This window comes from Melopsittacus undulatus, chromosome 8, assembly GCF_012275295.1.
Source record: "Melopsittacus undulatus isolate bMelUnd1 chromosome 8, bMelUnd1.mat.Z, whole genome shotgun sequence".
Classification (NCBI taxonomy): domain Eukaryota; kingdom Metazoa; phylum Chordata; class Aves; order Psittaciformes; family Psittaculidae; genus Melopsittacus; species Melopsittacus undulatus.
Window position 1 is genome coordinate 26,203,825 of NC_047534.1, and position 536,383 is coordinate 26,740,207.

The following is a 536,383-nucleotide window of genomic DNA, read 5'->3' on the forward strand; positions in this document are numbered from 1 at the left end:
TGTAAATTCATAAGGACTGAGAACCACCTTGCACTTTTTGTCCTTTCAGCAGTAGCTCTCTCTACGTAAAGTCACCTGTGGTTGACAGTGCTTTGTAACACTCACTTTGATTTTGATTTAAAGCTGTCCTCAAAAAACAATCTAAAATCCATTATGAAGAAGCCCTGGAATACAGTAGTCACTCCCAGCAGCTCCTCAGCACTTCAGCTGAACTATAGCAAAAACAATTTGTCACAGCAACAGCTGAAACAAGATGTGTCAGCAAGATGAATGTCTTGTTCATCCACATGGCAATGCTGATTCGGATTGGAGGGGAAAAAATCAGTCTGCTTCCAGCATTAGACAACAAGAAATACTTGTAATATAACTTCAGTGAGGATGGATAAATGTCTGTATCTCCTCAGGTTTCTTCAGATAATCCCTGGCTAAATAAATAAATAAACCTCCTGACCCAAATCAAGTCCATTCATATTCTCAAGACTTCTGATAGTATTTAGGCAAGCATTCAAAAATCTCTGTTGGGGTGGCTAGCTCTTTCTAACATAACCAATTAGAGGAACTGAACTCTCCAGAAGATTCACTCTTAGTATATTTTTGGATTTCATATTTATCTTCTTATCCTTATTTATTATTCTATTTGAATTGCTAAGTACTAGCCCTGCATAGTTTTACAAACTGATCTTGGGTCTCAATATCCAGATTACATTGTTCTCATCATGTGTACCCAGCTGTTAAGTTAAAATTTCACCCATCATACTAAAGTAACTATGGTTCTGTAAAAGTAGAGTGTAGGACATATCTTTTACTTTACGGAACATAACATAAACATCTATTTGCCTCCAAGTGTTAGATAAGACCATGAACAGCTCAGTTTCCACAGCTTTTGGCTCTGTTCACTCAAAATGCACTCACTGAATTCCAGAAAAAAAAACAAAACACGGTTTTGGGCCTGTACCAAACATCTTGCTGCCAAATGTGAGCAAAAGCAGGTTTTGCTTGGTTTAAAGTTTTGTTTTAAAACATTTGGCCTGTTTCTGCAAGCCTTAAATTTTCTGTTTTCTCTGCACAACAACTACCCTTTTCTTTTGTATACTGATAAATTTACTGTTTATGCATATTGAGCTTCATTATCTTACTCCTTTCTTCAGTCCATCTCTATGTTCCTGTCCAGTGCAAACCTAAGATTGGTCTAATTTCAACTGAGTTTCAAATCACATGAAATTTGAACTTGATTAATGGAGAAAAATGGGTGAGGCATATTTCTAGTTTGAGGGAGAACAGACAAAGCAGACATGTCCCGTATTGTCTTTGCTATGATTAGTACAACTTCTTGCCCTTGGGTCTGAGGTGTAGAAGAAATTTATGGTTTACCTTGGACAAGCAGAGGAATGGAAAGAGGCATCTCCTATTCCAGCTACATTTGTTATTACTGTTAGATCAATTCAGTAGAATTCTTATTGCCCTCCTTTGTGTTCACTCTGCCTTTTTCTCCTTTCTTTTGCTATATAGTTTTTCCTTTACAACTCAAATACCCCCAAAAGGAAAAAAATAAACTAATATTGCCTTAGACAAGTGCCTCAAGTTTCTATTGTACTTCTTAGACCTAATCTACCTGTCCATCCCATATAAATGTCTGTACGAAGACAAGCTGGTCCTCAGAGTTGGAGAGGACAAGGTGGGAGTGTGCCACCTCAGACTATCCCAGTGTTACAGATTTGGAGGAAGCACTTCAAGATCAAAAGGCATTTGTTTAAATAATAATAATAACAATAGTAATATTTATTATAATATTATTGCTGCATAATAATTATATTACTTTAATACTATAATTATATTATTGTTATTATTTAAAGTCCATGAAATCTTCAAAAGCAATAAGGTTTTCCTTAAAATCTTGAGCTTTAGGGGTATTCAGACCCTAAAATTTTCAAAAATCCTCCTCATAATTATACATACAACATCAAAAATCATCCCCAGTGCATTTGTCCAAAATAAAAAAATAATACAAAATTCCAACTTTTTGCCCTTTCTGACAGAAATCATTCCATTTTGACCACCTGATGGGCCCTTGGGGTTAATTAGAAAATCCCCATCAAGAGCTCAGAGGCCAATATCAGCTGTCAATATCCCACATTCCCCTCTTTCACCTCTTTCAAGTGCAAAACAACCTGTGTCTGAAGATGTGCCAGAGAATAAAAGGGCACACCACAACCACTGTGGGCTCTGACTTAGACCTATTCATGGTCTCACCACTATGAATACAGCAAAATCTCAAATGAAAGTTTTAATCTCCCCACTGCATTCAATCCAGAGAGAAAAGGGCTTCCCTTTTAACAATTTCCTCCCTTAAATCTTTTGTGTGTCTGCGCTCCTGAAAAAGCTGAGATTTTGCTCAGCCTCAGTGAGGGCTTTTTGCCATAGAAAGCACAGCACCTAACCCCTTTGTGCCCACATAAGAGTAAAGGTCTGCTTGGACCAAAAGTAACTAATGCAAAAGGCCTTCAGAGGGTCTAAATACAAACTGAACAAGATCAGAGTGAAAAGTGCAGGCATCTGATCTCACCCAACTTGCCTTCCTTGCTTTCTTCTGTTGCTTGGAAAGGTGAACATTAAATATGATGAGCAGGGCAAAAGAAGCATTGAAAAAAGAGAGGCCTAGTGTAAGAGTGCTGGAAAATGAAGACAGAAAAGCCATGTTACTTCATATCTCCTGCATCTCTACCTCTCCAGATCAGTGATCTCTCTCATATGTACAGGTGCATATCCACATACATGAGTGCTATTAGAAAGCACAGGATCACTGTGATCACTAGCAAGTGGCAAAGGCAATGATTTTATTAACTGATTTCCAGGCCATGTGCAGACACATAAACAGTGCGGGTAAGGTGAAAAAAGCCAGAAGAAAGTGATCATGAAAGCACACACAAAAAAAATATGGATCTCCAGATGCACTACTCCACATCTCTGGGTTTGGGTAGGTTTTTTTGCTATTTCACTGCAAAACAGTTCTTTCCAGGTACCCCAAGCCTTCAAGAACACCACCCTGCTGCACATTCTGTGCCCAGTCCCTCTTACCAAAAGGAAGGCAGCATGATTTTATATTCTTGTAAGAAAACACGCTTTCCCCTCTGCTCAGGACAGCCTTCTCTTCCCTTCAAGTGATTATTGTTTTGGGTTTTCCTCTTCGTGAGCTGTAACACCTACGTTGTATGGGGAGAGACAGCAAGCATTCATACCCCTCAGAAAGCCATTCACTTCCAGGCAGCTGGACAGGCTCAGTGTTCAGCTTGCCCTCTTCACTCTTGGATGAGTTTTGTGCAAAGCTCGGGCCTGGTGTCTTTTTCCCCTCATGGATCCAAGCAATTAATGAGAGATAGAAAAAGGAGAGAAAGCACCTAAAGTGGTTTGTCTCTCTTGGCAGTTTGTTCTTTTGGGTTTTGTTTGTTTGTAGCTGAATTATTCCAGCTGGAAGCATATAAAAGCACCCATATTCCTGGGGAAGGAAAAAGGAAATGATGTTTAATTAATACATCCTTGGCCTTTTTCTTTATTTGAGAGGGAAACTAAGGGTTTGGAAAAAGCACCTCCTATTCACCCACCAGTAACTGGAAGTGCAGCTAGCAGAGAGATCACTAACCAAGCAAGACTTTATGAGTAGGTTAATTTGCTACTGCCCTACTTAGGACAGTGGTTTACCTCTTTTCAGAGGATGTTTTTGGAGAGCAGAGTTCAGAAGGTCCTAATGGGTGTTTAATGACCTTTTGCCCTGAGATTTGTGTCATACTGGCCAGATCAAATTCCAAGGCAGCAGTATGGCCCTTTACACATTCAAAAAAAAAGGGGAAAAATTAAAAATAAAGACAATTGACTAACATCACCCATCTTTCTGTCTCTTCTCCGCTTTATTTGCTGTGAACACAATGATATTAGATTTTGAATTGCATTCTGTCATCATGCTTTCTTTATAATACATAGGGGGGAAGGAACAAAAGAGGAGTCTGGAGGCCTCAGTTAAATAGTGGTTCACTGTGTCAGGTGCTTTTTGAATATATGGCAAGTGGGAGATCTTAAAAGATTAGTTAATTGCACGAGGGAGCCTGGACTCCCCAAAAACCTTAAAGGAAAAGCCACAGAGCTGCAGGAAGTGCAAATCAATTAACTTGTGCTTGGCAATGAACTATACTAAACAGACAAACAGAAGGATTTTAAGCCAGGGAGGTAAGTGTATTCTGGCAAATAGCATGGTTTTCAGCTTATAAATGAAACAAGCCACTCTCCAGGCTTCTGTCAAAGGTAGGTTTCTTCCTGATGCAGTTATTCCTCCTGACTCAGAGCCATCCTTCTCTTTGCCTGAGCTACACTTACTGGTTTAATATCCTGCAACCATAACAAAACAACTGTTTCTAAGTTTACTGTGGGAATTGCAGCTCTAATGAGTGGGACTTGAGGTGGTACAAGTCAGTGCAGGACTGGCCTCATGCATTTTAGTACCATGAAATTTTAGTCCTCACTCTTGCAAGTACCAATTTAATTAATCTCAGTGCAATACTCACTGAGAGAGCATTTATAGAATCATAGAACGGTTAGGGTGGGAAAATACCTTAAGATTATCCAGTTCCAACTCCTGTGCCATGGACTGTTCCCTGGTGAAACTGGTATGTGGGTTTACTGTTAAACTGTTAAAACTGGTTTATGTATATTACTGAATGGGGGAACCTCAGTCATTTCTGTTTGATTAATTACACTTACTCAAGATTGTTCCCTCCCTTACCCTTCTACTGTGTGTTTTCTCACAATGTCCTTGTCAATCATGGCTAAAATGGGACTATATTTTTCTTTTTTTTTGTGAGTGCCACACAGTCTACAGCACCTCTGATGTGCACTTTGCATAGCAGAGTAGACTGATATTAAGACATGTGCACTGAGGGTGCAGAAGAAGCATATGCACCACATTTTCCTTGATGGCCAAGACCAGGGACTAACAGAAGTGGTGGACAGAATACCCACAAGTATGGTGGCATGTCTTGAGTCTGTGTAGGTCAGAGTGACCCATAAGGAGAAAGTATCTTTTGTTTCCTCTTTCTTCATAGGTTGTATAACTTCATAAGAACAAAGCTTAGAGTTTCTCTATTCAGTCTGGAGATACCACTTCAGCTTCTCTTTCCATTCAGTCTCTTTTCTAGATTCTGAATTCATCAGCCACCATTAAAAATCAACATTTATGTTTAATAGCTGATATAAGTAGTCCCAGGCACAAGCTGTGTGCTGTGATCCTGTTTATTTTCTTTTGCTGTCCTATATCAGCAAGTCGCTAATTGTGTAACATGGATTCATTAACCTGAATACAAAAAATATCCTCTGATGGCAGTGTTTATTCACAAGGGGTGTTTAGAACTTGGTTCAACAATGGAGTTGCTAATTAATGGATTTGGGAATTTTGATGGAAACACAGTTGTAATGGATCACTAAGCTAAGTCAAGAGGTAGAAATGAATACTCTAAGAGGAAAGGTATAGCATCAACACAGTAGTCAAGACGGCTAAGAAAGATTACAACTCACCTAGCCCTATAGTAAGATTTTAATAGATCTCTTACATTAAAAACAAACCTTTCATACTGCCAAGAAAAAAACCTCTCAGGATATCTCTACACATACATTTTTTCCTGATTTCAATAGATGAACTGAATCTCAGTGAAAGTCACACCCCCTTAAATTTATTACAGATTTTGCCCAATTACTTTTGGTCCACAGAAAACTTAAATTAGTCAACTAATGACACAAAGATTAGATTCAGCAGTAGTATTCTAAATATTGCTCCTGTAAGTTCTTTTTTCTAAAGCTTTTGGGCATCTGTCAGCATGCGAGTGGGATCTTATGTGAGGTCATACCAAGAAATTTCAGCATTTTGTGTCTAAAAGACAACTGAGAGGACACAGAGACCTGAGGAGATGATCGCATGTGGCAGCAAATCCAGGTATCTGTGTGCATTTGTAGTAGCACAAGAGGATACGCACACTCTTCCATTTAATGAGAGCAGCCTAGCTCCACAATGCAACAGAAAAATAGGGCAGGGCCATGAAGAAGGGAACTACAGGCCTCTTCCCCCCAAATACCCCATCCTGGAGCTTCCTATTGCCAGCCAGCTCACAAGCCATGAGCATACCACACAGTTGATGCATATATTATATCTTCATGCATATCATGTTTGTGAGCATGAAGGCTGATGGAGAAAAAAAGCAAAGTACATGCTCATTGGCACCGGTGCAAAGCTCTGATGTGCTACAAAGATTCGAACTGAGCTGCACCTGCAGCATTTTCTAGAAAATAGATTAAAATTGTTGCCAACACACGTTTACCAGGACAATAACACAGAATGTGCTAGCAAGACAAGTACACTACTTGTCAGAAAATACAGTATGGTAGATACCCAGATGATAATGAGCCTGGAGAATCTTCTGTCAGCAAAAAGGGAAAAAAACTACAATGGGGTACTGTTCACAAAAGAGAAAGGTTTGTACACTATTTCCTGAACTGCTGTATTATCTCTCTCAAAATTGAGCTTGATCAGTTGAGAAGGCAAGCAGGGAATCAAGAGCACCTTTGACTTAGAGCTACCTAAGATTCTGAAATGAGTACCATGGAATAGCTGTCAACCTGCCAACAAGATGCCAACAACAAAATATGAGAAGTATTAGCACCAAGTCTTGATACCATATGGTTCAACTGAGAAGCCTAGAATCCACCTAGAACTCAATTGCAGAATTATAGAATCACAGAATGGTTTGGTTTGAAAAAGACCTTAAGATCATCCAGTTCCAACCCGCCTGCCATGGGCAGGGACACCTCACACTAGACCATGTCACCCAAGGCTCTGTCCAACCTGTCCTTGAACACTGCCAGGGATAGAACATTCACAATTTCCTTGGGCAACCCATTCCAGTGCCTCCTCACCCTTACAGTAAAGAATTTCCTCCTTATATCCAATCTAAACTTCCCCTGTTTAAGTTTGAATCCATTACCCCTTGTCCTACCACTACAGTCCCTAATGAAGAGTCCCTTCCCACCACCCTTATAGGTCCCCTTCAGATACTGGAAGGCTGCTATGAGGTCTCCACGCAGCCTTCTCCAGGCTGAACAGCCCCAACTTTCTTAGCCTGTCAGATCTGTAACTAAGCAGATACTCTCGCAACGTATGGCTATGACTTTGGACTCCCATTTAGCCACAATTTAAAAATCACTTCCAAAACCTCCTCTTTGGACGTGACAAGTGCAACCCTTACATGCTTTTCTGGTTTCTACGTCCTTACATGGTGAAAGGCACTTAGATATTTTGTGCAGGCAAAATATTTTAGATAAGATCATGCCACAGGTATGATACAAATTCCTCTGATATGATAAAAAATCCTCTGTCAAATAAAGACAATTTAGTGAAAAATTTAAAGTTTCTCATGTCAGACATGGTGATAAGTGCAGTACAGAGATGATAAAGGCAATCTGAACCACTCCTGATCTGACAGGCAAGTACCAGGGTATCTGCCTATTTGAAAAATGTTTTATGTTTCCATGTGAACACTGCTGAGCTAGCTGATGCCCTTTCTTAGGAATGATTTAATGTATATGCCCTCAGAATGAGGTCATATCAATATCATGCATGATCTCTATCAGCTTTACAGATGTCTTAACCTGAGGTTCAAGTTCTTTGAGAGCTATTCATACTTGGCAGATTGATATAGTAACTGACAATTCACCACCATCCAAGTGTATCTGAGAACACAAAGCTCACATAAATATTGCTGAGCACATCCCATTGTTGGTTATTTACTTCTGCCATTCAACTTTCTAGAGATCCAAGAGGAAGATCATTTCTCTCTGTGCCATTTTTCTGACTTTACCCAGCAGACACTAAAAGCTCGTTATTTCTTTTTTACCAGTAATGAACTGTGCTAGAAATGTCAAACACAGGTTTGTTCAGCCCCAACCAACAACATAAAACACAGAAGGGATGGACAGGGACCAGAGAGGAAGCCTGGCTACAAGAGTGGCTTTGCAACTGGAAAGGGAAGAGCTTGTAATGGTGTTTCTACAGTCAAAAAGCTCAAGAAGGAAGTACAGAGACCTACCTGACACCTTTTCTTCCTCAGTTTCATAAATTGATCTGCCTGCTTACCCAACCTAGGCCCTTACTGCAAGCAAACAGCTTGTACAGCACACAAATAGGATTCTCAAGCAGTCTGTACTCATGGCTTTCCAGTTCAAAAATGCCACTTGGCCCATTCCTCTGGATTTATTTACACTCACCTTTGCCCTTCTCTTGCTTTCTCTGACAGCTCTGGGGTAGAAAGACATGAAGAGAAGAATAAAGGATGAACAAAACAGAAGAAAAGTGTGCAAAAATCCTTGCTTTCAAACTTACCCTGAACCAAATATTTGTGACTGGTAAGTCCAGCTGAAGAAAGTCAGACACACTTCTGTTTTTGGAGACAGATTATTTCCTTTAATTTCCCATTATGCACCTCCTTCGCACCATAATTTTAACTGAAAAGAGGAATCAGATTAAAAATAGCAATGCTCTTAGCTGAACTAAGTCATTTTGCTCCACCATAAACCCCATTTTTAAAAATTGCCTTTATTTTTTTCCCTTGATGAATTTCTCATTTAGTGTACCCAGCTGGCTCAAAGAGATCAAATGAATGCCAGAGCTGCCATAACTGAAACCATAGACTCTGATCAAAACAGATAGGAGCAACTCTACCTTCCAGCACCCAACACAGAGCTCAACCTCTTTGTCTAACAGCACTCTCTAAGCATCACTTTCAACTTCTGCAACCTGGGCAGATAGATAGGTTTCTTATAAACACATGAAACAACTTTGGAACAAACCAGTAGTGCTCATCCAACAGCTTTTTCTTTCTTTTTTTGTTTTTCCATCCTTATTTTTCCCACATGTAATATTATTTCACAAGTTTGACATGACAACAAGGGACAAAAGAAAAAGTTGTCTTTTTTTCTAAACTGCTATGCTACCCGTAATGCAATGTGAGTTACTGGAAGTAAAATTGGTTAATATCTAAACTGCAAACATTATATAGCAAAGGTACAATGGAGAAACAAAAAAGATTAAAAGATAAAGCTTGCCTTTAAGCTGTAAGCATAAGTAATTTCATGTATATTTCTGGTAAAGTATGAAAAAAGAAGTAGACCTATGACTTATGTGTCAAAAAACTTTTTGAAATAAGTACTATGAACACTATAGCCAGACCTGACTCTTATTCCAGAAGGAATGAGAGAGGCTCAGTAAAGTTAATCAATTTACATCATTTTACTCCAAAGATAGGACCATGAAAAGAACCCATGAGCCTTGGTGCCTTGTACTGGCTGTGAGGCATTCAGGTATATCTTCCTTTCACTGCTTCAAGGTAAATAGAAGTCTTGTATTTGTCTTAAGTACTCAAGGATAATTCAAATGGGTATGTTGTCCAGGTCAGACAAGCACAGAGGCTCCATTTCATTTGTCTTCAACTTCCCCCAGATTAAACAATCAGACCTACACCAATCACTGGGTGTAAAACACATGGAGTAACTCTAGTAGAATATTGTCAACAGACTGAGGACTTCTGTTAAGAATGCAGATGTCTTTGATTTTTCTTGGTCTTGTTTATTCTTCGTAAATACCACAGAAAGACAGCAGACTCACTATCATAACAACATTCTCTTAATCAGGCACATCATTTGCCTGTATGGCTCAACCTCCTGCAGGTCCCAGACATTCCCCCTCCACAAGAATTAACCACAAAAATATTGCAGTGTAGCTCCTTTATGACCATAGCTAGGATCAATTTGTTTTGTGCTTTCAGACACTGTTCTTGCAACAGTGAGCATACCAGACACTATAGCAGGGTTTGGGTTTTTTTTACATAAATAAGAGGTTTTGACCACCATCTTTCCTCTTTCCATGGCAGTTTACCAAGGTCTTTTGCCTAACTAACTCCCAGCTCAGAAAAACAACATTCAAGTAAGGAACAGCCCATCCTTCCCAAATTGCTCTGAAAAGTAAACAACAGGGTGAAAGCCTGGTCAAAATAATAATTACAATAGAGGCATGGGATTAATGGGTGAAACTGAGGGAAGAAAAAGAAACAAACAAAAAAAAAGACAAAACAAAGCTCAAAAGTTAGGAGCCTTAACCAAAAAAAAATTAAGAAATAAATATGAAGTAATGTGTTTCAACCTGACCTCATTTCTTGCACACAGATAAGAAGGCTCAGAGGGAACCTTATTGCTCTCTGCAACTACTTGAAAGGAGGACAGAGCCAGGAGGTGGCTGCTCTCTTTTCTCAAGTAATACGACAAAAAGAAACAGCCTCAAGCTGCACCAGGGGAGATTTAGACTGGATATTAGGAACAGTTTCTTTCCCAGAGGGTGTTCAGGCGCTGGAACAGACTGCCCAGGGCAGTGATGGAGTCACCACCCCTGGAAGTGTTCACAGACTGTGTAGATGTGGCCCTTAGTGCCATGGTTTAGTGGTGGCCTTGGCAGTGCTGAGGAACGGTTGGGCTGGATGATCTTACAGGTCTTTTCCAGCCTGCTTGGTTCTATGATTCTAAAATTACTCGGGTCTGTTTCCTCAGCTTAACTTTCTGCTAGGACTCTGAGAGAGGTTGGCATGGAATCTTTTAAACACCAGGGCTGACACAGAGGACTCATGGGCTTGTGCAGCCAGGAGCAAGGGGATGAGGCAGGAGGAACCAAACCTTCTCCATCCAGTAACAGCCAGCTGTCAAACTGGCTGAGAAGCCCTGATGGGAAACATCCCTGCAAGTCAGTGCAATACCACTGGCACCAAGAAAGCCTCAGCACAAGATCTGGCCTCAGCTGTGCATGCCCAAGACAACTACAAATACCAAAGTGCAGGTGCAGATGGCACCGCTCCTACATAATCCCATTTCCCATACATGAACACAATTACAGACTATCTACAAATCTCAATATCCCAGCCTAGAACATGAACAGCTTGCACAGCATCATTTGCTTTAGCATAACTATAACATGCAAGATCAGTTTGATTCTTCCCAAATATCTGGACTCAAAGGTTTCATTAGGAATAGCTGTTGTGAGCTTTCTCAGCTCTCAGCTGAAAAGGCACAGCTCATATCCCCAGTGTCTATGCTTGGAGTCTTTAGGTATTGGCAGAAGCAACCAAGCTCAGAGTGAAAAGTTCGGCAATCTTCAGCAGAGGCATGTTCACTACAAAACCCCAACATCTTTAAACTTAATGGATACTTTAAAACTCAAGTGAGTCAAGAAACAGCCCAGCTTTTCTGCAAATAACTAACTGTAGAAAATATGGACCTGGAGGTTTGGGGTTTCGAGCAACCTGCTGTAGTGGAAGGTGTCCCACATCATTTACAAAACAGTCTCAATATCTATGTGAAAACATAAAAACCTTTGCCAAATGAACACTTTAGTGGTGTGGATAGAGAGGGGAAAAAAGAAACAAAAAACAAAACAAAAACAAAAAAACAAAAAACAAACAAACAAACCCTAATATTTTATACAAGCAATATTCACAATATTTCACCTGGAAATTTAGGCAAAAAAGGAATGTGATAGAATAATGTTTGTTTGACTAGGCATGCATATAGGTGAACACACCCCCCATGCATATTTTCCACTACAAGGGTAGATGCTTCAGGTGACATCTCCAAAAGTGGTATGTGAAAGGACTTGTTGGGGAGGAGAAAGAGCCCTTTTTCTATTCGAGCCCCTGCTCAGCAACATTACTGAGACTCATTCATTCTCCTTGCTTTGCCGTACTGTTAAGATGTGTGTGGCCAGCAGAGTCATCTTCCATTCCCCTACAGCAAATGATAACACACAAATTGCATTTACCTTTAAGTGGATTTGGTTCTCCTAGTTCTTTATCTCCCCACACAGCTTTGTTGCAGTTCAGCATTTACTCCACCTACACAGTATGCCTGTTTTATTTAGGCTTCATTTTTATCCAATATCAAAAATAATAAAGAATGCCTCTCTCCTAACAACTGAAAACAGCACTGCCTACTTCAAATACAAAAATGTAAGTGTAACTAGACATCAGATCACAATCTTCTTTTGGGAGGGTGTCAGACTTCCATGTGAACGAGTGTAGCCTTCAATTTTGCACATCAGGGTTTTGGGGGGGGTGGGGGAAGAAATGGCTTCAGGAACCCTATAGAGGTGCTTTTGCTTCCCTGACTTCTCACACAATATTCTTTCAAATGAATTTAAAGCTTTTCTTGTCCAAATCCCTGCAAAAGTAACCACACTGCAGTTTTTCTACTATTATGCAAATAGATTAATCAGCCAATGCTCCACTGAGAATTAATTTATATTTGAATCAAATGAGGTCTTAGATTCTTTATAACGCAACTCCCGGCCAAGGCCTGGGCTAGGTAGCAACCTCATATTATTCATTTGACGAAATGTGAACTGACATAAATACCATGGCTAACTTTCAATCCGATTACCCCGTTACCTCACATCAATGCTCTCCCAGCCATCAGTCTCTAGCGTCCCTCCTTTCACCGGCCTAGCCAACAACTGACAACTCCTCCCTGATAAACAAGCACCCACGCCACCACCTCGGGCCCCCACTCTTAACCCATCATCCCTGCTCAATGGCCCTTATTCAACAAGGTACTTCATTTTGCTTAGCCCCCTGTCCCCCCCAATTCCTACAAACAACACAAAAATACTGTTTGGCTGAGGCTGCAGTTCAAAGCTGCCCTTTCAGAGCACTTGAGTCACTAACAATAAACATCTAAAAATACAGGAACATCATGCCCATCCATACATAGATAAATGTACACATATTTAATACAGTCACTGACATCTGTCATCTTTCATACTCTTCTTAACCCTTAAAAAAAAAAGAGTAAAACAACGTTTTGGGCTTCTATGTCCACAGGTCAATGTAAAGTGAACCCACGTTTTACACAGCACCCTTATACTAAACTCATGTTGACAACCACTAAATTCTTTTTACAGCCCTGCACAGGAACTTGTTTTTTAAAAAGATTTCCCTCCCTCCCCCCACCCACCCCCCTTTAAACTGTAAGCATTTAAAAAGCTTGGCTAAACAATTCACCAGGTGTGAGAAAGGCCTTTTCTATGCAAGCAGCTCTGTGTCAGGAAACCTACACTTTGTAATTAGATTAGCAAGCAAGGACTGAATAGTTCTGATCAAAACATCCCCCCCCCTTGCATATTGTTTATAGTGCATAACTGATAACTAAGCTTCTCTAGGCATGGTTAAAATCTACTTAAAAATGGGAGTCCTGGGCACTCTGGAATTTAAATGAAGAGGAAAAGAAAAAGTACACAGTCTCAAAAAGCTGTAAGTAATTACTTGGCTGCCTTGCTTAAACAAAGCTTTATTTGAGAATATGTCATTAAAAAATCCTATGATTTAACAGCAGCTCTTCAGGAGAACACCATTTGAAACACATCTAAGCCAGAGGATTAAAGATATAATTTTTGCCTTAAGGACATACTTCACAGCCAACAGTCTGGGAGAGAAAGAAGACAGTCCTTTTGGACACATGTGCCCAGCTCCAGGAGACATCCTAGACCCCTAGGCATGAGAACTGCAAAGTTCTCAGCCCAGCAGGATGACTTCAGTTGTGTGCCTTTGTGGTTTTCTCCATGTGGCCAACCAGTCTAGTTGTGTTCTGGAGTCAGTTTCCAAACATACAAAGCAGATCTGAAATGCACTGGCTTTACAAAGACACTAAAAGCAAGGGGGAAAGGAGCTGTGGTATGTCAGAGCACATTATTCCTACTTGCTCCTTTAAGAGAAAGGCAAAAGTGTAAACTCACACAGGTATGATGTTAAATGGAAAATAAGCCAAGACAAGGTTCTTCCTAAAGCTTTTATACAAGGCCTGTATGCTTTTCTTGGAAAAAGTAAAGCTGTTCCACAGTCCTGCTCCATCAGCCCAGAATACAAATACCCTAGTTTTGAATGTTGATCTCAGCCGAGTCCAGACCAGAGCCAGTCCCATTTTATGCTGTGGAGCCTGAAACCAGATGCAAACCCTTGTATGGATAATTTTTTCCAAATAACGATACCTGACTATGCTCAGATCAGTCCATCTTGTAAACGCTATGGTTATCTCATCCTTTTCAAAACAATCTTTTAAATAATAGTGCTAAAGCATCAGAACTGAGATTAAAAATCCCTCTCTTTGGCTAAAGGACAGTGTAGAAATAGCAGAAGTTGGAGGACATCCTCCATTCTTCCTTTCACAAATTTGGAACCACTTGCCACACACACAGCTGTCAAGACAGTAATGGATGAGAGCTTCTCCATGTTGCAGTAACTGTAGGAGCAGTACCCCTTCAGCAAAAAGGGAGGACAGACAATTTCTTGGTGTGATACCATTAAGGAAAGCTTGATAAAGGTTGATAGGGGAGGGAGTAGACTTCCATTTAAAACCTAAGTCAAAACTATTTAAAAGACACTAGAGAACTACCCCTTATCCCAAGACATCCATGAATCTGGTGGATGCAAATGTAACTTCAAGCTACTCCTCTTTCCTGACCTTTCTGAGTCTGATGAGTAGCAGCCAGATCATGGCTCCTCAAAAAAGAGCCATTTCCTGTGCCAGGACAATGTGACCTTATGAGATTTCCTCAAGTCAAATTTTAAATGTGCTAAATCCCATCCAATGCTCCTAAAGACCTTTCTAGAGACATGTTATTGGGTGCTGTCCACCTTCTTAAATTTTTAATGGAAAAATGGAAATGGAAAGAAAAAAAAAGACAAAATTCATGTCATGATGACAGCCAAAAATGTGACTGCAACCACTAAATGGTGATTTTTGTTAAGTTGTTCTCATTTCTACAGCCATGACAAAAAACCTGAGAAAACCTATTTCAGGCTATGAAGATCCCATTCAAACATCTTGGCTAGCTAATTCTAATCTTTGATATTTCCCCCTTCAGTATCAAAACATTCCTGACAAAGTATTGAAAAGAGACAAGTAGATTCAAATTCTTCTAGGGCTTAACCCCACTGCATTGAAATTAGCATGAGTTTTGCCCCTGACTTCAGCCCTGACAGAACGAGCAACATTCTCAAGCCAAAGGCAAGGGGAAAAGCTTTTCTACAACTTTCTTTACATGCTTGCACTCTCCTTAGTCCTGGAGATTTCTATTTGCTTTCAGAAAGCTGAAGGCATAAATGAGCAGCACATTCTACCATGTAACTGTCCAATCTCATGGCTGGCAGAAAAGAGAGTATTCTTTTTTCCTCTTTATCAAAAAAGAAGCACAATTCTCTGAGAAGGAACATACCTTCTACAGGTTGGGAAAGCTCACATAGGAAAGGTTCTGGTCTTTGCTATTTCAAGTTTTGCAAGTGCAAGGGAAATCAGAACCTCATCACTTTTCCCAGTGACAAAATGGGAGACTCCTTCATCTTTGAGCATCATTATGCTGGACTTTGACAATGCAAAGCCCAGAGAAGAGCAGTCTTGTTCTAGTTTCCAAAATGAGCCAACTGTTTTCAAAAGAGAACAACTCTTTCTCAAGTGGAGATCAAGTTCAAAATTTATTGTCTCTGCAGGCAGCCAGTCATCCTGAATTAAGAGACCTCCACTTAAGAAACCCCAAGAGATGTCTGTGAAGCATAAGACTACAAAGCTATTCATTCCTCAGACATTATTGCTCCACTCTCCTTTTCTACCTGAAGCACCTTACTTGATAAAAAGCATCCCCAAAGGATAACAGAAATGCAGCTACCTTCTTTCATCTGACTTTCCAATTTACACAAAGTAGTAAGGAGCAGAGCACACAGACCACATGGACTAATTCATTTCTCAGTGGCTCTACAAAGGTAAACCCTGAGAGACAAAGTGTCAGTCCTCTTCTTCTGTCAGCACTCCAGAAGTCTAACATACTCCATATCAGCATCCACAATAATAGCTTTGTATTTCTGGAAACACCAAGCATTGCATCTTTTCCAAGGAGGCCTGCACATATTATCTCTTCCCCTATGAATGCAGTACAGTTTGCCAGCAACCTATAGGCATGAATATAGCTGTGGTCAAGGGGTGATCTGGAACAGAACCATTTAACTACAAATCCATTTCCTAAATGGACAAGGTCAGCAGTGTAATTATTCCAGGGTAAAATCATTAGATGCCCAGGGGATTCAGTGATCAAAATCCCTCAGAACTCACAAATATTTGTTGCAAGAGATTCCCCCATTTCAATTCTAAGAGCATTGCAATATTGCAGCAAAGCACTTTTGTACTTTTTCTTGTTAAATAACTGTTACAGAGTATTTGAGTTTCTCTTCATTCTGTATCACATGGTTTTGGGGTTTTTTTTTGGTCCCACCAAAGGATGTTTAGGTTAATCTCTCAAAATAACTTTCAGCACCTGCACATAGGTCCCAGAAAGAAAAACACTGGGTTTTGAAAATTATTGATGCCTTCAAACCAGAAGTGTGTTTGCACACTGCTTTGTGACAAGAACTTAATATGTGCATGGCCAAAGCATTTGCACCAGAGGGGAGATTATGGCACTCTAGACACAGTAATACACCACAGCACAGGTGACTGATTCACAGAAACCTCTCTGCCACATACCTGGAAACCCCCAGGACAACCTTCCCCTGCTGGATCACAGCTTCTGAAGGTATTTTCACTTAGATATAGCAACACAAGCCTCCATCAACATCTCCCTTCCAAGCCTCTCTCAAACATTTGCAGAGAAGTTTAAACCCCAATGAAGTCTAGTATCAGTTGGTTGGAATGGTAGAAGTCAAGGGATTAAGGGCTAATGGTCTGGCCCTTTTAAGAAAAAGTGTAGAAATGAGGAGAGGTCCTGGTTTAATTCTACAGGGTAACTAAATACTAATTCTGTTCTTGCTCTGAGAGACAAAGACAGAAAAACTGCCAGGCTTGCCAAAACCTGCCTCCTGACACATTCAAGCTCCCATTAAATTGCCCTGGCAGAGCCCTTTCCTCCAAGGAAAGTTGTCCTTCCTACTGTAGCCTGAAGAATGGGGAACAGAAGTGGGACTTTATGAGTCAAAAAATACTGGGACCCTCAACTCCTAGAACCTAAATTTGCACACTGCCTAGAGATGCCAGTGAATCAGAGAGCAGAGGAACTTGCTATCATAAGCAAAGGATCACCACTTCGAATTATGTAATCAGCTAGGTTGGAAAAGATCTTTTTAAGACTGTTAAGTCCAACATTTACCTCAGGACTGCCAAGTCCACCACTAAACCATGTCACTAAATGTTTGGTTTGGGGTGAGCTGGTAGGAGCAGATTAAAGACCTGACTTAAAAGCCAAAAAATTTTTTAAATTCTTCTTTCCTACTTAAGGGGAGAAAAATAAATGTTTGAGAAGATAAATGGGGAAGTATCATGTTCTCTCATCCTCCACACCTCATATGCAGTTTAACTTGGAAATCCTTGGGCAGAGACCACAACTAAAACAAATAGGGCCTTGGCCTCCAACACCCAAGAATCTGAACAGCCACTGCCCAATTCCCAGCTATTTTCCACTGTGCTAAATAATCATTAAGTTAAAGGCAATAAATGAAACACCATAATGCATTTTGCAAATCCTAGCTATCCAAATATCAGCTTATGGAAGAAGCTGGTTCTAGGAAGGTTGGGGGGTTGTTTATTAGACAGTGGAAGGAGAAAGAAGAATAACACCAGATCATTTGTTTTAGAAACAAAGGTGGAGGTTGGGGAAAGGATAAAAAAATGAAAGCGGACAAAAATAACCAAATTTGGAAGAAAGGGCACAAATTAACCAGGCTTGAAAGGAGTTAGTAAAGCAAAGCAAGACACAGAGACTAAAGTTAATTACTTTTGACATGATCAGATCATCTGGTTTCATTTCAGGCAGCATGCACTCAAGGCTGGCCATCCTGAATGGTGAGGGAAAAAGAAAGTAACTCTCCCCTCTAGGTCCCTTTGCCAAGTCTGGGCTGTTCGCTCTGTCCAAGATCCCTCTTTCTTTGCTCTCAGAGAGAGAGGGGGAGAGGAGAGAGAAACACAGTTAACCACCTGTCAGGGCTGAGGACACAATAAGGCAGTCCCCAAAAGAGCTTTTCATGCATGCGTAATATATTTGTTCAGCTATTCACTTAATGAAGCTGATAAATGTGATGCGAAACAATAGTCAAGTTAATCTATTTAGTAAAATGTTTTGAGACTTTCAGGCAATGTTAAGGAGGGTAGTGTGTTCGAGGACATTTTCATTTCAATACGCTCATCTCTCCCCTCTTAGGGGGGGGTTTCAAGCAACCTATGTGAAAATAATTTCTTATAAATGTGTCTTTAATGGGTTTAATTCACCCTTGCCAGCTGTTTTTTTAGCTATTTTGTAAGAGCAAAACAAACGTGCCAGGCTTGGAAAGCTAGTTAAAATTAGTTTCGGTCACTGAGGCCAAGCTATATTTCCTGCAAACCATCTGCTTGATTGACACAATAGAAGGATTTTCAAGAAAAGGAGGGGGGATCTAGAAGAGCTTTGAACGAACTAACAGTTACTGTTCCTTTTGCCTGAATTCTAAAGGTGAAGCCTTAGGTGTCTTAATATCCCTTCGCCCCGCGGCTTCCATTCAAGCTCTTGGCGAGCTCCATGAGCATCGTTAGGGAGCTCGGGGATAGCGCAACCCTCCCTGGGAAAAAAGAGGAGGGAAGAAACGCCAAAACATAGAGAAAACTAAACAGAAAGTGCACACACGCTTTTCCTCCTCGGCTTTGGAGAACGAGAAGCTGCAGGATGGCTGGGAGGAGGGGAGGTGGTGGTGGAAGGAGGGGTAAAGGAAAAGTTTTGGGCCCTCCCGACTGCAGAATGGCTGGTAAAAAGAGGGGGATGGAAGTAGGAATCTGGTGTCCCCCTGGCTACGGGATGGCTGGTAAAAAAAAGGGGCGGGGGGTGGGGGAGCGTGGGGGGGTGGATGTGAATTTAGTTTCACCGTGACTGCGGATGGGTGGTAAAAAGACATGGTCCTCCTGGCTGCGGGACTGCTGGGAAAAAGGAGAGGGGATGGGAAGCTGGGGTCCCCCTGGCTGCAGGATGTGTGAGAAAGGGGAAGGGGGAGGGAATTTGGGTTCATCATGGATACGGGAAAGCTTGGAAAGGGCGGGGGGAATTTAGGTTGACCCTGGCTGCGGGAATGATGGCAAAAAAGTGTATGTGGGGAATTTGGGTTCACCGTGGCTGGAGCTGGATGGTAAATAAAAGCAGGGTCCCCTGGCTTCGGGATAGCTGGGAAAGAGGAGAGCGGATGGGAATTTGGGTTCACCGTGGCTGCGGGATGGGTGGGGAAGGGGAAGTCGGGATGTGATTGAGACGTCCGAGTGCCGGGGCCGGGATCGGCTCCGCTTCTCCGGGAAGAAGCTGGTCCAGCCCCGGCCCTCCGGGCCTCCGGATTTGAAGTGCTGCCTCTCTCAATTTCATGCGGATTACCGGCCTCGGAGAGGGACACACGCAGGCTCCGAGCCCTATTTCCTCCCCTGCCCCGCTCCCGGCCGGTTTGGGTGTTCCGTCATTCCTCCCCCTCTCCCCCGTCGTCCCTCCCCCTCCCTCCTTTTTTAAGCAACAAAGTGACTTTTAAGAAATAGATTTGAAGATAACGACATTAAAATGAATGGCAGGAGGCACAAAACGGCATGAGCATAGGTCAAACGGCATTAGTCACAGGTTTTATCCTGAAACATTAGAATTCCCTCTCTTAAACGATCACTGCCTTTGAAAAGAAACTTCCAAAGGAGATCACTTAAAATAAGATCCTTTCGTCTGATTTCTTGGTTTCTTATGGTCTATCTTCCCTTTCAATAGATGTCTAGTCTCTTTTGCCTTGGTGCTTAAGGAATTCTTTATGAATGTGCTCAGACGCATCGAAAGGAACTGGGTCCACGTGTGCCCCAGCATGCGTTTGACCCAACCTTCCAGATAGTGTCAGACCCTCTTTCTTAAAACCAGAGAAATTAGCAGCAGTTGGTCTATAGTGAGGCAAAATGCCCCCGATGTATACGTAGAGAAAGGAGTACATCATCTCAAAGGAAACGTATAATGACTGTAAATAAAAGGAGTATTCCCGGAGCTAAAGCGTCGGAAAATGCCGGGATGGGAGGGAGCGAGATGGGGGTTGCCTGATAAGTATTTTCTTGGGAAAGCCCTGATTGCTTTTCCCATTCCCTACTTTCCCACTCCCTTGCTATGTTAACACCTTCAGAGCAGACGTGTGTAACAACAGGCTTGAGAGAACGCCGAACTCCAGCGAGATTTGATTTCCAAGTGATAAAAAGTCTGCAGACCTTCTGCAGATGCTCATCTGCTGGCTGCCAGCGTAAAGCACCGGGAAAGCTTGTCAGGATCATACAATTTCTCGGGCTGATTCCGACCCCCCTAATAAATAACTTTTTAATTTGAACCAAGGGAGAGGTTTAACAGACTTTCTTTCTTCTCTAATGTGATATAAATCGCAGATGCACTTTTATTGAATGGTTAAAGCATCGACATGGAGATAATCAACACAAAACGTCTGGACAAAAACCATCGAGAGAAATAAAGCTGGTTAATAAGATTTTTGAGAAAGCTTTGTGTTAAAAAGTAAAAAGGGAAAACAGCTGAAGGTGACAGTTAGTTCATGGTTAATAGGATAAAGGCTGCATGGTTGAGCTGCACACTTCTGCTTGCAAAGGTTCAGCCACACCAAAAGGCTGAATAGGGCGCTTTTAAAACATAGGACATTTAACACATCTGTTATGAGCTTTAACAGAGAAATCAGGTAAAGCCACTCTCAATAGTTGCTTTCATCGCCTAGTTCCAAAGGAAACTCGCCTGCTTCCATATTTGCCACTACAAACAAAACCTCAGACATTTAAAACAACAACAACAAAAAAATCCAAACAAACAAAACCCAAACTTTCCGGTAAGACGGTGTCATTTGGCTCCCGCACCAAAGTTTAGGTAGCACTGATCTGAACGCACCGCCCGCAGTCCCGCACAGGCACGCAGAGAAAAAGCAACTTCAGGTGAATTTGGCAGCGTCGAGAAGGCTTTTGAGCCACCATCACCGATAAACCCGAGACTAGCTCAGGCTGCTTTACCCGAAAGGATGCAAATGCTACAATAGTGTCTTCATTTTCATGGTGTGAGGGGAGGGATTTCCACTATTTTTCAGGTTAAAAAGACCAACATACAGAACTGAGGGTGCTGCTGTAGTCCCACAAAGCTCTTCATATCTTTTCTGTGTTCAAGGTTTAGATTTTCTCGGAGCAGAGTCCTTACCCAGCTGCAATAAGGTTTATATTTCAATTCAGGCAAGCCTCTCTCCTGAGCACACACACAAGTATCTTAGGACACCAGGATCTTCAAAGTAAAACTTAACACCCAAATTCGCTTTATACCGGACCTTTGGGATGCAGATAGAAAAATAACCCAGACTACAGGCACAAATTTTGCAGTGCACTAATAGCAAGCACAGGACACATTCTACCCACGGTAGGATCCGCTTCCCGAATATTGCCCCCCTCAAAGGGCTTAGTTCCACATTTTCTAATTTATATTTTCTATTGCACAAGCCCCGCGCTTTTCTGAGGGCCGGCAGATAAGTTTATATGAATATTTATTGATTTATTTCCTAAACTCAGCAGGGGAGCAGCAAATAAATTTAGTGCTTTCTTTAAATAATTCCCTTTCTACGAGGCAAGATGTCATTCGAAACTTTTAAATAGGCATTTAATTAGCCTGTGTGTGTTGCCTCTGAACAAAACCCTGCTGGGAGCCTTTGGAGCGCTGTATTCCAAAGAGGCGGTCAATATGCAAAATTGATGACTACACTTTCTTTGTGGCGGGGCCATTGTGCCCCGGTTGCTTATGAAGTCTAATCCAATCATAAATTGCAGCCCCGGACCAATGGAGAAGCCCGGAGCTCACCCTGAATGAAGCTCAAGTGGAGAACTTTGTTGAACCCCATTGTTGGGGCTGTCACTTTTGAAAGAGCCCCAGCGGGGCTGACCAGTATAAAACCCACCGTCCAGGAGGAAGGGGCAGAGAGAACCCCGCAGGCTCGCTGTAGCAGGATCTTTACTAAACGAGGTTTCAAAGCAGAAAACAAAAAGCGGACAGACAGACAAATAAACAAACAGGGAGCGGACCCGGCCCTGCTCCGCGGACGGCCCCAGTGATGATGTTCCCTAGCCTCATCGCTCCACCGGCCGTGTACCCCAGCCTCCTCCGGCCGACCCCGACCCTCACCCTGCCGCAGTCGCTGCAGTCCGCTTTTTCCAGCCATTCCAGCTTCCTGGTAGAAGATTTGATCCGGATCAGCAGACCCACCAGCTACCTGCCCACCAGGACTGCCCCCCCTGCCAGCATGTCCCCCCCCACTGCGGCCGCCAGGACGGACGCGGGCGCTCCGGAGCTCACCAGCCCAGCCGCCGGCTCCAGGAGGATCTGTTCGCCACAGACTTCCAGCAGCGACTCCACTTTCCTCAAGTTTGGAGTCAACGCCATCCTCTCCTCCGCTCCCCGAGCCGGTAAGAAGCTCCTCGACACCCCCATCCCCATCGCCATCGCTATTCCCGGGGCTCCGCGGAACCCGCCGCCTGCGAGAGAGCAGGAAGGGGAGGGAGGACTCAGCACAGTCCCCCTGCGTCGCCCGTATTTAAGAGCTAGGGACAGCGCTGACAGGCGGACGAGAGGAGCGGGCGGGTGAGGGGCAGAAGCCGGGGGTGTTAACAGGGCTCCCGATCGCCTCTGCCCTCACGGGTGCCTCTTTGCTGGCAAAACCATCGCAGCAAAAGCACTGCTTTCCCCAGGGCTCAGTCTAGCCCTTATTTTGGGGGACTGAAAATCACTATCTGCATCGGTCCCCAGGCCAAGTGACAACACCAGCCGTACCCACTCCAGCCTGTGGTAACACTCTGCTTAATTTCCTTTATTTTATTTACTAGAAACTTCTCCTGCGTTGCTTCAGAGCGTCCCTCCAAAGACATTTTCCTTCCCGTACTTTGAAGGATCCTTTCAGCCCTTTATCCGATCTTCCTATTTCCCAGGTAGGTCTTTAAAAGTCTCTCTTTGAAAGGCTGGACCCCTCTTCTCTCCTCCCGGGCACAGGTCGATGATATTTCTCCATCAGTGTGTGTCCCCCCCCGGGGTTACTCTCTAGTCAGAGGTTGGAAGGAGTACAACATTCACCCGTCAGTCGCGCCAATTTGACCCCCGATTTAGCACAGGCAGTGACTGCTTGACATTCCCCTGCCCGCTCCGCCCGCTGACCGGCAAATTAACCGTGACTGTCACGGTCCCGAGGCGAAGAGGCTTCGCTGCTTCCTTCTACCTCGCCGGGGCCGCGCCGCCGCTTTCAGCACCACGAGGGACCGGTCAGCTCCCTGCTGCGCTCCGCACTCGCGGGTCCCGGCTCCGCGCCGGTGGAGGGATGGCAGGAGGTGAGGGAGGGGGTGTTGCCCTCCCCGTTCCCCGTCAGCCGCTGCGTCCTGTCCCTCCCCAGAACCAACCCCAACCCTTTATCCCCCGCCGGGTTGGTGGCGGTTACAGGGGCATGGAGCTCACGGTTAGACTTCTCTCTTGGGTCTTCACTGCGGGCTAACCCTCCCCTCCTTTACCTCACTTCATCTCTTCTCCTTCAGCCCGTCAGCCGTGTTCAAACGGCATGGTACCTGAGAGAAAGCAAGCTACGGCTGGGTGGGTGGGGGTGTGTGCGGTTCTTACAGCGCTGAAGTGTTGTGATGCCGAGAGAACAATTAAAATAAAATCTAATTATACAAACAAACTACTAATTTAAAAAAAGAAAACAGGGAGAGGGGAAAAAAAATAACCCAAGCTCTTCCATTCATCCTCCGGATAATGGAATTTGCTTCCTTTCTCCAGCATGTGAATAGCCTAACAAAAACAACTTGAGCTTTATAAATAGCTTTTCATGTCCATTTAATGAAAATGATTTGAGGAAAGAGACGATTGTGCCATCAGTATTCTCCCGAGGAGCCTGGCATGCCGTTGTGTTTAGTTTGAAAGTGTAAATCTCTTTTGTTCCAATAATATATGGCGTTAGCGCTTGTCCTCAGTCTTTTTCTGTTAGTTCATTACTACACAATTACCATTCACGCTTCATTAGCGTCTCTGTTTCTCTTGGGGAGGTTCCCTCCCCCCCCCCCCCCCCCTTTTTTTTAAGACGAAACTCTGCCCTTTTTATCATACCAATGCTATTGGGAGCCGGGCAATGTGCTAATTAGCTGTTACTTTTCATGTCTTCAGATTCAATTCTCCAACTTTGGGGAGGGGGGGAGAAGAGATTAATATAAAAAGATGAATACTGATTGATCAAAACTGCATCTGAAGAGGAGCGGTTTTGTTTGGAATCAGAAAAGTCCTCATTTTCATCTCCAGCATAATAAAGCATCTGATATAAAAGGGTGCCTGAAAAAAAAAAATCCAATGCTTCTGAGCAGGAGGGAAAGCTGTTTTATTATACCTCTATCTTAGCTGGTACGCCTCGCTTTGCCTTTTCAGGCCAGAGGCCTTTGAATCTCTCAACAAAACCAGCCACTATTGATCCATTTTACACATTTGAGTTTATAAATCTAATCCCAGCAATCACTGGCTGAAAGGGAGTGCTTAGTTAAGACTAAAGCTCCTTTTCACAGCCCCAGGTTGATGGGTTCCCACCCAAAGGGCAGGAAAGGGGCAGTGGGGGGCTGGTCTTGCTCTGCTCAGTGCTGTGTGTCCCCCACCTTCGGCAGCTGCCTCCACCGTGGTACCCATCCCTGGCACCTTCTCCTGGCCGCTGGCCGCCCGTGGCAAACCCCGCCGGGGCATGCTACGTCGAGCTGTCTTCTCGGACGTGCAGCGCAAGGCATTGGAGAAGATGTTCCAGAAGCAGAAGTACATCAGCAAACCCGACAGGAAGAAGCTGGCAGCCAAGCTGGGCCTCAAGGACTCACAGGTGAAGGGGGTACTAAGTGGGGAGCTGGATTCCTCACCAGCTTGGGAGAAGGGGATGGGAGCAGGGAGAACTGTCCATGACCAGGAGAAAGCACAAAGCAAGTTGCAGAGCCATGAGCATCAAGAGAACCAAAAGAGCTGCAAAATTCCCAGCTGGCTGATTAGGACTAGATAGACCACAATATTATTACCCACCCTGACCAATCTCCTAGGGTCCTGAAAGGTCAGGATCTGTCATTCTTGCTAGCTTCAGTATGGGCATGAGCACAGTATTGAGGGGGCAACCAAAGAACATTTTTGGATCCTGTTTCACTGAACTGTTTTATTCCTGTGTTGCTTCATCTCCCAGGTGAAGATCTGGTTCCAGAACAGGAGGATGAAGTGGAGGAACTCCAAAGAAAGAGAGCTCCTCTCTTCTGGTGGCTGCAGGGAACAGACCCTACCTACCAAGTTCAACCCTCATCCAGACCTCAGTGACGTAGGCAAGAAATGTTCAGGAGAGGAAGAAGAGGAGGAAGAAGTGCCCCCTGTGTGCCCACCCAGCCCACAGCATCCCTTAAGCTACCACCAGTCCGCAGAACATCTACATTTGAGGGACAGACTGGACTCCCAGATGTCTCCTTCTCCATCCCATTCTAGCAGCCCCAGCAAACCTTCAGACTTCTCAGACTCAGAGGAAGAGGATGATGAAGGTGAAGTGGAAGAAGAGGAGATAACAGTCTCTTAAATCACCTGCTTGCCCCAACCATCACATGGGGACATTGCAAAGATTTGAATAAAACCAAGTGCTATAAATTGAAGAGGTTATGTCCCACCCAAAAGTCCACATGCTTTACCAGTGCAGGTTCTTCATCACATAGCTGCAAGACTTCCTACTTATGGGTATTCCTTACTCTTTGCCCCATGTGGAGGTTATCATATTCATAGCATCTGCTACCATTTTTATAACAATCAACATATGCTCAATAACCCTTCTCCCAAAATCAGGCATCAGCAGCTCCTTGCTTCATGGCAGGGAGGAAAGTGTAGCCTTTTGGGAGAGAAACTCCCTGCTCCCCCCAGATAAGAAACAACAAAAATTACAATATAGACACTGTGGCCATTTTTAATGCCTTTCAAGTGAATTTCCAACTACTATTAAGATTTCAAAGCCCCAGAGACTGGTCTGATGTAGCAACCCTGTCCTCAAAGTAAACACTGGGGGACACAAACCAAACACTGCTTCCCTTCTCACCCCCAATATACTTGTGCAACAGACCTGTTAAAACCCCTGGAATAACTTCTAAGGTATAATCTAAGTGTGCCTTGCATAATGGAAGCCTTATCTATTTATATGTTTTTATTGCAATTTATACATTGATATTACATCCCAAGCACTGTCTAGCCCACTTTTTCCTCCCCCCAGGCTTTTGCTTATTTTCCACATCGCTTCTGCTATCCATGGTGTGGACAGAGAAAAGTGGATATGCCTCTTTGATTTTTGACTGAACTTTGCTGTCTTTGCACAGCTTTTATGAACTGTACACTATTTTGTACACTTACTCTGTATGGATGTTTTATACCAAGGTTATTGTGAATGAATATAACGACGGCTCAACAAGGCTTCTCTGACAGCTAAACTACAGACAAATGTAGCTGTTTGATTGTGTAACTTATAAAGAAATGTTTTAATTTTGTATTTTACCATGTACAGACTTTAAATATATAATAAAGTGAATGACTGTCAAATAAAAACAAAAAGTAGGTTTCCAAATTTTATCATTCAGTAATACTTGCTTCTGATTTACAGGTTGCTGTAGGTTCTCTGGGGCCAAACAGGGAAGGAAAAGACAACTACCTTTTATCAACAGTATAGTGATTCAATAAAAATCTGTCAGCTTCAAATTAAATAACCTTACAAGAACACCTATCTGCCTTTTAATTAGGAAGAAACTTGACCCAAATATAGACTTTCTACAGTTAAAATGAATACAGCTTCTTTCTCCTTGCATTTAAATGGAACTTAATTTTTGCTGATGCTGTCCTGTGCTCCCTTCTAAAGCCCTTCCAGCTCTCCTTGTTCCTTCCAATTATTGTCTGTCGTAGTCAGAGTGTGGACATTTGGCCTGGATCACCCTGCTCAGATGCTGCAGTTTGTAGACTAGAAGCATGGAGACCAGTAAAGAGTGATGTCACTCAGGGATCTGTGTTGGGACTGGTCTTGTTTAACGTCTTTGTCACTGACATGGACAGTGGGATTGAGTGTGCCCTCAGCAAGTTTGCCAATTACACCAAGCTGTGTGGTTCTGTTGATACGCTGGAGGGAAGGAATGCCATCCAGAGGGACCATGACACACTTGTGAGGTGGGCTGATGCCAACCTCATGAAGTTTAACCATGACAAGTGCAAGGTCCTACACCTGGGTCGGAGCAATCCCAGGCACAGCTACAGGTTGGGCAGAGAAGAGATTCAGAGCAGCCCTGCGAAGAAGGGCTTGGGGTGTTGGTTGATGAGAAACTGAACATGAGTTGGCTTCAGTGTGCACTCACAGCCCAGAAAGCCAACTGTATCCTGGGCTGCATTAAGAGGAGCGTGACCAGCAGGTCGAAGGAGGTGATCTTGCCCCTCTACTCTGCTCTCGTGAGAATAGAATATGGGCTATAACTAAGAGTAATGGGATGAGGATGGGAGCATTTTGACTGACACTTAAGTAGCCTTGTCAGTAAGGTACATTGAACTGTGAAGGTATTTCCTACAGAATATGGTGAAAGTCTCATAAATTTGAAGTTGCAATGACACATATTAGAAGAATGACTATAAGTGGAGCAATCAGACTTACTTATAATTGGAGATTACCTCTCTTTTCAATCTAAAGTTTGGCTGTTTCTCCTCTTTTGCTCTATTCAGCCTCTTCAGCAGGACTGGACAGAATTCATGGAGAAAAAAGTATGCTGTATTTGTATATAGGATTACCTGAGTAAGCTGTACTGCAAGAGATATCTGTACCATTTCCTGATGGAGCCAAGAAACCACCAGAGCTCTGATTTTTCTCCATTGCTAACTGCTGGGGAATGGTGTGACTGTTCCCTGCCTTGCTACCTAATGAGTCAATAAAACTACATTTTTTCATTGCTCATAGAATTTTTGAGACAATAATTGAAGTATAAGAGATCCCTTCCTTGAATGGCTACGATGGCATCAATAATATGGTAAAAGTCAATTTTAATAGCTAATTTGAGAAATGTGCCTTTCTGAAGTGCTGAGTTTGATTTTCTGTGGGAACTAGTGTTATGATGATGAAAGTGAGGTGTGGTAACACCTAGATGTGGTGCGATCTGAGCACCCATGACTGTCAACAGTACACAGAACCACAGAATCAAGTAGAATCAATAGAGTCAACTAGACCTTTAAGAGCATCAAGTCCAACCTTTACCAGAGGACTGCCAAGACCACCACTGATGCTGCCCCTTGAGAAAGGCAGAGGAGGAGGAAGCCAACCAAGCAGCCTGGAATCTCCCAGTCCAGAGAAGAAGGGCCACCTTTATTGTGCCAGTAGAGGGGGATCACAGTGGTCGCTCAAAGATGAAACACGGTTGCTCCCACTGAGGTGTCCAGGGCATGTTTTGGGAGTTTGGGTCCAATGTTGCAAGTGGGAGTTGTCTCGTGCCGGTGTCTGGTGCCAGGGAACTGTGGCATGGCTATAAAGCCTCCTGACTGTCAGTTCTGGAGCTGCTGCTCCCTGATGACTCCTGACTGTCACTGCTGCTGCAGCAGCTGCTAGCACGTGCTGGGGAGCGCTGGGATAGCCGTGACACAGCCTGTCTGCGTGTGCTCCTCTTCGCAGGTGGTGCTGGCGTGTGGCTGCTTTAATGGTACCTTTTGCGCCGCCTGGTGGGAGTTTGGGCCCGGAGTCGCGAGCGGGAGCGGTCTCGCACCTGCATGGGCCGGGTTGACCTTGAGGCACTGCGTCTTCGTCGTGCTCTGGAGCCACGGGAAGGTGCTGATGGCCGCTGTCTGCTGGTGCTGCGGCTGTGGCTCGCTCGTGCTGGTGAGCCCTGGGCCAGCCTGGGCGCAGCCTGTCTGCGGGGGCTCCTGCCAGCTCGAGCTGTTGCTGGGCGGGTGCTCTGGGAGCGTCTTCTGGGCCGTGTGTAGGGAGCTCGGGCTCGACGCTGCCCACGGGAGCGGTCTCGTGCCCGCATGGGCCCACTGGATCTGTTGCTCCTGCTCCTTGGCAGTGCCGCAGAGCCGCGGGATGCGGCCGATGGCTGCTGCCTGCTGGTGCCGCGCCTGCGGGTATCACGTGACGGGGAGCATTGTGACGGCCGTGGCACCGCCTGGCTGCGGGTGTTGCTCGCAGCGCGTGTTGCTGGAGGTCGGCTTCTCCCCTGCAGTCTTCTAGGCCATCGGTAGGGTGTCTGGGTCTGACGGCTGCAGCGGGTTTGGTGTTGCCGTCGGTCAGGCCCAGGGTAGCTGGAGCGGCTGCTGCCCTCACACACTGGGCAACTGTGGCATGGTGTTGATGGCCCCTGTGTGCTGCTGCTGCTGGGGCTGCTGGAATCCTGTGCCTGAGGTTCCAGAGTGTGATCTGACACTGCTGGGCTGGCAGTTCTGGGGCTGCTGGGCTCCAGTTCCAGAGATCCAAGAGGCTGCCCTGATGCTGCTGGGCTGGCAGTGCTGGGACCAGAAAGCTCTGGGCTGTCACTGGAGGCTACAAGGGAAAGCAGGAACGTTAAGGGCTTGTCTCCCAGGCCTAGGGCAGGGTAGGTCAGAGCGGTGCCCCAGCCCTCCTGGAGCATTCAGGCTCTGCGAAGCTCACATCAGGCACCCACTGCCAGGCCTTGCCTGGAACTGGCCTTAGGCCAGGAGCAGCCGGGTGCTTCGACACTTACGGGTGCCCAGGCCAGCACAGCTCTCACACTCCCATGTGTCCTCCTCGCTGTTCCCCAGGTTGGAACACTGTCTGTGAGTGCCCACAGCAGCACAGGAGCAGCACAGGAACAGCTCCCAGGGCCTAGGGAAAGAAATGGGTTCATGTCTCTAAGGATAAAGTGCCCACAGCACGGGATTGTCCAGCAGAGCTCTTGTTCTCAGCCCTTCTGCTTCGAGCCCTTGCTGAGATGGAGATCCCGTGCCGAGCCCCAGGGTGCATCTTTGGCAACTTACCCGTCTGGCTCTGCCCCCTCCCTGCCTTCTGGACAAAGGCACTCCCTGGCATTGCAGCTCCCGTGCCTCTCGTACAGGTCTGCATATGGATTGTTGTCTTCCCATGATGCTTGTCTGATGGAGAAAGGAAAATCGATGAGCCTCTGCTGCCACAATGTAAGGCATAGGCAGGGCCTCCCCGCTCTTCCCCCGACACCCTGTTTCCAGCTCCTGCATGGGGCTAATGCCTAGACTTGGGGGTGAGCGGAGGGCCACAACTGCGGGGGCAGGTCCAGGCGTGGCACAGTGCTGGCCGGGGGGACACTGACCTTACGGGGATTCGGATCCCCATGAGGAGCATTTCTGTTTGAAAGACTTTCCTATTTTGACATAGAGGACACTGGAAGCAAAACGCGCCAGCACGCATAGCCTGTCCCTGCAGGAGAAACAGAAAGAGCGTGAGTGAGGCTCTGGTGCTGCTGAGAGCCTGCTGTGCCCAGAGCAAGGGAACGGCTCCTACCTGGATGCAGGCCCTGTGGAACCAGGCATGTTTGCACACTGGGCACACCATGGTCCCATAGGTCGTTCTGCCTTCAAGTGAGTCCATGCAGATGAGGCAGTTGGTGTCCTCTGGAACCTCCAGCTTTTGCTGCCGTGGGCGGTGCTCCCAGCAGAAGGCGCTATGGGAAGAGGGAAGGGATGGGTGAGATGAGAAGCGCTGGGTCCTTCCCTGGTGATGGGGAGAAGGGTAGAGGGGGTACCTGTATGGCGGGAAGTAACGGGTGACGCATCCACCCTCCACGGCACAGGGGAGATGGAACCTGCGGTCGCAGCCTATCCCCAGGCAGGCGACGGTGGCCCCTATTTTGCCACACACAAAGCAGACCTGGAAAGAGCAGAGCAGCTGCCATCAGCGACAGGCTCACGGTCTCCACAGCCAGACCCACACCTTGGGGCAGGGTGCTGGATGTGGCCCCAGCTGGATCACAGGCCACAGATCCAGCTGGCAGAGCAGGCTCCTGTGCTGGAGCCTCTGTGCAGCTGCTGGGAGCAAGACTTCTGTCCCAGAGCTGGGTGGAAAGGCTGAGATCTTGGCATCTGCACTAAGCTCCCGCAAACCTCTCCTGGCACAAATCGCCCTGATCATCTGGGATCCTCACCGTCATCATTGCCTGATAGGCTGCGTGTAAAATATCCAGAAAATGATACACCCTTTCTTCTTCCTGTTCCGACCCTTGTGGGTGAAGGTCACTGGCAAAATACTGCAGAAGAGCAGAGACAAGGAACAGATGAGGGGCATGTGGCAGGGTAGGTGCATTGCAAAGATGAAAGCAGCCCCAGAGGAACTCACCAGGCAAAACTGATGGACAGTGATCAATTCATAATCCTCTTTTGCCCCGCAGATGTCCGTGTCTGCCTCTGCACAGCGACACAGCAAGCAATCTGGAGGGGAGAGAGCAAATGCCACTGAGAATAAGCACCTCTGTGGGGCCAGGGATGCGTCCCTGAAGGATTACCCCCAAGGGCTGCCCTCTCCCTGCCTATCTGGCTGCTGAGCAAGGCTGGAAGCCTTGGAGAGGAAAGGGCACTGTAGGCATGGGTGCACCGGAGGGTGCGCACTGCCCAGCCCTGGTCCCGCTTGCCAAGCAGAGGAGCGGCCCTCCCCCAGGGTGGCTTTAGAGCTCCTGCCTCCCCCTGCCAACGTTCCTGGTCCATGCCAACAGCCTCAGGAGTCCCTCTGCCAGGCTGTAGGAGGGGGACTTTGCTCTCACCGAACTCCATCGTGTCGGCTGTCTCAGAACTCCTTTCGGACATCTCAGACATTTGATGTGGGCGTTTGGAGAGTTCCTGTCTCAGCAGCGCTGGGGCTTCTTCTCCAAATGCTCCTCTGCTACCTCTGAGGCAGAAGAGAGACACGGGTGAGTTTGCAGCACAGGCCAGAGCTCTGCGGTGCAGAGCCCCCTAACCCTAACCCCCTTCTCCCTCGGCAGGCCCCCCAGAGCCCTGTCCCTGCCCTCTGCTCCCTCACCTCACCAGGTCGCAGTGATGCACTGTGCCCTGCGTTCCCCTTTTTATAGGCCTGCCCCGGCACCGGTTACCAGGGCCTCTGTGATATCATCACCGCTGGCACCAGATACGGGCGGGGGCACCCTCGGCCACACACCACCCATTGTGACCCGGCCACTGCATCATGGGGCTGGCTCTGAAGTGCATAGGCAAGGACCCCAGTCCTTGGCACCCAGGTCAGTGGGGCGGCTGCTCCAGCTGCAAGTGCAGAGTCAAGGGCCAGCTTAGGGACATGGTTTCCTGGTGAACTTGGCAGTGTTAGCTCAACGGTTGGACTCGATGACCTTTATGGCCTTCTCCAACCTAAATGATTCCTGTGACTCTCATTACCATTCCACTCTTACTTTAGCACCATTTGCTTATGCTATGATTTTCCTTCAGTCGTCGATTCCTTACCATTTGATCATTGCTTCATTATGAAGCAAGCCCTTTTAATTAACCCACCAAGGATGACTTCCCTGAATAATTCACCTGCGAGACCAGGACAAGCACCAGACTGTGTCTGGAGCACAGCCAGAGTAGAAGAAAAGGAATGATGGAATAGTTTGGGTTGGATGGACCTTCAAAGGTCCACTTAGTGGCTGGTGTATTGTTTATCCATAAAAATAGAGAAGCCGCTGTTGGTTGTGGCAGTCATCGGGACTCCATTAAACTCATGCAGTGAGTGCAGCTGAAAGAGGCAGGTAACAGATGAGTAGTTTCTCTGCTTTCCTTTGAGATCTCCTGGGAACTTGTGGGGCTGCTGGAGAGCTGGGAACTCTGCAAGGGTTTTCAGGGTGCTGGCTGCAGCTGGGAAGGGAGAACTACAGGAGGCCTGTGTCCCAGCAGTCTCTAGCAACTTCTAATGAGCTCTGCCAGCTGTGCCTGATCAGAAGGTGCTTTAAGCTTTCTCTCCTTCTCCAGCTGACTCCTTGTTTGGGAAGATCACACACCCTTTCAGCAGGTGCTGTGGAGAAGTCTATGTAGCTGCCGCCCTTAAAACGCAGCTCCCAGAGGTAGCAGTTGATGCAGTCGTCCAGGAAGAGATTAGTTCTTCTCCAAGACCCTGAAGATACAAAAGCCTGAGCCCCTGGCTATACTGCAGAATGTGATGGAAGTCTGTGCTTATCAGGCTGGGAAGTGAAGATTTCCATGGTGGCAGAGGCAGAAGCCTGTGAGTTCTGGCCTCAGGAGAAAGGCTTCTGCTCCCCCTGCAGATATGCAACTACAGAATAGCTTCAGATCCATGGGTGCGGATGCGGGGCTGGAGCTCTGTCCAATAAAGCATCTGAGCCCGAGAAAGAAGGCTGGTGGTAATGGGTGACTGTGAGGGATGGAGTCCTCATCTGTCAACCCAACCTGTGCTCTAGGGGATGTTTTCTTCTTACCAAGGGCTCAGATCTCAGATGTTGTAGATACACTGGTTGGGCTTGTCCAGCCCCTGGGCTATCACTCACTTCAGGTGAGCATCAGTGATACAGTCAATGGCACCCGGAGCGTATGCGTTATGGCCATAAGTTTTCACAGATCATGGCTGAGGACATGTGGCCCAGATGGTTTTCTCATTTATGGGGTAGGGCTAGAGAAGGAGTGGACAGACCCTGTAGGTCTGCAACTGTTTGCATATTTGGTGTCAGCAGCAAGGACTGGGCTTTCATGACTATGGGATCTTCTTTGGGGATCAAAGGTGCCTACAAAGCAAGGTGATCTTCCTGATCAAGTGGGGCAAAACCACCACAGGAATGATGGGGGAGGGCAGTGAGGAACCACAGCAGGTTTTGCACATTATGTGAGTGAACTTTGCCTTGGGACCAAACAATGGGCCGGCTGGGAGCTGCTAGGTCATAATAAGAGAGCAGACCAATGGAGGTGATGCTGTGGTGGGTGTTCACCACAGACCACCAGATCAGAAAGGAGATGACTCCTTCTGCAGACAATGGGAAGAAGCCATCCCAGAGGAGACAAGGCCCAGGGGATTTTATCCATGGTATAAATATCTGATGGGAGGGTACAGAGACAGAGCCAGGCTTCTTTGTGGTATCCACTGAAAGGGCAAGAGGATATGGGCACAAGTTGAAATTTAGGAAATGCCATTAATAAAACCCCCAAAATGCATAGCTTTTCACAATGTGGGTGTGTGGAAACTGGCACTGACTGACCAGAGAGGTTGTGGCCTCTCCATCCTTGCAGGTATTCAAACCTTGCTGGACACGGCCCTGGGCAATATGCTCTAGCTGACCCTGCTTTGAGCTGAGGTTGAACTAGGTGATCCTCAGAGGTACCTACCAGCATCAGTGATTCTGCAGCTCTGTGGGAAGCCACAGTCCTTCTTTTCCTTTACATCACTGAGGAACAAGGTACCTGATTTCTGGTGATGTGCATGGAGTTTAGGTGGAGACAAAAAGCGGGAATGATTTGCAGAACAGCTTTCCCAAAGCATATTTGTTTTTTTGTGAGTGAAATAATCTACCTTGAGTTGCTTAATTATTGGCAATAAAAGAAACCACAAGGCTGACCTGCAAATTACAAAGAAATGATGAACAGGGGTGGAGCAGTTGATGATATCTACCTGGACTTGTGCAAAGTGCAAGGTCCTACACCTGGGTGGGAGCAATCCCAGGCACAGCTACAGGTTGGGCAGAGAAGAGATTCAGAGCAGCCCTGCAGAGAAGGACTTGGGGGTGTTAGTCAATGAGAAAATGAACATGAGCCAGCTTCAGTGTGCACTCACAGCCCAGAAAGCCAACTGTATCCTGGGCTGCATCAGAAGGAGCGTGACCAGCAGGTCAAAGGAGGTGATCCTGCCCCTCTACTCTGCTCTCGTGAGACCTCACTTGGAGTATTGTGTGCAGTTCTGGTGTCCTCAACATAAAAAGGACATGGAACTGTTGGAACAAGTCCAGAGGAGGCCACGAGGATGATCAGGGGACTGGAGCACCTCCCATATGAAGACAGGCTGAGAAAGTTGGGGCTGTTCAGCCTGGAGAAGGCTGCGTGGAGACCTCATAGCAGCCTTCCAGTATCTGAAGGGGGCTTATAAGGATCCTAGGGAGGGACTATTCATTAGGGACTGTCATGATAGGACAAGGGGTAACTGGTTCAGACTTAAACAGGGGAGGTTTAGATTGGATATAAGGAAGAAATTCTTTACTGTTAGAGTGGTGAGGTACTGGAATGGGTTGCCCAGGAGGTAGTGAATGCTCCATCCCTGGCAGTGTTCAAGGCCAGGCTGGATGAAGCCTTGGGTGATATGGTTTAGTGTGAGGAGTCCCTGCCCATGGCAGGGGGCTTAGAACTAGATGATCTTGAGGTTCTTTCCAACTCTAACTATTCTATGATTCTATGATTCTAAGATACTACAGTTTGTAGACCGGGAGCATGTCATTAAATATTCTTAGGGGGCAGAGAATCTCTTCTTGGAGATCCAAGTGAGGCCAACAAATACTCTGCTTTCGTAAAGTTACCAGGAAAATTTTGTCATGTTTTTTTTCTGCAAATATGTCATGGTTTATTCATTAAGTGACAAGTCTGATCTGCCCAGGGTCACAAAATTAAGTACTGTGAGAAGCTCCCATCCCTGGCAGTGTTTAAGACCAGGTTGTATGTGACTTGGAGCAACCTGTTCTAGTGGAAGGTGTCCCTGCCCATGGCAGGGTGTTGGAATTGGATGAGCTTTAAGCTCCCTTCCAACCCAAACCAGTCTGGGATTCTGTGAAGGTTATTCTGCAAAAGTATGTTCTGACTAGGCCTGACACACACTGCACCTGCAGTCCCGGTGACCTACAGCGACTTGTCTTGAAGAAGCTAGAACCAGCTGGTATCAGGATACACCCTGATGGCCACGTACTGCTTGACTTTAAGCATTATGCCGAGACACTCTAAATGTATAGACTAGTCTTGTCTTGAGCAGATCTTGATGCATGCAAACATTAGCTACAGGCAAGAGAATTACAGTGTAATCCCTCTGTTAAATTTCCTCCTGGATGTGGGTAAGGGCTGTTGGCATCTTTTCACAAGTACTTATAGGAAGCCAATAACAACAAAGTGAACCACACAATCTTCAAATAAAAAACCTAGAAAACGCTGATTAAGAGTTCAGGGAAGCCACAAATCTGAATAAATAAGCATCAAATTTATTGACTCATTAATAATTTAAGACTGGTACAATCATCAGCTTTATTCTCCATGACACAGGGGGTGAGGAAGGGGCAGAAACAGGGAGGGTAAGAAAGAGGAAGCATGATCTCAAACAGACCATTCACAAATTCCAATCCTAAATGAGAACTGAAAATTAAATAGGGAGAGAAGCAAATGGAAAACATCATAAACATACACAAAATACTCAATTCCTAGTTTTTTCTCTTTAAAAATGGCTAGAAAAAATTCATCAAAATGCAGCACTTTTAATCAAATATTTACATTTCTATGTTACAATGAAAAAATGTACATCTTATAGAACATATTTCATAAACTGTTCCACTGAAAACGACTAGATCAAAACAGCAACCTTCCATTGAATAGCAACAAAGTTTGTGGGGTTTTTTCTTTCTTTTTGCAGTTTTTTTCCTTGAAAGCAAATTGCCACATTTAGACAAGATTTCATACACATAATACCGAAGTTAAGCATCAACAATGAAATAGCAGTTTGCTTCTTCCAAAATGTACAAAAAGGCTAACCAACCCCCACCCCTTCCCCAAATAAACCACATCTCATTTATGGCCTGTATCATTCTTGGCAGTTCTGAAGAAAATGGTTTTCTACTTACAATTTGTAACTCAACACGAATGTTGCATAGAATTTTGCATTTCTTCCTTGTTTTTTTTTTTTTACACAAACAAACTTTGTAAGAAACAAAAAGTCAAAAATATAAGGAAGCATTTTGAAAAAGCCTTAAACAAGAACAAAGTCACTTAAAGAAAGACTTAAATCTATGAAGAGGCTTGATAAAAACTAAGACGTGTACACAACAGGTAACCCTGCTTCCTGAAGTTTCAGAAGAGACACTGAATATTGTGATGCTTAGAATGACTAGCCTACTCCAAACTGCCTCATACTGTAATCCAAGCTAGTGTCAATAAAAAATAAGAACAGAAATTCCTTCCTGAGCTTAAGCACAGGATTAAAAATGGAGAAAACCAAAAATACCCCGTTTCCCACAAATAAAACATAATTTTAAACATGTCTTACAGCACCCAGTTAAAAGGTTAACTGAGCCATTTTCTAGGATATCAAGTCCATTTAAAGCCCTAGCCCTACAACTGGATTTTTTTGTTTTTTACAGGCACATGCTCTGTCTGCATGGATTCAGTTGGGGGATTAGGTACTGAAATTCACAGTAGTAGCAGGTAAAGTCAGTGCTGGGAAGCAGAATTGTCAAGACTACTGGAAAAATTCACCTCTCTCAAACTCATCATCAGCATGCTACGTGATTCCATACAGATTTATCCCATTTTACAGTACCAAGAACTGGATTAGGAACATCGACTGAGTAAGCCTTGGTATTTCATTCAGTGAAATAATGAAATAAGAGTTCATAAAGTTAAACCAGTAACAACACCAAGCTCTTCCCCCACCCCCATCATTAAAATATTTAAATTTTTCTTTTAAAATATTTTTCATTAAAAACAAAAAAGTCATCAGCACTTAAAAAGTTGTAACAGGAGCAGATTCAAGATCAGCTCAGTAAGACAAAGTACAGTTATGTTACAGTAAGTCATGAGGTATAATAAAACGATCCTCTCGAGCTGAGTCACAGAACCATGAACTTGTCTGTTACTTTAAAACCACAAGCTCTTAAAAAAGTGTTTGTAGTAAGTTTTCTTTCTGTACATTGAAAAACCAGCATATTCCTGTAATTTATTAGTGACAGCATTTATTACAGTTGAAAAGCTTCCCCCCCACCCCCCGCATGGATAAAACAGCTCTTCAGTGATTTATCAGCTGCAGATTGATATGAACCTGAAACATTCTCTCATTTCCTTCTTTTTTTTTGTCACATTTAAACAAATTCTAGTATCTCTTACAAATAATATTCACAGCAACTTATGATATTCCAAGAGATAACTTTAGCCCTGTTTCTTTAAATAAACCCCGTCACATACAGCACTAATTTAGTCAAACACAATTAGTACAAAATAAGGCATTGCTTTAAAAATCAGCACCAAAAGACAACTGGAAAGGCTCGTACAAACCCATACTGAGGAGTGGTTTTTGCTGAGGTACAGCTGATGCTGTGATTATGGTGGTATAAGCTTTTGCTGCCATCAAAGGGAAAGTGCAATTCTTTGAGAGGTGTTCTTGTTCCCAAAACAGAAGTACCAGCCTGAACACTGATAGTGTATAGTTGTGTGCGTTCAGAGAGGAGAAAGAAAACCAGGTTCACGGCTCTGCCAAAACTCAAAAGCATGGCCCAGCTGAACTTAAAAGCACCTTCCCTCCTTGGTTTCCAGACCTAAATACTGCTAAAATCTTATTATCGTTTTTAATTTAAAAGAAAAATCACAAATGTTTTCACCAGAGTAGCACTGGAACTGTTACAGAGCTGAGTTTTAAGTAACCCATTTATATGTTTGTGCTGATTGTAACAAAATCTCTGAACAAAACCTCAAGTTTTAATTAAACAGCCGTAACATTTCATGGCAAGAATTCACAACTGAGAGTCCAATCAATCAATTTCCAGGGGTGTAGCTCACCTCTGTGTACAGGGCTCACCAAAGGTCCTTCAGAGCTGTAGGACTTCACGGGGCACAGACCTTTTGCACTGACTTCCACGGAGGAGGGAAACTCCCTCACTTCAGTGTGAATACATCAGTGTAACAGAATCAGAAAGGTTGGAAAAGACTTTAAAGATCATCAAGTCCTGAAGTCAATTGAGTTGGTTATGTGGATGTAAGTGGAAGAGAATCAAGCCTTAACTAGCAAAGAGCTACCTGATCTGTCATTTGTGGTTGGACTGATTGTTACACAGTGTTGGAAAAAACCTGATTTGTTCAGACTGTATATATATTTTTATATATTCCTATATATATATATATCTTTATAAACACACAATGAAAGAGAGCCAAGGTCTCAGACTGGCAAGGAGAGCAGCGCTTCTTTTCCTTTTTTTTTTTTCTTTTCTCTTTTTCTATATTTATTCAAACTTCCCTGTTTTGCAGCTTTGCCTTTATTGAGTGTTGTTACCAAGGCAAGTGATATTGTTATAGCACCAGAACTCTATGAAGCTGAGTTTAATCTGCAAAGCTGATTGGTAAAAGTCCAGCCCTCACCTAAATGTGTTTGGTCAGAAGAAGCATAGGCAAGTATTTCCTCTCCCTTCTCCTTCCGGACAGTACATGGCACAAAGTTGTTTGCTTCATAGCTGTGAAGTTCCCCCTCCCGCCCCTTCAACTTTTAGTAATGATGATTACTTTTAACATCTTCAGTAACTTAGGCATGAGAGCTTACAGCAACTAAACAGAAGAAAACAAAGTAATTAGTGCAGTTCTCAAAAGAAAAAGAATACAAAGGTTGCTTGGGTTGCCGGCACCCAGGTTCAAGACTGATTCCAAGTGTCTTGTTCTTGTAGCTCTAATACTGAGATCCCAGCCCAGGAATGTGTTCTTTTCATAAGTCTGTGAGCAGGACTCTTGCTAAGTGGGAGAGTGATAATAGGAACCACCTCTTTCCATCTGAGGAAAATCACAATGTCGACTCCAGAGATGAATCAAGGATGTCATCATGATGGCTGTTGCTGTTAGAGTCACTATCATAACTCTGAGGACTTGAGTAGTTGGCTGCTTCTTGCAGTCTCATTAGCATGTTCATCTGCAAAGGCACAGGTCATCACCGTTATCTGTATTCTGAGGTAGAGAGAATATCAATTCCATATGAAAGCCCCAGTGGCACTCACTTTGCCAGTGGGTAAAACAAAGGAAAGGAAGAAACAAGCAGCATAACTGATAATGAGACTCTGAAGAGAGATAATAACTGTAAATTGTGTTACAGCAGCCAGGAAGTTAGTCATAAAAAGACTGCTTTTCCAGGGAAGGCAAAAATGAGAAGATTGAAGGGGTTACTTGACAGCTGTATTTGACAAGCATCCTACCCCTCTTTTTCTCTGACCCACGGAAATATAGACAGATCAGTCAAATGAAGCAAATCTAAACATCCTAATACCTAGCTCGATGTTTGCATATGTATATATGAGCTGGTAAAAACTAGAACACACATTTCTATCCTACCAACTGCCCAGAAAAATTAACACCTCAACAGAACAGTTTCAGGGTGTTCAGCTAGCACAGCAGCTTCAGTAGCTGTTTCCCATTGGAAGAAAATGTGCATCCAGTGTTACCTCCAAGCTCAATTTATACTTTCTGTACAATTACATGTTAACATTTTTCTACATTATTGTGTGGTATTTCTGATTCATAAATTAGTTCATGTATTCTTTGAAAATCTCAGTTTTCATTTGGTGTCAAGAATACAGCTCTCAAAGCCACATGAATTAAAGCAACAACCCTATTTTGCGACTGTAGCAAAACAGGCTAAATGAAAAGGATCCACTGTGCTGTTCAGGTATGCGTAATAAGATCACATATTTAATTCCACACAGTAGGAATTAAGTTTATTACAGTCACCTTCAGTCATTCCTCAAGAAATGAGTCCTCAAAGTATTATGAATGTGAAAAACTTCTTCATCCATTTCTTGCAAAACTGAACTGGCTTTCCATGCAAATTCAGTCTGAGAGTTCACTTGATGACTTCTCTAGAAACATTGCTTTATCATTCTAAAGCTTTTAATCACTCCTCAGCTGTCCTTTACTTTCTTATTCCTGTTTCTAATCCCTAGAAACAAGGGAAACGAAGCAGTTCTGCCGTTTCAGAAATGAGAGCTTACCAAAGGATCTCCCTCAACATCGCTCACTGGAACCTGTTTGCTAGTTGAGCCTTCCCGTGACATTGAGTAGCCATCAAAGCCCACATCTTCAGGCCGCAGCTGTAGCAGAGGAGGCCACTCATGGTGCTGTGGGGTGGCTGCCCAGGGGTAAGTGTCCATCACCCATTTGGCAGGATCCTCCCAGGGTGCTCTCCTTCCATACAACTGGAAAAGCACAAACCCACATAAAACATTCCTATCAGTCAAACATTTAATTCAGTTCCTTCCTAACCAAAATTAACATACCCGGAGAAAGCTCAGGGAAGACTTGTAAGAGTCTTCCACTACCTAAAGTAGGCCTACCAGAAATCTGGAGAGGAATCTTCTACATGGGCATGTAGTGACAGAACAACAGGGAATAGCTTTAAACTAGAACAGGTTAGATTCAGATTAGATCTTAGGAAGACATTCTTCTCTGTGGGAATGGTGAGGCGCTGGCACAGGTTGCCCAGAGAAGCTGTGGCTGCCCCATCCCTGGCAGTGTTCAAGGCCAGGTTGGACAGGGCTTGGAGCAACCTGGTCTAGTGGAAGGCGTCCCTGCCCATAGCAGGGGGTTGGGACTGGATGAGCTTTAAGGTCCCTTCCAACCCAAATCATTCGGGGATTCTATGATTCTTGGATTACAGAAAACACTTGTGAGCAGAGATGAGCATAAACAAGTGACTGCAATGACATACAAAGCAATTTTTAATGGCAACTGATCTGGAAGTGTCTGACCCCCTCCTGTAAGGCTGCTGTGCCCTTCTCTTGGCACCAGTTGGAAGAAAGAGAGACTTGAAAGTAACCTCACTTAATAAAGTTAACTTAAATGAAATCAATATATGAAGAGGCCACCAACACTGACATCCGGATCACACCAGCAGCTGCCTTATCTGCATTTGCTGTCATTGGGAAACCACCCTCAGTGGAATGTGCAAGAGGAAACGTCAGACCTGTCATCAGTCAATAATGATGCATGTCATAGCAAAAGGTTTTCAAGTCAGAGGAATTCCTTTGTATTCAACCAACAAAAAGCACCAGTAGGATTTGTGGTTATGTTCCTATTTCAAGAAAGCAAGCTCTATTCTAAAACCTTTTCCTGTATTGAACAGTGTTACTGAATCCAAACATGTTCCTCCCCTTCTTATATTCAGTTTGCTGTAATCAGATAATACACTTAATTTAATGCCACAAGACCCTCTAAAGCATAAATACAGCTTCAAGTGTCTTTAAAAATGCTTAATTTTGGTTTGTAAATTTCAGCCTAAACATCTTTCAGCAACTGGAGCTGGTCACTGGCATTCTGTCACTTGAATTCAGAGAACTATCTCTTTCCTGCACAATGCACAAGGGAAAAAATCAGAGTTCTTACCAAGAAATTCATCAGCTTGCTGACAGATCTAAGAGTATTTCACTTTTCTCATCACCATTTCCTCTTTGGGTTTTTTTGTGGTTTCATTTTTTGCATGCCCAAAGTATTAAATTGCTCTAAATACCAATTTCTGCTTTACTCTGAAGCAGCACTCAGCCCAAGCAAAGTGCCCAGCAGATGGTGCTAGCCAATCTTTAACAGCCTCTTCCACAGCCCAAATACTCTTCAGCCTCCAGCAGCACTGTATTATTTTCCCAGAATAACATCTTCAAGCCGTGGTAAACCATATCTCCTATTTTAATTTTGTTCTTGAATTTACAGCACACGTCAGTTGCTGAGTGAAGAGGATTTTATGTTTTTCAGGTCTTTGCTATGTAGGTCTGTGTGGATCCTGGCTCGCTTATGAAAATTAGCTAGTGAGTAAAATTCCCATTTCAGTATACGAAATCATCAGGTATCTTCAGCAGACCAAAGACTGACGAACTCACTACTTCCTTCCACAGCAGCCAGGTCTGTCTATCCCTTTCATGTGCACATTTTTTAGGGAGCAATTAAGGGGTAAGGATCAAACAGCTTGCTTCAGAAAGCACCAAAGAGGAATGACTGCAGTATGAGTGATGGTGGCAGGAAGCTACAGGGACTTCAATTCCTCTTTTTGCTAGTGCTGCTCTCCATATCAATACACCAAGCAGGAAGAACTTGGGTTTTGTCTAACCCTCTAATTTTCAGATCCCTGTTCTGAAGAACAAAAAAAGCTCAGCTCCAATAGCAGCAATTACTCTAAGGATCCATTTAGCTCACTCGCCTTTGATCCAAAATAGTTCCCTAAATGAGAAACAGAGATACAAAATTAGTTACATTTAGCTCCACTGGGATCAGACTGAAATAAACAGTCCACCCTTCCTTTCTGGCATGCAGCTTCATAAGAGAAGAGGTGTTCTCAGGAGACATTGTGGGTGTGTGGGGGACGGAAAGTAGGCCAAAATGAAACACGCATTTCTAGGATTACCTTGTTAAGTAGCACAACACTGAAGCATTATTCTTACCCATCAACTAAACAAAAGTGAAGTTACTTAAACAGAAATGAATTAGTGAAATTTGGGGAAAAAGGATTGAACCAGATAAAGAATCTAACGCACAACATGAGAAAGTGAAATCCTTACACCTGCAATGCAAGCCATCCAAATAACCTAAAAAAAGATGCAGGTATCAGGCAAAACCAGCAAGTTTTATTAACTTTGTTCTACAGTTCTGTTATTAATCTATTTTTGCTTTCCACACTTACTGATCACCAACATGAGAGCTACAAGCAGCCCAAGCACCACTGTGAGGATCAGTTTTCTCTGTTTCAGCAGGAAACAGAATCACATGTGCTCCTTTCTCTTGTTTTAGGTGAAAAAGATTACTGGCTCCCAGTACCTTCTTTTAAAGGAAGTTTTATGTAACAGTTCTGTTCTAACGAAGTTCCTCTGTGCTCTGCACTGCTGATCTATCACGCTGCTCATGTCTCAGAGTCTACCACAATTATCCCAAAGAAAATGAGGTTGTCAGGCACTTGACAAATTTCAAATGGCAACAGCAGTTTGCCCAAATTTTAACCCAAGCTTGCTGAAGAACTCATGTATTTCACGTAAGAAGCTGTTAGTATAAGCTCTTCATGGCAAGGCATCCTAACAAACACTGCAGGGGTAAGCCGCCTTAAGCACTAGCAGAATGGAGAGAGCTATACTTCATAAACATGAAGGAATGATTCTGCAGCACAACTGTTTCTCTATGGAGCTTGTACGTGGAGGTATTCCATGTTTCAGAAACACTTCAGAGACCTATGTGATGGAGAACCTACAACTTCTGCAAGTAAAGTTTTATAACTTAATTATTCTTACCAACTTGTCGACAAGCCATATCTTTCTTACAAATTGTATTTTTCTAGTCAAAACTTGCCAAACATCCACTAGGGTTTTTTCCCTCTGAAAGACTAAAGCAGAGGACCAGAGACCAACAAATATTTTAGCTTCTTCTTGAATAAACTGAATAGTTTGTGTTTCTCATCTCTCTCACTGAATAATGCTTCCAGTATCTTAATGATATTTACTGCTCTTTCCTGAACCTTTTTGACATTTTTATCTTTATAATAAATGTTTTTACTTGGAAAAGTACCTTCTTCTCTTCCTAGCTGTATCAGATGTAATTATGCCTTCAGAATGACATTAGTCCTCATATCAAAAAACAAGCTCCCAATGCATTGCCACGATTTCCTATTCTCTATGCATCTTTAGCCCCTTTCCAACCTTCCAGACTCTCGCTGTGATCCACCTTTTCATTTCTTTATGTGTGATCTCATGTTCAGCTTTCGTGCATGCAATGCCCAGGATTTATGGATATTTGATGAGGCTACTGCCAAAACTGTCTTTCAAATTACGTGTTGTATTCTGTGAAAATAGGACCGAAGAATAAAAAAGCCTTTTTTTTTCCCCATAGTTGTATGGCAAGTCCACAGCAATCCTCCATTGAACCCTCCTGAATCCAGCAAGCTTTATAGTTCTGTAGATGCTAAGAGTTGCACAGCGATGCTTAAAGCTATCCAAATTGCTAGAGTATGAATTAGTTACTAAGTAGAGGCAATCAGTGACGATTTCACTATGGACTCTGAAAGAATTATAAATGAATCCTGTATACTGAGAAGTAATCAAAACATCACAGATATTGATCCTGTCACTCATTAATATGTTTCTCTCCATATACAGCTTTGTTCCTCCTCTGTTGAAAGGTCTGATGTACAAAGGAAAATTCTGCATAACTAAGTTAATGACCACAAATATTTTTCAGAGGCACAGTAATACTTGAAGGTGTGCTTCTGGAACAGATTATTGAAAGATATTTCGGTGTCTAACTCCCCCACTGCAAATGTCAGCAGGCTGGCATCTGCACACTTCTTAGAAAAACTGATTTGGACTTCCAGTGCTTTCACTGCCCAATTCAAAATTTGAAGAGAATAATTCTGCCTAAAATTAATGACAATGTAGGTTACCTTTTCAAAGACATGCAGGTGTACAGTGTGCAAAGTTATACCTCCAGGAAGTACTGCCATTATTCAGTTTTGTCTTATGCCATGTTGCCTTTTCAATGGATACCACTCAAGATCTATGATTTTTCATTTTTGCCTGCTCACCTGCAGCCCTTCTCTAACTGCCTCCAGAAGATATGGGATGATGGAGTAGTTCCACAAGTCAGTAAACCAAACTCTAGAACCATCTACATCTATCGGACAGGAGAGGAAGAGCCGTGGACCTGGAGAGGAAAATTCAGATTATTACACTCAAATTCCAATCATGATATGCTTCAGAAACAGGACCAAACAACTACTTCCAGTTCTCTGGAGAAAGAAGCCAAAGATGTGAGAACGTAAGTAGGTAGCTGGTGAACTACACTTTGTGAGAGCTCAAAAATGCTCTAAATCAACTTGAAAAACTACAGGCTTCAAAGTGAAAACAACAGATTTCCTAACACAGTTTGTAGCCAGGATTTCTTATTTAGAAAGAGAAAAAATGTTTAGAAAGATTTTGTCCAGTTTGCCTTAGAGTATGCTGCCATCTGAAAGTAGGGTTTTAAGCCTTTTTAACCTGATCTAGAACAAAGAAATGTACAGATACACCCCTTATACAAGGAAACAAAATACATCTATTTACATATACCTGGGCATACAGACAGAGCACTTACCAATAGTAACATCAGAGGAGCTATGAGCCTCCAAGAATTTGTTTAGATGTTGCCAGACCTTGGGAATCCAGTCAATAATTTTAACCAGCTCCGTATTTCTCATCCTCCCACTGATCTCGGTTTCAATTAGTTTTCTTCTCAAGAAACGGCCCAGAAAGCCTTTGACTGGCTCAGTGTGGTTAGCACATAGCACCCATCTAGGGTAGAACAGCAGAGATGTCCATTGGTTCTCTTTCATGCTGCTGAACCTAACTATTGTGGATTAAATTTGTCTTATTTCTAGATGAGCTCAGTAGCTGCAACAACTTGTACTATGCATTATTTCAGCTTATTGCTCATTCAGTTTGCCTAAATATTGTCTTATTTTGAATTTGCTAGATCAAGTATCTGAGCAATCTTCTGGAAGTGTTATGAACTGCAGTTACTTCAATTACAGCATCATAACAAAGCTGCATGTTAGGGCAGCAACTACTAGAGAATGGTATTTCCCCCTCAGTTTGCTATTTCAGCTGATAAGAGCAATTTCAGATGACTCAGTAGCCATTACTCCTTTGCCAGCCCACAAACATAAATGAGAAACATGAATAAACAGTACCTGAAATTATGGTGAAGTTGAAGATTAGGTGTTGAGGAGGTGGCTTGGTTCATTGTGCCAATAATATACGGACTATTAAAAAAACCCAAACAAAATCAAGCAAATCAGACTTGTTTTGAAAAACAACAATCTCAACATTACAAAGGGTTACTCAAGCCTCTTCTGTCAATCGTTTTTGAAGTTGATTACAACCAAATAATTTACTGAGAATCTGAGTTCTAAGATCATCAAATTCTCAAAGCAAAACAGAAATCTCAAAGCAGGGTACTTCTCTACAAATGGGGCTTTAGTACTGAAGATCTACTGCATGATGTGAACACGTATTACCCAAACCCGCTACTGATCATCCCATCTTTCATTACTGATTTTAGAGGAATAAATCATTTAATAGAGGAAAAGATCATTTAATGAAGAATAAAATCTCTGGAATGTTGTCCATAATATGGACAGTCCACCCACCTCAGTCCACTTGACCAAATTAATCTAGATATTGGGTTTGTGATCGTATTTTGCAACAGCAGTGGTCTTACTGCAGTACTGAAACGTGAAATGTGTTCTAAGAGTATTTCATTACCATTTGTGGTACTTGCAGTTTAGAAGTCCATTAAAGATCTCTCCTAGGGAGCTAACATGATGCAAATTATCCAAAATGACTACAAGAGGCATATCCACAGCATTGTTTTCACTGTTACACTGGTCTGCTAGGTTGGACAGGTACTGGCGGAGCTCCTGCAGAGAATATACAAAGAAAAGAAAGGGAGAAAGAAAGAAAGAAAGTAGTTTTCTTCATATTCCTTGAAAATACAGTTAAGATAAATCATACCTTTGTAATAAAATCTAAAGCAAAAGAGCCTGACATTTTACAAATGCATAATTTTCCATGAGAAAATAGAAGAGTTTACTTCTCCTTTCTAAGTTATGCTGAAGATTCAAACACTCTGTGCAAGAAAAGGGCTTAATGGGGGGGGTAAGATTTTGTAATTTTGTATGTGTTTTCTCATTCATGCTGTCCTAATCTGACACTCAGAGATCTCAAATGTATTTTTTTTTCTTTTCAGAAACTTGTTCAATTCTCTCTGCAAAAGCATTTATTCCATAGCACATCTCAAATTTTACCAGTCACCTACAACCACAATTTCTACCATTCCTTTCCTCCAGAGGAAAACGTGCCTAAGGCCATTAAATATACAGTTTGTTTTTTTCTTTAATGTAGACATTCACTGGAGGTATATTCAGCAAACCCCACAACACATCAAAAAGCATAGACATGCCTTACCAGTGCAGGAATGTGTCTGGACAACAGTCACTCCAAACCCAGCATATGCAGATTACAACTGCTGATACACACAGCTGCAGAAACTCTTGACAGCCTAGAGTTGCATCTGAGGGTGTTTGGAAGAATGCCCACATGCAATAGCAATTGCTTAAGCTTCTGGGAATTTTATGCAGGTGTTTAACTTCCTGGGCAATCCTCAATCTCCTAAACACTTGAAAAACTATGACACCTTTAGGTGTTTTAATATACATCTGGAAGCCTACTATTTCAGGCCCATAATCAGGTGTATCTGCAGTTCTGGAACCTTTAATATTTTTCCTATCAGGATTAACATAATGTTTTAAAAATAGAAGTTTTAAATCAGCTTTTGATGGATCAGTAACAGGAGTCTTGTTTTTCATTAATCATGCAAGGATGATTTTTCTGTGTCCTCACCTTATTGGATTTATGGTCCACATTGAAGGTTGCAATAATGCCATCAGTCAACTCCCTGCCCTCTCTAAGGACCATATACTCAGACAGACGGTTTGCTAGGTATGTTTTACCAGTGCCACTGGGGCCAGATAATATAATCCGTCTGTGTTCCATCAGGAGAGAGACATAACGCTGCAGTATAGGCTTTGGGATCAGTGATTCGAACACCAGACCATCCAAACTGTTCTCGCAGATACCTGCAACAGGAAAAGATTCCTCATTTAGAGGGATTCATCATCTTCAGCCAAACTGCCTCAGTTTTTAAAAGTAGGTTTTTTTTTTTAACCAAGTAGTTATGATCATGAAAAGCAAATCAAGATTAGCTGAAATGTGCCCCATCCCTGACAGTGCTCAAGGCCAGGTTGGATGGGGCTTGGAGCAACCTGGTCTAGTGGAAGGTGTCCCTGCCTGTGGCAGGGGGCTGGAACTGGATGAGTTTAAGGTCCCTTCCAACCCAAGCCATTTTGTGATTCAATGAAATAAAGAGGTAGTCAAACCAGAGAACTAGAAAATGTTATTTTGTGACTGTACCAACATTGTCTGTTGCGAACAGTAGGAAAACCCCCCAAAATCACACTTAGAAACAGCAGATTTAGATGTGACTTGACCAAGCTGTCTTTCACTTTAGAGGTAAATCCCTTCCCAACTTTGGTATCCCTCATATTGACATGAGCACATATAAAGCTGCAAAAATAAAGGCAGAAGTGACTTGTGGGCTTAGCCTGTATCCTCTTTCAGCTTTCTGTTCTAGGGTGTCTAAGGCCCTATGAAAGCTGCCATAGTAAATGATTCCAGGCCCCACTTTTCACATGCAAACCATCCAATTTACAGTACTTTGCCTTGTACGGTATTAATTCATCCAGAATTTACCTGTTTACTTTTGAATCACTAGACAAAACCTCTAGCTATCATTAACTCCCCCTGCTTTCCCAAACACTTGTAATTAAACTTCTCTGTATGCTGATAGTCATCTCTTCTAACAGAAAACTACTGATAAGCATTTATGCAATGTCAGCAGTCACTTTAAGCAGAATTGGCTCAGGAAAAACACACTGTGCTTCAAAATAAACAGCAGGAAAGGAAATTGGCAGATCACATAGAGAAATGTTTGCACCTCAATGGTTACTTGGTATATTAAATATTTATACAGGCAGCTTTATATCTCACAGGTATATGTGATTTTCCATAAACTGATTAAATACATCTCTGTTTTACTGAAAACTGTTATCACAGATGAACCTTCAAAGTACAAGTCAAGCCAATGCAAGTTAAATGTAAAATCAGATTGCAGCTTTACAGATATGGCTAGACCTTAAGCAGTATATCACTTGGGATTTACTATTGGACAATGTATTCCAAGTAAGCAGAATACCCTGGGTTCACATCAGGCCTCAGTAAATTGAGGTATTTCATGGCTTATTTTGTCTTTCCACTAATTTGCTACCCACAGTAACTGATTTTTTACACTAATATTAAAAATATCAAAATACCCTTAGCCAAATTTCAAAGTTAAGTTGCCGTGTTTGGCAAGGGTCTCAAATACTCCTCTGTATGCAGACCTGTGATTGACATTTCACTGGTGTAACATTCAAAATGTAGCAGGTTGAGGGTTTTTTCCCCTAAAACCTAGTTTCCTAGTTTAGTTTTCATATAAAAAGGGTTCCCTGAGAAACCAAATGAGAAATGATACGAGAAATATAAGAAGTAAATTCTTAGCAGTACAATGTAATGAGAATTCTGAAAACCATACACTTTGAAAATAATCCAGATTTTAAGGTATCCCAAGAATTCTGGGATCCCTCCTTATTGATGCCTAAGGGAGGATTCTTCAGCAAGACCAACCACGCAAGTTAAATCCAGATGTTTTTCTACTCTGCATGAAGGAAATAACAACTGTATCTCTCAAAAAGATGTAATGAAATTCTGAGGCTTTACTCATTGGGAAGGTACTTTGCTGCTCAAACAACTCTACCCCATCCCTTATGGTGTGAGATCTTCCCTAGGCTAACTCTAGGCAAGAATTCAAGATATGTGGAGAAAACTGCTGTGTAATTTTTTCCTACTGTCACAGGTTGAAAATTTTCTGAATTTATAGATGCTGCATACTCTAAGTGCTGTCTTCCTCACATGAAAATAGAAGGACCAGTAAATAAAAGGCAGGGATGGGGAAAAGAAACACAAGAAAAAGTTTCTACTTCTCCTTCTTGACACAGCAAGCTTTGGTAAAACTGCAATTAGTGAGAGCTACAACAGGCAGGTCAAGCGTAACTACCTTTGATGGTAACTGAAATAGTGTTGTTTTCTCCAACTAGATAACCACAGGGCAGCAGCTCAGGTGTCTCTGCACTGTTAGTGCGTTTGATTTCTCCAATGCTGTAGCCCAGAACGCTGTCTGAATTCAGCCCCAGCTGGCTCACAGGATCCACATGAATGATATACTCCTAGGGTGAAAAAGGGACATGGGAAGTTAGGCAGCACTTAAAGCCAGCACTGAAAGCCAGGGGGGCTTCATTCTATGCTAGAATAGCCTTCATCACAGCAAGTTCAATATTGCTTGGCACCATCATAACTGAATAGGACAATTCAGGCACTCAGCAAATTGTACTCTCTAACCTTAAATAACCGCCGTACAACCCCATCCAGAACATCCCATTTGGTCTTGCCACTCACTCCAATGCAGCCTATGAGGAAGGTGCGAGGCCTCGAATCCTAAATGCATAGAAATGTGAAGTTAATAAGTAAATCCTAACTGTATTAGGCAAGTCTGTTTAATGTTATTAAAATAGCCTTTTTTTTCCCCTCCCCCTTCATTTTTTATTGTGGTCCGTCTTTACCACTCTCTATGGTGAATTCTGAATGCTGTATGAAATCCTTCTTCTAAACATCTTCTTGTTGGAGTAACAAATCTAAAGGACACTTATGCAGTGCTGATGTTAAGTAAAAGGTTTCATTAACCAATCTATGAACAATTAAAAAAGACAGGAAGACTCTTAGGAGAATTCTAGGCAAGAAAGTTCACAGTATGTTCATTTTCCCAATGACTTCACAATCAACTGTATTGCTTTTGCAACATTTATTCTATTTACTTCCAGAAATGCTGCCACAGATATAGAAATCTACATATATACGTAAAAATTATACATGGTTATATGTATAAATAGTTACATATAGAGACAGCATTACAATTTACTATCAATTTGCCTACTCAGGGCTGCAAACATTAACACAAAATCTGCTGAGTAAAATTTATTTCTGACTAGTCAAATTTTTTGTGTGTGTGTGCCCTTACGAAAGACACAAAATTATTTCTTCAGTACACCTGTAAAAAAAGGTATTTAGGATTCTTTCTTTCAATTACTTGCAACTGGAGAATGTCTGAAAGATGTCATTCAAAATGGGATAGCTGTACCAGAGGAAAACCTGAACTAGAATGATAACATACAGATGTCCTGCTTTGGATCCATTAAATTCTTCCAGAATATTGGCACTTCCAGCATTTCAGTGCATCTTCTACTGACACACTGGATCATTTTCATTGAGAGCTATTGTAGGTGAGTCCATGAGACAACCTGATCTGACAGTGCTGTGTCTCAGCAGTTCCATGGAAGTGGGAGGGAGCTGAGTGCCTTGTCTATCACTAGTGACACACCAATAAATTTGAATTTCCTGGCACATTCCACTGTCACATTTTAAATAGGCACAAACCACAACTAACCTCCTTCCATTTCATTTTATCCTGAAAGTTGACAACTATTTTGACGTGTCTGCCTCCTTCTTTCCGGACAGAAGCATCTCCAGTGTCATCTAACAGCATGTCTGTGAACAGAGAATATTAACGGCTTCATAGCTGTGTCTTAATAACCCTGAAGACAATTCTGGTCGATGCCAACACACTTACTGTAGTCAAACACAACACATCTGAGCTACACATGCCCCAAGGTAAAACATAAGGATGGGTTTATTGACTTCCCTACCAAATATTAGTATCACTTAAAAAGTGAAGGGCATTGAAAATTGTTAGTTACTCTGTATTTTCCTTCCTATGATATATCCCCTGGGAAATGTACACTATTAAATGGCTTTAAACATGACTCTTGGCAGCTGAGGTCATAATTGGACAACTCCAACCTAGGGTGTAGCAGACCTATGACAACACTTTAAAAGGAGGCTTTGTGCCAGCTCCTGACATACTTTCCCACCTCAACGGTTAATAATTTTCATGCTTTCATTTTTCCATGGCTAACCAAACCAAATCTTCCAAGTGCAGGATAAAACCTGCCCACCACCTTTCTCATTAAACTCACCGAGACTGGTTGACTCTGTGAGGTTCAAACTGTGTTGAGAGAGACCCACTGAATGTCTTGGAGAGGATGAAATGGAAACCTGAGACTGAGCCCTGCTACAGCTGCCATGGTTTTCAGATTTAAGCCGATCATTCTCTGCTTTTAGTTTTTCAATCTCACTCTTGAAAAGACGAAATCAGGAGTTAGAAGGCACAGTGAAAACACACTTAAAAGATAGCAACATAAATAACTTCAGAAGAAAGAATAGTTCAGCAGAAATGCCATTTTCATATTTTATCTTAATAAATTAATGATTTTAATTCTTACAATGTCCCTTCCATGAAACTTTTCAAAGTATCCTAGAAAACATAAATGTGGGAATTCACTAAATGCTGAAATGCAGCTATATTAAGGCAGAGAGCATGGGAGCATTTTAAGAGGCTGCTGACAGTCAAACTGACCTTCCCACGTTTTCATGGTTGAAACAGTAGTTGAGGGGAGGAGAATTCATGTGTTCAAGCTGACTCTTAATGAAGGTACAAGGTTTAACGCTTGCAAGATAAACACAACTTTAAGTAAGCATTTAAGAATTTCAAATTTGCCTTCTTCCAGATCTTTACTGTGGGGCAGGTTGGCCAGTCTTTAACACATCAACAAAACTGCAATATTTGAGGTGGTTACTTCTTACCTGCATTCTGTTCATCGCCTCACGAAGCTGGTCAAGCTGATGAGCAGAGCTAAGGGCTTCTAGCCGAATGTCAGTCAACTTCATCTCCTTATCTCTCAGCTCATTTCGTAACTGCATAACTGTTTCAGCCTCACTGTCAGTGCATTCAGAAATACTGGAGAAGATGGAAACAGACACTGAACAAGACCATTTGTTACTTTTCAGGTGGTGCTTCTCCAGTATTTATTAGTCAATGACTAATAAACTGCTTTTATTCTGCAGGAAGCAGGCAACAGTTTGGGCTTATTTGATTAGCGATACATAAGTCAGGTATTAAATATGTCATGAAAAAATAAGAAACTAGTGAAATAAATATGTCTGAGGGTTATTTGTCTTGAATCCTGAAACAGAATTCTGGAAACCACCTACTATTGGATAGTCTTCATTCTTTTTTCATGGTAGTTGCCATAAAGGAAAACATCTAAAGCCAAAATCTAAATAAATGAAGGGGGTGCAGGCAGTAAGAGCAGTTGGCTGGAGATTGATGAGTTTACAGACAGATTTAAAGCTCACCAGGTGTGCACAGCTGGGTTTCCCTTAACTGTTCTGGAGGGCTTTGGAACTCTACACCTATTCGAGCATGATAAATTCCCACTTGCTTCAAAGCACTCATGCTTAAAACAGTTTTGGTGACATTTTTCTTCCCTCCTCCCCCCAGTAAAAAAAAAAGATTCTGAGTGAGTAATGTTTCAGCACATTCGTAAGTGTATCTATATAAAGATCAACTACACAGCTGCAGGCTTTGAAGGAGATTTCAGTTAAAATATCTCTCCTTAAATCAGGTTAATGAGATGTTTTCCCCACCAAAAAGCCAATAAGCCAAAATACAGAAGTTCTACTTGTATTCTGTCCTTCCTTGAATTTACCTATTTACCTCTTTTCATATCAAGATGAGACACAGCACATAGCATTTTGACTGACGATAGATGGGATCAGAATATGACAAGTTTCTGGCCTCAGAGTTCTAATGCACAATTTGCTGTTGTTACCAGAACCTCACTCAGTTAGGCTCAAGACACTGGAGAAGCTTCTAATAATTCCTGAGGGATTAGATTCAGCTACTAACATTTCATCACTATTATATGGCTGGAAACTATTGCTATTGTTTTCACTTCTTCATGTGAAAACAAGCGATGAGGAAAACATCAAGTCTGGGTACTTACTCAAATGCATCTGATTTGAAATCAGGCTGCAAGCTTTGCATGTCATCTTCAAGGTCATAAGGCTGCTTGGTAATTACATGTTTCACAATACTATGTCTTACAACTTTCTGTGTTTATTTATCCTACTCATGTGACAAAGCTACTGATAGAATTAACATAAAATCTGTTTTACAGCGTTACCCAAGCACATTCTAAAATGTGAGTTCAGACACAAACTAGCATGGTAAGGCAATTAATTAACTTTATTTCACATGTGGCCAAAACAAAGCCTCAAGATTGCCTGTGACCTTCCCATGAACATAAAATGAGTTAAGCAGCACAGCAGAAGTCCTGCCTTTAAAGTCTACCTGTCATTCTCATACAAACCCACGCAGAAGGGTATGGTTTGGTCATACAGATAAGCCTATACAATAGCTTGCTACCACCTGAAGGAGTTCATTTGCTTCTCACTCCTCTTCCCCAGCCTGCTCCTGGCAGTTACCTCTGTCATGCTTCCATGCCTATGCCAGCTCTGGCACTCATCAGAGTCTGATCTGAGCCCTGAGCTGAGCCAACCCAGCAACCTCGGGGAAAAAATCCCTGTTTCTGTCAAACTATTTTTCACATAATTAGCACGCTGCATCAGCTCAGTGGAGTTGTCTGAGAAGTAGCAGAGCCAGTGCAAGGGTAAGAGCAGCCTAGGTGCCTGGGTATGTATGAAAGGAAAAAAAGAGTGGATCATCTCCATTCATCAGGCATAAGCTGCTAGATGAGTTCAGCTGTATCATTAACTATCCTGTTTGATTTCCAATAAATCCTTACCTTTATCTGAATTTGTCAACTTAACTGGGAATTCACCATGGCAGATCAGCCATGGAAATCATCATGGCAGATTAGCAGTCTTTAGCCAACAGAGAAAACAAAATCTCAGACTTGCCCTGGCTTATTCCATTAACAGCAAGAGATCCAACTAATTCTGCCCTTTAAGGTCACCCTGGTTATAAATACCCCTCATACTCAATATGTTCTGCTGGGACAGCATCCCAATAAAATATAAATTATGCCACAGTAACAATGCAATGATTTTTGGCTTCCTGGATACTAACAGAAAGGCACTAGAGGTTGGGAGTCACCTTACATATCTTTAATTCCCTGAATATGAAATTCAGCTATTCTATTCTCTGCCTGTAATCTCGTTTGACTACAGAACATTCAAAATAGGCAGTAGGTTTAAGTGTGATCTTTGCTCCTTCTTTTGCCAGTATGACAGGATTAAGGATTTCACCCCATTTAGCAAAACGCAGTACCCCTTTGGCAGACAAGTAAGTGACACTTGGGAGAAAGACCTACCAGTGGCAACAAACCAGCCCTGATCTATAGTACAGTCTAGCCCACTGCATCTCCTGCTGTGGCCTCATGATGAACAGCTGTCAGACTCTTGTAGTGCTTGTACAGATGTGCAGGTTCTTAAAAAGAAGAATCAAAGGTGACAGGTACATTTTGCCTCTGCTTGTTTCTGTAAAGCGGCCTAGAGATGTTTTTTCAAGCTAGCATGGAAAACTCTGGATCTCTTCAAAGCACAGCATTCCTCTTTTCCTCTGCCAATGCAGCAAGAGGCCTTCCACAGCATTTGCTGTTTAGAACTTAAATCACTTACAGAGAATTGGAATGGGAAGCTCTCAGCAATGATGTTGAAACAGTGGAGTTATGGTGTGGCAGCTTTGGTGAAGAAGGTAACGAAGAATCAGTCATCTCCTCAATATCTGAATGAGAAGATGCTGACTTGGGAGATTTCTTTTTACCAAAAGCTTGCTTGAAGGAGCTGCGTAACTGAAAAATCCACAAGAACACAACAGTAGGCACATCATTAAGAATGGAACCAGGCAAAAAAAGCTACAGAATAAGAATTTTAACATGCAAATCATAGAATCGTAGAATAGTTAGGGTTGGAAAGGACCTTAAGATCACCTACTTCCAACCCCCCTGCCGACAAAAGCCATACTCAAGTATATTTTAATACAGGTAAAAAAGAATAAAAAAGCTTTTTTTCCTTGACTATGAGATTAATAATGTCAACAGGAGTGGATATCAATGCTTCCTATTTTTAATTATTTCATAGCAAATTCTGTTCAGTGCAACAAGCTTGACGGCGATATTCTAACAATTTGCAGCTACAACATGATGTGGCTCAACCAAGGTTAATGATGCTGAAATGGTTAGTGATGTAAATGGATGGGTTAGCTTTGTGTCTCATAGTGTAAAGTAGGTCTTCCTTACCTCATTGACCTGCCAGAAGAAGCGCAAGCAAAAGGCAGTGGGGGAATGAAAAAAAGACATGTTTTAACAGGAAAGCCAGGAAAGCTTTGGCTTTCTAAGACAAACATGATCAATAATTAACAAAGACCAACAGTTACTTTAAAACTGGAACTCTATTATCCATAAACAAGGTGTTTCAAAAGACATATGGTTATTTGCTGTTACTTGGGGGAAACATCACACCAAAATCTCTCAACTATTTAAATTTTATTTTCTCCTTAGCTCAGACAGAATGCTTTGGCTAACAGCCAAGTTAATATTGTGTTTTTCATTGCAGAAACAGGTATTTCACCTACCTGCAATTAAAATAACCTTTTTTCATGTGACTGCCATATCCAAACAACAAAAAGAATGAATATTCATGTGATTAAAATGATGTTAAACCAAAGTTACAGTTCAACAGTTAGTGCTCAAGAATAATGATAATGATTTAATTTTATGTTACCCTGTGTAGAGTCAAGGTTTGGACTTGATGATCCTCATGTGTCCCTTCCAACTCAGGATACTCTATGAACACCATTTAATGCTATCGCAAATTAACTATTGTAAACAGGCTGGCTTAGTATGAGCTGAAAAGTTAATTTTAAACTAGACAAAGACTCCTACAGTGACAAATGTTGAAAATCTGGTGTTTCAGCTCTGTATGGACAGCTGTGTTGTTTCCATAGATAACAAAAAGATCTTGGCTGAGAACTTCCTCAGTATTTGTGGAAAAGACAACAATGGGGAATCAGATCCAACTTACATATTTTTCTCAGTAAATTACTAACTGAATTTCATCTGCATTTCACAGTGATGATGTACTCACCTTTTAAAACAACACAAAAAGACTGCCCTTTTTCTCCTACTTCCTGAAAACTTTTTTTATTTTTAATAAGGAGATGTTTCCTTAATCTTCTTTAAAAATAGTCATCTGCTCAATGATAACTGTTGATGTAGGACAATACCTTCTAGGTTACAGAAACAAAGAACTGAAGCTAAAGCAAAACCTCAATTTTTGTATTAACTAAGGCTGAATAATTATGAATGGTTTGTATCGCCAATTCAGAATTGCTGGCAATTTCAGTTAAAACAATTTACTTTGTCTATTACTAACATATAACCTAGCACAAGAAAGATTTGGAGATGACACTGTTTCCATTCAACCAATTATTTCAGGGGCAGAGCAGAAATACTGCTGTTATGAAGAGCCTGGAAAGATATCAAAATTAAACCACTGGGACAAGAGAGAAAGAAAAACAAGAACCTGCTTAGAAAGCTGTTTCCTACAGTTCAGGAGTTTCACAAGCATTTCTGAGAGGATACTGTACAAATACAAATCAAGATTTACCAGCTCTAACCACATTTTGTATTTATGCGGGTTTATCTGTATATCCAAAAGATCCAGGAAGACTTAAATTCAGTAGGAAGGAAGGGATGGATTGCTTTACTGGCTACAATGAAGGATCTAGGGACTTTTGTCCAGACTACAATCAGACTAGGATGCTAAGGCAATTATGGTCTAATTGAAAATGGAGTTTAATATAATGTACCTTTCCTCCAGTACAGGGTACCTTGTACACAGTAAATGATGTGCAAGGAAGGAAAAAATGTGAAATGACAGGTAAGCAAAACTGTTCAAGATTGGTATTTTTTCATTGTAGAGCTTCATGGCAATGCTCAAAACAGAGTTCTTAAAATGTTTAACATGTTCACTTAAAAGCAAGCCCTACAAACCAAAGAAAAAAAAGAAGAATCTCTCATTGTAGATTTGCTTTTACTTTTATGACAGATGTCGGGTTTTCCTTAAGGGGTTGGACACCATATTACTTTTAGCCAGAATTGATCTTTGACAGATATTTCTAATTTAAGACTGGCTTTTCTTTCAGCTGTAGAAGCTGAAACTCAATACTATGCAGAGTCAACACAAGCATACACATCACTTAGGACTCAAACCTTCAAATGAGTTTACACAGGATTTCAGCCGTGCATAGTCCTTGTGCTAACCTGCTGCAGGAGAGGAGGAAGGAGGAGCTGAGCAGCTCCATTTCACTGGGCATGTTCTGACAGTTTTATATAAACCTCATACAATCTGCTAAAGCATACTCACCCAGTTCTTCCTCTTCTTTTTCTTTGAATCACTTTCAATGTTGCTCCCCACACTGGAGTGACTGGTAGCACTGTTAATACTGGAGACACTATCTGAAGAGTGCTGCCTGCGGATCCGCAGGTCTGTGGGTTGAGCAGCTCCAGGTCCTGCATACGAATGGAGGCAATGTCAAAATTTGTAATTTGGTGTTAAATTATGCAATCTAAAAGAAACATTTAGGGAAACAAACACCTTGACAATCACCCCAGTGTAACTCAAAGCACTACTGCTAATCACAGAATGACAGAATGGTTTGGGTTGGAAAGTACCTTAAAGCTCTTCCAGTTCCAAACCCCTGCCTGAGGCAGAGACACCATCCGCTAGTCCAGGTTGCTCCAAGCCCCATACAACCTGGCCTTGAGCACTGCTAGGGAGGGAACATCTACCACACCTTTGGTTAGCCTGTTCCAGTGCCTCACCACCCTCACAGAGAAGAATTTCTTTATATCTAACCTCAACTTCCCCTGTTTAAGTTTAAACCTTTCACCACCTGTCCTATTGCTACAGTCCCTGCTGAAGAGTCCAGTCCCTCTCCAGCATCCTTGTAGGTCCCCTTCAGATACTGGAAGGCTGCTATGAGGTCTCCACGCAGCTTCTGTTCTCCAGACTGAAGAGCCTCAATTTCCTCAGCCTGCTTCCCATACAAACCTTTCTTCATACAGGAGATGCTCCAGCCCCTAGTCATCCTCATGGCCTCCTCTGGATTTGCTCCAACACTTCCATGTCCTCCTTATGTTGAGGACACCAGAACTGCATGCAGTGCAGTGCTCCAACTGGAGTCTCACAAGAGCAGAGCAGAGGGGCAGGATCACCTCCTTCGACCTGCTGGTCACACTTTTTTTGATGCAGCCTAGTATACAATAATCACTGTTTCTTGTGAAGAGATTAAAATCTCAGACCCAGATCTTACAGACCCTTCCATCAGAAATATACCCCCGTGTAAATTACTGCAATAAACATGAGATGCGTAATAGACAGACTGTATTTTAGACTTTAAAACGGAGATTACTGAAATCACTGAAGAAAATAAACGAAGTGTCTGACAGCTCTTAAATGGGGATCTCTGCTCCCAGCTGCTTCACAACAGCAGCTAGATGGGTGAATTACAAATGATTCTACTAAATTCAGTGAATTTTCCACACTGAAGGTGGAAAAGCTTTGTTAAAATACCTTCTTGGTTTACTTTTCCATTTTTTTCTGTACAATTTATCATAGTTTACACAGATACCTATTTCAAATCCCGCATGCTCCCAAGCAAGTTAATTAGAGCCTGCTTGTGAGACAAAGCTGATCTTTGATGGTTACATCAGCTACTCCTGAGAGGACAAAAGTCTCATGAGCACTGCACAGTTTCTACAGGTGATGCTGTGCCGCTCACCTTTGCAGTTGAGCTCAGGTGTGTTGATGACTCCGTTGATGGCAGCCTGGGCAGCAGCATTTTGCTTCTTCAGTAGTTCAATTGTCTTCCTTAACTCATTCAGTTCTGAGTCCTTGAGCAAGGGTAAAGAAAATAAAAGGTGACATGCTGGAAAATGCTGATAGCATGATGGTAACTGTTCCAAAGAAGACACTTTTCAATCCGGACACTGGTAGCCGATAGACAATTTCTGGAATATACGTGCAAGGAGATGAAAATGAGGCTTGGCATGCATAGGGAAGCACACCCTTGATAAGCTGCAAAACAGCTTGGTTATTATGATAAGAAAGAATACAGAAGCTCTGGAATACAGAAATATTGTGTATATTGAATTGTGTATGCTTGAACATACACTACTTAATTGTGTATATTCAAGCATACTGTCCAAAACGCCAGTGTTGCCTGTCTTGCAAGGATTTTTCTCAGCATTTCTCTTTAACATGCACACGTGTGGATGCGCTGGGATGAAATTTGTTGCAAAAAAACGCAATAATGAAGATGCGTGTCCAAACCAACAACTTGTAGGAATCACCTGCTCACTTGCCACAACATCCCAGTGCAGAAAATGAGGATTCTATGCAAAATTTTGATTCCATTTTACTCTGTCACCACAACTGAGGGAACGAAGCCAAACAGCACAAAACCCCCACAACCACAGAAGCAGCACAAGCAGCAGTGCTGGAAATAGAAGTTAAGACTTCCCCAAATCCTTTTCAAACTTGCCTTTTGTTCTGCTGTCATTGTAAGGCTCTGCAGTCTGATTGTCATGTTCCCCAGGCTCTGCTCAAATGCTGCCACGAGGTGAGCCTGAAAGTCAAACCATACAGAAGTAGATTGTTCTCTCCTCCCCAAACAAGCACATTTCTGCAGCTATTTAAATGGACCACCTAGGGAACTGCATCATTTGTCGTGTAAATGATACAGACTAAAAACACTGATTAGAAAAGGTCAAATGAGTAGAGCATGGGTTGTGAAAATGCTTGCAAACAAATTACCAGGAGCTATTCATTTGTGAAAAATCACAAATCACAAAGGTAATTGACCAACTTCAGGATTTTAGCAAACATCAGCCTTTTCCTGTACAACTACTACAGGAGTACGCTAAGGAATGATACTGTTTTAGGCTATAAACCCTTCCCTGCTCAGCAGGAGCTGCCACCGAATACTTCAGAAAACAGAGACATATGAGTAATACTGTGAACTGGCACATCAGGAGATTTCCTGGAGGTGGCTCCTCACTCAGCTACTACATCCACTTCTTAAAGACACCAGGACTGCAATAGCCAGGACAGCTGCCTCAAACTGTCCTATTGCACCCACATCAACATGCTCTAACAAAGGATCCAAGAGTGGTATTGCTTTTTCTAGTTCGGAATTCTCATTTATTCTGTAAAATGTGTAATCCTACATCCAGAATGTAAGAAGAACAAAACTACCTCCTAGATCCCTAAGGAGTTAAGGTCCCTTGAAAATCCAATCTCAAGCTAATCTAGTTCATGTGCTTTTCTCAGCTGTTTAAAGCTGCTTGGATCTTGTGATAAATGGAAAACACATTTTGCCACATTTTTGAAACAGAAAGACGTATTAGATTCAATTTTTTTCTTAAAACATCCGATTTATTAATTGAATCTTTCCAAGAGTCCTTCATGGAATACGCCTTGTCACCTGAAAGCATCTCTGACACCAAGGCTGCATGGAAGGATGTCCTTGGTTATCTAGCCATGTCCTCAAGCTATTGCAAGCAATGACATGGCAAGACATCCTGTCACAAAACGTAGAGAGGAAAAAGAGACAAACCAATCCATATTTCTGAACATCTGCTGTTCAGTTCTGAAATCAGACTTCATCTTCGACTTTCTATGTGGGCCATTATTAGCATGTGTAAGATTACCTACTGATAGTTTTCAGATGCCCTTCATATGGTTAAAGGAACTCCTGCCACACAGCTTTTCACAAGAAGTTTAGATCTTAAGTCTTTTCCTGAAGTCTACATATAAATATATATATATATACCCCCAAACAACATATATATATTGTATCTATATATGCATGCCCCGAACAACAAAATGTCACTCCTAAGTTTTAGGAGGACCCTAAAAAACAAAATAAAAAAGAAAACAGTAAATCATAGAATGGTTTGGGTTCGAAAGGACCTAAGATCATCTAGTTCCACCCCCATACATTGGCAGAGACACCTCTCACTAGATAAAATCTGTCCTTGATAAAATATAAAGCAAGTTTTAAATAGACAAAAGCCAGGCAGAAACATCTGTCCAACTAGATCACTATTTTCCTTGTGGAGATTTAAGGCAAAAAGGTGCTGCAGGTTACAGATTTTCACTGTGCTATCGTAACAGGAGAACTCCAAAAGCCAAGTTAGGCAGTTGAGTCCAGAGATGCCTTCCCTGCAGAGAGGGATAAGGACTGCTTCAGCATTGCAGTCAATCTGCCAGATGCTTAACCAGCCAATATATCTGCATCTAACTGAAAGAATTTTCCAATATTTGAATATCTGCATACAACCAAGGTCTATGTGGTAAATATGATCCAAAATGTCTGGTGCTTGGTCAATTACCCTTTTTTCTTTTCCCATGAAGCACTGAGAAGCCAATGTCTACAATATTAAGGACATCAGCTAGGAAATGAAAATGATGGTAAGTTAAAGGAAGGAAACACAGATCGAGAAGATGGAAAAGACCTCGGTAAGAGGGAATTATGTTTCCAGTGAAATGACATGGCACTGTTTTATAGATACACATGTACATGGATATGGATGTGCACAAGTAACAGAGACATAGTTCAATATGTATTTGTCTCATTAGGCACAATAATCTGCACAAACTAGAAAAAATACTTTATTTTGCTATTGGAAACAATTCTATACACAAAATGACACATAAATTTGTGTGAAATCTTTCCAAACGGAAAAGGACATTCTCTCGCCTAAATATGCACAGAACAGCAGAACTTTTCATGGAGCTATTCCCCACTTGTTCAGCAGCAGCACACAGCTGACTTATCCTAAATAACTGTTCTCACATTCGCAATGAAAACAAACATGAGCAGTACAATAAGAGGGGGATGTGCATCTTTCATTCCCATCAGCCCCTATGAAAATAAACAGAGCTGAGCCTGTGAGAAAATAGCAAAAAGTCATTTAGAACCTCATGTTACACATGTATGAAAATCTAAATATTTACTTTAAAAACACAGACTGCAAAGCTTTTGTTTGGAAGGATGAACAGGGAACAACAAAACATATTCAGGAGTCCTCAGCAATACTTTGCAAAAGCAGAAAAGAAACAGGCAAGCAGGACCATATGGATTAATAATGGGTTACAAACCCTTAAAGCTTTGACCTAAACCTTGAGAGAAAGTTGCTCTTTCAAATATGGATCAAGCACCTTATAATTACTCCTACCTGGAAACTGTTCAGCGAACTATGGAAAAAAAGAGTTATCTGCATTTCCTACTTGGAGAAAAACCGTTTCAAACTCTTGTCCCCGCTAGCCTGAGAAACATCAAAAGCTGCAGTGTCTGTACAGGGAAATCCAGAGAAAAATAATCTATTAAATAGAAAGATGAATTCAAAATGCTCACATTAAAATCACTCTATTAAAAAAATCTTGTGTAAAGGAAACGTCCCTAAAGCAGTGTCTTAACAAACAGCATTTATGAGTCTTAACTTTTTAGGGAACAGACCTAGCATTTTAATGGAAAAAAGAGTATTTTCTCTGGAAAGAAGTGGCTACAGACTGAAATCTGTTACCAGGACAGTTATAGCAACATCTCTGCAGCAGACTTGCTGTTTTATGAACAAATAAGGGGCAATTCCAAGTCTAAGAAGTTTAAGTAGCATGAATAAAACCCTACAAATGCAAAAGAGAATATTATATATAGTTATGCTAACTTTTTCTGGGGACCCCCCCAACTCTACCCTCCCCCAAATTACTCCAAACCAAAGAAAAATGTGCAACAGCTGTTAAAAACTATTCTCCAAAAAGACAGTGGTAGTAACCAGGCACAAAGTCTTGGGTGAATTAGTGGCAGCTTAGACAGGCACAGAGTAGCCTGTGCTACTCACTGCTCTTGAAGACAGGCTACTAACTCCTGCACTGAGTAAGAGTCTACTGAATCTGAATGCTCTGTGAAGAAGAATGCAGTAAAACTAAGGCAGAGCTAGGCTGAGCTGCACAGCTGGTAAGTTCTTTATTTGAAGGACACAAGCTCAACAAGGTGATAAAAAAAAAGCATGCAAGAGAATCTAGTCCTGCTTTCTCACATGTAAAGGAAGCTTCTGGATGAAAAAAAACCAACTCGTGTATCCAGTTCCCTTTGCATTTGAAAGGCAAACATTTAAATATATAAGTTCTGGCAGGTTTTTTAAATTCTTCCTTTTCCTCCTGGGAGAGCAACTGAGTGGTTACACGCACTCAAAGCCTTTTTATTTGACTTTTCTATTAACTGTGTTCTTGGTTTTGCTTTTCCATTTTGCAAGATGGATGAAGGAGTGTGATGCCTGCAGTGACTACCACAGTAGATTTCCCCTTGAATCCTTCTTGTGATAGGTGTTACTGCTCTTTACTGTGCCAAATTTTGTATTCTACCTATTCAGAGAGCTGGTAGACAGGAATGTCCTCTTCAGTAGCACGTGTTCTGATGTTTATTCATTCCCACAAACTAGGATGTCAGTATGATACAGTGACTATTCATCTGCAGTTTATTTACTCTAGCACTGCTTATTTTTCTAGCAAGCTTCTGTATTGCAGATTTCAGCACAGAACACAAATAAACTTGCTCAGGGTCATACCAGTGTTGCCTCAATACCTCCTGGCTTCCAAATCCTTCTTTTTCCAAGTGTCTTATAATACTTATTCATCATACTCCTCAGGGGAAACAAGCAGAAGCAGTATCTACATTGATTAATAAAAACCAGGTATGTTCACTCTTTAGGCATAACTTCAAATTAGTTCTCACAGCCCCTTATGCTACTATTACCTATCATGCCATGAGCCTACATCTTAATGAAACTGCATTCTTACCAATTACAACCCTCATCTGTATCTTATCCCACAAACATGTGTTTACAAATCCAACTGGATTTATAAAGCAAGACACTATCTATAAAAAAAGACCCTGAGTGATTTTTCTCAAGCTCTGAAGATGGTTTACATATATATATATATATCAAAAGCCAAGTGAATATTATAATGCAGTATTTAAAGAAAGGCATGAGACAATTCAGTAGGACAGGGGATGTTACTTTTGGGAAGGTTCCATGCAGATGCAGTTATTTTAAACTGATTGTTATACACATGAAATCTTTTTGTCACTTATTAAAACTGGGCTGGTAATGAACACAAAACCTGGCACATTAAATGCATCTCCTGCTAGTGTTTGTTCTCAGAGCTTTACTCACGTTGGCAGTCAACTGAGTTGTCAGAGCTGACACTTTTTCTTGGGATGCATCCAGCTCTCTTCGTAGCTTGCGAATCTATATATTTGAAGAGAGCACTTTATTGCACTGTAATATGGAGAACTAAAATAGCAAGACACGAACTGCAGAGTGCCTTGACAGAACATTTATGCCTGTCAAACATTATGTGCTCTTACCTCTGACTGGCACTTCTCTTCAGGCTATAAAATAAAAACAAAGGAAAATAAATGAGAATATTACAACATAACCAGCCTGACAAATTTTTACAATATTTCAAAAGACTTTTTTCTTTTGAGTTCTCAGGTGAATTCCTTATTTTGGATTCCCACATCCATATTCAATCTAAAATAATCTCCTAGTGTATTTACGCTTCAGGAAAAAGAAACAGGCTGCTTGTACAGTACGTCTTCCTGCAGGAAGGAATTGGGCTCCAATTCCCAGCCTACAGATCAGTGCACCTCCAAGTCTGAATCATGGACTAGTAAAGTGCATAATGGGCTGCATGAGGCTTCCAAAGAGCCAGGACTGTCACAGAACATGCCTGACCTCAGACAGTAATTCTCTTCCTTCCATGCTTAGCTAGCTCTCAATAGAATGGAGACCACATGTTTGCATTCCAAAGTGATATGAAATAAAATTACTCCCACTTGGATGCTGAAAAACTTGAGGACACACAGCTAGTTATCCAAGAATGCAAAGTGGATGTACTGGTCATCTGCTGTGGTCTTGCATTGTAAAACTGTGGCTACTACGGCTTGTTTCTAACCAAAGTTTTCAGCTACAAAGAAATGTATGGTAGGAAGTTACACACTCCACTGTCCTTGTGTAAACATGTCCACTAGCAGACACCATGAAAATTATATCCATCAAGCCACACTATTAGGAGCCACTTGTGCTTGGGCAGCAAGCGCATAAACCAGAAGCTTAGACAACAGCTGCTCAGAAGCTTTCATGATTATAAACAAAAGCCAAGAGGAAAAGATCTGTTTTCCATCCTTCCAATGCCTTGTATCTATTCTGGCTTTATATGAACTTTGCTTAGGCTGAAGTCAATATTGAAAGGTAGTATTTCAATTTATTTTCAAGGTCTCAGCTTATTAATAGTGAAACATGCATGAGAAATAATGATAAATAGCTCTATGGTGGCTCGAGAGACTTTTCAGACAGTTATACATGACCTTCAAAGAGTAAGTTCTATCACATACACTCCTTATATTTGTGGTAAGCAAGAAGACGCATCATACTTGCATTAAGAATTTGAAATTGAAGATCATGTTCAATTAACACATACTTTAGAAGCAATTCTTCTCAGAAGCACTTTTTAAGAGGGTTTCGTTTTAAGAAGCCCCCAAGCCTATGACCAAACCATGCCAGGAATGACTGTAGTTACCACCCAACCAGCTACAGAAAACCTAGGCAAGACATGGTCTGCATGTTGCAGCCTCACCTCCCCATTACAGCACAGGTATAGTCTTATCCTACAAGGTCTTCCATAGTATATGTTTAAACAGATACTCTTCATAAGATTTAGAAGAAAATAAGCAAATGCAACACTCATTAAAAAAAAATAACCCTGTGTTTTCACACTCCAGTAAGCCTTGTTTTACGATCAGATAACCTAACTGAATACATACTTTTGAAGAACGTATTACTGGCACAGTGAATAAATGGCTTCTTTAGAATTATTAACAACTGTGTATTAAAAACTTTTGTAGCAAATCATTAATACAAGGCTGGAATGACTTTATTCAGCAAATTCTGGGGTGCTTCAGGTAATCAAGTCGAAATCTCAGATCTACTGAGGTCCTCTGAAGCAAAACTTATTCAGCATAGTTGTAAAATATTGACTTGAAAAGTTATCTGGCCATTTCGCAAAGTAATGATTTGCTTTCAGGCCATCAACATCTGTTTGATGAGGACACTGCTAAATATCCACAGACATCTTTCTGAACATAACCATTTCTTTTGTAGCTAGCATCCGGAACACAATCAAAGGAAAACCCCTTTTTTTCCCCTTCCTTGAATGGCAAAAATAATTAGCACAATATAAATAGTCAATTCAATCATTTTTATTAGTAAACCCAAATTTTTCACTTTATTATACTTACCGTTGAATAAATAGATGAGGTACTGGATACCAAAGAGAGAGAAGAACCATGCACTAAAAGAAAGAAAATAAACATTATGAATATAGATACAGCAACCACACAGTGGAATCATCAGAGATCATCCCCTGCCAACGACCAGCCTACTGAAGAAATACTTTCCCAAATTTCATCATCCATCGTAAACTTAATTATATTACTGCACCAACAATGTACAGTTTTAAGAATGCATGGCCAGGTTATACAACCCACAAATTATTTGATAAAGCTGTTTTAACAATTTAATAATACCTGGGTTTTGGGGAAATGAGGTCAAGAAGATTAAAAAGTTTCAGTGCAGACTTGTTCAGAAATAAGTACAGAAATAAGTTCTGGACAGCTTATGTTAAGAAATTTGCAAAAGGGTTTACTCAAAATAAAAACCCCAACAAATTTACAGAAATTAAGGAGAGATTACAAAAGTACATCTAAGTAAACTTCAATTTAAGATAAGATTGAGGAGGGGGGACTCTTTCCTTCAAGCAGCAGAACAAGATGGAGATGTCCCGAGAAAACCGTAATACTCAGCACATAACCAGATGCTCCAGCAGCAGAGGTGGAACATGCAGAGAAGAAACCACTGTCCGATTTTGTGGCTCTTAATTGTCTTCTGAATGCATCTATGTCTTCCTTCTGCTGGGGAGCTGTATTACAGGCATCAATGAGCTGAACATTCCCTATCCCTGCAGGGGTTTTTGGTCTTTGTTTAAAGCAATGACATTTCTTTAACAAGGCCAAGTTCATTCTCTCACAGAAAAACTACCAGAGTAGCATGGCTATAAAACCATGTCTGCAAAAGAACCCATTTCAAGCAGGTTTTCCATTTAAGTACAGATTCATTTTTATACATATATAAATGAGTATTATATATATGAGTATGTATATATAAAATGTGAGTGTGTGTGTGTGTTGATTCTCAAGGATGTTTCCATCACCCCAGTATTAGGATTTACATATAATTTTATTTTTGATTATGCTATTAAAAAAACTACCTGAAGCTATTCTTTCTGGTATTGAAACATGCAAAATTAACTTTAGTTTTAGAAACAAAATACATTTAACTAAAACTTTCATTCAAACTTCAGGTAACTTCACACAAGTCATATGAAAGCGTGTTAAATCACTTCTTCTTTCATCTAAATCCTCCAGTCAAAAAAAAAAAGGCTTAGAAAAGCTGCCACTTTGCTCATTGCCTACTGCAGTGATCCTACATTCATAATAAATAGGCTCTGCTTTCCCACTTGACATTATATCCTAAGGCAAGGCTGGAAAGAGAAGCAAACAAAATCTAAGTTGGCTTCTGGAGGAATTTATGACAATTTAGAGAACCCACAAGAAAGCAAAAAAAACCCCTCACAACCATTTACTGTTTCTGGTTAATCATACTTTCAATTAAAATGATCTTTATAGTCAGATGTTAAGGACTGTACTGCATTAAAAACATAAAAATAACCAGTGTGAGTCAGAGCCAGGGGCTGTCTAATCACATGCTCCATCTCTGGCTGCAATTGCAGCCCATGTTTACAGAAAGAAATGCAAGGAGCAAGCAGATACCCAGTGATTTTTCCCCACGTACACCTTTGCATCTCTGGGAATCAGCAGAGATGGAAATTCCTGAGATGGAAACTGCAATCAGACTGTTATTTTTCATAGTTGCTGTGACCTCTCTATTTAATTTCCCTGTTTCTGAATTCACTGACATGTTGTCTGTATGAAAATCTCTTCCTGTGCTTAGAAATGTAGTTCCTTGCAGTTGTTTTACACTTGTTGCTGAATCATTCAGTAAGTTCCCTTGAGTGTCTCCACACCCCTGTGATAATGACAAGTAACGGATAAATCACCCCTTCCTAATGCACTAAAGTAGGTATTACCACCTCCCCTCAGACATGATTTTTCCAAGCTGAAGATTCCTTACCTATTTTAACCCTCTTCAAGATAGAAAGACCAATGTACAGGCAATATTGCACAAAGCCACCACTGGACTCATCCAGAGAATATAAGATTATTTTCTGGTTTGCCTCTCTAAATTCTTCCTTTGTACTACTAGAGATATATTCAAGACAGCAACCGTAACAACTGGCCAGAGAAGAAATAGATCCCCTTAAAATGTATTGAGACACACACATTCTTCAGTTAACATCACCTGGAATCGCCAAGATTACACTGGGATTTTAAAGGAAGAAATAAGACTGAAAATGGAAAAAGGGAAAGAACATGTAACTTTGCGAATCCTACTGCCTTGTAAGACATTACTACTGCACTGTTTGAATGTATTAAGTTGAGATTTCTAATCTCAAGGACAACTTAGGAGTTAATACTTTTGTACAATTTCTTTTTAAAGTATCTTCAGATGGCTACTTTAAGGTTATTTAACCGGGAGCCTGAAGGCTCTTGATGTGATTCCTGGGTTTTTGCAGTTAACATGCATCTGCACGCATGCTACAAACCCAAAATTGTTTTGGAGCTATTATTTTCAAGCACTATAAATGCATATGCAAGCATGTGTCATTTTTAATCATAAAATCATAGACTTGTTTGGATTGGAAAGGACCTTAAGTTCATCTAGTTCCAAACCCCTGCCATGGGCAGGTATGCCATAGACTAGACTAGGTTGCTCCAAGCCACATCCAGCCTGGCCTTGAACACTGCCAGGTATGGAGCATTTACCTCTGCTTTGGCTAATCTCTTCCAGTGCCTCACCACCCTCACAGTAAAGAACTTCTTTCTTACAGTTAATGTTGGAAAAGAAATGGTCTAGCTGTGATCAGCTCTCTGAAAGAGCTACTCAGAAAGAGAACTACTCAAGCCAATAGCACAAAACCGAATAAACATCTATATCCCAATGCCAATTCACTGCATTCCTTTCTCTCTAGGAGCGTGAAGTATCACGGTGGAGCCAGCAGCAGCACAGCTCCTGGAGAAAACTGATGGCCAGAGAAGGAGGGAAACTGGACAGCCAAGAGACCACTTCAGCTTTAGGCAGTGTTTTCTGAAGATCAGGATAGTTTGGAGGTTGTTCCTGCTGGCATCTTCCAAGTCCTGAAACCCTTCCTATCAAGAGAGTTATGTACTGCAAAACTGACTAATGTTTCGACCTACATGCTGTGAGAGAACACGACTGTACTTCACACTATGGAGACTAAAGAAAGAAAAAGGCTTTTAAAAATGAATCCTGTCCCTGCTGAAGCTGATAAGAAACAAATAACTTGTAATCTAACATGCTAATAAGTAATTCAGAAGTAGGCTGGTAAGCTTTATTTAAGACCTGGATTTACACCTGACTGACACTGCCTGATCGCATAAAATCAATCTGTTCATTAACCATAAATTTAATTTCCATAATATTTTTTGATATATTCTCTCAAAGTGAAGGTGGATTAGATCTGCAGGTTTGAAAGCAGAGGACAAGATAAATGCCCTATTCAGGAACCACATGCACTTGTAACTTGTGGTTCCCTGAGAGGTTAACCCTAATCTGAAGCCAAATATAAGAAAACTGCACCTAAACATACATTCCATCAGGTAAAATATTATTGTCCTTTTAGGTGCCAAAAACTTAGGGAAATCTGGAAGGTACTTCTTCAGCATATTCATGGTAGGGTCAAATTCCTTCCTTGTATATAGAAGTTATCTTTTTCCACCTCTTTCAAGTTCATAACTTGGCAGAGTTTTCTTGGATTTCATTTTTATTACATGAATTCAAAACATTTTGTAGTGCTTTTCACATAGCTCTTCCCTTTTATTTTTTTAAATGGTTCCTCCTCAAACATGCAATACTTATTAAATTTCTTCCAAATCAGCCTCTCTCCTGGACAAGAATTTCTGAATTACAAGGTCCAGTTTAACCTCCAACATGCCAAAATGGATTTGCTGCAAACCTAGAACACTAAAGTTACATTTTTTTGAGGATGTCTTCAATAAAACCAGAGTAAGGTTTGCTGTAGTAGCTCTTTCACTAAATCATTTATCGCAGATGCAATGATTTAAATTCCTTCACAGATTACATTAAGGAACTCTTCAGTAAGATAAGGACTTTTCATCACAGAATGGAATTCAACTAAGTATTTGGTAAACTTTGACTGTTCACAATCACCCAGCTTTCTGAAACCATGGCACTAACTAATGTTAATTCCTTCAATGACAAGAGTTTTCAGTCCTACAGCATTATTCTAATAGTTTTCAACCTATTGAAGATCCCCAGCCACAGGCCTCTCAAATACAATTAAATGACATGGAGTTAAATTGGCTAAATTCAACATTAAATTAACACTGAATCTTTTGGAGCCATATTCAATACACATTTTTTACCTCTTCCAATAGCAGAAAACTGATGGGATAATCTGTATCTCTGGGAAAGATGCCTGGCTCTAGGGGAGCAGCCTCAACCAGGACTGGTATTAACACTGCAGAGTAAGTGCAGATTTTCAGTGGTGGGGAAACCAAGCCTGTGTGCTCAGGAGTGATAAAGTACTTGATAGCCAAGCAAACTTCCAATCCTTGCCAGAAAGCAGATTTAAGACTCAAAGATCTAATGCTGAAAGCACTTCCTATAACCTTCTTACTAACCACTCCAAGCACTCACCCCATGCTTGACTTCTCAAACTGCACTGCTTTAGGGTTTTAATCTGTGCTCATAGCTACCCCTGCTATTTCCACTGATCAGTAGCAACTAAACTAAATGTTTATTTATAGGTAAAGGACTTTTTCTTGTTATATTTATATGGGGGCTTCTTTCATCAGCTATGATTACGTATTTGAAAAGACGACAAGGAATTAAAAAGAAAAGCCTAGATATTTTGAAGTTTCTCTCGTACAGAAGCTTTGTGATATCAACCCAGGACATCCATCAGGAATAAAAAGTAAAGACAATTTGAATACAGATGAAATACTGGAAAAATTAACTGGGATAGAAACAACAGGCTGGCCGATATAAATTATTTATACTACACATAGAATTGTGAAGGCCCAAGTTCAGAAGAACAATCCTGTTTAATGGAACGCTTTAATACGTGCACTTTAAGTGTGGACTAGTCATTTTGAGATTACTAAAAAAGATATGCTTATACTTTCTTCAACAGTGATAATCTAGGTACAACACCTGCGTACCTTCCTATGCTCAGCCAGAAGGATCACTGAATAAATATCAGAACAATGATGACTAGGACTAAGGTTTTTATCTAATAATGAGAGCTCTGCTCAGAGTGAATCATGCTCTGAAGCCACCCTTATGCTGACCTGAAAAGCACCAAATGTATGCTTGGTTTATGTGAGAATATCATCTCCTGATCACTTCCAGCACCATCACATACTTTACTGACCTTCTTCAAAGCCATCACGGAAAGAGCCGGATCGGCTCATAGTTCTGCTTTTCTCATCCAGGGACATGGAGCTGTTCCTGAAGCGCGTGTCGCTATAGGGGTCATAAGGACCGTCTGCGTTGGAAAGGCTGTGGGTCCGTAGCATGGCTGGATTTGACAAGCTCATCTGGGCTGCAGTGGTTGGGCTTGCTATAAGGTGAAGAAAAAACACCAATTGATTTGCTTGACCACAAACTGTCATACCTAATTTTTGTGCAACTACCACAAGAGTGCCTTTTTAAGATACAAATTTTTGATGTCATTCACTCCAGACCTCTGTTATTTTTCTAAATTTAATGAATTCAAGTCAGAGGTATGCAAACCAAGCTGAGTAAGAAAACTCAAACAAATAAGGTAATTTCAAATATTGCTTGATATGTCTATGCTTCTAAAGACAAGCTCAGTCAACTCAGTAACAACTTATAAGCATGAACTAATTAAACCCCCCTTTAACTGGCAACAGCCCTTCCTCCAGAAGGACTAAAATGTCCAAAGGAAACAAAACTAGTATTTTGCCTATTCAGAACAGGCCTTGTGAACTACCCCTCCAAAGCCTTCAAGTTCTCAAAACCAAACATTCTCATATGTATTTAAGTCACAAATTTTAAGAACCTAGTTTCCTACTAGTTTTATATTTCAGAATTGTTTCTTTCCACTATGAGCTCCTAAGAATTAAATAACTTCAATTCTGCCTCAAGCCAATACTCTCCCAGAGACTGTTTAGAGTCAACACCTAGTGCAATTTCATATTTTTTTAAACAACTTTTTTGCTAAAATTATACATGCTATTTACAAAGAACTACTTGATTTGGGGGAAAAATGAGAGCAACAAAATCACTGTTCAACTGGCAGGTTCCTCTTGGTGTGCTATCAATGCCTGCTTCTATATACACTATCAAATGATACAGACTATTGTAGAAGATAAAATAAAGATGCTCAGCTTTGGTATCAACACTTGCTATTTATTTAACTGGTGGTGAGGCACTGGAACAGATGGCCCCAGGAAGCTGTGGCTGCCCCATCCCTGGCAGTGTTCAAGGCCAAGCTGGACAGGGCTTGGAGCAACATGGTCTAGTGGAAGGTGTCCCTGCCCCTGGCAGAGGTTGGAACTGAATGAGCTTTAAGGTCTTTTCCAACCCAAACCATTCTGTGATTCTGTTATTTAATGCAGTGACCTCTCTTGACTCCCAGTATCTCCACGCTCTTAAGAACACAAAAATCCCTTTTTTTCTTTATTGAAATTGCTTGTGACGAAAATAGCTTTTGAAGCTTACTAAGGTAAATAATCTTAATTTTTTCCATAAAGAGTTAACTTTCTGGGCCTATGTTGATACTTCTTTGGCATTTTTTTGACCATCAAAGTACTTTCATGAACTTTCACGGCAGTTTGTTAGCTGCTGGCAATGTAATTATACAGGGTGTATAGTCAGCTGAACTTCTGATAACTGTCGGTGGTTTTGTTGTTTTATTTAAAGCTGTTTGTTTAATCTGTTTCTTTTCAGTGCACTCCAAGAAAGGCTCTAAAAGGTCATTGATGTGCTAGAAATAAGTGACTGTGTCTAAGCTGCTGATAATTCACGTAACACAAGAACTTCACAGGTACAGGCTTAACTATTCACATATTATTTATCATTCTGGAAAAGATGGAGTGGCTTCTGAAAATCAGAAAGAAACAGAAAATATCTGTTCAATGTAGTACGTTCCAAATGGCATTTAACTTAAAGACAATGTATTTACTGTTAGGGTTGATTTATATACCTAAACAAATTGTAAAGGCACCTGAGTGAAATTTAATCAGTGCACCAGAGATGAGCACTACCGGAGCTTTAGATGAGGTTATTTCACCTTTTGATATGGTCAACTAAAATCTGCAATGCTTTATGGATACTGTCAATAAACTTTTATTGTTTCCTTCATTTAAAAAGGGTTTTATCAACGTAGTAAGTGAAAGAATGGTATTTTTTTCTAATTTAAAATTCTTCTGAGTAGGAGGGCTGGAACTCGATTATGTTTAAGGTTCCTTCCAACTCAAAGCATTCTATGATTCTATGAAACATGATTATTACATAATATGTCAGACTGAACTTTATACAACTGTCAAACAAGCTACCTGGTAAAATACATACAAAGATATCTCAAACTGATGAGACCGGCACATACAGTAAGTAATATTAATAAAAAGGGTATGCAACACCTTAAGGCCTTTAAAGACCCCAATGTGTGATATTCACTAACAGCTCTATCAAATAGCTCACAATTATACTAAGGCATCTGATTCTCCCCAGAAAAGTATTTTCAAAGAGTTACTTCAAATATGTCATCTTTGGGCATACAGAATCATAGAATCACAGAACTGATCAGGTTGGAAAAGACCTTTAAGATCATCAAGTCCAACCATTCCCCAGCACTGCCAAGGCCACCACTAAACCGTGGCACTGAGGGCCTCATCTACACGGTTTGTGAACACTTTCAGTGTGACTTCCAGTGACTCCACCACTGCCCTGGGCAGCCTGTTCCAATGCCTGAACACCCTCTCGGGGAAAAAACTGTTCCTAATCTCCAGTCTAAAACTCCCCTGGTGCAGCTTGAGGACATTTCCTCTTGTTCAATCCCTTGTTAGCTGGGAGCAGAGAGCAGCCACTTCCTGGCTCCATCTTCCTTTCAGGTAGTTTTAGAGAGCAATAAGGTCCTCCCTGAGCTTTCTCTTGTCCAGAAAATGAGATAATAATGCTAATTAGTCATGTGTTTCAATGAACGTGCTTCCTGAGGTTGAACGTGAGACTCAGAGCCACTAGAAGAAAATGATATTGTGTAATATGCTTTTTGCAAGACACATGAGGTATTGCTTTGATTATTCAAACAGATAAATATTCACCGAGCTGTGAGAAGTTAAATCTAGTTCCAGAGGGTGATGTTACACTGGATCCAGATGAAAAAGGGGAATTGCCAGCAGTATCCTGAAGTCCTCCCGCTGAATGGGAGCGTAGCCATTCTTTAGCATCATCTTGATTACGGAGCTGTGAGGACGGAGCATACCTGCGAAAAAACAGTTATTTAAGAATGGCTGGCATTTGTTTATTTAAAGTAAAAGAAAACCCTAACATGAAAAGTCACAAGACCTGGGGAAGGAGACAGGGAAAGAAAGATGGTGGAAGAATGCTCACATGAAATTTAAGGATTAAAATGATATAAACCCAATGTAACTCTAAATTAAGGAGCTGCTATAATCTGTTTTTAAGATGTTCCTAATTCATTCGCCCTCTCTTTAGGGGAAAAAAACCCCACAAACTCCATTCCTATGTCTTTGGAAGTAGCCAAACTAGTAGTGAACAAAAAGCTACAGACAGAACTTGTGCACTGTGGCACTGTAGAGTAAAACATAGGGTATGTTCCATATGTACAATTTAAAAATAAAGCCATAATATGGAAATCCTTTCCTTCCCTAAGGTTATACTAAAATTCTATCATTAGTTTAGCATCCTGGTACATCACTAAGCTTATCTGGCTTTTTGTCATATACACAAATTCAAGTCAACAAAAAGCCATTATCAGATTTTCAACAAGCTGTGACCCAATCATTCATATTCCAGAGACATGAAATACAATGGCCTGTGGAGGTGTAGCCCATTTAGTTCAAAACTAATAGCATTAAATCATCATAGAGGAGATGACGTTCAGCTTTTTCTGAAGGCAAAGAAAAAGCAGAAACATTGTCTATGCCAACATCAATGGCAAGACACCCACTGGCTTTGGCTTCAGCAAAGTTTTAAATCTGCTTCTGTATATGCCTGAAAAATAGGGATGTTAACACAGGTGTTATATGAAGTACGTGATAGGATGCAGGTATCAACAGAAAGAGCATCATGGAAACACTCATCTGCTAATGGATTTCAGTGCCTGTCTCGTGCTTTGCCATCCACTTTTGAGAAATATTTATGAGTTCCTAGCTCTCCTCCCAAAAACACTTGAAGCCTATTATTAGTTGATATTATCTATTTAATTTATCAGCTTCCTTCCAACTACTGTATACAGTAAGATACCACTTACGAAGACTGTTTTAAATCCAAGTGAACACTACAGTAAGTAACACTGCAAAACCTCAAAACCACTTTCAAAAAATGCTTTTGTTCATTTTGCTGCTTATGCCTCCACACTTAAGCAACAGTCCTTGATTATCTGTATCTCTTCAACTTTGCACACACATCAGTTTACTAAAAAAGGAGCTTTTAAAAAGCCAGTTTACTTTAACACACTGAGGCATTCTATTTTTTAAGCACTAATACCTACCTGTTTAGCACTCAAATGTTTGGGTATTAAAAGAGAGTCCTTACTTATTAGAGACATACATGAGAACCACAGAAACATTTTAAACCAAATGCCATTTTAAAAAGGCTTTTAGCACTTGGCTTCATGGGCCAAAGAACATTGTATAAGGCATGGAATAAATTACAGCTTCAATTTCAAGGGATCAACTCAGTGATCCCAGAAGCTGCATTAAGCAATTTGGAGGCTGTAACTTTCTATATTTTATTCTATATCTATGATAGCTTCAGTGAATTTTGCAGCACTTAAAGCATTTAGTTAATACACCTGATGGTGATTATCTTGCTAGAATTGCTTGGATCAATGGAAAAATATTTTTTGGTGTGTTTTTTTTCATGTTAGAAAACCTTACAGAGAGATACTAAATGTATGAGGAGACAACTGCCAAAAGCTTGTTTGGGGATTTTGTTTTCTTTTTAAAGAAGTAGAAGTTATCCCCAAGAATCCTCTAGGTTTTCTGAAGCAAGTATTTTTTTTAATCACTATGTCCAATCTCATCCTAGAAGGTTTGGCAGGATATGGAAAATCTTTTCTATTTGTATATCAACACCAAGGGTCCTGGGTAGAAAATTATCTCAAGCCATTCCTTGTAATAGCCACAGAAACTGCAAAATTATTATTTTCAAGTCATGCCAAGTGATGGTTTATGAGATGCTTTTCAGCAATTTGCCAGCAAAAGCCACAGCTCTTGCTTAAGTGGAGAAGGCACTGGATTTAAAAAAAACTGACACAGTAGTCAATGCCTTCTTTGAGGATTTAAGAAAGAATAAAAGAAAGAAAGAAAAGAAATAATATTGTTGTCACCTCTTGCAAACTGTGACCATTACCACCAACAGCCACAACAGAAACACAAAGCAAACTCCAAAGCCACAACAAAAGCCGTGTGGAAACACCAATACCTGAGTCCCTTTTTAGGCAAAGTGTTCCTATCAAGATGTGGGTCGCTGTAGAAAAGTTAAAAGAAAAGAACTTCAGAGAAGAACAAATGGGAAGGCATCAGACCAGGATGAAGGATGTACAAATATATGCATCACCTTTTCAGAGGAAAAAGGTGCTTGGGCCTTCCTACAGAAACATGCAAAAACCTCCTTGGACAGGTGTGGATTTCCACAAACATGCATCTGGTACCATGCCAATGAATCTCATCTGTTCACAATGTGATCCTGCCATTTCTTCTAACCACAATGAACAAAAACAGTTAAATGTCAAGCTTTAACTATGCTTTTCAGCAGACATGAGGTAGACTATCTGTAAAAAAACTGATTAGCATCTTCAAGTCCAAACCCCACCTTCCTGTCATGTCTTTCAGCAGACATCGTTTAGGGAATGCAGCTAATTAATTTTACGCAGCTGCAATGTACAGCAGTAAAGTGTTAAGCCCAGACTGTTTCAATTTCCAAATCTCAGCTTAAATTCCATTAATACAGCAAACGGACTCTATTAGTCATCCAAGCCTCATATATTTAAGTTTACATTTTCACAATTGGTGAAATTGTAACTAAGCAGAATCTGTTCATTTGTTTTTTTAAGAAAATATCAATGAAATGAATTCATTTCATGACAATCCTTATAGCTAAATTACAGCATGGGACTAACTAAAATCATAGTAGTGAGCAAAAGTGAGCTAGAATGTTTGGATTTGGGTCTTTTCCTAATTTTAGCATTCATCTTTAGAAGATGCACCCAAGTCTCTGTGGAACACTCATAAGCCAAACTGCAATAGAAGACTGACAACACAGAATGACACAGGGACTTCACGACAAAAATGACAGGCTTGAAAGGCAGTGGGAAAAGCAGCATGCCAGAGGAATGCTGAAATGCTAGTGAGAGTTTAGACTGGTAGAAAGAAAAAGTGCAAGATTTTCAAATTGCCTTTGGAAAAGAACTGAGGGGGAGAAAAAAAATACCCTTCCCCCCATAAATCAAAAGATGTTCCCAGTAACAAAAAGCAACACCAAACCCATGCCAACCCTGCAATTCTCCAGACTCATTTAAGCAGATAGATGAGGTATTTGAGGGGACTCTCACTGGCATGTCTTTGTGTCAGCTCACACCTGAATGATGAACACAGCAGAAGACTCAAGTGAGCACGGTCTGTCACAAAACAATTTGCTTCACTGAGATGGGCAACAAAACCTACAGCCTTGCACATACTCCTGTCCTGAGACAGCATTACCTGTCCTGTCTCCTGGGCAAAGTATTTCGGCAGAATTTGGGGCTAGCAGCAGGGGAAGAAAGAGGGCTAGAAGAACCAGTCCAACAAGACAGAAACAAGATAAGGAATATTAGAATGAAAAGAGAACAGAAAGGAGTCATAATAAAGCACAAACAGAAACCCAGACTCTCAGAACGTTATATTCAGTGGTAATTTTTTCCACTGACATGCAGCTACAGAGATGTTGCTACCTGACTGCGTAATGACACATCAGGATAAAGCCGGCTTCCAATGCTTGCAAGGGTACTACTGCCTTCTCCAAAACATGTCTCAAAGACCATGCACTGCAAGTCATTGTTTGGTTTATCCCAGTGTTAGCTCAATGTTAATACAGCTTGATGTTGAAAAAGCAGTCCCATTCCCTCCTCACTGCTCAGTCTGTTCCCAGGTCCTACTCTGTGGGTCCACACAGATACTAACAAACCTCATTGTGTAAGGAGCTGGGGAGCTGATCAGTTTGAAACACAATTCAGGTGACCATTTTTTAGTTGGATCCATCTGCCAGTCAGGTTCACTAAGCATTCACATGACTGCCTGTACCAAAACATTGTAGGGAACAACTGGAGAAAGGACACAGCAGCAGTGAGAGGCTGAGAAGGGATCAAGTGACTATGGAAACAGGGCCTTTTCAGCACGACTTCCAGCTTAAAAATCTATCAAATGTTATAAATGAGAAGTTTAAAATAAAACAGTTGGTTTCTCAAATAAAAATAACAATAATAATGGGTGTTTTTTTTTTAATATCACCATCAGATCAACTAACAGAAGGCCTTTTTAAGAATAACAGAGAATGCAAAATTCAAATATTGAGTAGAAAGAAAACCTGTCACACTGGCTACCACAGCAAATTAAAACCTCATCTGAACCCATCCTCTTGCGCTGAACTGGGTTCCTTGCCTAGAATGACTTCTTTGTATGCTCTAATAATACTATTCAGTACCATCTTTTGAGAAGCACAATTTGATTTCTATCTGCACTGTTGGCTACTGCTGCCAGGTCTTCATTCACATTTGAGATACAACCAAACATACGGAAATGAGAGAAAAGCCCACTAACCTTTCAGACAATGTGGTCTTAACACTGTTGGTTCGGACAAAGGGAGTCAGAGAATCATCTTTAGAGGCTGGAATCAACCCACTGGAGGAGTTATGGCTCAGCCCACCTCCACTGCTTAGAGAGATATCAATGGATTCACAGCTGGTATGAAGACTGCTGACAGACTGATATCCAATGCCATCCTTGCTAACAGCAGAAGAGCTACTTGCGTTGGTACCCCACGTTAAACTGTTGGAAGGAGCTGAATGTGCTGAACTGGGACTCGAAGCTAATGGAGATTGGTTCAGATCTGTGTTTTTACTATACAAGGGACTGCTGCCCCCACTGCTCAGCATACCACTGCCAGATGGCGAATCCAGATTTCCCTGCTGGTTCATAGTAGCGTGAGGATTGGAGATGACTACTGAGTTTTTCATATTTTCAGCTGTTGTGATGGGAACTTGTTTATTAGGCTTGCCACCAAAAAGTCTGTACAAAAGACAACATGAAAAAATACATAAAATGGAATATGAAATGCAAGAGTATTTTATATCTAGACCATGTATCTTCTTAGCTTCACAAAACCAGGATTAAGTAAATAATTCTAGATTGGACATAAGCAACTATAAATTTATGAATCCCCCTGTTTTCATTTCACCTCCAATAAAGCCCAGAAACAATTACGAGAGCTTTGAATCTATCTTAGTTGTGTCTACTCTGAATCATGAAACACTACTTTCACAAAGAGAAAATACAGCTTCAACAGAACTAAAATACAGCCAGATCATCTTCTGCTCCTTTAAGGAAAAAGGATACCAGAGGAACACTGCACCGAATAATTTGAAGCATGGAATATTACAGAAGTTGAAAGCTTGTCCAGTAAATTCTGTGCAAATCACCAAATGCTCCGTACAGAAGCAGCACCTGTTGCGATGTAAGACGAAAACTATATACTGATATCAGATGCAGGTTTGTATCATTTCAGGGGCCAAGATGGTTGGAAACTATTAATTTTTTAGTGTAGAATGAGATTTTACCTGCTTTGGCACTTGGGAGTGGCTCAGTAAAAGATAAGCTGAGGGCCAGAACTAGTGCAAGGAAGGGGATACAAAAGTATGGCTGGAGGAGGATGACTGCAGCATGTCCAGTTTGCATCATTGTTGCCTGTGATGCAGCTGCACTGCCAATGAAGAAAGTGCTTCAGTTTCCTCATTAACAGGCAACAGGGAAGTTCTCAGCAGTGCAAAACTGTCCTGCTTAGAAGTAAACATGCTTCAGACTAGGTTATCAATCATTCCAGGACTGATCCTCAAAATTATAAAGGAAGCATTATCTTCTGACTCTAGCTGCAAACACCCACCCCAAACACATTGCTGCTGTTTCTACCACTTGGCTTCAGTAACTGCCTTTGCAACCTTAGTTTTCCTCACACATGTCTATATGGATTTGCTTCTTTGTTATCAACAGTGTGGAGTATTGGAAATGAAATCTTCCAAAGGGGTATCTATCAGACTGTAGTCCTCAGAAGAGAGGACTACAGCACTTCTATACAAGAGCTCCTACAGATTTACAGGTGGGTAAGCACCAAGCAGAACTTTCTATGCTTTTTAGTATGCCCAGGTTGTCTGCACAACACATGCACACTAAGGCACTTTGTCCAACACTTCTCAGAAACACAAGGCCCGTAACATAGCTGGGCACCCTGCACACAAGTGCAGTAAGCCCACTGATGCCCACAGGCACTGTACTTACTGCACAAGTGCTACCTGCAGCTCCAGAGTACCTGTGCAAGATATCTGGAACACATCTCAAGTAGATGGCTGCTGCTGCATTGTTGCCACAAAGCATCTGGACAACACTGCTGAGTCAGGATAAGATGTATATCTAACACCTATCTCATCATCCAGCCATCATCAAAGGGTGTGTGACCAGCAGGTCAAAGGAGGTGATCCTGCCCCTCTACTCTGCTCTCATGAGACCTCACTTGCAGTATTGTGTGCAGTTCTGGTGTCCTCAACATAAAAAGGACATGGAACTGTTGGAACAAGTCCAGAGGAGGCCACGAGGATGATCAGGGGACTGGAGCACCTCCCATATGAAGACAGGCTGAGAAAGTTGGGGCTGTTCAGCCTGGAGAAGAGAAGGCTGCGTGGAGACCTCATAGCAGCTTTCCATTATCTGAAGGGGGGCTATAAGGATGCTGGGGAAGGACTCTTTACTAGGGACTGTAGTGAAAGGGCAAGGGGTAACGGGTTGAAACTTAAACAGGGGAAGTTTAGATTGGATATAAGGAGGAAGTTCTTTACTTTAAGTGTGGTGAGGCACTGGAATGGGTTGCCCAGGGAAGCTGTTAATGCTCCATCCCTGGTGGTGTTCAAGGCCAGGCTGGACAGAGCCTTGGGTGACACGGTTTAGTGTGAGGAGTCCCTGCTCATGGCAGAGAGCTTGTAACTAGATGATCTTAAGGCCCTTTCCAACCCTAACTATTCTGTGATTCTATGATCCTACCAGCACATGATGTAAACAGACATTTGTGGTTCACCTGGACTTGACACCATGCCTCACTGATTAGAAAATACTGACTTAGAAGTCAGTCTGAATGATAAAACCCATTCCTACAGGGATTTAGAGAGATTTTGAGTATAGGTTTTATTTAATCTTATTAGAGTATAAGGAAAATATCTAACCATGGCCTTCAGTGGCAGTACCAGTTTAGGGTATTCCTGCTCCTACGCCATTGGACTGGGGGCACTGTACTCTTATGAGATATAATCTTGGAGTTTATGAAGACCCCAACCACCCAACCCCCAATCACAAAACAGTTTTACAAGCTGCTTTTAAGCTATGCAGCTTCACAATCTCAAACTTCTTCACAGCCCCTCTAATACACCTGAAAGGATGCTGCACTGTGGCTCCAAGAGAAACACGTTGCTGCTGCTGCAGCCAGTGTCTGGCTGAACTGCAACCTTGCAACAAAACACATTCAGATGCAGTCTGGAGAACATTCCTTTGAGTCCAGAGAAAATCCAGCTCAGCAAGACAGTCACATTAACACAGAGATTAACTCTGGCAGGATATACTCTACAAAGAAGGTTATCTGTTTACTCCTATCTATTACTGACATCGATATATCTGAGCTGGCTCTTGGGTCATGAATGTCTCCCATACACAGAAAAGCAGTGTTATTACATACTGCAAATCATTAAGGGCTGATTTAATAATAAAATATATCAATATAAATGATGCTTTTACTTAAGGGACACGCCTGTTACATAATACTGGAGCTAAAGGGAATACTGAGAGAACAGAGACAGGCCCCCATGGCAGAATTATAGGATTTCACTGTTTGTGACAGCATAAAAGTTACACACATTTACAGACTTACAGGTAACTCTGTATTGTTACAAAGGTATGGTTTCCAATTTATTGGATAATAATAAAAAATTCACAGGGCCAAGAGGAAATATGCAAAAAATATTTGCAACTCATTTCAACCGACTGAAAATTAAGCTTGAAATCTGTATTCCCATTCTAGAAATCAGTAGTAATAAGCAGATGAGGCCCAATTCAACTTTAATGCATTTTGGTATATGACAATTTAGACAGTCTGGTGACAATCCAACAGTGAAAATTGTAAATCAGAAGGGAATAGTTAAATCGAGCCTCACTGTCTTCTCTTTGAAGTTTCATGTATTTCTAATTTGGACTTCATGATCTTAAAGGTGTTTTCCAACCTAGTTAATTCTATGATTCTAATTTAGCATTTCAGTTATACAGCTAGCAATGTGGCTTTCTAGTAATAAAAAAGTAATTTCCAATCAAATGTCAAGATTAATGTGCCAGAGGCTTGCAACACTGAAAATCTGCATGTTTCATGGGGTGTACTACAGAAATTAAACGTCTGTTGGACTTTTCTCTTTAAGTAGACATTAATGGAAATTAAATGTTCTAAAGGACATGGCTGATCTAACGATAACCAGATATAAAGTATCTTGAATTAACCTCACACAGGCTCTTTCAATAAAACCAGCCATCTAAAAACAAGCAGTTTACAACTCCTCACAGCATTAGCCTAAGCTGCCATCCCAGCCATTATGCTTGCATTGGTGCTTCAGATGGAATGGGGCTTTCTCACATCACTGGAAGCAGGATGATGTAGCATAACTGTATGGGTATTATGGGCGTCAAGACAAAATGAAATGCAAAACACTGCAACTTGAAACAGACAAGCTCACTGATGTCAAATTCCACTGAAAAATAGTATTAACGGAACCTTTCACCAGTATCAAGGCTTTGAAGCACACTGCATCAACAAATTAATATGTGACCAACTCGGTGTTAAGATAATGTGTGGGGTAGTTGTGGAGAAATAGACCACACAGAACATTCTTGTTTAAAAAAAAATATAAGAAAATTTAACCCAACTTAGCCAGTAACTTTTCTTAGGGTTCTTGTACATAGGGGAATAATCTGATGTCGAGTCCCACAAAACACTGGCCTAATGCACACAGCTGAAAGACTGGACTGGTACAGGCATGTGAATCTAAGTATAGCAGGTCAATTTATGCTGTTGTCATGATAGAAACCTGAAATACTCTCCTGCTGTCAAGTTACAATTTGATCCACCATTGGAGTATTTCCAGGTTTGTTACACATACACTGGTGCAAGAACTCTTCAGTCACCTTCACATAAGAAAACTCTTACTCCTTCAGCATGGATGAAGCCTTCAGGTAAGATTTTTGCAACACACTCATAATTGCAATTGCCAAATTTTTTCTTCCCCAAATGTTCAATTTTTGCTGATGTTGCGTGATGCACTATTTACAACACTAGCCAACCTGTTCATGTGAAATTCAATAGAAATACAAAGACCTTGATGCAGGACACTAAGTAGTAAGTGCTCCACACAACACAGCCAGGCCTGGCTTGGAGAGTCCTGCTCATTCAGCTTGGACTAACATCATTGCACGATCAACAGATTCAGTGCCTACCTGCGCAAAGTGGGAGAGGCCACATCAGGGTACTTGGCTCCTTGCTGGTGAGTACTTTGAGCTCCACTAGAAGCAGTCTGTGATGCAGGATTCACTTTAACAGAATTACATGAGGCCACGCTTTCGTTGTCAGACGAAATCCCTTTCTCTTTATCAGTCTGATTAACTAATCCTGGCAGAGAGTTTCCAAGGATTACCTTGGCAGGCTCTCTCATTTTTGGGACAGGCAACCCAGCTGACTTGCTGCTTATGTTGGAGTCTATGCTACTTGTGCTAGATCTATTCCCAGCTCCACTTCTGCTACTGGATTTACTGGGCCGGGGTAAACTACGATACTGAAGATTAGTTCGGGCACTAAGTGCTAAGTAGCCATCATCCTGGTTCTGGGAGCCATCCACACTAGTCTTCCGACCAGTGGTCCTACCCATGAGTCCAGATGACTTTGGGATTTTTCCCAGGGTAGCTGATCTACTGGTGATCGTTGCCCCACTGGCAGTGATTATAGTCATGCCTAAGGCTGACCCGCTCTGTTTCTTAAATCCAAATGTATTAGCATTAGCAGCAGTTGTTCTAGTGTTACTTGTGGGAAGCTTTTTGGATTCATCACCACTGCTGCGTCCTGCATCTGATGGGGAACGCTTAACATGTCCAGCTTTAGGAGATAGTCTACCCTTTTCTGATACCTTGGCGTCATCAGTTTTCCCTACAAAAATAGAAAAAGAATTCTAATATTTAATGACTTGAAAAACATCAAGCAAATGATGAAACTCAAAGCAGCATGAAAAGCAAAAGCGTGCTAGCCACCAAAGTGCGGTTAGAAGTCATGATCTAGTCTGCACTGAACTTAGATGCCACTTCAGTGAGTTATACATGCAGACTTGCCAGAGACAGTATGTGGTGTGCTTGCCCCCAGGAATATGAAAAGCAGAACAGTGCTATGTCATAGTGACAGATAAGAAATAATGTTTCCCTCTGTAGCTACCATAGAGCAATCCTCTTTAATTATTAGAAAGAAGCAGTGTTAGGCCATTAGTTTAATTTTCCTACAAGGCATTGTTCAAGGAATTATCTAACTTCAACTTTTTCATATACAATTGTGTACATGTCCAAATGAGGAGAGGTATTAACTTATATTACTTGATTACGCAAATTCAATCAATTTTCATTCACACATCTGCAAAAGCTAAAATCACTGTACATTTCTAAGAAAAGCCAGAACTAAATAGTGTTTAGTATAAATTAACATGCTGGTTTAGTAAAGGGAAAAACAAAATCTCCTTAACCACACATACTGCACGTTCTTACAGTTAACCTTGACTTTGAAAGCTGAAATTATACGATCTACCCTGCATATGGTAGTACTGTGCCCCATAAATGGCTCAGCTTAAGACTAGAGTCATGAAAACAACTTCCATGGTGTATTAATCCAAAATATGCATTTTCAAATGAACAGAAATAGAAATGTGGACATAAGAGATGCTGCAGAGGTTAAAACAACAACTAAAAATAAAGACAGCACTACCTGAAGTTCAGGTTCTGCCTCTGGAAATTATTTAAACTGTTTTCATACTGAACATACTTTTTGGCTTGTTTCTATCTTACACCTTTTCTCACCTGTTCCAGGTGTCTTTAATGTGCCTGAGGTGGTTGAAGGTTTAGTCCTTGGTGTGGTAATGCCAACTTGAGCTGACATGCCCCGTCGCCAGGAGCCCGTCTGTGAAATAACAGTGTTCTTCCTACCAGAAGTACTTTTATCAGATTCATCTGACACATCAGAGGGATTACGCCTCCATTTAGATCCTGGCTCCATTTTTATGCCGCTATCAGATCCTCCGTCTGATTTCTTGACTTCATCACTGGACCATAAGGAATTCCGCTCAACCTGGGAATGCTTTTCTGCATCAGTCTAGGACAGATAAGGAATTGCAAATACAACCTTCAGAGCAAGCCCTTCTTTTAAGAAGCTTCATAAATGAGAACCATCAAATGATTCATCAGCTCAGTAGTCATTTCTAAGTACCAACAAACATAACATACCTTTGATACAGAAATGTCACACAAAGAAATTACGTATCTTTTTAATATGCTAGGGGAAAAATACAAAAACCCCATAACAGCCATGCCCCTTAGAATAAATAAAGGAAAAAAAAGAAGAAAAAAAGAAAAAATCCACTTATTTATAAAGGATGTATTCAGCTCTATGATATTTATAATCCTCCATCTCAGATTTCTGACTAACCCTTCTACTGAAATGCCAAAAAACCTTTTCAAACCTGTGCAGCCAGCTCCCCTTTGTTCTTGCTGCTTTCCTATCTCTTGTCTAGCAATTTGATCTCCAGAGTATGAGGAGGCATCTTTTTAAACAGATTTGAAGATAAGGAATGCTGTTCACTCTAATCTAATGTAGTAGAAGGACACCTAAAAGCTGAAAAAAAAATGAATCCCCAAGAACTTTCTAGCAACATTCAAGAGTGACTTAAATATGTATGTTACCACAGTTTTTAATTCATGTTCAACTCTTAAACGCTGTTTATTCTGTTTTGCACAGAATGCACTACCAGTTCTTTATGGAGAATTGTGCAAAGCTCAGTGTCAAATACAGAATTTTTTCACTGGCAAGCCTGTGCCTAGTTCTCAGAAATGGTTAAATCTATTAGCCTATATAATTATTTGTAATATATTCCTCATACATTATAATTTTCTATTGCTAACAATTATTCCTGCAGAATTCTGCTTCTCCTGTCAAATGATGCTGATTAATATGGGCAAATTTTGTAGTACCACACCTATTTTGCAATCAGGTACAAATGATAAATAGCCACACATCTGACCATCATCCACACAACCACCCGGGCCCTCAAAAGACAGCTGAAGTGTCCTCCAGACATTGCAGTACTATCAAAGACTGATAATTCAACACTTGATCATGAAGCTCCCAAGTAAGAGGTAATAAATTCTGGAAAGATGCTGGAGTGCTATCTCTTCCCTACAGCCTCAGCAGAAAATGAATGTACAGTAGTCAAATGGTAGCATCACTTATATGGAAATTATTTTAAATATCCCAAAGCATTATAGACCTCACAACCTTTTACTCCTTTTGGATAATCAGAAAAACACAGGAAAGGATGTGTGATCATCTACCATGCTTTCAAAAAAATTATCTATTTTATTCCTTAAGTTCCTAAAGTTTAAGAGTTTCAAGCTTATGACTCTTTCTACCATGATGACACCATTAACATGAAAGAACCCAGGCAAACTGTGGCTTAATTTCCTCTGCTCTTTACTGTAGTTATCTTTTTTTTTAAAGCCTGAAAAACTAGTTAAGCAATCAGTATGTGAAAGCTGACACCACACATCACAATGTGTCTTTCTTTATTCATGTGAAATAGTGAGGGCCTGGGTTATTAGTCTGCATATTGAGTCATTACACTAACAACCATTTGCTGAATTATGGATTTAGATCCATGACTGAGGAATCAAAACCAAATCAAAACCTGGCCTGGGGATTGCAGCTGAAACTCTGCCTCCTGAAAGGACAAAAGTGGGTATATTATTTGCTGGAGGTCATGGCAAGATACAGCAAGCATGAACTGGGAGCAAAGCCTGTATCCGGCTCAGGTGGGAGCAGTGCTGACCACCAGGGTTTCTCAGCTTCTCCCTACAGTTCTGTAAGTCCGATCATGAAGCTGTGAACAGACCAAAACCATCTTTGCTCCAACAGAACTGACAAGCTGTCTTGATCTAACAGCTTAAAGATGCTGCTGCTTTCAATTTGAAGGACTTGTTTCCACCTTTGGGTCATTTTAACATTATTAACTCATTCATGTACTTGATCTGTTCCTCACTCGTACCTTATTTCAGTGATTTAAGTTATTTTCAAATGTCCACAACGTCTTAGTTTCTTATTAAAATGTATGCATGATGTGACTTTAAAGGCATATTATATGCAGTGCCGTGTAAAAGGTAACTTATCTATGTACACTGTAAGAGAAAAATGTTAGGGCCTCAAATGTCATATATCTGCATTAAGTGCCTTGGTACTTGACATAATCAGAGCAAGACAACGGAATATGGTAAGGCAAATCCTGGTTCTTATCACTGGTTTGTTCAAAACCAACTTGTGAACATCTTCACAGCACTGCTATAAAAAAGTGAATGTCTACAAACATGGAAGTAATATCATATGAAAGTCCTGCTTCTCAAAGATGTAGCTTCTCAAGTATAAGCTACTCAGCAGCTCTAAAAATCACTTCCTTAGCAGAGACTTTTTCCCTGCTACAACCACATACTCTTCCTCTGCAGAGATGATTCTGCATAAGTTTCTGATTTTATCAGCAGACACTGATGGTGCTGTGTTATTTGTCTGGACTCCCAGTTGAACATACATTAGCTTCAAGCTCCCTCTTTAATTTTCTGAAATCATCTGAAAGAGATGTGCTAGAATCACAGCAGCTTAAAAGTGCCTCCTATCTGGGAGAACCAAAGCAGTGGATAGCCTGAGCAGAAAAGCCCACACCCCTCTGGAGATGTCTATCAATACTTTGTGGCTTACCACCCAGAATAATGTAAACCTGGGCAAGGGCCATTACATAGTATCCAGGTAAGACACAAAAGGCATATATACAGCATTCACTGTGTCACAAGATCTACTTTGGGCAGCATAAAATCCATCCTGTAAGCTACAAATGGTTCCATCACTCCAAGCTATTTTCATTCCCTTGGTTTACAAGATTGAAATGAAATGAAAACAAATGTATTTTATGGACAATAATTTGCAGACACTATTAATACCTAGAATAAACACTGTCAGCAACAAAAACTGAAGCAGGTTACAGACACACATGAAAAACCTGCAAACAACTTTTGTGTTTTAGGTCCCAGCTTCCTCTCCTAATGACTACGCTCTACTGTCTGTACAAGCTTCAGGTGCTTTTCTTCTTGTGCATGTCTGCACTCTCTTAGGTGCTGTAATGTATGTGGAGGAAGAAGAGGAGCTCATCAACACAGATTTTGATCTCTCAGAGGTGTTTCCAAGAACCTGATCCAGTGGAAGATAAAAGTCAAATGATTTTCTGTTTTTTTCCTTAGGTTAATGTTCAGTCGTATTTCCCTTTTTCGTCCTTTTTTCCCCCAATAGTATTATGATGTTAAGATGGTAACAATTGTAAAAAAATACTTCTAGTTGTCTGTGCTACTCTCTGTGTTACATACTGAAGACACACGTGATAGACCTTAACTCCTCTCGACTTGTATGGGACTTGTAGCAGCAGTTTTGAGTGTACATGCAATCACTGATACACAACCAGAGGCTAACTGGAAACATTTAATGTAGGCTCAAACATGCATCTTGTGGCAAGGGAACAAAGACTTATATGTGCTTTCACCATAGTCCTGGAGGCAGAGTAACACTCCACAGCAACCGCACATCTACATTAAAACTAAAATCAGATTTAGGGTCCAGTCATGAAAAAAAGAGGAAAGAAACAGAGGAGAAGGTCATACCTACATCCCTCTTCTCTACCTGCTGCAATGCCAAGTCGCTGCAATGCCAAGTCACTGCATCCCAGTTGCTTTGACACACAAAACCTTGATCAGGTGGGTTTAAACAACAAAAAAGCTGGACAATATAGACCCATATTTTTCCAAATAAAATTCCATATAATTGGAAGGAAAAAAAAAGCAGCTTTTATTACTGCAAATCTCTGCATTCTGCAATCTTACTGATGAATGAAAAGTCATTGGATACCTTCACTTGTTTTACCCTCACTGCATGTCTGGTGTCTGAGCAAAAAAAAATATATGTGTGCTGCTCATGGATGTAAAATTTATTCTCCTATGAAATGCTGCCAAAAATAGAAAGCCTGCGATACCATGCAGCCCTGGAAGTTTAAAGTGATCTATTTCATTTGCCTGGCACTCCTTCATTTCCACCGGAAGTGTAAATAATTTTTAAGTGCTCATATTTCATTGAATTCTCTTCTTTCAGAGAAAACATAGTACTTCTTCCAAAGCAAAATAAAAATAATATAATTCCATCTACTGATGCATATTTTCTGTACAGCACTGCTGCTGGGAAGGCAGAAGCCATCTGTTGCCACAACACAGAAGCAGAGATGCCGTGGATTCCACACACAGAGGAAATATTCCTAAACGCCATGTATGATAAGGTGGTTATTATTTTTTAACATTGCCTTTGCAGTGCTACTGTCTGTACTAAAGGCTGTGTATTCACGTCCATCCAGCTTAGAAGAGTTACACCTGTTCCACAGAGAAAATAGTAAGTATCAATGTTACTTATGTACATCAGACATCTTACCTGTGCATCTAAGTTTTTGCGAGAGGAGGCAGGCGTGTTGGCATAGGAGCTGATAGAGGAGCTAGTGTTAATGTCATCAGTGCTGAGGTTATCTATGGTGTCACTGATCCCACTGCTGACAGAGCTGCTGTCATCCCAGCTGGAGAAAAACACAACAAAGGTAAAAAAATAGGGTTAAAATACAGAAGTATCATTCAAAAGGAGAAGTATTATTTCTACAAACCTTATCCTACTTGCAGTTACCATCTGAAAACCGTCTCACATTTTCCTAACTTACCTTCCTTGCACTTCCAACTTTAAATCCACGCAGCTCATTAACTATAGCATTGTCACAAAGCCTAACATATACCATCTATTCAGCCAAAAGCGCCAATGATACAACTCTTCTTGACTCAACTGGAAGGCTGCATGAGTAAACAGATTTTCAAGTGAACCTCAAAATTTATGCCTGCAGTGCTAGAGCAGGGCAAGGTGGTGCTAACAAGTCACCTCCAGGTAGGCATAGCACTGATTTGCTAAGCCCTAACACAGAGATGGAACTTAAATGCAAGGAAAAAATTCATCCTGAAGCAATCTTTTGTTAAACTGACCTGGACAACAACCTGGATCTACCATCACTGCATCACTGGTCTCAGAGGACTTCAGTAATTGAAACCTTAGTTGTTCAGATAGTACATACCCCTCTTGAGCTATACAACACATCCTTTTCAAGGAGATCTATTAACTGCTTACTATTCAGGACTACCTTCTTCCAGTGTGTGACAGTGTCAACATTTTTCAGTTAAGTGAGAAACACATAACTGAAATTTAGGACACCAACATAAAACATCTATGCCTAACACTCACTATGTGAGTGTTGGAAACAAAATGATCTGAAAGTCAAGCCAGATGTTCCACTCCTAAAATGCCCTTAAAAATAAACTGCTGAAGGAAAAGATTTATAAACTGGCTTAGAAGTGCTCCATCTCGGAGAACAATAAAGCTGGGATTGGCGAGTAGCTCTGTGAAGACATTTCAGTCCACTGATGGATAACTACTACTGGGAACTCATAAACACATATTTCATAGATCATTTGTGAAAGCTAGAGAGGTAAGCTGACAGTTCTCTAGCTATTTATCACCACAGCCTCAGATTTTGGAAGCTCCAGACTGTCTTCCCCTTTATATTTCTGTCTGGTTTCCAAACTTGAAACCAAGAGATTGAAGTGAGATTTAGAGTGAAAGCTATTCACAAGCTGATACATGCATTTTAAGATACGTATTTAAAATTTAACTGCATGCTGTTTAATTGAATTCTGTAAAGAAAGGCTATCTGTCTGGTTTCTTGAATTTTATTCATAGCTTCACCACTGATTTACTATACAGCCTTACTATAACCTTTGGCAAATCTGAAAGAACTCTGGTCTCACTACAAACTAGCAACCTGTATGGATTTTAACGATGCTTTCATGCTTTTTAATTGCTTTTTGCTTACTTGGGCGTATTTTGTTCACCCACATCTATGTGAGGCCTTTCAGGGACCTTAGCAGCAGCACACTTGGCTGAACTGCCTGCAGAAAGGGCTATTGCTTGGAGTTGCTCTTTGCTACTGCTTTGTTCCTGGTTACGGTTCACATCAATCTGCCAGCACAGTTATTTGCACCAGTTCTCCCATATCACTGCAGACAAGGCCAGTTGGGAAGCTCAGATCAACAGCTTCAGCAAGCCAGATTGATTTTGCTTTCAGGAAAGGGAGTGCTCAGCCGGGCTGTTCTGCTGGCAGAGGACAGGGATGGGGATGGACAGGGACTGACACTGAGACACCAGCCTTGAGGCGAAAACCAGCCAGATAGATTTGACAGACATCCCAGTTTTATTTGCTATTTTCCAAAATCTTCCACAGCACAGAATCACCGACTGGAATGGGTGCAAAGGGACCCTAAATCTCATTCAGTTCCCCTGTCACAGGCAGGGACACCTATCATTAGCCCAGGCTGCTCCAAGTCCCGTCCAACCCGGCCTTGAACACTGTCAGGGATGGGGCATAACTGAATGAAAGATGTGCTGACCATACAAAAAAATCCATGGAATCTAAAGAGAAAATCCTATTTCCCTCTCTTGCCCCACTGCCTAGGTGTGGAAAAACTGAATACTTGGAAAAGAATTGAAAGATTTCTTTGAAGCACCTTTTTTTTTTCTGAAGAGTAGGCAACTACATCTTATAACACAAAATTTGAAGTTCTATTACTTATAAATTTTAGATTTTAAAAACAGGCCCTATAACTGATATTTACTGCTATTTCAAACATAAAGCCACTGCAATTCTTAGATTTTGTAAATGCATCAAGTTATGAAAAAATTATTAAAATAACTGCATAATAGCTTATGTAACTATGGCTACAAAAGAATAGCTTGTTTAGCAAGGAAGTATCTTTTCTACTTCTGCACCTATAATAAAACCTTAATAATAATATCAGCAATGCCAATGTTTTCCATGTTTAACAGTTTAATTTCCTTCTATGGAGATACTGTAATGGGAAAAAAACCCACCCAAACAACCAGAAACCAACAAGAAAAAGACCCCCACAGAACCCCCAAAACAACAACAACAAAAAAAAAACCCCAAAAAACCCAAAAGCCCAACCCAAACAATAATGATAATCTGTGTGTCTCATACTTCTATCTTGAAGGTACAGAAACATTACAACTATTCACCAACCTATCAGAGGTCTCTGTTCATCAGCATCTAAAGAATGCAACTAATATAAATTGTAAGTAGTTTTACTGGCATCAACCAGCCCTGTTGACTTCAACTGGGCAATCTTAAGGCACTAGGGAAATACCTAAGTGCCCTTTGGAACTATGACATATGTCCGAGAACAAAGGTAAAAAAATGCACCTGAATACACCAATGGTTGCAGCTTTCCTTTAAGTGTATCCTCAGCTTCAAGTCTTCCATGTTCAGATGGAAATCATGAGCAACTCTAGCTTTGTGTTCTCAATTTAACTAATTTGTTACTAAATTAAAACATATTAGCTATTCTGAAGTCCAAAAGTAGATATCTAGCATTTTGGCTGCCAGCAGCTAAGCAGCACAGCTCTTGTAGTGATGATGGTAATACCAAGCAATGACACTGATGCACACAGCTGTTGTGACAAGGTAAGATGCAAGGTAACATAAGCAGTTATTGATGCTGTTCTTTGGACTAACACTAGAGATGGTTTTAATGCAAGTGAGATGCATGTAGAATTCAGTGAACTCTGTAAATCAGATGCCAATGCTATCAACCTTATGAGCACACAAGATTTACTGCTAAAAAGTAATGCAATTAAAGCACACGTAACTGCTATCAAGGATCCATTTTACACTAAAAGCTCTTTACATACAATAGTGTAGGACATGCCACTGCAGGTCTGTATCTGCACATGGGGGAACACTGCAGCTTTGCAAGAGGACAGCATCTGTTAACACACTGAGGTCTCTCAATTTCATGTTGTTCTTGAAACATCACCAAGTCTTTCATATAAATTAGTTCACTTTTACCTTGATCCAGTGCCTTGATGGTTAGTCAAAAGCAATGAAGCAGAATGGGGAATCTAACAGCCCTAATTAAGGTGTTCATGGCTCCCAGCATCAAGATAACATCTTTGTAATTTAGCTGGTGCAATTAATAATTTCTGATGTCAGCAGAAGCCTACTCAACTATAACCTGAAGCTGAAATGTTTGGCCTTTCCTTTCTCTTTTTGATCAATCATCTGAAACTGTACTTTGATTACCGAAAATTACAAAAAAACCCCCAAACCCTTAAAAGTGTATTCCACATGAAAATACACAACCACCCACTTAAAATGCATCACTGCCATCACTTCACAACTGCCGCAAAGCTGCCTCCTGCTCTCTATGAAACTAAGCACCCTCCTCTCCCTCCCCATCTCAGCCTGATCACCCTTACCTGACTACCAACAGTGCTACTACAGATAACCTGCATAAAGCACCAGGTCAGCCACTCAGAGCTGCTCTTTGAAAGGTTTGCTAAGCAGTTAGGCTCAGGCTTGTATTTGTCCACAGTCTATCACCACTTTTCCATTTTGCATAATTATCATCCATGGAATTGGCTGCTCTTTGACAACTAGGACAGGAAACCATTCTGTGATCCTCAGCACAGCCCCCCTCTGCAAGAAAACTTCCCCCTTCACATGTCCAAAGCAAAGGAGTCATTAAAACCCAACTAAATAAAGCTATTGTTACAGGCTGAAAATGCACTCTTCTCTAGAGATGGGTGTGGATTTTAACTTTGCTGGATCTACATTCAAAACCAAAATTACAATGAACTGCTGAAAAATACATTCGTCCAAGACAGGGCCTTGGGGCTTTACAATATTTCAAGTGGAAACATGGTAATTATCCTCTTCTACCTAAAAATTTAACTATTTATGAGTTGATGGAAGAACAACAACAACAAAAAGTCAATGTGTAAAATGATGAAAACTTCACAGCATCTTCAAAGAAATAAAAGGAAAAATAAAAAAGCCAGATAAATATACTTGTGCTATATAACATGAGACACTAAGCACTGTGGTTTGCACTGTTTTCACCTGGGATTTCCTACAACACTGACATCACTTTATGAGAAATCCAAAATCTATACACAGCCCATTGCATAGTTTTCCTTTCAAATTGTTCTGAAAGGTGACAAAAAACCCTTTGCATAAGAAAGGCTGGAAATGTACTTTGAGAGAAACAAATTCAATTAATGTATTTTACACTGTTATGCATCACCCATCTTCTCTTATTACAGCTCATCCTAAAATAAACAACTTTTGTTTCTAACCCAAGGTGGAGCCCAGAGACAGGACTGTTACCTTGAAACACTCTGTATAGCCAGACCATAAAAAGTGAAAAGTAAACCAGGCAAAATGAATATAAACCATTTCCAGCTGTTTTTTTCTGAAGAACCTAATCCTCTTAATGACATTTTCTGGTGCAGAGTTAAAGTGCTTTAAGCGTGTTGTAAGCTATTCAGACCATTTCCATGATCAGTAACTACTTGGTTTACCACCACCAAGCTGAAATGCAGGTCACTGTCAAGCTCTGTTTAGAATTCAGTCAAGATGTGGTTTCAACATTTACACTTAAAATACTTGTTTGTAAAAAAGAACGCAAAGAAGAAAAGTATCGGTCAGTGCCGAAAAAGGTTGGGTAAGAAAAGACTGGTAGAAGTCAGAAAACTGCACATGCTCTGTTTAATCTGTTTATATCAGTGCTAATAACCTTACAAAAATAACTGCAGTTTATTTTGTCCCCTAAAATCTAACCAGGAATTCGATGAAACCATTGTCAAAGCTGAAGTCAATACAGCTGAGAACACACACACATTGGAGTTGCTAAGCCTGGCTTATCTCAGGGAGTTTACTATCAGAAACATTCTAAAGCTTCATGAAAGCAATCGACTTTCTACTAAAACTCATCACCTCCTGCTCTAAAGCAGAAAAACAATGGCACCTTCTTCCCCTGCATACATTTTGCTCAGAGACCCTTCAGTCCATCACTGCCTGGAGCCACTAAATGCAGCAGCCAGCACAACCGTATTCAGTTGCAAAATACTTGACTGGTGGAACTTGTTTTTTTGGCCATTGTTCACATCAGCAGTTCCTCTGGCACTGCAGAGCCTCAGGGGAAGGTGAGGAACCACAGCAAGGCACTGCCTTTGACCCAAGTCCTGAATGAACACAAACTCCCAGCTAAGTCTGAAAAATGCAGTGTAAAACGTTCCAACCAGCTACCAACCCATTCTCCTGGACTCACAACCTATAAACCTCCTTTAGTGTTCTATCTGGAGACTTACTGTGTTTATAAAGCAGTTTATAGACCAGACCTACACCTGGTGCACAAGGCACCCCTGTAGCCAGCAGCACACTCAACAGCCGCAGGATTGATGCACACCCCTGATTGCCCATGGGATTGATCCTCCTCCATGACTGCTTCTGTGCTATTCTATTGACTATCAATGACCTGCATCAGTGAAAGCTGGAAAGAAAATCCGTGTCATCGTATCACAATAAAATCAGTGTTAAATCTTAGTTGTTACTATGTAAAAAGAATTACGCTTTGTTTGTTATGCCTTTATTTCCAGGACAGTAAGAAGCGCCGAGGGAAGTCTTCTAATGAAGGTCAGAAATCCTTGCTTGTACAGAAATACTTTGTTATGTACAAAGCCTCTGAAGCTCTCCAGAAAATACACCCCTGTAAAGTGTACAGTCTGCATGGGACAGCAATGAACTGAGCAAATCCAGAGAGGTCAAACCAAAGCTGATGGGGATCCCTGAAGTGAAGAAACAGTGAGGAGTTCCCTGGGGAAGACCTAGGTGTGGGTGACCACTGCAGTATGCCTCCTCCTCCTCTTACCCCTCTCAAGCCAGGCCCCAGGGCAAAAACCTCTCTCCTCCAGGCAATGGAGAGTGATGATAGAAACCTGGTCGGTCTGGTGTTGGGTTTACTCCTGCCTTTCTTACCAGTTGATACTCCTTCCTGTATGCTCTCCAGCACTGAGTGAGCTGGTGAGAGCTCAGCAGCTCACCACCACTTACTGGTACCTGGCAGCCTGAGGCTCCAAAACACAACAGAAGCAGGCTTAAAACACCAAGAAGAATAGATTAGCTAAATTCTAACAGGACTGATATAAGTAAAATGTGGAGGGAAAGAAATCAAGGGCACTACAGACCGAAACTATGCAAGACCCATCTAAATTCCCTGCTGCTCAGTGTGCTTTTAAAGACTCTTGGGGTTGGACCCATTTGCCCTCAGCCAGGGACACTTGCCCAACTGCTCTCCCAGCACAAATGGCCAACTGGGCCACTGGGCAGCCTCACCCAGGGAGAGGTGGCTATAAAACCTAGTCCCAGAGCCAAAACCTCCAGCAGCTGGCAGGTAGAATATGGCTCCTTTGATTCCCAGTCTTGTTTTAATCCCTCCTGACACTCTAATCACACACTGGTGACATACTAGTGACACCAATGTAAATCTGTTAAAAGTCTGCAGCCTGTAATCCCAGCAGAAAATGCAGATACACACACACATATATATGCATGAAGACCTGAAATAATTCCCAGTCACTATTGAAGTTATTCCATTCTCAAAATAGACTGTAAAGCTTCTACGTAAATTGATCAAGGCAAAACCCTGTGCACCAGCAAAGCAGATTTCACACATGAGAATGGCTCCTCTCTCACTCAGCAGTATGAGCTGCACTGAAGCACATGGGAGACAAAGATAATGCCTATGATTGCACACTCTTCTCCCATCAGAAAAAAAAAGGAGAAAACCACAAAATTTGTCTTTCTGAACGCATTAGAGCCTGCTGACAGATGTCTTAAAGCTTGGCAACAGGAGGTGTTAATTTGATCACAGAGCACAGCACTGCTTCTCAGGAAGCCAAATCACTGAAAACCAAACCTCGTTATCACAGCAGTGATTTACAGGACAGACATATTATAAAGTGCAATGTTTTATTCTCTGTAATATGGAGACGTGTGGAAGATGTCAGTTACTACCAACTCTGAAAGCCCTTTTTTTTTTTCCCTAGCAGAACTGCAACACCCTAAGTAGCACCAGTAATTCTTGGTTTCTGTCAGCCTTGAAAATTAGGCTTATTTGAAAGAAACCGTAAAAAGGAAAAAGATCTTCTAACTTTACTCAGACAAACTAAGAAGCGGACAGAAATTAGTACAAGAGTAAAAATTGTATATTATGTCCTAAAAATCAAGTGCACTCTGGGCTGTGATCTGGCCTTAAAGCGCCTCACACACGCCTTTGTTTCCCTGCAGAGTGTGCTCATTCCCACCGATGTTCCTCTTTTGCATAGAAAGCACTCACGGTGCTAAAAAACAACAAAGCCCCCCAGTTTTCTGAGGCTAAAAGCCTGGAATGCTAGCGGAAAGATAGGTGGTTAGAGTGCAACCTGTGCGACAGGCATAACTGTCCATAAACCTTGCAGAACCCCAAAGCTAAGCAAGAAAAAACGAACACAGCAATAGCTGCCCGTTCTTACGTGGGGCATTTCCTATTATGTTATTCAAATAGTTACGATCTACTAAAATACATACTGATTTAATGTAGCATACAACGGTTCAAATGGAACAGTGCACGGAGAAAACTTCACAGATTTACTCCATCCTCGAAAGTGTTCCCATCGCTGCCAGTATTTACAGAGCTAAAGCTGTAACAACACAATTCCATGCTTTTAAAAGTGCAGGAAAAGAATCTCTTACCTTGAAATATTCCCTGGCCAAAGCACTTCTCCACTTTGTTGTCCATGAAGAATTCCAGCAAAGGGGCTTAGATTTATTTTGCAGGTTGATACCTTCATTAGGCTACCATCCAATACCCCCCTAAATAAAACAGCTTGTAACTTGACTACGTAGGAAGAGACTTAGGGGGGAGGAAAAAAAACAACCTGGAGCAAGGCTGTTTTCCAGCACATCCAGCAGCTCTGAAAGACACTGCAAAGTAAAGCCTAGCTAGAAGGTGATCATCAGAAACTTCCCCTAGAAAGAAATCTGATCCCTCAACAAAATTAACCTCTGAAGTGCTGAAAAAGTGCGAGGTCAACACTTTCTGCTGGGAGTAGGTCATCTGTGAAAAGCTGTAACCTGATGGCAGTCCAGCAGGCAGACTGGGTGCCTCCAGAGCACATACCGTATCCTAGGAAGTAAAAGCTCGTGTCAGCAGCCCTGTACTTGAAGGTACTAAATGGCACTATTTGATCTCAGCTGAAGGACTGCAGGCTCTGAAAGTGTATTTCCTACTCTACTTTTAGAGATGGATTCAACAACATGGCTGCTGAACCAATGAGTTTTGTGAGAATGTAGGAGGAGACATAGCCCAAATGTTTTAACAGAAAGTATTTGGAATACTGCTAAAATATAACAGTATATTGGGGGGGGGGGGGGGGAATAGAAAAACATTTTCAGTGCAAATAGTACTGAAAATAGCAATTTACACACTGGTATCCCCAGTGCATAACCTTATGCAACTGAGGCAGGATATGTAAGATTTATCTGAGTATGGGCTAAACACACTAACCCTTACAGCTGTAAAGTAAGGGGATTTTTCCTTCCCCTTATTTCAATGGGATACTTATATATATTTGGTTGATTTATGGTGGTTAGCATTCAAAAATCTTATTTTAGCATAATATAAATACTTTCTGACAAGATTCTTCCCAGATCTCTGCTGTACACGAGATTTTCTTTTCATTCTAATAGGGGAAGTTACACCAGGTCTGTTTACTGCAGGGGGTAGTGCTCAGTCACTACAATGAGTCTAAGGCTAAATGCTGCACAAATGCAAGCTGTAAACACTAGAAAACCTGTAAGATGGTGAACCCTGCAAAGCTGGTCACTAAGAGCTTATGTACACTCATCACTTGTGGAGTCTCCAGTGTGCTAACAGGCACAGAGCAGGAAACGATCCACATACCCCCCCAGAAAAGAAATACTAGAAATACAAGAGGAATGCTAGTAGCTGAGACAATAGAATGTTGGATAGCCGTGACAAGTTTGGCATGGTAAGCAGCACTGGAGCTTGAAGAAGACTTGTGAGAGATCAGGAAGCCCTTGGGTGGATGAAGAACCAAGGGACTGGTTCACTGCGAGCAGAACAATCGGTGGGAATAATGCTACAAGCAGATGAGTCTGGGGACAAGGAGTCAGAACAGGGAAATCGAGGTTGGGGGCGAGGAGGTAAAATGAACTTGACGAACAGTTGCATGTCAGGGCACTGTACTGCAAAATGGAGAAAACATACTATGAAAAAATGCCTGAGCTCACGAAATTAAGAGCCTATTACTGTAATATGCACAAGGAAAAAGGATTAAATTCAAGACAGAGCCTACAGTGTTCATAATATTTTGTTATTTAAATTGGGACCCACACAAAACACTGCCTCTTGCTGTAGTTTATACAGTTACCAGCATTGACCCATACACTGCCTTACAGCCAAGTGGGAATATGTAAATCCATTCCCATTATTACACTAAGGAAGAAACTACATTTCCAATCCAGCCAGAGTAGATTTCCGTTGTCCAGGTTACCAGTGAGGGATCCCAGCACAAAAAGGAGATGGGCAGCCTTTCAGATGGAGGAAGTAGAGAAGACAGTACCATGCTGTTGTCTAAGCCTCACCTCAAGAAAAATATCAGTCATCCCAAAACCAAAGAGAAGAGAAGGAGAGTAGTTAGAAGTCAACAACACCCATGTATTTACAAACTCTGTGCAACTTGGGTGCCCTTAATAATATCTTAAATAAAACCACATATTTTAGCACAGCACTCCATTTTTGGTTGAAAGAGTTAAAGTGCAAGTAGTCAAAGGCTATAAAATAAAGACTGTGGAGATGTTCTGCTGCCAGGACCTTCAAATAAATGAGCCACAGTCTGAGCTTGCCTTTCTGAGCCTGAGTCTATATTTTAGTGGCAACGGTGTTACTATAGCAACACAGAGGACTGGTAATTTAGATGCTGGTGAATGTGACAACTTGCAATTTAGAACAATAATACTAATAAAAGCGGCTTGGGAAAAGCAGCGTTCAACACAAATGTTTGTGTTTAAATAAAAAAAAAAAAACCCCACCCTGTTCATTTAATTCTTCTCCCTTTTTTCATGATTATTTATATTAGGTTAGTCTGATGGTGAGTAAGACAGAAACATGACTCTTCTGCTTTTTGGTATGTCTGCACCCCAGAGTGCAGTCAACCCAGCCGCTTCACGATGCGCATGTATGTAAATGCAAATCTGCCGATGCCATTATCTTTGTTGAAGATCAGACAAGAATCATGTAGCTCTTTAAAAACAAAAGTAGGTATTATTCATAATAGAAGCAAGGGAAAGGACACTCCTGGACTTACATCTGCTTCTTTTCTTGCCTCTGCTGAGTGTAACTGGTGTCCTTTATTAAAAAATCCTGCAAAGCGCTCCTTATTTATTACTTTAATCACAGAACAGTTACTAGAGATAACTCTCAGATATTACATGTACTTAATCACAACTGGAATAGCAAATCTTTCTGCTCATCTCTAACATCCTTCCTGCCTTAATCAAAGTAGCTCCCATAGATGTGATGTTTCTTAATTATCTGCTCACAGAGTTGTATAGGAAATTGGTGACTGCCCTGTGACTAACAGTAAATGAGAACAGCCTGAAATACTCTATTCCATTAATAATCAAATCTGAAATGGTAACCTAGGAAAACAGAAAAAAGAATCAGAACTTCCCATTTGTTGAATTGCCAGCTCCAAATAAAACCAAACCCACAAGATTAAGGTACAGTGTTACTCTCTCTACACCAATCTAGAGCCCCATTGTCCTTCACTTTCCTGGCAGCCCTTCCACTGCAAAGGATTGTGCAACATAATACCCAGAACATTAAATACAGAGGGATATTTCCAGATGAATTTTATATGTAACAACAATCACAGTTTTATGGGTCAGGAAGTTCAGAAGATTAGTGTGTTATGGCTGCAGTTTATAAAAGTGTTTGTGTTAGAGGTTTCGCATAGCAATCGGGTGAGATATGCTGTGAACAACTATACATTAAGTTCTTTTATGGTAGTTAAAATTGGGGAGAAGTAAAGAGACCCCAGGTATTCATTTACCTAAAGAACAGCTGCTTAGAAAAGACTGCAAAGTGCCCTAATACTCAGTGTAATAAAATCATTGCACCTCCGATTGCTTGTTCTCTCTCCCCACACTCGTGTGCTATTCCCATTAACCTTAGCAGGAATTGTGTTCATGGTCTGAACTGAGCTCAAACTGTGTGCCACAAAAAAAGACATATCAAAGAAATGTGTGGCTTGATTCTTATTTGAAAAGGTCCCAAACCATAATTACAGGTTTGCACTCTAGGTTAAAGCAGCACAAATCTTACTGGCTTTCAAACTCTCCCTTAAAAAACACCGATATGCTTGAAAACTGAGGGTTTATGGCAATATGTTAATTTGCTTTGTATTTTTTTCTCATTAGCTCAGAGCTATCAGTTAGGAGCTTATAAAATGTCTGCATTTGATGACTGTTGTAATTGTGAAACTAATGCAAACAGGGTAGACTGTTGTGCAAAGACATGTTGTTCCAAAGACACTGCACTTCAGAGTCCTCGGAAGCTGTTTTGTAATGTGCAGTGGGAAGCATCTGCCACATTTCACCCTGGAAGAGACTCCATTACAACTGATGTCCTAAAATAATCTCAACTGTAGTTTTCTAAGCCTTTTTTCCCCTTTCTTTCCTCCTCAAGAACACTAAGGTTATTTAAATGAAAAAAAAAACAACAAAACAAAACATTTCTAAAGCCAAAACACATTCTGAGCAGACTCAAAACATGCTTCTGAACACACTTAACTTGAGCTTATAAAACACAAGGATACCTTTTTAAAGTACTTTCACTGATTAAATCTGTGCATCAGAAAAGGAGGCACATAGCAACACTGCTGCACCATTAACACTATTACACATTAAACTATGGGGCTGAAATTCTATGTATTAACCTAAACAAACTATTTTGTGCTAAAATAAATTAAAACAAACCCAAACCCAACAATTTGCTCTACTCTCGTGTACTTGTCAGACTGTCAGTCCTGGGAATGTATTTCTAGTTAAAACCAGCAGAATATAGGGAGCAACAGAAACCCATCACAAGAGATATGACAGAAAATAGACCCCAGCTGCTATAACCCTGTGAACTTGTGGGTTTTCAGTGTGCTTGCAAAGGGAGCTTGGGAGCAGAAGTGGGTCTGGAAAAATTAATATCAATTTTCTAATTCCCCTTATTCTGCTGAATGAAAGATGCACAATATTTGCAGACTGGTAATGGATATATGCTATGAAATACTCTTCTTCACTTTCTTAAACCTTAAGTGTAGGAGTCCTCTCTCCCCTTAGAGCCTTCCCGGAGAGCGGACAAGTATTTTATGCTGGTGCTATCTGGATTTATTTTCAGAAGTGAACACATGAAGTGCAGAACACGTTAGGATTGTGTTAAAATTACTCATATAGGTAGTATCATACAAAACAAAGTAAAAAAACAATCATCAGTGTGCAAACTACTGCATGGGTATGTATGCAATAAATATGAGCCAACCAGTTGTAGATTTTGGGAAAGAGAGTGAGATTTTTCTGGTCCCAAGGCAAGTCCCTTGCCACCTAACAGCAAAACTTCACTTGACTTGAAAAGTGGGGATTCCAGCCCTGAAAAAACTGTACATACTCAGAAAAGCCAAATATGGGATAAGGTTAATGATTTGGAAAAAGATTAGTCATTATTGCATTGATAATGGGTCAGGAAAATAGTACGAGATAAGACTGAGCATCTAACTCCCAGGAACTCCTTTTCACTGACCGACCACTGTGGTTAAAGAAAGCCACAGCTTCCTCTGAAAAGGTGACATTCATGTCTGTGGAGAAGAAAGACTGCTTATGTATGTGTAATGTATGATAAAAAATGGTTTTATACCATTTTATATTTACTTCAAAGACTGTTTATAAACCACTAGTAGCCTCCATGGAGCACTTGTGTTGACACAAGTGTGAGGCATACTTTTCACTATGGCCACTTCAAAAGAATAAGGATGTCAGAGTGAATAAACACAAATGGCTACTTTCTAGTGGCAGTGAAGAAACAAAAAAAGGCATGCAACTGGAGATAATCCAATAAAAACAGCGGATCCTGAGCAGTGATGCAGCTTGCACACTATTATCAGATAGGAATTCAGAATGAACACTGAATCCAGGGGTTATACTCGGATGATCCAAACATTTGTTTCTAAATTTAAGCACATTACCACGTCTCATGCTCCTGGAATAAGAAATGCTACAAATGTATATTCAGATATAGTAAATACTCAAACAAAACTTTAAGAGGACAAACAGCTGTTTAGAAAGAACAGTCTATAGGAAATGGGGAAAAAAATTGGTCTTAAAATGCAAGCAGTTTAATCTAGTGAAACACAAGTATGAACTATCATTCCCATTGTTTTAAATGCAGTTTTCCTTGTGACTTTCTCCAAACCATGAAAATCAGTCCTCTTTCCAAAGAACATAACATTGCCAATCACAGATTTTTACACATATGCCACTGGCCAAAGGGAAAAATACAATTCTTCTGATCTAAACTGCTGTATAGAATAACAATTTAGTTCTCCACTGTTACAAGACTTTCTTGTTTTCTGCCACCACTAAGATTTTCACCTTGATCCTCAACATACAAAGTAATAAAAACAGTACAGCTGGTACAATTGCTTTCTTCTCAGGACTCTGAAATGAACGGGATGAATATATATGACTGATGTCCACATATGATTTATAGTTTTTTAAGCTTTTTAACATGATGCCTTTGTCAACAAGCAATATATCAGAGAAGCATCAGCTCTGAAAGAAGCTATGCAAATACATAATCTGGGAGCAAAGTTCTTTATGGCCAATGAGGTAGAGAACAAGTCAGAAAGAGAGAAAATTTTAAAGATATGCCAAGCATAATATCTGCACTTTGATACTTCTGGTTATATAAGCAGCTCTCCAAGTAGCTGTACTATGGTTTTGAAAAGTCCTCTGAAGCTTCATTTACAGTCCCCTCCCACCTCCATGGCCCAAAATACTAAATCCTTACTGCTGAATCAATAGCAGTCATTAACCATCTCATGGCATCCACTGTAAAAGCACTGCTGTATATATCTTAAATCAACTATATATATCTTAAACCCAGTTCAGCTGTAATCAATAGTTTGCCACTCATAATTGCTTTGGCCTCCCCCTAATTAGATGCATCTCTGCATTTACTTTTGTTTATTGCTGTCATGGCTGTTAAAAAGCTAACACATCCAATTAGATAAGTATAATCATTTATGTTAATTCAAGTAGAAATATTAAATCAAGAAAGCATCATTATAGCTTAATCTTCAGTTTGCAAGTCCTCTGTATTACAGAGTCTATAAACTTTCAAACCACATAAACGAATCAACTGAGTAATGAGCAGCGAGCAGAGATGCAAGCTCTCAACTTCAACAAATACTGATTTATCTTTGAGAGTCCATCTGTACTTTTCTAATAAAACAAAGGGATATACCTTACCTGTACAAAACAAAGACATTCTAAAGGTTATATCTGAGCCAAAGGACAGAAATAGAATGATAGACTGGTTTGAGTTGGAAGGGACCTTAAAGCTCATCCAGTTCCAACCCCTTGCCACAGGCAGGCACACCTTCCATTAGACCAGGTTGCTCCAAGCTCCATCCAACATGCCTTTTTCAGATTACCTAGCAAAATCTTCCCACTCTTTTAAACATCCTTTCCCATGTTAGATGCTTTTTTCTTATTCTTACTTTGTCTGTCAAATAGACTAACTTATCACTTCCAAATCACAGGAGACTATTAATGCAATACAGAGTTTCACATTCCTCCTTTCTACCATTGCTACCTACGTCTGGTTAAGTTTTTTTAAAATGTATAATCTTCCTAACACAAAAGGTAACTGAATTAAACCAGTTACCTAAAAGAGAGCAGATCTAACTAGTGCATACTTCTGTATAAATCTTTCCTGGCCCTGCATTTTATGGTTTTGTGAATAATGCCAGCAGCTATAGTAACTATTATGGACTAATATTTTTGCTTATTCTGGGATAGAAATTCTTAATTAAACAGTAAGAAACCCCCAAGCTCCTCAGCTAAAACACTGAATTTAAACTAGTATGTCAAAACATCAACTGATGAGAAACATGTCCTCCATGAAATCCTTATCTCAAACACCTGTGGCAAGCAACTTGCCCACATGAAGTTTTGACCTTCACTAAGCCCTAAGAAAATTGTAGCTATAGATCACTTGAGAAGACTTAAATGGTCCTCCAGATTAGAGTATTGCAGCATACATTTCAGGTAGTTATCATACCTTATGTTAGCTTAATCTTATTATAGGAGCTTCACTGGAGGAAACTTCAGCTGGTAGACCAGCTAGCATCAAAAGGTCAACATTTCAATTGCAATGTCACTAAACTAGAAACTTACTTTCCATTGCTCAAAAATTACTCACCTTGAGAGAATTCCTGTGCAAACACAGAGAGCCTAAGGGTGAAATATTCTGCTTTTCTTTCACCAGAAGGACAAGATGGCAGTTGACATGTTCAGACTCTACAGTGTTCCAACTGGGTTTGCCATTTTTTGCCTGTGCTCCTGAACAATGATGACCTGAGTATCGGTTGCACTCCACAACCTTATAAGTCTTTTCCAACCTGAATGACTCTCTGAATCTATGACTCTGTTAGCTTAATGCTACCTAAATCTCCATCTTGCACACATATTCAGCAGAAGCTACCTCAGGATAATGGTAGTGACCATGAGCCTATTGGTGAGGGACATATGGTTCATCCCCATGGCAGGTTACTCAGAGCAGAGATTGCAGTAAGTACGTGAGTAGGCAAAATGCAGTTCATAGTTTCCATACAAGGGATGAAGGTCAGTGTAGGTCCAGACAGGTAGATTACTGCAGTCACAGGGCAGAGTATGGGGCTTGGGAAACAGAGGACCTGCAGAAGGAACAGCAAAGTTTAACAGGTGCACAACTGGGCTGGTATAACACCACTTCCTTCAGATGCCAGCTGAGTGCTCAGATGGGGCACAGTTCTGCCTATGCTGAGTGAACAGCACCTCTTCAAAATTATTAAACTCACTCATATTTCTCTTGAAGAGCAAATCCTTTTAATTGCTATAGAGGCTATGATAACTGAAACACACCGAGTGAGCTGCAGTGGGATGTGAGAACACCAACGGCAATAACAACTGGATATTGATGTGGCAGCAAACCATTGCATTTAATAGTTGTTTTCTTTTGAAACTAAACTACTAATTCCAAACATCTGTGCCTTATAGGGCCCAGATTATCTGACACTGAATGTCATTATCTGATACCTGAAAAATTAATCTGGTAATGACTTGCAAATTTTATACGTTGAGTTTCCTAACAGATAAATATTTCTATTATATACCCTGTGAACTATGTTAAATATTTAGTCTGGAATGCCAGATAATAATTATCAGATCTTTTCCCAAGATACTATGGGTTTGTGTTTGGGGGTGTTTTTTTAAATTTCATTGTAGGTGATAAGCTGAAAGCATAGCTCAGTGGTGTCAAAATACTATCAAGAAAAAAAAATTAATACAGCTGTAAATACAGAAGGCACAGCTACATGATGTTGTGAAACATGGGTCAGAGATTGCTGAACTGGTGCTACATTAGCTTTACAGATGCACATCTGAAGATAATAAAGTGGGTCTGGATGCAATGCAGATTCAGCACGACACAACGTCAGCTGTCACATCATTACATTTTATAGGGCATCATGCATTTCTACTGCCAGGCAGTCTCAGCTACTTGTTTTATTTAACCTAGCAGGTCAGGAGGACAAGTGGGAAGTTTCAGTTAGACATAGTGAAATGAGAAATGCTAAGCATCTAGAAGATGTATGGGAAAGGAGGGAAGAAAGAATAAGTGGAGGTGCCCTTCAGGCTCAGCTTACAAGTCCTAAAGGTCAGAAATACTATGGTCGCAAGATAAAAAGCAACAAGATACATCCAACAGGGGAGATTTAGATAGAAGAAGTTCTTTACTGTGAGGGTGGTGAGACACTGGCACAGGCTGCCCAGTGTCTCACCCATCCTTCCCCAGTGTTCAAGGCCACGCTGGATGGGGCTTGGAGCAACCTGGTCTAGTGGAAGGTGTCCCTGCCCATAGCAGGGAATTGGAACTGGATGAGCTTTAAGGTTCCTTTCTAACCAACCATTCTGTGATTCTATAAACATGGCTCTGATTCATGTGTTCGAAACTACCTACTCTGTTCCACCATTCTGCAGAGCCAGATCTCACTTTGTCCTCCCCCAGGTGGCATAAAGTCAGTTAACTTTGTGTTCTGGTAGAAAGGCACAGTAATATTCACAAGTAATTAACCACCAAGGGGTTTATTATTACAATGCATCATCACATTACTATGCATTCATGTCCCCTTTTATTTTATTGCCATTATAATCAGGTGTAAGGAAAGATGCTGCTTGTATCCAGGTCTCTGGTCAGGGAGGTTATCTTCAGGGCTTATCTAGCTTGGTATTTATTTGCACTTGAAAACTTTGCAATATTCATTAATGTGATGCATTGATTTACAAATGAAAAATGCTAAGGACAAAACCTAAGATGTGTGTTATTGGCTATGTGCACTGTGTAATTAACACAGGTATTATCTGTATGCAAATCATGTGATTGAAAATAGTGACTATTAGCATAACAAGTATGTATTATTTCTTGAGAAGCAACTCAAGCAGGCATCCTGCTGGGGTCTAACGTCCTTCCTTTAAATAACACCATCTTTTCTTTTTTCATTTACACATTCTTCATTCCTCCTGATGATTAACAGCACAGAAAACAGGGAGACTCCCTTTTGTGCCTCTGTTTAAAGAGGTAAATCTTGTGTGTTTAATTGCCCTCAAGCATCTGATCCAGTTCAAAGCTCAGTGGAACCTCTCCTTTGGTGCTACATTCCCCTCCCACACCCATCATCACTGAACCACAGGCTGTTTAAATGATCCTTTAATATATGCAACTTCACCTACATTATCTCTAATTCTTAACTGATAAGTTAAAAGCAGGCAACTTTTTTGGTAGATTGAGGGTTTTTTTTAAAAAAGAAAAAAATGGAAATAAAGTGGAAGAAAACAAAAGCTCAACTATGCAAACTCATAAACTTTTTAAATGTCATGCCACCCTTCTCAGATTAATTTAACCTTTTAAACATTCCAGCATGAAACGTAACAGGAAAACATAATTTTTACCTTTTTCTTGTTTCAGGAGATCTGAGTAAAGCTGTTTTGCTGGATCAGTTCTGCTAGGAATGTTTGTGGAGAGTTCTGCATCACTGATGCTGGCACTGATTCCTTGCTCCACTCCCTACCCTGCACAAGTCCTGAGGTCTCAGGGTCTCTGCTGGACTCTTGAACCTTTCCTATCATTTCTGTAAAAGCAAAAGCTTCCAGAACTGTTCCTTGCCCAGTAATTCCTTCCCTGGCCCCAGGCCTGCTGGGTTTTACGCCTCCTGTTTGTTCTAAGGCCACATCCTCTGCTTCAGAGATGGCTGTGATACAATAATGAAATAATTAACAGGGGTAATGACTGCAATTATTTATCATTTGCCAAAATTGAGCTGTTTGGTCTGAAGTTTTCCAGGCTTTGTGTCATCCTAAGAAATTACTTTGGTCTCAAGTTAAAAACAGCACAACAATTCCTGAGTATCATTAGGATAATATAATGATCTTACTAAGTTAGATTGATCTTTCCCTGAGAAAACTTGTCTTGCAATACTGATTTCTTACTTTGTTCTGAAGGGCACTGGAGAACAGGGACAATAAATCAAGAAGGGAAGATGAGACTGCACATGGAGAATAAGTGAGAAAAAAAGAAAAGGGAAAACAAATTTAGATGTAAGCTGTTAAGTTGAAGGCTGGGACCTCCTGCACAAAAGACACAGAACTGGGACAAGAGGCCTCCAGTGGGCATGAAAAATAGGTGTGGGGCAAATTGGAAGAGGAATAACAGAAATGGTCTGTAAATACACATTTTGATTTAGAATCGTAGAATGGTTTGGGTTGGAAGAGACCTTAAAGCTCATCCAGTTCCAACCCCCTGCCATGGGCAGGGACACTTTGCACTAGACCAGGTTGCTCCAAGCCCTGTCCAACCTGGCCTTGAACACTGCCAGGGATGGGGCAGCCACAACTTCTCTGGGCAACCTGTGCCAGTGCCTCAGCACCCTCACAGAGAAGAATCCTTATACCTTATACTTGACTGCAGGAGGCAGATCTGCTGCAGAGGTGGATCACTGCTGTCCCATGAGGATGGCTGGTACTTGGGGAACAGCAGATGGACTGTGTACAACCTCAGTCTTCTGCTAATGCCATTTTTCATCTGAAAAACTTACATATAGACCCAAACTCTTCCCTAGAACTCCTTCTCTCTTTGAGACTCTGAGGATGTATGTAGGCCTACCTTTTAACCAAACACAACAAAAGGTGACACAAAAGCAACTTAGAAGCAGTAACTGGAATCCAGTTTGAAATTTGTTTTATTAAAAGGATGCCTTAAGGCACTCCCTCCTTTACTTTGGCAAGCTTTAGATACAACTCTCAAACTGCTAGTTCTGCTACTGCTACAGCAATGTTACAGAGATGTTTTGGAATTTTTTATGAAATAGCATTAAATGTCCTGTTGGTTTATACAAAAATGTAACTTTCCATGACACAGACGACTCCCTTGGACCCTTTGTTGATTCTCAAATCATCCAGGGGGAAAGTGTGGGAGTTCAAGAACTTCAACCTTAATTCTTTCCATCCCACTCCTGTGACTCCACAATAGCCAAGAGTCCAATAACACCTTTCAGTATCTTGTGTTGATATTATTTCCAGCAAATAATTTGGCAGGAGAGAGAAATATTCATAAAGAAACAACCCAAACAGAGGAGGCCAAAACTGAGATCCCTGCTCCAGTCAGGTAGAGGAGAGACCTCAGCTCGACTTTTTAGATTAGAACATTAATTGCTGCATCACTACTCTGTAAGGAAGAAACAAGAACAAAAGCCCCCAAACCTTTATTTTCTGTTTTATCCCAGTGCAGTGAAATTAAAACAATTTTATACCAGTGTCTCATCATCTCTCTGCTCTATTTCAGCATTGGCAGCATGTGGCCATCTTGTTAAGGCTGAACTGTGAAATGGTGTCTCACTTTGCTATCAGAGGCTTAACATAAACTAGTACTGATAAAGACAGCTCTATTTCAGTGAATTCCTGTAGAATTAAGGAGTGGTCATTGGATATGTTTGCTTAGAACCTTAATGAAGTGAACTGCACAAGTAATGATTGGATGAAAGGATAAAATTCACTAGATGTGTTTTGTAGCCCCGCTACTAGTTAGATTAATGCAAGCATTCATATTTTGCATTGTAAAAGGCACCCCTAACAAACTATGAGCAAAGTCCTTGCCTTCTGTATTAATAATGAAATAAAAGATTAGTCTGAAAAGCCCCTCTTTGCTCATTCACACTACTTTCCCTCTAATACCTGATTGTGCGTTGGTTCATATAGATTCTAAGACACAGAGAGTAGACTAGTTTCCAAGTCAGTAAGTACCAGAGAGGTTTTCCTTATAATCACTCCATGTTTTCCTTGTTTCCCCTGAATCCATTCTACTTAAGTTATAGCTACAATTCTCATCTATTCCTGAAAATGTCTTATTCTTGTCCCATGATCTCACCCAGGCTTGCTTAGCCAACTCCTAAGTTACCTCTGGCTCTCATTTTTTGCCTTCTAAAAAAAACCCCTTGTTCATAAATGATTCAGTAACATATCCATTGCCATAATAAACTTAACCCCATCACCATGTACTGCAAACTCCTTCATTTCAATGCTGTGAAAATCTGAAAGTGAAATAAAAGACTGATGTCATTAAGTAAGAAGAGAACATACCCAAATCAGGGAGTGAGTGTGTGATTCAAACACGTTTCATGGATGAAGTTGAGTTTCAGTAATGCATTAAGGAAAAAAGCACACGCAACAGAAGCCCACCATTGAAAACACAATGCATTGCTTAGAAAGAGGTAAGTGGCTGCAAGAAAAAACCATTTGACAGCATAGAGGGAAGGATGTAGGAAAGGTAAAACAACTGGGACATCTATGACAGGAATTGTGGTGGTGGAGGGAGGGGAAAACAGAGCATGACTCACAGTAGAGAATGACTGTTTTATCAGTCACATGTTTACCCCATTACAGCCAATGTAAAGTCAGCTCATAAAACCTTATGAAGAGAGAGAAGCAAAATATTACTGAACCCAAAAATCAGTCAGAAGCTATTGCAGAAAGGGACCCTAACTCTAAGCCACAGAGTGGAAAACACCTCTGAGACTACTCTCTGGATGTTGGAGGCCAAACCACTAGCATGCTTTGACCAAGAAGGAATGACAAGCAACTTCACGTTGCCATATAGCATATTTGCTTTTAATCTATATTCAGAAAGAGCTTAGTGGTTATCACTGGAAGCCAACAAAGAATTTCAACAGAAAATAGAGCACAGAAGTCATACCCTGACTTCGGTTCCAAATCACAATCTTCTGATATCAGAAAATGTCTGTATTTCTTTTGCTTGCACATTTAAAACATTAGATATGTATAAATGCAGATTTCTTGCCACTACCTGATCCATTCTCATGAGTCCTTTGCTTCAGAACTGCTCTCAAACCACAGATTGATAAATTCACTGTCTAGTAGTAGAGAGAAAATATGCACAGTCCCAAAATATAAACTAAGTGGAGTATAAGCTTTTCCTGGATGAACATAACCTCTGTGAACCTCAGTTGGAACAGGATACTCATATTTCTTTCCTAGTCTCATGTTAGTGATTCTTCCTTCTTTTCTTCTTTCCTCTTTTTCCATAGATACACAGCTGTCTGCAAATACATCCTTAGCTATTCCCTGATAATATTCCATTCAACCCTTCTGCATTCCAAACAGTTCCAGTTTTGCAAATGCAACATTTCAGTCATCCCTGAAAATACAAATTAAATCTCTGCATAAAAATGCAAATGAAACATTAAAACTATGCATGTGCATATCAGATAGTCTCAAATAACATCAACAGTTTCAAAGAGATGTTTAAGGCATTAGGTCATGTTATGAAGAGTATCTCTAGCTCCAAGTTTCATAACAGGAATAAATCAATCTTGACAATGAACATGAAAGAGGGAATGAAACTTTTTTGAACACTCAAGGTGGTTTCCTCATTTCCCCCAAACCAAAACGAATTAATTAGTTTATATATATGAAAATTAACTTAAACTAACAACATAGTCAGAGAAGGTAAACTTTAAAGTTAAAATTAGATTTAAAAGATATAAAAATATTACTTAGGGCTGATGAGAGCACATGGTAAGTCCACAGTGGCTGTTGAGATGAGCCTTTTGTCAGTTAAGGAACAGCAACAACAAAAAAATCGTATAGCTAGAAAGAGCTGACCTCAGCCCTTGGACTTTGCTCAGGCACTGATCAGGTTTCCAATGTTTAGAGCTGATCCTCTGGCTACTTATTGACCATATATATCTGGACATACATAAACATAGCCTCTAGCAACACAGTAGTTAGTCAGGCTCCATGTGCTAACTCTGCACACAGGTCTCACGCTGTTCCAATGCCACTTAGGTCAAATTAAATTAGTCTCAAATTGCAGCAATCATTATGAAAAAAATTATTTTGTTTTTAGTGAGAATGTAAAAAACTTGTTCTAACAAATTACACACATCCTCATAATACTTCTGTAGCAGCACAATGTAGCTCCAAGTGTTTCCACTGTAGAGCATGCAATTATTTAACCTAGCCAAATGTATATTTAACTGTATATATTTAAGCAACGTAAGACTATAATGTGAAAGCCTTTATAGAATCATAGAATCATAGAATAGTTAGGGTTGGAAAGGACCCCAAGATCATCTAGTTCCAACCCCCCTGCCATGGGCAGGGACACCTCACACTAAACCATATCACCCAAGGCTTCATCTAACCTGGTCTTGAACACTGCCAGGGATGGAGCATTCACAACCTCCCTGGGCAACCCATTCCAGTGCCTCACCATCCTTACAGTAAAGAATTTCTTCCTTATATCCAGCCTAAACCTTTGCTGTTTAAGTTTCAACCCGTTACCCCTTGTCCTATCACTACAGTCCCTAATGAATAGTCCCTCCCCAGCATCCCTGTAGGCCCCCTTCCTATGAGGTCTCCACGCAGCCTTCTCTTCTTCAGGCTGAACAGCCCCAACTTTCTCAGCCTAGTGTCTTCATATGGGAGGTGCTCCAGTCCCCTGATCATCCTCATGGCCCTCATCTGGATTTGTTCTAACAGTACCATGTCCTTTTTATGTTGAGGACACCAAAACTGCACACAATGTTTATATAACAGCAGAGCATTTTTAAGCCCCATGGAGCTGTGTTAACACTAGGCTGTTTAAGCCTTAGGATGTTGAGGCTCAATTCAGAAAGACCAGGAGCAAAGTGACTACTTGTTCTGTGGAGTCTCAGCTTCATTGTGAGTCCTATTAGTTGTCATAAAAAGGTCACAAAGACATCTTATGCTGCTGGGAAATCCCTATACCATGAGGAAGGTGAGGAATAGAGAAGAGCAAAACAGAACTTACCAGATAAGAAGGGTATAGACCGCAAATATGAAATAGCTTGTTGGCCACCAAGGAAGCTACTGTAACACCAAGGAATGGCCTGATATAAATGCAGTAACCCCAGGAATCCCAGGGCAGCAAAAAATATGGTAATGCACTTTGTCCCTGCCACTCCACTCCCTCAGCACCCTTACTGCAAAATTCATTACTTCATTACTTTCTTAACCCAGGAGCTGCCATTCAGGACAGCTGAAGGAGATGAGGTTTGTGAAATACACAGCATGTTAAATGTGAGCTCAAAGCTGTGGATACCTTTACTCTCTGTGCTATGCTGCAGATCTGGATGTGCACTAGATATACTGGGCTATTAGTGCCATCCAACATTTTAGTTGTTCATTTAGTTGTTCAAATGTTTAGAACATTTTAGTTGTTCAAATCAGAAGCCCCATTTTCCTGTATGGATCGAAGCATCTGGATATCCTGAAGTTCTTCTAGAGTTCTCACTGATGCAATAGAGGGTTCTCTCTCATCCCACCTGCAGTACCATGTTTGAAAGCTTTTCACTGGAGGGGACAAGACTGGGAAAACAACTCAATATTCAATAGACATAATCAATAGAGTAAAGAAAAACAAGAAACTCTAGCAAAGCACAGAAGAGCCTGCAGGAAGACACGTGCATCTCACCTTTCAACTGAGCATTTTGTTATTATTTTGCAAGCAAAACAATTAAAGGAAACATTCAGCCAGTAAACAGAAAGCTTAGATCCTGGTTATTAACATTAGTCTGTTTATTAACATGTAAGCTAATACTAATAGAATATTATTCTGATCACAAAAGAATATACAGCTGTAGAACAGAAGCAAAAACCCCTAATCATATGTACAGTTACGGACAACTTTAAAGCCCCAGCAAACAAAGAAGGGCAGAGACCAAAGGGAGAATTGTTAGGTTTCCTGCTAGTGAGATATTTAGTAATACACACAATATCTGAGAAAAAAAAAAATCTGTCTTGAAATTTGCTTTACAGCAACAACGAACTTCCATGCTCCTCAGGCAGCCCCAAACTGGGATTCTTCTTTTGGAGCCCAACAGCTGTCTGCTATTAGTTTTATCTATTCAATCTCCAGATCCCAAACTCAGAGGTTACTGGTGTAGGTCAGTTGCGAGACTATGTTGACTCCCTTGACATTCAGCATGGAAAACCAAATAACAAAGTCTGCACTATGTCAGCAAGCTTTTCACATTCTTCGGTTTGTCATGCAAAGCACAAAGACTGATACAGTTCAAAATGGTCTTTGTATCTACAAACTTGTTTACCCTTAGAATACAAGCTTAATTTCCCACATGCCTAAAGTGTTTTAAAAGCCACTTCATACAACAGAGAAGACAGTGCTAATTTCTGGCAATGGAACCAGAAATAGTGAGGGTTTCAGAACAGCCTCCAATTCAGCAGTAAGATCAACCTGATACTTACACACACATCAAGTGGGTGTACGAAAGGAAATGTCACTTCAGGAAAATCTAGTTCCAGTGGGGTAGGACCATGATTTTGCCATCCCTAGATGCAAATTATTCAGCTGCTTAAATTTGGCAGGTTTTCCTATTTCCACAGAATCAGTATCCACAGTTCTGACAAAGGTAAGGTCACTTCACCTATACACACGCCACAGTGCAACCTCTTAGGGGAAGTGACAACCTGTCCACAGCGGAATACACAGGGAAGAAGAAAGTCCTAACTTCAACGTGATGAGTTGATCCCTTGATGGCACCTGCCAACTTCCATTAGCTTTGCAGTCAACTTGCTCCTGGCTTGAAGCATTTCAATTTGATGCTGAAGCAGAGGTGTCAATAGCCCCTCAAATACAAAGGGATGCAGGACCAGAATCATAGCAACAAAACCAAGGGGCATAGCACAAGGAAAAGGTTTCAATAAGAAATGCAGTTCCTAAATTCTCTCTCTTCAGAGTTTACATCTAAGCAAGAAAGTAATTCTGAAGAAGGGATTTAAAACTACAGTGACAGTCAAGCGTTCAAGACCAGATTGGATGAAGCCTTGGGTGATATGGTTTAGTGTGAGGTGTCCCTGCCCATGGCAGGGGGGTTGGAACTAGATGATCTTGAGGTCCTTTCCAACCCTAACTATTCTATGATTCTATGGCCTAATCTACTAATCTTGGAAGGAACATCTTGCAACTGTGGGGCGTTTTGCTTGCTTGCTTGGTTTCAGTGTTGAATTGTAGAACTGTAGCTGCTCATTGGAAGTGGGTTCTTGAGAAGGGCAAAGAATTGATCTCAATTGCCCTGGCAGCCTGTGGAACTCCCAGAAGAAAACAGGATAATTCCAGGCTTGCTGGACACACACATACATAGGTCCTAACTGCAGGAAAATCTGCTTTTTTATTGTGGCCATGGATGCACAGAAAAGGGATTCTCCCATAGGAAGACAAATCGTATTTTTACAAAAATCAGACACAAAGCTGCTTCAAATACCAGCCCACTTCCACATCAATCATACATCCACTATTGCTACATGACAGGATAATCAAGAGTCTGGATAGAGGCTTTAAAGAAATACAACCTCTGCTAAGAAAATACCTATTTCCTTAAGTTTTCCACTCCTCAAAACTCTTTCTAGCATTCAAAGAGCTCTCAGCCTAAGTTGGTTGTTGGAAGCAAACTCTTTTCTGACCATCATGCCATGAGTAAAATTAGGCCAAGCCTGAGAAACAGACAAATCTTTTCAACATCTCTCTATTCCATCATGCTTCTCTAAACAGAATGGACACTACCACAAATTCTGCATTCCCTGAATGCAATATACTTCATCCAGCTTACAATATGCATTGCACAAAGCATGTGCATGGAAAAGGGTGATGGTGGCAGGAAGTATTGCAATCACTGAATGAATTCATATGGAACCTGGTTACCCAAGGGGGTAATTCTCACACAGCCCCTTCATCTGAGCCACTTCCCCTCCTTCTCATCTTCAAGGGAGTTCTAGAAAGAATCTTCAAAGAATAAACCAGAATATTATAATAGTAACTCTGATATTAAAAACCATAGATTCAATACAGAGACAGCCTTTACAGCCTGTAATAATGTGCTCCCTTCTCCCCATTTAACCCCTCCATGTTACACAGGTGATAAATCATCCATCTCTTTTCTATAGCACACAAACATTTTATGATTCCTTTCCTTGCTAAATCTTCCTGTGCTCCATAGGTATTGTCTGTCTGTAAGAGTTAGTTTAAACTACTAAACCATGCAGGTAAATTTAAACAAGTGTTCTTCAACTTACATTTAGTAATGAAAAGTCTTCTCTCTGTTTCAGACCTGAAGAAAAGCTTACATGCCCAGAAGTTTGTCATCTTTAGCCCACTGAAACAGATCTGCTAAAAAACATGGCTTCTCTTGACTAACTTTGCCTTGTTTGGAAGTAGAATGTTGTTATTTTTCCCTTTTGGTACTGCTAATTCCAGCTCTCAGGTCAGTAGCCCAAGCTATTATACCTTGGCCTTCAGCTACTATTTGTTGCTTAACTTTGAGATTACTTTATGTAACTTAAAACCACTTTGGATTACAGTTTGTTAAAAGATTCCTTAGAAAATTAACACATATGGTACTGTGACTCTAATCAGAAGATCCAAAGGCCATAAACCTCAAAGAATCTTTGCAATGTGAATTTCCCTGTTTCTGTGAGTCAGTTCTCAAGATAAATGTGGGACCCTTCAAAGACAAAGAGATAAGTATCTGTAGTTACCAAGGTACAACTTGCATATGTATAAGCAGTAGTATGCAAGGCTAGAAGGCTAACCTAGTGATAAAATCCCAAACGATGATCAAGCAGAGCAGAAGATGAGTTAGACGGGAGTAATTTCACCAGTCTTGTGACTTTGCTGTTAAGCAACTATGTGTCAGCGTGTATTTACTAATTGCAGTGACTCTTAGCACAAATACACTGGGCAATGAATGCTCATGTGCTGACACTTGCTGATCTATATTATCTTAAAACAATTAAGAGGATTTACAATTATTTTCTATAAAGCTATGTTTATTTAGTATATGGGATCCTTCTAATGGGGTCTTCACTGTTCTAGAAAAAAATTGGAAGAGCAATATTTATATATTTATACTTTTTTTTTTAATGATAACAACTGAATGCAAATTACAATTGCCAGGGCTTTCTGGAAGTTAAAGAACTAGGAGCTGATGTAATGAAATCTTCCACGTAGAGTGGTAAGAGCTTGGCAGCAACTTAGCTGAGATCTCTTGAAGTCCATAGATGATTTCAGTTAACATAGTTACTCCTTCTCCTGACAGAAAGGACATCCTCCATCCACAAACCCACTCATGTGAAATACCTGATGAAACTCCCTGCAAGCTGATGTACTGTCGAAGTCCACAAACACATCAACACTCCTGAGAGAACACTGAAGGAGCAGGAGATGCTGTGGGGGAAGGAGATGATTGGAATTCCACTACCATTACAATGCAGAAATATCTATTTCTATGTATTTCTACAAGGGTTGGATCCATCTGAAATGTAAGATATAACCCAGTCATGTTTTAACTTTTTAAGACACAGACTATTCTATGTGTCTTCCTCTCCTCATCTGCAAAGCCAGGAATTGCAGCACCTTCACTTAATTTTAGCTGCATTGTCTCAGTTAAGAAGAAAAACCAAATAAATATACACTAAGGACTTCAAACTGTCTTATCCTACAATAAAACTACAAAAATAATATCCTATCAAAAATTCCCTTTTTAAAAATCTTTTATTGTAATATTTTTTCATTGTCTACAAAAGTAGGACCTAAAAAGAAGACCATTTGATGCAGCTTCTTATGTGATACTCATCAACACCATGTTTGTAATTCTGCTTTCAGTGGCATTTGCCTCCTTCCAAAAACAGCGACATTTCCTTCTCTCGCCACTTTTCAGAACAGGCCAATATTGCCCCCAACTTGATGACTTGCTTCAACTTGCTTTTCAGCTCTTCTGAAGTGTGGTCCAAGTTCCCATGGTTACGAAGGCAGTCCAACTATCTCCCTCCAGCACTCAACACTAACCCACCTTTTTTAGTCATCACTGTAGCAGGACTCAAGGAATTAAACTGCAGTTAGTGAATTCAAGCAAATTGTCAAAAGGTTGTACTCCGTGAATGAATGTGAAGTGTTGACTGCTACCTGAGCCCAGAGACATAATCCTAAATAATATTAATCTGTTTTCATGAAATGCAAATTAACAGCAAAATACTACTCTCCAGCTATTTCTGAAAGCCCTGTTTTTTACCATATGTAGAAGTTACTATAAACCACAGCATCTGAAAAAAATCTGCACTTGGTATCAATAGCGATAAACCTGTGCTCTGCATGGAATGCCCTTTGGCTTTCTGCTCTGTTTTGGCTTCACTTCCAGTTCTTCTTTCCTGTTCATCTCCTCTCCTGGTTCTACAGAATCCTCTCGGATTATCCAAAAACCTTGCCAAAAGCAGAAAATGCTACCAAAAAATGCTACGTATTGCCAAAAGCCAGCTTCAGTCACAAGTCCTTCTAAGAGTTAAACTGAACATGGCCTTGTTTTTAACTAAGAGTGTCACAAGACCGTCCTTGTAGTCATCATAGATCTGAACCATGATACAGAAACGCTCTTGAAGAACATGCTAAAGACCGAAGTCATGTTTTACCTATAGTTCACCAATGCTGTAGCTGTTGGAAGTACCGTGACAAGGTAATCTGCTATCTGATGAGACAGGTCCTTATAGTCAGAAGCTGGGAAGCCCTTTTTGTGCCTTATACTCTCATGCAGTGACATGTAATTCATGCAACCTCAAATAACATTTGAAAATGAAACAATCAAAGTTAGTCATGCTTGGAAGTAGTTATTTAAGCACTTCATCACTGAGGATTCTTTGAAAAGCCATACAGACATCTCCCCAATAACAGCATTAACGCCACCCTTGACAAGCTTACATTCATTAATACCGTCTTTTTTCCTATTCACAAGGATATGATAAATCATCATAGGTTAAATTATCTTTTGTAAATAATAGGTTATACAAGAAAGCAATTGCAGAGAGATTTACTCAAACCTAAGCTTCAAATTTCTTCCCTCTTATCCATGTGGCTTTATAAAGGCAAGTTATATATATGAAAGTAAGGGCAGTAAGTCTCAGATTAAGCAGCTGCACCTGACAATATGAAATCAACTTAAATAACCAGATGGTACACACCAAGTCCATATATGTAGAAGAGTCAAAACCATAGGTGGCTCATCTGCAACTTTAAAAAGAAAAAATAATTTCACAAACCAAATAAAAAGGCATTTTCAATGCTTTTTTTCATTAAAAATGCCTTTGTTCTGTGCAAACACAAACTGTCTTGAAGTGAATAAGTAAGCTCAGCTGTGTTGTGCAGTGATTCCATTAACCTGGCAATCAAGCATTAAATTAAATTGCCTTGTTTGGATTTCCCTGCTGCAGGGGAAAAGGTACCTTCTGAGATCTGAGGCACCAAGTAAAAGCTTCACTACTAAACTTCTACAATTAGAAACACAAGAAACTAACCAAGTCAGCATATTGTAAAAATTCCTCTGATAACCTTTTAATGATTAACCTTATACTCAAAGGTTCATAGCCTCTCACACTCCTCCTCCCATGCATTCAATTAACACCTGCTTTGAACAAGTTGAATGTTATCTCCATCGTTATGTTATACCCATAAAGCAGCTCAGCACTCCTGCTTGCTGCTTCCAGTCACACCATGAAGACAGCGATTCATTACTATACTGTTTTATTCAACTCCTTTTCCTTATGCTGATTTTCATCCCGTGTTGCAGCTATATCGCCAACCATACAGAGTCTTTATTTACTGTATGTGAAAGTCCATCCCCTCCATGTGAACTCAAAGAATTATTTTTCAAAACTGAAACAATGGAAACAAACTACATTTCAGTGTGTCACAGTCCCATTCTAAGTGGAATATATTTAAACACACAACTAATCTGTCTTGTGGAACATATGCAATTGGTCCTGATGCATGGTGTCTTCAGGGAAGAAGCTTAGCAAATAAAATGTAAAATAATTAAAGTGCTAAAAAAAAGTGTTGCAAGCACAAAAAATACTGGATGGGAGAAGGAATCAAGGATGAGGAATGTATCATTAGCTCTCCAGAAGGCTGTTACTTAAACAAGAATATAATCTGTATTATTATATATTTAAATATACCGACCTGCTCTTTACTAATACCAAGAGAGCACCAAAGGAAATTTAGTACAGCTTTCTTTAAAAACAAAGATAGATTCTCTAGCACTTGCATTCCCTTAGTAATCTATGCGTCATGACCAAGAAAGTAACAGTCTTATCAAACTCAGATAACTAACATTATGTCCCTGGAAAGTCTTACTAATAACAAAATGAGAAAGAACTTTTAGATCAGAAATTGGTTCAAACCTGTACCTCAAAATCCCCATTTTATACTTAGGGGCCCCTCACAGAAGAAAATGAATGTGCTGCATTTACTACATCAGCACCCATCAGGCTTTGAGCTTGGAAGGGAAAGAAGCAGCTATAGGCTGATGCCATTAAGAGCAGAGGTATTTAATCCATATACCTCAGCTCTAACAGAATATGTCTCTTTACTGTCCATCTCCCTAGCTTCGTTTATGATTGCACTCCCATAAATTATGGTTTTTAGTCCCCTAATTTCTGATCTTTAGCCTTTACTGTTCACACTGAATCACTGGACTTGGAAGAATTAGTGGAAATGAGAAGAAAATGTGGTCTTTTTTATTTCGAACACTATCAAAATAGAAGTTTTACATTTTCTTGTGCTGTATTTTGTGCAGAAAAATCTAGATCAGATTCCAGCAAAGCAAATCAGAAGACATCAAGTCAGCATTTATCCTGACACCTCTGTGAACATATAAACCTAAGATACTCTAGAGAAGGTTTTATCCATGTATTTGTTATCTGAATTCCCAAAGCTATTTAATCTCTGAGATCCAATATGTATTAGATACAGTGTGAATCAAGCGTGGTGTTACAGGTGAGCACTTGCTGATGAGACCTTACCTGTCAGCATCTCCAAGCCCCAGCGAAGTGTTGCGCTGCATCGTCTCCCGCACTGCAGCCATGCCATCAGGCAGCCGGTTTAGCCTTCGAGTATAGAGCCCCAGACCACCATCAGTCATATACCTTTAGAACAGCAAAACAACACGTCAAACAGGAAAACCTTTATATATTATCGTATTATTGCTCCTATCTTCTGCATGTTTTTAATTGTATATTGCAATTTACTCACCTTTAAGTGAAGAATACTACTCAGAATATGAAGCAAGGAAAATTTTTTTACTAGTGCAGAGGAGTATTTTTTTGCCTCTCATTCTCAATAACATCTTGTAGTCTCTCATATCAATAAGAATTGAATTTCAACACTTTTCAACAATGGAAGAAAACTTTCATTAAGGTTGCCTAGCTGGAAGTAATTTAATATGTGTGAATGCTATCATTAATGATCCTTTCCTGTCCAAAAAATGCGTCATTTATATATACCCTCCTGAACTCTGTGTGGGCTAAAATACCATGATGGAAATCTCAACCTTTTGACAAGTTAACTGCAAAAATCACATTGAATACATCCTAGATTTTGCCAATGATCCATGAACAATGAGTACCCCAAGATTTACTGTGAGAAATCAAAGTTGCAGCATGAATGGAAAGTTTTTGTCAGCCGTGTTTTGGCTCCTATATTGTACTCTGTCTGCAAGTGTGACCTAAAGACATCTGCATTTAAAAAGTGTTACTGTTCTTTAGATATTAAGTGCCAGGTGCATATATGATACCTTACAAATTGCTAAAATAGCACTTTCTACTTTAGACAAATGAAAAATTAATCTTAAATTTAACAGAGGTGGTGGACAAGAACACATAAATGTAACCAGGAGCAATTCCTCACAATAATGCATGTTGTGTCATTCAGCATTTTTCCTGAAGTCTGTACCAATGCAGACAGCAACTGCCATCATGTCGTGTAACTTCAGGATGCGGTGATAATCAAGGAAAGGAAGCTTTAAAAACTGTACAATTACCCAGCAGTTTGATTTATGAATAAAATTTTTTAATATATTAATATTGAAACCAAGAAGTTGAAGAGTTGCTTCATGAGCTGCCCTACATCAGTATCTCAGTAATGCTTTTAAACATCTTGCAGCATTTCACAGCAGTAGTTCCAAGTAAGGTCCAAGTGGCAGAATAACAGGAGGATTTATCTTTTGTCATTTCTGACTGCAGATACATGCAAGCTAGCTTTAAACTAGAAAGTCAAGTCCCCTTTGCCTCTCATGATACTGGCAAGGAGTGAGCTCTGTGCTATCACCACTAGTTTGTCAGCCCAGGTACATCTCCATGAGCATCACTGACAGTTTTTAGACACCCAAGACTGTAGTAACTCCAACAACCTTGACAGTACAGTTGTTGTCTCTGGCATACTGCTGGACACATAACATACCTCACAGAGTTTGGAGCTGATGGGATTGTATCCTCTTAATCATTTAGCTCTCTTAGCAAATCGACAGCAGTCCACAGAGTAATATCCAGATACACAGTGATATTCCTCCTGCTTATCAAGGCACAGAGCTTTTTTCCTAATAGCAAGACACCCTCATCCACAGTAAGGAAGGAGAGATGATCCCAGCTGCAGCCACCAATGTCTTTGCTGGCAAGATGTTACCGCAACAGATGTACTTCACCCAAGTCAAATCCAACCACTAAATTTAACAATTGGGCTGGTAAAGAGTCAAGAAGCCTTGCACAATCTGCTGGTTATTGTTTCAGGTATATAAATCTGTACAGGGCCTTACCAGGAAAATCCCAGGAGTCTCTTTGGGGAGTCTAACAAAGAGGTTGCTAAGGCTGTTAAGTAAGACACAAGAGGATTCCCTATTCAGTAAATCCATGGGGACACAATTCTCCAAACTCTTAAAGCCTGTAAAAAGCATGAGGAACAGTTGCACTATAACTTGTGTTGAATTCGCCTTAGGTCTAGCATCCTAACTTCTGTTTGATATAGTACATAAATATTTTACCATGGAAGAATATATTTTTCCTCTGAGCTACTAAAATAAAAGTGGAGCCTAAGACCATATTGTTATACAAACATGCAGACAGCATTCTGCAAAAACATCTAATGCACATACATTAATAGGCTTATTGCAGATACTTGTCTGCACATGAAACATGTTTCTGTACCCATTGTACAGGTACTAGAAAACACAGCTGTTGGCTTTGCTGTCAGATTTCTGGTATGTGACTAGTCCTTTGATAAAAAAGATCAGCTACAGCTGAAATAGATTGTTTTCCATGCTTATGACTCAAAATAGGTGAAATGAAATATATTACTCATTAGCTATGCTGAAATTAATGGAATGCTCTTTCACTGCATCAACAGATTTCATCCTCTATGTAGAAGCTCAGCAAGCTGATCCAGATTAGAATACGTACACAGATACAATAATGCAGTTGCATCCAACTGAAAACTGACAGTCAGATTTCCATAAATCTTTCACAAGTCAATGGAAGCTGGATGCTTCTGTCATCTTTGACAACTAGATTGTGAGCTTTTTCTAACCAATATCCTGTAAACACAAGCATATAGACAATGACTTTTACCCACTATACCAAAAGGACAAGTTTCTTAGAATACAAAATAGTATTTTGAAATGGGTTTGTGTAATCACAGATTGAAAGCTTTCTATCTTGTTTTCATTACATGCAATGTCCTCTACCCAGGAATGTTTAATTCCAAAAAGGTGCCAAAACTAACAATTCCTTCATGGAGCAGTGAGTTGAAAGAAAAGAAGGAAGGCAATAGCTTCTAAATTCTGTGGGGAAAAGCACATTTACAGTAAACACACTTTAAAATAGGTGAAAAAAAAATCTCTATTATTCATTGTACAGAGGAGACTAGAAGTTACTGCAGCCACAAATCTCCAGCTATTGCTTCCTTTCCCTTCCTCTCCATCCCCTCAAACTTAAACCTGTCTTGGCTCTCAGAACCCGTTGTGCCTTTATGAATACAGCTTCATTACTGCTGCAGATTTTTGCTTTATGAGATAGGAGAATATAATGAAGGTATATTTTTCTAAAGACAATCTTAGAAGGTTTTACTCAGGGAGGAATAAACCTAAAAATATTATCCTGTGTGCATGTAATTCTAACAGAATTTATAGCCCTACACACATCTACACAATATGGAATGCCAGTATACTAGCTTCTCCTCTGCAATGACACACTGCAGTTATCGATGATGTGTCACATCTTTGACTTTTCTTATTAAAAAAACATGACAAATTTGCGCTGGATGACTTGCTAGATTTATGAATCTTGAAAACTATGTGAATATATTCAATGCAAAAACAAGCATTTCAAAGTGTTTTCCTGCCTGCCCCAAAGTAAGAAGTTTAAACATATGATCTGGGAAAAAGCACAGTATCCAGACTCTGCGACTCTAATACAGATGGATAAATACTACATATTCAAAGAATTTAATAACTCAGATGCTTTAGGAATGATACAAATAGCCAATGGGGAATAACTGTCTTTAATGAAGTCCAATATAATCATACTTAATGAATGGACAGTGATGATGTTAAACTGAGTTTCTCATCTTTTCAGGCATTAATGCTTAATTATCTCTATAGTTTCACTTTTCATCAGCAAGGAAACAAAATTAACCAAACTTCTTGGATTCTTAAAAGACTTAAGTTAAACAAGAGCAGAATTACACACTTCTAACACACAAGTGGAGCCCACTTTCTAGGTCACACTATTTTTCTAGGAGAAGGTGGCTGCCTGCCCTGTATTATGGACATAAAGTAATTTGCTTTGGAGTTCCCTGGACAACCTGGACCTTTAACCTTCTCTTTTCTTTAGCCAAATACACCTTTTCTATGCCTCTGAAATTTTGAATGCCTTAATAAGTCCTTCCAAGTGCAATATTTTGAGGGTATTTCTGATGCTGAAGTAATTTATTTTCCTTTCCTGAAAGGCACGCTGAGGAAACAGGAATGGATTATGCCAGGGGTTGGTAAAATCCAGCAGTCTGAGTCACAGGACTTCTGTCCACACTCCCTACTTACCCATGTATGCAGCCAGCCAACAGCACACCTACTTTTATAGTCTGACAACTCTACCACTTCATATATATGCATTTCATTCCTTTATGTATGAATATAACCTTTTTTTCCAGTTTTGAAAATAAATAGCCAAGGGACAGGCATTCTTTACTTAAGCATTAAGAAGAGAAGGAGCAGCAGGTAAATCAGCAGCACACAACAGACCAGACAAACCTCCCCTGATCTACTCAGCATTACATGGCTCTGTAATCCCAAACCCACAAGTAGGAGAGTAGCAACATGCCCCCAGACTGAAGCTGATTCTGCCAGCTTAGGTGCTCCTGCCTTCCTTCCTCTTGGTGCTTTGGGTTCAAGGTTAGTTTGGAAATAGTAGCCCAAGTGCCTCTTGGTAGAAGACTTGCATAGCAATCCAAGTGCTTGAAACTTGAAGAAACAAAAAGCTTGCGAGTTTTACAGCTTTTGGATTATTCCAAAAATCAACATTCGCTTTGACACACAAAAGTGTTCTTTTAGCTGCAGCAATAAACTGTTATTCTTAGTGTTTTCCTTTAAACATGTATTTTCACTAGGCTTCATCTGTGTTGTCATTATAGTTAGTTAAACGAGATCAGGAAGCTTAACAAACTTTGAGTATTAAAGAAGTCTAACTTCACCAGTTGCTAAAAACCAACAACACAAAATTCTCCACTGCTGTTTTGGAAATATTATGAACTTGATCAAAATTATTATATTGATGTTTTTATATTAAATATAAATATTATTTTATGTTTCACTTGCTTGCCTCAACTTATTGCCCTTTCTTTCCGGCTGTTAATGAGAAGAAAGGGCAAGTTAAAGCCGTACTTATCCCTCTTCATCTAGCTTGGAGTTGAACAGTCCTTCAGAAATGAGTGGAGCACCATTATCTTGAAAGAGAACTCTGGCTACAGCAATAGGACTTCAAATGCCAATATTAACTATTAACAGCCCTCAAAGCAGGCTTCAAAGAAGCCAGATGATTAACACACATACACGAAGATAGCAAGACCTGAGAAAACCTGAGATAGCAAGACCTGGGAAGAGACAAGGACAGCAGAAATCCACATATTTTTCAGAGGAATTTGGGTATGAGTCTTCAATGACTTTTCTAGGAGATGCCAGGGCTTTGTTAAAGCATTAGGACTTCATTAGGACTAAAATAATTCTTCCCCTTGTAAACAAATGACAAGTAAAAGCTGAATTATTTTCAAGATGCAATCTTGCTTAACTATCCTTATTGCCATTTCCCACATTTTTCCTAAACCATGTCTTTGGGATAGTATCTTTACAGTTTGGGACCTTCTGAACAGGTTTAGTTCAATCCAGTGAGAACACCAAGTTAATCCTATGGTTTGGAGGCCTTGTCCCAGAGCTGTGAGCACTTCTGTATGCAGGAGTCAGGCCATAGCAAATATTAAGTCTGGGGGCAAAGCCTCTTTAGCCCAAAGATATGTTCAGCATACCTAAGTTAAAGGTAAGTAGCACAAAAGAGTCATTAAAAGACAACTGTTCCCTCCTGTTTGAAGGGATTAAAATCCAGATTACTCACCTCACAGAAGAATTATTCTCAGAACCAGACTAAGCTAATATTAATGCCAGAGTAAATACTCTGGAGCATTCTATGGGCATCAACCCTTCACATTATGGAGCTGGGCCAGTGGACAGTGAAACCCAAATGGATCACCTCATTGTAAGATTCATCTGTACAAAGCAGAGTAAATCACAACAGTCATTATGACATTTGGAAGAAGGAGGGACCAACGCTGGTGTTCCAGCTCCCAGATGGTTTCTGACATTTATCCAGTCAAACGCTAACATGAAATGAATGACCTATACTGGCTGAGGCGACCAGAGATGGAAATGACAAAATGAGATAGACAAGACTGGAAAACATGCAAGAGATCAATCCCTTCAGGTGTGCATATGCCACTCTAGACCCCAGTGAAACATGGGTGAAAACTCATTACTTGGGAGGACAAGGATCACACCTGCCAAGTACAGGCTACAAGCCTGGAGCAAGCTGAAGATCCACCAGACCCAAGTAGCTGTTCAATGGGGTTTTGAATATGCCAATTTTGATTTAAATCCTTTCTCAGAATCTATTTCAGTGAAAATCATAGTAATAAGCCATTCTGCATCTGCCTCTTTAATTTTGTCAGAGAGAGGAAGGACGTGTGACCAAAGCGGTGCAGTGAGGGAGTGCTGCTTCTCTACGGGTTCTCAGCAGGGTCAGCAGCAGAGGAAATTTCTCCTTTGAACACCCTCATGCATGCTTCTTTCCTGCAAGTGAGCCACCTGGCCAAAATGTGTGTGATTGCATCTCCCTCTACTGGTTAGCCCCAGTACTTATTTTGTACTTCAGAAACTGTCCTCTTGCTCAAATAACAAAAACCTGTTGGCACAGAAGCAGCAGTTCAAACACTGCTGAGGTGTTTATTACAAAAGCAAGCCCAGATTAGGATAATGGCTATTAAATGGTATTTTGGTAGTCACTGATGTTAGGACAGTGTGTACCAGTAAGAAAAAAAACAACATGCTACAACTTGTTGAGTTTGTTTTACTGACAAATACTATACATGACCCACTGTGAGTCTTTTTAGCACTCTACCAATAAAAAAAAAAATAAGCCTGATTCCAGCTGATCTCTGAGGTTGTGACTTATAGGCCTCTGATGTCTGCCTGTGCTAAATCCTACACTGCAAAAGTAAGTTCTATAAGAGCATGTTATTTGAGATAAATGTTCAAATAGTTTTAGTGATGAAGCTGAAACCAAAACTACTCCTGAACTGAGTGCAATATTTCAGAATATTTAAAATAATATACATTATTGGTACTGAAAATGCTTGCAGTACTGTTCTTGGAATATTACTGTGATTTAAACACTGTCCTGACTTTTTCTTTTCATTCTCACAGCACCAGGACATCTTTGATTTTAAATCCAACAGCTAGTTATGAAAGAGCTCAAAACAGCTTACTAAAACAAAAACCAGAAGTCAAGGTTTCCCAATAGCTTTTCATAAAAGTCAAACTTTTGAGTTGCCTCAGTCCTTCATTATTTGTGTTAGTTATCTATGTACCACATATTGCTATGTTGCAATGTTGAAAAGGTCAAAATATAAGCAACCAGTCCTAGCAAGGCAGAAGGCAGTTCAAATAAACACTGCTCAAGTACAGAAGGAAAGGAAATAAACCTCCTAATGATGCTTAGTAATGTTGTAAGTGTAAGGAATGAAGTTTTACCCATCCACAGTATTTAGATGAAATGTTATCACTAAAATCATATCATTTAAAAAGCAATGTCCAGTAAAAACACTAACCCACTGTATCTTGAAGTGCACAGAAAAAATACAGTGATAATCACCATGGCAAAAATTAAATGGGAAAAGACTATAGGTAGCACTGAATCAATGTACAGGGAGAAACAGATTCTCATTCTCATCATGATTAGCTCAGCTGCTCTTGATTTCTAGCCATCCCTGGAGACATTCAAGGCCAGGCTGGATGTGGTTCTCAGCAACCTGATCTAGTTCAAGACTTCCCTGCTCACTGCAGGGGGGTTGGACTAGGTGACCTTCGAAGGTCCCTTCCAACCCAAACCATTCTATGACTGCTGCTGCAGGCAGCTTAGAAGGCAGAAGCTTATCTTAATTCCTGTGACCAAGATCAGGTTCTCATTAGCAGCAAACTGCATAATCTTTCCCTTTCTCTAAAACCTTAGCTCAAGAGAAGGTCTGTTTCACCACACAAGCCTGACATCTGAAAAAGATGCTTCACTGTCTGACTGGTAAATAGAACAAAATTTATCAACTGAGCTGAAAAAAATCCTAAAAATACCTATTACACCTCAACATTCAATTAAATCAGTCCTCAATTTCAGCTCTTCCTCTCAAACTCTCCTTTGCCTCCTAAGAGGTGTAACACCTAGATTTCAGTCTACAACAGAACTCTATTTTAGTGATGGTTTTGGTGCACATTACCCCAGGGTAGACAGGCCTCTGCAACACAAGGGTGATTTCTACCTAGGGCATGATGCTTTCATGTGGGTTTGACTGAACTGAGAGAATAAAGCCTGATTCTCCAGCCCAGAGTGACCTACTTTCCCTTACAGCATCCTTTCATTCATGTTTCAACACAGCTTGGACCAACCTGGTCTACTGGAAGATGTCCCTGCCCATGGCAGGGGGTTGGGACTAGATGAGTTTTAAGGTCCCTTCCAACCTTAACCATTCTACAGTTCCCTAATTCACCTGCTTGTAGTGCTCCCTGGTGAGCAAACAAGAAGGAATCATAATCCCGTGAGCACTGCACACACAATATCATTAATAAGTTGTGGAGGCAGGGATCTGGAATGGGAATGTATCAGCCCCAAAGCATCAAATAAATAGGGAGGTTAATAAAAAGGTAGAAAGTGTCATCATTCCCCCATGGCAACAGCCACCACACCTGTGGGAGATCATTGGAAGGAGAATTTTAGCATAGGCCTCTGAACATCATATTCAGGCTTAGACCTTCTGCCCTCATCTAATGGCTGAGTGAGGTATGACAGAGTCACTAGGTAATATTTCTTAATGAAATACACCTGAAAGTGAGCTGAGCATGCCCCAAACCAAAGGCCAGCTTAGCAGGCAGCAAACCCATGGTCTGTGCATGGGGCAGCTCATATCTGCCCTGCCTTCAGGTTACAGCTTTAGGGTGGTTGAGCTGTCAAATCATCAGCTCTACAATTTGTTGGAACATAGCTGTAACAGCCATTCTTCTGCAAAAACTTGTTTTGACAAGCTGTGCTTGGGGACACAAAGCCAGTTCCCGAGAAACTTTGTGACCAGCACAAATGGGTATATCTACGCCAGCAATTCTGCATCAAAAGCTGCACACTAGGACAGGGGAAACAGGGGCAGAGGATTAATTACATTAAAAGAAAATAATTTTCAAAGGCTTTTCTGACCAACAGCTCTTTTGCTCCATTCTAATGATAGATAGAAAGAAAATTAACCCTACATCTCACTAGAGAGAACTGAGGGGAGGCAAGAACAATGAGATGTAGGTATGTGTATGTTAGTAGTTAGAGGGAGACTGAAGTGGTCAAAACCTTCCTAACGACCCCCCAGAAGCTATGAGAGTTAATGTCCCTACCTGGGACAATCTCTAGGGTGGGTAGGTGACACAATTCTGGGCTCTGAGGTGAAGCTCTGAAGCCTCAAGCTCAGTCACCAGCTGAGGGAGGAGAGTTGGATGCTCATTTCTCACCTCACACAAATCCTACTCATGTTGCTTTGTCATTTGGTTGATGTTTTAGCTCCCTCAATAAGAAAATTTCTTACCTTTGATCCACCCCCTGGAGACTTTCTTGGTTTAAGAGATATTTTCTGCACGATTGGAAAAGATATTCTTTCTAAGCCTATGAAAGCAATCCTGGTGTCTGCCAGGGCTCTGCTTGAGCAGATTTATTAAAGGAGGCCAGATGAAACTTCCCATGACCCAGTACATTTCAAAGAAAGTATCAGGATCACAGGGCTAATATAGTTTATCTTGGATATTGGATTTATTTTGGCTGTAACAAATAGTTTGGCTTTCTGCCCTATCAGTTTGCCAATGAAAACACAGATCCAAGGTTTTCAGAATGCAGGGTTGTAGCAAGTCTGAAAAATGACACAGTGAAACACATACCAGCTAATAAAGCACTATTCATGCTATAAATGCCCTCTTGTGCTGCTTTCCACATACTATAACTTAGCTTCTGGAAATATTGGGCCTGTCCACCCTAACACTGATCTCGGAGATATGTTCTGCAGGGAGTCACACAGACGCTCTCGTTACAAGCAACCTCTCTGACTTCTAATTCCTCCCCTACTAAGACACAATACCATCCTATTCTTTTATTATTGGGAATAAGCAGACATTGGGGAAGATAACTTCTGAAACAGGCTACCAAAACGTTTGTGCTGGAGATGGTAATCCAACATGATCAGATGTCAGTGAGACTCAGCGAAGGTAACAGTCTCATTTTTTTCTCTCTCTCCGTTGGTACTGGTATTATATCCAGTGCTGCTACTATAACTTAGTACTGCAACATTCCCTTTTCAGGAAATACACACACATGTGATTGCTGTCCACAGACTATGTAACCCCAGTATTGTGTGGCTGCTTCCAGGAATGTTCCCTCCAAACAACCAGCAATGAGAGGACTTCCAAACTGCTCGACCTCCAAACTCTGCCCACAACCTGGTGAAAGAACTGGATCTGATGATGGATTGACCTACAATACAGATTCTGTCCTTGGAACTAAGTCAATGACTACAGCAGTGCTATATAAATCGATAAACTAATTCACATTATTTAGCAAAATAGGCTTTTGTAGCTAAAGGCAAAAGATGCATAAAGAAATATTTGTACACAGAACTCTTCTTGTCTTAAAGGACTTTAAACAGAAATCTCATTTATCAGTCTGTGGCTGGTTATATGAGTGAAAACTGAAAGTTATCTACCTCCTTTAAAAATCAGTGGGAAGTAAGAGGTATTCAGTTCAAGATAGAATCATGGAATCCCAGACTGATTTGGATTCAAATGGACCTTAAAGCCCATCCAGTTCCAACCCCCTGCCACAGGCAGGGATACCTTCCACTAGACCAGGTTGCTCCAAGCCCTGTACAACTTGTCCTTGAACACTGCCATGGATGGGGTGTTGTTTGAACACTCAAGGCTAGGAGTGAGGTGGTGTGGAGTCTGTGACTCTAAATGTTCTATTCTTCTTTCTTGATATTATTCTTGGTATGTAAGTCACGGCTTTGATGACAGAGATACCAACTTGCAGAACCATTTTATTACATTATAAGTCCCTGAGACTCAGAATCGAAAGACCACTCTTGTATTTACCGACTATGGAGACTTTTATATTTTTTTTATTTTTTTTTTTACCCTACAGGATGAACAGAGACATCCAGAAAAGGAAATAATACACAGAGATGAGTGAAGGCACAGACTTCTCTGGAAATGTCATTCCCAAACTCAACAGCTTTCTTATTCTTTCCTTTGCCTCTACCTGGAACCTGAACTTCATACACTAAGTAAAGAGCTGCGAACACTGGGGCTCCTCTAGGACATGAACAGCAGAAGTCTAAGCTGACAGAATTCTGCTAGGGGCACTTCTCAGTTCATACTCCAGGTGTTTTAGAGAAACCATGGAGCTACTCAGAAATTGTTTTTTTCCTCACTTCTAGACCAAAATTACAGCCACAAGTCTGAATAAAAGTCACAGTCCAGAGGAAAAGCAGTAACTGTTAGCACAATAAACACTGCAAAACTCCGGTGTAAGTTGATTTATTTGAGGAAAGCACAAGGTGCTTTAGTGACAGGATGAATTACTAATGCAGCAACAGCTACTGGTGCTTTATCTGAAATAGGATTTTATACAGGACTTTGCATCAGCTTATTTACTATAGGTTTCCCTAACAAAAAATTAAAATAAAAGCTCTGATTTTTTTTTTAAAAAAAGGGCAGTGTGAAAGCATCCGAATATCCCCGACAGCAAGACTTAATGGAGGTTTCCAGACTGGTAACTAAAACGGTTAAGTTAACAACATGGCAGGAGCTGGATTCCAGCTATTTCAGTAAGGCAGTAAATCTTCCAAATAAGCTCATGCTACAAGAAGTATCACTTACTAAAGCATTAAAGAAGAGCAAAGGATGTAAGAGGGCCAGACAGGGAAAAAAAAAAAGTCTGCCACAAAAAGAAATATGCCATTTACATCTGAAAGATCAGTTTTAACATTAGTCTAATGCTGATACACTTGAGCTAAGAAAAAATGACTGTACTTTCCAGAAGGAATTGAAAACAGATATATTGAATTAACTGACTTTGGAGCAAAGAATACATGCTTTTTCCACTCAAGAGGTGAAATGTTAATGTAAAACCTTGTTAATAATGATGTATCAACTCATATTTCTGCACGCTAACTTTTTTTTAGCCTTTATTTTGCGCATGCAGCTATTTTACTCTACACACAGATATAAACTCATTTCCCTTCAGTGAACTGCCCCATCAAAGTTCAGGCAGCATAAAGGTTCAGTACAAGTACAGAAAATGCCTCACTCTCTCCATCTCGTGGGCATAAATGAATGTTGCAGCATGTGTTTGACTACCTCAAGGAACCCTGACTCAGGACCTAACATTAATCATGCGCAACAGTATGTTCAAATATAGATATATTTTCTTAACATGCACTTAAAGCTCAAATCATGCACTTAAAGCTCAAATCATGCACTTAAAGCTCAAATCATGCACTTAAATCCCAGTGACTAAATTATCTGTGATAATGAGCTGTCTCTCCAAATGCTTATTAAAACTAGTAGAATATCTTTGTTTCTTTCTCCAAATAATCACAGAATCATAGAATAGTTAGGGTTGGAAAGGACCTTAAGATCATCTGGTTCCAACCCCCCTGCCATTATTTATCAATAAATAATCCAAAAATCTCCAAGTAATCATAGCAGGTTGAAGGAGGTGCTCCTGCCTCTCTACACCCCACTTGGAGCACTGTGTGCAGTTCTGGTGTCTGCAACATAAGGACATGGAGCTCTTGGAGCCAGTACAGAGGAGGCCACAGAGACGATCAGGGGCTGGAGCACCTCCCATATGAAGACAGGCTGAGAAGGTTGGGGCTGTTCAGCCTGGAGAAGAGAAGGCTGCGTGGAGACCTCATAGCAGCTTCCAGTATCTGGAGAGGGCCTACAAGGATGCCAGTCTGTCTTCATCAGGGACTGTAGTGATAGGACAAGGGGGAATGGGTTAATACTCAAACAGGGGAGCTTAAGGTTAGATACAACAAACACATTCTTTCCTGTGAGAGTGGTGAGGCACTGGAACAGGCTGCCCCAGGAAGCTGTGGCTGCCCCATCCCTGGCAGTGCTCAAGGCCAGGTTGGATGGGGCTTGGAGCAACCTGGTCTAGTGGATGGTTTCCCTGCCTGTTTCAGGGGTTGGAACTGGATGAGCTTTAAGGTCCTTTTCAACCCAAACCAGTCTGGGATTATATGAAAGCAATGTCATTAAACACACTTAAAGAATCACATAGAGTATTTCAGACAAAAATTAAGGGCACTTACCCGCTTGTGATGTCATCAGTTCTGATATTCTTGCCCAGCACATCCCCATCACTCATATAGCCAGTGGCATCCATGGTGATGCCTTCCAGATCAATTTCATCACTTCCCTTGTCTGAGATGTCCACATGGCAGACACTGCTGCCACGAGATGCCAGCTGCCTCCGCAGCGGTGCCGAATACATGTAGCGTCCTGATTCTGTGTTGATGAAGCGACTGGCATTCCCTCGTGGATACCCGTTTCCCATCGATGGAGCGTCGCCTGCCTGCAGGCGAGGGCTGGACTGCCCAAGTCTCCATGATAAAGGGGTTGGTCGCCCTGTCAAGCTGAGGATGCTGCGGCCACTGATTTCAGTGGTGACATTGGTGTCAAATGTAGTTTCCAATGTGCTTAAAAAGAGAAATGCACTTAATTGAGTGTGGCCGGCTGTATGGTTTCAGGGGATTGCAAGACCTTACACCCTGAACATTCACCAAGTTACAGATGTGAGTAACAGCATTGATAGATCTTACCTGCCACAACACCTTGAGACAGATCCATTCCTCCAACGCTGCTCTTACATAATGCTACTCTTGCCACCAAGTGTTCATTGTATATATATTTCCCTGCCCACGGCAGGGGGGTTGAAATTAGATGACCTTAAGGTCGTTTCCAAACCTAACTATTCTGTAATTCTGTTCTATGAGAGTTCAGCTGATATATATAGATGGTAGGACAGCTTAGTTGCAGCTAATCCATAGCTGCACCTTCTCATACCCACTGCTTTTCCTTCCCTGCTCAACCAACATAGCATTACTTTTTATTTTACTGTGGATATTTGCTAAAATAAGCAGCATTGTACTATTTGCAATTATAAATGTAAGATACAGTTTAGATGTATTTACATATTACATATAAAACCCTATGTATTGTCCAGTTAGAGTGATTAAATCATAGTGAGTTGTCACATTAATTGAAAGTTCAAAAGAAAAACAGCATTGGGAGTTCACCTTTGCAAGCTGTGCATCAATGTTAGATACAAAGCTAAAGCACAAAGTGTTTCCCCCCATGACCTCACTTGGGGCTTTAGTCTACATGGCACTGAGCTCCAAGTAGGACCCCAACCTCACTAGGTGCTAAAGAGCTTCTTCTCCCAAGTTTCAACACTGAAAAATCTAAGTCACAGAATGTTTAAATGTAATAACAGTCTTTGTTTATTTAGAGCATATTTTAAATCTAGCTGAAGATTTCCAAAGGCTACTTTACAAAGAAAAAGCAGTTCTATACATGGATGACTAATAATATTAGAGAAAATTGTTTGTGCAAAGACTGGTCAGGAATTCAAGTTATGCACTTCATCAAGTGGGTCAAGCACAGTTCACCTGCTTATTTAAACAAAATACTACACATTAGGGAAAGGGGGTGTAATGCACTTAAGTTGTTAAAGAGTAAGAAACATTTGAAACTGTAACCTATATTCAAACATCACTCAACACATTTAACGAGCACTGATCATTCCTCACCTTTGATTCTATAGACAACCTGCCACCATCAATTATTCAGAATACATCTCAGTAAACACTGAACATGACTCAGAATCTGTGCTTTAAAGACCAAAAGCACAAGATCAGTATTATCCACTGTCAGTGGTGATAATTTTTCAAGGATGTGCCCCACCCAGACCTAAGAGATAAAACAAGAGCACAATGATTTCCATGATTTTCTTATAAGCAAAGACATGCCATTACCTGTGAGTGACCTGGGTTCCTCTCAAACTGGACATGGTTTCCTCTAAGTTCTGCCGGAGATCAGCGATGTTTTTCACAGTTCGTAACCGCCGAGTTTCTGGATCCTCTCCTACAGGGAAAATAAGCCATGAGAAAGGATGAGGCAGGAAGCAGCACACACCTGAACCACTACCTCCGCCTCAAACACATTTTTTCCTCTGACTTCCTATTCTTTAATGTTCTAAACTGATGATGATGGACATACCATTCCCCTATGGCCAGCACCTGCTGTTGCTGCAGCCAGGCTGAGAACGAGCTGTACTCTTAACTTTATTTTACAGGCTGCCTTTGCACTAGAGCTTTCTGTGCTGCGATTTCCCATATGACCCAATTTAAATTCTGGTTAACTTTCAACCTCATTAGAAGATCTGCTCCATCAATATCACCCTTTCCATCTCTTGTACTGACACAATTAACATCAACCTGACACAGCCAGTCTCTCCAGTGCTATATTTTCACTAGATCTTCTTTTTCCCAATTTAAATGGGTATTATTTCTACCACAAGAGCTTTCCAATAAACTAAATCATGTTCACTAGGTGCTCTGTGCTGACTGATGTTTTAGGTGAAATGGCAAAACTTTATGCTTGTCAGCAACACAACACAGTTATCATTACTTAAATGTGTAACAAGACACATAGTTGGGGGATAACTTTTGGCTTCTCCCACATTTAGAAATCCCATTCTTTAAATACTCTGTTCTAGAACACATTTAGGTACTGTTCTTTAAAAGTAGCTTGTATTAATTTAAAAAAAATCTCATAGTGACTCAGCATAATTTATTTTTATAAAATGAAGAATTTAATTAGTGCTTCACCATAATGTATTTATTTGCTCTCAGTTGTGAACTGAAAAATGTCTTGGATGCTAGCTCAATTAAGCTATATACAGATAAACCTTCAAAGAGGTTGAAGAGAAGTGGATTTCTAGGAATACATATAACATCCTTTATAAGCTGAAACAGAAAAACTCTAAAAAGCTGTCACAAAACTTCTGTCGGGCACAGAGAAAATTATTTCATTCTAAAGGGTTTACAACTCATGACCAAAGAAAATACTACAGCAAATTTAAAACTTGTAAGATTTTGAATCTGCCTTCTCTGCGCAAGTGACACATTCTTAAGCTGCCAGGATACTGGTCACTCATACAACTCCCAGCTTAGATGGCCATCTATATTACACAGATCAGAAATTGTAAGGACCAGATAAATAATCATAGAATCACAGAATGGTTTGGGCTGGAAGGGACCTTAAAGCTCCCTGCCATGGGCACGGACACCTTCCACTAAATCAGGTTGCTCCAAGCCCTGTCCAACCTGGCCTTGAACACTGCCAGGGGAAGGGCAGCCACAGCTTTTCTGAGCAACCTGTGCCAGCTGCTGTTGGAACCTGCTTTAAATTTCATGTTTCCGAAAGATGACAGGTTGATGGCATAATAAAACCAACTCATAGCCTCTTGCCTGCAAAGCAGCAGTAGCCCAAACAACTCACCAAAGTGCTGGAGCCCTGACTTTGGGGGAACTACCTACGGAGGGGAAGTTAGACTTTGATGTTTGTATTGTAATTAGCCTTACTGAGATGAACAACAGTGGCTCAACAAAAGCTCAGGCAGTGTCCACATTAGTAGTTTTTTTTTAATGGGTCTCTGCTTCTCAGGAAATAATTTCCCTGAGATGCAATTCACTCAGACCAAATGGTCCAACAATTAAGTTCTGGCTGGAGTGCAAATAACTGCCTCGCAAGACCCATTCCTTTAGCCAGCAGGTCTCTGGGACAGAAAGCATTGTCTAAACTCAAGGATCTACAATTTTTTTAAGTAAAGAACATAAAATATCTATAGGCCTTTACCTAACAAAGATCACAGTGCTCTTTTACAGATCATTTACTCTCATGGATATGAAGGCAAATGGTAGATAACTTTCTATGAGAACATACATGAGACAAAATAAACCAGTTTCTATTGAGATCACTCCTATGCCTAAATTGATACCCAATTTTTACTGAAATGGCATTCAATTACTTAAATTGTAAGTATACTTATAAGACAGACATTGGATAGTGCCACTAGAACTAAATTGTTAAATTCTCTTCATGAGCAGGCAACATTATTAAACTATTTAGCTTCCTTTCTTCCCTACTTTTGCTCTCTTTTGGTTTATATGTGCTTTTAAATTAAAAGCATCAATAGCTGCTATGTAAGGAGAGGAGAAATCTGTTCCTTATTTCTTCTAATTCATTTAGATTGAGGAACCATTCTGTTTTGTATGCTCCTTTTTCCCTAAGACCCTTCTATGTACTGATGCCATCAAAGGGGTTTGGCTGCATGCATCTGGGTTCTGCATCTCCACTGTTTGAGGCTGTCAATCATCTTCCAATTTTAGATACCAAAACTTACATATTCTACTGGAATAAAAAATCCCAATGATGTTATCCCTTTTGCCATTTATTTGCCTTTTAAATATTTAATCAACCTAGGTATAAATTGTACACACAGATAAGCCCATTTATGCATTCTCCTCACAAATGACTCTGCCTCTTGCCTTTGCCACCAACATATGTGCACCCAGGTATAAACCCAGCACTGACAGAATATGTAATGGAGTATGAAATTAATTCAGTTGTGAAACTTTTAGCCACATGATTGTTCCAAGCAGGACAATCAGTTTCAAAACTCACATTAAACTGGAGGACACCGAGATTAAGTGGATGAAAAAACCCTGCTGATGAGAAATACTCCAACAGTATGCAGTAAGCAAAGTCATAGATCCTGAAATTGGAATAGGAGGAGGCTTGACTGTGACTAAACCCATATCTTAGATCTTTAGCAGAACGTGGTTGCTAAGAATAGTTTTGTTATATCAGTAAGTTTATAAATTATGCTTAAAAATTACTGCTAATCATCATATACTTCTTACAGGAGCATGAATATAGATAAATATATGAAGTACTTTCTAACTTAGACTGGTAGTATTCTAATTACAATCAGTTTCAGCTTCTGTATGCTGGATATATCAAATTGTAGTTGGATTTTGGTCTCCTATTGCTGCAAAGACAACTTCTGAAATTGATCAGATTTGTGTGAGTGATACTGAGATTCCTCTGGACCTATAAATGAACCAGTACATCAAGGAAATTAATGTAATCTATTCTGTAAGGTTGAGGCAAAGTTTTAAAAACAAAAAGGAAACGTCAAATGCTTGGGAATACTTAGGATACTTCAAATAGCTTGATCCTGAAAAGGGGCTGCTCCAAGAAAACTTGAAAAAAATTTTCTTCCAAGAAAAACATTAACTATCCAGCATTCCTAATGATTTCAAGATAGTTGGGGGGCGCACCACTGTGCCGAACTTGAGCATCTATTATTCAGATTATTGAAACACAGCTTCCATTGCTGAAGAGCTGAAAGAAATATCGTAACTCATCACAACTGAAACGTTATGAATAAAACCAAATTAAACCCACCCCTAAAGAGGGAGCTCTTGACTTCAAACTTGCTTTAACCCACTATTTAACCAGACCACAGTCAGAAGCTCATGTTGCAAGACATACCTGAGAGGTCTTCGAGAGCAGACTGTCCAGTTTTGACATAAAGAGCAGAATCAATGGTGACCACTCCTGTGCTGGCCTCGGCTGTTACATTCCCTTCATTGTCTGTCTGCGATCTGGAAGGCAAAACAAAAGAGATGTGCAGTTATCCTCCCTCAAAAGTATCTCCAATATAACAAGCAGGCAATTGCACCTGCCATCAGGCACTCGTTCCCTCTCTCCAGAACAGACCAGCAGACTGATTTTCTGTAATTCATTAGTCCCATGTTGAGTTATGTCCTAAAAATGGAAACAAGCACTCAGCTGTAAGAAATGAAAAATACAAAGTCAGTAATAGCTTCACAGCTTGTCAGATAGGGCTAAAGACAACTGGATTTCCATATAAATTTTAATTCTCAATAACATCAGTTGTGGCTAATCTGAGCTTGCACTGCATGAATATAAAGTGGGTGGTGGGTGATGGCATGTTACATGCCTGCTGATTTCCCTTCAATAGTTAGCAATGTCACTTATTTGTATTTTAAAATAAATAACTGGGTAAAACCAACTTCAAACTCAAATTTCCTATCTGACTTCATGGCTGTCAGTTAATCAAAGGTGACGTTTTAAGACATTCTTGTCAGATTTCAGTTTTGATTCCTTTCTTTTTACTAGTTGCACTCTGTTTTGCTCCTAGAGCCATATAAACAAGCAGCTGGAAGTTGTCCTGTCCAAAAGTTAAGTACTGTACAAAAGTGAAGACAAAGCAGGGAATTACTATTGCAGTATTCTTCATTTCAGTTGATGCTATAGGAAATGTAGAACAATTGCTCATCTCTTTTATTCAACAAAAACAGATCTATACTCAAACTAAGATGAACACCAAGTAAAATGCTTTTTTTGTTGTTTTGGCAGGACATTATAGTGATAAACTTCACAACCCAAAGTACCATAAGCACATTTTTGGAGGATATGAGGGATAAACAATACAGCAATCAGTTTGCAATCGCAATTTTCTATTTAATTATGGATTAAAATAGTACCACTGTACTGGCAATTATTAACTCGAAACAAATATCCAAAAATTACCAGTATTAGATCCCACCTTCAGACCAAAATGTAACAATAATGCTGACGTATGTTGCAAGGGCAAGGGGAATCAAGAGCATAGAATCCCAGAATGGTTTGGGCTGGAAGGAACCTTAAGGATCATCCAGTTCCAACCCCCTGCCACAGGCAGGGACACCTTCCACTAGACCAGGTTGCTCCAAGTCCTGTCCAGCCTGGCCTTGAACGATGCCAGGGATGGGGCAGCCACATGTACTATTAATACAAGTTTTAGTCATATGAATTTTTCCCAATTGGTTCTTTTTCATGTGTCAACCAACTAGCATTTTCTGTTATACACACAGGGGTAACATTCAAGCGGTCAGAAGAATCAAGGGTCTCTTCCCATTCTGCATTTCTACATAGGTAAGAGCAGTACCAGCTCAAGGTGTTAGCATTCTCATCTTAACTGTTAGTAGGATTGGATACAACAGTTTTTACCCTCCTACCTATCACAACTTCTTACACATCTTAATCTGATGGCCTTTGCCAACGGTTTTTGTGTAAATCATAGAACAGTTTGGGTTAGAAGGAACTTTAAAGATCATCAAGGTCCAGCAACGTATAAATTGTCAACTCTTAAAGCGAGAAACTTTTACAGAACTTGGCATGCCAGAGGGGCACTCTTCATCAGGGACCGTAGCCATGTAAGGAGTGATGGGTTCAAATTTAAACAGGAGAAGTTCAGGTTAGATATAAGGAAAAAGTTCTTTACTGTGAAAATGGTAAGAGAAGTGTTACATGCCTAATCCCTGGCAGTGCTCAAGGCCAGATTGGACAGTCTTTGGTGTCATGTTCTAGTGTGAGGCATCCCTGCCCAGGGCAGTGGGTTGGAACTAGATGATCTTAAGGTCCTTTCCAACCCAAACCATTCTATGATTCTATGACTCATCTTGCTGTCTAAGCACCCCACCAAAAAGAATGTACAAAATCAATCTCCCTATCCAAGCATCATATTCAAAACAGGCCATTGGAGAAGTTCACCATACCTGTACATGAAGGGAGCTACTGTAGCAGTGTTTGGGTGGCTGTATTGCTGTTGGGGATGAGGTAGCTGAACACTCACAGTATTGCTCCCTGTGGTGTGCGTCATCGCAGCGGCACCATTCACAGCTTGGCTGCTGCTGCTGCTGTTGAGGCCTCCAACGCCTTTTCCTTCGGAAGAGGCGAGGCTGGACGAGGAGCTGGAATGCCTGCTGTCCAACTGAGATTTCTGATGAGAGAGCCCTGAGCTGGCTTTCCCGCTGCGGCTTCTGTCACCTTCCTTTGTAGGAACGGGGGCACTTGAGGATTTCCCTGTGTTGGTTTTCATTCCTGGTTTTGGTATTCCACTGTGAGAAGGGGCAGAGGCCTCCTTCTTGGCACTATTCAGCTTTCCTCCTTTAGGGATAAAGCTTGCGATCTTGGAGGACTTTTTTGGCATCTCTGTTGTTGCTAGTGCTGTCTGTTCTTCTTTTGGTTCCTCTTTCAGCTCCAGCTTTTCAGTGATAGATGTTCTCTTTGCAACATCTTTACTTTTATCCTTTTCCTTCTCTTTCTGCTTCTCTTTATCCTTCTCATTACCCTTTGGAGAGCTTTTCTTATTAGTTAGTGCCCTGCTAAAAGTCCTTTGTGCAATTCCCTTGAGTGCAATTTTGGGACTACTGGACACGGATCCCGGATTGTTCCCATTCTGATTTGTGCCATCTATTTCTTCGTTCTCTTCAAAGCTGAGAAGCATCTCCAGCTTTTCACAGCTGCTGTTTTGAGACCCTGGACACTCAAACACTGTCCCTCCTGCTTTGGAGCCTCCTTTGCTATTGAAGAGTTTTAATTTTTCAAGCATAGATTTCTGACTGTTGGGAGCTGTTTTGGCAATTTCCGAGGCTGGCTTTGGAGGTTCCGGGGTGGGCTGCTTTACAGATAACATGGAAGACGTAGCTGTGTGCTTAGCACTGAGGGACTTGCTGCGCCAAGGTTTAATAGCAGAGCTGGGCTGAGGGATGGCTGATGAGTTATTGCAACTAACAGTACTGCTGCAGTTTTGAACTGAGGATGAGACATTTTCATTCATTCCTGTGGGCTGGGAAGCCGGACTGTCTGCAGGCTCTGGAAAAACGACAGAAAACAACCCCAAAAAACCAAAACAGTAGTACCTGATATTGTTGCTAGCCTGAGATTCCTTCTGTATTGAAACAGTAGAAACTTTACACTAATAATATAAAAAATATAGACACATATTAGTATATTCAACATCAGTATCACTTAAAGTAAAAGCTTTCTTTTCCTACCCAGCAAAACAGCAATGAGCTCCTACTATATAATTTACATTTACTTGCTGTTTCAAGGAAAAAATAAAAAGAATCTCCTCCAGTTCAAACCAAAACGTGTTCTGCAATGTGTTCTCCTTTATTAAGTTCATAATACCTTTTCATTAGCAAAAACATTATTTTGTAACTAAGGGTTCCCTCTGCTTTTGGCAAAATACTTGCTGGCCAAGTTTGATTCTTAGAAAAACCTCAGTCGTATAAAAAGAAATGCAGGAGTAAGGAAAAAAATTATAACCAAAGTCCTTTCAGTAATAGGGAAGGGGGGGATGAGAACTTCATATGCAAAAGGTAGAAGAAAACTCCATGTACAGAAAGAAAACCAATTCTGTCCTTATGCAATGAACCTAAATTAAGTATTACTACATAATCCAGCTGTAAGAGAAACTAGTGGCAGTCATTTACAGCCCTCCCTCCATCAAGAAAGCAATTCCTTTATTCATTTCATTCCTAGTTCTTTTTAATGTTATTTGTTCGCATTAAGAAATTAGTTCGGAGCTTAAAGAGAGCTTGAAAAATCACACTCACCTACCAGTGGCCACTTCTCCTCTGAAGTTTCTCTTTGCAGAATTTCCTTTCTGGAGACGTTACTCTCTCAATTATCACAAATGTGTTTTCTGTTAAACTGCTCATGTTTCCAATTAACTTTTGCCATCTATGTCTGTTTGCCTGCCCAGCAGCCTGCTGGGGATTAACGGCTCTTACCTATATTACCCTGCCCTCCAGCAATAAAGTAAACTGTGTATAGAGCTGCATTTTTTTAATTCAAAAATCAACAGCGGTTGGGAGCGAGCGTTTTCGGCAGCAGGAGCAGCCCTGTGAATCCATCCCTGTAAATCACAAGTTGCTGCAACCACACAGGGGCTGGTTTACTTCACTTTCAGCTGCTCAGTGAAGATACGGCTCTCTTAACCTCCCTTCTCTGATCCAAACCAGATTCTACTGAAGATTTAAAGCACATACATCTTCCTGACTTAGTGCAGAATCAGGTTTCTAAGAGTATCAGAGACTCCTTAATAAGAAACTCAGTCATTTCACATCATTACAGACAAAGCGGGATAGCAGGAATTAGTGACATTTTAAAAAACATTACTGAAGTCAGAAGATTTTTCTGGATTCTGTTATTAACCAATAGCTATTATACAGGCTGGTTTTGCTAGTCCTTTTCCTACGGCAAACTACCCACACAGAGCTGGATGGAAGCAAGAGCTGGATTACAGACACAGAAAGGAATCGTACTTCTTTTAAGCTAGTGCCAGTCTGCTGACTTCCAAGGCATTACTCCTGCTTTACTCTAGTCCAGAAGGAAAACCAAGCCACCAAATGTTCCAAAAAGCAATATCGCCTGGTCTTCCTGTTGCTCTGTTCAAGCCTGCTCAACACAATATGGGTTAAATAGGCATGAAGAAGTGATAGTGTAGGAGTTGCAGTGACCCCCAGTGCAAGAGGAAGCAGCAACCCACCATCCCAGCATCCTACCCACAGACAGGAAAGAGGAAGGAAGGTCATAACTACATCAGAAGCTGCTGGAAATGTTACCCTTCTGCTTTCAACAGCTGTGCACCACTGCTGTTCCCTTCATACCTCTTGCAGTACACTGCTGCTTTGTTATTATTTTGACTTCCTTAAATCCTCCTACCCATCAAAATCTACTTCCCATTGCAACACCGCACCATGCTTCTGTAAAACCAGAACAAGCAAGCCTTTGTCTCAGCCTGCCTTCCACAGAAGACACCCAGCACTGTAACGAGAGTGTCACAAAAATCCCAATTGTGCATCATGTACAATTAATTTGTATAGCTTCTTTTAAAGAAATAATAACTGCCCATCTCAATAATGAGATGCTTCTACGGAAACCGGAGATTCACAGTACTTTCAACACCAAGTTCCTAATCCAAATGCCCTTTGGCCTAATCATGCTAAATAAATCTTTACACAAAGTGTATCCATGCCCATAAATCATCAGAGCCTCTAGTGCTTCATTCATGCCTAGGATGAATTCAGAACTGGGTCCAAGGGATAAACCTAATGCACCCATCAATATGGGGAGAGAACCCTTTGCTTTCTAGGAAAAACTGATTTGCAGGGAGTAAAGGGACAGGGACAATGTAAGGCGACAAACTGGAAGTTATTAGTACTAAAGGATGCAACTACAAAGTAGAAGAGCTGTTTGCACACTTAGTACAACATATGCAGCAACACAAACCCAGCTCAGGATGAAGCAGCATTCAGTGTGAGCATACAGCCAACTCAACAGTCTTGGAAAAGAAATTCGAGTTCTTCCCAGACAGGTTCTTAAAAAGAGTTTGGAAAAAATAAAACACAGGTAACGTGTTATTAGTATGAACCAAGCTATCCTGCATTCACCAAGCTCAGAGCCTATGCAGAGTCCTTGTATGAACTGTGACCTGCAGGCTGAGGCACACACCTGAGATAAGAGTTACCTGAATACCAGGCTGTGGTCTGTAACCCAGCTGTCACATCTGACTCCATTTCAAACACTGAACTAGCCATTAACACTGCACATCTGCTGTGGGAGCAGAAACCAGAGGCAACCCACATCAAAACAAGGTTCCTACCAGCTCTACAACATCTTCCTGAAAGTCAATGGCAGGTGGTGGCTCATTCGGGGCATCAGCTTCATCCAAAGAGCCCTGGTGAGTGCTTCAGTCCGCAGACCTTTTGGGGAAAAGCTTTGCTTGGATCAAGTGAAACAGTTTGTTTTCCAAATCTAAAAGAATTGCTCAAAATTTATTTCCCAGAGAAACTGAGAACTTTTAAATTTCTTTCTTCGAACATTTTCAGTTTGTTGGTTTTAGTTCTGTTTGGTCACTACATGGAACACACTTGTTTCAGGTTGTGTTTTCTAAACACAGTATTTGCTTTGTGCTCAACTCCCCCACCACATACATCCTCCTGTTTGGAACTTAACCATGCTTCCCTTGCCAGTGGCACAGCATAAGGACAATGCAACTCCATTTACAGTTGGTCCTTATTTACAGACATGTCAGAGAAATCAGAATTAGGACAATATGATCATATCATTAAAAGAAAAGAATACTTTGCAACATTAATGTAGCTTTAAGAGTCTCTACCACATGTTATCCAGGAGGTGCATTCTGTAAACACTGGATGCCACACATCCAAAATAAATGGAAAAATATTTTACAAACTTAAATACACATTAAGGATCTCCACTTTGGAAAATGAAAGAAGATATTTTCTTACACAAGCACAGTGGATTTTGATTCATACTTGGGTCAAATACAGTGTAACTGGAAATTTAAAGTGCTCAGGTTTTTGTTACATGGCACCATGCAAAGTTAATGCAAGAAATAAAAGGTTCACTGTAAAACATGCTCAGGAAAACCAGCTTCAGCTTAAGAAAACCTGGGTTTGTGAGATTCTCTGTTCCTTTATTACAAACAAGGCTGCTGGCTTTTAGTCCTCAGACAAAACTTGGTAAATGAAACAAGTTCTGCTGCCAGAATGTAGATTCAAATGCGAGGTTTACTAATGAAGAAGTAACATTAATACACAAATAACACATCAGCATGCAAAGGGAAAAGTTTTATTTAGCATAACATAGGCCCTTATTTCATGAAAAGGAGGGCAGGTTTCATGCGCCCAATTAATAAGCTTATTATTTCCCATGTGTTCCTTTGTGAGGGAGATATTTGCTTTCTTCAGTAATCTGCATTAAGTAAAACCGACTATGAAAGAGATGTTTTCAAACCCAAGCTACAGCCTACAATAAATAATGATCATTTCCCTCTTTTCAAAGTCAGATCTTGGCCTGAAATCTATTTTGTTCCTAGCATTCTGTTAAAAAAGCTGTTGGTGGTCTAGTTCCGATGCCAATGCACACTGTAGCATGGGTAAATCTGATATCAGCTGCTCCTGCAAAGTCTTCACTGCATCTACAAATCTACCCATTTATAATGAAAAAAACAGGAAAAAAAAGGAGTCTGAAAGCTTATGATTTAATTCTTCCACTGAACTCTGTGAGAGCTTACATTATAAGGTCAGGAGAAAATGTATGCAATTTCCCATCGTTTGTCATGTTGCTCTAAGCAAGCTGACTTTGATTTGCTGTAAGTGAAAACTTTGAAACCCAACCATTATAAGCATGAAAGGCAATGCAAAGAAAGGATGTTCTCATAGTTACTCCTTCTTAGGAGGGTCAAGAACTTAACAGCAATTTTATTCATTTCAAAATGAACAAGCTGGCATGTTTTATTTATTTGATGGGAAAAAATAAAGAGTTCTCATGAAGAGAAATATCTTTTAGTCCAATCCATAGATTAGATAACAGCGTTAAAAGCAAATCCACCACCAAACACTAATTTAGGAAGCAAAAGCAGATCTCCTCCATGACATGATAGTATCAGAATTGCAGAAACCACTGTGGCAGTTTCAACATCTTCCATCTAGATGAAGAAGTGGTGTGTGTTGACCCTTCCCATCCACCCAACCAGAAGCCTCCTTTGAAACACTACAAATAATGAGTCCTATGGAGTAAAGCTTTTTAGCTGAGCTATTCTCCTCTTCAGTAATGATCTGTCATGCTCTGCAAACCCCTGAAGTACGGAAATAACTGCATTTCTGCCAGGAGCCAACTATAAAGGTCACAATCTTTCCATAATCCAAACCACAAGCAGGTAGAGCAGAACATTCCCAACAAGAGCAACCTGGCACACAGCCCTTCCTTAAAATAACCACAACTCTTTGGACCCATCGACATTTCTGTTTTAATTGCAAAGCTGCTGACCCAGGAGAACTACAGGTGGGCAGAAGGGACTGGCTATGGTTCAGGTTGGGCAAGACACGTGGCCTCCACCCACATGAGGACTGAAGCTCTGTCTGTCTCTTCTACTCCAGACCACGACAAAAAGCAACAAAACTGGGTTTGTTTTTTTTTTTAAGCAGAGACTGACAGATAGGGAAATTCTACATAACCCGATAAAAGCCCAGATAGGAAACATTTTGCTTTGCTGAGCAGAGTTGGTTCCTTTGACTTCTGTCCACTGCATGTCCCCTTAGGGGTGATTTAATTTATAGTAACACAGGACAAACATTACCTTTATTCTTCGGTATTTTTCTTTCCTTCCACCATATCCATTTCTTCAATCCCAGTGTTGTAAAGCCTGTAGCTTCAATAGCAGTTCCATGTATTCACGGAAATGGTTTGTCCCTCTGAAAACCCGCACCGAAGCCTATGGATGTGGCAGGAACTCAACTACATCTCTGTAAAGTCACCTAAAGTTCACACAGATCTCCAAGCATATGAAACAACAGTTGTGCCGTTGCTTGGTTTTACACTGCCAAGGCTCAGTGTTTTTGCTGAGGTGAAGGGAAAGAAAACTGGAGCACAGGCAATCCATTTCTCATTGTCTTGACATAACCGACTAAGACACTTGAATTCTTTGTTGTTTTTGCTTAGTTACTGTAAAATTCAAAATGCTGTCCACATGATTGCCTGAGAAAGAGGTTGGAGGCACCTTTATCTACCACACAGCAGTAAGATTACCATAAAGATAATGAAACAAAGTTTACTGTGCTGTTCAAAGCAAGTTGCACTCTCCATTTAAATACTAGACAAATACCATTCTTGTTCATTACTGTTTTCTTCTCATTGTTTTTACAATCACATCCCCCAAGATTTCTCATAACAGAATTATTCAAAAGCATTAATGAATTCCAGGCAGGGAGCTGTTATGGAGCCTTTCATTAGACTTTCTACATAGCTGGAGTGGGCAATATGTACACTTAGCAGCCTTGATCTGACACATCTCTCCTACGGGTAGGTTAAAATGAAACAGGCCATATACACATTAGATTAGATTTGTACTTAGTAAATTCTGTCCATTGGCCTATTTGACTACTAGTATTGGCTCCAGTGAGGGCTTGGAATTACCATAGGGGCAGAAATGCAGGCAGATTTTTAACGGAGAAGGGACAGGAGAAACTATCCAAGAAAGCTCCCACTGAGCAGTCAGTATGCCAAGCTAAAATATGTTAACTCAGAAATGTCTTTCTCTGCTCCATGAGAAGTGACACAACTGCCCAGCTGTACACAGTAAAGTGGTGAATGCCAGTGCATGGATATTCTGTGTTTATACAGAGGAGTTGAGCCAAAGTGTACAAAAATACCAACACATTACCATCACCTATTTGTGAACATAAATAAATAGGCAGAAATCACTACATTTTAATGTCAAAACCAGCTAACAGACACATACTTCTATTCATACTAGGGTCTTCTTCATTTCTTCTCTCTGGTCAATGAAACTGCAGTCTGTAGTAACAGATCTTTCAAACAAGGCCAACATGCAGGTAAGAATCTACTATTCATGACAGTAACAAAGGGTTGGACCATGCCTTTGTGCTCATAAGCCACTTCAGAGATGGTGGCCATCCTCTGGCACCATTCTTTAGGTATATCCAGTTATGGATGAGGAACAGGCAAAAGTCTCAGGAGAGAAGCCATAAATGCAAGGACTGGATGGGACTCTGAACAACCTTGTCTAGTGGAGGGTGGGAAGCTGAGACTAGATGAGTTTTAAGGTTGCTTCCAACCCAAACCATTTTATAACTCTAAGAGACCAGAGAGGCTGGACAATGCTGCTATATGAGGAGAGGAGGCTTCTACAGATGTGGTAGAAACAGGCTAGCACTTCCAGAAACCTGGGACATAGCACCACTGCTATTTGCTTTCCTATGAATTAACTGTGAATTTTCTTTTCCATGGCTGTTCTTCTGGCACAATTCACCCAGCAATAAATTTACAAGAAATTGTAAATAGTTATTTTAAGAGGAAACATCTAGGAACTGTAAAGGCCATGAAATGCTGGGCCAGCAATTCAGCTGGTCTAAATTAACGTAGTTCCACTGTCTCCAATGCCACTATGCAGATGTACTCTGGGCAAGAAGCTGCTTCTCGATGTTACATTTTACTTCAAAGCTCCAATTTTTATCCTCATGAACTGTACAGTTACAAACATGTCATTGGCTATCGTTTTGTTTTTTTTTAGTTTGTGGGGCTTGTTGGGTTTTGTTTTAATTTTTTTTAAATTTTATTTAAATACATTTTTGGCTCATTTTAGGTATTTTTAAAGCTTATACTAACTATGGCAAAGTTCTGTGATCTTGTAAAGCCCCACTTCAACCACAATTAAGCCTTCAGCCAGCAATTGTTTAGTTAAAAGAGGACACATTTCTGGATGCCAAATTCAGCCAGTTGAACAGTTGTAAAATTAAGCACGAATACTGTACACTCATATCTTGTCCTATAAATGTGCCATATTGCCTGTTATATTCTAGCAGTCTTTGAGCTGTTTTATGGGCACACATCCAGCGCAAATATGTCACTAAAGATTCACTAAGATGAGCCAATCATTAAAAAAATATATTTGATTAGAAAGGTGAAAGGGTGCAAGTATTATCCCAGGAGATACACACATATATCTATCTCAATTGCCCAAAGATGAGTATTTTGTTTGGCACTAATTACTCTCATGAAGGTCACTTTCTGACCTAAGCCAGTAATTTACGTTTGGGAAATACAGATGCATTAATACATTTCATAAATTGGAGAAAGAGACTAAGCCAGTATGATTACATTCATGGAAGCAGACTGAGAAATTCTGTGTTTAGAAGGAAGAAATGGAATGCCTAAATAGAAAAAGTCAAACCATCAGCAAGGCAACTGTACTGCAGAAAAGAAATAGGAACTACCCTAGCCCACAGCTGCACACCTCTATAATGTGACACTAAGGAAAAACAAATGTCATTCAGGATTGCATGAGTATCAGATAGAGAATCATAGAATGCAAGTCAGAGAATTTATTTATTCCATCCTTTCCAACACCAGAGTAAGGCATTGGGTAGAGCACTCTGTGCAGCTCCAGCACCCCTCTAAAAGTGACTGACAGACTGGAAACATGCCAGTACAGATCATCAAGACATATAGGAGATTTATCACAAGGAACCTAAGAGAAGAAGGTTGAAATAGTGGAGATTGTTTAGTCTAGAAGAGAGAAGGTGGAGGGGAGACACTGTAAGCCTTCAGATCCATGAAGACTTATAAAATAGAACAGAGATGAAGGAATAGCAACAATGTAGCCTAAGTTTTAGCAAAGCAGAACCCTGGTGTTCCATTAAGATCAGATGGAAAATGCAAGGGATATACTTAAGGAGACTGTCAAGTCTCTGCCATGAGACATTTCAGAATCACAGAATCCCAAGGGTTGGAAGGGACCTCAAAAGATCATCTAGTCCAACCCCCCTGCAAGAGCAGGGTAACCTAGAGTACATCACACAGGAACTTGTCCAGGCGGGCCTTCAGTATGTCCAACGTAGGAGACTCCACAACCCCCCTGGGCAACCTGTTCCAGTGCTCTGAAATGGAACAGGCTAGCAAACATCTCTCAGGTACAGGTAAAGTTGATTTTCCTCCAGAGCTGGAGCACAGGCTCCCCTGATTATTTACAGATGCAATTCTATAAATATATCATGTATGCTACAAACTTATCATAATTTTAAACACAGTTATTTAAACAGACTTAAACCCAGAAGGCATAGCTACACTGCAAAGTTATGACTTAAGTTTATGTAAGAGTATTAAAAAGGGACAAAACAAAACTTCAAGATTCGCCCAGGAAGAAAATACAAAAAACCCACGAGTTCTCCTGGGGTATCTTTCAGATTATCTCACACTCCTTCCTTTTTCTCTCTTATTTTTTGTCTCGCCACAATCAATTCATGATCACTTTACTATATCAAAGGCAAAATAATACTGAATGTGTGATAAATACCTTCAATGAATGATACAGTTCAAAAACTGCTGTTTGGCAGTGCACAAAGAATGACAGAAAATACCAATTATTCTGGCTATGGATCTGTTGTGACAAATTAAGTAAATTTATGTTATCATCAGTGCGATTTACAGCAAAGCCCGTCAGGCAGTACAAACAGTATCTCTTGACTGTCGGCACAGTGGCAGCACCCTAAACGCTATTTGCTTCAGACCTGACCTACACCAATCACTTGCACATTTTTAAAAGGTGGAATGACTTAAATTTATGAAATTCTCATACTCTTGCTGTGTTTAGTCAATCACATATATTTCCCAGTGAAAATCTGAAAGTATGGGTAAACTGGTTTCAAACTTCACAGACTTGCGCTTCTATGTAAAATATTTTCCACTTTTGCAGTCCTTTTAATCTTGCTCACCTTTGCACCATTGATAAAATCCACACTTCGTAAGGATAATTCAATTTTCAAAAGAAAGGGAAGCCTAAAAAGAAAACTAGTAACATGGCAGATGCATGTCCTGTCCTTAAACCAGGAAATACAGAATAGGAGTGAAAGCAACTACTCCAGAAGTCAAACAAGGGAACAAATAAATTTTTTTCTAAATCTACATAGACACCATTTTCAGTCATAAAGAAAGTTGTAATTGCCAAAATAAATTAAAAAATAATAATTAAAAAAAGCAAATTCTTAACTTACTGTTATCTGCCAATAAGACAGCTGTTTTAGTCTATATATCATTTCCCAGCTTTCTGAAACTCACACTCTGTTCACTGACAAGGAGAGGAATCTTTCTATCTCAGGAATCCTGCTTATTTTTTCTTTTCTCTAATGAAATGTTAAGCCTTTCTACTGTTCCTGGTTTCAAAAGCCTTCCTCAATCCACCTGTCCCACATCCTCCTTCAGCAGCCTGGCAGAGCTGGGTTCAGCACTAACCCTTTGGCATATTTAAAACCAATTTCAATGATGACCTGGAAGTATACACCAAAAGGGTCAATGCCTTTTCAATACAGAATCATAGAATCCCAGACTGGTTTGGGTTGGAAGGGACCTTAAAGCTCATCCAGTTCCAAGCCCTTTCCACAGGCAGGGACACTTTCCACTAGACCAGGTTGCTCCAAGCCCTGTCTAGCCTGGCCTTGAACACTGCCAAGGAATGGGCAGTCACAGCTTCTCAGGCAACCTGCGCCAGGGCCTCACAGGGAAGAACTTCTTCCTTTTATCTAACTTGAATGTCACCTGCTTAAGCTTGAATTCATTACCCATTTATCAAATTTACATAAACTTTAGTATATCAGTCCTCAGTTGGAAGGTCACTGGTCAAGATACCAGGCTTAATATCTCACATTTCTGTCTTATCTAGCAACAGGTCTGCATGCCACCAGGTGTTGCAGTGACCTACTCAACAGGGAGCACTGTAATTAACTTTGTGGATTTGGTTGAATTTTCTTTTCTAGAAGATGTCAGCTCAGCATTTCAGGACTATTCAGTCTTTGATCAGTAAAAGATGTCATTCAAATTGCTGAGACTTGTTATAACAACTATTACATACATATTATATATATATGCATATATATAATACATATTATAGTAACTGTTATAATATTGTTTAATCTTGAGAAGAGAAGGGTCAGGGGGACCTTATCACTCTCTAAAACTACCTCAGGGCAGGATGAAGCCAGAAGGTGGCTGCTCTCTTCTCCCAAGTAACAAGTGATAGGACAATAGGAAATGTCCTCAAGCTGCACCAGGGGAGGTTTAGACTGGATATTAGGAACAATTTCTTCCCACAGAGGGTGTTCAGGCATTGGAACAGGCTGTGCAGGGCAGCGGTGGAGTCACCATCCCCTGGAAGTGTTCACAAACTGCGTAGATGAGGCCAACAGTGCCATGGTTTAGTGGTGACCTTGGCAGTGCTGGGGAATGGTTGGTCTTGATGACCTTAAAGGTCTTTTCCAACCTGGTTGAATCTATGATTCTATCTTGTTACATTGTTGGTAGCTTCTATTAGTTGCTAACATTACAGTGACTTCCTAAACAAATCAAGACTACATTGCAAGTGGTTTTCAGATTGGTTTAATGAAAGAGTCCCCACTGGGTTCTCCAAAAAGTATCCCTTGGTTACTTCAAGATAGTTTTGAACATGAGAGGAATTGAACACAGACAGTAATGAACCTTGAAATCTGGAGTTAGTACAATGCCAATGAAAGAACTTTTCTCAATGCTTAAACCTCAAGAAGTTGACCAGCACGGACTGTGCAGTAAGCCACCTGCAAGGCCAAATCTACACAGAGGTCCTGCTTTAACTTTTCTTATTCAGCCAAGCAATTTGCCTAGTAACTCCCCATGCCTGATTACTAAAATGGACAAGACCACATAGGACAACTGCTGGTTTAGGCACAAAGAGACTGACTTGCCAACACTGGAGTTTTATTATTGTCTCCCACAGTGGAATGAAAATGTTACAAGGTGGTTATGGGCTGTAGATACAAATTAAGCTGCTATGAATTGTTACAATAAAATCTGTTCATTTAAACCTTTTGCCAGCCTCAAACCAAGCTGCATCAATGTCACAGGAATTTAACCCAATTTCTCAGCTCCCTTGCCACGGCTCTTATGATCACTATTGCTGTACTGCAGCCAGAGAACATCTTTTGCTTTCACATCCAGGCTTCTATTCTGGATGCTACTATAAATGGGTAAAAGAATTAAAATGCTCACTCTCTAGCAGGAATTTCTATCATGCTTTATAAGCCTCAGTGCTCTTTTTCACCAATTCTTTTAAAAAAAGTTCTTACACTATTATTTGGCATAAAGGCAAAAGCCTGGGTTTTGTCTCTGTTGACTATTACTAATTTATTTGGAATGGAAAAACTGCATGAGGTTAAACAGAACATAAGGGTTCCACTGAGGAAGTTTGTGCAACATCACTTTACCATCCAAGCAGTACAGGAGCCAAACCAAGTCATTCAGAACATGAAATATTTCATCTAATTTTATGTGCAGCTACAGAAGAGGGCTTGCCCTGCATTTCTGCATGTGTCTAAATGAAAGATTTTTCATTCAAGAAAACACTAGGATCATCTGAGTTGATCTTGAAGATAATAAATATGGTTCAAAGAGTTTCACTCAGCAATTTCTGAGCCAAAACTGTAACCCCCATCTGAACATCAGCTCTGGGCCAATATTAAATTATGACTCATTATGTCTGATTTAATCTCTTTCAATGGCCAATGATCCTCATTCTTGAAATTTCTATCCAGTCTGTGGTCTGAATTGGGCTAATTTCAAATTCCAAACAAACTCAATACTTGTACGCTATCTACTGAGGTAATAAAGAATCCGTATCACTAGAAATGTCACTTCCTATAGTTATTTTGTAGATACCAAGTAAGTAATTTTTCTTTTAGACAAAGAATATAAATTAACCTTTTAAAAGCCTAACTGAAAAGGAGGTCTTCCACACCTCAGGGCTCTTGTGTATGCTTTATCACAATTCCTCTGTTTTCAAAACCCATTTGAATAACTTCAAGATATTACAAGAATTCTGATCTCATCATACACATTTCTCACCTTGCTTCTCATAAGGGCAAGGCTTTTTTCCCTATTTCTAAATTAGTATTTTTAAATTGAATCCGAGGGCTTAACATAATCCAAATCTGCCACAGAATCTACCTACAGAATACCCCAGTGGCCTTCTGAGCAGTGCACCTTCAGGAATTGGTACCACATGGATTCTCATACATTGGGAAAATCCCATTGTAGCTACCTACATTTAAGAGTCACTCCTAATAAAGCTATGACAAGATATGCACTGGTAAATGTAACTATCCACATAGAAAGTGCACACATTTGTCGTATGTAACCACACACTGATAAGACTGATTTGCTCAGTGGAGTGGAGGTAATGTATACTTGCTAAGCTTTTATTCACTTGGGAGGCAGTCCTAATAGTAATATTAGCCCCTTAGAGCTGGCTCCATACAGGTCTGATCCATGCAAAATTGTCACTGCAGTAAGACCCTGTCTCTTTGGGATCTGTAGATCACAAAGAAGTATGGGAAGGATCCTGTACTTACCTGTGTCTCTATGCCACTGTCTGTACTGAAGTATTTTAGCAGTGTCAGTAGTGTAAATAGGTCTATGTAACATGTGCCTCTTCTCCTGTCACCATAAGCCCTTGTGAGTATAGTAACTACCCGTTACATGCTAAGTCAGTAAACAGACACTATGCTTCGAAGTTAAAAGAGGTTGCCCCAGATTTGAAAGAACTAAGAGAAGCATCAAGCAGAGAACATATTTTTCTTACTCTCCTGCTGGTATATTATATCCATACCTGAAAAATATCAAGATATGCAGAGCTAAGATTATAGCTGAGTCAGCAGGCTCTGATTTCAGAACCCTCATGAGACTTACATCATGTCAGTTTGAAAGAACTCTGCTATTAAACAGTCATTTATTTCATGTGAGTGCATGAATCTATATGCTTATTTAGTTTATCTAATACTACGTATTTCAGAGAAACCTGCCATCACTAGCTTTGCCTTCTCCATGAAGTTGTATACTAAACATTCTCTCAGATCTCATGTGGAAATGTTCAAAGCCTGGTAGTGCTTTTTTTCCTACTGATATTTTACCTAACATTCAATCCAAAGGAAAAGTGTAATTATTCCCACAGACTTCTACTGCCCTCTGTAGGATTATTTTAAATAAAATAGTAGGAATAAAGTAGAAGGAAAAACTAAAGAAGTGTGTAAGACAGTCACATTACTGTATCACTTCATAAACACACTGGAGATGGTGTGTTAGTAATGTTTCCTACAGCTTTGGAAGTTAAGGGATTTTATAGACTGCAGATTCAAATCAGAAATTAATAACAATACTCCCATACAATGTTAACAGACTTTTGAGATTTCAATATGAAAACTGAAGGCTTGAAAATCAGCGCAGACAGTGGATATATGAGGGTGTTCAGAGGTAGTCAAAAATCCCTCCATTCTGCAGGACTTTAGGCTGCTTTCAAAAGCATTTCTCAAAAGACTCTGCATTGTGTACAGCTAAGCACAACACTGAAATATGTTCATAGGAAGATCGATTCTATGAGAGTCTTTACTGAGGTTGTACGCTTCAATACTTCAGTTTAATTCCTGATACTACCTCAGACATAATTCTACTTCTTGCTATAGACACAAAAAAAAATAGATTTCCTTACTCTGAATTGCACTGTCAAAATTTGGCTGGTTTTTATTTGGCGATTATATTAGACATAGCAATGTGAAGCCTCAATATAACCAGTAACTCATGATTTACATACAGGCATAGAAACACAAAGTTCATTTTACACATTCATACATGATACACATGATAATTTGAACTCATAATCATGAGTTCAGCAGTGACCTTGGGAGGTGGCTGATGCTTTTTATGGTAAAGTATGCTTGTGGTCCTGCTTTTGCTGAAATAGTTTATTTTCTTCCTAGTAGCTGGTACAGTTAAAGGACATCAAAGGACATGAAAGTAGACCAAAGGTCTACATACATGGACTATAGAACTTGTGACAATTCAGAAATGAGTTACAAGGCTTTATATTTACCCTGCTGTATGAAGGGACTACAATGACACTAAGAATCACAAGCCTGAGTGGCTCATTATTTCCCCACAAACCAAAACTGCAATTAGACTTAAAAACTGCATTTTTCTTTAGGAAAAAGAAGCCTCGAACAGTAATTACACACATTCAAATATCCTGCCTAGAATGTTACTGCAATTGTAAATGGTCACCTTCCACTAGACCAGGCTGCTCCAAGCCCCATCCAACCTGGCCTTGAACACTGTCAGGGATGGGGCAGTTTCTCTGGGCAACCTGTGCCAGTGCCTCACTACCCTCATGGGGAAGAATGTATCTAATCTAAAGTGTACCACATGTTATTATTTTATGATGTAAGGAATAAGGGCACTGAAATTCCTGTAAGTTTGAGGGGAATATCACATATGAAGCTTGGGGCTAACTCCAAAAAGCAAGTTAAATCTATCACTCTCCAACCTTAAAGAAGATGTCCATAAGACTGAACTAGGTGTCTAAGTCCTCCTTACTAGAGAAGGCCCATATTTTTTTCACATTGAAACTGGTGTCAAACAGCATGTAAACATTCAGAAGGTAAAATAAAATACTGAAGACACAGTGTAAAGCTGTAAAGTAAATATAAAGTGGGAAAGTGAGACTTGTAGCTTTTCATGTGCTCCTTTGTTAGGAGTAGGTACAAATCTCAAAACAAATGTGCATGCGTCCAAGAGTCTCTTGTTTTTATTTAACAGTGTAATCCCTTTCAATGTTACATAAATCCTTTCCCTAAGATTTCTGGAAAAGCAGTGGTCTCACAATTAGTTAATAGAATCTTTCAAAAAATGTAGGTTATTTATTTTCCAGTAGCTATTCCTCCATGCTCCACTGACTGTCCTTCTCATTTCTGATGTATTCTGTTTCAATTAATGCACTTTTATTGCCACAAGACACAGACGATTGACTAACAAGACTATGCACATTTGGAGGGAAAGGCCACAGATTAATAACAGATGAAAATCACAACCTACTTTGCAAAGAAACAATTCAAACACAATGCACTGAAGGTTACCCGCTATCACAAAGTGACCACTTGTGCCAAAACACTCTGCCAAAGCAGGCAAATTTCCCTTTCTCCCATTTCCTTCTCCAAAAACATGCAACAGAGATGATACTGATTTAAGAAATGAAAATTTACCAAGACTGGCACATAACATGGTCATAGGAGTCTCATTTCCTCAGGCAAAATACAGGATATGGGTCAGAAAACTTGAATTGTCCTAACACTCTGACAATCAACTTTGGCTGGCAATGTTACAATTAATTTAAAGTAAGCCAAAAATTTGTCAGACCAACTGCTTTTGTTTTTCATGGATGCAGACCAACTTTGTGTCATGATTAAGTAAAGTTCACGTTCCACTTACTTAAGCTCTCATATTATTTATTTTTTTAAAGACTATAATTTATGACTGGAAATTCTGACCAGAGCAAAAGTTTGAGTAATAAATGCAACTTATGTAGGCTGTCAATGTAAACCCCAACCTTGTTTCTTTCAGTCATTTGTAACATTCATAGGAAGCAGATGATGTTGAATGCTTCTTCAGCAACCAGTTTCTCTTTCTGAAGAGATGGATTACAATGAAGAATGAGGGTTCACAGAACAGTCTGTGTAGAAGCAGCTGATATTTAAGTTACTCATTTGATAAATTATTATTATTTCTCTGTATGTGAGGACTTCTTTTCTTTCTCCTCTTCTTTTTAAGACTGAAACCAGCACTTTACTTTCCTTATTTAGTAACTTTGGTAAACTGAGAGAAATCCAAGACAGTTCAAGTTCTCTCTTCAATGCAGCCTAACAGCAGACCACCTATATGCAGGTTGGGATCATAGAATCCTATCACAGAACCACAGACTGGTTTGGGTTGGAAGTAACCTCACAGCTCATGCAGGTCCAACCCCCTGCCACGGGCAGGGACACCTTCCACTTGAGCAGGTTGCTCAAAGTCCCATCCAAACAATCATCTAGGCAACCAACATATGCTTCAGGATGAGATACATCCCACATTGGTTCTTCCTAATCCCATAGTTACAGGATATGGTCAAAAGAGGAGAATATTGTCAAGGAGGAGATAGAGGGAGGCTGGAAAGGCGTTACACAGGAAGACAAGTTTCTATTAGTTCTACTGCTCATGCCATAGCTTGTCAGCTTTTCCTTTGAACTGAAAGCCAGATCCAGTTAAGAGTTAGAGACGACTGTTACATGCTGATATTACAGCGAAGTCGTTACTATTTGCATAATGTGTTCTTCTGAAACAGTAAGCATGGATTGTCCCTGCCCATGGCACAGGGGTTGGACCTAGATGATAAGATCCTTTCCAGCCCAAGCTGTTCTATGAGTCTATGATTTACCAAGGTAGAATGTTGCTACTTTATTAGCAATTATGCTAATACATTATAATAATTATGTTACTCAGCTGTAAACTTAATTTTCTTCTTAAAGTATGTCTGATCAGGGTGATTCAGAATGTCCTTGGAGAATGCTGAAGACCCTCCATTGCCATCATCACAAGATGATGTTTGGGGCTGTAATGGCTAGATGGGGTACTATTCCAAAAATCTAATGACATGCATAGAGAACAATTTCTAGACAATGGAAAAACACAATGTTCTGAAAAGAAGAAACAAGCATGAGAACCACAGACAAGCTGAATCAGACCAGTACTTTTCCATCAAGCAAAATCCTCATTATTGTTAGTAGAAGTTACGCACATGCAAGAAGGAGACTGAAGCCTAAAGGCTGTGACTGCCAAGTCACTGTAAGAAGATCTTACTGAAATTGAATGCTGGTCTCTGCAAGCACAATGACTTTGTCAAGGATACAGAATTAGCTGCCAGCCCACGGCAACCATTTGACCATACCAGACTCAGAGTTATTTGCTCAGTTCTCACCAGCCATATCTCCCAAACTCCACTGGTAAATGCAGCATTATAGAGCTCAGAGCTACAAATTCAAGCTAATGAATGCTGTCAGATTACTAGCTTAGTGAGGGACACAAAGTCAGTAAATGTCATTCAAAAAAGCACCACTTCAGAGAGAACACAGTTACTTGGCATTTCTGATGCACTGTCGTAGACACAGTTCCACTGCAACATTTATAAGGTTATTAACATGTTCCTGCCTTCAAATCCCATGCTATACAATTCTTGAAATGAGACTTAAATCATGTACTTTTATAATTTGCAGGTTCTTCCACAAGAATGAAAAGCAAATGGTCACATTTATCATACAAAACTACTGAAGAAATCTTTAGTGGTCATTTTCCACTCCTGTCAAACTATTACTTAAAATGTCTTATTTTCTGATTAATACACTTCTCCTTAGCTGTGTTTGAAGCAAAATGAAAAACCATGTTTTCTTTGAATCTATTTTTTGCATGTACTTTCAGGACAGCAAGCCACAACTTCAGCTGTATTAAAGGAGGACTATACCTTTCTCAAGAAAAGCCAGCTAGTTTTTGGACTGTAAATGTCATGTTTACAACACACATCCTTGAGACAGTTTTACAGCTCCTGGAGCTTACTGGAAAATTCAATTTAACCCCAAATGAAGCCACTATTAAGAAAAATCTGAGGATGCCAAAATCTCAGGTGCTTACCTCTGTCACTGCTACTTGTTGGTGTTGGAGGGGGAAGTCCAGGCTTAGATTTGTCATAATTGTTAAAGCTCTGGCTGCGTCGACTGTTGGCACTAATAGAACCACGAGCTTTGGCCTCACTGCCTGCAGCAGACACCCTCATGGTGGGGCCTGGAAGTCTGATGAAAGAATTACAATATGATTAAATATATTTAGGAAGCGCTCTGGGAAAGAAACTATGGAATACCATGCATAAGCTGAAAAGAAAAGGATAAATACCACAAGTATATACTTACAAGGGTCTTTTTGTGTTTTTAGGAGAAGAAATTAAAAAATCATCCCTGATGAAAAATGCACATCAAACAAGCTATAGCCTGAATTGGTTTCCATTGGAATAAAACCCCTCTGAACCAAAATTAACTGTCACTTACTCTTAAGTTCCATGTATCAGAAACCGTTTAAGAAAATTCAGTGGAGCAATACCACTGGTACAAGATTAAGGCTACGTAAGACACTACTGTTCTTAAACCAATGACTGGACACCTCGTTATTTGCCAGACACATCAGGCTATCCTTCCTTTTGGAAATAACAGCGACAAACTACCTTACACAGAAGCACATTACATCTCTGCTCTGAAAGCTACAGAGCCTAGCAGCCAAGATCCATCAAATTTAAACTTGATTTAATGATTCGAGCTTCTAAAACTCATGCAGAGCTTAAGTTCTCCCTCTTAGGGCAACCACAGTATCAGTGAGCTGGTGTAAGCCTCTGGTTTAAACTGGGGCAGTCTCTTCCATGATTTGCTTACTGTAGCCTGTATTTACAAGATTTAGGTAGGAAAAAAGAAAATGTAGTTAGGATTCTGCCATAAGTAGACAAAGAGGGATAGTACTTCCACGCTTTGCAAGCAAAAGCGGAAGAGGAAGCCTCTTCTAAAAAGCCACTGGCATTGCTTCTCAAAACAGCATATGTGCTTGAGCCCTTCGAAGTCAAAGTTCATACATTTTCATGTTTGTACTGCATTTCATGCACTAATGAATCCATATTTCTACATATCAAATAGATGAAATATATTAAAAATTGAAAGATTTGGTAGTTCAAAATGCATACCAAAGAGAGTTAGTGAAAAAGCTCACTGCTTTGAAAAGCCAGGATATTACATTAAAGACTAGAAAATAGAACCAGTTCACATTTCCTACAGTAGCACTGAAAGGGACTGCTCTTTGCCATCTTTGTTTTCTGTATGGTAGAATCTTTTTAAAACCTCTTCATATAAAACACAAAAATCCAACTCTCTTAAATAACTTGTGCCAGTAATAGGCTAAAATGAAGAAATTCCAATTGTCAGAGAGAATGGGGATGCAACCAACCAAATCACTGTTGTTTCTCTGGGAAGGAAAAGAAGCCAGGAAGAAGTCTGGCAGGGCTTCCTAAATAAACTGACTTCTCCAAGACCAGTGAATAAATAAGGAAATACAAAAAGAAGCATAAAGGAAAAGAGCAAAAATGTCAGCAGCTGCATGCATGCGCATGCTTGCAAAGCTCAAGAGAGGGTACAACATAAGGGCATCATTCAAATACAAACCCAAAAATTAATTTACAAACTCAAACCACCACACATCTGGCACAGCACATCATGGTTCTGAGGTTGACTTTGCTGAAGCCGTTTAGATAAGCCCCCCAATTTATCCAGCCTTTTCCAACACCAGGGGGTGGTAGAAAGTTGTACATACTCATCATTGCAGCAAAGTGTAAATGAGAACACCCCAGAGGTACTTCATCCACTGTAGATAGAGTACATGGAAAAAAGCAGAGTCAAACCAGGGGCAAACACTGTTCTTGAGAACTTAGAAGTCACAAAGATGTAAAATTAAAGTTCATCAACAGCTGAGTTTTGTTTGTTTTGTTGTTTTTTTTTAATAGGAAATAAGCTAGGTTTCCTTCAGGTAGGAAGACCTGGGGAGACCTTTTAACAGCCTTCCATTGCCTAAAGGCAGCTACAAGAAACCTGGAGAGGGGCTTTGGACAAGGGTCTGTAGGGACAGGACAAGGGGAATGGCTTTAACCTGACAGAGGGGAGACTGAGATGAGCTCTTAGGCAGAAGCTCTGCCCTGTGAGGGTGCTGAGACGCTGGCACAGGGTGCCCAGAGAAGCTGTGGCTGCCTCATCCCTGGCAGTGTTCAAGGCCAGGTTGGATGGAGCTTGGAGCAACCTGGTCTAGTGGAAGGTGTCCCTGCCTGTGGCAGGGGTTGGAACTGGATGAGCTTTACGCTCACTTCCAGCCCCAACCAGTCTGTGATGCTCTGATTCTATGAAGGAGCAGAAGATATCTCACCCAAAAGTTCTTACCCAGGGATAAAACATTTTGAGTACAGGTCAACCATTGCTTGAAGGCTACTAGAGCTCCCAGTACTGGGAGGGGAGTTTTCTAGCAGGGCTTGACAGGAGGGAAGGGATAATGTTCTTGTACTAGTGGGTAGGAAAATGCTCCCACTCACACCCACACAGGTTTTGCAAATCTGTCACATTTGCAAGAAAATAAAGCTACTCAAACCATGTGACCACTCAAAAAGTGGCAAGTTTTCAATTCAAGTCAGTATTGTCACTGCCAATAAAAACATACTGAGAATAAAAACCATATGTGTTAAAAACACTCTTGAAGAAGATCTCATTTCTCTTAGATTTCCCCACAGCCTGCAGTTTAACTGACTGGTTTTAAGCCCCTGCTTTTGGTATTAGTGCCTGTGAAATCTAGGGGACAAAAAATAGGTTCAGGGAGATGTTTCTAACTTCCTACTATGAGAGACAACTGCTCTTTACCACTTCTTCTAGGCAAATACAAACTGTCAAGCTATAATTGTGATCGAGGGAGAACATGAAAAGGAACCATAGAGCATTTTAACAGGGGTTTACTGCAGATCTTTACTGTTGTCATAGGAGTAGATGGAGAAAATAAATCCAAATTACACAGCACCTAACTCCATACAAACTCGCCAAGCTGAATACAAGTAACAGTTCACAAGCTTAGCAAAACCGGTATAATTTAGCAATTTAAAACTATATAAAAATTCCTAGTAAAACATCATACCACATGATAACAGTGAAAGTAACCATGATTATCAACCACTTTTATGACCCAGAAATCCTTATGATGACTGAGATGAGATGGTCATATGACCTGACATGCAAGTCATGCTGGGAGTCAGGAAAACAAATAAAATACCCATTAATCATTTTAAGGGAGATCAGAAGTACTCAGTTTCAGAGCACTGGGAAGTGCAGGAGCTCTGATGAGGCAGACCCACATGGTGCTGTTCAGGCTCACACTGTACATATGATGCTCTCCTGACTAGCTAAGCCACTGGCCTGATCATAATGGTTTCAGTACGGCAGATCTAAACACAGCGGGGAGCGAACTCCCAGAACCATGTTTTGTTCTCAAAAGCAAAAGCTGATAAGGACAAGAAAAACAAATAATTTTCTTGCAGGCCAGAATGCATTCCACACCTTGAAAAAAACCCAAACCAAATAACAACAGAAGAATGAAAATACATCTCATCCTTCCACATTGCAGCTGCCTGTAAAGCAGTCTAGTTATATTTTCAACAGGAACCCTAAAACATGCAGCCAGAAATATTACAAAAGGGTTATTCATGCTTTGCAGAAGATGAAGAAATGCTAACCTAGAGGACTTTTTCTGACCAAGAGAGAATCGGATGACTTTCGTTTGAGATGAGTCCCTGGGAGATGCACTGTGATAGGGAAGAAAAAGTGGAAGATAACATTGAACAAAGGAAGTTTGCTTTTTTTTCTTTTTAAGCCATTGAACTTAGTAACCAGCTGTAGGGAGGACAGAGCCTTTATGGATTTCACGGGATGAAAAAAGCACTTCTTGCCTAAGTATAACTTCAGGTGAAAGCTCCTCCAGTCTGAAATGAATTAATTTTTATAGATGAATGAACATGCGATTTTGCATGCAAACCCCAACTTTACCACTCTCTTCCTTCTCAATCTTTCATTATATATATTTTCTGCAGAACCTGAGCCAATTAACTTTAGTATATACTAAGATATTTAAGATCTCCAGGTTAGATATTTTCCAATTTAAAACCCAGCACAATCCACACAATGGACATCAAAGCAATATTCAAATGGTCCCATACATCTCTGCATATTTTTGATAGAAAAGTCGCAGAAATGTTTAAATACATCTTTGTTTTACTGTACTTATTTCCTGTACAAGTTTATACATACTATAGCAACACTATGGTTATCACTTATATAAAAATAATGTTTACACCCTAAATGAGCCTGATTCATGAAGACAGATATAAGGAAAGAACAAATAAACTCTGAGTAGTCTCATTTGGAAGGCTTCATTTGAACTGTTTATATCCCTTACAGAGCAGCACTTGAGCTGGTGTTCACCTTATTATATGTTATTTTAACACAAGCCTTAATTTGAGATTTATGTATAAAAAAAAAGCCTTCCTAATTTAGCAATTGTGCAAATATGGCTTTAGCCTTTAATCCTGCCCACTTCTCCCCACTAAAACCCTCACTCTCCTAGAAGTGGAAGGGTCAGATAAGGAGGATGCTGTACATGCATTCACGGTGGTACTGCTGTCATAAACAGCTTTTCTCTTAACCTGGAAAGAGCACCCCTATGATTAAAGACATCCAAGGGACAAAGACCCCCTCTATTTACCTGTATTCTGATCTAGGAGCAATAAAATTGTGAAAATTATTTTTCATGTAATCCAGCAGCTATTATTTTTGACCAATAAGCCTAGATTTGATTTTGACTGTCACCAACCGTGATGAGCTCCATTTATTTTACCACTGTTGGAGCCTTCCACTTCTTAATGAGAACTGAAACTTTTGTGAATTGAGAACCAAAGCTGGTTTTCAAATGCCCAAGTCTATATTCTGCAATGACAATTATGTATGTGCTTTGCTAGTAAAAAGAAGCAAAAGGAATACTGATAAAATACTGTGGTGACTTGGTCTAGTAGGTACTTTATACCCATTGGATTGCCTATTTCCAGCACAGAGAACATATTTAAGCACATCTGATTTGATTTCCAAAGGTGTGAAGTCAATTGCTACCCAGTATTCAGTTTCCAACACTCTTGAGTTGAACTGAAGAAAGAAGTTTCTTTGGCTTTTGAAGACCTCTAATAAGAAGGAAAAAAAAATGAAAAAGAAAAACAAACAAACAAACAAACAATTTAAAGGCAATTTCCCCACCTGGACTGCATTTCTGGTTCTGCTTTGAACTGATGCGCAGCTTGTGGGGACTGTTGGCACGGAGTCTGGAGTGATGCTGGGACCTGCTGCTGCAGTACCCCAACCTGGCACTGGGATGGAGGCCCTGCTTGCTGGGATGGATGGTGCTGTGCTTGCTGTTTCTGTGGCTGCTGTTGCTGTTGCTTGTATCGAGATAAACTGAAGAAAAGGCCCAAGATGGCCTTTAGATTCCCATTCCTGATTTCTGTAAGGCAATGTTCAGAAGTCACTCACCAGCAACCACTCATGACTGTACAGCAGGTCAGCCACTGTACTCCTCATAATGTTGCCTGAACCAAGTTCCTTTAGGATACAAAAGGCTTTCTGCTCATCTAATCAGCATTACAGCTGATTACCAGAAAGCATCAACTACAAATAAGTAACTAACCACCCCTGTGGTGAGTGCACAATGTCTCACATTTCTGCTATAGTCTCTGTGTTAACACCAGTATGCTTAAAAATAGTTTCTTTAAACAGCTCCTTTTAACTGAAGTAACTAAAAGAAACAAACCCTCTCCCAACATCAAGTGTATTAATCAACAGCACAGTGTGCATGATTTCTCACTCCCAAATTTGCACAAGGAGGAGAAACTACTCAGTTATAACACAGTATTATCTAATTTCTGGAGTATCAGACTAATTGTTTCCATAATGAAAATCTGATACAACTTTTGCACTAGGAAGTATGACCACAGGGTGAAGTAGCTGTATTAAACTAGATAATTACCTGTTTGATACTATCACAAGCCAATAAAGAATGGATACCCATTGGTACCAAATAGATACCTAAGGTACCTAATGATAGTTTGACAGTAAATGAATAAACATTTCAGTTCCTAAAAGTCATCCTGCTCTTCTATGTAATATCAAAAGCGGGATATAAAACCAAATAGAAATACAAAAGCCATGTATCAAAACATGCAGTTAACTGTTTTACCTTAACTTATATGCAAGAGCACCAATTCAGGCTTGCAGACAACCCTGACTTACCTATTTCGCATGTTTAAATTCCTAAATTAAAAAGTGAATTCAAAGTGCTGCATCAAACAGCTGAACTATTCTATGTACTATATAGGCCACTCAAATCAATAAAACTTAGTGCTGCCTTTTGCTTTCAAATCCCTCTCCATGGATTAGTGCAAGAGTGGAAGAAGAGGACATCTGCCAAGTGGCCAGTAGCCAAGCACAAAGGTGAGAACCAGAATCTCCATTTCTTTCCTCAGTTCTAGCTGACTTTGTGATGGGCCCTGCTATACTTTTTATTCACTCTCCCAGCCACATTTCTGCTCATATTGCTCATCTTTGCTGTGTAACAAGCTTCTCTCCATAACCTCAAGCCCTTTATACAACAAATCTCAGGCTCATGACAAAATTTTACTCCACTTTCTATACCAGCTTCCAGGTTTGGTCTTCTTTTCTCCCATACCTCAGTGTACCTCTTCTTCCCACACACTAACCTAATGTACACTTCCTCCCTTCTTTAATTTTGTTTTGGCTTGTGCCCATCTCCCCAGAGACTCCTACACCATATCTAAATGGTCCTGGTCATTACCCAGGATATTCCTCTCCTTCTCTCTCCTATTCTTGACTGCATCTCCTCACACACTTTTGCCTCCCCACAACCCAGCCACTTCCCCAGTGCTCTCTCCCATCACTGCCCCCGTTCCCTTATTTAAATGATTATAAATCCCAGGGCCCTTGAACTTGATTTTTTTTGTCTTCCTTTGTTTTCTTAGCAAATTTTAGTCTCGTCCTTCAGGTTTAGTGGGGTCCCAATGACTCCTGCATGTTTTCCCTTTCTGCAGTCGCACTCCTGCTTCCCATACAGTGCCATGCCTCAAACCCAGCCTTCTGCCCCTGCCACCAGCATATGCATCAGGCAGGTTCCTTCTCTAATCCACCTGTGGTTAGCTAGGGAGGACAGGGATGGAAGTACTCAATAAAGTAAAACATACACAGAAGACAGCAAAGCACAGTAGAAAAACCATTCTCCTTATCTTCAGCAAAGAACTCATGGGAACTGTAAGGAAAGTAGCACTTCATCACAGGCAGAAACAAAAATAAACAGACTCAGAGGCACTGGGAAATTTACCTGCACAAATACAGGCCAGAAGATAAAAGAAACTACCATAGCTCTGCATGTTTAAACTCTATGCACTGGAAATTAGGACCTGATCTTTGTGTGAAGTGAGAGGCAATTCTACAATAACCTACCTAAACCTGTGGCTCTCTACGGCTGTTTATCTTCCACTGTATTTATCAGAAGAGCAACCTGCTTTTGACATTTTTCTGAGGTGACCAAAAAAGAATCATCCAAAGAAAAAACAAGTTTCAAAAGAAGCAGTCTCTTTCCCTCTGGACTTTAAGCAAAATACTTCAAACAGGGTTTTGAGAGGTAATTCTGTTCCTCTTATCTTAAAGACAGACTGAGGTAATGTACTTGGAGCCTGCACTTTGTACATAACAAGGATCTCAAGGAGTATTTCAATCTCAGGGCAGTCTCAACTGCTTCCTGCTTCAAGTCCCCTCCAGTCCATGCCTCAGCTTAACTCTGTGTATTAACTTCAATAAGTGTATATGTGTCACCCACCCATTTGAAATTTGGAGCCCAAAAAGACTGTCGTGTATATTGGAAATAAACACTCTCAACCTTTGAGAGGAAACTGGAATTTGGTTTGTTGGAGAATCCCCACAAATCTACTCTTTAGATATTTTCCTCCTGGAATCAATCTATCCCTGCTTGTTTCCCCTACAAGCTACAACTTCCACCACTGCCGCTTGCCCATCATCTTTCTCTGTCTTGACAAAAGTACACTGGACTCCGTGGAAACTGTGTGTGTGGGGGGGAATCAGCTTAGGACAAAGAAAAGGTAAAGAAAGGTCTGCTGGATAGACTATGAGAGAATTGTTATCTGATTCCTCTAACACTTGTGAATGAAATTCCTGTAAATCATAAACTACTCACTGTGTACAGAGCACAGATCAAAGCAAACCAATGAAGAAGAAAAACAGTCTATCATTGTTACTTGATCAAGCTTGTTTGCATCTGCTTTTTTAAAACTTATTTTATATCTGATTCTGTAAAGCACATGGGACTAAAAAAACCCAGAACTTGTTACACAGACCAGACTGGCTAGCCAAACTGGCTGGCAGGAGTACAAAATAAGAATCACTGCATACTCCTTAGCTTAAGGAAGGAAAATGCATGAAATCACAGAATCCCAAGGGTTGGAAGGGACCTTGAAAGATCATCTGGTCCAACCCCCCTGCAAGAGCAGGGTAACCTAGAAGGGCATAACATTGAGATAAATAGTGAATCACTAAACCCAAAAGAGGAGGCAGACTACCGCTCCAAGCAGCAGTGCTTCCCTAGAATAATTAATTCCCACACCACACATTAGGTCTGCAGGCATGTTTTGATAATTAAAGAGCAATTACTTGAAGACTGTAGATAACTGTACTCAACATGGCATAATCAAAACCTGGCAGCTTGGAAAGTGTCCTACCCACATACACTTCAAATAATGCTGTGGGATAGATGCGCTGCAGAAACAAAAAATTCCACCCTGACACTGGAAAGGACCTAAACAACCTAAAATGGATGAACTGCAATACTGCAGAGTATGTGCACTGAAATTCATTTACCTACAGGAGCAGGAATGTATTTTCAGAGGCAAAAGTCTACACTGAATTGTGTTGTTCCAAAGTCTAGTGAGACATTTTATTTCATCACTTTATAGCTTCATGGTTTGTTCAGCTGGTTGTTATCCAGCTAATCTGTTACCCAGAAGAGGTGCAGCTGCCTACCTATGACATCAATTTGAGTTTCTACTGCACATTTGTGTTCTCCATAACCTTTAAAATCTTTGAAAGCAAGGATATAATGTGTGAAGGGGGTCGAGTTTAGCTGGGCAACTGCAATTCCCATAATCTAAAACCCACCCCGATGTGGCAACAAGTTTGGGAGCATGGGTTCGGAGAGACAGCTCACAGCAATGGGCAACAACAACAGAAAAAAACAACTGTAGCAAGAAGAGAATTTTCCAGCATCACCATAATTTTCTTTAGTAACTACAAATGAAGATTTAAAATCTTGGAGAAGGGAATGACTTTTTGGTTCTATGCTGCTGAGGAAGGGGCCTGTCTGCAGCATAGTATGGTCATCATCAGTAACTGCAGATCCATAGCATCTTCACTGCATAAATCCAGAAAAAAATAAAGACTATGCACAAAGTGGCATGCACATATCAAAGCAGTGGTTTTTAACACTGGAAGGATGAGACATATGAAGCCCCAGATTATTTCAACATTTAGGAGTTGTTCAAAATCCAATTTTGAATCATTTACTTCTCTTCATGCTAAAACTGCACTAGTGAAAAATATGCCTTCTCAAGCAACCTAAGCGAGACTTCAATGTTTATTCCCATTTGGAAGTAATCACAATCTACTCCTTCCTCTTAGATGAGGAGTTGCCAGTGAAGAAAACAATCTTCAGTTGACCTAGCAGGTCTTGGCAAGTTGTGCAGAAACAATGGTGTGTTTGGTTACAGCACTCTTCATTTTCAGTGATTCTGTGTTCCCTCTTGTTCAGTTTCCCCCTCCTTTCACAGCAAGTTAAGGAGAGACTAAGAACAGAAATTGAATTGATTGCTGATTTCAAGACTTCGTATTTTATAAAATCTATTCCTTCTCTCCCCACTCTAGCTGTCACTTTTTTCCTCGATCTAGTGGTAGAGGCAGCAAATGTTCTCATTCCTATGTTGACAGCAAATGTTACTGATATGTTCTTAGCTTCTGTGTGATTTAATATGTTAACTCCTATACAGTGTAAAATAAATGGAGACAAACAAATTCAGCTAAGCAATGGGATATACCCTGCTGAGTCTGCCTTGTGATTTGGTGGCAGAACAATGACTATTCATCACGCTGCCCTAACTCAGTGTGAACAACACTACACTTAACTTCGCACACCCAGACACTTCTCTCATCAACTAATATCCTGAGATTTTTAAATTTTGCATCATATCAAGACAGGCAAATAATGTGAAATTTATTTTTACAGTAAGCATATATCAGGTCAAAGTCGAAACTGGATTTTACAGCAAACCCAGTTGCATTTGCTTTTTACTAATTTCCTGGTAATCAAACTTTCTGACGCAAAAAGTTTTAGCTCATACTTTCTATTCTTGACATGAGAATCCTTCTTATTTTAACTGAATTATTGAGGCATAGAATGTAGGCAATAGTTGGGATTGTCCATATTAAAGCTCCTCTTTGGAGGAAAATATTTGTTACTGGTATTCTAACCCAGCTTAAGGACACCACAGAAAAAGACAGCTAACGTTCAGCCTCTTCCTCTATTACTAGTTGTGGTATATTCAAGTTAGAACGTGTACTATCTGCTACTTTGCTTTCCACGCTTACAAACCACCTCAAAATTAGTGAAATTATATTTCAGTTACACATTTTTGAAGTGGCTTCTAAGATCTCACAGACTAGGATAAGGTAGAAGGCTTCCTTTTGAGGACAGCAAGGAATTCTTGACGCCATTTTCCAAATTGTCAAAATGCAATTTTAAATTGCAATATTTAATAACTTTTAAATCTACTAATTTTATTAACTAGAAATGCATATTATATAATAATATAGTAATTGAATAAACAGTTTTATTTATTATTTTTAATGTAATGTATGTATGCAAAAACTGTGGACATGATGGTTTCACCATAAAGTTCATCCCCAGTAGTTATCAGGCATACATTTGATACACATCTTCCACCAATAAGGGAAAGTGTGCTTCAGCTCAGACTTCAAATCACTGTCATAAAGTGCATGGTGCTGGGCTTTGGATTTGTGACTAAACCAGTGCTGATAAGGAGCCAGTGTTTTGGCTACTGCTGAGCAATACTGGCACAGTGTCTACTTGTGGGACATGGTGAGTGACTGCCTTTGCATCACTTGGTTTGGTTTTAATCCTCTTTCATTCATTCATTCAACTATCTTATGTGTTGTCTCACTCCTCTTCCTATTCTCTCCCATCATGCTAGGAGTGAGCCCACCACACCTACACATCCTTGCTTGCCTTCCTTGTTTGAGCCACAGGATTCCTTCACAGGAAGAAAACATGCCTCTAACTGCAAAGGCAATGAAGAATACTACCTCAGGTAAGAGAATAATTGAAGAATGAGAAAATCATGTCTCTTACAAAGCAAACAACTGACAGCAGTTCACTTTAAATATCTGTAAAATGTAAAGTTTAACAATAATATAATGACATTATTCTGTACTGTGCCCTTTAAAGAACTTAGATGAGAAATTTCTGGGACTTTTAACAGAAAGAAACAAAGAAGTGACTGAATTCCAATACAGTCTCACTGATTATTTTTACAAGTCAGCTCTGTGGAAATCAGATATGTATTTTATGCACCTTCCATACTGAGAAGAGGGAAAAAAGAAGTAAAGACTGCCAAAAAATTAAATTATCCAAACTAATCTCCCATGACACTCCATGTTCTGGTTGCAATCACAAGCAGTAATTCAGGTTTCTCATTTAAATCTGAAATTTTAAGCCACCGATTGACTCACCTTCTGCTGACAGCCCCTGGATGTTAATTCCCTTAGCAGCCAAGAAACTCAGACATGCATCTATGTTTTCAATCTGTTCAAGAACAAGTAAACAAAAAATCAAAGAGACACAAAGAGAAAATACACTGTAATAACTGTAATATTTTCACTGCCCACCACCCTTTATTTGTACCCAGTGTTTGTACCCCATCAGAAGTCTCCTTGCTCATTCTCTGGAGACCATAATGTGAAACCTCCTCGGTTACTAAACTGATTATTACATGGGTCGGGACTTTCTGTTATTTACACTTGCATGAAGCAAGTTAGTTAATACTCTAACCACTGTAGGCGATCACTACGTATCTTACTAAGGGTCAAGGATGTTATGCCAGGATTTTCAACCTACAGTAAGCATAACAAACATGAAACTAAAAATAAACCTGGGGGCTGCATTTGCTTGAGAAGGCAGCTTGCCACTTGCTCTTCAATTGACAGCTGGCAGAAGTTTCCACAAATCATGAAAGCAGCCAAATATAAAACCTGTAACAAGAAACCTCGGCTGGAATCCAAAATATGTCCGCTCGTGACATTCGCTGCATGTTGGAAATGACAGACAACTGGCTGCTGTGAGACAAATCCTGCCCTTCAGAGACATGGTACAAAGGTACTAAATCGCATGGGATCAAACTCATTTTGATCAGGTAGGGTCTCCTGGTTGCCCAGAGAAGCGGTTAATGTTCCATCCCTGGCAGTGTTCAAGGTCAGGCTGGATGGGACTTGGGTGATATGGTCTAGTGTGAGGCATCCCTGTCCGTGGCAGGGGGCTGGAACTGGAGGAGCTTTAAGGTCCTTTCCACACAAACCAGCCTGGGATTCCATGATAACTGCACAACAGGTCTGACTGTTGGTGACTACAGCTGCTGTATACAAACAGGACTCAGACCTTTCCTAACAAGGTAAACTCAGGAATGGTTGAATTAGGTATTTTTTCCCCACTGTACCTCAACATTGCAGTAGAGGTCTTGTAGTGGCTTCACACATAGTTTCTCATCAAGCTACCACCAAAGCTCTGTTGTCGTCTTCAGAAGATGCAGACGGATGCCTGCTGCCCCCCACCCCAGACCAAAGCACTGTTTTGGTTTTGGACAACCTGATCTAGATGAAGACGTCCCTGCTCATTGCAGAGGGCTTGGACTAGATGAGATTTGAAGGTCCCTTTCAACCCAGACTATTCTATGGTTCTCTGCAAAAGCCTAAGCTGAGACACCTTAAGAGGCTGCAAGGAACAACATTTTAGGAGATACCATATTTCATGTGTGGTTGCACAGAAGACTTGGATAATACCATTGAGCAATTTTTTATTTCATCATGATAATCAGTAAGTGACAAAATAGGGTCTCCACGTATGAATAGCTTGCAAACATTAATTTGTTAATTCCCAAAACATCACAACCAAATACTGCTTCCACTTTATAGACATGGAAGGATGCAGACAGCAAGCCCCACATTTGCTCTCAATGAACCACCTTTCTTCTATGAAGTTTGAAGACATCAAAAGGGAATGTGAAAGATCCACTTTCCCTCTCAGCTCCTGTCTGCCCTCAAAACATATACAAGTGAGGGCTGTATGGCATTCTGGAGGCTGAGCTCTCAGCCCTGACCTGCACTTTCCATCCTTGTCAAAATAATAAAGTACAAGGGAAGCTGCCACAAAACCTCCAGTATGGATTTCTCTCATGGTACTTTCGTGGGTTGGAACTAGATGATCTTTAGCTCCTTTCCAACCCAAATAATTCTGTAATTCTATGATTTACTGTCTATAAACTTAACAATAAAGGCATTGTCTTCTACCAGGGAAATAAAAAATTTACTGGCATCACCTAAATGTGATTTCAACAATTATAAACGCTGATACACTCAAAACTTTCATCAAACTCATTATACTTTGAGAAAGATATACTCTGTATTTCCAAACCCAGACAGACACCAAAGAACACATTTCCTGTCATACTCAGACCTTAAAGACTGTAGCAGGGGGCAGTTCAAAGGTGCATTTATTCACAGTTCAAGATGATATGACAGTCAATCTCTACCCATTTCCTTCCTCGGTGCTCAACAACCCTTTCAAGTTTTCAACATGTCTCTTTGAGGTGTTTGCGACTCTGCCAGAAAGCCAAAGTTCACCTTTGCAAGAATAAACACCACATAAAAGCATCGATCCAGTTCTGCTATCCGCACTTAACAAGCTGCAAGAACATTTCCAGTCTTCCACAGCTGTGGGTAGATGTCTCCTCTCCTAGTAAGGAGAACTCCTTAAGTTAGCCAGTAATGATAAGCAACACCTCATCTCCACTCCAGGTTTACAGTTGTAGAAACTCAAACTAGCTCTTTCAGTCCTCCTCTGCATCACTTTCCAGGTCCCTCATTTTTGCTCAACCTCTCCTTTAAGACAGAGTGACCACCAGATTAGGATTTATTTCTGGGTAGCAAGTTCTTCATCTATGCCCTCATTCTTGGTGCTACGTGGTAGTCCTTGCTGACTTCCTAAGCTCATGCTCATTGCAGATCTGATCCAGATTCAAGCAGCCCCTTTTAAAATCACTACCATTTCTTCTCTGGGACAAAGCCTTGGGTTTTACTGAGCATTTTAGCCATGCCCAGACTAAGGGATGACCCACCCATCAGAGCACTAATGCTTGAGGTGTGTATGTGGATCATGGGTTGAGTCACCTGGACCTCACTGCCATAGAAAAAAGACGGACAGGCTACTTTGCCACACCAGTAGTGTTGCCTAGCTAAAGCCTGTGAGAAACAGGCACTTTTTGGTGCTGCACTGGTATGGAAAAAGAATGGGTGAGGGGATGGAATAGAGTAATACAGAGAATGGACTGTCAAAAAACTACGGTGCATTACAGTCAAGAACTTGTAGGAGTCAAAATATTACAGAAAGAGGAAAATATCCTATGTCAGTACTTAAACCTACACATGATGAAATACAGTGGTAGTAACAGAGGCTTGCAAAAGAAACTTCTGGTAGGAAACCAAGGTGCTTCCCACACAATGACTGGCTGGTGGCCTACACAAAAGTGATTTGTGACTGCTATCCAGCTCCAGTGGAAAAGGGCTCATGCTCACTTGGCACTCTGGTGTCTTGTAAACAACAAAATGCTCAACCAGGAAGCTGTCTTCCAACCCTCCAAAATGCTAAGAATGAAAACAATGATTTTGAGATGTGTGAGGGAAACAATCACTCTTTTTTCAACACTTTCAAAAAATCAACACTTTTTTCCTACTGTAAAAACAAAGAAAGCTACTGAAAACTTCTTGTGCCAAAGAGGTGTGAATGCTATTCTGTGGCCACTAGCCTTAGCAAAGAGCCCTAAGCTTGGATGGATTAGTCTAATGCATTAGAAATCATGCTGTTTATTTTAAAAGAAGCATTTCCAACAGTGTAACATTTAATTAATTTCACCTATAAAAACTCCAACAGATGATTCTGTCTCTAGTCTGTGCTGTACTAACATAAGTGCTAACTATTTATAATCTGCAAGTAACTGTTCTATGGAGAAGGTACATAGAGGGTTGGAGACAGCAAGTTAGTCTGAAGTACTAGCATGGTAGTCATACCATTTAGATGAATTTACCTAGGATAGAAGTGAAGCTCTCAGATAGATCTCAGCTAAGCAAAGACCTTGTGACCCTGCGCTGCTGTGAATTCCAACACAACAGAGCTGCATCCTTGAAATTACAGTATTCAGCAGCAAATCATCACTGAGACTCTATGGGTTCATTCTTGGACAAGTCTATGTACCACTTAAACCCCTCAAAAGTAGATACAAAAAGACTGGATTTGCAAAGGGGAGTGTGTATTTTCTTTTTCACTGTGAGCAACAATCGGGTTTTGGCTGACAGTTCTGATTTCCCATTTGCTTTGCCAGCAATATTTAACAGAGCAGAAACAAAACGGGAAAGATGGCAGTTGGATGCTCTCATTTCCCGCTTACCCAAAATAGAGGAAAGCTGTGCAAAAGGACAAGGAAAGCCAAGGACAGATATCCACAATGATTATCTCACTCTGACACATGACTAGGAGTGTCCAAAACTGAGCCCTGCCATAGGCATCAAGCGAATTTGCAATCTTGAGCTGCTGCATAAATAAACCATTTGAGGCGTAGTCAACTCTCAAAACCCAGTGTCAGTCACACACCCTATATGATGGGTATTCCTTCTGAAATGCCCCTAAATGCCAGGCTAGGACAGCTGAGCCCATACCTAACAGCAGCCCTTCCCTGGGGGCTCCCCCTCCTTTCTTACAATGAGGAGATAACATGAAGACATCCTGGCTAAGGAGTGTACATGCCTAACTTTCAAACACCAGACCAGCATCAGTTGCTTTGTTACACCAGGAAGCCCATCAGTTTCTTGGTGGAAAACAGGATTAAAAGCTACTGGTCACACATACTTACTGATTTCTAAGTACTTTTGTAAAGGACATCACCACACATTGTTGGGTTTCGTTCTCACCAGACCTGCATGCTCCTTGTTCCTTCCTAGCTTCTGCAGATACACACAGATTTAACTGCTTCACTGAATTCCTATGTATGGATAAGAATGCTTCTACTTAATGCTTATTTCACTGTAACTTTCCCAAGTATTACTCAGATTAATCGCTATTCTCACACGTACCCTACAGCAATTCGTGCATTTCCAACAGCACAAGCCACAAAACCCACACAAATTTTGCTCTGATCATATAATAGTAACTTCAACTTCTATTCTTGTCAGTGCTAGAAAGAAAACATGCCCTAGCCTGTATGAACAGAATAGGGAATGTAAGAAACAAAATGAAGCCCCAAAACAAATATCCCCATCTTGTAAATGGAGACCCATGGGTGGGCACCAACAGATGCTGCACATTGACTATATCAGATAAAGACTTTAACATGGAAATGGTCTACAGCCAAAGCTGCCAGTCCAGCTGCCAAGTCAAACACAGGGGATAAACTATCAATAGTCCTGCTCTTGTAAGAGAACAGATGTTTTCCTCCAAGAAAAAAAAATATCAGTATTAAACTTATGGCAGGTTCCTTCACTTAGATACCATAGGAAGTTATGATGCAAGACCTCTGCTCCCAGCTTTTCCAGTGATAGATGGTGAGTTTTTCTAAGCTTATCCAGAAAACCCATTACTTAAATATAAGCCAGTGTTCTCCATTTAACTTGAGGCTCCATATTATGTCCAGTATATCAGTTTTCAAAGGAGAAAAATAAGATTGATTTCATTTGCAAGTTTTTCAAGTTTCACAAGACTTCATGCAGAAGAATTCCAGCAGAATTTACATATAACACAGAAACAAAGAAAAAGCTCACCACAAGCTGTTTCTTAAGGCAAAAATCTATATCTTGTCTGTATTTTCAGATCAAGCTTTTACACTCAGTATTTTTATACCATAAAGTTTAGGAAGAGCATAAACATCGACAATCCTTACAACGCTGGAGTTTTGGAAGAGGGATGGTTCTCCCTTCAAATAATATCTCATTTGCACTACTTCCTGAATATATATATATACACACACACACACATCAGAAATACCAAGACAAATTCCATTTTCCCCATAAGGATATAAATACTATTATTGCTGTGTATAAAATAAATCTTCTTTAGTACTTATCCCAATCAAGATGTATAATTTTTAAAAGAAAATAGCATGCCGCTTCTGACTATTTGGAAAAAAGCCTCTGTCAAAATTAACTTGGCGGCTATCTTAGAAATAATAGATGGCATGTAAGGACAAATGAAGTTAATTCATACTCTGAAGCCAGGCTGCAAGAGATTCAGCCACTGAAATAAAAATCTATTATCATGAGTACAGTTTTCACATAGAATCATAGAATGGTTTGGGCTGGAAAGGACCCTAAGATCACCCAGTTCCAACACCCCTGCCATGGGCAGGGACAGCTTCCACTAGACCATGTCGCCGAAGAGTTGATTCCCTGTCCACTATAATTGCATTACTTTGGGTTTTTAAAGAAAAGGACAGTTTGGGCACTAACCTAAGGCTAGAGAACTAGCCTAAGCCTCATCTCTTGCATCCCCTCTGCTATAACCCTGGGTAAAACCTTAGGTTTCCTATGCTTCAGCTCTTCCTCAGGAAACAATGGGACAAACATTCAATATTCACTCAAAACACACCTAATAGAGAGAAAAATTGGGGCTGTAAGCCCTACAGAGAGATGCGATGCATGCTGACCAAGATTTCTAATCACATCAAAGAGCACCCAAAGGGTGTTCTTGTATTGTGAATGGTTTCAGGCAATCCTGGACAACTCAAGTCCTGCCAAAGCTCATCTGGTCTGGGAGAGGTAAATGGAAGGGTTTATAGAAATTGTCTCAATTTAGTTTAAAATTCAGCCTTCTAGGTTTATTTAGTCAAAACTGTTTTGGTTTTTTTTCCTACAAAAAAAGATTTAAAAAGGGTATCTCTTTGACAAAAACTTCTTTGACAAATATACCTGGAATTAAAATGTTTAGATCAGCTATTCTGGATCAGGCCTTAGAGATATTTGAAAAGTTGAAGTGGATAATTTGTGCATAATTTGAAAATTTGAGACAACCTAAATTATGCTGAATTAAACAACAACAAGGTCAGCTTGGCACAACAAATACCACCGGAGTCTCCTGCCTCTGGACAACCATTCATTCAGGATATAGATGAACTTTTTGCTAGTCTCAATAAACACTTGACCAGATTCTACACATACCACACTAACTACATTATTGGCATTAAATCTCTGTTTCTGTATAAGTGAAGTCAACAGTAGTTGGGGAGAAACCATGGCGGTGCTCAGCAAACACATGATGGGGAGAATAGTGAGTCCCATGAACAATTAATTTCCACTTTCCCTGGTTGCTTGCAGAAGTCTATTTTCTACCTGGGGTTTTCCGACTGAAAGTTATGCTTTGAAGGCTGTGCAGTTGGGATTAAATGTAAAATATGATTGGTATCTAGTGAAGATGGACTTCTTCCCAAAACATCCTGGAATTCTACTAAAGAGCATAAATGCTTAAAAGGGAGGATTGATGCTAACCCACACAATGCAGGAAACACTGGCTCTTGTGCACTGTTGTATTTCCTCTAATATTAGCTCGAGTGTTGAAGGCTCTGCTTGTCACTAATGTAAATTTGCAGCAGAAATCCAGAATTTCACAAAACACATGTAGCAAGAACTGCACTGAAAATGTTACGACAAACAGCTTTTAGCTGAGAAAAAATGTTTTGTATTAACACTGCTGCACTTATTAAATGAATAATTGTAACAAGAAACCAACCTACCAATCACAAGTTTATTTGAAGTAATGCCAGTCAATTACAGATTCACTCTCAGTGCAAGGGTGATGACAGCGTACCAGTCAAGTATCTGGTTCTGTTTATTCAAATACACACAAGTGGATAAGCAGCAATGGTCACCTCAGGGCTGTGTCACTGCAAGGACCTCTTGCAATAGAGAACTCAGCAGTTGCTGGTTCCTAAAACAGCTCCATGGGAAGGGAGCTATGGCTACAGCCTGTTCCCAGACTGACATGTATACTGATATCTTGAGGCCTGAGGGCGACAGCTTCACCTGTTCCCAAAGGATTGATTCCGGTAGCTAAAGGGGCATCAACACATGTGCCCCCTCCTTCCTTGCACATCCAGGATCCTTTCTGGGATCCTGGATAACATCTCCTACTGAAATCCTCCTGCATAATTGCATCTGACTAGCACAATAGTACTGTTTAAGTAGATAAAAATTATCCTACATAAAAGGAAAAAGAATATTTTTCTGTATATCTACCATCTTTGCTGACTAATTAAAATAACCATCATCACACACAGTTATAGTGCATAAGCAATGGCCTAGATAACATTCACCCTCTATAAGAACCCTAACTGACCCCTGAGAGACTCCATACAGCATGTAGTCACCGTGCAATTTTTGCTAATGGCACCAGATTCAACAGTGAGTTAATATACTCCTCTGCACCTAGTAGAGCTTCACCAAGAAAACACCATGAAGGTGAAGACAGTCTTTAACATCTTCCATGATTTCCCATTTTTTCCCCATTTATACAAAACATAGCAAGAAGCTGTGTGTTTGCAAAGGACTGCATAAAAGGTATATTTATGTAATAATTCTACATAAGTAACAGCCATGGCAAAACCCAATTCTTTTTCTAGGCTGTAGTGCAGGTGTAAGTACGTAAGTGGAAGACAAAGAGATCTCCACATGCATATGTGGAATGACCCTGGTCCTGTAATGCATCTACTGCTTCACGTATTTAGTCTACACAGTGGGGAGAACCACAGGTGTTGGAAATGGCATAATTCAGATTAACAGTGAAACACATGAGCAAATAGAATCTAATTCTGTCTTTGTAGTTAACCTCACATCTTCCAGATTTTCCATAAAAATTACTTTTTCTCTGTTGCTCCTTATGGAACCTCACACTTTTTCAGAGACACATGATGTCTAAGTTCTTACATCACTACAGGGCAAAGAATTAGAGCACACCATCAGGGACCATGAAGATGATCCTGTATGGGAATGACAGACAGCCTGTCATCAGCAATACCTCCAAAGGTACCACATACAACCACCCAATGGACAAAACAGTATGTACATACTACCCTACCTCCCATCTCCGCAAGCAGTAAGGGTTTGGAAGCCCTTCCCTCCAGAAATTAAGCAAATACCTGTCCAGTGACACTTTATCATGCTTTATGGCAGGGAGATGTTTTTACTAGCTTTTCCCAATCCAGTTTAGCTCTATTTGTCATGTTATTTTCTACATGGGACGATGGTAGGGGTGTGAGGGTGGCTTGTGATTTTATTTAGACTACAAGCTCTGCAGCACAGAAACCTATGATCAAACTGTGCCTGTCTCACTGATGCCAATACACAAATGAGTGTATACTCTCACACAAAAAAAGTGTGAGAGAATAACAACAGTCCAAATTCTTGGGGGGGGGGGGGAGTGGGGGGATAAGAAACAATAAAATGAATCTTAACAAGGAGCAGTAGTTATTATGAAGTAAGGAAAAATGACATCTAAGTACAAGTAACCTGGCAGATGACCTCTGTGGGAAGTTGTTCTTGCATACATGACAACACGGGTTCATACGTGATCAAGAGAAACCCAGGGAGCTTAGAGAAAATGCTTCAAGCATTCCTAAACTCAGTATTTGGCCAAGTGCCTCCACAGGCAGTTTAAGGAGCTGAGCTGGCATCTGGCACAGCTCTGGGTGACATCTTGCCTCCATCTAACCTTCAGCTGTGAGTAACATACCACGGGTGAGGACCTAAAGATACCCATTTGTTAACTACAGCAACATTCAAACAGATTCAATTTCTGAACATCTACTGTAGTGAGATACAAACTCCCCAGACAAAGCAGGGGGGAGGCTCACCAGAAGACAGAAAAGTTCTCATTACTGCACTGCTCAAAGCAACCTTGGAGTAGGATGACTTGAAACGATATGGCTATATTTAACCACTGGGATATGTTTCCAAAAATCCTCTACCAGGAATTTGCAGAGGAAAAACATGCTTGTGATGCTTTTGATCTCTTCAGCAGAGCTGAATTAGCTGAACATGCCCAGGCAGCAGAGTCCTCCTCTGCTCTGGGGAACAACCAGACCTCAGCCCCACAGACCCAGAGGGGTTTTTGCACCCACCTATGGCAACACTTATACAACACTGGGTTTTTAAAAATGCTCCAAATCTTTAGAGGAACAGGTTAAAGTGGATGTCTGCTCTTGAGAAACAAAAGCAAAATTATTTTCCATGAGAAAAATGAGAGTATTTCCTTTTTTCCCATTTCTATGTTAATTATTTACACAAAACACATCAGCTCACCCACTTAGTGGGTATTACACACACGTAGTTTGCTGTGTGGGTGATGCAGATGGTTTCAGCTCATCTTATTCCTGCCAACTAACTCATTAATGTGTTCCCAGGTATACCCTTGAAGTATGGGCTATATCACACCAGCATTCACCTTTATAATTTCAATTCACTAAAATGTTCTTTGAGAAAAAGAACACAGAAATATGGTCAGCATGTGCCATAGGCACAAACTAATGAAGATTTCAACTTCTCACACTCTTTTTGTTAATAAAATAAAGACTCAGAGCAGAGGATGAAGCTGGCAAGGGATACCTGGCTGGCAAGTGGATACCTGGCTCTAAAAAGTGAATTAAAACTCCCAGCACCATGCACTTCAAGACTATGGTCCTTGCCAGACTGGAGAATATTCATACAAACTGTTCTTTGACAGTCACATACATGACAGAACAGCTCATTTTCAGAATACAAAAAAACAGTCAAATACTAAAATAACAGTTGAATTGCCATCACTGAGGTAAGGAAAACACAACCTTCACCTTGGCTTTCATAGAGTCCTTGGGAAGAAATGCAGACGGAAGCTGCAGCACAAAATTCTTTTACGACTGCAAGATAAACAGTAGTAGAAAGACTGGGCAGTATTATTTTACTGGTTCAGCTTGATATCTGCATCAGAAAGATTTGTGAAGAACTTCTGGTCAACACACACAGAAAATAAATACCTCCTTTTTGTTATTTGATAACTGACACTTGTATACACAAAGTGGTCATCCTTAAAAATAATACACCCCAACTGCAAACCCACATGCAAACCAGTTATTTCCTCCTCTATTTATAGGAGGGAACTGTGGTGTTGCTTCAGCCTACATGCCTTTCTGTTGCTCCAAATTCTTGTTTTGGGTGTCCCATATTTCCCCCAGCCTAGCATGGAACACTGAAAGAGTCTGGTGTACCCTCCTACAGATCCCTCAATCCCTTCCCTTCAGCACTGACAGCTTTGCTACCACCCTGCTCCTTCAGGCTTCAGTAGCAAGGGTAACACACCATCACTTCTCAGACATTCACACCTAACATTCCAGTTCTTTCTAGAGCATCATCACCTGTCATTATTTCTTTCATTTTATTCTGAAACTTCAAAAAAATAAATCTATTTTCTCATTAGTCTCTTTTCACAATTTTTTCTTAGATATATATATATATATAGGTATATAGATATGTCTTATCTCTTTCCAATGGCACACTAAGTATACAGATATGTCTTATCTGTTTCCAATGGCACACTAAGTATTTCTTACCGTTACATTCAAGGTGGAAAACCCCCTCTACCTGTCCTGCGAGTCACCTTGCTGGTACATCTTTTATCCTTTCTTCCAGTGCCATCTTCAGCTGTGTTTCAGCTTTTGCCTGTGCCTGTCAACATATCCCTTCACCGGCAAGTGTCTGACTTCAAGTTCACATTTTCAACATTAGCTTCCTTTACTTGTCTCTCTCCCCAGCCACTTCTAGTCTAGCTGATATGGATGTTTCTTTCCTTCACCTCGCTCTCCACTTTCATGCTCTGATTTTTCAGATGTCTTATCCTTTGCCTTTCTCTTATATCATCTATTCTCCACCATTATCCTATCTGTTATGATTTATCACTTACACGTAATGAGTAACACAACCACCTCCCTCCCTCTCTTCACCATGCTATGCAAGAATACATAGCAATATACAAGAAAATGCCCAGCTATCATACTGTGCCAAAACACTGCCTGTGAAACCTCCTTCCAAACCTGAGCATTTTACACATTTCCTCACAGACAGAACACAGTTCCTGTAGAACAAGATTTCAACAGGCTGTCATTATAACCAGACTTGATATACAACATACAGCATATAACAGCTCACTTAAGCACTCTTATTTTTTGTTTATCTTATTACAAATATAAGTGATATGAACTCTTTTCAATAGGTAACATCTGCAAAGATCCCCAGATCAATAAGGATAATTCTAGAAGGGCAGGTATTAAACAATACCTTCTATATAGTCCAGATTCTGCAGGATGCCAAATGTTGAGCTCTAATATCATCCCAAAACAAGAGGCAAATTGAAAGAAAGGAAGTAAAAAAAGATCTCTTGTCCTTCTATAACCAAGTGGTATTAGCAGAGATGACCCTATTCGGGTTTATTGACTTCATTCTGTTTTTCATTAGCCTTCAGGAGTGGAAGCTAGTCTTGTTTTGCCCTCCTTCACACAGTTATCAAGAACTAAGCCAGTATTATCTGAAGCTTCATTCTAAAAATCCAAATGCAGTTGTGGTGATGGTCTCCAAACCTTCTTGGTCCCAGAGGCTCTGCTCCATTCAGCTACACCCTCTATTAACCACAGGATTTTCCACATGCCAGCTGGAACTAATCATCTCAATTACAGGCTTTTGTGGAGAGGAATAGCTACAGTACAAAAATAGAGAGGTTTGGAATAAAAACACCACCCTGAAATAGGTCTTATGCAGAGGACAAGATACAGCATAGATTATATAGAAGCCAGCCAACTCTTATCTGGAGCAAAGGAAGACAGGAATACTCCCCAAAGCAGACAAACCAGACGAGATGACAACAGGGGATAGGTTCTCACCTAAGTGATATTTCATTAAGCCAGTGGGGGTCCTTATCATGTCATTCCTGGCACTGGGACAAAGTTGATAAGCACTGATGGTCTCAAACAGTTCTGCAGTACTAAATTTAATTTGACAAGGCTTATTAGCACTGGCTTTGAGCCTGACAGACCCAAGCTGTCTCTAATGCTCAATTTGGGCGAATTTGTATGATGCTTTCCAATTGTGGAGCAATGGAAACAAGAATGCAAAGAGACCTGATCTGGCTCTGTGCTGAGCTCACTAAGGTTTGGTGGGCTTTGTTGGTTTAGGATTGTGCCACATAAAAGCAAATATACTCGCTTTCACACACCTTTCAATGGCTTTGGGAGATACAGACGTGCTCCAGCTTTCTAAGCTAACACATCTGGCTGGACGTGAGCTGGCTCTTCACTATTCAGCTCACATGTGTGTTTGTTCACAGCGTCAAACAAAGTGACCACAGGGGGAAAGACAATGATACAAGGCTTCCCTCTGAGGTCTGTTGTATTTCTATTTAATGAGCAAAGTCAAACATTCATTTACAGTGTCTCCCAAAAAAAATTTACTCATCTTACAGACACTGCCACCTTACAGACACTACAATAAAGACACCTGCAGCTGACAGATTCACTTGAAAATGTAAGAGCAGACATCACCTGGTTCAGTGTTTGAACTGACTGGACAGCCTTGCCTCTTGTCACCTCTCAACCAGAAATACCAAACACAAACACCAACCCTCACAATCTGGAGAATGCTTGTAAGCTCTAAGAGGAAAGTGCATGGAAATGCAGAGAATGAAGACTGCTGTATCTAAACAAACACTCTAACATACTCATATTTTCCGGGAATGCAGGAGATCTGCAAAAGGGTTGTCTCTTTAGACACTGCAAGCAACTGTATGAACACCACCTCTATGAAGACACTTAGGTTCTTGCTTTACTATCTTTACTGTAAGATGATAAAGAGCTCTGTAAGTATGCACACTGAATAAAAGCAAGCCAAGAGCATAATCCTTGGTTTTTTGTTATGTGAGGGAAAATTGCCAGGTGTGCCTTGCTATGACTGATGCACTAGGTCTCATGAACAGGGGACACAGTCCCACTCACCACCCTCCTGAATGAGCAACAGGAGTAATACCAGAGGAGATTGCAATGCAGAGCAAACACTTCTTTCTAGTGATCTTTACAATTCCTGATGCAGCACATAGAATCCCATACTGGTCTGAGTTGCAAGGGACCTTAAAGCTCATCCAGTTCCAACCCCCTGCCACAGAGACACCTTCCACTAGAGCAGGTTGCTCCAAGTGCCGTCCAGCCTGGCCTTGAACACTGCCAGGGATGGGGCAGCCACAGCTTCTCTGGGCAACTTGTGCCAGAGCCTCAGCACCCTCACAGGGAAGAACTTCTGCCTGAGATCTCATCTCAATCTCCCCTCTGTCAGTTTGAAGCCATTCCCCTTGTCCTGTCCCTACAGGCCCTTGTCCAAAACCCCTCTCCAGGTTTCCTGTCATCCCCTTTAGGCACTGGAAGCTGCTCTAAGGTCTAAGTGACTGTTAGCTACAACACCCTGGAATTTGTTATAGGCTCCAGTCCTGAATGAAAAGCAGCTCTTCTTACGATACACTTGTGGGACACTAAATTATAGTAATTGTCAAAATTTCCTCAATTATTTATACTCTAGACAGCTGCTGTGGCTACAGCAAGAAGAGTAACCAACATCTTTCAAAGCAGTAAAAAGTAGCAATGATAAATCTTTTAGACGACTTTGAGCAAGATTCATAACTGCGGTTTCTGACTGGCAAATTCTCATCAATATTCAATCTTTCATTTAACTATGTGAGTGGTTGTAGGCAGTTGGGAACAGTCATAAACATGACCAACATGAAAACAGCTTCACATGCAGGGCAGATAATCACATAACCCAAAGTGAGCATTTGCAAGGCAAAGGGATGATTTTGGAATTGATATTTTAAAATTATTTTCTCCTCAAGATACAGAAGGAAATAACATTCTTTAAAGTATTATAAATGTTAAGCACTCCTCTTCTAGGATCAATTTCTTGTTATTTGCATTCCTAGTGAAGTTCTGCCTAGCTTCAGTAAGATATTCATGAAGTACTACATGCTTTTAATTTCGCTGCACTCATTTTTGGTTCTCCAGCTTTAATTATTTTATATAAGCAAGATAACAACCAACTTGCTCTACAAATAAAAACTTGGCAGTCAAACCCAAGTTGCATACAGTAAACATCTTAAAGTTTGCAATTCGAAATTTGTCCATGGAGTGTATTTTGATAATGTTTTTATTTTCAAAGGATATAGGAACTCCTAATCCAACTTGAAATCGATAGCTTATTCTGCTTTTTCAGTACTCCTCTCTATATTTTTATACATTCCTGTGTAATTATGAGGTACTTCAGAAATATAAAATACTGATTTTAGTATTTAATTTTAGTGAGAACAATACTGATTATTAAGTATATAATAAATTGAAGGCCTTATTCAGCTACTGTGGAGAAAAGGGCAAAAACTAATATTAATGCTCTTCAGATTACACCTTTGCTCTCACTGCTGTGAAAAACTAACTAAAACCTCTTAGCAGACATTGAAGTCACACACTCTCAGTTCTCAACCACATACACACAAACAACAGACCACTTTACTACTTACCATTTGAGACCTATTTTTGGGGCAGCCATTGATGTCTTCAATCTTTTCATTTGCTGAAAAGCAAAAAAGAAAAAAAAAAGAGGAAATAAAATAAAAGCTATACCAAAGACATTTATTCCAGTTATCCCCAGAGTACTTGCTGCTAGCTAAATCAAGGGGTTCAGATGGTAGCTGTCCAGTCAAAGGGAATGTGTGAATTACTGAGACCATCAAAATGAAAGCAGCTGCAGTTTTCTAGCAAGTCATGCCTGCAGAGACAGCTGGGGGCAGAAAACAAGTGGTCTGACAACATCTTGTGCCTGAGGGGTAACTCCTTTAAATTACAAAGAAGGTTTAAACTCTAGAAGCTGAATACTGCTGGGTGGAAAAGTCAACGTGATCTGTGTATGGATAGTGAACATAGGTTTTAAAACTATATGAGAAATTTATGATCAATAACTAATTTTTTTATTATTTTTTATTTTTTAAGCATGAAGCACTTTGGAAGCTTCTTGCCCACAGCTTACAGGAAGAAAAATACAAAGTTCCGATCTTTCAAGTCCCAAGTGAAATAATGAAGTTGCTGAGGTGGCTAAATGTTTGCCTTAGTCTCAGATTGCTGAGTTTCACATTTAGACCCTGAAATGACTTGTGTAATGCACTGAAGACCAGTTATAATCAAAGTCTGGTTTCCTACAGTTTTTTCACTGTAATAAATGTCGTTGTTTACAACTCATTTGATGACTAACAGACTGGCCTCCCATTGATTCTTGTATTAAAAGCTTTATTCTACCAATCCCATATTCTTAGGATATGAGTCAGAACTTCAGCTCACTTCACATCTTTCTTCAGTTAGGAGTATCAATGTCATACCCAAAATATGGTAGGAATTATCACTAGAGAACTCTGGTAGGTTTGATCCCAGGATTCTGGTTTGAAATACAAACCTGACACCCTTCCCTGCAAATGTAACACTACAATTTCCATGAAAACAGCTACAGACAAAGGCATACATATATATAGACAAAAGGCATAACAAGTCACAGCATATATTTGAATAGCTGTCTGGAGCAATCACAAGTGACTTTTACAAATATCTATTCTGTTTAAGTCCGTGCAATTAATTGCAGTCAGAGCACAAGTTTCCCTAGAATATTTATATATACCTGTAAGACAGGCTATCTTGGCATATCCACCACACCTACACCAAAAAATGTGCCCATCACCTCCTATAAAGCTGTACTGATTGCCCAGCACACTCCTGTGCACATTTTCCTTTTAACTGAAACTAGTTTTATATAGCTGAATAAGTACTTAACACTAATTCTGTGTCTGCATCCCTTTTTAGAAAGCCATGGCTTTTGTATCTGATCTGACTTTAGTTGTAGCAAATCAATTAAAAGAATGATAGAATGGTTTGGGTTGGAAGGGATCTTACAGCTCATTTAGTTCCAAACCTCTGCCATGGGCAGGGTTATCTTCCACTAGACCAGGTTGCTCCAACCCCTGTCCAAACTGGCCTTAGTCCATAAAGTATCCTAGGCATCAGTAGGAAAAGTCCTGTCAGACTGGGCCGAAGTTTAATTTTAACGTAAATTCTAATTCTTGAAAATCAAAGGCTCTCACAGGGAACCAACTGACATTTTGATGTACTACTGATTTCAGAGCATGCATATCTGCATTTAAAAATTTAAATATAGCTACTATGCTTATATGGCATTATTAAGGCATCTATTACTTGCATATTCTTTTATAGATTCAGATTTTGAGCTGAAATAAATGAGAATGCTATGAATGCTTTTTAATTGACTATATTATCATTAGCCACTTTGAAGTATGAAGATTAACTCCTCTGAAGTCAAATGCAGTGACGTTTGGTTTCACATCTTTTTTAGATTTGCTCCTTGTTTGGATGCTAAGGTCAAAGAATTACATAGTTATTACTCATTTTAGAGCTTTCTTTTTACATACATACAGCTATTTCACTTAGATAAGCATAAAGGATTGCAATCACTATCTTGGCATAGTCACTAAGTCTTATGGAGGCTTCAATAAAAATACATATATATATATATACATATATATATATATATTAAAAAAAATTAATCACATTCATTCTTTTTCTAGGTTTGGATATTAAGTAGTATTTCAATATCCACAGTGTAAATCTTGGGTGGTGAATACAAGAAAAACTATTACTAATAATTAAACTTGAATCAATTCCAGTGACTTTGAATGATCTAGAGATACTCCAAGCACATGACAAAAAGGCGGTTCTTCATGGCTGCTTTTACACATATCACACCATAACATAAAAAGAAGTCTTCTGAACTGCATATAGATTTCTTAATATGCAGTCTTGGTTGTAAGAATAAGAGCTTGTATTTTGCAGGCTAGTGTTGAAGCTGCTTCTAGGTGTGAAAGTTATCACGATTTTAGTGACAATGAGATGCAATGTGCCTAAGGCCATACTCAGCAGATACAAATCACTTTCTTCACTGTTAATTTGGAGGATTCAGATGAGTGTTTAAATCTGAACTTTCCTTCACATGGAAAATGTTCTCTGAAAATGAAATCCTTCAGCTTGAACTGTAACTTTGGAAGCTTGCAGGCCTAATCTTAAATATTAGCAAAAAGGCAGCCCTAAGAATGGCTGAGAAAATGCAAAGGCGAATCAAAGCAAATATTACAGTACGATTTCTGTCTAATTTAGAGGGAGGAATCTGCATTTTGTAAGAGTTTTCACGAGTCAGTACTCAAACAGCTACATTAGGTATTTGGTACAAGTGGGTTCACATTTTTCATGTTTTGATGGTGGGATTGTTACACATGTGGAAGCTTTCTAAAGCAGTGTTACTCAGGGTAGCTAGATAAGCCTGTAAACAAATCATTGCCTGCTCCTGGGTTTCCAAACATTTTCCCTACTAAAGGAAACAGATACAGGTTGAACCACTGTTCATAATGAATACCTGTCAACACACAGTTTTATATCTCTGTAGGAGCAGGTCTGTAGAATGCTACTGGAATACAACATTGCTCTACAACAGAGTTAAAAAAATTTTTTTGATGCATTCTAGTGCAGTTCTAGTGGGGTCATTGGAATGATGCCTCACAATTGCACCCAAGAACTCGGCTTGCAGATTTGTACCTTACATTAAGGAACTCCCTCATTTACAGCATCTCAAACATAAATATGCATGCACTGATGTCTTGTTATTTCACTGCTGTCTTCCTAATTTGCATCTCAAATCTGTCAGTTTGCTTCCAACAATAGCTGTCCTAATTCCCATTAGCAGGCTTTCAGATTCCATCCATCTCCACTGGGCTATGCAGGAGATTTGGCATGCCAAGAACCAGATGGATGAGCCTCTGAAGGAACTACTGAAGGATTCAGACACTAGGGAAGAGGGACAATATGCAGCTTTACATGTGGCCAATGGAGAAAACAGTTTAGAACCCTCATTTCTATGAGCATTAGGGCAAAAATGAGGGAATTAAAAGCTTTGCAGCAATGAGCCCATATTTGAGATTTGGGCTAATGATGCATTATTTTCCTCATTTGAAAAGTCATTATAAAATATTTCTTTTTCTGCCATTCAAGAATTATATCCCTTCTCCTTTCAAAGCTGTATATATGGATTTTCCATATCCAGCTGGAGGTTCAAGACAGCAGGCCAGTATCACTGTGAATTATGTTCAGACCAATCCCCAAAAGGTATCAGAAATGAAGATAAAGGAGGATAACAGCATTGTGGGCAGAAAAAAAACCCGCATTCATAATTTGCTTTTTGTAGTATTCAGCCATGTGAAGCAACACTGCTGTGTCAGGAGATCTTAATCAGCAACAACAAATATTTTTTCCACTACACTTTAAGACAAGGCTTTATCAAATTAATTAGCAAAGTCTCTGAAGGAAAATTATGTATATAATTCCATGCAGTTTGATGGATTCCCCGCCCCCCCTGGTGTGTATGCAGAAGTTAGAGACAGTGAATTTCTGAGCAAGCTGATACAAAACCAGGTCACTCACCTACAACCTGGATTATTTCGGCTAATAATACTCCATCAGTCACATCTTGCTGTAGATCCTTTATCAATCTCTTGTGGCCAGATTTTGCTAGATAGTGATTTGCCCAATCTGTATATATCTGTTAGAAAAAAGATAAACAAAAATAGTTAGTCATAGTGCAAACTTGAAAAAGGAGAGGTCTTTGTTTCTCTCAGTACCTGAGGGGCTGTTTTAAGATCATTGCTTTTTTGCTCTTTGAAACAAGTCAACAAAATTCAAATTTAAAGTATTGTGCAGATGAAGTATTCAGCTTACTATAGTAGGGCTTCTCCTATCCAGAAATCTGAAATCAAAACTTACAGAAGACGACAGAAAAACTCTTAACCATGTTACAGCTTGAATGGATCATCATGCAGTCAAACTAAACGTTCCATGGCAGTAGTAAGTCTATAGAAGAGATATCAATTTCCACCTAAGTAATTATTTTTGCATTTTCCCTTTCACATTTCTTCTTTCCAAGAACCACTTCTGGGAGGTATTAGCCATATAGCAACTTCATTTTTAAGAAACTACTTTGTCATATTATCCAACTTTTCACAATGGCCTGTAGGGACAGGACAAGGGGGAATGGCTTTAACCTGACAGAGGGGAGATTGAGATGAGCCCTTAAGCAGAAGCTCTTCTCTGTGAGGGTGCTGAGGCACTGGCACAGGGTGCCCAGAGAAGCTGTGGCTGCCCCATTCCTGACAGTGTTCAAGGCCAGGTTGGACAGGGCTTGGAGCAACCCAGTCTAGTGGAAGGTGTCCCTGCCCATGGCAGGGGATTGGAACTGGATGAGCTTTAAGGTCCCTTCCAAACCAAACCAGTCTGGAATTCCGTGATTCTAAAACCCTACCAATTCCAGTAAATTCCATCTCACAGGTTAAACAAGGCCATTACATCGATTTTCATCTCCCATGCAAATTTCAAATCATTGGGATTTATTTGGAAACGTATTACCTGAAACCTAAGCATGCAAAGCTGTCAAAAATGTCTCTTTAATCTGCATTAACTACTGCTCCCTGCATTCTAGCACAGTTTATCCAAAACCACCAGAAAACTTACAGAATCTTTTCCTGCTAGGTTATCAAAAAGAAGGAAACACACCTGATTAGGAACTTGGAACATTTCTTGTTCTTCATACAGGACTTTTTTCTTAATGTGACATTTACATTCAAAAGAAATAAAGTAAAAACTACTAAGTAACAGAATTGTACCTATTAAATACCAAAATATTAATAACCACCCCTACTCAAAAGTATATGGGAAATACCTGCATCTCAATTCAGTCTATCAGTAAGTAGGAATAGATTCATTGTGCTTTCTAGAGCATGACCCATGCCAATCCTCCACAGTCCTACAAATCACCACGTACTGAGAGGATTTTTTGGTGGTGTTTTTTTCAATTAAAGCACTAAGCTGGTGACAAACACCTCAGACATGTGGGTGAATCACTGATGTGGAAGGCAATGTCTGCACAACAGTATTCAGTCCCCAGAAGCCCAGGGAAAGCTCATCCTGGGCACTGCCCAGGAGCTACTGTTTTCTTTCACTGCTACTGATAGATGGAAAGAAAAGAGGACAAGGAGAAGAACCCTAGTCCTTCAGGGCTGTGGTCATCAGGCTACCAAGATTCCTATCCCCAGCCTTAAGGAAGCAGATGGAAATGATGACCATTTAAGTAATATTCTGTCTGCTGGCAAAATATTGTTGGAATAAAACATGATTTAGAGCCATTCCCCCTCTACCACCCTCTCCTGAGCTATGCAACCCTCTCCATCATTGTATGTCACAGAATCACAGAATTATTTGGGTTGGAAGGGATCTTAAAGCTCATTTAGTTCCAACCTTCTGCCATGGGTAGGGGCACCTTCCACTAGACCAAGCTGCTCCAAACCCTGTCCAATCCATACCAACGCACATCAAATACCACCCAGCCTGCATCAACACGGATCCTTTAAGTTACTGACTAATATAACCAAGCTACTAATTTGAGAAGCATCTTCAGCATCACATTGAAAATACGAAGCTTATGTCCTCCTTCATGTGAGTTAAAAGCCAAAGCCTAAGAGTCAAGTATTTGCCAAATGGGGCAAAGGAACCTGGGAATAATACAAGGATTGTAATTTCACTCTCCTCTTGCACTTCCTGATTCAGTCTCAATAGGATGAAATGAAGAACAGATATTTTGACTAGAATTATACTGGTTATAAAGTCTTCATTTGTTTTGTAGGTTTTTTTTTCTTCCCAAGCCTGTAAAACACTCCTAGTAGCAGCAATGAATGAGCCACTCAAAAATCAGTACCATGTGTCCCTATTTTTCATCATTCATACTCTGTCTTATCTTCAGAGCAGCAGGACGTGCATTTCCTACCCCAACAGTCTCAAACCTGAACAGAAAAACATGCTAGAACACCTCTAAAAAAAAAGAAAAAAAAGAGCCCAAAACCACCTCAATGAAAACCATCTCAGTGAAAAACTCTGGGTACACAGCAGTGATTTCCCTGGCTGCCTGAAAGAAAAAAGGGAATAAACCCCCAATCAGCTCACACTTTGCACAAAGCAGTCATTGTGTTCCTCAGCTCCTGTTACAAGAAAACATTTTCTGTAACAGGAAGCTATTTTTAAAGAGCCAATGACTTCAAGGAACCAGGATTAATTTCACCTGCTTTGCTGCCATACGATTCTAGCTTGCTTATCTACAAGTAAAGACAGAGCAGCAAACAGGTTGCAAACCACTCCACAATCACAAAGGTCCATCCTACACAGATACTGCAATTCAGCTGACAACCAACTTATCAAACACAGTAACTACGTTTCTTTTAATGGAAGGGCTGAGATGAACGTCCTTATTCACCCCAGAAGAACTTTCAGCAAATATAAGGTTATACTCTGATGCATCAGTTCCAGCCTGGATCGTTTCCATGATGCAGATCATCATGCAGTCAAACGCCTGGATTAGCCCCTAGAGTTAACACAATGCAGGAACGGAGAACAGGCAGCGCAGACCTCTCCTGGCAGAGCCTGAAATTACAGCCAGAAAGAACTTGAGAGCTAGTTAGGATTGATTTTTCAGATGCCTGGCACCGCAAAACTGCTGTTTCACAGCTGTTCACTACTGCACTAACTCCTGCTGCACCGGCAAACACCAGATCTTATATATTCATGCCCTGTAAATAAACGGAACCGCAGCAAAGAAGTCCCTAACTCCCCTAACAAATCCTCCCGGTGAAAAAGACAACTGAAAACACCCCCAAATAACCCGTCTGATTCACTGTCTCGAATAACACATAAAGAAACTCCCTCTGGTTGGCAAATTATTCTTGTAAGCCGTACCTTGTGTACTGAAGTCAATGTCTGTGTTTAGTATCAGGAACTGCAAGCAGAGCTTTTCTGCTGATTACAAAATATTCCATTAAATGGTCCTTTTCCAACTCAAATCATTATATGATTCTATATATGACAATAATTTGCACCAGGATGGTGAAAATATTTGGGTTTGGGGTATCTAAGGGTGTGAAATAGTATTTAATTCAGCCAGTTGTTTAGGAAAGCCTTTTGCAGGGAAATAAAAGTATACTAGAACTTTGCTTCTCTAAAAACCTTTATTATACTACATTATTTTTAAATATGTGTAACATGCAATTGTATTCATATATTTTTAACATGACTGGGCTATTTATTTAGGAGCTCTGAAGCATTCTTACGGATGCAGTATTACACAGCCATATTGTAGTACCTCCTCATGGTCCACTGCTCATTTTTATGGTATATATTAAGCTAATTATGGAAACTTTCCATCATGTTTTCAAAACGTGTTTGTTGCAGGTCTTTGTAATGTGCTACACAAATATGATTCCCAATGCTTCTTTTCCTTTTCCATACAAACAAGTGAAAGAAAAAAAAAATTAGTGTACAATGGTTGCTATTTCTAGACACACAAAAAATGTTTCAAAGCACATAGTGCTTTCAAATGTTCAAACCCAGGCAAATAAGTGAGAAAACAATAATAAAAGGAGTAGGAAAACACTGCTGAGAAACTTCCCATTTCTATCTGCCTGTCTCTGCAGAGGAATTTTAAATGCTCACCATTTATTTTCAGCAAATAGGTGACAAAGTCACAAGTTTGAATATGCACATTACCTGAAGTCATCTTATTAAAAAAATGGAAAAATATTGTGATATGAAAGACTCGACCCACTATAACCCAACAGATACACATATATTATATATATAATATATGGAGTCATGGAATCAGCCAGGTTGGAAAAGACCTTCAATATATGGTATATATTTCATATATATGATACTGAATACATTTATATTTTACATATATTATATGATAAATATTATCTATAAAGCATGTGTATATATGGGCTTTTAAAACCTTGCAGTGATTTCTCACAGTATGAAAATCACTGGAAGCAGCTTCATTATTTTATTTAACGAATCCAAGTATACAATGTGATTTGGGCATTATCACCCTTAGCAGGTCTTTGTGTCTTAAACCAGACAGTTTAATGTTTAACTCGGGTCTAAGTTCTGGCTTTTGTTAAAGGTGGACTCAGCTGTTGGCCAGATTTTTTCTCCGTAATCCATGATCCCAGGAATCAAATTATCTGGGAACAAATTAAAAACAAATGTGAAAGTTTTTTTCCTTCTCTCTTCCCCTCTCCTCCCCCCTTTTCAATCCATCAGGTTTTAATTAAGAGTGTTACAGATAAATACTGATTTTGGAAATATTCAGTGCATTATGAGTCAGAGCTAAAACACTACTGCACAAAGTAACAAGGTTTTGAGCAAAAAAAAGCCCAACCAACCAACCAAGAAACTCCCAACACTTTGTAAAGCTGTTTGTAAAGAAAAAGGCCTCAAAATTAGTCAGTCTTAAATCAGGAAGAACGCCACATTCAGAAATTTAATGGTGTTTTTTCCCTTCCCCTTCCCTTAGCCTTATACCTGCTTGTTTAAAGCATGTTTCAGATGGGAGAAATCTTGCTTTCCAGCTAGGAGACCTCTCCATTTTCTTGCCACTTCAAGTTTCTAGTAACTTCACCAAGAGACTACATCTATCACACACCTCAGTCTGCCTGCCCCACATTTGAACACTGAATCAGCAGAAAAGGAGCTTTTTGCACATCATGTTGTTTCATCCAGACCACACAGCTACCACAAAGCACTTGGGGTGGGCTGGGGTACATACTCACAGGGAAAAGCAAAAACACTCAAGCTTCTGTCTACTTAAAGTAATTCAGAGTCTTTTAAACCTTGGAAAAAGCAACCAAAAAGCCAAATAAATTAGTTTGCCTAGCTAGCTGTAACAGTCTGAAGCTGGCATCTCAAACCACTCTATTCCTTTCCCTAAACACATTCTAGAGGCAACAGTCCAGCAATACCTGGACTGGTCAGACATGCTGATGGGCAGGTTCTTCTTGATCTGCTGGCAGAGAGGGCCAAACACAGCATCTGCAGGACCATATTCCTCTGTTCCCACAGTCAGTATAACCCAGGAAACAGAGCATGAATAAACTTATGAGCACAATAAATCCAGGAAGATCCTTTAAAGATCACAAAGGAGATCCAGTATAGCTATGGAGCTGCAATTAGATTAAAGTACCAGATATTGCTATATACTCCAGGGTCTCCTTTAAGTGGAATTCAGTTCCAAATGGGGACACCAACTACCCAATGTTTTTTGCCTCCCAACTGCTATTCTGAAATATGATCATAAAGAGGAAAGGCTTCGCACAAAACTAATCAAAAAGAATTTCCGTCTTCTAAACAAGCAAGTAGAAAATATGCCTGAACCTCTTTCTTGTTACTCCCTCTCCATGTCAGCTCCTAACTAATCAGGCTCTGCTTGTTTTCTTCCAATAATTATTGTGAATTTGGTAACAGCTGAAGAGTGTCTTTTTGACATCATGCAGCATAATTAAAGCAGAGCAAGGCTATTTCCATGACTGAACAACAGCGTTACCACTATCACAACATCCATTACACTGCAACACCTGTGTTGCTGCTAACCTGAGCCATGCTGCATACTGATGTTCAGAGGCAGAAAAACACCCTGAAACCTAAAATACCAGACACTGTATATTATGATAATGCTATAATGAGAATGCCTGCAGTTGTTCCAATGCTGCAGGGGAGGAAAGCCCATCAGATGCTCACTGCTGCTCAATGTAATGGGATTTACACATGCAGTGTCATTAAAAACCCCATTTTTGACTGGTAACACTAATTGCAGTCTTACGCTGATCCACGCTACACTCCAACACAATGATATTAATAGGTATCTGACTGCAAAGTCCAGGGGTAAATAGCTAAAAGTCAAAGGTAATAGCTTCAAAACTCATCTCAGAAGCATCTCTGGCTCCAAGGGAGCACACTAAAGATAACAGCAGTTTCCAAAGTGAGTTGGAATTATGGCCCCAACAATATTATGGCTGGTATTTTGCTGAGTTACTGGCAAAAGGACAACTAAGAAGCATGTGGTTAAAAAAAAAATATATATACATATATAAACACCAAGTTTAACAGCATTTGTCACAAATCTTTTTTCAGAGATTTTTGACAATTTGTGGCTGTCCTTGCCCCCATGACCTTCTTAAATCCTGAAGCAAGTCTGTATCTGTACATCTGTACCACAACATACATCCCACTAAAAACCCAGTACTGGCTCTTCTAGAATGAGTAAAGCTGCTACCCAAAAGACTGGGGGTTTTCTCCAATGCAAGATCTTGCAAAAAAAAAAAAAAAGCAGCTTTAAGAGCTGGGCACAGAACAGATGCTGTGTGCCCACATTAAATAAAAGGTATTAATGCTGTTTGAACAAGGAGTTCTGTCTGCTCCTTTTCTTTAAGGATGCAGCTACAGGTACGTAGAGAGTAGAATAGGAAGCAAAATCCACTGACCATAGGGATGTGCGTGAGCCCCCAGTAATGCTCAGCTCAGAGGGAGAAGACATACAGGGTAGGCAGTGAATGGTTAAGTTGGTGTGGACACCAGCCTTAGGCTGCAATCTGTCTTCTCTCCAGCATCTCTCTGAGATACTGGAACCCCCCTGAAAATGAGGATGGGGACCTGGGGACTTGCTTATTACACTCCATCCTACCAGCATCTTGGCACCAGGACTAGCAAACTGCAAGGAAACCACTAGAAGCTCCAAGTTTGAGGCAATGATGGGCAGGAGAGATGGTAAAATGACCTTCCCAAAAGGAATCCATACATTTGCAATCCCCTAAAATAGTTGTTCTGAAAATGAGTTAGTTCTTAATTAATATCTAATATGATGGCAGTAAGACATTATTCATTATCTAAAGTGATGGAACTTTCCAGTTATCATCAACTATGGGAATGCAGCTGTAACCAGCTGAAGTCTTGGTTCCCACTTCTTTGAGGAGACAAGAGGTAACTCTGCTTCCTTTTTGCCATTTATTAAGCGGAACTAAACTAACTGATCTATTCTATTCACATGTGCAAGTGTTTGTTGGAACAGCTTTAAATTATTAGTCAGTTGGTGGGAGGTATTTCACTGAATATTGCATTTTACTGGACACTTATGGACATTAACTACCCTTTGCAAGTTAAATAGGGAAATGAGTAATTTAAGCAAACACCACCGGGACTATTTATTTCTCTTTCTCTTTTCAAAGCCTTATTCCCGGCTGGGGAGAGCTATTCTCATGCATATGACTACTATTCAAAAGCAACTGGCTGACTCACAGCACACCCAGCCAAGTGTGTGTGTGAATTTTAGCTTGCAAGCCTCTCCAGTAACAGAGCCTTAGGTTGTCCACACTTCAGGGCAGGCACTCCTTCCTCTCAGTTGGTGTAAAGCAGATCTTTGGGGGATGCTAAACAAGTAATACACTTTAAATTGCCTGAATGGTACCTTTCTTACTATAAACCTACTGAATATTTTACTACCTGTAACATAAAAGAGGGATAAAAAGATGTTATTTTCCCTCCCTCCCAACCATATAGTTTCTGAACCTCATTACTGTCAGGCACTGCCTACACAGAGGGGTAAATATTTCATAGCAAAGCAACATTTTCCTACACACCAGCTAGAAGGTGAAGCAAGGCTGGCAACTATGCTGGGATCCAGCGATCTCTGCTCCCAGGGCTCCCATTATCCACATTTGCCACATACAAAGCCCCTTCAAGCTGGAGCCACACACTAAGCCAAGCAGGTGTCCACTCTCTTGTTCCTCCTTGCCAACCGTTTTAAATCCTGCATAGAAATGAGATTTCATTCACACCTGCACCATTTCTTTGCATATCCAAAAGTGAAAGAGAATTTAAGCTTGCTGAGCTGACAAGCAAAACCCATTCCAAGACATATTTGGCCACAGTGAATCAAGGGATTTATCCCACGCCAAAAAAATATAATTGACCCGAGAGAACAAGAGAAGCAAATGGACTACAACAAGTCGCCTAAAGTGCACATGAAATTATTTCCACATATCACAGTTCTCATATATGAAATAAACCCATTTACATTACTACCACACACAAATAGCAACAGAAAAGGGCTTATCTGGAAAGGTGATACATTTCTACTCCGGAGAAACCACAGAAAATCAGAAGCTGCAAGCTGAAGAAGGGTGAAAGAAACAAGAAAACACCACTTCTGAGGCTGAAGTAAGTTACTGTTCAACAGCACCAGTGCCATTATTAAGGAACTGCTTACTGTTTTATAATGATCACAGGAAAATTTACTTCTCCCACGAGGAGGGACATGGAAGGTCGTACTACTTATTGGCATATTTAACATGAACATATCCTGCTTGAGCCCAGCTCTTCCTTCTCAAGGGGTCCACAGTTAAATGATGATATATATGCTGGCACATGAAGCTCGGGTGGCTAATTTTAGCTGAAGTCATGCATGCACGGTGCTCATATTTCTCACACTGTCATATTTTATAACTCCCACCCCTCCTTGCAGCTTGTCCCTTACACAGCCTCTGCTCCCTTCTCTTACTACCGTCTGTAACACAGAGTTTCAATGTTCAACATCAGTTTCAAACAGGAATATATTTTATAGATACACTCTTAAATAGCAAAGCTATTAGCAGCAGGCACTATGTTTGGTAGATCTTTTGTGATAGACACCTGTGGGCATTTAAAGACATTTACAAAAAAAAAGTGGGCTTTTGTTTGGGGTTTTTATTGTTTATTTTGAATTTTACACAATCAGCGGACTTTCTAGTGACTACAGAGACAACCCTCTTCATCTAAATGCTCCCAATGCCTGCAGAGATTTATGCTCTGAACTGAAACCCAAAATCTTGCATGCCATGTATAGTCAGCTTCACCCTTTCATTGCAATTTGGAGCGTTCCCAATATCAATTATTGTATTGTAGAATAGATTGGGTTGGAAAGGACCTTAAAGCTCATCCAGTTCCAACCCCCAGCCACAAGCAGGGACACCTTCCACTAGATCAGGCTGCTCCAAGCCCTGTCCAACCTGCCAGGGATGGGGCATTCACAATGTTTGAAGGTTGTATCTATCACAAATGCAAGCTAAAAAGCCTAAGGCTGGATTAGACTGAGTAGACCCTCCTGAGCAAGGTTCAGTACAGATAGCAAAGGCTGTCCTCTGGCAGGACCCCACAACATACAACTCACTCTAAATCTCATAGTCTGGCGACATTGCTGACATTCCCTAAAATTACAGAGAACTGTCCCTTCTCAGCTGCTTTGCCGGAATTTCTTGTATTAAAAACATAACATTGCCAATATTGCCAATGTGAAAAGAGACAACTGCTTCAGCTCGCCTTGTGCCAAGATGAAGGATAGATGTCTGACATTTTAACTGCTTATTTTGCAAAAAGCACACTTCTGCCAGAGCAAAATCTATGTGGGTCTTTTAAGTGTTCCATGAAAAGTAAATACCTCTGTAGCCATGCTGTCTCCAACTAGTGCTCCCCTCCAGCAAAGCCCACTCACCACCAGCAAAGGCATGTGTTTGTTGTGGGGACGAACAGGGCTTTGATTGAGTTTGAAGAGAACATAATAGGCTGTGACTACCCAAGACATGAAGGAGCTGTTTTACCTGCACAGCATGAAGTGCTGTGCCTCTGATGTGCCCAGGACCATGCTAAGAGCGACAGCTCTGCTAATCCAAAAACAGGCACTGGATGGAGAGGGAGAAGGAGGGAGGTCTGCTCATGTTCCCCAGCCCCCAAAACCCTGACCATTGAAGAAGGGACAGAGATCTAACTTCAGGCTGCTACAGTCTTAAATATAGCTTTATGCTATGAGCATCCAATACGACAATACTCAACATGTAATTTTGGCACGCTTAGCTTGTGACAGGAAATAAAGTCTTCTAAACTTTTCTAATGAAGACAAATTCTCTCTGTTTGGAAAAGGTGCAACAAGACTGCTCCAAACAACTGCTATCATTTCACTGCTATTTTTCACCTGGGATCACAAACTTGTATGGCTTCAGTATCACCCCCTCTGGGCAGAGAGCAGTGTGCAGGATCAAAACAAACTATTGCTGCTGTATTGGATTCTGAGGAAACAAGGGTAAGCAAAATTATCTCCAAAAGCAAGTAACAATCTGAAGAGGGCTGGAAATGAAACCTGACTTGCCATATAGGATCTTAAGCACGCATTCATTCCTCTATTGTATATTCTCATGAATAGTTAGAGGATTAATTCACCAAAACAACATTCACAGTTGTGAAGCAACTCCAAAGGGAAGTAAAATTGGTCTCAAAGACACATGACTAATCCATTACAACTCCTAGCGACGTGTGAAGACAAAAGTTCTCTGATTCAAAAACACTGTAAAGGCTTTTCTTAATTTTTAACAAAAGCAATTTGCTGTGGGGACTGCGGTATTACAGAAATTGGCCTTTGTTTCAACCGAGACACCAAATCCTAGCCCTCTTTTAGCCAAGAAGGGCAAAACACGATTTCATTTGGGGTCTGCTTAGTGTTCAATTGAAGAAATTGAGTCTTCAAAAAACAGGGGCTTGACAGGTTTAGTCCATACCAAGATTCCGAAGTCACCAGCAAACTATCCTCTGCTCCTGTGAACAGGATGTCTAATGCCACTCAAAAAGCCATGAATCATGTGCACTGCCTTTCTCTATAAAACATAATTTAGTCCAGTGTCCAAGATTTTTCACAAGAGGCAATGCTTCTGACGCTGCCAGAAATTGGTGAGAGCTAGTGCTGTCTAACACTTGGACACAAAGCAAGATGTAACCAAGACAGGGATGCAAAATCAGTGCAACTGAGTTCTGAAGGCCAACAATCTATCATTCATCACTGTTATCTGCCAAGCAAGATGAATGCAAAATGTGGGGGTGGAAGGAACGAAAGGAAAACAAGACCCGAACCTGAGGAAGCACTGGACCACACGCTTCAAGCATGTACTCAAGTCTCAATTACTTAGCATTCATTCTGAACAGCAATGCTGCACTGAGGTTGGTCCCTGGAGGATTACATCCTAATGCCATTATTTCTAAAGATTATAGATGATCAGAGTAAGCTTGAGAAGTGGCCAATTATATTTCTAAATTTTTGTATATTCCACCCATGCTTCTATTCTTAATGCTCTTGTAATGGCCCTCCTGCTCTTGGGCACTGTCACAAGTGGGACAGTTGGCTAGACAAATCTTATGTGTGACCTACTTTTGAAGGACCTATTTTTATTTTAAGCTGCATTTTTAAGAGAGTGAAAAATACTTTGTGACAACTGAGCATGAATTTGTGTGGCAAAAACTCTATCCCAAACACACACAAAAAGACTGACAATCTCAGAAGGGTTCAGTATCCCAATCAAAGCCAGCTAATCCCAAAAGCTTAGCTTCTATGTATCCATCAAAATAAATCACCACACTTCCAGAAACTTCAGGCATTTAAAAAAAAAACCAAACACATAAACAAGTGCTACATTTCCAGCATTTTTAAAATCTGATCCTCACTTTCCAAGAGGAAAGAAGGAACATATACTTGTATCAACACACAGATGGGGGAGACTGCCCTAAAATGTTTTGCTAATGAGACTTTGAGATAAAATTTTTGTATTTGAAAATACTAACAACCATTTATCCATAGCTCATGTTCATCCATACCCACGTTTAGCCTGGGGAAAAGAAGCTGTGTGGAGACCTCATAGCAGCCTTCCAATATCTGAAGGGGGCCTACAGGGATGCCAGAGAGGGACTCCTCATCAGGGACTATAGCAATAAGACAAGGGATGGTGAATTTAAACTTAAACAGGAGAGATTAAGGTTAGATATAAGGAAGTTCTTCCCTGTGAGTGTAGTGAGGCCCTGGCACAGGGTGCCCAGAGAAGCTGTAGCTGCCCCATCCCCGGCAGTGTTCAAGGCCAGGTTGGATGGGGCATGGAGCAACCTGGTCTAGTGGAAGGTGTCCTTGCCTGTGGCAGGGGGTTGGAACTGGATGAGCTTTTAAGGTCCCTTCCAAAACAAACCATTCAATGATTCTATAGGTGGTAGAATTTCTGATCCTGTCATTATTGGATTGCTACACACCCTGGAAATCAAGGCTATACAGCCAAAAGCTTTCTTTATGCCCAGGGTTCCCCAGGGTTTTGCCGCATTTGACACAAAAGGATAAGGTGGTCTTCATAAACTGCTCCTGCTAAGCAGCTACCAAATCATACAAGTTGTTTTTCTTCTTTTTTTCCCCTCAAACAACAAAATAAAGTGCTGAATTAATTCCCACAAACATAACAAAGCTAATCTAATCACCTTGCAGTTGGCCATCTGTTTCACAGATACAAACCTAACTGAATCTTCTACTGACTTGATAACTCTCCAAATTGTCTATGCTAACCCTTCTTCCAGCTTAGTTCCTTCTACTTTCATTTAAAGGGTTGGGAGTGCTTTCTATATCACGATCTATGTGGCAATTCTATAGTTAGAAGACAATTGCTAAGGGTTAAAGCTGCACATTTGGCACCACATCAACCTCAAAAAAGGGCAATGTCCCCATCTATGATGCAAGCAAAGACAATACAGGAAAAAGGGGTTCTAGAGGATGGAGGTTACAGTGAAAACTCTTTAGCTCCCCTTTCTCCACTACAGTCTGTGTCACAAAAGCAGAGACCTTTCCAGTCAAATGTAGGTGCGTATTTATGAAGAATTTAAGAAATACACCTCCTAACAGGAAACACATAATCTCCATTAGTGATTACAGTTCAGAACTATAGAAAAGTCCTTTTATCAGTATTTGAGTATTGTCAGCCTGGAGAAGAGAAGGTTCCAGGGAGACCTTAAAGCAGCTTCCAGTGCCTAAAGGGGCTACAAGAAACCTGGAGAGGGGCTTTGGACAAGGGCCTGTAGGGACAGGACAGGGGGGAATGGCTTTAACCTGACAAAGAGGAGATTGAAATGAGATCTTAGGAAGAAGCTCTACTCTGTGAGGGTGGTGAGACGCTGGCACAGGGTGCCCAGAGAAGCTGTTGCTGCCCCATCCCTGGCAGTGTTCAAGGCCAGGCTGGATGGGGCTTGGAGCAACCTGGACTAGTGGAAGGTGTCTCTGCCTGTGGCAGGGAATTGGAACTGGATGAGCTTTAAGGTCCCTTCCAACCCAAACCAGTCTGGGATTCCTAAAGGTCATTTACGGACACACTGGCAAAGACCCAAGTTCCAAATTCACCATCTTCAGGATGAAGAACAATCCTCTGTTGACCTCCTGCATTACTGAGGAAGGAGAGAGCAGGGTGGATTACTTCTATCAGAAAGGGGCTGCTGGAAACAGGATGCAGATTCATAGGCTCAGTAGACCACTGATAGCAAATCCTATGCTCCTAATTAGAGAGGTTCACTGAAGTGCCACCCGCCTATGCTTTCATTGATCTGCCCATTTAAATCAATGCTGTAGGGCTTTACTACAGTTTCCAACACTGAACCTCCAACGTAGCCTTCTACCAAAAAAACCCCAAAACCCACCCCATGTAAAAATCCAGTAAAATTCATAGCAAGCTAGTGATTAATATTTTATAACAGTATTTTATGGTTGATCATGAAATGAAAGCACAGGCACGCTTCTCAACACCACAGGAGGTTCAGGCACCTCCTCTCAAAAACCTTGCAGAGCCAGTAGCTACTGCAAGGCCTTCTGCATGTTCCTGAACAAATCACTCCAGCAAAGGAAATAACTTTTGCACTGTTCCTGAAGCTTTAGTTAGAAATATATATAGCACAGACCTTTAACAGTTCTGTCAGGAGGCACAGCAACTGTAGATTTAATCTATTTTCAGCACAAAGGGATTTAACTTGAAGATATTTAATGGGAACTGCCAAATCTCAAACAGCCTACACCAGGCTAAGACCTGATCATTTTAGTTCCTTTTTACCTCTGTTGAAACATACCTTTGTAAAATGCGGATGGCTGGAATATTTCTACTCTTAATACTCTTTTAACAGCTATATGCAGTAAGGAGCTTGATCAAAGACCTGAAAGCTCTAGAAAGCTCAAGTAGCACACTGCAATGACAGACTACTCCATCACTCAGATCCCTGTGTCATTTTAGGCACACCTACATAATCTGTTTCTTGGTCTGAGATCCTGAATTTAGTTTCCGACATTAAGTCCTGCTTCCGCCGGGACACCTACACATCAGAAAGTGCTACTCCAGCAAATTTATACTCCTAAAGTCAGGTAACGGGTTTAATAAGAAGTAAACTAATAGGAATTTATAGGGAAGAAACCCCTGTAACTAATCCACTGTCGTCATTTTACTGGGGTCCACAGCTCTAAACACTTGATTTTTTTTCTTTTTAAACTTTGTAAACTCTTCATTTTCCTTCAGATAAGACCATTCACTCTGATCCATGCAATGGATGTGGTCACACAGTATATAGGTGGAAGCACATCTATGTATGGAACTGAGGGCGGTTTAAAGTAACATCAGATAAGAATACTAGCTGAACTGCAGATAAAATCAGAGCAATTTACTGCTAATCACTGGGGAGGACAGAGCCTGCCCTCACAGAAATGAGGTGCAGGGACATCAGCAAAATCAGTTCTTTGTTTTTGCCTGAAGCAAGGGTGGGAGGAATGTAGAACAAAGAGCAGGCTGCTAGTTAAAAAAAAAAAAAAAAAAGAGGGGCAGGGAAAAAGGAAAAAAAAAAAAGGAAATGAGGGAAAAGAAAGAAGGAAAGGAGGAAGGGAATAAAGAAAGGAAAAGACACCCTGTGACAATCAGAAAGATAGATTCAGGCAAACAACAATTTCTGGGTCAGTTCTATTGCAGCACAGACATGGACATCACTTTAAGGATCTGAGGTGAGTGACACTTACAGGCATGTGTTAAAGGAGCACAGGCTTGTCCCTATCAGAGAGATTCTAACACGAAGATAATAAAGAAAATAAATCCAACTGAGCTATATAAGAACCGACAAAGGCAGCAGCTGTGCTGCTCCACAAGGCATGATTATATTTAGTGTAGGAGTTGGGAAAGATGGATCCTTACATACATTAGTTTCAGTTCATCCACTCTGACCCCAAGACTCTCTAGGAGAGCCAAAAATTCTAGAAAAAACTGTAAGTAGATCAGAGCACATTTAGCAATATGGTTTAGTGGTGGGCTTGGCAGTCATGGGATGAAGGTTAGACTTGATTTTAAAGGTCTTTTCTAACCTTGTTGATTCTGTGAGTCTATGAAACACGAGAAAGATCCAAATTCAACAGAATTCTCACTGATTTGATTTATAGAATTCAAAAAAATAGACTGGCCAAACTTTTTTTTTCTCAAGTTACATTATAAGGAACCTTTAAGCTTCAGATCTCAAGGCAACCATGGAGTGACTATGAGCATGAAAAAAAAAAAGTCAGATTTCATTAAAGTTGATACACCGGTAACCAATGTACAGGGGGGTAATACAGAGAAATTGTACAAGAGGGTTAAAGGAATTCCTTTGCTTAAACAAAAGTATTGTCTGTCCTAAGTACCTGCCATAGCCATCTTGCCAAGGCACTGATTACTGCTGGAGGGGGAGAAGCAGATGCTAGATCTACTGACAAAAGCAGATGATTGGTCCTGCTGATAAGCCGGGGAGAGGCAGACTGGGTGACTAAGCCATAAGACCATGACAAAAGCACAGGTGTTTGGTCCTACTGAGAAGCAGGGGAGAAGCAGACTGGGCGTCGACCAGACCCTAAGGCCATGTCTGAAGGTTAAAAGGTGTAAAGTTTAAGAAGAGGAAAACTCATTTACTTCATCCTGAAGACCCCTACCCACAAGAGGAAGACTCATTTACTTCATCCTGAGACCCCTGCCCATGACCAGAAGGGGCACTGCACAGGTGCAAAGGACCTTCCGGCTCATTATAATACGAAGCGGGGATAGATACTAAATAAGTATAGGCGAATTGAGCAACCTCATGTCTATGTATACCTTAAAGAGAATAAATGTAAAGGGAGAACCCTGAGGTGTGCATGCTTTGGAGGAGCGATCCCCATGCACCTCAGCGCTGAATAAAAGCATACCTACTTTACAACTTTAACTAGTTGTGGAGTCTATCCGCGCATCAAAGTAACTTCAAACACACCGATATTGTACGAGCTGTAGCACTAATTCCATTTAAGATATAAAGAAGCAAATCAATACAGGTATTATGTTAAGTGCTCTCAAAATTTCATGAAACCATCAAACCTGTCAGCTCAGTGCTGTAATACCAGGAGTAGCTGAAGCGTAACTTAGATGTTTTAGTACCCTGCTGAAACTGTTGTCTTCTACAGGTAGATCAGGAAAATTAGCCTCTGCCATTCTGCTTTAGAAGGTACACTAAACAGCTCACATGCAGTGATGATAACTGGGCTAGACACTACCCCCAAAAGACTACTGTTTAAGTCCACACTATTGTTTAAGTGGGCAGACACTCCTGGAAAAGTCATGCAAAGATAGTTTCAAAGAGAACACAGAAACAGCAGAAGCTAACATTCCCAAGCACACACTATAAAGAGTACTGATAAGCTGGTACAATAGTTCCTGCAAAATAAATACATCTCATTACTACAGTTGAGAAGCTCCTACAGGTTTTGGAAGACAGATGCATGTTTCAGCCTATCCCATTAAGTCCTCATAACTAAATCTGTTAGCTCATAAGGCAAAAACTTAGTACTGCTACAACACAGTTGGCCTAAGAAATAATTACTGAACACGAACTTAGGCAATAACTGGTAAGAATTGGAACTACTTTAAAATGGAACACTCTTAGATGTTGAGCTTATCGCTAGAAAATGTAAAAACCTAACAGCGTATGTATTATACGACATGGCATGGAGTAATGCTGATGCTTGGTACCATAACTGTACTTAACCTATCTCTATCAATGCATCAGCTAGTAAAGACAAGCCGAGGGCCAAGGGAAAAGTTGTTAGCACTTGCCTGTTGTATATAAGGGGCAAGGTCTGTGCAGTTTTCTATGCTGACATTTGTCCAGTGTTTTGCAAACCAGTAATGCAGAAAATAAGCTCTTGGCTATACAATACTGAATGAAACATTTATAGATGATACAACTTCATTTACCATGTTTAGTTCTGCATTTGTACATTACCCATCTTTCCTTTTTTAGTATACACAGTAGTAAATAGCACACTTAAGTATTCTGACAGTCTAAATGAGTTACACCTTTGTAGTGTTCTATTTAGTATGGTCCTTTATATTTTCTTTTCATAAACTATGATGTGACAGAGCTTGGGTAAGGAATAAGTAAGGGATAAGCTTTGCAAATGCTTTAGGGACACCTGCTTCATGCTGCTGACATTTTATTTCCCCAGCTCTCTGCAGATGCTTGCCTCAGAAAGCAAATAACCCAAAGATCAGATTAGCAGACTGAGATTTCCATGGGCAGAGCTCATAAAAGTACTTACCAGCCCTGGGACCAGCCTCCACCCCTCCAGAAGGATTAAACACAATTAGCATCAGTTGTGTCTAACCAGTAAAGCAGATGTCTAACCAAGTAATAAACCTATAACTTTTGCAGGGGTTAAAAATTTCCCTCTCCCAGCCAATATTTAGCAAATGATCTGTGGGCCCCCAAATGTACCACATACTGATTGATGGTATCTTGAGAGTCCCTTATTCTCTAATCAGTCAATTCATCAGCAATCACTTGTCCGAAAAAAAAAACACAATAAAAAAGCTTGTTGAGCAAATATCAGAGAACATTAAATTAACCAGTGGAAGATCAGCAATGAACAGCTGACACTAAATTGAACTCAACACATGGCCCAATTCACATTATTGTTAAACACATGTAGCCCATTCTCCAGTTGCTCTACCTTGAAAACGACATGACAGCATCTTTACTGTATAAAATAAAAAAGCCTAATATTAAAGTAGCATCATAGAAAACAAGCTATTGTTTTCAGGCAGTTTGGATTCAAGGTATTGTTCTACCTCTGCGTATAAACTAAATTTATTAAGCATTATTATTCAGCCTGGAGAAGAGAAGGCTCCAGGGAGACCTTAGAGCAGATTCCAGTGCCTAAAGGGGCCAACAAGAAACCTGGAGAGAGGCTTGACAGGACAAGAGGGAATGGCTTTAAACTGACAGGAGATTGAGATGATATTTTAGGTAGAAGTTCTTCCCTGCCCGAGATTCTGTGATTCTGTGATATTTGAAGTAAGACTTTTCAGACAGAAAAGCAGCAGACAGAACATTTGAGCGGTCATGGCCTCACCATAACAACTCTAACAATTAACTATCTTCAACTAAAAAAATGCAAGTTCTGGTTGGCTGATAGACTGAATACTTGCTCATATGTAAAATCTGTACAAAAAGTAAGACATATTAAAGACCTTTCACAATGCCCTGGTAAGACTTCACCTGAAAACTATAGTCATCATCCCCTGTGTTCAAGGAGGAGGAATTCAAACTAGAAATTGTACAGAGAAGGACTTGAGAAATTAAGAAACTGTGCTGCAAAAGAAAATCCTAAGAACTTGGTTTATTTAAACTTGACAGAGTAAGATGCTCTTTGCCTAGAAACAGCAGGAAGAGGAGATCAGCTAACGTGCACGCTGGCAAAAATCCCCAAATGCATATGCCTAAATCAAAGCAGATGAATGAAGCTGGAGGAAGGTTTGAGGGCAGCCTTCCACAATGAGTAAGAGTATGCAAGCCAATTGCTTTTAAGGATTTTTATCTACAACATGGTACTATCACTATGTTAATCAGTACATTGCAACACTAAAGTCTGACACTGATAAAAAAGTAAAATTCTTGTATCTTGCATCCTATGAAATACCCACCATCTGCATCTATCCCTCTGTGCTTTACAATAAAGTTAGCACAAAACCATACGCCATTGGGAGTAAAAGAAATAAGGGTTTTGCAGCAGTGTATGTAATATTTAATCTTCCCTCAATGTCCTGCAAAGCACAGAATAAACTAAAATCAAGTTGGCCTCCAAAAAGGCATCCTGTACCCCAAACAGGAACGGGTTTTGGATAATCAGCCTCAAATCTCTTTTCAGTCTGTGGACCGCCATAATAACTGAACAAAAGTAAATCAGGCCCAGGTCTCTGAACCTGAATTTTAAAGGCAAACCAAAGGCAGACAATCACATTAATCTGGAATATTTCATAAAGCTTAAAACAAGCAACATATAGCACCTACATACATCTTCCAGATTTGCACTTCTGAAGTTCCTTATGTATTTTTTAATATCTGCACTGAAAAGTGACACATACAGCTTGTAACAAAACATGGTGTTTATTTACAGAGATCCAAACAACCATACACGTGTATTAAAGCATTTACACCTTATCAGATTTTCTAGTTTTTGTTTGATTTCTGCAATGACATCAACTCCTTACTTAAAGAACTCTGCTTAACACAATTCTAATTGTTTAACATTTATAGAATATTTAAATACCTATATATTGTATGGAACAAATACACACTGTGGCCAGCAGCTAAGCACAGGGGTTGCTATGAAGAAAGCTGGTCCTAGCACACACATGTATATTCCAGCTGCAGAATCCAGAGCCCCAGGAGTTAAACAGGAATACAGGCTGGAAAGTACCTGTACCTAGTAATTTAGCTAACTATACGATACAGGTGCTGTGATAAACTTATCGAAGTCTCTCATAAAAGGGATGTTGAAGTTTACCTCTTTGGAAAACAGCCTGTTTCAGTACCTGCTCAGGATGATTAGAGACCCTGATGTATTTTGATGTCTTTACAGAGAATACATGCCCACATTATCCTTGTTCTCCTGGTTATGAGCATCAAGGAAACAGATTTTCCTTACTCTCGGTCAGCCAAACAGCCCTTGTTTCCTTTGACCTCATCTTTCATAAATGATACCACAACTGCATGTAATAATCTATGATGTTTCTCCTGCCTCCTTCTAGTTTCACTGCATTCATACTTCCTTAGCTCTACTGATCCTACCTTTCCTTATACCTCTTCAGAACAAACTGGCCTCTTTCACAGCATTATGACCCTGCAGCCCACTGTTGCATTGTTCCTCTTGACTGATCCTCCCGAGGAAAAAGATGCATGTACCTTTTTAATGCACTGTATGCTCAAAGGCCTGTATCAAAAGCACATTTCCTTAACAGAGATTAAATAGAAGGGTGGGAAGTACATGATTATATGCAACAGTGTCTTTCAGAAATATCTCAACCTATGGAACACAAAATTGTACTTTGCTCTTTAGTTTAACCTTTGCAGAGTGCCAGTGACTAAGCCTTCAACCTAGACATCTAACAACTGGCTGAGGTTTCTAACTTTTCAGCTTGGAAAAGCTCTTTAAGAGCCTGTGATCCAATTCCAACATCAAGTCAATTATCAGCTGCAAGCTAATGCTATGATGAGTCAAATAAACTGCTTAAAAGTCACTAATACAGATGGCAAAAGCTTATGGAGCTGCAGTGATGCTTTCTCTTCATGAAAATTATTGCTAAGTCAGCTAGCAAAAATAGGTCTATCAAAACATAACTTTTCAAAGCTCTTATCACCCCAGTCCATTCTCCTGTTGCAGTTTTTAAGTTAAGCACTTCAAAATCTCTTCCAGAATGAAGTGGTTCTTCCAAATAAGTATGTTTCTTTGCTGTATGCTACATATTAGTCCAGAAGGCACACTGAGATAAGAGCATTAAAGGGAAATATTTAGTAGAGAGAGAAGCCGTATGTAAGCCAGGACAGAGTTTTATACATAGTAATAAATCTTTTAACACTCTTCACAGGAAAAATTCTGAATTAACTCACAGCTAGAATCATGGAATCAATGAATGAGGTTGGAAAAGACCTTTTAAGATCAAGTCCAACTGTTACCCCAGGACTGCCAAGTCCACCATTAAACCATGTCAGGAGTTGCACAAGAACAACTTTCAAGGTTTTTAACAACTTTTTTTTTTTTTTAATCCAGTGGCTTACGCAACTTATGGCCCATTAACATCTGCAAAACTCAAGTATTGGTACCATTCACCTCCTGGCACACATATGTGGTGGTGCTAAGTGACACTGTGCAAGCAGGAACATCTACACTGATGGTACAACGAAAATGAGAACCTAGCCCTATGTCTAAAGAATTTATGCATATATCTTTTCTCTCATGTTATTCAACATGTTGAAATCTAAGCAGAAAAGAATTACAGGGGGAGAAAAATCAAATCTGCTTAACATTAAGTACCAGTCAAGTTTCATAAACTGAAAATAGAAAAAAGAGAGGTGAATAGGGAAAGATGAACAGCCTTCTCTTCACTTTTCTCCAGCTCTGTATATCCCACATGCCTAATCCCAAACGAAAAAAGACAAGGAAGCGCAAATGCTCCATCCCTGGCTGTGTTTAAGGCCAGGCTGGACAGGGCTTAGAACAACCTGGTCTAGTGGAAGGTGTCCCTGCCTGTGGCAGGAGGTTAGAACTGGATGAGCTTTAAGTTCCCTTCCAACCCAAACCATTTTGGATTCTATAACAAAATCTACTTCCTTCCTAAATAAAATAGGATAAAATAATTTTCAACTAAACTACAGTAAATAAAATCCTAACAAGCTCATATGTTTGCACCTCTGAAAACTGTTTCTGAAGCACTGATGTTTATGGTACATATAACAATAAAACACTAGCTCCTGATGACACCCATGTGGTTCCTCCATCAGGATTCTTTTATTCCATTTAAAGAAACAAAACTTTTAATATAGGTTTATCCTGGGGTCATTTATTATTCCACATCAGACCCAGAATATTTCTTCTTGAGAAGACATACATGCCATTTTCATTGATTAGTTGCTTGCAGGCTAAAATAAAACAAAAAACCCACAACCCTGGCAAGATTGTATCCAGATAGGTTACCATGTTTCTACTGATAGAATAGCATGGAAAATCTTGTAAAAGGCTAGGAAGATGTCAGTTGTTCCCACAAGCTATGAGGCTGGGGGCTGCTCAAAACCAAGCCAATTTAGAACTTCCATAAAGAAAAAGGATCACATGCTTTTTACAATAACTGTCAGTCATCACAAAACCAATGTATTACCCCTTGCAAATTCTCAATGCCATAAAACAGTGAGTGGGAATGACCCTTGTTCTGATTCCATTCAAAAAAGGGGAGTGCATACGGTATGAGCTGACTCATAACAATTATACCAAAACACATACATACTAAGAGAGAGGTTTTACACTATATATTGAAATTGTGTAACAAGAAAATCAGAATTAAACATGCATTTTCAAAAGCCCAGGAATAAGGACCCCTAGTGTCAAACTAGGCAGGTTAAACAGCCTTGCCCAAGTCACCTTGAAAAGGAGCCAGCTACCCAAATTTAGTCTTTTTCTCCCGAGAGCTGGCAATGCTTTTGAAAGAAGTCACAGCCTATTCAACAGAGTATCTTAGTTATTGTCTGGCCACCTCTGAATGTCCAGGAATCAATGTGCTCCAGAAAGACTGGCAAGAAGCCTGCCATAGAAAATCCACCCCAGGAACTATATCCTGCAATAAAAGCAACCTTCTCTTACACAGGTAACTCAAGATGACAGGCAAACGTGAGCATTTTGTCAGAGTTTTCCCCATCCTCCCAAACAGATGACTAACATAAAACCAAAGATTGTCAAAGTTTTCCCTAACAAGTCTGGAACACTTCAGGAACTCTATGCCAGCTCTTGCTAGGTTACAAGCCATGCAAGCAAGTGAGGAAAAACCTATATATATACACTATCCATAGTCATCTCACCCTAAGCAAATGCTGACAAACATTTTCTCTTTATTTCTTCCACAGAAACTTCACTGACCCAAGGGAGAAGGAGAAGGGAGAGAAAGCAGAAGGGAAGTGGAAGGGCACGGTGCTTTGTGGGCATCCTTTGGGCCCTTTAAGTCTTCACCAGCAAAACCGACAACACCAACACCTCTCCGTGTCCCAACGCCCAAGTACTTGGAAATCCTTTCAGAAGTTATGCCAAAGAAACAGAGACAACTGTAAAAAATACTGTATTCAACAGTACAACAGTTCAACTTCAGGGCCAGAGAAAGAACAGACAACTACAGCTTCACTGGTTGCTGGAAAAGGCAAATTCTCATTTGCAGCTAAGTACCATGACAAACACCTGAGGATGTCCCATTCCAACTTATTCCCTGCAAGACACAGGTCATTTATTTTAAAAATTCATTCTGGTTTTCGGTTCCTCTTTTTAGTTGGTGCCAATTAAAAACAGGTTTGTGGATTGCTGGGTTTTTTTCTTTTCAGACGTCTAAGACATTTTCAAGTGGGGGTTAGAACTGGATGAGCTTTAAGATTCTTTCCAACCCAAACCAGTCTGTGATTCTATGATGTTCATTGGGTATCATAAGGTCTATTTACTCTTATACCCACCTAGCTGAGTATTTTTATTATTTATTATTATGAAGAATCTCTCTGTAGTTAATCCATTTTATCACTACGGACCAGCCAAGGCCTATAGAAGAGCTTCCTGCCAAAGGAGCTGGTAAATCCAGCACTCCTCTAGCAGCCCGAGCATTACTGGGGCAGATTTTGTCGTGCCTTGAACACCAGCAGCTGTTTCAGTTCTCAAGTCCCATCTCTTTCCCTCTGCTTGATTTAATAAGTTCTTACAGGTGCTTACTGTTTGTAAAGTCCATTCGCAGCTGGTTTAAAAGCCAATGTATATGCAAAGTATTTAATACACCTGTGCACAAAGCTCCTTCTGCTTCCTAAAGAGATCTTTGCATATGAAAAGGGACAGGAGGCTCCCTCCAACCTCCCTTTCCCAAATACTCGGCTTCAGCTAGAACCAAGCTTGGGCAACCTCGCCCTTCCCCCCCACCCCATGGAGCTGCACATTCCCACTGCCAGCTCACAAAGTCATTATTCCGGTGGCTACTCAGGCATGAAAGATCCCAAACTAGCAGATCCCAGCTAGTGAAGAGCTGCTTTTCCATCTGGAAAAGAATATTCCTTCAATAACACCTCCTTATCACCTCATTCCTTGCGAGGAAAGCATGTGAAAACACAGATTGTTACATTACTAGAGGCACTATAAATCTCAGTGAGCACAGAGCCTGATATGAAAAGGTGCTGAGTATCTTTGACTCCCACATGGATTTCAACACAGTTCTCACACAGAAAGGATTAGACCTTGGAGCAAGTCCTTGGGTTTTGATTCTAAATTTCTGAGCACAAGAAATCTTTCCTATAAAAACTAGCTAGAAATGGCATTTTCTTTGTTTAAACCATCTGCCAGAGGAAAATAAATCTAAAGCCATCTAAGACAGCCACTATCTTGATATTCTTTATATCAAATAGCTTAAAGAAAATAGCTGTTCATGGGAAAAGTCTAAGTTTTGACCGAGTTTACAGCTTGGTATAGACAGTAATTCAAATATATAGGCAGGTACATGGGTTTCCTGATCTCACTGATGCTGGAAGAATGAAGCAGCCACACACTTTCTGCTTACAGATAAAACGGTGGGATTTTCTGCTTTCCTGGGAAGGGGAATACATAAAGGGGGGAGAGGAGGAAATTTAATAACAAACTACTGAGAAAACAAAACCCCAAAGTGTTCCCAGCTGGCAAAATTATTCTAGCAAGACAGAGAGAAAACTGATTCCAAAAAGAGAGATAATGAATACAGGGATGTGAGGGGAGAGCTATACACATCATCCCATTTAAAGGTAAGAATTGAGGCATGGGCTAATTCCAGGGATCAAACAACACGCAAAATAACCTAAAGCAGTCCAAAAGATGAATGAATAAGTAACAGATCCAGCTGCAAGCCTGGATTCCACAGGGACAGAACAGCGTTTCTGCTGATGCCTTTCTAACCCACCTAGATCACCAGTTATCGGTATTTATTGATCTTATCAGGCCCAGAAACTCTTGTTTGCTCAGGAGGAAGACGCAGGGGTCACAAAGCGCCGTACAGCCATCACCGAGCACGCCCGCGATGTCCCGAGTCTCTCTCCCAGTCCCTTACCAGCTTCATGGTGGTGTTGTTCTGGTCCCAGCGCCACAGCATCACGCTCATGGTCCCGCCGGGCACCTGCCGCCACCAGCCCGTTCAGGGCTCGGTGCGAACACTGCACATCGCGGGGCTGCGCTGCGGGGACCGAGCACCCGGGTGGAGAAGGGCCGGGGAGAGCCGCGGGTCCCGGCCCGCAGTGCCCGCCCCCCGCCCGCCGCAGCGCCGGCTCCCGGCCCAGCATCGCCATTAACCCCTTCGAGGAGCGGGGCCCTCGCCCGGCTGCACCGAGCAACCACACGAGGGGGCAGGAGGGGGAAGCAGAAATAACGCCTCCCTTACCCATCCCCTAAAAACAAAACCCCAAACACAACAACAATAGCATAATATCATAAAGTCATAATAATACTAGCAGTAGCAATAATAATTAATAATAACAATAGTAGTAATAATAATTAATAATAACCCAACCAAACAACCAAAAAAAAAAAAAACCAATAAAAACCTCACACACAAAAAAAATCCCCCCAAAAAACAAAAAGAAAACAAAATAAGAACCCCAAAACAGATAGAACAAAAAACCCCAACCAACTAAAACCAACCCACCCAAAAAGCCTCAAATCCAAAATAAAAAACCCCAACCCAACATCCCCCTCAAAAAAGAGAAAAAACCCTAAACAAACAAACCCCCAAATCTCTCTTCAACCCTCCCCAAAAGATCCCCAAAGCACCCTCCAAAAGTACCCCAAGTCCTTCTCCCCAGAACTCCTCCAGCAAAATGACCCCAAAATCCTCCCCCCACAAACCCACCCACCCAACCCCTCCCCAAAGCCCAACAAAACAAAACAAAACCAACCCCAAACAAAGAAAAAACCAGAATAAAAAGATTTCAAAAGATGGAGATGTAGGGAATGGGAGCACAGCGATGGCAAAAGGCAATACCTCACCAACCAAAAAGCTGTATTTGAAACTAGGAATGAAGAGGTTTCCAGGCAAGCCATGCTTCAGGAAGATGTGGGCAGGTACTGGGTACATCTTAGAGCAAACCAGTAAATTACAGTCTGACAACCTGCTGTTTCATCAGCTATGCAGGCTGCTTCCAGCTAAGGCTTTCCTTTGTACTGAAGGCTGGTTGAGAACAGACCAGACTTCCCCTTAAGAAAAGCGAAAGGGGAAAACCAGAGGAGAATATACTGCCTTCCAAATTATTCGGCACGTGGAAGGTCACAGATCAGCTCCAGGCACACTGCCATTCAGTTATTCAGATTATTGTCTTGTCTGTCAGTAAGCCCAGACCATACATTAACATGTGGAACTAGATGAGTTTTAAGGTGCCTTCCAACCTAAACCATTCCATGATTCCATGTGAACTCAGGTTCACATTTGCAAGTAAACTAAGGAAGCCAGTTATGCCTCTGTACATGAAAGCCAAAAGCATCAGCAAAATCCAGCTCTCATTTTTAACTTGGAAGCATAACTTCAAACTGCATTTCAAGAGGTTACCAACAGTATTTAAGACCTGAAGCTCTATGTGAATGCCAGACTATTGCACAGCTTCTCTCCTGCATTCTCCACAAATCCTTTGTCCTCCTGAAGCACATTGTCCTTCATAGTATACAAGATACTCAACCTTGGGAAGATCCGTGTTTGATCTTGGCCAAGGTCCTATGAAATCCCCAGTGGGAAATAAGCCTCACACCACACTGTTGGTTGTTGCTCCTCATCCTTCTGCTCGAGAGAAGGTGCTACAAGTGCTACACTCAATAAAGAGGTGTCATGAGGCAATATGGAGACCCCCAGGGCCTCCAGTAGCTCACAGCACAGAAGCAGCCCTGTCCAGCACTCCCCAAGCCTGGTTTTGGGGTGGTTTCTTTGGTTTTCCACCCTCAAATAAATGATACACAACTGTGGGGAAAAAAAAAACGCTTTAGAAGCAATTAGCTTTTCCCACCCTCTCTCCAAACATAAATTGCGAGTCACTTAAATATACCTTTGCTGGCAGCAGGAAGAAATGTGAGAAATCACCACAGGCATAACCCATGGCTGGGAGCCCAGGAGCAGGTCCTGTCCGCTTGCTATCATTTTCCAAGTGCTAACCACTTGGATATTCCTGGCTTTCCTTGCAGAAGAGCACCCAGCATTCTATCTGCCACTGAAGATGGGACGTTTTGTTCTTAAAGTGGCTGCTTCTTTGCTAAAGTGCTTGAGGCTTTTTCAGGATGAGGTTTATGCTTCCAAAACTTGAATCTATGATCCTGTACTTGGAAAGAGACCTTCTTAAGGTTCACAGCTGGCCTGGAGGATGAAAAGGAGTAAATACAACACATGAAGCATGACCAAGCAGGTCGAGGGAGGTGATACTGCCCCCTACTCTGCAGTTCTGGAGTCTTCAACATAAGGACATGGAACTGTTGGAACAAGCCCAGAGGAGGGCCACGAGGATGATCAGGGGACTGGAGCACCTCCCATATGAAGACAGGCTGAGAAAGTTGGGGTTGTTCAGCCTGGAGAAGAGAAGGCTGCATGGGGACCTCATAGCAGCCTTCCAGTATCTGAAGGGGGCCTATAGGGATGCTGGGGAGGGACTCTCCATCAGGGCACAGTAGTGACTGGACAAGGGGTGAGGGGTTTAAACTGGAACAGGGGAGGTTTAGGTTAGATATAAGGGATAAATTCTTAACTGTGCAAGTGGAGAGGCACTGGAACAGATTCAAGGCCAGGCTGGACAGAGCCTTGAGCAACCTGATCTAGTGGAAGATGTCCCTGCCTGTGGCTTGGATCTGGGTGAGCTTTAAGATCCTTTCTAACCCAAACCAGTATGTGATTGTATGACTTTTTTCTCACAGTACAGCTAAGATGTTAAAAAAATAATAATAAAGAACCAAATTCCACCCAAACTCCCCACTTTCTTAGCTTTGCTGGTTTGGCTGTTTCACATACCCATTCAGTATGTTGCTGAAGAAATGTGACAACAAATCAGTGAATAAGAGTCTAAAATTCCGCATATACACATCCCCCCCCAAAAAAAGTAAAAAAAGTCCCTCTGCTTACTGAAGTCTTTTCCCAAACAGTTACGCTTCTACAATTTTTTTTATGCTTGGAGTCTTCAGTTGTTCTAATTTTGACTATTTTTAAGTGATAAGAAAGAAAGAATAATTGCTGAAACAAACAATAATATTTTTCTTTCACTGTAAAAAAAGATTCCCCAACCAATTTTGGTAACTTGAATGGCTGTAAGTAGATAAAGAGCTGAATGGTGAAAGCATTTAAAGACTTCACACATACAGGTTCCATTGGAACCACAGAAGTAAAATTTGAACTCCTTCCTGAGAATAAAGAACTCTTATTCTTTCACTTCAGGCCAACATGGACCAAAACCCTTGCACAGCCAGATCTTCCCAGTCAGCCCTCTACATCAGTAAGTACCCTGCTGAAAGGTCATTCCCCCACCATTCAAAAGAGGAGAAGATCAGAGCCCATTTGAAGGATTTGGATATAAGATGTATGGTCTTGGGGAAGGTCACAGGCAGACACAATAACCCACTGACAGACCTATGAATGAATGAATGAATGTACTTGGAGAGAGAAGCCTGGGTGTGAGGCCAAAAGAATTTTGTAAAAGCATCTTACCAGCACCTCAGAGTAGTGCATGCTCCTCACCGAGCTTCGATTTGTCCCTTCCCTGCTGCTGAGACAGTGGAAACATGGCAAGGCCCTTTCCAGTCTCATGCTGGCATCTGGCTAAACATCACAACACCAAGATTGTGCTCCGCTTCAAAAAGCCACACCAGCTTCAGACAAAAAAACAAGGGAGACTCAGGAGCTTTACACTTTCAGGATTAGTGCCCTTAGAAAGGGCTGAGACAACCCATAGCGCAAGTCAGGGTAGCCTCAGACATCTCCTAAGCTTCTTGAAAGGCTGTTGATCTGTTCTGCCAGTCAGAGCAGCCAAATGTTTCCATTCAACCCTCAACCTGGCATCAAAACCATGGAGTATGAGAAGCAAAGGAGATGCCTCAGAAAATGGCAGGTTCTCGTCTACCATTGCAGGGGAAAACTCTGTCTTTGGGACCTTTTCATGCTGCTTTAGTGCTCAGGACAGAGGACAGATCCAAATCTGTACCTCAAAGAGGGGTCCAGCTACAAAAACACCAGATACGGATGGAGGGACATAGGCTTTAATTCTCTTCAGCCAACCAGTCTTGTCTCTTTGAATACAGTTTGCTGTCTGTTTGTACCTTAACTGGAGTGTGGCTCAGATTTGGAGTATTTTAATCCTCATCGTCCAACACAGACACACATCTAATCAGTCTGAAATATTAATGAAGCAAAGCTCCTGAGGTTAAAGTCTAAAACCTGTGCCTCCCAATTGCTTTTTTAAAATTAATTAATATCCTTAATTAAAATCTGTGTCACTTTTATTTAACGGATTTTCCTAAGCCAGCTTTGGTTTGGGTTGAAGATTCCCTAAGTTCTGATAGTGTTGCCAGGTGTAACTGGAATTTATGTCTTCCATTAAAAAGTAAGACTTTCGAGCTGCCTTTAATCCTCCTATCTCTATTTTAGGCTCCCCCAACAGAGTGGAAGAGATAAGGTTGGGATTGAAGTCGCTAAAATCTGTGTGTGACCTCTTGCCCCTGGCAGCATCACAGCGGGAGCTCTTCCCCAATTCCTGTGCCCCGGCTTTGCTGACACATCTGGAGATTCCTTTTCCATACAATGCCCGATTTCAAAAGAGAACAAGGATAGGGTATTTGCTTGTATTTGAATTCTTTAACCATTGAGCATTAGAGGTCTCTAGAAAGCTTTATTATGAATTTTGACAACATGTACACTTATGACAAAGACGATACCAAGTTGAACCTTGGAAACGACATGATTTACAGCTCTAATGGGCATCTAAACATCTCTGCTAAAGTGCTCAACAATACTCCTGCTATTCACCAGTGAATCTTCAATGACAGAGAAACACGTGTGTCCCCAGTATACCCTGCACTCTAATGAGGCGTCATTCCAGTTCCCACCACTTCCCAAATAGAACTGTTGGGAAAAAAGGAGGAAACAGGTGTCGGGAGACATTATGAATGAACTCAGTGCATACAGTTATTGTCTGGGCAACATTTACTATAAAGAAAGCTTGGGGAAATCCGTTCAGTAATAAGCCATTGTCTGCCTATGAAAAATACGTGTGCTAACAGCTTGCTCTGCACTCACTGAACAAAGTCCCTCTTTCGGACTTACCCATTACTTTTGCTTTTTAATCACATAACACTTCGTTATGTTTTTTTAGCTGGAAAAGGCAGTGTATTATTAGAAAATTTTATTAGTGCTCTTCCATGCATTTTGCTTCAAAATACTCAAATTTTCTATTCATTGAAAGCTGGATTTTAATTTACTTTTACTAAATGCCAATAACCACATGGGTTTTCCTTACATGATTTACAAAATGCAAATCTACAAGACTAAAATACTGGTTAAAAAAAAAATCTTGAAGCTGTCAATAACTATCATTCCTTATGCATAATGCGGGAGAGAAGAGGAAACATGGTCACAGAATCATAACAGATGCTAAACAAGAATTCTTATTCAACAAAAACTCTCCAAATGGTGTTGAACAGCAGCTTCTGAATTAAGCATTTTCTAAACCAGCAGATAAGATACCTTGTATTGAGCAGAATCATAGAATCACAGAGTACTTTGGGTTAGAAAGGACCTTAAAGCTCATCCAGTACAAACCCCTGCCACAGGCAGGGACACCTTCCATTAGACCAGGTTGCTCCAAGCTCCATCCAACCTGGCCTTGAACACTGCCAGGGATGGGGCTGTCACAGCTTCTCTGGGCATCCTGTGCCAGCGCCTCAGCACCCTCACAGGGAAGAATTTCTTCCTTACATCTAACCTGAACTTCCCTTCCTGAAACTTTAAGTTTAAACCCATCAGCCCTTGTCCTACTGCTACAGTCCCTGATGGAGAGTCCCTCTCCAACATCCTTGTAGGCTCCCTTCAGGTACTGGAAGGCTGCTATTGAAAAGCTGCAAATATTGGGAGCATTGTTAAGGGAGCCAACAAAGGGTCTACCTAAACAGTTCATCTTGATTTTTAGCAGTTGTTGGCAAGTTCCAGAGGGCAGAGAGACTACTTGTGCTGGGTACCAGCCTTCAAAGAGCAAGAATGTGATGGCCTTGATAGTAACAGACCTCTATCAGCCTCCCACCAGTACTAGACAGAAGTACAAAATGAGGGATAGAAACTCACTCAATAGCTGAAGCAGCTAGTCTTATTACTGGCAAACGAGCAACTTCTCCTGGAAAATGTCTTATTAAACAGTATTTTCTGCTGAGTTTACAGAAGCTCCTGAAAGCGATAACACAGATGTGATTCTGCAAGTAGGCTGTGGTCTTCATGTCTCCCAACACGCTGAAATCTGGAATAATAACAAATCACCCTGGCATATATCAGCTGGGCTGAAAATGAGCTTAAAAATACATGATAAATAGGAAATTATCATTAAGAATATAAGCAGCTTGACTATGTTTCTCAAGATTCATTTTCAGCCTTACTTTTGTGAGCCAGCCATAGAAAGGGGCAGTTATGAAATCTGCAGGTGGCACATCAGTAATGGGAGAAGTAGAAGATAAAAAAAAGAATATAATCAAAGTTAAAGAATCCCAGACTGGTTTGGTTTGAAAGGAACCTTAAAGCTAATCCAGTGCCAACCCCCTGTCACAGGCAGGGACAACTTTCACTAGCCCAAGCTGCTCCAAGCCCCATCCAAGCTGACCTTGAACACTGTCAGGGATGGGGCAGCCACAACTTCACTGGACAACCTGTGCCAGCGCCTCACCACCTTCCTAGTTGTGCTCACTACCCAAGAGTATGCATGAAGACATAGTTAACAACAGCATCTGCTGACTTTTTAGGAGTTTCCAGAGGGGATATTTTGTACTGTCTGTGGTACGACTCACACAATTAAATCTTATTTATCTCCGTGAGCTGAAGGGATAAATATGCTATTCAGTTGTACTCACCCTGGTCAGGTATTTGAGAGAAAAGGAGAAAACCTCTTACTCGAACACTAGTATCACCAAACACATTATGCTGTTCTATATATGTTAATAAATCCTGAAGACGACTCACTATTAATCCTTAATGGGTTATTCCCTTTAATCAAGGCAGGTATTTGTTTCCTACAGCCAAAGCAAAAAGGAAAAGAGAAGTGAAAAATTAGAAAGGGTACTTTTCCTGCTGGCTTTTGCCATAACACAACACTGCGAGAGAAGTACAGCAACTGAAAAGTAAAACTGTTAGAAACTGATCTCATAATGATTTGAAAAGGACAATAATCCAATAATAATTCCAATAATCTTTGCTAAAGAAACCATCAACAGATCCTGTTCAAAAAATCTCCTAGGGCAGTTTTATCTTAGGATTATGCCTATCTGAAGGTAATACCAGCTCTGTGAACTGGCATGCTCTGTACCCAGTTTCCCAACATCTAAAAGTACAGAATACAAATCCGAGAGGTTTGGCAAGATTTAAACAACTGAAGGAATAGGATGCTGAGGAACAGCATGGACAAACAGCTTCTTGCAAAGACACTGTTCTACAGTGGTATAATGCACCAAAGATGTTTAGATCTCATAATTTCCATGTCTTTTCTTGACCCATATGCACCATCCATCTGTAGAGCCCTATTCTACTAGCCAAAAGAAAGAGGCCAAGGAGTTCTCCTCCTTTAGCAACTCTCTGTGGTTGCCTCCACAGGCCAGAGACCTGGCTGTAAAAGCATGAGCTGGTTACATAGAATTAAAAACCTTCAAATATGTTGTATGGCCACTTGAAATAGAGAGACATAGAACTGAAACTCATCAGTGAAACTGCATTTATAAAAGAAGATGGAAAAACATAACTATCTCCTCTAAAATCAGAGCACTAGTGAAGCACAACCTTGTCTAAGCTTCTTGCCATTTCACAAACGCAGTGAAACCTCTGCTTTCCTTCTCAGATCAGTGTGGGCAGAGGAAAAGATTTTCTTCAAGATACTGATACACATTTGTGAAGAGAACCTTCTCCAGCTGCATAGCCACAGCTACCATCTGCTTTTCACACAGACACATCCATAATAAGAACATTCTATCTGCAATCAAAAGCTATACATACAGGCATACAGTGCACAGAAAGTTATTTAGTGACTAAGCACTTCCTTGAATCCAGCTTTTTTCTCCAAGGAGATAGCACTCAATAAAATCTGCATGAAAGCAGTCCCTTTTAAAGTCTGAAAGCTATTGGTAAACATCTCTGTAGAAAAGATAGTTAGTAATGATATAAAACAAAAATAGATTGACTTAGGTTGAGAATAAGTCTTGATGAAGGTTATCTTAATAGAAAGATTAAAACACAGCCAGAAAAAAAAAGGTTATTTGCTCTGTTTCTGCTGAGTTTTTCCCAAGTACTCTTACAACTAACAGTTACTTCAAAATAAGCAATCCTTTGTGAGCAGATGCACAACAGTATGAAAAAGCATTCAAAAGACAGTCTGTAGATAAAGGTGCTTGGTACTAAACAAAGGAGCCCTCACCAAAACTTCTGGGACGCATCCCACAAAAGAACCCACATTAAGACTTAATTTACAAATAGCTATTACTCCAAGCCTTGATTAGCTGCCTGAAACACTTGAGAAGAACTGGCATCCACCATCTCTTGACAAAATCTTAATCTTCATACTGCCCATGAACTTAAATGAAGCAGTGGCTAACTCAAGGGAACAAAATTCTGGGAACAAAATGGCCCACATTGTAGGTTTGAGCTGAAATGTATATTCCAAATTATGTATGCATACATATATATAGAAATACATACAGAGTGGTTTCTACTAACTCAAAGGCTACATTTAAAGTTGAGTCCATAGAGTAGCTGGTCTGCAAATACTGTAGTCAATTTACTATTGACTGAAGTGCCATAATCACAGTGTTCCCAACAAACTGGATTTCAAAGAAGTCTTCCTGACTAATTAGATTTCAAAGAATTATTCCTGGCATCCACAAAAGTTTCTAGGCAGGGCTGTGCTCATTATGCTTCAGTTTCTATCACTGCCTTCTGAACCTGTTTCTGCAACACTAAACACGTACAGCATCCAGGCTCATTCCAAGCTTTTTGGTGATGGGAGGAAACAGTGTTAATGGACAAACAGGGTCATCCCATTAAGTTTTGATTGTTTATGCTGCCCTCTCTTCACTTCCTTTTCCAACCTCTGACTTACAGATGCACAGACGCATTCAGGGAGGCATCATCTCTGTTTCAGTCATGAGCCATAACCAGTCCCCTGAAGGCAACAATCTAGAGATACAAGCACAGGCTATGAAAAGCGGTGAATATTTTCATTAAAAATACTTTTTTTTTACTCTGGAAGAGTGCTGGTCAAGGACCAACACTGCCAAGGACAGCAGAGATGGAGTAGATCTCACCTCTTACCCAAAACATCAAGTCATCAGATAAAGGAAATGTCTTGGTGCAGGTTTGTAACTGAAGAAAGGCACATTCCCAGCTGTTGCACAACATTTGGTTTTGAAAGCCCACACATTATAAATAACTGGACACATGAACTGAAAATTCTTCCCTGTGAGGGTGGTGAGGCCCTGGCACAGGTTGCGCAGAGAAGCTGTGGCTGCCCCATCCCTGGCAGTGTTCAAGGCCAGGTTGGATGGGGATTGGAGCAACCTGGTCTAGTGGAAGGTGTCCCTGCCTGTGGCAGGGAGTTGGGACTGGATGAGCTTTAAGGTCCTTTCCAACCCAACATATTCCATGAACCTATGGCACAGAAATAGAAGAAAATACCTGGTCCTGTGCTAGGGATGCTTAAATTGGCAACAAGGATGCTACGGCCCTCCACTCAATAAATTCACACTTCATTCAATAACACAACCAAAAAGGATTTCAAAAAGTTCCCTTAATAAGCTTTCTGTACCTGCCGTGAACCTTTTGCCTGAGCTAGGAAATTACAGTGAGAAACTGAGAAACACTTGGGTTTTCTTTTTAAACACAAGCAATACTGTTGTGAAGAACAGTTACTTGGTATGATTACACACAGCAGGAATGATTTCTTCTTCCTCAGCATACCCAGAGTTTTTAGAGCTGAATGTACCGACTCTTTCTCTTTACACAGAGAAACACTAGTTGTGCGTTTCACAGTGGTATGGCAGAAGAAGAGCTGAGAAGAGCACTCATCTGACATTACAAAACAAAGATACAAGGAATTAAATAATTAGCTCCTCAATGACAGAGCACAATGCATGTCTCTTCTGATAATCTTCTGAACTCCAAAGATAAAAGCAGTGTTGTAACTGCATACAAGATGCGCAGTAACTGAAAGTTTCACAGGGTAGTGAAACATGTTGTAGTTCCCTAGTACGTTAACATCTTAAAAGATTAGCCTGTCAAAGCAAAAACCTCTCTGCAGTTGTCTGGGTTCCTTCTGCTCTTTTGTGTCCCACTTCCAGCTGGTTTTCCCTTGTTTCCTCTGCCAGCCTCCCTTTGGCTCACTGCACTTCTGGGAAGCTGGAATTTCCCTTGTGCTACTGCTCACACAGAGTGGAACTTGGAGAACAGCAAAAGAAACAGGGAATTTGTACTTACCACATGTTTTTCCCTATTCCTCATGGTCACTTCTTGAGCCTTTTTAAACAATATGCCAGAAGACCAATGAGTGGAAAACAATTTTTGCTTAATTTCCACACTTCTCTCTTTGAGAATATCTGAAAGGCTTTCAACTTCTATCTCAATTTTCATCCCATCAATCTTGTCAATTAAGAAAACACTGAAATAGCTGCAAGTTTAAAAGGGTTTTCAGCAGGCTACAAATCAGCTAAAGACATAACTTGGCTGCTCTGCAGGCTGAAAGACATAAATGCAAGGAACAGGATTGAGAACAGAAGCAGAAATGCTAATGACAAAGAAAGAAAGAGAGATGATGATATATTTATAATGAAGGAGTGCTCTTAGGCTTTATCAAATGGAAATGCAAATTCTAATTCATGATACTGTATGCATACAGCCAAATCTCAACATATTCCTACTGCTTTAAAAGAGATTTCTCTAAAGGGTAAACAAATGATGAGCTGCATAGGTAGGGGTCCTGGAAACAACTTTTCTCAAAGCAAAGCTTTTCTAGTCACTCAAGTTGATGCTGAATTGATGCTTCTGGTCTTCTAAAGGGATTATCGCTGCTTTGAAAAATAAACACAATTCTACTTTAAACTTTAATCAAGTAGGTTTATGATTCTGGTGAATTAGTAAAACAGCATAGCTATGGATATAGATTTAAAATTTAATCTTATTTTCCCATATATTATCATCATTAAGGGTTACTTCCACTTCACAGGCATTGTTACTATTCTGTATCTCAAAATATGACAAAGTGACTAAATACAAAGAAGCTATAGCAGGCCCACTGAAAACAACCAGCAGCATTTTGTTGAGTTCACTTCATATTGCACTAGTGAACAGAGCACGTCCTGACCCCAGGAATGGCAAAAGGAGTTAAAACTAGATGATCTTAAGGTCCTTTCCAACCCTAACTATTCTATGACTCTATGATTTTATGATACTACTGTTCTGAGCCCAATTCAAATCACATTTAAAAAAGTTGCTCTATATTTACATGACAGTGGCAAAGAAAATGTTAATTACTTTGATTCACTCCCCACACTGGCTGAATCTAAACTATGCTATGCAGCCTAGTCTGATTTGAACAAAGGAATTACCATTTACTAAAATAAATTATTTATCAATACCAATGTGAGATGCCTCTCCAAGAGCATAGCATCAGCATTTTGTCAGGGGTTCACTCAAATGGTTAAATAGGTTTTTAGTTATAAAGTCATATTAGAATATAAGGCAGTGTTTTTCCTGCAAGTGCACCATTTCACATTGCTTGGGTGTCTAACTAGCGAAATACTTTAGTACTAACATTATTACTGCTCTGTTCTAATTGTACCTTAATATAATGACCAAAAAAATAATCCAATTAAGATATGACTCTTTTTTGCCTTGAAGCGTGACCATGTAACTTACCATTTCACCTCTATATTCAACTTGTGTAACGAGCAATGGCATCAGCTGCGAGGCATAAAAGAATCAGACCTGTTTTATTACATAAAATTAAGCACTACTTATTTTTATTAAACATTCTTTCACTGGTATCAGGCAATGCCCTAAGGAGGTGATACTAATACTGTTTTTAAGCTATTTAACAGGTTTTAAAATTGTCAAACTATGCTTTGAATATCCCAAAATGTGCTAGTTGTGACCATGATGGGTTTGGGTTTTTTTTTGTTTTTTTTTTTAGTTATTGTATAAGTTAGCTAAACAATAAACCTCAGTGCTCATTCCCAGGTAAGCTACATCAGTATTTATTGTGAGAGGAAACAAGAAATGGATCTCAAGGGTTACACTGAGAAAACATGTCTATCCAAGTATTATCATAGAATCACAGAATGGTTTGGGTTGGAAGGGTTCTTAAAGCTCATCCAGTTCCAACTCCTCTATTGGTAGGGACACCTTCCACTAGACCAGGTTGCTCCAAGCCCCATCTAACCTGGCCTTGAACACTGGCAGGTCATTTTCCAAGTACTGTAAGGATTAGGCATATATGAAGCAGAAAGAAAAAAAGCAACAAATAAACCCAACCATCACACATGAGAAATAAGGTCTGGCTTCTATTTCAGGGTATATTAATAACTGAAATTGTTAACAACTGACAGACAAAAACTGCCCTGCTTCCTGCTGCTATAAGCACTTCTAGGCAAAACTGATTACTGCTAATAAGCCTAGAAATCAAATAAACCTTAGTTATAATGCAGAAGAGCAAGTTACAATAAAGCTACACTTTCTAGTTGGGATGGTGCCCCTCTGCAGCCAAAAATTCAGTGGGATAGTGCCTTCAAAGCGCCAAGTGAAATCTGCATTTTGTATTGATGAGGGAAGAAACTTCCAACACAAGGCAAACTATTCAGGCATCTTCCAGGTCCTGTAAAATCAGCACACTCTGACTAATTAACTCTATTGGTAAAAGAAATGGGAAAAGGACTTTGCTAATGGGGGAAGAAAAGTCAAAATTACTACAAGTGACCCATACACCTGTCTTAAGATTCAATAAGTCCAAGTCCATGTTTCTGGACTGCTGCCAGGACAGATTTGCTCTGTCGCCCTGCTGAGGTGCCATGGGCCATTCAGCTGGTCCTCTTGATTCTGACAGTGTTGTGGGATCTGTTGCCTCTGGAACATGGAGAGTCTTGGTTGCTTCTTTGGAAACACAAAGGTAATACAAGGACAATATAGGTGCTTCAAGAGCATTATTCCCCTCTCTTAAAATTATTTTCTTTCATTCTGAAAGATCTAACAACGCACTGAATTTCTCAACCCAAATCCCAAGGAATTGCCTGTGATAGATTTACATTTTTCCCTGAAATAAAGAGATTTTGTAGCATAGTACATGGCAGTTACAACAGAGGGAAAGAGACATTTAGGTCAGACCTACAGGTCAGGTCAGATTTCCATACCCAACAAAGATGACCTTAGCTTCCAAGAGCTGCCTGAAAGATTCATAGATGTAACATATACCAGAGCTTCACTGGAAACCATGACAAAGCCCTGAAATACTCCAGCAGATGCAGATGTTTTGTAGAGACAATCTACAGACTATGCTATAGAGTGTGGCTTTGTCACTCCACAGGAGGGGTTGAACAGGCATCTCCTTTTTTCTTGGTAGCTATAACTTAATCTGTATTCCCCTACTAAAAGGATTGCAATAAAGCTCCATATAATGAAAGGACAATTAAGTCACATTAAGTGCAAAAAGTCATAATTTGCTAATGATTGACTAATTTCAGCAAGATAAGACACTAATCACTTACAGAAATCTAATTTGCCCTGGTAACGCAGCGACTGGACCAGGCTGAAGCAATTCAGAGCTGCTCATTAACTGTTTCCATATGCCCCCAAATCACAGAGCGTTCCTGATGGAGACGCTCTGGGGCTGGGAGGACATCTCAATACCTCCCATTTGATTTCTGTCCTGTCGCCCTGTATCAGGGCAGAATCTTGCCTGTATCAGCACAGGCAGATTATGCATTCCCAAACCATACTTATTTTATGGGTTTCTAGCCACACAAGTACGCATGTCAGGCCATCCAAAGCCAATCAGCTGCTTGCTGAAGCTGGCCACTGGTACTGAGCCTGATGCAGTTAAGTCTGAGGATCAATTAAAAGAAATTAAAACACTAGCCACTGGCCTGTTGCCGCCTCAGCTGCACCAGGGTGACAGCAGCTATACATGCCATATCTCACCCAAACCACTGGAAAACCTATGGACTGGTAACTACTGTTCCCCCGCTCTCCCCAATCAGAGCTGTGTCTCCACACAAACAAGGCAAAGCTTCCACCGCAGACACCAGCTTGGGCAGGTCAGGTCCTACCAGGAACAGCTACTCCCAGCTACTTTTTTATTCTCATTCTCCAAAGAGCTGCCCACACAAACCACCTCTCCTACATTGCAACGAGCTCCCTCCAAAACTTGCTGCTGTTCAGAATCCAATCATGCTCAAAGAAAAGTTCAATTATTATTATTATTATTTTACAGCATTGTCTATGCCCAAAATAAACGTTGGCCATAAGATACAGAGGATTTTTATTTCCTCACTGAAAGAATTCTCTATAATAAAAGTGTATCTTTAAGGAACAATTAGCAATTCTAATTGTACCCAATAGTTGTTCGGTTTGTCCAAAACCACCAGGTGGCATTAGCAGCCCAGCCAACTGTACGAATTGCTTACTACCCTTTCCCCTTCCCTATCCTAAGCTTCTTTTCATTTGCTAATAGTTAAATTCTGTGTCAGATTAGCCATGTAGAACAAAAAGAACCAACACAGCTATTAATGATTCCAAGCATTGGGTCTTACCTCTAAGCTCACTATAATCTATGAATGACTACTTCCCAGCTTGCAAATCCTGTTGTTTCTGTGCAGGAGGCATCACTGTCTCATGCAGGCTGCTCATTACATCCACTTATTTCACAAACTGACCCTCTTTTCAGTGGCTTTTGGTTCAGAGAGGGTTAGATGTGGCCCTGAATCTCCCATTACCTGTAAGCCACTTTATTTTCTGCTACTACAGAACACCATTACTTCTGTTTTCCAACTTCCTTACAAAATGATACTATATGTACTCTTTCGTAATAGCATATAACACATTACTAATTCACTATCCACACACTACATGTGCCCAAACATGCCCCAAAACAATAGAATCTGGAAAAACAGGAAAAGAAGATGCTTTTTATAACCTGAGAGCAACAGAAATACAGAAAACCTGTAACTGGACAGAAAGCTTGATCAAAAATAGTGCTTAAATTCCTCAGCTTTCAATAGGTATTCTATGTAGGTGAGTTAGGACCCAATGGTCTCATTTTACTACTTATTTTGTGTAAGTTGGATCAAGAGACAGGGGAGGCATGGTGTTTGGAAATGAATTTCCATGCATACACAAGTAGGGTTGCAGGTATCACACCAGATTATGACACTGTGAACCAAAAAGCAATCTCACCTCAGCCGGTATCCCAGGAATACTGAGTCTGAACTTCTCAGGCACTTTAGTTAACAAATCTGCGGGGTTTGGCTTTTGTTGGGTTTTAAACTGAGTTGTAAGAAGAACGTATTCCTGGGTAAATACACATCTAAAGTTGCATCTCTGATCTGACCTCATCAGAGCCACATTTGGAATGATGATACAGTAGGCAAAAAATCATATTATTTGATCTATACCTGCTTTTCAGACTTACTTAGAGGCTGATCTAAGTGCTGGATGACTTCAGACCATCTCCAGCACCACAAAGATCAACAGGGCCCTCTCTCCGTGGCAGCCACACTCCTGGCCTGCACTCACCGACCCAGTCAGAAACCATTTTATGTGATCCTAAAGCACACCTTGAACAACTTGCATTGTAACCACTGCTCTCTACTAAGATTTTTCTGTTAAATGAGCCACACCCGCACCCATCTCTCTTCCCACACTAGCTACTGAAGGGACAGCATGAACACCAAGGTCTCCTTCAGGGGTGATCTGTCCTTCCTGAGATGAGTTAGAGGAAGAATTTGAACAAAACACTAACAACTGATTCTTTTAAAACAGCAGACACAGACAGTCTCCCTCTCGTGTACTTCACCTACAAAATATTAACCAATTTAGATGCACACAATAAACCATAAAACCCTGCCAGCTCTATGCAGGACAATGATCTAGAAGAGAAATTAGACCTTGGAGACACACTTACCTGGAGTCTCTCACTTTTTCCAGCCTAGCCCCTTGCTCTAACACCAACTTTCTATGCTGTGGAGGTGCATTGGGAAGCAAAAAGGAAGCACCTGGCTCCCATATGCAGCTGATGAGCAAGAGCAGTCAGTCCGAGCCGCATCCATCAGGAAGGGCTGAGTTATCTCACTGGGAGGGAAAGAGAAGCAGTCAGCTGCAGAATGTTAAGGCATACCCAACTAGGAGAGGGGTGGAAGCATTAAAAACCTTAAAGACCTTATCAGAAGTCTTACCCTAAGACTTGGAAAGGAGTTGTGAAGACAACAGAAGGTGGTGGAAGAAAAGGAGGGAAGGATTTATATTATATTATGTTATGTTATATTATTACTGTATTGTACTGGTCTTCCATCACTGTGGACTTGCAAAACTGAGCACATTCATCCTTAGGGTATAAAGGATTTCTCTTCCAGTAGGCAAAAGCCATTGCCACCATCTCATCTGAGGAACAGCTCTTCAAATGCAAGCCGCAAACTAGGACTTTCTGTCCCAGGTTGCTTCAGCCTTTAAACCCAGTTCCAATATTGTCTGTGGTTTTATTCATGAAGCTAAATTCCGACTTTGACTGCAAGATACATTCTGGCTCTTTCAGAATTTAAAATAAGAAATCAGAATAAGAAATTACCCAGCTGCAATATGCTTGTTATTTCACACTTTCACCCACACTCTTTGGAAATTCAGTTCAACAATGACAACCTGAAAATTGGTTTTAATCACAACTAATACATGGAGGATATTTTCCCCTCTTTTTGTTCCTAACATCCCATAAGGACTGAAAACAATGATGTGTAGAGTGGCAGAAGGTGAGGCAAGTAACTCCTGATGTATTAAAAAGCACCACACATCTTTAGCCACAGGGGAGAGGCTCAGCAAAATAAAACCAGATACCAAGAAACCCGAAACACACTTTAATCTGAACTATTCTGTTGGGCATTCAGCCTCAGGCTTAACACCACAGCTATTCACAGTATCCACTAACACTTTTGTGCCATTTGGAAGACAAAGGACTAACATCTCAGTTCTGGACTCTTGACTGGAAGCAATGCAATGCTGTACAACCAGCTGGACCTCCAAGGAAGAGGACCATGTAGGTAGGGTTTGGGTCTGTGCTCAACCTGATGACATTTGCAAAGCCAAACGCAAAGCCACCCCACCGCATGCAGCAATACGGTAGCTCTGGTTCTCTAGAAAAGAAGCTATTTTTAAACCTCAGTAGCAATGTGAACTGCATAAATTAGCATAATTCCAGCCTCCACGGAGAGTTCCCAGCTGACTGTGTTACATGCTACAAATTAGCACTCTGCAGATTCCTCGCTTCTACTAACGCAGTCAATCATGTCATTCCCAGGGCTTAAAATCCCCTTTTTCAGTCCTCCAAAATCTCAGCATCCCTTTTTACACTCATCTCTTCCTTCTCAGAGCAGTACTTTCTAAGCCTCAGATTTCATTACAGATCTCCCAAGGCCTTCATGTGTAACTGGTGGTTGTTATGTGGCTTCCTAATTGCAGGACATCCTACTAAGAACATCCTACTATTTTCTCTGTGTAGGCAGATGGCATGGAAGTGGAGTGCAGATGGTAACCCACAGCCCACAAACTCCTCATTATAATTTGAAATAGAGTATGCAGCTCTTCGATTCTTACCTTCTCCTTAAATTATTTTCAGCATTAAATTGCTGTTTTCAGAAGGCACAGTCAAAGGTAATGATATCTGTTTATAGTTGAGAAGCCTCTCCTAACAAAAAGGTCATGATGAGCCTTCTATCTTCACAAGTTTTATTAAAATCCATAAATGAGTGGAAGGGATTTTAAATCAAGTATCTCTTGTTTTGATTCAAGTATTCCTTACTGATTTTATTTTCTTCAGGTAGAAAGCAGATCACACTGAAGCATGAATGCTAAAGAGTCACACAGTTAGCTATTTAAGGTCATCTCATGGCTCCAGGTATCACTTTACCTGAGCTGCTTGGAATTATAAAGGATTTATCTCCACACAACACCTGTGAGATAAGAGAGTTGCTGCTGACAAACTGCAGCAGGAAGCAAGGAGGTGACCTGGTCTGAAACCACACTGATGGCCTCTGGGTCTTCAGGGCCCACAGGCTCACCACTGCATACTCCCTTCCCTTTTAGGACAGAAAGTCTTCCTGGCACGAAAGCACAGCTCAAAATGAAGATGCTGTTAATATTAGTTCTACGGAATCAACCAGGCTGGGAAAGACCTTTAAGATCACCAAGTCCAACCATTCCCCAGCACTGCCAAGGCCACCACTAAATCATGGCACTAAGGGCCTCTTCTACACAGTTTGTGAACACTTCCAGGGACAGTGACTCCACCACTGCCCTGGGCAGCCTGTTCCAGTCAATGCCTGAACACCCTCTCTCAGGGGAGAAACTGTTCCTATTCTCCAGTCTAAACCTCCCCTGGCTCAGCTTGAGGCCGTTTCCTCTTGTTCTGTCCCTTGTTAGTTGGGAGCAGAGAGCAGCCACCTCCTGGCTCCATCCTCCTTTCAGGCAGTTGTAGAGAGCAATAACGTCCCCCCTGAGCCTTCTCTTCTCCAGACTGAATACCCCCAGTAAACAAGTCCTGGTGTCTTTCAAGCTTTTTCACAGGACATCCAGTCTGGTGGAACTGGCTTTCCTTTTGACCAGCTGGAAAAGTGCTAAAAACTGTGGCTTAAAAATATCTGTGGTGGAAAATATCAAGGAATAAAATAATAAGCATTAGAGGTCAAGCCTGGTTCCCTGAAAAGTTTGTATTAACCAGTGGAAAAGCATTAAAATAAAGAAACTTCTCCTGTAGTTCTAAAAAGGAAACAAACAATACTTCAAGCACCCAAGTGACATGGTTGATGAGCATTTACTAACTTACAGTCACTCACACACAGCGTAAGCGAGGAGTTGGCTAATTTGCTCCTGCTCCAGAAGCCCGGAGTCAGACTTTATCAACACAAACATCATTTGTTGGGAACAAACAGCATCATCTGTTGGGAAGTTCTGACCTGGTGCCTGACACCCACTTACTAAACCTCACCACCTCAGTGATCATGGAACCTTCTAAACTGGCCCACAAAATGGTTTCTGTCCATTTAAATGATGAATATATGTTATTTAACTAAATTTACTGCTTTTAAGAGTAACTATTAGCAATTTTTATTTTTTTTTCCTCAAATGGTTGAAATTATTTGCATGTTATACATCAAAACCATTCAGGTGTTCAACTGAGTTATGGTGCACATACACTATGACTTAAATGATTTGACTATATAATCAGGGCTGTAACCTTCCTCAGCATGCAGGCATACTAATGATCTTACACATGGACAACACAAGATGAAATAATGATATAGTTCATCGCTGAGGGCAATTTATCATGTCTACATTCATAGAAGAAGATTATAGGACTTCATCTTCTTAGTGGTTTCCCTTTCACAACATAGATGACATTAATCAGTTTTCATTAGGGAAGACGTGTCCTTTCTGTTGTACTGATGTGACTTTCATGTCCTACACACCAAATACAGCAATGATGTCAGTTGAATAACTACATGATATCTTAAGATTGCTGAGTTTTTTTTTTTCTTCAGATGTCTAAGACATTTTCAAGTGGGGGTTGGAACTGGATGAGCTTTAAGCTCCTTTCCAACCCAAACCAGTCTGTGATTCTATATGGGTTTTTTCTCTAGCTCCATGACCTGTGGTTGAAACTAGTAGGGGTTTTCAGAACTGCATATTTGAAACAGCTGTTCCATGGGAAACCTCTGTTCAAATCTTGACTCCAGAGAATAAAAATTTCCAGAGCAAGAGAAACCTCCATGATAAGTACCTTAAGGAAGCCCTGACTTAGTAAAATCCAGTCTTCATGCCACGGTATCCCACAGCTCATCCAAAGGCACATTCAGAGCTCTTTGGCATAAGAGGCCCATTGCTCACAGAAAGGCAAAAGAATTTTGACAGGATTCCATTTCTGACGCAGTAAGAGTGGTATCACACATCTGTTCCCCTGCAGGAAGCTGAATCTGCCTGTGACAAGGTCAATTTTGAAAAGGGTTGGTATTAAAAGATTATGCTCCCTCCATCCTCTCACTGAGGCTGCACTAATTATTTCAGGGGAGTGAAGGAACAATTTGATCCTTCAACTCCTCTTTCCCTCGCAAAGTGACTTTGCCTGCCGGCACAGCCCCCACAGGAATAGCAAGGCACGGTCCAATTCCATAATCGTGGAATTAGCCATTTTCAACCTTGAAATTTAACCCTAAGAAATTGAGTATACAGTAATCCATATAATCCAGGCCTCTACACCTGTCCCTCTTCCAACTAATCTCGCCACCCTTCACCATGTCACATCTTAATTTAGAGTCCTATCTGCTAAGGTCAGTGTAAGTGGATGCACGGAAAGTCACAACCAGTATTTGTCACACAGAGGGACCAACTGTTTCCTTTGTGAACCCTGCAAGATACAGAGATATCAATAGAGAGCAAAGCTCTTCCCTGGCAACACAGAAATAGCCTCTACTAATGTTCTGGGAAGCAGCAAAGAGAAGTAATAAACAAATAAAGAAGTAGATGTAGCATAGCCCCTGATAATGCGATCTGGTGGTATTAAGTTTTCTCCTGAAGGAGTTAAGGATATACCAGCTGCTCTACATTAAACCGAGCTGGCATTTTAAATCATGCAAATGAGCTGAGCTACCACCCATTTCAGCCTAGCATTTAACAGCAGTGCTATAAATGATGTAAAGTCCTGGCCAACCCAAGCCCTGCCATTTCAGCTACTGTCAGAGAAGAAAGGAGAAGGGGGGGTAATTGCACAGAGTGATGCTGCAGCACTTCACAAGATGGTTTACAAAACACTCCCTTTCACCATCGGTATTGTTTGTGTGACCAAAACGTGCATATGTGCATGAAAAGCCTGAGGCTTTTATTTGTGGAAGGTCCATTTCTGTAAGCTGGTAGGAACCCCTGAAAAAAATACCAGAATTAAACAATTTCCCAGTGGAACACTGATACTCCAAATCTCTCTTTGCTTAACGCTGCATAATAAACACTGAATAGATGTGACAAGCCATTGGCTCAGCAATGCTGACACAGCAGCCTATGGTGGCATCAGTCCCCACTACAACGTCCCACACCCGCGGACAGTTCTCAGGCTATGTAGGTAGTAGGTAAAAATTTGTGTTTGTTCAGTGCAAACCCCTTTTCTGCTGAATCTCTGAGAACTCAGGAGGCAACAGAGGACCATATCTTACCTAGTTCACACTGTTACGGCCAAGAGACTAAGTATCATCACAAAAACTAGGAGAGTGAAGGATATGCTATTAAGGAGTCTAGGACCTTTGTAGACTAGCTTTTTTATTTCAGCTTCTTCCATATACTTTTTTTCTTCTTTCTTTTTTTAGTTTTCCTCCTTTTTCAAGTGCCTACTGTAGCAAGTAACCTGTTAAACAAGGGAAACCTGAAATCGATTCCTGCATTAAAAATAGATGCCTGGCTACCCAACCTAATAAACCAAACCACTGGTGGGTATGACCCACAGGCATTACACCCCACTGCACAATCCTGTGTATGCACCACAAATCACTCCACGTGGTCCAAACCCTACAAGGTAAAAGACCAAAATGCTCCTACCTCTTACAGGGAGGGAAATCTTCATTGCTGCAGTGAGGGAAGTTTGTATCTGACTGCTTGGAAACAGGATCCTAGGCAACCACTGCTCTTCCCTCTTGAAAAGCAGAAAGTGGTTTTGTTTTGTAAATTAAAGCAAATTCATTAGAATTCCTCTGGCAAGGTTGTGTAGGGATAAATAGGACGTTGCTGCCTCCCTTTTCCAGCTCCATGCTAGAGGACCGTCACCTTTTTGCCAGCTTTCTTTGGCAGTGCTCATTTGGCACACTACCCTGGAGAATCAGTCCCCTGTGTGCTCCACAGTCCATCCCGGCGGAGTAAGACACAGCAATGCTGAAAATACTCCTTCCCAAAATAATCCATCCCAGTGAAGGTCCAGACAAGTCTGGGTTATGTATGGCTGTCCTGAGAAACAGACTTGACCCCATGGTTATTGAGCAAGAAAAAACGAAACCCGTTTCTAAACCATGGCTTCAAATGGCAAATGCACATTTGATCTTGAAACACAAATGACATCTTGTAAATTAGTTTTGAAGGCTTAAATACCTGTAAGACTCTTGGAAATGATGAATAATCTGTAACTGAATCAAACCTGTCTTACCAGACTAATCCATTAGTTACTGTCTCTACCAGCCACAATCAAAGTTGTGCACTGATCTTTGTGGATGCAAATGTGTCCTCTGCATCTGTTCCAGGTATGTGTTCCTCTGACACATGCATACAAATACTGTTCTCACATTAGATTTCTCTAAGAAATTATAACTTTTCATCACACTACATTGGCTTAAGGAGGATTTCTGACTCCAAAAGACATGACACAAATCTTTGTACCTTTCAATGCTATGCTTGATAGCTATCTATCTGCAAAAGGAAGCAAATGTGCTAGACCCCTTGTGCAAGTTGATTAGAAATTACTTCCTGGTAATTAATGTCATAATCTGAGAAACAGCCATATAGATGAGAGGTGGAAAAAGAGCTGTTACAGTCTTTGAAATATACCTGTACAAAACCAGTATTTAGCTTATCAGTACCAAGCTTACCTGTAGTTTCTAGTAGTGTACATGACTAAAGCAAAAGGAATCAACTTCTAAATATTTGTTTCAAGATATACAAGTGCAACAATAAAATGTCACACGAGTTAGATCAGCAACATGAAATCCCGCAAGGGCATTCATTTTGTTCTCCAGATTCGTGAATGCACAGAATTAATAGATGGCAGAAAAATACAATATAAAATTAATTTCCAGCCAGCCCTTTCAGTAGAAGATAGGGGATACTATCAGGGAGATTAATCTCATCATGTGAAACAAAAAGGTATTACTACAACAGTTTGCAACTGAGAATGTCTCTCCATTGTCCAAAGGGGTATATCTGTCAAATCTGACGAGGAGGCTGAGATGCCAAGAAATATTACAGAACCTTGCATGCCGTGGCAATGAGAACAGCCTCTGAAGAGCTCCATGACAGACATAAAATACACAAAATTACAATTCTAGCCTGTTACATGGCTCTTCCACTTCTCCCAAGACCCAAGCATGTGTGCCCTTACTCAGCCCTCCTAGAAGATGCCATCATCCTATATAACTCTTCCTATACACTTCTGAAAGAGGAAGCTGCCTGTTAGCAAAAAGGCCTTGTCAGCTTCTACAGGATTATTAGGGAGATGAGGAGGAACGTGGAAATTAGTGAAGTCCTTTCAGATGGAGAAGGCATAACCAACAAGATCCTTCCATTTGGAGAAAGCATAAATCAACAAGATGCCAGCACTCAGAACAGCTACACCTGCAGCTGTACAGCAAGCCAAGGGTTGTTTTGGGGTTCTGGGGGAGGTTGTGGCGACAAACATGTCTGGATTGCTCCAAGAAGGCTTTACAGCCTGGTCTTCTACACCTCTGGGACCATCATGGCTAAGAACCCGCCCTTCCCCTACCCAACTCATGGAGGGAACAGTGCATCAAGTACATTGGCCTCCAGTCCTGTGAGGTCCTGGAGCTTAAAGAAAGGACTAATCCTATTTAGAACTCTTACGAATAGGTAGATTTCCACTTTCAAAGGAAGTGTTAATGAATCCATCAACTTATTCCTCAAGAACACATGTTTAACGGACCTGACCATGTTTTCCTGTCACGCACAGCAAGCACTATTGCAACTAAATCAATACCTGCCAGTCCCTAGTTCCTTGGCCTCTACAGTCCAGTTTTCCTTCTTGCCTATAGAGAATCATAGAATCAACTAGCTTGGAAAAGACCTTTAAGGTCATCAAGTCCAACCTTTACCCCAGGACTGCCAAGTCCACCACTAAACCAAATAAAATAAAACCTCAGCATCTACTACTGGAAGTAGCCCACAGACCCTTGACAGCTCCAACACTGCCTTGCCTGTCTGCTACCTACAGGTAATTCTCAAGTCTACACCATAAACATGAACTCATCAATATACATTTTTGGATTGATGGCTTGGCTTTGCGAATCAAGATTTGGGAAGGGATTTACCCATGCTTACTGCAGGCACAACGAACAAGGATATGCAAATCTGGTTGGAAAAAGGCAGCTTAGGCAATCAGGAAGTGTCTTACCAGGACTGACATCTCCCAGGCAATCACAAGCGACCCATACCCTGGTCCACCTGCATGCAAGGTTGGATCTTCCCATGCACCTTGTCACCTAGTGTTTAGACCCTCGCCTGTCCATCCAGACAAGTGAGAGTGAGCCCTTCCAGCCTGCGCAGTGGGTTTTTTAGGTGAGAGCAGCAATAGCAATCTTGCTCACCTTCCTCACAGAAGAAAAACTCCTATTTTTAAACCTGGGCAGATGGAGCTCGTCTAACCTTGTAAGGTCTTCCATCGAAGAGAAGGAAACTCTTATAAAACCTTACACTTGAGGACTTTGTTGTCATGGTCCTAACCAGCTAAGCAGTGGCAATTAAACCCCAGGTGTAAAGGGTGGGGCCAGTTCTGCACACTTTTGGATTATACCACAGTGGTCATCACACAAAGGACAAGACAGAAGGACCTATATTAGTGACAGGATAGATAAAATAAGGAGATTTAGGAACTCTTTCCAAATTTGAAAAGGAGGATAAGGCAATTTCTAGCCATAGCTGTAGAAAAAAAAAAACCCACACAAGGTGATAATAGGAAGAGAGCTTAAGGAAATATTCAAGAAAAGGGAGGGAAAAAGGGTAAAATTTAAGAAGCCATGGGAGTAAACAAGACATTGTCAAAATACGATGATATTACAGTCCAAAACTGACCATGCATAAGGGAAAAAGTCCTGGTAAGGCCTATTTTGAAATCCAGAAGCTGGATATTTTTTCCTTTCATGTATTGTTTTCCCACACATTGCTTGCAATTCTAAAAAGCCCAAAAGTAGAATGAAAAATAATCCAAGGACAACACACCTAAAAATACTCTCAAGAGAAAAAAAAAAAAAAAGATGGAATCAGGGTAAAATTTCACATCTCAGTCTGTTTTAAAATAAGAACTGACCTGTTTTCTCAATTAGTTATTTTAATAAATGGTTTATTTGTTTTAAGTTTTAGCAGCTATTTCCATGCCTATGCATTACAAAACTGAAGAAACCGAGAATGTTTTCACAAACTATTTCAGAAAAAGCAATTTACAGATAAAATTAGAGGCATACAAGTACGGGCCAAGTGTTTGACTAAATTCCAGTTCCTGGTGAATGGAAAACCATCAGCTTCCTGTTACAAAATGTACCATCAGTTCATGTCTAATAATACACTGAAAATCTGACCATTTATTTACTTCAAATATAGATGTTCCTAAAAATAATATCCAAGCAGGGTATTTTTAGCCAGGTAAACTTCTCAGGAGAATGAGATTAGCCCAAACCTTAAATAAGCAGAAAGTAAATAGGAAAAAAAATGGAAGAATACAACACACATCCTTCCATTAAAGGCCTAGCAATCACCTTATTCAGAACTGTATCTTCTTAAATATTACTTAGAAATAATAATATTTATTCTGTCTTGCAAGCTTGGGAAGTTCAAACAAAATTACTGATTCCAATCCCTCCTTAATTTATTCCACTTTGGTAAGAAAAAGGGACTTGTAGGCTAAAAGCATTAAAATACTCTACAAATTGAAGAGAAGTTTAAATCCAGGGGTGAGATAATCTGGAAATTACAGAGTAGATGATGGTTCTCAGAGGACTCTTCAAAGCAAATCGAAAATAGCCAAAACCAGCCTTGAATTCCCAGACCCAAGCACTGAATCCACCCTTCCTATCTCAGTAAAATAAAGGCCTTCTTTTCCAATACCCACTGGAGACAAAAACTAAAAAAGAGCACAGATGGTATTGGTCTCATAAGTTTCTCCCTTTCTGGTACTTCTCAGACAGTTGAAACATGGAAAAAGTTTGTTTACCAGGCACCTTCTTTCTAATTTGATTTTTTCCCCTTACTTTTTTTTCTTTTTGAGAAGTAAAACTCAGGTTTACTACCAGGAGTTTTAAAAAGCATTATCTGTAGTTCTCCTCTACCAATATCCTTGTACCTTTCTGCATCTCCAGGAGATTCCTTTAGGATAGGTTTCATACATCATACCAACTGGTTTTTGATGAGAGTATTTCTTCCAAGTAACAAGTGATAGGACAATAGGAAACGTCCTCAAGCTGCACCAGGGGAGGTTTAGATTGGATATTAGGAACAATTTCTTCCCCAAAGGGTGGTCAGCTATTGGAACAGGCTGCCCAGGGCACTGGTGGAGTCACCATCCCTGGAAGCGTCCACAAGCCATGCAGATGAGGCCCTTAGTGCTATGGTTTCGTGGTGGCATTGGCAGTGCTGGGGAACAGTTGGACCTGATAATCTTAAAGGTCTTTTCCAATCTGGTTGGTTCTATAATTCTATGATTCTGTTTTGCAGAAGACAAGAAAACATTCCTTTATGATGAGCTCCATAAAGCATGTCAGCATGGCTTTTCAACTACCAAGGATACTTGTACAGCTCAAGTGGTGCCTGGACACAGATGCTTTTGTCTTTCAGTTTCTTCACATCACACTTGCTTTTTAAAGTACAATTATTTTATCCCTATTTGAATATTAACGATTTTGATATATCAGCTAGAAAGACCTCATACTTCTCTGTTGAAGCCAGTTCAACTCTCCAGCAGAGAATGAGTGTCTATGAGAACTAAAACACAACACATGGATCAAGAAAGAGGTTTTACTGAACACACAACAGACAAATTACCTATGAAAAACGCTCTAAAAGCTGTCAAATACATTCTCCAGGAGGGCAAAGACAGGCAGGCAGAAAGAGAGCAAGAAAAATACATAAAACAATAATTATTAACTGATTTCTGGTTAGAGGATGGCTGTAGCTAAGTGTCCTGCTTGGCGCTGCCACACATCAAGTGTCAGAGCAGAAGGCAACAAAAATTACTTCCTAATTCAAGGACAAAGCAAGTGAGAGTGTTCACTGAAGAAATACTATTTTATGGAGTAAACGGAGAGTTTCAAGGACAGAGGGAGAACATATGGACACCATATGCAGAAGCATTTTGAACTGATTAACAAATAGCAGCAAAGGAGAAAGATAATCTACGAGTCAGGGGACTAGCTAGTAACTTTCTAGAGCACTGCAGATTTTATGACCTTGGGTGTCTTTATGCATTTGCCGTTCATTTATAAAATAAACTCCATGTTAATCATAACAAGACAACTTTTGAACTGTTTTCTTGTTTTTGATACGGTAATATTTCATTTGGAACAGCCTCGAGCAATTTCATATTTACCAGTAGGTATCTATAAACATATTATGAAAACCACTGTAATACTAATTAGAAGAAGAATTTGGCTACTTCATACCCTCAGATTGCTTACAATGTGGCAAAAAAATCCATCACAAAGCAAGATTCAGCAAGGTTTTTTTTTCACAGGAATGTACTTAGGTGCATAGATAATTATGTGAGCAAGCTCATTAATACTATTACAAATTTTAATACTATTAAAGTTCTATTTGTAGTTATATATTTTGATAGCCTGAATTTATAGTTCTTAGATTTCCCCAACTCTTCAGTAAAATTTCTCCTTTGTACACACCCTGAACATGTCCTCATTTGGTATCTTCCAACACTGCAAAAAGCTACCTTTTATGGGTAAGATATCAATGTTACCAACCATGTTTCTTATCATTTCTTTTTATAATTAGCTCAGTGGTGATAGCGAGATGAAATTTTACACAGCTCACACAATGGCACTGAAACCAGTCCGTGTTCATCTGACTTGCAATTGGGTACAGGTAAATATTTGCTTGATTCCTATCCCTTCTGCAAGACAACTCTAGTAAAACTGTGAAGCCCAGTACCACACATAAAAATGGTTAATTCATGTAAGAAAGGCAGGCATAATTTCTTTGCAATTGCTCTATTTATCTTTCTCTCCATGAAACTTCACATTAGCAAGACAGTAATATGGAATATAAACGGCTTCTGATAAAGTTAATTAAAATATAGAAAAGTAATTACTAATATCTGAACTATATGGCTCCATGTGGATTGCTAACAACATGGTGAAGCAGAGAAGGCCAACCAAAAACCAGCAGACTGCAATGCACAGGTGGCTCATCAAACAGTTGATGTGAGCCTAAATTTGAAGCATGGAAAAATAGTGGAGCAAACTATTAAGTAATGAATTTGTGAGCAGCTAAAGTACTTTATGGCAGCACACAAATGACTGAAAAGCTCCCTGAGGTCTGTCAATAGTGCACTATCAACATGGGAATGGCTACCCAATACATTTTCGCCAGTGATCTGTAATGGAGCTTTTCCACCAATTCCATTCCATATCATTGTCGTTGACTACAGAATGACTACGGAGAAAAAGTTTCTAGTCTCAACAGGTATTGCAGATGTTTTTGGAGAACACAGATGCAGATGACCTTCACAAATTGTGAAAGAACAACTAAATCACAAGGAGAAAAATTTAGTGTAAGACTAGAGAACAGGGAAGTCTAAAACAACCTGGGTGTAGAATGACCAACTCAAAATGACCTTCAAAACTGGGAAGGCAATGTGAAGAAAAATCTAGGTAAGCAAGGCAGTTCTATTGCAGACAATGACATCTATGAAGTCTGGAACTGAATTAATTTTAAAAGAAATAGGCAAACTGAAGAGCTCAGTAGACAGAATTAAGCATGCTAAGAGTTCTAGAAATCCTGAGAGAAAAGGTTAAAAGAATCATGTTTGCCTAGTGTAGAGCAAAAGTGGAGAGGAACAAGATAATACCTAGTAGAGCATCTAAATCTTACATGTCATAGAATCCCAGACTGGTTTGTGTTGGAAGGGACCTTAAAGCTCATCCAGTTCCAACCCCCTGCCATGGGCAGGGACACCTTCCACTAGACCAGGTTGCTCCAATCCCTGTCCAACCTGGCCTTGAACACTGCCAGGGATGGGGCAGCCACAGCTTCTCTGGGCAACCTGTGCCAGTGCCTCATCATCCTCACAGGGAAGAATTTCTGCCTAAGAGCTCATCTCAATCTACCCTCATTCACGTTAAAGCCATTCCCCTTGTCCTGTCCCTACAGGCCCTTGCCCAAAGCCCCTCTCCAACAGGACTTCCTCCTACAGCTCCAAGTCCCTCTTGCGTTGTTGCCTCAGAGCTGGACACAGGACTGCAAAGAGGTCTCCCAAGAATGCAGCAGAGAGGCAGAATCCCCTCCCTCAACTGCTGATTATGCTCTTTTCTATGTAGCAGGAAAGTGCATGCTGCATAACCTCCAGCAAACTAATATTGCAAACAAGTTTGCAGTGAAATAACAAGTCATCCCCCCTGCCTCCCTGCCAAACATTAAGGACAGTTATAGGCAACTAGTGAATACATATTCTTGAATACCAGGTTAAACAGATGCCTGTGAACTTGAAGTGTTCTAGTGGAAATTGTGGGACCAATGAATTAGTAAGGTCTCGGTGCTTTTAGGACTGCCACAGTTACTTAGGATACAAACAGTACTTATTATTTAGGTTCTCCAGAGAATAAAAATCAAGAAGCTAGAGAATACAACGTAGCAGCAATAAAAATAAATCCATGATGTCCTTTGGTGGCTTTCACAATAACATGGCAACGAAGTATGCTCCTGGAACAGTATTTTCCTTCTTGCACCCTGCACAAACAATTCAACCATATCCATGGACTCCTAATTGGCAATGACCTCTGTCTTAAATAACTAATGCAAACTTAGTAGCCAAATACACACAACTTCTTCAGACTAACTAAGAAATACCCTTTTGTATGTGAGGAATCACTATCTTACTATCTATTTGACAGAAGTTTCTCTAGTAACAAAGTTAAATATTTCCAAAACAATGCTATCTAAATATGGGTCCGGTTTATTGGTGGTGTTTTCAAATTAGACAAAAGCACCAGTGCAGCAGGATACTGTTGTGCACAACAAAAGGAATATAATATGGAAAAATGGAGTGTGTGTATCAGTAACAATAAAATAGGAATGATACTGCCATGATTCATTGACCTGAGGTTTCCAGTAGCATTTACAATGGGCTTGATGCTAAAACCCTCAGACCGTTCTTTGGGAGCTGCTGAAATACTATGAAAAATGATTTTATAAATCACACAGCATTTTAAATAACACATTGCCCTTATATGGCCTTAAGGCACAAAACCTGTAGTTACTGTGAAATTCAGCTGACAGATGTAAAACCATATCAAGAAGAACAAAAAATATGTCAAAATATTGAGAAGTTCTCACTGATGCCACATTTCTCAGGTGGGACATCAAAAAATTAGTATTGTAATGAATACCACTTGCAGTGCCCATATGCTCTTAAGAATCAGGCTCAGGATAGGTCCCACCTGGCATTGAAAAAGCTCATGAACCCAGCACCACTCTGCAAGTGGCTTGAAACATGCTAAAACAGTATTAGAACATGTTCACATTGTTGCTTCTAGTCTACGCACTAGACAGGCTCTTCTGCAGAATAATCAGTAAACAAACTGCAGGGAAAAGGCATCCACAAATTCAGAGTGGAAGCATATATACACCATGATTGAAGAGAAAAACTCATATGTACAAATAATTAAAGGTGGACAATCTATCTGTTTCAGCTCTCTATCCCCTCTTGTACAGTACATGACCAAGCAGATGTCCTAAACATTAGGTCAGATTGTGCTCTAATTCTGTGCATGCATCTGAATTCTGTGTAATGTACTGCAAAGAGGACTAACTTCAACAGGACTAAGAGCAGCTCCCTAAAATACTACCAGAACATCCTGTGGCTTATTGATTACGAACACCCTCAAAGATATAACAGCAGCTTGAATTCGCTTGTGCTGAAATAGAAGCTGAATTCTCTTGAGTAAATGCCTGAACCACAAAGCAGTTGTACAAAAGCAATGCTTCTCCGCCATTTGTGTTGAAAGTGTCCCAGTATCAGCTTGGCTTTTGACAGAAGTAGCTTATGCCTCTAGCTCAAACAGGGAGTCTGGGGCTTCAAATTCCAAGCTGAATCTCAGCAAGGCCCAAAGCACCAGTTACATGGTGTTGGACATTTTTATTTCTTTGTTTTTTCATAGAATGGGGTGGGTTGGAAGGCACGTCAAAACTCATCTAGCTGCAACCCCTGCCGCGGGCAGGGACACCTTCCACTAGACCAGGTTGCTCCAAGCCCTGTCCAACCTGGCCTTGAACACTGCCAGGGATGGGGCAGCCACAGCTTCTCTGGGCACCCTGTGCCAGTGCCTCAGCACCCTCACAGGGCAGAGCTTCTGCCTAAGAGCTCATCTCAATCTCCCCTCTGGCAGATTAAAGCCATTCCCCTTGTCCTATCCCTACAGGCCATTCAAACACCCTCTCCAGATTTCTTGTCAGCCCCTTTAGATATTGGAAGATTTGATTCAAGAGTCACAATCTCTCTTTAACCCACACAGAAAGATATTGTCTTTCCCCTTGGGCTTCAAACTCCATGCAGTGACCAAGATCTACAAAAGACAGGTGCCAAAACATTCAGCATCAGTTCAACTTGTGCATCTAAACTCAAAATGCCACAATAAGAACAGAACTTCCCTCATACAGAATACCAGGTACAATAAAATAGTGAAGGCCACATTGCTGCTTAAGATAAAATATCCAGAGAAGCGAGTCATCACTCCATAGTACATAGCTATGATTCTTGAGGTAATTAGTCCTAGTGCAGTGTTCAAGACTAAACCTTCCTAGGCTTATCATCAGAAAGCATTTCTATACCTGAATGTAGCTGAAGGTTTTCCAAGATAAAAATACTTCAGCTGCTGACACAGCATCTGGCACATGTCCATCCATCCTGTTCTCCTTCCTTGGGAGGAAGGGGGGGTAGAATAAGAAAAGAACAGTGCCCTTGTTACAAACCAATCTGGAAAAAATCCTCCCTTCAGATACAGACCAACATTCCAAATTATGACCTCTAATGGCAAAGCCCCACATACTTAATGTGGGCAGAGGGATCAAGGTTCGATCAATGAGAGTAACAAAATAGGACTGTGCTTATTCAAGACAATGGGTAGTAAAACAGACCTCAGCAGTTCACACCTTAAAAGGTACTGGTCATCTGCTAAGCCTGTTACCTAAATGAGGTTACTGAGAGTGACCAAGTGATTTCTCCTGCTGTTGAGGTTATTCAAACCACAAATTTATTTGAAGTTTTTTTGGCCAAAATCACTCCCTGTTGAAATACAACAGGTTAGCGTGAAGACCCTTTCAATATCAGGATATAAAATATGGGGTTTGTTCACACCTGGATAAGGGTTAAAACCACCACAGTATTCCCCTTACTGCTGCAAACAGCTAGCAATGGAAGGATCTCTGATTCATAGAATTACAGAATGCTTTAGGTTGGAAAGGACCTTAAAGCTCACCTAGTTCCAACCTCCCTGCCATGGGCATTCTAAACTACTATGAGTGATGAATAACACTTCTGCACAAATATAAATTTCTATGCGGAAACCCAGGTGTGTCTGAGAGAAAGCAGCATATAATGAGCTTTTGCTGATATTTCATAATCCCAAGGACAGGATCCAGCAGGAAGTAAAAGTATTTGTTTCTCCCTTAAGAACAAGATGTGAAGCAGAGGTTGGTCAGTCTGCTGCCACCACCCTGCCATTAGTACTTGCCCGTCTCCTTTTCCTGCTCTCAGTCCCTCAGGAACTGCTACAGTTCTATTTGTCTGGCCTGAGCAAACCAAGACATCACCCTGTCTACCAGCAACAATCCTAAAATCCAGGGCACGGGGCCAGCCAGTAGTCAGACTGGTCTGAACAGAACAGGGTTATGAGAGCATAGAATTAAAACCTAGATGGTAGGGATGATCTGCTTGAGGAAGGAAAAGACAAAAAAAAAAGGTATCTGTCATTATTTCCCTACCCCAGTGTAACGGTATCACCTTCTCCCGGACTCAGATCCTGTCACAGATATGGCCGTTGCCAAAATACACCACACTGCTCCACTGCAATATCTGTGTAACGTTAATCAATTCTGCTTGCTGCAGCATCTCATCTGCTTTGCTCACCCTGTAGTAGGCGAACACGTACTCTGTGTGCTTACGCTACTGGTGAACACACCGGGGCATCAGCAACACAAGGCAATGTGAGCCATGCTGGAAGTGTCACTGTGCTGATAAAAATCCAATGAGCTGAAGAACGTACCTTCCTCCTCCTTATACAGAAAGCAGCATCTCTAAAAATATGCCAGAAAACTGATACACATGAAAGGGAAATCTAAAACATGCTTATTGATAATGGTCTGCATCTATGATGTCATGCATGTGACATTAAACCAGACAATTCCACTCAAGTGTTCATTCCCCACATAATCTATTTGATCTAGCTGCACTGAGAATGACATGCATATGGTAATTTCAGCTCAGACACTGCTTCCCATTCACTCCTCACACAACCACAAATACCTAATGTTCTCACAACTAATGCTCTGGCACAGTACATAACACACAAAGCACATTCCTGACAACCAGCAATCAATTCCCGTCCCAGCTGTTACACTCAGCACGTATAGAAAGAACACAAAGGACACCCACCCCAGAAACAGCATCTCTACCATCTCCCTTCCATCAGCCCCCCACAAAGTCCAAGCAAAGGCAGGAGGGAAGGCAACACGCGGGCAAACAGCACACACTGCACCAGCCCTCACCACCGCACCAGCAGCTCCACCATATGCTGACAGAATTACAAAACCATCCCTGGATAACACATGCCACTATGCAGAATATAAACCATCCTACCACTGCAGACAGATGTTATTACATACACACTCTCACTGCTGTTAACACCACTGCTATCCACCTCTGAAAACCTGGTGCACACATTCAGCATAGAAATAAATCCCTGCATACACCAACCCCAACACTGAGTGCCTCCTAACCTGTGTGTCAAATCCGTTTTCTACAGAGCCACTCTTCCTTGGTGGGAGTACATCTCCTCCGTTTTCTTGTCCATTTGCAGATTTGAGAGGAATCTGGCTGGAATACAGTGGCTTCGTCACCTCCACCTTGTTCCCAAACTTCAGGTAACAGGGCTGTGGGATGGTCCTGGTCGTTGGGACATGCAGGATTGGAGCAGCACTGTGGACGGGTTTAGGTAGTCCCGATTTCATTTTGGAGGCTACCAGGATGGCTGGCATTTTCTCTTTCTGCTTTCCTAACACGTTTCTGTCAGCAGCAGCTGCAGCAACAGCAGAGACGACAGGCAGGGAAAGAGAAAAGGACACGTTGGGGAAACTGCTCTACACTAAAGCAGCCTGCTTTTCTGCAGCGATCTCCAAAACCAGCTTAGAATTTAAAAGCAGCAATAAAACCTACCAAGAAAACAAACAAAAAAGCCGAAAACCAGAAACAAACAGAAGGGGTGGGGGGCAAAGGCAAAACACTAGAGCCTAAAATCCCTTCCAGCTTTATGCCAGCCTTCAACCTGTTTCCTCTAATTTTATTTTCAGTTCTTCACCACTGTCCTCCTTCCTATTTCTGCTGTTATTTAACTTGCGTTTTTTCCTTTCTTTGGCTGATTGCTGTAATTTTCTTCCCTGGAAACAGGAGACTTTCACTCCATCATCTTGTCAGTGCATCTCCAAAGTGAGGCAGCCTTTTGGAATAACAATAATCATCATTATAAGAAAAAGGAACCTGCTGCTGCATATGCTTCTCCTTCCGTCTGCACTAGAGAGCGAGCAAGTGAGCAAGCAGGATTTCCAGCTTAAGATGTCTTTCTTCAGTCTTAGCCAAGAAGCAGATGTAGCTCAGTGTGTTAATGACTGATGCCCTTGGATACAAGCCTTACAGAATCAAGCTTCTTAAGCCTTAAAAGCTGTGAACAGGACAATGCTGGAGCAGGAGGAGAAACGTCCACTGACAGCTAAGATTTTAAATAAAAACAAGCCAGAGGACACAGAATTTCCTGGCTCCCCCAGTGCCGAGCAGGAAACCTGGAGGGAAAACGAAACGAAGCAAAACCTAATAAAACTCATTCAGCTGGCAGACGGAAGAGAAAGCAGCAGCCACCACCTCATTTTCCCTCCTGCAGTGGAGCGGGTTGCCACCCGGAGAGGGGAGGGAAAAGGCACTGGAACAGTCAGGGAGGCCCCTGGATTGGTCCTGCCTACTCGGGGCAGGCGAGGAAAGAATAAATCCAAAGTGAACTAAAGCAATGGAATCAATCCCTCAGTGCGCAGGGAGGAGTGGCTTCAGCTCCCAGGGAACGCGGCGGCAGAGCGGGTGGCGGGGGCTGTGCCGGTTTCTTTTTGAAATTGAAATAAAAACCTAAAGCTTTTTCAAATCCAAACACCTGGGAATGACTCATTGTTCGTTGGTGTTCGGGAAAACTCCCGCTGCCAGCAGTAACAGGAATCTGAATAAGCGCAGTGAGTAATCCAGCCCTATTATAGCAACACTCTGCCTCTCGGAAGCTTTCTCTCCGTGTCACCCGTGCCTCCTCACACCGCTCAGCAGAGGCCATGATCCATGATCCGTTATAGCCCCCGGATTTCCCACCCCTGCCAGGCATTCCACATTTCAGAGCTGCACATATCCCTTCTTCTGCCCACAGAGCACTGGTCTGGATGGCAGAGGATTATCCGCATGGATACTCCAAGCATAAGGAGATGACGCCGGACTTGTAAAGGAGGTCTTAGCACTGGAATATGCAGTGCCACAATGCCCAATTTTCAGGTAGTCCGTAATTACAGCCAAAGGCTTTGAGTTACCACACAGGCTTCTCACTTTACTTACAGAGAGGGGAGAGTGCCTTGGAATAGTATTCACAAAGCCAGCAGGAGACATGGAAAAGTGCATTTATAGCAGCCTTCCGGGACCTAAAAGGGCCGACAAGAAAGCTGGAGAGGGGCTTCTTAGAACAGCCTGTAGGGACAGGACAAGGGGGAATGACTTTAACCTGACAGAGGGCACACTGAGATGAGCTCGTAGACAGTTCTTCCCTGTGAGGGTGCTGAGGCGCTGGCACAGGTTGCCCAGAGAAGCTGTGGTTGCCCCATCCCTGGCAGTGTTCAAGGCCAGGTTGGACAGGGCTTGAAGCAACCTGGTCTAGTGGAAGGTGTCCCTGCCCGTGGCAGGGGGTTGGAACTGGATGAGCAGGACCTCATCACCCTCACAGGGAACAACTTCTGCCTAAGATCTCATCTCAATCTCCCCTGTCAGGTTAAAGCCATTCCCCTTGTCCTGTCCCTACAGGCCCTGGTCCAAAGCCCGTCTCCAAGTTTCTTGTAGCCCCTTTAGGCACTGCAAGCTGCTTTAAGGTCTCCCTGGAGCCTTCTCTTCTCCAGGCTGAACAAGCCCAGCTCTCTCAGCTTGTCTCCAGAGCAGAGCTGCTCCATCTTCTAGTGTTTTACGCCCCTGTCATAACACCATGCACAGTTGTCAGCTTAAACACAGCTATATAGGAAATGTCAAAGCCCAGCAACTTGATGAAGAAAGTCTTATTTACCCTATAAAGGTCTGTTAGTTATGGAAGTTATGTGTCAGATGCTCCAGTACTGTTTCCATTGTTAGGTGCTGAAAACTCAGCCTTGCTAGCTAAAAGGCTAAAGTATGAAAAATTTGAAAAAGCTCCAAGTCTGAAAACAAGGCTAATTTTAGGTCTGTAATAAAATCTAGTAATGTTTAAGAGCTATTAGAAAATCTAATTGACAGCTTTATGTTCTGTTCTTCACTTACACGTTTTATGAGGTTTAGGCCACCAATCCAAGATGCTCAAAACTTGCCAGGTTTGTTGGTGTGTTTTTATCTTGCAAAATCGGCTAGGTTACAGGACACCAAAACAGACACCAAGTTAGTCTGAGAAAAGAAGATCCATTTCATTGCTCCTTTAACACTTGTTGAATCTGATCCTTTGATGATGGTGGATTGAATATTCCACAGCTAGAGGAAACTATTTCTTGGTGTGCAGTCCTGCCTACTGAAGATGATGACTTCTGATTACACTCAATCCATGCTCCTAACAGTTGATTTGCCAAATCAGTAATATGGGCTCCTTCTATACCAAGGCTTAACATGATTTTTTTGTAGCAGTTTGAAGAACAGCCTAGAATTACTGCTTCTCTTAAGGATATAGTAAAAAAAAGGCTATTTAAGAAAAGAGTTTACATTCATAATCCATTGTAATCTAATAATCATGATTTTTAATGTACATATACGTATATAAAGTATATTTTCCTGTATATGTCCAAACACTACAGCATAATGCCACTGAAATGCACATTAATGTATCCAGTGGCAGTGCAGCCACACCATGAGGCCATAAATTGTTAACACATCATGATGTTACAGGCTGTATCTGCAAAGATGGGCAACATCAATTTTGGTCTATCTTTGTAAGCGACTAGCTTGTTTAATAATAAGAAAACCCATATTTTACCTGTTTTTAAGGCTGGGATTTTAAAAAGAAACTATTTCTCTTGGACTTTGGATGGGGTGTGGGAACCCATCTTCCTTATCTTTTTTGAAAAGCCCCACTAGTTTTCCCTTCCCCTATCTTGAATCACCCAAATCTCTATCTAAGCTATAAGAGGAGTCAGTTAAAAAGCAGGCAAATTATCTAAAAAAAAAAGCAAGAGCTTAATTTCTTCCTGCCACAAATGCCAGATGAGCCAGTAAGTAGGGGAATGTTCCTTTGTTGTTTGATGAGTAATCACAACATTCCCCCTTAATCCTCCTGTAGTCCGGCGAGTTTCCACCCACTCCCCAAATGGGGAAATATGGAGAGAAAAATGCTACAAACAAGCATTTGACTTCTCTGTTATTAAGAGAAGAAAACCACACACAAAACTCCCTGGTGATTTGGCTTATACGACTGAGTTTTAAGCTCCAGGGATGCCATTGCTTAGGATTCAAGCTGTGGCTACTTAGCACCATGGAGCACCATCTCAAGTGCCATGACTCCCAGAACTGGCTTAATATTCTCAAAAGTCGATTGAGCAGACTCATGTGAGCTGCAGACCTTAACACATCAGTGGAAACTATTTGAGTACTTTGTAGTTCAAGAGCTTGTAGGGAAGTCAGCACATTGTCCAAAACAATGCCAGTAAACAGAACAACAAAACCCAGGGTTGACTGCTCTTGAACGGATGATCTTTATGAATGAGACGGATGTTTCTGGAACAGTAAAACTATTGAAGCTGCCTTCATTGCTCAGATATTATCAATTAATAACTGAACAGTGTCTTTAGAATCAAGTGGAAAGAAAATGCATGTATGGATATCGCACATGTGTATTGCAAGTAAAATAAAAGCTTCATGAAATGTAGCAAAGGACCAAAGAATCAGACCTTCCTTTCAACTTGTAGCTATTATCTGTCCTCAGCGTAGCCAAATGTTACATTAGTATAAGTGGAAAAACTCTGTAGAATTATTATATCAATTAGAACACCTTATTAACTGGTCTGGTGATTCAGAACTGCTGACGGAACTCAGCTCAAGGCTTGAAAACATCTTCATTAATGCTATCCTTGCCTTTCAGGCATTACAGATGTAGCTGAAATCTCCCAGAGAATCATTTTAACCTGAGATGAATATTCCTAAAATGTCACCAGGCTCTGTCACTACCAGAAGGCTTAATCGTTCCTGCAAAATCCTCTCTCATCAAACTTCACTGCAGCCAGGCAGGCAGCTGGCCTATAGACTGTGGGCACATTCAGCCTTGGCACAGCTCCACCAACTCAAGTTATGACAGGAAAAAATACGGCCCCTATTTTTGGTACTGCAGGCATTTTGCACATGCACATCCATCTTTTGTCCCCACTCAGAGTAAAACGCCTGATCCCATCGACCGATTTATGATACCATTTCATGAAAGAACCTACAAAAGTGTGAACGGGATCAAGGTCCTGATTTCCCTGTTGTGCTCCCACAGGAGGAATGGTAGAGGTTAGGAAAGACAAATGTGGGTGGAATCATTATATAATTTGGCATCCGTTCACCCCAGCAATTATAATCTGTACATGTGAGTTCTTTATATAGAGCAGAGATAAAAAGAGGAAACCTTGGTTCTGTTCCCAGCTCTTTTCACAGAAATCTTGTCTGTGTTACACTAATTCTGATCTAAAAATCCCTTTTGTAATCCCCTGACACGTTTCTAATCCACACTGGGTTTAGTTCTACCTCATTTTATAACAGTAGCGTGTTTTAACAAATACACCAGCTACGTTCCACCTGACAAGAACACCCATTACACTGGTTTGCATAAGATACACAGGAACTTTCAGTAGCCACACTAGTGATACAGGCAGTTTTGCATGGTGACACAAAATGACACCATTTTAAGTGAGCATCTTCTGAACACTGCTCGTATTTAATGCTGTTTCTGTACTAGAATACTTCATGGGTTTGTAATGTAAGCATGATCAGTAGGACCTGGCATCACAACTGCACTGAAATACTTTTCCTACTTTTTTCCAGCGTGGTATTTTTTTATTTCATGATGCATTGGACTACAGGCTATTCTACATAAATCTAACTCTGGCAGTGCTTCGCCCAAAAGCTATGTAAGCTTCTACTGCCATAGCAAATGCTTTTTGATCAACATTCACTTCTTTGACTTCATTATGATTCCATCACTTTTGGATGTCATGTCATACTGGTTTCTCAGAATCTACCAAAACTCGGGCTCAGCTGGTTGGATACAGAAACACTAACAAGATGCCCCTGGAAGAGTCCATCTCTCTGCATGGAAAGTTCATTCCTCAGACTTAAACTGATCAGGAACAGGAGTGAAAGGAATGTGGAATGCAAGAGCTTACTTCAGTTGTGGCTTCCCCCTCCCTGGCAGTGTTCAAGGCCAAGCTGGACAGGGCTTGGAGCAACCTGGTCTAGTGGAAGGTGTCCCTGAAAATGGCAGGGTGTTGGAACTTGATGAGCTTTAAGGTCCTTTCCAACCCAAACGAGTCTGTGATTCTAGGAGTGAATGCTTTCTGCAGTGCAGTAAGATTTAGATGCATATTGTATATACAGTAGTCACAGCAAGGACCACTGTGTAAAACATATACACTTGAATAATCTTTATGATCTTAACAGCACAGCTTTGCCATGCCAACCTATAGTTCATCTTGACTTATATCTCTGTTAATGCCTGTGGCCATAATAAGAGAGTCATCTGTTTGTGACCATCTTCCCATGCTACTCACAGCACCTGGAATAAATTTTACAATACCATGTTAGAAAGATCCTTGCAAATTACATTTTCCTAACAGAGATGTGCATCTGGATATTCTGCATTTGTCACATGCCCTTTGTTTGCACAAGTTTAATAGCACTAGTTCCTATATTATTTTATGCCTGATCTGACTTTGCTTATGGCTTCATGTCTTCAGAAAAGCAAACATCTGTGACTAATGAGAATATCACAGAAGGAAGGTGATGATAGTCCAGATACCACAAACAACTCTTGCCTTTCAGAACCACCACGTTCTGTAACCTTGCTGTCCCTTGCTGTCCCATTTCAAATACACCTGCTTCATCATCTGAAAGAGCTGCCAGAGGCGAAAGGCTGGAACCATCTGAAGCAGGTTGGAAGAAAAGGCTCTATTTTAAAGCCTTTTATTCAACTGGATCTGCTTAGGCATTCCAACCTAGCCTCAGCTGCCATCAGTCTCTCCTACATCAGCAATTCTGAACAAACACAAATTGGCCAGATTATCATTAAGCAACTTCAGCTGTTTTGTAAAGAGCAAAGGATCACTATTCAAACTAAATGGCAAGAGTCAGGTTTTCATCTGCTCTAAATCAATTGAGTGTCTCCACAGCCAACATCAGAATTTGACTTCCAAATTAGAGGTATTTACCAAAAATCTTCTTCTGATAACTATTCCAATCATATCCTACACTCACATTATCTCATTCCCCTCCAGTACATACTACCAATCAATTTGCATCTAAAAAATCCTCTTGTCTACTGAGCCCATGCATTCCATTCATTTGATGATGAACAGTGCAGTTCTGGAGCCATGCAAGTAAGTGATTCTGGTGCTCACCAACTGCCAAGTAGATACCAGAGAACAACAAATATCATCCCACACTTGCAGGCTTTGCCAAGTACATTTCACAACCAAAGTCTGCAGGCAGCTGCCCTTCTCTAGAAGCCAAAAAAGGGACCATTCCCATAGGAAAACCATTCAGGAGCTGTTTGCTGCTAGAGGTCACCTGCAATGCACCATATAACATCATAAAGATTAACTGCAGTATATTTCTGATTACCAGGGAAAAAAAAAAGTATATAAGCCCAGATTGCACACAGTGATATAAAAGGAAACAGAAAGCGCTTAACACAATGCCCTGATATGAAGGTTGCCAGCCTCCACAGCTCCTTTAAAGAAAGATTAAGTCCTGGTTTGATGTTTACAGAAAACCAAAGCACATTGTTAGAAGCTAAAATGTGGGGTAAACTAATGGTCGTACTGAAATTAAGGCAAAACTTTGATTTACACAGACATAACTCAGCTTCCAGCTCAACAACCATGATCATTCTGGAGAATTCATGTCTAAAACCCCAACCTGGTACTTCCAGTACCAGTGTGGTGAACCATCCCAAAGCAAAATGATGTATGGAAAGCCAACAGAAAGCACTGATTCATTGTGTATTTAAAAATCATGTGTACATTTGAGGGAGAGGCTTGCTTGCACCTGCCAAGCATTGGGTTTAAACCAGAAAGCTGCAAAGGTCCCTTTGCAAGGCCATGTTCAGGAAACAGTTATTCTGGTATCTCTCTATTAATCTGACAAAGAATAATCAAAACTAAACTGCTGCAGGGCCACCATGCAGTCTTATGAATGGCAGTATCAAGCTTCCCTTCTTGTATTTCCTTGGTTTTCCTTTGTTCTCTCATTCTCCCCTTAGCAAATTGACAAACAACCTTCCTACTGGTTTAATACTGCTTTTTTTCCAAGCTTTTTGTGATATCCAGTACCCAAAAATGACATAAAACGCAACAACTGAATGTTGTCCTAATCTTTCGTTCCCTATCAAAGCGAAGGAGGTTCCCAGTGTACAGATTAATGACATGTTTGTTGCCTTAAACAGCTTTGATATTTCAACATTTAATCGGTTTTACTTTTTTTCAAGTGACAGGATATTATTCCTTCCTAAGGTTTTCTGCCAGCCTGAATTTTACCCATGATGGTGGATTGAGCTCCCACTGTTAAAAGATATGGTAAGGAACTTAGAGCAAGGCAAATGCAATGCTGCTCAGTGTTTGGAATATTTTGGGAACATGTCAGTGTCAAAACACCAAACATCCAACACCCCTATGGAAGATCTGGCTGATGTTTGTCATTAGAAAACAAGCAACAAACAGAAGGCATAGAGCTGAGAGAGAATTTTTTCTGTATTTCATATTTTCTCTTGTCATTTTAGTATTACGATCATTGTTGTATACAATCTTGGTGGTATTTTAGACAGCTGGAATTCAATTGATGGAACGATTTTCCATGTTCCAAGACACAATCACCTCCTGTAGGAGAATTAACTTGAGCTTTGTTTATTCCAGCAGTCAACCAACCTGTATTCAAGCTAGCCCAAGAGGAATAAAAAGAAAACTGTGTGGAAATTCAAATCACTCCACTGTAAAAGCAGTAGTAGCCAATCATTCTTGTTACAACATTAGTATATTATTGGCTGTGGGCAAACGGGTCAGCTTATCATAGGCAAAGTGCATGTCAGATGCTCTGTATCCTTCCATCCCTGGCTGGCACAGGAAATTACAATGTTACAGATGCTGAAAGAGATGCTACTGAATTTCCAAATGCATTCATCTGTTTAACTTCCTAAAATTACTCTGAAGAGTACAACAAACACATCTGCTACCTCAGCATATTAAAAATGGTATCTGGAAAATAACTGGCAAATTATAAACCTTTTCAGATCACAATCTACATGCACATCAACATGTGCAACATCTGTTCCACCTTCAGTTATACCTCCAGGCTTTGCACCTCTGGCTTCCTGAAGAATCAAGGCAAGTCCTGGCCACATAAATAGTTCTGTATCTCTTTATCTCACTGTTGAAGTTTATTTAGGAAGACATCACTGGGCATCCATCGATTCAACCTTATCACCCCTCAAAAAACATCTTCTACACCTACTCTCAAACACGATCCAGTATGGGGCTACGCAAGTCCACTGAGGCATCCACGAGGCTGAAGAGCTCATCCAGCCTGGAAAAGAGATGGCTTCAGGGGTATGTAGTAGCAGTCCCTGCTACCCATGGGAGGGTTATCAAGAAGACAGAACCAGGCTTTACACAGCAGTACCCAATGGAAGAACAAGAGCAAAAGGCATTAAGTATAACAAGAGGTTCATACTGGGTACAGGGAGAACCTTTCACTGAAAGGACAGTCAGGCTGTGGCACAGGTTGCCCAGAGAGGTTGTGCTGTCTTCTGTCCTTGGATGTTTTCAAGACCCAACTGTATAAAGCTTTGAGTAACGTAGTCTAATCTCATAGCAGATTCTGCTTGAAGTAGAAGGTTAGAGTGGAGATCTTCTGAGGACCCTTCCAATCTGAACTACCCCAACAATGCCCAAATAAAAGGTAAAATAAAATATAATAATAATAAGAATCATCATCATCATCTGTTAGGATCCAATGGAAGAACCTTAGCTGGGAATCAGCTACTCCATCACAAGAAAATACTTAGGCAGAAGGTCCAGCAGAAGATACTGATAGATCAAATTTTAGGAAGAAAACTGTAGCACATGTTTAAGTGTCATTTCTCTTTCATTTCTTCTCCCACATCTCCCACACATACAAATGTGTTGTCACTTTGGATTATGTGAACAGATGCTCACATTTGCAATCTACATTAACCTAGCCTGCATTAACAGCAATTTTGACACAAAATGCAAACCATAAGGCATTTTTTCACCCTAGAGTATAACCACAGCACCAGGACACCTCAGTTACATTCCTTTGCAGTTATATCATTAAGGTATCCCAATTTCATCTGCAGAGCACAAGTAGAGAGCTGGCATGACATAAGACAGGAAACATTTGAGCATCTTCCACCATCTGGGGGTCACCAGAAAGGCTGACAAGATGCAGGATGACACTTAGAGATTGCACCTAAGGAGCCTGCTGTACCCACTGGAGAGGAGAGAAAAACACAGCAGACACACAAGAAAGGCAGCTGCTGGGGAATACGTTAACAGCAAATTGTGAAGAAAGACAGGTGCTCTGTCATACATGAAGTATGCAATCCCAGACTGGTTTTGGCTTGAAGGGACCTTAAAGCTCATCAAGTTCCAACTCCCTGCCACAGGCAGGGACACTTTCCCACTAGATTACGTTGCTCCAAGGGCTATCCAACCTGGCCTTGAACACTGCCAGGGATGGGGCAACCACAGCTTCTATGGGCAACCTGTGCCAGGGCCTCAGCACCCTCACAGGGAAGAGCTTCTGCCTAAGATCTCAACTCAATCTCCCCTCTGTCAGGTTAAAGCCATACCCCATTGTCCCATCCCTACAGGCCCTTGTCAAAAGCCATTCTCCAGGTTTCTTGTCAGTCCTTTTTAGACACTGGAAGTTACTCCCTGGACTCTCCCCTGGAGCCTTCTCAAGGCTGAGACAGACTTTCAGTAACAGATATTAGTCTTGGATACACAATATTAAAGCAAAACCTTTGAAATGCATTTCTCTGCAGCAGCACTAACACTGTTCTGTATGTATGTAAATGAGAAGCAACATTTTCTTTGCTGTAAATAGCTTGTGCAATTAATAGTAGTTAGCTGATCCTGTCTTTTTCCAATTATAGACTCATGATAAAATGCCATTAGTTACCTCATGCAATTCTGAGACCACCTAATGTGAGAAGAGCAATTTGAAGATGAGCTGCTCCTGCTAATTATCAGCATTAAAAACTGAAATAACAATGTTCACTTTTCAAAGTGAGATGATTTCCTGTCCCAGGCATCACTTTTTATTGCTCTCCCCTGCCAAGTGTTACCGCTTTTGCCTAGGCGTTCATGCACTGAAACTTTGAACACACAATTGCTATCACAGAGAAAACATTTTGGGTCACCATTTTGGGTCTTTCAAAAATAACTCTTTTATTCATGCTTGGCTAATTACCCGTTAGTCCCTCTGCACAGACACCAAATATTTGTGTTTCTAGTTTGTCTTCTCTTTTTCATTTTCAGGCAGCTGCATCCATTTCCAAAATCATCATCATGTTTCCACCAAAATGTTAGGAAAAGAATTGCTTCTGGGCAGTATTGCTGCTAGGCCAGCAATAAAGTTACAAGTGTATATGCACGTGCGTGCATGCATGCACGCGTACTGTGAGCTGAAGAAAAATATGATATCTTATTTAGCCTGAGAAAACAAGAACAGCACTTCTACATAAACAGCAAAGGGTTGGCACTATTTGCAACACAGCATCACGATGCAATTCCTGTCTCTGTTACACTGTGCTGAACAAGCATTCCCAATTCAAAAGAGTAATTAGTATACTGTATCAAAATCAGACCATGAACAAATACCAAAGCTTTAACCTTGCATTAGGAAAGATCAATGGGAATTCATCACTGTAAGCCCACCACAAGCAGCTGCTGATCAAACAAGGACCAGGACAGGCAGCACTGTGCCTACACCATTTGTGCTGCTCACAGGAAGCTCAAACTCCATAAAGGAATAATTAATTGTCAGGCATCATTTTTATAATCATCATCACTTTATTAAAGCTGACTGAAATTTTCAAGTCTGATATCTCCTTCACAGCTGCTGATCATTTTGACAACCTACAATACTCTGGTATTAACTGCAAGTTGACTGTACTGATAGGAGAAGGGGTAATGGGTTCAAATTTAAACAGGAGACATTTAGGTTAGATATAAGGAAGAAATTCTTTACTTCCAGGTGGTGAGGTACTGGCACAGTGCTAAGCTGTTCTGGGGAGGTTTAGACTGGATATTAGGAACAATTTCTTCCCCAAAGGTTGGTCAGGCATTGGAACAGGCTACCCACGGCAGTGGTAGAATCACCATCCCTGAAAGTGTTCACAAACTGTAGACAAGGCCCTCAGTGACATGGTTTTGTGGTGGCCTTGGTAGTGCTGGGCAACAGTTGGACTCGGTGATCTTAAAGGTCTTTCCGATCTGGTTGATTCTATGATTCTATGAGATTAGAGTGATGCTGGGATAGGTCCCACACACCTCTCTTTCTCCAGGGAAAGAGCAGGCAGAAGGCCAACTCTCACAGCCATATATCTGAAGAGAGCAAGAACATGTTATCAGCTTAGCTAGAATCACCAGCCAGTGCTGCAAAGCCACCAGCTGTAAAAGGAGCGCTCCAGCGACCATCACACCCTTCACCACAGCTTCCCTCCTTCAGCTGGCAGCCAAGGCCTTTCTGCACATACATACAATGTCACCTGCAAACAGGTCATGAAACCTCTGACCCAGTCTTGGCAGCATCCAGTCCTGTTCCACATGACAAGCTGGCATCCAGGCTTGGCAGCCACCTCTGGCTCCAGCTTTTTGAACAGCAAGCAGGCAAGGGGAACAAATAGCAGAAGGGTACAAATAGCAGATGGCTGTCCCTATCTCCACAACAATTTAATCATGGTGGTCTTGACGACACTGACATGCTTCATGCCATCTACAGCCACACTGCAAGGTGAGCAAGCTGCTCTGTTCCAAGGACAGCCCTTGCCACCGGCCACACTGCAGCGCTCCAGAAGTGTTTTAAGTGTCTGCAGCCAGGGGAGAAGCTGCACTTCCTCAGCTTGAAATTCAAAATGGGAACAGAGCAAGATGTGACCAGTTCAGGAAACAGGAAAAGCACCTGATATTGCAGAGAATTGGAATACTGGATGCCCTGAACATGGGATGAGTGCCCAGTGCTGCCACCAAGCTCACCTGCTAACACAGGCAAACTGGCCTGACAGCTTGGCCAACACCACAAATGGGGTTTCCCAAGATAGAAACAAGTCCTAGAATCCTAGAATAGTTAGGGTTGGATAGGACCTTAAGATTATCTAGTTCCAACCCCCTGTCAAATTAGTTGCTGCTTTGGAAATGTAATACTAATGTGATTCTATAATTTCTTATTTCCTGAAATGTACAGCTAACATTAGTTCTCCAGGGTGGTCTACAAACAGAGTTGACATACCTAGGGACTTACAGACACGGATGCAGCAGCAGCTAAAGACAATAGCTGTAATTATTTCCAAACCAGTATAAATCACAACAGGGGAACTATTAGAAGTGGGAACAGAGAGTCAGAGTTTGACAAATGGAAAAGACATTGAGATCGCCATTGGAAAAAAACATCGCGATATGCAAGCAAGCTAAAGAAGAGTAGAAACAAATAAAGTATAATAGATTATAGAAAAAAACTATCTATAAAGCAATCTAAAATAACAACTTTTTCTTTTGATGTGAACATCTGTTTTGATTTCGTGTTTACAGCACTTCTGAATCTCAAACAAATCCAATGCAAAGTGGAGAGGGTTATGCAGATAACGTTGAGGAAAGGAAGAAATAAAGGAAGGTACTGTTTATCTTTCCTTTTACTCTCAGTATTTTGTTTCCCCACACCATAAACAGGAGGGTGAGGGGACTCTACTGCTATTTGAAACTTTGTAAACTTAGTTCTGTTCCCCTGATCCAAATGTTCATCCTATTTTCCATATTATGCGTTACCACCCAGAGTCAGAGCACAGCATGTGTGTGTCTACAGGCACACACGCACAGACCTGTGTGTGGCAGAGCTGTGCTAGGAGCAGATAATTACAGCAAATAAAAGGCATCTCTGAATATAACAATGTGGAAGCAAATTCAATTGCTAAGGACTTTGGCTGAAAAGAGTCCTCAGAAACAAAGAACCAGCCGCATTAGAGCAATCTTTCATACTTGTATAAAATAAATAATTGAGTCATGGACAGGGAAAAGGCTGGGAGCACAAAGAAAGATCACAAGTGGAAACTGGAAACTGTCCCAACGGTCCCATATTTCAGCTCCCTCTCTGCTTGGTATTCTTCCCACTCAGGGTTTAAGCACAGCACCAAAACTCAGTCTGTGATCAAGGCCATTAGAATTCTCGAATTCAGGAAGACCTGGCAAGGTGGTAATAACGATTCCCTTTGAGTAATCAGAGTATTGCTGCACAGGATGCTGACAGAAAAGAGTTCCTTTGTGCCAAGGGGCCTGTGAGACGAGTCATTTGAGAGAAAATGTTATCTTACACACTATAAATACATGAAAATAAGATTAGAGGCAACTGTTGCTGTGACAGCAATTAGCTTCCCCTGGTCAATACACCCCCTCACACTCTACCCAGATTTTTAGTTCACTGGTGACTCACAAGTGACATTGCCAAACTTACTCCTGTGCATTTCCCATCCACTTCTATTATCCAAGGACTGCCCTCACCTTCACCTGACTTCACACTGGCTATCAGACAGACAATCAAACATCCCTCCAGTATTCTAGAATCATAAAAACAACCAGGTTGGAAAAGATCTTTAACAGCATCAAGTCCAACCATTCCCCAGCACTGCCAAGGCCACCACTAACAGCACGATTTGTGAACACTTCCAGGGACAGTGACTTGACCACTGTCCCGTGAAGCCTGGTGCAAGAGATGCATAATGCCACACCACAAAATGTGACTACTAGCCATAAAGCTATTGACAGGCAAAGTATGGGCTGTTTCTTGAAGCAAAACAAAATACTGGCATGCAAACTTGCCTCACAGTCAATTAGACTGAGCACTCTCAAGAGCTAGGGATATTTCCTCTGAGATAAAATATTTTAAAACATAGGTAACAAAAGACAAAATCCTTGGGCAATAAATAACTCCTAGATTTGAATGAGGATGTACAGAAAAACTAAATCAAGACCTTTGTGCTTCCATTAGTTTGTTCAGCTCGGACTCTGGAAGCACTTCACAGCAGCACCTGCAAAGTAATTGTTCTTCTCAGAGATGTCCTTCATGAGATGGAGCAAATATTGAATGATGGAGCAACACAAGTCTGACATTCTTTATACTTGTTATGGAAGAGTTGACTTCTGCTGGGCTTCCTGAAGTACAGGGACTAGACAGCTGTAGCTGCTGCTACCCTTGAGCAGCACTGAGTAGCCCAAAGTCACAGTGGAAGGGGATGGAAGTGGCAATACCATGACCAGATCACATGCCCATGTCCCAGCCACCAGTGCAGGGGACAGCCCTGGCACACCGCAGCACACTCCCACTTTCAGATGGCCTCCAAGTGTCCCTTCCGACAGAAATTACAATAGGGTATGGTAATTAGGCCACAGAGCCCAAATCTTTACCTCCCAGTCAGGCTGCAACTCCGTCTTTATCTGAAAGACGGGGGGGAGAAGAACCAGACAGTTGTCCCTCCCGAAATAAAAATAACCACAATAAAACATTCCTGTTCCTACAGCAAGTCACCTAAGTGTTCACAATGCTGACAGCTGACAGCTCTGTGTTTACACCTGCAGCTTTTCCTTGCTCTGAGTTTGGCAGGCACCAAAAGCAGGAATACAAATCTGTGAGCAGACAAGCAGCTGAAATCAGTGGGAACAAGAGAAGCAACAGTGTAATGAAAAGCAAGCTCAAAGCTAACTGGACAACAAGCTCTCATGCTGGGATTTGTATTTTGTTGTTTGCTTACAGCTTGGGAGATGGCAGTGCGACTGTAGTACTTGAGAGGGGGAAAAGAAGCTAAAGAATTTCAACCCAGCTGAGTGATGAGTTCCTTTAAGCTTGAGAACCTATCCTTTAGGCCATTTTATTTCCAAGATGTTAATGTTAGGGTACATCACCGTATCTACTCTGTGAATCTATGCACTGAGGAGCTAACTGTTTTCCCTTTAAACCTACTGAAGCGAGGGATGAAACACAGTGACTTGCAGCCGAGAATTCTCTCAATTTCTGTCCTTCCAGGAAAGAGAAGATGAGGCAAGAAAATTGATCAAATAAATTAAACTGTGTTAGAGACAGGGACCATAGCTTAGAAAGCTTTAAATGTAAATGCCAGTAGCAAGTCTGTAACTTCCCAGCAACACAGACATGTTAACAGTTATTTCTGAAGCCTAGCACAGAAAGACGAGAACTTTTATGCTTGCCTGTTTGCTATAAATAATGGATACACAATCCTTCTATTTTATAATTTACAATTTTCTTATCAATGTATTTTACAAGTAGATTTATAAACAATCTGCATCTCATCCCATCTCATAACACTGACTCACAGGCAGGACTGACACACTGGAAAGGCAAAGTTACCAGGACCTGATGTGTGCCCCATCCCTAATGCACATATTACTCTAGCTTCCCATAAAACAGGCCATGATTTGCTGCAGTTCACAACAAGCCACACACAGGTGAAGCAAAGATCAGCACTGCGCTCAACTAGTTTCAGGCTTGCTCCAAACTAGTACTGGTACAACCTAGCACTGGTGAGGCCATACTCCAAATCCTGTGCTCATTTCTGGGCCCTCACTACAAGAGAGGCATTGAGGTGCTGGAGCTGCACCAGAGAAGGGCAACGGAGCTGGTGCAGGGCCTGGAGCACAAGTGTGATGCGGAACAGCTGAGGGAACTGGGGGATTAAGTCTGGAGAAGAGAAGGCTCAGGTGGTACCTTATCACTACCTACAACTGCCTGAAAGGAGGATGGAGCCAGGAGGTGGCTGCTCTCTGCTCCCAAGTAACAAGGGACAGGACAAGAGGAAATGGCTTTTAACTGTACCAGGAGAGGTTTATACTGGAGATTAGAAACAGTTTCTTCCCTGAGAGACGGTGTTCAGGCATTAGAACAGGCTGCCCAGGGCAGTGGTGGGGTCCCTGGAAGTGTTCACAAGCTGTGTAAATGAGGCCCTTAGTGCCATGGTTTAGTGGTGGCCTTGGCAGTGCTGGGTAACAGTTGGACTTGATGATCTTAAAGGTCTTTTCCAACCCTGTTGATTCTGTATTTCTATGAAACTGCAGTGGTCCAGCCTCTACCCATCCCCTCAGCTACCCCACTGCACATCAGTCCTGTCGTCATGGCCTTCTGCTGCTCCCAGCATCAGTCATCTTGTGAGTCACAACCCTCTATGTCAGCTGGTACATCCTCAAATCCACTAAAATATGACCTGGTGTTGTATGAGGCTGTCAGGTCACCGTGATGAGTTACTGAAAGAGCTCAATCACCCATTTTCCAGCACACTCTCTGCTGCCATTGTACTAGGTCTGCAACTGTCCTTGCCTCAGCATCTCACCATGTCAGTCTGTGCAGAGCTGGTGTTGGAGGTTCTGGCACCCATTAAGGCTACATGACCAAGTGAAGGAGCTCAGAGGAAGGGTCTTGAGCTGAGCTTTAGGGGCTGGGGGCATCACCACCAAAATAAGAAGCCCACCACACTCCAAAGAAAAGCCAACAGAAAGCCAAACTTCACTATGAGCATAGATACACCTCCAAGTCTGTTAAAAGCAAACCCTCACTAATGGCTCTGTAAACCCCTAGGCCAGGCTTTTGGGAAGGAGGCAAGTCTCAGTTATCATGCTATCTCTGCAGTCTGCCAGTACTGAGAGACAAGGATTAAAAATAGAACTGATTCTGACTGACAAGCAACTGATTCACATCTGAGGCTGACATCTAGCTATAACATCAGGTAAGTGCAGGATTGCCACGAGAGGTATCGAAGGAGATGAGCTATATTGTGCAGGACTGGCTCTTCACACTCTCAAAGGCATAAGGTATTTTTTCAAAGGCTCAAGAGCCAAAGGAGAAAAAAATCCAAGATATATTTGTTCTAAACCAAATGTCATACTAAGAATAGTCTCACGGCACTGCAATGACCAGGAATGGCACAAATAATAAATATATGCAGATCTCCCTTGCATATATTCAGCTCAACCCCACAATTCTGTACCAGACCACACAGGTTTGTCTTCTCCTACCTCTAGTCCCTTTGCTCTTTCTTACTCCTTAATGCCCAGATAAATCTCTGATCCTCGTGCCATGCTGTCACTAACGAATGGCATGAGGCTGGGATAACAGCTCTTTACTTTTCTGGCCTGCAGTAACACAAATTACACCTTTACAGACCCTGTCACTACTGGTCTACTTATTTCTCAATACATTTTACCTTTACCAAAGGAAGAAGGCTTTCCAGTTTCACTTCCTGATAGACATGAATAGTGAAGTGGCTCAAACATCAGGCAGTGAATACTGCAAGGAAATGTTGCAATGCCTGCAATCTTTGCACCCAAGCTGAAAGAAAAAGCATGACAAACATTTATTGCTGGAGTTTTGCAAGAAGTGTGGCATCTCTCTACCACACTGCAAACCATAGATTTTGCGTCTAGCCAGCCATTTAAGTTGCTCTCAGCAGGTACCTTCTACACCGTAACTCAGCCTCTGCAGAGAAGCTGATCCTGCATCCTGTGTTAAAGCAGTCACTGATTTCTAGAAGTTATTATGACTATGCCATTATAAATATCCATTTTGGGGCATAAGCTGGAGTTGGGCACATCTTATCTTTATATACAAGCAACATGCACTTTCTAGAGAAAATATGTAAGAGATACATGAGTCTGGTCAAAAGGGGGGGGGGGGAGGGCTTTGCGAAGATCACTGGATAAGGAGCTTAAGCGTATGTATTTGAAGATGAGAAGGCTCCAGGGGGGATCTGCTTGTGCTATGTAAGCACCTTAAGGGGGATCACAGGGATCTGGGGGATAGATAAATTTGAACTAAGCATCAACAGAAAAACACATGAACAATCCTAGACTTTAAAATAGAAGTAATTTCCGTGAAACAAAAGGGTGGTGGTTTATCCAAAACTGGTTGCTACCTAACCATGTGGAACCTCTTTGTTGAGGAGACCTCTGCAGCATACAAACAGTGGAAGAGCCAAGAAAATAAAAACAGATTGCTTGGGTACCAGTGATACCTATGGATATGCATGGGATTAAATGCTTAAACATGATGATTTTGCTTATGCACAGGGCTTATGTTCAGCATCAGTAAGGAATATCCTTTCTCTCCTCAGGTTACCACATGGAGTTGGGGAGATGGTGACTTCAAAGACAGTAAGAAAAAAAATGAGGAGAGTCTTCATAAATATGTGGAATATTTTTGGTAGCATTCAACTGTACAGAGTAACTTCTAACCCAAACACAGAAACATCAAGGACATACTTACTACACTGTTCTTAAATGACAGAGGAGGAGAGCAAGATGTTAAAGTGTCTCTCACCTGCCTGTCAAAGACTAACATAAGGGGGTGTGGGGATCCCTCCTGGTTCCTGACCCCTGTTCTTTGGGCCCTGACCCAAAAATCCAGAAATTCTGTTCCCAACATACTGTCAAACTGAGAGCAGCACAGGTTAAATGCTTGAAACTGAGGATTTTGCCTTGATGGGAAAAAGGAACAGAGGAGAGCTCTGACAGGCTTCTGCCAGGGATTCGATCACCGAGAAAGCTCTTCTGTTTCTTTTACTGGCAAGCTGGTACATAACAAAAAGAATACATTTTAAAGGGAACAGCTACATTTCAGATGGTGATATTTCACACAAAATGTCTTGAAAGAGAAAAAAAAAAACCAAAACAAAATCATGTCTAAAAAAAACCCCACAAACCCCACACAAAGCAAGGCAAGTGCCAAATTCAGTCAGGCCCCAGGTGCAGTTTCCTCAAAATAACCACTTTGATACTGGAGTACATGCTCAGAGCATAGCAGAAAACACTCATTCCCATTTCTTCCATCCATCCATCCTTCCTACCTGCTAGCAAAGACGGGGCTGAGCCGGCATAGAGGATAGCTGGAAGCTATGCCCACCCATCAACAATGCTGCCTCCAACCATTGGAGAACAAGATATAATCCAACAGAAAGCAACTACAGCAGTATTTTGTATGCAGTCTGAGTGGGGGGATCCTGACAGGGACAGGATCTCTGTGAGGGGAGGCCAGATACAGCCAGTATCACCCTGGGTGTTTAATGGCAATTTGAAAACCAACCCCCTTTCACAGAACTGAGGAATTCTTCAGAAGTTACCTGTACCTGCTCTAGTGGAAGATGTCCCTGCTCATGGCATGGGTTTGGAACTGAATGAGTTTTAAGATCACTTTCAACTCAAATCACTCTGTGATTCTGTGATTACATGCCCTGTCCAGAGCAACTCGCAACTCTTTCTTAAGGGAAACTCTTGCCAGTGGCCAAAAAGCTGTTATTTTATTTTTGCTGGATTGGGTTTTTACATCAGCTCCCTACACCAGCTGAGATGAAATCTGGATCTGCTGCTGTGGTTTCATCTCGACCTTCCTGCACTAAACAGGAAGTCCTTGTCAATACAATACTATTTAAGCACCGGCCTCCCTAGCCTGTGCTGTGTCTAGATAATCCAGCCTAATGAGAGATTATTTCCTGTGTTTGAGGCTGACAATATCCAAAGACATTCTAGGATTGTGCAGTGATAAGAACAGAGCTATATTAAGATGATGATAGCATGAAGCTATTAAGTTTAAATACAGATTGGAAGAGAGAATGGGCACTGCCTGCAATGTGTCTGAGCAAGAGAAATGGCAACAACAAACAAGCAGGTTTTCTGATTCTAGGATTGACATCTTCACTCCACATACTTGGACACAATAATCATACCTGTATCTTAAAATGCAGAATATCTGAAGCGAAAGACTAGCATGGAAGTGTTGAGTGAAGGCCAAGTGCTGGCTTTTGTCCTCAGTGGATGCAGCTGGTCAAGACCTAATCATATTCATAACATGCAACAGCAAAGGTAAGTCCAAACAAAAGATAAAGATCAAATCTCAGGCAAAACTAACAGAAGCTCCTTGGCAGTTTCACCCCTGGGGAACTGCTGGCTTCTGGAATAAACAGGTATGTCAAAGGAGTGGCAAACACTCTCTCACAGTCACCTGGGGGTATGAAGTAAGGTACAGTTTTCCCTTGCTTTACCAAAATGAGCTGAGCCCAGACCTGAGCCAGTGTGCTCAAATTAGTATCACAGTTTAATTTCTTTTCCAATTTCAGAATACAGGCCACAGGCTTACTCCTTCAGTTACCCAGCATCTTATGTGGACATTATGGGTAACTGGCTTCCTCACCAGCAACTAAATCAAGACTTAAGCCAATATGCTGTAGACTGTAGCATATTTATAGTCTTTGGGATTCAACAAGGAGCTATCCCTTCTGTGGGGAAGAAATACTGATGTCCACTGTGTTTGAAGAGGAAGCATGCTCCTGTGTAAACAAGCCTGTATGTTCCAGATGAAGGAAATGAAGAGTGGCAATGCAGCACATCCAATAACTCTCAGCCAGCTGTCAGTCTAGCAGGAAAACAACAGATCAAAAGCAAACCATTTTCTCCTCTGTGCATTTATGCACAAAAGGCATTTTCTTATCGTCATTCTCTCCATTTTATAATATCATCCTTTAGATATGCAGATTATGAAAGCCAAACCAAATACTTTATTCTCAGATTACATATCCTCTCCACTGGTTTGTACAGGGCAGAGTTAGATGCTTGCCTATGATTTCAATTCACTTGTACAAAGAAACAAATGGAGAGCTGCACAAGACATGAACAAACAGTAATCTAAGCTCTGCAATATGATATAAACAGCATCATTGGGCCACCTCTTTGGACCCATTACGGTGTTTTCAGACTTGTTATGAGTATGACAAGGTCTTCAGGTGTACTTGGAAGAGAACCAGAGAGAGCTTGATGGCCCAGCCTACAGGTGAACAGCCAGGAAGCACTATTTAAACACCTATGGTTTACTTGAGGAGAACCTAACAGGTTAATCAAGACACACATGAGAACTGCAGCAGCCCAGGCACACACAGAATTTCATCTCACCTGCCATCAGCTGTTACTTATGTTACTAGCTGTTACTAGGCAAATAGTAACTAAAAATAAAAAAGCACCACAAACCTTAATTTCTTCCCACATTTCTGACTGATGTGACGGCTTCTTTCAACACACTAGACATTTTCTCTATGATTTTCTGCAGTTTCTACACTCTTATGTGCTATTTCTAAGGCAACCCCACACTACAATTTCAATGGATTTAAGGAATTTGCAGGGTTCAAGGCAGACTGAGCTGCTCTATAATCCTTGTGCCGCTGAAGAACAGCAGCAAGTGTGAAAAGCAGAAAAGTATTTACAAGTAGAAAAGCAGAAAAACTGTGCTAGTCTTCCTGTACTTGCAAGCACAACAATAGATGCCCAAGATGTCTGAAGGCCATACTAGTTGAGAAGTTAGGGTTAGGGCTACACACAGAAAGAGTGATTCTGATATGGTTAAAGTCAGGAGCAACCTTGAATTCCCTTTGCCATCCAAGGGGAGAAACAGCACTACTACAACAACCTTCAGCTCACCCCACAGTGTGTACCTAAAATAGTTCAGGTGAATCATATCCTAAAAATGCCTATTTCTGATCTTCGGCTATAAAAGGATCCAAAGGCTATCAGTTCAAATGTATATGTCTGCAAAGGTCCAAGGAAAGACAAATTAATTTCTCATTAAATGAGATTTTAGGCAGAACCAAAGAAAGTTCCTTAAATTATGCAGTAGTGAGGTATCCCTGAGCAGAAATGGGGTCCACTACAAATAGCTACCCAACCCCTCTGCCAATATTTAAAAAGATTAAATTATTACAGTATTACTGTACAAAAAAGGCAATTGCCAATATGCAAGGAACAGCATGACTTGATTCCACTAAAAAGAGTAATTCTCAGTGAAGTTAGCATTTCCACTCTCCTAAAAGAAATAACAAAGATGATTCTTACAGGAGGAAATAAAACAACATTCTAGAAAGCTACTCACTGTTTCTTCAAGATAATTTCAGTCCTTATTGCAAAACTGGCCACTTCACAATACAGACTGATGATAGCGTAAGAAGTGAGCAGCACCCACTTAGCTCTACAGTGAGGTCAATGAACATGAAGACAACATTGCTGCTGCATATTTCAGTCCAGCTTCTAGAGTTTCCAAGTCTGGTGTCTCAGAAGCCTTAAATTTCCTAAGTACTAGTATAATTAAAAATACTACTAGGAAAAAAACCCAACATACTGAACTGACTGCAGATGCTTGGCTAATTCCCAGCAACTCTGCCTCTCTCTCTTACTTTTTGAATGCTCAAGCATGTCCCTGTAATTCAGAAGTAAACAATTACTCAGGAAAGCTACTGAGGCAGAAACCAAGCTGGAAGCATCTGAGCAGCATGCACTGGGGTTGTCAGTGAACTGACTCATTGAAGGAGCCACCACACCGACAAGCAACACATGCTTTCATTTACATAGGACACACTGTACTTGTCATTGCTGCATGAAGAAAAGCATTTGGCCTCTACCTTGAAATGATGAATGACCACCACCAGCCCTCTGGAGAGTCAGTCTGCTTACAGCTATCAACTCAGGCTTACTAACTGAAGCTCAGCCAGGGTTCTGCTCAAACCACAATCCCAGACTGGTTTTGGTTGAAGGGACCTTAAAGCCCATCCAAGTTCTACCCCCCCTGCCACAGGCAGGGACACCTATTAGACCACATTGTTCCAAGCCCTGTCCAACCTGGCCTTGAACACAGCCAGGGATGGGGCAGCCACAGCTTCCCTGGACAACCTGTGTCAGTATCCTTTTCACATTTCCAGTGTGGCAGTTGAGGTTTATCAAGGGATTATCAAGGACTCTTTGTCAGGACTCTTTGTGCCTCACCAGCTTCACAGGGAAGAACTTCTGCCTAAGATCTCATCTCTATCTCCCCTCTGTCAGGTTAAAGCCATTCCCCCTTGTTCCGTCCCTACAGACCCTTGTCCAAAGCCCCTCTCCAGGTTTCTTGTAGCCCCTTCAGGCACTGGAAGCTGATCTAAGGTCTCCCTGGAGCCTTCTCTTCTCCAGGCTGAACCAGCCCAGCTCTCTCAGCCTGTCTCCAGAGCAGAGCTGCTCCAGCCCTCACAGCATCTCCATGGCCTCCTCTGGACTTGCTCTATCAACTCCATGTCCCTGTTCTGTTCTTGTCCCCAGAGCTGGACACAGTACTCCAGGTATGAGTAATCTCTACCATGAGCAAGAAATTTTCCCTTCTAAGGGCCTGCCTCACCTTAACCAGTTTGCTTTATGCTTTTCCTAACTTGGGGGAGGAAGGAAAGGGTGAAAGAGGCTTTCATTCCCTCAAAACAATAGACCATGACCTGACGAGGATATCTTCTGTTTTACTGGAGTTATAAACTATCTCACACACAAACAGCAGGTCTAGTTCTTTCATGTCAGAGCCTGACAGAGCAGAAGCAGGGATGTTCTGCTGTACCAGGCAATCAGGATGTGGGGAGCTTCTGCAAAGTTCAGTCACATCATGCAAAGTCCTTATTCCCAGTAGCTCCCAGGGAGTGTGGCTGGAAGAACATGCCAGCACTAGGCAAGGAAATAGAGGTGAGATTTCCCTGACATTGCTTGCATGGACTATAAAGCAATAAGGTCCTAGTTCTATTTTGGGCTCTTCCAAACCCTGTTTGCCATGGGCTGCTTGCAGATATCATTGCCAACCATCCAAAACTGTGAATTTCTATCATGGTAGATCATGATAACCACCCAGGTAGCTCTGACTGCAACACAGAAATTGAGGGTTAGTGTCCAGCATCAGCGCTCAGCATTCAATGATGCTGCATATTCCAGTACTGATCAACTTCCATCTTGAGCAGAAATTACCCATTCACTTAAGGCTGTTCTGTTTCCCTGGGGACGAGGGAAAACCAGACCCTGCCAGCTTTATCTCTACTCACGAATCACGGCCCAGTCCTTCTTGTCTCCTTGACTACAGCTAAATAAAACAAGGCCAGGAATCATTCACTGGCCATTAAGAGCCTGAAATAATGCCATGACTGCATTGCAGCCACTAAATTTTATGGCAGGGAATTTCAGGATGTGTGTTTCATGCCCTGGGTGTGGCATAAAGGGCATCAAGGGGTGCCTGAGGTTTCAAACCGCACTGAGATAGTGTTAAAGAACAGTGCAGGATGAAGGGAAACAAGGAGGAAGAGGTGTTGCTCCAGCATATCAGAGGAATAAGCTGCCCCAGGACCTGCTAACAGGGAGGCTGGACTATCAGCAGTGCCATGGCTGAGTTTGCTCCCTGAATGTCATATAAATTGCAGTATAAATATAGCCCGTATGAATGCAAAACATCTCCCCCAGGTACTAAATCTGAAGATCAGAACTGATGGATTTAGGGACACAAAGTCCCACAAGTGAGATGGTGATGGTAAGCAATGAAAAACTGGCTTCTGAATCAACACCTTATACTCCAAATCCCTAAGGTACTTTTGCTTACTCAGTTAAGTAGCCCCCATCATAAAGACAGCCTGTTTAAGTGCTGTTTAAGAACAGCACTGCACCAGCTACTAAGAAGGAATAAAATGACTGCTACAGCTGAAGCCAGGACACAATCTCATCCAGCGCCTCAGTTTAAGTTAAATTACAGTCTCATCAGCTACTTAAAGACACATCAAGAACAGCCTCAACCCCTCTCCATGAGAAATAATAATCTGAATCAGTTTTCATATCATAAAAGGGGAAAAAATACTGACTATATCTCCTTCCGTTGTGAAGTCAAAGGGTTTATTCCTATTAAAAATAAATCCAGAAAGGCAAACTTTGCTTTTGCTCAACTCCAAGGCTTCAATGAGCATGAACTGAAACAGAAAATTTAAAAAAGCTATGGATGCATTCTCCTAACCATGCACATCACTGAGCTTTTCTATACAGACTAAATGGAATATGTAAAGCCTCAGAGCAGGAAAAACATGCTATAATGGGATTTTGGAAGAAAAGGAATTCCTAAGAGCAATACACGCACAACTTGCCTACACTGGCCTTGCCTAATTAATTCTGTTTCTGTAGAAAACTAGTACTACATGAATGAAGAAACCTCTTGAGAAACAATTACATGAGAACTAATAAAATAGGACATGTGAAACTTATTGCCAGGAAATCTCTAAATCTTTGCCATATATTTTTACAATGTGCTTGCCTACGTTTGACCTCAGTGCAGTATTTATAAAACACAACTGTCAGAGAACTCCAGCACTTCCTTTCTGCAGTCCCAAGGTGGTATGTGAGCTGGTTTTAGTTTAGCTCAGCACTGAATCTTGGTGCTTCAAACAGAGAATGGAATTGACCCACAACCAAAACAGTAGAGATAGACAGAAAAAGCCTCCAGCAATAACAACTTCCTCCCCAGGAACAGTTGTAAGGTCTCAAACTCACACCCAAGACTGCCAAGGCTGTACTTTCATCAGCCATCACTCTACCACAAAGAGACTGACAGGGTAATTTCAAATATTACTTGATTTCTCTCTTTTTTAAAGTGAGTTTAAATCCACCCACTCTACCAGCAATAGATCATACGGTAACATGCTGAATTATGTTACCAATACCAATGCCAATAATGTCAGCCAAGTACCATACCATAAAGAGAAAAGAACTTGCTTAAATTAGATTGAGATGAGCTCTTAGGCAGAAGTTCTTCCCTGTGAGGGTGCTGAGGCACTGGCACAGGTTGTTCAGAGAAGCTGTGGCTGCCCCATCCCTGGCAGTGTTCAAGGCCAGGCTGGACAGGGCTTGGAGCAACCTGGTCTAGTGGAAGGCGTCTCTGCCTGTGGCAGGCGGCTGGGACTGGATGTGCTTTAAGGTCCCTTCAACCCAAACCAGTCTGGGATTCTGGGATTAACTATTACAGATGTTCTTTGTGACTGGAGCTTACAGTAAAATCTACAGATGCATGGAAGTTAATGTGATCTGGGAAACTACTCCAGAACATATAGAGGCTTGACGGACACTTTTGGCACCAGAGATGTTCATAAGGAATGTACTGCCTATACAAAAACAAATGTTGCTTCTGGATCAGTGCTTTCACAAGTGGATCAATACACGTTCAGCAGAAAGAGCTCGCTGTTATATCTGCTGTGAATTAAATGAACAAAATTTTCTCATGTAAACATGGGCACCATCAAATAAAACACTCCTCGAACTGCTGCAGTACAAGCATTATCTGCAATGAAAGAAATAAGGAAGTCTCTTTTTTTTTGCCATACTAAAATATAAAATGTTCTGGGATGGCATCCAGAGTGTTCGGAGTGATCATGTGTTCAGATGACATGGATTTAAACAAGGCCACTTTGTTTCAAAAAACCTCAAGGATAATCCAAAAGAAATACAAGTGTCATTAGGTCTGAGCTTCCATATCCCTGTGAGAAATGTTGAAAACAAGATACTGCCTCAGCCATAAGTGGTTCTTATATCTCTTCCAGTATAGCATCATCTTTTAGGGGATCAGAGGTTTCCATAGTGGAGGGTTTGACAGGACCCTGAGCAACACAGTTTAGTGGAAGGTGACCCTGCCCATGGCAGGGGGTTGGAACTGAATGAGCTTTAAGATCCCTTTCAAACCAAACCAGTCTGGGATTCTATGATTCTATATAATTTTGCCAACTGTAAAATACAAGCCACAAAGCCAAACCCAAACCTCTGCACTAGACTAAGAGCTCTGTAATCTGACATCTTGCTGCTCCACTGCTAAAGCACTGTGTCCGTGAGAATGCCTCAGGCAATATTCTTTCTGATAAGTCTTTTCCTGTTGGTTCATTCCTGATCAGGAAGGTAGGGGGGTTCACACGTCAAGGTTTAGGTGTCCTCTGAGAAGGTTCCACATTTGTGTCAGCCAGTACACGTCACATAAAGGTGGAATATCTTCAGAGTTCTTAGAATGGCCTGAATGGCAGTAACTGCATTACACTGAGCCTGTTGTAATTGGTATTAAGTGTGAAACTTTGTCACCCGATTAATACCTCACTTTGTCACAGGCACGCAGAGCAGAGCAATTGAAAACGTTTCCAAGAGCTGGGGCATGTTGTCTCAGCTGCAAACTTCCGTCTCTCTATGTGCAAAGTCAGAAACTGGAAGTGTTTTCTCATTGAGCAGCAGGGACTTCTAAACACATGGCTAGCCAGGTCATCTGAGGGAAGGTCTGTTTCAATTACTTTTTCTTTTAAAGCTGTCCTTTGCTGGGCAGTGCTGTACTTTCTGACTTTGTCAAAGGAGAGCTGCTACAATTTCTAGGTCACTAGGTCTCCAGTTCTGCCCTCTGGGTGTATTTTCACCAGACTCAATATAGTTAGCGTGTCAGGCATCCCCACAATAAATCTCTGCTACTGTCTGTTGCTTTAGAGAACCATTGCTTTCATGTAAAAATATGACTGCTGTTCTTAAAAGGTATTAGTAGACTTTAATTTTTGTTTTAATAAAACCTTACATTAATTTATCCAGTCTAAATGGGTCTGTAATGTTAGTTCATGATCTGAACTTACCTAGTTTTAACCATAATTCATCTCTTTACTGATATATATCTATAACATATGATGAATTATAGGAATAGACAGTAAACTTAAAATACAAAAAAATACATGTAGTAAAGAATATACACAGTCATACTGCAGTGCACAGTTACTGTGTAAGTCAAAGAAGGCAAAAGTGCTTTGACTGAGCCATGAATTGTATCCCTCCAAAGATTTGCTAATAGTGTTTAGGAGCTGAAATACAAGTCCTGTTACCTGCCTTCTTTCTATTATGGGTAACTACAGTTTGTCATCCATTCCACTTCAGTTTGATGCTGGTGCCAGTAGGAGAGCATTGGAACAGGCTGCCCAGGGTAGTGGTGGAGTCACCATCTCTGGAGGTATTTGAAAGACATGTAGATGTGATGCTTATTGCCACAGTTTAGTGGTGGGCATAGCAGTGCCAGGTTAATGGTTGGACTCAATGATCATAAGAGTCTTTTCCAGCCTAAGTGGTTCTATGATTCTATGATTCTGAACTGCATCTCCCTTGCTCTGACAATGAGAAAGCAAGAAATTAGTGGCCCACACTGTAGTGTCTGCTTGACGCTGTCCTCATGCAAACAACCCAGCCTGGCACATCACTGAAACACCAGTGTTGGTGTATAAAAGGGGAAAATTCCAGTTCCTCAGCACTGCTTTCAAAAGACACTCCATCCTTAGAGCTCAGCTGACAGCATAAGGTATGAAAACCACTGTATCAATGATATCACCACTCTTTTTGTTTTCCCTTCTCTTCCTTTTGAAGTAGATTAAACTAGTGGCAAAAGCTATCATTATTGATGTCATGCCTAATAATGTGATTTCCACAGTAGCATCGGACTCTTCTTCCCTAAAGAGCACAAAAGCACACAGTGTGCAGGGTTGAGAGATGATTCCTTTGTTCACTGCTAGTACATTCTTTAAATTGGACTTCCCCTTTAACTGCTTCATTAATTTACCATAAGCAAGGCATGGGACCAGACCCCAGTCAGTTTGGATTATCTTCCAAGATCTCCACAAAGCACAAATTCCCAAATCCCAAAGAAAAAAATTAACATTTTATGTCTCTTGCTAAGCCACCTGAAAATATTAGGAGATGGTTTCCCAAAAGCTAGGACATTTCTCAAGCATCTCCCTTCATTTCTTTCTGTCCATTATTACCTCTCACCTATGTAAGTCCAAAGATTATAAAATGCTGAAAAATAACCCCTTCCTTTAGTGGAGCTTAATATGAAAATATATTTGGAGCTTAGGATCATGATCCGGTTCACCAGAGACAGGCTTAGAGCTAAATAACACAGTTTCAGGGGGTGCTGATCTCTTGATGGGGAGAGTCCAGACAGCAGTTCATGGCAGGGTTGATTTAAATTAGGCTTCTGTTTGGGAACATCAGAAGTAGTAATTATCTCATGCACAAAGAGTTACAAAACTCCTCACTAATACATGAGCACTGACAAAGATCTTTTGGCAAGGAACTGAATCAGGCACATTCTAGGAATATATATAGGAATATATATGGGAAATAATGTGGGTTTTAAAGTATGCTTTACTTTCTGATTCAAAAGTCAAAGTAATTTTATTAGTATCTTGGTCCTATGGTACTGACATGTCAGATTTCAGACAAGAAATTCTAACAATTATTCCTTCCTTTCTTCTTAGCTCTCCATTCACTCCTGGAAATTTCCAAAGTGATACAGGACCATTTCCAGAATGAAGTTCAATGGCTGTGTAAGAAGCCAGGTCTTTCTTGAGGGTTCTGCGACTTGGAACACAAAGAAAAATGTTGTACCTGGTCAGAACTGATGCTGTAGGAAGGCAAAATGTCACTACCTCTACTCCAAGCTGTGGTGTTTGTTCCCTTTATGTCTGAAGGAGAACAGACCACACATAACCACTTGTTCCACTTCCCACAGCCTCTGAAAGCTTTGGGCTTTCATCCTGTTCAGCTTGCTAAAGGCAATACATTCAAAAGGCAGAGTGACATGTTTGTAGGCATGCAGTCGAGTTTTTTAAACAGCTCCATCTCTTTAGCTCAGTTTAAGTCAGTTCTTTCAGAGAATCTCAGTTTTACTTGGAAACTGAGGAGCACTATGTACTACCTCATTTACTAAATCACCTCTGGGTCAGACATACAGGGCTTTCTGCTTCATAAAACTGCGGTTTTAGAGCACAATTCCTGACCAATGTGACAAACTGCTGAGCTGTAATGAATTATGCCACGGGTAGAAATCTCCAGCTGCCAGCCTTCCACACATACTAAAGTGGGAAGGATGAATTCCTCATGTAAACAGATCAAATACATAGGTTTTTTGCTAGAAGAGAACCAGAAGATGCAAAACAAGCACTGAAGAACTACAACCAAATGTCAGTTACTACCACAGTTACAACACCAGACTGATTCAGGTTTCTGATTTTTAGAAGGTGTCTCCACCTGCATCTGAAGGAAGCAACAAGATGATCTTAAAGGTCTTTTCCAACCTAGCTGATCCTAAGACGCTAAATAAAAGACTTAATGAAGAAATAATTTTCAGGTCTGTCACAGCAACTATATTGAAGTGCCTTATTGTTTCAGCATACACACCACACCCTCTCCCTCCATTCATACTAGATATAATATATATTTCCATTTTTCAGGATACACTTAAAAGGGGAAAGTGTGCCTCATATGCTATATGAGTTGACTTGGTTAAAGCTGTTGAAGACTACATACAACCCTTATTTAATGGTTGCAAGAGATTTGGATAGTCAAACCCTTGGATGAGAAAGCAATGGTATTTATGAGACTAACAAATATTTGGGTTCATCTGGCTTTACAATGACTATCACAGAACAAAATAGAGGAGTCAAAGGGGCAATCAACAGCAACCACAAATAGATGCTTTCACCATTCAAGCTCTAATTAATGTGGAATGCACTGGCTAGAGAGAACAAGCCAGTTTCACTAAATATTCTAACACATCACTCTTCCTGTCCCATGTCAAAAAGGTTATTTCAGCTCAATATAGAGTAGCAGCAGTTATTTTCTGATCATTTCACTGAAGAGAATGACTGTGTCTGATGGATATTCAGCTTTTCAGATTTTCTTCCCCCTGCATCATGTTGCTTGTTTATCTTGCTTATATTCATTAGGAGTTTCCTTACACACTGACTAGATTATAAATGGGAGAATGGTAAAGCAAATAAACAGAGATTACAGCTGCAGCAGTTCTGTCTTTAGGAATTAAATCCAAGCCCTAAACTGTGGAGGCAACTCTTTCAAAAGTCAAGCTAAGCAGAGTATGTACATTTGCAGTCCAACCTCTATTTAAAGTGGATGACAACTTTAGCAAGGATAATTCCCTTCAAATATTAGCTGATGGGAGAGGCAAGGACATTTGCTCCATGTACTGACAGTATTATCCTCCTGGCTCACTGGGAGTTGATCTCCCGCTGTGAGCTGACAATAAGAGTTTTCCTTCTCAAGTCCCTGATGCGGGGGCATTTTACTCCAAGATGATGGGAAAGCTTGGGGGTTTTATTTTAAACCACTGCAGCACAAAAAAAAAAACCAACCAAAAAAACCCATTAATTGTGTTTAGCTGCATATTTCATCTCACTGGTTTTAGCTAATTCACAGCATATCCTAGGATAGAGTTTTAAAATCTCAGATATATGTCAAAACTTATAATAGTATATAGAAAAAGAGAAACATTTTAGGGTGCTGAGAAAAAGAGACATAGTATTTTAACCTATATATGCAAAATATGTGGGTTTTTTTTTCCCGGAAGACTAGTATTAACCTACCTGCAAATCTGTATCCAAAGCTCAAATATCCTGCTATTTTTGCTTCTGTTTCGAAACCACTTTAACAATCAAAAAGCACGGCAATGTGTTGATCTGCTCTAGTACTGTTTCAAGTGTAAACTTACACTTTCAGCAGACAGTTTCAAGCAGATGGTGCTTGGACAGAGCCACCTGAAATACAAGGAAACTGGGACATCCTCACAGCTATGGCCAGTGGGCTGTATTATAAGTCACAGAGAGCTTAGAAGGCAAAGCTCACTCTTACAGGCAGGCTAATGCTTTCCAGGGAATGTGTTAGGACTGAGATGCTCATGGTATTAAAAGCCCACTTGCACCATGCCTGGCAAAACACAAGAGGTTTCTGAATGTGACCCATAACACCTTGGCATTTCTTTACCCATCAAGGACAGAGTTCTCATCTTTAATCATTCTGAACACTCAGGTCAGTAATGTATAAAAGTTCCTAATGCTACACAGGAATACATTTTTGTTATTTATATTTACTACAGTGTTGATTTTGGTTTTTTTTTAATGTATAATATTTACTATTTTCTTGCTCTACAATTTGTATTATTAATAAGATCATTTTCTTCTTTTTATAAATGAAATGTTAACAAGCTGCTTTTCAGCAGAACAGGATTCTTCACAAGCCGTAGGAGAGGAGGAGCAGCAGCAGCCTTCAGGCACGGTGCTGCTGCTGGGAGCAGAGGACCTGCAGCAGCCCAAACACCTCAGCAATTCCCTGGGAAAGCTGTATTAACCCATTTCTCTGGGTCAGGCTGTCTCCCACTCACACAGCTCACTACTGCAAACATTCTGCTCTCTGCAGTGGGTCCAGGTCACCAGGGGACACTGCCTTACTGTGATGGGCATGAGCTTTATTGTGCTGAGCTGCTTTCTCTCCTGGGAAAAGGGAAAGAACTCTCCACAAGGAAGGGAGCAGGGCTTGCTCTTTACACACAGGAGCAGAGAAATGGCCCATAGCTAAAGCCCAGCTAGAATTCCTGACACTGAGGTGCTGAGGCAGGACTAGCCTCGCATGGAGCTGCTCCCTTCATCCTCAGAAGGGCATGGAAGTTGGAAAATGCTGAACATGGTTACTGTGTTAGCCTGAACAATGCACACTCTGCAGTACGCTTGTTAAATATTTTATCCCTCCTGATTAACTGATGGATGTTTAATTCTTAAATATGCTCACATAATTCCTGGCAAGAAACAAAGGACTGCAGTAGTTTAGTAACCTACTCTCCCACAAATGCTGTACCTACCTCTCCTTATGAACAAGACCATCACCTTCCAAAACACAGGAACAATTTCAATTAATTTAGATTTACATTGAAATATTGTCAGATACTTCACATTTCTGAGGCACAATTTGCCCAAGATTTTTATGTATGTTACAAACATTAAAGAATGCCTGCAAGGTGTACTACATATAGTAATGGATCATAGCCTCAACCATGTACATAGAAATGGGTTTGACCAGCACTTTTATGAGTATTCAGGAGCCCCAGCCAAACCTGGAAATCCAGGCAGGTTTTGTACACACTCAAAAGAGATTTTATCTACCGCAAAGAGTATGTAATACAGACAGACACAAGAGACAAAGATAAAAAAGCGAGGTCTATGCCCCCGTTATACAGCCAAGGAATGGAGATATTAAGAAATCCATTGGCTCAAGATATGCAGAAAAGCCATCTGAAAGCCATTCCATACCAAAGGAAGAACAACCATTCATGATAGTGTTTGCCAAAGCAAGCCTGACCAAAAACATCATCAGAAACAATTCCCTCTTTATACGTACAGTATTGTAACTTTCATGTATTTACACGCAAGCTCTCCCTCAGAACACTTGCACTATGTTGCTCCTGACAGCAGACGCAAGGAGACTCCCCCCCTTCAGTGGTTGGCACCAATTCACATTGCATGCTGAGCAAGAGCATTTCTTCAGAGCCCTCTCTCCTATTGTCATGAACACCCAGACTGATATAAAGCAGCCCCCCCGGATTGCAGCTGCTCTGATCTATATACATGAACAGATAAATAACCTTTGACTGATAAATGAAAGATGACAGTCAGACTCCTCCTGTAGTCAAGCTGCACAAGCTTTCACATTCACTACCACTTCCAATGCAGAAATTTAACTACAGGGCTCTTCACTTTCACTTGGAACATACAGCTGCAGCTCTGGGTGTGTATCTTTATTCTGAGGCTAAGTTTGTCAGAGGGTTGTGGTGGTGATGGTGTTTTGTTTTACAGTAATACTTGGGGCTTCAGCAGCAGGCTTTTGATTAACTGTTACAGATACAATAGCATAGACTAAGAAGGTGATTTACTTACTGCTGAACATGCTGTCATGATGGAGAACAGTGATCTCATCTCAGTTTAGAGTGGAATCATTTTGGAGGCAATTCCTCATATGCCTGAGGGAGGATGAAAATGATTTTGTGCAAATACTGTTATCCTACTACTACCACCATGCTCTTACTTCACTACTAATTGATGCTCAGAGTCATGCTAATGAACTCTGAAATTGAGCTGCGTGCACCCAGCCCTTGGCCAGGACAGCTAGAAAATGGTCAGTAAATGGAAAGACATATGAGGGTCACAAGAATTATGAACAGAGTAATGCATCCAACCAAAGAACCTGTTTGTGGTTTCCCCACCTGATGCAGAAACACTACATCAAATTATTCAGAGGAGTGCTCACACCAGAGAAAACTCCAAAGAGCTAAGTTTCCATCAAGTAACCTAATGACTCCTTAGGCTGCACCCTGAGGAGATACTAGTACTACACAGCCAGCTGCTAGGAAACAAGTTCAGACTGCTGCACACTTAAACTAAAGGAGATGGGAAGCAGAAACATATGCTTCATCAAAACCGGATTCACAGCAGGATGCAGAAATAACCATATGGTACCTACTTTTAAATATAAAATTAAGGGATTTCTATTAATACAAATGTAATGCTGTAATCTCCAGTTTATACCCTTACTGATCTTGGATGCTTGCAAAAATACTTCAAATAATGCCAAATATATTTTCCAGTTGCTTTTTCAGTTCTGTTTCATGGTTCTTTGCAAGCAGGGTATGATTTATACACATATATCAGAATGTATGCTTTTACCATTTGTTTAGCAATTATGTGCATTAACTACTTAATGATTTGTAGCTTGAAATCTGCAAGTCCTCTTAGCCCTGTTTTCAGTTTTTACTGGCTCAGTCAATCAAAGAAGCTTCCAAATAATAGCATTAATAAAGCTACCTCAAATCTGGAAGATTAAATTAAGCCATCCCCAAATTACACTTTTTTCACTGGATATGAAACACACAACATCTTTTATACGAAACTTGTAAAGTCTTTGTATGTTCCAGAAACACAGACTGCAGCACAGTTATTCTGTATATGTGAATTGACTGAGCACAGCCATCTTGACTTAAATAGAGTTTAAGCTCAGTTCTACATACAGAAGATTCCCTGGCAGCTCATCTTTATGTCAAAATGCTTTGATCAACATTTAGCAGCTAAATGTTGATCAATGCCACAAGAACGTATAAAAATGGGTTTGTGCCATCTATAAGGATGATGCAGTACTTGAAATAATTCCAGGGAGAAATGTAGTTTTACATATATTACATCCTAAAAAACCAGCCACACACTTTTTCTTTGCCGCATTAAACTGTTTCAGGGAGAGAAATCATCTCTTGATTTGCTGACATCATGCTTTTGTATGGATGAAGCCGCAGGCTGACCTAAAGCAAGAAAGTCAGTAAGAGTTCACGTAACATCTTTTAAAGAGCAGACTTACTTGCACAGCAAAACTGCTGAGTGGGATTTACAAATGGCAGCCAGACACGTACTAATGCAGCACTTCAGTGAGGCAGGAATGTATTAACATTTATCAGATAGAACCACGGTTAATTGGGTGCCACCAGGAAAAGATTCTCCTGCTTGCATGGTAACAATAGAGCATCTCCTGTGGGTTTGTGCCCTACATCCCATACACACACCTTTACCCATCACTAACAGTCCTTGCTCTTTGTCCTTCTCAGTGACATATTCCCAGTATTCTCCATTTATTCTAAGTCCCTAAAGACTCACCACTTGTGCTACCTTACTACTCCTGTTGCCAGCCCTCTTCCTGGCAGTACCTTTATTTCCCCTAAACAATCCAGAGTTTCTTCCAGATGTTTTCAAAAAGCCTCCAGTGTCCTCACCACAGCCTGAGGCTGCATCTCCCTCCAGAAGAAAATCAGTTTGGGTGCCCCCCCCAGTGGTTTTCGTTAACCTCACCAAGTCATTTACAGAGATTCAATGCATCTACTCCAAACAATTCTGTGATTCCGATTCTACGGCTCCTTCAGATAGATTTGAAATTGGTAATTGGATTCTAAAGGTACTGGAGGGAGGCAGAGGAGAAAAGATGAACTAGCAGATAAAAGGAGCAACAGAACTATCACTGAAGGAACATTTCAGTTTCTTAGGAAAGTAGCTTAAATACACAAAAGGAAGTGAAGGGAATCATCAAATCACAGAATCAACTAGGTTGGAAAAAGCCTTTAAGATAAGTCTCACTGTTACAGACTGAACCAATAGCACAACACTTCCCAGTAAAGCAAAACCACATCAAGAGAAGGGAGAGTCCCTGAGTGCAAGGCTAGGAAGAGCTGAGCACATCTCAGAAGCACTGTTTCCTGAGATTGCAAACTACTGCCCTAAACAATACGGCTCCCACCTTATTCCCCCAGATTGAGCAATATGCTGTTGTGCTTCCATGTATGCAAAAGACAGAAACACCTGATCTGAGTATTTACAGTTAATAACTCTGCAGGTTTTTCCTCTTCAGAAATATTATCTGTTCTGAAACATGGCCGGTGCCCATTGTACATCTTTTTATAATCTTTGCAATTCTGTTCATCAGCTGAGGAGGGGACTTTTACCAAGGAGATGGCTGGTGACATCCCACTTGTTTGTTAATGTGGAGTATTATTACGAAGTCCAGCTCTTGAGCCCCTTTCATGTCACAACATGTAATGGCTAATAAGAGGTGGGCAACAGAACTGTTTCCATTCTTTCTTACTGGCAAGTAAATACCATGGCTTATCTGTAACTTATCGGTCTGTACTACAATCCTGCGCACTGGCAGATGCCTCTGTTGTGCAATCCAAAGGCTGTACTGGAGTCACCTCAGGAAACAATTCAGCCTTTGCTGGCACTGAAAATCAAAACCCATGAAAACAATGGGAACAGTTTTGGGTGTTCACAGTAATACAGGAAAGGGAAATCAAAAAATGAAGCAGAGTTTCTTCTGGAGCCGCTTTCCCTGTCTCTGTTCAGAGCACAGGCATTCATACTTTGAACTCCAAGGCATAGAATTATAGAATAGTTAGGATTGGAAAGGACCTCAAGATCATCTAGTTCCAACCCCCCTGCCATGCATGACATCCTTGTCTCTAAATTGGAGTGTCATCAATTTGATAGGTGGACCACTTGGCGGATAAAGAACTGGCTGGATGGTCGCACTCAAAGAGTTGTGGTCAATGGTTCAATGTCTGGCTGGAGACCAGTAACAAGTGGTGTCCCTCAGGGATCGGTGTTGGGACCGGTCTTGTTTAACATCTTTGTCACTGACATGGACAGTGGAATTGAGTGTGCCCTCAGCAAGTTTGCATAAAACCACAGCAGAAATTCTTCCCTGTTAATGGCAGAAAGCCATTCCTGATGTTTGATAACTGTAACCCAAGCTGCATTCCTAGCAGCATGAGCAGCAGGTCAAAGAAGGGGATGCTGCCCCTCTGCTGTGCTCTGGGGAAACCCCCCTGCAGTCCCACGTCCAGCTCTGGGGCAACAACACAAGACGGACATGGAGCTGCTGGAGGGAGTCCAGAGGAGGCCATGGAGATGCTGTGAGGGCTGGAGCAGCTCTGATCTGGAGACAGGCTGAGAGAGCTGGGCTTGTTCAGCCTGGAGAAGAGAAGGCTCCAGGGAGACCTTAGAGAAGCTTCCAGAGCCTAAAGGTGCTACAAGAAACCTGGAGAGGGGCTTTGGACAAGGGCCTGCAGGGGCAGAACAAGGGGGAATGGCTTTAACCTGCCAGAGGGGAGATTGAGATGAGCTCTTAGGCAGAAGCTCTTCCCTGTGAGAGTGCTGAAGTGCTGGCACAGGTTGCCCAGGGAAGCTGTGGCTGCCCCATCCCTGGGAGTGTGCAAGATCAGGTTGGATGGGGCTTGGAGCAACCTGGTCTAGTGGAAGGTGTCCCTGCCTGTGGCAGGGGGCTGGAACTGGATGAGCTTTAAGGTCCTTTCCAACCCAAACCAGCGATTCTAGGATTAAAGCCAGGGTCCTGCACATCTTTCTTATAACTAACTACATACGGTTTAGATCCACACCTAAAACAGTCTTCAGCAGTAAAACTTGCTTGAAAATCATACATTAAACTGCAATAAACTTACTACTTTAAATGTATTCCCAATTTGCATCAATTGATTGCTTACTTCTTCCTGTCTTGGACTCTCAGCACAGTATTAAATTAAGAAGGATTTATCCAGGTAAAAATGATCCCACCACATTGACCTATATAATTCAGGAATCTACACAACATGCTCTACCTTTAGACTGCATTCAACTTGGTTGTTAGAGTGAGGTCCAGGTATATCCTATATATATATCCCACATACATCCCTTCTATTGCACCCCTACAGCAGCTTAGTTTGCTAGGAAGATTATAGGAAGCTATATTTTCTCTGATAATTGAATAGTCGTCAACTAGAATAGATGGGAGATGTGTGAGGAGCTGCGTATCACAGGCTGTGAGGCTGCTGGCTTCATTCAGGAGGTATCAGGTACTAACCAAAAGGAAGGGATATATTCTTTTTGTAGGATGAGTTTCTAAAAGGTTAGTTTCTGAAAAGCAAGGCAAGAGGAAAAGGCCTCAGGCTGCACCAGGGGAAGTGTAGTCTAGAGATTTGGAAAAATTTCTCCCCTGAGAGGGTGTTCAGGCATTGGAACAGGCTGCCCAGGGCAGTGGTGGAGTCACAGTCCCTGGAGGTGTTCACAAACCATTTACATGAGACCCTCAGTGACATGGTTTAGTGGTGACCTTGGCAGTGCTGGAGCAATGGTTGGACTTGATGATCTTAAAGGTCTTTTCCAACCTGATCGATTCTGTAATTCTAGTGATGTGGCTCAGGCAGTGGGTGAGAGGGGTGTCAAAAGTGAGAGTCCAGGCTATATGGGTGCACTCTGCAGATGCCAGCCCGGGGGGTGGCTTTTGCTATTGTATTAGCAGCTATTAAATACAGCCCTAGAAAGAGCTATGTTCTAGGAACAGCTGAAAAGCGCTGTTCCTTCAAAACACATCTGTGTAACCCTTCAGCTCTGCCTCTGCACAAGTACTCTTGCTATCGATTCCTGCTTCTTGCTATTACTAGAGTAGCATGCTTAAATTGATTCTTAGTGTTATTACCTCAATACATGCCTAGATTTAGATTATGAGAGAGAGGAAAAAGAGGGCAAGAGAGGAATTATGGAGAGTAGGTCTTTTCCCTGATTGGATTGTTAGAGCTTCCTGTGAAGATAAAACATGCACATTCAGTATTAGGCTTTTGTTTGCCACTCATAGAGAACAAAGAACTAAATAAGCACTAATTACCAGGAGCTAAGATTAGTCTCTCCTAGCCCGTGGAAGATACAAAGGTGAGTTTTAATATGCGCAGCAACAAGATTAAGCAACATGAATCCTGACAAGAACCCTAAAAAAAAGGGGTCAAGTAAATTATCCCTTGTGAGCTAAGAATGTAAAATGAATTTGTACCAGAATTCATTATGGCTTGCCTTGAAAAAGCCACAGCTCCTTTCTTCAGAAGAATTCAGACTAGCACAAAGTGGCACTATCACATCTCTTCTGCAGCTGTAAAGAACTACACACACATCTCCAAAATTCCTGGATCCTATTTACTTGTGATCAGAAAAGGCATTTGTTAAGTACTGGCATTGCTGCCTAAGTCAATATCTTCTGGAGTTTATACTGTGATTTTTCTGTGAATGTCCCAGTTCCAGTGACACCGGGTGCTCTATGATCCAACAAAAATGCCATACAAGAAGGAAGCACGTAGCCCACTTTGGAACATTTTCTGTCTAAACACTTGTTTAAAGTGAAAGAATTCAATCAAACTAAATATAGCTAAGAACAACCATAAACATGCAAGGTCTGAGCAGTATTTAAAAAAAGGGCATTTTATGTATCTATCCAACTGTTCTAGTATAAGAAATATGTGTATATAAACAGTTATATAGAAATATATATATATATATAAACCACTTCAGACTCAAAAGAATGTCTTGCTTATACAACTTACCATGACAAAAGTTCAGCAGTTTCAGGGAGTCTGAACTGTGCTCAAGTCACCTAAAAGCAGATGGAAGCAGGCTCAGCAGGGTAGAATAGAGGAAGAAAGAAGGGAGCAGGCTGAAGAGAGAATGGGCTCCTGCTGCTAATTTTCTGTTGGCAAAAGAACTTACCTGATTTCTCCTTCATCAGAGTGGCAATAGTCACCATACTTACAAAAAACTTCCAGCCCACCACTGAGGAAATGGTTAAAATAGGTCAGAAGCTAAAACAGAAACATCAAAACGACATCTATGTGATGCCTACAGTCCATAATGAGTATAAAAAAACTTTTCCTAACTCATTAATATGAATAGGATAACCTAATTTGTCTCTCAAAATTTATCAGTTAGAATACTGCTTTTTGGAAACAGGCCATTCATTCAACACAGCAGCATATTAAAAATTCCCCAAGCTTGGAGTTGGGATGATTTCTTTCATGTGGCTACACAAAATGAAGAAGATTCAATACCCCTGTGATCCTTCCTTGGCCTTGCTACTGATTTCTAGTCTAAGACAAGGTTAAATCTTTCTCTCTAAAGCTCTCAAAGCACTTTCCTTGTCTAAGGCTAATCAAAATCTCTTGGCTTCACTTCATTTTTGTTCTCACCAGCATTCTGCACACAGAAGCCAAACGTAACTACTCAAAGAGGAATATTAATAAGCAACAGAAGACCTCAGCTTGAGCATGACCTAAATGTTTATGCCCTTGCTAACACTGAAAGTGTAATTCAAAAGGAAATAAAGAAGTTACTTTGGAACTAGATGATCTTAAGGTCGTTTCCAACCTGTGATTCTATTTAAGAAATACCAAAAAATCCAAATTACTAGCCAGCTCAACACAGAGGACAACTAGCATCTGGCAACAAATGGAAGAAAATAATTTTGGGATAAAGTTCTGTCTCTTTCATGGAAAATGACATAAATCTTAACAAAACAAACAAAAAAAAACCCATGCTGTTGGTTTTCTCAAATATATACTAATAATGTTTTCTTAATATTCTCCCTTTTTAAATTATATGCCTTTTGTAGGAACTCAGATTATTGATTTTCTGCAAAACACCTCCTTCCTACAGCACATTTTGTAGCCATGGAAAACTTGGAAGCTCACAGATTTAAGCCAAAACTACTACTGCTCAGTTGTCCGCTGTGCCTACCAAAGATGCCAACCAAGTACTTGCCAAGCACACCCACTTTTTCAGTAACATAAACTATCACCTGAAATCAACTGTCTTGCAAGTATTTCCAATCAGAATGAAATTATTTGGTTTACAGCCTTCATATCAGTGACTTTTTTGGTTCATTGCGATGGCTTTGACCTTCACAAGTAACTGTGGAAGTTGAGTACACTTCTGCACCTCTTTCCAGTCATTATTTTCCAAAGCACACCTATACTAAAGTGCATTCATTTCCATACATTAATGCACATCCTCTAAACAGTATTCTGCATGCATGAAATTGATTTATCGAAACTCATTATCAGCATTTTAGTATAAGCAAGACGCATTTCTGCCACTTAGAGGGGAAGGAACTACAAGCAGAGTTGCCCAGAGAAGCTGTGGTTGCCCCATCCCTAGCAGTGTTCAAGGTCAGGCTTGACAGGGCTTGGAGCAACCTGGTCTAGTGTGAGGTGTTCCTGCCCATGGCTGGGAATTTGAAGTATTTCTTAAGGTCCTTTCTAACCCAAACCATTCCGTAATTCTATGATTGTATGAATTCTGCCTCTTCTTCATCATACCTTTCAAAAAAATGACAGTATTCAGCATGCAGAGCACATATATTTCCAGTAATGGCCCATTCTTCATATACAGGCACACTTATTCCAGATTCTAGTTAATTATTTGCCCAGTACAATCATTTCCATGCGCATGTCAGTAGTGTTCACAGCATAGTAAAATGAAACACATGCACAAAAAATAACTGTAGTCCCAGACATCCAGAGCAGATGCTAATCTTTTTTGCTTGTAATCATAGAATCACAGAATAGTTAGGGTAGGAAAGGACCTTAAGATCGTCTAGTTCCAACCCCTATGCTATGGGCAGGGATATCTCACACTAAACCATATAACCCGAGGCTCTGTGCAACCTGGCCTTGAACACCACCAGGGATGGAACATTCACAATTTCCTTGGGCAACCCATTCCAGTGCCTCACCACCCTAACAGTAAAGAATTTCTTCCTTATATCCAATCTAAACCTCAACTGTTTAAGTTTCAACCCGTTAGCCCTTGTCCTATCACTACAGTCCCTAATGAAGAGTCCCTCCCCAGCATCCCTGTAGGCCCCCTTCAGATACTGGAAGGCTGCTATGAGGTCTCCACGCAGCCTTCTCTTCTCCAGGATGAACAGCCCCAACTTTCTCAGCCTGCCTTCATATGGGAGGTGCTCCAGTCCCCTGATCATCCTCGTGGCCTCCTCTGGACTTGTTCCAACAGTTCCATGTCCTTTTTATGTTGAGGACACCAGAACTGCACACAATACTCCAAGTGAGGTCTGACGAGAGCAGAGTAGAGGGTCAGGATCACCTCCTTCGACCTGCTGGTCACGTTCCTTTTGATGCAGCCCAGGATACAGTTGGCTTTCTGGGCTGTGAGTGCACACTGCAGCTGGCTCATGTTCATTTTCTCATTGACCAACACCCCCAAGTCATTCTCCGCAGGGCTGCTCTGAATCTCTTCTTTGCCCAACCTGTAGCTGTGCCTGGGATTGCTCCGACCCAGGTGTAGGACCTTGCACTTCTCAAGGTTAAACATCATGAAATTGGCATCAGCCCACCTCACAAGTGTGTCAAGGTACCTCTGAATGGCATTCCTTCCCTCTACCGTATCAACTGAACCACACAGCTTGGTGTCATTGGCAAACTTGCTGAGGGCACACTCAATCCCACTGTCCATGTCACCAACAAAGATGTTGAACAAGACCGGTCCCAACACCGATCCCTGAGGGACACCACTCGTTACTGGTCCCCAGCCAGACATTGAGCCATTGACCACAACTCTTTGTGTGTGCAGCCATCCAGCCAGTTCTTTATCCACCGAGTGGTCCACCTATCAAATTGATGTCTCTCCAATTTAGAGACAAGGATGTCATGTGGGACAGTGTCGAACGCTTTGCACAAGTCCAGGTAGATGACGTCAACTGCTCCACCCCTGTCCATCACTTTTGTAGCCCCATCATAGAAGGCCACCAAATTGGCCAGGCAGGATTTCCCACTAGTAAAGCCATGCTGGCTGTCACCAAGCACCTTGTTTTTCATGTGCCCTAGCATGCCTTCCAGGGGAATCTGCTCCCAGATTTTGCCAGGCACAGAGGTGACACTGACTGGTCTCTAATTCCCTGGGTCATCCATTTTCCCCTTCTTGAAAATGGGGGTTATATTTCCCTTTTTCCAGTCATCAGGAACTTCACCTGACTGCCATGATTTTTCAAATATGGTGGCCAGTGGCTTAGCAACTTCATTCGCCAGCTCCTTCAGGACCCGTGGATGGATTTCATCAGGTCCCATGGACTTGTGCATGTTCAGGTTCTTAGGATGGTCTCGAACCAGATCCTCTCCTACAGCAGGCCTAAGGTCTTCCTTCTCACAGTCCCTGCGTCTGCCTTCCAGTGAAGACCAAGGCAAAGAAGTCATTCAGAACCTCAGCCTTCTCCAAATCCTGTGTAGCCAGTTCTCTCGAAAGCTTCCGGACAGGGCCTACGTTGTTCGCTACGTACCTATAGAATCCCTTCCTGTTATCCTTAATATCCCTAGCCAAGTTTAATTCTAACTGGGCCTTAGCTTTCCCAACCTGGTCCCTAGCTTCCTGAACAGCATCCCTGTATTCTTCCCAGGCCGCCTGTCCTTGCTTCCACCTTTTATAAGCCTCTTTTTTCTTTGGATTTTTCTCAGCAGCTCCTTATCCATCCAAGGAGGTCTCCTGGCCCTCCTGCTGCACTTCCTTCTAGTTGGGATGCAACACTCCTGAGCTTGTAGCAGGTGATCCTTGAATATCAACCAAGAGTCTTGGGCCCCCCTTCCCTCTAGGGCTATATCCCATGGAACCTTACTAAGTTTACTCCAGGAAAACATAGTGAGAAAGACACCATCCATCACAGGGAGGTAATCAAACTCTGCTTCTTAGCTACCACCATACGACCTTGCCCAAAGGGCTTCATACCTCTGCTGCCAATCCTGACACCACCAAAACCTGAGTGTAGACCTTGAAAACCGCAGCAGTTATAAGTACCGAATGTTTTGTGAGATGAAAACACACTCACTGTCTACCTTTACTCTTCCCTTCTGTGAGAAGCTGCCAGGAGCTTCCCTTATGGCTAATGCCAGCCACCTCCAAGATGGACCTGTCGCTGGCCAAGAGCCCATCAGTGACCATGGTAGCGCCTCTGGGATAACATCATTAAGAAGGGGAAAAAAGCCCTGCACAACTGCAGCTGGAGAGAAGAGTGAGGATATGTGAGAGGAACAGCCTGGCAGACCCCAAGGTCAGCACAGAAGGAGGCAGGAGATGCTTCAGGTGCCCTAGCAGATGGTTACCTGCAGCCCATGGTGCAGACCATAACCCTTGCAGCTCATGGATGTCCATGGTGCAACAGGTGATGCAGAGGATGGTGAGTGATCTCTCCCTGTCCTTATCTCAACCCTTAAGTCTTTCATTGCATCTTCTTTCCCCTGTCCAGCTGAGGAGGGCAGTAATAGAGCAGTTTTGGTGGGCACCTTGTGTCCAGCCAGGGACTTGAACATAACTGTTCATTCAAATAAAGTCAGTATTTGGCATGCAAAGATCCATTTATACATTTCTATACCTAACAAGATACAGGAAGTCTTGAAACACACAACTGGGGGTGAGGAACAAATAATCAAAGCGCTCAAAGCCATTGAAGACAATGCCCACATTAACAGCTCCTAATAACAAACATGAATCCATGGTCTGCTCACTCCTGAAAATCTCACTGCAAATGTAAATGCAAAGGAAATAGCAAAGTAGAAGGGCAACACTCTGAAACTTCAAATGATGTTATACATTTATTCTTGCACATCTCTTTCATACAGGTGCTCAGTTTCACTGCAGTAAGCACTGTCTGCACTTGAAAACCCTGATGATGGCTGTTTAAACACATGTTCTTATGCCACCACAATATGGGAATTTAGAGATGGAATTCTTCAAGTGATTCATGATTCATGTTTGCATTTCAATCTACAGCACTGAAAAGCTTTAGTCCTCATCTTTCTACAGAAATGTCCAATTTGATGCATAAATGAATATTCAGATGATGAAAGTCCTTTACGTGAACAAAAGCATCTTAGAGAAATACCAGGCTGCAAATCCTGGTTCTGGGAACCAGAGAGCAGAAGATAATGACTGTCTTTTTCAGTTTGTCATTGCTGGGGAGCATGGAGAACACCGGGGACAACACAACACACACGCCAGCAGTTAACCCAGGGCAAATGTAATGCCTTACAGTTCAAAATGCCAGTGCATTAAATATCACTGCATCAGTCACATGTGCCAGGGCCAGCCACATATAAAGATCTCGGAACCAGAGAGTGGTTTGGCTTGGAAGGGACCTTAAAGCCCATCCAGTCCTACGCCCTGCCATCAGCAGGGACACCTCACACTAGACCAGGTTGCTCCAAGCCACATCCAATCTGGCCTTGAACACTGCCAGGGATGGGGCAACCACAGCTTCTCTGGGCAACCTGTGCCAGTGCCTCAGCACCCTCACAGGGAAGAACTTCTGCCTAAGATCTCATCTCACTCTCCCCTCTGTCAGGTTAAAGCCATTCCCCCTTGTCCTGTCTCTACAGGTCCTTGTCAAGAGCCTCTCTTCCAGCTTTCTTGTAGCCTCTTCAGGTACTGCAAGGCTGCTATATCACAAGATGTAAACATGAAAAGCTTCCCCAAGACAGTTTGGCTTCAATTCTTTTAAAGTGTCAGTAACAAAATTTGGAACAATTTTGTTCCATTAACTCTCCATATAGTGTCCTTTGAGGAATTTCTCCAGATCAAACCCACCGAAGAAAAAAGCATTTAGGTTTACTTTCCTTCACATTGCAAACCTTTTGAATTCTAAGAGCATCTCATGTACCTTAAGGAACAATGCAATTAATGGGGTTTGGTTGCTTCTAGTTCTAATTTTTCAAATGCATTGAAAATGCAGTTCCTGACAATACACAGAGCAAGTTCTAGACAATTAAGACTTTTAAAAACATCTTAGATTAGATGCTCAGAAATGAAAACATCCAAAATTACTAGACATTGCAAAACTATTGCACAGATACGTATGCACTTACACTGCATGTTTAAGCATCTCCTCTTGGCCAAAATGAGGGGTTTGGGATTGACAAAACAGGATTAAATTGTATTAGGCTGGTGCGATACATGAGCCTGTATTAGTGTTATGTGGATCTTCTAACAGTTTCAGAGTGACTAGGTAATTATTTTTAATGACATTCTGGAGAGGGCCTAAAAGTCTGACTGTTGAAGCACAGAGACAGCTTATTTATTTATTTCCACTCACTACTGCTACATCTAACTTATTCATTCACCAAAACTAAACCCTTGACTGCTGAGTGATGATATTGATATCAAAAATAAATACTGATTTAATCAAGCTTTGGTCTAAATCCTTGGAGTTATTTAGCTGCTTAATTCTGTGAATTTCTTAACTGGCATAAAAGTCAGAGACCTTCCCTGTCTTTTAGCCTCTTAAATGTGCTAGGAAGGTCAGCTGTTAAATTGTCAGGACCTTAAAGCTCACCCACTTCCAACCCCTTGCCACTGGCAGGGACACCTTCCACTAGACCAGGCTGCTCCAAGCCCCTTCCAACCTGATCTTGCACACTCCCAGGGATGGGGCAGCCACAGCTTCTCTGGGCACCCTGTGCCAGCGTCTCACCACCCTCACAGGGAAGAGCTTCTGCCTAAGAGCTCATCTCAATCTCCCCTCTGGCAGGTTAAAGCCATTCCTCCTTGTCCTGTCCCTACAGGCTCTTGTCCAAAGTCCCTCTCCAGGTTTCTTGTAGTCTTTTTAGGCACTGGAAGCTGCTCTAAGTTCTTCCTGGAGCCTTCTCCAGGCCTAACCAGCCCAGCTCTCTCAGCCTGGCTCCAGGTCAGAGCTTCTGCAGCCCTCACAGCATCTCCATGGTCTCCTCTGGACTCACTCCAACAGCTCCATGTCCCTCTTGTGTTGTTGCCCCAGAGCTGGATGCCGCACTGCAGGGGGGTCTCCCCAGAGCACAGCAAAGGAGAAGAATCTCCTCCCTTGACCTGCTGGTCATGCTCTGGGGATGCAGCCCAGCACATGGGGAGGAGAGGTTCCCGGCTGCAATCACACACCTCTATCTTCTGCTCTATCTTCATTCCCTAACTAGTCTTCAGACACTTATTAACCAAAAAGACACATCCCCTCCGTTTCTTTATTTCCCTTTCTATAAAGTGAGAATTTCAGATTAGGCACTTAAAAACTGACATAACCAGCTTAGACCACATGGTAGTGGAGTCCTACCCATCACACCTCCCCAGTTTACCAGGATCCGTAGCTCATGGACCCTCCTGAGCTGCAACTTATTTAGTAGCCGTGAAGAGATTTCTGCTGCATCATGTAGCAAGGAGATCCTGAGGTTAACCACATGTTGTCGCTAAAATCCTCCCCTTGCTATTTGAAAACTCTTATCTGCTCAGTACATTATATCATGTCCCCTAGGTTACTTTCATTCAGTATCTTGAGAGCCAAATGACCAGCTAGAAGAATATTTCATAACTGAAAAGCATTGCTATTAGTAATATGTTTTGCACAAAGACCCAGTTAAAGAAAAGCACAGGAGACTGAAGTTTGAAACACTGCTGTGGAAACATAAATGCTCTGCTCAAGTATTCCATTTAATGCTCTATTTAGAAGCTATTTATTAAAAGGTGAATGTCTGATAAAGACATTTTAAGACTCACTCTGTTTACAAGTGGTAACTTGTTTTCCTTTTGAACAGATGAACTTTAGGATCACGTGGATTATCAGAAAGGATTATGGTTTCTAGTTTTATTAGGCATATTTTTATAGTGTTTCCAGTATGTGTATTTCCTGTTATCCATCAGTGTGTGACAGCATACTTTGCTATTTGTTATGATAGCCTGACCCCACGTGATCTCTATCTAAAATTCAACCTTTACTTTTCAATTTCAAGTCAAACAAAACTTGCTGTAGCTATGGAAAACATCTGTGTGAGCACTGGTAGCCACTGCTGGCCAGGACCAACCTTCCCTCATGCACAGCAGTTCATCAGATCCTCAATTTTTGCCTGAACTGAAAAAAGGCAAATCTTATCACTCATTTTGTGTATTTCTTTCTTCTCTAACAACTCTGAATGTCCTCAGCAAGGTTTAGCTGCTGTATTAGCGAAGCCTCTAACATATCACGATCCCACAGGGTTCATGGACTTAAGTAAGGTTCCCACCAAGGATAAGGCTGCAGCTGGAGCCACCAGTACCAGGGACCAGAGTTTAGTCATGGAGGCTTAGAAACCAGCCAAGATGAAACTGATGTCTTAGCAGCAGGAAGTCTAAATCTGAGATGAATCCAAGGGGAACCACACATTCACTGCTCTTCTTCAAGCAACCTGGAAGGTATCCCTGCTGGGTTGGAAACCGATGAGCTTTAAAGGTCCCTTCCAACCCAAACCATTTCATGATTCTATGATTTTAATGGATATTTAGGGTATTCAGATCCTGTATCCCTTTTGACCTCCTTAGTCACACATCAGAGGATGTTGGGAACAGGATGTTCCAGCATCCCTTCATTGAAAGAAGGCCACTGCAGTGGGGATGGCAATGAGAGGCCTTGGAGCACAGTAATAAGGCGCTATTGATTTGCCCATCACAAGCAGCAATTTTACAGTTAGGCACTACAGTTTTTTATCTTCTTAAAGAGGAACAGAAGCCAGCTAGGAAAAAAACAGCTCTGTTGAGAGCTGAATTGGTGAAAACCAAAATATTTTACTCATTTGTAGAGAACTACCTAAGCTATAGGTGATAAATTATATTTAAGAATGTGGTACATCCTTGTTCTTTGCCATGACAGTAAGCCCTTCACACAACTGTTTCTCAGTTGCTGCTCAAAATCCTAGGATCTCCTTAGTTCTGTGGCAACTATGGTCATTCACTCAGCAAAACCCGGTGCTTTTCTGCTTGTTTTATTTGCTCACATGAAACAGACTGCAACTTTTATTATTCAGGTACAGGGACAGTGAGTTACATGAGGATCAGCAAGGCCAAGTTAGATATGGTGATGCACTCTCTGAACCCTTCCCAAAAACCAGTGGTGTGAAACAAGGTTGCGTTCTCGCACCAACTTTATTCACAATCTTCTTCAGCATGATGCTTCAAAGGGCTATGGTAGACCTCGACGAACAAAATGGCATTTATATTCAATTTCGTACTGATGGGAGCTTGTTCAATCTAAGGCGACTGAAGGCCCACTCTAAGACCTTAAATCATCTTGTCTGTGAACTCCTTTTTGCTGACGATGCCGCCTTTGTTGCCCACACAGAAGCAGCTCTGCAGCATTTAACATCTTGCTTTGTGGAGGCAGCTGAGCTTTTTGGGCTGGCAGTCAGCTTGAAGAAGACAGTAGTTCTCTACCAACCCTCACCACAAGAAGATGATAATCTTCCTCACATTACCATTGGCAAGTCAGAGCTTAAGTCAGTTCAGCAGTTCAGCTATCTGGGAAGCATTATTTCCTCGGATGCCACAATCGACAAAGAGACAGACAACAGAACAGCAAAGGCCTACAGAGCCTTCGGAAAACTCCGTAAAAGAGTCTGGTGCAATAAATGCCTGAAGAAAAGTACGAAGACTAGTGTCTATAGAGCCATTGTACTGTCTACTCTTTTATATGTGCCTGAATCATGGGTTATCTACCGCCATCACCTGCAACTCCTCGAACACTTTCATCAGCGCTGCCTCCGTACAACTCTAACCATCCACTGGACTGACTGTGTCAAACATCACTGTCCTTGAACAGGCAAGGGTCACCAGTATCAAGGTGATATTGCTGAAATTGCAGCTGCACTGGGCCAGGCACGTCTCTAGGATGAAGGATTATCACCTCCCTGAGATAGTGCTTTACAGTGAGCTTGCCATCGGTTGCTGCAAAAGAAGTGCCCCAAAGAAGAGATATAAGGACTCCCTGAAACAATGCCTTAGCCTTGGCCGTATTGACTACTGTCAGTGGTCCACCTTGGCCTCCAATCAGGAGACTTGGAGACACACCATACATAATGCCTTGTCTCCTTTGAGAACACACGCAAATTTAGTTTCAAAGAAAAAAGGCAACGTAGAAAGAATCATGTCCCACCTATAACACCCAAGGAGACCTTTCGTTGTGCTTTTTGCAACCGGATTTGCCTATCCCACATTGGCCTTTTTAGCCATCAGTGCGTTCATAGTAAGCATGAGTAAAACCCTTCCCAAATCTTCGTTTGAGAAGTCAAGCCATGATAATAACATGAAAGGGACAGTAAACCAGATAGAGGATTTAATTACTTATTGTATTTTATAGTCAGTCAGGGAGATTCAACTTGATCCTTCTAACCTTCTAATCTATTATTCCTATCCACCTGAAAAAGATTCCAAATTTCCAAAGCTTACTCCAAAGTACTATGCAACTCAAACAGCAAAACTGTAGAAAAACTGAAGCTGAGATATCTGGGCTACTTGGGTTACCACACTGCTATGTTTTTACATAACTTGTCTTTGATGCAAAAATACTGCCTCATATTTATCTGCTGCGAGTTAACCTGTTCCTAGGGCATCATAACCTCCTAATAGCATCCTCCAGCAATTCGACTTGCAGTAAAGACTAAATATGTGACCAATAACAGCATGTAACGTTAGGAAAAGTGTAAAGTCTTGCTTACAGCTGGATAAATGATGCAACCATTTTGCAACACAGCCATGTCTCCAGAGAAGTGTGTCCATCGGGACGTCTGGCCAAACATACAGGCTGTGCCCCACCATACTGTTCTCCAAACAGTTTCTTCAATAAATACTTTCAAGATGCACCTATCTGCCATGCAGGAAAGCCCAGTGTTGCTTTTGCAGAGTTAGGTGATGGTTAGAAAGCTCAATGGGTAAGAAGAAAGTGCTCTCCTCTTCCTAAGACAGTGATTCAGAAATGCATTTGGCATTCACATTTGAGCACATGAAGTACACACTCAAACACCAAGTCACTCAAGAGGAAGCAAAGGGTGCAGACACATCCTTCATCAAGCACAGGTAGTATTTCCTTCCCAGGCTTAGCTGATCTGACAAAGGTCAGGTTTGGACATTCCCATGTTTTCTTGCTACACTGATATCAAATGTTTTTTCAGGCAACTGCATTTAGTAATTCCATAAGGTGAAGAGCTGGAATACAAACTTAGCTTATCTGCAAATGTAACTGCAGATACCATATTTCAGATACAGTGATCTGACAAAATAATATCACTATTATTAAGGCACACACAAGGTATGGTGGTGGCAAGAAGGGCATAAGCAGATCTTGGCCATGATCAGCCCAGAACATGGGGGGAATAATCCTGCCCTCAGGGATTATTAAACCTGATGATCCTCAGGTTTCACAAGCAGTTTAAGGCAATGTTGTCATGAAAAGACAAATCCTGTGACCCCAGCCCCTCTGTAGTGCTCTTACCAGCAATTGGGCATCTCATGCACTGAGCTAGGTAAAGGCACTAGACCAGCTGAAGCCAACCTATGTGAGGTTGCTCTTCAGCTTCTTCACACCACACCAGCAACAGAACAAACATCTCACCTGGAACCTGCCCACCTTTTCCAAAGGTAGCCCATGCATTTAGGCCAGCTTATTCCAGCTGTGAAGTCACAGACCCAATGACTGACACTGGATGGCCAACAACATCATGTAGCATCCTGCTCCTGACTCTGCCCGCCTCCCATTTTTCACCACTGTTGAAATGCATTAACCAAATTAAATTCAGCATATAAAACAGGAATTGAGAAGCTGTTATTGCCAACATGCCAAGCATTGTTAATTTAACTTCTGATGCTTTCAAGGTCTATCCACTTTGGAATTTACTGGAAGGTTAAAGCACAGGCTTACTGGCACAGAAGAACCATAAGCAGAAAAGCAAGTCAATGTAGGTTAGGGGTTTCCGACAAGAAGCATCGATTTAGATGCTGCAAGATTATGTCCTTACCACTGATGGATTCAAATTAAGTGATTGGTAATCTAAGAAATAAATTTAAAAATCATTAAACCAAGCCATTTGCCTCAAAGATGGTGCTTCTGTCTTTACTGTCATTTGATGAGACGTTCCCTGGCAGATTATCTAAGTCATATATACCAGATAATCAAGGTTAAGAGTTTCTCCCATTTGGTCCTGTTGCTGGGACTGAGCCTAAAATAAAAATCACAATCAGAAATGCACAACTACGAGCTTTTGGTTACAGTATTTGAAGGAGAAAGTTGCTGTTATAAAAATCCATTTAATTCAAATGTAAATGGAAATCATCAATAGTGACAATTCTCAAAGTTTGGGTTTCCTTCAGAAACAGGTTTGATCACTGTCTTTGATCAGCCATGGAATTTACATAATGGAAGATTATGGTTTTCAAGACCATCCAACCATGAATTAACCATCTGCTGTGGTTTAAAACCAGCCACGCAGCTCGTTAACTCACTTCCCCCCTCGCTTCCCCAACTCCCAGAGAGTTAGGAAGGAGAATCCAAAGAATGTAGCCCCTACGGGTTGAGGTAAGAACGGTTTAATAACTAAGGTATAACACAAATCACTACTGCTACTACTACTACTAATAATAATAATGATAAAGCAAATAACAAGTGAAGAGAATACAACACCTCACCAGCCACCGACTCATAACTCACCCCACCCTGCCCGACTGAGCACCGACCAATACCTCCTCCATCCACCAGAGTACTCCAGCCCTTCCCGGGTAACTGCTGGTTACATCCTGGGTATGACGTGCTATGGTATGGAATACCTCTTTGGCTAGCCTGGGTCAGGTGTCCTGTCTCTCCTCCCTGGCAGAGCATGAGGCTCAGAAAGTCCTTGGACAAACCAAACATTTGAGCAAATGAGATGAACCAAACATGCTTCCTATCAGCAACCGTTCTCAGCCCAAAAGTCAAAACACAGCACTGCACCAGCTACCAAGAAGGAGAAAAAATGACTGCTACTGCTGAACCCCGGACACCATCGTAAGTGGATTTGGCCTACAAGTCAACACCTTACTTGCAATTTAGAATAACATAGTTCAATTACAGCAAGCAATCTGAATGTTAAACTCGTAAGAGTTTAGAGGAGGATCATGAGTCCAGAGAAGATGCTGCGAGGGCTGGAGCAGCTCTGCTCTGGAGACAGGCTGAGAGAGCTGGGCTTGTTTAGCATGGAGAAGGCACCACGGAGACTTCAGAACAGTTTCCAGTGCCTAAAAAGACTACAAGAAACCTGGAGAGGGGCTTTGGACAAGGACTGTAGGGACAGGTCAACAGGGAATGGCTTTAACTTGACAGAGGGGAGATCGAGATGAGCTCTTGGGCAGAAGTTCTTCCCTGTGAGGGTGCTGAGGCCCTGGCACAGGGTGCCCAGAGAATCTGTGTCTGCTCCATCCCTGGCAATGTTCAAGGCCAGGCTGGATGGGCCTTGGAGCAACATGGTCTAGTGGAAGGTGTCCCTGCCTGTGGCAAGGGGTTGGAACTGGATCACAGAATCACAGAATCCCAAGGGTTGGAAGGGACCTTGAAAGATCATGTAGTCCAACCCCCCTGCAAGAGCAGGGTAACCTAGAGTACATCACACAGGAACTTGTCCAGACAGGCCTTGAATATCTCCAATGTAGGAGACTCCACAGCCTCCCTGGGCAACCTGTTCCAGTGCTCTGTCACTCTCACAGTAAAGAAGTTCTTCCTGATGTTCACATGGAACCTCCTATGCTCCAGTTTACACCCATTGCCCCTTGTCCTACCACTGGATATCACTGAAAAAAGCCTAGCTCCATCATCCTGACACCCACCCTTTACACATTTAAGGTTCCTTCCAAAACAAACCATCTGTGATTCTGTGATGATTCTGTAATTCTCTAACATATACAAAGAATATCATTTTCCTTTGTGGAGGACAGAGCATTAGTTATCATAACTGCCACTGCTTCTCTGTCTCTTGTTCTGAAGAACTCAAGAGCTGCAGCTTTCATCCAGCAAGTGATGGACTCTAGGACAACATCAACCCTTCAAAAGAAGTGGTAATTTACCAAAACAACATAAAACAGTCTCATTAAGAGATTAAAAAGCCTCAATACTCAAGTCAGCACCTCAGACCCCCAGCAGCTGATCACTTCAAATGGATTACTAAGCATCAAGGACCAGGCAGCAGTACTGACCTGGTGAAGCTGCCAGTTCTCTCCTTGTCAACAGCCAGTGCATGGATGCTTGAGGATTCCAGATAAACCATGGAGAACATCAAGATAAGAAAATTACTGTTCCCCCTTCCCCCCAGGAAATCTGCTGTCATTTTGACAAGATTCTCCATGGACACGTGAATATAAACCTATAACCAGTGAGCAAATTGCAACCTTCACAAACAGATCTGAATATTTACATTTGGATATATACACCCAGTGTATATGTATCTTGGAACAGATTTGTAAATGTTTCCACTATGTACTGCTTGTAAAATTGCAGAGTTTGGAAAAGTGCCCTGAATGCTACGTCACTGCATTCGCTGCCAGGGTAAGAAGGGGGCTCATAAAATAAGCATTAGAAGGAGAACACAATGTGAGAAGCATATTTTGAGATGGGATTTCTTCAGGTTTGTGCTTTTCAAGTATCAAACTCAGAAGTGGGGAAGGGAAGGTGGCTTGCCAAATCATGTATTCAGATTGATGACAACTTCTAACAATAATGACATCACAACTAGTAATGCAGATATTGAAAGCCCAGCTTAGGTTTGACTAAACATCTACTGCAAGGGGAGATGCTTTCAGCACAATTCAGATCAGTTTTTAGAAGTTTAATTTTAATTAAAGTGTCATAAACCACCCAAAGTCTTAAACCTCAGATTTTTCTTAAATTACAGACTAAGGCTTATTCTGTGCTTTGACTTTTTCTGTGGCATTTAAACTCACAAGTGTTTTGAAAACTGATGTAGATGGAGGCAGTTCTGCAGATGCAGGAGGCAACAATCGAAGTTACTTCCATTCTAGAGAGAATTATTGCTGGGAAGACACCATCAGCACCTTTCTAGACCCACATAACCCAACCTGGCTTTCGCTTTTCCCAATAAAATTACACAATTACAAACTGGAGCACTGCAAAGTGCTTTGCTTGTGCTGACGGAAGTTGTAGCAGCCCTTGCACAGATTCTCACCCGGGCAGGTAGGTTAAGAGTTGACCAGCAGTAGCTTATTGCTACAAAACAGAAGATTTCCCATCTCTAAAGTTCCCTCAATGTTTTCCAAAGAGTCTGCCAACACCAGGTAATGGCTGGACTGATAACTTTCAAAACTGGTCAGAGAAATGAAGCCAACTCCTTTGAATATATAACAGAAATCAAAGCTGGTAACAGAGCAAATGTTGGAGCAGCCAACAGGTGAGGCTGCTATACCAGTCTGTGAGAGAAGAACGATTTTTCTTCTTTATTCCTGTTAAAAAGTTCCCCTCCATACCTCACAGAACATCCCTCCAGTGCTATTCCATGGGCTGCCTTCCTCTTCTTCCTGCTGTAAAGCAGCTCCAAGAGAACAAGGGGGTCACGAGAGCAGCAGAGAAGAAGCAGCAGGTACCCTGAAAGTGCAAGAAGCTAGGGACTGCTGCTGAGGTCCCCCTCAATTCCACATCAGAGCTGTCTTGAGAGGGTTGCAGGGAGCCCAGGGACCCCAAAATGCTTTGCCTCAAGGCAGAAAAGGAGGTTGTGGTGGTTTCTTTAGGAAGGCTGTGCCCAGGATGTGGGAAGAAAGTAAAGAAAGGAAAAGGATGAAGAGAACAAGTGAACAAGGCAGAAGCTGTTGTCATCACCAACATCGGTAACTGAAGAAGTCACATGCAGGAACACCTCTACTAATTAATATTTTATCAACTGAATGTGTTTTTTTTTAATGCTGTTAGAAAAAGCAGAAGGTGGGTTCATAAGAACAGTAAAGCTGCATTTTCCATTTGCACCACATGTGTTAACAGACTTTCTTGTCTTCTGTTCAGCTACATAAGCAAATTATGACAGTGTGTTGAAGACCACACAGTTGTTTATGAAAAAGATACTTAATTCGAATGAATGACTGACAGAGATTTTAAAGCCTCTGAGTTATGATAAATAAATATATGCCTGTACAAGTTCACTCCATGATTAAAAGAAACATTGGACAAGAGTCAGCAGAGTTGCACAAGGAAACAAAAAACATCCAAAACATAGAGAGGCCTATCAGAACATTTTCCTTAGCTTCTTTACACCCACTCACATGCAATTCACTTTTCTTTTTCACCAAGGAGAAAAAAGCTTCTTAAGAAAGAGGATTAATCTTTGCTCAAGTAATTCAAGATCTTTAGATGACCTCTATACATACCGCAGTTAAAACTAGTACATCAACTCCATCATAGAAGCAAAGTACTTTCATCGGAGAATTCTGCACCTATATAAAACCAGAGGAGAACGATTGGGAAAAACACAAAAAAAAAAAAATCCCCTTTTATAAACAGGAAAGTTTCACTGCATCTACAGTATAATAGGATTCCATAGTCAGCACCTACCCAGAAATGGGACATAAAAGGCTGTTTCATAGAATCACAGACTGGTTTGGGTTGGAAAGAAACTTTTTAAAGCTCATGCAGTCCCAACTCCCTGCTATAAGGCAGGAACACCTTCCACTGGACCAGGTTGCTCCAAACCCTGTCCAGCCTGGCCTTGAACACTGCCAGGGATGGGGCAGCCACAGCTTCTCTGGGCAACCTGTATCAGTATTTCACATGATGATAAGTTGCAAGACCTTTATGGAGCATTAAAAAGCCACCAAAAACTGACAAATCAAGTATGGAAAAACAATGCTTCACGCCCTGGCACCACGTCAGCTTGCACGTTAGTCACTGTTCTCTTCACTGTCCTGCAAAATACAAGCCTTAACCGGTGGCAAATCCAGGAACTTCACCTTTTAATTCTTCATTCCCCCCTCACTTAGGCTAACACAACTCACCCATGGTGCCACACCATCACCCCAAGAGCAGACTTTACTCTTCTCAGTCCCTTGCTCTTGCCCTATGTTGTTCCTCCTATCGCTAGAGCACCAAGCTTACCTGAGAGAAAACCAAAAGACAGAAATCCAGCCATTTCTCTTAGATTAAAGTACCTTGCACCAGTTCCTCAGCCCATGTCAATGCATCCGGCACATACTCCTGCACCAGCAGAGTGGAGGAGGCACCAGTGGAGAAATGTGAACAAGCTGCCAGGGAGAGGTGGGACTGTTTCCCTTGGCACCAATACCAACTTACACCAGTTAAAACCAAACTATTATTTAGGGGCATAATAATTGCAAGTTCCTAGTATTTTTCATGACGTGTTCTGTTGGTTTTCTACTTTTACTTTAGCCAAACCAATACAAAAGTCAAAGTTCAACAAAAAGTAATCCATTGGAGTCTTTTTCTTGGGTTACTCTTCACATCTACATGCCCTCTCAGCCATTGCCATTAATGTGCCATACAACTTCCTTGATCAGATGGCTTGAGGATGAATAGCCAATCTTCCCAGCTGTTTTTAAAATTGCAGAAGTTAGTTCCAATACCAAAAGGGTATTTCATGAAGCATAAAAGCAGCATCTCAGAGCTGGTAACTAACTGTTCAAAAGGAATAATCTGGCTTTGGAGTAAGGGCAGAAACTGAGCCCAGTTTTATCCTAATTAGGACTACAAATCAGATTAAGAATGTTCTTTATATTCTTTTATGTGTGTATATATATATATATATATATATATATATATATACACACACACACTAATCCACATTTTATTCTCAGTGCTGTCATATTCTGTCATTCCAATCACTGGTGGCTATCTAACCTAACCTGAAGCAGCTGGGGGTTTGAAACTAAAGAAATTTATGTCTTTCACAGGACAAATATTCCTTCTGATTTTCCTCAGGCACATAATACATTACAGATTCATTTTTAAAGCTACAAATCAATTTGAATAACAACTTACTTATTCAACTTCCTGCCGCTAATATTGCCTATGCAGACATGTATGCAAACACCATTCCCCTGCAGCCATACCGACACCATGGCCTAAAGTTGTCATGATCTAGGCAAATGCCCACAAAAATAGTCATATATGCTGAGCTGTCACAGCAACAAATGAACATAAACCTCATGCTGCAACACCAAAGATGTGTATTTTGCTTCCTCAGACTGATGTAGGCTTTTTAGGCTGGCAGTAACATGGAAGTGAAGTCAGCAACTTGTCTCAATTGCAAGCAAGAATTACATTAGTGACTTCAAAAAGTCTCAAATTCCAGTGGACATGAGCAAGAACAGGATCCACCAATTGCCCCCCCCCCCCCCCAATTCCTTTTCTTACCCAAGTTTTCCTAGGATTGAAGTTCTCAGAGATTCCAAATTATGTTAAAAGAGTAACAAGATCTTCTCATTAATAAAGAGGCAGTCACCTCTTGCAGTGACAAGGCTGCATATCAGTGAGCCAGTCATGAAAAACAGAAAAGGAATACAAGTTTGTCAGCCAAAGCATCAAAGAAGAGAATGGGCAGGCTGTAAGGAGATCTTTTCTAACCCCAGAGTCCTAGAGACCTCAGAGTGATCTTCATCTTCCTTTACTTGTGACCCAAGTGAAGGAACATGACAAGGGGGAATGGCTTTAAACTAACAGGGGAGATTGAGATTAGACGTTAGAAAGAAATTCTTTACTATGAGATGAGGCACTGGCACAGGTTGCCCAGAGAAGCTGTGGCTGCCCCATCCCTGGCAGTGTTCAAGGCCAGGTTGGATGAAGCTTGGTCTAGTGGAAGGTGTGCCTGCCTGTGGCAGGGGGGTGTAACTAAATGAGCTTTAAGCTCCCTTCCAATCCAAACCAGTCTGGGATTCTATGATTCCAAGTACAGCTTTTGCAACCTGCTTTTAACAAGATTCAAACTCTACCATCAGCAAAACCTTGTGAAGAGCACAGGTTTGACACCAACATACCAGCAGCCACAGCCTGTCCCAGTCCAAGGATGAGAATTCAGGGGCATTTATCCACAATAAAACCCGAGTGTACAACAAAGCATCAGGCTCTCACATGAAATATATGCCCCAATCCCTGACAGAAAGGCAGCCAGGAGGCCAAAAAACCCATCAGAAATATAGAAGCAATAAACAAAATCAGGAAGAAATGAGTTAATTCATCAAGAAATTCTTTGCCTCCACAAATTCTGCTATCTGAGAAGCAAGCAAGTTTTCTGCCTGACCACTCTTCACTGTTTCTGTGATCCCAGTGCCTCACCCAAAACAATATGTGGCTAATGGAAACAGCAATTTTTCACATGACAGAAGCAAAGAAAACAAAGTATTTTCTTCTTGCATGTAAAATAGAGGTATTTAACCACTTTTTCCTCAAAATATTATAAAAATAAAGCTGTAAATCAACCTGCCACATTAGAACTAGTGTGAAAGTGCCTTAGTACTATCATGCTTCACCTAACTTAAGCTCAGGGTAAATAAGAGCTTTTGCACCTTCAGTACCAGGGAAATATGTGCTTCCTTATACATGAAAGCATGCACAATGCTGACAAAGGCAGACAACAAGATGCAGAGCTATTAAAAACAATGTATATGTTTAAAAATAGAAGTGCATCAGAGGCACAGGACAAAAGCTGTGATTTTATTCTTCTCGTGATGTTCAAGGAGTAATACTGGGATACTTGGTTAGGTTTTCCCACTCTCATCCTTTACCATAGGAATGGCAGAAATTGTTAGTCTAGCCTACTAACTTCTTCCCTAGAAACCTTCTGAACAGAAACCATGTTGATACTAGCTAGGAGGAAATCCCTCACTTGAAACAGCTATCAAAATAAAGACCCTATCAACTCTAAGATAATTCAATTTTCATCCTTTTTAGAACTACTTTGGAACTGACTTGTATCTGAAATAAAATATACTCATTAGGTCATTGTGTGCACAATCAAATGGACCAGGTAATCAATATTAAAACAGTATAATTAAAAGAATAATCAGTAGTTTCTTGAGGTGATGCTTGCCTGCATAACTCCAAGCAAGTTATGTGAAACAACACAGCGACATTTTATCTTTCGATGAGAGTGCTCCATTAATCCCTATTTTTTTAAACACAAGATGAATGCTACCTTAGGATTCAGGTATCAGCAAAAGCCAGACACGTTAAAACCCATCTTCAGATAACCACAAGGCTTAACACTTCTTGTTAAGAGGACAGAGAGGATAACTGAACATGTTCCATGTCAATAACTGGGTTTAAAATTAAAGAATCAGGGTATTCCTAAAGGCACACCTAAAGCACAAAGGCATGTTAGAGTTCTCATCAAGACAGCAATTCTCCTAGCATGATCAATACACATGCTGGCCTGTCTGTTGGGTGGGATGAAGACCCACCTTTGCTCACAAGCCACTGGGCAGCTGAGCATCCCCTGAAACAAAGGGAAGATGGGCAAGCTGCTGTAACTTGTATCAGCTGGCAGCCTTCTGACAGCCATGCTCTAACAGAAATTGAACCATACAAACCCTACACATGCCCGAGCAGAAGAGGGATGAGGCAACAGCCACCATGTGCACTTCCTGATGAGCACAGACCTCAGAGGAGGACTGAACAACGTGGTGAAGAGCAAGACCACTGAAGTAGATACAGGCTGCCACCGCAACCCAGCTTGCTACTGCTCCTGCTGAGGGAACGACTGCAATAGCAGCAGGGAATCTGGAACAAACATCTTTAGCAGAGTAGATGGGGTGAACGTTTTTGGTAGTTTTAGGTGATATTTGGTCCTTTTACTCAAAAGACTCATTTAAAGCTGTTCTTCAGCCTAAACTTTTCCACATACTACATTTTAAAACAACTAAAATATTCTCCATTCTTTTTCTAATGTACATCAGATTTCTTTTCGCTCTCTTGTTTTTACAAAGCCATGAAACTATTAGTTTTTGAAGTGATGCAAAACTAAACATGCTTGTGGAGACAGTGTTCTCACAGGAGAATGAATATCTGGTAAATGAACTCTGAATAACTCCGAGGGATACAGCAAGTCCGTGGGAGGCCCGAGGAAGCCTAAGCAAGAAAGATAAGAAGAAGCTGGAATTCACTAAGTTATGAGAACTGTGGACTGTTGGCAAGCGTTCGAGGTCAAGTTCTCACACCTGTGCTTAACCAATTATATGTTAGTCACTAAGGGTCCTCAAGACAAGTATCCAATCATGATATGCCAAATTGCTGTAGGTGTGTGTAAGCAATAGTATATAAGGAGTTAATACTTTACAATAAATGGCTTTTTGTCTGATCATACTGGCCTCTGACTGAGTCTATTCCAGGGCAAATGGCACCTGAACAGGTACCCTCTATAAGTTCACATTGAAACAGAAGAGGGTGTGAATCGCTGGGCCGTGAAGAAATCGACTGGAATCGATCTGGCTGGACCAAGATCGGGAGGCAGAAGCCTTGGAGGAGGGAATCCTCGGATCGGAGCCTTGTGAGCCCGGAAGACACTGCGCAGTGCAAATAAGGTGAGCAGCCGGACAGTTGGAAGGGAGCTTAAGGATGGGAAAACAGTTAAGTAAGGAAGAAGTAATACTTAAGCTCTTCCAACATATCCTCTCTGTGAGAGGGACAGACTATGATGAAGCTATGCTAAAAAGATTGTTGCTCTGTAGTAAGGAGAAGGAGTTAATTGTGGGAGTCGGCGAAGCTTTTAATCTCAAGACTTGGGAAAAAATTACTAAGGAAGAAGCCTCTGATTTATGGATGTTTTCAGTCCTTCTTAAGGTGAAGGGAGTAACCCTTAAAGAGACAGACTTAAAGTTAAGTTAATGTTGAAATGGTCGAAGACATGTTACCCAGAGATTGGTGAGTCTACTGACTTGAGATCTCTTTGTGGAATGGGGCAGGAGTTAAACTGTGGAATGCAGCCACGAAAGGCAATGATGCTGTGAAAAGTTTGTTAGTCATTTGGAGAACTGTTTTAGAGACCTTAAAGTCAAAAAATGAGATCATGGAGACCAGCGTGCTCCCCCCCACCCCCCCGAACCTCTGACAGTTGCCGCTATGGCTGCGAAGACTGAAGACAGGGATGAAGACTATCCTTTTGATTCAGATCCTGTTGACCCCGAGAAGGAGCCTGTGCATGTTCATCAGTTTGCTGTTGTTGATCCTGAGATTCTGACGCCTGATAATGCCAGTGCTGACCTGGATGGTGCTTTTGAGCTGGAGCCTATTCATCCGGAAATGAAGCCTGATTTGTATCCCCCAGATTCTCCTGATAAATGGGCAGCTGTAAAGGGAGAAGCGAGATGGGTGGGGGACGCAGATGTATTGCACAGTTTCCCGTGGTGTGTGTGCTTCCCACCCGAGATGGGAACGTCTCTCGTATGCTCTTATCAGGGGTATCGGGCAGAATGTGTCAGACCGTGGAGTTGGGACCCCATATACAGCTCCTTTGATACAGTCTCTCTGTGGTACTCGTGTACTAGAAGTTGGTAAATATAAGTATGTCCATGTTTCTATCAAACCTTGCAAAACTTTATAGATATTGCTGGCAACTTTTTCTGACATATGCTGGCCACCTGTATCGGAATGAGTGTGCATTTTGGTCAGTATAAAAGCCCAAGCCTCATGCAATGTGAGGGAGGCAGAGCCTCTGCGGGGACGCCTGCAAAGGTTGAGCCTGCCACCTCGCATTGCAATGATGCTTCTCGGAGCTGGTTTCCTGATAGTCTTCACAAGGTCCTTGTGCCATGCTCTGCATGTGGGACCGTGTAGTGGGAGCAATGATTGTCTGGATTTTGTGTTTCAAATATTATAGTTGTGTGGAGTGTGCTTGTGGGATCCCATATGTGTGTGTGTGTGTCTGTGTGTGTGTGTGATGAGGGCAGACAGTGTTCTGTATATTTTTTGTTGTCACGTTCATGTAAAAGTCTTTAGCAGGTAGCAGTTTAACCTTTCGGGCAAGAAAGGGTTAATGCAAAAGTGCGGCAGGGATTTGTTGCTGCTGCTGAGAAGGCTGCTGTGGATAGGCCGCTGGTTTTAGCTGTGCAAAGCAGGGTGAGCGACTTTGAAAAAAAAAAAGAAATAATAAAAGGGGAGTGTAATGATGGAGCAAACTCCTTTGACTGTTAACACTGTGCAGTCTATTTCTGCAGCTGCTTCACATTCCGTTTGCATCAGAATGCTTCTGCTTTAAGGAATCACTTTAACCTGTCTATTTCTCAAGAACTGATAACTCGGAGGAAGGGGTATATTTGTGTCCTCCTACCTACAGGTCCATGGCGGCTGCCTGCAAGGTTTGTCAAGCCTTGCCATGAGTGGGACAGATGAGTGGAAGAACTCGATGCATCAGCTACAGGAGCTGACCATGAAAACCCCAAGCAGAATGAGATAGAGAGAAACGAATTATGGCAAAACATCGCTTGGGGGCAACTGAAAAGTAACAGCTTGAATATGCGTGCTTGTAAAGTAGCTATTATTAGAGGTTGTGATTTTGTGTATAAAACCACCTGTATTTACTAGCCAGTTGCTAATAAGAAACTATACCTTGTATTGTATGGAATTGTCACTTGTAAAAGAGATGTTAAAGAATGCAAATTTGCAGCAGCTGCTAGAAAATGCTAAGGCAAAAGCTAGAAAGATTCTAATATGATGGTACTGTTACAAAGCAGGTAATGGAACAAATTAAGAGGGTGGGAGAACTCCACTGGTAAGAAGTTTCTTCAGTTAGTCACTCGCTGTCATCAGCATCTTCAACACGCTGATGCACTCTGTGATAGTTACTCTGCTGATGAAAATCTGTGTGTGCTTTGCTGTAGCAGTGACTTGTTACTGGATGAAGCAGGTGCAACTCTGCATTGACAACAAGGTGCAAGGACTGAGATTGACCAAACGCCTGCTACCACAGTCAAAGGCAAGACTGGGTTGGCCTCTGTGTCTGCCACCAAGAAGAACCTTTAGCTCCGCTGCTGGCTGCCACCCAGCAGGCGTAGAGCGGTGGAGACACATGCCATGCCAGACCTTGATGTGAGGGATGGCCTCCGCTGTTATCAGAGAGCCATCCAGGAGAAAAAGGACAGGCCCAACTGTGTACAGCTATCAACAGAACCATACTGGCTGCCAGCGAAACATATAAAGCCCCAGAACTCAACAACATAAAGAAACAGCAATGACAGAAATCTTTGTAATATCTGTTTTATTATGTGTGACCATGGGTAATGGAAAAGTATACTGAGCATATCTGTTAAATCCCAAATATTCCAACCTGTTACATGGTGTGTAGGATTCACTGGTATGCCACATGTTATAAAGGTTCAAGTGTCTTCAAATCAGACTAATCTTACTGAAATAATGCTACCTAGAGTAGTGGGTGGTTATGTTACACAGGTCAAGCAGTGATAGAGCAGACACACCAAATTGTAAAAAACTTTTAGTAAAACTAAAAAGGGGGAGATGTGGAGACAGTGTTCTCACAAGAGAATGGGTATTTGGTACATGAACTCTGAATAACTCCGAGGGATACAGCAAGGCCATGAGAGGCCCGAGAAAGCTTAAGCAAGCAAGATAAGAAGAAGCTGGAATTCACTGAGTCCTGAGAGCTGTGGACTGTTGGCAAGTGTTCGAGGTCAAGTTCTCACACCTGTGCTTAACCAATTATATGTTAGTCACTAAGGGTCTTCAAGACAAGTATCCAATCCTGATATGCCAAATTGCTGTAGGTGTGTGTGAGCAATAGTATATAAGGAGTTAACGCTTTGCAATAAATGGCTTTTTGTCTGATCATATTGGTCTCTGACTGAGTCCTTTCCGCGGCACATGCTGCTCGGAAAAAGCCCATAATTAAGCAGGCTGCAATAATTTCTCACTCTCTGGCTCTTTTTCAATGCATACATCATTCTTTTGTTCCTCCTGCAGTATATTCTCATGGCAGCAGCCACCATGCTGATCCTAGGCATTAATTACTGGTTAGGAGAATGGAAAGGAGGAGGGCAAACAGAATGGAGACAGCAAAGAAAACAGCCCTATACAATCCCATAAAAACCCCTCACTGGGACATTGGAGAAAGTAGCTTACAAATACCTTCCCACACAACGCTTGTTAGAGGATTTATCTGCTCCTTTTAAGGATCTTCTCACCAAGATCTTTAGTTCTCAGTCTAAAGAAGACATTGACATCAAAATCTATTTTTAGTTAACCGAAAAAGAAGCAAAAGAAAAAAAATCACAGCTAAAATTATATATATGTATATATATATGAATATTTGCCTGGGTCAACTCAGAAATGCCTCAGAGAGGTTTAGTATTAATCTAAACTAATATTCCTTTCTACACAGTAGAAAGTAATTAAAATTAGCCTGGGTATCAATTAGTTTCTAATGCAGCCTCTTCAGGCACCAGTAGCACCTTTTAGACATCTAATGATAAAATGCCTAATGTACAGAACAATGAGAGCCACATACTCCTACCACGATCTTCTAACTATAAGCTTCATGCCAAAGATTTTCACATGAAAAAGTTGCTATCTGTAGAGCTGTCTATTTTTAAAGGTATTTAAATTCAAGTAATTATTAGGGCTGAACAGTAATTATTCAATCATTCAATAATTCCATTTTGAAAGACATCCACAGCAACAAATGCTCCCATTCTATTTCACACTCAGAATCACTATTTCGCTTGGATTTAGCAACACTCTTTTGAAGGTGAAGGTTGGACCCAGGCCTGGTTAAAAAAGATTTTTGAAAGACATGAACATTTTATGTGTTTGCACTTACAAGAGTACAGAAAGATCTGAGGGCCCACAGGGTGAGATTTATGATATCAGTGTTTGTGTTTCATATCCAGGTTATGTTCAGAGCCCCATCTGTCTGAGCCAGCTGAAGTTCAAAGCTAAGAGCCTTGGTTTACCAGCTCAGGTACAATAACATGCTAATGCAGCTTCAAGTTTTAGATTGGATCTGCCTCATGCTTAACCAGCTCAGAGCAGGTGTCAAACAAGCCAAAGGTTATTGATGAAAAATCATTATAGAACTACATAAGTTATTCATACAGATGGTTAGCAGTGAAGAGTTGATGACCTTTTTCACTGGAAGAGAATTGAAATTTGAAGTGATCATATTAAAAGACCAAAGTGGAACACAGCCTTTAGTTCTCTGAATGATACAAATAGATGAGTGCTGATATTTTAGAGAGATATATACATACACACATACCCATTCTATGGTTCTGTAAATGAAGAGAGCTCATTGGCACAAGAAGAAAACAAGGAATCCAAAGCATCCAGGAAAAAAATCTACAGGAAGCATCATCCAAAATTCTCTCATCTCTCCATCTGCTTTTCAAGAGACTCTATATTCCAGAATGTGGACTGAAAATGAAACACACAGATGTTGCATAGTGTCTACATATACGTACCTCAGGATTTTTTCTTGCACATGTATCATAACATTGAATCATAGAATGGTTTGGATTGGAAACCCACTTAAGATCATCCAGTTCCAACCCTCTGCCATGGGCAGGGACACCTTCCACTAGACCATATCACCCAAGGCTCTGTCCAACCTGGCTTGAAAAACCATACAGAGCATCCAAGCTCTCAAGTGCTATAAGCATATAAGGCTTTATGTCTGAGATTACACACACGGCTTAGATCAACAGTTAAACAGGAGGTTCATTCTTTCTTACAGCCTTGCTTGGTCCTGATCTCAAGTTTCACACATCCTGGTGATAAGCACGAGAAGGCAAAAGTTCTTGGTATCTCCTGAACTGGGATGCCTCTTGGACTTACCAGGTTTCTTCATTTTACACTACCATAACACAGCTTGCAAGACCGCTGACAGAGCTTGTGAATTTATATCATGAGGAGAATTTTTTGCACTTCCTGATATGTTTATACACCTATCTCAGTACTTTTTTTCTGACATGGATTCTAACACATCATCAGCATAGCATAAAGCAACACCTGATTTACAAGTCGTGGTATTGCTGTGATGTGGCATTCCTCAAGAACAAAAAAAGACCTAGGATCAACAGAACAGTCAATAAGAGCATAAATGGTAAAAACATCTAACTAAGCACACTAATATATCATGCTAATCTTGAAGCACCAAGTGTAAAATACAACACTTCACAGGCCAAGAATGACAAACATGCAAACTGATAAACCTTTAAACTTGTCTAGTTCTGCCAGATCTAGCTCTGCCAGTTTTCCATCAACCAGCAAACACCAATAAAAACTTAAAGAATTACGGCGTGAAGAAAATATCATATTATTTGTGTGCCAACAGATTATATATTAGCATTGGAATAGGTTTAAGGGATGAGACTTTCTGAAGGAAAAATACTCAATTTTAAAAAAACTCATACATGCTCCAGACTTCTAAATAACTTTTTTCTGGTAAATACTATCATGAGCAGTAAAAAGACACCATAAGGCTTTGTCCTGAGACTGACATCTACTATAACACATGGTAAAATTAATCCAGAAATACAGACTTCAGAAAACAAAGAAAAAGTCAGTATTTACCTTCAAAGGTACAAAGTCCTAGAAAAGACGTGGTGTAGCCTGACATTGTGAAGCCAGCTGATGTTCGAAAAAGAATTTGCTTCAGAGTCTTCCTCTATAAAGGATGCAATACATCATCTTATTTGATTTCTCTTTTTTCTTGATTCAGATGGAAAATTCTCTCCTTGCTGCAGAAGACTCTAGGCTAGACCAGTCCATCTCAGTCACTTACAGCTTCCAGCAGTTTTCTGTCCATTTATTGTATCCAGGCTCTAATTAAATCTGGGTATGAATCAGCATTTGAAGGAAGCCACAGAATGGACATAATTTTAATGATTATTTACTGAAAATTCTGGCCTTCTCGTAGATAGAATGACATGCAGGGAAAAAAAAGACCTACACAAAACCACTATTCTTGGAATATCTCTGAAGTCACTGCTGTTAAGAAAAGTGTGCTCTTCCCAGTAAAAGTGGAATCACAGTCTTAAGCATCAACCTAGGGACAGACCAAAGGGGAGCAAGAAAACAAAGACAACAGTTGTACTCTCAGACAACTCCCCACTTGGAGTACTGTGTACAGTTCTGGTGTCCCCAAATGAAGAAGGACATGGAGCTGTTGGAGCAAATCCAGAGGACGCCACAAGGATGATCAAGGGCTGGAGCACCTCCGATATGAAGACAAGCTGATAACGTTGTTATTCAGCCTGGAGAAGAGAAGGCTGCATGGAGACCCCATAGCAGCCTTCCAGTGTCTGAAGGGGGCCTACTTCATCAGGGACTGTAGTGATAGTTGCTCATATATCTCCTCAGTATAAGGCCACAATGATAGACCTAAAACCTTCACCAACCAAGTTGCTCTTCCTTTTATCTTAGAGAAATTGAATCAAAAGAACATGTGTGCATTAGAAGGGGCTCCTGAATGAGAGCATCAGTAAGGTAATCACTCCATCAGGAAAAGTCAACACAGTGAGTTAATACAGTGAGAGTACTATCAATCAATAGTTTGGAGATTATTCAAATTGTTGGTGTAGAGGAAACAAAAAGGCCTTCTGGGGTACATGCAAGCTTAATACAAATAGGTATGAAAAAGAAAATAATAGAATCATAGAATCACAGCCTGGTTTGGGTTGAAGGAACCTTAAAGCTCATGCATTTTCAACCCACTACCACTGGCAGGGACACTTTCCACTAGACCAGGTTGCTCAAATCACAGAGAAAATTGAAGCCTCCTTTTACAACTCAACCCATTATAACAGCCAACTGAACAATATGCCCTTTAGGTTTGCTTCATCATAATTTGAGTTTTCAAGAGGAAATATTTCAGTATTGCTTATGGATAGAAACAACTGTATCGCAACTGAACAGTTACTCTGAATGCATTATATACACACCTCAGTTCTTGACAGACCCTGTTCTTCAGCTACTATATCATCAATAACCCTCCTCAGAAAGCCACAAAAAAACCTTAATATTATCCTTAAATTATTTTCAGACAGTAAAATCAACCTTGACCTCAAAACCTTCAGTTTTGCTTTTCCCAATATACACAATATGCTCATCTGCCAAGTTAAATGGGAATATGGGAATTACATGGAACATCAGCCTTGGCAATTAGCTGAGACTATAGCTCATCTAGACATGCCCAAACTGGCTTTATACCAGCGTGATAGTGATCAGTGGCACAGAGCTAGGTGCAGGCCACAACATTGGCCCCAGCAGCAGCAGAGATGCCATGAGCCTTCTGCTGATGGTGTTCTTCTTGAATCAGTGGGAAAGCTGCAAAGCATCATGTTAGCCTGGGGTATGTCTACATGAATCTACACGTCTGGAAGGACTATGAAGTCTGCTTACATATTTACATTGAAATTCATAAAGAAGTGGGGATAGGTAGTTGCTGCTATGCTAACTGAAAAGTTTAATTCCATCTTCCTGTAATTTCTTGTATTTAAAGAGGAAATTCTCTACAAAATCCCTTACAAGTTACCGTAAAACATACAGCATATTACTTAGCATTGGGAAGCAAAGAAATTCATACATTTTCTTGCCTGATGAATAAACAAGAGGAAAATGCAGTAATGAATCAAAACATGGGACAATTATCTCAAAGGTCATTGTATTTATGGTGCTTATTATATATTAATGAAATATGCCTAATGAACATCCTTCCAATTAGGACTCCGTGATGTCCCACAGAAAATTCAGCAATCACAAATGTGTGAATAGGATGAAGCCTTGCCCTGGCATTCCCAAATTAAGCATGTGTGTGAATATTCTACCAGATCCAGGCCAGAGCATTTAACACTACATAAATACATTCAAGTCAGCATTACCAAATATCAATGAGTCAGTAATATTTATGGGTCATAACTTGGAGCTGTTACCTTATCCCTTCTTAAGTCATTAGTAAAATGTGAAATTAATAAATGTCTTACTGCCTTTGCAAACAATAAATGACTCCTGACACTTGCTATTAATTATATTTCAAGAATACTCTGAATCTGCATTTTTTCTTTAAACTTCCATCTGCCAAATTGATTTGAAACCATTTGATTTGTGTGGCCCATTAAGCAAGATAAACAGGGAAAAAGAGATTTCCATTCCTTCTTCCCTCACTCCACCTGGAAGCCTGGTAAAGCCAATGTATGCCTTCTGAGGGTATGAATAGTGCTGCTCCATCCTATAGGGAATTAGTATCCTGAGGAAAAAAAAAAAAAACAAAAAACTAACAAGCAAATCTGAGCTACTCACAGAAATTTTAACCTGTGAGTTTAAAACATCCATAAGAGCCTACAACCTGTCTTTTGACCCTACATCATTTAAGCTTATTGGAAAAGGCTCTCAGCAGGAATCCGATTTTTGTGCTTCCTAAAATATTCCCATTTTGGAGGGGTGTGTTATAATAACATCCCACCAAAAATCTGCATGTCAGAGCAACACAAGAAGTACACAACCAGCCTTGCCACTCATCTTGAGCTCTTCAGCTAGCTGCAACAGGCTCAACAGCTAAAAGACAGAGCAAGTTAAGAACATGAAAGGTAAGGTTCCCTCAGCCTTGAATATCACTTCTAGACAGACATTTCATGGTCTTTTACCAATGACAGGTTCATGTAAAAAGGCAGGTAATGTTACAAGCTAATTACACATTTCTTTAGGCTCAGAGATATGCAAAAATACACTAGAGCTGACCACTGCTACATCAAAAGCAGAAACTTTGCTATTGGAGCTACCAAGTGCTGCAGAGTACCTGCAGGTGGAACATTCTGAAAATATGCATCTGGTATGTTACATTGATAAACGGATAAAAGATGGGCTGTCTCTTCAATGAATTACTCTTTTGCCTTCCTCCCATCCTATGTATTTGAAGTACCCTGTTCCCACTTCCATTATCTGGCAAACACTTAGCTAGAAAACAAGCCGCACACTATACAACCCCTTAATCCTATTTGACCTCAAAAGCAACCATATAATCCAACATAAGACCTGACTGGGATACTATCAAACAGCAAATATCCTCCTGTGCTTTGCGCTGCCTTTACATGTGAGGTTCTGTCCTCCTCGCACACCCACTGCTCCCATTAATGGTAAAAGCATGTGTTATTTGGTGTTGATTGATTAATGGAAATACTTGTATGTATCGTGGGAAGAACACATACCAAAGCTTTAATAAAAACCTAGAGCAAGGTTTTCTCAGGACATTGTGATGGGAAACAGGCTAAGAGAGAGCTTGAAAACAAATATACTGATGGCAACCAGGAACTTTAACAGCTTGTTTGTCCAGCTTCTCTGGTTGCCATTTATCTTGTTAAATTGTACCTGGGATTTAAACACTGCTAACTATATTGCCAAATCAAATGCAAGATGTCAATTAAAAGTGTTGAAAATGCATACCAGAGGATCACCACTGATATTTTTAATATTACAGTACCTTTGTGTAAGTCTTCTGTTACTCCCTTTGGTCTGGAAAGGAACCTTAGGAATCACAGAATCACAGAGTGGTTTGGGTTGGAAGGGACCTTAAAGCTCATCCAGTTCCAACACCCTGCCACAGGCAAGGACACCTTCCACTAACTCAGGTTGCTCCAAACCCTGTGCAACCTGGCCTCACTTAGCCTATAAGTGTAGTGCTTCCTTTATATGGTATTTTGCTTGGAGTTCACATAGAAGGTTGAAATCACTTGTGATGAGCTGGCTCAAGTTACTATTCTTTACCTACTTAAATAAAACTTGATTTCTTATCCAGAATCAGAGTTTTTGCTAATTTGACTTTCCAAAACTTGCTGTATATAATTATAAATACACAATGAACAGAGGCAAACCCTCCTGCTCAGTGCTCACATAGGAGCTTAATAGCAACATCCCTGATCTTGCTGCAGAAGCAGCCCACAGGATGTACAGATAATTTTTGCTTACAAATCAGCAGTTTGGTGTTGAACCACAAAACTTTGGCTCTTAGTCATGTTAACTACTAAACATACTAACTAGTTAGTTACTAGTTAACTAGTAAACATATCAATGCAACTGGCATCTCCTACCTTTTCTACTAAATACTGATATTATTTTCTGTAGTGCTAAGAAGTTCAAACCACTCAATGCACCAATATGCTCCCTTTACAACGTGATTTCTATTTACAACGTGATTTCTTGGCAATTTTTGAACTGGAAGACTCTAGAGGCAAACCTTATACATTGTGTTGCTCTTCCACTCCCCAGCTGCAATGCATACAGATTTTCTGGTAACTGAGAAGACATTAGAATCATAGAATCAAATAGGTTGGAAAAGACCTTTAGGATCATCAACTCTAACCTTTAAACCCCTAAACCATGTCACTAAAGGCCTCATCTACACAGCTTTTGAACAGTCCCGGGACAGTGATTTCCACATTAGCCAAAATCAGTGCCAGAAAGACAAACTGGATCATCCAGTCACTTCACAGACCTTCTTGTTGCCACAAACATATTACTTCATTATCACTGGAAAATTCCCATGATCAAACCTGCACCACTTTTTCAGCAGACAAGTTATCCATTAAAACCTCATTTTGCTTAAACCATCCCCAGCTATGAGTTTGGATTGAACACACTGAACTAAATAAAACCCCCATGTTTTTTTACAGGCAAATCTAGAATATGAAAAGGGAGGCAGTGTGGGTTTGGACTCCAGACCAGCACCATGGTTCAAACTCTCTGCTGGCCCCAACCCAAGCTCTTTTTCAAATCAAATCCTTGCACAACACTGCTGAGTGTTGTAATCACTCGCTCTTAGGGCATGCCAAAGTGGCTCCTCTTCTGTTGACAGTATTTAATTTGGTACAAAACTCCTACCTAGCATTTGGGCAGAAGGTAGTGAATAGCTCTGGTGTCTGCTGGTAACAGCAATACGTTTTCATGGTCAGAAGCCTCTAGGACTTCTGGTTTACAAGGCTGTACAAAAGAAGAGGCTGAGGAAACCCTATCCTGAACACTGCATTAGAACACTCTTGGACAACTCCAGTATGACCTCATCCCTTGAGAATGGGGTTCTAAACCAGCTTCTCTGACAGAGACTGTCAATCTCCTGTTCCACCTCACTTATTTTTATGGAAAATAGTGGTTGTACCATCGTTTGTTTAGATTTCTGGGGTGGAATTAAAGCAATATATTCAATAAAAACAAAGCTGTATCTTGTTTTCTCTTTGCTCACTGCCCTCCCCTACTTCACAGAGCACATTTAAGAGTTTGCTTTAGCTGATAGCTCATGGTACAAATTACACCAACTTTCTTCCAAACAAGTGTCATTTGTTCTTCATGCTCTAGATAAGAGACACATGCTAGTGCAGAACAGCAATAAAGTTGGGAAATTAGCCTCTATTAAATACAAGCACTGGCTTGATTAGGAGTTTTAGAATGGGATCAATGCTGAAGCTAAAATAAGGACAAATATCTAGACTCACCATAGTTTTTCTAATTAATTTGATTCTCACCATCCTTTAGCTTGGTGTGTTTTATGATGTGAAAATGTGAATGATCTTTGTGAGTTGCAGGATGCATTTGTGAAGTAGATTTAGAAGTTTAACAGCTCCATTTAGTAGCACTTCCAGGTCAAATATCAGATACAGAAAATTCCTTGTGGCATGATATATAAACTAGCCTACACAACCAAGTACCTAAAAATAAGTAAAAAAAGGTAAAAACTATCAGCACAGCAGTAGAAGAGAGAAGAAATCCCAGTGATTTGGAAACAGTCAAATTGAACATGGGGCAGATCTTTAGATGCAGATTACACAACAGCAGTTCAGAATCATCTTTGATTTCTCCCAGGGCTAGGACATGGGTGGTGATCTGGCACTCGATGCAATGAGAAGCTCTATATATCCAAAGCTCTAATATTCAAAATCCTTGCTACAGGTACATGCTCATCCAGTGGATGGGTCACATCGGGATAAAATTAATCTACCCCACCTAAGAGATAGAGAGGCAAAGTCTCAAAAGTAATCTGTACCCTGCTGTGGTTTCTAACCATTGAGTATCACATTTTATTTCAAGCCCCATAATATCCTCCAGGCTTGGTCTACAAAGATACCAACAATAGTAGCTTAAGGACTTAAAATAAAATGAGTTCCCAAAGCAGTTCTATACTCCTGAAGCCCAAAGAGACAGCGAGAAGGAAGCCTTTATTTTCCTTATCAGTACTGACACTAGGAAGGGAAAAAGGAGAAAACCAGATTTGACCTTAACCTACTTGCAGAGATTTTTTGACCCAGACATGACCGTACAGACCGAGAATTCTCTTACTCCTCACACTCCTTATTAATTAATAGCAGCTGCCAATTACAAAAGCATAATTTCATAATTTAGAATCTTTCAAGGCTGTAATCCTATCACAACCAAAAACATGCACAGACAATGCTACAGCTTGTTATTTCTAACATATTTATACATTTATGTATATGGAATAGAAAGAAATTAAAGCACCAAATGCTAGTGAGCCTAAAGGCAAAGAAGTGGATACCTAGACATTTGCACTGAAGAGTTATTTTTAGGTAAGGATCATTATTTCATTAAGTCAAGGCAGGTAGTACACACTATTATATATAGAAGAATAAAAGATAAAAATAGTAAGTGAAACCTATTGTTAAAAATCCAAATTAAAAAAAAGTGGGGTTACAAAATGGATATGAGAATCCAAGACAAAGGTAAGCTTTAAGCCTTCATTTTAGATAGTAAGAGCATAGCATAATTCAAAGGCATGAATGAAGGGGAAGTAACACAAAAGAGCAATGGAGCTTGGCACCATGGGAACAGATCAGGCTGAACAGGGAACAGCACCAACATCCCACCAGCTCCCCAGGTTAATGACTTAACATTTCCAAAGTGAATTTCAAGTTACAAATTAAGGTGGCAATAAAATAGAAGTTGCCATTTAAATACAGATACGGTTGACTATCAGCCTGGAGAAGGTGTATCCCACCACACTATCGATGCAGCCACGTTTTGCTGAACAACAAAATTCTCCTTAAAATTAATACATGTTAAACAGCTAACTTTTCATTTTTCGCAGGAGTAACTTCATCCATAGCCAAATTATTTCAAATTAACTTCAAATCCAACCACTATAAATTTCACCCCTGTCAGCCTCATAACTCCACCCTCAGCTCCCGTAATCTCACTTGGATTCGAGCCTTCTAGTTTGGAAACGCAGCTTTCACAGGCAGCATTTAATATCAACTATGGTACACTTTGCACCTCCAAGGAAATTATCAGACAAGCTCTGAAAAGCATTTGCCCCGTCTATTTTTCAGTCAGCATAGGACAGTGCTTACATTAAGCACTCTCAAAAGTGCTTATGCATTTTAAAAGTGTTTTTAAAAGTGCTTATATATTTTTCTTCACTGTACAAAGCAGTCTGACATATGCTACACATTCTTTTAAATCAGCACCTGCTCTACTACTACTTAATTCTAGAATGGTTTGGGTTGGAAGGGACCTTAAAACTCATTCAGTTTCACTCCCCTGCCACGGGCATGGACACCTTCCACTAATGTACTGAGTCTGTATGAAATCTAGGCAAAATGATAGCATTTTCTAGGAAAAGTTTTCAAGACTTAGAGAACTTCCCATTCCAGTGATGTACAGAGCCACCTATGTCATTCACTCCTTCACATTCCAATTAAATTTCAAGTGATTATAAATTCAGTAAACTTCATAAGGATGTAGAACAAATATTCCCAGTAATCCTGATAAAAATCCCTTCCGAAAAGGTATGTAGGAAAACAACTCCTTTTCTCATGGATGGGACAACCTGCAAAACCCCTCAGAATAACTGAATGGAAAAGATCAAGTCAGAGTACACTGATAGCAAATACATGCAGAGGCATGTATAGGATCACATGCTTATAAGAGCTTGAACAACAGGTCCCATAGTTTCCATGCTCCTGCTGTGCAGAGTGGAGGTTTTCAGTCCCCACTGTTTGCAATGATTTTTGGATTTTAGACCAAATAACAGCATCTCTAAATATAGTTATCAAAGGTCTCTGCTACAGCCTCCACCCATTCCCTGCAATCTTCTCCCTCCAGGCGCTTAGGTAAGAGGACTTGTCACTCTAAATCAACTGTATGTGGGGAAAAAAATACATCTAAAAACCAGCACAGAGCACAGTGTTGACTGCCCAGATAGGCAAACTGGAAAAATCGTTTATGCTACCCGAACATATTTTACATCCATAACATTTTGTGGGCTTTCTGGGTTTGGTTTGGGGGTTTGTTTTTCCTTTTTTTCTCTCTTCAAGGCACCATCCTGCTGACGCGGGAGCTTGCTTTGTTTGAAGCAGGTCAAAAAAATAGGAAAGAAAAGGACTGCTGTAGTGCTGCATCTCACCTCCCACATCATCTGTACCTACTGTACCAAAACATTCCAGCTCCCAGCAGCAGTGCCAGGAAACCATTTACCCAAGGAAATAATCATGATAAGAGGATAAAAATTGCCTGAAATGAGAGAAAGCATTTCACTGCTGAAAAGAAAGGAAATGAAGCTGTGGAAAAGACAGAACATGGCGCAAGGCACAGAAGGCAGATCCTTCGTGCGGCAGGACTGCTGGCAGAGGGTATGCATTTTTGCCTCTGCTTCAGTCACACACTGCAGTTTACACTGATCCAGCCGCAAAGCAAGTGAGCGCCCCTTGACAGAAAGCCTATTGCTGACACTTTGCCTTACACAGCTCTCCCATTCACTTCTCTCCCAGAACCAGAAGGTCAAAATAAACTACACACATCCCTACCTTTGAGTTGCACAACAACACCCATGGATGTGCTCCGGTCCCTATTGCATTCTGTGAAAACAGATTCTATGAGTTTCACTTAGACCTGCAACAATAAACAGCCTGAAACGAAATATGCTTTTAGAAAAGCCCAGCATTATGAATGAGACATTCTGTATCACACAATACACGTGCTCTGGTGAGACCCACACCTGGCCTTTGGTGGTTTTCCAACCCAGATGAAAGTAGTTCCTCCTTTCAAGAAAGGAGTACAGCAGCTCATCAGAAGAACTCATCATATCCCTCTGCCCTTCAGCTTCTCCACAATTGCCACAGAGTGAAATCAACCCTACTAAGTGGTTCCTAAACTTATTTTCTAATACAAACCTAAGTGCTGATAGCGACATCATCCAACACATTGCTGCAGAAAGAGCAAGGAAACAACCAACAAAACGGCATCCAAGTCACAAGGAAGGTCAAAATTGTTTAATTTAAGAGTATGCAGGAGGAAAATCAGTACAAAGAAAGCTCGGACTGAATTTCAGCAAAGACTTTGCAACAGTGAGATCCATTTTTCACAGTTACACATAGCAACGATCCTTTTTTTGTGTGTGTCACAGCGAAGCATCTGCTGCCTTCTGCTCAGAGGGATGACGAGCCCCATGGCCACTCAACCACCATGCTACAACAGTGCCATCTTGCTTGCTTGTTTTCAAGTCAGTATTGAGCAGATGAATCTGCAGCTTCACAAGAAAACATCATTAACAAACTTCAAATGAAGCCCAGAGGAGTAGTGCTCATGTATCACTAGTGCAGTAAGTTGTGGATCCACCTAAAACTCATTAATACATGATCAGGTCATATAAAAAATGTGGGGAATTGACTTCGCCTCTGGCACTTTACAATCTACTTCATTTTTATTTCACATTACCCCAACATGAGGTAATGATACAGACAACCAAATCTATGACTAGAACTTATAAGTGATCAACAGCAGAAATGAAAGCTATTCTCACCCAGTCCTTGTAAGACTTACTGAGAACTTCTCTAGTCCTCCTCAGAAGCAAGCCTATGAGAAGCAGCACTGTGAATCTAAAAAAAACCCCGCACATTTCCTCCAGTTGCAGCTGGCATTTCTATTTCGAAAGCAAAAACAAGTATTGCATTTTGAAGTTGTTTGGAATGGCATACATTCAAAATTCACAGCTATTTAGTGTTAAAACCAGTTATTTCATGACCAAATTCTGACAATTCATTCTTGCATTAACACTTGCAGCATACAATTTGAAGGCATATCTGAATTTTCAGTGTGTCATGTGCATCAATAAAACTGGAAAGCATTTTCTGGACAAAACAAATACTGGAGTGAAAGCTGAATGAGAACTGTGGGACAAGGAGCTCTTCCCCAGGCATTAAATAGACAACATGGCTTTGCCTGTCTGCAACCGTTTCAGCTGTTGCATAGATACTGCTGTCCCTTACCTGATCATAGCATAGTTTGGGTTGGAAAGGATCTTCAAAGCTCATCTAGTTCCAAGCCCTTGCAATATGCAGGGACATCTTGAACTAGATCAGGTTACCCAGAGCCACATCCAGGGTGGACTAGAATGTCTCCAGGGATGGGACATCATCACCTCTCTGGGCAACCTGTGCCAGTGTTTTACCACCCTCATTGTAAAGTGTTTTCCTCACATCTAGGCTGAAACTCCCCTCTTTCAGTTTAAAACCATCACCCTTTGTTCTGTCACAACAGGTAACTGTGCCTGTTTGGGAAAGGTGTTCCTCCTGAGGGAAATCCTTAAGCAGATACTAATTCACACCAAAGTCAGACATAACTTCAGCATATGTTTATTTCAAAGACCTCAATGATTTTTTTTTTATCCATACCTGACCTGCAGGACTGGTCCAACTGCTCAAGTCAATGGACACTGCACTAATCTAACACAGATTCATGGGGCATTTGGTGTACCTAGGGACTTCAATGCAGAGAGGCAGCCACCTTAGAATGCAGGAGACAGAGGGTGGATGAGACTTGAGAGTTAAATACAGAGAATCCATATTTGAACAGTGCATGTGGTAGGGAAGGGGGACAGACTGTTGTCATTTCTCTTTTCAAAGGAGCAGGAAATATCAGAATACAACTTAAATTATTTCCATCACAATTAAATATATTATATAAAGTGCATTCTGTTGTGCTGACTTCACCTTCCTATGCTCCCTAAAAGCAACTGCACGACAGAAAGTTTTAAAACTTGGGCTTTTTTGGAGCATGTGTCTGTAAGCACAGGTGACAAAGGTGTCTGCAAGTTTTATTTGCAGTCATTTGAAACAGCAACACTTACTTTGGGGAGAAGTGTACACATAGATGAATATTGTCTTCAGGAATTCATTCTCAGTAGCACTATTTTAAAACAGCTACTGCACACACTATCACCACATGATTTTCCTGTATTTCTTGCCACAGCTAGAAGAATTTAAACTATAACTTCTAAGGGGTGGATTGCTCCATTCAGAACACTTAGTTAATTTGTCTCCCTCCCATCTCACAACATAGTGTGTGAATGCTCCGAGGCATTCAAAAGTGGGAGCCAAACATCCCACCAAGGACAGGTAGCTGTGCAATGTGATCTCCCTTAAAAGGCAGGAAATGAAAGGCCATTTCACATGTGCTTGCATATATATAAATATATATTTTTAATAAGTATATACATACATACACACACACACTGCTTACCAGCATATTAAAACACTTCATCTATTGTCTGGCATGATGCATTGTGTGGAGAGACTGTCCAGATGAAAAAGACTTACTTTCCTAAGCCCAAGTTTATATTGTATAAACATTTCCATATAAAGAACGGACATGGAATTTCCAATGCCTTATTCTAAGTGAAGACTGCCCTTAGCCAGTGGCTTAACAATGCCCCTAATAACACAGTTGGGGTTAGCTAAGATGAAATAAGTCTATGTTCTGATGGCACATCAACTGGACTGGGAAGCTCAAGTCCAGCATTAAGAGACAGACAATTCAAGACTATGAAGCTTTCTTTTATTCGCAGCTCTGAGGGAAGCTATTTTCCATAGGTGATTTTTCATACATATATATAAAAAAATACAAATCCCAGGTCACTATTGTATGAAATTCACAGGAAACAACTAATAATTGTATTCAAAGCCTTCAAAATATGAAGTCAGGACTGCAGTCTGTTCCACAAGCAATGTGTTACCTTGTCAGATAACCATGAATATTTGAGAAACATGACAAGTGTCTCCTCAAATCTATGCTTCACCCCTTTAAAAAACATAAAGCAATAATTACAAAGGCAGTTTAGGATGCTTTTGTGCCTTTCCTGAAGTACAAAAGAAACCAGGTTGCCACTTCTTCACCATCAAAGTCCAAATTAGACCAAGACGTGTGGATGTAATAACAGCAGCAACAGATTCCCTTCCTACTCCTTTCATGGTTAAGTGAAGTTTGTTCCTTTTTCATTTGCTAAGTATGGTTAGGCGCCTCAAGCATGCTTGTTAGGATGGAAAAAGCGTGCAAATCCCAGACCTAGGACCCTGCCAAAAGTCTCTTTAGACAGTCAAGGCAGCCAGAAGTATGCTGAGAGCTTGCCAGAGCCATATTGGGTGGCTAAAATTAAATAAACAGTTAATAAAAAGATTTTGAATCAACCCAAATAAATACAAACTTTTAGATTAACTGCCTTATCTGCTTTATACAAGAGGATCTAAGACAGCAACCAAGCCTTTGAAATGCTCAGCCATCCCCACGTTCTGCACAACAGATTTAAACAGAGGACTTGCTATTATCTTTTTCAATAAGATGAGGCTTATACTTGAAGGAAAAAATAGTCATTGACTCCTCTGACTGATTTCTCTTTTCAAACATAAACTCGCTCTGCCCCCTGTTGTCGGCACGTTACAAATCCCACCCGGCAGCAACCATCCAACAGCAGGACCTGCAGGGCTGAAATCCTGAGAATTATTTAAAATAAAAGGCACTACAAAGGGATTTTAGGAATATGTTGCTGCTTGGTGAAATGTGTTTCTCAATTATTATCTACATGCTTGTAGCAGTTTATTTCCTCTGTTCAGTACATTATTATTTTTGGAAAATATTACAATTACCATATGACACCAAAAATATACAAGTGGCCAGTGAATTGGATATTACAAAAGACTGGCTGCTCTAGGAAGACAAAAAAAAGGAAAAAGAAAATGCCTGAAGGAATTAAAGATGAGTTTTAGCAAAGTTCAGAAGCTTTTTCCTTCCTTTTACCTCTGAATGCTTATATCCAACAAGCCAATGATCCATGCCATGAGTGCATGGATTTATCTTCTTAGCTAAAACATGAGTTTATATGCCACTTCTGACAAGTGAAATGAACACAACTTGTCACTGACATTGCTTCAGTCACAAAATCGTGCAAATTTGCTATAGCCAACATCCAGTGAGAAGACTATAATCCAGATCCACACCATCAGGACAACATGGAAAGCTTCCCAGACTTGCCTGTGGAGCTTCTGAGCTCCTTAGACCTCCCCAGTACCTGGGGGAGAAGATGATAACCAAAGGGGAAACAAAACTTTTTAATGTTCAAAAATGACCCAGCAGAAAAGGAATAACCAAACTTACAGCAGCCATAAGACATTCCTAATGAAGAGGCTGTACCACTTCAAAAAGAAAGTGGTTCATCAAACAAACTCACCAGCAGCAGAATTACACAGTTCCTACCCTCCTAGCACAGCTAACAATAACATTTGTAATCCTGTGTCCTTCTTAGAGTACAATTGTTCAAATAGTCATAAGGAATGGCTTAGTGGTCTCATGTTGAGTAAAATACTTAATTCCACAGGTTTAAAAGCCAGGGGGGTCAATTTGCTCTTCTGCTTTCCAGGACACAGCAGATGAATCACAAGCAGCTTACACTCTTGTGTAAGCCTTGGCCTTGGGATGGTGCAAAAGAAAAGAAACTTCTTATAGCCCGCTTGAGCAACTGGAGATCAGTTCTATATATCCTACATATGAAGGTTTCTCTATTGCCCCAGAATCTGTTTCCAGTTGGAGTTTTTCCTCTCAACTCCCATTTCTTCCCCTTGGCAGCAGTTGCAAGCCACTTTACTTACAGTATTCAGCCTCCATTCTCTGCAAAAACTTATACATTTTGTTGATATATTATTTGAAAGCCACTGCAACTGCCTGCTTTGAAATCATGTGTGTGCTCCAGAGCATCACTAATACATTTATTTACAAGCAACCTCACCAGCTGCCCTTTGGCCAGCAACTCTTGATCAATCAGATTTTGTTCGTGAAATGGCACCTAGAAAAATAGAAAAGTAATAGCATAATTCCAGAAAATTAACCAAAATCCAGTCACACTGGAGGTTACCAGTATCTCCTCCCTATTCATATACAAGTACCTCCTTTTAAAGAGCTTATTGAATGTTTTCTCATGTGAGAACTGGAGGAATCTAAAGTATCATCAAGAAGCATATTTTGGCTTTGGCTGTTGTATTAAAGTATTCATAAATACAAAAGCTATTGCTCCAAGACTTCCAGATTGTTTTTTCTTTCCAAACATCTAGCATTCAGTAGCAGTTGTGGTGTTCATTTCCCCATCCCAAAGCAAACCCTGGCAGGAGACAGAGGCCAAGCACCTTCTAATTCACTGAGCAGAAAACAGAGTGGAGTCAGGATCTCTCTCTCTCTCCATATATATATATATACACACACATGTTCTCTCTATATATATAGATATTCTATATGGATAGATATATCTACATATGTATCTATATAGATACATATATAGTTATTTATATGTAAAGGTTGTCACTGTTTGAAAGAAGTAAGGATTCATCTCTTTTTAGCTAATATATTTTTTTCCAGTGCACATTTAGAAAACATCCATAGCAGGGGGTTGGAACTGGATCATCTTTAAAGTCCCGTCCAACCCAAACCATTACATAACAGGCAAGAGCTCCTCTACAATCCTGCTCTCTCAGTCTGTTCATGTACCTGTATAAAGTATATGCAGAGCAAAATATGCCTGATACCCATAATATACATTAGTCTTTCCATATAAGCCTATCTTATCCTTTCGCCAAAGAAGAGAAAGGTTTATGAAGGAGGGTGATTTAGCAGATATCCCTGACAAGCAATCCTCACCTTGAACTGCAGGACATCTGAATGGCCATCAAACCTGAATTGCCCGAAACTGCACATGGCATGGAAGTGCTCACACGAGTGTCAGCTGGCTTCTCTTTTTTTGGACACTTGTACTGAAAACTTGACTGATACAGTTAAGCAGGAAATGAGAAAGAGACAACTCTTATTTTGGTCCCGTTGCTATAAACGAGTTAGTTGGCTGCATATACACACTATGACTCTACGATATTAAGACCACCGCTACCACTCCTTTAGCCTAGTTTAATGTGCTATTGCTAAAATATGCCAATCAAGATTTAAGAAGAAACCTACAAGTTTCCAGAGTAGCTAAGGCAATAAAAAAGTGACATTTTAACACTCTGGCAGCAGTTTTATAACACAGCTAAGCCAAGGTAAGAGCTTCCAGAGGTGGGACTGACACAGGAGCTGCATCCTGTTCAGCCTCATGCTCTGCCGAGGCTGTGCACAGCACAGCTGTGTTTTGTAGTTAGTTATCTGCGAGTTTAACTTACGAGTCTGGCTCATACCTCGGTTGGGCAAGCAAAAGCATCACTACAAAGAAGAGTGAAGAGCTACTGTTTCCTTCAAGGCTTTCAGTGAGGGTGGCTCAGTCACAAAGGGCTGTGTTCCTGCCTGCCTCCCTCCCAAAGGAAAGCCCCCAGGGCTGTAACGGATTAACACTCCTAGTTTCATTAGCACCTTCCACTAGACCAGGTTGCTCCAAACACCATTCAACCTGGCCTTGAGCACTGCCAGGGATGGGGCAGCCACAGCTTCCCTGGGCAACCTGTGCCAGTGCCTCACCACCCTCACAGGGAAGAACTTCTGCCTAAGATCTCATCTCAATCTCCCCTCTGTCAGGTTAAAGCCATTCCTCTTGTCCTGTCCCTACAGGCCCTTGTCCAAAGCCCTCTCCAGGTTTCTTGTAGCCCCTTTAGGCACTGGAAGCTTCTCTAAGGTCTCCCTGGAGCCTTCTCTTCTCCAGGCTGAACAAGCCTAGCTCTCAGCCTGTCTCCAGAGCAGAGCAGCTCCAGCCATCTAATTCACTGTAGGAAAAGCAAAGCACCCATTACAGCTTCCAGAATGGGAAATATACAGAATCATAATTTGAAATGTGGACATGGTTATTGAAAAAATAAAATAAAAGAAAAGTAAAACCAGACTTTAATGCTGGTTCCAAACTACCTGTTATGACACAATGTGACTTAGAGCTACCACTCCAGTAAACCTGAGTCCAGGACACGTTATATCCATTTCAGATGTCTCAAACTCAGTTTTTGCCAGTTGAAAGGGTTGGATTTTATTAGAAGTATATTAACCCAATACATTTATTCATTTACTTACTCAAAACCTTTCCTCAATACCATTTTCATCTCTACCTTGATACCCTTACTTAAATATTTCTAGCTCCAGACTGCCAAGGGGGACTTCCAATCTCATTTTTGAGCTGCTTCAGTCAATGGGAAGGAAAACCAGGCTGAGGGTACATTTTTGTTCCTGTAGCTACCTAAGGCAGATGAAGAGTCAAACCCAGCATGCTCTGCGTTGCATGGAGGTATAAAACATACTGTGATTTCCCAACTGCAATTTCCTAAGGTATTTATCAAATTAACTCAAAGGAACAGCCTTATATGGTATTCCCAACAGATATACACAGGCAGGACTTGTACATTCCCTTTCTCATGTGACGCTGTTTGCTAGTCATTAACTTGTGTCCTGGGAATAACACAGAAGCAGGCAGAGACAATGACTGCCTCTATTATCCCTTCCCACAGCTTGATAACAGAAACCGTTGTGCTGCTATTAGCAAATGCTGTCTCAGTCCTGCAGAGATGATCCTTCATCCTAACGAGATACTGCCACTCGAACATCTGCATGGACTACTGTAAAGACTGAGGCCTCCAACCCTAGAGATAGAGACATACATAAACAGTGCAACAGTTTAAAGTCATTATAATGGTAGTGTAAAAAGACACTGATTTAATGAGTTGGTTAAAATAACTCTTCCGAGATCATCTGAACTAAACCTAAATACAAAAAATGCTGTTCAGTGAACAGAAAAAAAAGTACAATGCATTAAGGAAAGCCCCTAATTCTTCCCATCTTCTGTGTAAAACCAAGTCATACTATGCAATACCAGAAATCTGACGCCTGGATGCTAAATAGAAAGTTTTTGTATGACAACCATAGAGTCACAGAATGATTTGGGTTGGAAGGGACCTTAAAGCTCATCCAGTCCCAACCCCCTGCCATGGGCACAGACACCTTCCACTAGACCAGGTTGCTCCAAGCCCCATCCAATGTGGCCTTGAACACTGCCAGGAATGGAGCATCTACAACTTCCTTGGGCAACCTGTGCCAGTGCCTCATCGTCCTCACAAGGAAGAGCTTCTTCCTTACATCTAACCTAAATTTCTCCTTTTTAAGTTTGAACCCATCACCTCTTGTCCTATCACTACAGTCCCTGATGAAGAGTTCCTCTCTAGCAATCTTGTAGGCTCCCTTCAGATACTGGAAGGATGCTATGAGGTCTCCACGCAGCCTTCTCTTCTCCAGGCTGAACAGCCCCAGCTTTCTCAGCCTGTCTTCATATAGGAGGTGCTCCAGTCCCTGATCATCCTCGTGGCCCTCCTCTGGACTTGCTCCAACAGCTCCATGTCCTTCTTATATTGAGGACACCAGAACTGCAGACAGTGCTCCAAGTGGGGTCTCATGCAAGCAGAGTAGAGGGGTCTTCCACTTATGAAGTGTAAGTTCAGTAGTGATCCTTAAAATATGAAACCAGGCTGAATTTAGCTGCTGCAATCTATTTATTGAGTTTGACTTTAATAGGTGGTTTCTGCTTAGAAGTCAGGTGAGCAATGGGATTCAGTCACTTTTGGAAAAGGAGTACCTCTGAGAGACAGGGAAGCCATGCACCATGTATTCCTTTCTGAACACAAAACCTCCTTCCCATAAAGAATATTTGTTATTCAGCTTTTGGCCAGTCTTCCCCTTTTAACCCTTCTTCAGTTTCCAACAGCCTCTCAGCAATGAGCTAACCCAACTAGCACACACAAGCCTGCTCATAAAAACCATTACTGGACAAATAACATCTCAGAATGGGACAATGACCAGCCCAGATGTATTTCCAGCTGGCTCTTTGCCCCTAACACGTAATTTGTGATTCAGGCTCTCTATACCCACTCCTTTGGCTTAGCTTTGTATAAATTTTTAAGAGACTATTACCTCCAGCATTATACAACACTTCTCAATCCAAAACCATTTTAAAAACTCATCACTGAAAGGTGTCTCAAGTTGCTATCAATGCATTCTGGTTAAAACTGAAATAGCCAAATTTAATCTTCAATTTTACCTGTCTGAAGCCACCTTGGAGGCATCACAGTGCTTTTTTGGTTTTGCCTGCTCATTTTCAGTGAGTTTACTGTGATTTTAAAAAGCCAGCATGCTGAAATGTAGAACAACAACTCGGTTGCTCTAGGACAGAGTAGCAAATGAAGATTAAAGCTCAATATGCAATTTAGTAGTCTTGTGTGAAGCTCTGAATTATCAGTTTCTTAGTACTTGAAGAACCCAGCAGAGGGCAGGTTCTGCCCTTCCAAACAGCATCCAAACTCTACCGAGGACTATCTGCTAAGGTTCATGTAGAAAATACCCTCCCCAAGCGAATCAGCAAATACACATCTCAGCAAACACTGGGAAGAAGAACTAGCCATTTAAAATGCCTTGTTACAGCCCAATATCCACCTGGAACTGCCTTCTAGCCGACAAGACAATTCTCATCTTAGACCCATTCCGATGGGCCTGTGAGTCAAACTGAGCAAAAGCTACAAATCCAGGCATATCAGGTCCAATATACAAATTATACATTCGAATATAATTATAAATAAATGCACCAAGTATCCGTTTTAGCAAGAATATTGGGGAGGAGAGAACATAGAGAACACAGACACTTCCCTGCCCTGGAACTTGAAGGGATCACCTTTGACATGTACCATTCCAGTTGAAGCATTTTTCTTAGGTAACCAACATATTTTATAAAACAACCTCCAGAGGATGTGTATGTGGGGATGGCAAAGAGAATCAGTACTTAAAGGGCAGACATCTCCCCTCACAGCCACTTTTGGAGTCCACCTAAATAAGCTTTCACATATTTTGTATTATAAGGCAATATTGCTATGACATAAAGAAAGCAAATACACCAACAGGGCAACTTAGAATCATAGAATCACAGAATGGTTAGGGTTGGAAAGGACCTTAAGATCATCTAGTTCCAACCCCCAAAATTCATGCAACTTATTCAAGTTACCAGTCTTGTATCTCTGACACACACTGCTCGCTAGGCTTTGCGGGCATTAACCCATTTGGGTATGTAGAGAGTGCAACTGAACAGTGCTCCTGAGAAAAAGCATTCTATAGAAGATATAAAGATGTTTTACAAACCTACTGGATTGAAACTGACAGTCTTGACAGTTCTTTTTTGGGTGCATGGGGCATCCTCCCAGAGCCATCATCACACAAGCAAGTCCTTGAGTTAATATTTCATCAGTCATTTCCAACACAACCATCTCACATTTAGTGTGACAAAAAAATAAGTTTGTAAAAACATTCAAGTAGTCACATACAAATCCCCCAAAGAAATAATTTCCACGAGAGAAAAGAAAAGGTGGCAAAAGAACTGCAAATGACTGACACGCAACTACTACCAGGGCTGGGGGAGGAAGTGATAGCACAAGCTCCAGCAACCAAGTCAGGAGCATTTGGCCTCCTGCTTCAAACAGCCTTGGGAAGTCTGCCAAGATAGTTGCAATAATTATATCGAGGAACTCAAAATCTTAATTTCAATAGCAAGAATAAAATGATGTTGCAGTGGGATACCCTCTGCGATATGCTGCCTCGGAAGAAGAAAGTGCAGAGACAACCTTCCTGGACAATTTCATCCTGAATCAGCGGATTTCAGAGCAAGAAACAGCTCTAATCTGAGATGATGCCTTATAGCTATGATTTTACTGCTGGCTTTTTTATTCCCCTCTCCATGAAGTAGCCCAAATGACTATAGATCGAGTTCTAGCACCTACAATAGTGGTGAGGTAGAGAAAAAAAAAAAGCTTTTCTTCCCTTTCTTAGGAGATTGAATGATAAACGATGATACTTCTAAAATAGAACTACCTTCAAATGTTAACGGCTCATCAGGAAGGTCTATAAATTTATAAGATCCCTGCAGTATTAAATAATTCAGGAAGCACTGTCACACTTCCTCTAAAAAAGGAAGATAAAAACCAATATGCAGTGAATATAGCTGTTTGTTGCAGCTGTGTCTCATATCCACAAGAGATTTCTCAGGGGTTTCATGGCAAATGAGCAAGCTGAGGATTCTGCCAAAGGTTGTATTTATCACTTTAGGGTGGGTGTAGAGAGACCCATCTCTCGATTACCTCATCATTACTCATGAATCCCAGCAAATGCTACACGTCAATAAAAGCCATCGGCACGACACAGCACCTGAAGCAGCATGCAAGTAGTAAAAATCAGATGGGTTTCCCCCCACTACTTTTCTATTTGTTTTATAAAGGCACACACTAAATAACAATTAATTTTCAGGGGCTCAAGTATGAATAAAAAGATTAAGAATGCCAACCTATCAATAGCTATAAAGTGTGAATTCTCCCTGTCACGAGCTCTTCTCACATATTCCATCCATCTGTTTTCTTTCTGTAATTGCCATTGGAAAGTGCCCTTTTGTCCTGCCCTCAGGCAGAAGAAAACCCAATGTGGAGAAACCTGGTGGTCACCGATCTGTGTGTTCCTACCATCTGCACCTCATCTTTTCCTACCAGCAGCCCCCTTGCTCCGCATTATCTCCCCGCTCCCCTTTAGGGGCTTCATTAATAATGTACAAGCTGTAAGAGACAAAGAAAACAGTCTAGTAACACTCCATTAGGACTGGTAAGATTTTTTTTTTCCAGGAAAACAAAACAACAACAACAACAAAGCAAACCCAAAACCCAAATAACACAAAGCTTCTGAATATGGTACACAGCAAATAGTAAATATTTAAAATTAGGAGCAGACACAAGCCATTAATCAGCACTATGGATTAGGAGAAGAGAGATGAGCAACCAGACCTGAAACAGATACATGCTCAGGAGTGCAGCTTGTCACAGCTGCCAGGATAAATTTCCAGGGTATATTTTATTTTTGAAGCAAATTATTTCAATATAATGTACTATTTTGAATGCCTCAGTGCTCGGAATTTGAAAGCGCAGATTGTTTTGTGGTTGTTAGTTTGACAGTAAGTCTGTTATATTACTATTTATAAGCAATTAGAACACTAATTACTGTTTTTACTGCTTTGTTAAGTTCTGGGAAGTACGGGATAAAGGAATGAGAACAAGCTTTGGAGAGGGAAGCGGCGGTTTTCATTACTTAATTAAGGCTGGGTAGGAGGCTCTCACAAACTGCCAGAGAGGACAGATCAGGGCAAAGGAGAATGGGACACCTCCATTGCAACTAGAAACTACAGACAACACAAATGTTTAGTTTTTAATTACACAGGTTTGGAAGATTGCTACAGGCTATGACCTGCAGCTCCCATTAGATCTGCTAAGTAGAGTTGGACTCAACTATTACATGCATGAGAGATCATCAAGAAAACCTGGAAGAATTGGTTTTGCTTCAGCAGATGGCACATTTCCCTCAGAGCAGTGACCAAATGTCCACATATCGTGTTCATATGCATTACACCCTTGCACCGAACATCTTTAAGACACAAATTATGAAGAGCTATAAGGAAGCTTTTACAGCAGTATATTCCCACAGACATACCCTTCAGGAGAAAGTGATCCTCTAACCTCTACAGCAGGCAGATCTTTCCGCTCTTGCAGATATAGCTAATTTGGTCGAGAAGCAGCTTTCCAGAGGAAATGGTTTGCTGAATTCATTGCAGAAGAGCAATGTTGCATAAAATTGACAGACAACCAAATAATATACGCAGTTTGATTTTATTTGATAAAGCCAAAACCAGTCCCCAGCACATAGGAATGTAATATCCTCTCAAATGCCTCTTTATTGATGGCATGGATGGAGACAGATATTCTACTACCTCAGTCTTTCAAGTGATTACACTGCTTTCTAAAGAAGTGGAAGACAGATAACCAACACAGCATAGTACTGCAGTGAGATAGTCCTCACAAAACCTCCAAATCACTCAAGAAGTCAATATTTACCCTTTAGGATTTTAACAAATTTAGAACAAAAAAGTTCTACTGCAGTAAAACACGTATATGATGTGCATGAATCTAAACTCCCTTTGGTAGCAATACCGATTTCATGTATTACTTTCTCCGCCAAGCAGCTCAAGCCAGACACATCCACCTTTAGTCACACATCTCTACATAGAATGGTTTGGGTTGGGAGTGACCCTAGAGGTCATCTAATCTAACCCTCTGCCATACCCAGGGACAACTTCTAGGTTGCTCCAAGCCCCCTGTACACATCCAAAACCCAAAACCCCTGCCCTGCAGTGGGACCTGGATCTTCCTGACTACATCAGGATATACCTCCCTGGTAAACTGTACTCTGAGTTGGACACTGTTTCAGGCATTTTACTAGCCAGGCTCTGGATCTTCAATCCCCCTGCAAAAATATCCATAGTGGCTTGTCCTGAAGGGCCTAAGGAACCAAGTAAAACCCTCCCCGGGTGGGGGTTAAATAAATTAATCCTCTTCTGTTGGCAGAGCATCAGGCCAAGAGAAGGATTTTGATTGTAAGTATTAAGGTCATTAAATATGTATTTCTCAGAAGATGTCCAGCACTTTTAATTAAGTCTGCCTTCAGCAGTTTCCAGGTAACTTGAAAAATTAACACTACCAGCATGAATTAATCTGGCAGCATCAACTGCCTGGTTTTGTTCTTTGCCTACAAGGGTGCTGTGTATATTGTTATACTGATGATGATTATCAGAACAGTAAATAACGGACAGAAAACAGCTGCAGAATGAGTCAATGATTGTTTCTTTACATTTTTCCACAAGATATATTGGTTTTGCATTAAACTAGCTCAGGAGAAGTAAAATGGAATGGGAATTGCATAGGGAACTCCTTAGCAGGAGATAAGCACATGAGCTAATATTGATTGCATCAGTTTCCAAAGCCCATTAACATCAAATGAATGCAGCTGACCTTGGGAGCCTGCAGGAGCCACGGGAAGGAGTTCCTCTAAGTATAAGATTGGGTAAAGTGCTATGTCACAGCTCAGCAAAATGCCTGGGCAATTATATTCCTTTTACTTTGTAGCACACCATTAAGTGACAAAGCTTTTGGTTTCTGCTCCACAAGACAAAACCAGTAATTCCTTCTAGTTTTAGTTGCAGGGATTTCTGTTTCAATGACCAAATGCTGCTTTATGCCATACATACATCAGAAGAGAATATCTTTAAGGAATGTATTTCAGTTTATTGCCTTTTAATGGTTATTTCTTTGTAGTCCCTGAAATTACTGCAAGAGGGGAAATGAAAATAAAGGAAAAGATAAAATCCTCTAATCCATGTGGACATTTGAGCCATTCTACTCTCACCTTTATATCCACCTCTTTTAAATCCATACATAAGGATTTATAACACAAAGAGAAAGAGGTGGTTGCTGCAGCATAGGCAACACAGGGAAATGGTGGCTTAGCTCACTTCTGGAAGTCCATTTCACAGCTGAATTCCTTTTTATTATTACATTTTCATTTGGCCATATCTGCAATTGTTTAGATCCACATAAATTTGTCTACTTGATTGCAACTACAGCTAACTACTCAGCTGTGTGAGGAAGATCTGTGGCTGTCTGATGCTTCAGCCCAAACACATTAATCCTACTCCTCATCAATTAAAAAACGGTTTTAAAATGTATCAAGCTGTTTTTCATAAGCAGCATGAAGCCAGCCTTTTGGTGACTCACTAAGTCTTTCTGTGATTAATAAGTATGTTAATTAGTTGCCTAATCACTTTCTACGTCTATCATCATTGTTTCAAAGAACAAGCCATTTATTGGACCCCAGACCACATCAAGTCATGTGATCTGATTCCATTAAAGTCCACTGATTTCAGCTTTTCTATGAAATAATTATTTCTACCCTTTTTCAGAAAAAGAATACTTTGCAGGGCAAACTCAAGAGGCCTGATGTCAGTGGGAAAAGTGTCCAACCAAGGTTAAACTTGGAATTCATATGGAGCTTCAAGATGAGACCAGATTTTTAAAATATTATTAAGTATTACTGGCAGGGGGATTGGAACTAGATGATCTTTAAAGTCCTTTCCAACCCAAGGCATACTATGATTCTATTAGAGCAAGAGAAGCATTTCTGTGTAGAGGGAAAACATTCCAAGAGTGACTAAAGCCACACTATTTACCTTTTTTATATAAAGACAGTTTTCACAGAAGAACACCAGGATGCACAGACATTTTACAGAGCAGAACTTCCTCATATAAGCTAACCAGCTGCCTTGCATGAGTCAGCCCAAGTGGGAAAGACTGTGTCATCTAAGACAGTAAACACGGTCCTTAAGATACCAAGTGGTTTGGAGCTCAGATGACAGCATCCAATTATTATAAAATAAAATGACCCACTGAAGAAAATAGCTCCTGTGGGCACCACGAACCAGAGGGGCATGTTTTCTTCTGGCACGTTCTGCATTTTAAATCCCTATAAATGTTATTATGAACCTGTCACTCTGTTCCTGCACAAGAACAGATGACACCCTTGCTGAAAGCACCTATGTGAGCAGTTTATAGGTATATTCTTTATGATTTCTTTTAGCCACCTCCAAACAAATAACCAAACTGCTGGTTTAAGAAATTATTTTTCTTATTAGAATCACAGAATCATAGAATCACAGCATGTCTGCTTTTTAATTGCACTTACCAATATAAAAAGAGCTGATAACTCTCCTGAACTTCATAGAATCACAGAATGGTTTGGGTTGTAACAGACCTTCTAAGCTCATTTAGTCCACCCCCCCTGCAATGAGCAGAGGCATCTTCAAGTAGATCAGGTTGCCAGCTGAAATTCTTGGAGATACTATACATACATCAGGTGCTTAAGTACCCACGATTCTTAAATGGTACAGACACATTTGAGTTTGTCCCTCTACTTTCCAGAAAAGTCCATGATCCCTCAATAACATGGTTCTCTCTTTCTTCTGTGGCTATAAAACCCCCCTTTGCTGCAGCCATGTAAGATGAAATGCTTTGTAGTTTTATGTGTCTACACCACACAAAGGGATGAGCAGTTGCTCAAATAGCCTGAAAAGTTTCATGCTTATCTGCAAATTGAAGAATTCATGCCAAGGTACAATGTGATTAATTTAAGTGGAAAGGGCTTTAAAGCCCTTGGCAGGAGCTTCAAGGTTTGGTAGAAGCTGACTGAGAATCAGGTGAGCAAACCAAAATATCAAAGGCCACAGTTTCCCTTTGCTCTGATATTCAAAGCTGAGGATCAGAGCATCGCATCCCTCACTCAACTCGGCTCATCACTGGTGTAGATAATACCACTGGTACTGGTAAGATTCTCCTGATATAGACTGGAAAGAATAGATTTAGAATTCAATATAAAGAAGAGGGAAAAAAAGCAGTCCCACTCTTTAAGTTAAAACAATTATTAAATCAGTACAGAAAGAGGTTCCCCTTGCTACATGGCAGGCAGCAAGACCTGGGCTGTAGTGAATTTCAGTAGCTTAGTTCTACCAGGGACTCACACTGTCTCCAAAGGGGAAATTTCTCGCACCAGATAACCGGAATCCTTAAATAGTCCCAGTGAAATCAGCCTGAGAGAAAAAAAAACAAAAACAATCAACCCTAAATTGATTGTTATAAAAGAAAAATAAATCCTTTTTTGGAGATTACACATGCTTGTTAGTCCTTTAATTTTTCATTCAAAAACCAAAATAAATCCATTAAATAGCTAACAGAAGTCCTGTGAAGCAGTTTCTGGTTAGGAAGTAATACTGCCATTATACTGAACTTTCTCAATATGCAGAGTCAAGCTAATCTTATTTTACTCAAGAACACATCAGCTCTTACTGCATTTTACAGCAACACACACCAACAGTTCAAAGATCCAAACAAGTCTTACAGCCCTATATTAGTACCATTGCCACTGCCACTGGGAATGAGTTAATTGCAAGAACCAATTAAACATTAATCACTGAAGTGTTTTAAATTGAAGTTGTGCATACTGTTCCATTGCTCATTCCAGCATTAATATAGGAAGCTGCTTGAAGCCATTAAAACACAAGCCGCAGTGAGGCAAGGAGATTAAAACAAGACTGCACTACTTCTTTTCTACAGATATTACAAAACCTTGCACATAATGAGCTATTCAGTGATTTGAATGGGAATCTGATAAACTGTAAAAATTGCATTACCTGATTGCATATGGATTTAGGCTTCAGGTACGCTTGCCTTTCACATTGTCTTCCGCATGCCCTCTAACAGGCAGCAGCTACACAGCTCAATACACGTGAGCCCATCCCTTTGATTTCTGCCCCACCAGCACAGACAGAACAAATGGCAACTGAGCTCTCCCTGCCTTTCTTCAACAGAACTTAAATAACCTTCATTGAATGGTGAAGTTTCTCCCACCCTCCCTGTTCTGGCTATGATTGGCTAATGGGGACACTACAATCCCTGACAAAGAGCCCTTGATAAACCTCAACTGCCACACTGTAAATGCAAAAAGGATACTGGCACAAGTTGCCCAGAGAAGCTGTGGCTGCCCCATCCCTGGCAGTGTTCAAGGCCAGACTGGACGGGGCTTGGAGCAACCTGGTCTAGTAGAAGGTGTCCCTGCCCATGGCAAAGGGTTGGAACTTGGATGAGCTTTAAAGTCCATTCAACAGACACCAGTCTGGGATTCTATGATTCTGTAAAATGTAGCCACTACATATTGAGAGTATTTGTACCTAGGGATGTACTAGGCACCTGGATACAGTTATAATGTCTGGAAACTTGTTTGCAGAAAATAGGTTTAACACAGACTACATAGGAAGAAGGGCATGTCCCTTTGTGTCCACACATACAAAACCATCCTGTGCTTGTTTCATGTCTTGTCTTTGTTCAGCACCTCTTTCAAAAGTACTTTTATTTCAAATTCTTTCAGTAAAATACCTACTTCCAACCCAGTTTTATGCCACTGAACCCTAATGAGCTAACACATTTTTGTTCAGCTATTGTATTTAGACTCAGTCCATTGGATAGCGTATATTATAATACAGTAAGTGTGTGTAACTTTCCATCTCCTTCCTATACGCAATGTATGTGACTAGTAGCTTGCAATTCTACTGCCTTCCCTCCAGGGATCTAAAAATGTTTTATAATGAGGAATTTAACTTCAGAGTACTTCTGTGAATGAGATGCAGCACTTGATATTTTCCCCCCATTCCATTTATAATGAAGCTATAGCAGAAAGATTACATCAAAGGTCAGACAGAAGTTCATTGATGTAGCTGAAAGAGTCCTACATGTTCTTCTTGCCTCAAGTGCCAGAAGTATTATGAAGCAATTCTTATTCAGTATGGAGTATATTCAGGTAAATGAACCTGATCCCTAAAGGATTTACGAGCCTCAAACTATTTTAAGCTATACAGACCTTTTGACTGGTGTTATTTCTTTCACTGGAAGCGGTGGTACTTGATTGCAAGGGAAACAATTTATTTCTACTGTTTTTACAGAATGTGTACTGGGAAGATGGGCTCCTCTTCTACAGCAAAAGGAAAGATATTTCAACCATGCACCTGGCACCTCTGTGGAACCAAAAGGGATAACAAACCAAATTTCCAGCAGTACAAGGAGGTTTCAATCCTACATATTTACAGGTGATGAGAAGCACCTCAGGTCAGCTTACCTCAAGGAATGAAGATAGGTCCAAAAGAAGAGGCTGAAATTTCAGTGCTCTGATACATAGCTACCTAAAAAAAAAAAAAAAATCAAAGGAAATTGAAGGAGGTGATCCTGCCCCTCTATTTTGCTCTTGTGAGGCCCCACTTGCAGCACTGTGTGAAGTTCTGGTGTCCTCAATATAAGAAGGGCATGGAGCTGCTGGAGCAAGTCCATGTAATTTCAATGATTATTTACTGAAAATTGAGACTTTCTTGTAGATAGAATGACATGGAGGAAAAAAAAAACTACACAAAATCACTTTTCTTGGCATACTTCTGAAGTCACTGCTGTTAAAAAAGTGTGCTCTTCCCAGTAAAAGTGGAATCACTGTCTTAGGTGCAAACCTAGGGACAGACCAAAGCAGGGCAAGACAACACAGACAACTGTATTCTCAGACAGCTCCCCACTTGGAGTACTGTGTACAGTTCTGGTGTCCCCAAACGAAGAAGGACATGGAGCTGTTGGAGCAAGTCCAGAGGAGGGCCACGAGGATGATCAGGGGACTGGAGCACCTCCTGTATGAAGACAGGCTGAGAAAGTTGGGGCTGTTCAGCCTGGAGAAGAGAAGGCTGCGTGGAGACCTCATAGCAGCCTTCCAGTATCTGAAGGGGGCCTACAGGGATGCTGGGGAGGGGCTCTTCATCAGAGACTGTAGAAACAAGGGGGAATGGCTTCAATCTGACAGAGGGGAGATTGAGATGAGCTCTTAGGCAGAAGTCCTTCCCTGTGAGGGTGGTGAGGTGCTGGCACAGGTTACCCAGAGTAACTGTGGCTGCCCCATCCCTGGCAGTGCTCAGGCCAGGCTGGATGGGGCTTGGGGCAACCTAGTCTAGTGGAAGGTGTCCCTGCCCGTGGCAGAGGGTTGGAACTGGATGAGCTTTAAGCTCCCTTCCAACCCAAACCAGTCTGGGATTCTATGTCAATTTATTCAACAATAGCCCGTGTTTTTCATGAAGTTATTTGATTCCTTTGAATTCTCCATTTATTGTTTTCATTTTCCCTCATTAGAAGAATGCTTTCCACATTGCAGTTTCCTAGAAACAGAATTTATGTTGTCTTCCTCCTTGATTTAAACATCTTTCCCAGAGCTTAAAATCCAAATAAATTAAAAAAATAGAGATCAATGGGAACAGATGCCAATAAAGCACTGATATCCACTGCCAGAACTCCACCATGAGGTCATGCCACCAGGGATTTACCAACTAATAACCTCACCTTGCTCCCTTAATAAACAGAATCACAGAACCATTAGCATTGGAAGGGATCTCTGGAGATCATCCAGTCCAACCCACTGCAAGGCAAGGTGACCCAAAGCAGGTTACACAAGAACATGTCCAGGCAGTTTGGGATGCCTTCAGACTGTGCAGCCTGTCGCAGTGCTCTGCCACCCTCAACAGCAAGAAGTTCTTCCTCATGTTAAGGTGAAACTTCTTGTGTTTTAGTTTATGGCCACATGGAATAACCACATATGAACAAGAGTGAGCCCTTTGTTAGGATGTTACAAAAGGCAGAATTGCCACTTCTTTAAAGTGTAGCCACATGTGCTTGTTTGCAATGCGAAGGGGGAAGGAAGCTGTTTGGGAATCAGCAGGCACTGTGACTAAAATAGTTGACTGAAACAGCTAAACCATGATTTATTAATAAAGAATAAAGAGAATGCTAGAATAAACTCATTCTAAAATGGGGCCTGTAAGAGTTAAATTCCCAAAGTAAAACTTTAAGCTGCGTTCAAATGATTATCCATATAATTAGGGACACATGGCCGAATACAAACAGCCCAATAGCCAACTTCAGGGCATGCCGGGTCTGCCAGCAGCAGAACAGTCAGGTGGCATGTACTGAACATAGAAACAGAAAGCTTCCAAAGCAGTTTAGACAATTCCATACTGTCCATGGAGAATACTAGCAGCCCATCTGACACAATGCCCTTGCACACGTACAAGCTTCTCACCAGTGGGAATTTTGGATCCCACACGATGGTGGAGAAAGTTTGTTTTTTGGCTGTATCATACAATCATAGAGTGATTTGGGTTGGAACAGACTTTAAAGCTCATCCAGTTCCATCCCCCTGCCATGGGCAGGGACACCTTCCACTAGACTGGGCTGCTCCAAGCCGCATCCAGCCTGGCCTTGAAAACTGCCAGGGATGGGGCAGCCACAGCTTCTCTGGGCACCCTGTGCCAGTGCCTCAGCACCCTCACAGGGAAGAACTTCTGCCTCAGAGCTCATCTCAATCTCCCCTGTTTAAATTTGAACCCATCACCCCTTGTTCTATCACTACAGTCCCTGATGAAGAGTCCCTCTCCAGCATCCTTGTAGGCCCCCTTCAGATACTGGAATCACTCCTTTTTGATCAAACAATGATTTACTCTGCACTCACATATTCTACTTCTGTTCAAAAATTCATTAATTCATGGAAGAATTTGCTTTCAGAAGCAGCAAAATTATTTAAAAGGATTATGTTTTAACCTTACAGAAAATGTAAACACCTCTCAGAAGCTGATGAAGCTGTAACTTTAATGGTCACAAGACCACATCACCAGCTTGCTCTGTGTAGAAGAAAGTTTCATCTACATAGGCAGAACTGATTTACACAAGAGATTTCAACTACTCTAATATTTCTCTTTAGATAGAAAGGTTCACAGAGCCAGCTCAGATTAGTTGCTGCTAAGACCCACTGAAGCCTTTTCTCCATTATTGTAGCATTCAGAGTGCCGGTTCAGTAAAGTCTGGAGTTAGCCACCTAGTTTTACAGGATAAATCCCTCCATTTCAGCAGCATTTGTCAGCAATGACTAAAGGCACTACATGCAGTACATCTCTCTCAATATTCACTGAAGCATAGTGCTTTGAGGGAAAACAAATCCAGCCACATATACTGCCTAATTGAGGAAAAAAATATATTTATTGATCTGAATTCCACCAAACAGGTATTGACTGAACGAGCTTTTAAGGCCTGCATCTAATTTTAAGCACAAAACTATTTCATAAAGACAACTGCTCATCCAGTTAGGCTTAGCACACATCTATGGAAACAAAGATGGGCATCTCATACATACCCCTGGTGTTAGGAGACAATGGGCCCCAGCCATACAGAACAAAGATGGGGGATAAGTATCAACACACAACAAAAATTGCAGCCCAAAGAAACTCCCTGACAACTGCAGTGAGCTCTCCCTGCACCCAGGGTGCTTTAAAAACCACAAGGACCTCCAGAGGTGATCTGTAACACTTGAGTGGAACCAAGTACAACAAAAGGGCATATGTAGCAGACTAACTTATACTAAACTAAGTTTCTTTCCCTTGATTTAAAATTACTTTCATGAAGAATTGTGCAGCAGTATGTGCTTTTAGCAGAATCACTTCCTCCCCAGGAGACTCTGCCTTTTGCTGCCTTAAAGACTAACCACCAGACCACCACTGCATACGAAAAACCCTATAGCTTATATAGATATTCTTAGTCAAGGGGCACAGAATCATTTGCCAGATTGCAAATGTTAGGCTGTATACAAAGGATACATGCAAAAATATCTTTAAACAGATTAAGTTTAGTGGAAACACAAACAGTGTTTACTGGCTTTTCAAACTGTTCACTGAATTCTTATTTACAGAGAGATGACGGGGTTCTTCAGGGTTACAACACACAACAGCTGCCTCCATAGAAGTGCCAGCCTTGATGTTAGCAAGATGATAAATTGACTGATTAGTGTTTAAGTAATATTAAAATTGGGCTGAATCATGTAAGATTGAGACTTAAAGCTTTTCTCAGTTCTCTGACTAGTGAGTAGAGCAACTGGGCCAGAGGGTAAAGAGATAAAAGGTTCAAAAACACAGAGAAACATCATGTTACAACTACAGTTCAACACTGACTTCCTACCATCCCACTGGGCTCAACTAGAAGTTCCAACATTAACCCTTTCATCAGTGGAGAACAACCTGCTTTATTAATATTGGACAAACTAGATGAAGTTTGCATTTATGCTTCATTAAAAAAAAAAACCTGAGATACTGTAGATGCAAACCTCAAGACATTTGACATGTGTGATTGATTACAGTTACATTTACAAAGTCACTGGCAATTTTGCCTACCCAATAGGTGAGGTAGGCAGGGATTTTGTACCTATTTAATGCTTCAACAACACAGGAATAATAAGGGTGCTAACACATGATAAAGTTAACTGACTTTAACTAAAATCCAGTAGGGCTCACTCCCGTGGAACAATATCTATCTTCCACAATTGTCCAGATTTGCTTATTTTACAAGCAAAAATGCCCATTAACTTAAGGCCATTTGGCTCTAACAGTTTCATATTAGATATCGTAATGGCATTAGTGTCCTTTTGCTGGAAGACACACCTTTTCCTTTCTTTCTCAAAATACAGCATTTAAAACTACCCTGCATCAAGCGAAAAATTAAGGAGCATAAACTGAAAGGAGAAAAGAATGCCGCATCTAAAACCATTTTGTGCCCTGGAATTTGCAGTTACCCATAGCAGAGGCACAAACAGCTAAGCCGGGTTTCCAAAGACTGACTAAATCTTCAGCATTGCAGAAATGAAAACTATTTGCATAAACTTGTAACTTGAATGAGTGTAAGATGGGTGAAGCATGGGAATACAAAGGAGTTTTCACCAGCAGTTTTCACACAGCTATTCTAAAGCACAAAGCTACATATTCACTGTTAAAAGAAGATACATATCCCAATAAGTCATTTAAGCTGATATAGTTTTAAATAATACATATGCCCACTACATACTTGAAAATAATTGTCCTCACCTTCCAAAAGCAACAGTCTCACAAGGGAATCCTAGTGCAGTTGGTGGTGGGAATAGGATGCTAATCCTGGAAGCACAGTGTCTGCATATGAATGAGCCCCTCTTTGGGTCCCTAACATTTCATAACCTTTCATAAATGCAATAAGCAGAAGCATTTTATCCTACACCACTGAAACCTGAACCATGTTTTCTCAAGTCTTTTTTACTTAAATAAAAACTGCTTTTTCAAAAATCACTGTGAAAATTAACAGTATTTGTCTTTCTCATTACAGGCTGGAAATTTGAAAGTGTATTTGAAGCTAATGGTGGGTCTTAGAATTTTCCATATTAAAGCAAGAAATTCATTTTACAGCTGCACAAGCTCACTAGTTTGTGCAAGAACTGGGTTGACTCTGCCTGGACATAAAGCAAAACTGGTCAGTAATAGCACTTAAGTTTCCCCCTACATATTCCAAATCACTACCAAACCAACCTCCCCCACAATGCAGCATCTTCCTCCTACATTCTACTGCAGTCAACTCCATCATCCAAGCTATTGTACATAGCAATCTGTTCTTGAGAACTGTAATTGCACAGTGGGAAACTCAATAAACCTATATCTTATCTGAAAGAGAAGCCGGTAATTGCCTAAAAGAAATGGATCTTGTTGCGGAAGGACATAAGACAGTGTCAGATGTGTTGTCAGCCACTCTGTTACACACACACAAAACCATCACTTTTTCTTTGGCTTTCTTCTTTGGTTCAAATTCAAACTTATTTTTTTAGACTAGCATCTAATAAAGATGTTCAAAACCCACTATTTTTCTGCCCAAAAAAAAGCCAATCTTCTTTCTTTTTTATAAAAATAAACACCTATTTTTAAATTTATTAAACATTTTGGAAGCTCGACACTTTAGAAAGAATGCTGGCAGATCAATATATACTTTCACTATAAAACTGATCTTTACTGGCTTCTGAATAATTCAGGCTCATTAGACTTCCAAACTGGCCTAAAGGCTATGTGACGCATGTATCAAGCTGTCAGAAAGGTAGCAAACAGGTTTTCATCCCTTTTCCGTCCACACACTCTGTATTTGAGCAATGATGATAATTTCAAAGCCTTCAGTTAAGTCATAATTAGTCTGCAATGCTATGCCTTAAATACTGAATATATTAGTTATAATAAATAAATCCACACACACAATGGGGAGCAGGGGGATCATGGGCAAAAGAGTCTTAAAGCCATTCTATACAAGGCTACAGTCTTTCTTTTACTTAAGAAAAACCCAAAAAACAAAAAACCACATCATGGAATCTCAGACCAGTTTGGGTTGAAGGGACCTTAAAGCTCATTCAGTTCCAACACCTTCCACTAGACCAGGTTGCTCCAAGCCCCATCCAGCCTGGCTTTGAACACTGCCAGGCATGGAGCACTCACAGCTTCTCTGGGCAATCTGTGCCAGCGCCTCAGCACCCTCACAAGGAGCTACTTCCTAAGATCTCATCTCAATCTTTGAGTCCTACACAAACCATTCTAATCCTATTATACACTTTTTATTACACCAAATGTTTAGCAATGATACAGGTAAAAGCAGGATGATGTATCAACACATACCTTCTACAACATGCTCCTGTAGGATGTTTACCATTTTCACCCTTGCTTAGAAAACAAAACTCCATAGAGCAGACTTTTTTAATTAAGCATTTATATGTAGATGTGTTTAAATCTGCACAACCCCTCAATGAAGGGCTCAAGCTCCAATTTTGCCAGTACTTCTGCTTCCCAGGCTTTCCAAACCTGGAGCTTCCTGCCTCTTTACAGCCCTTTACATATTGGAGGCAAGGCTATGACCACAGGCTGAACTGACTCGAACCTATAAACCTCTCTTTCAAAATCCATTACAGTTGGCTTTTCATTCAAGAACTATCTTCCAATCCCACTACTACTTAAGCCCTTTATAATCCAATCAACCTCGGCAGCATCATGTCAGCTCCCTCTGTGAACCCTGTAATATTTCATTCTGGGAAAGAGCAGCTCTACTGCCCATTTCCACAACTATAACTCCTACTTGATATATTCCCTTGACCCAGCTTTGTGCTAGATTCATCTTCAATTGGCTTAATGACATTAGAAAGACCAACTGTATCTTCCACATGGCTTTATTTCGCACGGGGTAAAAAGAAACTTCATCAGCTATTTGTAAGGAAATAAAATACCTGGCATGATCCAGTCATTTGGTTTGGTTTACAACTCTATTTTTACTGAAGGTATAAATTCAGTTGGGTTATCAGTGGAATAAACTGTAAAGATACTCCCCAGAGGCCAAGAGTTCTGTAACTGAGTTTCTTTTCGCAGCTTTTTCCTCCTCCTCCACATCCTATTTGTATGGAAGTAGTAAATAGCCTGTAAAGCAAACACCTCATGGTATATTTTGAGGACCACACAGCTGATTACATATTACTACTGTGTGCATATTCCTGGCTGTTTTGAAGGAGACCATCTATGGATTTGTGTTGCTGAGGTTTTTTCTAGCTTCACCTGCAACACACTTGGGCAGGGAGAGACACAACTTTAAGCAGGCATGATACAATCTGAATTTCTGCTACATGCCATCCAATTGACTTTCCCCAAGAGTATTACAGGTCTGGGTACCTACATAGAGCATTACACATTTGAAATCACAGAACCAACAAGGTTGGAAAAGATCTTTAAGATCACCAAGTCCAACCATTCCCCAGCACTGCCAAGGCCACCACTAAATCATGGCACTGAGGGCTTCATCTACACGGTTTCTGAACACTTCCAAGTACAGTGACTCCACCACTGCCCTGGGCAGCCTGTTCTAATGCCTGAACACCCTCTCAGGGAAGACATTGCTCCTAACATCCAGTCTAAACCTTCCCTAGTGCAGCTTGAGGCCATTTCCTCTTGTCCTGTCACTTGTTGCTTGGGAACAGAGAGCAGCCACCTCCTGACTCCATCCTTTCAAGCAGTTGCAGAGAGCGATAAGGTCCCCCCTGACTCTTCTCTTCTCCAGACTAAACCCCCCAATTCCCTTAGTCATTCCTCACCATACTTGTGCTCCAGCTCCTTCACCAGCTCAGTTGCTCTTCTCTGGATCCAATCCAGCAAGTCTATGGCTCTGTCCTCTAGTGACCCAGTTCTAACCCTATTGTTTCAATCCAAGAAGGCTTTCACTGCTAATTCCTTCTGCCATTATCAGATTGAGGAAAATTATCACTGAGTAGATTGTAACCAATACATGAAATCTTGAGAGAGATAAGAAACTAGTGTGAGATATATGAAGGAAGTAAACTTAAGATTTCCAACTTGATCAAGTCTTCAACATTTCTTCTAGTGATTTTTCTTCATTTCACTTCAGCTAACAGCAAACAAGATGACCTCAACTTTTTTACTTAGTCACAAGAAATAACCTTTTAAGCAAGAATGCATTTATTAGCTTTTTTATTTATGTGTTATTTTTTGTAGTTATTAGTATTCTTTATGAAAAGCTCCTCCTTTAATCTAATCCAAGAATAGCAAGAAGGCCTAAAGGTGCTCCCAGGTCCAAGACACTGAGGATTTTGTAAACCCATGACAAGTTCTTCCTTACTGCATTTCAGGTATAGTACAGGATCACCATATCCAGTAATCATCATCCTTACAGCCCACAAGAGGACACAATCCTGTAACCATGGAAACACAGATATTCCCATTAATATTTTCTGCCTGTTAGAAAAGAAAAACAACCAAAACATACCAAAACCGAACCAACTGTGGCTTGTTTGATCTCTTCACAACATTGCCTCAACACTACTTGCAAAGACAACTACTGTGTTTATTTGCAACCAGTGCAGTAGCTTTCAGCCCCTTGCCTTCTCTTTCTTCCCAGATGGATACTGGAATACCACATGGCTCAGCTTTGCATTGGAGCCTCTTCCTCATGCCCTCTACCACTGATGTTATTTTCTACCCACCCAGTCAAAGAGTAGGCAGTGATCACTGTCACGCTCAGCACTCAAAGAATTAAGTAGGGGTTTTCTTACAGTGCTGGTATGTACCTATCCCTCTCTCCCAACATACTAGCCATTTCCTCAGCAATTCTATTTCTCCTTCAAGTGCTGGCACTTCCCACAGCAGGTACCCTGGGATCTGTAAAATTGTCATTTCCAGAAAAAAACTTCTACTCACGTAATGCATTCTGAAATACACTCAGCATCCTAAATGCTACACCGCCCCTTTGAAGATTCAATGTATTCCCTGAGTAACGGATGCAGTGCTCCACTCCACACACAGTCACACATTTACAGATGTTAGGAAGAATAAAAACCTATTCCTTCCCTGGCAGTATACTTTCATAACTGTAAATCAGTAAAGCTTTATAAACAATTCCAGCACTTACAGCATAGGCTTTACTGAGCACATTACCTGGAGACAATTAAAGCTAATGATTGAGACAAACCTCTAGTCACAGAGGTTTACAGAAAGTATACAGTAGTCAACAGGAACATGAAGAAACTAGCAGAGACAAAACAGCAGAACTCTGAAACCCCTAGAGGAGCATTAATCTTGCCTATTTCCTATCTCATACAATATACCATTGGAATATTCCCATAAATTCCTGAACTGTATGCACCACAGCCAATGATAAACTTGCTAGAGTGTCATGGGTTCAGCCGTGGCAGTCATTTTTCTCCTTCTTGTAGCTGGTGCAGTGCTGTGTTTTGACTTCTGGGCTGGGAACAGTTGCTTGATAGCGAGCATGTTTTGAGGGTGTTTTTGTTCAAGGCCTTTTCTGAGCACGTGCTCTGCCAGGGAGGAGGGGAGGCAGGGAGGAAGGAGAGACAGGACACCTGACCCAGGCTAGCCAATGAGGTATTCCATACCATAGCACGTGATGCCCAGGATGCAACTGGGAGAGAGAGCTGAAGGGGTGGAGCGCTGGGGGGAAATGGAGGAGGGAGCACACGGTGCTCGGCCAGGCAGGGTGGAGTGAGTTATGGGTCGGTGGCTGGTGGGGTGTTGTATTCTTTTTGCTTGTTATTGGCTTTATCATTATTATTTGCAGTAGTAATGGCAGTAGTGATCTGTGTTATACCTTAGCAATTAAACCGTTCTTATCTCAATCCATGGGGGCTACATTCTTTGGATTCTCCTTCCTAACTCTCTGGGACTTGGGGGAGCAAGGGGGGGAGTGAGTGAACGAGCTGTGCGGATTTTGTTTAAACCACGACACTAGAGGAACCCTTTCAGTTCAAGGGCTTTGCAGTTCTTCATATTTTCATGTAGAGTTTTTCCATTAGTGTCCATTATCAAACGTACAAAGATCCTCTTTGGCTCTGAGGAAACACTTATTTCTTGCATCCAAAGCTGTTCACTACTTTTATAACTTGGTTTGCATCATCTTACAGAAAATTTTTGGAAATACTCATTTGTAAAGTGCCTAATCAGTGAGTGTGCTTGAGCTAACCGGGGAATGCAGCAGCAGAACAAGGCAGGACAGCCAACAAGCAAACGGTGCAGAACGACTGTGTGTGACAAGATGATAGCACAGGCAGCCAACATGACGAGAGAGGGTTGTTGAATAGACAGTATTAAACATTTCCTTGCTACCAGGTCCGGTAAAGGGATTCTTTTTGACTCAGAATTTCACACGTGTTCAAGCAAAGGTGGGAAGACCAAGAACCAGTCAACAGGTATTTCCAGTTTTCCTTCAAGGAGACATGAGACAAAGTCACAGCAACCAGTAACATTATTTTCAGTCATCTATCTGGGGATGGCTGAGGATTTCTATACTTTAATTCCAGTTTCTGCAATATAGGAAAAGCAGATAAAAGTTTGTAAATATACATACATATGTGTGTGCATGCGTGCATTTAGGGCTCTAAGATGGTAGATCTATTTTTTATTTTTGTTCTTTTTTAATCTTTCATCCAGCAATCTTCATCTGAAAGAAGGACCGCATGGTTTTTTGAATGCCTCAGAATTGAGCCCAGGGAGAAATATTCCTTACACTGGGCATCCAAGATTAAGCAGAAAATCACTGTAATGGAACGTGAAGGTTTTTACATTCTCCTTGCAACAAACACCATGCTCATTTAGATTCATGTAGTACAAGATATTTTCATCTAAAATTAGGTTGTCCCCCTATTACAATTCTACCGAGCTTGGTTAAATACTGCTAATGAAAACAGATTCGATTATTTTTAATGCACACTACCTGTTAATTTATTTTCAGCCTTATTTTTAACACCACCCTGAAAATGACAAAAACCACAGAATCCTCTGAGAAGCACAAAATAACCACTGCCATTTTGGGTCACCATAGCAACACTACTGGAACTACACTGAATTTGTTTCAATAAGAGGAAAAATATATATAAACATACACACACATACACAGACACATACAGAGGTGATGATACTGAATCACAGAATCCTGGACTGGTTTGGGTTGGAAGGGACCTTAAAGCTCATCCAGTTCCAATCCCCTGCCATAGGCAGGGACACCTTCAACTAGACCAGGTTGCTCCAAGCCCCATCCGACCTGGCCTTGAACACTGCCAGGGATGGAGCAGCCACAGCTTCTCTGACAACCTGTGCCAGTGCCTCAGCACCCTCACAGGGAAGAACTTCTTCCTTATATCCAACTTGAACTTCCCCTGTTTAAGTTTAATGAATCAGTGCACCCTGGAGTGGCAACAGGTAGTGCTGCAGGTCATCTCCACCAAAACATCCATCACCCAGCAATCTCTCAACCTCATGGTATCATGAAATAGCACATTTTCTCTCATGGTGCCAACAAAAGCAAGATTTTAGTGATTTTTCACCCCCTTTCTCTGGATTCAGATGTGTTGTCTCAAGGCTCGTACTGTCACATAAAGCCACTGTTGCTGGGGTCTGGCCAAGCACAGGCCACCACTAGACACCTTCCTGCTTTTCCACAGGCAAGACCTTGTCTAACAGGGTCATCATTTGGTTCAATGTTGTCAGAAACACCATCATATCACTGGCTAAGTACACAGATGATTAAGTCACATCTGTAAATGTACCAGTTCCCAAAGGATTTGCCCATTTAAGTCCCATTAATGTTAAACGGAATTATTTGCAGAACAAAGACACTGAGATGAAATGAGCTTGAAAGAAGGAATCCACAAAAACTAAGCAAAAATTAAAAGTTTGCCAGCAGTTTTGGTAAGAAAAAGGTTGGATCCTAACTCAGCTAAATCACAGAACAGTTTGGGTTGGAAAGAACCTTAAGATCATGCAGTTCCAGCCCTGTGCCAATGGCAGGCACACTTTCAGCTAGACCAGGCTGCTCCAAGACCCTTCCAACCTGGACTTGAACATTGCCAGGGATGGGGCATTGACCCCATTTTATAGAAACTAAAGCTCAAAAGGTAAATTCTAAAAACCGAATATCTGGTTTCTTGGTCTTTACTCAACAGAGAATGCTGCTTTTGGTTGGGTTTTGCTGCATTTTTTTTTTATGCTGTATTTTTTTGTCTGGAAGAAGACAAAGTATTTTATGAATACCAGTTCATTAGTTCTTACCACACTAAGAAATCCAGGCTTCCTAACTCACTTCCGGACAAGCAGAATTTGTCAGTCACTACAATACAATTTCTGGGGCATCCTTCTTATGAAAACCACAACAGCTCTCCTTTAGCAGGTGGTTTTCCCTTCTGATCTATGCTGTATACTTTGTTCTGCATTCTATCCAGTGATCAAATACACAGTCAAGTTTAGATGGAAGCTTGTTTTCCTCCTTGTCCCCCATGATCCCAACAGAGAGCAGGAACACATTAATAACTTAGCATGACATTCCTAATAACACTAGTAGACTACAACACTGCACCTGGAAGCATTATCATGCACTTCAGAACTGATAAATTAAAGCTTTCAGTTATTCCTCATTTGTGAAATCACATTTTCTAACTTTAATCATCAAATTCATCATCTTCACCAGTGTTTTAACCTGAACAGTAAACCATGTGCTCAAATTAAGGTATTCGCCCAGTTCAAACTAAAGAACTGCTATGGGACATGACCCACTGATGAAGAGAACGTGAAAAGGGTTTCTGATATTTTTTATCCTTCTACATTATGGTTTTTCCCACCTTTCTAGCTAGAAAACCAGACTAAAATCCCTGACTAGACCAAAGTCCCTGTATCTGGACAGAGAAAGCAGCAGCCTAGGAGTATTTTATCATCTGGACTGGAAGTCAACGGACAAGAAAGCCTCTTATGGCAGATTATCTCATGTTATTTTCTGAGCTTAACAATGAATTCCTCAAACCTCCTAACTGGCTGCAAGAAAAGAATTTCCTCTTTTTAGATGTTTTGACAATCCCACCATTTTATCATTATTTCCTTCTTTGGATGGCTGGTGTGAGAGGGAGAAGCAGGGATGCTAAATCTAGGCTTCCTGTGGGATTAGGTGCCTCATACACTTTTCCTAAACTCTCTCCTGTTTCCAACTTTACAAAGAGAAGGAGCCCAACCTTCAACAGTTCCTCTTAACGAGATTTTTCATGTCTGATTATTATCTTCAACTTTTTGTTACTCTTTCTAGCTGTTTTCTGAGATGTGCAGCAACAAGCATTGAACTCAAGATGAAGCTTCATCACCCATGCACGCAACAGCCTGTGAAACACTAACTGCACTATCCCACCTCCTGCAACTTCACATCTTACTTGCCTTCTTTGAATACAGTTACCTCTAAACAGAAGCTTTAATGGAACAAGATACAATAATGCCCATGCTTTTCCTTGAGCAGAGATAGGGTTTAGTATCATTTCACCCTCGGGATGATTTATAACCATCTTGTTGGTGTTAAGTATGCAATAGCAGCATTGACTTTTAAATCAATTACAGTAAAACTACACTCAAAACTGCAAGTTAACCACAGGTTTACACCCAAAGAACTTAGCAGTATCGCCAGTACAGGAAGTATCTGACCTGTTTTCATCTGCCCCTATTCTCTCCACCAGATCACAGAGCTGACCACCTGCTTGGCTGGGAGAGCACAAGGTGCTCATGAGGCCATGCTCTGAGTGGAACATCTCTGATTGCTCCATACCACCCCCAGATTCATCCCTGAAATGGGTGCTGGCTGCATTCCCTGAGCTGGTAGTGGGATTACTTTAATCCTTAGCTGAACATTTTACATGCTTAAATTACATTTTTAGTGGCAGTGAATTTGAAGACTCCAGTAATCTGTTCTTCAGGTACCATTTATAATTTTTACACCACACAATTCCTGCAACACTGGAAATTACGTGAAATCCAATCTCCTTTCTTTCCTGTTTCAAAAGCTCCTATTCCTTTCTTCAGTGATGTAAAGAGGACTTAAAAACAAGCAGTTTTGCACCAATTTAACTCAACTGGTTTAAAAGAACCAATTTAGTTAAATGCAAATAACTGTGCTGAAGATACAGATGAAATAATACCCAAAACCAAGCAAACAAAAAAAGCACTACCTCTTGCTCGCTATAGAACCAACCAGGTTGGAAAAGACCTTAAAATCATAAAATTCAACCTTTACCTCAGCACTGCCAAGTCTACCACTAAATCATGTCACTAATGGCCTCATCTACATGGTTTGTGGACACATACATTGCAGACTGGTGCTACCACTGCTGAAATCATGAATGACAGCTCCCAATCTTTTCTCTTATATTTCTTCCTGATGGTCTCTTGCATTATGCCTCATCTTCAGTGAAGAAAATAGTTGCAGCTTTGGGAACGGAAGTGTCTGTAAAGATGAAGCCAACTATGAAGAGCTGGTTTTCCTCAACCCAAGCTGACTGATCACAAACCCAGCCACTCCATTGGCTGGGGGGTGTGCTGGCAGCCAAACACAACTCACAAAAGACAGATTATCCTTCCTTTGCTCTTATTCAAGGCCACTGTAACATCCATAATCATGGGGACCCAGGCCAGGTTTTGATATTCTATAACTTTCCCCTGGGGTCACAGGATCTGTGTCCTGCTTAACCACATACACATCAACGATGAACATGGATTGCCTTTAAACAAAAACCCAACTACTTTCAGTGTACCCTGAGAAGATGACAACAGAGCAGAGTGAAACGTTACAACAATACAAGAGGGACAAGGAGCTGTTGGAGGGAGTCCAGAGGAAGCCATGGAGATGCTGCGAGGGCTGGAGCAGCTCTGCTCTGGAGGCAGGCTGAGAGAGCTGGGCTGGTTCAGCCTGGAGAAGGCTCCAGGGAGACCTTAGAGAAGCTTCCAGTGCCTGAAAGGGGCTACAAGAAACCTGGAAAGGGGCTTTGGGCAAGGGCCTGTAGGGATGGAACAAGGGGGAATGACTTTAACGTGCCAGAGAGCAGACTGAGATGAGCTCTTAGGCAGAAGCTCTTCCCTGTGAGGGTGCTGAGGCCCTGGCACAGTTTGCCTGGAAAAGCTGTGGCTGCCCCATCCCTGGCAGTGTTCAAGGCCAGGCTGGACAGGGCTTGGAGCAACCTGGTCTAGTGGAAGGTGTTTTTGCCCATGGTAGGGGCTTGGAACTAGACAAGCTTTAAGGTCCTTTCCAACCCAAACCAGACTGGGATTCTACAATCACCAGGCTGGATTTGGTCTTAAGGCTGCAAGGTCTTTAATTATCAGCTTTCACGTACTACATACAAGACACATCAGGATTGGCTTTCTATTATGAAAGCTTTCCCATCAGATTTTTTAAGCTAAATCCAAATCCCAGCCAGGAGCTAAGTCTGTGTGTACTATATTTAAAGGCACATTGCAACAGAAGTTGCAAGGATAAACCTTCAGCTAGGAAGAAGTAACCAGTTGTAGCCTCATTGCTTTTACTGATGTGCAGTAATTATAGTTCATAGCTGCTAAAAGGCTTCTAACAAACCTCTCAAAGTCATTTATCACAATTAACATAACCTTAGACACATTTCAAGCTTTTGGTCCTCAGCTCATTATTTATTGACCTGTCAAAACTGTTCCAGTACATTAATTTTTCTATTTTTAAGCAAATCTATAAGCAGGACCTATCAAATGCTAAAAGAATGACACTTCCCAGTTTATAAATATGGGTAATATACATGCACATTAATAGCTTAGACATTTTTAAAGCAGTATTGAGCCATTAATTCATGATCTACAGATGTGATTGGAATCCAGTAGGGCTTGCTTTGAAAGAAAGACTATTGATATTTTAAAAGAAGGAGAATTTGCAGACTGCAAAATATAACAAGCATTCAAAATATTGTGTATGTAAGTTAGAATTCATAGTATTTTCTCATTTTTATAGATTAACATTCTCTATACTCTTCCAAAACCTTTATCCCACTAAAGATCAAAAAACATGTACAGTAAGTTAGAAAAATACATCTAAACTGAGATCAGCTACATCTGGAAATAGAGAAACCAATGTAAACATGCTCAACTCAAAATTAGCAACACTCAGATATGTCAGATTCAAAGGATTGAGAGTATGAGGTTTTGAGAGGTTTTCCACTCCTCTTCAATGTAACCGGACTTGTCATTCTAGCATGCAGTACTACATGAAGACACCTAAACTAGGGATGACCAAAAAGAAACCAGTCGACAACTATTCAGAAGCTACCAAATGAACTAGCAACTCATCTGAAGAAATGCGATAGTGAAAGTACATTTTAACTAATCTGATTACTTAAAACCCTGGAGTAAAGCATTGGTTTTATGGAAAAAGAATGAATAAGGGACATAAAACATGAACTTGAACTTTCCGTCTAGCATGCTTCCGATAGCTGTGTACAATTAAGGCTTTATGGTCCTAATAGCTCAGTCCTCTACTCTCTATACCGTGCAAGATGCGAGGAAAGGATGTCAGCAGTACATCAATGCCAGTAGCAGCAAAGCCAGCCTAAAGCAGGCATCTGCAGATACAAGTGATTTCACGTATCTCCCTACAGTTTGGGCCAAACTTCTACCCAGTTTTCATTATTTCCATAACCGTCTCTTCATATCAACTGCTCTCCATACCTGTACTCTTCTCACTCAAGCCTCATTTAAAAAGTACATAGTCCGAAGTACAATATCCACCTGCCAGAGCAATTAAATACCTCATGGGCAGAGCCTCAGAGCTAACAACTGTAAAAAGTAGAAGCTGGTCATGGTCCTTATATTGCATAATTTCATAGAATCGCAGACTTGTTTGGGTTGGAAGGGACCTTAAAGCTCATCCAGTTCCAACACTCCTACCATGGGCAGAGACACCTTTCATGAGACCAGATTGCTCCAAGCCCTATCCAACCTGGTCCTTAACACTGCCAGGGACGGGGCAGCCACAGCTTCTCTGGGCAACCTGTGCCAGTGCCTCACCACCCTCACAGGGAAGAGCTTCTGCCTAAGAGCTCATCTAAATCTCCCCTTTAGGAAGTTTTCCCCTACAGGAAAGATTTCCTCTGCCTCCCCCCACATTAAATAACGGTAGGATGACCACTACTTTTGCTCTGGGGCAGACACTGTCCAGTACATGTGGCTGGCTGTAAGCAACCACCATGGTAACAGCATCCCTAAGACTACCTTCTGGTCAGACAAAGTACCCTTACATGCCTATTTACTCTTAGGTAAGTCTGATTAGCAGAGGATAGTTACAAATACTGGCATGCTATACTTAAATAGCACATGGCATGCATAAGACAATGAATGTATTGAGTTATCTATCAAATGAGTCTGTTCACTTAATACACAGAAGTCTCTGTGAGAAGGCAATCAAGGTAGAGGAACGCTGTTCTCCACTAAGCAGTGCACAACAGCTTGCTGGAGTCAGTCCTGACTAGACAGGACTCACCCCCATAGCCACGTTGGAGAATGAAGCTTTAGCTGTGAATGGAAGACACTATAACAAGGAGGAAACTCCTTTCTTCTAATCACCACAGAGTATCCCTCCATCATCTCCATCAGAAGCAACACAGCTGCATCTACCCAAGCAAATTTGCCTTAGAAGTTGTCACAGCTCCATTAACAAAAAACTATTCACTGATCTTTCCAGTCAATAAAGCCCACAGGTAAGGTGAACTCTTAGTTCCTTTTTAAATGTCTAAAAATACTTTGATTAATAGGGCACATAGAGAAATTATTGTCCAAAAAGAAGAGCAGTCAATCATAAACTTTGTTAACGCCTGTAATTGGAGGTCCTGACACAGGAAGACCTCTTCTAGCTCCTATTCAAGCAGCCAAATGGCCCCAGGAGGCACCTGAAGAACTGGGTGGCTAAATCAGGCAGTCCAGTTTATCACAGCAGAACAAAATAGAATTAAGCCTTTTGTCTTTCCCTGATTACACAACACAGTGCTGTTCCAAAAACGCAAGGCCTTCATGTGCTTTGTAAGGCAGACATTTCACCAGGAGCTGGCTATTAGCCAGCATATATCTCTGTCACTTCAGGATAATCTGGTTAAACAGCTACATCTTTCCTTATTGTGTTTTTGTTTCCACTATACACATGAAAATTAGCTTAGAGACTAAGAGGGCTAATTTACATTTTTAGGGATATGTTTTATCATTGTGTGCAGATAGGATTTGCAGTCTTTGCTGAATGTGTTATGTTACCAACACACTCAATTTTCTCAGGGCGGGGGGGGAGGAAGAGACATCTGCATCACGTAAACAGGGAATATAGTCCAGTTTTTCATCAAAAATAAAAAAAATAAAAAGCAATGCCTTAAATTATCACCCCTACTTAATACAGCCAGCAAAAAACCTGAAGCATAATAGATGATGAAAGCTCTATTAGAACAGCAGGAGAAAGTACAAACTCCCATTTTTTGGTCACTGCCTTTGATATTTTGCTCTTGTGAATGCGGCAGGAATCCCACATTAAAGAAATGCAGCCTAAAACATCTCCCTACAACAGCAGGTATTTGTAGCTGTAAATAAAAATGGATAACCTGCAGAAGGCTTGTTGCCAATCTTGCCACTGACAATAGTAAATGAAAATTGTACTTGGTGCATACCTGCAGGCAAAGTTTTGGAAAGTGGGTCTGAGATCTAAAACAGCAAAGCACTACTGTGCGTTTACCACTCCTGGCATGAAAAAACCTTAAGGAATGGGGAAAACCACAAAAAAACTTGTCTCAGTATTACTGCACTCTATATACTTGAAAAGGGGAAGAATAAGGAAGCAGTTCTAGGATCTTGCTATATTACGACCAAGTCCCATCATTCAATAGCTGCAACCAGGGACTAAATGGCAACTCAGTCCACTTCATCAATCACATAACTAGTGCAATATCAGTATCAACGGTTTTTATATGCCCACACATGCAGTATTAAATTATGTTAAATTGGTATTTCTTAAGTATGCACATATGATCAAGCAAAATGCACATCCTAACAGCATGCTCAGTAACAGTTACACAACAAAACACAAGCACTGGGAAAGTAGCACCTTTTGCAGAGGAGAAATTGAATCCTAGAATCACAGAGCGGTTTGGGTTGAAGGGACCTTAAAGTTCATCCAATTCCAAGCCCCTCCCACAGGCAGGCACACCTTCCACGAGACCAGGCTGCTGCAAGCCCCATCCAACCTGTCCTTGAACACTGCCAGGGATGGTTCAATAGGAAAGAATAAGCAGTTTTCACTATGATTATATATGCTTGTTAGACTAGCAGGAAATTGTAATTCTATTTCACAGACATTTTGCAGCACAACTATTGGAGCTTCCTCAACAGGTCAAAGTACAAAATATCAGTATTCCTGCAAAAGTTGATCAAGCTGGGGTTTTGGTGCAGCCCCTGTGATGCTGCCCTAAAGGACTCTCAGGTGCTCCATTTGCCTTATTTTTCAACTGAATAAAACACCTGGAAGCAGCCCAGTTATCAGTGTCATGCACTGGAGAAGAAAACAGGTACTGGTGCTGCCAGGAAGGTGGGACGTTTTCAGCCTTGTGCCTGGGATCATCAGATCTTTACTGCAACCAAACAGAATCAAGAGCCCTGCAATTCTGAGAAAACAACAATCTGAGTCATAATGAGTTACAGGTGGGTAATTTTTTCCTCCTCCTTCCCACCTATCTGTCACAAAACCTAACAATCTTTTTCTGCAAGCTTTGCATTCAGTGGAGCATCTTGGGCTGACATGCGCCCACAACTCCAGATGCAAGATGTGATGGCTATTTCTTGAGTTCTGTGTCTCAGGAAGTCACAATTCATACATTCTTACTATAAGATTAATAAAACCATACTGGAAAGCAAGAGTTTCGTCAGCATAATGACTTGGTCTACACACCAGGGATAGAAGTATAAATAATTAAACCTACCAATCTGAAATACACATCTGAAACTCACTCCAACTACCATCAAACCCACGGTTTCAAGTTTATTCAACATCTGGTAGCACAAAACACTGTCAACAGTATAAAACAGAAAGACAAGAAAAAAAGATTTATTCATAGAGTCTGATCTTGCATATCAAATGTTGTAATTTAAAACATCATTGAGCTATCTCACACTGGGACATTACTTTTTCCCAGTTTCCCAGTGATATGAAAAAAAAACAAATTTATCCACAGATCGAGTAAGTAAAAGCAATTCCTACCTGTAGCATTTAATTGCCCAGTGGTATCAACTAGTCTTTCTACACAATCCACTTCCCAACATCACTTGCTCTCCTGCTGTGAAAACTCAGACTAATGGGCTTCTTTGTCTCTACTAACAACTGAGTTTTACAGTTAAGGTCTTATTTAAATACAATTACTGTACCAGATTCAACACTTTTTACTCAGTTATTCAGTGTATCCTTTGAAAACCAAAGTTACGTAGGAAGTACATTTCGAGATTTAATAAAATTAGGGGCTAAAGCTAAAATAAAAAAGAATATTTTAAACCGAGATATAATGATACACTGACTGATAGAGTGGGGGAAAGAGTGGCTTTGTTTAGCTTCAAAAAGTATGATATAGCTCACATGAAAGCCCAGAAATTGCATCTCAGCAAAAATAACTTCTCTAGTAAAGATAGCTTATATTCCTGTATGTGTTTTGCCAATGACACTGGTAACACAGCCTCAAAAATAGAAATATATGAGGATATATTAAAAATTTAAAAAAAAATAATAGCTGACTTAATTCTAAAGCTACAATAACTAAACCATTTGTCACTAAAAAGTGAGAATATTTAGCCACAATTCCTTGGACTGCAGGAACAAGGGAGGACAAGACTTATAAATACACTCAATATTAACACTATCCACAGGTATTTGTGTCTTGCTTCTCACAGTGCCAAAAGGAATTTAAACAGTGTATTTCAGGCAACATCCAAAATACTAATTGATAACTAGAGGGAATAAGATCCAGCCCAGACAGACAAAAGAAGGGTCTTCTAGAGGGATACTACCAAAGGGATGCATACGATGGCAGGAGCGGGAGAGGGCAGGTGAAGGAGGACCTAGGAAGGGTGATGAATACTGGAACACAGCTACAATTTGTGATAACATTTAACCCCCTGCCCTCAATTTAGACTCTCTAAGACATTAAATGAATACCAATATGTCAATAAACCAAGACAAACAATAGCCCAGGCAGAACAACAAAACCTCTGCCCCTAACAGCATCCATCCCTCTTTGTCTTCCAGATTATAGGAGAAGCCACAGAATCAGAAGGCTTTAATCCACAGGCAAGATGGGGAAGACCTGCACCTGCAGCAGTGACTCATCTGCTCTCCCCATGCAGCAGCCAGGACGTGGCATCACTGCAGCTGCATTACACAGCAGTTGGTATAGATAAAATCATTCCTTGTTAAGGAAGGATTTATAAAACATGCAGGACATTCATTGAACAAAGGCACTGACTAGTTTGAGATTATAAATGCATTTACCTAGACACAGTTGGCAGGTTGAAGAATCAGTCCAGTTTCCCTTCACTTTGTGACAGATACACCACAGGATCGGCTCAATTCAGGGACAAGTACAAAGACCGTGATATTAAAATTAAATTTTCAGATTGATGGGAATTAAGGGTGAAGCAGCAGTACAGAGAACAGAGTCCAGCACAGGGAGAATGGCACTTCAGGGTTGAATTGCCTTAACATCCCCAAGAGTAAAATTGCTAACACCTCCACCATCCGTTACACTAGCTATCTGGCCTGAAAATCTCCCTATGGAAAGGACAGTGCCAAATCTCTTCCAAACATGACTATTAGAAGTTACTTCCACGTCAATCACACCACAGCCTAAACACTGTGTTAGATGTCCAGATATTCTCAAACTCCTCTTTTATCCTGCCATGATGAAGGTTTTGTTTGATCTGCAATGCTGTGGCACACCAGGTCTTCATATCTTCTGCATGGGCAGATGAGAAATGAAGGAGCACCAGCACTCGGCCATCGGACTTCAGGGCCAGGGAGGGAAGCTGCCTTTGTTTGATGCAAGCAGCAACTCTCTTCTAACCTCCTTGGACACCTGGGTTAAGGCATGACAGCCCTTCTCAGCAGGGCCGAGGAGCACATAGCCACCTCTTATTGCCCTTTTATTAGCAGCAGCCATTTGCTACTTATGACTCCTAGTCATTGTTTGGGTCATTTTGTTGTTGTTGGTTGGTTTGGGGTTGGGGTTTTTTTGTTGTTTGGTTGTTGGGATTGGTGGTGGTGGTAGTGGTTGTTATTTTTTTAAGCTGACTTGCCCTGACATTCAAGAGCTACATTTTATTTTCAGCTCAAATTAAAGGCTGCTGAAATCTGTCATGGTCTTGCCTCCCTGCATGAGGAGTCAGCTCTTATCTCTCTGTGGGGGGAAGTGAAAATGGGCTTGGTTGCCTAGAAACCTGACTGAGCATCTTTTAAGTGAAATCCAAGTTCTGGAGTGTTAATTTAGGAGCAGAGTCCAGGCAAGAGGATGATGCCAGTCACTTTGTTTCTAACACCTACAGGGTGACCCTTTCGTGGGGAGAAGGAAGGGTAGACAAACCCTGGGCTAAGACTGACAGGAGTCCAGGGGTTTATTAACCAGGCAGTTGCAATGCACCGCAAGTTATGCTGCAAGCAGCTTCAGTCTCTCCAGATCAAGAAGACTCCTTCCTACTGGGGCACGAGGATTTGGGCACCCTGCACCCAAAAAGACTCATTCATTCATTAAATTCATGTGCGGCACCACAGCTGCCTATTTGCTGGAAGAGAATCCAAGAAGGAGCCCAGGGGCATATCATTTATTACTGTACATCCACATTTCAGATAACACATTACATGCAGTATTGTTTATCTTACAGAAAGTGGGAGTTGTCTGCCCTCAGTAACAACGAATTACACTGCATTTTATGCAACGATCCAATCTATTTTTTATATAAGAAAAAATAAACTCTCCTCTAAATTACAGCATTTACCTTGTATGTACTGAGTGAGTTTTCTTTTAATTTACAAAGAAAGCCATGATTAACAGCATTTTAGGACAAGTCTTGTATGAAATTCGGCATATGTGCCCATCCAAAATGTTTTCACTAGTGAAAGCAAAATCTTTGAGATATTCCTATGAAGTTCATCATATCTTACAAACTGGTCATGCTGATAGCCATACCATAAAATCTAAAAAAAAAAAAAAAGGTAAAAAATAGTTGTTTCAAACATTAAACTGAATTTTGAGACTACAAATGTTAAAGCTAAAAAGAAGTTGTGCAAGACAATGAGGCACCAACCCATGGTGACAAAGAGTGTTCAAGGTAAGACCCCAGCTCCTCGAGTAGATATTCCTGAAATTGGTGGTCAGGCAACAACCAGAGTAAGTACCAGGTTTTACTATGCTCCTCCATCAGATTTGAACCAATACATTACCCCAGGAATCCCAGTTCACTCGGAAAGAATAAAGACAGCTACAAGAAGGGGAACAAAGAGCTGCTGGAGGTATGGCTGAATCCAGCACCCCGACATGAAGAGCATGTCCCATGCCAGGCTTGCCTGAAGGCTGTGCCAGCAATGGGGAGCACCCCAAGATGCAGACACACTTCTGCCTGCTCTTCTTGACTTCAGATCTTACTCAAGTTATTACCTTCAATGCCAGAAAGCACACTATACAGAAACAACTGATTTGACTTTGCTACTTTGCATTAAAATCCAAGAGGATACAAGATAGATTATACTTCTAGTAAGTTGGCCAACCATTACCAGCGACTGCAGCTACGCAAGCTGCAATTCAAGTACAAACCATTTGCGCTTTGTCTCTACAAGGACTTGATATGAAAATAAATATATTTAAGTCTAAAATCACGAAGACCTACAATATTTTTAGTTAGCCTGGGAAAAAGCAACTTATTTCTCCTCGGTTTGCACAGATCTTAGTAGCACTCTGTTTACAAAGTATTTCCTTTCATATCTTGCAGAAACACTGAGGATAAATATAAAGGCTTCTCCAGTGTTCAAATCTTACAGTACATAACCAAACATAGCTAAAATGAAAAGGAAGAATTCATCAGCACAACAAGAAGTGTGATTTCTTTTTACATCTCCCCTACTCTTTGCCCGTTTGCTCAATTACTTTAACATTTTTCTTGATACAACAGGGTTAGTAACATGCATGTAACTAAAGAAATTCACCTGGTTTTCCTCCTTTCCCTAACCTCAAGCATTGGAAACAAGACCTACTATCACATGCCACTAAACCACTGATCTCTGCTTTTTAGCATTAATGAAAGCTCAGGTCTACAGTAATTGTTGCTCCAAGGCCAAGTCTATCTTATCTATCATCTCCCCTGAACACCAGTAACACTGTGTGAGAACACTGATATTGAACAGTGCCATCAGTGCTCTGACAAAGCAATCAAAACACAATAAAGCTTATAAGCACAAACCCTTGCTCTGATACTTGATTTGCCTTTAGAATGGTTTGGGTTGGAAGGGATCATAAAAAGCTCATCCAGCCCCAACACCCCTACCACAGGCAGAGACATCTTCCAATAGACCAGGTTGCTCCAAGCCCTATCCAACCTGACCTTGAACACTGCCAGGGATGGGGCAGCCACAGCTCCAACATATACCGGATTTAATGTGATCTGCTTGGCAGGCGAGGTCATACAGGGAAGACAGCATGCTCTTCCCCATGCCCTCACTCTACATCCACGGACAGAAACAAAATCAACCACACTGCTCAACACCTAGCCTTCAGCCCCAGCAATACAAAGAGCAATTGATCATTTCTGCTCTCCCCCGCCCTCAAACTTCAGAGAGCCACAGGCAAGAGCTACTTAAAAAGAGCAGCACATCCCAGGCTTGTTCCCGGACTTCGGTCCCAGCTGCAGGCAGCCGCTTCCCAGCCCACTCCCCGGAGACGGCATTATCAGTGCCTTGCCAGCAGAGAAGGTGGAAATAAGGGAGGGGGATTGCTAAGGGAAGGAAGGAGAAATCACAAGAAAAATAACGCAGCAGCTGGTCAGTGAGACTCGATTTTCAAGTCTAATCTCTGTGCAGTCAATGGGGGAGAAATGCCACAATTTGCATGACAAGGGCCAAGCCAACTGAACAGTGGCAAATCAATCCTGCAGCAAAAGATAAAGCAGAATCTACCTAATATGTTAGCAGCAAGGTAAAAGTCAATTACCATAATATCTGATTATATTGATTAAAACTGACACTTTTATCATCATTATTATTATTATTCGGTTTCCACTTAGGACTTGAAAACAACTGAACCATATAAAGATGCAGTTGTCAGACACAAATGGAAACACACTTGACCATGGAAGAAAAGAACGTAAAGTCCACATCTATTAGCATTAACAGCCCTAGGAAAATATTAGGGATGGTCGTTTTACTGTGTTACAAAGAAACACATGCACTGGGTTCAGGGGGAGATTCAGTGAATTTATACCCATTAGGAGAGAACTAAATAGGTAGCCGAAAAGAAATGTAAGGTTTTATTTTTGGCTTAGTTAAAAATAATCAGCCAACACGATATCTTTGCCTTCCTTCCCAGTTATTTAAAGATGTGACTGTCAGTGTTGACTTGCTGTTGAATTTAATAACCCTCACAGTCACTACTGGGTTCAACAGGAAAATTTCCTGAGAATATGCATTTGGGTATAATTAAAAACCAAGCCTTTTTAGCTCAGGAAAAAATATCGTCCTTCCCCTCCTCAGTCACCAGTGTCATTATCTCATTTAATAATCTCATTTTTAAAGATTACATTACAGCTGAATGGGAATTGCTGGTCTTGACTAGGTAAGCACATTCAGCACAGGAAAAAAAGAAAGTACCTACCAATGATGTTGCTGCCTGCATTTAAGCAAAAGGTAACTGGATATTAAAATAAGAACAAAGTGAGGATGCTGAAACATCCATATTACTTTTATCAAAGGAATTTGTGAGAGTAAATAACCATTTTCAGGGGAAGAAAAATACATTTTTGGGGGTGTTGGTTTTTAACTAGTGTATGTCATCATGATATTGGAGACAAAGAGCAATGAAAATCTCAGCCAGCATTGCTTATGCCACTGAATCCATTCTGCATAGCACTAACAAAGGATCACAAACATCCCAATTATGTCAATACCAAATCTTCTGACTCGGTTACAAGCTAAAATAGAATCCCCCCTTCAGCCCCACTTTCTCTACTGCTGGTCTCAAAATATCTTTCCCTGCAATACATAGAAGACGGACAGAAGTTTCAACTGGTATCTCCTTGAATACTAAACACTTCCAATGGTCTACATGTTGTCCTTGGCCTCAAAAAGATAGCAACCTGCAAAATGTGCCAGGAAAGGCAGACCACTGATGCTCCTGTTTTTTAAGGTGTCCTAAGGGTGCTGTAGAAAAGAGGGGGCTCCTGGCTGTGTTTGGTGAAGATCAGGGTCCCTCTCTCACCTTCCAGTCATCAGGGGAACAGGCAGGTACCACCCTTCCCATGTACATCCTCCAAAACCTGCCCTGGAAAACCCTTCATTGTCTCCTGCCGTGCATATATTACAGATCCCAGACACAGCCCTGCCCAAACCTGCCCATTAATCACATTTCCTTCCACAGGCAGCAGCTTTCCATTAATATATATTAGTTTTTGTAATGGACTTGAGTAAAGATGGAAGTGACATTTGCTCCCTCAAGTGAAATTATACATTTATATACATCCTATCATGTTTTGCCATCTCATGTTTTTACAGCAGTTGGGCTGTCACAATCTCTCCCACAGAAACAGTTCTTCTGCATTTAACAATGTGAATGTTAAAAAAACCCAATCCCAAGAACAAGTCAAAGTCAGGAGCCTGGTTTATGGACCAAAAATCCAGGCATGAGATGGTTTTTAACAAAATGGATTGTGCTTTGCCAGTTTGCTTTTGATAGTTTCTTTGGGGAAATAAACCTTTGCTGAATTATCCCTCAGAAAATGGTGGTAACACAGATTTTATCTTCTTTTGTTTTAAATAGAGAACAATTCTATAAGTACAAGGGTAATGTGGTAATGTAACTATGGAACCTGGCATTTAAACTGATTCAAAATCAGCTTGGAATACACACCCCATTAATTCAGATCTTTCTGCTCATCTTGATTATCTACTTTTTCTTTTGTAAACAAAAGAGTGCAGCAGGTCCCAGCACTGAACTGAACAGTACAGGAGCCCCCACTACATCTCACCCAAACAACTACAAGTCCCTAAAAGGAAACATGTAACACTGCTTGTATTTGCACTTAGATTGGCTAGAACAAAGGAAAACCATGGAAAACCAATATTTCTGACAGTATTAAAATACTGTGATGAGTAAAATATGGTCTGAAAAAATTTAATTAAGTATTCAGATTACTTCTGTTCACAGCATCTGGATGAATCATGGAATCATAGAATAATGAGGTTTGGAAAGGACCTTAAGATCATTCATTTCCAATCCCGCTACCATGGGCAAGGATGCCTCACATTAGACCATAATTTATAGGATAAATTACCAAGAATGGACTTTAGATTATCCCCAGTTTGTAGATAACCACACTACAGATCTGATTAATGGTTTATGAGTTAAAAATATTTATTATTATGAGCAGCAAAAATCAACCAAATTTGTTACTTCAATTAGAACATCCAACTGGGAAGGTTCCCCTCCCTAAGCTGGATGACTTCAGCTTTTAGAATGCATAATCATTCATCACCTATGCCGTTACCATTCCCTCTGTAGTGATCATATGCTCCCAAAGTTCTCAAGTCATATCAGCTTCCTCACTATACTAATGAAGAAACTGGAGCTTAACTGAAGAAAAATAGCTATATAATGGATCTGACCTACCTTAAAGTTACTAAAGATGAAAGAGAAAAGGGTAAAACTGTGTGATCAGGTTTGTAGCACCGTTCTGGCAGAGGGCAAGCCATGGTTGTAGTAATTCAGGCTAATGAATAAACTGCACTGCTAGGCATCACCCCAGCTTTACTTCCACCTGATTGTCCTGCAGGGTTTTCCCCAAGCATCTATCATGGTATGAACAGACAGCAATATAACCTTATGCAATATGCATCCTACAGTAGAGATTCAAATGCTAATGATGGGATTTGTTCAAACCCAACTCCTGAGAAATAACCTTGCCTTCACCATCCTCCAGTCTTTCCACATGTTTGGAGTAGGATGATTTTCAGAGGAGTCATTAAGAATGCATAGACAGAAAAATAAGAATAAGCATGCATATAAACAGATGATTCTAAATAGAGTTGCTATAAGATACACCCCAGCTGACTTCCCCAGCATCCTCCCTCCTGCGAATTAACAGGAGTTCAAGGTGTTTTAAGTTAATTAATAGAGGCAGTGCAATACAAACCCCAGTGGTATTAAGACATTATTCCAAAGAGTTAAATCCTCACTGGATTAAAAATAGTACAGTTAAATCTGCTTCTGACAAAGCAGAGGGAAGAAAGAGACAATTCTCTTGTAGCTAATGGAGTTAAACTGGGATAAATGAAAGTAAAATTAAGCCTTTACACTTGTGTGGGTGCAGGCACAACAAAGCCTGTATCATCTCAATACTAACCTAAACTATTCAAGTGCCTTGCTCCTGGAAAATCAGACACAGGGACTTTAAAGCTCATCCAGTTAGAACCTCCTGCCACGGACAGGGACACCTTCCACTAGACCAGGTTGCTCCAAGCCCCGTCCAACCTGGCCTTGAGGGCTGCCAGGGATGGCACATTGACAACTAAACAAACTTAATGTTAAGCACATTAAAGAGACCACCACTCTCATTCAAAAACTCCACAGCACTTTTAGTAGCACAAACCACAAAGGGTAGACTTTAGAGAGTATAAAATTACACTTCTACTTCTTCCAGCACCTGGGTGATTTTATCAGACTTTTGTAAAACCCTGTTCCCCATTCCTGCCCTTTTAGGCCAGTGGAAACTCGATATAACCTGGAAGAATGTGGCTGAAAACACCCATTTACATCACATAGTGACACTGGTGCAGCAGAGAAAGGGAGCACTTTGCTCTTTAAGACAGATTAGGGATGTTTTACCATTTTACCAGCAGCTGCACAGTCAGCAGTAGGGTATGGAGCTGTCTGTGGAGAAGGAAATGCTGAGAAACAACATGACAAAGTGGAGTAATAGCCAGGAAGGAGAAAAATAATATGTAGCATTCAGCATCAGCCAGGGACTTATCTAGAAACACTCCCGGCAGATTGGATTCTTCGGTGCCCTGAGCCACCAGCTTCCAAAGCGGTTGGTTCACCGCGTACATTTACAGTGAGTAACAATCAACTCCTCAGCTGCTTATGACTCGGGTTTTATTCCTTAATTCTTGATCAGATTTCATGAAACACATCTTTTTTTTTCTGTTAACATGGCTTGGAAGTGAGAATCTCCTGCAAAGATGAAATAACACGTATGTAAGAAAGGATCCTGATGGTTTGAATAAGTGAAACATTAGTAAGTGATACCACTGACAAGTGCAGAAGAGCCCTGTTGTACTGTGTGCTGCTGCTTTTGCACTGGCAACTCCAAAGAAAATTCATTTTTTGTTTTGTTTTCAACCACACAATATAAGAAACTGCACTTTCAAAGTCTTCCTTCAATTCTGTTGCATTGAACTGGTTTTCCTTTTAAATTATCAATGTCTTTGTGGCTGTGGTTGAGCTTATTTTATTGAAGGGTTTTTGAGCAACAAAATCAGGCAGATGAGTAAAACTGAAAAGTTAAGAGAATCAAAGGAGTCCAAGAGTGGTCCCAATGAATCTGCAATTTTCTGGTGCATCATTCTGCATCAGATGAGTAATCCAACGTTTGGGACAGTGTCCAAGAACAGACCATCTGCTCCCAGCATGACCACACTCCTGGAAGCTGAGCAGAGTCTTTCACTTTCCCTTCAACAGCTCTGGAGAGCAAAATAATAGTAAGGTTTCTAAAAAGAACAAAACCAATAAATAGTAAGCTGCTTGGCCTGAAATACTATCTCTTTCCATGTTCGGTACATCTAACTCATGTTAGTAGCCTTCTGCCACATATAAGTGGCATTTGACATGGAAGAAACAAATGATACTGAATGAAGAAAATGGATTTTGAACTGTGAGATCCCAACACCGAAACAATAAAATCCCAGATAAGTGATTGAGGGGATTTGCATATGTACAGTTCCTGAATTCTTCCTAATTTCACGCACATGCTCTGTCACAAATGCCTCAAGGAGCAGTGAGGCAACTACAGAATGTAAAACCTCCCCATCTATCCCCTTGCCCTTTGTGCAAGGAAGACTAAAGGATCTAAGACTAAAGGACTCCCTTTAATGCTTCAGCAAGGCAATTCTATGGAAGGAGCCAGGTCTAAAAGGCAAAAAGGAACATGCCAACCACTTTTCATACAACTGTCCTGCAAAGTCCAATCAAGGCAGCTAGCTAATGGGATAGGAAATCAAATCCCTGCATCAGCACACAGCTGGATGCTACCAGAAGAGGTGGTCCTGTGCCTGCAATCCTGGCCCCAGCTTCACACCCTCCCCTACATCCCTACTCACCTGACCATTACAGGAGCCAAGCTTAAGAAATTAATCCACCACAAGGCTTCAAGCTTTTACTCAGGAGCAAAGAACCTCCACGAGATTCCCTAGCCAGGGGGAAAAGATCAATAACAACATTTTTGGCAGCAGCCTGCCATTAGGTTAGTTCAGCTGTACTTCAGAAATCCAGCTAAGAGTTGATTCTGAAGCAGCTAAAGATGCTCTAAGATCACACATGGCTTTTAACAGCATGTGGGTTCTAGCTGTGGTGCAAGGAAAGCAATGGGACCACATATTTGGAAGAAGACTCAACCCTCTTTGGTACTAAGAATGGTCCAGTATCTTGGTGCTATCAAAAGGATGAGTTCCCACTGCTGCCCCACTTCCCAGCCACCCACTCCTCCCACATGTGAGGACCAGTGCTCTTCTAAACCTCAACTGAGCCACTACCCCAGCAGAAGAGCTCTCCATGGGGCTTCATCCTTCAGACTTGAAAGTCAGGTCAAAAGCTGACTTCAAAACCAAAAGCAGGCAGCTAAGAATGCCCTGGTTTACTATGCCCTCAGCATCCAGACAGTATTGCTATTGCTTCATTTAAAGACCAGCTGGATTTGGGACCTCCTGAATAAGCTGATCTTCTATCACCAGAGGAGCAAACTCCAAAGAAAGCCAACAAAGGCCAGTGGAGGGTGACTAGAAGAAAAGGTGTAACTAAGATATCATAGAGGCTTTTAAAGAAAGAGGCCATACTATTTTCTAAAGAGCGCACAAATGGCTTCGGATCCCATTATTCAAAAGTGCCAGACAGAAAGAACACTACATATACAGGAAGCATGTCTCTAAAGTATGCACTTAGAAAGTCAAAGACAAAGCCTATGCTTTGCTCACATTTTGGAACTTAAAGGTCACTGAACTGTAGGAGTCTGTGGCATGAGGATGAGAACACAAAGGCAGTGAAGGAGAAAGTTTAAGATGTTCTCTAGGACAGACATCCAGCTAGTGCAGAAATGGAGTGGAAGAGAAGGCAGAAAGTATGAAGTTATTCCTATATGAAATCAGGTGCTGAAGCAGCAGCAATATGTGCACAGGTGGGATTTGGAGCTTGAAAGAGGTGAGGCAAGACACACATAACTGTGAGTTTTAGGGAGTTAAGCTGGATCTCACAAAACATTTCTCCTCTGGCCACCAACAGGAAAGAGGACCTGGTCCCCTTAATGTCTACAGGGGGCTCTGGTCAGGGCAGCACTTCTGACCAGCCAACATAGTGTCAGTCAGGCTCCAGCCATGAGGATCCCAGAAGTCCTTACTACTGGTCCTTATTCCAAATCATCTTTATCAGTTACTGTACATTTCTTAAGTATGGCATCAGTACTCTTCTTTTGCAAAAACATAGTATTTTAAGTGTTAAAAAAGAAAGGAATTTGGCAGTGCTGGGATAAAGGTTGGACTTGATTATCTTAAAGGTCTTTTCCAACCTGTTTGATTCTGTGAGACCTTTGCAAATCAATCCAGCCTGTTTGTTACACTCATTTCCCACCTTCACGGACAATTCCAACAGGCAGGCTTTGAGCTGCCAGATTTACTGCTCAGCAGGCAGGAGGGCAGGCCACCAGCCTCCCTGAGGTCCCAGCCGCTCCTTCCCTCCTACTGTCAGGCTCCCATTAGATCCTACCCTGATTAAATGCTTCCTACTCAATCCTTACACTAGTCTCAGTCTGCCACTTTCAAGAGACTTGCTCTTATACCCAAGTTAATGAGAGAAGGAGGCAGTTAAGAACTGAATTAAACAAGCAAATCAATGATTGGAGGGGAATAACAGAAATATTCAGTCCTTGATCTTCAGAACTATTTTTCAGACTTACAAGCATTGGCCCTAATAGATCATTTATTACCTTAGGAATCTAAAACAAAAGGTTTTCCATTAAAAAAATAAAGTTTCAGTGTTTTAGAAATAAGCGTGCTCCATTCCTGGATTATCAAGCTATCACAGAATGAGGTATGATTCACCTACACAACTGCAGCATTCCCAAAGCACTGCAGAAGGCAAAAGGGATGTAATGAACATGCAGAAGCTGTATTTACAGTTAAGAGCAATTATTTTATTTGCCTTCCTTTTGTTATAATATTTCAATATAATACTGACATTCATTCTTTCTGCTCTTCTATACTACTGAGTCTTGACTGATGATTCTTGTAAAGATTTTTTTAGTGATTAATCATTTGTCTCTACCTTTTGGACTTCAGTGAGAGCATCTTGATCACAAAACAGAACAGATATAGTCCAGAGCTGCTACAGTGTATCTACTGTAGCAGCCTCCAAACAGGGGAAGGAAAACCCCCAAACTAACTCACCTTGGATCATTGCAGATCCAAGATCTATACAACTCAGTCAGCAGGCTCAAAATAGGTACTGTAAGTACCAACAAAGATCATACAAACAGAATGCTATGGATTATTGAACAATGGTATTATAGAATCATAGAATAGTTAGGGTAGGAAAGGACCTTAAGACCGTCTAGTTCCAACACCCCTGGCCATGGGCAGGGACACCTCACACTAAACCATATCACCCAAGGCTTCATCCAACCTGGTCTTGAACACTGCCAGGGATGGAACATTCACAGCCTCCCTGGGCAACCCATTCCAGTACCTCACCACCCTCACAGTAAAGAATTTCTTCCTTATATCCAATCTAAACTTCCCTTGCTTAAGTTTAACCCCTTACCCCTTGTCCTATCACTACAGTCCCTAATGAATAGTCCCTCCCCAGCATCCCTGTAGGCCCCCTTCAGATACTGGAAGGCTGCTATGAGGTCTCCACGCAGCCTTCTCTTCTCCAGGATGAACAGCCCCAACTTTCTCAGCCTGTCTTCATATGGGAGGTGCTCCAGTCCCCTGATCATCCTCGTGGCCTCCTCTGCACTTGTTCCAACAGTTCCATGTCCTTTTTATGTTGAGGACACCAGAACTGCACACAATACTGCAAGTGAGGTCTCATGAGAGCAGAGTAGAGGGGCAGGATCACCTCCTTCACCCTGCTGGTCACGTTCCTTTTGATGCAGCCCAGGATACAGTTGGCTTTCTGGGCTGCAAGCACACACTGCAGCCGGCTCTTGTTCAGTTTCTCATTGACCAACACCCCCAAGTCCTTCTCCGCAGGGCTGCTCTGAATCTCTTCTTTGCCCAACCTGTAGCTGTGCCTGGGATTGCTCCGACCCAGCTGTAGAACCTTGCACTTGTCATGGTTAAACTTCATGAGGTTGGCATCAGCCCACCTCACAAGTGTGTCAAGGTCCCTCTGGATGGCATTCCTTCCCTCCAGCATATCAACTGAACCACACAGCTTGGTGGCATCGGCAAACTTGCTGAGGGCACACTCAATCCCACTGTCCGTGTCACCAACAAAGATGTTAAACAAGACCGGTCCCAACACCGATCCCTGAGGGACACCACTCATTACTGGTCTCTAGCCAGACACTGAGACATTGACCACAACAATTTGTGTGTGCAGCCATCCAGCCAGTTCTTTATCCACTGAGTGGTCCACCTATCAAATTGATGACACTCCAATTTAGAGACAAGGATGTCATGTGGGACAGTGTTGAACGCTTTGCACAAGTCCAGGTAGATGACGTCAACTGCTCCACCCCTGTCCATCACTTTTGTAGCCCCATCATAGAAGGCCACCAAATTGGCCAGGCAGGATTTCCCCCTAGTGAAGCCATGCTGGCTGTCACCAACCACCTTGTTGTTTTAATTATAGCACATTAGTTGTTAGCACTACAGGGTTGGTGGTTGGTTTGTTTTTTGAAGCACCACAGCTTCTTCCCCTCACTCTTTTCACATTTATAGGTAAACCATCTGAAAGTAATAATGGTATTTTACCAGTGTGATATCTCAGTATCAGGTAATAATTTTCACACAGATATTAAGGGAAGTTTATGGCCTTAAAGCCACACTGAAAGAAACGCTGAAGGCAAAAATCTCCCTGCCGGCTTTGTGGTCATTATTTAAAGAAAAATAATTTTTTAACAGAATCCCAGGCTGGTTTGGGTTGAGGATTTGGGCTGGAACTAGTTCATCCAGTTCCAAACCCCTGCAATGGGCAGGAACAACTTCCAGGTAGCTCCAAGCCCAAAATGTCCAACCTGGCCTTGATTTCTGCATCCTTCACACTTCAAGAGCCACAGAATGTATAGAATCCAAAGATATCCTTATCCTAGGTAGCGCTTCCTAATCTAAACCAGACTAAACCCAAAAATCACTAAGTGACACCCTATAGCATGGATTAACACAACAAGGGGAAGGATATGTCAAATTTATGTGATGGTCAGTGTTTTACCAGGCTTGACAACAAACTTGACCCCAGAGTACAAAAGTCCTTCCACATCTTAAATGACACATTCTTTAGCACATTACGTAAGCATCACCAAAGGAAACAAGGTTTATTTGCTTAAACTGTTCCACTCCTGTCATGGTTTGAGCATGTTTTGAGGGTGTTTTTGTTCAAGGTTTTTTTTCCAGCCAGGTGGAGGAGGGGAGGCCGGGACGAAGGAGAGACAGGACACCTGACCCAGGCTAGACAATGAGGTATTCCATACCATAGCACGTGATGCCCAGGATGCATACCGGGAAAGAGAGCTCTGGAGGAAAATGGAGGAGGGAGCACGCGGTGCTCGGCCAGGCAGGGTGGAGTGAGTTATGGGTCGGTGGCTGGTGGGGTGTTGTATTCTTTTCACTTGCTGTTTGCTGTATCATTATTATTTGTAGTAGTAAATGGCAGTAGGGGTTTTGTGTTATGCCTTAGCAATTAAACCGTTCTTATCTCAATCCGTGGGGGCTACATTCTTTGGATTTTCCTTCCTAACTCTCAGGGAGTTGGGGGACTTGGTTTAAACCACGACACACTCCCTTACAAGCTCTACCTTCCCAACACTCCTCCTTATAGCATATGGTGTACATAGATATTGATACTCTGCTCCCAGCAGGGCCGTTGCTCCATCCCTTGGAGCTGCCCTCAACTGGTGCATCAGCTTTTATGAGCCACATTACCACTGCTCTCTTGGCAGCGTTTTACATGGCCATGGAACAAATGCACTCCTGTTCCATGTGTTCCCAAGCGAGGATGCCAATCTTTAGACATCAGCTTGGGCATCAGGCCAGATGGATGCTTTCTGCTGTTCCTCTGCTTTATGGACTTGAATAGCAAGAGACTATGAACTGTAAAAACACAATGCTTTTATCTACTGAAAATACAATCATTGGTCTGTCACAGAGCAGTGAAAAAATCTCAGATTAGAGATTTTAGAAAGAAGAATGTGAGTGGGGGAAAACAACAAAAAAAGAATAATCTAACAGGAAATCAACACATAAAATTGACTTAGATAAATAAATCTAACTTAGCATCCCATATACACACTTGAGGAAAATGAAGAGACACACATTGCTGCACCATCTTAAACTAAATATTACTTATGCCTCACACTTGTGGAACGCAGTGAGAGGCTCACAGGTTTAGCATCTCTTTTTGGAGCTGGGGAATAACTATCCAAAACCTCTGGGAATAACTATCCAAAACCTCTGGGGAAAACTATCCAAAACCTCTGTATCACCTGCCTTTTTAGCAGCTTCTAAGGGGCTCCCTATAAGCAGGTGGCATTTTTTGAGCAGAAACGTCACCCACTTCTTCCCACCATCTATCTGTATTTATGCCCACATGCCTCAAACCATTCCCTAGATATACTTCCCCCATTAGATGAATGGCTACTGTCTGGTACTTCACTTTAGGAATATTAATTAGAGCAAAGCAGATAATTAAGGTTGTATTAATCACACTTCCGAGGGTAGCCAGGGACAGACACAAAGGGAAGAGGAACCTTTTTTGGACAAGCAACAGATAAACAGTCAGGCAGCCTGCTACACCCCAATCTTACCCCATGCACAAACAACACCAGCCAGAGCCTGTCTGGCACATCTATCCACATAAACGTGCCATGTTTTACTGGGAAAAAAATCAGGGCAAACACACAGCGCTCCTATTTCAAGGGAGATTCTATTAGGGTGTCATTCCACCAGACTTTTAAAATAGTAGGATAAAAAGAGACAAGACTATGAAACCCTTATTCAGCAAGAGGCTGACACAGATGATAAGTTTGGAACTGGGATAAATCAAGTCCCACAGAAACTAAGGAAAAACAAAGAAAACAGGTACTGAAGTGCACTTGGGAAATCGATTCCTCTGTAAAAGAATGGCTTTTTCAGTTTCTCCCTGTCCTCCCTGAAGTGCTTTAGATATGGAAACTTGATAATATAATCCAGCCTCCATTTAGATATTCCATATGTGAATCCTGCTATACATAAAGACCTGATTTTTAAAACATATTGGGTTTCCTTTTTAGCAAAGGATTTTTAGTTGTAGAGGAAAAGTATCTATGGAAAGGAAAAGACTCCACACAAAAACATAAGGAATGTGCCTGATTTCCTATTCAGTTACTTTAGCATTGAGTGTCTGGATTTCACGTGCAAGTCCTGCCATATTTAGAGGTTTCATAAATTCTCCCCCTTCCTTTTTTTCACTTTTTAACCAGAAATCCTGAGAACACATTAGTTTTCACCCAGGGGAGAGCAAGGAGCCAGGCTGCCCAGCCTCGTGCCACAGCTCAGACCCTGAAGGCACACAGAGGACTCCTGTGATTCACAGTGAAGAAGGCAAACAGAAAGACATCAGGATGCCTCAGAGGTTGGTTTTGTTGAGATTTTTAGATAATTTTACAGTATCATGCGGTAGCATTAAGAATAGAGATATTCTGGCACAACATGCGCCAAAGCCGCAAAAGACCCATAGAGCTACAGAAGCCCTGAGCTGCTCATTCCTGCTCCTCCCATCCTTTGAACACCAACGTTCACCAGGACAGGATGAGAACAAAGACAGTTCTCCATATGTGCCTTGTGCACACACAAGGGAGGTGGCACCCAGCCCAGCATCAGCCACCAAGAGCACAGCAGCAGGGAAGTGCTGCACCTTCACCACTGCCAGTCACAACAGCAGCAGAAGTCCTCATACATGATAATTGAGAGATTGGCATTCAAAAGCCTTCAGTTCCACAAACTTACGCTGAAAATACTTCCATGCATAGGCAAGGCGAAAAACCCAAACATAATCCAAGTGGGCTTGCAGGTGTCATTCTTGCATGGGAATTCAAAACCAATTGTAGGGCCACAAACATTGAAGCCTGATCAGGACTAACCACTACCATAACCACAACTAGGTAGGACAAAACTGATTTAAACTGGTTTAGTAGAAAAAAGTGGTGATAGGAGAGATGGCAGAGGAAAAGCCCCAACACAAAAGGGATGTGGAGCTGTTAGAGTGGGTCCAGAGGTGGCCACAGAAATGCTGCAAGGGTTGGAGCAGCTCTGCTCTGGAGGCAGGCTGAGAGAGCTGGGCTGGTTCAGCCTGGAGAAGAGAAGGCTCCTTAAGGGGAGACCTTAGAGCAGCTTCCAGTGCCTGAAAGGGGCTACAAGAAGACTGGAGAGTGGCTTTGGACAAGGGCCTGTAGAGACAGGACAAGGGGGAATGGCTTTAACCTGACAGAGGGGAGATTGAGATGAGATCTTGGGCAGCAGCTCTCCTCTGTGAGGGTGCTGAGGCACTGGCACAGGTTGCCCAGAGAAGCTGTGGCTGCCCCATCCCTGGCAGTGTTCAAGGCCAGGTTGGACAGGGCTTGGAGCAAACTGGTGTAGTGAAAGGTGTCCCTGCCCATGGCAGGGGGTTGGAACTGGATGAGCTTTAAGGTCCCTTCCAACCCAAACCAGTCTCTAAGTCTGTGATTCTCAAAAACAAGTACAAAGCACTTACTCATACTATGCTTTTCTACACCAGAAGTACATGGATCCAGGCAGTTTTCAAGTGTGGTAGCGACTGGTGCTGTAAAATCTCAACTTGTTCCAGCTGAATTTGGAAAGGGCTTAATCATCCCATTCCGGCCAACTATGATAGAAGTAACGAATTACAGGAGGCAGGGTTGGTGTATAATTAGCATAATTTATCTAATTTGATGATTACCCCAAGGAGGGAAGAGCTCCTTTAGGCACAGGTAAAAGAGCACATGAGTCACTACTTGGCAGGGATGGTGATCAGTTTGAAAATTCAAGCTGTGGTTTGTTGGGAGGTTTGGACTCAATCTAAAGAGGAAACACACAAATTATTAGGTGCTAGGACAAAGTCTAGGCAGGCTTTCTCCAACCACCAAGACACTACTGTCACTAAAAACCTGTGAATTTGTCAAACAATAGAAAGCATCTTGAGACACAACACCCAAGTTGGCAATTTTATTACCATAAAAATGCTCTTATAATATCCATACAAAAGATAATGCTTTCACAGTGCCAGGATCCATTTAGAAGTGCCTGGTGTCTCCTAAGCAGTGATTCTGGTTTCCTCATCCAGAGATTTCAGAAATCCTTTATACAGCTTCAAAGCTGCATCTCACACTTACATCTCATTAACTGAACACAGTCCCGTTTCAGCACAACACAAACAAGCTGTTCAGGTACTGCCATCCATTCCTCTCAATTTAAGGCAGCAAAAGTTAGCACAGCCACCAAAAGAAGCAGTCCACCTTCCAAGTACCATAGTTTATTTGTTGCTGCCCTCTCACCTTCTCCGTATTACATGGTCGAAGAGCAAATTGGATGAGTGAATTGAGCCATTTTGAGGATATGCGAGTTCAGAGGAGATACGAAATTTCACAGTTCCTTCCAGAAGCATAAGAAACTGATAGAATAAAAAAAAAAAAAACAAGTCATGTCATATCAGACATCAGAGAGTTCTGCAGTCCCGATTTCAAGCAGCTGTTTGCCAAGTAACCCAATTGTCATGGCTCTGGAAAAACACATCAGCTAGTAAAAGGTTCCTAGTGCTTCCTGGCAACATGTCACTCCATACATTGATTCAGCAGCCTTCCTATACACTTAACAGCCATGACAATAATTGCCTCAGAAGAAGTGATTTATCTCCTTTGACCTGATCTAAAGCCAGCAGAGCTCAGCTGCAGCATGCAATGAACTTCGGATGAGTATTTACAGCTCTCGCTTGCTAATGTCTTCACTGCTGATAGAAAAGCCATCTTCTGGTTCATATTCAGAGAACATATTCCATTTTTATTTCTTAGCTTCCACTAGGGGAGATGCAAATGTTTAAACTCTTCATCAGTTTCCATCATAGCATACTGCTAAGCAGTGAACTGTCACCATTTTATTCAGATCAAAACCAATTACTACTCCTGCTATGAAATAAATCATTGCTTACATCTGTATCAACTAGTAAGTCAGAAATGTGCTTACCAGATTCTTAATACTACTCTGCTGAGCTGCATAATCACTACCACACAAAGCAAAAGTGAGAAGAAGGAGGAGGAACAAAATCTATTGAAGATTTATGTGGCCATTACCAGAGGTTGTGACAGTTGCAGAGACCCTCATTAGATATACCCTATGTGTTGCTAGATATTGCATATGAAGATGCAAAGAGCTGTTTCATATTTCCTATGTAACTCCAAACAGAAGAGGTTCAGAAATTCTCAGCATGAATGAGAAGTGAAGTCTTTCTTATCCCTTAATTGCTTTATGGTTTCCCACACACACACTGTAAAACTCCTACTCAGAGGAGTCCATACTAACAGAACCTGTGCTCATTGTGGTCTTCTGAAAGCACTTTTCTTTGAAGCAAGCCCATGCAGCTATGCCTGCCCCTTCCAAGTAAATAACCAAAGCTGGACCATAACTCTTTTGGAGCATTTAATAAATAAACGCATGAATATAAGGGATGATAACCGGCTTTGGACTCAAACAAAGCAGGGAGACACTAACAGGAGCCTATGATAGGTGTGAGAACAAAGTCAAGAGCATCAAGACTGTGCCTGGTTAACAGGCAACCCAGAGGATTCACAGCAAGAAAGGCTCCTGCCCTGAATTCAAGTTGGAGATTCAAGCCAGTTCAGCAGAGACCTCAGGATATCCTCCAAAAGCTACCTAGGAGCTACCCCTAAACATGAGCCTCCATCCCCTGGAGGGTAGACTGACAAACAGCTTCACTACAGTGAGTAAAGACACAAGCAAACCCTTCACTCTGGACACATACCCAGCAGCTCTCCAGTGTTTCCCATCTGGGTGTTAGAAAAGCTTTCATCTCTTCTGGTGTGTTTATTATTTATGTTTTGCATTTCCTTGTTTTATTGAGGGGAAAGGCAACTGCAAGTAACGGAAGTTTAAGAAAATCCCATGCTGATTCCAGAGAATCCAGGCAAACCCCTGCTTGGGTTTGGATCATCATTATCCTCTCAGTAGGTGTGAGAATTTGCTCTTCAAGGAGGACTGCAAAAAGAGAGCTCCCAACTGATTGTACAGAGTCTTGAAACCCTAGAGGAGTTTCAAAACAACAGCCAAGGGATGTGGCAAAGCCAACCACGGGTTAGGGGTTTTTTTGTGCACTTGTGTCAAAAAAGAAAAGCCCTAAGGTATGAAATGGGAATGACTGTGCTGTTTGGGATACAGTACCTTTAAGTCCTGAAAAGTTATTTTAAACTGACTGGGATTTGAATGCTAGAAATTAGACAAGAAACAGATGCCTCCCTATAAGCAAGAGAAATAATAGTAACAACATTTACACCACTTTGTGAGATGGAGTATAATGTGCACCAGAAAAAAGCATTTAATTTGGCAGAGCTAATGTTTATCCAAGGTAACTGGTGTTTTACTTTGTTGATTGCAAACTTCTGGAGTCCTGGGTTTAATCTGTATGTGGCATAAAGCTTCCTTCAGCATCAAGCAAATCCTTTGGTGGTGACCAAAAAGGAGGAAATTCTGAACAAGAGAGGGGAGCAATTGTTTTACCTTGCAGCCATAATACAGGGCTTTGTTCTTCATCCCTATGAACTCTCTCCGTAATCTCTGCAGTTACCATAACAAAATAGTATAATAATCGGACAATGTGCCTTCTAAACCATTACTCAAATGTTCTGATAAAGTTCACCAGATGCAACAAAGAGACTATCAGCCCGGAAACTTCCACCCTGCAAAAGGCTACAGTTCACGCTGTTTATCTGGGGAGCATTACCTGCTAGACTACTCTGTCAGCAGAGAATAGCTTCAAGTTTTAAAACACCAACCTCATTTAGTCTTTAGACTGTAAACATAGAGAGGCTCATTATACCATGATACAACAGTTGTAATGACTAGTATGCATTTCATCTTAGATGAAAATAAAATATGACAAATACATGTGAAATGATTTCATGCCATTTCACCACTACGCAAGCATTACCTTTGGTTGTTACTGCACAGGGCACAGTTTTGTCTCAAGTACATCTAGACATGAAGGTATTGGGTTTCTGTCCTTGCCCACTTCAAAATCAGATTAATTGCCTTTCCTAGTGCATATTTATTAATCTATAAAGTATGCATTATGCAAAAAACTTCCTTTTAGAACAGAACTCTTCGAACACTGTCTGCTCATTATATGATTTCATACCATGAGATAATCCCCCCCAACTTATATGGGTCCCACTAATTACTGTTATCTTATGGATATGTGTAGGACATGAATGAATCCTGTCATCAAAACACAACCACACAGCTGGGGCAGTGAAAACAGCTTAAATCCCTTACTGTCAATTTGCCACTTCACTGGATTTGATACCAAAAGCCAGTGGCAACCCTTGAAAACCAGACAGGGTCATGCAGGTGCAGATCCATGTTGAATACAACATATGCAGAGGTCATACAACTTAACTTGTCCTGTTCCTTCTTGATTTGACACAAGCTGTTATACTATTTCTTTCCTTCTTTTTTTTTAAAAAATAACAAATTTGACAATTCTGCAGAGTCTTGAACAACTTCAACTCATCAGATATAGCATATCCTATAGACAAGTATATTTTAGCATGCATTTAGAGGCATTAAAACAAAGAATAACACAGTTTAGATGCCACATCATATTCATCCTGTATATTATTTATATACCAGTGTGGACATGCACTTCACAAGAAGCTTCATCATGCAATCAAAGAATCCCAGACAGGTTTGGCTTAGAAGGGACCTCAAGGCTCATTCAGTTCCAACCCCCTGCCACGAGCAGGGCCACCTTCCACTAGACCAGTTTTCTCCAAACCTCATCCAACCTGTTTATCCAAATAAACCTGATATCAAATCAATACATCTTTTAACATCAAATTACTGACCTCAGCACAACTGCTACCTCAAGTAAAACGAAGAAACACATACTAAAATTACCATTTATGTCCTTGAAAGTCACAATCAGGTCATTATTCTTCAGGTGAAAGAGAAGTATTATGTTCAGGATGCATTTTTACTGAGCATATTCCAGTGACAACCAGCCTTTGCAAGTCCACAAAATAAAGTCTTTCAGATACCTGCAGATTCCCTTAAAAAGCCATTTTACACATAAAATAACCAAGTCCCTACTCACACTGGCACTGCACAGTCAGGGGTTCAGCAGTTTAACTGATTTTTTCAGTGTCTACTTTGTTTTAAGGCTTTTACACACACATGCATACTAGATAATTGTAGGTACAATACTTCCCCTTATTATTTAATCCCCTGAAGCTATAACTGAAAAATGCTAATATTACCTTGCATGCTTGAAGCAGCTTGTTAAAGAAAGGCAATTTTCTCATGTGTCAAAAGATTCCAGTCCCATGAGATCCTCTGGTTAATTCGTAAAGTAATTTAATCATAATTAAAGCAAAATTGCATCTTACCCAACCATCATGTTTTGCAAGACAGATTTAGCTAAAAAAGAGAAAGTCTACAACATTGTCAGCAGGAAGAGAGTAAAAGCACATTGAAGGAGGTGTGGGGAATTAAAGGTCAGAGGCTGTCAGCTCTGCTAGAGGGAACAGAGAATCCATGGTAGCTGAGCCATCCTCTCCTGCACAAGACAGATGACTTACTTTGCATTTCCCCCTCAGACAAATCACTGCATTTATCCCTCTAAAAAATACCTTTGCAAGTATGTGTCTCTGAATTAAGCCACAAAATTTTGTGAGAGAAAAACAGCATAAGTTGTCTGTGTTTGGATTTGGTTTGGGCAGACTCTGTAAGTGATGATGCAGACCACAGTAAAAGCACCTTTCATATTTTAGGTCTTTAAAAGGTTTTCACAGCTTAGGTTCATAAAAAAAAAAAAAAGAAAAAAAGAGAAAAATCTTAGAGTAGTTTGGGTTGGAAGGGACCTTCAAAGCTCATCTAGTCCAATCCCCCTGCAATGAGCAGGGACATCTTCAACTAGATCAGGTTATGTCTCCAGGGATGGCACATCCATCACCTCTCTGGGCAACCTGTGCTAGTGGTTTACCACCCCCACTGTAAAGAATTTCTTCCTCAAGTCCACCCTAAAAATAATACAAGCAAATATTTAAACCAAACCAAAAATCCCTGCTGTGGTTACAAGTCAGAAGCATCATTGAAACCCAAACCAGGTCTCACTCTCTTTGAAGTTTTCAATACAAATAATCTTTTTTAACTATAATTTTTAAAGCCTTACATAGAAAGCCAATGAGAATTGAAGTGAATGCACTATTTATATGTTCAAGTTACACTTGATTTTTCCTGCAAGGCTCAGAGATCATGTTTTAAGCATCTTTTAGATCTCTTCAAGAAACAAAGTGCTGTCGTTCTAACACCTGTGCCATCCATCAGGATAATTTCAGGACGATGACAACATTTATGAAAAAACAGTTTCACATATTTATTACTCTTACCCCATTTAGCAGCAAAATGATACTTAGAGATAAGAAACAGTGGCAAGCAGACACAAGGGACCTGAGGTCTTTAGCATAGTTGCCGACACTATTGCCAGCCCACTTGTAAATGTTCTGAAGGGGGATCATTCCACCACCCCAAGGGAGATTAGCAGTCTACTACACTTGCAGGTCTAATAAATCAATGTCAGGATAATCCTGTAGATATTCATCTTATTTTTGTTGATGTTTATTCCATATATTACCTAATAAACTGATTCCATCTTCAGTGATGGCTCTAATCAGTCTTTATGCTCTGCTACTGCTAGCAAGTATAACACTGCATCTATCCCTTTGGCTCCTTTGAAGGCAGTTTAGCCTGACACGTACATTTTCTGTATCACTGAACAAGTGCAAAACAAGCTCTGCCTACCTTAAGAAATAAAAACCACAGACTCCATCTGGTTGAAACACAAACACTTTATTTTAACCTCAATATCCTCTTTCAGATCGAGGTCACTAATTAGAAGGTAAAGATTCCAATTTGCCTGACTGGTAGATCCATTAAATCAACTGATAATTTATTCACATCGATTTCTGACCCTGACATGCTTTACAGGACACTGAGCATTTCCTATTTCTTACACCGTATTCTGTAGAGAAGCCAGCAATCAAGTCAACATGCATGACAGCCATACCTTCCCAAGTGCTTGCAGAGGAGGAATCACAGAAACCAGGGAATAAAGCAGTGATTTATAATGTGAAAAGGCAAGAAATCAACCCCATCTTTGACATGCCGCTTAGTCAATGCATACAGGATTCCAATTTCCAAATCATAATCAGACATAATTAATCTGCATGTTCTTGGGTGGGAGTTTCAGGCTTTCACATGCTTCCAGGCTATGGGACAGTTCCTCCTTTCTTTCAGGAGAGAAAATTTTAAGTCTAACCATGACTTCATAATACTATGTTATTAAGTACTAACCCCACAACATCCAGTGACAGTCACCAGGTTATTACTGCTATAATAATACATTATAGTAATAAGCCAGTGTTGCCTTTGTCACAGTTGAGCACAGTAAATGAAATGAGGGCTCAGCAGTAGCTTTGTCCCCAACTTGGGAGCAGGATGGGCTGAGCTGCCTAGACTCTCCACAACAGCAACCAGTAGAAGGTGGCCACATCTGACACTCACCAGCCCCTTGGCAATAAAGAAAGCATCTACTACTTCAACACAAAGCCAGCTCAGCTACTGAAGAACAAAGCTATGCTCAATAACTTCATCCTTCCATCTGCAGATGAATTGTTTCATAAGCCAAGAAGCTGTTCTGCTTTTATATTAGACTAAATTCAATTTTAAGCCTCTGCTTCTCTAGCAGGGAGGCTCTTCTTTAGCTTATATGCCAGTGTGAAATTATTTCCTCCTGGGTGGCATGAGGAAACACTAAAACCTTTAGTCCCCTATGATTCTCAGGAGCTGCAGTTGCCACTTATCAAAAGGACCAAACAAAATAAAACACTGATGTGGGTTCCAGCAGATGACAGATGACCTAGAAGGGCTTTCAAATTAAGGACTGTTCAATGTGTTTATTTGGAAATGTACCACCAAATGATTATCAAATCTTCATCGCCAAGAAGATGCTCTGAAAAAAACAGTATTCAATGGTCTGGTTAACATTGTGAGACAGAATTGTGCAAAGAAAGAGTGTAGCAGCAACATCAAACAGGTAAAAGCAATGGTGAAAAATGCATCTTTTGGGGAAATAAGAAAAAAGGAAAAGCGATGTTCTTCCCCAAGGATAAGAGTATGCAAACACCAGGAATAGCCAATGCCCAAGCACTCTGGACAGTACTAAAGCAACCAAAGACCTCAAATTTGCACTGTTTATATTTATTTCCTGGCTATACTAAAGGCCAGGGGCAAAGTGGGACTCAGACTGGGACCAGGAGGGATCAGGCATTGATAATCAAACAGTGACAACATACACCCTGGTCAAACATCTCACAGGATGTTACAAAACATACAGGGCCAGAAAAGCTGGTGTGATGGTATGTAGTTTCCTTACCAAGAACCAAAGCGCAGAAGGATAAAGCACTTTATTCAGTCACACAAGAAGTCTGTGACACAGAAAGAAATGAACCCAACTACCCTGAACATGAGCCCACTGGCCTAACCCTAGAAAAGCACTCTGGGTCTGACATGGAATTCTCCCCTTTCTGACACTGAACTGAAAACAAGTATTTGAAAATTAAAAATTAGATATTTAAAGCAACTATCCTTACAGCTTAGACAACTAAACTGAACTCAGCAACTGAAGGATTAATCAAAAGATTCACTGACCAAAGGATTAATGAATTGAATGGTCCAAATACTTATTGAAATCTACTTTAAAGGGCATGACTGATGCACATTTTTCATCTTTACTGAATATCATTAATAGAGCTGTCATCTTGAATTTGAGGGTACACCATGTGTCTAAAGTTTAGTTTTAGGTGCAGTTTCTATTCTGGGTTCCAGTCCTGGTCTAACAGCAGCACTTGGCATCAGCCATGAAGCTGGTGTGTGATTACACAAACTAAACTGAAGGCTCAGTAAAAACCTGCATTACTTCACAACCTATTACTTACACTCACATTAAAGTGCACGATAATATGTCACAAAAAATTATTTCTCCTATGTAAAAAGCAATTTGACAAAGTATAGAAACCGTATAAACAAATTCATAAATGCCTGAGATTTCACAGCAGTCCAAGCCAGCCAGTGAACACTCAAGAGACAACTGTTTCCATCTACAAAAACATCCTTTCTTATTAAAAAAATTAATTATGAAAATAGAGAAAGGAGAATCCCTAATAGCACTGTAACAGTCTATGAACACCATGCTACAAATGAAAAAATTCAGCGTATATTTAAGGGGGATGACTTTTTCAGAGGTATTTGAAAGGGTTGTCAAGAAGATCTGACTTCTCTAGATAAAGATCTAGAACAGCTACCAAAAGGTTTTGGTTTTGTTTAGCTGAATCTAGACTACTGTGATCAAGTCTGGGTTTTAAGGTCTACATCTGAGATATTTCAACAAATCCCATGGCAGCCACATAGCTCTGAGTATCCTGGGACAATCCTTAACATTTTCCTCTGCACTCGTAGGGAAAGATTAATTTTTATATTCGCACATACAGCATACTGATGACATAATAAATGTCACTGATTTGAAGACCAGGTTGGTCTGGATAACCAGGTTGGACAGGGCTTGGATCAACCTGATCTACTGGAAGGTGTTCCTGCCTGTGGCAGGGGGTTGGAACTGGATGAGCTTTAAGGTCCTTTCCAACACAAACCTGTCGGTAATTCTATGATTGTAAAGGTGTTGTCTTTACTGCCTGCAGTGTACTAAGAAGCATTGTAGGGGGAGTAAAATTTCCCTTAAGAAATGCTGCTGTTCCAGCTGGGACTTTTCCAATTGATTCTGGAATTATCCCATGCACTGAACTTTGCTGAAATCTTCTTTTACATAGGTTCGTTTGCAGTGGTGCTGCTGCTGACAACAGAAAAGCAAATGAGGTTTCAGAGTGAAACAGAGAACCTGACTTAGCCCAAAAAACTTTTATTACTGGTTATGATGTGTTAAAGTGATAAAACACAGCTTGACTTTCAGAATGTATTTCAGCTTTGTTTGATTTCCAGTGGCTGAAAGTTTTTTCCCTACCTTGCAACCACAGATGTCCCCTTTAGTACAATTCCAGTGGTATTTTTACTAAAATATTCCAATTATTACTAAAATAATAATCCCCTCAAGAAAAATTATTCCAAAAATCCTCAAATGGAAGCCAGGTGGTCATCAAAGATGAAGACACAAGTGACAAAGAACAGAGGTTACCAAGATCAGTTCCACATTCACAGTTATTCCAAGGTTTCCAGATGGTTAAAAAAAAAAAATCATGCTAGAGTAAATAGGTGCTAGAAAATATAACAGCTACATTTATTTCTTTTTTGCTTATCTTTCCATCAGAAGATAAAGGTGGGTGGTTGCATTTTGAAATAAAAATAAGACAGACTTTCATGACAGCGCCTTAAAATTAGTTTTGTACACAGACAAAATAGCTGATCAAAGGAGAGCCACATTCCTGACAGGATACAAGACAGTGCATACCTACCTGTATTTGCAGTCAGTGCCCTGAAGCACTTTGGGAAACCCTGATCCCCCTTGGTTACTTATTGTTGCACACAGCAGTGCACTGAGCATCTCATAACACAGACTTAATGCATCCAGAAGCCCTCCCAGTGGCAGGTGAAGAACTCCTTAAAACAGGGTTTGCAAATAAATTCAGCAGCAGGCTCTTTTTTTTCAGCTGGCAATATCCAGCCTCACACAAGCCCTTGCAAACGTGCATCTCCTGAGTGTAGAAAGCAGGGACCGGGGTTGGTGACTGCAGCTTGATATCCAGCTTATGCAGAACCGCTGCAAATGGAAGTGTCTGGAGGAGGTCATAGAGATGCTGCGAGGGCTGGAGCAGCTCTGCTCTGGAGGCAGGCTGAGAGAGCTGGGCTGGTTCAGCCTGGAGAAGAGAAGGCTCCAGGAAGAACTTAGAGCAGCTTCCAGTGCCTAAAAAGACTACAAGAAACCTGGAGAGGGGCTTTGGACATGGGCCTGTAGGACAGGACAAGGGGAATGGCTTTAACCTGACAGAGGGGAGATTGAGATGAGATCTTAGGAAGAAGTTCTTCCCTGCGAGGGTGCTGAGGCACTGGCACAGTTTGCCCAGAGAAGCTGTGGCTGCCTCATCCCTGGCAGTGTTCAAGGCCAGGTTGGATGGGGGTTGGAACAACCTGGTCTAGTGGAAGGTGTCACTGCCCACAGCAGGGGGTTGGAACTGGATGAGCTTTAAGGTCCCTTCCAACCCAAACCAGTCTGGGATTCCATGACTCTCTGAAACATGCACCCATGAGTGCTCAGGTAAGATAGGCCTGTGTGAGGATGTTATATTTTGAAAGCCTTCCACTGTTATTTGGATGAAAGCTGCTTGCAGAGGATAGGTGCTGAAATGATCCTTTTTAGTATGCTGTTGAATATTTTGTTACGGATCACACCATCTGTCCAAGCTAGTGAATGCAAATCAATCTATCAACTTTTAAAATACAAGCTTAAAGAAAAATAGGCATGTGATATTAAAAATCCCTTACAAGCCCTTTCTGCTTCTCAGCTCTTATTTGAGATCCATCATTGAAAATGTGGGATTATTTCAAAAATTTGTTCCAAGTGCCTTAAAAAAGAGATCGTCTTTATTGCTAGCATCACTGGTCTTTGTATGAAAACAGTATTTTTTCAACTGAATATTAGCAGATACAGTACAAAGTATTTCGCTGATATTAATGTGCTTACAGCTTATTACACCAAGTTAATTAAAATCTGAATCAAGTCAAATCAGGAAATTCTGCATGTCTAATTTGTCCACTAAAGCAGCTTGGGTAATAACATCCAGCTCTGTAAGAGCATTAGGTTTTCACAATGCAGCACATGATTATTTTCTGGCTCTATTCATTGTCAAAAGAGATGGGAAAAGCTGCATGGCTTTGTGGACAAATCATTAGCTTGTCACCTCTTTTGGTTCATCAAAGCATTTCTACTTCAGACAGATTAGAGCTCAGTCTGCTTCTCCTTCAGCAGTATCTACTAGCCTGTAGCAAACCCACAGAAGGGATGTACCATCTAGGACAGCTGAAGTCACCCTGCAGCCCAAGTCTGAATTTTTAAGGTGTCAGTCAAAGCCATTAGCAATTTACCATAACAGTGAGTGCTAAGGTGCTGTCAGAGAGCAGGAAAACATCAGTTCTAGAGAGGGTCTTTGGACAAGGGCCTGTAGAGACAGGACACAGGAGAATGACTTTAACCTGAGAGAGGGCACATCGAGATGAGCTCTTAGGCAGAAGCTCTTCTCTGTGAGGGTGCTGAGGCACTGGCACAGGTTGCCCAGAGAAGCTGTGGTTGCCCCATCCCTGGCAGTGTTCAAGGCCAGGCTGGACACAGGGGCTTGGAGCAATCTGGTCTAGCAGAAGGTGTTCCTCCCCATGGCAGGGGGTTGGAATTGGATGAGTTTTAAGGTCCCTTACAACCTAAGCCAGTCTTTGATTCTGCCTTAAAACCCTGCTTACAGAAATCCTTGGATTGCCCTTCTGCCATGGCACAATCATACATCATCAGAATGTCCCATAATTTAATACATGTTTAATACACCAAACATACACACACATGAACACACAGGCAAGCACTGAGCCATCGTGTCCAGCCACAAGGCTGGACTGTCAGCTGGGTACAGCCTGACATCACTTTGTGGTGCTAATGAAGCTATGATAATTCATACCAGCTGAGGATTTATCTCCTGGGAATCTCAACTGGCTTAATTTATGTTAGCTGCCTTCATCCTCTTCTACACTGCTCTCATCCAGCATTAGATCTCGCTACTGTCAGATCAGCCCCACCTTGCTCCTAAGCCAAGAATTTTGCCTAAAAAGTATAAATAATCCAAACTAAAAGGTTAATATTACCATTTTGTGACTGTAAGAGATTTTAAATCTCTCAAAATAGACAAAGCAAAATAAAATCTCTTTTGAAGTAGAGCAAAGAAAAAGAAAAGGCTTTTATGCTGATTTTCATTGTCAAAGGAAAAGAATGTTTGATCAAGGCTCAAAAATCCCAAATTCAGTAAGCCTAAATTTAAAATCCTTGGAACATTTAATGTTTTAGTTATATTACTGACTACTTGAACCTTTTTCCCCTCTAGATTTTCAGCAATTAAAAAGGAGAAAAAGACACAAACAACTGTAATAAACATCCAAATTGAAGCACACTTAGTACACTTAATACATTTTATTTCTCCCTAAATTCCACTCCTAAGTACTCCTTCAGCACACATTATGGAGACACAGGGTAAACCTGCTGGATTACTTCACAAAAGCTTGGTTCAAACTTTTCAGGAATATGCAATGTTCAGTGTCCACCCTAATAGCAGATACCTTTGCAGCCAGATAGGAGTTGAAAGCCTACCTTTGATCTCCAACAGCTCCCAATAGTTCCTGCCAAGATACAGTTCCTAACCTCCAGTACATGAAAAAACACACTAATTATTATCAATTTTGAATTCTCCAAAACTAGAAAAGAAGAGCTGCAGTAAGAGCCTGCAAGACATGGGCATAAATACTCAGGCATCTTTTGTATTTAGTTTCCTACCTCTAGTACTTCTTCCATCAGCTTACTCAAGTATTAAGTTTATGTGACAGCTCTAGAGAATTAAGTTACATATTTGTTCAAATCTCTGTTCTACTGTGCATTAAAATGATCAGGAAAAGCTCGTTCAACACTAGCTTCTAGAGAGCGTGCACATCACAGCAAGGCACAACTTCAGGCACTGCTCCTTAAGAAAGTTACATATGGGTTTTAAAATAGCCTCAGTAGAGAACATCCTGGGATCTTGAAATGCACAAGATGCTTTTTTCCTTACATTTTTACACTTCTTCAATTAGTCCTTGTCATAACAGCTTTAATCATAGAATCATAAAATGGTTTGAGTTGCAAAGGACCTTAAAAGCCTCTAGTTCCACCCTCCCAATTCATTAATGAAGCCTTCCCTTACATTAAAAAGATCCATGGATTGGATCCACTGAAAAGCCCAGTAAAGTAAGTGTACAGAAGCATGGAGGCTTTAGGAATTCAAGATCAGCATCAGGAAAATTGTGCAGAGCTCCAGAAAGGAATAGGTCCAACACCAAGTATCCAAACATACTGCAGTGACTTTTACAGTTTGAGTGAATACTGAAAGGTATTGATATCCATAACCATTTGACAGACTAAGACACAAAGATGACAATTTATGGCAATATTTTTGGTTATCTAAAAGGGCATGTCCATGGGAAATGCATCACAAAGGAATGACCAGTCAAATATAGCTCACTTTCCCCAGAAACTCATCTATTTAGACTCAGGAGTGCACCACAAGATGCACTAACGAACACGTTACTAGACTGCGTGTAAACTGAGGTGGACTAAACACTTAAAGACTAGTACTAATGTCTCAGGACCGCCTTAGCAGTTTCTTCAGGCTGGGTATTTAGGATTCATTCACTAGAAGCAAGCGATAAAGTCTTCATGACTAAATGAAACACCCAAATAGAAATGAAGGACCAGGTTGCTCAGTATCTACTTGTTCTGAGGGCAGTGAGCTGCCAGCAGCCAGATTTTAACTTCTGTGCAGGGTAGCAGGAAGAACTCTGACAGGCTGATGGTTCTAAATATCCTCTGCAGTCACATCTCTCTCCTTCACCAGAGAAACACAGAATGTGTCCATGCAGCATGAAGAGACAGATGCTGCAAGTTACCAACATCCTTCTAAAAGTTGCCAGCTGCCACCAGCTTCTGAGCCTCAGTCCTCACTCTTCCAATTAGCAGTTAAGGCTTCTAGGATTCTTTAGACACTGACTGAAGCAGCAGATTTGGATTCTTGAATTGCTTTCAATTTAAAAGCTGTACCAAAAAAAAAAAAGAATAGTGAAATCCACCAGAGCCTCCTGCTGGTACGTAGAGGTTGAAGCAGAACTGGTGTCCTTGGGAAGGTGTTGTTCACAGTACTTGGCAGTGGCCTCTGGCCAGCTGGAGACTGGCACAGACAGAGTAAATTTTCCCTGCACAAAGGTATTGATGACAGGATGAAGCCAGAAGATGGGAACATAGAAATTAATGAAACTGAAGCAAGGAAACACACAAATCAATAATAGGCTTGAAAGACAATAAAGAGAGTCCCTGGACAGCTATTTTTGTTTAGTATTTTAATTTTTTAAAGCACAGATAATTCTCCCTTAAAGTTACTACCAAAAAATCACTAGGTAGAAAATGCTTCTTTTAAAGATGACTAGATAAAAGCCTTTTAAGCCAACAGGATACCAAAATATTCCTGATGTGTCTTTAACTCCTATTCACTGACTGATATCCACCTGAGAAGTTACACTTCTGATCAGCCACAGTACAAACTATTAGCTTGATGCACTATTAAACCTTGAGTCTTGAACATACCAATGTTTATAAAGGAAAATCTAGCTGGTAAACAAAGAAACCTCCAACTCCCACCTTATAGGAAAATATTCATGGTGGTACACACAGTCTCCAAGCTCAGAGCTCTTCATACAGTCACAGAATCAATCAGGCTGGAAAAGACCTTTAAGATCCTCAAGTCCAACAGTTCCCCAGCACTGCCAAGGCCACCACTAAACCATAGCACTAAGGGCCTTATCTACATGGTTTGTGAACATGTCCAGGGATGGTGACTCCACCACTGCCCTCTTGAGTTTCTCATGTTGAAGAGAAACTTTTTGTGTTTTAGTTTACGGCCACTAGATAAAGTATGTGCAAAAATTCTAACTCAGCATTTGGATATCTAATCAGCCATGGCAGAGATTGGTATTGACTTCACATAGTGATTACTTTTACTATTTATCACTATACCTATATCCTGACCATACTTTCCCCTTTCCTCTCCCCAGTCAATAAGATGCTGTAAATCTAGTAACTCATGTGACAGAGCAAGAAATATTCAGGGAAAGGAATAGAGTAAAAAAACACCCTGTTCCCTCAGTATATAGTCTGCTATGTTTTCTACCCTAAGTATCAAAAGAGGTGTTGCTTTCATATTACTTGCAAGATGACGTCTTAAGACTAGTCCTAATGATCTTTGCTTACAAGTCAGCATAATTGAGAGCTCATAAGGTGACCTGAGAACACCTTGTGGCACCCCGGGGACACCCCAAGCTGCACTCAAGCAGTCTCCTTTCTCCAGCACAACAGTAACAGCAGTGCATTTCAAGACTTTGCTATGACAAAACTTGATCAGGAATGAGCTGGAGATCCAACTGCTTGGCCTGAACACAAGGCCAAAACCAGACACCAGTGTTGTATGTTGGTTAGCTCAAGCCCTTTCAAGCAGCAAGTGGATAGGAAGCTTTCCATGAGCCTAGTAGAGGCAGGAACTGATGTACAGAAAAAGTGGTCGTCTCAGATGAAATCAGAAGCTCTGAGCAGGACTTTAGAGGGACAAGCAGGAGCTGTCTGGGAGGTATGCTGTATCAATGCAGTCCTTAGTCACATCATTCTTCATTAGTAATGTGCAGATCACCCATACACAATGACCAGCTGCAAGCTGCCTATTGCCAAACACGAGGGACAATTCCTCTTGCTGCCAGTATTTTCCACTTATCTTTCACAGTTCTGGGTCCCTTATTCCTTATCTGAAGGAGGAAGTGTTCATGTTATGTTCAAGACACAGTAAAGGTTTATTTCACAACCAAACAATTCACATCCCCTCTCTGCTCAGTTAGGAATATCTGAAATATAAAAAACACAAACTAAACCCCAAGAAATAAAAAGATTTCAGAATTAAAGATCTTGCAGTTTATTAATGATTATTAATTCATGGTATATAGACTTATTTTGTCCCGTAATTGCACTATAATTCTTCAGTTTTGTGGTCAAGCTGACTTCTGGCATTTAAAAAGATATCGTGTTATTTACCTTGACATCAAGTCCACACAGGGAAAAGAATTAAACTATTGACATATTAGAAATGCATAGATACAAACAAAACAAAGGCAGAACCTCCTCACACCACACTTCCAAAATTAACTTTGTTTGCCATTAATGCTGTTGATTTATATTTGATGTACTGTCTGTGCTGTTCTGATTTAAACATCATTTTATGTTAAACACCCTTTTTCTGTGGGGACTTCTTGTTTAAATTCCACTCACAACACAGCTATTTCCCTAAATGACGTGGCTGTAGGGATGAACAGATCTTACCAGGCTCACTGGACTAGCACAGCACTTAATAAAACGTTGTTTCATTGTTTTTACTGTGACATGACTCACATCACGCCCATTTGCAAACACTGAACTGGTCTGAAAGAGATTCCCATCAGCCAGACAAGTTGGCAGAAAGACTGGCAGACAGCAGAGGCTCAAGCAACTGCTTCTCTCTCTGCATTAGAAAACACAAGAAAAGCAGCAGAAGTGAACACAGCACTATCAAGGAAAGCTCAAGCAGTTTTAAAAAAAACTACACAACTGGGGATCTGCAGTTATGCAGCTAAACCAGAGTTTTAAAATACTTATTAAGACAAATCTAAGACTTTTGCATAGGCCCTGATGAAACAGCACAGAGGATTTTTACAGCAGAAATAAGAGCTAAGGCCTCCACCAAGTGTTATTTCTTTCTAGGTACAGACAGACAAACTACAAGAGGTAGCAAAGGGACCTCTTTAATAACAGTAAGATGGAGAAGAAGGTATATATTTTGTAGCTGTTAAATCCAAGTACTGCCCTTGGATACCAACATAAGATTGCAATGCTTACTGCCAAAAAGGCTGTTTTCTCGGCACAGCACTCAGAAATGAGCTAATACTCAAGAAAGGAATTTTATTAGAAGCCTTATTTAATCCACTTCTGTATCACACACATGCAAGGTTTTTCCTTTACCTGTTTTCTTCCCCCCTTTTTCTTTTTAACCGAGGATAGCCAGCATTTTTCTTTCAAAGCAAAAGGAAGGCCAAATGTAAGGTAGATAAGCAGAAGACTTCTTCATCCTGTCCCCCAGTATTTCATGGTTCATGGTTCACAGTTCACAGTCATAACAGCATTCTGAATTGCCATAGCAGCCAGCATCAGGCTATTTAAAACCTCTTTAATGGCACTGCCAGCAGAAGGGAGATAACAGCAACTCAGGTGTTCACAACCTGGAGCAGCAAAGGAAGCATTACAGCAGAGAAATACAGCTGGCAGAATAACCACTTCTTTGCCTTATTAAGGGCTAGGGAGAGACTACAGATTAAATAAAAATTGACTGGTGCCCTTAGAACTTCCTAGGAACAGCCAAGAAGCAGCTTGACATCACAACTACACAGACAACAGATGATGTTTTAAAACATTAGACTGTCCTTCAAAATGGGCTGCCTTCCAAAGACGGATGGGAGAGTCTCAGGTCCCCCCTCCCATTCTTCCCATCCAAGTGCCATTCAATATATTATGCAATTGTTTTAGAGAGAGAGAAAAAAAAAAAAAAGATAAAGCTTAAAGGGTCTACTGAATTTCAGTCCAAATCTGTCACTAGGAAAACTGAAACCTTTAATCTTGTAAGCAGGTGACATTTGAGAGACAGGTACTCACTGCATATGTGAGTTAAAGCTCGCTTCATTACACTGCAATTTCTGGCAGATACTGACTGATGCTATCTGACTGTTTCTATGCTTAACCTCAAGACATTCAGATCAGCAGCAATTTCATACCATATGCTTCAAGTGAAGGCCTTCATATACTCCCACGGTCAAACCATGCCTGGCAGGAGTTGGGAATTAGCCTTTTTTTTTTTTCCATCCCCATTTCCACCTTGAAAGCAGCTGAATATCAATGAAACAAAAATGTCATAATCACCTTCATTTTCTGTACACAGCACAAAGATTCAGAGGCCATCAAATAAAATTGCCAATATGACTAAAATAGCTGTTACAGTAACGCAGCAAGATAAAAACATCTTGCTCATCTGATCAATAACAATTTCCCCTTGAATGTTTATGCAAGTATGTTTGTGAGGAGAAAAAAAAACCCTTTGAGATCTTCAGTCTCCAGGAGAAAAAGCAGACTTCCATTTTAGCACAGTGTAAATAATCTCATTTACTAGACATGGGATGCTAAAAAGGGAACTGAAGGCGAGTTTATTGTAGTAAGACCCAAGACAACCAGTCACCTTGACTCCATAAGACAGGCTGAGATTCATCCTCGTAGGCTTCAAGCCCTTAGTTTCCTTTTTCTCCCCTTAAATACTTTGTGGGATCACTCTTTTCAAATGAAAACAAATACATCAACATACATTTGATTCTTAAAACCTCCCTCCTGTAGTTTATTTTTGCCCATTTGTAATTATTCTGTACTCCCCCTGGACTTGCGCTTTTACAAGGGCCTGTAGGGACAGGACAAGACAAGAGGGAATGGCTTTAACCCGACAGAGGGGAGACTGAGATGAGATCTTAGCCAGTTCTTCCCTGTGAGGGTGCTGAGGCACTGGCACAGGTTACCCAGAGAAGCTGTGGCTGCCCCATCCCTGGCAGTGTTCAAGGCCAGGCTGGATGAGGCTTGAAGCAACCTGGTCCAGTGGAAGGTGTACATGGGAGTGGCAGGAGTTGGAACTGGTTGAGCTTTAAGGTCCCTTCCAGCCCAAACCAGATTGGGATTTTATAATTTATCTCATTAATCTTGTTTTCATACACACACAGACAAGGAATTTCAGAAAATTGTTTCTTTTTTCTGCCAGCTTACTTGCCAGGCACATACCATTCAGCTTAGGTTAAGTGACAACAAAAGTGACAACAGCAGACCATCACCATACCCAGTAACTCTGAGACATTGTCTCTGCATCTGCATCTAACTCTTGAGTTAGCCATCTGCCAGCAGTAATTTACTGCATGGCTACCATGGTCCTAGGATGCAGCTGTAACTTCTGGCAAAGAGACAGGCACAACACTACTTAATATCTACCATCGTCTCTTTTTCTAAATTCCACTTGAAATTATGATTTCTTTTAAAATGCTTGATAGCTGCAACAGCTTATTAATTCTGAGTTGCTTTGGATTTCAGAAGTAGACCTGATATCCATCAACCTGCACTTCAGCTAACACTTCTCTTCCTACTCAGCTCATAGAGCCTTCACCAGCTATGAGTATTAACCTTACCCATGTCCTCAGCTTAAATAAAATAGAGTTGAACAGATATTTCTCTGTAAACTCCAGTAAGCATGCTAATTAAATTATTTTAGTTGAGAAATATTATGTAGTTTCAAATATAAAGACTGCAGGAAAAGGCCATTTCTGAAGCTGTACCTTTCCACCCTGTAGCAAAACACACCTGTCAGAAAATCTAACTCAACATCTAACTTCAAAGTAACTCTGTACTCCAACAGAAATCACATTTATTTACATCAATACATAAAACAAGCATCTTGTGCTTGTTGTAAGCATTTTAACATCATTTAATTGAAGCACTTTGCAATCTTAGCACTTTCTAATGTGTTAACAATGCTGAGGAGGTTTTTAAAAGACAAATATAAACTATTAATATTTTATGTGCCAAGATCTTCAGAAGTCTTTGGGGCTATTGATTACTTAAATCCATTAAGTGCTATTTTGATCTTAAATAGCTGGAGATATCTTCAAAGAGATGCAAGCTGAGTGGAAATAGTTATTTTAAGAGAAGACATTTTTCAGCAGTTATCAGTAATGATAGTGAAGTTTGCATTTTGGAAGCCCCTAATCAGTAAAAATAGCTGCTAGAGCAGTTCTGTCCAAAATACTCTGTTTCATCTTGTATTTCCTTTTATGCTGATTTAAGTCCAGCTCTTCCCAGGAGTACAGGCCAAAGATGATCATAAACTTGATATCATGTGTTTTCTTCTTGTGTTATTTCTGCTTCCTTTCTTCCAGAAATTGCTAAAGATAATAGTCAGATCATAACACAACTGGGATCAAGAAAGAGGCAGTAGCTCACTTAACTACATTATGTCTACCAATTCTCCAAAATTTACTTTTAATATGAGGAAACAAATAACTGAATTTCCACCTGGTCAACAAAGAATCAACACCAAACTTCTGCTAAGTGTTTAAAATATTGTAAATTAAAATAAAAATACACTGACTACCTGCAATTTACATCCTCACTTCTGTATTCATTCCAACACTCAATTCAGGAAAAAATATGGTATAAGCATGAACTCAGTCTTTGAAATACCCTGAATACAAAACGCCTTTTCCTTGACTTATGCCTTGGAGAAAATGGCAATCGTCTGTGCTTTGACTAGGTAAGTATTAGTGTTACAGATAATACATGAAAAATCCCTCTCTTCACGCAGCCAAAATGAAGTGCTTGATGAGTGAAGAGAGATACCTGCAGATTTGGTGGTTTGAGTTTGTTTTGAGGGGGGTTTTGGTGGCATAAAACCACATCCCACTAGAAGAACAAAGTTTACCTTGTTAAGACTCAATTTAAAATTTTAGAAAACAGCATTCTTTATTCCAGCACTGGGGGCACATGCCAACAGTTTTGCAAAGGCGAGCACACCGATCACTTGCCAACAGCATCTATATACTTAGCATACTCATACATACTCGTAGATTTCCCATGAACTAATTATACTATTTGCATTCTAATTACACGTGTTTTCTTGCTGACTGGGTTCTTTGGTGGTCTTCGACAGTCATCCTCACTGTGTTCACTGAATCACCTCAGTACCTGTGCATGCTTGCAAGGTCCCAGTTGAGTTAGCAGTTGGTACGTCCTTGCATTCGTGGCGCTGTTCAAGGTCAGGCTAAACATGGCTTGGAGCAGCCTGCTCTAGTGGAAGTTGTCCCTGCCAATGGCAGAGGGTTGGAACTGGATGAGCTTTAAGGTCTCTTCCAACCCGAACCAGTTTGTGCTTCTGTGAAATCACAACACAATCCCATCTCCTCCAAGTCAGGAATGTGTGACAGAAAAAGAACGAACTGGGCTACTAGTCCATATAAAAAACTTGCAAAAAAGCCACCTTCAGAAAGCAAATTCCAACTGTCCTTAATGCACCCTGAGTATAAAGACAGAGTCCTGTGTTGCACTAAGATGAAAACCAGCACAGTAACAACTAATGAGATATTTACCTAGACTTTCATGTTACCTACATTGTTACTGGACTGTCAACACGGCCTCACAATCTTTAATGAAAGGGCAGAAATAGTAATCAAGAAACTGACTCTGCTTACAAGAAGCCCAGAGGATGAAGCCCATCACTAAACAACTGCTGTGTGCTTCAAAACCTCCTATGTTTTTGACATCTCTAACCAGAAAATAGATGTAGCCATCTAGTTAAGCTCACATTTAACCTTTAGCAAATAGTTATATTTCATTGAAGTACATAAGAAATGTGATTTTGATTAAGCACTACAAGCAATCCAGAGATTTTCTTTATACTGTTGCTGGCAATTACTGGATTGTGCTTTAACAGCAAATGTACAGTTAGTTACGAATTAAACACACTGAACCTGTCACACAATCGCATTATTGAGATCTGCAGCTCACCCAGTTTACTCCTTTTTAAAATACACAGAGCCACTCCAATTCTGAAAGGCCACAAACGACTGTACAAAGCACAGAACTCAGTGATTTAAAGACAATTACACTAGCTGCTCTAAACATTTGTTTTCCAGCTTTCCACAGTTACACTGAAAGACATGGGTATCCAGGTGGGCAAGCTTGGGGTCTTGCTGTATTTCAGGTTTCTTGCAGTATTTAGGCACCCTGATGGATGGGATTGCCAGGCTTATATACAGCAGAAGTCTTTGCCTCCTCATTTTTTGTTCTCTTTGGGGTCCCCTGTAGGAAACACACAATGGATATACAGTACACCATAAGAACTGTGGTTCCTATGTGAATGAAGCTTCCCACACACACAAGTCAAACAAGTTACTATAACTTGTTAAAGATGATTTGCAACTCCCACTCTTCAGCTAGAGTAGAAAAAGCCTTCCCCACTTCACTGGTTGGAAAGCAGCCTCTTGGACTAGAGGTGGAAAAGCCTGCCTCCCCCGTTTCTTTCTCTTTCAGCTATAACATTTGCTACACTATTACACCACCAAATGCAGCCAAAGAAAGCCTCTGTTTTGAGGCAGAAGCCATCCATCACACTGAAAATCCTCATAAACTTTTGTGATCCTGAAGTCCAAGAAAAAGTCTATCAGGCACTGAAAAGCTGTACTTTGTCTTGCATTCTGTATTGGAGCTCTTCAGATTACTAGGAGGCATCATTTCATCCAGCTTTGCTTAGCGCTATCTATATGTGCAATACTATAATCAGCTGCCAGGAGTGCGACTGACACAAACTTCAGCGCTCCAGTGAAAATACAAGGTACAAGGTAAAAGGATTCTGTTCTCATGCTAGTGTACCAAGATACAAGTAAGAGAAAAGAGAATTTTTGGGAAAAAAAAAAAGTATCTAAAAAGTTGTTAACAGCTATACTGATAACATTTTAAATCTTCCAGGTCTGAGCAGCTTGGAATAGTGCCAACTGTAAGCTTACAACTACCCAATCTACAACCCACAAGCACCACATAGACCACATAACATCATGCTCTAAGTCATTGTGAGACTTGGTGCTCCAAACCTGCAGTGGAGCCCCAGTGGAGAAACTTTGAAGAAAAAACACATGTGCATAACCTCTATGCTACAGCCCAGAAGTTGAACACCTCAACCATTACGCTACTTTACCAAATTCTGCTTTCATATAATATTGCAGAAGGCATATGCATCACTTCAAAGTTAAGTTTCTTGCAAGATGTTTTCCTTACTGTAACTTTTTTCTTCCTTTTTATCTTCATCTTTAGCTCCAAATACTCTAATTATTTGCAAGTGTGCTTCCTTTACTACAGTCTTCTGTTAAAGTTTTTACTCACACGCTATTGCTAACATTGTCTAACTTATCTTCTCCCTTAGCCAACTATTCTGCAATTCAGATGCAATTCACTATACAGAATTATTTGTACTAAGCAATACCTCAGAAAACAGAGACAAATTCATTACTGGTCTAACCTCCACTCCCATGTAACCTCAGGTATCATTAGTACTAGCTTTTTATTAAGTTCTTCCCTCAGAAAGGCCAGGTGCTGTTTATACACAAATGTAGAACAAGGAAGCACGAGACATCGGGAAATACCAGGTAGAAGTCTGAAGGTGACAGCTTCAAGTGCTCTCAAAGTGCAAATCATTATTTCCTAATAATATATATATAGCTAAAGGGAAAAAAAAAAACTTCTAAAAGATTAGGAAGACACTTACCAACAAATCAGTAAGCATCTAGAGAGCACCAAGAGGAAGGAAACTGAGAACACTTTCTTGTAGAGAGCCAGGACTGCTGTTTCGCTTGACCCACAGGAAGCAGGGGGTTTTATTTATTAAGCCAACAAGAGAGGGGGGGGAAATAATATTTGAAGCCAGATAGTATTGTAATTTCCATTTCCATTAATAGAAGGGCATAACATTGAGATAGTGAATCACTAAACCCAAAAGAGGAGGCAGACTACCGCTCCAAGCAGCAGTGCTTCCCTAGAGCCTGTTAAAAGAGCAGTGAATTCAAGTGCTTGATAACTATTTCTGCAAGACTATGAATCCCCAGTTCAGTGAGGAATACCTGTGTACACATCTGAAATGCAGAAGGTAACACAGCAGTAACAGGAGAAAAAGCTAACTGCATTACCAGCAAGTGCTTCTGTCTCACATACAAGCTCAGGTCCATTATGTATCTCCTGTGCACAATTAGGTAGAAGATACTACCAGGCACTAGCTCTAACTGAATTCAGATAGAGCATCCCCAATACTAAGTTCAGCTTCTGATCATGTATCCTTATCAACAACTTGGCTCCAGCTTCAAAATGCCTCAAAATGCTTGGGTATTTTAAAATGCTGAGATATTCTAAGTTTCTTCCTTTGTCAGCTGTCAGTCAAGAATGAGGGGCCAGGTTAAGAGGAACCATGGCAAAGGCCAAAGCAAAGTATCAGCGTTTGGAGGACTTGCACCCATCTATTTACCTGCCTCATCATAGCCAAGACAGACCCAAAAAGCCTGGAGAAAAGAAGGCTCATGGGGGAGCTTAGACCAGCTTCCAGCTCCTAAAGGGGCTACAAGAAACCTGGAGAGGGACTTTGGACAAGGGCCTGCAGGGACAGAACATGGGAGAAATGGCTTTAACCTGACAGAGGGGAGATTAAGATGAGATCTTAGACAGAAGTTCTTCCCTGTGAGGGTGGTGAAGCACTGGCACAGGTTGCCCAGAGAAGCTGTGGATGCCCCATCCCTGGCAGTGCTCCAGACTAGGTTGTACAGGGCTTGGAGCAACCTGCTCTAGTGGGAGGTGTCCCTGCTGGTGGCAGGAGGTTGGAACTGGAAGAGCTCTAAGGTCCCTTCCAACCCAAACCAGTTTGCAATTCTATGAAATAGCTTTAAGAAATGCATTTCCCAGACTAATACTTATTCACACTTTGACTAAAAAAACATGTGCTTTCAGAGCATTTGGGGATGTTGGGGAGTCGTTCAAAAATAGGCTGGGAGAACCTGTTCTATGGTGGGAACGTTACCATTTTTAAAGTATCAATATCACAACCCCTTTAACATCATCTCGCAGCAGTAGCTTCCTACCCCTAGCATAAGTATCAGCAGCCATGTGACTGTACATCTCTACCCTGAGGTAAACATGCAATGGCACTTAGGTATTTTAGATATTCAAGCAGCATTCATAATCCCACATTATGCTGCCTTTTCCCCCAGGAACTAAATCTTCCACTCACTGCCAGCAGAATCATAGTGCTCTAGGGCTATAATGCAACTCATGCTGCTCTCCTTCATACCAAAGGCAGGATCTTGCCACCCTAATCCGTTAAAGTCTTCCTTTGACTGCTACAGAGTTCTAGTAATGTTTTTATTAATAATCTACTGCTAATATCTCCAAACTTTTCTCCTTAATCAGCCATTCTTGATTTCAGATGCAACTCGCTATGTGGTAATAGCTGTACTAAGTGAAAAAATGTTTGTGTTTACATAAAGGACTATTCATTTCACATTCAGGATCTAAAATACAGAGAAGCCTTACTGCATAGGCACAACCAGGAAAGCTCACTACATAGAAGACCTCAGGGTGCCTGGGATGGTTTTGTCTGCAAAGAGAAATCAAAGCATGCATATCAAATTTACCAGTCTAGTTATGAGTAGGAGTCTCGTTTACAGGTCAATTGTTTTGGACAATACTTTCATCCTTTATCTTCAAGGCCAGTCCCTGTTCCACTATCACATTTCATAGAATCTCAGACTGATTTGGGTTGGAAAGGACCTTTAAGTTTCCAAGCCCCTTCCACTAGAATAGGTTGCTCCAAGCCCCATTCCTGGGGCGCCATAACCTAGCCTTAGCTATCTAAACAGTAACTGTTTCATCTAAGAGAGATATCCAGGAAAAGTAGATGTCTTATTATCCCCTAGGAATCGGAAATTCTTCACAGAAGGAGCAAGACAAAGTCTTACTCCTTGCTTGGGCTCAAAATAAGCGTGAGTGACTACAGGTGTTTATGACATAAATCATAAAAAAGGAGCTAGAGGTAAAGACACTACAAACATACACATGTAACTGCCACCAGAAAACCAACATAGTGGTAGCCAGAGAAATGACTCATGCACAACAACAAGAATACAAACAGCCTCTGGACCTCCCCTGAGTATCAGACAGACCCTAATACAAGTAGTAAGCCAGCATTACAGCACAAGAAACTTCACAGGAACACACGTCAAAACAAGTCACCAACACAGTGATCATTAACATTATCTTCCAGGTTCTCCCATCTCTTAAAATGGGCATAGACATATTTTTCCTGTTTACAGGAAGAGCATACACACCCCATTAGCAAAACCCTCAATGATGCTCTTAGTGTCTTTCTTCAGCTAACAATTTTGTGTGCAACAGACCACAAGCTAACACTGAACACAGAAGACCAAGTAACCCAGCTCACCTTGTATCTGCTGATACAAGAAAGGAGAATACTGGGGAATACCCAGCAAACCACAACCAACCTCACCAAGGAGCACAAAACCAGTATCAGCAGGAACAGATATACAACTGCTTGAAAAATAGGAAAAAAGGTGGCTGAATATTCTTTACCATGAACTACCTATAGCAAGCAAGACCTACTTCAGAGACACTCCTTCAATTTAGTCACTTGAACTAAGTGCATTTATATAAATCAACTTCATAATTTGATTAGATGTCTACGACCACTCTAATAAAGCTTATTTTAACCTTTTAAACTATGAGTTTATTCTTCATCACTAAGAAGATGACTGAGCTTGATTTCAAGCTTGGAAAAGTGATTATTAACTCTAAGCTTGCAATTACACTAATGCAGCTGGTGTTAATATTTCAAAGAAGGAGCTAATTTAGTTTGGAAGGAAGCTCCAAAAAGCTACAAACTTTTAGGAAGCCACAAACCAACACCCCACCATTGTCTCTAAATTACAAATACAAAAGGAGGTCAGAGCATGCCATCACCGGTGTGCTCTGATGGGCTCTACTGCACAGATACTGCTTTTAGAACCAATCTTTGGATCTGGAATAAAACAGATGGAAACATAAAGCCTCAGGAAACCAACTGCACAAAAGAAACTTCTGCAAATTATCATTAAGGATACTAGATTACCCTACATTTCAGGGCAGTGGGAGCAATTTGAGCATTTTCCTATTTTGAAGACATAGTACTTGCCTCTTACCTGTAAGTGTGGTTCGCATGACTTCCCTCAGAAGGGCAACGCAAGAGACAGAAGCACAAACTTCAGTGGCAAATGTGCTCTTTTCATTGCAACTACAACCCTTAAAATAAGTAGGTACTTCACTACAGAGCAACTGTCCAAATCTTCTACTGATACTTGAGTGAAGAAGCAACAAGCTATGATTTATTTATTTGAAGCTCATAATTTCTTGCAGTATTTGGAGCAGCTGGCAGAAGTAACTCTTTGGCAAGGTCTATAAAGGGCTAAAACAAAAAGTGGCTTTGCTACAATAGCTTACATACTTGAAACCAAAATGAAAAGCTGAAACATGCAAATATTTGTAAGAGAATAGGGTGTTTTATACTTCCAAGTTGTTCAATAAACATGTAGTTGTGTATATACGTGCACATCACACATCAGTTCAGTGTGCTATAAACAGATCTCTTGCATTTTATAGTCATAACTCTTCTCACTGATGAACCTTCATGTACAACACATGTTCCAGCTGCAGTGTCCAGCACCAAGCCTGTATACAGCTATATTACAGATATGCCTTAGACATGAACCAAAACACCAAGGACACACAGTACAGATAGATGGAACATCCACATTAGTTGCTTGTTCTCCTCTATGTCAGTAAACCACATGTTATCTACCCACTAGAAGACCTATATTCTTTTTTCTGTATTTGTATGAGAACACCATGATTCAAAACATCACACATACCACTTGACTTGATTGTTATGTTCGTATGTTCATGTAGCTACAGACAGCATTCAAGACTCCTTTCTATTGTTTGAAATGCTTTATTAAGTCATGTAAAATCAAGTGAAAATTTATCATTTTCTTCTAGAAAGACATCCCTTTAATTCCATCTAGGAAATCAGCTTGCACAGGCCAAACAATTTATGGTGCACAGGGATAATACACTGCTTTGTAATAAGAGGGAATAGATGACAGCAGTTTCACAGAAGTCATTAACCACATAAGACACAGCTGAAACCCCACACAGGAGGGATGACTGCAACCCCTGGCTGTGCTCTTCATTCAACTGTATTGGCAAAGACAAAACAGGATACTTGGAGCTAAATCCCGTACTGAGAATGAGGAGTTCCAGCCCAAAAGATGTCGCCCCAATTCTACTGACATATGTTGCCAAGGCTTTCGTTTATAACCAAACTTCTCCTTGTATCTACATGAATATCATTAGGCCATTTGAATCAACTCACCCTCCAGTGGACAGTTAACAAATGAGATGTTTTCCTACTCTTAGAAATCCATTGAAAAGAATATTTATTTGACTACATTCTCTCCAGGATACATCATCATCAAAGGATTACTTATGACCCAATGCTCATTTGGGAACTCCCAGTCTCATTTCATTTGTCCAGATGAGCACTGAATGCATTAAACTAAATATTTCAGATTATTTCTTGCTGAAAGAAGACCTCTGTAAGCATGTACTCAGCCCTACTTGTCACCCTTCCTGCCTTCAGTAAGTTTCTACCCTCTCAGTTCAATTTTAACCAAAAAAGAAAAATAAAGACAAGAGGCTTGAATTTCACTACCCAAACAAGGACCTAGAAAAGATCCCAACAGAAGGCAGCAGGAGTTTGTGCTGCTTGGCCTGTCACCCGAGACTGTCCAGAACAAGAACACTCTCCCCACAGCCCAAATACTCCCTCCCCCCCTGTGAGCTTTAGACATAATTTCATGAGAAATTTAGAAATAATTTCATGAGAACATCTGTTTAAAAATAAATAAATAAAAGACATTTCAAAGGCAAACCTTTTGATGGATTGTGATCCACTTTAAGTAAATGCATCTTTAGAACTCTGAACTTTACCTAACATTAACTTGACCAAAGGAGCTAGCCATTTCCACTTCAGCTGGAAGCACTGAGTCATGACTCCCATTGCAGCACTGTAGATAGCTTTACAGATGTTTCTGGGAGAAGCCAGAACTTTCCTTCAGGTGGCACTAAATTATGCAACAGTTCAGATCATAGTCAGACTGAAGAGTTAGACTGACATATAATGCTGGGCAGAAGAAATGCTTCCACCTCCACTCCTCCATTCAGAAATGCTGAGTCTTGAGTGTCAATGTTTTCACAAAATACCAAAGCTTTGTTTTCCTTAATATTCATTCAGTTTCTCACTCATATTTTGCTATTGACATTTCTAGTGTTTAAAAGGTACACTTCTGGCTGAAGCCTTTTGCATAGGTAAGGCCCTTAATCTGTCTTTATGTCTAGAAGAAAATTTATCTGTCAACACTGAAATTCTGCCAAAATGGATGCAAAGATTAATGGAGTTCAGTCCATCAGTCCACAAATACACAATTCCACATTTCATTTTCAAACCAAGCTAAATACACTTATGAGTCTGTCCTTTCGACCACAGCACCCTAACACGTACAAAGCATCTACAAGGTTTAAATGAAAAGGTATAGAAAAAGAAGCACTGACTGAGGTCTGATGTGGCTCCTCCTTGCCATCACCTAGCTATGGAATTACAGGTATCAACTGACTCACTGGAATTCAAAGGTACTTTAAAAAAAGCCTTATTTCAGACTATTTACAAGCTCAAACCTTGTAGTAATAATTGCACTGTGAACCTGTGTAGCAGCAATCACAGACTAAGTGGTTCTAGATATAGAATCATAGAATAGTTAGGGTTGAAAAGGACTTTAAGATCATCAAGTTCCAATGCCCCTGCCACAGGCAGGAACACCTCACACTAAACCATGTCACCCAAGGCTCTGTTCAACGTGGCCTTGAACACTACCAGAGATGGAGCATTTACAACTTCCCTGGGCAACCCATTCCAGTGCCCCACTACCCTTACAGTAAAGGACTTCTTCCTTCTATCTAACCTGAACTTCCCCTGTTTAAGTCTGAACCCATTACCCCTTGTCCTGTCACTACAGTCCCTGATGAAGAGTCCCTCTCCAGCATCCCTGTAGGCTCCCTTCAGATACTGGAAGGCTGCTATGAGGTCTCCACACAGCTCCTCTTCTCCACTGCTGGGAAAAGTACACCTTTGGAAGTACAAGACTGGAAAACCCTAGTATTTTATGGGAAGTGTTTCTCCTATTTGCTGACCTACTAGCAGGTTGTCAGCAAGCATGACCACTGTGAATCACCTTCCTCAGTATCTTCCACATACATTTTAGAATGTTACTCCTGGTCTAAAATGGCAAGGATGCTTCAAGTGCAAGTTTAAAAGGAACTAAAGAGCAAAATAAAGCCCCTTATGCAAGGCTTCAAATGAAAAAAAAAACATATTTTTATTTGGAGTGTATTAGCAGAATCACAAGACCTTACTTCTGTAAATCAGAAAAATTCTTCTATTGCTCACACAGGGAAACTTGTGGCAGGACAGGAAGAATCTAACTCAGACTTATGAGTTACAAGTACCCAGGGAAAGAGCAGAGCCCTTTAGATTACCAGTGGTAGGCTCTAGTAAAATGCAAATTAGATTGTGAAAAAGACTACAACCCCCACCAAAAGCCAAATAAAGCAACAAATCCTAATGTTTTTTCCATTTCTTTCGCTAATTCAGTGCTCAGCGTAGCATCTACACAGCTAATCTACCTCACTCAAAAGTGGGATGGAGTATACACAGAAACACAGTAAGCCACCACAAAGCTGTTCTGTGACAAGCTCCTTCCATTTTCATACCCTCAGTGGTGAAGGAAGGGACTGTGACCATCACCATCACAAAAATGTTAGTGCATCTTTATGGGCAAGAAGATCCAGGCAAAACTGTCACCTTCATTTATGATTTAAAGTTTTTTTATAGAATCATAGAATGGTTAGGGTTGGAAAGAACCTCAAGATCATCAGTTTACTATATGCCTTTCCACAAATGAGTCCCTGTCCTAAAGATCTCACCATCTATGTAGACAAATGTAAGGATGAAGGTTGTGGGATGTAACAAAATGTAAAGATGCAAGCTGTTAAGGTTGACTGCTCAACAACTCAATACAGGTTTTCATTCTCCTTGTGCGTATACTTTTGAAATACATGTCAGAGCCAAATTGTCAATGTAAGAGTGAATAACAATTTGTATCATTTTTAGTGAGATCACTAGACTGTTTCTCTGCTACTACTGTATGCCTGCAAAACCAACTTGTGCCAACTGGGTTTTCTCTCCATGTGGCACAAGATTTGTTATTCTACAACCTTTCCTTTCCAAGGCTGCAGTAAGAAAAGTGAGCAAATTTGTATCATTCTTTCCTACAATTTGCATTTCTTCATATAAAGATTTTCACTGTGGTGTGAATTTTGTTCAAGTTTCAAAAATTATTTTCTCTGTTCCTGTAGCTCTATGTGAGCACATGTGACAGCACACAGCAACTCTAGAGCAAACTTTTAGACTAGCTAAGTCGCCTTTACTACAATATTCAGAACAGGCTCAAGACAAATTAAAAGCTTTTATGCAGCCACAATCCTGTTCCACTGAATCCCTCCCATCATCATCCCATATTATTTTGCCTTACTGAAATATTCCTGAATTTTCTCTTTTGGCTGCTGCTTTGATCCAAAGCTTTTCCGGATCAAAAGCTCTGCTGTTCCTGAGAGAGATATCCTCCTCCCACCTAACCACTTATATCAATCAAGGAATCATCCTCTTAATTGCCCTAACAGTACACTAGCAGTTAAATATATATATATTCTACCCAGTTAAGCCTGCCTGCCTGCCTGGAAGAGCCCACTCAAGCAGCTTTTCCACACTCAGCTCCCCCATCAATTTCAATTCAAATTCCCCACTGAGAATGACTACAAAGACAGGGCTCCTGCAAACATTTATAGCATAATTCAACATGGTTACTGAAGTAACCATGACGCAAACCAGAAAATACACCAGTTAAGTATGTCAGGCCTTAGCCACATCAATAGAAATTAATATATACACATAGATATTATCTAAGTAATGAAATAACTGCAGGATCTGCAACAGTAAATAACACAGCTGTAACAACACAAACAACACTTGAGTCCTGAAAGCTAAGGAAGTTTAACAGACAAGTACACATGTTAACTTAATTTCAGGAAAAAATGGTGTGGAAAAACAGCATAGGTGGCCTGTCTTACAGTTCACTTTCACTTGAGTAGGTACAGTAAGGTGCAACCTACTTCATTACTATCTGAAAGAAAAAAGTTCAGTTTCAGCTTAAATGCCATCAATTTAACTACATATATATACACATATATCTAATGGCAATTGAAGGGAGTGTGGTTACATGAAAGGTACCCAAGTATGACAACTGTACCCCTCTTTTAATCCAATCATCAGCTTTAGAAATTTTACATACTGCCTAAGGAGATAAGTATCTGGTATTGGGTACTTCTCAGTGAACACAGTGGCAATTGCAAGCAGTTTGCCTACAAAACCAAAATTTCTGAGCCATAGTCATCTCATTTTTACAAACATTTGCTATCACTACATGATTTAACATTTAAAACGGTATATGAGGCATATAGATTTAAAAGATTTTCTTCCTCACAGTAAAATCCTTTTAAAATATGCTCTTATTTCAGTCACTAAACACTGGGAAACTCCGAACAATCCAATACTCTACTCCCATACCTACATATAAATCATGCTCCAAAGTACTACTCATCTCCTTGCTTTCCCAAAAGCAATACTCGAATTAGTGTGTGAAATGAGTAACATTAGTCCTCTAATTAGATATTCTTTTGCCATTACCCCAAAAATTGCTACTTGATGCATTGCAAGTGTGCATACCACATTATTAATCACTGTCAACAATGTGAAAGGTTGCAAGGATAACCACTCATCATTATAAAACTCAGGCAAGTGGCCAAAAAGAAGGTGGGGGTAGGAGAAGGACTTCTAGTTATCATCAATAGTTACACAGTTTTTTGGCTTCCCAAATTCAACACTCAAACATCTGACATACTGCCTAAATCTGCCTCATGAAAGCCGGGATTTCAGAAGGGTTTAACTGCACTACATTCTCTATTAACACAGCATATGTGGCAGTGCATTCCAACTGACAACGTGCTTGGATTGCAGAGACTTCAGTATATTCACTTACTGTGTGCAAGACTTGACTTTGAATAATTTGATCAAGTGCACGGTTATGTTATCCTCTCAAGCATTAAGAATAAAACTAAGCTATTAAACAGTCACAACCTTGTTTTCTAGTACCTTTGACATGATCTACAAAGAAGAAGGCACTATATTACAAATAAAAATAAACAGCCTTTACCTACCCATCAGGCACAAATCAAGATTGATTGGTTTCATTATTTAGATACCACAAAAAACACTAAGCTGGTATCCCCATTCCAGTTTTGTAGAAATGTATAAAAGAACAGAAGTTAACTATAATAATGTAAAGAGCACTCTAGGTTACTAATTTTAATTGGCAACAAAAGAGACCATTAATGATCATTATAGGAATTAACTTGCAAAGCATTATAGGAATTGACTTGAAATAGAGTGATTTCAGCAGTGTTCTTTTTCAGAAGAAAATCAATCATTCCAAATTCCCAAACAAATTTGGGCATAACTGGACATCCTTTAAGTTTGCTAAAAACACATGCAAGCCTTAAAGAAATATCATAATTACATCCTGTTGTAACCTCTGAGGATCACACTAACAGTCTTTGTATTGCCTCTCTTCAGAAGGCACATCCCCAGCTTGTCAGCTAGGGAAGCAGCTACAATACTCACTGGAGCAATCCATGCAGTGTGAGGTTCTTAATATCATATACTGAGGTTCATCTGGGATGGGAGGATGGGGGGAAGGGATGGTCATTTTCCTGACCCCAGGAAGAGATGCAAGCCTGGTAAGCTACTAGATAAATTAAAGACATCTACCAGTATTAATTGACACACACAATACTTGCCAAGGCTGAGAATCATAGAATCACAGACTAGTTAGGGTTGAAAAGGACCTTAAGATCATCTAGTTCCAACACCCCTGCCATAGGCAGGGACACCTCACACTAAACCATATAACCCAAGGGTCTGTGCAACCTGGCCCTGAACACTGCCAGGGATGGAGCATTCACAACTCCTCTAGGCAGCCCATACCAATGCATCACCACCCTCACAGGGAAGAACTTCCTCCTTATATCGAACCTAAATTGCCCCTGTTTAAGTTTCAACCCATTACCCCTTGTGCTACCACTACAGTCCCTAACAATGAGCCCCTCACCAGCATCCTTACAAGCCCCCTTCAGATACTGGAAGGCTGCTCTGAGGTCTCCACGCAGCCTTCTCTTCTCCAGGATGAACAGCCCCAACTTTCTCAGCCTGTCTTCATATGGGAGGTGCTCCAGTCCCCTGATCATCCTCATGGCCCTCCTCTGGACTTGTTCCAACAGTTCCACGTCCTTTTTATGCTGAGGACACCAGAACTGCACACAATACTCCAAGTGAGAGTAGAGGGGCAAGGTCACCTCCTTCGACCTGCTGGTCACATTCCTTTTGATGCAGCCCAGGATATGGTTGGCTTTCTGGGGTGCGAGCGCACGCACTGCAGCCGGCTCTTGTTCAGTTTCTCACTGACCAACACCCCCAAGTCATTCTCCGCAGGGCTGCTCTGAATCTCTTCTCTGCCCAAACTGTAGCTGTGCCTGGGATTGCTCCGACCCAGCTGTAGAACCTTGCACTTCTCAAGGTTAAACTTCATGAGGTTGGCATCAGCCCACCTCACAGGCATGTCAAGGTCCCTCTGGATGGCATTCCTTCCCTCCAGAGTATCAACTGAACCACACAGCTTGGTGTCATCGGCAAACTTGCTGAGGGTGCACTCAATCCCACTGTCCATGTCACCAACAAAGATGTTAAACGAGACCGGTCCCAACACCAATCCCTGAGGGACACCACTTGTTACTGGTCTCCAGCCAGACACTGAGACATTGACCACAACAATTTGTGTGTGCAGCCATCCAGCCAGTTCTTTATCCACTGAGTGGTCCACCTATCAAATTGATGTCTCTCCAATTTAGAGACAAGGATGTCATGTGGGACACTGTCGAATGCTTTGCACAAGTCCAGGTGGATGACATCAACTGCTCCACCCCTGTCCATCACTTTTGTAGCCCCATCATAGAAGGCCACCAAATTGGCCAGGCAGGATTTCCCACTAGTGAAGCCATGCTGGCTGTCACCAAGCACCTTGTTGTTTTTCATGTGCCCTAGCATGCCTTTCAGGAGAATCTGCTCCCAGATTTTGCCAGGCACAGAGGTGACACTGACTGGTCTGTAATTCCCCGGGTCATCCATTTCCCCCTTCTTGAAAATGGGGGTTATATTTCCCTTTTTCCAGTCATTGGGAACTTCACTTGACTGCCATGATTTTTCAAATATGATGGCCAGTGGCTTTGCAACTTCATTTGCCAGCTCCTTCAGAACCCATAGATGAATTTCATCAGGTCCCACGGACTTGGGTACGTTGAGGTTCTTATGATGGTTGTGAACCAGATCCTCACGTACAGTGGGCCAAAGGTCTAGGTTTTCACAGTCTCTGTGTCCGCCTTCCAAGACTTGGGTGGTGTGATCAGAGCATTTGCCAGTGAAGACCAAGGCAAAGAAGTCATTCAGAACCTCAGCCTTCTCCAAGTCCTGTGTAGCCAGTTCTCTCGAAAGCTTCCGGACAGGGCCTACGTTGTCCCTAGTCTGTTTTTTAGCCACTACATACCTATAAAATCCCTTCCTGTTATCTTTAACATCCCTTGCCAAGTTTAGCTCCAATTGGGCCTTAGCTTTCCTAACCTGGTCCCTAGCTTCCCAGACAACATCCCTGTATTCTTCCCATGCTGCCTGTCCTTGCTTCCACCTTTTATAAGCCTCCTTTCTCCCCTTGAAGTTTCCTCAGCAGCTCCTTATCCATCCAAGGAGGTCTCCTGGCCCTCCTGCTGCACTTCCTTTTAGTTGGGATGCAACACTCTTGAGCTTGTAGTAGCTGATCCTTGAATAGCAACCAAAAGTCTTGGGCCCCCCTGCCCTCTAGGGCTATATCCCATGGAACCTTGCTAAGCAGGTTCCTGAAGAGTCCAAAGTCTGCTCTCTTGAAGTCCAGAGCAGTGATCTTACTGCATGCTCTTCTCACTGTCCTGAGGACCTCGAATTCGACCATCTCGTGATCACTGCATCCAAGGCTGCCCTGGAGCGTCATAGCTCCAACAAGCCCTTCCTTGTTGGTGAGCACGAGGTCAACCATGGCACCTCTCCGTGTCAGCTCCTCTATTACTTGCAGAAGAAGTTGTCTTCCACACAATCAAAGAACCTCCTGGATTGCTTGTGCCGGGTTGTACCGTCCCTCCCACAGATATCAGGGTGGTTGAAGTCCCCCATGAGGACAAGGGCTTGCGAGTGTGAGGCTGTTCCTATCTGTCTATAGAGCACTCCATGTGCAGAGTCCTCTTCATCAGGCAGTCTGGAAAAGATCCCCACAGTAATGTCCCCCATAGTTGTTCTACCTTTAACCCTGACCCACAAACTCACGGTTAACTGATCACTTGTCTCCAGACAGGGTTCCATACTCTCCAGCCTACCCCTAACATAAATAACAACTCCCTTTCCCCGTCTGCCAGGCCTGTCTTTTATGAAGAGCCTGTAACCTTCCATTCCAACACTCCAGTCATAGGAGCCATCCCACCATGTTTCTGTGATACCTATTATATCATATCCCCATACATGTGCACACATCTCTAATTCCTCTTGTTTATTCCCCCATACGACGGGCATGACTAGACTCTGTCCTCTTAGAGCCATTCCCTAATCGACACTCTCTCACTCGGACAAAATTCACTGCAAAAAAATTACTTTTCCCCCCTCTGAATATTTCAAGTACGCCTGCTGAAAAGGCTCACATTGTAGAAGCTGAAATTGTAACTGCTCCTGTAGTGCACAGAAAGCAGGATGCAAGAGACCACATGACCGCCGTCTCCAAAATCATGAAGACTATAAAGGAAATTGGAGGCTTATTTTAAAGACACTTAGCCGGATAAGCTGGCCAGCATGCCTAATTGCTTGATATGTGCACATCTTCAGAGACATTCAAAACATCTCAGGCCAAAAGCTTCAATCATAAAGTCATCCTTCTGCACTTCAACTTGCTTTTACTGTGCAGTGAATGTTTATTAGTCATGACATATCACCTTAAGGCAGAAGAAATGAAAGGGATGAGGGAAGGAGAATGCATCCATCATCCAGAACACATCAAGACTTGGTACCAACAGGAACTGTCTGTACTTCAATGCACAAGTTAAAAGCCATCTATGGAACAGTAACAGCCATTTACAGACTATATGGAGAGTATTTTGGGGGGTTTGTTGGTTTGGGGGGTTGCCTTGTTTGGTTGGGTATTTTGGAGGGTGTTTTTCTAGAAATAAGGACAAGCACATACTTAAATTTTTAAGCAAATTTCCTAATGAGGTGCATGCCTGCATTGTATTTGCTTTCATATTGCTTACCATGTCTTCTAACTTGCAAGACTAGAACAAGTATCTCCCATCATTCATAAAGACTGTCCTCAACTTCCAAGTTTCTAAGATTCTAAGAGTCTGAATTCTAAGATTATTTCTAACTTCCATTTTGCTGAGAGCAACAATAAAATCCCCACAAAAACTGAAACACAAGCCAGTTCTCCACCTTCCCATCCTCCATCACCTTCCCATTCTTCCTGATCATAAGATCAACTGAGGACCTTGGTGCCAAATTGCCTAAGAGCCACAAAGGGCTACACTGCCATCCAGATTCACTTGAAAATAATGCCCCTCTCCAAAATAAAGCCCTAAATAATTCTTAATCCAAGGAGAATCCAATACTGGAACCTATGAGAATAGCTGAGACGCATCACTGAGGATGGACATGTTAGCCCTTGAAATGCAAAGCTACAAGCAGCAAGGTAGCAGCAGACCCAGCAGTCCAACCCATGTTAACACACACAGATTCTGGAGAGGTTTTTTGTTTGAACTATCTAGTAAAGGTCCAAAGAGCTCCTGCTACTGGAACATATACAGGTTGGACTGCAGCACTTGTCAACTGAGATCCTACAACAGTGAAGGGAGCAAGGTTTTCTTTTGCATCTCAGCACCTGACAAACTCCTCCTGAACAAAAGAGCTGTATCTTTCCTCTTACTATTTCCAAGTACCAGAAACTAATATTCTGCTTTAAAAGAGATATGCTTATACACACATTAAAATCTAATAGGTAGATCTATATGTTGCAAGTTTGTAGATGTAGCTACATCTTTAATCTGCAAGTAAGATAACTACATCTATTACCTGCAAGCCATATAAAGATAAATACAGAATCTTATCAACCACACACTGTGTTAATGCCATTATTGTATGCTTAGAAACTCAAGATTTTCTGCTAATGTCACACAACTCTGTCATATGGAGGTCCCAAAATGCTTTGTAAGATCACTATTACCTCGCATTATAGATAGGAAAGACCAGGATGCAGAAGTCTAACGTTATCTTACAAACTTCCCTCAAAAACATGTTGGAGACTAGGAGATCTGTGCAGGTTTGTATTTGACACCTTATCTTTCAAGGATATTGCCTCCCCATGTTACACGAGCAACAGTCAAGACACTCTTTATGAAGTATGTGTCTTCTGGCTCATTTTGATTCTGTCAAAGCATTACAGACCTTCACATTCAGGTAATGTAAATACAGGGAATTACATTAGACCACCCACCATCAAGATTTAAAGTTCCAGGCTCTTACAAAATCAAACATCTGCCAACCTAGAAAGACCCTTGTCTGTACCTGTTTCCATGTATTCCAGCACTTCAATGTACTCTACTGCAGTTGAAGCTCATATGTAGATTATACAAGGTGAAATATCTCACCCATACTCAACTTTGATCCTCTGCCAGCTGGCCTATTATATGATATCATTCAAGTTTTAAAAGAATGCATCCATGTATTTGTTTTTCCCACTTGATAAATATTTATGAAGATTTTATTCTACTCATAACACATACATACTATAACTAATCTTCCTTTTATTTAGTCATGCATCTTAAAGGAAAACAATTTTGAAGACTGGCTATTCCTATTGCTGAGCTTGAGCTCCAGAAGTCAGAACATGAAGTGAAATTATGCCATTTTGGAAAGCAAATTAAAAAGACAACAACAACAAAAAACCTAGCACAAGGAATTAACATGAGTTTTGCAGCAAATGGAGTGCAGTAAGTACTTAAAACCTGCAAAAGATAAATGTTTGAAAGAAAGATCTTCTTCTAGTCTTGGGATAAAGGTTGGACTTAAACTGAAAGGTCTTTTCCATTGATTCTATGGTGCTTAGTGACAGTTTCTCCATTCATTAGGATGTGAGCTATCAGCCTAAATAACATTAAAGCATTATTTCATGCAACTAAGACATAGCTGGTCAAGCTTCTACTCATTTCTAATATTCTATATTGATTTTGACCAAGGCTGATATGGAAAAGATGTGCCTTCAATAACTGAACTACCACCATCTAGTTTTTGTTTGGTTTAACATTCATATTGTGGACTAACGGAATGATAATGGAACTAAAGTCCAGGTGCCTGCCTATCTCACAGGAAATTTAACTACAAACCAACTTCCCTTGCCCAAAGTCTAGCAGTTCTGGGATCTCACCAGTTTCTAACCAGTTTCTAACCAGTTTCTACTGCATTCACAGGATTTACCTAGCAATTTTGAACATCACAGTACTTAACTGAAGACATGTAAAAAAAAAAAATCATTACTTTGACACAATACAGCAAAAAAATCAATGAAGAAAACTGTGCATCTGAATTAGAAAATTTCAAAGGGAGACAACAAAATAACACAGACAATTCCATTTGCCTTGTTACATTTTTGGAGTAGTCCTATCAGATGCATGCTGTTTATCCACAACAAATCCTCCAAGTTACTGAAAATCTGATAGTCACTGCTGTCATCACAAGGAAGAACTGAAAGACTTGGAAAATAAACTGCAAACTGAATGCTTGCAGCACATAGAGTTCTCATTTCCACCAATAAATGAAGTTTTGAAAAACAAGATTACCTTGTCTCTACCGATTTCTCAACTTGCTCTATGATCAGATCTCAGAAGCTACTCCCCTGCCCTTCAGCTCCCTCAACCACAACTCCTTTTTTAGTGCAGAACACTTGAAAAACATCTACACAAGCCTGAGTACATATTTATTACCATCAAAATGCAATAGCCTCAAGAGACATCCATGCATCATATTCTGTTAGAAAGAAAAGGAATCACAGTCTTCAATTCCATGCTATTTTTTCCCAATGCTGCAAGGACAAATTAATTTGCAAGCCAGATCATTCCTTTCTAGAGAGTGAAGGACAGCCTTCCGTAAAGAAAAACAAAAAAAGAAAAAACGAAGAGCATCCTCTCAGTGACTTCTACTGCTATGAGAATGTTGCAGAAGCCTCTCAGTAGACTTCCAAAGCCAGGTCTGATTCCCTATTAGAAGCCGCAGGAAGCTCCTGAGAAATGGGAGAAAGATCTAGGTATCTACACTGGCTCCATTTCCTCTACAATTACAGAATCATAGAATGCTTACAGTAGGAAAGGACCTTACAGCTCATCCAGTCCCAACCCCCTGCCATGGGCAGGGACACCTTCTGCTAGATCAGGCTGCTCCAAGCCCCATCCAGCTGGCCTTGAACACTGCCAGGGATGGGGCAACCACAGTTTCCATGGGCAACCTGCACCAGCATCTCACCACCCTCACAGCTTTTTCCTTATATTTAACCTGGACTCCCCCTGTTTAAGTTTAAATCCATCCCCCTTTGTCCTGTCGCTGCAGTTCCTGCTGCAGTTCCTCTCCAGCATCCTTGTAGGCCCCCTTCAGATATTGGAAGGCTGCTATGAGGTCTCCACACAGCTGCTGTTCCTCCAGGCTGAACAGCCCCAATGTTCCCATGCTATACACATGCCATTTCCACCTCAGACCACAGTTCTGATGTCTGATGGGCAAAAAGCTCAGTTCAAGAAAAGGTAGATGCACTTGCCTTTGTACAATGCAAGAAACTCAGATGTATAATCCCTTCAAAATAAAAGGGCAACTATGACTTGATCTAGAAAACAAAGAACAGTAAGACGCTGCTCTAGCAGGGGATTTCAGGTTGGAAGAATAAGTTAACTTCTACGTTTTAGAGTTACAACTATGTAACCTTGAACAATTTTAGAAGCACGCATCAGTTTTCACCTATTATATTCTAAATATTGCTTTTAGCAATCCTTTGAAAATAATACATGACCTAGAATGCATACAGCGACATAAGATGCTTTTCAAATAGAAATACATTGCTAGGAACCACACACATTTCTCACCCTCACTAAAAGCTCCTTCATCTGCACTGTGAGCCTAGACCTATTACAGAGCCACAAACTGCAGCAGTAAATCTGCTTCAAGTTACCTGTAGTATTGGATCTACACTGCAACACAGAAATCAGATTTCTTTGTGGCAGAATCTGCTGTAGCTTTGCTACTACTGTTGTCCCTAACATTTGTTTCCTAAAGTTATGAACTGCAGCAGTATGCAAGCATAAATAAATCTGTACCACAGCTGTCAAACTAGACTCTGATCAACCAGAAGAAAAACCCTAACACTGGGGGCCTAAACATAAATACTGACAGGCGCATGGCTGCCTCTCCCTAATGCCTCCCTTTCTGAAGGATCCCTGAGGTACTCTTAGCTTTGCAATATGCCCTAATTAGTAAATAAGTCCAAATTATCATTCTTTCCTTTACATTTCCCCTTTTTTCCTGTTCCCTTTCCTACCACTCCATTCACCAGGAATATCAAAATAGATAGCAGACCTCCAGGATATCAAATTTGCTTCCAGGCACAGATATCATGAGACAGTATCTAACTGTCCAATATAAATTTCCCAGATATTTAGGTTTCCAAGAATGTAATATCATGGCCACCACATTATTCCATACAACAATCATTTCAAAGCCAGAGGGTATCCATTTGCATAATAATGAACACATTTTTAACTTCCATGCTAATGATTTCTAGTGTGTATTAGCTAAAAGTCACACTTGCTTCACAAGAAACAATTAACAACACAACTCCTAATGTTTACCTCCTTGTACCTATTATTGCACAGCCTGAGGGACACCTGGACTAGTAAATAATCAAAGACACATAGGGATAATTTCTGCAATACCTGAACCTCAGTGATTTGCATGGAACATTCACATGGGGAAAGACTGCAGCGTGGGGTTGGCTTCTGAAGCCGTGTGTCAGGGGAAATGCATCCCATGGCACAGAAAACATAGTTTTGCTACCTCTTAATCACAGAAGGAATGAGGTCAATACAGCCATTTTAGCTGAATCATTGTGAAAGAAGAGGATATATGAGGCACATTTTGTAGCTGCAGAAACATTCCCAAGAACACTTTGGAATCTGACACGTCTTCTACAATCTAACCAGTAACAGAAGAAAATTTCTTACTAGGCATGGAGGTCTCCACAGGATCCTGTTACCAATTTGTGACACAAATATAGCAGGCTTTTCCTTTTTTACATCAGAGATTCACTTTCTTCTGAAACAAGTGTCCTTTATTCTATAAAGAATATATATTATACAACATAGTATTTATCCGTATTTACTGCTTGAGCCTTTTGGTTCATTACCTTTGAAATGAGACTGGTTTCCATATGGATGTAAGCTATCAAATCCTCAGTCATAGCAGTCATACACCTGAATCCATTCTAGATGAAAGTATGCTACAGAGACCTCAAGTACATGAGGTTCACCACATGGAGTCTAATCTTTGCTTCATTCACATCACCACAGATCTTTTGTATCACATCCCAGTGTAAATTTACACAACTTAGAAACAAATCACCCCTTAATTTTAAAGGGCTTTGCAGGATTTCTTTAAGTAGACAAATACTACAACAGACATCAGCTGATAGCAAGATTCACTCTTTACCTTATATAAATATTTTGACAATCCAGGAAATGTCTTTAAGACCACAGCCTGACTGGGAAAAGACTAGCAATAACAAAAAATCATACTCTCTCATACAACTCATTAAAACCAGAAAATAGAACAATAATCATCAAGGTGCATATCTGCATCACTGCAAAGAACTGAACTACCTGTTTCTTTAAGCCAATTTCTTCAAGAATGGTTTAAAATAGTCACACACAGCACACCCATAAAATGAGTTTTGGGAGCAAGTTAAAAGAAAACTTATGACTTAAAGAAGAGCCAAGCCTTGGACAGATTATCAAAGCCAGTCCATTTAACCAAGTCTCCCAAATCCAATTCTGTTATCACCAGTTTTAAAGTAGATTCACTAACAATCTTAACCCCAAGAATAAAAACATAAACCCCACAGCCAGGAGCTAATATCTGACAGAGATTTGTATGTTTACAGAAGGTTTTAAACATTTGCAAAATGAAGGTGAGGATATGCCATATTCTCAATTCTCTTGCTCAGAGAATTTTTAATGCATTTCTTTTTCCCTGAAAGCCCAGTTAGTTACATCATCAAAACACTACTAAGCAGCTTGCTCTCATTTCGAAGGTGAGCCTCGCTGCAATTTTGAAGTGGTTATACTCGAGTGCTTTCACACTGGCTCAACAGCATAGCACCAATCAATTGCATTAATGTCTCAGCACAAGAATCTACTAATAAACACAATACTCATCCAACATTACCCCACTTTAAATAACACAAGTTCTCCATAGATGAAGGGCAATACATGCCAGACCACTTATGTTCTTAAACCTGATTTTGATAGAAAGTTAGCAGCAAATTATCCTCAAGCAAATATGAAGCATATTGATAATAATAACAATCCAAGCAAAGCATAACATAAAACCCAAGAGAAGGCTGTAGCATATGGCTCCAGTCATGTGGATCATGACGGCTGTTTCGAGAGAGAAGACGACCCATGAAGAAGTGTTATCCTGCTTTTAACACTATAAAACTGGAGCTCACACATGCTTCATTTAAAAGAAAACCAAAACCCACACACAAAAGCAACCAACCACCTACAAGCTCCGAGGTACAATACTAGCATGCTGCTTTCAGTGCCACTGACAACAAAGTCCTTCCTAAAATCTCCTAGCCCAGTACACAAGGCAGGTACAAATGAAGCTCTGCTCATCTGGTGATTTTCAGTTTTTATTAGAACTGAAAGTTTAGCTGGACAACAGAGCTCATGAAGCATAAAATCCACATTTACAGAGATCCTTCCAAAGTCTAAATTCATCTCACAATTGTGTTTGACTCATTGTTCAGTCAAAGAGGGTTCATTCAGGCAGAGCAAAGACACTTCTGTCACTACTGCACATACACATTTCTTTACCATATCCCACTAACTTAGAGCTACAGGTCTGAATTAGAAGTCAGGAAGAGTAGGAAAGAGGAATGGAAATCAACTGAAGAAATATTCCACCTCACTCACCAGAAGAAAATGCATTTAATCAGAACACAGGGCAGTATTAAATTTTCATGACACTGAATAATTTGAAAAGTATCTAACTCGATTATTTTAGCAGCAGTTTTTACCTGCATTACAGTGATTTCAAGCCTCCTCTTCAAGAAAAAACACCTATGAATTTACTTGTTGTGAGCAATCATCAATTTCTGATATCGAAAGAATAACCTACACACAAACTCAGTAAGTCTATAGCATGAACTATGTCACTCCTAAATTTAAAGGCTGTCAAGGTTATATATTGGTAAAGGCCTCCTCACTTTATTCACATCAGTATTCATGTTAGGAATCCTACTGCCTTCAGACAGTCCGCTTACATGGTTATTAAACCTGATCAAATGTTTCACTGGTATAGTACAACACGCATTGAATTTGGCTATGTTATTCCCACTAGAGCCAATGTAAGTTACGTAGACAGATGTGATTCTATCCTGAGCATCAATACTAGAGTCATCTTAAACTCAACCTGGAAAGCTAACCAAGTGATGAGAAAAAGAACCTGCTCCTACTGATTTCAGCAGTGTCAGACACAATCCAGTTTGTTACTACATCTTGCCTTGTTTTAATCAATATAGCTACTAAACAGAAACCTAGAAATACACTTATCAAAGAAAAAAAGGCAAAATAAGCTTAATTTCTTCACCACAAATGCAAACCTAGCTTTCTGTATTTTACTTAGGAAAGACACGCCGGATGCATCATTGATTGGTATACGTATACACAGTGACTTCTTACTGCATCAAAACCATTAAACAACGGTTGACTTGATGTCCACAGGATATATTGCTGTAAAAAGGAGAATGCACTTGCACAATTAAACACAAGCTTGGTCTTATTTCTTCCAGCACAAGCCTCATTCCAGTGTCTGCTGACGATTAATTTTAATGGCCTTTAATCACACATCCACTTTAGCTTAAAATTCTGAGACTGGCAAAAGAACACCAAAGATTATATTACTATCACCTCTACAATAACAACTGAGTTGCATCCACATTTTCATTCCAAACCTATTCTTCCCAGCAAACCCAAGTCTAAGCAAAGCTCTCACCAGTAACCTTTCCATGGAAAATTCTATAGGAAATGAAATGTAATACTCTATTAAGACTTGTTTTGCAAACAGAAGTGAGAGAGCTCACCCAAGCATGCAGAGTCATTAAAATGGCTCTTACATATATCATTATAAATTTAATAATCTCCATGACGGCTAGAGTTCAAGTTAAAATGAATGGCAGCAAAGCATGACCAATTGATGTTATCCCAGCTGCCACTGAGCCTCACTTGGGGTTATATTATACAGTCAGAGGCCCCATACTACATGTGCACAAAATACCCTGAGCCAGGACCAGATGGGAGATGCAGGCTTCTATACCTATCGGCAGGGAGAGACTTGCATATTAATTTTGGTGTATCACAACAGTTACAGTACACTTCAGTGTCACAGGTCCCAAATGTTTTTTCCCATTGTACCCTATATCCAGTATAATGTTAGGTACTTAAGGAGAGAAAAGAAAGTGTACTAACATCCTCCAGAAATTAAGTCAATGGAAGGTTTTTGTTTCAACCCTTATTGATTTACATCAGTCCCAGAATGCTTCCTTGAAAAAGCAGAAAGAAGACCTTGGCAGCTCATGACTTAATAGATCACGCTTGGAGCAATTAAAATACATTTCGGACTTCTATTTGGTTCCCAAACAAGTGTTCCCTAAATGCATTTCTCTCTTAAGTCAACAGCTGCATTTCATCCAGTCCTGAAAGTTTTCCAGGTTGCCTAGATTTCTAATGGGGTGACAGGGAAACCACTTTTATTCTTCAGCAGATCTGATGAAAGTGTGACACTAACCCCCTCTCTCCAAAATCAGACAGTGCTCTTGAACACCAAAATAAGAGCTGATGGTCCCTTTTTTTTTTCAACTTACTTTTCAACTGAAATAAAAATCATATGTAAAAGCTACAGGAAAAAAAAAAAGAAGCTCTCCACACAAAGCTAAACACACAGCGTTCTATCACCCACCAAATCCGTGTGAAAAATATAAATGATTTATATAGTAGAAACGTGTCACATTTTACAGTTTGCTTAACTGATGCCAAGTAAACAAGTTTTAAATCCCAATTGCTCATATGCCACAGTTCGCCTGAGATGGCAACTTCATTTAGGTTAACTTAACATGCCAATCCATTAGCATTAAATATTACAACACCACCTTGACAGACAGAGCTTTCATAAAGCACTTGGACACAAAATCCACCAGCTGACATTAAGCATGTTTCACTGTGCATTTTGTTTCAAGTCCAAGTCACGTCTGGAAACTACAATAAAACTATCATCACGACAATGAGGATGCTGACAAGCATACAACATTTCCAGCAGATTTAATCACCAAATCCCAAGAAAGCTATTTTTTAACCTAATGATATCAGTAAAAATTTAAAGTCACAAGAAATCCATCATCTGATCAGACTCAATATACTTCATTTACACCTCATGTCTCAACAATCAGCAAAAATCCCGGAGAATTTTCCCTTCCCTCAGCACTTTGCTCCATACATTGAAACAAGCCTGAAGAAACAAACATATTTTCAAATATATAATCAGGAGAAGAGATCTACAGCCAGCTAAGCATAGCAAGCAGTTGCAATTGATAAAAGAGTTATAAGAAGCTCTTCTGCCACTTGTACCTCATTCAGCAATTTAAGCAGAAAGTGCTTCTGCCTTTTGTCACTTACCCTTTTTTGATCTTCCAGTCCATGTGTCACAGGCTTTCTTTTCTGATGCTGACTGGATTCAGAGCCAGGTTCCATTTCCCAGCTACAAAGACTCTTTCGGCCTCTTTAGGCTTTCTCTAAAAATCCATAGTCTGAACAACAAAAATCTAAAAATCATTAAAAAAAGAAAAAAAAAGGCAAGAGAACTCCTTCAAACCTTGTCCATGTTCTTTATCATCCTTCTAAACTCTCAGTTGCCATCACAGCTCATTATCTTAACAAGCATCCATTCTGTGAGCCTCTATATCCTATTTTAGTTCAGATGAAGGTCTCCATTCCTGTGCCTTACAGAAGGATGACAGAGCCGAATCCAAACCCAGTAGTTTGTGCCACATTATTGCTCCATCAGCAGCCTTTTCCGTGTGTTCCTGGCACAGATAATTTATATGTCAATAAAGGTGTAAATGTGCATTTAATCCACGGTGTTGATATTATCAGCATCCCTCTCCTGGGCCACCTTCCTCCCATAAATCAATGTAAACACTTCACAGGGATAATTGCCTTCTGCAAATCTAGCAGGTGTTAATCATGTAAAATCATCCATGCATGCTTGTCATCATCTTCTGTACTCAAACAAATACCTAAAAGGAGGGGGAAAAAAACAGGGTTTTACCAGCTTGAAAGAAAACATAGCTACTAATATTCTTTGCCCACCACCAGAAGTTGCAGGTTACAACTGATATAACAATTACACATATTGCACATGCTACACTCTTAATCCAAGCCTCTCGAAATGCTTTGATGCCTATTTAGCATGTTACCTTGCCTTTGGTGCTCCCTGCCTAAAAACACCCCAGAATCACAGTATTGCACATCAGTGCTGAGCCTACTGCAATGAGAAGTGAAGCCTGCGGGGGCTGACTCCAAACTCAGCCTTACAGGATTCAAATTCCGGATCTAAAGCCAAATTAATTATTCTTCTGGGGTCTGCTACTCAAGAATCTTTCTCCAGAGCTCACAAGGTTATTGTGTGCTGTCTCCCAAAATCCTGGGCACAAGAATACCTGCATGAACAGGTTGTTATTATTACTTGGGAAACAAAGTGGCACCTGAAATCCCAGGTTAGAAACGCAACCACCTTATAATACTGTTCCTTTTCTACTGAGGAGCACAAGTTTACTACAAGAGAGACAAATAATTTCCCAAGTTCATTTGTAAGGTGGGCTCAATATCATCAGGCTTCAATATGCAGGCACCAAAAAAAGCACATTTATTAAGTTGGATTCCATATCTAAAAAGGCTAAATGTTAAATCAATGTTAGCAACCTTAGCTGAACGTGGTATAAGAACACATATTCAGCTGCACATTGTTGATACACAAAACAAGCACTAAAAAAATAAAAATCATATAAAACATCCTAATAATCAGACATTCTCTCATCACTAAAGAATGGGTAGCATGAAAAAAGAGATTTACCATAACCAGAGTAGAAACTGTCCACCTGCACCCCACTTGCATCTTTCCACAAACCTTCAGCACTACAAGAACTGAATACCCAAATTAAACATTTAAGTCTGACATAGCTCAGATTTTTGGTCAAGCACATAAACAAGGGTCACGGTCTCTTGATGTTTCAAGGCAAAAATCACAAGACAATAGGCAGAAACACCGCTTTTGTCTATCACTTCAAATGCTCTTTACTGTTCCTCACCATGCAGTGAGCATCCCCTTCTTTTTCTTCTGACAAGTACAGGAAAGAATATGACTGATTGCAACGATGCTGCTATGCTTTGCTAGTTGAAAGTAAGCTAAACCCCACATCTAACCTATTTTATAGAGGAAGAAGAGCTTCCAGATTTTATTTTGAACTACAATCTCCTACTGATGTGGTTTCCCACCCATGGAAATCATACAGGTAGCTTGAAGGCAGTAAAGGGCCTTTGACCTTAGCAACAAATACCACACCGAAAAAAGATAAACCAACTTTTATACATGTCCTGAAGTTCCACCAACAAAAACCTTCTCCCTCAAGTGATTTCTCTGTGATGTGACACATGAGACTGCATCAGTCACATCATGTAATGCCATGCTGGAAGAGCATGACATAACCAGTGCAGCTAAGGACAACATCTCTCTACATGAAAGGTCTCCTGCACCAGAAAAATAAGGCAAAAAAAAGATTAAAAAGTGCAACTCTATGGAAGTTCCCGTACATTCATTGTTATGGCTTTCACCATCCCAGAAATAAACTCTTCAGGGAAACATGAGCATTTCTATTTGTGTATAGTACTTTGAATATGCTTATAACCTTAGAGCATGCATCACTGCATAAGTTTTATATATATAGAAAACATACATATATAAATGTTATTATATACATGAGTGAGGTTCATACATATAAAAAAATATTAACAATGAAGAAAAATTTATCCTGAAGCTTGAAGAACGATGTCATTCAAATCAGCCACAAACAAAAACATTTTAATTATTTGGACTGAATTTACCCCTCCAACAAAAAGAAGTTTCACTGCTTATCTCTGTACATACCTAACTGAAAATAGATTTGTTAATGGTAAATTGGTATTAAAAGCAAAAAAGACATTTTAAGGAGAAAACAGGTATGATTTGCTGGGGAAATTGATATATCAGGAATGAGAAATCCCAACAAAACGACAAGTGACCAGAAAATCTTTGTTCTCTCATTTTCCTACCATTACAAGATCCAGAGCCCCAGTTTGGAGGCCCATGGTGCTACAGACTGAAAAATCTCCTTGAGCAAACAGCCAGGAGAGACCAGAGCCTGAACCTGTCCTTGCCTCAAGCATATGCCCCCACCTCAGCGAGCCTCAGCTGAATCCATGTTCTCAGATTTAAGCCTCAAGGAATGTGTCCTACGAGGGTCTATCCTCACACACAGCCCCAAAAGGATCCACACCTGCATGAAATGTCTATCAGAGAGGTCTCACTGGGTAACCAGATCCTCCGTCAATCCTACCTAGGGGCTTCCTTCACGAGGAGCAAAGCAGATAAACACAACTTCGCTTATTTGTTTAACGGGGGGGGGGGGGGGGGGAAGAAATGGCTCTCAGCCCCGCCAATTTTTCACTCCCACAACCGAACCCGCTTCAGAACAAGCAAACTGAAATACATTCGCAGGTCTTTCCTCACAAGTTTTAGGTTCTTTTTGGAGGGAGGGGGAGGGCTTCTACAGAAAATGGAAGCACAGCGGGAAGTTTCCCCGCTCTCTAACACAGCCTGAGGTGAATGACAAAACCAACACCTCCTCCAACCCACTAGATGCGGAGGAAGGGGGGAGAAGCTCCCCTCTGCCCCAGTGCACGATAAAACATGAAAAAATTATAATAGTTGTGCTGGTGATGAAGAGGAGCAGCACAGCAACTGCTGGAGCGGGACTGGAGACCCCCGAACTCCTCCACCTCACACCCTCCGACCCCTCCCGCGTCCCCCAGAAGCCGGCGACAACAGAGGATCGCTGCCGATCGCGGAGGAGTCGCAACTGCCTCTGCCCTGCCTGAGGGTGCGGGAAACCATCCCCATCCCCTCCCGCCAATCCCGGCGGCGGGAGCCCTCTATCACCGGCGGGGCACGGCTGGCTGCCGGCCCCTCCGCGCCTAACCGCCGGTACAAACTTTCGCATCCCTCGGGCTCGCCGGGTGGCATGTCCCCGCCAATACCTGCTGCTGCTGCTACTGCTGCTGCTGCTGCTGCTGCTGCGGCGGCAGGGCGGGCGGCCGGCATGCCCATGCGGCCAGGGCAGGGCGAGGGACCGCCCCTGCGCACCCGGCTCTGGCTTCGGCTCCGTGTCCGCCACTCCACTCTGCCGCCACTACTCACTCTCCAGTTGCCCAGGCAACCGCCGACCGCCCTTTCACTTTGCTCCCTCCCTCCTTACAACAACGCCCTCGCCGGCCAACCGCAAGGCCGCCCACCGTGACCACGTGAGGCCGGAAGGCCAATGGAAGGCGGGGCTGCGGCCGGCGGAGTCAATGAACAGACACTTTGGGGGGGTGGGGGGGGAGCAGTTCCCCTCAGCGCCTCAGAGAACATGGCACTGGCGGGCACCTGCGGCCCCAGGAGCAGCCACCGGCACCCACTGGAGTGACATTTCCACTGAAGGACAGCAGGGCCAGGGTGATGCGGGCGATGTTCGAGCAGAGCGGCGAGGGGAACAGGCACAGGAGGTGCCACAGGGCAGCGCTGTAATGCCATACAGCGTTGGTACCAAACACGTCTGGAGAAGATCGTATCATAGAATCCCAGACTGGTTTGGGTTGAAAGGGAGCTTAATGCTCATCCAGTTCCAACCCAATGCCACTTGCAGGGTCACCTTCCACTAGACCAGGTTGCTCCAAGCCCTTGTGTCCAACCTTGCCTTGAACACTGCCAGGGATGGGGCAGCCACAGCTTCCCTGGGCACCCTGTGCCGCCAGAGCCTCAGCACCCTCACAGGGAAGAGCTTCTGTCTAAAATCTCATCTCAATCTCCCCTTTGTCAAGTTAAAGCCATTCCCCCTTGTTCCATCCCTACAGGCCCTCATTCAAAGCCCCTCTTCAGGTTTCTTGTAGCCCCTTTAGGTGCTGGAAGCTGCTGTAAGGTCTCTCCTTAAGGAGTCTTCTCCAGGCTGAACCAGCCCAGCTCTCTCAGCCTGCCTCCAGATCAGAGCTGCTCCAGCCCTTGCAGCATCTCCATGGCCTTCCCTGGACTCCCTCCAACAGCTCCACATCCCTTCTGTGTTGTTGCCCCAGACCTGGATGCAGGACTGCAGCGGGGATCTCCGCAGACCTCATTGGAAGGAAAATATGTGGGGTTTACATTGAAAGATTGAGCCTCAAACCAAACACACTTTTGATAGTAACAAGCAGTGCTGTAATATACTGTGCTCAGAGCAGAATATTACTGACAGAGTCAAGGCTGGCCAGAGGCCACAGAAGTAGGTAGTGTTGAGGGACTGGATTTCTGAAAGCAGTCATCTGGTAAGGATTCACTGCCCATTCCACCTGCAGTCCAAGAATCCCAGGATGGATATTGCCTACCATCTTTCGAGAGAGGATAGCATGAAGAGAAGTAGTCCCTGTTCCTCAGGAGGATGTATCGGGGAGCAGCATCAACCTTTACCCTTCCTATCCCTGCACCAGCCCAGGATTTCAAGGCATGTTCCTCATGTTCTATCTAAACTTTCAGCAAGTCCTGTACATGACTTTTTCTGTGGTACCTCATTCCTGGGGAAAGAAAATTCAATTCCCCTCCCAAATAAAAATTATGACTACAGTCTCCCCTTGCTCTTAGTTTTATCCTCAAGGTTGTTGATTCAGCAGAGCTGCAGCTCTCTACCAAGTATTCAGCATATGCACGAAGATGGAACACCAGTAAATAAAATTTATACCTCATGTAGACCTTTTCTTTAGTTTAAATATTCAAATATGGGCCTCTAAAAAGAAGGCTATGAACTTCGGTTGCCTGAGGTTTGGTTTAAACATAGGAGATACCAGGAACACCTGGGCTGCTCTTGGGACCTTTAAGGACATGGCAGTTTGCAGAACGCCTGTACTCAATGAGTTTGCTAGCACTTGCTCCTTGCTGAATGCCAGCTCCTGTGGAAAATGACATCGCTGTCACTCCATAATTCATTTTTTATATCTGATCGATGTTTCACATGCAGACAAATTAAGCCAAAGCAGTTCTTTGACAAATACAAGGGGTGTTCTAGTACAGAAAGGGAGAGTTTATAATACATTGGTAGAAAATCCTGCTTCTACTATAATATTTTTATGTTTAGAAAATCTTTTAAAATATGCGGCTGGAGGTAGAAAAGAAAATTCTAACAGCCTAGTATGTGATAAAGGGAGATTTCAATTCAACGGGACTGCTGTAAAGGCTTTTATTTATTTTTCTCAGCATCTGCATTTTGCCTTTCAGGTGCTTGCCTGCAGCTCTCGTTGCTGTGGAGGTTTTCTTCTGTAAATTCTTCAAAGTGACGGATTTTCCCTTTGAAAGAATGCTTGACTGTAGAGAATACAGAAGTGTAACCTGTTTTGTTTCTTCCTGGGTGTGTGTGGTGCTTTGAGCTCTGAACAGATGGGTGCACTGCCATCTCTTCTGGTAATTTGCATGCCAAGAGCCCCAACATTTGCATTGCTGGTTCCACGCTCCCCAGGCAAGGACACTGATCTACTCTTTCCAGTTAAAGGTCACCTGCAAACACATGTTCCTCTCGAGCTCAGGTTAGTGAGCCATTCAGCATTTTATGAATCAAAAAAGGCATAGTTTTATGGATTAAATGTTACAGCTGTAGGAAGAAGCACTAAGGTAGGAGGTGTTGCATCTATGTACCCTCACCAGTACCTATGATCTAAACAGACAAAAAAGCAAGAGGAAAATAAAACCAACATTATGTTAATCTCTATTTTAGAAACAGAAAACTATGGCACAGAACCAACGCAAGGGAATTGCCAAAATCAGGTCTCCCAACATCGGCATCTTAATCATAACCTATTTCACTTCTGATTGGCTCTTATCCTTTTGATGTGTTCCAGTCCATTAGATAGGTAAAAGTAATCAAGTGTGAAGTTGCAGGCTTGGACTCTAGAAGGATAATGATCAAAGCCCAAGTTTTCATCTCAGTGATGAGAACTGAAAGTGAAAGCAATTTGATGACTTTGCTGAACATCAACACAGTAATAATTCTCATATTTAAGAATTCTTAGAGTAAACCAGATAACAATGACGGTCCTCTAAAAGTAAGTCACAAACCACTTTAAACACATACCTTTAGTCAACGGATAATGTCATTCAAATCCCAATGCAATTCCTATGAAAAGGCCATTTAGTCTGTTCACAGCAATGAAACGATGGTGGGGTAGGAGCACCAGCCTGGGACTTGGGACTCCTGAATCTGTCAGCTTTCTGTCATCTAAGCCCACACCAATATTGGGAAGCACACTGGGCTCCCACAGGACAAAATCTAAATGCTAGCCACGCATTGTAAATGCATTCAATCAAGGATTGCCTTTCACCGCCAATTCCATCGGCATTCTAACAGAAGGAGCCCTTCATCTTAGCTTAGAGTTCGAGATACCAAGTCCACAGTGATTAAATGCACGTTAATACTGAATAGTAAATGCTTTGGAGTGGTGATCTCAGCCAAGACAGCAGGGGCTGGCCTGATGTGTTCAATATACTATCACACTTTTTGCCGTAAGCAACTGAAAATAGGAGGCTTCCTTTGCAAGTGCTCTTTTTCCGACACTAGAAAATGTCACAGGAAGACCAGTTCTGAAACAGTATAAGATGCCTAAAAACACTGAGTATTATTCATATTCTTAGAGGAAAACAAGTTTCATAATTAGAAAACAAAACATTCAGAAGCAGCTACATGCAATTCATCATCTAAAGAATTTAAGTCATTTAACTTCAGATAATTCAGCTTTAATCCTTAGGCGGTAGGAGTCAACATTTCCTGAGGTGTTTTCACAGACTTTTCAGGACAATCCCGAGGTCTTTCGTCTGAATGCCTGCTAGAGGGTCTGGTAATGTATTTTGATGGCTGCAGTGGTAGGAGTTTTTAGAGAGCAGAAAAACAGGGATGTGAAACTCAAATAGGAAAGCTTTCATTAATTTTTCAGGCTCTGTTACAGAGCTTTTAGCTTTTGTCTGTAGCTAATCAAATTGAATGTTCATATAAGTTCTGACTTAAGGCAATGAATTCTTAAAAATGTCTTATTTTGCATCTTTAAGATGTTACTGTGCGATGCCTGTACATTAAGAAAAGTTGTTGCTTTTGGGGATTGAATGCATATTGAGAATCAATTTACTTCTATGAAGTCCAATCTAATCTTTGAAAGATTAAATCTTGAGATAGATAATGGGTTTCCTCTAGGACAGCAAGATGCTGTCATTCTTTTTTTGTATTATTTGGCAGCTTTGTTTTTTAAATATTAAAGATTTATTTAAATAAACTTTAGGTTTGGAAAAAAATGAAATAAACAGCTCATTTGATCGATGGAACAAGACAGGTATCTTAGAAGCTGCTTCATCCAATTACCTCTCCTGTGATCTGAAAACCATTAGAATAAAGAAAAAACCATTAGAATAAAGAAAAAGCACTAAATTTATATGACAGCTTTAAAAGAAAAGTGGTAGCTGTACTCCAAGATCTAAGAACTATGTACTTGCTGAAGAAGTGTACTTGCTATAGAAGTGGATACCCCTACATTTTTTGTAAGAAACATGCAGATTCCTCACTCATGGCTCATAAGGACAGCTGCTTAGATCATAGAATCATAGAATCAACTGGGGTGGAAAAGACTTTTAAGATCATCAAGTCCAACCATTCCCAAGCATTGCCAAGGCCACCACTAAACCATGTCACTAAGGGCCTCATGTACACGTTTTGTGAATAGTTCCAGAGACGGTGACTCTACCGCTGCCCTGGGCAGCCTCAACAGTCTCCTGGGGAAGAAACTGTTCCTAATATCCAGTCTAAACTTCCCCTGGTGCAGCTTGAGGCTGTTTCCTCTTGTCTTGCTACTTGGGAGCAGAGAGCAGTCACCTCCTGGCTCCATCCTCCTTTCAAGCAGTTATAGAGAGCGATAAGGTCCCTCATGCACCTTCTCTGCTCCAGACTAAACCCCCCACTTCCCTCAGCCATTCCTCACCACACTTGTGCTCCAGGCCCTTCACAGGCTCCATTGCCCTTCTCTGGACCAGCTCCAACACCTCAACATCTCTCTTGTTTACCTGAACTAACAATTTGTTTCACAATGCCTTATATTTACATATTTCCAAGACAACACTCTTATCAACTATTGTCATTGTTAGCTAGCATCTCCTTCAGCCTCCGAGTCTTCACTCTGTATTTCCATGGTTAGAATATGCATCTCCTCAAAGTAGCTAATTTCATCCATGGCTTGTGGCCATGGACAGCCAGCATCTTCCATGTTGATTCATTATTACAGTAAAAAAATCCTTTGCACATATTGATTAGGATTGTGGTGAGCCATGGCCCCAAGATTTTACCAATACTCCCATTCTGCTGAAGCAACCTGCTCTCTCCTTTAACCAGTCTGTATGTTCTCTCAGGATATCAGAACTTGCTAGGAAGTGGCATCTTGCTACATTATGATTCCTTAACTATCAAGTACTTACCTTGCATCATGACATCAAAATCTTGGTCTTGGCTTACTTACTTTAAGATAAACCAGAGATAGGAAGAAGCAATTTGATCACACTTGTCTAATCTTTGCTTTGGCAGGTGATGTTAAGAGCAGACCTCAGTTTGCCTGCATTCCCAAGGTCTTTCCTGAACACCTGCCAGATGTGGTAGCATTCTTCAAAATGTCTCTGCTATTAGTGTCTCCTTGGCCTCTGAAGGTTGGCTGCCTAACTGGAAACAAACCCGCTGTCAGGCTGCCACTGGGAGTGGGATGCACAAAGCCTCACACCATCTCCTCAGCCTGCAAACGCTGGGTAACAGGAAGATTCCTGCTTGGCATTAGGGACACCATTCGCTGTGGATGGCTTCACAGTGCAAAATGGTTATTAATTCTATGAAGTGGAAAGTCCCTCTTAAGAGAAGCCAACCTGACTTGTTACCCCCCTCATAATTTTCAAGATGTGAGGTCTCTGTTTCACTTGAACAGGATACCTGTTTTTCCCTGTAAGGGTGGTGAAGCACTGGGACAGGTTGCCCAGCTGTGGCTGCCCCATCCCTGGCAATGTTCAGGGCCAGGTTGGACAGGGCTTGGAGCAACCTGGTCTACTGGAAGGTGTCCCTGCCTGTGGCAAGGGGCTGGAACTGAATGAGCTTTAAGCTCCCTTCCAACCCAGACCAGTCTGGGATTCTATGAAACAAGTTCTCCAAAACACCTGTTCCATGTCCTTTTTTTATCAGAGTGGAATCTGCCTTACCAGTTAGTCATGTATACTGTAAAAGGTTATAGATGGCATATAAACATGTTTAATGAAGCTGAATACTGCAAGCATAAGCAGCAAAAATATTTTGTTTACTTCACATTTATACACATGCAAGTAAAATCTTGTTCAGCTTGGTTGGCTAAGCTTGTTTTCTAAAGGGACCTAGAAGGCAGCACAAATTAAATAAATCAACATATGCATAACAACACAATCATTCATATTAACATACTAGTTAAGTCAATGATTAATTCTCCTTTGAGGAAGAAGTGGTGGTAGAACAACTCTAGTCTAATACCTAGTAGCAACATAACAATAAACTCAGAGTTCCAGATTCTATCAACACATGCATAAGTAATATAGAAAAAACTTTCAGAGCCTAGATTTTAAAGAGAAAACTGAATAAACATATGCTAACTTGAGTATTTAAATACAGATTCAAACTAGCTACTCTCCACAATTGGCTTAGTAGCGGTAGATATCTGCTCTGCCTACAAATAAAGAGGTCACTAGAGTTTTCTACTGACTTTAAATGGCTGAACTGGAAGAGCAGAATGTCACAGCAGCAGCAAAAGGAAGTAACTCTGAAAGAAATTGACTGTTGTCAGCAAGCTTCATATGACCTCCAGTGGCAACAGGCAACTCAATGCTATCCTTTTCAAAACACAATTGGCAGCTCTGTCTTGGACGATCTGGACATGATGAATGTTGTAACTGAGCTTTGAATGCAAGTTTGGTGGTGGATTTTCCCAACTGATTAAGAGTTCTCCATTCTATTTGTCAGGAGATTGAAATAACACAAAGCATTATCCAGCTGGTTGCCATAAGACCAGCACTGGGGAGAAAACTGAAATCCTCTGCAGGTCAGTCTTTTCACACTGATTCATATGGGAAATTGAGCCTTTCTTCTTGGAGGTACTAAACGATGGCATGGGGTAGCCAGTATGGATTAAGAGGGAGATCTTGAATGCCCAAGAAAAGCAACTTTGTACAGTTTTTAATTAGTGGCTACAGCAGAGAGAGCGTTTCTTAGCCCCAGGACTTTCAATATCCAAACCAAGAGGCTGAGACAGCAGCCCTCGTTTCCTTACTCTGACTTTGTCCTGAAATATGCAGTAGTCCAATGTCTCAGAAAGGCTATGGCTTAACTCCCACTGGCTCACTGACACTTTTTACCCTCTCTCCAATTTTCTTTGCAGGGAAAAAAAAGTTACTGGGAAGGATTCATAGACAATCTTGTGGCTACAGAGATAAATTGTTAAGACTGGGGTTGGTGGGTAAAATTTCCTTGTGTCCCAACAGAAACACATGTGAAAATTATTCTGGGGTGTTGGATTTTGGAATATTAATTCCACTAATATTATTAAGGCTGCTATAGGGTTTAGATTGTAATGGAAATAAAAGCAGCTGGGTTCATGAATGATCTAGTGATTCCAGATACAAGCTGGTAGGAAAGATATTCTCCAATAGGATAAAACTCTGGAAAACTTGATCTGTTTCCATAGCTGGCCTTGCTTTGGGCTAGAGAACTTCTGAGGTCATTCTAACCTATATTATCCTACTGTCTTATGAAAACAAAGAATATGTTTTACAGAAACCAGTGCAAATATTATGGCAGAGAAGACAGTTCCCATTTAGAAAACAAATAACCCATTTTGAAAAGATTGTGTTATGACAGTTATTCTGCAGTCTGAAGTTCGATCAACCTGACAGAGGAACTTCTGTTTTTCTAATCTAAGCCTACAGAGACAGCAGTATGAATCTTCCAACACTGATGCAGTACTACAGGCTTCAGCTGGATTTAACCAGGACCATGTTTTAATTGGAGAAGCCCAGAGACTATGAATAGAACATTAAAAACATTGCTAGGAAGTTTTTACATTAATTTCATGAATATCAAGAAAAGATTATTTAAAAATTGGGCATTTACAACCTCATATTATCTGGACATCAAAGAAAAACATATTTGCCTTGATTCTAAGGTAAGTTTATATGATTACAAAGATCTTCCTGAAGAGGTGAGCTAAGGGAGAGAAAGAGAGTGGTTGTAGGTTCACATTTTTGCTTTAATATTTCTATAATCTCTTTCATCTAAGAATTTCAAAGCGCTCCATGGACGTTAATGAATTAAACCTCACAGCGGTCCTGGGAGAAAAGGTAATGATTTAAAGATTAAAATTTAAAGAGATGAATGGATTTAAATGGAAAAATAGCATTCCTAATGTTTCATGCAGTACTTAGGCCACATGGAAAATCTGCTGTTTTCCTCTTCATTTATACCCTATGCACCTTCAAGGCAATTCAAAGTACTGGAAAAATTGGTAAGAAGTGTTCATAGCTGCTTCCATACAGGCAGTCAGGATACAATGTCAACAGTAGGAGCAGAAATAAATAGAGTAGATCAGATTGCAAAAAAACAGGTGTTGTTTTGAACATGGTAAGCTTAATTCCAGCCCATAGATGTAACAGATTTTACAGAATCCTTTTGTCCTGAAACGATCTGCTTTACAAATTACAACATTCAGGACTCTGTGAAATAACTTACCCAAGACAGTAGAGTTAGAGAAATGCTGTCCTGCTCAGAATCAAACCCTGTCTCTGAACACAGAGGCCACAGCAGAAGGAAGGAGCCTTGGCACTCACTAGAATGCACAGTTTACAATACATTAAAATCCACTTACATCTTTAATGACCACCCAGATTCCTGTGCCTTTGCTAACCTTACAAATTTCTTATATAAATAAGTCCATTGATAGAATTCATACCAAAGGATGCAACATCATGTGAAATGCTAAAAGCAGCATCTTTCAGAAAGCCTTTGATACACAGAGACTTGGCATTTTAGGAGGTGAGCAGGTATTCTGTGAAATCTTGCAACTTATTTTCCCCTTTTATGTTTCTATTGGTCACAGATATGCATTCAAGCATATTTGCAGTTCTCCAAGCTATAAAAATTCATAAGCAGGGCCCAAAGAACAAGTACCTTGTATCTTCCATGGAGAATATGTGCTGTAATCATGTCATGAGAGATCTCTCTTGATGTGAAGGTTTCATTTGATGGAAGAGTCAACAGTTGTGTAAGGGTATCCTAACCTCCTAACTCAGAAGTTCCTTCTGACCTGGGGCATTAGGAAATGAACCTCTTTGCAATTCAATTTTGTTTTTTCCAAGTTCTTTTATAATTGATTATTCATACTTTGAACAGAGCTAGAAACTGAGAAATATCAACTTACAGAGAAAATAGCCTCACATCAGGCAAGAAAACCTGCAATTACAAGTGAAGTTAATCTCACGTTCTATAAAAAGCAACCAGAGCTGAGTTGTAATACATGCGTATTAGCTTTTATTTACAATTATGATAATTAAGCTTCAAGATAAACATCTAGGAGCAAGTTTTTTTCCTGTAGGAGAGTACTGCTGCAAGTGTTCAACTTTAAGAGCTCGAGTTGCTTTGGCCTGCAAACCTTTGGCTCAAAAGAAGAGCGGCATTCAAAGGCCATCCCCTCCTTTGCTTTGTGCTTCAACATATCTCTCCCTCTTCAGAGAGTGCCCAACCCCAAAATCAAAACACAGATTAACCAGGAACAGTAGTATTGTAGCAAGCCAGCTGCATCTAACCCTCTAAAACTACTCTAACATCTTAAAAAGTAAAAGCAGATGTATCAAATCATGCCAAAAGGGGTTTGTTCAATATCGTATCCCTAACAGAGCTCAGTAACCAAAGTATCTGAAAAGATGTAAGAACAAACTAAGCACAGAGTTAGGTTTCTGTACTGGTAGATTTCCATACTCCCAGCAATTTGTGGCTCATAGCCTAAGCCAGGCAATGCCTTCTCATTCTTGTATTAGAAAAGAGAGTAAATGAATACTCCCAAGTCATCCTCTGAAAATAAACAGCTTGGCAATCATAGGCACTCAGGCATCCCACACTATTTCCTCATCTGTTTACATTAAAACAGGGAAAACTGTATCGATTCCCATAGGGATGCAAGGAAAAGAAAAAGCAAGACCCTTCTCAGCAATGCCCAGTGAAAGGACAGGGGAAATACAGGAAATTCTGGTAAAGTACAGGAAACTCTTAAAATATTTTTAACATCTTGGTGTTTGATTTTGGTTTGTTGGGTTTCTTTTTAGTGTAAGGGTGATCAAATACCAGAACAGGTTGCTGAGGGAGGCTGTGTAGTCTCCATCCTTGGATGCAAACATAGCATTCCAGACTGGTCTGGGCTGGAAGAGATCTTAAAGCTCATTCAGTTCCAACCTGCTGCCATCAGCAGGGACACCTTTCACTAGACCAGGTTGCTCCAAGCCCCATCCAACCTGGCCTTGAACACTGACAGGGACTGAGCAGCCACAACCCTGAGCAACCTGCTGTAGCTGACCCTGGTTGAGCAGGGGGTTAAAGCAAGTGATCTCCAGAGCTGCCTTTCAACCTCAGCTCCTCTGTAATTGTGTGAAACACCCATGATTAGCAAGTAGTAGTGTGTTGTAAAAGATCCAGACCCTAAGGATTTCTGGTCTACCCAGCTTGCTCCCCTAGAGTACTGAAGTAAGGGTACTTAAACTACATATCTAAACTCAATAATGTCTATTAAAAAATAAATGTGTAAGGAAGCATAAGTGTGCCTGAATCTCTTTATTGACAGAAGCTACTTATATCTAAGAAGTCATCAATGTTTCCTCTGACAAAATGTAATATTTTCTTCCTGTAATTTGTTATTGAAAATGAGTTTAAACAAAATTCTCAAATCCAAACATTCAGCCACTGGGAAGATCAGATTTCCATCTTAAAACCAGTAAAAATAACATCTTACCTCATGTAGCACATTCAAAACCAAGCTCAATCTCCACAGTTCTTGCTTCTGTTAATTTATTACTAAGACTGGATTCACTGTTGGCCTATACTTTCACGCAGCTAGTAAACATGAATTGGCTTTGTTTGTATTACAGAGCTAATATTCCTATTATAATGTAATCATTTACAAGAGAGTGACACTGCAAAGTATTTCAAATACTAGTTCTAAAATTCAAGACACTAAAGTTCCTCTGCTTTCTTGAGTACCCCACACTGGCCAAGCAAACTCAAGCAAGTGAGAGTAAGGTTAAGGTTAAGAATTGAGGTGGTTCTTAGACCAAGCTGAGGTATTCAGCATCTCAGCAAGGTGTGCATTTACAAAATTCCCATGAGGAATAAAGGAAGCATATTTGTTCCCGACGCAGGTTAGCACACGGTTGTCATCTTGTTCACTTCTGCTGTTGTCAAATCAACCTGCTATGGTCCCTCCCTGTTTTGTATATTGTAAAACTATCAACCATTGCTGCTTGACCCATACTGTCCCGTTTAAACACCACACAAATTTGCACAGCAATTAACAGCAACAGTCTTGGCTTTGTTTGCAAGTATCTGCTCCCATGCTAATTTAATCAGTTCAAGCAGTGACAGAAAACTAAAATCCATCCTAACATTAGCCAAAATTTACTGGAGTTCAAAACAAACATAATATTTGACATGGATTAATAATGTTTATTTTGGATTTATAATGTCATAATTAATAAAAAACCTAGCATTCCTTTCATACTGGCAGTCTCAACCTAGCACTTTAAATACATAGAATATCTTCAGGAGAAGGAGAAGAGAGGGGAAGGAACAGTCACAGATGAACCAGAGCTGCAAACTCTTAACATCTTTGTGTATAACACAGTTCTTGCCACAGCTGCTGAAAGAACCAGGCAAGAAATAGCATGAGCCAGTCCGGCTGCTCTGCTGCTTTGTATGAGCCAGGAGACGCTGCAGTTTGGTGGCAACGTGCACCTCAGGTGAACATCTTTCTGCCTTCATATCAACTGTTACAAGAAAGGTGAAGGAGAGTAGAAACAAAACCTAAAGAGCCAACATTCAGCTGATGCTGGAAGAGAGAAGCTGAGCAAAAAATGTTATGACTATTGCCCTGAGACAGTCTCCTGGAAATAGACAGCAGGAAACAGCAAGTCCTTTTCAAGACCAGTGAAGCAAGAAAATGCTGTTGGCCAAGCTATTGTGAGAGATTTGAGGGAGGGGAGAGGGAAAAAAAGTTGGAGAAGGAGGAAGAGAAAGATAAAACTATCCTTTGACTCATACTTAGTATTTCCTTTAAAATAAATCCACATATTTTTGAGGCTATCGCTACCATAACTAGCCCTTGTTTTTAGCAGCAGTTGACACCATGCTTAGGCTTAGAACTGCAGGATCTTTGCTCACAGCGTGCAGTGCTACATAGCCTTGGATTTCCCTTGATCTGTCTCCACTAATAATGCCCTGTGGTAGCTTTGAAGAACAAGACTGTTTCTGTAAATATCAGGTTTTGTCTTTCTTCAGGGCTCTACCTTTGCAGTAAAAGGCCACTGTCTGAGACACAGGAATTCTGAAATCTTCCCATCTTTATTTAAAAGCTGTGGCAGAAACAAGCAAAAAAACTCAACAACCACTACCATCCCTCTCCCCCCCAACCATATCCCAGTCCTAATGAGATCAGCCAGCATTACCAGGACCACTTTCACCATGACATAATGGCCCTATAGACACACTAAGGGTGAGAAGCACATACCCACATTTGTGTGTGTTACTTCAAGATGCTACTACCAGTACCAGCTGGGTCAAGCACCATGGCAAAGCTGGCCTTAGGAACACAGAGTACACATAATTATTTGCTTCCTACAAATGCCTTTTCTCTACACACCCCTTTGTGTTTCAGAATCACTGTGGACAATGTTGTTGGATCTACATCTGATGGTACTTAAAAACACAATAAAGTGCCTATATGCCCAAATAAACAACATTCACCATCTTCAGTAACTCAAGAATTGCTGAAGATAAGACATGGTCCTGTTAGAGGAACTTTACACTCAGGCTTCAGGTTTTGTTTGTGTTTAATGATCTTTCGTTCTTTTTGTGCATGTGCACAGACACATAGTTTCTCACTGAAGTGCAAAATTCTCCATGTTAATTCATCTTTCCAGTTAATCCATTTACACTGAAAGCCAAGAGACTAAACAGATTATTGTGGACTGATGGGCAGGAGCTCCATCCAGAAGCCACAGCAGTGGACTTCCCTTCCCTGTTCCTCACCATTCTCCCCACATCATGTGTGCTAATCTAAACTGTACATAAACAAAGGGAGTTTTATTGTCTGAGAGGTCTGGGAAACTCAAAAATGAAGCTCTCTCTATATATGTATATGAGCCCTGCCTTTTATTTATGGCCTTTGTTGGTTAAACAGATGCTTTTTTCCCCCCACAACATTGTAAACGAAAGTAGAATCCTGCTTGAAACCATCAGAAATCATCTCTTACTATTCAGATACGTGTATCCCCTATTCACACAGGGCAATTTCATGAATAAGTTAGTATATATTTTAACCATGATATCACATTTTAAGTTTGGGTTTTTTTTAAGGATTTCTTTTTTTTGGTTATATCAAGAAATAAAACCAAAACCAGAGCAGGCAGGTTTTAAGATAACTATTCAAAGTTCCATAAATTTCCTCTACTGTACCAGAGGCAGATATTCTGCAGAAGGACTGACACCAATGGGCAGAACAAAACCATCTGAACTATTGATGAAATAATAAAGGTACTTTTCCACATATTTGGTTACCAAAGTAATAGCCAAGAAAAATGTAATGAAAGGATAAAGAAAAAAAAAAAAAAAAACTAAACAAAAAAGCCACAAACCAAAGCAAACATGTGTAATGGGAGCCCAAAGGGTAACGTTATTCACAAAGCTCTAAGTGCTGAAAATGAAGGCTTAGAATGAAATCACCTCTCCAGCCATAACTCTAGTGTCACTAACATAAAGCTATAATCTTTTCTACTATGTCCTCACTATTACCCAAGCTCTAAGTGTCAGTTAAGAAGATGTAAGAGAGCAGGAATTTTCAGTGGGGTGGAAATCTTTTGTCACCTATTTTCTTATATATAGAAATGTTTAGAATAAAACTACAATTCTGCCATAGCTTTTAACTAATCTTTGGTTCACTGCTGCTGGACAACCTTTTAAAGATGTAGACTGTGAAATTAAATGATACTGTAATACTCTGACTGAAAGTGTCTTTTTATTTTGGGTTTTTTTTCATTATTAACCAAAATTAGAAGGTTTAATATTAACACCCGAAAGCGGGAAAGAAGCAGATGTGTTAGCAAGCATGAAGGGACACTAGTTGAAGCTTCTGATACCTCTTTTGTATGTTGAGGGCTGGCAGATAACAATATATCTGCTTGAAGTCCAAGAATTCCCTTGCGTCACAGATTTTCTTATTAGCACGAGGAAGAATATAGTATTTTTACCTATTTTACAGAAGAGAAATAGAAACATTGCAAAGGGAAATGATTTATGAGAAATGTCCTCCACAATCTGTCATTCTTTCATAATACAGCTCCTAGAAGATACACACCTAATGGTATCACAGTGGTGCTTGCAGCACTGTTTGAAGAATAAGATAATAATCAGAGCAAGCAAGAAAGCAGAATATATCTGTGAGTTAGCAGTGAAGCTCAACCATTTTACTTCCTATCTGGATATTTACAGGGTTTCAGACTTAAGGCAGACTATGGATTTGAGTGGAATACCTGAATTTTGAACTGACATACTCTGCGGACAGGGAGCACAATGAAACGCACTCACTGTATTTATTGCTCCCTCTTAAAGTGTAAAGATTCTTTGTCTGCAATTTGTAGTGTGTGTATAACATACCATTTTCTTTTAAAAAGTAATTCATGTAGATGATATATATATACAGTGAGGTACATTAAATAACATTTGTTCACTGCTTCCATGAGACATAAATGTAGCTGACCAGATAGGGGAAAAATAGCTATGCTTATCCTAGAAGGATACAAAGATGGACTTAACACACAGGTTTGTAGCTCAAAATATACTATAAGCTGTTTGTTCAAGTAGACAAGCTATAAACTGTCTTTGGGGGTAACTTCTTACCAACTTGCTATATACAGGGTCTTCTGCTTTGAACAAATGGAAGATCAGATACATCTGATCTTTTCTCCCTCTTTGGGCATACTAAAATACAGAATGATGAACTGATTCTCCCAATTAGAAAGGGCTCTGCACACCAAGACATTTTCAGGAAATAGTTTTCCTTTTTTGACCTAATATAGAAGCACCTTACCAACACAAAACAGCCTATTACCTTTTAATACAGACACTTAATTTTCCACCCTGTATTTAAGTACACAAGAAACCATATCTCATTGACAGGAGTTCTTTTTATTGAGCGAACTGATTAAGTGCTATTTTACATGGTTTATAAGGGACAAGGGCTTCTTCCTTCTTCGTCCCTCTGACTACAACTGGAGAGACAATTAATACAGGACACAATTTTCAAAGAGAAGTTCCTCTATGCAGGGAGAGTTCTTCAGCTACTGCTTAGCGTAAGCTGGAGAATGAAACCACCAAGTCCTCATTTAACCACAACCAGTTTCTTAAGGAATAGTCCAGATGATTGTATGTGACTTTTCATAGAATCACAGAATAGTTAGGGTTGTAAAGGACCTTAAGATCATCTAGTTCTAAGCCCCCTGCCATGGGCAGGGACACCTCACACTAAACCATGTCACCCAAGGCTCTGCCCAACCTGGCCTTGAGCACCACAAGGGATGGAGCATTCACAACTTCCTTGGGTAGCCCATTCCAGTGCCTCACCACCCTTACAGTAAAGAATTTCTTCCTTATATCCAATATGTTATCACTTGCACAAGAAAAATTACACTATAGCTCTCCCAGAGAAAACAATTTTACAACATCATCAGTACAGTTTCAACTACACTAACAGTAAGACCTAACTGCTTCTTATAGCATTAATCAGTCTTAGGTGGGGCTTTGGAGTATGAGGGTTTTTAGCTAACAGTAAAATTAAGTTTAGAACCCAAAGCATTCTTATCCCAAAATGTTTCTGTACTCTCTACTCCAAGGTAGCCAGGCAATAAACTGCTTCAGTTATCCACAAGGAAAGCACTCAGGCTGCAGTCATGCATCCATGTATTTGGGTATTGTCTCCTGGTTCCCCAATTTTACACTTTGCTAGAAGCATGCAGCAACAGCTCACATCTAAACCACTTCTCAGTATCGATGAGCCTGAACTGCAGCACTTGGATCCCCACTTCTGCTATGGAGATAGCATCCTTTTGCATTTCCCTAATGCTGTCTGGTTATCATTATTTAGAACACAGCTTTCTGCATCCTAAAGAGACACACTCAAGCAGGAATATGGCAGCTGACACATCACTTATTACAAATCACATCAGTGTGGCAGTTTTCCTTAGCAAAGAAAAAGCATTTCTTCCTTTAAACTTAGAAGAAATTAAATGCATCCCCGGCTGCCATAAGTTATGACAGAAAGAAGCCTTTTAAAAACTAAGTGATTGCTCTATTTATTCATACCCACAGAAATTACATGTTGCTTGCCATGTGCACAGATGGATTCACATCTAGAAACTCTAAGTAATTCAGTGAAATTTACTGCAGTACAGTTAACTCATTTTTTGAGCTTGCCAGTCCTGTTAGCATCATCCCCCATTGCCTCAGAAGATGATGGAAATAAGTCCAAAAGATCATCTAAGGAAGCACAGTCATATACGGTATTACTACAGCAACTCCTCAGCTGATACAGCAGCAGCTAACTAATATAGACTTCCATGCTAGAACCACTGCTCATTGAATACATGTCTGAGTCATTACAGTTAACCCACTCTTATTTCACCCAGAAATAGCTAGTGACCAGGAAGTCTTAGGTCAAGGGTCAGCTTTTTCCTTACATTATGTTCAGGAAAACTCATAACCATATTCAGTATTTAACAGTCATCTATTTTCTCCCATTTGCCAACTTACCCAGGAAAACAAATGCTGAAACATTATCTGCTGTTGGATTTCACTCAACATTTCTATTTATTACCCCTGCTGAGAAAGTAATTTTGGAGAGTTGTGGAGTTTGAGATTTTTTTTTCCCCACAGAGAAGGGCAAATATTAATTCCTTGCAACAAAATTGTAATTAATTAAAAATGTGGCTCTATTCATTTTTAGCTTCTTCATTACAATAAAATATCCAATGTTAACTGCTGAAATTACAGTCTCGATTCAATGCAAAATCAGGTGACTCTAAAGATTTGCTTACAAAACTAAAACTTAAATTTATTGGCTCTGAGCAAGCATTGATCTGTTTCACTGATTGCAGAGATAGATGGTTTAGTACAAGGCAGGACGTTCTGCAACTGGAGAAACATGCTTATCTCCAACCTAACAGACTGTCAATCACCGCAGCAAACCATCCCCATGCCAACAACAGAGCTTTGTACCTTCTCAGCCTCATTCAGGCAATTATGTGAGGAAAAATACAATTCTCAAGAGCAATCTGGCCCATACACAAAGGCCACCTAGGGCACTACTTGCACTGCCACCAAGGTCATTGCAGAGAGGTGTGCTTTTCACTACGTACAAGTTCCCATCATGTCTTTTCCACTACACAGTGGCTTTCCATGCAAATACCCCATCCCTCTTCTGACTCCATCTTCTCTGTGAGCCACATCTCTGTTCTGTCCAACTCCCATTACGGGCAGCCTTTGTCTTTTTCGTGTTGCATGCTTATTGTAATTTCTAAAGGACTGAACCTCAATTACCTGATAGTATCCATCTTTAATCATATTTTCATATGAAATCCAGCTGTTGAGAAGTGAACTAAAACACAGTAGTGGTGCTGGTTTTCTCTTTTTCCACAGATTTCTTTGATCTGGGGGAATGGAGAAGAGAGATGTGTCTTAACCTTGCCTTTTTCTCTGCCTCTAGATAAAATACACTTCAGATTTTGCCTTAATATGGAAACAGCAACTGAAGAAACTAAGAAAGTAATGGATGTGGTAGCTAAATGCATAAAGGGGACATATTCTTGCTCCTACAAATTGAAAAGACAGTGAAGAGCTGAGCTGTTAACATATTCAGTAAGCTCCCACCTCACCTCTCTCAGGCAAGAGAAAGACATTGCAAGTGAAAAGTGAGGGCACCCTCCTGCCATTTGTACCCTGCACCAAACAATATACAGGTGTTTTGTGCAAAAAGGTCATTGGAGACACCAGGTTTCCTGCCACAGATTCGTGTGCTGTCATAGATTCTACTTCCTTTGCACTCTTCATCTCAATAAACAACATTTGTTTATATATAATATTCAGCATGAAGAGAATTTTAACTAATCCAGGCATAGCCAGAGGCAGCTACTTCGGGTACTAGGAATGCTGGAGTGGGCTTGTCTAGTGGGAAGGAACTCTGTATCTGAAGTCTGCAACTCAGTCAAGAAAGATAAGTCTAAAAATAAAGCTGTATCATTCACAGATAAGCACCTCAATAACTGAAAAACCATTCCTAGTGTGCTTGTGGACAGACTATCACAGAATCCCAGACCAGTTTGGGTTGGAAGGGAGCTGAAAGCTCATCCAGTTCTAACCCCCTGCCATGGGCAGGGACACCTTCCACTAGACCAGGTTGCTCCAAGCCCCTGTGTCCAACCTGGCCTTGAACACTGCCAGGGATGGGGCAGCCACAGCTTCTGTGGGCAACCTGTGCCAGGGCCTCAGCACCCTCACAGGGAAGAGCTTCTGTCTAAGATCTCATCACAGTCTCACCTCTGTCATGTTAAAGCCATTCCCCCTTGTCCTGTCCCTATAGGCCCCTGTCCAAAGCCCCTCTTCAGGGTTCGTTACCCCTTTAGATTGCTCTAAGGTCTCCCTGGAGCCTTCTGTTCTCCAGGCTGAAGAAGCCCAGCTCTCTCAGCCTGTCTACAGCCCTCTATTGCTCAAGTGGATCATGAGGTCTCCTTAAAATGACCTGGTGCTTTGGAAGGTTTGGTTGGTCCTTCTTCTTCTTGCCCAACTTTGGAAATGAAAACTTGTAGAACAGAGCACAATCAGTGAAGAATTGTGCTCTGAGCTACCAGGGAGGAATGTGGGGATCTTGTACAAAATATCTGGCTGTTACAGGGCCAGAGTTTATGATACAGGGCTGTGAAGTCTGTAGACAGAACTGGATACACAAACTTAGGTGCTCCCAATGTCAAAGAACACCCAGCTCCGTCTTGAGGAAAGTCAATCACACACTGACAAGACCAGTATTCCTCGATTTCACAAGTTTGTCCAATGTTCCTTGTTCAGTCAGTTCAATATTTCCAGTTCTAACAGCCAAATCATATGCCAATTGCTCTTCTGCATTCTACTTTTATATGCTTGCATTGCAGCTGTAAATAAAGAACAGATTGATTTAAGCTACTTAAATTCATCCCAAAGTACTGGAATTAGCCAAGTGGTTTGTAGGGCTGCATCAAAAGCAGTGTGAGCAGCAGATGGAGGGAGGGGATTCTGCCCCTCTACTGTGCTCTGGGGAAACCCCCCTGCAGTCCTGCATCCAGCTGTGGAGCAACAACACAAGAGGGACATGGAGCTGCTGGAGGGAGTCCAGAGGAAGCCATGGAGATGCTGTGAGGGCTGGAGCAGCTCTGATCTGGAACCAGGCTGAGAGAGCTGGGCTGGTTCAACCTGGAGAAGAGAAGGCTCCAGGGAGACCTTAGAGCAGCTTCCAGTGCCTGAAGGGGCTACAAGAAACCTGGAGGGGGCTTTGGACAGGGCCTGTAGGGATGGAACAAGGGGGATTTCAGTTAGATATTAGGAAGAAGTCTTCTCAGTGAGGAAGCTCACCCTTGTGTTGGGGGCCTATTTCAGTCTGTATGGGAGTGTCCATTTCACCTGATGCTTCTGGATGCAACTGTAATTCAGACAATAGAAAACAGGTATAAAAAACAACTGTTTGCTGTCTCACCCTATTGTCACACCACCATGGAGGAGCTGGACCTGCTGGGTGCACATACACATCACTGAGCATCATCCGACACAACAAGGTTCTCTAAAGAAGAGACTTCCCTTCTTTTAAACAAAGAGACATCTCTTACTTGAGAGGACACATAGCAAGCTTCCTTCAAGATAAATGGCCCTTGAAAAAGGTGCCTCCATGACTGTTAACAGCCTATTATACTTCATCTCTGAGCACAGCACCCCGAGTGTCCTTCCAGGCCCCTGTCATTTTAATGGGCAACTCTCCATTGTGGCTAAACCGTGTATCAGTCCCTCCAGGGGGGAAAAGGAGCAAACTCTGCAAATCATGACAGGCCACACTTCGGAGTACATCCAGGAGGCAATTCACAGGGAAAACCCCAGCTCATCATAATAATCACTGGATGCAAAGTTTCTGTGTCAGATTATGCAGATGCAAAAAGGTTTATTGTTAGAGCAGCACAAATGCATTCTCTGATGGGGGGAAACAAAACAGAACAAGGTGGCTAAGAAATGAATATTCAAACAAACATAAGTTACAGGTGTGCTCCTTTGTATCTTCACAAGAAAACACCCCAGAGAATTATAGTTTCTGTGAAGAACTGGTGAGGCTGCCAAGCAAAGCAAACTGGATTTTGATGGGCAAAGCACAAAGTGTATTTACCATGCTCTGTGTTGCCTCAGAACATGAGTACTTCTGCATCATACTGTCTATGCCAATGACCTCAGCTGGAACGTCCTAATGCCCAGAGAGCACCCTAAATGTATTTGCCTAGTGATAAGCTTTAGTTGCTACATTTTCAGCAAGAATACAATGAAAATTAATAAGTTTCCTTTAACAGTAGAGGACTCGGTTATTTTCTCATACAGTTGTAGGTTAATGTATATTTGACTATATACTTTTTGCACAATAAAAATATTTTAAGAGAGTGAAACATGGCTTTAACTTTTGGAAAATATCTCCAGCCTTAAAAACTTGGTATTAGCAGCATTTCTCTTTTCTCTTGACTCTCTGGGCCCAGCATGGTGGCTTAGGCACCTAAACCTCCACCTGTGTACTGCTGCTGCAGGCAGTTCCCCAGACCCTAGCTCCTCAAATTCAAACATCCAGCCCCTGCTCCCACACATAAGGTTCCAGGACAGAAAGCCAGTGCTGGGCATCACCTACACATGGTGAGCTCCAGAGCAGTGCCATCAACATGGCAATGCACCATTGCTCAGCCACATAAAACTTCATCTGCATAATGCCTCTCTTGGCATCGCTGCCAGGCAATCAGAAAACAAGCTCCCTAAGTGCCAATGTCCAGCCCCTGCTCGTAAGCCTAAAGTGCCAGGATAGAAACCTGCTGCTGGCCATCACCTATACATGGTGACCTCCGGAACAGTGCCACCAACATGGATATCCATACATGGTTTGCCTCCTAAAATTCCATGACAAGAGCCAGGAGGTGAAACGACAGTCTGGACAGCCTCTGTATTTGGGATGATGGGTTTTGCCTTTCCTGTTCCTGCCTCCCCAAAAACCAGACCCCATAGCAGAGTTGGTAATAGTCATCCCACCATTACTACTGCAAGCTTTTCCCCTCCTCATGTAGATCAAGGATAGAGGAAAGCAATCTCAGGAATGACAGTGAGTGCTCCAGACCTTCCTTACATCTCCACATCCAGAGCAAGAACAGAAGCTCCAGGGCTCTTAAAACCAGGAAAAGTGTCCTTACTCTCAGGATGTCCCGTATGGTCCCTCTCCATAGGTACAGGTCATCGAAGAGCACCTTTAACCTGAACTAGGATTAAAAAGGTAGGAAGTTGCTGAGGTGAGTAGCTTGGGAGAGGACACCTGCAACACTGGAGAGGAGTGGGGAGAGATCAGCGTCCAGGAGCCTCACCTCAGAGTGACAAGAGCCACCAAGGAGGGAGCCTCAAGTCCTCGACAGGACTTGCCCAGGAGCCGGCAGCTCAGCTCCCGCGAGGAGCTGACTCACCGGGGGCAGAGCCAGGAGGAGCAGCACCAACTGTGAGTGGTTAAAAACCTGCCCAGGGAGTGCGGCGACCAGAGCGGGCAAATAGAGCAGGTCGAGGCAGTTCGAGCAGGCAGGTGAGCGGGATAACCACCTCATCAAGAGGACTCGCCTGGAGTGCAGGAGGAGGAAGGACTGCTTGTTTGTGTGGAGAGATGTAGACAGATCGATCGACCAGATAGATCATGGTCACAACACGATCACAAGCTGTAGTGACGAATAATGTGGGTATCCAGCCTGAGCCTTCCTGCAGACATGCAGCCGTGCAGGTCTCTGGCTGCAGTGAATGTTTGAGCCTGGCACTTGTATTGCAGGGAGCCAGTGACACTGCTTGTGTTTGCTGTGAGCAAATAAATGATGTGCTCAGGCAGGTGGTTGAACTGAGGGAGGAGGTAAGAAGGTTGAGAGCCATCAGGGAATGCGAAAGTGAAATAGATTGGTGGAGCAACACCCTAAGGCAGGGGCAGAGGGAAGTGGTTGAACAAGTGATGGATCCCCTTCCCTCCTACCATCAGACAGAAGGAGCGAACTTAAGGGACAAGGATGTATGGAGGGAGGTCCCTCCTCGGAAAGGTAAGCGAAAACCCTCGCAATTCCTTCCTCCCTCCCAGTTGCCCTTGAATAACAGATATGAGGTCTTGGAACTATAGGGCCAGGTAAATGGAGATGGAGAGGTACATCTATCTAGTGAGTCACCTAGGGCTTGTCACTCACCCCCATGCCTTAGAACTTCCCCAACCAAGAGGAAAAGAAGAGTAATCGTGGTGGGTGACTCCCTTCTGAGAGGAACAGAAGGGCCCATTTGTCAACCAGATCAGACAGGGAAGTCTGCTGCCTACCTGGAGCTCAGATTAGAGATGTTAAAAAGAAACTCTCTGATCTGGTGCAGCCCTCTGACTACTATCCACTGCTGGCTTTTCAGGTTGGCAGTGATGAAATTATTACAAGGAGGGCAAGGGCAATGAAGAGAGACTTCAGGGCCCTGGGATGGCTGGTTAAAGGGTCTGGAGCACAAGTGGTGTTTGCCTCCATATCTTTTACAAGCAAGGGTGAAGAGATAAATAGGAAGAGGCTGCAGGTTAATGTATGGCTACGTGACTGGTGCCAAAGGCAGGGTTTTGGGTTTTTCAATCATGGGCTGCTGTATGAGACACCTGGTTTGCTGGTGGCAGGTGGGATACACCAGTCCCAGAGGGGGAAAAGGTTTTTGGGGCAGGAGTTAGCAGAACTTATTGACAGGGCTTTAAACTAGATATGAAGGGGGGACAGAATAAAACTAGGCCTGTTAGGGACAAGCCCAAGAGGAAACATGCTAGGGCTTGAAGGATGGCGGACTAGGGAGGACGCACAATCTATTGTTTCATGTGTGGGAAAGGATAGTTGTTTAGATCCTGTCCCACAGGGGGAAAAGGGTACTAGGACAAGAGTTAGCAGAGCTCACTCACAGAGCTTCAGGTTAGATTCAAAGTGCGAGGGGGTTGTAGCTGGGTTTGAACTAGTGGGGCATTGTTCTAGTATTAATGAAGACCAGAAGGCCTCCTGCCTCCCGAGGGTGCCATCAGTGTGCTCTGCTCACTCCCTGAAATGCCTGTACGCCAATGCACGCAGCATGGGGATTAAACAGGAGGAGTTAGAAGTCTGTGTGAAGTCTAAAGGTTATGATCTGGTGGCAATTACATAGACATGGTGGGACAGCTCACATGACTGGAATGTGCTCATGGATGGCTATGTCCTTTTTAGGAAAGATAGGTCAGCAAAGTGAGGTGGGAGTTGCTCTTTATGTGAGAGAGTGACTAGAATGTATTGGGTTCTGTCCAGGGGCAGATGAGGAGCAAGCGGAATGTCTGTGGGTATGAATTAAGGGACAGGCTGGTACGGGTGATACAGTTGTGGGGGTCTATTATAGACCTCCTGATCAGGACGAAGGAGTTGATGAGGCTTTCTACAGGCAACTGAAAGCAGCCTCATGACTACATGCCTTGGTCCTCATGGGGGATTTTAACTACCTGATATTTGCTGGAAGACTCACACAACCAATCATTCATAGTCCAGGAGGATCCTCCAGTGCATTGATGATAACTTCTTAATGCAAATGGTGGACAAACCAACCAGGAGAGCAGAGCTGCTGGATTTAGTACTCACCAACAAGGAGGGTCTGGTTTAACTGATGATGGTCAATGGCAACCTTGGCTGCAGTGACCATGAGATGGTGGAATTCAGGATCCTGTGTGGGAGGATCCCAGCTGTGGGAGGATCCCAACTGTAGCAAGGCCACAGTTCTGGATTTCTGAAGGGCCAACTTCGGCCTCTTCAATCAACTGCTAAGGGAAGTCTCATGGGAAAGGGTACTAGGTGGTAAAGGGGCTCATGATAGTTGGTCAGCACTCAAGGACCACTTCTTCCAAACTCAGGATCAGAGTGTCCCAATGGGTAGGAAATCAAGTAAGGGAGCAAGAAGACCAGCGTGGTTAAACAAGGAGCTGCTGGGCAAACTCATGTGGAAAAAGAGAATCTATGGATTATGGAAGGAGGGGCTGGCAACTTGGGAGGAATATAGGACAGTTGTTAGAGGATGCAGGGAGGCAATTAGGACAGCTAAGGCCTCCTTGGAACTTAACCTTTCAAGTCAGGTTAAGGACAATAGAAAGAGCTTCTTCAAATACATAGCGAATAAAACTAACACAAGAGGCAATATAGGCCCACTGCTGAACAAGGTGGGTGCCCTGGAGACAGAGGATATAAAGAAGGCAGAGGTGCTGAATGCTTTCTTTGCCTCTGTCTTTACTCCTGCAGACTCTTCCCGGGGGCCCAGATTCCTATAGCCCCAGAAGGAGTCAGGACAAAGGAGGAGTTTGCTTTGGTAGATGAGGATTGGGTTAGGGATCAGCTATGCAATCTGGACATCTATAAATCGATGGGTCCGGATGGAATACACCCACAGGGGCTGAGGGAGCTGGCAGAGGTCATTGCTAGGCCACTCTCCATCATCTGTGGTAAGTCGTGGGAAACGGGAGAGGTGCCTGAGGATTGGAAGATGGCAAATGTCACATCAGTCTATAAGAAGGGCAAGAAGGAGGACCCGGGTAATTATAGACCGGTCAGCCTTACCTCCGTCCCTGGAAAGGTGATGGAACAACTTATTCTTGACGCCATCTCTAGACATATCAAGGATGAGGGGGTTATTAAGAACAGCCAACATGGTTTTAGCAGGGGGAAGTCATGTTTGACCAACCTTATAGCCTTCTATGAGGAAGTGACTAGGTGAAGGGATGATTGTAGAGCGGTAGATGTGTTTTTTCTTGATTTCAGTAAGGCATTTGATACTGTCTCCCACAGCATCCTCATAGATAAGCTAAGAAAGTGTGGGCTTGACGATCAGGTAGTGAGGTGGATCAAGAACTGGTTGAAAGGAAGAAGGCAGAGAGTTGTGGTCAATGGCACAGAATCTAGCTGGAGGTCTGTGACCAGTGGAGTCCCTCAGGGGTCGGTGCTGGGACCAGTGCTGTTTAATGTTTTCATCAATGACCTGGATGAGAGAACTGAGTGTGCCCTCAGCAAGTTCACTGATGACACTAAACTGGGAGGAGTGGCTGACACACCAGAAGGCTGTGTTGCCATTCAGCCAGACGTGGACAGGCTGGAGAGTTGGGCAGGGAGAAACTTGATGAAATTCAACAAGGGCAAGTGTAGAGTCTTGCATCTGGGGAAGAACAACCCCATGTACCAGTACAGGTTGGGGGTTGACCTGCTGGAAAGGAGTGAAGGGGAAAGGGACCTGGGGGTCCTGGTGGACAGGAGGATGACCATGAGCCAGCAATGTGCCCTTGTGGCCAAGAAGGAAAATGGCATCCTGGGGTGCATTAGAAAGGGTGTGGTTAGTAGGGCAAGAGAGGTTCTCCTTCCCCTCTACTCTGCCTTGGTGAGGCCACATCTGGAATATTGCATCCAGTTCTGGGCCCCTCAGTTCAAGAAGGACAGGGAATTGCTTGAAAGAGTCCAGCGCAGAGCCACAAAGATGGTTAAGGGAGTGGAACACCTCCCTTATGAGGAGAGGCTGAGGGAGCTGGGTCTCTTCAGCTTGGAGGAGACGGAGGGGTGACCTCATCAGTGTTTACAAATATGTAAAGGGTGGGTGTCAGGATGATGGAGCTAGGCTTTTTTCAGTGATATCCAGTGGTAGGACAAGGGGCAATGGGTGTAAACTGGAGCATAGGAGGTTCCACATTAACATCAGGAAGAACTTTACTGTAAGAGTGACAGAGCACTGGAACAGGTTGCCCAGGGGGGTTGTGGAGTCTCCTACATTGGAGATATTGAAGGCCCGTCTGGACAAGTTCCTGTGTGATGTACTCTAGGTTACCCTGCTCTTGCAGGGGGGTTGGACTAGATGATCTTTGAGGTCCCTTCCAACCTTTGGGATTCTGTGATTCTGTGAAGTAGCTTCCCAGAGATCAGGATAAGCTCTACCATTATGTTGTACACAGACTGAGCATTCCTAAGTATAATCAATAGGGCAAAAGTTAATATGCATGCTGCTTTAAAAAAAAACATGTTCCAGCCTTCTTTTAGCAGCCGATAAAAACAAAAACCCCATGAAGTCACATACTGGTATCAGCTCAGGCAACGCAGACAAATGACAATGGAACTGGAAGACAAACAAACCTAAACCTAAGGACAGAAGAAAACCAGAGATTTCCCCCCCATCTGCACAACCCCACAGTACCTAGAACAGGAGTCAATGGCAGCACAACAGCACTACCACAATAAGGACAGAAAATAAATACAGCAGTATTAACACTAATAGAAAAATAAAAGATGCGTAACACAGTGCTCGGAGAAGTGAGAAGCAGCTCCTGACCTGAGCTTAAACACGGAGCTGGGGCCGAGGGGGGAGGGTGTGTGGCTTGGGCGCCAGGTGAGGCCATGGCTCTGACACCTCCACTGCCACCTCTAGGTCTCAGTTTCAGCTGCAGCTGAGGTTTCCAGGGTGCCCAGCAGGTCCCCATCACCTCGAGTGAAGGGGGAGCAGAAACTGCATCTCAAAGTCTTAATAGAAACTACACACAGGAAAGGCAAATGGTGAGAAGCGCCCGTGTTGTGCCAGGAGTTACTCCACACACCATGGTCTTTGGGACCCATGGCATCAAATCTGACTGTGGGGAGTTCAGGCCTTTTCCTCCTCATTGCAATAGGCAAATGATGGGCACAGCCTATCAACCCGCACGGGGTGCCCTCCCCGGGGCCGAACACCGCGCTCTTGGGCAGCCAGCAGGCGGAGAACCAAAACAACCGGAAGTCCCCACACTTACCGAGCCACCAGAGCTCACCGCTGCCCCCACCCCCGCCTCATATAAGCATAGCTCTGCCCACCATTCACTGTATAGGTGTACCGCCGCTCTCCGCCCGCCCGCTCGGCCTCCGCCGTGCCGAAGCCCCGCTTTCTGGCCCTGCCGGCTTTTCTCTTCCTTCCTGCGCGTACCACGCGGAGCTGGTGGGAAGCTCCCGCTGAAGCCTGGGCAACGCCTGTTCTACACCGTGTTCCACCAGGACCGCTTCTCTCTTCCCGTTTAACCCCCGCTGTGGCCCTCCCCAAGGTCACATGGCCCCGGGGCCTTCCACCATGACCCATCACGGCCCTTGCGTCAGCCGGAGCCCTACGAGGCCGGCTCTGGGCAATGACCCCTTACGGGGCGCCCCGAGCAACAAACCCGGGGGCAGCCCCGGCCCTGACGGAAGACCCGATGCTCCTGGCGGGGCTTTGCGTGGCAGCGGCTGATGCCGTTGCAGACAGGCCCGGCTGTGCGTGGACAGACTGGAAAGGCGTTCCCTGCCCTCAGGAAGGACCAGCCGGACACCACCCCTTGGGAGGGCTCAGCACCCGGTTCCTTCACCTGTCACATCACCCGCATCTCCCCAGACACAGGTCACATTAACACCAGTGAACCGCAGGGAAAACTCCGCGGCCCTCCGTGTCTCCTGTCCCGCAGCCACTCGGCGTGGTACTGGGAATCCTGCAGCAGGGTTCTTAAGTGCCCGGTACGGAGCCAGCGCCCCGGGATGGGGGCACAGCCCGCTGCGGATGCGGAGTTGGTGAAAACGGGGCGACGTTTCGTGTGACTGAACCCCGCAGCGAGCAGTCGGCTCGGCCCAGGTTATTCCGGTGGACCCTGCAACAGCCCAGCCCCGGGGGACTCAACCCGACCCCACCAGACCCAGTGCTCAGGGCTGCGCTGTGAGGCGGCCCACAAACTACTCAAACATTCGGGTCCTGCTCCTAAGCCTAAGGTGCCAGGCCAGAAACCCGGTGCCAGGCATCTCCTACACACGGTGAGATGGGGAGCAGAGCCACCAACAGGGCAAGGCACTGTTGCTCAGCCACGTGACACCGCATCTGCGGGGGGCCCCTCCGGGCAGCGCCCTCGGGGAGCAAAGGCCGCGATCGCTGCCGCAGCCGCTGCCCGCGTCCCGCGCTGGGGAGGAGCCGCTGCTGCCGGGCGGGGCCTCAGCGCCGGGTCCCGCCCGCGCGGGGCGGGCCGACTGCACCGGCGGCTCTGGGGGAGCCGCGGGGCGGGGCGCGGGAAGGGCCCGGCCCACGTCCGGTGCGGTTTCCGGTTCCGGCAGCGTGGCCAGGGCTCTGCGTGCGCTGAGGAACGGCCGCGTGCGGAGGGGCCTGAGTTGCGGAGGAGCGGCCGGAATTGGCCCCGCGCACGGGACCGGCCCTGCCGGCAGCACAACTGACTCAGGGTGCTGCTGCTCGGAGGTGACGCTGCGGAGGGACACGGTGAGCCGAAAACCCGATGCCCGGCGCGCTGCTGCTGGAGGAGCACGTGGCGTGTGCTCGCCTGGGACAAGGGCAGGTTTCTGTGTAAGCATCGGCTGACTGCAGTCCCGCCGCGCAGCAGCGGAGAGCAGCAGCCCCGCTCGCTGACATGTGCGGAGCCAGGGCTGGGTTTACCCGAGGATTACACTGGTCTGTTCAGCAGTTATTTATTTGGTGTGCCTCTGAGAAGAGGCACTTTGTTTCGCTCGTGTTCCCGCCAGCGGTCTCCATTGTACATTAAACTTCTTGCCATCTAGTCTGTCGTTGCTTTGTCTCCTTGTGCAAACCGCGGTGAAAGCAGCACCCAGAAGGCTCAGGTGCGTGTGCAGTGTACCTACCTCTGGTCCCAGCTCGGGGCAGGTGGGGATGGTACTACAGGTAAGTAAGGTCGTGGAAGAGTGTTGGATTTTAAACCCTTGGACATGGCAGGGCAGGAGGTGGCAGCCTTGGGTCAGTGATGAGTGTTGGCATGTATTACCTGATCTGGAACTGATGTATCACCACGTTAGCTCTAGAATTACTCTGAGACCCAGGAACATCAGATTTCCTTTGGCTGCCACCTTGGAGCAGGTGGGTGCCTTCGGGCACCCACAGACCAGTTCCTTGAGTGTGAACATCCAGCCGCTGCTCCCAGGCATAAGGTGTCTAGACAGAAACCTGGTGCTGGGCATCTCTTGTGGATGGTGAGCTCTGGAGCAGTCACCAACATGGTGGTGCGCGTTTGCTTTGCCACTTAAAGCTCTGTCCGTATACTGTGCTCAGGGCAACACTCTCAGGAGGCCCAAAAAGGTTTGCTGATTATAAATGTCCCCAGGGCCTGTTCCTAAGCCTAAGCAGCTCTCACATGGAAAGTGCCAGAACAGTAACCCTGTGTTTTGCCATCTCAGGAGGCCCAGAAACCATCTCCAAAAGTACAAACATCCAGCTTCTCTCCTAAGCCTGAGGTGCCAGGACAGAAACCTGGTGCTAGGCTTTTCCTCCTTCACATGGTGCGCTCTGGAACTGTTCCACCATCATGGATATCTACCCTTTCTTAGCCATGTTAAATTCCATCTCTGTATAGCTTCAAAGTTCATTACTCTCGGGTGTTCCAGAAGCCAGCCTCTATCCTGATGCATTTGTCAAGGCATCTCCAGAGGGAATGCCTCCAGCACTGGAGCGTAAGTAAAACAGTGTTCAGGCATCTGTACCTTGAATGGCAGAGCCACCAAGGGAGCCTCAAGTCTTCGTCATGACTCCCAAAGTGCAAACATCCACGTGCTGCTTCTAAGCCTAAGGTACCAGGACAGAAACCTGGTGCTGGGCATCACCTGCACATGTGCCACCAACAAGGTGGCACCAACATGAACGTCCACCCTTTCTTTGCCACCTAAAACTCTTTCCTCCCATGCACTTCTATGTGTTTGTTTCCCCCCTTGTGTGAGTAACCTGTGCAGTATCACAGCAGAGCTGATGACATCTATTACATGGTACCCTGGTGCACTAGAAGAGCACCTCCCCAATAGATCCCAACTGGGAATGAATACCACTGCAGCCCCTCCTAACTACATATGCATTATTTCTGATCTCTGAAGATACTTATCTGCCCCTTGTCTTTTCTCCTCCTGTCTCACCTTTTCTCAGCACTCATTATCTTGTCTTCCTTTCAGTCTACAGCAGGAGGCAGTGCAGGGAGAAATCTTAACACAAAGGATGCCTGGTGGATGCTGAAGGTTGCAGGGTAGATCCCTGTAAGACCATGGCATGTACAATGAATCTGCTGGTTCTGCAGAAATGCTCTTGGTTTTCATGTTTATATAGATAAAGTGGGTTCTGTCACTGTTATAATAGTCTCTTTCCAGGAACAGAGCTGACCCTGTGCTTTAGCTGACCCATGTGCTTTTAAACTCAGAGTTGGGCGGAAAACAGAAGTATTAATAAATGAATAATATAAATCCTCCAGTTCAAGCACATGAAGCAAATAGGCCTTCGCTCCAACATATACATTTGGATCAGGAGACAACTTTTAGTGAAAGACCTGTCTGCATGTTTCTCTGGCAAGCAGAATTCCTTTTCATGTCTCAAAATAATTGATTCACTGAATAGCAACAAGTCTCAACTCTTAGTAGATGAGATTTTGAGAGAACAAAATCTGCACTACACTAAACCGGTTTAGGTGCTGTTGCCTGTTAAGTGTTTGAATACAGAGAGCAGAATGCATTTGAAGTAGAAACATGCTCTTTGCTTAGTACTCTAAACTTTTAGCTCTGTATGCTCAGCACCAGTGCTGACAAAGTGCCCTCAGATCTTGTGTTGAACCTCACATCTTATGTCTTTCATCTTGAATATACAGTTTTCCATCCTGTCTTCCTAATAATTCATCCTAACAGAAAGATTACACCCACACAATTGAAACCCTGAAACACCACATCTCTCTTTCTCTATTTACCATGCTATTAATATTCTTGCAGTGTAGTTTCTGGTGCATGTGTTAAATTTTAATTAACTTTCCCTGAAATTAGCGTGCCTGAGAAAGGCATTTGTTTGTTTAGGAAACCAAGTTTCCCTGGTGGTTTGTTTCATTCCCAGCCTTCACTTCAATTTGACCAGCTGATTTAATTTGCCTAATTTTAAAAGACAGTGTAACAATTGAATGCAAATAATTTGGAGTTAAATTGAATCAACTTGGTTCAATAATATGCATGAATATGATTTAATTTTATGCAGACTAATGAATACAAAATTAAGTAAGGTTTGATTAAAGCACTTTACAGTGCCTTCTGGACCAGACACTGTCAACCTCCTGGCCTCAGTGCTGTGCTCTGTGCACATGAAACATGGTTCTTTCAGTGTGCCACGCCACATACCACTTTATCATCGTCTCCATACTGTGTGTAATGAAGTCTTGCCTTGTAGGCACAAAGGAGTGAAAGAAGTCTGACTTCTGTTGAGAGACAGTGCTGGCATCACTTCTGCGAGAGGCAGAGCCTTAGGTTATCTTCATGATCTGAAAAACTTTAGTCATAGCTCTGAAATGAAGAGATGGTTTTTGTTACAACATAACACGGGAAAAAAAGGGCAACAAGAGAGTAAATATTATAATTCTAATTACAACACAATTTTGAAGTGACTGGAGAGATTAACATTACAGAAGCATCTGAATAATCCAAAAGCTGTGGTGTCGGACTACTACATTGTACTTGGGAATCTACTCTGCCTTTTCATTTTTATTGAATAAATTAATTTAGTTACCTACACTTAAAATATATCAAATATTTGTCACACTCAGGTTTCTAACGTATTTCAGGGTCTGCCTATATCATGAGCTTCTTGTCCAGGAGACTGCAGTTTTTCCTCAACACCTATCAGACTTCATAATTAAGATGTAATAAAAGACGTATATCTACTAGCTTTAAAATTCACTTCAATAGAATAAACATTACAAGAAAACATGACAGTTGAAAGAGACAATGAATGAAAGCACATGGAATGATCACCACAAGCAAGCAACACTTCAACAACAGGTCTGGATATGTAACTTGATCCTGCAAAGCCACTACTGCTTATGACTTCACAATTCCAGTCCTAGGGAGGGTGTTTGCAAAATAGTTTCTTGAGGAAAGCAGCCTGAAACAGTGAACAGCCGGCCAGCAGGGCAGAAAACTGCTGAAAGTTCAGTTTCTTGAAGGCTCTACTAACCACAATATCATTGAAATTCATGTACCATCAGCATTTCTTTTGGTTTGTTGAACTTTTTAACAGATTACATTGATAGATGTAACCAGTATACATCTCACAGAGTGGTCGAGCCCTAAGTTATCTTGTCCAACCCCCTGCTCAAGCAAGGCCACCTAAAGCCCCTTACCCAGGACCATGTCCAGATGGCTTTTGAGTATCTCCAAAGATGGTGATTCCACCATCTCCATGGCCAACCTATGAGTCATCTTACACATGGAATTACACAATAAGAATGACTGCAGTAAAATTCTCTATGCATTTATTTTTCTCTGAGCTGTTAATTACAGTTCCACTTGACAGAAGTACAGCATCACATCCACAAAGCACACAAGCACAAGATGCTGAACTTTGTTGCCTTGTGATCACACTAAAACAAATCCACTGTTGACAACATATGTTCATACAAGTACAACTCTGATCAGCACATGCAAAGCAACACAAATTGGTGCTTTCTTCAGCATAGTGCACAGCTAATGCTATTACTGGAAAATATCTGTGGGTGAGATAAGAAGGCATGCTTAACTGGCACTAGAAGCACTTCAATTTACATATTCTTGACTTATTTACCACCTTACATCTAATTCTAGCTTACCACTCATTGAATTTGGATAGCCTAAACATCTAGGATATATCACACATACTGTTTAACCCACATGATGATGCTTCAAGTAACTCTTTTAGACGAATAAGCATAGATAAAATTATATATCCTGCCCCAACACTGATTTCTGGCATCAGAGCCTACCTTAATTCAACACATCACTTGAAACTAGGAAACATCCCTCCTGAGAATCATCATGCAAAAGGCATCAAGGTTATCCATTAAAAGTACTGATGCCTCTGGGTCCTGCATCAGGGCCCTACAGTTTTTAATCGTTATGCTTTTCTCTTTACAAGGTAGCTAGCAGAGAACATAAACACTGCTTCTCACACTTAGGGTTACAGAGAGCAACTTGAGCAAGTACGCAAGGAAATACACCTCGCTTAAATCAATGGCTGCAACTGAGCACGCTGGTCAACTGCTCCATGTACTTCTATAGGCCTAAAAAGGCAAGGCAGCAACATTAGTAAAGACAGCCACAAAAGAGGCACACCAGTTACTACCAGAATAATTAGTTCAATAAGTAGAATAATGTTACTAATTGTTTTAACCTTTAAAACATCTTATACTGTCAAAATGCAGGGCTAACTTTGAGACTAGGGAAGAACAAAGGGCACAGAGATACAACGATGTGTTTAACAGAGATAACTCGGTTAGGGGATAAGGGCAATTTTCAAAGCTCAACATAAAAGAGTAATCAAGAGCTTCAGTGTAAAAGCCTTTGGGTTTGTTTGATTTTTGAAACATGAGAATGCATTTGCTCCTCATTTAAGTCAGTCAAATTCCAGCACGCACAGTATTGCATGTGATGAACCCTACAAATAAAACAACCATGCAGCTTTTTTTAGTCCTTATAATTGTACTTCTTATGAGGCACACACCACTCTGGTGTAGCAGAACACATAACCACACCATAACACTGCAACTACACCTTCTTTGACAAGAGGAAGCAAATGCACAGTAGTCATATAAAAGTACAACCAAGGAAAAAGAACAGGCATCCACCCAAGCTAAGCCTCACTTTCCAAGGCAAGGTGTGTATGTACTGCAAGAGCATGAGCTTTGGCTGTTACAGGTTGGCCATACGGTGCAGTGAAGGTTGTTACTTAAGTTATTTTCAATTTGAATTTACGTTTTCAATTACTTCTTTTCAGGAAACCATACAGCAGAAGGTTTTCTTGCTATGTAACCCTAACTATTGTATCAAAAATGCCCCAAATTAAGTGGTTGTGACCCCCAACGCTCTACCTGCAGAAGTGTGGTAACAGCTGAGATAAGCAACGCAGCCCCCCTTATACCAGGCAGCTACAGAATCTTGCTTCAGGGGATACTAAGAATACCTCTCGGCCACAAAATCAACAGTAAGCCATGCAATCAGTCAGCTATTAACCCTCGTTTATCTTTTTATGGGTGTTTTTCCTCACCGCGCCGAGCTCATCGGTCACCCGCCGGGTGAAGCCGCCTTCCCCGGGCCCTGAAGGGAGGGATAGCTGAGGCCATGAGTGACAGGAAGGACCGACCGACCGGCCCGTCCCCTTCAAGCAGGGCAGCAGCCTCTTGCCTCATTAAAGCCCATAATGGCTCCTTGCCCGGGCTGTCTCTCCCTTGTCCCCCCTAGAGAGCCATTACAGACGCTGTGCCCCTCCCGCCGCCCCTCACCCCGCAGCCGTTGTGCCCCTGAGGGGAAGGCGGCATGAGGCTTCCCGCCCCGCGGCCCCGCCAAACCCCCGTCCCGGCGCGAGACCCCGTCCCGGCTGCAGCGGGAGGAGAAGGAGGGAACGGCCGGGGAAAACCCCGCGCTCCGATTGGCTGCGTGGGGCGGAGGACCGCGATGTGATTGGCTGGTTCCGTCCCGCCCGCCTTGCCTTCCCCTCGGCGGTTCAGCGGGTAGAATTCAAACCGGCACCGGGAGTGGCCGCGTACTGGCGGCGAGGAGCGGGTGTCCGGGACAGCGGCGGCAGCAGCGCTCCGGTGCGTGCCGGCTCTCAGGGCTGCGGGCCGAGCAGCGGGCACGGCAGGTAACGGAGAGCGGTGACGCTCAGGGCGCGGCTCTGGCGCCAAATGTTTAAACCGGATCCCGGAAAGGCCCCGCCTGCCGTCAGCGGCCGGGGCGGGGCTGGGCCGTTGGGCGGTGCGCGCGGGTCGGGCCCAGAGGCGGGAACCGGCCGAGGTGAGGGGCACCGCCGCTTCCCCCGCGTCCCGGTGAGGGTCCCGTGTGTAACGCTCCCCCTTCTGCCGCCTCGCAGCACCGGCGGGAGCCGCCATGCAGAGCGCCGCGGCGGAGCCTGTCGCTTCCTGAGGCGGGAGGATGCAGCAGGCGGACGGGGAGATGGGGACCGGCGACAAGGTAATTCGTTCCGCGGTGCCGCCACCGGTGGGAAACCGAAGCGGCAGCACCTCCCCACCCCCTCCACCCCTTGGGGTGCCTGTTGTCAGCCGCCTGCAGCACCCCTGGGCACCAAAACACTTCAGTGCGGACGAACACGGGTAGAGAGCTAGTGGCGATAACCTGGCGCTCTCTCCTTCACTTCGGCCTCTGTCCTTAATGAAATGACCCAGCCAGAGACCTTTAACACCGATTTTGTAATGAGCGGTACTGCGCCCTGGCTCCCCTTTTTTGTTGGGTTTTTTTTTCTTCTTAATCGAACGTATTTCAGTTGTTCTTTACCGTTTTCTCCTATGGATTGACGTTCATTTCGTCCGTATTTTCCCTGGAGGGAAAAAAAATAATCTTAGGTTGTTTTGGGTTGGAGGGGACCTCAGAGTTCATCCAGTTCCAATCCTATGCCACAGGCAGGGACACCTTCCACTAGACCAGGTTGCTCCAAGCCCTGTCCAACCTGGCCTTGAACACTGCCAGGGATGGGGCAGTCACAGCTTCTCTGGGCAACCTGTGCCAGTGTCTCAGCACCCTCACAAGGAACAGTTTCTGTCAAAGATCTCATCTCAGTGTCCCCTCTGTCAGTTTAACTCAAGAATACCATGGGCCCAGTCAAATAAATGGTTTCAGGGAAGGGTGTGTTGGTCCAGAGCAAGACTGACCTTCGATTTTGAGCTACCCAAAACATGCAGTTGATCTCTATCCATTTTGACTGTTCTCAGCAAATGGATTATAGCACTTCTGGTCTTTAACATCACAGATTTTTCTTTTCCTTGGTGTATAGGAAAACTATTCTTCTGAGTCATACAGAGGCGTATTGAAAACCCCTCTGAAACAAACAGCTACCTCACATTTGGTGTTGACAGAGATACAGCCTGACTGTCAGCCTCTCACCACACCCCCTAAACCCAAAGAAATCCTCCAAGCAGATCCATGGACACCTACTTCAAACCTGAAAATGCTCATTAGCGCAGCTAGTCCTGAGATTCGGAGCAGAGAACAGAGGAGGGAATTGTCAGACAACACAAACATGATTCTACAGGCGAAACACCGTTTGCAGGTATGTTGTAAAGGTGTCTTTATTTACATTTTTAGGTTAGCTGAGGGTTGTTTATTCAGTATAAAAAGTCATACATTAACATACTACAACTTTAAGTTCAGATTTTGGAGTGTTTACCAAATATAAGTAAGGGTATTGATGAGTTAGAAACCACAGGTAACGCTTTGCTGGTTTTATTTCCCAGCTGAAGACAAAAGGAGAACCCTGAGCCTTTGACAGTGCTCCTAATGAAGCTCTTCAATATCCCTGTTTACATATTGTCAAAAAACTTGAAATTCTCTATTTCTTATCCCTATGCAGGAGCACTTATCAGGAGATGAATATGAAAAAACTCAACCAAGCCGCAAAGAGAAAAGTCTTGGATTACTGTGTCACAAATTCCTAGCTCGGTATCCTGATTACCCCAGCACTGCAGAGAATAATTACATCTGCCTTGACGAAGTAGCTGAAGAGCTCAGTAAGTTAGTGTATATGCTATTATGTATTTCTTCATACAAGTGTGCCGGTAAACCTATAATTCATGTTAGTACATTTTTGTTCCCTAAAACTTCGAATCCTACTGTGCACTCTTGCAAAAGTTATTTAAACCCAGCTTGAAACTCTCCATTCTTATAGCAATCCTTGTAAAAAGATGATGTTTTTCCAGTTGGCTGATTTGAGTAACTCTAAATTTTCTTTAATATTAAACATCAAAGTTATTGCCAATGCCACAAATAAACAGTTGCAGCTCTTTAGATGTAGAGATGATGGCTAGGCTTAGTGGTTGGATTTTTGTGGCAGGATCTAGCATTTCCCAAGCTGAACCCCCAACTTCTTGTTCAGTCATAACACCAAAGCGAGAACGTACTTTTTGCTCTCTGATAATTTAATTTTCTCATTTTATATCATTGTATTTGTCTCACCAATGATCTACTGAGAGTCATAAGTTGCTAACATTAAGCTGAAGCTTTTTTTAATCAGAGCTATGAAATTATTCTACAGTCTGCATGTGATGAACCCTACAAATAAAACAACTACAGAATATTTTCTACAGACTGTAACACTGACAAAAGTTATAAATCATATTGCTGTAAAATTTTGGTAATGTTTTCTCTTCAGAATACGTTGGGCAACACAGAAGAGGGATGAAACAGAATTTCTATTTATGCTTTGTACAAATTAACAGCTCTTTTAGAAAACAGTCAAAACCAAGAATGTAACAGACAAATAGAAAAGGACAGTGTGTTAGTATAAGACATACAAAACCGAGCTACAAAACAGTTATCTGCCATGAGTTTCCAAGGTTATTTAATGAGATGATCTAAAATCTATGCAGGAAATAATTCAAAATACTTTGTGGTTGTTTTTAAAGCTTCACTGAGACCCTCTGGCAACAGTTTTATTTCTTAAGGAATGCTATAAACTAAATATAACTGTGGAAAATCAAGTCCTTCCATATCTAAAGCAAGAATTGTTTTCCTTGCTGGCAAGATCTATAGGGGCTCTTTTCAGAAGCCTTTGTAACAATGAATTGGTGAAAATGGCTTAGAAGTATATTAAGAGGAGAGGGATGTATAGGAATACTATAGGAATAGTTCCTTTCTCTGTGCAAATCATGTTTCAGGTAAATGATAAACATTTTCTATAGTAGAGACGTTGATCTTTCTTTTGTTATTTTCAGATGTTGAGCGTAGACGCATATATGATATTCTGAATGTGCTGGAGAGCCTCCACATGGTGAGCCGCCTTGCCAAGAACAGATATGCGTGGCATGGGAGACACAACCTCTCCAAAACCCTGCAGGCTTTGAAAAAAGTTGGAGAAGAGAACAAATACACTCAACAAATTCAGATGATCAAGAAAAGAGAATATGAGCATGAATTTGATCTCGATGGGGAAAAAAATGAAGACATGGCAAGATCTTTTGGCTTAAATGAGAATTCAGAGATGTCTTTCGTTGAGCTCCCTGGAATGGAATTTCGTGCTGGTAATAATTCTCTATAATGTCAAGAATAATATGTGCTTGTAATGATAAATATCTATGAACTTGGGAAAAAGAACATTTATTGGCCACTTTTTTCCTGAAGTGGTAGTGCCTTAAAGGCACTACAACTGTTTGTGGTGAGGAAAAGTGCTTTGCACTCTTTCAGTTCTCTTATTCATGCACGTATTTTGTTTTTACAGTGCAAGAGCAAGAGGGTACCAGGTGAAATGATCAAACATACCCAATATACAATCCAATTGCAGGATTTGTTACCATCAAATATCATAGAAAGTCAAAAGTCTCAATCAATTTATTATTTCTAATTTAAGTTTGATTTGTGGAATAAATGTTAATGAAAGATTGTTAAATGCATTGTATAACCTGCAGTTAGCCTCTTTAAGAGTACAACTTGTCTGGAAACAAGAAATACATACAGGGGGAAACATCACACTCTCTTTTGTAGTTAGACTTGGTAGCCATTTGATTATCTGATTCTTGCCATGTAGAAACATGATGCCAGAGTCCACATGGACCCTGCCTAGTTACTGCATTGTTTGTTCTGATAATAATTGTTACTGACCACTTTCTTTAGTGTTTCAAATATGTTTGTAGCTGCCATGTCACTTAGTGCTTTCATCCTTTCTCTTGGTTGCTGCAGCATCAGTTAATAGCAGGAAAGACAAGTCTTTACGAGTGATGAGCCAGAAATTTGTGATGCTCTTTCTTGTATCGACTCCCCAAATAGTAAGCCTTGAAGTTGCTGCTAAAATCTTGATCGGAGAAGACCAGTTAGAAGACTTAGATAAAAGCAAGTTTAAAAGTAAGTACAATATTAACTGAAAGCTAAATGAACTATTCTAGCACTAGCTCGTGTTGTGTAAAATACCATCATCTTTTTTCTGCCATAAATATATTTGAGCCTCCAAAACCTCACTGAATACCTTTAACAGGAACTAAACAGTTTTTAACAGCGACCCACTTGTGCACAGGCATTGATACGTAATGACTACACAAAAAGAAAAAGCCCATTAAATCCTATTTTCTAAAGCAATGTTGCAAGGCTGCTTATCAGTAACAGTTTCTCATTTTCCTCAAGCAGTCTCTTACAGATTTCAGCATCTTTTCACCAAAGCTGCCGCAGAATCATGCAAATCTGTGTTTTGGTCATATAACTTACCTGTTGGAAAGCCAAAGAAATTCTGTACAAGTCCTGCTAATCACTTACATGTGAGAGGAAGTGAAACCCAGTGCTGTAACTGCCAATTATTTCTTAATTCTTTTACCCTGCTCTCAGTTCCCTGCATGCTTATTCTTCTTCTTCTCCCTTCAAATTAAAAGGTACTTCTAGGTCTAGGTTTGTACATCCATTGTAATAAAAAATGTCCCTGCTCTTTCTTGAGGGATCAAGAATTAATTGTGGGTGTTGTGGTTTAAACCAAGTCCCCCAACTCCTGGAGAGTTAGGAAGGAGAATCCAAAGAATGTAGCCCCCACGGGTTGAGATAAGAACGGTTTAATTGCTAAGGCATAACACAAAACCCCTACTGCCATTTACTACTACAAATAATAATGATACAGCAAACAGCAAGTGAAAAGAATACAACACCCCACCAGCCACCAACCCATAACTCACTCCACCCTGCCTGGCCGAGCACCGCGTGCTCCCTCCTCCATTTTTCTCCAGAGCTCTACCCCTCCAGCTCTCTCCCAGTTGCATCCTGGGCATCACGTGCTATGGTATGGAATACCTCATTGGCTAGCCTGGGTCAGGTGTCCTGTCTCTCCTTCGTCCCGGCCTCTCCTCCTCCACCTGGCTGGAAAAAACCTTGAACAAAAACACCCTCAAAACATGCTCAAACCATGACAGTGGGTTTCACTGAAAATTATATCCTCCCTTGATTATCAGACAGACTCCTTCGCTTTTTGTGTGTGTGTGTGTGTGTGTGGAATTGTATCTGTTCAAAATTGAAACTGATCCTTGATGGTTTCAGTTCGTGTTTTCCTTTCCATTGCATCATGGCAACATAGAGGGGCTGGGTGGCTGTTCTGTAGGGGAGTGGGATGATGTTTGTTTTCATTCTTTTTTCCTCCTTGACATTTGTCTCACAATAAAAGCTTTTGCAGGGCATTCTATCCATGGGTCTATTTCAGGTATCATGTTTTACCATGTTCTTGGTGAAGCATCACAGTCCCAAATCTCAGCAACAGAAGCTTTGGCCTAAACACATTCCCTTCGCAGTCCAGAAGTCACTTGTAATTTGACTGCTGCCTAAAACTCCTACCTAATAGTTCAACCTAGAAGCAGTTAAGAACACACAGGATGATTATCCTGTTAGATTTTCATGTGTCTTTTCCTCCTCATACCCACTTTTGCCATTGCGTAACTGCCTTTTAAAATATGTTTTTTTACTACAGCATTTGTATAGGTTTGGTCATTGCACAGAACCCAACATATTTTCCAAATTTTATTTTGTTTTTGCTACATTTAGAATAACAGACTCAGCAGTATTTTCTTTCCTAGATCTGTATCTGTCATTCTATTTTACATATAAAATTTATATTGTGATGTTATTTCATAGTATAAATACCTGTTCCACAAAATTATTTTTATAAAACCATTGCAAAAGTTTTTCTTTTTAGCTGCTAAACAGAGGTTACAACTCTAATTTTGATGTATATTGACTTATTCATTGGAATTGCTGTAACTTGCTGTTGTTTATTTTATTTCAGCCAAAATTAGGAGACTTTATGACATAGCGAATGTTCTCAGTAGCCTTGAGCTTATCAAGAAAGTTCATGTTACAGAGGAAAGAGGCAGAAAACCAGCATTCAAATGGATAGGACCTGAGGTCTTGCCAGGTATTCAGGGTAGGTGTATTTCCTTTTGGTCTGCTGATGATTTAGAATTTTTTTTTCTTTGATTTCTCTGCTAGATTTTTTTTTTCAGCTAAAAGACAAGAGTAAACTAAGCAGAAAACACATCACTATCATTGGTCCTTGACAGCACAGCACACCACTGTATTCCCACAGGGGTAGATGTATTCATACGGAGACTCTTGCATTTGCATTTTTGCTGCAGTATTAATTATGAGCCAGGCTCAAATAATTGCTTTTAAATACTGAATCTCCACAGGGTATGTATTTACTCTCTGCATTTTTTCTGCTTTTTAGGTACAAAACTTGAAACAATTTGTACGACCAGTCCCCCTTCTATTTCAGAACCAATCCCTTCCAAGGAGCAGTGTTCCAAAAACCTTTTTCCTTCAAGAGGAAAGCAAAACTTCACTCGGCATCCATCTCTCATAAAGTTAGTTAAAAGTATAGAAAATGACAGAAGGAAGATCCAGTCTGCACCCACCAGTCCAGTTAAAATTAGTGCTGCAAGTATGTATCTTATTCTAAGCTTGTTTTTTCCACTCAGGCACAGTCTTCATTAAATATTCAGTCTTCCTATCTTCTCATAGGAGTAGTAAGTGGGTGTGCCACTTAAAACAAGCATGTCTATTTTTGACAGTTCTTAAAGATAAGGTAGGGAAAATAGGTGTTGCATATATATATGAAACTTTATAAGATTGTTAGTGAAAACAAAGCTCAACTGACATGTGTTCAGTGTGTAAGTAGCTTTTTCCAGTTCGGTGGACCAAATCCAGTCACAGCTTGCACAGTTGCAGCAAAGCAAATCTCTTCATTGAGATGGGGACCAAACTAAGCACAACTCCAGCTGCCTCTTTCACACCAAATACATCAGGAGTGACCTAGCACTGGTTTGGGTTTAAGAATAATACTAAATCCCTTTCTACATATCACTATCTGGACTTTACATGATGTCTTACTGGCCACAAACCTTCTCTTTGTGTAGTATAGCTGATTGTGTGGATATTGTACCTTTCCCTAGGAACTGCTCTAACCCTAGATTATTGTGAAAACTGCTTTCAGCATTCCATAAAATTACCAGAAAACTACCTATCAGTCATGGAATCACAGAGTGGTTTGGGTTGGAAGGGACATTAAAGCTCATCCACCTCCAACCCTATGCCATGGGCACGGACACCTTCCACTAGACCAGGTTGCTCCGAGCCCCGTCCGACATGGCCCTGAACACTGCCAGGGATTGGGCAGCCACAGTTTCTCTGGGCACCCTGTGCCAGTGCCTCAGCACCCTCACAGGGAAGAACTTCCTTGTTATAGCTAACCTAAATCTCCCTTTTTCCAGTTTAAAATCATCATCCCTTGTCCTATCGCTACAGTCCCTGATGAAGACTCCTTGCTCCAGCATCCTTCTAGGCCCCCTTCAGATACTGGAAGGCTGCTATGAGGTCTCCATGCAGCTTCTCTTCTCCAGGCTGAACAGCTCCAACTTTCTCAGCCTGTCTGCAAATAGGAGGTGCTCCAGCCCCTGATCATCTTTATGGTCTCCTCTGGACTTGCTCCAACAGCTCCATGTCCTTCTTAAATTGGGGACACCACAACTGTACACAGTACTCCAAGTGGGATGGGATCTCCTGAGAATGTTCTTGTGGGGTATCCTCTTCGGAGAGAAAAACAATGAAGCTGAGGCTTTAAAATTTGTTTGATGTAATCTATCAGCGAGTTGATCAAATCAAGTCCAGGTTGCAGTTTTAAAACAACATAGGGTCTTAGTGTCTTCTCTTTAAATATGTCTCATAATAATGCAGTTTCCTCAAGACAAAAGTTAACTTTGTCTTTTTGTTTTCCCCCCTACCAGGTACCCATCAACACTATGCAGCTTTCCCAAGTGAAATGGCTCTGCTTCCAGCAGTCACTAAACAGAAGCTGGAGGAACAATCAAAGTAAGTTTGCACAGGTGGTCAGGTGAGAAGCGGTTTTTTTTGTCATAGAAGCATACAATCATAGAATAGTTAGGGTTGGAAAGGACCTTAAGATCATCTAGCTCCAACCCCTATACTATGGGCAGGGACACCTCACACTAAACCATGTCAACCAAGGCTTCGTCCAACTGGGCCTTGAACACTGACAGGGATGGAGCATTCACAGCCTTCCTGAGCAACCCATTCCAGTACCTCACCATCCTAACAGTAAAGAATTTCTTCCTTATATCCAATCTAAACTTCCCTTGCTTAAGTTTAACCCCTTACCCCTTGTCCTATCACTACAGTCGCTAATGAATAGTCCAACCCCAGCATCCGTATTGGCCCCCTTCAGATACTGGAAGGCTGCTATGAGGTCTCCACGCAGCCTTCTCTTCTCCAGGCTGAACAGCCCCAACTTTCTCAGCCTGTCTTCATACAGGAGGTGCTCCAGTCCCCTGATCATCCTCATGGCCCTCCTCTGGACTTGTTCCAACAGTTCCATGTCCTTTTTATGTTGAGGATACCAGAGCAGAGTAGAGGGGCAGGATCATCTCCTTCGCCCTGCTGGTCACGCTCCTTTTGATGCAGCCCAGGATACAGTTGGCTTTCTGGGCTGTGAGTGCACACTGAAGCTGGCTCATGTTCATTTTCTCATCGACCAACACCCCCAAGTCCTTCTCTGCAGGGCTGCTCTGAATCTCTTCTCTGCCCAATCTGTAGCTGTGCCTGGGATTGCTCTGACCCAGGTGTAGAACCTTGCACTTGTCATGGTTAAACTTCATGAGGTTGGCATCAGCCCACCTCACAAGTGTGTCAAGGTCCCTCTGAATGGCATTCCTTCCCTCCAGCGTATCAACTGAACCACACAGCTTGGTGGCATCGGCAAACTTGCTGAGGGCACACTCAATCCCACTGTCCATGTCAGTGACAAAGATGTTGAACAAGACCGGTCCCAACACCGATCCCTGAGGGACACCACTCGTTACTGGTCTCCAGCTGGACATTGAACCGTTGACCACAACTCTTTGAATGCAACCATCCAGCCAGTTCTTTATCCACCGAGTGGTCCACCTATCAAATTGATGTCTCTCCAATTTAGAGACAAGGATGTCATGTGGGACACTGTCGAACGCTTTGCACAAGTCCAGGTAGATGACATCAACTGCTCCACCCCTGTCCATCACTTTTGTAGCCCCATCATAGAAGGCCACCAAATTGGTCAGGCAGGATTTCCCCCTAGTGAAGCCATGCTGGCTGTCACCAAGCACCTTGTTGTTTTTCATGTGCCCTAGCATGCCTTCCAGGGGAATCTGCTCCCAGATTTTGCCAGGCACAGAGGTGACACTGACTGGTCTGTAATTCCCCAGGTCATCCATTTTCCCCTTCTTGAAAATGGGGGTTATATTTCCCTTTTTCCAGTCGTCGGGAACTTCACCTGACTGCCATGATTTTTCAAATATGATGGCCAGTGGCTTTGCAACTTCATTCGCCAGCTCCTTCAGGACCCATGGATGGATTTCATCAGGTCCCATGGACTTGTGTACGTTGAGGTTCTTATGATGGTTGTGAACCAGATCCTCACGTACAGTGGGCCAAAGGTCTAGGTTTTCACAGTCCCTGTGTCCGCCTTCCAAGACTTGGGTGGTGTGGTCAGAGCATTTGCCAGTGAAGACTGAGGCAAAGAAGCCATTCAGAACCTCAGCCTTCTCCAAGTCCTGTGTAGCCAGTTCTCTCGAAAGCTTCCGGACAGGGCCTACGTTGTCCCTAGTCTGTTTTTTAGCCACTACATACCTATAAAATCCCTTCCTGTTATCTTTAACATCCCTTGCCAAGTTTAGCTCCAGTTGGGCCTTAGCTTTCCTAACCTGGTCCCTAACTACCCTGACAACATCCCTGTATTCATCCCAGGCCACCTGTTCTTGCTTCCACCTTTTATAAGCCTATTTTTTCCTGTGAATTTTTCTCAGCAGCTCCTTATCCATCCAAGGAGGTCTCCTGGCCCTCCTGCTGCACTTCCTTCTAGTTGGGATGCAACACTCCTGAGCTTGTAGCAGGTGATCCTTGAATATCAACCAAGAGTCTTGGGCCCCCCTTGCCCTCTAGGGCTATATCCCATGGAACCTTGCTAAGCAGGCTCCTAAAGAGGCCAAATTCTGCTCTCTTGAAGTCCAGGGCAGTGAGCTTACAGCACGCTCTTCTCACTGTCCTGAGGATCTCGAATTCGACCATCTCATGATCTCTGCATCCAAGGCTGCCCTGGAGAGTCACATTTCCAGCCAGCCCTTCCCTGCTGGTGAGCACGAGGTCAAGCAGGGCACCTCTCCTTGTTGGCTCCTCTATTACTTGCAGAAGGAAGTTGTCACTGGTTGTTAAGTTCAAGCCGTGTTCAGTTTGAGTTGGGCTATAGTCTGCAAAAACCAGTAACCCCTAACACTGCAGGCTTTTTTTTTCCCCACTTATTTTCCGTTTAGTGAATTGACTAGTCCAATTTCATATTAAGTCTTTACATTGCAGAAAATAATTTGTCAGGACATTAATTTCTGCATGAAGTTACTAAAATATGTTTGGGCTTTTTCTTGTTTTGGTTTTGTTTTTTTAATTAAGGAAAGCAAAAGAGATGAAAATGAAGTTGTCAGGATCAGCTTTGGAATGTGGTCTGTCCTTGCCTGAGATAGTCCCTGAGCCTGAACCTCCTCGCACCACAGCAGCCACACAGCAGCCAGCTCTCATCCAGCCCCTTAGTGCCTGTCTGCCAAGCCACAGCTCAGTCTCACCAGTAATACTACCTCATACTCCTTCTGGTGTGTCATACACAATATATCTGCATCCTTCTCAAGCCCACACTGTGACAACCTACAGCCCAAGTTTCATGTTTCAGCCTCTACCAGGTGCTAATGTAACTGGAATTAAGAGTATTAATTCAAAAGTATTAAGTAAAATAACCACTGAGGAAGGGGACAATCAGGTAGCTACAGATGATGTGACCAAGACCCTGACAACTACAGAAAGACCAACTATAAAATCAGAAACTGCATCACAGCAGTGCCTTAAGAGATCACAAACATTACAAGAGAGTCATTTAATTAAAAGATATAGAAGGGATGAGGAAAACCTTGATACTTCTCTGGTAAGTTAAATTATTTCTAAATGCCATTTTATAGCTTGATGACATTGCTACCTACTCATTTTCAAAGTGACTTAGGAGCCTACTGCTGTATGTAGGTGGTTTAAATACCATTATGCTTGAAGGGTTGACACTTGTGCTTGCTGATGTTTGGGGGGCTGGTTTTGTTTCTTTACACACACATATCTATTTTAATTATCACATAATCTTGCTGGTATTTGCAGAGCATCAGGCAGAACACACAGTGTGCAATGTAACATGTATCTTTGACAGGACAATTTAGGATCAGGCTGTATTCTTTTTTCCTCCATGTTCCTCTGTCTTCCCTCTCCAAAGACTGATTTACAGGAAGTGCCAAAGTGTACAGATGTTAGTCAAAATCAAACAACTCCCAAAACATTCTGTCAAGACTTACCTATTCATACAGTGATTGTGGAGTAGTTCAGGGTGCTCAACTAGCTGTTATACATACTTGGCTTTTGAGGTGTTAGGAGGGAAAGTGGACACACAGAAGTCACTTTACAGGGAACGTCCCAAAATCCTGATACCTTCTAAGTGTTTCTGTCCAGTGTTGTGCACTGTTAAAGTTGTACTGCTGTAGGCATAGGCATAATAATACAGCACACAAAGAGAATAAGAGGATCAGATACACTTGATACGCATGGAGAAATTAGGTCTATATTGCTTTCTACTCCTTACTTGCTCAGTGTTTTAGTGTCTGTGTAAATAACTAGGAGGCTTTAAACTGTGCTTGCCAAAAAGGTCATGAAATGTTAACCAGCATGTTGTGATAACATGTGATGTCAAACATCCACTAGCTGTGAAGGAGAAAGAGGGAGTAACATGGAACTGGTTGTATTATAGGTTGACTAAATAGGTTGGTTTATTGACTTGCTTTCCTAATTTTTAAACTGTATAAGTATCATTGTAGACCTGTAATCAAGAATGTAAAGTCTTACAAGGTCTGCTTCTGGTTTTGTATGTACTCCTTTTTAAAGGGAGATTCGACAAAAAATGAGAGACCGCCTTCCAATAGCTCACAAATGACTCATGAAATGGACAATTTCCAGGAAGAGAGACAGAACAAAACTGAAACATTAGATCAAAACATGGCAAGTTGCTGTGACCAGTGTAGAGGAGAAGGTATTCCAGAAGATGAAGACAAAATCAAAACTAAACAAGACATACCTGTAGCATTTGCTATTCCTGCTCCTGAGGTAAGCTTTGTCCAACACTGCAGCACATCATAAGAGGACGTGAAGTGACTTTCAGGCTCCAAATACTTTCAAACAGAATCACATGAACCTCTCTTCATCAGTAAAATTTGGTATTCTACAGTTAAGACATAATGCTGTAGAAAACCTGAATAAAGAACAGTTCTGTTGACAAAAACAGAACTTGTAAAGGTAAAAGGATTGTCTTCCAGCATATTCAGTATCAGGATTTCTTTTTTGTCAGTGTTAATCCAGATAGATTTCCAGTTCCTCGCTGAGGCTCTCGGCTGGCAATGGAGCCTGCTGATGTCTTTGCAGTAGGGCAGTAGTATTTTAAAGAGCATGTCCTTGAGTCATCTGTGTCTAATTTCAGACAGAAGGTAGTACAAGCATGCAATACAAGATCTTTGAGATATAGAGGATAAAGAATAAGAAGGCAGTGAGGGGATACAACTCTGGAGAAAAAACATTTTTTGCTTATGACATGTTTAGAGTAAAGGTGTATTCTGCTTTTCTTTTTCAGACTTTTTTTCCATCTGGTTATCTTATTCCTCTTACTCAGTGTGCCCATGGCAACAAGGCAGGCTTTCTGAATAAAGAGAAAGCTGGAACCCATTCGTTGCAGCACACTACCTACAGCTCCCCCATTGCTGGTGAGTACTAAATCAAACAGGCCTACAGTTGTCTGGCTTAAGGGATTGTGGGACAGATTCATCCACTGAGGTGATGGAATCACAACGCAATGGCTAAAGACCTCATTTTTAATCCCCTTCAAAATCTGATTTTCTGTTTCAGGTGTCATTCCAGTGACAGCATCTGAACTGAAAGCAGTTAACATTCCTGCTTTTCATATAACACCCTTTAATATAATGCTGTCACCAACTTCTATAGCTGCTGCACCTGTGCTGAGCAATTCCTGTCTCAATTCAAGCAATACCAGCTCTGCCCCAAATCCAAGTTCTTCAGTTCTGAACTTCACATTGCAACATGTAGGACTAATACCTGCTGGTGTGCAAGTTCCTGCAAATCCTGTCCTTCAGCATATGGTAGTCCCTTCCCAACCAGAAAACGTTAGCCACAGCTCAGAGAACTTGCAAGAAGGGAAAGTAAGTAAAACATTGCAGCTTCCTCACTGGTGGGTTCAGTGGGAAGTTTAGTGTGCTAATTCCTTTATAGCAGGTAATATTTTTAACTAAACACCTTTTTGACCTTTATAAATCAGTGCTACCCAGAAAGACCCGGCAGCAAAGGCCAGCCTAAGTGCAGTGCAGTGGAGAAGTTAGAAAGGAATAAGTATCCCGTTTGTTGTGGAAGGGGAGCCAGCTGGAAGATGACAAGATGTGAAGAGACAACTGGTTTAGAGGGAGAATTCTGCATAGATCTGAGATGACACATTAACAAATTGGGCATTTGTTACTTTATTTTTCCTTCTTGTTACACTGCTGTTCTACTCTAAAGTTCTTGCACTTAATGTTAGCTTTTTTTAATAGGATAGGATAGGACTGTAAAAGAATATTTTTTCCCTCAGGAAATTTCTCTATGTGTTGCTTAAGATCTGTATTGAAAAAGGAGTTAGGATTAGAGAAACCATATTTTCATTTGATTATTGGGGATATATATACATTTATAGATATAGCAAGGAATTCAAGTATATTCTCAGTCTAATTTTAGGGAAAAATTATTTTTGTAATATCCTGCAGAGACCTAAAACTAGAATTAACTTTTTTTTTTCTTCCCCTTTAAATGAAAGTAACTCTCTCTTTTTCTCCTTAGCCTTCTGTTCCAAAGGAGCCCCAAGAGCCCCAGACAGTTACAGAGAACTTCTTCCGGACCCCAGGAGGTCCAAACTCAGTATCTTCCCTCTCTGCAACTTCAGATGGTACTGCCCGAATCTCTCAAGGAACTCTGTATATTCCTCAACGAAAACTTGAAGTCTCAGAAGACTAATGTTGGGATATTGTTTGCTGGGTGTGGTAGCAGGCATGGTTGCTACCAGACTGCACATATCTTGGGCTGTAGGATGGACAATGTGTGGTTTAGACACATCCTGCAAGACCTCAATACTGGAACAGCCTTAATTAATGCTTTAGAATTAAAACTGGCTCTTAATGAGAAAGTTATTGTCTTTTTTTTTTTCCAAAAGCTTACATGATTTTGTTGCTGTAATACTTGAGGTATCTAGTAGGGTTTTTTGTGTGTTGCTTTTCTGCTATGCAAAGTAAGCTGGAATTGTCTTTGTACGGGAAGGTACAGCCAGTACATATTTTGCACAAAGGAAAGTACTGTGAGCATGTATATATTTTATGGCTTAATGAAAAGGCCACATTTTAAATATCTTGGTTCTGTGTTCAGTAATGCTTGTTTGTAAAGTTGGTTAAAAAAAACAAAAAAAATAATTTTTAATCAAGTTTTATATAAGTTAAGAATTATTTATACTGTATTTTAAAATCAATTTGTTCAGATTAAACTTACATCAAACTCAAATGATGACTTTTTACATTTGATCAAATTAGATTACCTAAGTAATACATTGTGTATTGACTGGCACCTCTTTGCTCTTCTTTCATCAGACAGGGTTATCTGTGTATGAAGAAAGGGTAAATGATGTTTCATCCAAAACTGATCTAAGTAATTCCATCATCTAACTTCTGAACTCTTACCACTACAGACTGCATCTCCTATTAACTGTATTTTCCTCTAATTGTCATTATGAAGTTTAGAATTCAGAATATCTTTATCACCCTGGAGCGTGATGAGGCCCTGGTACAAGTTGCCTAGGGAAGCTGTGGCTGCCCCATCCCTGGCAGTGTTCAAGGCGAGGTCAGACACAGCTTGGAGCAACCTGGTCTAGTGGAAGGTGTCCCTGCCCAAGGCAGGGATTGGTACTGGATGAGCGTTAACATCCCTTCCATTAAGGTCCTAAAACATTCTGTGATTCGGGAAAGTGTTGTCCAAACGTCACAGGAATTGAGGAGTTCCATGGTTTGAGCCTCAAGCTAATATATATTAGACAATAATATTTGAAGACAAACACTCATTACTTGGCCTCTCCAATTAAACTCAAGAGCTAGAGCCAGGTGCATGCTACACTCTAGGCACTCTACTCTTGACTTTGGAGAGGCCTCAAGCCCAAGAGACAGCTTTCATAACACTTTACATTGGCCTTTATTAACCATCTAAAGAGGTTTGAGGCAGAACTCAGAGATGCCATTACTGAAGCACTAGCTATTCACTGTTGCACACAGTAAGGTCTGGCTTCTTGAAGGAGGGAGCCCCCTGTTCCTTGTCTGTACCCACACCACACAAAGTCTGTGCTTTGGGTTTCTGCTTTCCAGAATGGAGACTCTCAGCTTCAGACCTGTGGTGTTTAATCCCTGGCCTGCAGGGGCTCTGCCCTTCCACACACAGCAAAGTCCATGGCACCAAACAAAGCTGCTAAATTCAGGTGTTCCTTTAGAAAATGAGAATTAGTTTCTGAATCATCTTTAGATCCTATAATCTTTAAAGTACTTACAATAAAACCTTGCAGAAAGTGAACTTTATTCATTTTATTATTGTCCACATCTCTAACATACCTGCAGCATCGTTCATTTCCAAGGAGGCTCAGTTAGGCATGGCCAATAGAGCTGCAGCATGCTAAACACCACATATATTACTAGCCACCTTAATGCATAAAACCAGTAAGAATTAAACAGTAAAAAGATTAAAAAATGTAGTTCTCTGTACCCTAAAAGATGAACTAGTCATACCTATCAAATCAGAAGGAAATTCTTCTTGATTTACAAGTGAGTTTTAGAGGTTTCTACAAAAAGGTTTTGGTTGTTGGGTTTTGGGGCTTTTTTTTAAAATAACTATTTTGGAAACTTACTTTTGCCAACATGACCATTTCTGACGAAATCCTCATCTCAGGAGTCATTACTTTTATGATTCACATTCAAGCAATGCAGCAACAGCTCTACAACTTGAATCTTTATTTCTGATCTCTTCGACTGCAGTTTGGAATGCCCTCTAGGTGTATGTAATCTGAGGGGCTGCATTTTTGTCCACCTACTCACAAGTGGACATCATGGTAATGAAATGCCAGGCTTTTGTCAGAGGTTATTTTCAGCTTGGTGATAGCAATGGCATTGCTCAGATCCCTGAAACTCTCTCTCATTGCCCTCCCCTCCCAGCTTATAGGGCTGATAGCGGTGGCCATTGCATTTAAAGAGTGCAGGAATCCCTAGTGTTCAAACCCTTCAAGGCCTAAGAAAATAAGGAGGAACATCAGGCAACTCCGGTAAGTAGATATGTCAGGTTCTATCAAGAATGATAAGGGTTTGCATATTCTTTGTTTTTTCCTAACAGATGATAGAAAAAAACTTGTTGCCTGACAAAGATAAATGTTTAGGTATAGTACAGAAATATGACTGCTACAGAGCTGAGGGCAATAGTTAAGGCTTGGAGTAGCCAACTGCTTCTCAACCTGTTGCGTAGCTACTAGTGTTGCAAGACCAGGGCTGTGGGGATCTTCATTAATGATCTCAATTACTATGGCACCGTTTCAGTCGGTAACAGTTTTGCTTGGCACTTAGAAGACTTAGTGCACAGAGAAGGGTTAAGAGAAGGATCTTATGGAAGGAAAAGTAAAAGCTGACATCCCAGGATTCAACAGATCTCTAGCACGTTATACGCAAGCATGTGTGTGAGGTCCTTGTGTTTTAAGTCAGAGCAACATACCTTGTTCTAATGCCAGGATGCCTCATTTTTCGCAAGTGCAGTCTTAAATTCTTGCAAAACTGGGGATCAGGGAGGTTTTACAAGATGGCATCACCATGCAAGAAAACATGGAAGGGCAGAGATGAAAGCAAAGGACTCAGACACAGGATCCTGGGGTTTTCTATCAGCTTTTTTCTATGTGCTGTATGAAGCACAACTTGTGCTTCATATCAAGGCATCTAAAATCTGTTTCAAAAGGGCTCATGTAACTTGGACTGACCAGTGTCAATGAAACTACTTCTTGTGTCAGTGTGGAAATTCACATCTCTTACGTGTTATTTTACTGCAGAAATAAAGGAACCATGCTAGTTATCAGGAGATGGTGGTGGAGGCTACATGCACAACACTCTTTAGTAATCTCAAAATGTACCTGTATCCGTAGCCCATTGAATGCACTGGAATAGAAGAGATGGGTGTTGGAACTAGATGATCTTGAGGACCTTTCCAACTCAAACAATTCTATGATTATATAATTCTATAATTATAAATACCTAATAATATTATGTCTTCATTAAATGAGCTCCATCTTCAAAGACATTTGTTCTCTCTGTTGGGAATCTATTCTGCTGAGAGTGCTTGCTGTGATGGATTAGATTTGGACAAAACCATAGTCAGGTTTAATGAGATGCAGGGTCAGGAACTGTGCTTTCTGCTGCAGACACATCCAGGTAAAACCAAGAGTGAGCGGCAGTTGCAGGGAAAAAACAGTAGAAGCATTTTATTGCTGTTTTAATAAAGGAAGATTTATGTCCTTATTCCTATGCTGCTGGAGAGACCAGTAACACTAAGGGCAGTTGAAGGAGTCACTGGTGGTCACAGGACAGGTCAGCAGCATTGCTATGATTACATACCACAGTGAAGTCCTGGCCTGCACTGGCACTTCCCGCAGACTTGAGCTGGGAAAAGAATTTTCAGTGTGGCCTTGATACTTGCATTTCAGTGTAGACAGTGATTTAATTGGATATTTTTATTGGTTATTTATTAGGTTAGGAATTGATATTTTTACACTTTTAACTAGATTCGTTTAGCCTGGAGAAGGCTCCAGGAAGACCTTAGAGAAGCTTCCAGTGCCTAAAGGAGCTACAAGAAACCTGGAGAGGGGCTTTTGACAAGGGCCTGTAGGGACAGGACAAGGGGGAATGGCTTTAACCTGACAGAGGGGAGATTGAGATGAGATCTTAGGCAGAAGTTCTTCCCTGTGAGGGTGCTGAGGCCCTGGCACAGTGTGCCCAGAGAGGCTGTGTCTGCCCCATCCCTGGCAGTGTTCAAGGCCAGGTTGGACAGGGCTTGGAACAATGTGGTCTAGTAGAAGGTGTCCCTGTCTGTGGCAGGGGATTGGAACTAGATGAGCTTTAAGGTCTCTTCCCACCCAAACCAGACTGGGATTCTATGATTCTGAGTCTACACCGAGCAGCCAGCTGGGACTAAAACAGAGAGAGATGCCAGGCCATTGGTCCTGATCAAGCACTTTTACCACCATTTGTACCAGTGGTCAGGAGCCAACATCTCCCATTCCATTTATCCTTCAAAGCCATTCTGTAGCACCTGTGTCCCCCTGAGCTAATCCTCCCACCCACACCATACAGGACTTCTGCAGTCCATTCAGATACAACCTGAGCTCTAGACTATCACACATGTAGGCGTTTTGAAGGGAAAAAAACTCATGCTTGGCAAGGAAACACCAGAATTACTTTTAGCATCTTTTTCATCTGCACTACTCTGCCTAGCACTGGCACTGTCTTTTACTGCTCTTCACAACTACATCAAGCATCCACTTTCCACTTAGATCAATGGATCTAAACATATTTTTACCAATATCACTCTAATTAGAGACACTGACAGTTCAGTGACATCCAGATCTGTATGCCATGACTCACAGCCCACTTTTCTTCACACCTGTGCAGGAGCACAGAAGCACTTCAAAGGCTCCCTTGTTCTGAGGCTGGCCTGTAGAGCAATGTTACAAACCTTAAATAACAATGAGCACGTATCCTTGGCTGCACATCCATTATGTGTAAATTCTATTCCAGTAGCAGCTGTATATTGAAGGGGAATGATACAAGCTGCTGAGTATTATTACAGCAAGCCCAAAACACTCTTCCAGCTTAACAGTACTGCAAGTGCCTGCAAACGTTGCCATACTGACACACACAAGTTTCCCTGTCATACACTTGATGTGTTTAGAATGGGTCCACTCTACTCCTCACTATGTATCATGTGGTTAGCAATGACTGCAAGTTAACCAGATTAAGACAACAACGGTCAGGGAATTTCAAGGAGATTTACATAGTGACATGTCATGAAATTAAATGAAATCAAGATTTTGGGTGTATTTTTTCTTATGATGAATAGGAGATGGAGTTCTATTTGCACTTTATCCACCATTATAATTTAGATGAGTAGAAATCTGTGGGTGCCACATCCCCTATGGAATTTACTTGCCTGTAGTAATACTGCTTGCTGCACAGGCAGCATCCCCCCAGATGGCTCCTGCAGTTCAGTGTTTGAATAGATGGGCACAGCAATGACATGAGGAACAGGGACCTATCCTGGTTCCTCACCCAGCAGTTAATGGAAGCACACGTTGCCCTTCTTACTTTGGGATCCTCGTGGGAATGTTGTCACTGTGACTTCTTTCTCCTACAGCTTCCCATCAGGTGATGCCAGAAAAACATGGAAAATGTGTATGCATGCCCAGTCATGTTGCCATAATTAGCCCCAGGAGCAATAGCTCTCTTCAGAGCTCTAACCCCAGCCTGTAACAGCACAAGGTTCACTATCGCGCACTATCAGCCTTTATTCAGAGGTTATTTTTTCCCTTCAGCTAATGATGTAATTAGAGCTGCTTTGCAACAAGTACCCCTTTGCCACAGACTAAGGTGCTTGGTGTGTGTTTTGAGGGGAACTAAACCAGCAGAAGCAGTTTGACAGAGACTGGATGTTGAACCTGCTCTCTCCTAGGCAGCTGTCTGTGCTGCTCCAGCGGGGCAGGGAGCTGACTGGAAATGTGGAACATTGAAAGGGAACATAGTGAACACAAAAACCTCATGTGAATATTTAAGAAAGCATTACCAAACTGATTAATCTCTTTTAAATCTCCCTTCTCTTAAAACAGTCAATGCATTACTTGAATAACTTTAATTAAAAAAATAAAAAATGGCACAGAACAAAAGTACTTTAAAATAGGAGAAAAGCTAGAACGGTGGAATGAGACAGTAAGAATTTACCTACGTGAAAGGTTTCTCTCCATTCCTTCATCTCCCACTTAAAAGATGAAAAAAAAGATTTTAACAGTGCTGTTGAGTAACACCTTCACCAAGTAAGAAGGGACAAAACTCAGTCTGTTCCCTGTGTGTGGTTATTTTTTTTCCTTACTTGTTGCATTACAGATAAACAGAGTTAGAGACAAGCTGAGTTTTCTTCTCCTTTTTGTGTTACTGTTTTCTGGCTGTCAGAGCAATTGGGCTTGTGAACAGCCTTTCAAGAGAGTAGATAATGCCTAAAGGAGAGGAAAAATGCTCTATGACAGCAGGGGAACTGTTGTATGAGCCAGGGAGGTTGTTCAGCTGAGCCTAAACTAGCCTTACAAAGAGGAGGTCGGATCTCACATGAGGACAGCAGGTATGCTGCCTCCCACAGGTAACAGCCCCAACAATGAAATGGAATTATACAGGGTTAGGGATATACTAAAACCACAGTGAAGATGTTTGGTTATGGTGGTATCCCCACTGTTCTCAAACACTGGTTGTAAAACATAAGCATGCATCTATGTATGTCTTCGGTAGTAGTGCTTCACTGTGTGCACACACTTGTATGCTACCTTCCTTTTGCTGGAAGGTAGCAAATGTGTCTATAATATGTCTTATAGACCATGGCACAATTTTTAATGTTAGATACCAGAAAGTATCACCTTCAGGTCCAGCTTGCAGAGCCAGCGTGTAGAATTTGTTCATTTCAGGCTGAAATTGATAAGATATGGTACAGAAGTCTCCAAAAGGATGATAGACACAAGACATTAGCATCCAGTGTACAGAAATCATAAAATGTTAGTCTAAAATCCAAGCCACTGATAATCCTAGCTGTGTTACAGCACTGCTGTGATAAATTCCCCTCTCTCAACCTCAGAAGAAAATTCTCTGGTACCAGGCCTGATTCACATTCAAAATCCTTCTCTTAGTAAAGACTATCTTCTGGGGTGAATTTAATCACACACAAATAGCAGAAGCAGGCTTTGGAAGAACTATAAAAAGAAGGTGACTGGTTTTCCAAGAAGAAGAAGGAAGGCTTGTGCCAGGAGCTTGGAACAACCTGATAATGCAATGTGCAGGTGACAAGATGACGTCCCAGTCTTTCCAGAAATGATGACTCAAACAAGAAATCAGAAGAGCAAACCATAGGTTAGGGTTGTTTCAGGTGAGTGATAGCGCAGGCATCAAGAAGGTCAGGCGACCCAAGCAGGGCTGCTGGCTCCCACTGTGCGCTCCTGTGTGACCTTGGGCAAGTCACTCCAACAGTAACTGGAATGACAAGGACCGAACAGTAACCACTGCCCTGACATTTAAAAACAATTGGCAAAGAAAAACCTTAAGCACCTCAAGAACCCAACTATTATTCATTTATAATGGCTGCACAGCACAGTGATCTTGCAGCTGTTGCGTGCAAGAAAGAACTTGTTTCTGTTAATGCATCCTCTGAAATAACACTGGACATCTGTGAAATGTCAATGTGGAATATCCAGGTGTGAATTTGTAAAACGGTATCATACTGACACCAAAAATTACCTCTATATGTGTCACCGAGGGAGCTCATGTGGCACTGGATGAACTAGCACTTGCTTTGGGAGGAACAAATAGTTCTATCTGCTGTCTCTTAGGAGAAACTCTCAGTAGAATGCTGTTCTGTAGAAAACAATGCCAAATACTGTCCACATGTTTGCTTAAACTCCTGTAATGCTTCAAAATGACTGCTCACCTCCACTAAAAATTGCCACACCAAACCAGATCAACACACACAGAGCAAAAAAACAGAGGGGAAAGGCTACCGTGGGGTACAGGGGAGGTCAGAATTGAAAGAAAATGACAATTTGTTGAAAAATAAATGCTAGCTCCACCTCTCCAGAGGAGGTCTGAGTGATCTTGGCACCTTTTCACTGAGACATCTTTCACGTATTTACCCTCATGATATACGGAGCTAAGGACTATCCTTATTTACAGAAAAGAATCCCACAGGACAGTTATTTCTAAAATAGTTCACTTCTAGTGATGTATTTAATGATATAATTTGATTTTCTAGGCTACTCTTCAGATATAAAGATGCCAAACTGGGGAGGCGGAGCCAAATGCGGTGCCTGTGAAAAGACTGTGTACCATGCTGAGGAAATCCAGTGCAATGGAAGGAGTTTCCACAAGACATGCTTCCTCTGCAGTAAGCTGGGCTACACTCTTCTAACCCCACAGTATTCACATAGCTCTGTAAAAAGCTCCCATTAAAGACAGTAAATTTGCTTTTGTACTACTCTGCGTGCAATAAGCAAGTTTCACAGTTTCCTCAATTTAATGTGTTTGCTCATGGGATGCCTACAGCAGTTTAAACACCTTGGGCAACATACAGGATGGTGAAAGCAACCAGCATCAGACTGGATTTCACACAGAGAAAGTTCTGTGAAGCTTTGCATCTTACTTCTGGGGAAGTTCAAAGTAGAGGGCAGTCACATGTTAGTCATCCTACCCAAAGTACAGCACAGTCAGATGGATTCTGGTCTGGCACTCTCTAGAAACCTAAAGGTAAAACCCATTTCCCATCTTTTTAGTTATGGAAGGATGGAAAACTAACATACCTCTTTTTAAACACAGCAGCGAGTTTTCTGAAATGCCATCATGCCACTCCATAGCAGCTCTCAGTAATCAAACCCCATTTTCTAGCCCTTTGCAGCAAGCAATCACAGACTAGTTTGTGTTGGAAGGCACCTTAAAGCTCATCCAGTTCCAACCCCCTGCCACAGGCAGGAACACCTTCCCCTAGACCAGGTTGCTCCAAGCCCCATCCAACCTGGCCTTGAACACTGCCAGGGATGGGGCAGCCACAGCTTCTCTGGGCAGCCTTTGCCAGTGCCTCAGCACCCTCACAACTGCCTAATGCTTAATCTAAATCTCCCCTCTGTCAGCTTAAAGCCATTATCTAGATAAGAACTAAAGATAGCTAAATAGTTTATTTTTCAGGCAATGCTTGAGATTTAGTACTTGAGATTTAGCAGTATGAACTCCAGCATGACAGCTTAGAAGCCACTGAATCCAGTTTTTCACCCTCCTTTCTCATTTGAAGGCATGAGACTGATCCAACATGACCAGATGGCATGGTATAGTGCTATGCAGAATTCAGTCTGAAGGACACCCTAAAGCTGTCTTTGCCTTTCTCTAGGTACCTGCAAGTGAAGCATAAAACACTGAGTAAGAAAGATTTTCCTCAAGAAGTTTACAGTTAATTAACAACCTTCAGCCAGTGCTTGCAGAATGGTTAAAAAGTCTCGGTTTTATCAAACCTAGTGACTTCTTATTGCTTCCATGTACTGACTATAGCAATTAATACTGGGTATCAGAGAAACTACAGGGAAAGGGACATGAATGCAGCAGTTATGAGAAAAGCTTTAATTGATGCTTGTGCTTTACTAAACACTAGAAAATGATTCAACAGGAAACAAAGGAGTAGACTCTCTAGTGTCTAATATAAACAGTTGTCCTAGTGGGGCATAGTTAATAACTTTCTCTCCCTCCTAATACTGGAACAAGTTTAAGCTTCGTTCTTGGCATAACTGATTTTTTCCTAGTGATTCATGATCATCAACATACAACCATTAGCTTTACCAGCTGTTTGTTTGGTTTGTTGTGGGTTTTCTTTTGTTGGTTGGTTTTGGGTGGTTGGGGGTTTTGGGGGGTTTGTTTGATTGGCCCCGGGTAGTCGTAAGTCTGAATTAAAGTAGGTTAGATACTAAAAAAAGGATTCCCAGCAGAAGTATGTTTAGGGTCAGAAGCTAAAGATGCATCTAAGCCCAGATGGCGTATGAGAGGTATGTTAATCGGATTTATTTTCCCCATGATTCACACACTAATCAGCAGCTCTGGATGACTCAGTATCATGTTCATAGGCTTTTCAATTAACCAATTCTAGGATTTCAAAAACAATCCTCCCCAACCTAATCTCAGGTACAGAAACACCTAACCTACCCAGACTTTTCTAGATTTCTATCTCAAATATATTTCAAATGTATTTGGTATTTTACATTTTATTAGAGCAGACACACAAACCACACCACGTGGTTTTCAACCAAGGAGTTCAATTTGGCCAAAATTATGAACAAGTCCAACCAACCTGTGAAGAACACAGTAAGAACCAGAGAAACTAAACTATAAATCACACTCTCTTCACAGTTTTTCCCCACAAACATGAGATTGCTGTTTGCCTACCCTGTTTCCCTGACAGCTTTTTCTCAGTCCGCAGCTGTGATGGACATTTGGCAGGATCCACATCATTAACCTGAAACTTCTTGGTGGGGCTCACCAACAGTATCTATTGGCAGATGACAGGTCTCAAAGTTATTTTAACAGTAGCATTTCAAGGGCTTTTGCTCCATCTGTTGTGGTGAATTGATACTGTATCCCTAAAGTGCCAGAAATAGAAACGCTTTATCTACTCCTAGAGTTTCCATCATTCCTTAACTCCCTTAGCAAACATAATTACCATCTCAAAGGAGAAGAGACTGTAACATGAGGAGATCAGGTTCACACATTTAGAGAAGCCCTTCATTTTATTTCTATTAACTGTAAAGGTCCTTGCAAATTATCTCCCCCAAACACACACAGAGAGTAATAGAATTAAAACTGCAAAGGTTCCAGTATCAGTTTAAATTCCCTGATGAGGGTCAATTTGGACTCACAGCAGGACAGTGAAAATAAGCATGGAGGGAAAGGGACTAATCAGACAGCTAGCTCTGCACGAGCTTGAACTTTCAACCACTGCCAACACTTCTGTATTTCACCAGTTTCTGTGGCTTACATGAGCTAAGCACCTTCACTTACCCAGCTCTCAAGAGCCTGTGCATGACTGGAATGCACTATGTGGGGCACACACGGGTTAAAAGGGAGGTGGAGAGTTTTCCATTGACACAGGGAACAATTTCTAAGAAGTGTTAAAATTTCAATTTCTAAGCATACTACAAACCCTGACATTTCTAGAAGCACTCTGAACTGAAAGCTTCATCCTCTTGCAGTGGGATGGGAGCTACCTCATGCTGAGTACCCAGAACACTGCAGCGCACACTGCACACCAGGCAGATGAGGAGTGAAGCTACTATTGTTTTTGCCATTCATTACTGTCCACTTTTCATCCATCAGCAGCAAGGATTTTCCCCTGGACTGCTAACAGATCCAGCCTCTAAATGCCGACCAGGTTTCAGAGGAGAATAACCATGTGCAAGATCCATCTCAGCAATGCCACTTAGCTCTGGGTGCAGCTTGTGTTTCCCAGAACATGGATACTTGCTTGCTGAGCTCCCCAAATAAGCAGCTGTTAGCACTCATTTAGCTTTTGGCCTTTCCAAGTTGGGGCTTGGTTTCAAGCAGTGTTGTAGAGGATGTAATCTGTATTTCATTACAAATGCTGGGCATTCCTATGGCACCTCCTGTCTAAAAGTCTCCCGGACTGTTCCTAGTGAGCTAAGCCAAGCAGTACCTCTCTATAAGAACATGACTAGGAAGAGGTCTCTGGTTTTGGAACAGCTATAATTGTACTCTTGCCCTCCTGGAGGAAGACTGCCAGAGCAGAGCCCACCAGTTACTTGTGATCATTGCTTTGTGTTATGCAACTCATCAAATAAATAAAAACACATGTCCTGCCTGACCCTGGACCTTATATCCTCTTTTAGAAGCATGCCACATAAACCAGCATGGGCTGGGATGAGAAAGGTGCCACAGAGTGGCTAGTTCAAAAGATGCAGATGCACAGCAGAACCAACACCCCTGCAACCTCCTTTTTGCCTTTTTTAAGGTTGGGAGTTTAGGATGATGATCTCATATCCATACTAACCTTCACAAGATCCAGACAAATTGTCTTGGTGAGCCCATGATTTTTCTAAGGTTAAAGTAGAACTTCAAAGTGGCAAAAGAACACATTGATTGCATGCACAACTACTTCAGCAACAGCCCAATGAAGTTCTAGACTGACTACAGGATATCTTGTTTCCCTGTATTTGCAAAGATAAGCAAAAAGAAATACTAATTGTCATTACTCTTAACCCTATGAATTCCAATTTGAAAATCCTGATGTATAAAAATGCCTCTTTTCTCTTGTTCTCAGTGGCTTGCAGGAAAGCTCTGGACAGTACCACAGTGGCAGCACATGAATCTGAAATCTACTGCAAAACTTGTTATGGGAGAAAATATGGTCCCAAAGGAATTGGCTTCGGACAAGGGGCAGGATGTCTCAGCACTGATACTGGTGACCATCTGGGCTTGAATCTGCAACAGTAAGATACATCCCACCGATGGCACCTTTTGCTGGTGCTTTTCCTGGCCCTTATATACCAGCATAGGCATAAATACTAACTGCAATTGTAATGTACCATTAGTAGCACAGTTGTAATGCCACGTTCACCACAGAACCTAAGAATTTTTTTTTCCTCCTGTCAGAAGCTAAAACACAGTGAGGTTTTACTGTTACAGAAATAATCACACTACTACATACTGTTAACTCTCCTCTCAATGGAGGAAATAACACTTTTAAATCCTCCCTGTGGCTCAAGTAATACTTACAAACACACTGAGGTGTTTGAACAAAGGAACTGTAATTGGATACCGTCTTCCAAAAGCACATAATCCTCTTTGACAGAGCATTTTCATAGTATTTTTCTATGATTCTGACATGGTTTAAGCTGTGCAGGTAAGTCAGAAACATGCAGCTGCTCACTCACTCCTCCCACCTTTTTCCCCCTAGCTCCCAGGGGGATGGGGAGGAGATTCAAAAGAATGTAACTCCCACAGGTTGAGATAAGAACAGTCCAGTAACTAAGGTATAGCACAAACCACTGCTGCTGCCACCAATAATAATAATGATAAGGGAAATAACAAGGGAAGAGAATATAAAACTAAAAGAAAAAAGCAAAAAAATCCAATCAACAAGTGATGCACAATACAACTGCTCACCACCCGCTGCCTGAGCTGACCCAAGCAGCAATCCAGCCCTTCCATGTAACTGCCCCCAGTTTACATCCTGGGCATGATGTGTTGTGGTATGGAATATCCCTTTGGCTAGTTTGGGTCAAGTGTCCTGTCTCTGCTTCCTCCCAGCTTCCCTTCTTCCCTGGAAAGTCCTCGATCAGACTAAACACTACTGAACAGCAACTAAAATATCGGTGTGTTATCAGTACTGCTTTCAGGTGTTCTGGGTTCAGCAGTAGCAGTCATTTTTGTCTCACTCTTAGTAGCTGGTGCAGCACTGTGTTTTTGACTTTCAGCCTGGGAACAGCACTGGTAACACTGATGTTTTTAGTTACTACTCAAATGTTTAGTCTGACCAAGGACTTTGTGAGTCTCATGCTCTGCCAGGGAGGAGGAGAAGCCGGGAGGAAGCAGAGACAGGACACCTGACGCAAACTAACCAAAGGGGTATTCCATACCACAGCACGACATGCCCAGGATGTAAACTGAGTTACCAGAAGGGGTGGTTCACTGCTGGGTCAGGCTAGGCATTGGTCAGCAGGTGGTATTGTATTCTCTTCCCTTGTTGTTTCCTTTAGCATTATTATTATTGGTGGCAGCAGCAGTGGGCTTGTGCTATACCTTAGTTACTGGGCTGTTCTTATCTCAACCCGTGGGTGTTACATTCTTTTGATTCTCCTCCCCATCCCTCCAGGAGCAGGGGTTGGGGGGAAGATGGGGTGGGAAGTGAGAGAGAGACTGCCTGGCTGATTTACGGCTGAGCTTAAACCACACCAGTTCTTTTTTGGTGACCAACGTAGGGCACAGGGCACGAGGGGTTGAGATAACGACAGATCTGACCAGAGTGTGCCTAATCGTGTTTGTGATAAGCATTCATTGTTTCAGATTAATAGCCATTTGTCACGATGCTGATTTATTGGCACTCAAAGTTGATCTCACAGTTTCAGCATGTTGTACCTTACTTACAGCTGGTACTTGCTATGTTAGTGTTTATCAGATGGGGGGCTTGGCCTAAGGTTCTTGTTTCACTGTATTTTATGGTTATGACTTATAATACTAGTGGGCTCTGGCAGCAGGGCGGGATGGACGTGGCCTGCTGCTCTTCACCGTCCTGGCCCTTGTCCTGGCCTCCGTCCTCGTGATGATGCAGGGAGCTGAGAGGGAGCGGTCCCGGGAGCCGGCGGCGGCCAAAGTGGCCCAGGAGAGCAGTCCCAGGGACCAAGTGGTGGCAGGAGTAGGTCCAGAGGCCGGGAGGGAGCGGCTGCCAGTGGAGGAGGTTGGGATGGTTGAGGAGGGCAAGGAGATGGCTCCCAAGCAGTGGGAGGAGGCAGTGGAGAAGCTGAGCCCCGCGGCAGAGAGCATTCGCCAGCAGCTGCCCACCGAGCCCGAGCCCCAGGAGGATGCGGAGAGCAAGATACCACCTTTGGGAGCCTCAGCTGGGTCCAGCTTCTGGCACCCGGGACAAGTGGAGCATGCAGGAGACCATGCAGCATTTCCCAGCAGGGCAGAGGAGGAAAATCTGGACGTTGGAGAGAAAAAGGGGGGAGTGAGAGAGAGACTGCCTGGCTGATTTATGGCTGAGCTTAAACCACAACATCAGGCTAAAGCTGAAACACAGCACTGTGTCAGCTACTAGGAAGGAGAAAAATAACTGCTACAGCTGAACCAAAAGCTCCACATTCACAAATCAGTGACGCTTTCTTCTTGTATAAGGGAAGCAAATTAACCAATATCCTGTGCAGGAAATAAAAGCTTAAATAATGCATTTAACTGTAGCTTCTTGTAAGATATGAATTCATTATGGGCACAGTTCTGCATAAAAACTGTCACATCCTGTAGATTTGGTGACCTGTTGCAGCTGAACAAGTCAATAATTCAAAAGCCAGTCTGTGAAAGGCTTTACCTTGCACCAAGACAAAGCACAAAGCACAGAAATACAAAGCAAAGCTGCTCTCCTGATGTGCTTTTGACCCTAGGCCAGCCAAGAACCCCTGTTCTATGTTCCCTCTCCAAATCTCACAGGGACTAATGAAACAGCAGCATGCAAAATCTTACTTCTGTTTTCCACTCGCTGAGTGCCAGGAGACAGCCAGTTAGAAAGAACAGAGAAGTCTTTTGCTTTTATTTTCCCTCTTGCCTCTCAATAACACAACATTCTACTTTTACTTTTCATTAAATATAATCTTTTCTGCATGTTGCTGCTATCAGCTCCATGTACGCAGTCCCAAACAGGTTAAGCATCAGCTTTTCAAACATACAATACAGAATTCAATAGAAAATTGCATTTTTTCCCCTTTCACAGGTCTAAACCCAGTCATTTAATATTTACCCCTAAAAAAAAAATCATTAAATTACATTTCTAGAATGACATCCAAATTTTAAGCAGTATTTTAAACCACTGGAAACTTCTCTTTTAGGGGCTCACCTAAGCCTGCTCGCCCTTCTACACCAACTAATCCATCAAAATTTGCCAAAATGATGGTAGATGTGGATAAATGTCCCCGTTGTGGCAAATCCGTGTATGCTGCAGAGAAGATTATGGGAGGAGGAAAAGTAAGTAGTTACTACAGGACCAGAAACAACACACTTCTATAATGGTGAGAAACTACAGCAAATGGGTCCTTGACATTTCAAGTTTTTGCTCAAATGAAAAAAACATTAGGACAAATCAGCAAATTGTTGGAGTCTGATGTACATTCAAGGTTTAAAACCATGTGCTTTTTGTAAGTTGCCTTCAACTTTGTACATCTTGTTTGTGTCTGAAGAACAACTCCTGGTCTCTGTTCAGGTTGACTCTACTAGCATTAGTATTCTGCTACCATCTCTGGGGACATTTATTGGTAGTGACAATTGAAGATATATCAAAGAGATCCTGCAACTAGAAAAAACAAAGGCCCGTCTCACAGGACATGCTAGCTCTCTGCTCTAGGAACTCTCACTAGAATATTATCTCTGCATATCAAAAGAAGTGGCCAAACCAAGAGTAATAATATAGCTCCCTGCTTTTCACCTGACCTCCATTAATAACAAAGTGACTGGGTAAGATCTTGACATGGGATAATGAAGTAATCAAAAAAAAGACTAACCCATAATGCCTAAAAATGGAAGCCGTAAGACCAACAAAATGGTGTTAACCTTTTCACACCTTAAAAATAAATAGTTTGTTCCTTCTATCTGCTAGCTGTGTGCTTTTGGTAACATACAATGAATTGCCTTGATTTCCTCAGCCTTGGCATAAGACATGCTTCCGCTGTGCTATTTGTGGGAAGAGCTTAGAATCCACGAATGTTACAGACAAAGACGGAGAGCTCTACTGTAAAGGTAAGAACTGCAATGAGCTGAACTGGGTTATTGAGACAATCAAAATCTAGTCTCTTCAGATCTAGTACTGCCATCATGATTTACCTTGCTGCAGGCTTCACGACTCTACAAAATTCCATTTTATCTTTTTTTAACAAATTTCGGAAAGCAGGGGTAACATTGTGGTATCGTCTTCTATTGCAAACAGGTAATTTTTCAGGTTGTAATTTTTCTACAAATATAACACCCTCTCATCTCTGTCCTCAGACCTTTCAACAGGAACATTGGCCAGATCTGCTGGGCAGTCTCTTGTACCTGCAGAATCTCACTCACTAAAAGGAAAGTAAAAAATACTCAAGGGTACAGAGCTCTAAAGGTTGTCATCCATGTCAGGTCACAGTCCTAATTTGAATTCTTGACAATGAAAGGTCAAAGATTCTTCCACATTAATGTTGCATTACACATCCAAATGCTTTCCTAGGATCAAGAAAGTTCACAGATTTCACCTGACTCTTAAAAGCAGCTTAAGAGGAAAAACATGCAAAGCTTTTATATCCTAGGCTAAAATAGACAGGGAATCCTGGAGAAGAATACTTAAATTCTGTGGCTTTACGTACAGTCTGACAATTGCATGTCATCAAATTATCATATCTGCAGAAATCTGCTGACCTTTAGTACTTCCTTAGAGTTCTGACCAATAGCTATGCATACACTTAGCAATACAAAGTTGAAATGGAATGGTTTAAACTACCATCAATAGTTTCTGAACTATCCTTTTTTAACCTCCTTGTACAATTTCTGACTTATTACTCTACCTGTATTACCTGTGCAGACCACGTTTTACTGGGTGTTTTCAGGTAGCAAAGTAGCTTTAATGAAAATGTTACATCTTAAATACATGGAGCTCCTCAATTGTTTTTTATTTTTTTTTTTGAGAAGATCAGATGCAACTTCTGTTTAATTCAAACACGTGACTCCAGTTGCACACTGTCAACACTTCTGGGAAAGAAACCATTCAGATTTCCTTCCTTTTATTAATTTAAATTTTGCAGTAGTACTAAAGCCAAAAGTCATTTACCTCTATGTCAAAACATTCAGAATGCCATTTACTTCTCTTCTCCTTTTGCAGTTTGCTACGCAAAAAATTTTGGTCCCAAAGGAATCGGCTTTGGTGGCCTCACTCAAGTGGAAAAGAAGGAGTGCGAATGAGAAGCAATGGATGCAACAGACTCAAGCTGCTGCTGATGCCACCACCTGACAACTGTCAAGTAAAACATTAAAGATCACATACTGCTAAGAACCTAGGGCATTTGTTTAATCTTGTTCACTTTGCAGGAAAAACTTGTGAGCTTATATCTTCAGAAATTCTTAGATTAGTTTAGGAAAGACAAAGTAGATGCGATTCACTTTGAATTTCAAATCTCTTGAGTGTCTCTTTCTCTCAAAGGGAGGTATTTCTGAAGAAAATCAACATTTTCTTAGAATACAGTGTTATAAGTTTTGTTATTGTATGTTTACAAGCTACAATAAAGTTCTGCTACTGCTTCACATTGTTTTTACTTGAATTTGCTTGTGCATTGTTCTACAATGTCATAGATAAATGCATTTCACTGAGATGAATTAAATACGCCACTTCTTAACTACAGGAATTGTATTTCATTGCAGTACTTTACTTTCATATTACCAATTCCAAATGGTATTTATTTTTCTGATCTTGATCTGTTTCCCTGCTGGTTTTCATTATTACCTACTTTGACTTATAGTCAAACCCACACTTTTCTTCTTGGGAACATGGCTGACATCTGGTTATTAAAAGATCTATGGATGCAGCTGGAAAAAAAAACAACTCTTTTTGTATACATTTGTCTTGGTTTAAGCCCAACCGGTAACTCAGAACCACACAGCTGCTCACTCACTCTCCCTCTTTCTTCCCCCCTCACCCCAGGAATGATGGGAAGGAGAATCGAAAGAATATAACTCCCATGGGTTGAGATAAGAACAGTCCAGTAAATAAGGTATAACACAGAACTACTACTACTACCACCTGTAATAATGATAATGGAAAAAACAAGAGGCGAGAATATGAAACTAAAAGGGGAAAAGGAAACAAAAAAACACAAGCGATGTACAATACAATTGCTCGCTACCTGCTGACCGATACCCAGCCTGACCCAAGCAGCGATCTGGGCTTGCCATGTAACTCCCCCCAGTTTATATACTGGGCATGACATGCTGTGGTATGGAATACCCCTTTGGTTAGCTTGGATCAGGTGTCCTATCTCTGTTTCCTCCTGGCTTCTTGTGCCCCTCCTCACTGGCAGAGCATGAGAGACTGATAAGGCTGTGATCAGGATAAGCATTACTTAGCAACAACTAAAAACACCAGTGTGTTATCAGCACTGCTCTCAGGCTAAAGTCGAAAACACAGCACTGCATCAGCTACTAAGGAGAAAAATAACTGGTACAGCTGAACCCAGGACAACATTGCTCTTTTCCATCATCAACTTTACCATTTTCACACACTAACAGGGCATATATACATACAAAACAGGAGGTAAAGAGTCAGGTTTTCTTATGGCTACCTGTTCTTACATACCTCACTGGTCACAAATCTCTTGACTATTTCAGTCTGTAAAAACACAGTTAGAAGCAAGAAAGACCTATTTTATTACATGTAAGCCCTCCAAATACAAATACTTAAAAGAGTTTTTCACAACATCAGTAATAAAATTATAGTGCAAATTTAACATTCATTTTTTTAACATGAACATTCCCCTTCATTTACAAATATAATTTTCTTTTATTATCTGCAAAATAAAGCAAAGGCTAAAAACATGGTTTTGAAATTTCACCTTATAAACTTACCTTGAAAAATATACTCTTAGTCACATAAAATTGCAAATCGTTTCAGTTCAAACTGTGTATCACAGACATATAGTGATTGTTCCATATACAGACCTGTTGTAGCTTATGCAAGATAGGTTTAATATTTGAAACAGTAATAAAAATAAAACCAAGGAACTTCTGAAGAATTTGTAAAAACTAACAAAATATCCAGTTTTATTTAGCTTTCAGCTCAATGGTTTTAGAAATTAAGCAAAACTTCATACAGAATGAACAGTTTTCTCCTTTGCCAGATAAAGAAGGTTGTATTGCTTAGTCCAGTCAATTACATTGGGTTTGAACATACCAAAGCAACTGCACTGAAAAAAGTCTGCAAGGTTCTGGAAGCATCCAAGACTGAAAAGGAAAGAAATACTGATTAATAAACCTAACAAAAGAGGACTGCAAGCATCAAAAATACACATTCACCATAAGACAGTACGTAAGACACACATAAGGCTGTCAGTGAAGCAAGCTCTGGGAGAAGAAACATAAGCACAGTTCTCCATTGACCATCATTCCTTTGTTGAACTTTTACAACTTGTACTACATTAAAGACTTCTACAACCTGCATTACATTACAGAATGAGAACAGATTAAGTTCACCTCAAATATTAAAAAGTTAGTAAGATCTCATCTGTTCCCACACATGAGGAAACAAAGAACCCTAGTATAACAGGGAAACCTCAGTACTGGTTTCTCTGTTGAACAAACTACTGCAAGAGAAGGCAGGAAGGAGCCACTTCATACCTTAATTCTCTTTCTAAACCTACAGCACACACACACAGATTGATGAAAGGACAATAACCCCTCATCTGCAAAATAGTGTCTATTGATGAATGCTGTGGACTGATGTTATCGACCCACTACACTATGCTCCTCTTTTTCCTATATATTCAGCCATACATGAAAGAACCCCAGCAGCTCTTATGGTGGCTGTTTATTTCCCAGGGCAAACCAAGTTCTCAGCAAGATAAATGAGGTCCACTCCCTTCTCTTAGCACAGCTCCTAACAGGCATGACCAGCATACCCACAGAACACTACTTTCTGCATTTATGAAACACTGAAGCAAACCAGTACTGAAATGTGTTTAAAGCATGCTCTTCATGAATACTCACTTGTATGGTGTTCTCCTGAGTGAAACAGCATGCTTAGAAGATTTTCTCTGTATCAGGAGGTTCATTCTTTCATGCGAGGTCAATCCCAAGAATGCAATCTTACCAAAATGAATATGTAAAACATGGTTAAAACATGAACATCACAAATTCAAATTCTGGTGATACCAAAAGCTACTACTGGGAAGGCAGGGATAGGCAGAGGTTTGCCATATCTAACAAATAAGTAACTCCTGCCATAATTAATGACTGAAAAGTATATTTACACATCAATTGGACTAAAACAACCCAGCAAACTGTAGCATTAACGCTTTTGCTGAGGAGGCAAACTTATTTGGGATGACTGTCAAGACTACTTTCACAGATGTCTACAGAAGTTTAAGATTACAGGCATTAAGCACTTATCTCCTCAGATTTTGTCTATAATCTACCACACATATTGGTAAAGAAAGATCCCCCCAAAAGACCAAGTAGCTTAGCAAAAAAGATGTAATGTAAAAAAAAGTAGATGTCAGAGACTCAACTTCTCCCTTTTCTTGATTCCATGTCTTCTTTAGTGAGCTTCATAAAATGAAAGAAGTTTGGGTTTTTTTCTGCATATTTGCTTACCTATTCCTTCTTCCATTTTCTTCTTTTCCTAGCAAAATCTTATACAGTCTTTGGCTGAATGCCACACTATCATAAAGCAGTACATTTACAAATGACTGTGCACAAAACATGGCAGCTAAATGTAAATAAACTACCTAGAACCTTTTTTGTTTTTTTCCATCATGGTATCTGAGTAATGGACATGATGTAAGGTAAGCACGGACATTACAGACATCTAGCAGTACACATTGTAAGTTGTGGATATTTTTTTAAACAAGATGGTAAAAAAGGCTTTAGCTCGGTATGCTTAACACATATTCAGATGACACATCTTTCCTAAAAGCTGCTAAACAAGCCATTTCCTACATGTTCTTAAGACAGCTCTTCTCCAACTTGTTTGCATAGCCAAGTGCTCTCTGAGAAAAACATAACCAAGAAATTCAACAGTGTTCACCAGGATCTCATCCAACTCATCATTTTATTGTAGCATTGGGATTTAACACAGTGTAATGATGCACTGCTGAGCTCTGCCATGGAATCTTCGATTCAGGCTAATCACGCTGTTGAGCTTTTGTGCCATTTTGGGGGCAGTAATACTGTTTCTATTAGAAAATATCTTTAAATAAATCTTTATAGGTTTGGGATTTTTGATGACTACTAAACCCAGAACCCAGTGACAGGAATGATTTGCAGGCTGTAATCCTACTTTTAACATGGAAATGCTGAATGCACAAGTACCTATGAAACTGAAAGTCCTGCACTGAGATTTGAGGAAAGCACCTATGTGTGACATTCATTAATCAAGGAAAACAGGCACAGTTTTTATGGGAGCAGATCATGTAGGGAAAAGTTTTAATACGATGACTCTTAAAGAGAGGAGCAGAAACTAAAACAAACTACTACCTGATAAAGCTGAACAATCAGCCACAATGAAGCCCATCCAGTATGAAAACAGGCTAGTGCAAACATGTAGGAAACCCACGGGGAACAATAGATTATCTGTGTGAAGTACGTCCACGCTCCATCTTGATGATAACTTGTTGCACAATGATTTGTCCAATCTGGCAAGATGAATAATCAGCTAATTATGTTATTAGGCCACTTAAGAACTGAACAAAGATTGTTTGCCTTGAATTAATATTACATAGCAATGTGAACTAGAATACCATGTTTGATATATCATGTTCCCACTTAAAAGCACCCACAGAGATCTGTGACCGCTTGCTATTCTGGCTGCATAACCATTACATTATGTATTTATAACCCACATAACCCCATGTTCCTTGAAGGAACATTCAAGACACTGACTACATTCTTTGATATTATATTGAAATAAGTCATGACGTCTCATTAACAAGACTTCTGAAATTTTGTTTCATGCTCATTTGTAATTTTAGGGCAAGAATTTGTCATTTATCTTTAATACCATATTCAACAAAAGAAGACACGATGGTGAAAATGCCAAGAAAGGAGCATTTAGCACTAGTAAATAGATGTAAACTGGAATATCCACCTTCTGTAAACTTCTTAAGAGATACTTAAAGCCTACCACATAGGTATTAAAAAAAACCCCTATTAAAAACCTATTAAAAAAACCCCACAAGCTAGAAGCAGAGCAACTTCTGTCAGTAGAACAGTGAAAAGGTTCTACTTTCCTCCCATGTTTCTGTACACACAGGAAATAGAGAAAAACCATATGCTTTCTGCATATATATAAGACCACCACTGAAAGACAGGAAAGCAACACATGTTCACAGGAGTATCCTGTGTTCTCCACTGCCATAGCTGGTTCACCTTACTATCTTGAACATCAACCCATTTCCATATAATGTAAAGTAATATAAAGTTTAGAACTTTTTACTTAAAAGGTTAGTGGTTAGCTGTATAACTACATTCTAACGGCTCTATTCTCTTCAAGAAATGTCTCTATTTTCCAGTTTGGATTTATCAGTTAGACGGGCAGCTCTCCTCAAAATCATCACTACCTTAAAAACAAAAAGACACTTTGGCAAGTGTTCAATATAGTTATTTCCAAATTACAAAACCAATAAAGCCTTTGCAATAATGTATTTACAAACTGATTTTCCATTACAATGAAGGCTATCCAGGCTAGAACCTGTAACCTGACATTCCTCCACATGGCTTCCCTATTTCACCTAAGATAAATGCTTACTGATATTGTATTTTCCAATGGACATCCCACTAGAGCTCTAAAGTAGCTCTTACTCAACACACATGTGAGTAGACATTTGACCAAAGACTCAGATATGACATATTTTCATTTAAAGACAGAATTCCAAGATAATAACACTGCTGAAATATTGCATTATTTGTGCAAGTATCATCACACTTGCTGGAAATGAAATACTGAAAATTGAAGACCATATACCCACATCTTTGACAGATAACTTGAAATAAATTCATGGATACATACACAGAAGAGTCCCATAGAGCACCCAGACACTGGTCATAGCTAGGAAAGACATGAACAGCAGGTAGTAACAATGGTTCCCAATGCCTGGATTTGAGACAAGATGAAAAAAAAAAAAAGGGTTGGCTTTCTAAAATTCAGCAGTACTTGCATTTCCCTTTAGGTTCACAGGACTAAGAAGTCAGCCAGATTTGCCTCTTCTTCAGAGCATGCCTTTAGCTGTTTTGGTTAGATGAGGACTAACTATGCAACAACAGCTCTCACTAAGCACAGTACAGTTGTCTTATATGACTGAAAACTCTAAGCTGTTCAATTTAATTTTTTGACCTTTGTGTGCTTCAGAACTGCAAACACAGGCATGAAAAACCCCAGACTTCTGTCAGAGAAACTGTTACATGAAGATATACAAATATTTTCCTTTAAATTACAATCAGTATTGCTCAAAGCTTTGAAACAATGCATCAGAAAGATGTCTCACTACCTTATAGCAAACACTGTAAAAATATTTTCAAGTATTTAACACTGCAAAAAGCAATTGGCAAAAGAACGCTAAAAATACATTGCTACAGATGGAAAAGTCTGTCTTGAGAATCACCAGTAATGAGACAGAAAGGAAAAATATGCTTGCTTCCCAGAGCACTGGTGGAAACACCATCCCTGGAAGTAAGTGTTCAGAGACTGTATACATGAGGCCCTCAGTGACCTGGTTTAGTGGTGGCCTTGGCAGTGCTGGGGGAATGGTTGGACTTGATAATCCTAAAAGTCTTTTCCAACCTGGCTGATTTCTCAAAGAACATCAAAACAAAGTACTCTACAGGGTTAAATGGTCCAGCTGCTCCACTGCACTGTCTCTAACAGTGACAACGGACATCAGTCCAGGAGGACACGTGAGGCTGGCCACTTTCTACAGCTCATTCTCCTCATCCACAGCTTCTGTCTTAAAATGTCAGAGCGTACATACTTCTCTAGTTCTTTTACTAGCTACTTTTGAACACACTGTACAACCATTTGTCTAATTCCTTTCTGAAACTTCTGATGCTGCATCTGCAAACCCTTATGGTAGCAAGCTCCAAATTTCCCCTGCCTACAATGTAAAGACTTTTTTTTTTTTACCAATTTTAAATTCAAATGCTATTCTCACTGAGCCTGCCCTAGTATGATGTGTCTGGCAAATACCAGTTCTGCATTCACTTTAGCCACACTCTTCATTGCTTCCTGCCGTTCCTGTTACTCTTTCTCTCAAAAGGAGAAGTCTCAGATATTTTGGTCTCTACTTTCAGGCTGACCAATCCATCTCTTTAACAATTACAGTTGCCTTTCTCTCTACCATCTAACTCATTTCACTCTAGCACCTATCAGTAAGCCCTTCAGTATCAACTATATATTCTTACATGAGATGTGCTCTCTCAGGAGATAAATGTTATTTCTGCAACTTTTTAAATATGTGGCATTTTCTGATGAAACAAACCTTCTCACCTATGCAGTGTCCAGTCCACAGAGAATGCTGATCGTATCTGGCTACACATGAATCACAAGCAAGGCAATGCACAGACCTCAAAGGCTTCCTTACCTAGTTGAGGGGAAGGAAAAGAATACAGCCATAGCAAAAGCATCTATTTCACTAAACCTTAGAGCGTCTACTCATGGGCATCATCATATTTTGTTCTCTATAACATATATTTATTTTCTATAACAAACATATTGTATACTCTAACAGACCTCACAACATGCAACATAGATAAGAACTATAAATCTTAATTTAAAAAAAAAGAGAAATAATTATTTTATTAAGATTAGAGTCCAAGGATATCAAAGTATCTCTTTTGTCACTGTAAAAGAAAAACATATGTCTAAATAACACAAAACAAACTATGCATCTAATACTCACATAACAAGCAATAAGGAGAAAGCTTTTTATAGCAGTACTGAGTAAAAGCCAGGTTCAAAAAGCAAACAAATACCAAAACCTCACTTACAAGACATGATGTGCAAAACGTTCTGAAGTCCAAGCAATTTGCTTCTGCAAGAGCTACGATGTTCTGAAAGACAAAGAAGTCTGTGCTTGTGTTTGGATCACATTTTCAGGGGGATGTGAAGATTTTTACATTAGGCAACTCATCAGCATTTTGAGTGCCAAGCATTGATATGAATAAGCACTCGATGTTTAAAAAGGTCTGTGAGAAGCAACAAACAGCAAAGACTGATGTAACTAGCCCCATGCAGAATTATCCAGAAAACTATCTCTGTTCCCAAAATTGATCAATCATGTTGATGAAGTATTCTTCAAAATGAGATGGTCTTAAGACCATCTCATCTACCCATGCCAAGTGCAAGGTCCTACACCTGGGTCGGAGCAATCCCAGGCACAGCTACAGGCTGGGCAGAGAAGAGATTCAGAGCAGCCCTGTAGAAAAGGACTTGGGGGTATTGGTCGATGACAAAATGAACAAGAGCCGGCTGCAGTGTGTGCTTGCATCCCAGAAAGCCAACCGTATCCTGGGCTGCATCAAAAGGAGCGTGACCAGCAGGTCGAAGGAGGTGATCCTGCCCCTCTACTCTGCTCTTGTGAGACCTCACTTGGAGTATTGTGTGCAGTTCTGGTGTCCTCAACATAAAAAGGACATGGAAGTGTTGGAACAAGTCCAGAGGAGGGCCATGAGGATGATCAGGGGACTGGAGCACCTCCTGTATGAAGACAGGCTGAGAAAGTTGGGGCTGTTCAGCCTGGAGAAGAGAAGGCTGCATGGAGACCTCATAGCAGCCTTCCAGTATCTGAAGGGGGCCTACAGGGATGGTGGTGAGGGACTCTTCATCAGGGACTGTAGTGATAGGAAAAGGGGTGATGGGTTTAAACTTAAACAGGGGAAGTTTAGATTGGATATAAGGAGGAAGTTCTTTACTGTGAGGGTGGTGAGGCACTGGAATGGGTTGCTCAAGGAAGCTGTGAATGCTCCATCCCTGGCAATGTTCAAGGCCAGGTTGAACAGAGCCCTGGGTGACATGGTTTAGTGTGAGGTGTCCCTGCCCATGGCAGGCGGGTTGGAACTAGATAATATTAAGGTCCTTTCCAACCCTAACTATTCTGATTCTATGATACAAGATACCTCTCAGGTACTCAGCCAGACCTCAGAGAGATTAGGAGAGTTGCTGTATTTACTGTTCCTTCATTAGGAACTAAGTAGACAACATTTACTAGTCTTGTGGCAAAAAGTTTGAAACTTAGTTCTCACTGGCAATCTGAAGAAATAAAACCTCTTGGAGAGCAATGAAATCACAAACACAATGCTTTACTTAATGCACAAGTTGGGGAGACCAAATATCGAAGTCCCAACTGATTTCTTTTTGCCATTCTAAGACAGAGCTAGGAAACAGCATGTCATCTACATGATGCCTAAGCACAAAAATCAAACCATTATATGCATCTTCAAAGCATCTAACAAAATTTAAGTAATTTCTAGCTTTTGAGCTAGAAATGTCTAGTTTTATGAGCATGGAGAGTTGTAGGAAAGCATTGTGAATATCTCTTGCTAACCTTAGTCAACTGGAGTGCAACCATACAAAATTCATATTTATGAAGTGACATTCTATGTGAGTGTCATATAAATGAAACCACAACACCAGTGGTTCTGTACAATGTTTTGCCAAAGGTCACATTTCAATGAAAAAATGGAAGCAAGGCCATCATGGCAGAATTACGAAGATAAGGAAACTAGCAGTAGAAGGACACATTATCTACTATCTACATTGTTTGATGCTGTTGCTAAAACCCCTTAGGAGTATTTCACTGCTTGCAGGATTAACAAAGCTGCACATGATGACAAAAACCATCTACTGCACCAGATTAGCCATTCCCTTTGTTTTTATGAAGTCACCTACCTCTTTCCTTTCTTTTTCTGAGGTCTTAATATATCCAGGATCAGTTCTCCAAGTTTTATAGAAATAATAAAGAAGACCCACCACGCTGAGCATGACAGTGATTTCAAGAATTCTATCTGTTCCATGTAATATTCAGGTTAAGGAATATATTTTATCACTACTATCTGTCAAATAAAATACTCTAAAATTAGCTCATTACTTCACAAGCAACACACAAAAAGGCAAAGAATAAATTTTACTTTTCTAGTAGGATCCTCTCTGCCCTTTAAAGGACATCATATTGGGGAAGTTGAATACTCTGTCCAGTCTGAGCACTTGAGAAGACTTTTACAACTGCACAAACCTGCATCACAATATAGCTCTCTGTCATCCTCACTAGCAGGGTGCAGATTTTTGCCTTTGAGTATTTCACAGATTCAAACTGAACTCAATTTCTTCTTTTTCTCACTCAAGTTTGTCTATTTGATTGAAACAATACCAATCAGACATGCATAGTTATTGAGCTTCCAGCAGCTGTGAGATTTGGCTGACTGCAGCACACACCCCGAAGTCACTGAATAGGCATTTACTGATTTCTAGGTCCTGCTCTCTGGTTTGCTTTGGCTAAGACCACTGAGTAAACTCAAGACAGAAAGATGCAATTGGAAATCATCCTGGAAATACCTTTGTCACTAAAAAAACCTATACCAAGCACACACTGACAAAACACTTCTGAAGGTAATGGGATAGTTATTAGGAATCCTTCCTCCCTCACAAAAATACTACAAAATCCATGAAATCACAGAATGGTTGGGATAGAAGGGACCTCAAAGTTCATCCAGCTCCAACTCCCTGCCACAGGCAGGGACACCTTCCACTAGACCAGGCTGCTCAAATCCCTGTCCAACCTGGCCTTAATACTGCCAGGGATAGGGCAGCCACAGCTTCTCTGGGCAACCTGTGCCATGATGATGAAATGACAAACTTCTGGTCTAATCAGACATTTTTCCTCTTGCATACTATTTGCTTTTACCCAGTGGCTGACTATTTTAATTTAAGTCTATGGAGAGAATTCATCTCTCGTGAATGCCGGAGAAGCAGATTGAAAGTCAGTACGGTTATTTGCTGCCACATCTCTAGCAGACAAATTATTATGTAAGAAGGAGGATATACAGTCATTAGGAACATGATTTTTACACTAGGTACTCAAAACATCTGTATGTCAGGTGAAAGGGGGAAAACAACATGTCAAGATTAACTGTCTCTATACAGCAGCAGAGGACTGTGAAGTGGGACAAATTTCACACCAATTAAATCCAAGCATTGACCTTGAGAGCACAGACAGCTAAAGAACAGTCCATGATGCCACCAAGGAGCAGTCAGAGCTCCCAAGACTGGATTTCATCTCCAGTGACCTCTCAATTACTATATAACTACACAATGTGAATAACTCTTAAAGATCAAGTTCTGCAATCTCAAGGTTGTTTTGTCTTATGAAATAACAACATTGCAAATACCTCTAAAATCTAGATGATAAATTACAACATATTAGCACTGAATTTTAGCAGACCTATAGTTGTGTTAGGGCTGAGAAAAGTCCTTAATTAGAATGGTTGGATTTTCATTCAGTCTAGAGGAACAGTTTGACAGTTTGATAAATACAGCTAACTAAAATACTGAACAATTTTATAACACTCAAATCTTCTTTCCAGAAGAAAAACATATTCACGAGGAAAAGACCTAGATACTGAAATGGAAACTATCCACTTTTGCCCATGCCACCAAGCTTTGGCTAGACCTTCAAGAATATTGCTCTGCTCCCTGTCTTCAGCAGAGTGTCTGACTCAACCCCCTACGGTTGGAATTTGATCTCCCTTTCATTTATATGACACCAAGAAAATCTTAAAACCTCACAGTGCAACCCTGAATAGCATGATTTTCATTTAGACAAGCATATGCATATATCCCCAGAGGGAATATACTTGATCAGTTTACCCAAGTTAATCCTGAAAATTCTATTAAGGACATCTTAATTGGGAACAATACAAAAGAAAACGCCATTTAAAGGACAAAGTAATTAAAAATTAATTAAAATTGTGTAGCACTATATACAGCAGGTTTAGTACAAAATTATTTACAGTTCTAAGTATGTCTCTGTTTTTTTTCATAAAACTCAACCAATGAATAAACAGAGGTCCCCTGTGTAAGTTCCTAGGGCAGTGGTGGAATCTCTGTCCCTGGAAGCATTCACAAACCATGTAGACAAGGCTGTCAGTGCTATGGTTTAGGGGTACCCTTTAGTCAGTGCTGGGGTAAAGGCTAGACTTGATGATCTTAAAGACCTTTTCCAAGCCAGTTGATCCTATGATTCTATAAACGCAGGGCACTGAAAAGCAAGTGCAAACTACTACAACTTTTTTGTACTAATCAGTGCAAAGCCTCTTGAAAGAAAGCAAAAGAAACGTAGAAAATACTTCACTGCACACTAAGGATGCAGCATAACCTGTGAATGCATAGGAGACTGAAAGATCTACTTTGTAGAGACCTGAAGAAATATGTTCCTTGGTTTTTTGGTGGTAACGATATTGTTTTTAAAAGCAAAAGCATGAATTTCACTAAGTGTCAAATCCTTGTCATTTTAGAAAGATATTTATTATTAATGCATTTGTTATTCTCTTATACCACATGCCAAAATACATTAACCTAATTGAAACTCTTATAGAGTCACATGGAGATGCTAACAGAGACAATCAGGTTTATAACAAAGATGCTTTCCTTTTGATATTCCAGGAAGAAATAGTTCAGATTTATACACAAATATTTGATACAGATAAAAAGCTACAAATTTTTAGTCAATATATAATTTGAAATTAAAATCAAATTTATTTCACCCCTGCCTGATGGAAATAAACCAGTCTTACCAGATGTTAACAGTCATGTAGAATTATCTGGCACTGCTCATTACTATTTGCATGATCAGGCCTACATTTATTAAGAACTGTTAAGGAGAGTTCTATTGAATTTCTTGAGTATAAAGGATATCAGGCAGGAACCAGAAAAACCAGGTCACAGACATCCAAAATATGGAACTTAGCAGAAATGCTGTGGGAAGGTACCTTAGATTCTTGAGCCCCACAAGTTGCCTAAAAAGGATGTTAAAAGAAAAAAAAAACATTAAAAAAATACAGTTAAACCATAACTCCACAGAGTATCCATCATCTGTTATTTTTAAAACTTCAAACATGAAGCACAAGTCTCATCTCTTAAAGTAATCAGTTCTCCTCACTCGAATGCATTCTTCAGCCAGATGTGCAGGGAGTTAACAATGCAACAAATTAAACTGCAGAGTGCTCTACTCCAGCCTGGTATTAAATATCGGAAGTGCTGTAGCAGTGGGTGAAAACTGCAATCTCTATTTGCACACTGCTGAAGGAACCGTTGAAGAAAGCAGGAAAGCTGTGAAACTGCTCAGGATAACACTGGAAGGTCTGGAGAGCAGGAGGGGAGGGAATGGTTCATTAAAGCTCATTCTGTGCCACAAATACAGATGGAAAAGTTGTGATAAAGCACACTTCTAAGCATTGTGCATTGATATCTGTGTCTACTGGCTGCAAACCTTAAGTAACACCCTCTTTATAACTAAAATTATCTAGTAGACTGCTTAAACACTTTAGTCGTTTGGGGTTTTTATCCAGATTTTTCAGTGAAACTATTATTTTGCACACCGAAAGACATTCATTTCTATGGTCATTCTAAAAAGTACATATATTTAAATCCTTCACACACACTGCAACCATTTCTCAGGAAGTATCTTTTTTGCTAAGTGAAACTAAACTCTGAAAAGAATATTGCATTAGATATCTTATATGGCGTCTGTACCAATGGAATACATGTATACAGTGAAAAAGCCACAAACCTTACAAAGAGAGCCATTCCAAACAGCAGGAAGAGGAGCAGACCTCCTTTCAAAAGCCAAGAATTGGAACTTAAGTTCATGACGTATCCTATGGCCCACATAAATGTCAAGGAAGATGCAAACAGCAGGACGAGCTATTGAGATTATTATGGTTAAAATATGACAAAGTATTCAAGCAGGATTTACTTCAAAAGTATTTAGCTAATGTAATAACAAATACTGAAAGATTCAAGACAGGTAAGTTAAGGTGACAGACAATACAAAATCCCCACCCAAACCACTGCTACATGTTTTAAAGAATTTCGGTTTTGTGCACCCAGTTTCAGAAACCATAGGTGATCCTCTTGTTAGGAAAGAGTTGTCCTGCAGTATTATTATAAGCACAGAATGCTCCAGATTTATTTCTGTTAGTTTTTACTCAGGAAATTACCTCATATTTCTCTACTATTTTCAGTAACATATTATTTCTTCTGCTTCTCATTCTTTCTTCCTCTTTTACCATATAAACCATGAAGCGATTCAGACTTTGATAAGCAAGGTCACATGGTGTCTCTCCCTTTAACAACAGAAATGTTTAGTTATTTATGCACTTAACACATACATGCTTTCCCTTTTAACAGAAGCAAGAAACAAATATAGCTAAAACAAGAATAACTGGGCAATCACTTCCCAGCCTCTCCCCTTTTATTTTAAGGCAAGAAAAAGCTAAATTCAGAGTTTTCACATGCTTAATCCAGTGCTTTGTAGTTCAGAAACCTGCTGCTTGTATTCAGATTGCATCCATTTGAGTTACCTGCTGGACTGTCTCCAACAACCTGAAACACTGAACTGTCTGATAAACAGAAAAAGAGAAAGTGCAACAAAATTTGCAAAAATAAAATCAGAGTGACTGAAAGGCTCAGCTGTTCATATAATGAACATTGTAAAAAATCTCTGCATCCATACTTTGAGCCACACTACAAGAAAGGTAATTCCTTTTGGGAAATACTAAGAATCTCCTAGTCAACCCCCAGTGCAAAGAATACCCAAAGTGGAGAGGACTCAGGTTCTTCTTTACATTCATTTTACACACTCATGCCCCATGGAATGAAATATCATGAAAGAAATTATACCTTGACATTTTGTATATCCAGGCTAGCACCAGCTTCCAGCAACAGATCCACTGCACTAGTATTTCCTGATGCTATTGCCCAATGCAGTGCAGTATTCTTTTGAACATTGTCTACGGCATTGAGACAGGGGTTAAACTTCAAAAGAAGCCTTGTGGGTTCTGGTCTAGGCAAAAAATAAAGTATAAAAGTTGACAGAAAATCTTGGATATGAAGATATGAGTATCTTGGAATATGAAGAAGATATCGGATATGAAACTTCTAAACATCTTATAAAAAACACTGTTCCTCTCTGCAAAATAACAGCAGATACACATAGCCTTGTCTCAGAACCTGCTCATCAACAGTAAATATGAGTTTACAATTCAGGACCTGGCCTCAGGGTTTTTCTCCAGACTACATTATTTTACCATTTTAACAAATATGGAGTACATACACAGATTGTATATAGACCAGGCTTTGAGCAACCTGGCCTAGTGGAAAGTGTCCCTACCCATGGCAGGGAGTTGGAACTCGATGAGCTTTAAAGTCCTTTCCAGCCCAAACCACTCTGTGATTCTATGATTGCATCTTTCTACAATACTGCATATCATCTTACATCTTCACATTTTATTTATTCTAAGTGCAGCCACCTCTTGATGTTCATTTCTGGGAAAGCATAATGATGCTGCAGACACTTCAGCCACAAACCTAACTTTATTTTAGAAATTCTTTTGACTTTCTTTGCTATATCAAATTAGCTACTTCATAATTCCTGATCTCTGAAATACTGAATATTTTAGTACAACTAAAAGGGAAAGGAACGTCAGTTTAACAAAAAAATTCATAAGATTCACCTCACTGCTTCTTGGGTACAACAGATTCTCCTGAAGTTACCTGCTACTTACCCAATGGCTTTTTGTGCTGCTAACATTAAAGGTGTTTGTCCATTGAAGTCTGTTGTGTCTACGTTCTAAGTACAAGAAGAAGATAAGAAGCAAATGATTACCAGGTATTTCAGGAGACGGAGTTAGATGATCAGGTCTGGAGCTATACAACTGGCTTAGCTGCACTAATAATAAGAAAATAGAAAGAAACCAAATTGTACCAGCCAAGAAGTCAACGCTCATTTAAACATTTTTCTCTTTGCTCTGTGAGCATTCCATGAGCATTCCCTTCTTAACACACTGAGTCTCCACTAAGGACATTTCTAAGTGACAGTCTGCACCAAGGACATTTTTAAGGGAACCACATTAACCACATTTTTTGTCCTGTTTTGCATACAGATATTATAAATAAAATGGACTTCGAAAAGCAATGTTAACCACCTTCTTTGTATGAATAGAGGTATATAACAGTGTCCAAGTACACAAAACTGGTTTATTAAAACAACAAAAAAAAAGGATTACATATCTTAAGACATAATTATTTAATCATCTAACTTGCATTACCTAATAGTCTTCACAATTAGAATTTTCTTCTTCCCTGCCTCCACCCATTGTTAAGTCAAAGCAGAATAACTAAAAGAAATGTTTAATCACTTGGATTTTTTAGTTGAAGATAGGTGGGCTAAAAGCTTCCTTGAGTCTGTGACATATACCATCCATACCTACATTCCAGAAGTCAGTCACCTTACTAGAGAGCTCTATGAGAAACATGCTTACCAAATCTTTAAATCTTAATACCCAGTGCTTCAAAGAAAGAGTCTAGATCATGTAAAATTCTATTCTTCATTTTATTAGCAAATTATTACTCTTGTAATTAATTCTGCTTATTTCAGATGTAAGCTAAGCAGACATCAACTAGAGTAGATACAATATAAAATGACAGAATATACAAACTTTTGTAATATAGAATTCAGACCTAGGCTGGTCATATATTTTGCACACTTCAATTGATGGACAATTGCACAGACCATTAGTTACAAAACTGTAATCAAATAGTAAATGCTTCCTGATGTAGATATAGCATATAGTGCTTTTTGTTCTCCGGTAAGAGCCAGTTACGTTACAGCACCACAGATCTACGTAGTCTTACGAACTCTCTTTAAATAGTCCAAATTGTGTGTGAATGTCACAAGAACAGGGGAGGGTACCAAAACAAAAAAACACATATAAATGTATAAATAATTTAAGTTACTTTGACCTTGTGGCACAGGGAAATAGCTGTCAAATACCTGCCTGTCATCTAGAAAACAAAACAGTTAAATTCTGAATGTATCATACACACAGGTATGTACTCAAAGTAGAAAACAACAGTGGGACATCAACAACATACCTGGCCTTTGGATATGAGGTAAGCTACAATAGGCACATGTTGGAATAGCACTGCTAAATGAATGCTACTGAATCCTTCCCCATCAATAAGACTGGGATCTGCTCCACATTTCAACAATAGCATGACCATAGGTAGATGTCCTTGTCTGTAATAATACATAAAATGAAATTAGAAATTACAAAAAAGGCATAGATTCTAATGAAATCATTGTCTTAATAATTCTCATAGGTACTCTGAAAAAGAAAGAATCTGTTCAGATTGTTGTGGTTTTATTAAGGAAATTACTTTTTTAAAATTAAGTTTTACAGCAGAAAATTGTATTAAAAATATACCTTAATAGATCAACCTAAGGCAAACCATTAATTTAGAATACAATGGTTATTCTACAGTAATTTTTCCTGTGAGCAGCCTTCCTCCGAAGAAGTATCTAACTTTGGCAGAAGACTAAGCCCAGTAGAAAGTACTGATCTCCTGATGTGAGAATCTGCATTCAGAGAAGGTATCCCAGAATAATTAAGGCTATGTTTCTTCCCAGATGAGCAATGCTTCTATCCTTTTGGTCATTTAACTCAAATACTGTCCTAGAAGCTAAAGTTGAATGGTTTTAAAAGTATCAATTGAACAGATGTCATCTAGAGCATACCCAGAAAGAGCAGATCCAAAGAGATGTTAAACAGATGCAAGCATCAATAGACACCATTGCCCAGGAAGACACTGCATGCTACGGGGCTGGAACTTGATGAACTTTAAGGTCCCTTCCAACCCAATCCATTCTATAATTTTATGTTTGTGGTGGCAGCTCTAAGGAGCCCAGGAGCAAAAGCTGATGGCACTGGGAGATAAAGGCCAAAGACCTCTCTACGTGACTCTGAACAACAAAGTGGCTTACAGTTGTCCTACTGCTATAAACTCTTGTTTCAAGTCCAGGACTGGCAACATTGAGTCTTATGAGAGCACACCAAGGTGTGGTGTGCAGAAGCTAAGAAGTGTTTAGTACAGAAGCTAAAATGATTGAAAGCATATTAACTAGGCAGGCTGCTGTCTGAAGGGAACAGTGACCACAACTTTTTCAGACTTAAACTGTGCCCTAATAAGCACCACCAGCAATCTTCAATACACTATCATAACAAGCTTTCTTTGCCCTAAGGCAGGACTTGGGAAGTCTGAACAGCACTGTTCCATCCCCAGGGAAACTTAAAAATGAGAGTTCAAGTGACTGAAGCACAGATGCACACATAAGACAACTCCGTGGCTTGAAAAGCTGCCAGGGATCAGAGAACAGATTTCAGCATTACTACACACATGCTGCAAAATCTCTTATACCTCAATAAATTAAACCCACCACAGTGTCTGATTTATGCTGACCACTGCTGTACTACACAAAATGCTACTATAACTGTTAATACTAACAGATTTACAATAGGAGTTGCAAGAAGCATACCTAACGGCCCAATGAAGGGGAGTTGAATTCAAATCTCCACCTAGCTGATCCACTACTGCACCTTTGGAAATATAATACCTGTGTAACAGTAACATAAGATTAAGGACAGACAAAAGATTAAAACATGATACTAAGGATACCATAGCTCTAGTAGTAAATAGCTTATAATAAAAATTCACTTAGAGAAGCAAATGGACAAGAGATTTTTTTCAGTAAAGAATGCTGGTTTGAAAAAATGCTTAAGAACAAATATAGTCATAAGCAAGGCACTTATAAAATCAGCTTTTATCTTTGTTAAACAAACCAAACCAGGAAAATCTAATGGTTCATGTACTACATAATTTTACATATAAAGAATCCAAGGTAATCTTACATTTAAGTGACATTCTCACAAAGTTAATTGGGTTAAAAATGTGAATTTTATGCTTTTCTTTCCAAGCAACATGTTTGTTTCTTTTGAAGTAAAATAGTGACAAAGTGATTATAAACAATGGAGGCAGAATACTCATATAACTTTCCCAAGGACTCTAGAGCTTACTTAACCAGCTCTTGTCTGTTGTTTATTGCTGCCCAGTGAAGAAGAGTCACATTTTCTTTGTCTGGCTGTCGAACATCATATCCTGCTTCTACCAATTCTTTGCATCGCTCTATCATTCCATACCTTAAATGAGAAAAAAGAATCAATATACTTATCATCCATTTGTTAAGTATCCTCCAGTTTAAAGACAGCCATATACTAACAAAAAACAGATCTCATCAAGAATCACCAGCAGCTCCTATTTCAGCGAATTCCATATTGCATTCAATAGAAGTCTAGCGAAAAGAGTTGGCCTGAACCTTGATGAGCAGAACTTTCTACCTAACAAACCTGGTTGAGATATTATTGTTTCTGATAAAAATACTTGCAACAATACTTTTAAATTATTTTTCTTCTTTTGCTATGGGGAGAAAACTAAAATTTTCCTTTGCAAAAAATCCCCAACCTGGCTCACATTTGAGGACACTCCCATCTATTTTAACATTCTGCACACACAGAACATATACTCACTGTGTAGCCTTTACAATATCACAAATGCTGGGGTCTTCAATGACAGGATACAGTCCTGGTAGCACTGGGAGATCTTTATCCCCATGGGCACTGCGGCAGTTGTGCATATGAGGTCGATGAGGCCCATGGCAATGGCCTTTACACTGCTGGTTAACAAAGCAACTGTCAACAAACACTTTTCATATACTGTACACCACACTTCCTTATTGCATTAATAAGAATAAGCAAGTTCATTTAAACCACAGTTAAAGCCATCTGACAAGAGACTAGTCCTTTTATTCAGCACAGGGACATGGGAGGATGGAAGAGTGACAGCTAAGGTCCATCAGTTACAAAGGATGTTAAGCACCTTGCAGAGCTGGCTCCTGGCAAAATACCCTTACCTACAGCAATGCTGCTGTGCTAGAAATGCCAGCCTATACCTACAAGAAAGCTGAAGAGGGACTTTTTACAAGGATATCCTAGTGATAAGGTAAGGGGAAAAGGCTTTAAACAAGAAGAGGAAAGATTTAGATTAGATATTAGGAAGTTCTTCCCTGTGAGGGTGCTGAGGCACTGGCACAGGTTGCCCAGAGAAGCTGTGGCTGCCCCATCCCTGGCAGTGTTCAAGGCCAGGTTGGACAGGGCTTGGCGCAACCGGGTCTAGTGGAAAGTGTCCCTGCTTGTGGCAGGGAACTGGAACTGGATGCGTTTTAAGGTCTTTTCCAACCTAAACCATTCCGTGATACCTTGAGCAGGTTTTGAACCGCCAGAACAGTTGGAACCCACAGGGCCCGCCGCGCACGGCGGTTCCAGCAGAGGAGCCGTCCAGGCAGAACACGGGCCTCCCCTCTCTGTCAAGCGCGGCCGCAAGATCCCTCCCGCTCCGGCGGACACCTCCCGCTCCCACCCTGCTCGCTGAGGGGAACCCCCCGCCCTCCTCAGCCTCGCACCGCGCTGCGAGGGCCCGCCCAGCGCCCCCAGCCCCACCGGGGCGGAACAGCCCCAGCGAAGGGTGCACACCAGGTCCGGGGCCTCTCCCCGGCTCCAACCGCCTGCACCGCGCCGACAGCCTGCTGACGGAGCCCGAAACCGCCGGTCAACCCCACCCGCCGCCTCACGGAGCCTCGGGGCCCCCAAGAACTAGGCAGCGAGGCCCTGGACTAACCAAGGGCAGGCCCAGCATCCCTCCCCCCAACACTCCCAGGACACCCCTCACCGCCGGACCGCCACCAGCCATCCTCGCTGTGCCCGGAGCTCCGCGCCTGCCGCAGCTTCCTGCTCCCGCTTCCTGGTTACCGGGTGTGGGGGGCGGGCCCAGGCCCTCACGGCCCGGGCAGCCGCGGTACGGACTGGCTGTTTCCCCGCGGCCTCACCTGGGGCGCTGTGCCCCAGCCGGCAGCAGCAAGCAGGCTCAGCCGAAAGCGGTATAGCCACAATCCTCGCCTGCGAAGTACTTACGAGGGGTATAACTCTCCCACTCACACCAACTCGTACAATAGGAGGAGCCCAGAGGATGCCTGGAAGCAGTAGAGTTCCAAGTCGGTTTTAAAACGTGAGGAGTTTGCAATCCTCCTAAAGCTTGCAAATGTATTGACAGCTGGTAATGTTACAAGCAAATATTACAGTATGAAAAGTTACCAAAGAATTATCCCAGTTTGGAGCCCACTGCCTCATTGCTAGCAGCCCAAGCACTGGTCAAAACAGAGTGGGAGAGTGCACAATCTCTATTACAAGGCATGTACATCAGGGCAGAAGAAGAGCTATTAAGGTAATCATAAACCCATTCTCCACTGCTCTGGGGTTTGATCTTGCAACCTTTGTAACAGTCATTTGGCATGGCTGTATGTTTCTTGGCAAATGGTCACATTAACAGTATCTTGGGAGAACTGGAAATGGCCATTGGTTTCACACTGTGATCTGGAAATCAGCTGGAAGATGCCCTTGCTCCTTGTTCTTCCTCTTCGATCAATGGAAAACCTCAGTGTGAGCTGACAGACATCTGAATAGATCTGGTAGCTGTGTGCAGGGTTTTCCAGTCTGGTAAGCACAAACCTGGCCTGGCATTTCAGCTGTATTTCCAGCTCAGTGTTGCTGTCTTGGAGAAAAGATGGTTCTTCATAATGTTCCTGAAGGAGGTCATACCATGTTAGTGAGTTTGCCAGCTACCAAACTTTCTGTGAGGTGTGAATGCCTGGACAAGAAGGAAAATTTCAGCAAGAAACCTTGAAACATGTTTTTGTTGCTGCTTGCAAGAAATAAACAGGAACATGTGACCCCTGCAGCTGTTAGGCTTGTCAAATGTCACACTGAAAACACTCACAAACCCCACCAGAATGCTGTGGAGAATGATGGGACCCTGCAGAGAGAGCAGCCGTCAAGATGCTTTACAGTCACAAAAGCAACTTTCTTTTTTTATGACTGCTGGTAGCGTTTTACACTTCATATAAACTTCAGCTGAGGTTTTAAATTGGTTTATGTATGTTTATGAGGTAGGTAAAGATTGCTCAGAACACTCCTCCTCTCTACTGTCTGATCTTTCCATCTTTCAAGCATCATCCTTATATCCTCTTTTATTATATTTTGGTCCAGTTCTGATCCCCCTCTCATCCTCATTTGTCTGAAAGAAAACAGCTACACCATCATCCACAGTAGCTACTGAAAAGAAGGAATGTTTGATGCTCATGAAAACACTAAATTAATGTGGTAAGCTTTTTGTTATCAAGATCTTTCCATCAGGTATTGCAAGGTTATTTCTCTGGCCTGTGCTGGGCTTGTTCTGGTGGGTCATGCAGTCTACCTGGCCTAAGACTGCTTCCACAACCCCACAAAGGTGCGGCACCTCCCATTCATGCTGCACATTTAGGGTTGGAATAACCTGACTTGCCTTGGCTAAGCCCCCAAGTTGACTGAAGGAACAAAACTAAGTGCTTTTTCTGCTCTCAGAGAAAAGGAGAAGGCATTCATTTCATTCAGGGTCTTTGAATTTATAGTTGATGTCTCATAATGCAAAAGGCAAGGTTTGGAGTGCTAGTGTGAGTAAAACTCTAAGCTGCCTTAAATGTTTCCTCAAGCACTCCTGACTCACAATAAAAAAGGGCACTAAACATTTTTATAGTCACAGCTTACAAGTTTTGCTCATCTGGTACCTTAAGCCTTTCATCTTTTAAGTGCCATATGACATTAAAAAGAAAGGAAGGGCAGAGATACAAATGACTGTTCAATTTTCCAGTAATCCATATGAGATCTACAATTGTATGTTGGCTTAAGTATTGCACAATGGTGTGGGGTTTTTAATCTGGGAGTTACCAAACTGAATAAATTTCCTGCCTAAACAAAAAAGGCTGAAGGAGTTGGCTCCTGGAGTAGCAAACTATGAATCATAGTAGCAGTATACTTAGGGTTGGAAAGGACTTTAAGATCATCTTGTTCCAAGCCCCTGCCATGGGCAGGGACACCTGACACTAAACCATGTCACCCAAGGCTCTGTTCAACCCAGCCTTGAACACCACCAGGGCATTCACAGCTTCCTTGGGCAATCCATTCTAGTGCCTCACCACCCTCGCAGTAAAGAACTTCCTCCTTATATCCAATCTAAACTTCTCCTGTTTAAGTTTTAACCCATTACCACTTGTCTTATCACTACAGCCCCTAATGAACAGTCTCACCCCAGCATCCCTGTAAGTCCCCTTCAGATACTGGAAGGCTGCTATGAAGTCTCCACGCAGCCTTCTGTTCTCCAGGCTGAACAGCCCCAACTTTCTCAGCCTGTCTTCACACAGGAGGTGCTCCAGTCCCCTGATCATCCTCATGGCCCTCCTCTGGACTTGTTCCAACAGTACCAGTGCTGAGGACACCAGAACGCACACAATACTCCAAGCAAGGTCTCACAAGAGCAGAGTAGAGGGGCAAGATCACCTCCTTCGACCACACTCCTTTTAATGCAGGCCAGGATATGGTTGGCTTTATATTAAGTTGGCTCAAGTCAAGTTTCTCATGGACCAACACCCCAAGTCCTTCTCTGCAGGGCTGCTCTGAATCTCTTCTCTGCCCAACCTGTAGCTGTGCCTGGGATTGCTCCCACCCAGGTGTAGGACCTTGCACTTGGCATGGTTAAACTTCATGAGGTTGGCATCAGCCCACCTCACAAGTGTGTCAAGGTCCCTCTGAATGGCATTCCTTCCCTCCAGAGTATCAACAGAACCACACAGCTTGGTGTCATCGGCAAACTTGCTGAGGGCACACTCAATCCCACTGTCCATGTCACCGACAACGATATTGAACAAGACTGGTCCCAACACCGATCCCTGAGGGACACCACTCGTTACTGGTCTCCAGCCAGACATTGAACCATTGACCACAACTCTTTGAGTGCGACCATCCAGCCAGTTCTTTATCCGTTTAATTAATCAACTCTTCCATAACATTTTTGAACTTACAAAAATACATACCAACTCTTTGTGAAAACCTTTAACTTAATCTGCATTATAGACCATGTTTATGAGCTAATAATAATTGCAAGAGTTACTAAGTTCAGTTATCTGGATTGTCCAGATAAACACAATCAAAATTTAAAAGTCTTCATTTCCAGTAGTTACAAGCTCCATACTAATCACAGAAAAGATACTTCATTTGTTAGTTTCAAGTTTTGCAAAGGCATGGTGAGTTTGTTTCCTTCTGCATTTCTCCCTTCTCAACTAATCCTGTTGCAGCTTTCACTTCCTTAACCCAGAAGAGCCTTCCTATGGTTTATTCTTATAATCATTCTCTGATCCTTCTACAATACTTTAGATGTACATGGCTCTTTCAACATGTACTTATTACTTTTTTTTTGTTTTAATTTGATTTAATCTAAGATAAGAGGACGAAACATATTTAAAATTACACTGAATTGCAAGTTTGTTACATAATTAAGGCAAAAGATTAAACCAGAAAATATCTGAATAGTGTAAAGTAGTTTTCATTACCTATCCACTTACCATAAAGTAGGTCCGTATCTGTAACCCAAAAATCAAACCAGCTTTCCACCCTTTCCGATTTGACACACATTTAGACTTCCTCCCCCCAACCCCTGTATAAACTGAAGCAGAAAAATACACTATTACAGTTTCACCTTCAACTGCACATCACTTTCAACCTTCAACGAGGACAATGCATTATTTAAAACAAGTAATGCAGTGCAGCTCTAGGTTAAGCTTAGCGTATGATCAGAACTTTGATAATTTAGATCAGCAAATATGATGTGGCTGCCACTGTGAGGCAACAGCACGTAGTTCTGTTGTCATTCGCATAATCTGACTAAAACTGGAATTGAGCAATCCCATCTCATTATTTCCTAAGCACCATGTTGCTCAGAGATCTAGATTTAAAAAGAGAATTTACATATTTATGAACACGTTTAAAGTCTAAAAACATTATATATGTGATAGTCCTCCGCTGAATGGTGTCAGCATTCTTGCAGGCTGTATAGCAATAAATTGAGCTGTAGCTTTGCATGAAGAGTTATAAATGATTAACAACCGTTACGCTGAAAGGTGGAGCTGTGATCTCCGAAATTCTATCGTATCGTGATGCCATCTAGTGACAGGGGGTTTAAATCACAGACTAGTTTGAGTCAGAGGGGACCTTAGAGCTCATGCATTTCCAACACCTGCCACTGGCAGGCACACCTTCTACTAGACCAGGTTGCTCCGAGCCCCATCCGGCCGGGCCTTGAACATTGCCAGAGATGGGGCAGCCACAGCTTCTCTGGCACCCTGTGCCAGAGCCTCAGCACCCTCACAGGGAAGAACTTCTGCATAAGAGCTCGTCGCAGTCTCACCTCTGTCAGATTAAAGTCATTACCCCTTTGTCCTGTCCCTACAGGTCCTTGTCCAAAGCCCCCCTCCAGGTTTTGTGTAGGCCCCCTTCAGATATGGGAAGGCATCCTGTCACTAGGTAGTGGAAGTTCCCAGCTCCCCTCCATCTGTAGATCAAATATTGACAGACTACAGTGGATTATACAGTAGAAAATTGTCAGTTATTTTTTCCCCTTAGGTGGATATGTGGCTCAGTCTGCAAGGCCCTGCTCAGGTAGCCATGTCTTACTTTTTTTCCTACAATAAATCCTTACAACAAATAGGATGTGAGTTTAGCCTGGTGATGGCCTCTTGCTTGAAAAAAACTTGACTAATTGCTTCCTACTATGAGTTTAACAATCTGGCTGACAATGAGCTCTCACATGGGCAACTAGGCTATCTGCAGGGTATTCTCAGCAGGAGTAGCAGTCTGCATCAGAGATCAAAGTGCTTATTCTGTGCTCCAATGTCAGATAGTACAGAAAGTCCTTTGAACAATATTAGATGTAACAGAAATCACCTAAAAGAGGCATTTGTATACATAAGGCTTTTATTACTCACAATAATGCCCTTCTGCTTCAATTTTCCCCAATTGAAAGTGCTTATCATTTGTCTTAAATAGGCAATTTCTTCCACAATAATCCAGGATTTACCAGTGATAAAAAGAGAGCATACTGTGCCATGCAAGGCTACAATGATTTCAAGTCCAGATTACCTTGCAATATTTAAATAGCCTTGACATTAACAGCAAACTGACAGTGCAATTTCCAAGGCTACATAAGAAAAGGATACAAGTATGGGGCGTTAAAAAAAGCTGAGAAAAGAAACTATCCAATTATTCCAGCAAAATCAAGGGCAGCCTGAAGTAATGCGCTGCCAGGGACTGATGGGGTCCAACAGTCCTAGAAACCCACCCCTCAAGTTTTCCCTTCTTCTGAATTGGAGTTCTCTCAAATCAAGAATTGTGCCTTGATGAACTGTTATGATATTGAGCACTATATTTTCTATAAAGGCAATTGATTTCCTCTCCCATTTCAGTATTAAAAGTCCTCTTAATCCACAGGAGTTCAATGTTCAAATGTTCTAACACAGCAATATATGTGTTGCCAGTGACTGCATTATTGTTATAGCCATCATTCCTTCTGTTATTAACAGCACCTTAATGTATTAAAATTGTTATCCACAAAATTGCAATAGAACAGTTACAAGGTCTGCAGATATTACTGGTAACTAGTTAGGTATACAAGAACTCTCTCTTAGAAGGCATCTCTATACATCCTTGTACATCCAGCTCTGAAACAAAGCCAAGCTACAATATGTATTTGTTTTCTAGATTTGGGGAGGCCCTTTTTCTCTGCCAAAACGATCCTTCCAGGAATGACTGCAACAAAACCAACACACACTTACCAGCTTTTTCACCATGAAGAACACTGCATTTAGCAGCTCCTACAAAGAAAAAAAAAAACCCAACAACAAAAAACCCCCCAGTTTACACAGTTACCTACTTACCGTAAAAACTAAGCGTATATTTTTGTGTAAAAGTGACAAAAAAAAAATCAAGTCTTTTAGCTTGAATGTAACTGCCAAGCTTGTTACAAGATACATGATAACTATGATATCTCTTTATTTCTGTGTCCTTTACACATTCTTGAACCAGCTCTTGGCATTATACTCCCTCTAGAGCTCCTTTTGAATCTGGTAACTTGGAAAGATAACTATGTAATAAGAAAAGAAATAGCTGAAAGGAAAGTTAGCAATATTTTTTTTACTTGTCTTAAACCCAAGAACTTATTTATTAATTTTTTTACGATTCTTATTTCATACAAATGACAGAGAACAGTTTTCTATCCACACTAAAGAAATCAACATGGCCTTACCCATGGCTGCAGTTCCTTCAGCAGTATACCTATTCTATCATGGGGTTATCCACGGCCATACACTTTGAGGTACTCCAGTGTGACCTCATGCACAGCCACAGATACTTGGAGATATACCTCCTCCAGCGTGGGTTTATCCTTGGGCCACAATCCCTTCAGAGGTATACCTGCTGCGGCACAACCATGGCCACAGATACTTGTAGATGTACCTGCTCTTGCACGGGCTTATCCATGGCCACAGATACTTCCGGGCATCCTGCTCCCATGTGGACTTATCCACAGGTGACAGTCCCTTTCACTGAAGTTCACAGCAGAGTTCCAGCCTGTCCAGTAGAGCAGC

The 536,383-nt window shown here is 41.2% G+C and overlaps 6 protein-coding genes and 1 non-coding gene across 13 annotated transcripts; 4 read left to right on the forward strand and 3 right to left on the reverse strand.

Moving 5' to 3' along the window:
• Window positions 1-22,214: 22,214 nt before the first annotated feature.
• DBX1 (developing brain homeobox 1) lies at window positions 22,215-25,718 on the forward strand. The gene is made up of 4 exons (XM_005150570.2): window positions 22,215-22,566; window positions 22,984-23,085; window positions 24,790-24,992; window positions 25,341-25,718. Exons 1-4 carry the CDS (start codon window positions 22,215-22,217, stop codon window positions 25,716-25,718), a joined length of 1,035 nt encoding a protein of 344 aa, XP_005150627.2.
• Window positions 25,719-29,824: 4,106 nt separating this feature from the next.
• Window positions 29,825-31,894, reverse strand: LOC117436582 (G2/M phase-specific E3 ubiquitin-protein ligase-like). The gene is made up of 8 exons (XM_034065393.1): window positions 31,885-31,894; window positions 31,464-31,555; window positions 31,273-31,374; window positions 30,874-30,998; window positions 30,633-30,792; window positions 30,442-30,548; window positions 30,134-30,247; window positions 29,825-29,981 (listed from the first exon to the last, which is right to left on the reverse strand). The coding sequence occupies exons 1-8, from the start codon at window positions 31,892-31,894 to the stop codon at window positions 29,825-29,827; spliced, it is 867 nt and encodes a 288-aa protein (XP_033921284.1).
• Window positions 31,895-36,269: 4,375 nt separating this feature from the next.
• On the reverse strand, window positions 36,270-438,020 carry NAV2 (neuron navigator 2). 5 transcript variants are annotated; one of them, XM_005150565.4, is made up of 40 exons: window positions 255,327-255,584; window positions 195,529-195,646; window positions 191,520-191,572; window positions 176,369-176,441; window positions 169,745-169,988; window positions 168,178-168,246; window positions 164,514-164,671; window positions 145,166-146,264; window positions 143,094-143,206; window positions 139,508-139,616; window positions 137,783-138,169; window positions 124,603-124,725; window positions 92,322-92,460; window positions 87,620-87,911; window positions 86,006-86,708; window positions 81,035-81,502; window positions 79,940-80,005; window positions 78,663-78,707; window positions 76,316-76,476; window positions 73,402-73,590; window positions 68,048-68,100; window positions 66,116-66,139; window positions 65,922-65,996; window positions 61,226-61,309; window positions 60,464-60,575; window positions 59,047-59,192; window positions 56,919-56,927; window positions 56,299-56,471; window positions 53,461-53,614; window positions 52,794-52,953; window positions 52,205-52,305; window positions 51,103-51,198; window positions 50,762-50,930; window positions 48,451-48,686; window positions 47,314-47,468; window positions 46,740-46,811; window positions 46,145-46,341; window positions 45,597-45,715; window positions 41,038-41,241; window positions 36,270-39,965 (listed from the first exon to the last, which is right to left on the reverse strand). In XM_005150565.4, exons 1-40 carry the CDS (start codon window positions 255,582-255,584, stop codon window positions 39,840-39,842), a joined length of 7,332 nt encoding a protein of 2,443 aa, XP_005150622.2. In that variant the 3' UTR covers window positions 36,270-39,839. The 5 variants fall into 5 exon arrangements, with proteins under 5 accessions (XP_005150622.2, XP_005150624.2, XP_005150625.2 ...); XM_005150567.4 differs by lacking the exon at window positions 168,178-168,246; XM_005150568.4 differs by lacking the exons at window positions 56,919-56,927; window positions 168,178-168,246; window positions 255,327-255,584 and adding an exon at window positions 437,946-438,020.
• Window positions 438,021-471,000: 32,980 nt separating this feature from the next.
• Window positions 471,001-471,083, forward strand: LOC115946786 (small nucleolar RNA SNORD45). The gene has a single exon (XR_004080816.1). It is a non-coding gene; the product is annotated as a small nucleolar RNA SNORD45 (small nucleolar RNA).
• A 5,985-nt stretch (window positions 471,084-477,068) lies between these two features.
• E2F8 (E2F transcription factor 8) lies at window positions 477,069-491,780 on the forward strand. Its single transcript, XM_005150564.2, has 13 exons — window positions 477,069-477,216; window positions 478,034-478,309; window positions 478,610-478,766; window positions 479,970-480,275; window positions 480,931-481,092; window positions 483,002-483,139; window positions 483,443-483,655; window positions 484,998-485,082; window positions 487,708-488,230; window positions 489,226-489,444; window positions 489,965-490,094; window positions 490,237-490,547; window positions 491,215-491,780. Exons 1-13 carry the CDS (start codon window positions 477,178-477,180, stop codon window positions 491,386-491,388), a joined length of 2,733 nt encoding a protein of 910 aa, XP_005150621.1. The 5' UTR covers window positions 477,069-477,177; the 3' UTR covers window positions 491,389-491,780.
• Window positions 491,781-493,603: 1,823 nt separating this feature from the next.
• Window positions 493,604-508,916, forward strand: CSRP3 (cysteine and glycine rich protein 3). Of its 2 annotated transcripts, none has more exons than XM_005150563.2 (6): window positions 493,604-493,720; window positions 499,492-499,623; window positions 503,548-503,716; window positions 506,825-506,960; window positions 507,635-507,728; window positions 508,837-508,916. In XM_005150563.2, the coding sequence occupies exons 2-6, from the start codon at window positions 499,512-499,514 to the stop codon at window positions 508,914-508,916; spliced, it is 591 nt and encodes a 196-aa protein (XP_005150620.1). In that variant the 5' UTR covers window positions 493,604-493,720; window positions 499,492-499,511. The 2 variants fall into 2 exon arrangements, with proteins under 2 accessions (XP_005150620.1, XP_030906194.1); XM_031050334.1 differs by lacking the exon at window positions 493,604-493,720 and adding an exon at window positions 495,772-495,795 and having other exon boundaries at window positions 499,512-499,623.
• Window positions 508,917-510,465: 1,549 nt separating this feature from the next.
• Window positions 510,466-529,625, reverse strand: ZDHHC13 (zinc finger DHHC-type palmitoyltransferase 13). 2 transcript variants are annotated; one of them, XM_031050462.2, is made up of 17 exons: window positions 529,549-529,625; window positions 528,351-528,496; window positions 527,841-527,963; window positions 527,303-527,380; window positions 525,862-526,006; window positions 524,493-524,557; window positions 523,609-523,771; window positions 522,927-523,052; window positions 522,497-522,630; window positions 521,623-521,723; window positions 518,602-518,726; window positions 516,702-516,764; window positions 516,202-516,295; window positions 514,729-514,812; window positions 513,198-513,355; window positions 511,710-511,807; window positions 510,466-510,947 (listed from the first exon to the last, which is right to left on the reverse strand). In XM_031050462.2, the coding sequence occupies exons 1-17, from the start codon at window positions 529,567-529,569 to the stop codon at window positions 510,812-510,814; spliced, it is 1,860 nt and encodes a 619-aa protein (XP_030906322.1). In that variant the 5' UTR covers window positions 529,570-529,625; the 3' UTR covers window positions 510,466-510,811. The 2 variants fall into 2 exon arrangements, with proteins under 2 accessions (XP_030906322.1, XP_030906323.1); XM_031050463.2 differs by having other exon boundaries at window positions 529,557-529,623.
• Window positions 529,626-536,383: the final 6,758 nt, after the last annotated feature.

Bases quoted from the DNA above. Each gene is read 5' to 3' on its own strand.
- DBX1 (XM_005150570.2), top strand. From the start codon at position 22,215: ATGATGTTCCCTAGCCTCATCGCTCCACCGGCCGTGTACCCCAGCCTC. The intron at 22,567-22,983 runs GTAAGAAGCTCC...TTTATTTACTAG, and splicing joins CTCCTCCGCTCCCCGAGCCG to AAACTTCTCCTGCGTTGCTT. The intron at 24,993-25,340 runs GTGAAGGGGGTA...TTCATCTCCCAG, and splicing joins TGGGCCTCAAGGACTCACAG to GTGAAGATCTGGTTCCAGAA.
- ZDHHC13 (XM_031050462.2), bottom strand. From the start codon at position 529,569: ATGGCTGGTGGCGGTCCGGCG. The intron at 527,381-527,840 runs GTAAGCTCTAGA...ACTGTTACACAG, and splicing joins AACAGACAAGAGCTGGTTAA to GTATTATATTTCCAAAGGTG. The intron at 524,558-525,861 runs GTATGTTGTTGA...TCTTGTACTTAG, and splicing joins ACCTCATATCCAAAGGCCAG to AACGTAGACACAACAGACTT.
- E2F8 (XM_005150564.2), top strand. From the start codon at position 477,178: ATGCAGCAGGCGGACGGGGAGATGGGGACCGGCGACAAG. The intron at 483,140-483,442 runs GTAGGTGTATTT...TCTGCTTTTTAG, and splicing joins GGTCTTGCCAGGTATTCAGG to GTACAAAACTTGAAACAATT. The intron at 485,083-487,707 runs GTAAGTTTGCAC...TTTTTAATTAAG, and splicing joins AAGCTGGAGGAACAATCAAA to GAAAGCAAAAGAGATGAAAA.
- NAV2 (XM_005150565.4), bottom strand. From the start codon at position 255,584: ATGCCAGCCATCCTGGTAGCCTCCAAAATGAAATCGGGACTACCTAAA. The intron at 191,573-195,528 runs GTGAGTGACCTG...TTTGCTTTTCAG, and splicing joins CGAAATAATCCAGGTTGTAG to CAAATGAAAAGATTGAAGAC. The intron at 52,306-52,793 runs GTGAGTTTAATG...CTCTGTTCACAG, and splicing joins CACAGAGTCAACCAGTCTCG to ACATGCTGTTAGATGACACT.
- CSRP3 (XM_005150563.2), top strand. From the start codon at position 499,512: ATGCCAAACTGGGGAGGCGGAGCCAAATGCGGTGCCTGTGAAAAGACT. The intron at 499,624-503,547 runs GTAAGCTGGGCT...TCTTGTTCTCAG, and splicing joins CAAGACATGCTTCCTCTGCA to TGGCTTGCAGGAAAGCTCTG. The intron at 506,961-507,634 runs GTAAGTAGTTAC...TGATTTCCTCAG, and splicing joins AGATTATGGGAGGAGGAAAA to CCTTGGCATAAGACATGCTT.
- LOC117436582 (XM_034065393.1), bottom strand. The intron at 31,375-31,463 runs GTGAGTTCCTCT...GCTCTTCTGCAG, and splicing joins CTGTCCATCAGTTTTGCCTG to TATTTTGCCAGTGACCTTCA. The intron at 29,982-30,133 runs GTAAGTTGCCAA...TTCTTTCCCTAG, and splicing joins GAGGGGGCAGAGCCAGACGG to GCCCTGGGAGCTGTTCCTGT.